We start from the raw sequence: 576716 nt of genomic DNA, 5'->3' as shown, positions 1-576716 counted from the left end.
CTTCAGGCAGTCACTGACTGCAAAGGATTTTCACCCAGGTATTAAAGGCGATCCTTAAGTTTGAAATGATGTTGGTTTGTTCCATTACTTATGAGCCACCAACGTCGGGTGTGTGTGTATGCCACTGGCTGTCCTTCCTGAATGGTGAGTGCCCCACTTTTGTCAAACTCCTTGAATTACAGCTGAAAGTTCTGACTTTGCTCCCATCTGGGTGTGTTTCCTTTCAACTTCGATGTGGTGGTGTACAGAGGCCAACTGCCAAAACAGTTATCCTTGTTCCAATATTTCTGGCCCTGAGTGTATCTTGCCCTTGGTCGGCCCCTCTTCCTTTTGCCTTCCACTTTCCCTAGCCTCAGCATCTTCTCCAGGGTATCCTGTCTTCTCATGATGTGGCCAAAGTACTTCAGTTTTGCCTTTAATATCATTCCCTCAAGTGAGCAGTCTGACTTTATTTCCTGGAGTATGGACTGGTCTGATCTTCTTGCAGTCCAAGGCACTCTCAGAATTTTCCTCCAGCACCACAGTTCAAAAGCATCTGTCTTCCTTCGCTCAGCCTTCCTTATGGTCCAGCTCTCGCAGCCCTAGGTTACTATGGGGAATACCATTGCTTTAACTATGCAGACCTTTGTTGTCAGTGTGATGTCTCCGCTCTTAACTATTTCATCAAGACTTGTCATTGCTCTCCTCCCAAGAAGTAAACGTCTTCTGATTTCCTGGCTGCAGTCAGAGTCTGCAGTAATCTTTGAGCCTAGAAATACAAAGTCTGCCACTGCCTCCACGTTTTCTCCCTCTATTTTTGTGAACCGCCCAGAATTTTTGTGAACCGCCCAGAGAGCTTCGGCTATTGGGCGGTATAGAAATAAATAAATAAATAAATAAATAAATAAATAAAAATAAGAAATAAATATTTGCCAGTTACCAATCAAGCTGGTTGCCATAATCTTGGTTTTTTTGAGGTTTAACTGCAACCCAGCTTTTGTACTTTCTTCTTTCACTTTTGTCATAAGGTTCCTTAGCTCCTCCTCACTTTCAGCCATCAAAGTGGTATCATCTGCATATCTGAGATTGTTAATGTTTCTTCCAACGATTTTAACTCCAGAATTGGATTCATCAAGCCCAGCACATTGCATGATGTATTCTGTGTACAGGTTGAATAGGTAGGGTGAGAGTTGTATTTATCTTTTCAGGACTATTTGTAATTCAGGATCTTTTAAGTCTATAAAGGGTTAATACCTCTTGAGTTTTATTAGGCTAGCCTTAAGTACTATATTTGCATACAATTTCTTCCTTTAGGGTTTTTTTGGCCTGATTGTGATCATCTGATTGTATAGGTAATTAGTTTGCAGTTGATACAAAAATACTTCAATATGGAGGTCTTTTACAACAGGAGCCTCAGCATTTGTGGATATTATTGTAAAATGTATGTTTCATTATTTGTATAGATGAAAGCTGTTTATTTCTACTTACATATACTTTATATATGAATAATTTGGTAGTGGTAGTTTTCCCTCCCTCCCACACAGTTTTTTCAAACCTCTATAGATTTCTTTATTGTTTATTTATTTATTTATTGCATTTATACCCCGCCTTTCTCCCTCTCGCAAGGAACTCAAGGCGGCTTACATTATCCTCCTCCTCACCGTTGTATCCTCACAACAACAACCCTGTGAGGTAGGTTGGGCTGAGAGTCTGTGACTGGCCCAAAGTCACCCAGTGAGCTTCCATGGCCAAGTGGGGACTAGAACCCGGATCTCCCGGCTCCCAGTCCGTCACTCTCACCACTACACTACACTGGCTCTCATATTGTTGAGAGGTGGATTCAAAGATGCGGATATTTAAAGTCTTTTTTCTTTGAGTTGTTTGAACAAAGGTGATTTGTTCTGTAAATGTTTGCTGTGTATATTAGTTACAAATTGTAAGAGCATGTTTGTTATTATAAAAGTAGTGTTTCAACACTTATTTAAGTTTTTAAGTTGTACTAGATACGTTTTTATATCAGGTTTTAACATTTTGTTTTTAACATTGTTGGAATAGAATATTGTCATTTTTATTAGTTTCCTTTCGGTATATTATGTATAATGCCCGTGAAGAAGGATTTGCAATCCGAAATGTGTTTGGCCAAGAATTAAAAACAAATTTCTTGTAGCATCTGGAGTTTTCTCCCTCTTTTTTGTCACTTTAGTTTTTGTATTCAAACTATATTTTATGTTGTATTGGCATGCTTTTTAGTTCTATACTGGCCATTGTTTTATTGGTGTTTTATTTGTATATTTGTATTACGTTTGAAATTGTACAACACCTAAAGAAATGTATTATGAGGGGTTGGATCCAGATTTAGGCATGTGCAACTGGGCTGGTGAAAATGGACCTCTCTACCCCTCCTCCCTACAGCAGCCCCTCCAGTCACCTGAAAATGCTAGGTAGAGGGTCAGGGGGCCGTGCTGAATGGGGCAAGCTGTGGTGTGGAAGGGCATCCCCAAAATTTGGATAGAGGCACCTTCCATGAGTAGAGCCCTTCTGTCAACAGAAAGTAGATTCTGGATCCAATCTAATGTGTCTAATAAAATAAATACCTAGATAGCATCCCAGAGATAATACACAGCCAAACATTGCATGCTCTTATGTCAAGATACATCCCATTTGGGGCGCATCATGATCCACCAGTTGAAGGCCAACATTCTAGAACAAATGGCATGAAAATGTCTATTCTGGACATACCATGGGTTTTATTTAAAAGTGTATTTCTCTCTCTCTCTCTCTCTCTCCCCCCCCCCCCGCCCTTCCCTCTGGTTAGCACAAGTTGGGAGTTGCAGATCTGGGGCTGACAGAACAGATGTCATTAGATGAGCCAGGCCAGCTGGATTTACAGGCCTCTGCTGTGTGTGTGAGCAGAGATCCTGCTGAAGCAGAAAGGATCATGGAGCGGAGTTTGCTGAGAGAGACACTAAGAACAAACTCTATGTGCTGTGCAGCCAACCTGAGAATGAGTGAGTGATGGCGTGACAGAACAAGACACATTTTTTTTAAAAAACAAAACATTGTGCTACCGAAATACCAGAAATAAGTGAGGAGAGGTTTCTCAAGAACAGAAATTGCAACAGAATCATAGAATAGTAGGGTTGGAAGGGGGCTATAAGACCGTCGAGTCCAACTTGGGTTCTCAATGCACCCAAGTCAAAGCATCCCTGACAGATGGCTGTCCAGCCTCGACTTGAATGCCTCCAGTGTGGGAGAGCCCACCGCCTCCCTAGGTAATTGGTTCACTTTTAAATAGGCTCACTGATGACCATATTTCAAAATGACTTATACACAACAGAGTCATGGCATTGTACAGCTGCCTGTTCCTAGACAAGAGATTCCAGACAAATGTATCTTGGGAAGGCTTCACGCTGAAGTAGAGCTGATGAAGGCTGGAACACCACATAAGCTTTTAACACCCAAATTTGCCCCTGGTGCACATGAAACAAAGAAGACAAGAGGCTCTCTGGTGACTCTGCTAATTCTACAAATATTTAAGCTTTAATTGTCACAGAGTGCACTTTTTGCATTTCATTGCCATTTAATCCCACCATTTACAATCTCACACCCATAACTGTGTGCATATAGACCTGCCAACTGAGCATAACACTTCATGCATATAATGAATTGGAAACGTATTTTCCATGAAAACTTGTTTATTAATAATACCTGTGTACCGCTTGATATATCTGTTGGGGCACATTAAGTATTCTGTATGCCACTTTTCCAGCGTTATTTCTAGCTTCTTATTCTGTAGTATTCACACTACTGCAACAGATGTCATTGTGTGTCCTACGAGCTATAAATGTGCAAGAGGGGTACAGGGTCATCATAATGGAATCATATCAATATGACACAAGGTGTAGATCTGGCCCATGTGTTTTACTTTATATGGGACAGTCTACTATTAGGCAGAGTGAGGCAGATGCTAGGTGGTGAGGAGTAGCAGGGAGATGTTGGAGGACAGAGCTGTATGTGCCATGTGGCCTGCCCTTTGCACCCCCTAAGCTAGCCCACTGCCCTCGGTGCAGTTGAAGACTTTGGACCATTCAGTGTCAAAGTAAGATTCAAAGTCTGGCCAGCTTCTGTACATGTAATGGGAGAGGGCCCCATGGTGTCCTTCAGCTTAGGCAGTTAAATGTCTTCGATCGCTCCTGAGGACAGTACTCTATTTGAAGTCCTCTACTGGACATCCTTTATGTCCAGGGCTGTCCAGTCTACTCTGGCAACATTACAGGACCTAATAATGCTATCCACAACTTCAGGGTTCATACACCTGCTCATCTTCCAATGTGATATATGCCATCTTTTGCCAGCAATGCCCTACTGCATTCTGTGCAGGTCAAACAGGCGGGCATCTATGCAAAATAAGTGGGCACAAATTTGAAATAAGGAATGGTAATGTTCAGAAACCAGTTGGGGAACATTTCAGCCTTCAAGGACACTCTGTCAATGAGTGACCTTGGCAATTAATTCTACAGCAATTAATGAACACAGGCATTTCAAAGATAGATATCAATGTGAAATTTCCAAAGTACAAGTGATCAAGAGGTCCAGCTTTATTTCCTGTAGTGTGAACAGCCACCTTAAAGTCATTGACAGAATGTTCTAGGAGGTTGAAATGTTTCCCAACTGTTCTTTGAACATTGCCAAATTCACACTTCCCAAACCTCTCCTCTCCTGCTGCCTCTGGGATGCAGAAGGTCAAAGTTATAATTCTGTCCTCACTGTGTCAAATGGAGGACCATGGCATTCTTGGAGAGGTATCCAATTTTGTCCTGAAGGACATGCTCATGGCTTCACACTGAAGGTAAGTGACTCCCTCCTTTTGGGACACCCTTATACTTTCTCCTTTCCTTTTTTTGCTCCCAATAAATTAGTTCTAGAACTCAAAACAAACGGTAGGGATATGCCCTTACTTCTATCAGTCCTTTATGAAAAGTAAGGAAAACAGAAAGGGAACAATGGGGCAGATACTGTTATTCGTTTTGGTTGTCCAGTGAAAGATGTCAGCAAAAAATCAAGAGAGATGACTAGATGGTGCTGTGCTGGTAATGATGGCTGGTCAGTTTCTATACATTTGTATCACTAGTTGTTAAGATTTAAAACCATATTCAGTGGGCAGAATCCAGTGGTGCATTTCTGCCCGTGCCAATTCTCTTCTGCCTCGACAATTGCATTGCACAAGTGGCCACCACTGTTTGCGCAATGACACTTCAGTGCTTCTGGGCCAACCGGAAATAAGTGGGAACATTTCTGGAAGGAGACAGTCAGCAGAGCTTGCATACGGGAGCTCTGCCAACCTGCCTTCTTCCAGAAATGAGTGTTTCCACTTGTTTCGAGGCTTCCCCTAGAAAGTGCTAGATCTTCCTTGTGTAAGCAGTAGGTCCTGCTTGCGCAAATTGGTGGGACCTACCACTTGTGCAACGGAATCAGCGAGGCAGAAAAGAATGGGTGAGGCCATAAATGCCCCATTGGATACTGCCCAGTGTGTTTTCGCATTCATCCATAAGCCTTCTTTAATCGAGCACAAAAATGTCTTTTATATACACCCGTTACCTAGCGCCATTGTTTTGCAACGATGCCATGTTTATTTTGTTTGCATTGTACATTTGTCTTGTTGACCTACTGGCACGATTGCTAGGTGGAGCTGGTCCCAGCTTGAGATCCATGGCAAACCCATGCAACTGTGAAAAGTACCTTCAACAAGATTTGACTGTGGGGGTGGACAGGGGAGAAGGGGCCAGACAGAGCTCAGTTATGGAGCATACTTTGCATGGCAAAGGACCCATGTTCAATATACAATATTCCCTTCCCAGGAAAGACTCTGCTTTGAGATCCTGCTGAGCCATGAGTAGGCAGAACTGGGCAAGCTGGGCAAATATTTTGACTCTGTGAAAGCCAACTTCACACGTTTCATTAAATTTATTTATTTATTTATATTTATTAAATTTATTAATCACCCATCTGGCCGGTCACCCAGCTACTCTGGGTGATGTACAACAATAAAAACAGTTTACACAATAAAATTCAACATTAGAAACATCACATTTCTAAAATTACCCTAGCCCACCCCAAATGCCTGCCTGAACAACCATGTTTTTAATGCATGGCAGAAGCTCATTAAAGAGGGGGCATGGCAGAGTTCCCTAGGGAGGGAGTTCCACAGAGTGGGGGCCACCAAAGAGAAGGCCCTCTCCCTCGTCCTCACCAGCCTAGCTGTCCTGCCTGATGGGACAGAGAGAAGGCCATCCGAGGCTGATCTTGTTGAGCAGCCTATCTGGTGTTGCTGGAGGCGCTCCTTGAGACAGGCTGGGCCGGAGGCATATAGGGTTTTAAAGGTCAAAACCAACATCTTGAATTTGGCCCGGAAAACAACTAGTAGACAGTGCAGCTCCTTCAGCACTGGAGTGATGTGATCTCGCCGGCGGCTGCCTTGAATCAGGCTAGCTGCCGCATTTGTACCAGCTGCAGCTTCCGAACCGTCTTCAAGGGTAACCCCACGTAGAGCGCATTACAGTAGTCTAAATGAGAGGAGACCAGGGCATGTACTGATGGGAGGAGATGGTCGGGAAGGTAGGGGCACAGCCGCCGTATCAGATGGAGTTGGTACAGTGCTGTCCGGCTCACAGCTGACACCTGAGCCTCCATGGACAGCTGGGAGTCTTAAGATGACCCCCAGGCTGCGGACCTGGTCTTTCAAGGGTAGCCATACCTCATTCAACACCAGGTCAACATCCCCCAGCCTCCTCTTGTCTCCCACCAAAAGTACCTCGGTCTTGTCAGGGTTCAGCTTCAGCTTATTCCAGTGGTGCATTTCTGCCCATGCTCATTACATTCAGCCCACTACATGTGCTGTTCTCCTTCCCTCTTCTATTAGGAGTAGATTACTCAGGGGCAGCTTTGTTAGATCAGTTTCTTTCCTCCCCAGAGAAAATCTTTGGAATCCTATGGTACCCTTTCTGGTATTTAGACAGAATAGCAAGTTGAGGATCTAATGTAAATTCTAACATAAAATTAGATTGCAGAGCCTACAAGCTCAGAGCATGCTAGACTAATGTGCAAGGGCTGCAACATCTCAAACTACCAGCTCAAGACTCACAATCATATTGGGCACTAGGTCATGTCTGGTGCTTCACTGCAGGATTAGCCTCTGAAAGCAAAGAACTCCCTTCAGAATACAGTTATACAACAACAATCCAGTGAGGTCATCTAGTGAGTTTTCCAGTAAATTTGATCATCTCAATCCCAATGACCTGGTTGGATGCATATTTGATATGGATGGGCATGCACATCCATAGTCAGTAGTTGTATGTAAGTCATCATTGCACAAGAAAAGAGCTAACATTCATTGTTGATCTAGCCTGCCCATTCCAATGCTATCCAGTTGAAGCTGCAACCCTGAATGCATAGGTAATTACCAGTAATCATCCTTGGTTGGATCCAGGTCAGCATATTTGCCCTTAAATTACTCATGACTACATTTTTAACATTGTTTTCAATGGTAGTAAGTCTTATGGTCCCAGGTGTCATGCGACCACTGGAGTAATTTCCTGAGAAGACAGAACCTTGAGAGCGAGTTGACCCCTCAGAAGACCCTGGCGTTAGCCAAAATGGTCTGGGCCCTCAGGGGTGATGCATTCAAATCTGCCTCCTGGAGAGGTGGATTGCTCAGCTCCTGAGGCAGAGGGGGATGCTGGGCTGCCACCCAGCCCCAGAGAACACCGGCAACTTAAGATTCATGATAGGACGATGGCCAGGTGAAGGAGTTCTTGCTCACTGAAAAGGACTATTCATGACATAGGCTGTCCTCATGAGGAGCACATCTGACAAGCCACTAATGTGTTGCAGTTGAACACTGGGTGGGCTCTGGTAGCTCTCTCTGTATATCAGCTCTCACTTGTAACTGGGGATGTTCTGGAAACAATGCTGTTCGTGCAGCTCTTGTATCTTATACGAGTCGCGTTTGGACCGCCTTTGGACTTCTGCCTGATGCTACCTTTTAAATTCTGATTATACTTGACTGATATTCCAGGCGCTTGACCTGGGCTACATCTCTTGACTTTTCTCTTGAAAATTGTGTTTGCTTGGTAAACTGTGCTTGACTTTCAGCTTGCTTTGGCTTCTCTGTTGCAATTGACTTTGCATTTGCATAACAAGGAACTGAACTTAGTTGAAGTAGGACTCTAAGTGTGACTAACTTGGTCTTGATCCAACCCAGAGTGTCTGCTACCCGTGTAGACGTGTGAGCAGTTTTGCAATCCTAGATTCATCCACAGCTTTAGCACAGTCTTCTTCTCCCACCAGGTAGAGCCAGTCCCAAGTAGTGGATCCAAATGGGATGATAAAGCCCTGAATGGAATCCGCCTGCACTGCACTGCTGGTGCAGTAATTGAGTCTATGGTTGGCCCGTGAGTAGCTTGTTTTTTTTTGCATTCTCTCCTTCTTTGGCTTTATTGTTTACAAAATGATGGTGGGAGGAGCTTAGTTGAAAAACATTATGCTAGGCTAGATCAGCACCAACCAAAGGTAATGTCAGAGTTCATCTGGCTTGTTCTGAGTTCTTAAATGGTACCAGCCCTAGGCTTTTTCTGGGTTTTGACACAACATCGCAGGACCCATACCCTCATGGCAGGACTAGCATCATTGGGCACTAGCCAAGGCCCACACCACGGCAGAGGGCCAATGGAGCTACCTGGCCTAGCTGCTGCTGCTCCCTGCTGTTGTTGCTTGTTCACCCAGGATCTCAGAGTGCCCAGTATCTCAGAGCGCCTGAGCAGTAATAGAAGCAAGGAGAAGGAGCAGCAACCCCTGAGCTTGGCTATAGTCTCAGAGAAAAGGGCAAGTGAAGAGGCAGGGTGAATTTAGGGAGAGCCCCTGTCAAAAGCATCTTGCCCAAGGAACCCCCAAAAGCTGGAGCTGGCATTGCTTTATGGAAATAGACTCCAAATATGTTCAGGAGAACTAGGATTTAACTTTCCCCATACCAGCCTGCCTGTCTCATTTGGGTCTTCTGTAGAAGCCCTTCTCATACCTTTAGCAGGCATGTGTTATGTATTCACAAAGGAAGTGAACATAAAGCAGGGTGCCACCTTTTCTGTGGTGGCACTCCAACTCTGGAATGCTCCCCCCAAAGGATGGCCATATTCCATTTCATCAAACCTGGGCAATCACATTTGTATATTAGGCACTATTTGATTATTATGAATATCAAGGGGTTGGTTAGGAAAGAGTTAACCTCTGCCCTGCTAATTTCACACTCCAAAGTACCTCTTGCTTTATAAATAGGAATTAAAAAGTTGAGCTCTCCTAGATTATTTTGCATGCAACACATATTTGAATCCCTGCAAACTAAATAAAAATTGAGACAATCATCTGTGCTAACCTGTTTAAGGCTGCAATCCTATGCGCACTCTCCTGGAATTAGTCCCATTGAACAGATTGGCGCTCTTACTTCTATGTAAACATGTATAGGACTGCACTATTAGTCTAAGTAACCTTCAGCTCACTGGCAAAGGCTGTAGGGGTTAGGATCATGGGAGAGGGAGTGGGATCTGGAGTTGGAAGGAAGGAGCTGGAAAATGTGAGAGGAGCAACATAGAAGCTGCCTTATACAGAGTCAGACCATGGGTCCATCTAGCCCAGTATTGTCAACTCTGACTGGCACCAATGGCTCTCCAGAGTTTCAGGCAAGAGGTTTTCCTAGCCCTACAAGAAGATGCTGGGGATCAAACCTAGGACTTCTGCATGCAAACTTGTGCTCTCCCCACTGAGCTTCAACCCTTCTAGTTTGGCAGCCATAGGCTTAGCTCAGGAATCTGAAAGAATGGATGACTTGGGAGATCACAATAGGGGATAAGGACATAAAAGGAGGCATGGTGGGTCAGCCAAAGGCCTATCTGGTCCAGTATTCTGTTCACAAAGTGGTCAACCAGTGGGCATGAGTGCTATTGCACTCACCTCAAGTAGGACATGAGTGAAATAGCAGCAGTGTTCCCCAGCAATGGAAGATATGGCCTCCAATACTGGAGGTAATATATTGTCACGTTCCTTTGTCCTCTCCCTTCTCAATCAACATACTCCAGGAAACAAAGCTTCAGGCCAACACTACCCTCAAGTCATGCCACTCGCCCTCCTCCTCCTCTCCCTCTGAACCTTGAGTTCTCATGGTGGAGGAATGGAGGACATCTGTGTGTCAAGGTCTTGGGAAGAAAGTGTCGTTGTTTCTGGGCTCACTAGGGAGGACGCCTCCCTCTGTTCTGGCTGTTCCCATTCTGATTCCGAATCTGAGCTGCCAGACATCTCCACATGCTCAGATTCATTCCTGACATATATAGCCATCATGACTAATACACGTTGCTGGCCTTATCCTCTATGGATGCCTCTTTGCCCTCCTTGCAGAATATGAACTCCAGAAAGGAAGACCAGCTTCCCCTAACTCCAGCTGAATGCCCTTGCCAAAACACTCTATATTTCTAGGACCTTTCCTGTTAACTCACCCTGTAGCATGACCTGTTTTTGGATAGTGGGTAGAGGTGAAACAACTATTAACCATTGATAAGAATGATGCAACTTTGGCTCCAAGGAAAGCAGAAAAACAGGTTGGTCATATTAATCAATCAATTAATTTGTTAATTAAATTTCTTAATCGCCCATCTGGCTGGTCACCCAGCCACTCTGGGTGATGTACAACAGTACAAACCGTTTATATGAAACAGAGTATATACAGTAGCACCTGCAATTTAAACTTCTGCATCCCTGACTCCCTGTGACAAAAATAAAGCACATTACCAGAGATAAGAAAAGGACCTACTATGATCAGATGATGCTCTCTGGGGGCAAAAGCATAATGTGTATGTGGCTGCGTGAAGTAGGGATGTATGAAAGGCACTTACCTTTTGCGGATTATGTTGATGGTGGGGGGGGGAGGCGCTCCGTTCCTCCCCCCCCAGAATCCTGGCCAGCCGGCTGTGCTCCGCAGGGATTCTGCGGAGCCGCTGGTCAGCTCCGCCAGCAGCCGGACATCAGCAGCCGGACGTAGCGTCCCTGCAGTCAGCCATGATAGGCTACGTAAATGTTTACATAGCCTATCACGGCTGACTTAAAAAAGCAACAACAACAATGCGCGTACGCAAATGGCGGCGGCTGTGGCCGCCGCCATTTGCGTACGCTTGTTGTTGTTGTGTTTTTTTTAAGTCAGCCGTGATAGGCTACGTAAACATTTACGTAGCCTATCACGTTTTTTTTAAAAACTTGCCCATGATAGGCTACGTAAATCTTTATGTAGCCTATCACTTTTTTTTTTTTAACTGGAAATGGCGGCAGAGCCGCCGCCGGAGCCGCCGCCGCCAGGAAGATCCACCCCAGGTAAGTCTCGTCCTGGGGGGTGGCGGGGGGGTGGCAGACCATTCTGCCACCGATTTCGGGGGGCCGCATGCGCTGGCATTCGGCCTCCCCGAGATCCGTGGCGGAATTCTCTGACATCCCTAGCATGAAGCTCAGCGGCGCATGGGGCTTCTGCAAGCAACTGAGCACCAGATTGGGGATGGGAAGAAGTCACAGAGGGAGCTGTTGAGTTAAACTGACCTGAAGTGTGTTTTGCAGCAGTTGGAGGGTGGGTGTATTTTGGGCTGGAAAATCAATCCTACCATTGGTAAAAAGTTCCCAGATGGGGTGAAGCAGCAGTGGCAATATTGCAACATTGTAAGGCACTTTTTAACAAACCTGGGACTAGGGATGTACAAGTCTTTTGTTCCTGTTCGCAAATCATGTCAAGATATCCTGACTGCAAATGCAAGCAGGAGCACAATTCTCGGGACATTTTTGCCAGTTCCTGAACTTCCGTTTGCCTTCAAAAGTGCACATTTGTGCAGCTGTGCACTTCTGAAAATGTGAACTTGTGCAGGTACTGTTACAAAGTGTGCTTTAATTTACATGAATGTGCATATTACATACATGTAAACCAAACACATACATGAGGGATCTTTCGGCTTTAAGCTCTGGGCGTTTAGGAAAACCTGATACCCCCAAAAGCTGAGAAGTCGGAGACCACAATAAAGCCATTTATTTGAAAGTAATTCTTTGTTTTATTAAAGAAAAATTAAAATGAGTTAAAATCACACATCAGGGGAATTAGAATCATACATCAACACTGAGAAGGCTAAAGATAACAAGCATGTAAAGTCAATAATGAAGCTCGGTGTGCTGGGATGCATACAAAATCGTGCGTGTGTGTTCAAAAAAGAACAGTTTTGATTTCTAGCAAGCAGTATGTGTGTTTAAAACTTCGGGGTGATGGAAATGCAACACCTCAAAGAGCAGTTTTAACTCCTAATGAGGAGTGAATGAGTGACTCTCTCTCTCTCTCTCTGTGCACGCGGCAGATCCTGGAGAAGGGGGAAGAGAGGGTATGGGGGAAGAAAGAAGTGTCAGCCTGGGATAATTTGGATTGGGGAAGAAACAGACTATTAGAGCAAATGCAGGGTTTTGGAAGAAAAAGGGATGGAGAGATGTATAAGAGCCCAGGGAGTTCTAAAGCTAAGGGATTTTGGAGTTTGGAATGGGGTGGAATATTAGGAAAAGGGAGGAAAAGGAATAATTGGAGTGGACCACTTAGAAGGAAAATAGAAGATAATGCAAATATTTACCTCTCCGTATCTGCTGAGTTGTGAAGTAATGGGAAGCTCTGTAGAGATTCTTCTCTGAAAAATGAGAGACAGAGGAGGAAAAAGGGGGTTGCTGTTCCAAGCAGAAAGTATGAAAGGTTCCCCCTTGGATGGAGGGAATCCTTTTCCTTTTCTCCCTCACGGTGTGATCCGTCGTTTTGAGTTGCTCTTTTTATCTCTTCTCAGGATTTAGTAATCAAAATAAAACAAGTTCTTCTTTCAAGATTGCTCCTAGATGTTGGAAAATGGATTTTTAGGTGTCAGACATTAAGGGAAGAAAGACTGTTTTCTTTGTGATGTGAGAAAAGGATGGGAGTTTTTGCATGTCTCTGGCTGTCATAGGCCCAAATGACCAAGATAGCCAGGGGGATTTTGGTGATTGTCTTAAACAAAGATGACAGATAGGGTCATGTAGGCATGCCTGCTTACACAATATTGGTTTTCAGGATCCTTCCATTTGGCTTAAACAACAAGGTTTAAACAACCTTGGCTTAAACAACAAATCAGCACAAATTGGGTGGGGTGGTGGTGGGGTTCTGTGGTTGTTGTCCTAAGGCACAATCTGAACTTTGCAAGTGTTAACACTGAGTAATTAAGGCAATCAGAGCACAATGGCTGCCCAGAAAGTTGAATTAGATGAATAAAGGGAAGACAGGCCTATCAGAAAAGATAGAGTTCAATGGGTAATAGTCATAAGAGTCAAAAGTGAAATCTTTGTGTGAAAAGTGAAACACTTCAAACTATCAGAAGCTGCAGCTGGGGTTGGACTCAATGGTCTTATATAGGTCCCTTCCAACCCTACTATTCTATGAACTCCAGGAGATTTCAGTCTCCATAATGCCCAGCTTTTGAATCTCGCTGAGTCTGCACAATGTTTATAAAAACAGCCAAACTGCTTTCAATGCAGCACAACAGTGCATCTGTTTTTAGCATTGATCTGCTTTCAGTGCAGTCCTATACATGTCTACTCAAGAGTAAGTCCCACTGGACTTACTCCTAGGTAAATGGGCTTGCCTCCCAGATAAGCCTTAGACTTACTCCTAGGTAAATGGACTTGCCTTCCAGATAAGCCTTAGAGATGTAAAGGATGGTTTATTATTTGTGCTTTGTTCTATTTTGAAGACAATGAGGCATATCTCTAGAGCAGCCTTCCCCAACCTGGCATCCTCCAGATGTGTTGGACTGCAACTCCCATAATTCCCAGCCAGCAGAGCCAATGGCCTTGGGAATTATGGGAATTGCAGTCCAACTTATCTGAAGAGCACAAGAAGTCTGCTCTAGAAGGACAAATGTATTGATCAGGTCATTAACATTACAGATGTAGTAAGCATTCAGTCAGGGGAGCTTGCAAACATGAGTGTCTCCCCATGGAATGCTTGCAGTCAGGATTGGAGCAAACAAGCCCATGCTTGTGCCAACCTTGCCTACCCTTGTCTGCTCCTCCAACTTATCTTCTGGCAGGGTCAGGTGGTGGAGACGGCCGATGCTCCACATTCCTGTGGAGCATCCTTTTCCCACTTGCAGGTGGACTGGGACTACAAAGCCCAGCACCTCTCATGGCAAAATTAAACAATATGAATCCCAGTTCACGCTCTGGTACAAAAATGGCACTCTATGCTAGTCCCTGGGCACTCTCTTTAGTGGGAGTAGTGTGCAGCATATTTCCCTATTGGGAGGAGACTGGGACTTGTAGTCCCCAGTGCAAGACCACCATCAGCAGCAGGTATGGTTGGGCACCTGTCGAGGGCCCACACTCAGCAGGGGCCCACTGACAAGAGCCCCCTGGACTCGCTCCTTCTCTTTGCCATTGCAACCTGATTATTCATCCACATTTCAGTCTGGTCCAGACAATGGTGATGGTGAGAAGGAGGTAGGGATGTCAGAGAATTCTGCCACAGACTGAAATGGGATCGAATTCCCTTCAGTCCGTGCCATGGAATCCTCTGCGGAATGGCACTACGAGGTCCTGCGGAGCCAGCAGTCATGTGGCTTTTTTTCCCGTCATCCACAAAGAGTCGTGGAATTTTTGTAAATAAAAACGCAACGTAGTATATTCCGATAATAAATACGTAAGTCTTTTTTAAAAAAAAATGAGTTGTGCTCACCGCCTTGTTTGTGGGTGTTCTTTTTGAACTGAAATCCTCCGTCTCCGTTTACTTTCAGCCAAAACACTTCCTCTTCCTAGGGACTTCCCAAAAGAAGGCTGTCTTAGGTGTGCCTGAGCAACAAACTCTTTGTTTAAAGCAACGCTGTTTTAAAGAAAGAAAAAACCTTTTAAAATGACCATGCCACTCCAGGACCAGCATGGTCATTTAAAAAGGTTTTTTCTTTAAAACAGCGTTGCTTTAAATAAAGGGTTTGTTGCTCAGGCACACCTAAGACAGCCTTCTTTTGGGAAGCCCCTAGGAAGAGGAAGCATTTTGGCTGAAAGTAAACAGAGACGGAGGATTTCAATTTTTTAAAAAACAACACGTAAATATTTACAAAAATAGCAATTCTTACGGAAGTTATGCAGACTCACGGAGACGGCTGGGCACCGGAATTACAGTTGTCAGTATGGATTTATCTTCGTAATTTTCAGGGTGGGAAAAAAAGAGGAGAATTCTGGGGGCTTGTGAACGGCGGAACGGAGCACTGGCCACAAACTGTGGAAGTCAAATGGCGCGGAAGGTACACAATTCGTACATCCTAGGAGGAGGAGCAGGAGATGCCCCTGCCTGCTTGCTCCCTGGGTCTCTGCCTGTCCAGCAAGCACGTGGGGACAGTGATGAGGACAGGGATGAGGGGCAAGAGCAGCACTGGCAATGGCAGTGAGAAGGCTGCCTCGCTGAGGAAGGGGGCCTGATGAGGGTGTCTTGGCCTGGAGCTGGCACTGCCCCAGCCCGTGCCCTGGCAGGGAAAGACAGTCTGCTGGGACCTGGGGAACCTGCCACTGCCATCATCTGGGGGTGGAGGTGCACAGAAGGAAGGAGGGGCAAAGGTGGGCATTTTGTGAACGTGGAAATAGAACACGTGTGAAGCCCTCATCACTGTCAGCACCTGCTTGTGTGCCCACAAGCCTCTTGACCTCTTTGGGGGTGAACAGAGCGACATGCGTTCCTTTCTAATGAGCATGATTGCCTTCCTTGACAGGTGGGGAAGTTGGACAGGGATTCAGTATTGCCCCCGAGACGGTCTGGTCCCGTTCTCCCTGCGAGTGGAGCCCTCGTGAGGGAGAGGCGACGATACAGCAGCCAGTAACATCCAGTGCACCTGTGTGGAGAAGAAACTGCATGGACGGGCCATGGACTTGGCTGGGGTCGCTTCGGCCCATGGAGCCATCGCTGCTAGGCCGGCTCCATGTGTGGAATCCAAACGAAGGCTTGGCAGGCGACGACACAACGCTGAACGACGTGAAGCTCTTCTGCTGTAGCTGAACCACAGGCGTCTCCCCTCCCCACAGCATATCTGGCAGGTTTTCCATAACGCTGGAAAAAATAAAATAGCCATCGTGACTACGAGCCATGGATAGCCTTATCCTCCTTTCAGTTCAGTCCATAATTTCCATCTTTTATTTACTCACATTTCGGGAAGAAACAAGACCACTCCATGGCCAGCCCATTGCACTCCAGCCTTTTCTGTATTGCTTCCCCATTTCTCCCCAAGCCTGATTTGTGGTGACTTTCTTTCATTTACAACTAGTGACAGGACCCAGCTTTGCACAGATTGAAATTTTTGTGAACTGCCCAGAGAGCTTTGGCTATTGGGCAGTATAGGAATGAATGAATGAATGAATGAATGAATAAATATAAATAAAAACAGTTTGATGCAGCAAAGCATCAGAAAACTTATGCAGCTGTCACAGTTGGACACACTGTCTCCATCCCAACTGAGTGAAGCATACCCTCTTGCACCCCTGGGAATGGCCCCTGCTGTGGTGTACCCCTGTGGCTCCCTGAGGGAGGGGTTTGTCCATTCCTCTGAGAGGGCTGCCCCACAGCAGGGGCAGGGGGCAGGTGTATAACTTGTTCCCTCAGTCTGCTCCCTCCAGGACAGCATCTACATGGAGATGCTTTCTGGAGTGATTTTGTTTAAATCCGGATTTTCATGAAATCGGGTTTGCCTCCCCCCTCGGGGGGGGGGAACGGTAGCCAGTAAAGCAGTGTATTGATTTTTTTTAAAAAAAAGAAAACGTTTTCTCAGGGCAAACAGCACCTGCAGCCGTATTGGTTGGGGGCTGGGTGGGCGGAGTCCTGCAATTAGAACTGAATGTCATCCAGTGTGTAGCAGAGGCTTCTTCCCCTCCCCCTCCCCATATCTGCGATCCGTGAAGGGCAGTAGAAGAGAGTTACTTCCAAGTAAAAATGTTTAGCCAGCGCCTCTCCTCCTGGCCACCATTTCTCGGTGGGAATAAGAGTCACTTTGGGGGCAATCCCTTTTAAGAATTGTTGAGCTTATGTGCACGTTCTCAGCAGAGCAGTTTTAAAGCAACAGGGCTGGCTTTTTGCCCCCTCCCCACTCCTCCACTCAATGAATATTTAAAACCACAGGCATTCTTCCAACCCCTCTGCTCCTGTACTTGGCAAAGTGCAATTGAAAGCAATGAGTTACTTCCAGGTAGACAAATTTAAACCTCTGCTCTCCCCATGTCCCCCCGCCTGCAACTTTCCCTTCCTCAGTGCTGCTCCCTCCAGCCCGTGCCGAAGCCAGCTGGACCCCCAAACTTCATTAAAGCTGCTGTGATGGGAAAATGAGTTTGCAAAATGAGTTTGCAAACTCCATCACAAAATGGGTTTGCAAAAACACACCCACCCCAAAACCAGATTTACGGCATGAAAAGCAGCACTAGCTATGGAGGGGTGTGTGCGTCATGTGCCCCGATTGTCTGGGAGACACAGTAGAACCAGAGTAAATGCCCCATTTAGATGGGCCCCAGGTTTCAAATGGCATTAACTGTAAAGCCATGTGCTGGTTAGGGAAGTCTTCCACCTAGTGACTGAAGATGGTACTGCAGGCACAAATGTACAAACACGTTTAAATTACAGTATAGGGTCAACAACTGCATACACTTAATGTTAAATAAGCAAGTCAAAGATCATCATTTGCAATCATTTTTGGTCTAATTTTAAAAACGATATTTAAAAACCTTGCAACTTTCTGGCTAATGTTAATATTGTGCCCCTCCAAACAGATTTGACGTAGTACTACATCTTAATGACTAGAATGGGATGCCAAAATTTCCTGAATCAATTTTGCTCTAGCCCCCCAAAATGTTTATAATAAAACACATCTATCAATGTTTCAGTACCCCCAGAATCACAAGGACAGAGTCTCAAAGGAGTGGGTATTCCTCCATAATGGCTTTCTAACAATCGGGACTGCATCACATTAAACCTCAGTAATATGAGAGCCACACAGTCCTTTGGGGCAGTAAAATTCTGTAAATACGAAATGCTTTGCAATGGACTGGAAAATGTCAGCTGATGAACTAAAGGTGAACAAGTATCGTCAGCTTGTGCCAACTGGTTCTATCAATATCCTGAACTCTCTGTCTCATTCAAGATCATTCAAGTTGCTCCACAGATGTCAATGAAAAACCAAGCACATGTAGTAACTGAGGAATACTTTCTACTATATAGCTTCATAAGAATAGATTGCTTCATAGTACTAAAAGGGCCTTTTAGTGTGGAAGTCATAAACAGTGTGGAAGTAATAAACAGTGCTCAGTTTTGAACTATTTTAGATGATGCAGATGTGGCATAGTACCCAAGCTTGCTCCAAGTTTCTGGGACTCTGCATGTACTGTTTGTTGGAGTTTGTATTTCTTACACTGCCTGTTGCTTCCCAGTACTGCATATCCAATAGGTTCAATGGAAGAGGAACATATGAAGCTGTGTTATACTGAGTCAGAGAGCAAAGTCACAGTGGCTGGAACATCTGGGAGCTGGTGAGAGAGTTTGCTGTTTAATGTATAGCCAGTAGCTCTCTAAGCGTAACAACATAAGACAAGCTGTGCTGGATCAGACCAAGGTCCATCTAGTCCAGCGTTCTGTTCACTCATTGGCCAACCAGCTGTCCATGGGAAACCCACAAGCGGGACATGAGTGCAACAGCAACTGGGGTACATAGGCATACTGATTCTGATACTGCAGGGAGCATACCGCCATCAGGATTAGTAGCCACTGATAGCCTTATCCTCCATGAATTTGTTCAATCCCCTTTTAAAGCCATCCAAATTGGTGGCCATCGTGGTAGCAAATTCTACAGTTAAACTATGCTATGTGAAGAAGGACTTCCTTATATCTGCCCTGAATCTCCCACCAGTCAATTTCATGGGATGGCCCCACTGGGTTCTAGAATTATTAGAGAGGGAGAAAAATGCCTCTCCATCCACTTCCTCCACACCGTGCATAATTTTGTACACTAAAGGGCTGTGGGGGATCTTCTGGTTGGTATGACTGGTGCTCCTGTTGAAACCTGGGCTACTCTATGGGATATGGAATTGACTAGGGTAATTGACCCAAACTCCCCCTTGGCAGAGCCAGATTAGCTCCTTGGTACACCTTGGAGCTGAGGACAGTGAAGCAAGTGGAATGTTGACGGGAACACAAGTGGAGAAAGACTTGTGCTGAATCTGACCAAACACTGGTTAGAGATTATTATGTAGCTGACCATGTGGCAGTGAGGGTAGCAAAGAATAAATTATTTTTCACCTCCATTGCAATTTCACAGTGTTGTCCACCAGAGTTGTTTCAGCTGGTGAAGGGGTTATCACAATCTGACCCTGAGAAGGAAGTGGTCACACCCTGATATTTCCCTGGATTTCCTGGAAGCAAATGAAGTTGTCTCCTTTCCGCATTTATTGCTGCACAAGGTTGAAGGTTCAGACAGCATTATTGCTCTAACCACTGTACCTTACGTCCTTCAGTAGAACTCAAGGAATCCTCTCAGCTCCTATCAATGCAGGAAACTGTTCACTTGCCTCATCCGAAATCTCATAGAGAGATGGGACTACCATTTTTCTCAGTTATATTTCTGCCTCAGTTTTTTTTAACCCACAGCTTGCATCAACTCCACTCATTGCAGCCAATGTTGAAGGATCATGGAAGCTGTAGGCCAAAATACCTAGAGGGCCACAAGTTGCGCACCTGTGGTATAGGTGGACAAAGACTACAAACTGGGATTCAAGGGAAGTCTGACCAAAAGAAACCCAGCCATATTCCTGGGGTATATGTTGATATATGGGGTATAAATTGACATATGTTTCTTTACCTAGATCCAGAACAGATGACCTTCCATGGATCTCTGTGTCAGAACTGTGCTCCCCTTGATGCTCTCCTGCTGTGTTTGGGATACTGAAAGCTGACAATATCATTCTATCCTCATGGTGCCAAGAAAACAATAGGGAGATGGCACAATTTTGTCCCACTGTTATGCTATTTATTTATTTATTTATTTATTTATTATTTAATTTATTAATCGCCCATCTGGCTGGTCACCCAGCCACATACAATAAAACAATAAAATTCTACAATAAAAACATTTTCTAAAATACCCTAACCCACCCCAAATGCCTGCCTGAACAGCCACGTTTTTAATGCACGCCGGAAGCTCATTAAAGAGGGGGCATGACAGAGTTCCCTAGGGAGGGAGTTCCACAGAGTGGGGGCCACTACAGAAAAGGCCCTCTCCCTCGTCCCCACCAGTCTAGCTGTCCTGGCTGATGGGACAGAGAGAAGGCCATTCAAGGCTGATCTTGTTAAGCGGCCTGTCCGGTGCTGCTGGAGGCGCTCCTTAAGATAGGCTGGGCCGGAACCATATAGGGTTTTAAAGGTCAAAACCAACACCTTGAATTTGGCCCGGAAAACAACTGGTAACCAGTGCAGCTCCTTCAGCACTGGAGTGATGTGATCTCGCCGGGGGCTGCCTTTAATCAGGCAAGCCGCCGCGATCTGTACCAGCTGCAGCTTCCGAACCGTCTTCAAGGGTAACCCCACGTAGAGCGTATTACAGTAGTCTAAATGAGAGGAGACCAGGGCATGTACTACCGATGGGAGCAGATGATCGGGAAGGAAGGGGCACAGCTGCCCTATCAGATGGAGTTGATACAGTGCTGTCCGGCTCACAGCTGACACCTGAGCCTCCATGGACAGCTGGGAGTCCAAAATGACCCCCAGGCTGCGGACCTGGTCTTTCAAGGGTAGCCGTACCCCATTCAACACCAGGTCAACATCCCCCAACCTCCTCTTGTCTCCCACCAAAAGTACCTCGGTCTTGTCAGGGTTCAGCTTCAGCTTATTCCTCCCCATCCAGCCACTCACCATCTCCAGACATTTGGACAGGGATTCTATGGCCAACCTTGGTGAAGATTTGAATGAGAGGTAGAGCTGCGTGTCATCCGCATATTGATGACACTGCACCCCAAACCTCCTGATGATAGCCCCCAGCGGCTTCACATAGATGTTAAATAGCATCGGGGAGAGGATGGAACCCTGTGGCACTCCACAAGTTAGTGGCCACGGGTCCAAAACCTCCTCTCCCAGTGCTACCCTCTGGTACCTGCCAGAGAGGAAGGACCGGAACCACCGCAATACAGTGTCTCCAATGCCCAACCCCTCCAGGCGGTCCAGGAGGATACCATGGTCAACGGTATCAAAAGCCGCTGAGAGGTCGAGGAGAACAAGGAAGGGGCATTCACCCCTATCCAGAGCCCTCCTCATATCATCTGCCAAGGCGACCAAGGCTGTTTCTGTCCCATGCCCAAGCCTGAAGCCCGACTGAAATGGGTCTAGATAATCAGTTTCTTCCAAGTGTGCCTTCAACTGCACCGCCACCACCCGCTCAATCACCTTGCCCAAAAATGGCAGATTTGAGACTGGGCGAAAGTTGTTCAGAACTTGAGGATCCAAAGAGGGCTTCTTTAAGAGTGGTCTTATCACTGCCTCCTTGAGGGCTGATGGCATCACTCCCTCCTCAAGGGAGGCGTTCACCACCGCCCTGATCCCCTCACCCAGTCTCTCTCTGCAGCCCATAATGAGCCAAGATGGGCAAGGATCAAGTAAGCAGGTGGTCGGCCGTACAGATGAAAGCACCTTGTCCACTTCATCACCTTATGGTTTCTCATCAGAAGAAGAAACTACATGATGGACCTTAATAATTTTCTCGAAGAAAAATACATCCTTCAGGCTATCTAGATAGCACCCCAATCAATACACCATCGTATATCAATTTTCATGCCAAAGGTGAGGTTTTGGCCAGTGCATGGGGTTGACCATGCCATGGCGTGGGCCGTTCACATGTTTTACCCTGCTCCCTTGGGAGTGGTACTGACATGCCAGCCTCTGAGCTGGGCTGAAGCCCTGTGGCCCACTCCTAGGCCCCCCCCATTCCATTGGGGATTGGGCTGTGTATCCCCTTTCCCTTTGACTTGAATCCAGCCCGATCCCATCCACACTGAAGTTCTGACCATGATGTTGTTCAGTCGTTAAGTCGCGTCCGACTCTTCGTGACCCCATGGACCATAGCACACCAGGCCTTCCTGTCCTCCTCTTTCTCCCGGAGTGTGCTCAAGTTCATATTCATTGCATCGGTGATGCTATCTAGCCATCTCATCCTCTGCCGTCCCCTTCTCCTTTTGCCTTCAGTCCTTCCCAGCATCAGGGTCTTTTCCAGGGAGTTTTCTCTTCGCATTAGGTGGCCAAAATATTGGAGCTTCAGCTTCAGTATCTGTCCTTCCAATGAGCACTCAGGGTTGATTCCCTTTAGGATGGACTGATTTGACCTCCTTGCAGTCCAGGGGACTCGTAAGAGTCTTCTCCAGCACCACAGTTTGAAAGCATCACTTCTTCGGCGCTCAGCCTTCCTTATAGTCCAGCTCTCACAGCCATACATTACTACTGGGAAAACCATAGCTTTGATTAGACGGACCTTTGTCGGCAAGGTGATGTCTCTGCTTCTTACTATGCTGTCTAGGTTTGCCATAGCTTTCCTCCCAAGGAGCAAGTGCCTTTTAATGTCATGGCTACAGTCACCGTCTGCGGTGATCTTGGAGCCCAAGAAAGTAAAATCTGTCACTGCTTCCATTTCTTCCCCTTCTATATGTCAGGAAGTGATGGGGACAGATGCCATGATCTTAGTTTCTTTAATGTTGAGTTTCAAACCAGCTTTTGCACTCTCCTCTTTCACCCTCAACAAGAGGCTCTTTAGATCCTCTTTGCCTTCTGCCATTAGGGTGGTATCATCTGCGTATCTGATGTTGTTGATAATTCTCCCGGCAATCTTAATTCTGACCTGTGATTCATCCAACCCGGCGTTTCTCATGATGTACTCTGCATATAAGTTAAATAAGCAGGGTGACAATATGCAGGCTTGTCATACTCTTTTCCCAATTTTGAACCAATCGGTTGTTCCATGTCTGGTTCTTATTGTTGCTTCTTGACCCTTGTACAGATTTCTCAGGAGACAGGTAAGGCGGTCTGGAACTTCCATCTCTTTCAGAATTTGCCAAAGTTTGTTGTGATCCACACAATCAAAGGCTTGAGCGTAGTCAATGAAGCAGAAATAGAGGTTTTTCTGGAATTCTCTTGCTTTCTCCATGATCCAGCGAATGTTGGCAATTTGATCTATAGTTCCTCTGCCTCTTCGAAACCCAGCTTGTACTTCCGGTAGTTCTTGGTTCACATGCTGCTGAAGCCTAGCTTGTAGGATATGGAGCATAACCTTGCTGGCATGTGAAATGAGCGCAATTGTACGGTAGTTTGAACACTCTTTGGCATTGCGCTTCTTTGGAACTGGAATGTAAACTGACCTTTTCCAGTCTTGTGGCCACTGTTGAGTGTTCCAAATTTGTTGGCATATTGAGTGCAGCACTTTAACAGCATCATCTTTTAGGATCTTAAATAGCTCAGCTGGAATACTGTCATCTCCGCTAGCTTTGTTGTTACTAATGCTTCCTAAGGCCCACTTGACTTTACTCTCGAGGATGTCTGGCTCAAGTTCAGTGACCACACTATTGTGGCTATCAGGGACATTCAGATCTTTCCTGTATAGTTCTTCTGTGAATTCTTCCCACCTCTTCTTAATCTCATCTGCTTCTGTTAGGTCCCTGCCTTCTTTGTCCTTGATCATGCCCGTCTTTGCGCAAAACATTCCCTTGAAATCTCCAATTTTCTTGAAAAGATCTCTAGTCTTTCCCATTCTATTGTTTTCCTCGATTTCTTTGCATTGTTCATTTAAGAAGGCTTTCTTGTCTCTCCTTGCTATTCTCTGGAACTCTGCATTCAGTTGGATATATCTTCCCCTTTCTCCCTTGCTTTTCGCTTACCTTCTTTCCTCAGCTACTTGTAAAGCCTCATCAGACAGCTACTTTGCTTTCTTGCATTTCTTTTTCTTTGGGATGGATTGAGTTACTGCCTCCTGAACAATGTTACGGACCTCCGTCCATAGTTCCTCAGGCACTCTGTCTATCAGGTCTAATCCCTGAAATCTATTCATCACCTCCACTGTATACTCATAAGGGATGTGATTTAGGTCATACCTGAATGGTTTAGTGTTTTCCCCTACATTCTTCAATTTAAGCCGAAATTTTGCAAGAAGCAGCTCATGATCTGAGCCACAGTCAGCTCCAGGTCTTGTTGTTACTGACTGTATAGAGCATCTCCATCTTTGGCTGCAAAGGACATAATCAATCAGATTTCGATACTGACCATCTGGTGATGTCCATGTGTAGAGTCGCCTCTTGTGCTGTTGGAAAAGAGTGTTTGCTATGATCAGCGTGTTCTCTTGGCAAAACTTGATTAGCCTTTGTCCTGCTTCATTTTGTACACCAAGGCCATGCTTGCCTGTTATCCTGGTGCTTTCTTGACTTCCTGCTTTAGCATTCCAATCCCCTATGATGAAGAGGACATCTTTTTTTGGTGTTAGTTCTACAAGGTGTTGTAGGTCTTCATAGAACCGATCAACCTCAGCTTCTTCGGCCTCAGTGGTTGGGGCATAGGCTTGAATTACTGTGATGTTGAATGGTTTGCCTTGGATTCGTACTGAGATCATTCTGTTGTTTTTGAGATTGTACCCCAGTACTGCTTTTCCCACCCTTTTGTTGACTATGAGTGCTACTCCATTTCATCTAAGGGATTCTTGCCCACAGTAGTAGATATAATGGTCATCTGAATTAAATTCGCCCATGCTTGTCCATTTTAGTTCACTGATTCCCAAGATGTCGATGTTCAGTCTTGCCATCTCATGTTTGACCACCTCCAGCTTACCTTGATTCACTGATCTTACATTCCAGGTTCCTAAACAATATTGTTCTTTACAGCATCGGACTTTCTTTTCACCACCAGACACATCCACTGCTGCGTGTCCTTTCGGCTTTGGCCCAGCCGCTTCACTCTTTCTGGTGCTACTTGGAAATTCCCTCTGCTCTTCCCCAGTAGTATATTGGACACCTTCCAACCTGAGGGGCTCATCTTCCAGCATCATGTGATACGTTCCATGGGGTTTTCTTGGCAAGAATACTGGAGTGGGTTGCCATTTCCTTCTCCAGTGGACCACATTTTGTCAGAACTCTCCACCATGACCTGTCCGTCTTGGGTGGCCCTGCACGGCATAGCTTATGGCTTCACTGAGTTACGCAAGCTCCTTTGCCACAACAAGGCAGTGATCCATGAAGGGGTCTGACCATGATGCTTAATCATTAACCCTCCAACCAACTTACATCGCTATGAGGAAGGCAAAACCCCTTCAAGGCAATTGGTCCCCAGGTAAAATTCCTTCCCAGCCCCGTCAACCAGCAGCTGACAGCAGTCCATAGCATAAGCAAGCTTACAGGTGGATGGGTTGGGCAAGGCTAAAGCAGCAGAGTGAGGAGGAGGCCCAGGCCATGGAGAAGCTGAGGAGTGGACTGGAGGGAAAACTCACCCCTCCAGGTTGATCTTGCAGCCCCACCTCTGTGGGCTCAGCCACTACTACTGATTGGGCTGTGGGAGGCATGGTCATGGGCTGCTCATGGCTGCAACTTCAGCCCCCTCCTTCACAGCTGCCAGTGCGAGGACTCCACGCTGCGCTGGACAGCTTACCTTCCTGGCCGGGGCTGACACCATACCGCAAACTGAGACCCCTGGTGAGCAGGGGATCCGGGCTTCTAGATGTACATGATTTAAAAGCTTATTCCTCAAACCCCCAATTCCCTCCCCTTTCTTAGGTTCGCAGGAGTCAAGAGTTGTAGATCTAGGGCTGACAGAGATGTGCCAGGCCAGGTGGACTTACTGGCTTCACCCTCTGCTGTGTATGCAAGCAGAGATTCCACTGAAGCCGGAAAGAGTGGAGAGGTGAATTTGCAAGGGAAAGAAGCTAAGAGCAAACTTAGGGTGCCATGTTGCCAATCTGAGAATGAGTGAGTGAAGGTGAGATAGGACAAGGCGCAATAAGAAAAAAATGCTACTGAAATGCGGGAAAGAAGTGGAGAGAGATTTCCATAACTGGGTATTGGAATAGGCCCACTAACTGGAACAGAACACTCATTTAAAAATGACTTAAAGGACAAGAGTCATGCCATTGTATTGCTGCCTGTTGCTAGACAGGGGGATTCAGATATATTTTGCCTTTGGGAAGGTTCCACACAAAAGCAGAGCTGATGAGGGCTTAGACCCCAAATTTGTTTTCACTGCCAGGACACGGCCCTAGAAAACATGAAACAGAAGATGGGAGGGCTTCTGTCATTCTGTCATCATGATGCTAAATTTGCATACATTTTCTCTTTAATTGAATTGACTATACTTTTTGTATTTCATTACTATTTCACCCCACTATTACAATTCTCCTCCTATAACTGTACCTTATGACAAATATTTGCCCCAAAGCCTTTGCAGCTTGCAAGATTCCTGCACCAACCTGAATTGGCTACCTTGCAAACATTTATCCAAAATAAAGAGTAAATTGGGCTTCCACATTTCTCTCATAAACTTATCTCTCTCATAAGTTTCTAATTTTCATAAAGAAATGAGTGATATATTAAAATGTATTAGCATATGAAGTTTGAACCAGTGTGATTCTAACAGAGGCATTCTAACAAAAGTTTTCATGTGGACATGCTGTGCCTTTTGACTAAACTTTTCACTGACCTAGGAATCTGCTATAAGATAAAATAATTTTTTCCAGCAGAGCTCAGGAAAGGAGCAATGGGTTTTTCTAATAAGGAAGTTAGACAATTGTATATGTTTAGGTTATGACCCGATAAGTGAACATGAAATATTGTGGAAAGTAAACAAAACTAGATTTAAGATGTAAAACAATAACCTTTAAAGAGAAGCGGATGATATCTTGTTTTGAAGGGAAGTGTAGTTCAGCAAAGCTGAGAAATAATAAAGATATATTACTTCCCAAAATCATATCTGAGAACTATGAAAAAAAATCTAAATCATTGTTAAAGAAATTCCTCTTTTGTGGAATATATATGTCAGCAGTTCAAAAGAAATCATTTAAATATGAGAAGGAAAATACAGGTTTTTCAGAACCCAACATTGGTATCCCTACACAAGAAAAAATCTGTCAAAACCTGAATTCTCAGTGTAGCCATTCTAAGGGAGAAACACAGAAATGCATACGATGTGGATATAATGGCCAAGGGAATTGCAGGATGTCACCAGGATAGAGGAAATATCAGTTTTGCTAGTTGTACTTTCCTTTGGATCAGTTCCAGCCCAAATTTGCATATGCTTTGTGCGGTTTTATAAGAATCAACTTTTTGCCAAACTTTTGACAAATCATTGACAACCAATGTTTTTTAAAGGCAAGATTATCTACTAATATTGCTCAGTATTTCCTGGTTCCCATGTGTGACCCAGCTCAAATTCCTAGGCTACAAATTCTTTACTAAATATTCTAAAAGGTGTCGCTCTGCAACTAAGCTTCTGCATCTAGGTTCAGAGCACTTTGCTTCCCATAGACCTCTCCAGTAGCACTGTGCCCTTCCTGATCCTCTCCTGCTGCCTCTGAGATCAAAGATATAATTCTGTCCAATGGAAGATCAGGGGATTCTTGGGGAGGTATCCAGGTTTGTCACCAAGGATATGTTCATGGGTTCTCACTGAAAGTAACTATCCCCTTTTTAAGATCCATTGCTTTGGACAATGGATACATCATCCAGGGGATCTAGATAGCGTCCCCAAACTAATACCCACCCATCAGTAGATGGACCAATTCTGTGTTACTCAGCTGCAAGACTCACCCAGGGTTCACTTGGCTTTCATGCCCATTCCTTGTGATCCTTCCTAGCGATCACAAGGAATCTGTCTCTCCTACTCCTAAATTGTTGTGCACTGCCTTGATGGCTTTTTAGGAAATACAGTGGTATATAAATATTAATACAATAAAATAAACTTCTTTGCAGAGTTGGATGAAATATGCAGGCAAAGTTGAATCTTGTGAGAGCATCAAGCCTGCCAAGTTTCATATGAATAGGTGCAGGGTTGATTTTGTGTGTGTGTGTGTGTGTGCGCGTGCGCGTGCCCATGTGTATGGAAGAGCAGCATTTGCAGGTTTCCAGAAGTGACAGTAAATTTCGTAGATGTGAAGGTTTTAGCAAGTTCTGTTGCTAAGGAATGTTGTTTTGTTTGCCTTTGGAAAGGAAGGGGAAAAAGACACCCAAATTTCCTCCAGGAGTGTCCCAAAACCTCATCAGGGAGAAAGGGCAGAATCTTTGGAGGGAGTAGGACTCTTTGGCTAGCTGAGAGCTGAAGGAAAGAAGATTATGGGCACAGGAAATATAGAAGCATTCATTCCTGTTAGTCAGCATTGGGTGAAATTTGCAGGCATTGAAGCCCTGTAGGAGGACATTACGCCTGCCAAATTGCAGACAAATAGGTGCAGGAGATATGGAGTTACTATGAATGAAATAAATAAATATTTACGTAAGATAAAATGGCGAAAAATAGGGCACGCAAATGGCCGCCGCCGTTAGCCGCTGCCATTTGCGTACGCTGGGTTGTGGTTTTTTTTACCCAGCAGTGATAGGCTACGTAAAGTCTTATGTAGCCTATCACGGCTGCAAGCCAGGATGGCAATGGTGGCGGCAGCAGCCCGGCCGCGGCCAGCCAGGAGACCAGCCACCAGAGCCGCCAGAGCCGCTGCTGCCGCCAGAACCACCAACCGTCGAGGATTCCGGGGGGGAGGACCGGATCGCCTCCCCCCCCGTCGAGGATTCCGGGGGGAGGGACGGAGCGCCTCCCCCCCCACCGCGAAAGATTCCGCAAAAGGTAAGTGAGTTTCGTACATCCCTACTTTTTTGTCCTCTTTTTTGGCAATGCGGAACTGGCCACCCTAGTGGAAAACCATAGGTCTCCTACCTTTACGGGCTGTTTGCCTTGCTCCATCCCTTCTCATGCCAATTGTGCTTTCCAGTCCCTTCCCTTTAGCAGGCTTGAGGGCTGTCTTCATGAGCAATTTGGTGTGAGGTTAGAGGAGTTTGAATTCCCTTATGACAGACGACGTCATTACCAAACTTGTGCCAACCAGCTGCTTCCCTCTTGAAAAACGCATTTTCTGAAACTCCTTTTACTCTGATATTTCCTTCTTCTTTTTTTACTGAAGGTGGCTCCCTGGCAGTTTTACCATGGTGTGCCATGTCCCCCCCACCCCAGCATTACATCCTGGGCCTGCTTCTGTGACCTGGCAGTGATGTGGTCAAGGGGGTGAGATGCCCCATTCCCCCTTGTTTCCCCAATGGAAGTAGTTTTTCCCATTGTGAAAATCCCCAGGAGCACATCAGCGATCCCTCACATTACTGCAGTAGTGGGGACACTCATTCACCTTAGCTAGCCTGCTTTTAATCTTTAACAGATGCCCTCTTCTGTGCGTATTTACTCAGAAGTAAGAAATAAATCACACTCACCTGCAGTGAATGGGTTAAAGGCTAATTTTAGTAACTCACCCTAAAGCACTCTTTCGCTTCTCCAATGCTCTCTTAAATCACTATTGCGATGCTGTGCTTCTTTGATGTTCTATAGTTTCATGATGTTTCTTTGATGTTCTGTAGTTTCATGATGTTTCTCTGTTGTTATGTAAAGTTCCTTCTCTGCTTTATCACAGTAACGATCTTTCTGGTTCACAGGAGCTTCTCATTGCGAGCAGGGAGAAGGAGAACGAGCAGGGAGAAGGAGAAGAGGGGTGGGGGTTGGAAGGAGTAACTCCAGGGCAGAGTGCTAGAATGGGTCAAAATGGAGGGGCTGAGCTGCTGGGGGGCGGGGTCAGATGGAGAATCAGGGATTTTGGCTTCTCAAGGCAAAAGTGCACACATGGGGAAAAATGGGGTGGGAGAAATAACTCCACAGCAGATTGCTGGAATGCCATGAAATTGGGGTGGGGGAAAGCTTTCAGGAGGACCTTTCAGATGCTGCACTCAAGAACTGGGGATTTTGGCTTCTTTAGGGAAATCTGCACACATGAGGAAAATTAGTTGCTTTTCATAATAATGTAGGAGCAAGAAGGGGCCTGGATGGGGAGGACAAGCCTCTCTCATTGGTTGAGCAGCCCCTGTCAGTTTGATGATATTCAGTTCTACTCCCCCCATCCCACCCCAAGTAAGTTCCTTTGAAGCGCTGTGTGACTCCTGAAAACCAGATTTTAAAGGTACAGTACACTCAGCTTATTTTGCTTCATGTGTCCCTGACAGACCAAGGCCTATTCCATGAAAATCTGGGTAATACTCCAACGCACCTCTCATTCCGTTGTGGTGAAGATCCCCCTTGCTTTACAATACTTGCTATGATATGGAGCTCACAAATCCAGCCCATTCCTCCACGCTTTTGCTGGCCTTGGAAGGCTTCCCATGGTACCTTTTCCCCATCAGTCCCATGGTGCCCTCCTTCCCCTGTTCCAGCCTCATATACTTAGGGTGCAATCCTATTTGGACCGTTGGCAGCCTCTGAAATCGGAGGCTGCCTAGTATCTAATGCAGGGAAGTGTTCTGCTTTGACTGTAGCAAAGTCAAACTTCAATGAAGCCACCAACCTTCAAGCCTACCGTTGGTTATTGAGGGGTTCGGGCTACAACAGAGGTGGTCTAAATTCAGGCAGTAGTCAGAACATAGGCAGTTAGACAGGAGGATTAGGCAACAGCAGGAGTGGTCAGGATAACAAGGAAGAGGTCAAACACAATAAGTCAGTCACATATGTTACACACCCAGAAACAGGGTCATTAGGTAGTCCAATAGGTCAAGAAACAGAGCATCAGTTACAGGGCACTGTCCAGGAGGGAAGGTGCACAGCAGAAGCAGGACAGACCCAGTTGTTCCAATCCTGGCTGGGTTTCTACTGAAAGCTTTTAAGCCCAAAGCCTGCTGGACCCCACCCAGAGCTCAGCTGCAATAATCAGAGTTCCCTTTCCAGAGCCCTACTCCTGAGGAGTCACTTTCTCCTGAGGAGACCTTTTCTGGAGCTGAGTGCTCCTTCGCATAGGAGCCCTACTAGCCTGTCGCTTGAGGTGAGGATACTCCTGGGGATCAAGGATTGGCTCAGCCTCTGCCTCAGAGGCAGGGTCCCTTTCTCCTGCAACCACCTCCACTAAGGACTCAGGCTCCTGTTGGTCTGGTAACTGTCCTTCGTCTGGGGTGCCCTGGGCTGCTGGGACCCCTAGCTCTTCCTCTGAGGAGGACTCCTCCAGTCGGGGCATGACAGGCAGATGGAGCACGGAGGGCATTGTCACCTAAGTGCTCTAGCCACTCTGCAGTTTTGGCTAGTTGGCCGATCTCTGCTGTCTAGCCATGGCTTAGGGTAATGGGAGGGAAGGAGGCCGCGTGGTAGATAGGATGCTGTGTAAAGAGGCTTCCGCAGTTTCCTCCCTGCCCCAGGACCACCCCCTTGCTCCTGTCTCTGTGCTCTGTTTCTGCACACAGAGACTTAGCTGCCACAGAAAGAACTGTGCCAGCTACCAGCCAGTGAGGGAGGGGGAAGGGAGTGCGATTTCAGGGAATCACATTCGGAGCCCTGGCTCCGACCTCGGTTCCCAGAAAATGAAAAATCCTATGGCCCTCTTGACAGTGTCCAGTAGCCATAAGATTGCTCCCTCTGTCTGACTTTCTGGAATTGAAGCCCTTTTGCTTCCTGACTTAAACTTTTGTCTTGCCCCTTCATCAGCTGCTCAGGCCTGACTACCTTGCTGGGAAGAGGTAAGTCTGGCAATGTTCCAGTCTCCTCCTCCTCCTCCTCTGAGAGGGCCTTAAGCCATCAAGGAGACATCTGGGCATCCCTCATCACTCTTCCAGATTTATTTATTTTTTAAAAAAATGTTGTCAAAAATGTAAGGTTGATGCATCATAATGCTGAGCAGTGTGTTTCTCCCTTCTTCCTTATACCTTGTGACAAATATTTGCCCCAGAAGCCTTCGCAGCTTGCATGACTCCTACACCAACCTGAGACTATGAGCATCTCTACATCAGCCTAAACTCCCACATTTAAAATGGGGCTTTCTGCTTCCATTTTAAATGCAGGATCACAACGGACTCCCTTTACACACGCTTCCTTCCCCCTCATCCTTTTCCTCTTCTGAGTCTTCCATATGTTTCATTATACAGCCACTAGATGGTGCTGTGGTCTAGCACCTCTTATTGCGGTTTTTCCTCTTTTCACAGAAGACACTCAAGTGGAACTCAAGCACTATAATTTGATAGCTCATTATCTCCAATCTTATAAAAAATGGAATAAAGGTCATTTACTGTGGGGGACACCCTTGAGGTTGATGACACAAGGATCAGCAAACGTCTGTGAGTAACCAATCTCAATACCAGGATAAAAGCTCCATGTGAAAAGGCCCCACCTTGCAAATATTTATCTGAAAGAAAGAGTTATTTGGTCTTCCACATTTCTGTCATGAGATTATCTCTCTTATAAGTTTATAATTTTCATAAAGAAACAAATGGTATATTAAAATGTATTATCACATGAAGCTTGAATCAGTTTATTCTAACAAAAGCATTTGTGTGGACATGAGGTACCTTTTGACTGAACCTTCCTCTGACCTAGGAGCCCGCTATAAGAACAATGAAATTTTCCCAGCTGAACTCAGGAAAGGAGCAATGGGTATTTCAGATAATAAATTTAGACAATTGTACATGTTCAGATTATGAGGCAAATAAGTGAATATGAAATATTGTGGGAAGTAAACAAAACTAAGATTTAAGATTTAAAACAATAAACTTTAAAGAGAAGCAGATGCTATCCTGTTTTGGAGGGAAGAATAGTTCAGCAAAAGGCAAATAATAAATATATTACTTCCCAAAATGATAGCTGAGAACTTTTAAATTCCTCTTTTGTGGAAAATGTATGTCAGCAGTTCAAAAGAAATCATTTAAATATGAGAGGGAAAATACAGGATCTTCAGAACACCACATTGGTTGTAACAGGATGCAAAATCTGTCCTCAGGAGGATAATGGCACTAGTCCTCATTGTCTTCTCTGCTTCATTTTGCTACAAACTCAGTAATGCCATGAAGGTATGATGCTTTTATATTTAACAAGGCAATGTTCCTAGAACTAAATGAAAAATGCTTTCAAAATATGTTTTGTTTGAACTACTATGTATTTTTGTATGTTTAATGCTGTTATACCATGAAATGTAAAAACTGCTTGAAACTTGAAAGTTAAAGATGAAAAGACATGCCTGCTCTCAGAGTCCTCTATTTTAAAATTCTCTATATTAATACCAGTAATGTCCTAAAGCTACATATTCCCTGGAATATGTCATAGGATATGTTAGATGCTGATCCATGAGCAAACCTCAGTACAAAAATCCTGTATCATAATATCCCTCCACAAGGAAAAATCTGTCAAAACCTGAAATTCTCACGGTAGCCATTCTAAGGGAGAAACACAGAAATGCATACGATGTGGATATAATGGCCAAGGGAATTGCAGGATGTCACCAGGATAGAGGAAATATCAGTTTTGCTAGTTGTACTTTCCTTTGGATCAGTTCCAGCCAAAATTTTCCAATGTATTGTGTGGTTTTATAGGAATCAACTTTTTGCCAAACTTTTGGCCCATCATTGACAACCAATGTTTGTTTAAGGAAAGATTATCTGCTAATATTGCCCAGTATTTCCTGGTTCCCATGTGTGACCCAACCCAAATTCCTGGGCTAAACATCGTAAAAGATGTTGCTCTACAACTAAACTTCTGCATCTAGGTTCAGAGCACTTTGCTTCCCATAGACCTCTTCAGCAGGCAGCAGCACTGTGTTCTTCCTGATCCTCTCCTGCTACCTCTGGGATGCAGAAGTCCATAAATATGATTCTGTCCTTACAGTGTCCAGTGGATGATCATGGAGTTCTTGGGGAGGTATCCAGGTTTGTTCACAAGGATATACTTGTGGGTTCTCACTGAAAGCTACTATCTCCTGTTTAGGATCCATTGCTTAGGGCAATGGATACATCCTCCAGGGGATCTAGATAGCACCCCAAAACTAGTACCCAGCCACCCATCAGTAGATGGACCGACTCTGTGTTACTCAGCTGCAAGACTCACCCAGAGTTCACTTGGCTTTCATGCCCATTCTTTGTGATCCTTCCTAGCACTCTGCCTCTCCTACTCCTAAATTGTTGTGCACTGCCTTGATGGCTTTTTAGGAAATACAGTGGTATATAAATGTTAATCATAAATAAAATGAAATACATTTCTTTGTGGAGTTGAATGTAATTTGCAGGCCTAGTTGCCCCTTCTGAGGGCATCAAGCCTGCCAAGTTTTGTATGAATAGGTGCAGGGTTGATTTTTATGTGGGTGTGCAAGAACAGCATTTGCAGTTTTCTAGAAGTGACAGTAAATTTTGTAGGTGTGAATTTTTTTAGCAAGTTGTGTTGGTAAGGAATGTTATTTGCCTTTGGAAAGGGAAAATGTACCCAGATTTCCTCCAGGAGTGTCCCAAAACTTCATCAGGGAGAAAGGGCAGAATCTTTTGAGGGAGCAGGAGTCTTCAGCTGGCTGAGAATTATGGAGCTGAAGGAAAGAAAATTATGGGCACAAGAAATATAGAAGAATTCATTCCTGTTTGTCAGTATTGGGAGAAAATTGCAGGCATAGAAGCTTCATAGGAGGGCATTATGCCTGCCAAATTGCAGACAAATAGGTGCAGGGTGACAAAGAATGAAAAACAGTTTGTGCTCAATTGGCACCAAAGGCACAGAAAGTACAATAGGACATGAGTGGGGACAGATGTGGGGCATACAGTGGCAGAGGCAGGAAGACATTCATCCAGCATTTTCCAAGCAAGCCCCCAATGCTACATCCTCCCAAGTCCCACAGACTGAGCAATGTACTAACTTGTAAGTGCTTGTATGACAGAGCTGTTCCATCACACACTCCAAAGCCAATGAGCATCTTGCGTTGGAGGCAGCTGTTAAAAGACAGCTCATGAGAGGCAGAGGCAGGGAAGGGGTTGTACTGAACAAAAGGTGGCCCATCACCTTCCATCTGCGTAGGCATCGACTAGAGCCCTACTTGTCAGGGTTATCAGCCAAAGGGGGTCTCTCAAGCCACAGGTCTTCTGGCACCTAGGCCAGAGCCTTCTTCACTGAGACACTGCATATTTGTGGAAAATAGGGAGGACGGAGGACAGTTGAAGGTGGCCTCTATTTCGTGGGCTGTCCAGTCCAAGTCTGGTTTTAAGTCAAGGAACCATACGGAGGGAGAGCAGTGCTGAGGCCTTGAAGTTGCCCATTAGCACCTTGACGGCAGACTGAGCAGGCACACAGGTCACTTGGCCTGTCTTCTTGACTATGATGAGACAGCAACTAAAATGATGAAGGGCTGGAGCATCTCCCCTATGAGGGAAGGTTATAAGAGCTGGGATTGTTTAGCTTGGAAAAAAAGGTGAGTAAGGAGGGACATGATAGAGGCCTACAAAATTATGCATGGTGTGGAGAATGTGGATTGGGAGACTTTTTTCACCCTCTCTCATAATACTAGAACCCGGGGTCATCTCATGAAGCTGATTGGTGGGAGATTAAGGGCAGAGAAAAGGAAGGACTTCTTCACATAGCACATAGTTAAGTGATGGGATTTATTACCGCAACATGTAGAGATAGCCACCAATGTGGATGGCTTTAAAAGGGTGTTGGACAAATTCCTGGAGGAGAAGGATATCAGTGGCTACTAGGGCTGATGACTATGTGCTACCTCCAGTACCAGAGGCAGTATGCCTATGTACACCAATTGCTGGGGAACATGGGTGGAAGGGTGGTGTTGCGCTCATGTCCTGCTTGGGATTTCCTGGTCGGCAGCTGGTTGGTCACTGTGTGAACAGAATGCTGGACTAGCTGGACCCAGGTCTGATCCAGTAGGGCTCTTCTTATGTTCTTATGTGTTGTATTTCTACTTAAATTATAGTTAATATTTCTCAATTTGCTCCTATATACATTTGTATATGCAAATTGGTGTCCTCTTTTGTCCTCATTTTGGTGATCTAATTCCTCTTTTTTGGCAATGCACAAGTGGCCACCCTAGTGGAACAATGTAGGCCTCCTAGCTTTATGGGCTGCTTGCCTTGCTCCATCCCTTCTCATGCAAAGTGCCCTTTCCAGTCCCCTAGATAAACTTTCCCTTCCTTTTAGCAGGCTTGGTCTTTGCAATGCTTGCTATGATATGGAGCTCACAAATCCTGCCCTTTGCCTTGCCCATTCCTTCCAAGCTTCTGGCTGGCCTTGGAAGGCTTCCCATGGTACTTTTTCCTATCAGTCCTATGATGCCCTTCTTCCTCTGCTCCAGCCTCATATACTTAGAACATCTCTACACCAGCCTAAAATCCCACATTTAAAATGGGGCTTTCTGCTTTCCTTTTAAATGCAGGATCACAACGGACTCCCTTTACACACGCTTCCTTCCCACCCCCCTTTCCCCCCTTATCTGAGTCTTCCTTATGTTTCATTATACAGCTGCTAGATGGTGCTGTGGTCTAGGTCCTCTTATTGCGGCTTTTCCTCTTTTCATGGGGGGAACTCAAGCGGAACTCAAGTGCTGTAATTTGATAGCTCATTATCTCCAATCTTTTAAAAAATGGAATAAAGCTCATTTAGTGCAGGAGACGCCCTGGAGGTTCATTATGTCATCTAAAGGGCCTGCTAATGTCAGTGAGTAAGCAATCTCAATAGTAGGATAAAAGCTCTGAGTGAAGAAGCCCTTAATTTGCCTTTCTGGAATTGAAACCCTTTTGCTTCCTGACTTATAGTTTTGCCTTGCCTTTTGGTCAGATGCTCAGGTCTGACTATCTTGCTGGAAGAGCTAAGTCTGGCAATGTTCCAGTTTCTTCTTCTTCTTCTTCTTCTTCGTCTTCTTCGTCTTCTTCATCTCCTCCTCCTCCTCCTTTGAGAGGGGCTAAGCCTTCAAGGAGACATCTGGGCATCCCTCATTGCTGCTTCCAGATTTTTAAAAAACACATAGTCAGATCTTAAGGTTCACACATCATCAGCAGCGAGTTTCTCCTTTCCTCCCTATACCTTGTGACAAATATTTGCCACAGAAGCCTTTGCAGCTTGCAAGACTCCTGCATTAAACTGACTGATACACTACCTTGCAAATATTTATCCAAAATAAAGTTATTTGGTCTTCCACATTTTTCTCAGAAGATTATCTCTCTCATAAGTTCATAATTTTCATAAAGAAACAAATGGAAAATTAACATATATTATCATATGAAGTTTGAATCAGTTTGATTCTAACAAAAGCATTTGTGCGGACATGCTGTGCCTTTTGACTGATCCTTTCACTGACCTAGGAGCCTGCTATAAGAAAACTTGCATTTTTCCAGCTGAACTCAGGAAAGGAGCAATGGGCATTTCAGATAATAAATTTAGACAACATGACATGTTCAGGTTATGACATAAATAAGCGAACATGAAAAATTGTGGGAAGCAAACAAAACTAAGATTTAGAACAATTAACTTTAAAGAGAAGCAGATGCTATCCTGTTTTGAAGCGAAGTGTACTTTAGCAAAGCTGACAAATAATAAAGTAAATATATTACTTCTCCAAATGATAACTTCTCCAAACAAACAAACAAACATACTCATTGTTAGAGAAAATCCTCTTTTGTTGAAAATATATGTCAGCAGTTCAAAATAAATCATTTAAATATGAGAAAGAAAATACAGGGCCTTCAGAACCCAGCATCGGTTGTCACAGGATGGAACATCTATCCTCAGGAGGACAATGGCACTAGTCCTCATTGACTTCTCTGGTTCATTTTGCTGCAAGTTCAGTAATATCATGTAAGTAAGATGCTTTAATTTTCAAAAAGGCAATGCCCCTAGAACTAAATGAAAAATGCTTTTAAAATCTGTGGGATTTTTTTGCAGCTACTATGTATACTTGAATGCTTAATGCTCTCATACCATGAAATGTAAAAACTACTTGAAATTTTAAAGTAAAAGATTAAAAGACATGACTGATCTCAGAGTCGTCTATTTTAAAAACTCTTTATGTTAATACAGTAATATCATAAAGCTACGTATTTCCTGGACTATGACATAGGATATGTTACCTGCTGATCCATGATCAAAGCTAAATGCAAAAATCTTGTGTCATAATATCCCCGCACAAGGAAAAATCTGTCACAACCTGAAATTCTCATTGTAGCCATTCTAAGGGAGACACACAGAAATGCATAGGATGTGGATATATGATGTTTTAAAAGTTGGTACCTCAGCATCCTGCCCCAAAATGTCGATGAAACTTCTGGAAAACGGAGGGAAAGGGTTGGGTCATTGAGGTCAGAGCGATACACCCACAAAGGCCGGGCTACATGCCCTATGGCAAGACTATGATATTGAACCCAGTGTGGTTGTGGAAACAGGTCAGTAATGGAGCCGAAGTAAGCTGGAAAAGTTGGACTATAACCAGTCTCAGAAGAAGTGGTTTTTCCGAGTTAAAATGCAGGGCTGGGGCTGAATGGCCATGATGTCATGGAAACACACAGACCTCTCTGTGCAGCCAGGTTGGAGACTAAATCGCTGGTGGAAACACAGCCCAGGGCACAGAAAATGTCAGTTTTGCTAGTTGAACTTTCCTTTGGATTGGTTCCAGCTCAAAATCTCAGAAACGTTGTGTGCTTTTATAGAATCAGCTTTTTGCCACACTGTTGAGCCATCATTGACACCCAATGTTTGTTTTGATTGCAAGATTATCTACTAATATTGCCCAGTATTTCCTGGTTCCCATGTGAGACCCAGCTCAAATTCCTGGGTTATAAATTCTCAAGGGTGTTGCTCTGCAACCAAATTTCTGCATCTAGGTTCAGCGCAGTTTGCTTCCCATGGACCTCTCCAGCAGCACTGTGCTCTTCCTGATCCTCTCCTGCTGCCTCTGGGATGCAGAAGCCCAAAGATACAATTCTGTCCTCACAGTGCTCAACGGAGGACCATGGGGTTCTTGGGGAGGCATCCAAGTTTGTCCCCAAGGACATGCTCATGGGTTCTCTCTGAAGGTAACCATCTCCCTCCTTTTCAGATTCCCTAATAATTTCTCTCTTCCTTTTTTCTGGACACTCCCAAGAAATTACTTCTAGAACTCAAAAAGAAAGGTGGGGAACAATAGGGTAAGGATGTGCTCTTAACTGTATTAAGGATTAGTACTTTAAGAAAAATACGGAACTGCTAAGGGAATATTGGATAGGTGCTTGATAGTTTTGAAGAAGATGTCAGCAATGTATCAGGAAAGATGATTTAGTGGTGGAAGTGATGACAGGGAGGGTACAGGGAGAGATTGCCAGTCAGAGTCGAGAGTTTTTTTTTTAATCACTAAATGTTAAGAATGAAGACTGAACTCAGTGCATTTCAGCATCCATCCATAAAGAATCTAATTTTGACTTTTTTAATCACCAAAACCCCCTGTCCTTCATATAAGCTTGTTACCAAGCTCCATTGTTTTTCTTTGATGTTATATTTGTTTTGTGTACATTGTACTATTGTCTTGTTGCCATGTTTGTCACTTCCAGTAGAGCACATCCCAGATTGAGGAATGCAACTGTGGAAAAGAGAGCGGTATCAATAACAAACTTTGGCAGTGAGGTGGGGTGTGGTGGGCTGGGAAGAATGGGCCGTAGCTTAGTTGTGCATGTATATTTTTAATGCAAAAGATCCCAGGTTCAGTACCCAGGCCAAGAAACACTTTGCTTTGACATCCTGGTGAGCCATGAGGGGACAGATGGACAAATGGTGTGACTCAGTAAAACCCAGCCTCATTTGTTGACAGCCAGTGTGGTGTAGTGGTTAGAGTGTCAGAGTAGGACTAGGAAGACCCAGGTTCAAATCTACACTCAGCCATGAACCTCACTGGGTGACCTTGGGCCAGTCACTGTCTCTCTGGCTAATCTACCTGACAGGGTTGCTGTGAGGATAAAATGAGTGGTAGCGGAGACAACTGTGTATGTTCCCTTAAGCTCATTGGAGGGAAGATGGGATATAACTATAATGAATTAATGAATGAATATGTTCCATTCCATTTAACCTACTATATGGGCTACTTTCCTTTCCTCCTTTTTTAGTTGTAGGTAACTCAGCGGGATAAATTCTTTGTTTCCATATGGAGGGCTTCTAGCACTACCCGTTCAAAGTTACTATGGAGCTGCTCTGTCTTTTCCTCCTTAACAATTTGTGTGCATGTTTGGAAAGAAAAAAGGTGGAAGAAGCAGAGGGAAAACACAGGAGGCTTACAAGTGGAAGACATCATCACCTGGACCCCCTTATAAAATTCTATGAATGAAGCAGAGCGACTGCAGGATAAATGCCCCATCTGGAAGCACCCTTGTGAGATCAGTTTCTTTCCTTTAAAGGAGAGAACAGCGTAGCCTTGGGGGGCATGGGGGGGGGATGTTCAGTTAGAATGTATAGGACGTTAAGCAATAGTCAGCATGAGAAGGAGAAACTGCAAGGCAGAACTACTTCCAGGCCATGGAGCCCAGGCCCTCTCAGGGGATTTTGGTGCTCTAGGCAAGGTACAATTTTGCAGTCCCCCCCCCCCCCAGCTCCTGTTAGTTTCTGAACAGCATAAAATGGGTTCATGAATTTTCTGCTGCTGGGATGCAAACACCTGAAGACCTTTGGAGCAGCTTCCAAGATTCTAGAGCACTGAGCGCTATGAGGGGTAGGCAGTGTGCGTGTGTCTGTGGGACAAAGGCCTGGACCTGAAGCAACAGAAGTGGAAGTCCACACACTCAGTGGCAGGAACAACCCCAGAGAGGAAGGGGAGGGGAACTGATGATGGAGTGCAGTTGCTGCCGCTGATCAAGGATGAAGCCAGCCAGTCACCTGCTTGGTGTCCCTGTAGTAGGTGCCAGAGGCGACTGCCTTGTTCACCTAGTCCTAGAGAGAGCCAAGGAGACGTCATTAGGTCAGTTTCTTTCCTCTACAGGGGAAACCATTGCAGTCTTATGGTACTCCTTGAAGCAAAACATGTTCATTAAGAAAACAGAGCAGGTGAGAAGGAAAAACTCCAAGACAAAATTAGATATGGCTTCCAGAGTCCACACACTCAGCATGCCAGGCTACTATGTTAGGCCTGCAATTATTATTATTTATTATTGTTTATTGAAATTATTAGACTCCTTTCTCAGAAAACAAGTCTCAAGGCATCTCACAACAGGAATAAAAACACATAGAGAATGTAAGATGATTTAAAATAGATAAAAACAACTAACAATAAAATATGAGGACCCGATAAAACAACTGAATTAAGAATCCCATCATATGCCATCAAAGGCCTGGGAATACAGAAAAGCTGGTGCTGAAAGGATGACAATGCTGGAGACAGGCAGACATCACTGGGGAGAGCATTCTACAGTTGAGCAGGGGGGACACCACCAAAAATGCCCTCCCCCATGTTGCCATCTTCTGAAACTGCCTCAGTGGATGGCCTCAAATGTTGATCGTAGTGTATGGGTAGCTTCATACCAGGAGAGGAGCCCCGTCAGGTAACATGCAAAACAGGCAGTTCAAGACCTACTACGTTACTGGGCATTGGGCCAGATCTGGTATTTCACTGTAGGACTCCCCTTCCCTCTCCCTGATCAAAAGACAACCATCTGCAGAATACATGTACAAAATACAGTTACGCAATGGCTCTGGCTTGTTTACTTTTGAGTGGGCGGGTAGGTCATTCAATATGGAAGGGAATTTAAGACCTGATCCATGGCCAGTATGTAAATAACTGCACATGACTAGGGCCAACATTAGTCATAGCTGATCTAGCCCATGGGTCTCCAACCTTTTGGGGCCTGAAGACACATTTTAAATTTGGAAAAAGGTGCCACCACAAAATATCTGCTGGGGTTGGGGTGGCTAGTGGCAAAACATTGGGAGCACCCTCTCCCTCTCTCTGCCTATGTGTTTCCTTTCCCTCTGTGTGTTTCTGTCTGTTTATGGTCTCACTCTCTCTCGCCTGTCTGGCAAGCCTGTTTTGCTCTGGGTTCCCCGTACTCACAGTGCACCAAAGACTGCAGGAGGCAAAGCCACCCTGGGCGTGACCAGGGCTACTACTTTCTCCTCCCACTACTGTCCTGGTTGCTCTGTTTTCCTCTCCCATCCCCCCATGCAACTTTGGAACATAGGAAGCTGAATGGGCTCAAGTGACAGGAAGCCAGATTCCGGCTGGACATCAGGAAAAACTTCCTGACTGTTAGAGCAATACGACAATGGAACCAATGACCTAGGGAGGTGGTGGGCTCTCCCACACTGGAGGCATTCAAGACAAGGTTGGACAGCCATCCATCAGGGATGTTCTGACTTGGATTCCTGCATTGAGCAGGGGGTTGGACTCGATGGTCTTATAGGCCCCTTTGTTGTTGTTCAGTCGTTCAGTCGTGTCTGACTCTTCGTGACCCCATGGACCATAGCACGCCAGGCCTACCTGTCCTCTGCTGTCTCCCGGAGTGTGCTCAAGTTCATATTCATTGCATTGGTGGTGCTATCTAGCCATCTCATACTCTGCCGTCCCCTTCTCCTTTTGCCTTCAGTCTTTCCCAGCATCAGGGTCTTTTCCAGGGAGTTTTCTCTTCGCATTAGGCGGCCAAAATATTTGAGCTTCAGCTTCAGTATCTGTCCTTCCAATGAGCACTCAGGGTTGATTTCCTTTAGGATGGACTGATTTGACCTCCTTGCAGTCCAGGGGACTCGTAAGAGTCTTCTCCAGCACCACAGTTCGAAAGCATCGATTCTTTGGTGCTCAGCCTTCCTTATAGTCCAGCTCTCACAGCCATACGTTACTACTGGGAAAACCATAGCTTTGATTATGCGGACCTTTGTCGACAAGGTGATGTCTCTGCTTCTTACTATGCTGTCTAGGTTTGCCATAGCTTTCCTCCCAAGGAGCAAGCATCTTTTAATTTCATGGCTACAGTCACCGTCTGCGGTGATCTTGGACCCAAGAAAATAAAATCTGTCACTGCTTCCATTTCTTCCCCTTCCATATGCCAGGAAGTGATGGGGCCAGATGCCATGATCTTCGTTTTTTTAATGTTGAGTTTCAAACCAGCTTTTGCACTCTCCTCTTTCACCCTCAACAAGAGGCTCTTTAGATCCTCTTCGCTTTCTGCCATTAGGGTGGTATCATCTGCGTATCTGATGTTGTTGATAATTCTCTCGGCAATCTTAATTCCGACCTGTGATTCATCCAACCCAGCGTTTCTCATGATGTACTCTGCATATAAGTTAAATAAGCAGGGCGACAATATGAAGCCTTGTCATACTCTTTTCCCAATTTTGAACCAATCGGTTGTTCCATGTCTGGTTCTTATTGTTGCTTCTTGACCCTCGTACAGATTTCTCAGGAGACAGGTAAGGTGGTCTGGTACTTCCATCTCTTTCAGAATTTGCCACAGTTTGTTGTGATCCACACAATCAAAGGCTTTAGCGTAGTCAATGAAGCAGAAATAGATGTTTTTCTGGAATTCTCTTGCTTTCTCCATGATCCAGCGAATGTTGGCGATTTGATCTCTAGTTCCTCTGCCTCTTCGAAACCCCGCTTGTACTTCTGGTAATTCTTGGTTCTCATACTGCTGAAGTCTAGCTTGTAGGATTTTGAGCATCACCTTGCTGGCATGTGAAATGAGCGCAATTGTACAGTAGTTTGAACACTCTTTGGCATTGCTCTTCTTTGGAAGTGGAATGTAAACTGTTGAGTGTTCCAAATGTGTTGGCATATTGAGTGCAGCACTTTAACAGCATCATCTTTTAGGATTTTAAATAGCTCAGCTGGAATTCTGTCATCTCCGCTACCTTTGTTGTTAGTAATGCTTCCTAAGGCCCACTTGACTTCACTCTTGAGGATGTCCGGCTCAAGTTCAGTGACCGCACTATCATGGCTATCATGGACATTAAGATCTTTCCTGTATAGTTCTTCTGTGTATTCTTTCCACCTCTTCTTAATCTCATCTGCTTCTGTTAGGTCCCTGCCTTCTTTGTCCTTTATCATGCCCGTCTTTGCACAAAACGTTCCCTTGATATCTCCAATTTTCTTGAAGAGATCTCTAGTCTTTCCCATTCTGTTCTTTTCTTCACTTTCTTTGCATTGTTCATTTAAGAAGGCCTTCTTGTCTCTCCTTGCTATTCTCTGGAACTCTGCATTCAGTTGGATATATCTTCCCCTTTCTCCTTTGCTTTTCACTTCCCTTCTTTCCTCAGCTACTTATAAAGCCTCATCAGACAGCCACTTTGCTTTCTTGCATTTCTTTTTCTTGGGGATGGATTGAGTTGCTGCCTCCTGAACAATGTTACAGACCTCCGTCCATAGTTCCTCCAGCACTCTGTCTATCAGGTCTAATCCTTTAAATCTATTCGTCACCTCTACTGTATATTCATAAGGGATATGATTTAGGTCATACCTGAATGGTTTAGTGGTTTTCCCTACGTTCTTCAATTTAAGTTGAAATTTTGTAAGAAGCAGCTCATGATCTGAGTCACAGTCAGCTCCAGGTCTTGTTTTTACTGACTGTATAGAGCTTCTCTATCTTTGGCTGCAAAGTACATAATCAATCTGATTTCGATATTGACCATCTGGTGATGTCCATGTGTAGAGTTGCCTCTTATGCTGTTGGAAAAGAGTGTTTGCTATGATCAGCGTGTTCTCTTGGCAAAACTCTATTAGCCTTTGTCCTGCTTCATTTTGTACACCAAGGCCATGCTTGCCTGTTATCCCAGTGATTTCTTGACTTCCTACTTTAGCATTCTTTTTTTGCTATTTTAGCATTCTTTGTTTGGTGTTAGTTCTAAACTTGTAGGTCTTCATAGAACTGATCAATCTCAGCTTCTTCGGCCTCAGTGGTTGGGGCATAGACTTGAATTACTGTGATGGTGAATGGTTTGCCTTGGATTCGTACTGAGATCATTCTATCATTTTTAAGATTGTACCTCAGTACGGCTTTTCCCACCCTTTTGTTGACTATGAGTGCTACTCCATTTCTTCTCAGGGATTCTTGCCCACAGTAGTAAATATGATGGTCACCTGAATTAAATTCGCCCATGCTTGTCCATTTTAGTTTGCTGATTTCCAAGATGTCGATGTTCAATCTTGCCATCACATGTTTGACCACCTCCAGCTTACCTTGATTCATTGATCTGACATTCCAGGTTCCTAAACAATATTGTTCTTTACAGCATCGGACTTTCTTTTCACCACCAGACACATCCACAGCTGAGTGTCCTTTTGGCTTTGGCCCAGCCGCTTCACTCTTTCTGGCGCTACTTGGAAATACCCTCTGCTCTTCCCCAGTAGTATATTGGACACCTTCCGACCTGAGGGGCTCATCTTCCGGTGTCATCTCTTTTAGCCTTGTGATACGTTCCATGGGGTTTTCTTGGCAAGAATACTGGAGTGGGTTGCCATTTCCTTCTCCATTGGACCACATTTTGTCAGAACTCTCTGCCATGACCTGTCCGTCTTGGGTGGCCCTGCACGGCATAGCTTATGGCTTCACTGAGTTACGCAAGCCCCTTCGCCACAACAAGGCAGTGATCCATGGAGGGGTATAGGCCCCTTCCAACCCTGCTATTCTATGATTCTATGGTAGCGGTTTCTCTCTACAGTTTGATGTTTTTCCATCCCTAGCGGGAGATGGAGGGATTGAACTTGAGACCTTTTGCATGAAAAGTAGCTGCTCTACCATTGAATTACAGCTCTTCTCCTGATGGGGAGCAATGAGGGCTCCATGTAGCCTGCTCCCTCCCTCCCTCCCTCCCTCCCTCCCTTTCTTTCTTTCTTTCTTTCTTTGATTTCAATGGGATTAAGCATGACTAACTTGGCCTGGATCCAACCATACATTTATTTATGGCTTTGTCACTGTCTATGTCTTCTCCCACCAGGTAGAGCCAGATCGTGGATTTTGGAAAGATGATACATCCCTGAATGGAATCCGCCTGCATTGCACTAATGGTGCAGTAGTTGAGTCTACAGTTGGACCGTGAGTAGCATTTTGGACTTTCTCTCCCCCTTTGGCTTTATTGACTGGAAGGTGATCATGGGAGGAGCTGGGATGATATATGTTTGCTCAATTAGGTCCCCGCCAGGAAACAGGAAGGTGTGAGGTCATCTGGCTTATTCTCAGCCTTGAAAAGGGTAGCATCTCTTGGCATTACTTGGCTTTTGCACAACCTCATTGGATCCCAGCCATGATGGCAGAGTTCTTCCTCCTCCTTGCTGCCCTTGCCTGATCTCTTGGTATAACTGAGCAGCAATAGGAGAAAAAGGGAGGGCAGAAGGCCCCGCTCTCCTTGCCTCCTCCCTCTTGGCAGCCATTTGCATTGGGCTGTGAGGAAGAGGGCAAGAGAAGGGCAGTGGTGACACTTAGGGAGGGGCCAGATGATGATGATGATGATGATGATGATAATGATAATAGACAAATAATATCTAGATAATGGAACCAATGACCTAGGGAGGTGGTGGGCTCTCCCACACTGGAGGCATTCAAGACAAGGCTGGACAGCCATCTGTCAGGGATGCTCTGACTTGGATTCCTGCATTGAGCAGGTGGTTGGACTCGATGGTCTTGTAAGCCCCTTCCAACCCTACTATTCTATGATTCTATGTAATATTAGCTCATTGGTGTGCTCCTGGACACCTTCCTTCATGCCCACCAAGACACCCTACTCCTCCCAAATTTTATTAAAAAAAACCATTTTTATATTTTCTTCTTGGCCGCTGGGTTTGCTGCAAAGCAAAGTGGGAGCCTCTAGCTGCTGCCATCTTAATTTCCCACGAATGCCTCTGGGTAGGTCACTTGTCCTGTGTGACTAGCCATGCCCACCCATGACAGCCATTTTATGGACAGTTTCTCAAGTTTCCAGGTCCTCACCTGGCCTCAAGGGTTTCATACTCCTGTATTAGATGAATAAAGTGAAGACAAACATTAATGGTAGTAGTCATGAGCGTCAAAAATACAGTCTACATTTGTAGAGACAGTACACTTTTGGCTATCGGAAGTTGCAGGCCTCCAGCTAGGGATTAAGACTGGGAGATTTTGATCTCCGTCATCCTTTCTTGTGACTCTCCCTGAGGCTGGGCAATGACTGGAAGAGCTTGAAATTCCATTGCTCTTTATGCACCATATCAAGGTGGCTGTTCTTTATGGTGATCCACCTACAGTGCAATCCTATGCCTATCTACTCAAAAGTAAGTTCCACTGATTTTAATTTGGCCTACCCTCAGGTAACTGTGGATATGATTATAGCGGACCTATACACGTCTACTTGGGAGTGAATCTCATTAAGCTCAGTGGACCTTGCTTCTGCATAGACATGCATGGGACTGCACTGCTAAAGGTGTAAGGGATGGCTATTGTTTGCATGTATGTATTTTATATATTAATCATATCATTAACATTAAGGATTTCATGAACATTCAGTCAGGGGTATTCGCAAACATGTGACCCTTTGGTAAAATGCTTGTGATCAGGATTTGTTCGTTGTCGCTGCCACCCACTCTGCCTGCCCAAAGGCAACCCCCCCCCAAAAAAAAAAACTGGCAGGGGCAGCTGGAGTTCCTGAGAAACATAATTTCCCCACCAATGAGAGGGCTAGGATTACAAGTCCCAGCCAGTGTGGTGTAGTGGTTAGAGTGCTGGACTGGGACTCGGGATAACTGGATTCTAGCCCCTACTCACTGGGGGATGTTTGGCCAGTCACGGCCTCTGAGCCTAATCTACCTCACCGGGTTCTTGTGAAGATAAAATGGGGAAGAGGAGGACCATGCAAGCCACCGTTGCAAGAGGAAAAAAGGCAGGATGTAAATGTAATAATACAAAACATAAAAATCCCTTGTGAGAAAATGATGCATCGTGTGTTCCCATTTACTCTCTGGTGGGAAAGCGACCATCTGTGTGGCATGTCCTGGGGTTGGGAGACTTCCTTTCAGTGGCTGTGATGTGCAGAGCATTTCTTGGAGTCCTACTCCAACCTCTGGCAGGAAAAGATGCTCTACTGGGACCTGGATCTCCTGCTTCTTCCATCACTGGGTAGTGAAGGGGGAGGGGTTGGGCAACGAGGGACGGGCAGGTTGGGCAATGAGGGACGGGCAGGGTGGGCACTTAGTGAATGACTGAACGGCGTACACACAAACTTCTCAAGACTTTGTGAGCATCCACTTGGAATGCTCAAGAAAGGCTTAAGCCCTTTGGGGGCAAGCAAGGGGGGAGTTTTTCAGTGACATTCTAACTGACATCATTGTTTTCTTTGGCAGGTGGGGAAGCTGGACAGGGACTCAATATTGCCGCCAAGGCTACCTGGTCTCTTTCTCTCTGAGAGTGGAAGGATCACAAGGCTTAGGTGATGATACAGCTGCCAACAACATCAGGTTTTCCTGTAATGATGGAACTGTACTCACAGGCCATGGAAACAGCTGGGGTTATTTTGGCACATGGAGCCATTCCTGCTCCTCTGGCTCCATATGTGGGATCCAGACAAAAGTGGAGAGTCAGCAAGGATGGGGTGATGACACAGCACTTAATGATGTGAAGTTCTTCTGTTGTAGCTGAACCATAAGAATTTTCCCTCCTATCATTTATAGAACTGTGCATGTGTGTTAATCTGAATTACTTGACTTGTGCTGTGCCAAAAATTTCTCCCACATTTTTTTCAACCAATCTCATTGAATTTGATAGGAAATAAATTGCTTTCAAAAAGAAATTCAATGGTGAAGAAAATTTTGGATAAATTCTGATGGGTTGGGCTTGGGTTTCTTGTTACTTAGGAGGTGCCCAAGGAGTGTGCACAAGTGTCCTGTTTTTCATTGTACAATCATCTCTCCCATAGCCTGTAGCCTCCTCATCTTCCCACCCTTCAGCTGAAGCCCAGGGGAAGACATCATAAGGTAATTCTGAACTCTGAACTCTGAGGCGTTCAGAGCACCGTCTGGTCCAGTTTTATTGGATGAGTTTCAGTTACTGAGGCCTGAGGATGCGGACAAGGTGCTTGGCCAAGTCCGATCGACCACTTGTGTGCTTGACCCTTGCCCTTCATGGCTTATTAAATCAAACAAGGAGGGGTTGTCCGGCTGGGTCCAGGAGGTTGTAAATTCCTCCTTGAGAGAGGGAGTGGTGCCTGCTGCTTTAAAAGAGGCAGTAATTAGACCACTCCTGAAAAAGCCTAACCTGGACCCAGAGGATGTTAACAATTATAGGCCAGTGGCCAACATCCCCTTCCTGGGCAAGGTGCTTGAGCGGGTGGTTGTAGGACAGCTCCAGGCACTCTTGAATGAAACGGATTATCTAGATCCATTTCAATCGGGCTTCAGGCCTGGTTTTGGAATGGAAACTGCCTTGGTCGCCCTGTGGGATGACCTCTGCCGGGAGAGGGACAGGGGGAGTGCGACCCTGTTGATTCTCCTGGACCTCTCAGCGGCTTTCGATACCATCGACCATGGTATCCTTCTGGATAGGTTGTCTGGGTTGGGAGTTGGAGGCACTGTACTACAGTGGTTCCGCTCCTACTTGGATGGCCGATTCCAGAAGGTGGTGCTGGGGGATTATTTCTCTGTGCCATGGCAATTGTGCCATGGGGTTCCACAGGGCTCTATTTTATCCCCCATGCTGTTTAACATCTACATGAAACCGCTGGGGGAGGTTATCTGGAGGTGTGGGCTGAGGTGCCATCAATATGCGGATGACACCCAGCTCTACCTCTCTTTCTCATCAAAACCAGGTGAGGCAGTGACTGTTCTGAATCAGTGCCTGGGCACGGTAATGGACTGGATGAGGGCTAATAAAGTGAAACTCAATCCAGACAAGACGGAGGTAATGTTAGTAGGTGGTTCGTCTGCCCGGCTAGGTGATATTCAACCTGTTCTGGAGGGGGTTGCACTCCCCCTAAAGGATCAGGTTCGTAGTTTGGGGGTGCTCTTGGATCCAGAACTGTCACTTGAGGCACAGGTGAACTCAGTGGCACGGAGCACTTTTTATCAGCTTAGGCTGGTATACCAACTACGCCCTTATCTGGACAGAGATAGCCTAGCTACAGTTATCCATGCTCTGATAACTTCTCGTCTGGATTACTGCAATGCGTTATACGTGGGGCTGCCTTTGAAAACGGTCCGGAAACTTCAGCTGGTCCAAAATAGGGCAGCAAGATTGTTAGCAGGGACTGGCCTGCGAGCTCATATTACGCCAGTACTTTTCCAGTTGCACTGGCTGCCAGTCCATTTCCGGGCCCGATTCAAAGTGCTGGTGTTAACATTCAAAGCCCTTAACGGCTTGGGGCCAGGTTATCTGAAGGATCGCCTCCTCCCATATGTGCCTGCCCGGACCTTAAGATCATCATCAGCGGCCCTTCTCCGTGAGCCCCTGCCAAAGGAAGTGAGGCGGGTGGCTACTAGGAGGAGGGCTTTTTCTGCTGTGGCACCCCGGCTGTGGAATGAGCTCCCTAGTGAGGTTCGCCTGGCGCCTACATTGTACTCCTTTCGGCGCCAGGTGAAGACCTTTTTATTTTCCCAGGCATTTTAGCTTTCTAAATTTTTATCTTTGCTGTTTTAAATCTGTATTTTAAACTCCTGTACTGCTGCTAGGTTTTATTGTGGTTGTATTGTTATATTGTGGTTTTAATGTTCTATATATTTTAAATTGTTTTATTGTGTGTTGTTTGGTTTTAGTTTTTGTGAACCGCCCAGAGAGCTTCGGCTATTGGGCGGTATAGAAATGAAATAAATAAATAAAATAAAATTCCAGCCATAGAGCTTTAAAAAAAAAAATTAAAATTGAGTTTTAAATCATGTGTTTTCAATATAATCAAGAAAATATATAGATATAGAATGAATATATATACAGGGTTCCATCCTCTCCCCAATGCTATTTAACATCTATGTGAAGCTGCTGGGGGCTATCATCAGGACGTTTGGGGTGCGGTGTCATCAATATGCAGATGACACGCAGCTCTACCTCTCGTTCAAATCTTCACCAAGGTTGGCCGTAGAATCCCTGTCCAAATGTCTGGAGACGGTGAGTGGCTGGATGGGGAGGAATAAGCTGAACCCTGTCAAGACTGAGGTTCGGAGGTGACCGTCAATCCCCCACCTTTGGGTTTCATGTCTGCAGGTATGGGGAGCCAGGACTCCTGTAGAGGTCCCCAAGAATCCAGTGGCCGGTATGGGATAAGGGATTGCACCTGATTCAGCACCCACCCTGAGCACCCACAGTTGTATGCAAGGGTATTGGGGGTGGCTCCAACACTGACTTGCCCCAAATGTCCTTTGCCCTCTCCCGGATTGCTATCCAGAGAAGTCAATGGCATGCTAACATCAGGAGGGCTTCACGCCAGGGTTCCATGTCCCATTCCACAGAGAAATCATAGCCACGGATGCACCGAACCTCAAGTCGGTTACAGACGTACCTGAGGTGAAGGCAGCAAAGATAGAGAGGGAAAGCAAGGCTGGCAACGTGGGTGGCTCAAGACAAAATGGCTCAAGGCACAATATCTACTTAGGCACAGAACTGACTGAAGTACTGGCACTTCATGCTTGCCACCAGTCAAGCTGCCCTCACTTCGGCACAAGATCAAGCCACTGCTGCAGTATCAGAATGCACCTTGTGGAAAGGCAGGGGCGCTTGGGGACAGCTTAATTTCCATGCTCACCTAGCCAGGCCCACAGCCACATTTCAGGATCACAAAAGGATGAAGGAAAAGTTAAGTGCATGGCTAACCTTCTTAACAAACTACAATTGTATGTCATTTTGGCAGGATTCACTTCTGGAAAGATCGTATTTACAGATCCAATCTGATGCATGAAGAAGCCTGGGGTATTCTGCAAAAGATGGCAAGCTCACTGGCAGGTCATAGGTTTCACATGCGACCTCACCGCTCAGAGAGAGTCATGCAGCAAGTCAGGAAATTTGTACTGGTATGTTGCCAGCCAACATTGGAATTTTCCAGCACAACATTTTTGTGAACCGCCCAGAGAGCTTCGGCTATTGGGCGGTATAGAAATAAATAAATAAACAAACAAACAAACAAACATGTTCCAGGTGTAGATAATAATATTATAGAAGCCCTCTCTCACTTCCAGGAGGGAGATGTCCACTCTGGGACACTAGAAGCGGGAATCATCCTGGACCCTTTTCCCAGATGACCTATGGGCTCTGCAAAATCCACACTATGACTGGGCATCTGGCCCCCCATACAAATGGATGGTCTTTCAATATCGGCAGCTCTTCAGAATCAGGGCCTCACTCCCAAAACTTTGTACATCCAAGGGGCACCCATTTCCCCCTTTAGTAAACCCACAGTAGGAGTGACCCCTGGGCCTCATTTTGGGTTAGAAAAACAGTAGAGGGCTTGCACTAGAAGTGACTGGCAATGACCAATGGAGGAGACCCACTATGTTTGTTGGTTCGGTGGGGCCATATCACTGCTAAATTATGCTGGTCATGTTTCAAGGCCACACTATGCAGGGCGGCCTTCACTATGGAGGGTGGCAATTTGGGGGCCCTTAAGGATAAGCAAACTAGTTGCTGCATCCTGGGTGAACACCACAAGGTGAGCCACGGATGTCCAAGATGTGACACCACTGCCAAAGTGTGTATGCCTTCACATTAGGAGTAAAAACTGCTCAACAGGATAAGGGCCGCCTGGTTCACCTGAAGGAGTCCTCTATTAAGAGCCGATGCCCCATTCTAAGGGCGGCATGAAAATGTTAGCAGGAATGTTTGCAAGGGCTGACTGAGTCCTTTTGCCATGTGTTTTTCAAAACCACTGAACGATCAGCTGAACTCTTAAACTTGGGATGGGCCCTTCATCCTGTTTTTTTTTTTGTTTTAAACTAAATGTTGAGCTGATCTCTTAGACCTGAAATGAATCTAGGAGAAGGCTACCAATGGCTACTAGTCCTAATGGCTCTATGCTACCTCCAGTACCAGAGACACCACATCTGTGTACACCAGTTCCTGTGGAACATGGTCGGGTGGGTGCTGTTGCACTTCTGTCCTACTTGTGGGTTTCATGTTGGCAGCTGGTTGGCCATTGTGTGAGCGGAATGCTGGACTAGATGTTCCCTTGGTCTGATCCAGTAAGGCCCTTCTTGTGTTCTTATGATGATCGGTGAGATGATATCAGCTCCTTGGGTCTCTCTCCTCATGAACTGAGCTCATATTAATTCAGGACTGGGAAGTCACAACCAGGGTGGGGTGGGGCATGCCAGGGGACATATAAATAAATAAAAAGAAAAACAAATGAATGAATGAAAAAAAAGCGCCAGGCAATTGGCTGTTGCAAATCATCTACCAACAGGTCATACACCAACCCACGAAGGGCCTCTCATCAATAATTTCATCTGTTTATAGCTGCTGCAGGGCAAGAAATGCCACTTCAGTGTGGATTCATGTGCATACCATCATACACTGTACACAACAACAGGCTTTCAGGACTGGATGGGTCTCAGACTGAGCTCCTGGGAGACAAGTTTGGAGGTGGGGCAAAGACCCGATCAGAGTGGAGATGGCCAGATGGAAGATGAATACAGCCATACAGCACTTTGTGCAGGCCCAGAGTGGGCAATTTAGCCATCAGAAACTGTACAGGCCCGAGACAAGAAGGCCTTCTTAAATGAACAATGCAAAGAAATCGAGGAAAACATTAGAATGGGAAAGACTAGAGATCTCTTCAAGAAAATCAGAGATCTCAAGGGAACGTTTTGTGCAAAGACGGGCATGATAAAGGTCAAAGAAGGCAGGGATCTAACAGAAGCAGATGAGATTAAGAAGAGTGTTCAAACTACTGTACAGTTGCACTCATTTCACATGCTAGCAAGGTGATGCTCAAAATCCTACATGCTAGGCTTCAGCAGTATGTGAACCGAGAACTACCGGAAGTACAAGCTGGGTTTCGAAGAGGGAGAGGAACTAGAGATCAAATCGCCAACATTCGCTGGATCATGGAGAAAGCAAGAGAATTCCAGAAAAACGTCTATTTCTGCTTCATTGACTACGCTAAAGCCTTTGATAGTGTGGATCACAACAAACTGTGGCAAATTCTGAAAGAGATGGGAGTACCAGACCACCTTACCTGTCTCCTGAGAAACCTGTACGAGGGTCAAGAAGCAACAGTAAGAACCAGACATGAAACAACCGATTGGTTCAAAATTGGGAAAGGAGTACGACAAGGCTGCATATTGTTGCCCTGCTTATTTAACTTATATGCAGAGTACATCATGAGAAACGCCGGGTTGGATGAATCACAGGTCGGAATTAAGATTGCTGAGAGAATTATCAACAACCTCAGATATGCAGACAATACCACCCTAATGGCAGAAAGCGAAGAGGATCTAAAGAGCCTCTTGTTGAGGGTGAAAGAGGAGAGTGCAAAAGCTGGTTTGAAACTCAACATTAAAAAAATGAAGATCATGGCATCTGGCCCCATCACTTCCTGGCATATAGAAGGGGAAGAAATGGAAGCAGTGACAGATTTTACTTTCTTGGGCTCCAAGATCACCGCAGACGGTGACTGTAGCCATGAAATTAAAATACACTTGCTCCTTGGGAGGAAAGCTATGGCAAACCTAGACAGCATAGTAAGAAGCAGAGACATCACCTTGTCGACAAAGGTCCGTATAATCAAAGCTATGGTTTTCCCAGTAGTAATGTATGGCTATGAGAGCTGGACTATAAGGAAGGCTGAGCACTGAAGAATTGATGCTTTCGAACTGTGGTGCTGGAGAAGATTCTTACGAGTCCCCTGGACTGCAAGGAGGTCAAATCAGTCCATCCTAAAGGAAATCAACCCTGAGTGCTCATTGGAAGGACAGATACTGAAACTGAAGCTGAAATATTTTGGCCACCTAATGCGAAGAGAAAAGTCACTGGAAAAGACCCTGATGCTGGGAAAGATTGAGGGCAAAAGGAGAAGGGGACAGCAGAGGATGAGATGGCTAGATAGCATCACCGATGCAATGAATATGAACTTGAGCACACTCCGGGAGAGAGTGGAGGACAGGAAGGCCTGGCGTGCTATGGTCCATGGAGTCACGAAGAGTCGGACATGACTTAACGACTGAACAACAACAGGCCCGATGGTGTCCACCTGTCTAACAGAGGCCTCAATATCTGGTTGGAAGACAACTGAGACAGTATCATGAATTGGCTGCAACCTGACTAGGTGTTGCGGGGAGGCAGGCCCGGTAAGGAACACCCCCACCGCCTCCTGTGGTGTGACAGGCATAGGGCTGGATCCATTGGTGATGGGGAGCTGACCTGGGCTTCCTGCTGCTCCCTGGACAATTCCCATTAAGGGATCTTGGGGATGTGGCACAAAGACCAGCCCAGCACAGGGGATGAGAACTGGCCACCTCCATGGTGGGGGAAAGGGGTTCACACTGGTGGTCCATGCTGTGGTGTACCTCTGGCCCACCATCCTGCCAGCGCTCCTGGCATGTGGGCCAGGAAGGGGGAATCAGACAGCAGGTGGGCTGGCTGATGAAAGAAAGCACACCCTGTGTCATCACCACAGCTACTTAAGTGAAAGTCAATAATGTTATGGCCAATTTATTATCCCAACTAAGTCCATGTGTCTAATTTGTTCTCTTCACCAACCAGATCCAATTAAGCTTTGGACACACAAACTGAGTTCTCATCCTGTTCCCCCTGGCATGGAAAACAGTGAATACCTCTTCAGCTTGTTAAACAAATGAAAACATGCCATACTGAAAGTCTTAAGATACGAATGGTTTATCGAGTCAGGCTTCAGGCCTGGGCATGGGGCAGAAACGGCCTTGGTCGCCTTGGTGGATGATATGAGGAGGGCTCTGGATAGGGGCGAATGCTCCTTCTTTGTTCTCCTCGACCTCTCAGTGGCTTTTGATACTGTTGACCACGTTATCCTCCTGGACCGCCTGGAGAGGATGGGCATTGGAGACACTGTATAACAGTGGTTCTGGTCCTTCCTCTCTGGCAGGTACTAGAGGGTAGCACTGGGAGAGGAGGTGTCGGACCGTGGCCGCTCATGTGTGGGGTGCCACAGGGTTCCATCCTCTCCCCAATGCTATTTAACATCTATGTGAAGCCGCTGGGGGCTATCATCAGGACATTTGGGGTGCAGTGTCATCAATATGCGGATGACACGCAGCTCTACCTCTCATTCAAATCTTCACCAAGGTTGGCTGTAGAATCCCTGTCCAAATGTCTGGAGACGGTGAGTGGCTGGATGGGGAGGAATAAGCTGAAGCTGAACCCTGACAAGACCAAAGTGCTTTTGGTGGGAGACAAGAGGAAGTTGGGGGATGTTGACCTGGTGTTGAATGGGGTACGGCTACCCTTGAAAGACCAGGTCCTCAGCCTGGGGGTCATTTTAGACTCCCAGCTGTCCATGGAGGCTCAGGTGTCAGCCGTGAGCTGTACAACGTTGTACCAACTCCATCTGATACGGCGGCTGTGCCCCTCCCTTCCCGACCATCTGCTCCCATTGGTAGTACATGCCCTAGTCTCCTCTCGTTTAGACCACTTTAATGTGCTCTACGTGGGGTTACCCTTGAAGACCATTCGGAAGCTGCAGCTGGTGCAGAACGTAGTGACTTGCCTGATTAAAGGCAGCCGCCGGCGTGATCACATCACTCCGGTGCTGAAGGAGTGGCACCGGTTACCAGTTACCAGGCCAAATTCAAGGTGTTGGTTTTGATCTTTAAAATCTTATACTGTTCCGGCCCAACCTATCTCAAGGAGCGCCTCCATCAACACCAGACAGGCTTCTTAACAAGATCAGCCTTGGATGGCCTTCTCTCTGTCCCATCAGGCAGGACAGCTAGGCTGGTGAGGACGAGGGAGAGGGCCTTCTTTGTGGTAGCCCCCACTCTGTGGAACTCCCTCCTTAGGGAACTCTGGCATGCCCCCTCTTTAACGAGCTGCCGCCACGCACTGAAAACTTGATTATTCAGGCAAGCATTTGGGGTTGGTTAGAGTATTTTTAAATAATGTTTTAATGTATAATTTCACTGTTTTAAATTGTACTGTTGTACATCGCCCAGAGTGGCTGGGTGACTGGCCAGATGGGCAATTAAGAAATTTAATAAAGAAAGAAAGAAAGAAAGAAAGAAAGAAAGAGAGAAAGAAAGAAAGAAAAGCAACTGCAAAAAAAAATCACATACAGAAGCAGAATGTGTTAATGAAACACATGTGTTAGCAAAAGCTAAATGTGAAACAAGTGAAACTTATTTTTGTTCCTATGGGGCCAAGGTTTGCATGTTTGCCTTCTTTTTGTGAGAACAAATAAATTCTCCCTTTGACCAGTCCCTTTTTAAGTTTTGAAGGCTGCAGGCAGCCATTGTTTCTGAACTAGCTTTCTGGAGCTAGTTCATAGCTCCCAAGTAGCTTAATTCCTTTCCCCCCCCCGTCTGTTATTTTGCTCGCTGGCAAGACTTGGGCTTCACCATACTTTTCATTTTAAAAAGTTTTAGTCACTTTCTACCTGGATTAATTTTCCTGTCTGGACTTTGCTGAGTCCTACACTCGGGCTCTGGGAGAGGTCTCTTCAGCCTTCCTCTGGGTCCACAAAAGCCTAATCTTCAGATCTCTCTTTGGGATAGATAGTTATAGCTTCCTTTTAATTCCCCCCTTCCTTTCTTTTCTCTAAAGGTTTGGACATACTGCTATATAGTTGAAAGCTTTCAACTTTGCATTTAACTAGTTTGGACTGGTGGAAGTTTAAGTTTAAGAGCCAAGTAACAATTCCAACTGCTGCTAGTTGGGCCAACTGTAACTTTTGTGTGTCACAGCTATTCCTTTTGATGCTCCAGACTTCAATGAGGTAAAGCCGGGGGGGGGGGGGGGATTCTTATTCTTACTGTAAGTATTACAAACACACACAAAACCTGCTATTCAAAATCATGCTTTTCAGCTCTTGTTAAGGTTGCTCCAAAACATGATGTAAGGATGTGCTTATTCAGAGCGAGGCGAATGCTAATTGGCACATCCCTGATGTTAGACACTGTCATCTCCCTTTTGAAGATTAACTAACAAGAAATCTCTTAAAGGTGCAATCCTATGCACATTATACAAAAAATAGGCCCACAACTCCCTGCTTGCCCAGCATGGGAGTTGTCGGTGTTTTTCTGTCTAAAGATGCATAGGATTGCGTCCTTAGACTGAGACTGGCTTCACACAACACGCCATCCCATGAAGGGCTGTTGTTGTCCAAACCCAGACCGGGTTTATCAGGGTGGGTTCTTCCTCCCCCCGCAAAAACAACCCTGATAACCCATGGTCTGTTGTACGGGTATTTTCCCCATGATCGGTTGGCGAGTTGTCCGAACTCGGACATGCCAGCCCATCGTGGGTAAAGGATGTTGGAGAGCGAGCCATTTGGCAAGAGCAGCAGAGAACCGTGCTGCTCTTCCCCAGTGGAGGTGTGATCGCTTTTTGCTTTTCCAGTGCCCCCTTTCCTTTGCCAGCTGCAGTCCCTCTAAACTGCCCAAATGGCACTTTGGAGAAGCTGTTGCTTGTCCCCTAGCTCCTGCCAAGCCATCCATCCCCACTCCAATTGTGATATTTATTTATCACTAAAAAAACAGGGCTGGGAATTGTGCAAAAAACTGGGCCAGAGAGGGATGAGCTAGAAGGGGGGGGGATCCCAAAGAGTCGGGGCAAGACTTTAAATCCTGGGTGTCGCCTGGGGAAGTGGGTGAACTTGAGCACTGCGATAGGTGGGGAAAGCGCCCAAGATCACCCACTTTCTTGAGAGGTCCCCAGGATTTAAAGTCTTGACCAGATGCTAGGGGATTCCGCCCTTCTAGTTCACCCCACCCCAAGTCACCAGAACCCCTTTTTCATACAAAAGTCATTCCACCCCTCTCAGGTACACCCCTCTTGAACACTTTCCCTACCTGTCAAAGTGCTCAAGATCAGCCTCTTCCCCAGGTGATACCCAGGATTTAAAGTCTTGCCCAGACTCTTGGGGATCCCCCCTTCTAGCCCATCCCACCCTGAGTTGGCAGACCCCATTTCCAACTTTAAGTGTTTGCCACCCCCCTTTTCACTGTGAAATGCCTTAACTGCTTCTAGTTTGACAGTTGTCAAACTAGAAGCAGTTATGCATTTGGGAGAGGAAAAGGGGGTGGTGTTTTGGGCACCCTGAAAACAGGTTGCTGTGGACTTGGGCAAACAGGGGTTCCTATCAGGGCCCCCCAAGGGTCCGAGCAAGCCTTTGAACCCTGGGGATAACCCTGCTAAGGGGGGGGGGACCTGCACCCTGTTTCCCCCTGTCAACTGCCAAGGCTGCCAAACCAGCCTCTTTACAGTCTAGCCTTGCCTGTTGTCTTGTATGTTTGATAGCTCAAACATACAAAGGAGCAGCCAAGGGAAGGCTCTATAGTTTGGACACCAGCAGTTGAGAAAGTGTGTAACTGCAAATAACTGGGTTTTTAAAGGGGGGGCATTTATGCACAGAAAATGGGCATTTAAAAGGGGGGGGATTTGCACATATAAACATTCCTGGCCCTGTCTTTACAAAACAATTTTTTTAAAAAGAAAAAAGTTAATTGCACTCCTCTCGAGGGACAAATTCTAGAAAGCAGGATTCTGGGAGAGATTGACCATAGGAAAGGAGATTCATCCAAAATACCAGCCTATTTAAATTCTCAAGACTAATTCTGCCTCTAAGTTTCTGAAGCTAGATCCAGACCAGACAGCTTTCCAATGGACCTCTCTGTCAGCCCCGTGCTCTTCTGGATTCTCTCCTGATGCCTCTGGGATTCAGGAGCCCGAGAGTATCATACCATCCTCGAGGCGGAAAATGAACTTGCATTCCGTACTTGGGGGGAAGTGAAATTCTGTCCAACAGGATATGCAAATTCATTCTCAGTGAAGGTAAATGTCTCCCTATATCCTTTTTAGGCACCTTGATACTAAATGCTGTCACAATAATCTCCCTCTGAAGTTTCATCCCACCTTTCTTTCTCAGTTTCGACTAGGGATGGCAGAGAATTCCGCCACAGATCTCGGGGAGGCCAAATGCCAGTGCATTCGGCCCCCCGAAATCTGTGGCAGAATGGCCTGCCCCCGCCCCCCCCCCGCAGATCCCCTGGGATGAGATTTACCTGGGGCGGATCTTCCGGGCGGTGGCGGCTCCGGCGGCGGCGGCTGGTCTTCCGACCGGCTGCCGCCGCCGCCATTTGCAGGTGTGTGTGGTTTTTTTTACACCCACGTGATAGGCTACGTAAGTTTTTACGTAACCTAAAATGTCTGGGTAAAAAAAAAAAAAAAAAGGCGTATGCAAATAGCGGTGGCTACGGCCGCCGCCATTTGCGTTCCTTATTTTGGGCCATCTTAGTCTACATAAATAATTATGTAGATTAAGATGGCAAAAATAAGGGGAACGCAAATAGCGTCCACTACGCTATTTGCGTTCCCCTTATTTTCGCCGTCTTAGTCTACGTAAATATTTACGTAGATTAAGACGTCAAAAATAAGGAATGCAAATGGCAGCGGCTGTAGCCGCCATTTGCATACCCGTTTTTTTTGTTTTTTCCCCCCAGAGCCCTCCACGGCTGGAAATCCTGCTGAGCCGGCCAAGGAGGATTCTGGGGGGGAGGAACAGAGCGCCTCCCCCCTGTCCAGGATTCCGGGGGGAAGGGACGGCGCGCCTCCCCCCCGTCCAGGATTCCGGGGGGAGGGACAGAGCACCTCCCCCCCACCATCAGCATAATCCGCGAACAGGTAAGTGATTTTTGTACATCCCTAGTTTTGACCAACAATTAGTTCTAACCCAAAAGGAGAAAGTTGTGTTGGCAGGAAGTCATAGTGCTTTATTTGGTGCAGGAATGGCTCTCTTCAGGACACTGCTACTGAAAGAGTCCTATTTGTTGGGGACGCATGAAAGGACTTTCTCTTGTGTTGCTCCCAAATTGTGGCATGTGCTCCCCCAGGGACAATTGGCCTGTACTCTCTTGGCTTTTCGAAAAGGTGCGAAGGTGCATCTTTTTAATTTAGCCTTTAAAATTCTGTAGTTTAATTTTATTACGTTCTACTGTTTTCATTTTTTTTTTACTGGATTTAGGGGCTACATTAGGGGTGAAGGATAGGCTGTGTGGCTCACATAGTGACTGGAGGGCTCCAGAGCCCCCCAGCATCTGCCACCTGAAGCAGTTGCTTCACTCTGTCTAATGGTTGGGCCGGCCCAGCAGAGGAACAAACTGTGGGGTTGGAGGTGTGCTGTCTGGCCAGTAGGAAGGTCGAATTTCTTCTAATAGGTTTGCTCACTGGGGTGCTGTTGAACTGGCTGGAGTGAAAACCCCTGACTTTTGTTGCTGGTGGGAATGTAAATCCCCATCAATGTCCAGTTGTACTTGTACACAAGTAGTTGCACAAAACTAGGGATGTACGAAAGTCACTTACCTTTTACGAAATTTGATTCGCGGTGGGGGGGAGGCGCTCTGTCCCTCCCCCCAAAATTCTGGCTGGGGGTGGAGGCGCCCCGTCCCTCCCGCCGCGAATCCTGGCCAGCCGGGTCTGCAAATGGCGGCGGCCATAGCTGCCGCCGTTTGCGTCCCTGCAGTCAGCCGTGATAGGATACGTAAATCTTACGTATCACGGCTGAGTTAAAAACAACAACAGCAACTGCGCGTACGTGATAGGATACGTAAATCTTACGTATCACAGCTGAGTTAAAAACAACAACAACAACTGCGCGTACGCAAATTTGCGTTCCTTATTTTGGCACGTCTAGTCTACGTAAACATTTACGTAGACTACGGCAAAAATAAGGGGAACGCAAATAGCGTAGACGCTACACTATTTGCGTTCCCCTTATTTTCGCCGTAGTCTACGTAAATGTTTACATAGACTAGACATGCCAAAATAAGGAACGCAAATGGCGGCGCCCATGGGCGCCGCCATTTGCGTACGTGCGTGTTTTTTTTTTAACTCAGCCGTGATAGGCTACGTAAACATTTACGTAGCCTATCATGGTATTTTTAAAAAATCTAGCCGTGATAGGCTACGTAAATCTTTACGTAGCCTATCACGTTTTTTTTTTTTTTTAACTTGGAAATGGCGGCAGCCAGTCGGAAGACTGGCCGCCGCAGCTGCCGCTGCCAAACCACCACTGAACCGCCGCTGGAGCCGCTGCCGCCAGGGAGATTCGCCCAAGGTAAGTCCCGTCCCGGGGGGTGGGGTGGGCAGACCGTTTTGCCACCGATTTCAGGGGGCCGAATGTGCTGGCATTCGGCCTCCCTGAGATTCGTGGTGAAATTCTCTGACATCCCTACACAAAACCAGAGCCAACAGTTCAGGTGGCAAGCCAGAATTTCCAGCTGAAAATACTTGCTTTGGCCATACATACATGCTGGTAGTATTGCAGCCCTAGTGTGTAGCAATGGATTTATCATGGTCTCTCTCTTCTCCGCCAGATACAGGCACACCAAGGTTTTGCACTATGGCTGGATGATACATCTCTGAAGGGGATCCGTCTCTACCGCACTGATGGCTCGGTAACTGAGTCTGCGCTTGGACTGTGAGTATCTTTTTGATCTCTCTTCCTCTTTGCCTTGGTTGCTTGGAAGGTGTTGGTGTGAGGTGTTGGCTGAAACCATTTATACTACATTAAATGAGTTCAGAAAAAGAATAATATCAAAGTCTAAAGATGCAGTCCTATGCATGGCTGGCTGGGAAATGCTGGGAGTTGTAGGACTTCTTTCTGTCTAAACATGCATAGGATTGTACACTTAATCTGTCTAATTGTGAGCTCTCAGAGCCTAAGCTATCAACACTTCAGAGAGACTCCAATGGGGCACTGACGCCCCCGTCGATTCTCTTGTGCCCTGCAGATTCTGTTGCTCATAAGCGGTGGCACCCGCCGATTCCATTGTGCAAGTGGGACCCAAAACAGAGATTTAGCGCTTCCCAGAGGAAGCCCTGGAATGGGCATAAATGCTCCTTGCTTGATCAGGAAAGGTCAACAGAGTGCCCTTATGCGAGCTCTGCCAACCTGCCCCATTTCAGAAATGAGCATTTTTGGTCATTTTCTATTGCCCCTGAAAGTGCTAAATCTTTGTTCCGCAAGTGATGGATGCTGCCTGTGGATGGGAGTTGGCAGGGTGCAAGAGAATCAGCAGGGGCGTAAGCATCCCATTGGATTTTGCCCAATGGGTTCAAGCCTATGAATATTCAGACAGAAAGGCCACATAAATCTCCCAGCATTCCATAGCTAGCCATGTTAGCTGGGGAAAGCTGGGAGTTGTAGGACTTTTTTCTGCCTAAACATGGTCAAGGGGGTGGGACGCCCCATTCCCCCTTGTTTCTCCAGTCAAAGTACTTTTTCCCATTGAGAAAATCCCCAGGAGCGCAGCAGCAACCCCTCACGTAGGGATGTACGGATTCCCCACTGTCCATTCCGGTGGGGAATCTGCGGGGGGGGGGGAGGTGATCCGTTCCTCCCCTTCGGAATCCACGTGGAGTGGCTCCGCTCCATGAGGATTCCGCAGAGCTGATGGCTGCCCCATTCCGCCGTCCGCATACCTCGGATTCCCCCATTTTTTCCGGCTCCCCGAACTTCTGTAAGTACCGCCGAAAAGTCCTTTTCGTGCGCCCGCCTTCGGTCTCCTCTCCGTAAGCCTCGCATCATAGAGAAAATGCCTGTTTACATATTTTCATAAAAAGCATAAAGCCCTTTGCGGGGATTCCCCACATAACTTCTGGTCACCTGACCTCACCAGACCTGTCCTGACCTCACCTCACCTGACCTCATCTCACCTGACCTCATCTCACCTGACCTCATCGGACCTCACCTCCGCAGACAATAAACACTTCATGACTCACCCCCAGCGAAAGAAGCCTTGGGTCACAGGGAAAATGCCAATATTGTAAAAAGCGTAAAGCCGTTCATGTTCTTCTTCCTCCATTTCCTATTTATGGATTTCTTTCCGTGATTATTTTCGTAAAATCCACCGTTCGGAGGACAAAATAAATGGGTCCATGTGAGCTCTGGTCTGGGTCGACCGGGCTGCTCCATTCCGAGGAGGATTCCGCAGACCGGATTTGTCAGAATTCGATCCCATTTAAAATTTGTGCAGAATTCTCTGACATCCCTACCCTCACGTTGCCGCAGTAGTGGGGACACTCATTCAACTTAGGTGGCCTGCTTTTAATCTTCAACGTATCCACCCTTTCTGTGCTTGTTTACTCAGAAGTAAGAAATAAATCTCGCTCCCCTGCAGTGAAAGGGTTAAAGGCTAACTTTAGTAGGGCTCTTTAGAAAGGCTCTTTCGCTTCTCTGATGCTCTTTTAAATTGTTACTGTGATGCTGTGCTTCTTTGATGTTCCATAGTTTCTCTGATGTAAAGTCATTTCTCTGTTGTTATGTAAAGCCCCTTCTCTGCTTTATTGCAGTAAGGAACTTTCAGGTTCACGGGAGCATCTCATTACAAGCAGGGAGAAGGAGAAAGGGAGAAAGGGGGCTGGAAGTGATAACTGCAGCAGAGTGCTGGAATGGGGCAAACTTGGGGGCTGGGCTGCTCTCAGGGGGAGCGTTCAGATGCTGCCCTTGAGAATTGGGGATTTTGGCTTCTCAAGGCAAAAGTGCTCACATGGGGAAAAAAAGGGGTGGGAGCAATAATTCTGTGGCAGATTGCTGGGATGTGGTAAAATGGGGGGGAGCTCTCGGGGGGAGCCTTCAGATGCTGCACTCGAGAACTGGGGATTTTGGCTTCTTCAGGGAAATCTGCACACATTGGGAAATTAGTTGCTCTCTATTCATAATAATGTAGAGGCAGGGGGGAGCCTCAACAGGGGTGGGAAACAAGCCTTTCTCATTGGTTGAGCAGCCCCTGCCAGTTTGATGATGTTCAGTTCTACTCCCCCCATCCCACCCAGAAATACTTTCTTTTCAAGCGCTGTGTGACCCCTGTAAACCAGATTTTAAAGGTACGGTACACTTGGCTTATACCAAAGCTGATTCCATGAAAATCCGGATAATACTCGAATGCACATTCCGCTGTCATGAAGATCCCCCCCCCCCGGTGGTTCTAGGTTTCCAACAAAAGTTTTTAGGAACCCGAGCTTCATGGAGCAAAGAAAATAAATGCCAAATATTGAATACAACACTGGTGCAAAGACCTTATTCATAGTGTCACACTGGGGTGGGAGATAGAATATCTGGAAAAGAGGAACAAGATCTATATCTCTTCTAATCTTTATTTTCAAAGAATTCAAAAAGTTTTACAGGTATATACAAAGGCTATTAATAAATTATGAAACTTCCAGCATAAGCCTAGGAATATTGAGTCAGAAGTATGCCCTGTTGATTTGAACGGGGTTCTTCCCCTTTAAGTATGTATAGGATTGCAGTAAGCTACAAATACCAACACATAAAATCAAGTAGATACTGTATATAAAATAAAAAGACATGAACTTTGTACTGCAGTTGCCTTGGGACAGCAAAGCAGAAGGGAAGGACATTCCTAGGGCCTGTAGTAGGCCCTACCCTCTGCCTCCCAGTAAAAACATCAAGGCAAGGGGAGACCAACCTGGCCTCATCCATGGGCATATTGAGATGTTATAAATGGCATAATTCTAGAACAGCTAAAACAAATATAAAAATTGAGCTCTTATCTTGAGAAAAGTTTGCATTCCAATAACAAGTAATCACAGATTGCACATTCGCAAATGTTTAACGTGTCTTCAGTCCAGCTTTTTGACACTGAACTATAACCAGCAACAGTCCCAGATCCAGGTTCATTAGGGCCCTTGGGAAAGGCAACCATAGTGGGCAGCCACCCTCCACGACCAGTCAACCTTCTCACCTCCATTGTCACCTTGCCTCTTGTAGGCTGCACCACCACCTGCATTGTAGTAGGAGACCAAACTGGCCCTATCCATCGGCCAGAGAAGTAGCCATTGCATAGAGCTTGCTTCCCCGTTCCCTGCCAGAAAGCATACTCAGCTTCACTAGCAGTTGCCCTGGGACTGAAGAAGCAAAGGAAAAGAGCACAGCAGCCCCATCCTTTGGCCAAAGGAGCAAGAGCAACCAAATGCTGTTCAATGCAAGGGAAGATCAGCCTAGTCTGAACTGGAGATCAGTGCCTCCTTGAGCCACTTTGGGAGACAATACATTTATTAATAAGAAAAATGTAATAGATGAATTATTTTACCATCAACATTGAAATGCATGTAGAGGAGTAATGTTCCACAGTGTAAGAATGATGCCTGAAAACTTTTGACATTCATGTCAATTGAATGACATTTGAAGCTGATCAACTTGTTGATGGGTTTACAGGACTAAGTGCCGGGGGAAAGTCATGACAGTAATAATAGAACATAAAGATTGTATACTTAGGCCAGACTGAGTGAAATCAGTGCGATTTAGGTTATTTATTTATTTTAATTTATATCCCACCCTTCATAAACAATCCCAGGGTTGATACCAACAGCATGACTAACTTAATTCCCATTTATCTGCAGAATTTCAAAAAAAAACATATATTTTTCTTTTCCTCATATTTGGTCACCATAAATTTAAACAGCAATCCTATATGCAGTGCAGTCACCTAGAACTTTTCACCCATTTATGTTGAACTCAGTGTGACATCTGAGATGGCATAAATATGATTGTGCTGTTAGATTATCGAAATGTATGTTATTTTCATTGAAGAAAGAGTAATGGGGGGGATGAGGGGGCAGAAAAAAGCAGGCACTATTTTAAAATCACCCGGGGCCCATTTGGGAATTAACGCAGTGCTGAGGATATCCCTGCCTTTCTCCTTTTCCTAGATTGAAAAGATTAGAAAATAGCTATCTCTCATTATTGCAGCAATTAGCTTATCCCATGCAATTGCTTTTACCCCAGACATTTCAGTACTTTCATGAAAGTCCATTTTGTTTTATCCAATGCCTTTTTCATGTCCACAAAGAAAAGCAATTTTTGCGCTCTCTCTCTCTCTCTCTCCTAGTTAAAGCTAATTAAGAACAACAACATATTTATATTATTATTATTACTACTATTATTTATATTCTGGACACAAATATATTTAAATTCTGGACACAAATTTATATTCAGGACACAAATTCCTCCAATGTGGTTTACAAGTAACATAAGGATTAATATCATTAATAGCAACACAACAAACAATATTACAATAGAACAACCCATAAGGATTTTTCCCACGGGCAGTTCATGGCTGAAAGCCCAGTAGGGGCAAGAGGAGAAAGTCCAGGTGGAGTAGGTTCTGAGGTGGTCATCACCTGCCTCCCTCTCCCTCGGTCCAGAAGCCCTTCCCACAGGGCAATTGGTGGTGATAGCCCTGGGGGAGGGGACAGTGCAGCTGTAAGTGGTCTTCACCTGGCTGCCTCCTTCTCTCTCAGAGTATCCTGCAGATATCTGGCCTTGAGGAATCCAGCTTGATCAGTATGTATATATGCCACCAACCCTCTTTGCAATCTATTAGTCAGGACAGATGTCAAAATGTTATAGTAGATTTTTAGAAGAGACATTGGTTTATAATAGCTTCTCAAATGATAAATCCTTATGTCAGCTTCACATCAGTACAAAACATATTTTACAAGACATCTAAGGAGCCAACCCACCTCAAAACATCCCAATGAAGAGCATGCTCAGTAGCAATGGAATGTTGAGTGCCAGTTGCAAAAGAAAAATAGGAAACTGTCAAGGTCAGTGGTATGGTATGGCTTGCTTAAGGAACCTTGAACAGGAGCAGTCCTCCTGTTAGGAGGAGGCCGCGCGTGTGTGTGTGTATACACACACATACAGACATACATGGGATAACAATGTCTGTAGCTTGGAGTTCATAGCTAACTCCTTAGGTCAATAACTAGTTTTTCTGGAGGCCCTTGATATGTATTTCTCAGGGCATTACCATCATTGTCTTCTTTGATAGGACAGGAGAATGGACAGAAATTCAGCAGTGCCCTCAAGGCAACCTGGTCTCCTTTGTTCTGAGTCTACCATTTTTACTAGTGGTTGGTGGATATACAAGAGCTGACAACATCCAGTTCACCTGTCAAGATGGAACTGAACTGAAGAGCACCTCATCAGAAAGGGATATTTTAAGCTCAGCGTACTGAAGCTGCCATGGTGATGATGCCAGATGTGGGATCCAGACAAAGCTGAACCTTGAACAGCTTAACAGCGAGGTCACGGGAAATCAGAATGGGCTCAATCCTTTTCCCACTGCGCTCCATTGAGCTGTGGTGCATGAGGAGGAATGACTGGCGTTAGGTTCTTTTGCTGTGAGTGAACCATAAGAGTTTTAACTTGCTACAACACATTTGGCTTTGTTCCAGTTGTTTTGGTGACAAGAATCATAACTACAATTAAATCTTAAACAAAGATTTGTGTGTGCCCTTTTTCTGAGGTCATTTCCTTAAGACTGCAGGCACTGCTTCTGTGTAGGAGGCCTTCAAAAGGATGAAACAAAGAGCAATGGGACAAAACCATGCAGACACTGGTGAACGAATAGCCCTTACTTATGGTGCTCTTCTGGATCCCTGAGTTATCCTGCCTCCAAGATCGGACCCAGCCTCGTCTCTGGCATTTTGTAGGTAGAGGAGAAACAAAACTTTGAGAACTTTCAAAATATGTCAGTTTCAAATATAGCAGCTCAAATTTTGATCATGAAATCTGAGTGCGTTACAGAGCAAACCTAAGGAGTGGGGGTGGGGAGTTACATCTCAGATAATCTGCCACTTCCAAAGTTGTGCTGGCTTCCTGCAGCCAGGGAGGGAAGTGGAGAGAGCTGCAAAAACATCTTTCCTAGGGTCCCTATCCTACCAGCCTCAGGCTTTCATAAGCACTATGCCCTACTAGAACCAGAAGCTCATTGGCTTGGGCAGCGTCACTGAAATGCTTTTCCACAGGGAATTTTTTTCCAGCGTGATACTTTTATGTTCCTGGGATTCAGGCTTTAGAGTTACAAGGATGAATGACACCCATAGCTGCAGTAGCTCTGGCTGTTTCTTTGACTTCATATGTGGGATACAGATAAAGGTATAGAGGGTAACAAAGACAGGGGAGATTTTAATTAATTAATTAAATTTCTATATTGCTCAATCGATGAAGCCCTCTGGGGAGTTCACAACAATTAAAACCAGAAAACACAGCATGATAAAACATAGAGTTTTAAAGTTTAAAACTACAGTTTAAAACCAAAATAAAACCAAAAACCAAAATGAAAATAAAAATAAAATTAAGAAAAAATAAAGAAGAAAAATTAAAATTAAGAAAATGCACAAGGAGACAGTAGGTGGAGACCACTCCATCTAATCATATTAATCTTCTCTAACTTAAAGGTACTTATAGGCTGAACTATAGCTTAACCAATGCAATCTTATGCATGTCTACTCAGACATAAACCCTACTGAGTTCAGTTAGAGACATTCAAGTAAGTGTGTAAGAACATAAGAACAGCCATGCTGGATCAGGCCGAGGATCCATCTAGTCCAGCATTCCGTTCACACAGTGGCCAACCAGCTGTTGACCAGGGGCTCACAAGCAAGACACGAGAGCAAGAGCACCCTGCTGCCCATGTTCACCAGCAACTGCCGTAAGCTTGCTGTCTTTGGTACTGGAGGTAGCACATGGCCATCAGGTCTAGTAGCCATTTATAGCATTCTCTTCCAGGTATTTATCTAACCCCATTTTAAAGCCATCCAAACTGGTGGGCATCACTTCATATGTGGTAGCAAATTCCATAGTTTAACTATGTGATGTGTGAAGAAGGACTTCCTTTATCTGTCCTGAATCTCCCACCAATCAGCTTCATGGGATGACCCCGGGTTCTAGTATTTTGAGAGAGGGAGAAAAATGTATCCCTATCCACATTCTCCACTCCATGCACAATTTTGTAGACCTTTATCATGTCTCCCCTTACCCTCCTTTTTTCCAAGCTAAACAATCCCAGCTGTTGTAACCTTCTCTCATAGGGGACATGCTCCAGCCCCTTAATAATTTTAGTTGACCTTTTCTGCACTCTTTCCAGTTCTACAATATCTTTTTTTAGATGTGGTGACCAGTATTCTAAGTGTGGTCAGACCATAGATTTGTATACAGGCAGTATGATATCGGTAGTTTTATTCCCAATTCCTTTTCTAATTATGCCTAACATGGAGTTTGCGTTTTTTTTACAGCGGCCACACACTGGGTTGACATCTTCATTGCGCTGTCCACCACAACCCCAAGATCTCTTTCCTGGTCAGTCACTGCTAGCTCAGATCCCATCAGGCTATACTTGAAGTTGGGATTTTTTGCCCCAACGTGCATCACTTTACACTTGCTTACATTGAACTGCATTTGCCTTCTAGATGCCCATTCTTCTGGTTTGGAGAGATCCTTTTGGAGCTTTTTGCAATCCCTTTTTGTTTTAATCAACCCTAAATAATTTGGTGTCATCAGCAAACTTGGCCACTTCACTCCTCACTCCTAATTCCAGATCATTTATGAAAAAGTTGAAAAGCATTGGTCCCAATACAGGTCCCTATGGGACCCCACTATTTACCTCCCTCCACTGGGAGACTTTACCGTTTATTCCTAGGGATGGACGAAAGTCCCTTACCTGATCCCGAAGCTTGCTTCGCGGTGGGGGGGAGGCACCCCGTCCCTCCCCCCCAAAATTCTGGCCAGGGGGGAGGCGCCCCATCCCTCCCCCCCCAAATTCTGGCCGGGGGGGAGGTGCCCCGTCCCTCCGGCTGCAAAACCTCCTCTCCTGCCGGGACGCAAATGGCGGCGGCCGTAGCCGCCGCCGTTTGCATCCCTGCAGTCAGCTGTGATATGCTATGTAAATGTTTATGTAGCCTATCATGGCTGGCTTTGAAAAAAAAAAGCGCGTACACCATTTGCGTTCCTTATTTTGGCACGTGTAGTCTACGTAAACATTTACATAGACTACGGCGAAAATAAGGGGAACACAAATAGCGTTCCCCTTATTTTTGCCATAGTCTACATAAATGTTTACGTAGACTACACGTGCCAAAATAAGGAACGCAAATGGCGGCGACCATGGGCACCGCCATTTTCTTACGCGCTTTTTTTTTTTCAAAGTCAGCCGTGATAGGCTACGTAAACATTTACGTAGCCTATCACGGTGTTTTTTAAAAATCTTTACGTAGCCTATCACGTTTGTTTGTTTGTTTTACTTGGAAATGGCGGCGGCGGCAGCCGGTCGGAAGACCAGCCACCGCAGCCACCGCCGCTGAACCGCTGCCGGAGCCGCCGCCAGGGACATTCGAACAAGGTAAGTCCCGTCCTGGGGGGTGGCGGGGGGGTGGCAGACCGTTTCTCCACCAATTTCGGGGGGCCGAATGTGCTGGCATTGGGCCTCCCTGAGATTCAAGGAGAAATTCCCTGACATCCCTATCTACTCTCTGCTTTCTGTTCGTTAACCAGTTACTGATCCATAAGAGGACCTCTCCTCTTATTCCTGCTAAGTTTGCTCAGGAGTCTTTGATGAGGGACTTCGTCAAAAGCCTTTTGGAATTCCAAGGAAACAATGTCTACTGGATCACCCCTGTTTATTAATACTCTCAAAGAATTCTAAAAGGTTCATGAGACAGGACTTACCTTTGCAGAAGCTGTGTTGATTTTTTTTCAGCAGGGCTTGTCCTTCTGTATGCTTACTAATCTTATCTGTAATGATGTTTTCAACCATCTTACCTGGAACAGATGTTAATCTAACTGGCCTGTAATTTCTCAGATCTTCCAGTCCTCTGGTACAAAGGCTGATCGTAGGGATATGGATCATGTATATTTTGGTTAGAAGATCAGCATTTTCATATTTGAGTTCTTTGAGAACTCTAGAATGGATACCATACCATCTGGGCCCGGTTATTTATTTGCTTTCAATTTATCAATAAGGTTGAGAACTTCATCTTTTGTCACCACTATTTGCCTCAGTTCCTCAGACTCTTTTCCTGATCACATTAGTTTAGGCATAGGTATCTGTCTTATATGTTCTACAGTGAAGACGGATGAGAAGAATTCATTAGGGATGGACGAAAAGTCCCTTACCTGTTCTCAAAGCTTGCTTCGCGATGGGGGGAGGCGCTTCGGTTCTCCCCCCGATGTTCAGGTGAGGGGGGGGAGGCACCCCGCCTTGCCGAAATTCAGGCCGGGTAGGAGCGCCCTGTCTACCCGGCCGCGAAAAAAAAAGTAAAAAAACAAAAAACAAACACACACACCCGTGATAGGCTACGTAACGATTTACGTAGCCTATCATGGCTAGATTTCCAAAGTCAGCTGTGATAGGCTATGTAAATCATCACGTAGCCTATCACGGGTGACTTTGAAAAAAAAAAAGCGCGTACGCAAATGGTGGCTCCCATGGGGACCACCATTTGCGTTCCTTATTTTGACACGTCTAGTCTACGTAAAGATTATGTAGACTACGGCGAAAATAAGGGCAACGCAAATAGCGTTCCCTTATTTTCGCTGTAGTCTACGTAAATGTTTACATAGACTAGACATGCCAAAATAAGGAACGCAAATGGCGGTGCCCATGGGCCGCCGCCATTTGCGTACGCACTTTTCCCCCCACCCAAAGTCACCCGTGATAGGCTACGTGACGATTTACGTAGCCTATCACGGCTGACTTTGGAAATCTAGCCGTGATAGGCTACGTAAATCGTTACGTAGCCTATCACGGGTGTGTGTGTGTGTGTTTTAATTTACTTTTTTTTTTTGCAATGGCGGCGGCGGCAGCCGGTTAGGAGACCGGCCGCCGCCTCCACCCCCGACGAACTGCCGCTGGGACCCGCCGCCGAGAGGGACATTCGGCCACGGTAAGTCCCATCCCGGGGGGGCGGGGGGCCGGTGGAGAATTTCCCCACCAATTTCGGGGGGCCGAATGCATTGGTATTCGGCCTCCCGAAGATTCGTGGAGAAATTCTCCGCCATCCCTAGAATTAATTCAGCTTCTCTGCAATCTCCTTGTCCTCCTTCAGGCCTTGTCCTCCTATTGCAGTCTAAAAGGTGGGCTGTGTATGGGACTGCAGCCTAAATCTGTTAAAAATGTCATCAGCCCATAAGAGAAAACCTTAAAATAGGATTTCTATTAAAATTCCCATGTCTAATCACTGATATTCCACTGGTATATTTAAGTGAAGACTTCTGTAAGTAGTTCAGCTTACCTGCACATCCAGCTTTCCATGGCTTGTCCTGTCATGTGAACCCAGCTGGCAGAGGTTGTCTGAGGGTTAGACAACCCTCAAATAATCCATGGCTTGTTTAGGTTGAGGGTTGTCTAACCCCCAAACAATCTCTACCACCTTGGTTCGCGCAGCACAACAAGCCATGGCTAGCCAAATGCTCATGGGGATCATGCAAAAATGGCACCCAAGACAACACGACAGCTGCCATGGGTAAATAAATCCTACTGAGTTCAATCAGAGATATTCAAAAGGCGGGCTGTCGTGTTGTACAAACCAGATCATTACGTTCTTAAGATTTTTTTTTTCCTTATGCAAACTAAAACCATAATAGAAGCAGGTACTTAAATATGGCTAAAGAAATATTCACTTCTGTTTTGTCCTTGCAAAACCATAAACATCATATTTGTGGTGTCTCATAATAAGTAAATAGACAGGGAAAGTGGAAGCTTTATCTACAACAGGATTTATTCTGCCACACAACTCCTATCCAAATATTCTCCCAGCTCTTTACCACTCTATAATCTTCTAATATGGCACAGTGAAAAGACCATTAGAGATGGGGGTTGGGGGTGGTGGTGGTGGCCAGATTTCAGCTCCTTGTTGTGGTAAATGTTAAAATGAAGGAAGGGTAACATACACAGCAAATGAAAGACCGTTATTCTGTAAAATGCACTGTTAGGAAGCAGCAAATATATGGTCCCCAAACGGAATCAGGTGATTATCTGGAAACTAGAATCCTAAACCCAAGTTACATCCCCCCAGGGTAGAAAGGTGGCTAAAACCTAAATATGGGAGTGACAGTAACAATACTAGTCATTTCTTCAGGGGGATGGGATTTGATTTTTGTTAAAGTTGTTTTTGTTGTTGTTGTTTAGTTTCTGTTGAGTACAAAAACGTTGACCCTGCTTAGCAGAAGAATTGCATACTAGTTTTCACATGCCACACAATCTATGGCTAGTAAAGAAAAATGCAACGGGATATGTTTTAGTCCTGAAGTTGGCACAGCTCTTTAACAACATTTTGGAAGGGGTGGGGGTGAGGAGATACCAGGGATATGGAAACAGATATTCTTAATAGAAATATTAAAGTGGGGGAAGGACCACATGTCCCTGGGACCATCCCATCCCATTACTAAAGCAAGTTACAATAATATTATCATTTTGTCTTGGTTAATCTAATTAACTCATTTATCATAAACTATATAGGAGAAGACCAAACAGAGTTCATGCCCTGGAGGCAATTAGCTGAAGCAGTAAGAAGAACATTAAAGATTATTCATTTTGGAAGTAAAGAAAAAGTCCCTTTAGTGCTATTGTTAGATATCTTTAAGGCATTTGACAGAATGGATTGGGCTTTTTAAATTAAACTTTTAACTAAAATGAACTTTGGAAATAACTTTATGCACATAATGAATCAATTATATTCTCCATCGAAAGCTTTAGTAAGGGCAAATGGTTTAGATTCAGCACCATTTAGTAAAAGAAGAGGGATGAGACAGGGATGCCCATTGCTGTTTGCAATTGTAACAGTAGTTCTAGTTGACAGATTAAGAAAAAAAAAAAACCTGTCAAGAGAATCAAAATAAACAATAGGGAATATACAATCACCCTTTTGCAGATGATATCCTGCTAGCTTTAAATAAACCCAGGGGGGCAATTGACAAGTGTAAGGAACTACTAACTAGGGCTGTGCACCTCTTCGGTCCGAAGATCAAATAAGCAGGCTGCTTCAGAGGTGCCTCTGCATGATACAAGGCAGAGCAGAACAGCAACAAGGCATCCCAAAGTGAAGCGACTTGTATACGAAGTGCCTCATCTGATTTGGTGATCCGTTCGGAGCAGCCCAGACAGCGTGGTGCCAACAGTATCAACTTGAGAAATTTCAGCGAGTGGTTGGGGAGGGAGAAAGGAGGAAGAGGAGGGAGGGAGCTCTGGCAAATGGAAATTCTAGTTGCCAAATCAGGGCTGAACGTAACTCAGTGATCTCCAATCAACAACAGTGGTGGAGGAGAGGGGGAAGGCTGAATAACTGGAGGAAAATGGCTGTGTTTCAGAGACAGAGCATTCTGGTGATGTTACTTAGGGATGTGAAAACCCACCAGGTTCTCCGGAGACCCACCCACCCAGCCCCTGCTCCACTCGGCCATCCTTCCGTCTCCGCTGCGATCGCCATGGTTTTAAAAAACAGCAATTGGAAGTCTATGTGCACATAGACTTATAAGCAAAAGGTGCTGCGAATCGCCCAGGCAGGAGGAGGAGGAGGCACAGTGTACACCCCAGCCGCTAGCTGTCTCCTCCTCATGAGCAAGAGATGGCTAGTGGCGAGGGCATGTACTGTGCCTCCTCCTCCTACCTGATCAGCTGTGAAGGACAGCCAACCAGCAGCGCGGCACATGCCACAGCCACTAGCTAGCTATCTCCTTCTCATGAGCAGGAGACGGCTAGCAGTCCTTAACGGCCAAGCAGGCAGGAGGAGGGGGCAGCGGTGTGGGGCTGAGAGGTAGAGCTCTTTGCTTTGAGAGTTTTTGAGGAAAAAATCAAATTTCAGCTGTGCCTAGCACAAAAAGTACTGAAGTGGAGGGGGTCTGAATCTCCATGCTTCGCCTGCCCTGCATTGGATTAGGCAGCCACCTATCCCCGTAAGATTGCTGCCTTATTAGCACTGCTATCTATTTGTGATAATGTAATGACCCCTGTAAGCTGTAAAGAGTTAGGGGCTGTCTCTATGGTTGATTTGCTGTGAGCTGGCTCCATTTCAAGGTTGTTTGGGGCACATGATATTGTGGCCATCCCCAGCCACCCTGGAGCTTTTCATGGAAAAACTGGATTTCCTGTTACTAATTCTAATTCTTTTCCTTAAGTCGGGTTCTCCATGGTATAGTTGTTGTGTGCCCCAACTCCCGCATTTACCTTGGGTATGCTAGCCCTGTCCAGGGATGTTCCCTTCACCACAACCCTGGTCAAGGGTGTTTCCTGTCCCTGTGTTTCCGGTCCCATGTTTTCCAGCACAAACCAATTACTATCTACTCAGAAGGAACTCCCATTGTGGTCAAGGGGGCTTGTCCCCTGAATGTGCACTTCAGAATTTACAAAGATCCCCCTCAATTGAAATAGCAGATTTTAAACACTAATTCCCTAAAGGCTATAAAGTGCTACCTTAAAGATGGAATTCTCTGTTGTTTGGTTTATTGCCATTTGGAAGTAACTAATTCGCACCTTTGATCCTGCCCAGCATCAGGTTAGAAAGGGGACTCCTTTCCTGTTTCTGTGTTTTCTGTCCCTGTCTTTCCCACCACAAACATATGTGTGTCTACTCAGAAGTAACTCCCACTGTGTTCAGTGAGGCTTGTCTTTGATGTTTACCTTTTTTCTTTTTGGAAGTAATTAAATCACAGCTTCACTCCATTGGGAGCTTCAGGAGAAATGACAAAGGGGATTAGAAAAAGGGCTCATTGGAGCCAGCATGCTTCAAGTATTCACAGGATTAAGTCTCCTAAAGGCTCTGAAGCACTTCGCGAGCTGTAAGGGAGTAGTTAAAGCGGAGCTTCCCTGGATCGCAGCATCCCAAGCTTTAAGGGAGGGAGAAGGATCTACACCTGTGTTTCTTTATTGTTTGGTGCTGTAAGGAAGTAATTAATACAGTGGGGGGAGAGAGAAGGAGAATGTTTTTTGAATGAGAGAAGGAGAGTGCTTTTGTCGAGCCACAGAAGGAAACGGAAACCTCAAAGGTTTCTATGGAAGGAGAAAGTGCGGGAAGAGCCTGGGGGGGGGAGGCCTCTCTTATTTGTTGAGCAGACCTTGCCAGTCAGATGACATTCACTCCAACCCCCCCACCCCCAACCTGCATGCATGTTCTGTGAAGGAACTTATGCTGGTGCGGTGCACTCGCGGAGTCCTGCGTGGACTAAAGCCCACCAAAGACGATTCCTAGGAACATTTGGATAATCCTCCATTTGCTTCTCCTTCTGTTGTCGTGGAGAAACCCCGTTAGTCTCTCTATTATTAGCAGCAGCAGGAATGGAGGTAGCAAAAGGGTGGAAAATCAAGTCAGGCTATATGGTCCAAAGGTGGCATAGCAGGATTTGGCAAGTGGCCCTAGTGGAGAAGCTCACTCATGACAGTAGGGGGCTGAGTAAACAAAGCAAGATAGTTTCATAAAGGCATGGTTTTCATTTTGTCTTTTGTTAACAAAGACAAAAATGACTTCAGACCTCCAGTCACACAGAGATCATTTTGGAGAGACGTAATGTCATAAGACTTGAATGTATATCTTGCACTTCTCTTTCTATCTAGTGTAACTTTGGCACTACAAAACTGAATGTGGATGTTTGTTCAGTATAACAAGCTCCTGTATTCTATTGTTAAAAGTTTTGTTTATCGGTTTAATGGAAACATAATAATTAAAAAAAACAATTAGAGATGTTTGGAAGAACAGTCACTTTAATAACATTCTAAATTCTCCTTCTTGAAATATTTTGTTCAAATCAATTCCTTCAGTAAATCCTTTAGCCCTTTGCCCTTTTTTATATTAATTTTTTATTTCTTCCTGAGAGAAGGCAAATTCCTTATTGAAAATCTCATTTATCATATCCAAGGCCACATTTGGAGTTTAATTTTGTTTCTCCTTGTCCTTTTGATTCACATTTCTATTGCCATTTCTAGGACACACTTTACATTAAAAAAAAAATCATTGTATTTATTTATTTATTTATTTCATTTCTATACCGCCCAATAGCCGAAGCTCTCTGGGCGGTTCACAAAAACACTTGTATTAACTTGATGTTCATTTTCCTTAATTAATAAAATTAACCCTAATTCAGGTTTAATAGCTAAGCAGATTTATAGCATTTCACTCACATTTAATTAACATTTCCTTACATTTCCTGGTTCATTAAAATGAATTAATTTGAATCGATAGCTTATTCCTTTATTTATTAATTACACTGCTATACCATCCAAGAGCCAAAGCTCCTTGATAAACTATATAGCTAAATCAAAGCAAATGAAAAAAAAATATTATTAATTCTTTAGACAAAATTAAAAATCTTTCATCTTCATTAAGAAAAATTGGGATTCGTTCTTCACACTATCAAAACCTCATCAATAAATCCTGCAATTAATTTCCACAGCCATTTTCAGCAAACATTCCATCAAACAGTTTCAGCCATTAGTTTCCCCGCAGTTAGATTTCAGAATCACCTTTTAACAATTCGTTTCAGAAGATAGTTTCAGCACTTAGTTTTAAGAACGTTTTACCAGTTAGTTTCAACCATTAGTTCTGCACTTGCTTCAGCAGTTAGTTCAAAGTCAGCTTTAGCAGTTATTTTCAGATGTTAATTTCAAAAGTTAATTTCAAGAGTCCATTTCAATAGGAAGAGACCCCAGAATCCATTAATGAGTATCTTAGTTAATTCAGTAACCCATTTTTGAAACAATGCACCAAACTCACCCCCTCCACTGTGAAATAGATGATGAGGAAGGATAACGTCTGTCTAGACTGAGGCTGCATCGAGACAGATGGTTCCAAGAAGAAAGGTCTTGTGCAACTGTTACGTCTTTTTCTCCTTAACACATTATTATGATAGGAAAAAAGATGGAAGAAGCAGTGGAAAACACAGGAGGGCTACAAATTGAAGATGAAGGCATCTGAGACAGGATGATTGCACTATAAATACTGTGTCTCAGTCTGAGGTCCTCACGTTGGTCCTGAGAACCCATCTGACACTGTCACTGGAATTTTCATACTAAAGCTGAAATAAAATTGTGAAACTTTTCAACATTTGTCAATCTAAAATTTAGAAATTAAGATTTTTGTTATCAAATGTTGATCATGAAATGTGATTGTGAAATAGTTCAGAGAGTAGATTTTCCCAGAGACACAAGTCCCAGTCAGATTGCTGTATCACAGAAGAATGTCTGGAATTCTTCACCTAGTGTTGTCCATGGGGAAACAATTTCTATATTTATCTGAAATATAAAAAGAAAAAAAATCACATGACTTACCAAGCTACAGTTCATTTGCAAAGACTATTGTGTGTGTGTTTTTTAAATTGAACATGAATATAAAATCTAGATTAACTGCTAATTTAGATTGAATATTAGCCATCAAATGTGTGCCCATAAATTTGAAACAGACCAATAGGGTAAGAGAAACAATACTTCTGGGATTTTTTAAATAGTAAAAATAGGATGTCAGATGGTAATATGCATTATTTTCCATTGTTTAAATTTGGTTGGAGTTTTATCCTGTCTGAAAAATATTTGTAACATGCTGGTATTTTGTAATTATATTCTGAAGATAGGAAAATATTACTTAAAATATAATTCTATTGGCTTCTGTACAGTCTTATTCATAGAATAGACCCATTGAAATCAGTGAGATGTAATTTGGTGATAATTAATTGAAGTGACACTGATTTCAGTGGTCGACTCTTAAACACGTCTAAATCTAGATCCAAAGCATTAGTATTAATAGAAAAGCAAATCTTCACATATATTCAAAAGTTAGCAACTGATGTTAAATATCTGGCTTTTGTCTTGACTCAGATGTCACCTGGTCCTTTGCCAAACTCAGATGTGCTGCTAACCCATGGGACAAGGGGGACCAGCGGGCATAAGCCTTGGGTTCAGATCATGCTCTCCCCCTTAGCCTTCCCTCCCCCTTTGCACATTGGGAAGTGAAAGTTCAAAGCTTCCATTTCTCTACTGAAATAAACTCGAGTTCTATGATGTTCAAATGTAGGACTTTGCACTTAGGTTAGGACACTCTACTTAGTTCACATTATTCACATGATAATAAAGCACAGTCATATACCATAAGAATACTCCAGCTGGATCAGAGCAAAGCTCTATCTAGTCCAGTATTTTGTTTTCTACAGTGGCCCACCAGCTGATTATGGGAAGACCACAAGCCAGATGTGAGGGCAAACAGCACCCTCCCGCTTGTGCTCCCCAGCAAATGGGATACAGCGGCATGTTGCTTCTTATCCTGGAGGTAACGTATAGGGCATTTCTACACCAGCCTAAAATCCTGCATTTAAAACGGGGCTTCCTGCTTCCATTTTAAATGCATGATCACCACAGACTCCCTTTACATGCGCTCCTTCCCCACTACCCCTTCTCCCCGTATCTGAGTCTTCCATTATCTTTCATTGATTTCGCTCCTCTCCTTGCCGCTTTAGGTTTTTTCACGGAGGAAACTGAAGCAGAACACAAGGGGGCAATTTAATAGCTCATTGTCTGCAATCTATTTAAAAACGGAACAGAGGGCATTTAGTGCAGGAGGGTCACGGCAAGGTCATGGCGTCATATAAAGAGCCCGCAAACTTCCGTGCAGGAACAATCTCGATCGCAGGATAAAAGCTCTGTGTGATGAAGCCCATAGCCATCAGCAGGGGTGTTCCTAGGTTCTTAAAAGATCCAGGTTCTTAAAAGTTCTAGGGCACAGGCCCATGTCCGAGTCTAAGCGCACCTCTAATATATATCTATAAATATATATGTGCATGTGTGTGTGTGCGCACACGTGTGTGTGGTGTGCTTCCATGTGTGTATGTGGGTGTATAGATTACAGACAGACAGAGAGACATAAGAAGTGTGCACTGACCCCCCCCCCACACACACACATTCAGCTCAGACCCCAATTCAGCATTTGGAAAACATCCTGCTTCTGCTTGGATAAATTTCTAGTTGGTCCATTTCAGCTCAGCACCAAACCTGAGTCAACATTTGGAAAAATGTGTGTTTTTCCTTCCTGTTGACCACCTTGGGAAAAAAACCCAAAGAACTGTAACCTTTTTCTCTTGCTCAGAACTGGATAATTTCAGGAATAGGGATGTCAGAGAATTCCACCACGGATCTCAGTGAGGCCGAATGCCAGTGCATTTGGCCCCCCGAAATCCGTGGCGGAATGGAGCTCCCCGCCCCACCACCCTGTGAAAGGCGCACAAAATGGAGCACTTACCTGGTGCCGTTCGCACTGCTTTGCGAATGGCGTCTGCGTCTGCGGCCCGCATTCGCTTCCCCATTTTTGCCGTGATAGGCTACGTATACTTATGTAAATACTTACGTAAATACTTACGTAGCCTATCACGGCTAACACAGGGACGTCATTTGCGTCCCTGCGGAGGCCGTGATAGGCTACGTAAATGTTTACGTAGCCTATCACAGCAGAAAAACAGGAACACAAATGGCAGCCACTGTAGCCACCGCCATTTGCGTCCGCAGGCTCCGCACACCTGTGAATGCACCTGGCTGGTGGCTCCGCAGAGTTGCCGTGGAGTGGAGCTGGCTGGGTTAGGATTTCGGGGGGAGGTGCGGAGTACCTCCCCTGCACCGCGAATCACCCCTTCAAAAAGGTAAGTGACTTTCGCACATCCCTATTCAGGAATAGTAAACCCCCTAGAAGGGGATTACACCTGCCCAATGTCAGAAAAACAGGTGAAGAGTTATATTTTGATTGTCTTTTAAAGGGAATATTGCCAATAACATAACGGAACCGCCAATAACATTTTTTCCTTGGAAGAACTGGATAAAATGTTTAGGATTCATTGTCCCATCAGAGGAGATCGTGTCTGCCAAATTTCAGAATGATAGCCATGGGGGGGGGGGGGCAAGGGTAAGCCTGACATTTTGAGGTCTCCAGAAGAGGACATACTTCTCTCCCTATGTTCCTTGTGGGCCATTGTTCTGAAAATTACAGACAGCCTAGAGGTGTCCCTAAGTAACAAACCAGCAAAGTTTCAGAAGGATAGGTACAGCAGTTCATGTGGAAGGGGAGTTCTCCAATTTGGGGGAGGAAGTGATTTGCTTTCCCTTCCATTCACCCCTTCTCCAATAGTTTTTGGGTAAATTTGTATGAAAATGCACAGGTCATTAGAGGTGTCCCCCAGGCAAGAATCCTGCAAAGTTGCTGAAGGATATACATGCATTCTAATTTAGAATTACTAGAATTTATTTACATTCCACCAATGTTAGCAGCAGGGGAACATGGGTGGGAAGGTGCTATTGTACTCATGTCCTGCTTGTGGGTTTTCTATGGGCATCTGGTTGGTCACTGTGTGAACAGAATGCTGGACTAGCTGGTCTGATGCAGCACAGCTCTTCTTATGTTTTTAGATATAGAGTGCCTCTGAGCATATGCAGAATGCTTTTCTTTCACCACTGAACACTTACATTCCCCCCTACCAATTCTATTCCCCTCCATGCAACCATCCCTCATCCTACCATCCTCCAGCAACTCTTCATAAAAACAGGTGTCTTGTTTTGTGCAACTCTTCTCCTTGTTATGCACAAGCTCTCATTGTATCTTCTTCTCCATAACTTCATTTGTGCCAAGACTTCACCAGGAGCTTGGTAGTCCCATCGAGAGCATCTGGATTAAAATAAATGGAGCAAAGAAGGAACATGGTGGTTGGAATCTACTCCCAGCCACCCAATCAAGGAGAAGACGAGGATGAAGCTTTTGAAAAGTAAATTGCCAATGTTTCAAGGAAGCATGATGTAGTAGCAATGGGGGACTTCAATTTCCCTGATATTTGTTGGGGGAGAAATTCTGCAAAACATGCCCCCCCCGAAATTCCTGACTTGTGTTGCTGATAACTTTCTCCTACAGAAAGTGGACGAAGGAACTAGAGGAGCAGCTATCCTTTACTTGAGCCTAACCAACAGAGATGACTTAGTGGATAAAGTAGCAGTTATGGGAACTCTGGGGGAAAGTGACCACGTTATACTTGAGTTCTTGGTTCTAAAGAATAAAATGGAGGAGGAGGACTATGTATGCCACCTTGGGTTCCTTAAGGAGGAAAAAAAGCGGGATATAAATGTAATGAAGGAAGGAAGGAAGGAAGGAGGAAGGAAGGAAGGAAGCAAAAGCTGCATGTAGCCAAACATATACCCTGGATTTTAGGAAAGCCAATTTTAATAAACTCAGAACAATGATAAGTAAGGTCCCATGGCAAGCGACTCTAATGAGAAAAGAAGTCCAAGATGGATGGGGGTTTAAAAAAAAAGGAAATTCTAAAGGCACAATTACAAACAATTCCAACAAGAAAAAAAGGTGGAAGACAACAGAAGAAGCCAATGTGGCTTCACAAAAAGGTTAGAGATGACCAGAAAACAAAAAAGGACACATATAGGAAGTGGAAGGAAGGCCAAGCTACAAAGGAAGAGTACAGGCAGGTAGCACAGAATTGCAGGGATGGCATCAGGAATGCTAAAGCTGAGAATGAGCTGAGGTTAGCGAGGGATGCTAAAAGCAACAAAAAAGCTTTCTTCAGATACATGCATAGTAAAGACAGAGGAAAGAAATGGTGGTTCAGCTATTCAGTGAGGATGGCAAAATGATAACAGATGACAAAGAAAAGGCAGAAGTGTTCAATTCCAACTTTGGCTCAGTCTTCTTCCAAAAGAGGGACTATGACCCCCCTGGTAAAGGCAAAGTACAGGCTGAAAGGACAGGATTGCAGCTTGAGATGGATAAGCATATGGTCAAGGAACACCTAATTACTTTGAATGAGTTCAAACCTCCAGGGCCAGATGAATTGCATCCTAGAGTAATAAAGGAACTGGCAGAAGAACTCTCAGAACCGCTGTCTATTCCCTTTGAGCAATCATGGCGGACAGGTGAAGTACCAGGTGACTGGAGGAAGGCTAATGTTGTCCCTATCTTCAAAACGGCAAAAAGGAGGAACCTGGGAACTACAGACCAGTCAGTCTAACATCAATCCTTGGGAAAATTCTGGAGCAGATTATAAAGCATTCACTCTGTAAGCACCTTGACAACAATGCAGTGATTATTCGAAGCTAGGGCCACCATATTATAGCCGGTCAGAATATAGTAACCAATCACATCACATCTCATTTTCAAGTGCAAGACTATAAAAGCAAAAGGAAGATACTGGGTGTGGTCAATCCTGGCAGTGGGGGAACCCTTGCCAGCAGAAAACCATGAATGCACTATGGTTTGTCTTGTTTTCTTTTCCTATTTTAAACTTTGTCAACAAGTACCATGGTAGCATTTTCTTTCTATAATTGTCTTGCTTTTTGTTAATAAGGCTTTAAAATATAATCTATGATCATCTACTTATAAAGTAGCTGTGGTGCCTGTGTATGACTCAGTGCTTTGCAGTGTTAAGGCAACCACATCTCTCTGAACTCAAGTCAGATATACGCAGGAAGTAAGGGCCTGTTGCTAGCAGGGGGTCTGATTAATTAAATGTAGCATCCTTAAATAGTGAGGGAACTGAGAATTCTCTCTTTATGATCCCTAGACCCTCTCTCTCAGGAACAAAACAGACATTACTTTAAAGCCATATCTAGCAACTAGGTGTTTGTTTCCATTTTTACTCTAGGGTAGGCACAAGAGGCCTGATCTGAATCAGGACCTTAGCATGGGGTGATAGAGGGGCATTAACCCATTCCTCCTGCTATGGTCCCAATATGGATTGGGCCCATATGCCTATTCTAGAGTAATTTTTTTAAAAAATCAACAACACATAGCTGCTAGGTATGGATTTATGTCTGTTTTAGCCATATTCAGCTGCACATATTCAGTTGCACTACAGTTCCCTGGATTTAATGATGAGAGGGAAGTTCTGTTTAAACTAGTTTATGTTTATGGAGGATAGATGCTGTAAAGCAATTATAGGCAACTAGCAGCTGATGGTCCGCATGCAGCCCTCGGGGGTCTGTTCTGCATCCAACTGAGTGCGCTAGACATCCCTGAAGCTCCATCCACCATTGCTGATTTGCAGCCCCTAGCCCAGCCCAGCCCAGCCCAGCCCAGCCCAGCCCAAAACCTTTGTATTGTCAGAGCGGGTGATGGGAGGTTGGGGAGATGCTGCATGATTGGGATACAGAGATGACTCTCTAGTAGCAGCACTCAGCATTCTCAGCATATCTGCTACAGCATCATATGATGATCTAGCACAGGAGTGGGGAACTGTAAAGAATAGTAGGGTGTAAGGTAGACTGCTCTGCTGCATTCCTGTTCTGGAGTGGGAGTAAGGGGTAACAGAAGATGGCATTTCTTTTTAGTTAGAACTTTATTGTTCTATGATAGCAGATCATAAAGATCTGACTCTGGCCCGCTTGCACACTGGCTACCTATATGTTTCCGAGCTCAATTCAAGGTGCTGGTTTTAACCTGTAAAGTCCTACATGGCTTGGGATCGCAATACCTGACAGTATGCCTCTCCCAAAATGAACCTACTCGTATGCTACATTCAGCATCTAAGGTCCTCCTCTGACTGCCTCCTCCGAGGGAAGCTCAGAAGGTGGCAATGAGGCAGAGGGACTTCTCAGTGGTGGCCCACCACCTGTGGAAAGAGCTTCCCAATGAGGTCCGCCTGGTGCCAACACTGTTATCTTTTCAGCGCCAAGTTAAGACCTTTCCCTTTCCCCAGACATTTGGCAGCACATGATGAGTTTTAACCGGTCCTGGATGTGTCTTTAGTTATGACTGACTTGTTCAAAGCTGTTTTTAGTTCTATGTTATTTGTGTATATTGACTGTGTGCATTTATGTAAATGGCTTTTAAACTCTGTATATTGTATTTCAGTGTTATAACTTCTGTAAACCACCCAGAGAGCTTTGGCTATGGGGTGGTATAGAAATGTAATAAATAGTAGTAGTAGTAGTAGTAGTAGTAGTAGTAGTAATAGTAATAGATGGCAGGATCTGGCAAAGAAAATTTGCAACCGTGGGACACCTGGGAGGGAGGAAAACTGGAGTTATTTTAAGGCCACTGGCACCAGCCAGAACTCTTATCTTGACCCAGGGCCATAAACCATCGTGGCCTGCCAGGGAAAGTAGCTTCAGCTGGTGAACTGTGAAGATGTCATCTCTTCCTCCTTGGGTGATGGAGGGGGGATGGAGTTGGAGCAGTGAGTCTGAAATGGTATAAATGGGGGAAATTTCCAGCCTTTCGTCCATTGAAGTGAAGTTTTGACACCACCAGATGCAAAAACCTGAAACGATACCCTTGACCTCTGAACAGCTAATGAGCTTTTGGTTTTGGAGGCACTTCTTAAAGGCAACCAGTGATGGGAGTATGGTAGGTAGACACAGAACAAGGGAGGCTACACAGCTTTTCACCTGCTCTGCTCAGTTATGGAGCAGCAGAGCACGGCAGGTGCTGTTCCACAGAACACCTCCCACATTGCATTGTCTTGCCTTGGCTCAATATCGTTGCCCACACTTGTATTTCACTGCTCGGCACAGGTTCTCTCTTATTCTGGATGTGGGATATTTGGCTTCTGTGAGACTGTAAGTAGAATTGCATGGTGCTCTTTAGAGCAGCTTGCTGAGGGGAGAAGGCAGGGCGACAGACATAATCCAGCCAGAATGATATACAAGCTCAGCTTGAATGAAGTAAAGCCAGGAAGAAATGATTTAACTGTAGTCTTCTATAAAATATGTATCTGGAGGGAACCAAAAGATAAGGGGCATTTTTCAGAAACATTTTTAGAAGTATCAAAATGCACCCCCTTTTGGCAATTAGAGCAGAGATCAGTACAAAAGGGTCCAAATATGTTTTTCCCAGGGCCAGCCCAAGACATTTTGCTGCCTGAGGTGAAGAACAAGATGGTGCCCCTCCCATTCCATGTACAAAAGGTGACCAGACCGGGAGTGGGATTTCCCTTCAACCTTGGAGATGGGGCAGCCCCCTCCACTGAACCTAAGGGCAGTAGGCTCACTTAGGGGTTCAGGCTGCGTGGTACACACAGCTGTGTCTTCCAGTGCAGTCCTGCTGCTTCCTGCCCTCCAGTATCTGCTGATGAGGTGGATGCCTCCCTCTGTCTAATGGCAGAGCTGGCCCCGGTTTGTGAATTCAGAGTGAAAGCAATGCTGATCTGCAAATGCTCAACATCAGAGGCACTTTGCTCAAAATGCCAGAATTTCTGTAAGCTAAAGATAGCCACCCTGTGGGGGGCTGTGGGGAGGACATCTTCTTTTTCCCCAGTGCTGTCTCCCCCAAACCTTACCCTCCCAATGTCAACCTACAACAACCACCATGGCCAACTTGGATGAGGAGCTTGTTGGCTTGGGCAACATCGCTGAAATGCTTCTCCACAGCAAAGTGTTGTCCCATATGACAACTTCATAACCAAACTAGTGCTTTGGAGTGGAGAGGATTATGGTTTGGATTTTCTTTAATAGCTTCCAAGATGGTGTGGGGAGCTTTGATGCAAACTGAATACCTCATAGGGAGACAATGGAAGAAATCTGTGACACTCAGTGAACAAATTCCACAAATCCCAATTGCCTCCTAGTGGAAATACCAGCTTCAGATGAGGGATTTCCCTCAGGATCACAGGAAAAGAGGGAAGGTTTAAATACCCTCCCTGCCCTTGCCATGATCCTGATAATTATCAGACCCCTCAGCTGTTATTTGCATTTCTTAAAAACCTGGACATAAAATGCAAAGACACATTTAATATAACATGTAGTGGAGCTCCAAGATTGCCACTGTAGTGATGATAAAGTATAAAACAGAAATGCCCTTATTGTCCATGTGAGTAGGTACAGAACAGAATAAAATGCATCGGTTATATCCAACAATATAAAATGAATCGGTTATATGCATTAGCTGGAAAATTGTACAACTCAGCATTGTTTCACGAGCGGTTGCACAACTGGTAGCAAAAGAACTAGCACAGGTAGAACAAGCAAAACCTACTCTAATGAAGTCATAGTGAGTTGTGCGGTGTGTTGTGCAATGCCCTGTGGATCAGCTCATGCAACACTTTGTGGTACAACTTCCAGAACACCTTGTGCAATTGCTTGCAGAATGGCTAACGCAATGGCTTGCACACGTGGAATCAAATTATTGGATTTGACACTTGCACAAGAATGAAAATTGGGTTTTTGCAAATAACAAAGCCTTACTAGCACTAGCTTTGTGCTAGTGTAGGGGTGCACAACCTCAGGCCTGGGGGCCAAATCAGTCCTCCTGGGATCTCAATCTGGCCCTCCGGGGTTCCCCAGGTGACCACGCCCACTTTCCCCAAACACTGATTGTTTGGTGGTTTCCCAGCTTTGTGCAATTCTCTGCCTTCATTCTAAAATGCTGAAATGCCTCTCCTAAGGATTAGTTACTGGCGGTTAGGGATGTATGGATTTTGTAAAATCAGTTTTGTATGCCGTTTGTGGATGGTCAGGTGCCTTTTGTTCCATCATCTGTTCATTGATGGAATTGGACTTTTCCCAATTTCCCAAATTTGCGCAAATTTACACTTGTAAAAATATGCAAATCCCCCCAAATGCGCATTTTTGTGTTTTAGCCTATGGGGAAAATGCACTTTCAGCCAGTTTTTTTTTAATTTTATGTATTTTTTTATGATTAAATTTGTGTAAAATTCCAGAAAGTTAAAAAAACCAACCAACCAACCAACCAAACAAAAAAACAGTTCGCAAGTCTGGGGAATCTGTGTGATTCAGGAAAAGCTGGTCTGCTGTGGAATCGACAGGTCAGATTCACAGAAATCTGAAGTCATTTTATTCTGTTGTGGATTTCTCTGACATCCCTACTGGCAGTAAGAGCTTTAAGTCAAAAGATGCTGGTGTTTTGTGCTCTGCACCTTCTGCCTTTTGCACCACACCCTTTTTCTTTCAGCCCTGCCCACTATTGGAATACGGTCCCTGAAATCTTCTCTGAAATAGGATTTGGCCCTTGGGCTGAAAGAGGCTCTGCACCCCTGCCCCAGCAGAATAGCTCCATTGGATACATCCCAATATGCCCTTAGTATGTCTATGATAGCCAGATTTGTTAGAGCCATGTCACTGATAGTAAAGAGCAGTTGCTGCCTGGTGTGATTGATAATAGACCATGAAGAGACCCAGCCCAAATTCTCAGATGATGCATTCTCATGGCGACTATTCTTCAACCATGTTTCTACAGCTACGGCCAGAGATGAGTATCCAAATGGACCTTTCTACCAGTGCTGTGGTCTTCTTGATCCTCTCCTGCTGCCTCCAGAATGCAGAGATGGGCCAAGACTATGAATCCACCATCACAGTGCAAAATGGAGGGCCATGGGGCCATTGGGGGAGAAAAGCATTTTGTTCCAAGGGTCTTGCTTCTGGTTTTGCACTGAAGGTAAAACCTTCCCTGTATCCTGCTTTTCAGACACCTTTATGCTGAGTAGGTGTCCTAATTAGTTATCTCTGGAGTTTCTGCTCTTGTTGCTTCCCACAAATACCCTCCGAAATCCCAAAGGAACAGTGCACTAGTTAGTACGGTTTGTGAACTACAAAATAATTCTAGAAATTAGCAAAAATACGTCTACACTAAAAACATATATATTGGTTTTACATCACATTATGTAGCATGGATTCTTCCTATGCATCCTGGGAATTGTAGTTTGGGGCTACAGTGGGAAGCTCAGGACAGTACATGGGTCTTTTCATTTTCCTTTGCAGGATAATGATGGAACATAGGATGTTGCCTTATACCAAGTAAGACTATTGGTCCATTGTCTACACTGAGTGGTAGCAGTTCTCCAGGGTTTTGGACAGGAGTCTTTCCAATAATTAAAGCTAGACCTTTTCTATGCAAAGCACTTGCTCTACCACTGCATCACAGCCCTTCTGTGGTGGTGACGGGAAACACTGGAGCCTTACATTGCCGTTTGTGAACATGTCGTCACTTAGAACAAGGGTGCAAACTATATGGCCTGTGGGCCACAGGTGGTCCTCCAAACTGTGTCTGGTGGTTCTTGAGATCCCCAGCATTTGCTGCCACTGAAAAAAGGGAGGATAAACACTCTAGGAATGGGCTCTATGGTTCCTGCCACAGAAGCCTTGTTCCTTGATTGAAGTTCCTGCCTGCTTCCAAGGACACCTTAAGGATGTTCTAGGAATAAGGTTTCAGTTTCATGAACCATACTGCCCATTCCTAGAGCATTTTTTCCTTCTGTTTGGGGAGCTATTTTAATGTCTTCACAGTTTCATTGAGCCTCTGATCACACAGTTCTGACATCACTCACAGAAACAAAGCAGTTGCATATAAAAGAATAAGAGAGGGCGGGGTGAGGGTGGGGGAAGCCACCACCTCTGATTGTCATGATAAGACACCCTTCCTGGAAATGTCTAGAATTTCTCCCATGTTCCCAGAAGAAACTGTTGAAATGTCATCCCATTTTCACAGGCTGAGAATGTGCCACCCCACCCCAGCAAACACCCAATGTAGCCCTTGGGGCCAAAAGAATTGTACACCCCTGACTGAGAAGGAATGGCAGGAAAGGGGTATTAGCCAGCACAGGAAATACAACCTACAAAGCAAAATCAGTGCAGGGTCTGAAAGTCCAACAAGCTCAAAACACGCCAGGCTACCATGTCAAGCCTCCAGCACGTAAACAACCAGTTCCAGGGCAGGGTGGTGGTGGAAGGAGAATTACAGTGATTACTTCCTAAAATTGTCTTCTTATTTTGACTTACTGGAATCAACACTATTCTTCAACACAATTCAGAATCTTCTCAAAATCTCTCCCCACCCCCAGTTCCCAAAATGTTCACTTTCCTCTGTTTGAATTTATCTGTGTTTTAAAATATTTTCCTACATAATTATGTTTATATGGCTTGTTTTATGAGTTTGTAAAATTAAATACCATTAAAGCCAAAGAGGATGTGAGTCCCTCTGCAGTGTTTGATCTAGGCTGGTTACTATAATGCTGTTGAATCTAGGGATGTCGGAGAAATCTGCAATGGAACCAAATGAGTTCGGATTTTGATTAATCCAACTGGCAGATCCTGCAGTGGACCAACTTTTCCTCTGTCAGGCAGATTCCGCCAACGTGCAGACCGCTTTTCTAACTTTCCCAATTTTCTGCAAATTTCGTTATTAAAAAAATATGCCCCCCCCCCAAATTAAAAACCAGCCAAAAATGTGTATTTCCATATAGGCTAAAGCATGCAAACGCATATTTCAGGGAATTTTGCGCATTTGGGGGGATTTGCACATTTTTGCACGTGCATATTTGTGCAAATGTGCATTTGCGCAATTTAGGGAACTAAAAAAATTCTAGTCTGTTGATGGGTGGACTGTGGAATGAAAGACTCCTGACAATCCACGAAACACAGATGGAATGGATTTTACACAATCCGTAATCCCTAGTTGAATCCATTCTACAGTTCTGTGTAAATAGGTAATTCTCAATGAAATGTCTTCTTAGTTCTTACTCATGCATGACTGTGGGAGGTCTTGTAGCCTGAGGAGAATTTACCCCAGTATCCTTCCATTCTGATGCATAGCTTTACCATGGCCTTTCTCTCTGCTTCACCAGGTGGAGCCATATCAAGGTGGTGAAAAGGGGAAAGATGATACATCCCTGAATGGCATTCGCTTATCCTGTAAAGATGGTTCGTTTATTTCATCTGCCGTTGGGAAGTGAGTAGCACTTTGCTTTTGAACTACCATCACTGTTTAGGCCTAGCAAGAGTTGTGTCCCCCATGCCAATCTTCTTACTCTTTGTTAGGGTGGCCACTTATGCACTGACAAAAAAGAACAGCATCGCTCAAAAGGAGGACAAAAGAGGCCACTAATTAGCATAACATTTTCATATGCACATTTATACATATAGGTGCAAATTCAGAAACAGTAACTATACTTGAAATAGAAATACAGTTCATCTTACCATTGTGGGGAAGACTATGACCAGATAACCAGGGTGCCTGTCTGTTGTCCAGGGGCTAATTGTTGATGGACAACTTCAAGGCCCCTGCTGCTCTCCCTCTTTAGAGTTCGTTGGCTTTAAACCAGATTTGGACTGGGCAGCCCATCAAACAGAGGACAGTTTCAAACAGAGGACTGTCCTCTTCCAGGTCTTCCAAAATAGAGGACTGTTCCCTGTAAAGTAGGACACCTGGCTACCCTATATTGTGTTCATTAGCAGCAACTGGAATGGGGAGGGGGGGTTCCAATATTATTATGGTTGGGAGTGGCATGTCTCTTCAGAGCACTTATCATCTACAAACCACACTCCTGGGCAGAGCCTACTTCCTCTGAACTGACATGCCAGCCACCAACCATAGTCCTTACAACCTGTGGGAAAATCCAACATCTGGAAGCAGCCTTAGGCGCCATCAGCTCCAGTGAAATACACTTTGGTCTGTATTCCTATTATCTGTGTAAGAACTGACCTAGTATGACCTAGCAAACTGGAAATACCTCCACTTCACATTTTTTGCTCTTATTAAGAATTAAAATAAATGAGGTGGAATGCTACATATTCCACCTTTGAATGGATCTGTGATCTGTAATGAATCCTCCACCCTGATATAGATATAGATATATATAGATATATATAGGCATAGGACTGACTATACTTCTTAATATGGAGAAGTGGATTTCTTTGTCCATGTAAGAAAAAAACTCAACCTCTGGAGAGATAATAATAATCCAAATCTTATATTATTCTCACCTGTGTTGTTGTTCAGTCGTTCAGTCGTGTCCAACTCTTCGTGACCCCATGGACCATAGCACGCCAGGCCTTCCTGTCCTCCGCTCTCTGCTGGAGTGTGCTCAAATGCATATTCATTGCATCGGTGATGCTATCTAGCCATCTCATCCTCTGCCGTCCCCTTCTCCTTTTGCCTTCAATCTTTCCCAGAATCAGGGTCTTTTCCAGGGAGTTTTCTCTTTGCATTAGGTGGCCAAAATATTGGAGCTTCAGCTTCAGTATCTGTCCTTCCAATGAGCACTCAGGGTTGATTTCCTTTAGGATGGACTGATTTGACCTCCTTGCAGTCCAGGGGACTTTTAAGAGACTTCTCCAGCACCACAGTTCGAAAGCATCAATTCTTTGGCGCTCAGCCTTCCTTATAGTCCAGCTCCACCTTAGTGCTATTTTATTTTCCATTTAGACCTCTCTCTCTCTCTCTTTCACACACACACACACCATTCCAAGGAAGCAAAGCTACGGACAAATGCTATGCTTCTGTTAGAGGCTACTGGACTGGTGATATTTAAAGCCCTAAGTGGCTTGGCACCTCGATATTTCAGGGAGTGCCTCTCCCTATGTATGCCAGCCCGAGGAATGAGATGTTTTGTAGGGGCTCTCCTGTATGTCCCACCAGTGCGAGACATACACTATGGTGGGACATGGGAGAGGTCCTGCTTTACTGTGGCACTGTGCTTGTGGAATGCCCTCCCCTTGGAGGCCCGATTGGCGCAGATGTTGATTTTGTTTCGGCGCCGAGTTAAACATGGCTTTTCACCAAAGCCTTTGAGGGCTAACTGAATTCCCTAAAGTTACACATTGTTTTAATGTTCTATTGTTTTAGATTTTCTAATTGGTATTAGTTTGCTTAATGGTTTAATATGCTTTTAACTGTTTGAATTGTTTTATACTGTTAACATTGATTTTATCTATATGCCACCCTGAGATCTTAATGATATAGGGCAGGATACAAATGTTTTAAGTAAATAAATAAACAATTCAGCACTGTAGTTCATACATTGTTCATGATTCTGTGGTTTCAGGAATTATACGAACAGCTGAGATAAAAATCTGAATATATTTCCTCAAGCTAACCCCATTGTCTTCCTTGGCAGGTGGGGTGCTTGGACTGAGATTCATTATTGTCCTGCATCACAGAAACTGATAGCCTTTGCTCTGAGAGTTGAAACACCCCAGGGGCTTGGGGACGACACAGGAGCCAACAATATCGAGTTCCTGTGTACCGATAAGTCTACGCTCACAGGCAACTCACATGAATGGGGTAATTTTGGCCCATGGAGCCCTCACTGTAATCCCGATACTGCTATATGTGGCCTCCAGACAAAGGTGGAGGTTCCACAAGGAATTGATGATGATACAGGATTGAATGATGTGAAGTTCTTCTGCTGTAAGGACTGGTGATATAACAACCAGTATTTATGTGGGTTTCCTAAACATGAATTTATCCAGCATTAAATCTTACCTTTGAATGTGTATGCCTTTCTTTAAACATCAGAATCACTTAACTGAATTTATCACCTCTGGATGTGAAGAGGGCCCAAGAATTAAAGAAAAGAGCAACAAGGCATAACCGTTGGGGATGAACAACCCCTTTGGCCCCAAGGGCTGCTTTGGGTGTCTGCCAGGGTGGCTGATAAGGAGATCTGTGTCTGCACACACCCCTCCCCCCTCTCTCTCTCACACACACACACACCACTCACGTACATTGAAAGCCACCCCCACCAAAAAGAGAAAGAAACTCTAGGAATGAGCTCTATAGTTTGTGCCATAGACATTTCATTCCTAGGGTATCCCCAGAATGCCCTAGGATGTACCAGGGACATTAGGAATGAGCTTCTATGGCAGGAATCATAGAACCTGTTCCTAAAGTACCCCCCCTCCCATTTCAGCAGCAGCAAAAGATACTGCCTGGCAGCCACCAGACAAGGCTTGTGGGGCCACCTGCAGGGTACACTTTGTGCAGCCCTGATGGAGACCATGATTGACAGATACAGAGACAGCATGCCAGGTCATGTCCTTTAGCTCCTCAAGCATTTAGAGCATAGCTGCAGAATGTTTTTCACCCCAAAGGCCACACTCCACTACAGGTAATCTTTCAGGGGCCACGTGCCAGCAGTGGGTGGGGCCAAAGCTACACACACAGCCCATCCACACACATCTGTCCAAGTAGGCAGGCTGGTACTGCAGCCTAGATGGCACCCTCACAGGACAAAGTCTTCCAGGCTTGTCATAGAAACAGAGCGCTGGTGGCGCAGGGGTTAGAGTGCAAGACCGTGGCCGCTAGGAGCCCAGGGTACAAGCATAGGTGCTATGTATGTAACAGTTGCGGAGTACGAGTGCAGACCCTGTGCAACTTTACACAGTTAGAACTGTTCCTATGTTGCTCTCAGTGGGCAGAGATGACAAGGCACAACCTTGCTCCCTTCCAGGTCTTGACTGAACGTTTGGACCGGAATTTGAGAAAGACAGCTTCTGTGTATTACTATAAACTAAACCTCTCACTGCCAACCAAAACATTCTTATCTTTGGACATTTCCACGAGATATAGCTGAAGTCTCCAGTTAGCCTACATTCTTTCCAGCACTTCAGAGACTTCTTCTTATACACATTATATACATCAAGGGTGGGCAGAAGGTGGATTGGGATCTCCTGTTAGATCTCTGGGTGATTTATACTAAATTGGCAAGGGCTTCTGACTACGAAGTGTTTAACAATGGCAAGAACAAAGTGACTCCCTTTGATGCCCCAAACTAGACAGCTGAAATGAAGAAAGCTTGGGGGTAAACAGGAATGAATTTTTGTGAGGAACCACTGTGAGTTCCATTCGGTTCCGGTACTCAAAACAAATGTCTGGATTCCGATTTCTTTCATCCTGACTATGTGTTGTTTGCAGCAGGCTCTGGCTGGTGGATCTCAGGGTTCTAGTAAAAACAGAAAGTAGGTCCCTGAAGTCTGAAGAGGGTTCATCCCTGTCTTATATAAATTGAGTGGAGTTAGGGCTGGATCACACAATTGCTAGATGGAAAATTCATATGTGCAAGTGCACATTCCCATATGGTTTACACATACTGCATGATGAGGGCATGCATCTGATTCCCAGAATCCTCTCCCATTAAGAAATAAACCAGTTGTAGGGCTGTGGAAATGGATGGGATGTGTACGCCCTGCACCGCATGTAATTTTTTTTTACACATAGTGAAGGAATGAAAGAGTCTGATACCCTTCCAGCCAGTGGTTGTGTGAACCATTCACTAAGAGTGTCTGTATTAGTTAACATTCCTTTTATTTAAATGTGGTACATATAGTGAAGCAAGAGCACCTTATTCCAAATTTCTTTCCAAACTCAGAAGATACATGGACGAGGCAGAGCCAGTTCTCAAAGAACCTGGCAATAATCTACCGAAGAATTCAATAAATGTTATTGTTTTATTGACCAATCATTTATTCATGTATTTTTATTTATTATGAAATTGATCATGCACGGAAAGATATCCGAGTGGTGTACAATAAATTAACCGCAAATTACAAAAAGTTACAGTAAAAGCAAATAGATAAATAAAACAGTGGCGGGGATTTACTCATCAGTCAGGAAATGCTTGCCTGGAAAGAAAAGCCTTCAACAAATTCTGAAAAGAGGACTTCCGGTCGGAGCCAATGTTGCCGCAGGGTCTCCGCAGGACACTATCTCAAACAGCTTTTTAAAAGGTTGGAAAACCTTTTTATCTCTCCCCTGGAATTAAAAGGGGAGGCGGGAGCAGCTCTGGATGAAGTTTTGGAAGAAGAGCTCTCTCGGCGTGGTAGCAGGGGGGCTGTACTCCGGGGCTAGCCTGCCAGAGCTTAATCATCGCTCAAAGCTGATTGAACCTCCTAATTAATTAGGAGAAACTAGGGCTGATGTGCTCCATTGTAGTTTTTGGATTAAGAAACACCAACAACATCTGAGGAATGGATTAAGAAATATCAATCATATTTGAGGACTTGCAAGATTTGTTTGAAGAGAAGGATGACTACACTAAGGCAAAAAAAAAGGATCTCTGCCCCCCCCACCTCCCTTGGCAAAGGCTTCAAGAAGTGGAGATACAGAGGAGTTACTTGCTTTGATAAAAACGTTGTCCTTGCAATTTGCGGAACAGGCTAAGAGGCTGGATACCATCCAAAATTCCATCACTGCCCTGCAAGGGGCTGTGGATTTAATTAACACTTCTTGGCAAAAAATGGAGGCGAAGGTTAACGAGTTGCAAGATTGGCTGGCAGGGAATGAAACTACGTCACAAGTTTTTTTCAACAATTTTTCTGTCAGAATTTCTCAACTGGAGGCATTAGTGCACAGGGCAAATGTACATATTATTGGTAATAAATATTTACCTACTGATGTAAATCTGTCTCCTTTTGCAGATAAGTTCCTGCATGAGATACTCCCTGTGCCATCTGATTATTCATTTGATATTGAGCAGGTATTCTGTGTGTCAAATGACAAAGGGACTGGTTATACGATTATAGTCCAAATTTCCAAGAATCTCCACAAAAAATTATATCCTGCGTTTGGCAAGAGAGGCTGGAAACCTTTTTTGAAACCAAGATAAAGTTATGCTATTTCCGGATTACATCAAAGAAATTGCTGATAAAAGAAGGCAATTTACCAAGGCGAAAAATATGGCAAAACAAATGAACTTACCATATCACTTAAAATATCCTGCTACATTTTGCATTTTTTCTGAAGGTCAGATGAAGAAGTTTCTAAATCATGAAATGGCGGAGGCGTGGCTAAATGGAAAATCGCGTGAGATTTCTGTTCCAGCACCATGGAATCTACAAACATGTTTTGCTAACTATGTTTAGTCTGGAAGATACAGGCTAGGCCAGAGATGTCCCCCCCCCCCTCTTATTTTTCCTCTCTTTTTCTTTTTTCTTTAAATCCTTCATGATATACTGTAAAATGTATACACTCATTTATATATCTAGGACAAAATATATTAGTGATTGCTGTGAGGTTGAAGCTTTATTATTATATAACATTATAAAATTTATTAGTGATTTGTTATTATTATTATTATGTATCCTTTTAATCCTAAAGGAAATCAACCCTGAGTGCTCATTGGAAGGACAGATACTGAAGCTGAAGCTCAAATATTTTGGCCACCTAACGCGAAGAGAAAACTCTCTGGAAAAGACCCTGATGCTGGGAAAGACTGAAGGCAAAAGGAGAAGGGGACGGCAGAGGATGAGATGGCTAGATAGCATCACCGATGCAATAAATATGAACTTGAGCACGCTCCAGGAGAGAGCGCAGGACAGGAAGGCCTGGCGTGCTATGGTCCATGGGGTCACAAAGAGTCGGACACGACTGAACAACAACAACAATCCTTTTAAATCTCCTTTTTTAATTATTATTACCATTATTACTGGTTAGTAAGATCTTTGGCTGGTTAAATTGTTAAGCTTTATTACTACATGTTAGCTGAAGGGCAAGATATGGTTACTGGAAATGAATTGTAGGCCTGCTTCCTTACTATAAGACTGATGATACGATATTGAAATGTTAGGTTGATTATTTATGCTGTACTGAATTGTAATATTGCCAATGTTATAGGTATAATTTTTAAGCAGAATGGGATTTGAAGTTTCTGTGTAATGGAGTTTAAATTTAATTTCTTTAAATAATCCTTTATATTTTTTTCATCCCCCCCCCCCTTCCTTCTCCTTCTTCGGTTTTCTCTTTCTTTTCTGTTATTGCTGTGTCCTCTTAAGAATACTGTATTGTTGGGAAATTGTAATTATTGATTAGGTTGTTGGTATTATTTCATTTATAAAGTTAAAAAATAGAATCCAAAGTATTTAAAAAAAAATTCTGAGAAGAAAGTAATGTAGATGCCTGCAGTGGGAAGGGCATTCCAGAGGGTGGGAGCCACCACATTAAAGGACCTGTTCCTGGTGGTTTCCAAGCAGTTCTCTACCCAGTCACCAGGAATGCCTCTTCAGAGAATCTCAGTGATTGGGCAGGATGGGAAGGCATGTCCTCAAGTAACCTGGTTCCACATTTTCATTGTTTTATAGACTAATACAAGAACCTTAAACCTGGCCCAGAAAGCAGATGCTCAGCCAGTGCAGAGTCTTGAGGTTACCAGCACCTACACCACCATGGCCAGGCTATTCTCAACCAGGAGTGGTTGTAGATGGCATACCAGACAAAGCTTGAAAAAAGCACTTTGAGCCACTGAGGTCATTTGAGTCTCCAGTGACAATGATGGATGTAGAAGTACCCCCAGAGTACAAACCTACTCCTTTAGAGGTAGCGCAACCCCATCTAGAACAGGTAACAGGACTATATCCTGGAAACAGGAATCACTCACCCACAGGGTCTCCATATTACCAGGATTCAAAATCAGTTTATTGGCCTTTATCATTGGCCCATGACTGAGACCAGACACCAGGCAAGGACTTGCACAACCGCACCTGATGCTGTGTATTATAAGCATACTGATGACACTTTGCTCCAAAACCCCTAGTGACCACTCCCTTTGTATACGTGTTATATAACATTGGAGACAACATTACACCCTGTGGGACCCCACAGCTCAAGAGCCAGGGGGTCAAAGAATAGTCATCCAATGTCGCTTTCTGAAACCAACCCCATGGGTAAGAGCAGAACCACTGAAGTACAGTGCCTCCAACACCCAAAGTGTGAAGCTAGTCCAGAAGGACACGATTGTTGATAGTATAAAAAGCTGTAGTATAAAAAGAGAGACTGAGTAGAATCAACAGGGTCATACTCTTTCTGTCTGTTAGGATGACCAGGGCTGATTCAGTCCCATAACCAGGCCAGAAACCCAACTGGAATTTGTCTACATAATTCATCCTCCAAGAGTGTCTTTCACTGGCCTGCCACCACCCTCTTGAGAACCTCAGACAAAAAAGGGGTACTAGCAACCAGACAATAGTTATCCAAAGTCACAGAGCTGAGAGCAGGTTTCCTAAGGAATGGTCATACTACTGCTTTCTTAAGCGCAGCAGACACCACTGTTTCTTGTAAGGACACATTTACCACACCCTGGTCCTACCCAGTCATGATCTCTGCAATATGCTAGTAATAACTGATATTAAATCTTGAAACTATAAACAACTGAGAAGTCTCTGATGTCTATATCCTCCTTTTCTTTTACCCTACTGTAACTAAACCCACTTGCCCAACTAACTCTACTATTTGCCATCACACTGTACGGGTGTAGCTCTGTGGGACAGCACATGTTTTGCATGTAGAACGGGGGTGGAGAACCTTTTTTTCCAGCCGATGTCCTCATTACCTCAGGTGAAAACTGTGGAGTCTGAATTCCAGCACTGGGCATCACCAGATCCAAGAACGGGCAGATATATTGATGTGGCTGTTATGTTTGTTTAGTCTGCAATGGGAAAAAAGGATATTTGCATTGAGAAATTCTCCTTCTCCAGCTTGGGCAAGATTTCCTTCATTAACTTTGTAGCTGAGGGACAGAGTAAGTAATATCAACAACCCTTAGCACAGCCACTGAGGGAGTGTGGTCTGAGGAAATAGGTGTGGTCTGGGGAGACGGGTTGTGACCTCAGAGAATTCAGAGGGCTGCATTTTAATGAGCTGTTCAAAATAAGTCAACTCTTATATAAGAAGTTACTTTAAGAGATGAAGGAGAAAAATAAATTATTTACTTGCAAATGCCAATATAAGGCTTTTGTAATAGTTTGAGACTGAATACAATTCAGCGTATTGTATTTGATCCCAAACATTATGGCTTTAATTAGCGAATGAAGCATGTGTGGAAATGTATTATAACTCATTATAATTTAAATTCATATGAAAGAAAATTTACATTGGCATCTGTATTGTACTAACAAATATCAATGGGCACTTTGCTAGGACTAGATGAAAAAGTATTGAAATTGTGGCAAATTCCCAATATTATTGAAACTGACGTCCAATTATAGGAATATGTTGGAAAGTATTTCATGAAAGATTAATTCATTCATTTATTCATTCATTTTTAAGGAAGATAGGCTTTATTGGTGTTGCACTGTAATGCTAAAGTTAGTGATTGAACCACAAGAAATACCTTATTTTCCTCAATTTCTTGTGTATTATGAAACTTCATTGAAAAAGTGAAACAATACAAGACATTGTTTGTTGTTAACTAGCAAAATGGATAATGTGTTGAGAGAGTACACTTGCATATTGCAGGGCCCCAAGGGGGCTGCAATACATCTCTCTGACCAGCTCTGCACGATTGCTGCAGCTTGTAGTAGTTTATTTAAGCCACAATGAGCCGTGGTGCCCATGGGCACCATCCTGAATATTCAAGACACGGCTTGTCCTATTGTCTGAACCCAGAGACTGGGTTGTTTAACCCTTGCAGAACCCATGGCCTGTTTTAGGGTTATGTGATGATTCTTTAACCCTCACATAACCCACAGTCCCCAGGTTCAGATGACACAACGAGCTGCAGCTGTAGGTTGAATATTCAAAATGGCGGCATGCAAGCGCTGCAACCCACTGTGGCTTAAATAAGCCATGGTGGGCTGTTTGATCATGCGAACTAGCCCAACATGTGTTACATTTGGAAATATTACACAACCTATATGGATTCCTGCCAGTTAGATCCCATCCACCCAGTGTTAGGGTTAAAGAGCAAGCGTTATCCTTAGTGCAACAGTGACCATGAGTGTTTTACTTTTCCACATAGGAGTGATTGACAACCATTCACTTATTTAGCAGACATCACTGGGCAGAGTGTGAAACCTCCTCCATGCCTTATCTATAGAGAAGCATGCCTGCTCCTTTCTGCATTAGTTCCAGCTCTTCAACTTCATAGCCTTATCTTGGATTCTGTTTTGGGGACATGCTGGAGTCTGATAAATTTCAGGTCCAAATTTTAAAGGACCCTTGGGCAAGATGCCCTCAGTGGGCCCTCCCCCTGAATGTACCCACCTTCTTGTCACTGTCACCACTGCCCATTTGCTTGTCTCCGGCCACAATCTACACCATTGCCCTGAAGGAGAAGGCAAGGCAAATGGGGACCGCTGCTCCTTCTCCTTGCTCTTGTGGCAGCTTTCATGCTTGGATCAGGCAGGTGAGTAGATAACAACAGCAAAGGTGAGGAAGGCCTGGGACCTCTATGGGCCAACAGTGGGAAACCCATTGGACTATGGACCTGCCATATTCCACAGTCATCCTGGAAGGGCAACTCTAGCTGGAGGAGACCCCAGAGGAGGATCCTGTGACTGATTCTAGTGGCTGTGAGGTTCGGGGCAGTCGGAGGATGCTGATAGCCCTCCAGAGACCACCACCAGGAGCAATACCCCACTCCAGGTGGCTGTGGCACTGAGAGAAGCAAAGCTGGTCCCATTACCCTGGTCCAAGCCCACCAAGGTCAAACCCAGGAACAAAGACAGGGGTGTGTCCAGACAGAAGCCTAGAGCCAAAGCTGCAGTGCCACAAAGATCCTTGAGCCCTACTCGTAAGGAGGGAGCATGCTCTGGATCGAGGCCCTAATGATAAGCCAAGAAGGGGGTGGCGCTGGCGCATCAGTTGGAGCTTAGCTTTTGCTGAAGCAACAGTTCTCTTACTTTGCTCTCTAGCTCCCCTACTAACCTGATCTTTCTGATCCTTGAACCACAAGGTTTAAGGTAAGGCAAGAATTGACCTTCATGGCACGGATGGCATGGCTTCACCAGGTGCCCAGTAATGCTGACCCTTGGTGGTGGCTCTGAGTCTGATGGCATATTGGAAACTGGGTCTGTATATAGATACAGTTCTCTAGCTATGATAGTGACTATCACCAGACAGTCTTGTTTAAAGCTCCCAGCATATGCTGGCTCTCTGTGAGATGAAATTCTAATCTTTGAAGATTAACAGTCATCTGTGGGAAGACCTATACACTGAGATTTTTACAGAAAAGGGCAACTAAAATTATCAAGGGGCTGGAACATCTCCCCTATGAGGGAAGGTTACAACAGCTGGGATTGTTTAGCTTGGGAAAAAAAGGCGGGTAAGGGGAGACATGATGGAGGTGTACAAAGTTATGCATGGTGTGCAGAATGTGGATAAGGAGACATTTTTCTCCCTCTCTCAAAATACTAGAACCCGGGGTCAAAGCTGACTGGTGGGAGATTCAGGACAGATAAAAGGAAGTCCTTCTTCACACAGCGCATAGTTAAACCATGGAATTCGCTACCACAAGATGTAGTGATCGCAACCAACTTTGATTGCTTTAAAAGGGGGTTAGACAAATTCCTGGATGAGAAATCTATGAATGTCTACTAGGCTTGATGGCTATGTGCTATCTCCAGTACCCAAGGCGGTATACACACCAGTTGCTGGGGAACATGGGCAGGAGGGTGCTGTTGTGCTTGTGTCCTGCTTGTGGTTTCCTGGTCAACAGCTGCTGTACTAGATGGACCCTTGGTCTGATCCAGCATGGCTGTTCTGATGTTCTTCTTACCACCACATGAACCAACTGTTACAGGTCTCCTGAACCTATCCTGTACATAGGCTGTATAGTAAGACTCATAATAATATTGACAGAAAAAGAAGGGGGATTCTTTCTCTATTTCACATACATCCTAAAGGCTTGTATGAATGCTAAAGAACTTGAGCCACGATCCATCTTAGCATGGGCTCTGAACTCAAATAATGTGAGGGTATCTTGGAAGTGCCCATTCCTGCTAATGGCCTGATGCAATGTAATGTATATAGCGGGGGCTCAATGGACCCACACCTGATGCAATGTAATGTGGGAGGAGGGAAGATTCCACTGATCTCTTTGCATGTAGGCACTGTGTGTGTGCTAGGACAGATAGTGCCCTTCGTTCTGATTGGAGATAGGAACGTAGCCCTATTAAAAATAAAAGTTTTGAAAAGTTCAAAGCTGTTTTTCACCTAGAAGTTTTTTCCTTATATAACTACAATTTAATCAGACAATGTTCCTGCATTGCAATTCATTTCTTTCCCCCCAAAATGTTTAATCTCTGCTTTTTCTTAAGTTCCCTGGCCTTTTCTCTTTTTACTTTAAAAGAATTATTTATAAAATATTGTACAATTGTTGGATTGTAAGCTTTCAGGCAGGGCTTTTTCTTTTCTTTCAACTTTTTATACTATTGTAACTTTGTGTTATTAATTAGAATGTCCCCCTCACATAGGCCTTGCAGTAGTTCCACACAACTCCGAGATCAATATACCTAGTAACTTTATCCTGAAAAGGATTTTGGAATTCCAAGTTTACTTTATTAATGATCGACTTACCCTGCACACACAAAAAATTGTTTCCACATTCTGCCCACCCACCCTACTCAGGAGACCAATCTAAGCAGACTTCAGTACAATCACAACATATTATATTTCCACTTCTTGCCTGAGCTGAACAATGAACCAGATCATTTGAAATTAAAAAGGAATTGATCCTGAAATAAGATTTGTGTGGGCAGGAAGAGAATGAACAATTCCCACTTGTAGGATTCCTGCATCTTCAGATATCAGTCAAGTACAAATTGTCCAGCCATTTCCTATTTGCTTTTGGCAATGACAATAAAGCTTGCCTAGAAACATTCAATTTGTGGTGAAGAATTTCATTAAAATTGACCAATAGATAAATAATTTTAAGAAAATTAAGTCCAAGTCGTTGACCCATAGAACACTTCAAACAAAACCTACTGTAAGAAGCACGTAAACTAGAGTTGCTGTATGTATACACTGTTTCATACAAGGAACATTAGGAGGTCTCAGGCTAGCTGTATTTGGAGACTAGCAAAAACATGACTAGAAAAAAGCAGAACACAAGAAGACAGGCCTACAACTCTCTGATAGGTATGGCACACACACATACTACACACAGATCTAAGAAACAGGAAATTGCCTGTTAAAGAAATAACAGAGCATTGAGAAAATGTCATCATCAAATTGTTGAAGTCCAATGTTCAGTACCGGCCAAGAAATGTTGCTAAAGCGGAGCCCAAATGGCATCCCCCACTAGAGCCAACATTGTAAGTTGTGCTGTGCCATTCACACCAATTTCTGCCTTTATCTACCCTGCTTTATCTACTCCCCCATGGTGCTGTCCCAAACAGGTTGCTTCATCCTGCTGCATGGTAGCATCATCCTTGCTAGCATTGTATGAGTCGTCCTCCCATGTTTTTTCACACCTGATAGTGATTCTCTCCCCAACAATAAAACAGAACTACAACTACAACAACACCCTCATTGTAGGTTACACCCTTTTATTGCCTCAGGGCTGGGAGAGTTGTGATGAATTGCCGCAATGTCAATTTCTGGTCCCACGGTAGGGGTGGGACTTTACTGATTTCCTTCTGTAATCTCACTTTCCCCGCCAGCTGTCCCTTTTGTGGCAGGAACTCTGGGATCAGGGTTCAAACTATAGTGGTGTCCCATCTCAAACAAGCAGCTTGTTCTTATTGGGAGCCCTGCCAGCAGAGTAGCTAACTAAGACAGCTGCTTCAAGGCTGCTGCTTCTAATTGATGCTACTAAGACACACAACTGAAAGTGGTTCGTCAGCCTGTCCAAAATTACATGTGGAGCAGAACTCCGAGTACAGCGTCCAACCAAGGATAAAGCAAAGGCAAAGTCAGGATCAGTCTGAAGTCATACACAAAGTCCAATTTCAAACCCAGGAGTTTAGGAACATAACACAGACACAGTTACTGGAAGCAAGAAGGGACATTGTTTCTACCAACTGCTTGGCCTGCCTCATAGCCTTTTATCCAGGCCCCAGCCTGGGGACACGCCCAACTCTCAGCTGCAACTCATTAGAGAGCTTTCCAATGAAACTGGCTATATAAAGAAGGCCTCACAGAGCCAAATCCCTTGACTGCAGTCTGATGCTTCCTTTAAGATGCTAGACTGTTCTCTGAGCTTCATACATTGTCATTCATGGGAGCTAAGTGGTCACACTATCTCTGGCTCAGAATCTGAACTGTCCTGAAAGGTGGCCCCCAATGGCCATTCCAGATGGCCTGCCTCCTCTTCAGCTGCACATCTGACACCCTCCTAAGATGCTGCCTTTGGATCATTCTCAGGGAAAGAAGAGTCCTTGAACTCAGGTAGGCCAAGCTCCTCCTCAGAGGAGGACTTCCCAAGGTGGGGGCATGGCAAGTAGGGAGGAAGAATGCCAGGGCCAGAAAATAGCATGAACCCAAAGTTGGATGTAGAAGGAAAACCAGAATGAAAAAAAGGATAAATTTCACAAGGGAAATGAGATGAAACAAGAGGAATAACTCAGATAAGTATACAATTTAAAGCTTTGTTTTTGTTTTTAAGAAAGAGGGCATGGAGTTCAATAAAATAGTGTCAGGGTGGACACTGAGCCCATAGAATCCCAGAGCAGTTCTGATTCTGAGGAAGAGCAGTCGCTCCTGGGAGAGGCGCGCGCTCCGCTTTCCCAGGGCCCACAGCTGGCGGAGATTCCTCCCACCAGCATTCCTAGACTTAAAAGCAGTCCAGGGAATGACAGAGCAGAGATAGCAGACTTAGTGGATGCGCGGCGCAGATGCAGAGAGCGGCGCCAAATGGAGAGCGCGGAAAGGAGGCGTAGCGCCTAGTTGGCGCTCAAAGAACGGTTGTGCCCAGAGGAGCCAAGGGAAAAGGGGAGGGATTCTCCCTAGTCCTTATATTCAGGGGTCTGCCAGTAATTGCCTTTCAAACGGGGACCAACTATTCTAACTTAGGGCATAGGGATGCTGCTGCTGAGATCTAGTTGCTACCTGTAGAGCTGTTAAGTTGTAAAAGAAGAATAAAGCTTTGAAAAGAATCCCTTTGTCTGTGTCTGGACTTGGCTACTGGATTAGACTGAAGGAGTCCTCCAAGGAGCCCTTGACAAATAGTTATCCACAGGTAAGTCTTTCAGATTTGTCTCTGGTTATACAGTCCTGGGCTGGGATGCTGCTGTAGGCGTCAACCTCTGGATGAAACTACACATTACGTTAAAGTAATGTAAAGTTGTGTCCTTTTTTCAAAACAGGGCCTGCAATCTGGATCAGGACCCTAGCATGAGGGGTAAAGTGACTTAAACCCTCTGCAGTCCCAATCTAGATTGGGAATGTTTGCAATTAGCATTGCTAAGAAAAAAGGGATCAAATATTTAAAGTAAACTAATGTGTAGTTTGACCCTCAGCCTCCTTGGTGGTGGAACTGCTGCTGAATAAATATTCTATGAGAGCAGAAAGGTGCTGTTCTCTCCTCCATAGTTCTTTTTATTCACAATCACTATGGTCTACTGAGTCTCTTTTTCTTCTTTCAGGTCTTCAATTCTGAAACCTCTGAATCTGTTCAACCAACTCTCCTCAGAACTCTCCCACAATCTTCTCAGAAAAGACCCATCAGTTAACTACACAATAGCTAAGGGTGCAGTCCTATGGAGATAGTTGGCGGCCTCCAAAGTCAGAGGCTGTCGAGTATCTGATGCAGGATAGCCGGAGCACAGAGGCAATCCTTGCCTCCATGCTCCAGCTGTCCTGAATTTTAGCTAGATAGGTGATTTTGCCCATTTAGTAGCAGCATTTCTGAGCAGGAGGGAAGGAGGCTGGGGCAAGCATAGCAAACTGCATCTCCTCCCCTGCCCACCCCTGGGACCACCCCCTTTTTTCTGTCTCCACGCTCTGTTTATGAACATGGAGACATAGAACCATGCTGGCTACAAGGGGGAGGGGCCGGGAAGCGTGGTTTCTGGGCTCCGAGGTCAAAGCCCTGTTTCCGACCTTGGATCCCAGAAATTGAACAATCCTATGCCCCACCAGACATTGTCTAAGGGGCACAGGATTGCTCTCTAAGAGTCAAAAAAGGTTCTGATGGTCTACACAGGGTCACACTTCTCTCTAGGGATATCAGAGAAATCAGCAACAGATTCAAATGAGTTTGGATTTCTATGAATCTGACCTCCACATTCCACAGTTGACTGGCTTTTTCTGAGTCACATCAATTTTGTGGATATACAGATTGGTTTTTTGCTGTTGTGGGGGCAGGGGGGGATTTATGCTAAAGCCAATTGGTGCTAACGCGACTTAGTGCAAGTAGAACAAAATTCTAGATAAAAAAATGTGATTCTGTCAGTTAGCAGACGACGGAACGAGATACGCCTGATAATCCATGAAACACAGACTGAACAGATTTAACAAAATCCATACATCACAACCTCTCTCTGGTAAGGCAAGAGTTGTTCATGGTAGGGATGGCAGGAATGGGGCAGGGCCTCAGCCCATGCGAAGTAGAATGCAGTAAAAAGAAAAACAAAAGCCAGCCAAGAAATAAAACAAGAGTTAAAATCACCAATGTGTAACAGATTAAAATAGCAAAGTTTTAAAGGATGGATAATACACCTGATCATCCACCATCAGAGAGTATTCCTTTACATACATCAACCTGAGAGTTACACATATTGGTGCACCTAAGGCTAGATCATGGGGCCGAAGTTCAGCCCCCTTCCCCAAATTACCATCCAGAGAGTGGCAGCTCATGAGGCAGTGGCAAACAGGCCTTGTGTCAGCAACTGAGCCAGCATCGGTATGCTGGGGCCTAACAAGGCTGGCACTGCTTGCAAGAGCATCCTTTTTTTTTTTTTTACATTTTAGAATTAGGGGGCAGCTGACTGGGCATGTACATGGTTACAGATGCTCATTTTACTTTAAAAACACATTAGCTTTTTCTACAAGGAAATTATTCTTATTCTCAAGTAAATGTGTTTAGCATCAGGACAGCTGAAACAAACTCCATTTTATTCCTGTGGTCATGAAAATGCTAGGATTTAAGTGAATTTCAAAATGCAAAACTGCACCTACTCAGGGAACAGCCCTATTCAGGCATTCTTATAGCGTATTTTTAAAACATGTGAGTAGGGAGAGCGAGCTAGGCCAACCCCCCTCTGTTGCTGTTCTTGTGCTGTACGTGTGGAAGGCAATTTTGTGAAAAGGAGGGCCTCCTCTATTCTTGGGGTCTCTCCACGCAGTCCAGAATGCTGGATAATCAGTATTCCAGATCACGTGGAGAGTGCCCACAGCCCTCCTCTTCACAAAATGGCCCTCCACATGTAGAGTGCGATGAGAGCAACAATGGAGGGGCAGGGCTAGCGCACTCCCCCTCCCCATGTGTTTAAACAACATACTTTCAGAACACCATTATTGAGCTTACTACTTAAAAAAAAAAATCAGGGTTTGCAAACAGCGGTTTGTTTTTTGCTCTAACAATATCAAGAATGTGGAAGCAGTTGTGAAGCATGGAATGATGGGGAAGGGAAAAGAGAAAGGTTAGTTCTGAAGCACATAATTAATATTTCACAAAGCACAAAATAATACACAAGGCAATCAAAATCCCCCCCCCCCCAACCTGACTGTTAGTCCAGGGTCTTCAATTATCTTGCTGCACAGATGAATCGCATTCATTTTCCTACTCCTCTCCCCACAACTCCTAGGGAACATTAGCCCACCAAGAAAGGTAGGGGGAAAAAAACAATGGAGAAAGGCAGCCAATGGCTCCCCTCTCTCTCTCTCTCTCTCTCTCTCTGAAATTTCTATCCACTCCGCTTTTCTCTGCTGGTTGGCCCTTCATAATTCTCCACAGACAAAGCTCTCATGAGGTGAGTGTAATCTGTAGCCAGGTGCTACGGCCTTCCTTGGCATTCTGCATTCTGCTTTCTTGATCACTTTACAATCAAATTTGTTCTCAAAATAAGAACAGAAGCTTCCTCATAAAGATGGCAGTGAAGGCCAGAACTCACCAAGAAATGTTCTCAAAACAAGAAGAATATAATGCAGTTTGGAAAGCCTAGCTCAGTGGGAAAAATTTGAAAAAGCACACGGAGCACAATGTGACTTGGCATAACCAGGCCAGCATAGGATGATAGGAGAGGAACAACCTGTGGCATCTTGATATATCTATTTGTTTTCCTATTTTTAGTTATCAACTTTCTGCAAATGCACTCAGGTTGTTTACAAATTATGAACAATATATTATGGCATTACAATCTAAGATGCACAATGCAAAAGGGAAAAGGCGGGGGGGGAGGGGAAGAGAGAAATCAGCAAATTCAGGTATATTCAACTGCTTCCGTAGCTGGTTTCCTTCTTCCGATATATTCAAATAATTCTTTATATTTAGCCTTGATATTGTTAGTGATGTACAAAAAAGCATTTTGAGGAGCATCTCTTATTGTTTGCTTGCATTGTCTCTGTGCAAATTTGTGTTCCTTTTTGTTCTTCTCTTTGGGGCAAGACATCCATTTTCTCAAGGGAGCCTTCTTTTCTCTAATAACTGCTCCTGAGGTGTTTCTAGGTGTCTTGTCCAATCAGAGGCTTCTGTGTTGCACAATGAGAGGCTTTTCTTCTTTCACTAGGCCAGCAGCATGCTACTATTGTGTGGCCCCTTTAAGAGACAGGCTTGCTCACTCACTCCCACCCTCTATGTCATGCTTAAATTCTGTTCAAATACATGACATTTAGGCATGGCCTATATATATATATATATATATATATATGGCCTATAAGACATGGCCCACAGTCTGCATGCTGCCCTTGACTGCTCTCCATGCAGCCTGCTAGCCTGGGGTGAGGGGCTCCCCCACCTCCCCCACCATCCAGCTGACCAGCCATCACTATTGCTATTAGCAGCACAGAAACAATTATCCTGATTAGGATCGCTGGTGGAAGCCTTTAAACTGGTCCCTCCTAGGCTTGTCTGTCATGGGAAATCTAGCTAGGGATGTAAGAAATCCCCCTTACCTGGCTCCACCGGGTTCCGCTGGGGCGGGGAGGCGCTCCGTCCCTCCCCCCGGAATCCTCGCCGTAGCCGCCGCCATTTGCGTCCCTGTAGTCAGCCGTAATAGGCTATGTAAAGACTTACATAGCCTATCACGTCTGGTTTAAAAAAACAAAACAAAAACATGCGTACACAAATGGCGGCAGCTATGGCTGCCGCCATTTGTGTTCCTTATTTTTGGCCGTCTTAGTCTACGTAAATATTTATGTAGACTAAGATGGCCAAAAATAAGGACAGCAAATGGCGTCGGCCGTAGCTGCCGCCATTTGCGTACACGGTTATCTTTTTTTTTTTTTTTTTTAACCCAGCCATGATAGGCTACGTAAATCTTTACGTAGCCTATCATGTCATTTTTTTAAATTTTTTTTAACAAGACTGGAAATGGCGGCGGCGGCCAGTCAGAAGACCAGCCGCCGCTGCTGGAGCCACTGCTGCCCGGAACATCTGCCCCAGGTAAGTCTCGTCCCGGGTGGGATCTGTGGGGGGGCGGGGGCAGGCTGTTCCGCCACAAATTTTGGGGGCCCAAATGCACTGGCATTCGGCCTCACCAAGATCCGTGGCGGAATTCTCTGCCATCCCTAAATCTAGCCCTTTGAGGGCTCAACGGATCCCTGTGATGGACCTGACATGGCTTCCATTTGTGGGCCAAGCCGTGCGATAATTCCTGAAACCCAAGAACTTTACCAACTTTTTTTGCACAAAATGGTGGCAGCGGCCACCCACTGCCACTGGGACAAATCCCATGCGCTCTCCTTGATCACATTGGGGATGCTGTGCACAAATGGCTGCTTCTCCCCCTCCTGGCAGCAGGGCAGGAGGATGAGAGGGGAATGCTATGGCAGTCGGTACAGGCCGAGTCGGGCCAGCTGGCGGATGTCAGGCCGGAGTCTGGTGGGTCGAGCCAGCAAAAGGTCGCTGAGCTCCATCCCCCAAACAGATTCCTCTGACATCCCTACCCCCTCCTAGCAATCTCAGTCAAGATTAAGGATGTACAAAATGGAGGTGATCCATTTTTCCCCCCCGGAATCCTTGCTGGCCGGCTCCGCTCCGTGGTGAGTCCGCGGAGCCGCCGGCTGGCTCCGTTCCACAAGCAATATGGCCGCCATTGCTGTGCCGTATCGCTGCTGATGAGGAACAGAAAGTGATCCGGATGCAAATGGCGTCCGCTATGCCATTTGTGTCCCTGTTTCTTTTTGAGATAGGCTACGCGTCTGTATTTACGTAGCTATTTACGTAGCCTATCGCGTGAAAAAATGTCCCTGTTTTTTCACGTGATAGGCTACATAAATAGCTACGTAAATACAGACACGTAACTGTATCGCTTGTGGAATGGAGCTGCCGGCGAGGAGGGTTCAGCTCCGCGATGATCTGGCAGGAGGTGGAGGTGAGTGGGAACATTCCACCACAGACTCCGGAGGCCGAAATCCCTGGAATTTGGCCTCACTGGAGTCTGTGGCGGAATTCTCCACCATCCCTAGTCAAGATAGTTGTTGCCTCACTGCTATTAGCATCAGTGTTATGCTACGATAACTATTGTGTTACGTCCTCATAGATCCCTATTGCAAGTGTATCTTCAGTAGTGCTGTGCCGAAAATTTCTCCCACATTTTTTCTACCATTCTCACTGAATTTGTTAGAAAAGAAATTGCTTTTGGAAAGAAATTCAGTGGTGAAGAAAATTTTGGAGAAATACTGATGGGTTGGGCTTTGCTTTCTTGTGCTTGCCTTACTTAGGAAGTAGCCAAAGAATGCATGTACGTGTCCTGTCTTTCATTATACTATCATCTCTCCCACAGCCTGTAGCCTTCTCAGTTTCCCAGTCCCACCCTTCAATTAAAGCCCAGGGGAAGACATCATGAGGTAATTCCTCCCATAGTGCTTTTTCAGTTCAGGAAGCGCAGGCAGTCTGGGAGGCTGCAGAGCAATGCAGAGATGTAGAAAGAAAACACACAGCACTATTGGCCACATTGCAGTGATTAGGAACGCTAAAAAACCCTACAAAAATAAATTATACAACACCCTGAGAATGAGGCAGAACAATGGAAGCCTCTTTTGTGGGGTAAGAAAACCTCTAGGAAATTGGAGGACAGATTTTGGCTTACCACTAGTTCCGCCTCTTCCCTGGAGCTGACTGCAACACTGCCCCCCTCACACCTGCATTCTGGTAGATGCAAAATGGGGGTGGGGGCAGCCTGGCAACATAATCACTGCTGTTGCCCCTTACAGCAGCAGCACAACCCTGCCCCCTGCAAAAAACCCTTCTGAAAAAAGAAAGAAGTGGTGCTACAACCGCAACCAATGGTAAGCTCCACCTGTGAGAAACTGTTGGAGTTTGGAGAATTCCCCCCCCCCCGAGAAATTCGGAGAAATTTTTCCCCCAATTCCTCTGCCCACAGATAGGCTGGAGAAGTTCAAGAGGCTCTTTACACATAGTTTTAATCTTCAGACCCTGCCATAGCAAAGGGATTTCGTCAGTATTTTCGTCACCCATCCCTTTTAGCCTAATGGTGCAGCTAGGGCTAGACAGGCCTAAAGTCCAGGGCCTCACAGCCTGCCTCCCCCAAAGTTATTACCCAGGGAGCAGCAGGTATTTGGGACAGAAGCAAGCAGGCCAGCATCAGCACCTAGGGATGTCAGAGAAATCCGGAATGGAATCAAATTAGTTCAGATTTCTATTAATCCAACCCATGGATTCCACAGTAGACTGGGTTTTCCTGAGTCACAAGGACTCTGCAGACTTGTGAATCAGTTTTTTTTTTTACTTTCTGGAATTTTACACAAATTTAGTTGTAGTAAAATTTTAAAAACACGAGGAAAAAAATGAACATTTCCTCCATAGGGTAAGGCACGAAAACGCGCATTTTGGGGGGATTTGCACATTTTCATGAGTGCAAATTTGCAGAAATATAGATCTGCGTAAATTCAGGAAATTAAGAAAAATCTGATTCTGCCAATGAGTGGACAATGGAACAAAAGGCACCTGACAATCCACGAAATGTAGACGGAATGGATTTCATAAAAATTGTACATCCCTATGAGCACCTCCGTTGGCATAGGCATATTAAGGTCCACAGGGATTTATGATGCTTGCCACTGCAACCTTTTTACCTAATTATTAAAAACAAAACACCATTTTATAGTCAGGGTGTGGCTGGCCGGGCATGTTCATGGCTACAGATGCTCAGGGTATTTGATTTTAAATATATATTTTCTACAACAACATTGTGTTTATTCCCAAGTAAACATATTTAGTATCAGGGCGGCAGAGGCAAGATCCATTTTCTTCCTGAGTCACAATGTTGCTCTGTTTCAAGTGAGTCTGTACATGCTCAGAGTATTTTTCTTTTTTAAAAAAAATCAGGATTGGTAAACCATTTCTCTCTAGCACTTTAGGAATGTCGAAGTGGTTTTAAAGCATGGAATAGCAGTGAAAGGGGAGGGAGAAGAGAAATGTTAGTGGCGTGCTTCTCAAGGGAAGTAATGCTCATGGCTGTCTAAAGGAAGGTTACTTGTAAGGCTATGAAATCCAGGGTTTAAAATTACCTAGCTGTACCACCGATTGTGTCATCATAAATTGGGAACATGTTTTCATTGATCGGCATTAATAATTTTATCCTATGCTATTTTTTATTCTTTTGCAGTAGAAATGGTGTCCATGTTTTGTTCAGACAGAAACAGTACATTTTTTCTGCACAAGGGTAAGCTCTCCTACTATAAATATATAGGTAATCTTTGGCATGGGTGAAACTTCTACAAAGAACTTGAGCCCTTTAATCAGGGCAATTGTGATTCCACCCTGTGACCTTTTGTGCTTCGTTGTGCTCCTCTGAATCAAATGGTACCATCTTGTACTTTTTAATGATTTGCCTTATAACATTTCTTAGATTAAGATCGCTGTTTGTCGTCTTACAAATAATAAAGTACATGCTGAAACAGGTGATGTACAAGATGTTGGTCTAAGCGCAAAATAATGGATGTACTCGTAGTTCCTTGCAGATTTATACATTTATGGAGGTATGGAGTATGAATTTACTTGATACTCAAATTACCTGGATTGTACAGACATGAGTGCATCTCTTTTTTTCTGAACACTTCATTCACTTATGGCGTTGGACTTCTGAGGAGTGTATACACTTCTCTATATGTTGTTCTCATATGTTTATGTGCGTGTGTGTGTGTGTGTGTAAGTATATATGTATATATACTAGTGAACAGACCAGGCTTTGCAGGGTTGGAATAGCCCTTAGTTTGATACAGAGAAAATTCAAGCAAACTTCTCTAAAATGGGGCCTGGCTGTTTCCTAAGCAAATGGAGGGCTGTATACAATAGAGTAGTCAATTTAGCAGGCAAATGGTCAAGCACAGTTTTAGCAGGCATGCAGGGGTTTTTCCAAAGCAAAATGTGAGGGACAGCCAAGTACAAAAGCCAGGAGATCAATCAAATAGAAACACAGTCCAAAATCAGAGTCAGGTAGAAGTCCAAGGATCCATAGCATGGAGGTCCAAACACATGGCAAGGTCAGGGAGAAAACATGATACAAAGGCCAGAGTTGAAAATCAGACATTGTTTCTAATAGTTCTCAAGTTACAAGTGAAAGCTGATATAGCTAGAGCTACCAAAGCCCCACCCAGGGCTCAGCTGCATCACATTTCAGGCCTTGCTCCTGAGAAGTCCTCTTAGGTAGCCAAGCACTTCTTCCTAAAGGAGCCCTCCTAGCCTGCCTCTTGAGGCAACAATGTTCTCAGGGGCTAGGTGGCTGTTGGGCATCCCTCTCTGCCTCAGAAGCTGAGCTGTCTGCCTCCTGAGGAGGCAAATCTGAAGGCATTAGCCCTGAATGGCCAGGGTCCTCTGAGGCAACCTGTTTCCTGGGCTCTGAAGGTACAAGGTCTTCCTCTGAGGAGGAATCCCCCAGGGAGAGTCATGACAAACTTAGACAGCTGTCAGAGTTGGGAGATATTGTGACCACCCTGCCTGAGTGAAGCCATGCCCACTGCCACCCCTATTTATTATTTATTTATTATTAAATTTATTAATCGCCCATCTGGCTGATCACCCAGCCACTCTGGGTGATGTACAACATACAATAAAACAGTTTAAAACAATAAAATTCTACAATAAAAACATTTTCTAAAATACCCTAACCCACCCCAAGTGCCTGCCTGAACAACCACGTTTTTAATGCACGACGGAAGCTCATTAAAGAGGGGGCATGACGGAGTTCCCTAGGGAGGGAGTTCCACAGAGTGGGGGCCACCACAGAAAAGGCCCTCTCCCTCTTCCCCACCAGTCTAGCTATCCTGGCTGATGGGACAGAGAGAAGGCCATCCGAGGCTGATCTTGTTAAGCGGCCTGTCTGGTGCTGCTGGAGGTGCTCCTTAAGATAGGCTGGGCTGGAACCATATAGGGTTTCAAAGGTCAAAACCAACACCTTGAATTTGGCCCGGAAAACAACTGGTAACCAGTGCAACTCCTTCAGCACTGGAGTGATGTGATCTCGCTGGCGGCTGCCTTTAATCAGGCGAGCCGCCGCGATCTGTACCAGCTGCGGTTTCCGAACCGTCTTCAAGGGTAACCCCATGTAGAGCGCATTACAGTAGTCTAAACGAGAGGAGACCAGGGCGTGTACTACCGATGGGAGCAGATGGTCGGGAAGGAAGGGACGCAGCTGCCGTATCAGATGGAGTTGATACAGCGCTGTCCGGCTCACAGCTGACACCTGAGCCTCCATGGGCAGCTGGGAGTCCAAAATGACCCCCAGGCTGCGGACCCGGTCTTTCAAGGGTAGCCGTACCCCATTCAACACCAGGTCAACATCCCCTAGCCTCCTCTTGTCTCCCACCAAAAGTACCTCGGTCTTGTCAGGGTTCAGCTTCAGCTTATTCCTCCCCATCCAGCCACTCACCATCTCCAGACATTTGGACAGGGATTCTACGGCCAACCTTGGTGAAGATTTGAATGAGAGGTAGAGCTGCGTGCCATCTGCATATTGATGACACTGCACCCCAAACCTCCTGATGATAGCCCCCAGCGGCTTCACATAGATGTTAAATAGCATCGGGGAGAGGATGGAACCCTGTGGCACCCCACAAGTGAGTGGCCATGGGTCCGAAACTTCCTCTCCCAGTGCTACCCTCTGGTACTTGCTGGAGAGGAAGAACCGGAACCACCGCAATACAGTGTCTTCAATGCCCAACCCCTCCAGGTGGTCCAGGAGGATACTGTGGTCAATGGTATCAAAAGCCGCTGAGAGGTCGAGGAGAACAAGGAAGGAGCATTCACCCCTATCCAGAGCCCTCATCATATCATCTATCAAGGCGACCAAGGCCGTTTCTGTCCCATGCCCAAGCCTGAAGCCCGACTGAAATGGGTCTAGATAATCAGTTTCTTCCAAGTGTGCCTTCAACTGCACCGCCACCACCCGCTCAATCACCTTGCCCAAAAATGGCAGATTTGAGACTGGGCGAAAGTTGTTCAGAACTTGAGGATCCAAGGAGGGCTTCTTTAAGAGCAGTCTTATCACTGCCTCCTTGAGGGCTGATGGCATCACTCCCTCCTCAAGGGAGGCGTTCACCACCGCCTTGATCCCCTCACCCAGTTTCTCTCTGCAGCTCATAATGAGCCAAGATGGGCAAGGATCAAGTAAGCGGGTGGTCGGCCTTACAGATGAAAGCACCTTGTCCACTTCATCAGGAGGAAGAAGCTGGAACCGATCCCACAAAACCGGTTTGCCACAGGCCGCCTCTTGCTCACTAACTGTATCCACAGCGTGCAGAGTAACACACCTAATCTGATCAATTTTATCTGCAAAGTGCCTTGCCAAGGCCTCACAGGAGGCCTTAGAATGCTCCAGTGGTTCCGGAGCCACAGGACCGACCAGGCTCCGGACCACTTGGAACAGCCTCCTGGGACAGCACTCTGCAGACGCGATGGAGGCAGCATAATATTCCTTTTTTGCTGCCTTCATCGCCACGTGATAGGCTGAAGATACAGCTCTAGCCCGTGTCTGATCGTCTTTGGAGCGAGACTTCCGCCACCGGCGCTCTAGCCGTCTCACCTCCTGTTTCAGAGCTCGTAACCACAGATTGAACCATGGTGCAGTCCGAGCCCTGTTCAGGGGGAGAGGGCGTTTCGGAGCCACCTGATCTAATGCCCCAATGATTGTGGCATTCCAGCCACCCACCAGGGTCTCGACCGAGTGGCCGTTGGCGTGCTCCAGAGAATCCCCAAGCGCATTCAGGAATCCATTTGGATCCATAAGACGCCTGGGGCGGACCATTTTAATGGGTCCTCCACCCCTGCAGAGGGGTTGTGGAACCGAGAAGTCCAACGTCACCAGATAGTGATCTGACCATGACAAGGGGGTGGTGGATATACCCCCGACTTCCAGATCACTCCCCACTTCTCCAGATACAAACACAAGGTCTAGTGCATGACCGGCTACATGGGTGGGCCCAGTTAGAATATGGTGCAGCTCCCAGGAGGCCATGGTCTCCATGAAGTCCCGAGGTGCTGCTGTGAGGATGGCCTCCGAATGTACGTTGAAGTCCCCCAACACCAGTAAGTTAGGGGACTGCACACGCACATCAGAGACCACCTCAAGCACCTCGGCCAGGGAGTCAGTCGTGCAGCGGGGTGGACGGTACACGAGCAGAATCCCCAGACTGCCCTTTGGGCCCAACCTCCAGTACATGCACTCAGCAACCTTGGTCTCCCGGAGAGGGATCGTGCCGTAGTGCACCCCTATAGTCCCCTGAAGGAGGTCTGTTCACTCTAATCCCCCGAGGGGGGCTCTCCTATAGCAGTGTGCAAGGTAAAGGTGTAAACTCTTTCCCTTGGCCTACTAATCTCCCCTGGGTTCAAACAGTATGGATTGAAAACATTGCTAACCTGTGCTAGTTAGGGATGTCTCCTACAGTGGCTGAAGATGTTACTGCAGTCTACAACCACATGGACACATTTAAATTAATTAACATAAATTAATGTTTTTAAAAACAAAATAACGCTGATGTGCAGACCCCTAGGATGCCTTTAGTATGCATACTGATTTTCAGGTGTCTAGGTTTCATGGTCTTGGTGCTATGGCTCAGATGGACAGACATATGCACATTCTCTTTTTTTATTATATATATACACACACACAACATGCAGACATGGAGCATATAATGGCTTTTTGAATTATATAAAATGTGTGCTATTTATGCGTTTTTGTATATTTATATGTTTATACACTACTTGATTATGCACTATCAGCTGCTCCCTCTGCCTGAAGGCATTCAGTATGACAAAGCATACCAATTTGCAGCCAATAAAATCATTAATGTTAACAAAACAGACATTTAAAAACAGTTATTTTAAAGGACTGACTAGCAGCATCGTATATACAATCCAGAAACAGCAGCCATACATAAGAACGTAGAAACAGTCCGGCTAGCTCAGGCCAAACATCAACCTAGCCCAAATGATTTTTTCCAGCTGTGGCTGGTCAGTTGCTTCTAGGGAAATGTACAAGCAGGGTATCATGGGGGCAATCTTGCCCTCTTGCTTGTTCCCCACATCTAGTATTCAGAGAGTCAACTACATGTTAGCTAACCACATCATGTGTTGCTGAAGGTTGTTTTTTTATTATATTCTAGTGTAAGTATGTGTGACCCTTATGACCTGGACCCCTTGAGCAACTCCTTAAGTATCTCCTGCCCCCTTAAGAGTCCCACCTTCCTTCTTTTAAACTTCTCCTTCCTAACAACATGGGGTTTAGGCTGTAGATGTGGGATGACTGACACTCCAGACACCTGGGGTTTAACACAACAGTTTACTGGTAAATTTAAAACAAGCAAAGCACAACTACAGGTATTTACACAGTAGAGCTGAGTGATACAAAAGGCATTAAAAGAAAATAAAAGTTGCAGCTTGGAAGTTCCTTTACCCTACTGCACTTAGACTCCTCTAGACTGCTTCTTCCTGTCTGACTCTGCTCTCACAGTCTGGTTTTTCTGACTGTCTTTTTTACCCTCCTCCCCAAAAACTGAAAGTACTATTTCAGACCTGAAGAAATGAAACATAACAGGGGAAATGCAATTCTCAGGGATACCTCCTCCTAACAGAAAACCCACATGCCTCTACGCCTGAAATTTTCTCTTTGCCTCTGTAGGCCTCCAACTTTCACAGGCCCCAATTGGGATTAGGATCACCATGCACTGGTAGGGGAGGATTAAATCTCCCCCCACCCTTTTCTTTCCTGAAATCCCTCAATGGGGGTGTTAAAAAGAAAAAAAAGTCTCCATTGGCTTCAATAGAGACTTTATCTCTCTTTTTAAATCACCCCTGGAGGGAGACTTCAGGGGAAAATGGTGGTGAGGGCAAGGTTTAATCTATTGTGCAATGGTCCAGGTACAAATTATGGCTGTGCATGCTTTACACTAGAGTAAATATAAAGCTAATCTTCAGCTACATGTTATGCCAGGAATGGGGAACTATGGCTGTCCAGAATTTTTAGGCCTACAACCCCAATCAGCCTGAGCACCATAGCCAATAGTGAGTGATCATGTGGGTTGTAGGCCAAAACATCTGGAGGGCCACAAGTTGCCCACTCCTGTGCTACACAATTAGCATAACATGTAGTTTGGCTCAGATATACTGCCTGTGAACATGGAGGTTATATTTGATCCAACATTGGATTTATTAATGGATGTGTGGCAGTGGGTACATTGATATCAGGTTGCTGCAGGAAAGGGAATGAGAGTGGAAGAGTTTATGTAAAAAGGCTTATGCCAACGCTTGGTTTTGGATCTGACAGGAAATTGTAATGAATGATGAATGCCTGGGAGGCTGAAAAGGATTCTAACTGCTGTTAAGCCAACTATCTGGGAAGAACAATGTATCAGGTACAACCCTGACATCGTTATTATTGAGTGGCTACGTGTCCTCTATTTTGAAGATATCTTCCATTTGAAGGGGTGTCCAGTTTGAAGGTGAAGAACTATCAGAAAGACGAACTGGGCCTTGAAGTTGCCCATCAACAGCACCTGGACAGCAGACTGACAAGGCAGGAACACACAGGGTTGATCTCAAGGGCAGGCATGGTAGGGCAACTGCCAAGGGGTCACACTCCAGCAGAGGTCCATGACAAGAGCCCCCTGGAATAGTTTCTCCTCGTCATAATTGCAGCCTGCTTGTTCTCCTGCCTGCCATTCTGGCCTAGATAATGGAGGTGGTGAGAAAGAGGTAGGGATGTACGAAAGTCACTTACCTTTTCGAAGGGTGACATTTGCGGTGGGGGGGAGGTGCTCTGTCCCTCACCCCGAAGTTCCCTCCAGCTGGCTCTGCTCCGCGGAGATTCTGCGGAGCCGCTGGCTGGGGCCGCCCACAGCTGGACATCCGGCCGCTGGGCAGCCTGCAGGGACGCAAATGGCGGTGGCATTTGCGTCCCTGTATTTGCGTCCCTACATTTGCGTCCCTGTATTTTACCGTGATAAAATGGCGGTGTGCATTTGCATTCCTACATTTGCGTCCCTGTATTTTACTGTGAATTTTAAGTATTTAGTACTTAAATACTTAAGTACTTAGCAAAACTAAGGGAATGCAAATGGCGGCGGCTACAGTGGCCGCCATTTGCGTTCCCTCTTTTTTTGCCATTTTAGCCTACGTAAATATTTAAAAGAAAAAGAAAAGGGAAAAAAGGCAAAAGGCAAAAAAGAAAAAAAGAAAAGAAAAAAAAAAGAAAAGGCAAAAAAGAAAAGAAAAGGGGAATGCAAATGGCGTAGTAGCCGCCATTTGCGTTCCCTTTCCCCCCCCTTTTTTGCCGTAATAGCCTACGTAAATAATTATGTAGGCTAAAACGGCAAAAAAAAGGGAACGCAAATGGCAGCCGCTGTAGCCGCCGCCATTTGCGTTCCCTTAGTTTTGCTGTGATAGGTTATGTAAATACTTACGTAGCCTATCACGGCTTCCGCAGGGACGCAAATAGCGTCCCTGCATTAGCCGTGATAGGCTACGTAAGTATTTACGTAGCCTATCACAGCAATATGGAAGAAGAGAATGGCGGCCGCAGATGCGGCCGCCATTCACAAGTCAGCGCAGATGGCAGCAGGTAGGTGCTCCGCTCCGGGCCCATTTCGTGGGGTGGGGGGCGGGGGGACTTCGTTCTGCCATGGATTTTGGGGGGCCGAATGCACTGGCATTCGGCCTCACTGAGATCCATGGCGGAATTCTCTGACATCCCTAGAAAGAGGAGCAGTAGATGCCACGGCTTGCTTGCTCATTGGCTTTGTGCCTGTCAAGCAAGGAAGTAGGAGCAATGAGGAGAGAGAATCAGCAGCAATAGCAGTTGGTGACAATTGTGATAAGAAGGACTCACTGTGGAAGGAGGCCCATTGAGGGTGTCTTACCGAAGGGTCCTCAAAAACACGGACCTGGCACTGGGAACACAGGTCACCTTGTCATAGTCTTCTACACTATGGTGCGATATACTGTTGCTGTTGTTGTTCAGTCGTTAAGTCGTGTCTGACTCTTCGTGACCCCATCGTGAGTCCGACAGGTCACCTGGTCACAGTCACACAGGTCACTTGGTCACAGTCTTCTACACTATGGTGAGATATACCGTTGTTGTTGTTGTTCAGTCGTTCAGTCGCGTCCGACTCTTTGATTTCCTTTAGGATGGACTGATTTGACCTCCTTGCAGTCCAGGGGACTCGAAAGAGTCTTCTCCAGCACCACAGTTCAAAAGCATCAATTCTTCGGCGCTCAGCCTTCCTTATAGTCCAGCTCTCACAGCCATACATTACTACTGGGAAAACCATAGCTTTGATTAGACGGACCTTTGTCAGCAAGGTGATGTCTCTGCTTCTTACTATGCTGTCTAGGTTTGCCATAGCTTTCCTCCCCAGGAGCAAGCGTCTTTTAATTTCATGGCTACAGTCACCGTCTGCGGTGATCTTGGACCCAAGAAAATAAAATCTGTCACTGCTTCCATTTCTTCCCCTTCTATATGCCAGGAAGTGATGGTGCCGGATGCCATGATCTTAGTTGTTTTAATGTTGAGTTTCAAACCAGCTTTTGCACTCTCCTCTTTCACCCTCAACAAGAGGCTCTTCAGATCCTCTTCGCTTTCTGCCATTAGGGTGGTATCGTCTGCGTATCGGATGTTGTTGATAATTCTCCTGGCAATCTTAATTCTGACCTGTGATTCATCCAACCCGGCGTTTCTCATGATGTACTCTGCATATAAGTTAAATAAGCAAGGCGACAATATGCAGCCTTGTTGTACTCCTTTCCCAATTTTGAACCAATCGGTTGTTCCATGTCTGGTTCTTACTGTTGCTTTTTCTAATTAAATTCTAATTATTCTATACATGCATCTATACATATAAATTAGCATATTTATGTATTTATTACATTTATATCCCATCTTTCCTCCATTGTGGAACTCAAGGTGGCTACAGGTGGTCAAGGTTTCCAGGTGGTCTCCCCTCCAGACCCAGACCCGCTCCACGGATCAGACCCAGACCTGTTTAGCTTCAGTATGGTGGCTGCCTCATGTGCCTTCAGACTATGTCCTGGATATGTACTTTATGTAAATTGGTGCCATCTTTTGTCCTTGTTTTGGGTGGTACATTTCTTCATTTTGGCAATTCATAAGTGGCCACCCCTAGCAGAGCGGGTAGGGAACCCCAGTGGAGGCAGATGCTCAGTTTTTGAGGCAAGTAGCTCTGACAGTGGCAGGAATCTCTCTCTCTCTCTCTCTCTCTCTCTCTCTCTCTCTCTCTCCCCCCCCCCCCATTATCTACAGACACTACAGGACATTTTCTTCCTTTTATAAATGAGCAAGTATTTAACTGCTAGAGAAAACTCTGAGAGCTTCTTTTAGGGTATGAGGGCCAAACGAGATGTGACATTAATTATGCAAATGCAATTAATGTGCACTTTTTGATGTGTAAATAGCAGCTGTGGAGAAGCCTTAGAACCATGGATGGTGGGAAAGAAAGTTTAACAAAAATCTCCTTCCTGAAGCTGCTATTTGCATTTGAAGGGAAGCCTCCTCTGGCACTGAAGGAATATAGTTCCTCTTGCCTAACAAATACTTCCTGGACTGCAAGGAGGTCAAATCAGTCAGTCCTAAAGGAAATCAAACCTGAGTGCTCATTGGAAGGACAGATACTGAAGCTGAAGCTGAAATACTTTGGCCACCTAATGCGAAGAGAAAACTCTCTGGAAAAGACCGTGATGCTGGGAAAGACTGAAGGCAAAAGGAGAAGGGGACGGCAGAGGATGAGATGGCTAGATAGCATCACTGATGCAATGAATATGAACTTGAGCGCACTCCGGGAGAGAGCGCAGGACAGGAAGGCCTGGCGTGCTATGGTCCATGGGGTCACGAAGAGTCAGACACGACTGAACAACAACAACAACAACAACAAACAACTCTAACACAGCCACAGGTGTCAAAACAAGTTGAGATTATGAGTGTTGGGCCAAAAACATAATTATATGGGACAGTAGAGCACAGCGATGACTTCTTGGAATTCTTGTCTCTGCTATTCCTCAGAGTGAATTTTCATTATCAAATGCAAGGGTGGGAAGAAGGTAGATCTGGATCGACTGGTATGTCTCTGGGTGATCTACAGATGATTGGCAAGGATTCTGGAGTCCCAACTGTTTAATACTAACAGCAACAAAATAACTCCACACCATACCCTAAATTAGACTGTTGAAATGAAGAAACTTTGGGGCAACCAGGAGTGGGTTTTGTGTGGAAGGACTATTCTGGTACTCAAATTCCTTGGGCTCAGATTTCTTTCATTCTCAGTCTATTTTTTGTACAAGGCTTTGGTTGGTGGATCTCAGGGTTCTAGTACAAAGTAGATCTCCCAACTCCACAATCTGTCCACTCCTGATCAAATAGGAATTTGGTTCTGTGGCATTCCTGCCTATTCCCAGTGAGAATTCCCCTTCTCTAAGGACTTTCTCACCCCCAGCAGAAACAACCTTCTCACTCACACACTGGGTTTTGTTGCCACCAGTACCTTTAAGGATTAGGTCCAACCCAGTCCTTTATCTTTGAGGACACACAGACTTTACTTATAACCTTGTACTATTCCCTTTATACCTTCCCCTTACATAGCCAAGAGCAGAAGGCATAGGATTTATAAACAAAGAAAGCTTTATTGATTACAGTAATAAATTGTTGAATAATAAACAGGTAACTATTAATGGCCTTATCGAGTACATAAAGAACCATCAACACCCCAGAAGAAGAATGGTTCTTAAATGCAATTCTTTGAGTTCTAGTAAAGGACATATACTTTGAGCCAGCGTGTGGCAAGAGTGCTGGACTGGGAGCTGGGAGATCTGGGTTCTAGTCCCCACTTGGCCATGGAAGCTCACTGGGTGACTTTGGGCCAGTCACAGACTCTCACCCCAACCTCCCTCACAGGGTTGTTGCTGCAAGGATAAAATGGAGAGGAGGAGGATAATATAAGCCGCCTTGGGTTCCTTGTAAGAGGAAAAAAGGCAGGATATAAGTGACAACAACAACAAATATACTGCATCTCAAGCTTTCACCTCTAACGTTTATTCAGCACCAACATTTTGCTCATTACTGTACTGGGTAACAAAAGTAAGATAGCCTCTGCCCAGAGTTCCTGAATTTTAAAGCTAATCTAGCCAGGACAAAAGGTTAGCTGATAACTTGAGGCAGAAAATAGCACAAAAAGGTAGTAGTGGTGGTCTATAAAGGTGTTGCAGAAGCAGTGTGATTTAAAAGAAAAGTTCGAGGCCAATTCACAGATACTGGGTTCTCTTCCCAATGTTGCGTACAGCATGATGGAAAGTGTGAAGGCAAGGTGAAAGAATGAACAAAGCAGTTGGTGTCGGACAAAGGGCCATTTCACACAGCTGTTAGGTGGTGGTAGTCATGGGGAAACCACCCGGAATTCTGCATGTGCTGACTCCATAACTTTGGCCAGCCAATTACGTGCATTTCAGTTCAGTGTTTTGTTGGTTTTAATAATTGCAAACAGTATTTTCCAAGCATTTGCCAATGCATACTGAAAGCCAGGGGCTGCTCCAGATTAAAGAGGGCCCCTGGCAAAGTGCTCTCGGGGGCAGGGAAGCATCTCCCATTTTCTCATCTGCCCACCTGCCCATTCCCCCAGTTGTAGGTGTAACTGGCAACAGAGACTAAACTGGGGAAGCCACCACCATTTAAATTTTTCTTCAGTGCTCAAGAGTGATCCTACATCAGGTGCTCTGGGGCAGTGTGGGAAAATCAAAATGGATGGCGGTTTCCCAGCCACTGTCGCAGTCATGAGCCCAAGGCCAAGGGACTGACTAGGTACATGGGCCAAACAGGAACAATTGATGAACACTACTGGGCTGCATGAGCCCTAGCAGCTAAATGGATATGCCCAGTGCTGCTGCCAGCCCTGCTGAAAGCTCATTCCTCTGCATAGTGACATAAAGACATGGCTATCAATGGCTACTAGTCCTGATGGCTGTATGCTACCTCCAGTATCAGAAGCAGTACGCCTAGGTACACCAGTTGCTGGGGAACATGGGCAGAAGGGTGCTGCTGCACTCACGTCCTGCTTGTGGGCAGCTGGTTGGCCACTGTGTGAACAGAATGCTGGACTAGATGGCCCCTTGGTCTGATCCAGCTGGGCTCTTCTTATGTTCTTAACTAATTGGCCATGAAGAGGAAGCAAATAAACACATAATTTTCAATAAGCTATCCAGTGCCAGCTTCCAGTTTTTGAAGGTCCTTGAGTTTTTGAAGTCCCCGCCGCCCCCAACCCACAAAAGGCGCGCGAAACGGAGCACTTACCTGTTCCCGTCCGCGCTGCTTTGCGAATGGCGGCCATCCTGCGGCCGCCATTAGCTTCCTTCTCTTTATAGCCATGATAGGCTACGTTAATACTTACGTAGCCTATCATGGCTAACGCAGGGACACCATTTGTGTCCCTGCGGAGGCCGTGATAGGCTATGTAAGTATTTACGTAGCCTATCATGGCGGCGGGGGGGGGGGGGGGACCCAGCGTACGCAAATGGCGGCGGCTACCACCATTTGCGTACGCTGGGTTTTTTTCCCCCCTGCCGTGATAGGCTACATAAGTATTTACGTAGCCTATCACGGCAGGGGGAAAAAACCCTAGCATATGCAAATGGCAGCGGCTACCACCATTGGCGTACGCTGGGGTTTTTCCCCCTGCCATGATAGGCTACGTAAATATTTACGTAGTCTATCACGGCTCAATACAGGGACGTAAATGGCGGTGGCTACGACAGCAGCCATTTGCGTCCCTGCAGGGCTGCCCAGCAGCCGGATGTCCGGCTGTGGGTGGCAGGAGCCGGCCTGCGGCTCCGCAGCTTGGCTGTGGAGCGGAGCCGTCCGGGCAGGATTCCGGTGGGGGGGAGGACTGGATCGCCTCCCCCCGTCGAGGATTCTGGGGGGAGGGACGGAGTGCCTCCCCCCCACTGCGGATTGCCCAGCGTGGAGCCAGGTAGGTGTTTCGTACATCTCTAAGTGGCAGCATTGGATAGTGCCTCTCCTATGTAACTTTTAATGAAGTTAGTTAGCTACCATGTATGAAAGCATTACCTTGACATGTGAAAGAAGAGGCACCTTGTTTGTCAATTTCAATGTTAATATCATGTTGTGTTATTTTTTCCTATTTTACTATTTTCAGCAGATATGATCCACATCTATTACAATACTCGACATTGCACAATGGTAGAAAAACCATCTTTAAGGTCTTGTTTCATAATGTCTATTGTCTACTATAGTCAACTCTTGTAAGAAAAAAAGTGTCTTCTCTTTTACAAATGTGACAAAAAAGAGAATTTTAGTGTGAAAGCAATGATCAAAATGAACTATATTGGAAAGAGTAGAATTACTCATAAATTAAATTCATTTTTAAAAATTCTTGTTTAAAAACTGAATTGTATATGTATAAAAGCTTAATTTAGACTAGAAGATTTTCAGTTAAACCTGTGGCAAATTGCCAATTAGACTGAAGTATTATGCCTAATTAAGGAATAAGTTGTAACATACTTGAAAAATTGGCTTTATTTGGAATGCATTGTGAGACACTCAGTAATAGGCATACTTTATTTTATCTCTTGACAGAAGTATTAAAATATGTTGACTGTCTCGTACATAATAAGGCTGTATTTTTATTTTCGTAAGATTCATTTTTAAAAGATGAGGTGGCTGCAGAAGGTCTCAGGAAGCTAGAATAGAGGCTTATGGAGGAAACAGATTTTCATAATGAAAGTGGTTTTGTATTTTGTCTTAGGACTGCAGAAAATATTATGGTCACTAAAAATATTACACACATTTGGATTTATTGCTCAAAAATAATTCTGTGTAGAACTAAGCTAGGGATGTATGAGAAATTCATTTCAGTTCATTTTTTAATCAGGATTTACCCAGTTTGGACCTTCCAGATTGAACATAAATTCAGATGCAATCTGTGGTTGAAGTCCATACATTTTTGAGCTTGCTATGTAATTTGTGGACCAAAAGCAATGCATTTGACAGCATGCAGACTTTTGAAAAATGTACATGAAGAAATGCATACTTTTGAAAAATGTGCACAAATATGCTTTAAGAATGTGTACATTTTTAAAAACTTATTTTTTTATAACATTTCAACAAAAAAAAAGAGAAAGAAAAAAGAAAGAAAAATGTGGCTCCATAGATCTGAATATATCCATTTCAGTGCATACATATGAAATGTATAGATGTATGAAAATACAGATTTTTAAGAGTTATACATAACCTTCAACAAAAGCCCACTAAATATCCAAATACGTATCCATTCACAGGTCACCTCTATATACCACCCATTCAAATGTTGAGTTCTTCAGTCCACTGCATTATGTAAGTCCTTCAGTTCATTATAGGAGGTGAGTGTTTATCCTTCCAATGTTATAATACCAGTGTTTTATTTATTTATTTACAACATTTATATCCCCCCCCCCCATATCTAAAACAGATTCTGGAGTGGTGCACATAAAAGGTAAAATGATAAAATATAAAAAGAATTAAAACACCATATTAAATCTGTTCTTTTAAAAACAGAATGTCAGTAGAAACCGTGGCTGGTCAGTTATGGAATGCCTCCTGGAACAGTGCTGTTTTCAGGAGGCACCGTAAACAGCACAATGTTGGCACCTGCCTGACCTCTAGGGACAGGGAATTCCAAGAAAGGGGGCCACCATGCTGAAGGCTCTTCTCCTGGTGGACTCCAGTTGGGCCACAGGTCCATGTGGAACCACCAGGAGCATGCCCTCTGATGACCTCAGTGATCGTGCAGGTTGGTAAGGGAGAAGGTGCTCTCTCAGGTATCCTGGCTGCAAATTGTTTAGGGCTTTGTACACTAGTACTAACCTTAAACCTGGCCCAGTAGCGAATATGCAGCCAGTGTAATTCCCTCAGCAAAGGAGTTATATGCTGAAAAGGAGCAGCTCCTGACAACAGCTGAGCTGCTGCATTCTGCACTAGCTCCAACTTCTGAAGCAGCCTTAAGGGCAGCCCCACAAAGATCACATTACAGTAATCCAGTCTTGAGGTTACCAGTGCCTGGACCACTGTGGCCAAGCCATCCCTGTCCAGGAGAGGCCGTAGTTGGTGAATCAGCCAAAGCTGGTAAAAGGCACTCTGAGCCACCACGGCCACTTGGGCCTCCAGTAACAATGATTGATCTAGGTGTATCCCCAGACTACAGACCTGATCTTTCAGAGGGAGTGCAACTCCATCCAGGACAGGCAATGCACCTATCTCCCAAACTCTGGAACCACTCACCCATAGGGCGATCTTGCCAGGATTCAGTTTCAGTTTATTGGCCCCCATCCAGCCCACTACTGTGTCTAGGCACTGATCCAGGACTCGCACAGCCTCTCCTGATTCAGATGTCACAGGGAGGTAGAGCTGTGTGTCATCAGCATACTGAGGGCACTTGGCTCCAAATCCCCTAATGACCACTCGCAGCAGCTTCATATAGATGTTAAACAACACTGGGGACCCTGCAGAACCCCACATCTCAATTGCCAAGTGGCCTCAGAATGGTCATCCAGGGTTACTCTCAGAAATTGACCCCTCAGGTAGGACTGGAACTACTGTAGCATAGTGCCTCTGATACCTATCCAATGGAATTGATCCAGGAGGATACCATGGTCGCTGATATCAAAAGCTGATGAGAGATAGAGTAGGTTGCACTCCCCCTGTCCCTCTTTTGGTAAAGGTCATCTATCAGGGCAACCAAGACTGATTCAGTCCCATAACCAGGTCAAAACCCATATTGAAATGGGTCTGGATAATCAGTATCCTCCAAGAGTGCTTGCAGTTGTTCCACCATGACACTCTCCAGTACTTTCCCTAAGAAAGGGGTATTTGCAACTGGGCAGTAGTTATCTAATACCATTAGGTCTAGAGTGGGCTTCTTCAGGAATTGTTGCACTTGTTGTTGTTGTTCAGTCATTCAGTCGTGTCCGACTCTTCGTGACCCCATGGACCATAGCACGCCAGGCCTTCCTGTCCTGCACTCTCTCCCGTAGCGTGCTCAAGTTCATATTCATTGCATCGGTGATGCTATCTAGCCATCTCATCCTCTGCCGTCCCCTTCTCCTTTTGCCTTCAGTCTTTCCCAGCATCAGGGTCTTTTCCAGAGAGTTTTCTCTTCGCATTAGGTGGCCAAAATATTGGAGCTTCAGCTTCAGTATCTGTCCTTCCAATGAGCACTCAGGGTTGATTTCCTTTAGGATGGACTGATTTGACCTCCTTGCAGTCCAGGGGACTCGTAAGAGTCTTCTCCAGCACCACAGTTCGAAAGCATCAATTCTTCGGCGCTCAGCCTTCCTTATAGTCCAGCTCTCACAGCCATACATTACTACTGGGAAAACCATAGCTTTGATTAGACGGACCTTTGTCGGTAAGGTGGGACAATCCAGTTCTCTAGTCCATTTGTGCTTAAGACCCTGTATTTATATTGTATTTATTCACCAATAATAAGTATTTATAACCATCGATCGTAGGTTGATTGGCTTCAATAAGTGCTTCCAAAAGCGAGGGAGATGCTGAAGCTGTAAAAGCACCAGGGCCAAATGTAGATACTAACAAGTGCTGCAATTGCAAATATTGCCATTCAGCCATAGCTGGCAAATCATATTTAGCTTGCAAAATAGAGAATGACAAACACTCATCATCAGCACCCACCAGTTGATTCAAGGTAAAAAATCAGCTTACCTGTCCAGGTCTGCCACAAAAACACTTCCTTACCCATTTTTAAGTCTGGCTTTCCCCGTAGCATCAATTTAGCATTAGAAAATGGATCAAAATGTAACTTACATGACATTATATGCCACACATCTCTAACAGCCATAACTGTGAGAGGAACCTTATCTGTTCTAGTATGCCTAGAATCTAATACCATCCATTTAGAGAGAGGGTGCCCACATTTCAAATGTATGTGCACAACTGATCTGTACATTTGGAAAAATACTCAGGAAAATATGCATGGATTTTCTTGAGAAAAGACCCCCCCCCCCCCAAGCTCTCAATCTGATATGGACTCGAGTTGGAATAAGGTTCAAGATAGAATTTGGAGAACTTTGGCAAGCTCGAGTTTTGCTGATTCGCACATCCCTAATCTAAGCATGCAAGCTGCATACAGATAGTCATGTCTGATGAGGGCATGACACATAGGACATGACCGATCCCTCCCTTAACTGTACAGTTGTATTAATGAATGTGTAATATAACTGGACTGCCACTTGATAATTACAGTTATGTCAGCAGTTATGGCATGAACAATAACAGAGAACAAGTTAATCTGAATCTACCCAAGGGATTGCTACAATTATTACAAGCAAGGAAAGTTCTTCCATATTGGAAAAAGAATGGAAGCAGGACACAATCTAGGAGAGGATCCCAAGATATGGCATAAGCTGCAATCTTGTACACATTCACCCGGAACTAAATCCTATTGAATTCAATCGAATAGTGCTTACTTTTGAGTAGACATGTGTAGGGGTGGAACCCTTTTCCCTTCCTCACATTTCTGAACATTTGGGAGAAACCACCATTTGGAAGAATACATGTCTTCATCACTCACCACATGTACAAGGCAATGGATACAATGACGGAGAGGGATGGTCCCGGAGTGCCACGCAGCTGGACTGCTCCTCTCCTCATGCAGTCATTCAACATAATAGAAAAAACACCTGAAGAAGGCTCTACTTTCTGCCTGCCCCTGGCATAGATTTCTTCCTATGTCAAAGGAAATATAGGACAACATTGTAGAGGTCCAAGATAAAGCCAGAAGAGGATAAAATCTTTTCTTAAAGCTTAGATTCCACTATCTGCTGCATTCCCATGAACTTCTGGGATGGGAAAATATATCCACACAGACAGGCACTGTATCACAGCAGCCTTTGGACTCCCTTGATTGCCTGAGGGACTGGAGTTCAACTTTACTGCCATCCATCTCAATTGGGTGAGTAAGGCTGGTAAAGAGCAGGTCAGTCCAAGGGCATCTAGACATATAGTGAATAATTGTGTCCATTTGTATCTGCTATTGGATTAAGGAGGGAACCCTGCCAGCTTCCCATATGGAAAAAAGGCTCCTGATCTCTGGGGCTTTTACCATCTACCAATCTCTTTGCAGAGTGCGAGCTTCACAAAGCAGCCTGTCTTTGGTATCACAATTTCCCTGCTATTCTCTTGTGCCCTGTGGGGTGCAGAGGCAAATTGTAAAGCCAACTCCACCCTTTCAGTATATAATGGAGGACAGTTGGGAAGATGGAGAGAAAAACAATTTTGTACCAAAGGCTTTGCCACCAAGTTTTCACTGAAGGTAATTTTATTCTCTCTCTCTCCCCCACCATTAATCATTGTTGTTGTCGTTGTTCAGTCGTTAAGTTGTGTCTGACCCTTTGTGACCCCATGGACCATAGCACGCCAGGCCTTCCTGTCCTGCGCTCTCACTCGGAGCGTGCTCAAGTTCATATTCATTGCATCGGTGATGCTATCTAGCCATCTCATCCTCTGCCGTCCCCTTCTCCTTTTGCCTTCAATCTTTCCCAGCATCAGGGTCTTTTCCAGGGAGTTTTCACTTTGCATTAGGTGGCCAAAATATTTGCGCTTCAGTTTCAGTATCAGTCCTTCCAATGAGCAGTCAGGGTTGATTTCCTTTAGGATTGACTGATTTGACCTCCTTGCAGTCCAGGGGACTTGTAAGAGTCTTCTCCAGCACCACAGTTCAAAAGCATAAATTCTTCAGCGCTCAGCCTTCCTTATACTCCAACTCTCACAGCCATACATTACTACTGGGAAAACCATAGCTTTGATTAGACGGACCTTTGTCGGCAAGGTGATGTCTCTGCTTCTTGCTATGCTGTCTAGGTTGGCCATAGCTTTCCTCCCAAGGAGCAAGCGTCTTTTAATTTCATGGCTACAGTCACCGTCTGCGGTGATTTTGGAGCCCCAGAAAATAAAATCTGTCACTGCTTCCATTTCTTCCCCTTCTATATGCAAGGAAGTGATGGGGACAGATGCCATGAATTTAGTTGTTTTAATGTTGAGTTTCAAACCAGCTTTTGCACTCTCCTCTTTCACCCTCAACAAGAGGCTCTTCAGATCCTCTTCGCTTTCTGCCATTAGGGTAGTATCGTCTGCATATCGGAGGTTGTTGATAATTTTCCCGGCAATCTTAATTCCGACCTGTGATTCATCCAACCCAGCGTTTCTCATGATGTACTCTGCATATAAGTTAAATAAGCAGGGCGACAATATGCAGCCTTGTCGTACTCCTTTCCCAGTTTTGAACCAATCGGTTGTTCCATGTCTGGTTCTGACTGTTGCTTCTTGACCCTCGTACAGGTTTCTCAGGAGACAGGTAAGGTGGTCTGGTACTCCCATCTCTTTCAGAATTTGCCACAGTTTGTTGTGATCCACACTATCAAAGGCTTTAGCGTAGTCAATGAAGCAGAAATAGAGGTTTTTCTGGAATTCTCTTGCTTTCTCCATGATGCAGCGAATGTTGGTGATTTGATCTCTAGTTCCTCTGCCTCTTCGAAACCCCGCTTGTACTTCCAGTAGTTCTTGGTTCACATACTGCTGAAGCCTAGCTTGTAGGATTTTGAGCATAACCTTGCTCGCATGTGAAATGAGCGCAATTGTGCGGTAGTTTGAACACTCTTTGGCATTGCCCTTCTTTGGAATTGGAATGTCAACTGACCTTTTCCAGTCTTGTGGCCACTGTTGAGCATTCCAAATGTGTTGGCATATTGAGTGCAGCACTTTAACAGCATCATCTTTTAGGACTTTAAATAGCTTAGCTGGAATACTGTCATCTCCGCTAGCTTTGTTGTTAGTAATGCTTCCTAAGGCCCATTTGACTTCACTCTTGAGGAAGTCTGGCTCAAGTTCAGTGACCGCACTATCATGTCTATCAGGGACATTAAGATCTTTCCTGTATAGTTCTTCTGTGCATTCTTTCCACCTCTTCTTAATCTCATCTGCTTCTGTTAGGTCCCTGCCTTCTTTGTCCTTTATCATGCCCGTCTTTGCACAAAACGTTCCCTTGAGATCTCCGATTTTCTTGAAAAGATCTCTAGTCTTTCCCATTCTATTGTTTTCCTCGATTTCTTTGCATTGTTCATCTTGTCTCTCCTTGCTATTCTCTGAAACTCTGCATTCAGTTGGATATATCTTCCCCTTTCTCCATTGCTTTTCACTTCCCTTCTTTCCTCAGCTACTTGTAAAGCCTCATCAGACAGCCATTTTGCTTTCTTGCATTTCTTTTTCTTTGGGATGGATTGAGTTGCTGCCTCCTGAACAATGTTACAGACCTCCATCTATAGTTCCTCAGGCACTCTATCAGGTCTAATCCCTTAAATCTATTCCTCACCTCCACTGCATATTCATAAGGGATATGGTTTAGGTCATAACTCAATGGTTTAGTGGTTTTCCCTACGTTCTTCAATTTAAGCTGAAATTTTGCAACAAGAAGCTCATGATCTGATTCATAGACTTGAATTACTGATTCATAGACTTGAATTACTGTGATGTTGAATGGTTTGCCTTGGATTCGTACTGAGATCATTCTATCATTTTTGAGATTGTACCCCAGTACTGCTTTTCCTACCCTTTTATTGACTATGAGTGCTACTCCATTTCTTCTCAGGGATTCTTGCCCACAGTAGTAGATATAATGGTCACCTGAATTAAATTCGCCCATGCTTGTCCCTTGTTGATGTTCAGTCTTGCCATCTCATGTTCGACCATCTCCAGCTTACCTTGATTCATTGACCTTACATTCCAGGTTCCTAAACAATATTGTTCCTTACAGCATCGGACTTTCTTTTCACCACCAGACACATCCACAGCTGAGTGTCCTTTCGGCTTTGGCCCAGCCGCTTCACTCTTTCTGGCGCTACTTGGAAATTCCCTCTGCTCTTCCCCAGTAGTATATTGGACACCTTCCGACCTGGGGGGCTCATCTTCCGGCATCATATCTTTTAGCCTTGTGATATGTTCCATGGGGTTTTCTTGGCAAGAATACTGGAGTGGGTTGGTATTTCCTTCTCCAGTGGACCACATTTTGTCAGAACTCTCCGCCATGACCTGTCCGTCTTGGGTGGCCCTGCACAGCATAGCTTATGGCTTCACTGAGTTATGCAAGCCCCTTCGCCACAACAAGGCAGTGATCCATGAAGGGGACCATTAATCATGCCCCATTCTTACAGAAGAAGGCTATCTTGGTGGATACTGGTAATGTAATTTCCCCCTCTATCTTTGGTTTCTGCTTCACACATCTATCCAACAATGGCTCTATTAAACAAAAGTGGGCAGACTTCAGGCTTGCAGGATCTATTTTGGTTCTGACTAGAACACTGAGGTCTAGCAACCAGAAAGGAAAGGTTCCTCCTATGCGAGCACAGAGTCACTGCTGACTCCTAGAGGGACGCCGCTTTAACTGGCATTTTCATGGCAGACTGTAGCGGGGTGGTTTGCCACAAAATGATGGCTAGGGGACAGGGTCAACTATCTATTGTACCATACACTGGCATAGATACAAATCCACAGAGATCAGGACTTCTGACACAATACTCTAAAACTGGCCAGCAGAGCTGAACAAAGACCTGGTCAGAGGTTGAGAGATAAGCAATTAGCACCAGGCCAGCTGTACACATTTTTCCCCTTGCAATTTTACTCTACTTGTTAAAGTGTTAGGTGTCAGAGACCCTTGGAAACCTATTGCAAATCACCTGAAGATCTACCAGTAAGTCCTGATCTACCTTCTGCCCACCCCTGTATTAAAGGATATGTTGTAGTGAATGGCTCTGGTACTAAGTTGTTGCTGATGAGACTGGTTGACACACAAGAAGTCTTTGCAACACGGATTCCATGGCTTGGTTTGTGATACACAGGAAAATCCTATTGAAAATTGTGGCCCCAAGATAGTTTATTTAAAAGTTAATCTTGATCTGTTCTATTTTGGCTCAGGTACGTGATGGAGGAAATGTATTCTAGTAAATGTTCTCATTAAAAGGAAAATGATAGGGACTTGAAGGGCAAGGCTACAAAAGAATGGATGATGCGTTATGTAAAGTATGTAGGCATACAATGAATTATTGTGTCCATTTGTACTTGCCATTGGATATTTGTATTTGCCATTAAGAACCAGCGTAGTATAGAGGTTAGAATGTTGGGACTGGGGAGACTGGGGTGCAAATTCCCACTAAGCCGTGAAGCTCGCTGGGTGATTTTGGGCCAGTCACTGACTCTCAGCCTAACCTACTTCAGAAAATTGTTGTGAGGATAAAATGGAGAGGAGGAGGATCAGGTGCACCATCTTGGGATTCTTGGAAGAAAAGGTGGGATATAAATGTAGCAAACAAACAAACAAATAAACAAATAAATAAATGAGGGAACCTAGCCAACTTCCCTGGATCTTTTACCATCTACCAATTTTTCTGCACAGTGGAAGCTTCATGATGTCTGTCTTTGGTACTACAATCTCTCTCTCCTTTAACAGAGCCTCTAATCAATAGTTTTGTGAAGCAGAAAAATTTCTAGAAGAATTTGTTTTAAAAATCCACCCAGATAGCCACCCCATGGGATTCTAGGGCATGACTGGAGAAAAATGTTATCATGGAGGAGAAGGCTATCAATGTCTACTAGTCCTAATGGCTACATGGTACCTCCAGTCTCAGAGGCAGTATGCCTACATAAAACAGTTGCTGGGGAACATGGGTGGGAGGGTGCTGTTGCATTCATGTCCTGCTTGTGGATTTTCCATGGGCAGCTGGTTGGCCACTGTATGAACAGAATGCTGGACTAGATGGACCTTTGGTCTGATCCAGCAGGATTTACGTTCTTATCAAGGCGATGGAGCAACTCCCCAATGAGGAAAGCTTACAATGATGGGGTGCGTGTGTTCGCTTAGAAAAATTTATTTATTTATTTATTTATTTATTTATTTTCTATATTGCCCAATAGCCAAAGGAAAGGAGACATGATAGAGGTGTATAAAATTATTCATGTTGTGGAGAAACAACCGAGGAATTGTCACCATGATGTGCGAACCTGGACAATGATTGTGTATACTCTCCCTCAAACTGTTGTTTTCCTATTTGACAGTAGGGGTCTCTGGTCTGTCGTCAAGCCTTGTCGTGGTGGCAGTCGTCTGAGTAGGGATGTCAGAGAATTCCGCCATGGATCTTGGTGAGGCCGAATGCCAGTGCATTCGGCCCCCCGAAATCCGTGGCGGAACGAAGCCCCCCCCCCCGCAAAAGGCGCACGAAACGGGACACCTACCCGCTGCCGTTTGTGCTGACTTGCGTATGGTGGCCGTGTCCGCGGCCGCCATTCGCTTCATCACTATAGCCGTGATAGGCTACGTAAATATTTATGTAGCCTATCACGGCAAAAAAAAAAGGGAACGCAAATGGCGGCTGCTGTAGCCACCGCCATTTGTGTTCGCTGTTCGCTGTTTGGTTTTTTGTTTTTGTCATGATAGGCTACGTAAATATTTATGTAGCCGATCACGACAAAATACAGGGACGCAAATGGCGGCAGCTACGGCAGCCGCCATTTGCATCCCTGCAGGCTGTCCAGCAGCTGGATGTCCGGCTGCGGGCGGCCCCGGCCAGCGGCTCTGCGGAATTGCCGTGGAGCGCAGCCGGCCAGAGGGAATTTCGGGGGAGGGACAGAGTGCCTCCCCCCCACTGCGAATGTCACCCTTCGAAAAGGTAAGTGACTTTCGTACATCCCTACGTCTGAGCTCATTCTCATTCAGAGTCCCACAATGCCAAACAGGCAGACATAATACTGCAGCCAGCAAAATTCAGTTTAAGTGTACAGATGGAACCCAGCTGAGAGGTAATGAATTCTCACGGGGCCAAGATGACAGAATCATAGAATAGCAGGGTTGGAAGGGGCCTACAGTGCCTTCGAGTCCAACCCCCTGCTCAATGTAGGAATCCAAGTCAGAGCATCCCTGACAGATAGCTGTCCAGCCTCGACATGAATGCCTCCACTACCCCACTACGCCCACTACCTCCCTAGGTCATTGGTTCTATTGTCGTATTGCTCTAACCGTCAGGAAGTTTTTCCTGATGTTCAGCTGGAATCTGGCTTCCCGTAACTTGAGCCCATTATTCCGTGTCCTGCCCTCTGGGATGATCGAGAAGAGATCCTGGCCTTCCTCTCCATGACAACCTTCAAGTACTTGAAGAGCGCGATCATCTCTCCCCTCAGTCTTCTCAAGGCTAAACATGCCCAGTTCTTTCAGTCTCTCTTCACAGGGCTTTGTTTTCAGTCCCCTGATCATCTTTGTTGCCCTCCTCTGAACCCTCTCCAGTTTGTCTGCATCCTTCTTCAAGTGCGGTGCCCAGAACTGGACACAGTACTCCAGATGAGGCCTAAGCAGTGCTGAGTAGAGGGGAACTAGTAGCTATGGAAGCTATGCTTCTATTAATTTGGAAGCTATGCTTCTATTAATGCAGCCCAAAAGAGCATTGGCCTTTTTTGCAGCCACATCACATTGTTGGCTCATGTTCAGCTTGTGATCGACAACAGTTCCAAGATCCTTCTCTCTTGCAGTGTTGTTGAGCCACGTATTGCCCATCTTGTAACTGTGCATTTGGTTTCTTTTTCCTAGGTGCAGAACTTGGCATTTATCCCTATTAAATGTCATTCTGTTGTTTTCTGCCCAGCACTCCAATCTATCCAGATCACTTTGAATTTTGTTTCTGTCTTCCAAAGTATTAGCTATCCCGCCCAATTTTGTGCCATCTGCAACTTAGATCAGCATTCCCTGCACCTCCTCCTCCAAGTCATTCATAAAAATGTTGAAGAGCACTGGGCCCAGGACTGAGTCCTGTGGTACCCCGCTCATTACCTCTCCCCAGTTTGAGAAGATCCCATTGATAAGCACTCTTTGAGTCTGATTCTGTAGCCAACTGTGGATCCACCGGGTCGTTGTTTCATCTAGCCCGCTTTGAGCTAATTTGCTCATCAGGATATCATGGGCAGATGGAGCGGTCCCTGCAGCCCAGGCATTTGTGGTCTGCAAACAAAAGTGAAGACATTTTGGAGCTTGACTAGTACTGCACTCAACAATGTAAATTTTCTTCTGCTGCAACACTTAAATATTTGCATCTCCCCAACACTTGGGTTTGTATGTACCCTTGTAAATCATTTTAAACAGCATACAGATGTCTCAGCCTTTTGATTATCTGAATTCACTGTGTGTCATCCATTAACTCAGTTGCAAGGTCAGGGCTGGCATCAAGGGTAGGCTTTATCGGGCACTGACTGAGGCTTACCACCCAGAGCCAAGGGTTCTTCTGCTATCCCCCTGCTGTCTGCCATCCATCCATCCATCCATCCATCCATCCATCCATGTACAATGATTTCTAAGCCACCTTTAAGGGTGGAGCCCCCATTCCTCCTCCTTAAAAGTGTGGCCCCCTTGTTCCTCCTCCTCTTAGTTGTTGCTGCTTTTTCACCTGCCCTCCAAGCATACAAACAGCGACAAAAGCAAGGAGAAGTAGCCTGCATGTGCCTTGCCCTTTTTTTCTGGGCAGTGGCGTGGATTAGGCCCAGATGGAGAGGGCAAGTAAATGGGCAGTGGTAGGAGTGAGAAGTACGCGGGCCCTACAAGAGCTCTTTCCCAAATTCTCCCCCCCCCCCCGCCATCTGGAGCCAAAATTATGCATGGCTGTTGGATCAACCCCCCCCCCCTTTTTAACCCTGCAATTTATTTATTTAAAGTTATTTTTAGGCTGCCTTGGAGGGGAGATCCCTTTTACTTTTGACTAGGTGGATCTCAATTTTGTTACAATGACAAAAGAAACAATAAGGTACATTTTATAAGACTTCCAATTTAATGTACAAAATATGAAATTGTGCTATAACAATGGTTCTTGTTATAGAACAAGAGTACAGCTATATAGGAATGGTATCTGGAGTCTATAGTGACCCCACTATATTAATTCCCATATGCTCTCACAGTCCATGGTATCTCACTCATGCACCTTTCCCTTCATTCAAAATGTCCTGGCTGGAAGTATGAAGGAATGGTTAGTGTGTTATTCTCTAAATTGATGCGTTAATATAAAGTAGCTATTGTGGTCTAATGGTCATGATGACAGTTTCCACCATCTTGGGGCATAGATCCCCTAGGGATCTAGGGCATTTGTATTTTATTTCCCCATATTCACTTTAATCTGGATCTATTTGACTCCTATTCCAACTTAATGAAACCCACAAATGTAAACAAGGGTGTTTGGACAATCGTGGGGGGGGGGGCATCTTGGTTTCTTCCCCCATGCATGCCACATATACACCCTTTGTTTACATAATTACCCGGGCTGCAGCATGGGTTGGCATGTTGTCTGAACCCAGTGTGAGGCACAGAGGGGGTAGCTTTATACCCACCCCACAGCCCCTACTGTACATCATGGGTTGTAGGGTGGGTACGAAGCCACCCCCACCATGCACCAGGTTCAGATGACATGCCAACCTATGCTGCAACTCGGGTAATTATGTAAATGATGGGCACGCATGTGGGGGAGAAGCCACGATGGCTTCTTTTCTGCCTGTGACCCTCTGAACCTGGACAAAGACATCACACACACACACACACACACACAGACAGCTAGGTTCACACAACATGCTTGGTTGAGCGTGGGCTGTTGTTGAACCATGGGTTGTTGTACTGTGGGTTATCGTTTTGTCTGAACACAGCCAGGGTGGCTTGTTAACCATGCAGTGTGACTTATTTTTCTCAAATAAGCCCCCTTATTGTTGGATTGTTCAGGGTGGTTAACAAACCACACTGCGGAAAATGCACTGCAACCACTACACCACACTTTCTCCCTCTGTTCCCATAATGTCTTCAAGTCAGCTTGCAGTTGAGGCCACCTTTATTCTACTAACCCTCCAGCTTGAATGGAATGTTGATTCTTCTGTCAAGTTGGAAAAAACACACAGCAGTTCTAGAAGGGTTAATCTCAACTTGAATTTTCTTAAATCCATAATAACTCAAATGCACTGCTGTATTACCTAGAATTTCTCTAGTGCAACTGAGTGCTGAATCCCTCTAGCTGTGTGTAATCATTGCATGTAATGGCTCAATATTTGAAGTGGCCATAGGTTATTATTGCTCTTGCTTTTGTTTTGCTTAGCACACTGCAAATAATAAAAAACCCCAGCACCTCTGTTTTTCAGAGGTTGCATTTTCCTGTTTATAGCCTTTGGGCTTTATAAACTAAATGGCTTCTCAAAATATCTGGCATAAAATTACACTTCTGTGTTGCTCCTAGTCGAACTGTGTTTATGCTCTAGTTTCCTGAGGCATTTCCCAGAGTTTTGTCTATTAGATCTCTCTTTTTCTGTTCATAAAATGTCCTCCCAAGTGACATCTTGATACCATATATAACTTGTTGACAACCTTTTCAGACAGTGCAATTCTAACAGAGTAAATGTAAATCTGTGTCTACTCAAAAGTCCAGTTGTGTTCAATGTAGGGGTGTACGAAACCCCACTTACCTCCGTCCGCTGTGGTCCGTGGGAGGGGGGAGGCGATCCGGTCCGGTGCGCTGGGGTCCGTGGGGGGCGGGGAGGCAATCTGTCCCTCCCCCCCGGAATCCTCCCTGGCCGGCTCTGCTCCGCGGCAAGGCTGTGGAGCTGCCGGCTGGGGCTGGCCACAGCCAGACTTCCGGCCACAGCCAGGCTGCGGCTGCAAATGGTGGCCGCTACGCCGGCCACCATTTGCGTCCCCATCTTTTGCCATGATAGGCTACGTAGATACTTACGTTGCCTATCACGGCTTGGCAGGGACGCAAATGGCAGCCACTACAACGGCTGCCATTTGCAGCCGCAGCAGTCTGGCAGTGGCCAGAAGACAACCCAGAGCTGCCAACAGAGACGCCACCACCTCCAGGTAGCTCTGTTCTGGGGGGGATTTTGGGGGTGGGGGGGTAGTCTGTTCCACCACGGACTCTGGGGGGCTGGATTCTAAAGAATCCAGCCTCACTGGAGTCCGTGGTGGAATTCTCCAACATCCCAAGTTCAATAGGGCTCACTCCCAGGTAAGCAGGTACAGGTTGCAACCTAAGTAGTTCTTATTTTATTGTTACATTTATATCCCAGCTTTTTTCCTCTTCCAAGTAGGGATGTCAGAGAATTCCACCACGGATCTCGGGGAGGCCGAATGCCAGTGCATTTGGCCCCCCGAAATCGGTGGCGGAACGGTCTGCCCCCCCCGCCCCCCCTGGGACGAGACTTACCTGGGGCGGATCTTCGTGGCGGCGGCGGCAGCTCCGGCGGCAGTTCGGCGGCGGCTGCGGCAGCCAGTTTTCTGACCGGCTGCCGCCACCGCCATTTCCAGTTAAAACAAAAACAAAAACGTGATAGGCTACGTAACGATTTACATAGCCTATCACGGCTAGATTTTAAAAAAACACCGTGATAGGCAACGTAAATCTTTATGTAGCCTATCACGGCTGACTTAAACAAAAAACAAAAAAAACCGCGCGTATGCAAATGGCGGCGCCCATGGGCGCTGCCATTTGCGTTCCTTATTTTGGCACATCTTAGTCTACATAAACATTTACGTAGACTAAGATGGCAAAAATAGGGGGAACGCAAATAGCATAGCGTCTACGCTATTTGTGTTCCCCTTATTTTCACCGTCTTAGTCTACGTAAATGTTTACATAGACTAAGACGGCGAAAATAAGGGGAACGCAAATAACGTAGCGTCTTTGCTATTTGCGTTCCCTTTATTTTCGCCGTCTTAGTCTACGTAAATATTTACGTACACTAAGACGTGCCAAAATAAGGAACGCAAATGGCGGTGTCCATGGGCGCCGCCATTTGCGTACGCACGTTGTTGTTGTTTTTTTACTCAGCCATGATAGGCTATGTAAACATTTACATAGCCTATCACGGCTGACTGCAGGGACGCAAATGGTGGCGGCTACAGCCGCCGCCATTTGCGTCCCTGCTAGCCAGCGGCCGGATGTCCGGCTGCTGGCGGAGCCAGCTGGCGGCTCCGCAGAATCGCTGCGGAGCACAGCCAGCCGGCCAGGATTCCTGGGTGGGGGAGGAACGGAGCGCCTCCCCCCCCAGCGAGGATTCCGGGGGGAGGGACAGAACGCCTCCCCCCCAACCATAAACATAATTCGCAAAAGGTAAGTACCTTTTGTACATCCCTACTTGCAAGGAACCCAAGGTGGCTTACATGGTCTTCCTCTTCCTCTCTATTTTATCCTCACAACAACTCTGTGAGGTAGGTTGGGCTGAGAGTCAATGACTGGCCAAAGTCACCCAGTGAGCTTCATGGCTGAGTGGGGACTAGAACCCAGATCTCCCAAGTCCCAGTCCAACACTCTCACCACTTCACCACACTGGTTCCCATTTTGTTTGTTCTGCACATACCAGACATGAGTCCAAATAGTCCATGAACCTGGAGGGAATGATTTCCCTGATTTTGCAGGGGGATTTGTTTCTCCACCATTGTGGGAAGCTTCTTTTTAAAATTATTGTATTTTGCCACTGATGCTTTGGATTTCTTTTTACTTTGTTTTGATGCTGCGGCAGGTGCTGGCAGCAAAAACACAAAGCTGGCCACTTATGAATTGCCCCCCAAAAGGAAATGCATCACCAAAAAGGGGGACAAAAGAAGACACTAATTTGCATAACATTTGCATATACTAATTCATATGAATAGATGCAAATTTAGACATTATTATAATTTAAACAGAAATACAGTACATCTCACCATAGTGTAGAAGACTGTGACCAGGTGACCGGTGTGCCTTGCTTAGTCTGCTGTCCGGGCGCTGTGGATGGGCAGTTCCAAGGCCCGTGCTGCTGTTCCTCCTTGCGGTTCTTTATCTTTGGCCCAGGCCTGGACCAGACAGTCCTTCCAATAGATTATGCCTACACAATAGATGACAGACTTCTGGCAGCCCTTGCAATATAGGACTGTCCTCTTCCCACCCTAAAGAACACAACTTCTGTCTTGGAAGCCTGGCCACTATTTTCCTCCCACAAAATCGTCTAGACATAGCATTGTTCCAGGCCACTGGGGTGGGGAAATGGTGCTGGCACTAAAGATGGCAGCTCCCACTGGCAGCTGCCATTTTTTCTGCCAGCTGCCATTTTCCCTCCACACCTGTTGGGGAGGGAAACAACACTGTACCTGGGGCACTGAAAGGGAAATAAAATGGCTGCAAGGCTGTATTGCACATGCATACACACACACACACACACACACACGGGGGGGATATGTCACCCTGAAGAACAACAAACAACAACCACACACTTGTTCAATCCCCACCATGAAAATAACTGAAATAATAATTTCAGCTACTCATGTCTCAGCCCTAGAACCTACTAGTTCATATCAAATATATACTATTGCTTCTGCCATCACCTTTGAACTGGCTTCCATGCTTCTTTATGACATACATATGAGCAGAGATCTGTAAATGTACAATATCATATTCATTTCAAGGAGAAACAACAACAAAGCTGTAATGAACCAAAGCCATAGCGAGAGCAAGAGGTATATGGTAGCAGGTCACTTTAGAACGGCACAGGAAAGACTGTGACGTACTAACAGTGGTGGTTGGAGGACTTTGGTGCTGATAGGGCCAACGTCAAGAATGAGAACAAGAATTGGCCTACGTCAATCTATATGAGTGGCTTGGAACAGGAGCCTATTATTATTTATTATTAATAATAATAATAATAATGTGTTTTTAAATGTTAGTTTGTAATGATTTTTATTGCATGTTTGTTTATGTTTTGTCCCTGCTTTGTATTTTTTATGTGTGAGTAGTTTTCTTTGAAAAAATTGTAAAAGTTTAATAAAAATTATGAATATATATATATATATATATAGAGAGAGAGAGAGAGAGAGAGAGAAGTCAAGTAGCTGGCCAAGTTCACCCAAGCCACTCTAGGAAAGGAATCCAAGGGAGAGGTGAGTTTTAGAAACCTCTGAATTCTTCTCCATCTCTGATTGAAATCAGAACTGGAAAAGAATTGCAGGCTTCTCCTATGCAACCTGTAGGAACTACAACAGGCTTTTGTTGCTCCATTGCATTATAAAGGAAAAGTAAGAGACTGAAGAGGTCCAACCCAAGAGTGGGAGGAGGGGGCTTATCCTCTCCTGAGGACCAGCAATGTAGACCCTCTCCCGCACTTTCAGATCAGACACTGCCCTCCCCCATCTCCCACACCCTGTAAACAAGATCATAGAGTACCTTCAGCTCTATTAGCAGGCATTGGAAGGGGGAGACCCTGCAGGAAGATGGGCAAGTAACTTTTCCAAGCCTCCTCAGATTGGCTCGGAAAAATTGGCTGATATCTTCTGATTGGAGCTGGGGGCTGGGGGAAGAGTTTAGGTAATGTTCTGGTTAACCCAAAGCAATCCTCAGAGAGCTCACCTGTCTCCAGAAGTCATCTTTCATCCCTGCCAAGAAGGAATATCTTGACCTTACTTAGGTAAGACAAGCAACCCCGAGTATTCCAACCAGGAAACATGGCACTCCCTTGTTGGCCTGTCAACCCTTTTAATGTGCACAGATTAACCAATGACAAATGGAGATCTATGGTATTCTTCAATGTAGCTGTTACCTTCCTTATCTTTTTACGTACTTACAGAGCAATGCTATGCTTGTTTACTCAGAGCTAAGTACCACTGCAGTCAATTGGACTTACTCCCAGGTAAGTGTGTATAAAAGCAGCCTTATTTCCTTAATCTGCAATTCTAAGAACACTTACTAGGAGTAATCTCCACTGAATGCAGTGAGACTTACTTCTGAGTAAGCATGCACAGGACAGTCAATTTAATTTTATTCCACCAAAACATGTTTGCAACATCCTTAGCTGGCAGAATTTTGTGCCTCACCTTTTGAAGTTAATGTGCTTGCAGTGATTTAATACCAAATGGGAATAAAGCATATTTATCCCCTCTTCTTTCCAAATATTTCACAGTAATAATTTGCTAAATAACCCCTCTTGCTACTCAGTATGCTAAGTGTGCAGCCAGCGCAATTGTACAGCTAATGTTTATTTCAACGTATCACTACTTGAGGCTACATTTGGAAATTCAAGGATGTTTGTGGCTTCAATGAGTTATAGCTTTTTATAGTTCTATCAAGCCATACATGACACGCTTCAGAACTTCATTGTGAGATATTCATTTCTTTTCAGAAAAGCTCCAAATCCCTCAGCTTGGATATTTAGTGGCAAGAGGCCAATAGAGACTTCACCAGTTTGACATGAAAACATTTTTCTATGGTTACCACAAATTAAGCTTTGATCTTGGCTGTCAGTCCTGTTGATTTCTTAAGGAAAATATACTTACCACCTGGAAATGACAGACATGGCTGCATTTGGACTCAGTACTAACCCATAGCTTAATGTTACATGTGTGAGCTTCAGTTTCATGAGTTCCCCACTCCACTCCCCTCCAGTACAGCCATGAGAAGACTGGAAGCTTTTGCTTTCATTCTCAATTAACCATGGTTTGTCATTATGCTTGAACCTGGATAAGCTGTGGTTAGTGGCCTTAACTAAGATTTACAGAAACAAACCAACTTTAAACCATGATTTCTAATCCTTGTTTGTGTTACATATAGGCGCCAAACCAGAGGGACCATTAGGTCTCAGCTAACTTTATTTGGAGACCAAAAGGATAAAACAAGAACAAAGTAACAAACACTTATTACACAGCAGGCCTACAGTTCCCTGCTAGCAATCATATACTCTGCACCCAACAACTAGGAAGTGATCCTTAAAAATACAGCAACACTATTTTGGAGAATTGTGTCTGTGAAGTGTTTCACCATAGGGGCCTGAAGCGGATACAGCTCTTGTGTTTACATATCCTTATCCTGATAGCTCTGGTGGTCATGCCAACATATATCAGATTGCATGGACATTTGACTCGGGATGTCACGGCCATCCAGCTGGGGCTTGAAGCCCAGTGAGAAATCACTGGCTCAGCCTCCCAGATGCCAGTCCACAAATCCCCCCCCCCGCTTGCCCGGCTTGGCACCTACCGAGCAGGGCAAGTGTGTGGCTGCCCACTTCCTCGCCGAGCTGCCGTTTGGCAGGAAAACGATAACTTGTCCTTTTTTGTAAATGTCCATCTGTGCAAACGGTGGTCATAAAGGGGCTGTTTATGCAAGACCACAGATGTAAACGAAGCATTTACACATGTAATCTTGCATAAATTGTCCCTTTATGGCCGTCATTTGCACAGATGGATGTTTACAGACAAGGATGAGCTGCCATTTTTCTGCAAAATGGCAGCTTGTCGAGGAAGCGGGCTGCTGCATGCTGCTCACCGGGCACTCACAGACCACAAGGCTCAGCGTGTGGTGCAGCAAACTGGGGCAGCTGGCCAGCAGAGGCCCAGTGAGCGGAGCACAACCTGGACCCGGTGAGTTCACCCATCCCCACATTTGGCAGCATAAATAACTTTTTTGATATTACAATTCATAAATTCCTTAATGTAATTATTGGAGGCACAGTTGTGCCTCCAATAGATAAGGTGATCACTCAAAAAAGGGTTCCTCAACGTTAAATGAAAACCAAGGGGGTGGATTATTCTAACCTTATTCAAATTGAAAAGGTTTCACCAATCTTCCTGAAAATCACATCTTCCGGACAGAAATGTCTATTTTACATAATCTGAAAATTCAGGAAGATTGGTTAAAGATTGAGAAAGAAAAGGCAGTTAACAGAAAAAAATAAAATAAATACTCAGTCATAATATCTATTAACAGAAGGGTTTTGGAGGGAGCAATCCTATGGCCACTAGACAGCAGCTAGACAGCCATAGGATATCTGGTTTTCCAGGAATTGACCTTCCCTCACTTCCACGCTGCCTCCAAGGCAGTGCAGAACAGCTTTGTCCTCCACGCTCGCAAGAGGAGCACGGAGCTGCCGAAAAGGGGCGTTCTGGGGGGCGTTCCAGGGCGGGTGGAAATGCCTGTACGACACATCCAATGTGTCATACAGCAGCCTCTACAAGAGGTAGAGCTGCATGTCATCCACATATTGATGACAAACTGCACCCCAAACATCCTGATGATAGCCTCCAGTAGGTTCACATAGATGTTAAATAGCATTGGGGAGAGGATGGAACCCTGTGGCACCCCACAAGTGAGCAGCCACGGGTCCGAAACCTCCTTTCCCAGTGCTACCCTCTGGTACTTGCCAGAAAGGAAGGACCAGAACCACTGTAATATGGTGTATCCAATGCCCAACCCCTCCAGACAGTCCAGGAGAATACTGTGGTCAGTGGTATCAAAAGCTGCCGAGAGGTCGAGGAGAACAAGGAAGGAGCATTTGCCCCTATTCAGAGCCCTCCTCATATTATCCACCAAGGCGACCAAGGCCGTTTCTGTCCCGTGCCCAGGCCTGAAGCCCGACTTATTTAATGTACACTCAATCACTTCCATTGCTTGGGTTTGTGGGATGTTAATATACAAGTGACCAATCAAGCTGATTGCCCTCTAAATCAATCTCATTGATATGCTGTAAAAAGTGCATTGTATCCCTTAAACAAGAACTTATTAGTGGAACAAATGGCTTAAAGAAATAATCCACAAAGATAGAAAGCGGTTCCAATATGAAGCCACATCCTGAGATAATGGGGCAACCTGGCACAGGAAACACATTTTTGTGAATCTTAGGTAAAATTGGGGGATCCTTTCTTCTGTTTCTAGCAAAAAATCACAAGTAGATCTTGAAATCTGCCCTTCTATCAACCCATCATGCAATATTAGGAATGTTGTGGGCATCTGGCTGGGGCTTGATGCCTGGCGAGAAATCACTGGCTCAGCCCCTCTGACGCCAGTCCACAAATCCCCTGCTTGCCCGGCTTGGCATGTACTCAGCCAGGCAAGTGTGCAGCTACCTACTTCCTTGCCTGTAATCTTGGCTCAATGGCCCCTTTACGGCTGCCTTTTGCGCAGATGGATGTTTACGAACAAGGACAAGCTGCCATTTTTCCGCAAATGGCGGCTCAGCGAGGAAGCAGGGCACTCATGGACTGCCCAGCTTGGCACGCAGCACAGCGAACAGGGACAGGAGGCTGGCGGGGGTCTGGTGAGCAGCGCATGACCTGGACCCTGGTGAGTTCACCCATCCATACAATTTGTTGTTTATTCGGTCAGTCGCTTCCAACTCTTCGTGACTTCATGGACCAGCCCACGCCAGAGCTTCCTGTCAGCTGTCGCCACCCCCAGCTCCCCCAAGGTCAAGTCCGTCACCTCCAGAATATTATCCATCCACCTTGCCCTTGGTCGGCCTCTCTTCCTTTTGCCTTCCACTTTTCCTAGCATCAGCATCTTCTCCAGGGTATCCTGTCTTCTCATGATGTGGCCAAAGTACTTCAGTTTTGCCATTAATATCATTCCCTCAAGTGAGCAGTCTGACTTTATTTCCTGGAGTATGGACTGGCTTGATCTTCTTGCAGTCCAAGGCACTCTCAGAATTTTCCTCCAGCACCACAGTTCAATCCCTACAATATCTTCACAATATCCTTCTTAATCTTATCAGTAGGGTTTTCCTTGCATTTCTCATAATGCTTATCATTCTCTAATTGTCTATACGTCTCTTTTACATAGTCTTTCTTACCCATAATTACCAGTGCACGCCCTTTGTCTGCTGGCTTGCAGATGATGTGTTGACATTTATGCAAAATTTCAAGTGCCAAATTCTCTTCCCTAGTCAAATTACACCATGGAGAGATTGTTTTCCCCCTATTTTATGTACTTCCCTTAGCACCAAATCTCCTAGGATTTTTAGAAACTGGATTAAATGTGGATTTAGGTCTGAATGGCAATGTGGACTGCTCCACCCTGGTCTCTTTCCAAAAAAAACATCTGCAGGTCTTATCTTTCTGAAACGTTGATGAAGTGCTACCATTAATGTGAAGGAGTTATGTCTGGGGGTGGGAACAAAGGAAGGTCCTTTCTGGAGTAAAAGCCTGCTAGACAAATTTACCACTATTAGGTTTTTAGGATTTTCCTTCTGTATTGCCAAAAGAGAATTCATTTGTTTCAGTACACTTTTCGGGACACCTTTCATTTAAGCTGAACATGTTTTTCTGTCTTCCTTTATACCCTGGTGTTGAATTGTAATACTAAATAGTTGCATTTTGGAAGAAGTCTGGTGCATGCTGTTGTTCTCACATATACCATAGGAACAGTATAAAACACTTAAGGACATGAAGTGGTTTGGATCCATATGCCAAATGCAGCAGCTCAGCTGTTGTCAGGAGCTGCCCCTTTTCATCATGTAACTCCTTTGCTGAGGCAACTGCACTGGCTGCCTATTTGCTACCAGGCCAGGTTTAAGGTTTTAGTACTAGTGTACAAAGCCCTAAATAACTTGGGACCAGGATACCTGAGAGAAAGCCTTCTCCCTTACCAACCTGCCCAGTCTCTGAGGTTATCAGAGGGCAAGTTCCTGGTGGTTCCACATGGACCTATGACCCGACAGAAGTCCACCAGGAAAAGAGCCTTCAGTGTGGTGCCCCCCTTCCTATGGAATTACTTGCCTCTGGAGGTCAGGCAGGCGCCAATGTTATGTTGCTTTAGGCACCTCCTGAAAACATGGTCATTTCAGGAAGATTTCCTTGAGTGACCATCCGTGGTTTTAAAACTTGGTTTTATCAGAACTCTGTTTCTTTAAAAATAAAAAAATAACATGGCTTTTTTATACTTTATTCTGTCTGCTGTTCACTGCTCCAAGGTCTTTGGATGTGGAGTGGTATAAATATACTGGAAATAAATAAATATTTAATCACGCCTAACTTAAGTCCCCTTGATTTCAATAGGTCTACTGTAAGTATGATTAAGTCTGGATCCAACTCATTGACTTGGATCTCAAGATAAGTTAGCTTAATAAAGGTCATGGAAGGAGAGACTGCCTTGCCCTAGTCTTTACATTCTGATGGGGAGGGCTTACTGATCACACCATGGCCTACTGAAGCTCACCTGGCCATGAAGAGGAGGAAGGCCTTTTCAATTGTGTCACCCACCATGTGGAATGATATCCCCATTGAGATCAAGCAGCCTTCTAGTGTGGAGTGTTTCTGCTGACAACTGAAGACACACTTGTTTGTCCAGCCATTTCCCTGACTACTAGTATTGTCAGCTACCCCTAGTTATTTCAATTGAGATTCTATTGTTTTTATCGGTGTTTTGTTGTTTTAATTATTGGTTATATTGTATTTTGTCATCATTTTATATTGTGAACTGCTTTGGGATTATTATTATTATTATTTATTTTTTAATGAAAGTGGTATAGAATTTTTTTTAAAATAAATAAATCATTGTCTGTGTCATCTCACTTTTATAAGTATCATTTCTTAATGACCAGCTGGTTATGTGATTTAACTGGCAGTCTTATAAAGCCATATTTTTTTCCCTTAGAAGCCACAGAGTTTTCTATTTGTATGGTGACTAAGGTTTTGTGACAATGACCCCACCTTGTTAAGATTAATGAGGGGTCTGGAGTTTCTGAGCTGTAACCTTTCAGTATAGACATAAAGCTGGGGGCAAATTATCTGACAATACTCACATTCCAGCTGCTATTTGGAGTCACCATAAAACATTTTTTGCTACATGTGAAAAAGCAGTGGAAAATTTATCAATGACACATTTTGGAGGTTCTTCACCTCCAAAGAGTTACTGTGTCACAATTTCTCCTGTTAAGCAGACCTTTTATATATATAGTAGTTATGGTTACCATAGAAACTTAGCTAATCTTTCCTCTAATATTATTCTGTAGGTCTCTGCAGAACTGGGAAAAAAGACCATAGATTGTCAAACAATTTTTATTCTGACACGGACAGCACCACCATAGCTGTAACTTAATAGAGCTTGCCACATTGAATGACGTATACAGTGTAACGCAGCTAAAAAGGCACATTCTAAAATTGTATTCGCAACTGTTCTTTGTTCCCTCAGCTTCCCACATTAATTACCAAAACTCTGATTAAATCACAGATCCTCCTCGTTCAAATGGTTTATAAATTAATTTACTGAAAACATGGCCTTGCATATGGAATGCAAAATTAAGGGTGCAATCCTATGGAGATAGTCATCAGCCTCCAAACCCGGAGACTATTTAATGCAGGGCGGCCGGAGTGGCGGGGGGGGGGGGGAAGGCTGCCCAGCACATAGGAAGCTGCGTAATGTGGCTTCTGTGGTTTCCTCCCCTCCCCGCCTCTGGGACCGCCCCCTTTTCCCCTTTTCCCCATCTCCACATTCCATTTCCAAGCATGGAGAAGCAGATGGCATGGAGAGAACCATGCTGGCTACAAGGGGGAGGCGAGCCCCATTTCTGGGAACCAAGGTTGGAGCCCTGGCTCCGACTTTGGTTCCAAAAAAATGAAATATCCTTACGGCCCTCTAGACAGTGTCTAGTGGCCATAGGATTGCTCCCTCCATGGCTTATGGCAATAAGAAATTAATTTAGGTAATGCCCTGTGAGTAAAAGTTCACTCTTTTGTTCTGTAATAGTTCAATGATGTCTAGTTGTTCCCAAAAGAAGGAAGCATTCTTAACTTTGCTTTGGAGTCTCTTCTTCACAGCACAATGCATCCATCAAATTCAATAGGACTTACTCCCAGGTAAGAGCGAACCTACTCATTAGGCTACTTGTGTGGTGTGCAGCTGACGCTTATCTTTTTTCACTTTTGTGTAAGTGAGTGCAGCCCCGATTTGGATCAGGACCAGCATGCTACAGAAGGGGAGAGTTAAACCTCACCCTTGCACCATTTTCCCCCTGATTTTTTTCCAAAAAGAAAAGAAGTCTCCATTCTTATTTTCTTTTTTAATCTCCCCGCAGGAGGGGCGATTGCAAGGGAAAATAGAGGGGGAAGAATTTAACCCTCCTCTCCCAGAGTACTCAGAGCCTCAGTTACATGCTACATGAGCAGTGTAACATGTAATGTGGCTCTAAGTTAGCATAGGATTGTAGTGCACTCAGGAGGCTGGAGTTTAAAGAGCAAGCATTAACAAATTTGGTAACACTGAATTTCCCTGATGAAGGACCTACATGTTGTCTGAAACATGCTGGAAATATTTGTTTTTGTGGAATGAAACACCTCTTTTGCTTACCCCACTGCTTTTTGCTGCTCCTTGTTGTTGTTGTAGTTGGCATCCTTCGTGGGGTTTCCCATTTTGTTGGATTCTTTCCCAAATATCTAACATAGAAATGTTATCTTATTTATTGATTCATGTATTTGTTCATCCTCTATAAACTAAAGAAAGAGGCTCCTAACTTTTAAACAAATGCACTTTGCAAAGTTGCATCATTTGGAGGGTCTCAGGGTTGATCAATAATAATTAGCATTGGCTATTGGGCAGTATAGAAACGAAATAAATAAATAAATATAATGACAGGACAAAACTTGAATGTATAGATTGTCACCCTGCTAATTGATATCCAGGGAGTTTTGTAGGAAAATAAAATCTCATAAAAGTTTCATGCAAACATCATTTTTATAAAAAGCAAAGCCTGCAAGCAAAGAGATACAAATGAATATGTATTTTCTAAAAGCCCTTTAGAAGGAGGGTTTTTTTTTCAAAGAAAGGAAGGGAGAAACAGAGGTTGAGATATTAGAGAAGACAGTGCCACTTAGAGCAGGGTGGGGGTGGGGATTTGGTCACAGAAGAATTCCAACAGCTTGCTGACTTAGACCTTTTTTACATGAGGCATTTATTGTGCACTCATCATTCCCTACTCACGGTTGTTTACAGCTTCTTTAGGCAACATGTCCTTTCACTTTTACTTCTGTTCCTAAACAGAACTTTTGGTGAGTTATTTTAGAGCAGTATTATTTCTGTTGGCAAAAGAAAACGCTTCTTCCACTTGTGTATCTGTGTTATTCCACTATACCACAGTGCCACCTAGAGGTTATATAGCAGAAAAACAGGAAAGGAAATGCTCCTCGTGTAGTGCTCGGATCTCAATTCCGTGATGAAACCGAAAGTAGATGCAGCTGATTAACAGCCTCATGTAGAAAACCAATTAAACAAGCTTGTTGACTTAAACAACTCATACATTAAGAGGAACAAGATCACGGCCATCAGCCTAACTGCCTGCTGCTGATTTGCCTAGGATCCCCTCTCATGTGAAGGAGCTCTACATACACTTACCCCTTCTCACTGTCAACAAATGCATGGCTGGCAGGGGATATGGCCAGAGTGTGTGTTGGCAGTGCCCTCGCCCCCCAGCTCCTCACACATGCTTTGAATGCTTGAGGGATTTGTCTGAGCCCCTCTATGAGCACCAAACAACAGGTGGTGGAAACAGACACATAAACAAGGTTCCCAAAATGGTGGTTGCTGCCAATATGAAAAATAGGTGGGGGTATTTTCAGGTGTCATATGGTGGGCAGTGGATGCTTCACTGTTGGCCTCACAATTTTCCTCCATAATCCCTCCAGCCTTTTTTTAATTATTATTATTTTACCCACCCCACCTGCCTGGAAGAGCTTTGTTATGGATGTGGGAGAGAGAATGGCTTTCACTACTGGTGGACCCCTTCTTTGTAAGGATTCCTCCCAAATAATTACTTTTGGGCTGCCACCACAGGCTAATCCTCATCTGAACACTTTAGCCTGCCCCTTCCCTTTAGCCCAGCTCTAGGAAAAAATAAAAAGGAAGGCACTTTGGATTTACATTTCCAAAGCCCAGAAGACACAAAATGGAACAAAACCTTGTGAAGTATCTTTAAAGCTCAATGGGATAGCTTAGGAACTGTATAGTCTTGCACATGGGAAAACTTTTAGTAAGAAATTCCCTTTTAAAATAACTCAGCCAAATGTCTAAATATAGAAAGTTTATTGGGGGAAGGGGGAGAAAGAAGAAAGGGGGAAAGATAACCATCACACAAAGAGACTTCCCATTTTAAAAAAAAGTCATATAACTTAGCTGGTACATTTTTACATGCTCGAGTAGCATCTTGGATTTCAGAGAATATGCAGAGTTCATTGCGGAGAAGAGGGTTGGAAACAATGACAGAGAGAGCATCTTGGACTCCTGATTAGATGTTGCTAGGAAGACAGGGAGTGAGAATGAAGTTTTGCTTCTATGAGAATCTGAATTCAGTAAAAGCCAAATGTTTTGCCCGATGTGGCAATCAGTTCCAGTTCTGATTTCGGTGGACTGGCTAGCCCATCAGAACATTTTGTAGAGGCTAGACTGACTCTGAACTTGCATGTCAAATGGGCTGGCCAGTTCCACATTGTGCAAAAGGGCATAACTTCTCTGTGTATATTGGGGAACAAAAGGCAAGATTTCATCTGTTCAAGTTTCCTGGCAGGCCTCCAAATGATCAGATGCTCTGGGGGGCATTGTTGAGTTACATCTGAATACAGGGATTTATGTCACTCATATATAGCAACCCCAATTGGACAGAAATGCTTGCAAAGGGAAACCAACCAGCTAGCAAAGGGAAATGAACCATGTTTGCTGCCTGTTCTTAAATTCCCTCTTGTATGCTAAGAGCCATCTAAGTCTGATTTGATGAGGAACTGTGGAATACATGGGGAGTAATGTTGTTCATGGGAATAGATGCCAGCAATGCTGATAATTATATCCCTAAATACTTTATTTCATGTATCTTTTTGGCACTAAAAATGTTGGAAACAAAGTAGCCAAAAGCAACTTTAGGTCCAATTGATTTCAGTGGAATTATTAAGCATGTGATTAAATCTCTCCCACAGAAATCAATGGGACAGATTGCATTTGCTGTGCAATCTCATACATATCTACTCAGAAGGAAGCCTCACTGAGTTCAGTGGTACTTACTCCCAAATAAGCACATATAGGTTTAGGTTCCTAACCTTAATGGATGTTAATGGGTAGCTAAGAAGCTATGATACCTTTACCAGTGGTTTTTCCCACTGATGCATATTGCTTTCCTTCTCCTAGGCTCTAGATTGCTAAAGGGGTGTGCTTGGATGACTTGGTTAGGCAGACAGCATGGAGAAAGACATTTACATATTTTGGAGGTTCCATGCTTGTGGACTCAGGGTGGTGTCCATGCCCATATTCTATGCTAATGGAGGGCAGCCATGATAGACTTGCTACGTTCTTGCCCTGCATGACTAGGGGTACATCCAGATGAACAGCTCCTAGTGCCACAAATCAAAATGCATTGCGCAGTTATTCTGTCTTTCCCTCCTTAACTCTGTGTGTGTAAAATAAGGCTAGGGATGGCCTGATATTAGGGACAAGGAGGGCAATGAGCCATTTTCTGCCTCCCCCCCACACACATCCTCCAGTCTCCTCAGACCATAACAACAACAACCACAACAACAACAACCAGAGCAGCATTGTGATGCAGCAATGCACTGTGATTTCTTCCTCCCCTCCATTACTAGCTAAGAGAATTGGGCATGCACTGATCATGTGCAATGGCAGTATTGTCCCTGACTGCTAGCAATGGTAATTTGATTAGTGTTTGCATGTTTAAAATGTATTTATTTTATTTATGAAACCTTTTATACCCTGTCTTTTGGTCCCCAAAAGGGCCCCCAAAGTGGCTTTCAATCATAAAAATATGCATCACAAGTAGATAAAGTGAGAGAACATTAATACAGAGCTAGTTATTTATAACACTGTCGAACAGCCCAAAAGAAATTCAGGGCAGATCAAATGCCTGGTGGAATTTAAAAAATGTTTTTACAGTCTGCCTAGAAACTGTAATGGGTGGAAGACAACATGTGTCCTCTTTTATGGAGGACAGTCCTCTCTTTGAAGGGCTCCCAGAGGACTGAACTCTATTTTGAAGATGTCCTCTTTTTTGGGGGGGGGGGTTAGGGCCTTGAAGGTGCCCATCCATAGCTCCCGGACAGCAGGCTGAATAGGCACATGTAAGACCTAGTCACAGTCTTCCACACTATGGTGAGATGTACTATATTTCTATTTAAATTATAGTAATTCTATCCCATGGCCTGAGATTGTAGCTCTTTGCTTTGACAGATTTTCTTGAAAAAGAGAAGAAGCAAATTTTACCTGTGGCTAGCACAAAAGCCAGTGGACCTAAATGTCTGAAATTTGGCAGGTTCAGTCAACTCCATAGGGGCTACCAGATCACCAAATGTCATGTATTTATCTTAAAAACTAAAAAAGGTTATGGCTGTTTCTATTTTCCAATGGGAAAATGTAAAATCCAAATAATTCAGATTTCTGAATCTTGCTTCGCATCTGGAGTCCAAAGTGGGTTGGATTCAGTCCAAATTGGTCTGAAGCAGATTGGGATGGAATCCAAAGTTCAGCATCAGCCTTCGAAGTGGGTTGTGGGATCCATGCACAGTTCTAATGGTAACTCACTAGGCCAGACCACTAGAACGAGGCTTCTGCAAAGGGCTGGATGAGCCTGATGTTGTCTGATCTCAGAAGCTAAGCAAGGTCAGCTCTGGTTAGTACTTGGATGGGAGACTGCTTGGGAATCAGGCTTCTTGTATTGAGCAGGGGGTTGGACTCAATGTCTTGTAGGACCCTTGCAACCCTATGATTCTATGAACTATGAACTCTATGAACCCTTGAGCTGGTTCAAGTGTTGGAGACCTTACCACTGGACTAATGTAGCCCATTCACTATCATTAAAATCCTACGTATTTTAAAGAACTTCTTGGAGAAAGGATAGGCAGCCACCAGTGAGGGCCACAATTTCTTCCCCTCCCCCTGGATAACAAACTATGAATTAACTGCTGGATTGTTTAGCCCCTAAACAACCCAGCAGTCTGGGTTTGCATGTAATGCTACACACCTACAAAGGAGGCACTTTTGGGGTGTGCTGTAAAGCGGAAGAGGCAGGCACACTGCAGGCAATGCACCTGCTTGTGCATGACAACCCAGTGTTTTTTAAATTGATGGGTTGTCATGCGCAAACCAGGTCATTGCGATGTAGTGTTGTTCCTGGGGCATTATGAGGGATTGAAGAAGCAGCCAGCAGCAGTGGAGCCAGGAGGAAATTGGACCCCCTCCCCATACCCCAAATGCTCCCCAAATCATTGCCAGCACATGGACAGTGAATGGGGGTGGGTGGATTTTAGTTCAGCCCTAGATCCAGTAGAAATCTGATAGTAAAAAAATAAGAAACAGTTCATGAAATGTGGGGGAGACAAGGAATAATACAGGAAGAAACAAACTGTTAAGATTAGAGGTGGAATGATGCAGTCAAAATCCCTAGCTTATTAGAAGGATACTAAATGCCCCTGGTCAAATACAAGGGTCCCGTTATTTTAGAAACATCAGCCTATCAGTCAGACTACAGTCCCTGGATAGAACACAATGCATAATTTGAAGCAGTGTAAATAATCAGAAAACAATTGATTATTTATCACAAAGGCAGAAGACTTGGCTTGCTGTTTACTTAGTGATGCACAGCGATAGTGATTCGTAGACAAAGAGGGCAATTCTGCCTTCACAAAGCAGCACTGCCAGTTTCATGGTTTAAGCCAGGATGAGTTGGGGAGGGGGTCGTCTTTATCTTGGTGTGACAGTTCCATAAAATATTTGACACCCATTAATACTGACTTACTTCCATTGAGGCTGGCTGTATCTTAGCATATGCTAATGACAGTGCATCATTCATCTCCCATAGGAGTCAGTGCTACTGTCTAATTACTCTCTCTGCCAAAATGTTTTCCAAACATGTTTAACCTCCCTCCCAAGTTTTACATCAAGGTTTTTTCTCCTCCTTTTGAGACCATGAATAATTCTCCTAGCTGCTAAGCTTATGAATAATTCTTTCTTTTCTCAACCTATTGCTGTTACCTGCTAGGTATTCACGAATTGTGATTATGTACTCTCAAGCCTCTGCCACTTAAAATTTCGCCCCCTCAGCCTCTTCTTTGAAACAATGTGCTCTTTATTTCCTGGCTAATTTAAGCAGAAACTAAGGGAGTGCCTGTTCTCCCCTACACCATTATTGAGAAAATGTACATGGAACACTTTGATCACTCAGAAAGCATTATATAAATGCTAAATACTATTAATTTTTAAATTAATTTTCCCATTGGAATAATCAAAGGGTTGGAGCACTTTCCTTATGAAGAAAAGCCAAAGTGTTTGAGATTTCTTTTTAGTTGGGGAGTGGGGTGGGAGATGACTTAGGAGGGGGATGTGATGGAGGTTTATAAAACTATAAAGTTAAATTATGGAATTCGCTACCACAGGACATAGTAATGGCCACCAATTTGGATGGCCTTAAAAGGGGGTTAGACAAATTCCTGGCTATCAATGGCTTCTAGTCCTGATGTCTATACAATATGCCAGCTTGGGTATCAGAGTCAGTATGCCTATGTGCACAAGTTGCTGGGGAACATGGGCGGAGGGTGCTGTTGCACTTGTGTCCTGCTTGTGGGTTTCCTGTGGGCATCTGGTTGGCCACTGTGTGAACAGCATGCTGGACTAGATGGACCCTTGGTCTGATCCAGCATGGCTCTTCTTATGTTCTTATGCATGGTACTGTAGAGAAAGTGGATGATTTTTTCTCCCATTCTCATAACTAGAATTCAGGATCACTCAATGCCAGGAATAGGCAGTAGATATAGGGTAGACAAAATGAAGTACATGTATAAATTATGGGATTTGTTGCTACAAGATGTGGTGATGCTGGCCACTGCTGTAGATTACTTTAAAAGGAGAGTAGATAAACACATGGCACATCTGTCACACAGCTATTAGCCACGATGGCTAAATGCAACCTCCACATTCAGAGGCAATTTATATCAGTTGTTGGGGAACAACAATGGCAGAGGACTATTCTCTTCAAGCCCTGCTTGTGGGCTTCCCATGGCCATAGGCACCTGGTAGCCATTGTGGGAAACTGGATGCAGAACTAGATGGCCCTGTGGTCTAATCCAGCCAGGATCTTGGTGCCACCCCCCAACACACACACACACACACACACACACAGGCTGCCACATCACTTTAATGAAGAACTTTATGGATATTATATCCACCTCAGCCCGAGTCAGGGGACTCTCAGACTTTATGGGATAATCTTGGGGCTTATAGAATAGGCATTCAGCTATTCACAAGCCTCAACCCTGAAACAATAAACAATAGCAAGTAACCAAGGAGAAGACCCTGGATTTAGTACAGAGACTTACTTAGAAGGAAGCACACAAAACTCTGGAGGTAGACGTTAAAAACCATATACGAACCTTTGGAAATAGTATTTCAGACAAGAAAACAATAAAAGATACCAAAATCTGCCCTTTATGTTACCTAAATGCAGGTTTTCAAATAGGACAGGGACCAATCCAGGATCCAGAGAATCACAAACCCAAAAGCAAGTTGAAGAAGCATGAAACCAAAGACAAATGGATGGCTCCAGCCCCCTCTTTTTATGCCCAATCCCCAACATAAAATTCAAGGAAGATCTTTATCAGCCAGTCACAGGCTGGCTGGAACAGTGTTCCCAAACCCTGTAGGGAAGGGTGACAGTTTCCTTGAAGGCCAGAGGCATCTTGAAATAACAGACACACAGGTGGTTGCATCACTGTGTTCCCCTTCAGCCTGGCCAAATGGAGCCATATACACAGTTTGAACTAGGGATGCTGGAGAAGGTTGAGATGAAATAAAATTAGTTTGGATTTCTAAGAATCCAACCGGGAGAATCCACTGCAGACTGGCCTCCTCAGGCTGTAGGGAGTCTGTAAATTTTTGGATTTTTTTCTTTCTTTCCTGAAATGTACGCACATTCATTCATAGGAAAAGATGCAAGTTTCTGCTGAGACATATGGCATCCTGCAACATATACACATGGAACAGTTGCACGGAATGGGGGACAATACGCGAAATGTTATGTGCTAATGTACATTACGTAAATTGTTGCGAACCCTCTTATGGAATTATTTGCATATTTTTCTGCATAACGGGGGTAAGGGTGGGGAATTCAAATCCATCTGTGAATGGATGCCGGAACAAATGACACGACACACTCCATGAAACACACACGGGACAGATTTCACAGAATCTGGACATCCCTAGTTACAGCACAAAAAGAAGATGTAGTTCGTTCGTTAGTTCGTTAGTTCGTTAGTTACAGCACAAAAAGAAGATGTAGTTAGTTAGTTAGTTAGTTAGTTCGTTAGTTCGTTAGTTACAGCACAAAAAGAAGATGTAGTTAGTTAGTTAGTTAGTTAGTTCGTTAGTTAGTTCGTTAGTTACAGCACAAAAAGAAGATGTAGTTAGTTAGTTAGTTCGTTAGTTTGTTAGTTCGTTAGTTCGTTAGTTACAGCACAAAAAGAAGATGTAGTTAGTTAGTTCGTTCGTTAGTTCGTTAGTTACAGCACAAAAAGAAGATGTAGTTAGTTCGTTAGTTCGTTAGTTAGTTAGTTCGTTAGTTACAGCACAAAAAGAAGATGTAGTTAGTTCGTTCGTTCGTTCGTTCGTTAGTTCGTTAGTTCGTTAGTTACAGCACAAAAAGAAGATGTAGTTAGTTAGTTCGTTCGTTAGTTCGTTAGTTCGTTAGTTCGTTAGTTACAGCACAAAAAGAAGATGTAGTTAGTTAGTTAGTTAGTTCGTTCGTTAGTTCGTTAGTTAGTTAGTTAGATCAATCAATCAATCAATCAGTTCTTGACGGTAACCTAACTCTGAAATTAAGCCTTGGATATGGGTAAGAGAGCTGATGATGGGGAATGTAGAAAACTGCCTTACAGCAAGTCAGACGGTTGCTCCATCTCTATCCATATTGTCTACACACTAGCCTTCCCCAGCCGGGTGCCTTCCAAATGTGTTGGACTACAACTCCAACCATCCCCACCCCAGCCAGCATGGCATAGTACCTGGGGATGATGGCTGTTGTAGCCAACATACCTGGAAGGCGCCAGGTTGGGGAGAGACGGCATATGCTCTCAAGCAGCGGCTCTCCAGCATTTTAAACAAATATTTCCCAGCCCTGCCTAGAGATGCCAGGGCCTGAACTTGGGATCTTTTGCTCAAACCATGTGCTCAACCATAAGATAAGAAGGAGATAAGAAGGGAAGCAGGATTATCCTACCAGCCATGCTGAAAGACGACTGTCTTTCCCCCTCCTCTTTCTAACTCTTTTTCCTTGTGTGTCATGTATTGTTAGTTTATTAGCCTGCAGGCAGGGATAGGTTTGTTTTTCTCAGATTGCATGTAAGCCACTCCAGAGGTTTGTTTAGCAGGATAAAGTGACCTTAAATAAGTCAGAGAGGAGAAAGGTGGGGCAGTTTAACCTGCTAAGACACATTTAAAAACTCCCACCACACCCCCATATTTATAAATGCGTACACTAGGACTGATCACATGCTTTCACAGTTCATAGCAGGGGGAGACAAGCTTTCCATATATACTTTTTTTAAAAAAATAAATCCTCGAATCCTCAAATAGTAGGGTTGGAAGGGGCCTACAAGACCATTGAGTCCAACCCCCTGATCAATTCAGGAATCCGAGTCAAAGCATCCCTGACAAGTGGCTGTCCAGCTTCATCTTGAATGCCTCCAGTGTGGGAGAGCCCACTACCTCCCTAGGTCATTGGTTCCATTGTCGTATTGCTGTAACAGTCAGGACGTTTTTCCAGATGTTCAGCCAGAATCTGGCTTCCTGCAACTTGAGCCCATTATTCCGTGTCCTGCACTCTGGGATGATTGAGAAGAGATTCTGGCCTTCCCCTCTGGGGCAACCTTTCAAGTACTTGAAGGGCGCTATCATATCTCCTCTCGGTCTTCTTCTCTTCTCAAGACTAAACATGCCCAGTTCTTTCAGTCTTCTCTTCTCAAGACTAAACATGCTCAGTTCTTTCAGTTTCTCCTCATAGGGCTTTGTCTCCAGTCCCCTGATCATCTTTGTTGCCCTGCTCTGAACCCTCTCCAGTTTGTCTGCATCCTTCTTAAAGTGCAGCGCCAAGAACTGGACACGGTACTCCAGATGGGGCCTAACCAGTGCTGAGTGGAGGGGAACTAGAACTTCCTGGGATTTGGAAGCTATGCTTCTATTAATACAGCCCAAAATAGCATTTGCCTTTTTTGCAGCTACATCACATTGTTGGCTCATATTCAGCTTGTGATCGACAACAATTCCAAGATCCTTCTCGCTTGTAGTGTTGTTGAGCCATGTATCCCCCATCTTGTAACTGTGCGTTTGGTTTCTTTTTCCTAGGTGCAGAACTTGGCATTTCTCCCTATTAAATTTCATTCTGTTGTTTTCTGCCCAGTGCTCCAGCCTATCAAGATCACTTTGAATTCTGTTTCTGTCTTCCAGGGTATTGACTATCCTGCCCAATTTTGTGTCATCTGCAAATTTGATAAGGGTTCTCTGTACTTCCTCTTTCACATCATTAATACAAATGTTGAAGAGCACTGGGCCCAGGACTGAGCCCTGTGGTACCCCGCTCGTTACTTCTCCCCAGTTTGAGCAGATCCCATTGATAAGCACTCTTTGAGTCTGATTCTGTAGCCAACTGTGGATCCACCTGATCGTTGTTTCATCTAGCCCACTTTTAGCTAGGTTGCTCATCAGGATATCATGGGGCACTTTGTCGAAAGCTTTGGTGAAGTCAAGATACATTATGTCCACAGCATTCCCACAGTCCACAAGGGAGGTTACCTGATCAAAATATAAGAGCAGGTTAGTCTGGCAGGATTTCTTCTTGACAAATCCATGTAGGCTTCGAGTAATCACTGTGTTTTTGTCAAGGTGCTTACAGACTGAGTGCTTTATACTCTGCTCCATAATTTTCCCAGGGATTGATGTTAGACTGACTGGTATGTAGTTCCCAGGTTCCTCCTTTTTGCCCTTTTTGAAGAGAAGGACAACATTAGTTGTTGTCCAATCATCTGGCACTTCACCTGTCTGCCATGATTTCTCAAAGATCATAGACAGTGGTTCTGAGAGTTCTTCTGCCAGTTCGTTTATTATGCTAGGATGCAGTTCATCTGGCCCTGGAGATTTGAACTCATTCAAAGTAATTAGGTGTTCTTTGACCATATGCCTATTGATCTCAAGCTGCAATCCTGCCCTTTCAGCCTGTACGTCGCCTTTGCTGGGGTGTGTGTGTCATAGACCCTCTTTCAGGAGAAGACTGAGCCAAAGTAGGAATTGAGCACTTCTGCCTTTTCTTTGTCATCTGTTATCATTTTGCCATCCTCACTGAATAGCTGAACCACCATTTCTTTCCTCTGTCTTTTACTATGCACATATCTGAAGAAAGCCTTTTTGTTGCTTTTAGCATCCCTCACTAACCTCAGCTCATTCTCAGCTTTAGCCTTCCTGACGCCATCCCTGCAATTCTGTGCTACCTGCCTGTACTCTTCCTTTGTTGCTTGGCCTTCCTTCCACGTCCTATATGTGTCCCTTTTTGTTTTCAGCTCATCTCTGAGCTTTTTGTGAAGCCACATTGGCTTCTTCCATTGTCTTCCACCTTTTTTCTTGTTGGAATTCTTTGTAATTGTGCCTTTAGAATTTCTTTTTTTAAAAAATCCCATCCATCTTGGACTCCTTTTTTCATTAGGGTTGCTTGCCATGGGACCTTACTTATCATTGTTCTGAGTTTATTTAAATTGGCTTTCCTAAAATCCAGGGTACATGTTTGTCTACACTCGGCTTTTGCTTCCTTTAGAACCAAGAACTCAAGTATAACATGGTCACTTTCCCCCAGAGTTCCTGTAACTACTACTTTATCCACTAAGTCATCTCTGTTGGTTAGGATCAAGTCAAGGATAGCCAATCCTCTAGTTCCTTCTTCTACTATCTCTAGAAGGACGTTATCAGCAACACAAGTCAGGAATTTCTTGGAGGGGCCATGTTTTGCAGAATTTGCCTCCCAACAAATATTGAGGAAATTGAAATCCCCCATTACTACTACATCATGCTTCCCTGAAACATTGGCAATTTGCTTTTCAAAAGTTTCATCCTCGTCTTCTCCTTGATTGGGTGGCTGGTAGTAGACTCCAACCACCATGTTCCTTTTATTCTTTGCTCCATTTATTTTAACCCAGATGCTCTCGGTGGGGCTACCAAGTTCATCCTCCTGTATTTCTGTGCAGAGATATGTATTTTTAACATATAGTGCAACTCCACCTCCCTTTCTGTTCTTCCTGTTCTTTTTGAACAAGTTATGTCCTTCAATTGCTGTATTCCAGTCATGGGAGTCATTCCACCTATCAGTTATACCTATCAAGTCATAATTTCCCTCCTGTATTAAGCATTCAAGTTCATTCTGTTTGTTTCCCATATTCTGGGCATTAGTATATAGGCATGGAAGACCATGGGTTTTATAGTCTGACTTTCTTCCTACATGTTTCTGAAGACTATTATTGGGTGCTATTAGAGCTGTTCTCTCTGTTGTGATGCATGAGCCTTCATCCATCGTTACCCCCAACTTTACATCTCCCTTCCCCGTAGCATTCAGTTTAAAGCCCTCCTGATGAAGTTCTTCATGCTGTGGCCAAACACATTCTTCCCAGCCTTTGTGAGGTGCAACCTATCCCTTGCCAACAGTCCATCTTCCAGGAAGTATAGCCTGTGGTCCCAGAATCCAAATCTCTCATGTTGGCATCACTTTCATAGCCAGCCATTCACCCGGGGTATTTTTTCCTTCCCTTTCTCTTCTAACTACTGGAAGGATGGATAAGAAAACTATCTGGGCCCCAAAGTTCTTGAGTTTCCTTCCCAAAGCTTCAAAGTCTGACGTGATTCCTTCGTAGCTCCACTTGGCTGTATCATTTGTTCCCACATGGATGAGAAGAAAGGGATCCCTGTTAGTGGGCTTTATGAGTGTAGGCAACCCTTCAGTCATGTTTCTAATCCATCCTCCTGGCGAGTCCATGGGTTTTTGCAACATACTTGGGTTTCGATCCCACACAGCAAGGAGTCTCCCACTACTACTGCTCTTCTCTTCTTGTAGGCCTTGGTTTCATTGCCTCAACTTGACTGATCTTCAGCCTCTTGCTCACTCTCATGCAGGTTCCCCTGTCATTCTTCCTCTGCAGGCTGTCCTCCAGTCTCATCCTCAAGTACCTGGAAACGTAAAAAATTGCAGTGATTTTGAATTATTTTAAAAGAGAATAAGTGCTGTTTTGGGACTATTATCATCTGCATGCCTCTGAAATGCTAAACAGGGCATTTTCTCCTGGGCTTCACCCTTTTACCTTAAGTGCATAGGCTTGACCCCTTGACCCTTTCAGACCAGACCATCTGCTCTTCAAGGTCTGGCTGCATGTTGCTCCATTGATGCCCATAAAAATATTGTTACTCCAAGCAACCAGTGCCTGGCACCGGGATTCTATGGGCCGCTGACTCAGCACTGGAACTCATATCTTGGTCCATATGATGCCAAAGATAATGTAATCAATACCAGTTGGGACCAAATCTCATTTAAAGCTGTGTACTCTCATGGCAGCTATGGGGACTGAAGCTATGCTCTGAAGCACACTTCCTTGGGAATCATTTTCAGCAAACTGATGGTGCCTTCTTCTGATTAAGACCGCAATGGAAATCTGTGAAAAGACAGGAAAGCTTGAGCTGAGGACTGAGTGGTCAAAAAATGAAAGGAACCAATAAAACACGAGTAAATTAAAGAAGCAATTATGTAAATGCCAAAGCAATTGCATCCTGGACCAGATGGAATCGTTGCTGAGGTTTATAAGAAAACATTAGTCGTCATTGCAGGTAAATTAACTTCTCTTTTTAATGAGTCTGGAAGAGCAAGGAGACACAGGGAACAAAAGAGGCAGATATAGTAATACAAGAGAAAGTGATCCCTGATGAAAGAAGGGCTGCAGCTTGCTGGTAGAGTGGGTACTTTTCATGCAGATTGTCCCAGGTTCAATCCCAGGGAAAGACCCAGTGGAGGTGGGGGGCCCCAAAGAACATCTCCAGTATCAGAGGCAGTTAGCCGATGTACATCAGTTGCTGGGGAACATGGGCAGGAGGGTGCTGTTGCACTCATGTCCTGCTTGTGGGTTTCCTGTGCACGGCTGGTTGGTCACTGTTTGAACAGAATGCTGGATGAGATGGACTCTTGGTTTGATCCAACATGGCTCTTCTTATGTTCTTAATTTCAGTGGGGCTGTGATTCCATTCTGGATTTTAGTCAGAACCAGCTGGAACACTAAAGGAACTATCTAAGGTGCTGAGTCCAATCCCCGAAATAGGTTCAAATCCTGGGTAGCTGATGGTAGTGAGTGTAAACACTGAGCTTGATAGACCTATGGTCTGATTCAGTATAAGACAAGCTTCCTGTGATATATAGAGTACACATTTCTTTTAGGTTATTACATCATCTTGTCCCCAAAGGCTGATAGCATATAACTGCATTTGGTACTTGAAAGATAATTACTAAGGAATAAGAATGCTCACACAGAAAATATATTTTAAAGCAGGGGTGTTGAACATCTTTCATCCCAAGGGCCAGGTTCAATTTAGGAGAAAGTCTGGGGGCCACATCTCAGCGGTGTGTGGGGCTGAAGGCAAATGGAGGTGGGGCCAAATATACCTGAAAGACTAATAATACCAGCACAGTTTAGCTTAAAGCTCTTTAAGAGACATTTCCCTAGAACTTCACAGAATGCAGGAAACCACCAAATGGTCAGTCATGGGGCCAGGGGAATGGATATGGCTAGGAATGCTGGAGAAATTCAAGACGGACTAAAATGAGCCCAGATTTCTAAGAATCTGACCTGCGGAATCTGCTGCAGAGCGCCCCCCTCAGGCCATGTTGAGTCCATGGGCTTTCGGATGATCTTTTTTTACTTTCCCAAAATGTACACATATTTATTCACAGGAAAATATGGAAGTTTCTGCTGAGGAAAAGTTGAATGTAATGGGGGACAATATGCTAAATGTTACAAACTGAGGTAAATTATGTAAATTCTTATGAAACCTCTTAGGTAATTATTTGCATATTTTTCTGCATGACGAAAAAAATATTCGCATCCACCTGTGAGCAGGCAATGGAACAAAAGTGCCTGACAATCAGCAAAACACAGACGGAATGGATTTTACACAGTCCTACGTACATCCCTAGGTGTGGGTATCTTGGGAAACTCGCAGCGCCGAATTTGGCCCATAAGCCTGAGACTGAACACTTCTGTTTTAAAGAAACCTGCCAAATAAAGAACCATTCCCCTCACACTCACTAACATTTCACAGCTGAAAATAGAGAGACACTTGTATCTAGGATTCAGTGGAGGCTGGTGGCACTGATCTCAGTGAGGTGGTGAATTTGCTCTGGGTTTCAGTCAGAACCAGTCAGAACTCTAAAGGACCTATCTAAGGTGTTAAGCTTGGATAGTTTTGACTGGTTCTGACTGAAACCTGGAGCAGATTCACTGCCCCATAAACATCGGAGCCACCAGCCTCCACTGCTATGATCTCTGCCTAAACGTGCACACACACCAATTACACACTGCACTTCCCTACTTTATCTGTGGGGTGCCTTTAGTTTGTAGTAGCCTACCTGGCCTCCACTGATTTAAAAAGCAAAGAATATATTTGTCCTCTGGATTTTTTTTAAAGGTCTACTAGGAAAAGCCATAATTGTCCTACAACATGATATCAACAGTTCAAACTAAGTCTCACCAGCTGTACTGTGTGAAATGGCAGGCTCCATGGGGAATTCTTGTTTATGTGTGTGCATTTCTGTGCACTTAGAAACAAGATGCATATTTCCATTCCTGCTCTGGTACTCGTGGAAGGGAGCTGTAATTTACAGAATGATAACTCTAGGAACTCATACTAACCAGGCCTGCTGCCAGCATGCTGCATAGTCAAGCAAATATCAGGGCTCCACCAGGGCCCACCACTGTTTCAGTAGGGTGGCTGCTACCAACACTTATAATGTGGTTTAACTGGGTGGCAGCAGAGAATTATGTACAAATGTAGCTGCCTGACACCATTGTTCCATCTAGGCTAGTATTGTCTTTCTTGACTGGTAGCAGCCCTCTGAAGGTCTGAGACAGAGGTCTTTGACAGTCCTGCTATCTGAGATCCTTTTATCTGGAGATGTCCTATGCATGCACAGCATGTGCTCTAGTACTGATCTATGGCTCCTTCACCTGTCATTGCTCACACTGCTTCACTGGCACCCCTAAAAATATTGTCCCCCCCCCGCCCACAAACCGTCATGGGCATTGTTTGGGCCATGTAGCTAGCCCAACTCACCAAGAACCTTCGAAGTAGCAGAACTCTGAAGGGGCAGCTGTGTTAGTCTGTTGCATGAAGAACAACAAAGTGTCCCATGCAGCTCAAGAGGTTTAATGGTATGTCACGATAAATTTGTTACTCTTTAAGGTACCATAGGACTCTTTGTTCTTTTTGCTTATGAAGTCTAATAAATCAAATAGCTCAGGTGAGACAAATCCAAATGACAAAAACAGGGTCCTCCAAGCTACAAACACTGCCTCGAGTGCCATTTTTTTTGGTAGAAAGGTGGTGTATAAATCAAATAATAATTAAAAAAAACACACACATGTAGGGTGGCCACTAATGAATTGGCAAAAAAGAGGAAATGCATCACCAAAAAAGGCACTTACATAACATTTCCATATGCACTATATGCAAATTTAGAGATAATTGTTGTAACTTATAGAGTACAAGACTGTGACAAGGTCACCTGTGTGACTGCCTGTTCAACCTGCTGCCCAGGTGCTAACTGTTGATGAGCAACCATTCTTTTCATTATTTATCTTTAAACCAGAATTGGGTAGGACAGTCCTTCAAATAGAGGACATGTTCAAACAGAGGACAGCCCTCTGGCACCCCTTCAAATAGAGGACTGACCCCCTGTAAAAGAGGATACATGACTACCCTACAAACATAACAGCACCACTCTTCCTTCTCTACATCCTATTACCCTTCATGATACAATGTTTGCATTGGCATCATCAGTACTGCTACTAATACAGAGGTCAAGTTTCACAGCTGTGTTAGTAGCTTAAAGTGGTTTATTAGCTCCCTGGCAGGGCTCTTAATACAGGTCTGCTGAAGGACTTCTCTAGGTCAAGAAAAGAGAGGGAAAGGAGAGTCTGGAGGTTGGGTTGTGCACAAAGGGCCATTTACTAGACATAGTAATAGTGAAAAATGTGTGATGGGGGTGCAAGAAGGGCCTGCTGGGTGAAGGAGATGACCCATTCATTTCCATGGGTCTACTCTAACTATGACTACATCTGGATCCAACCCAGTGTTGACATGTGTGACTCCATGCACTTGCTTAATTTGGTTATGGCTAAATAGAGGCTAAATGTGCTACCACCAGGTGACAGCTCTACAAAATGAACAGTTTTCTTTATTGCTATTAAACTATGAATCATTGTTCACCTTCCATGCAGATTTGTGCTCAGCTAACCCAAATGAACTGCAAAAAGAAGAAGCAAAGGTTGTTTGTCAACTTGATTAAATACAAGCTCACCATCACAGAAGAACAACTTGCAGGTGTGGTTGTAGAATGTAATGGTCTGATGGCAAAATGCAGTGAAGCTGACAACCATGAGGGATGCTTTACAGCAGAGGGTCCAAAACTAGTCAAACAGACTCATGCTGCTTTTGGAGAGAACTAAACATCTCAGTGCAACAATGGAAGAATCCTGGAGAAGAAGTCCAAATATGCCCAAGTGCCCTTGGTTGCATATATATCTATCTCATATGTGTGACAGTAAGGCACAGATAGAAGTTCCTATATTTTGACAGACAATATTCTACCCACTGGTGCTGGTCTATAATTTAAATTGACTTTAATGCAGGTTGAAAGTTTGCAGGTGACAAGATATTAGGGTCCCAGATGTTTTCTGAAAACAGACAATGCTGAATTCCACAATGTGACAAGTGTCTTCAGTGTCTCATGGATTGTATTGTTATTTTTCATTTTGACTCATTATTTCAGTTCATGAACAGCACCTGCTACAAATGTCCACCTTAGTGACTTGAAATACTCTTTTTCTAAGAAACAAGAGTGTCTGCAAAGGGTCTGTTCCTAGGTGCAGACGGAAATGAAAACTTTTTTTGGGAGGTGAAGGTGGAGGGCTGGGGAGAAGGCTGCACACTTAACTGAAGGTATTAATTAATTAAATTTATTAATCACGCATCTGGCTGGTCACCCAGCCACTCTGGGCGATGTACAACATATAAAAAACAGTTTAAAACAATAAAATTATACAATAAAAACATTTTCTAAAATACCCTAACCCACCCCAAATGCCTGCCTGAACAACCACGTTTTTAATGCACGGCGGAAGCTCATTAAAGAGGGGGCATGACGGAGTTCCTTAGGGAGGGAGTTCCACAGAGTGGGGGCCACCACAGAAAAGGCCCTCTCCCACGTCCCCACCACTCTAGCTGTCCTGGCTGATGGGACAGAGAGAAGGCCATCCGAGGCTGATCTTGTTAAGTGGCCTGTCTGGTGTTGCTGGAGGTGCTCCTTAAGACAGGCTGGGCCAGAACCATATAGGGTTTTAAAGGTCAAAACCAACACCTTGAATTTGGCCTGGAAAACAACTGGTAACCAGTGCAACTCCTTCAGCACTGGAGTGATGTGATCTTGCTGGCGGCTGCCTTTAATCCCGTTTAAAGGTAACTGGAGAAAGAGACATTATAAGAGACACAGAACTCCACATCTTTGATCCCTTCTCTTGTGATATTATTTATTTGAAGTGTTTTTATCTCACTCCTCAGCTGAACAGGGTCCTGGAACAGTTTACATATAATCAGTCCCTGCCCACATGCTTACAATCTAAAAATACATGACACACAAGCAAAAAGAGATGGGGAGGGAAGAGGAAAACATTTAAGTAGCCTTTCAGCAGGGCCAGTGGAATGGTCCTGCTAGCTCTCTCTCGTCTCCCTCAGCTCAGTCTGCTGGAATGGTTGCTGGTGGTGACAGTAGATATAGAATTATAGTAACTATCTCTCTATCTCTCTATCTCTATCTAAAAATTAAGTCTCTCCTTTCCTTACACAATGCTACAGTGGGGAGATAAATGGGTAGGCAAGACAGCAGAACCTTCAAGAAAGTTTTAGCTGTAGTTATAATGGATTAGCATGCAAATTCCCCTTCATGGATCACTGCCTTGTTGAGGCGAAGGGGCTTGCGTAACTCAGCGAAGCCATAAGCTACGCCGTGCAGGGCCACCCAAGACAGACAGGTCATGGCAGAGAGTTCTGACAAAATGTGGTCCACTGGAGAAGGAAATGGCAACCCACTCCAGTATTCTTGCCAAGAAAACCCCATGGAACGTATCACAAGGCTAAAAGAGATGACGCCGGAAGATGAGACCCTCAGGTCGGAAGGTGTCCAATATACTACTGGGGAAGACCAGAGGGAATTTCCAAGTAGCGCCAGAAAGAGTGAAGCAGCTGGGCCAAAGCCGAAAGGACACTCAGTTGTGGATGTGTCTGGTGGTGAAAAGAAAATCCGAGGCTGTAAAGAACAATATTGTTTAGGAACCTGGAATGTAAGGTCAATGAATCAAGGTAAGCTGGAGGTGGTCAAACATGAGATGGCAAGATTGAACACTGACATCTTGGGAATCAGCGAACTAAAATGGATAGGCATGGGCGAATTTAATTCAGGTGACCATTATATCTACTACTGTGGGCAAGAATCCCTGAGAAGAAATGGAGTAGCACTCGTAGTCAACAAAAGGGTGGGAAAAGCAGTACTGGGGTACAATCTCAAAAATGATAGAATGATCTCAGTACGAATCCAAGGCAAACCATTCAACATCTCAGTAATTCAAGCCTATGCCCCAACCACTGAGGCCGAAGAAGCTGAGGTTGATCGGTTCTATGAAGACCTACAACACCTTCTAGAACTAACACCAAAAAAAGATGTCCTCTTCATCACAGGGGATTGGAATGCTAAAGTAGGAAGTCAAGAAATCACCGGGATAACAGGCAAGCATGGCCTTGGTGTACAAAATGAAGCAGGACAAAGGCTAATAGAGTTTTGTCCAGAGAACATGCTGATCATAGCAAATACTCTTTTCCAACAGCACAAGAGGCGACCGTACACATGGGCATCACCAGATGGTCAATATTGAAATCAGATTAATTATTTACCTTGCAGCCAAAGATGGAGAAGCTCTATACAGTCAGTAAAAACAAGAATTGGAGTTGACTGTGGCTCAGATCATGAGCTGCTTCTTGCAAAATTTTGGCTTAAATTGAAGAACGTAGGGAAAACCACTAAACCATTCAGGTATGACCTCAATCATATCCCTTATGAATATACAGTGGAGGTGAGGAATAGATTTAAGGGATTAGACCTGATAGACAGAGTGCCTGAGGAACTATGGACGGAGGTCCGTAACATTGTTCAGGAGGCAGCAACTCAATCCATCCCAAAGAAGAAGAAATGCAAGAAAGCAAAGTGGCTGTCTGATGAGGCTTTACAAGTAGCTGAGGAAAGAATGGAAGTGAAAAGCAAAGGAGAAAGGGGAAGATATATCTAACTGAATGTAGAGTTCCAGAGAATAGCAAGGAGAGTCAAGAAGGCCTTCTTAAATGAACAATGCAAAGAAATCGATCAAAACAATAGAATGGAAAAGACTAGAGACCTTTTCAAGAAAATCGGAGATCTCATGGGAACATTTTGTGCAAAGATGGGCATGTTAAAGGAAAAATAAGGCAGGGACCTAACAGAAGCAGATGAGGTGGCAAGAATACACAGAAGAACTATACAGGAAAGATCTGAATGTCCCTGATAGCCATGATAGTGCGGTCACTGAACTTGAGCCGGACATCCTCGAGAGTGAAGTCAAGTGGGCCTTAGGAAGCATTACTAACAACAAAGCTAGCGCAGATGACAGTATTCTAGCTGAGCTATTTAAGATCCTAAAAGATGATGCTGTTAAAGTGCTGCACTCAATATGCCAACAAATTTGGAACACTCAACAGCGGCCACAAGACTGGAAAAGGTCAGTTTACATTACAATTCCAAAGAAGGGCAACGCCAAAGAGTGTTCAAAGTACCGCACAATTGCGCTTATTTCACATGCAGCAAGGTGATGCTCAAAATCCTACAAGCTAGGCTTCAGCAGTATGTGAACCGAGGACTACCAGAAGTACAAGCTGGGTTTCGAAGAGGCAGAGGAACTAGAGATCAAATCGCCAACATTCGCTGGATCATGGAGAAAGCAAGAGAATTCCAGAAAATTGTCTATTTCTGCTTCATTGACTATGCTAAAGTCTTTGATTGTGTGGATCACAACAAACTGTGGCAAATTCTGAAAGAGATGGGAGTACCAGACCACCTTACTTGTCTCCTGAGAAACCTGTACGAGGGTCAAGAAGCAACAGTCAGAACCAGACATGGAACAACCGATTGGTTCAAAATTGGGAAAGGAGTACGACAAGGCTGCAAATTGTCGCCCTGCTTATTTAACTTATATGCAGAGTACATCATGAGAAACGCCGGGTTGGATGAATCAGAGGTCGGAATTAAGATTGCTGGGAGAATTATCAACAACCTCAGATACGCAGATGATACCACCCTAATGGCAGAAAGCAAAGAGGATCTCAAGAGCCTCTTGTTGAGGGTGAAAGAGGAGAGTGCAAAAGCTGGTTTGAAACTCAACATTAAAAAAACGAAGATCATGGCATCTGGCCCCATCACTTCCTGGCATATAGAAGGGGAAGAAATGGAAGTAGTGACAGATTTAATTTTCTTGGGCTCCAAGATCACCGCAGACGGTGACTGTAGCCATGAAATTAAAAGACGCTTGCTCCTTGGGAGGAAAGCTATGGCAAACCTAGACAGCATAGTAAGAAGCAGAGACATCACCTTGCCGACAAAGGTCTGTCTAATCAAAGCTATGGTTTTCCCAGTAGTAATGTATGGCTGTGAGAATTGATGCTTTCAAACTGTGGTGCTGGAGAAGACTCTTACGAGTCCCCTGGACTGCAAGGAGGTCCAATCAGTCAATCCTAAAGGAAATCAACCCTGACTGCTCATTGGAAGGATAGATCCTGAAGCTGAAGCTCAAATATTTTGGCCACCTAATGCGAAGGGAAAAGTAACTGGAAAAGACCCTGATGCTGGGAAAGATTGAAGGCAAAAGGAGAAGGGGATGGCAGAGGATGAGATGGCTAGATAGCATCACCGATGCAATGAATATGAACTTGAGCACACTCCGGGAGAGAGTGCAGGACAGGAAGGCCTGGCGTGCTATGGTCCATGGGGTCACGAAGAGTCGGACACGACTTAACGACTGAACAACAACAAGCATGCAAATTCCTAGTAAAATGTGATTTGCAGTATTCTGCAAGAATTTGGAAGTGGATCCAGCAGAAACACCATATAATGTACATTTCAGTTAAAGTGGGCCCTGTTCATTGATTACGCTAATTTTACAATTATTGTTTTCATTCTGTTTTCCCACTATTCCCCACTATAAAGTATAATGCACTCTGGATGTTTTATAAAAAAGCAATTCTGTGTCTAAAATGTCTCAGTGAATTCATTGGTGGATTTAAGCTTTTATGTAAATTTTCAAATCTGTGTTAAAAAGAGATGGCTTTTAAAAAGAAGCAAACTCAGGTCAGGGAAATGGTAGATCCGAGCCAATCTGAGTGCCCTTAATTCATTCCAATTTTGCCAGGCCTTTTGTGATATTCCATTAATGGCACAATCACCTTTGCGCTTTGTCCCCTGGATTTCAGTGCCTCGTTTAGTGCATGGGACAGTTAGCACTTAGGGAATAGACCGGCAGCATAACGTTCAAGCTGGTTGTCTATGATAACCACATAAAAGAAGGATTAGTAATTAAATGCTTTACTTTTCAAAGGGGAATTTAGTGCTAAAGAAGCCAAATGAGCAGACACCATGCGTTCACACTGCAAAGGTACAGCCATTGAATTATTGGAACAAAGATGCTGAATGCATTGATGAATGAACATCAGTGCTGCACTGAGTCTGGCCCATTGTCTTACTAGCCTAGTTGCTCTCACCATAGCCAGTGCTACCACTATACGATTCAGAGGGCAGTGTAAAAAGCAAAGCAGTTGCAGAGTGATCCATCTACCCCAGGGTTCGGCACACAGTATTTCTCTGGATTAAAAATGGAGGCATACTACACTACAATCAGAAAGCTGTGTGTGTGGTTTCTTGATCAACACTCAGAACGATATGTAGCCATCCTCCTTCCAATGGTATGGTAGCCTTGTTCATAGAGACTCTCAACAACCCACCCTTCTCTTTTCCCAGTCGTGGCTCAGGCGTGGGACTGTGCTTCCAGTCACCATAATCCCTGCCCACTGATGCTCAGTCCTCATTGAGCTGTTTTAGGGCTATGTTGTCTTGTTGTTGCTTTTGCCCCCTTAGTTCCCCCCTTCCTCTGCAAACCTCAGGGTTCCCTAAACAAGCTGATGCCTCCCTCTTCTATGTGGGTGATGCCATTTTGGCTACATAAAGATTTGCGCTTGGAGAATAGAAATCCCTCTTAGAGCACAATCCTATCTGGATGCCCATCAGCCACCGAACTTAGAGGCTGGCAGGCATCTTATGCAGAGTGGGAGAAGTGTGGAGGTGATCTTCACCTCTGTGGTTCCTTCACTCTGCATTTTTGCTAGATGGGCATTTTGTTCTTCTAGCTAGGGCTCTGTGGAGGGGGAGGGAAGGAGGCTGGGAAAGGCTGGGGATAACTTGTATCCTCGCTTCCCCAATCCCCTCCCTGCCCACAGAACTGCCCCCCCTTCCCTTCCCTCTGAGGTCACCTTAGAGAGGCAGCTGGCATGGTTCTCTCCACACTGGCTGTGACGGGGAGGGGAGCTTGGACTCCTGGGTCTGAGGTTGGAGCACTGTCTCCGACTTAGGATCCAGGAATCCAAAAAATCCTATGGCCCCCCAGACACTATCTAGTGGTCATAGGATTGTTCTCTTAGTTGTTTAATATTAATACTAAACTTTTGTATAGCACTTTCTATTCTGCACACACTTATTAGGGATTAACACTATGCATGTCTACTGAGAAGTAAGTCCCACTGAGTTCAATGGGGCTTGTGCCCAGGTAAGTGGGTGTAGGATTTTAGCCTAAGAAGTACAATCCTGTTCATGTTTAGAGACAGAAAAAAGTGGCTGGGGCGTACTGGGAGTTATATGACTTTTTTTCTGTTTAAATATGCATAGAATTTCACTCTAACTCTCATTTAACTCAGTTATACTAAAATTGTGGGCATACTTAGGATTGTACTATCTGTCTTTTGTACTCCCCATTCTGGAAGATTCATGTTACATGACGAGTCCTCGCTGGATTTCATCCTACATAGCAGCACAAGTCTTTTTTCACAAGTCTGAACCTAAGGCACCAGTACACAGCTGATATTTTACAGCAGATAATGAATCAGCACATTGGGTGTTAGGCAAGCCACACTTGTATTTCCTTTTTAACCTTCCTGTAGTTATCTGTCGTCTCAGCTAGAGAGTGGAACAATTCTAATAATTACTGTGAGAGACTAGATTTTATTTCTTGACAGAGAGATATCGTATTACATATCTGGAACACCAGTTTTCCACTAGCTTTTATTTTGTCTCCACTCCATAGTTATCTCCTCAAGGACAAATAGAGGCAAGTATTATTATTATTATTTTTGAACACTGACCACATGAGGAATGAAAGTAAATCAGTTTTTAAAAGTTGTCACGGTAAGCGGTCGTTGTAAGCTTTCTGTGCTGCTGATCACTTCCAGTCTTGCTCCGCAGAAAGCTGGGCCTATCCTGACCCCGCTAAAGATCCGAGCCACATCTTTATAACAGAATTGCTGTTTATAATGAAACCTGCTTGGAAGGAATATTTATTTTTAATATATTTATATTTAATTAGAGATTAGGGAGTTGTATTTAGAGAATTATATAATTATACAAGAGAAACCTGCAATAAGATGTTGCAACACAAAGTGGTCCTGTTCAGTGTTCCAGACTGCCAGACACTCATGCTCTCATGCAGGATATGCCATTCCATTTCTCCCTCCTTCCTGGTTTTCCATTTCTGTCCCCAAAAGTCAGGATTCCTCACTGAGCTGCATCCCACCTTAGATCCCCCACCCCTTTCAAAATGTATGGAGGATATTATGGAGTTGGCAAAGATGGTCTTAGCTATTAAGCAGGTACAAAAATAAAGCAGCAGTTGAAGCAACTGGCATAGGGAACTAATTTCCGCAAGGGTAAAACTATGCATTATTACTCTAGCCCAATGGCTCTTTTGGAAGAGAAAATCAGCTTCTAGAGGAGGTGACTGGAGGATGAAGCAACAGAAGGCTATGAATGGATGCTTAACCCTTTCCACAGTTGGTATTTCTCCACTCCAAATTCCTCCCCAACAGGCTTTTTTTTTTTTCTCCTAGAAGGTACGTATGCGCGTGCGTGCACACACACACAAACACAGAGGGTGGGGAAGGATGCTGCTTCAGAGGGCAATTGGGAGGGGCAGATTTCCAGGTAGGGTTCAACACCCTCTCTCCACCAGTGCCTTGCTTAGAAAAAAGGCATGGTATGGAGAACGTGGATAGGGAGAAATTTTCCTCTCTCTCTCCTAATAATAGAGCCCAGGATCATCCCATGAAACTGATTGATGGGAGGTTCAGGACAGACAAAAGGAAGTAGTTCTTCATGCAATGCATAGTTCACCTATGGACTTTTCTACTACAAGATGTACAGCTTTTCTACACAAGGCATTTCTTGTACATTTGTGATTCCTTACAGTTGTTTACGGGTTCTTTAGACGACGTTGTGACCCTCTTTGCTTCTGTTTTCTCAGAGCACTTTCCTGGGCTGTTTTAGAAAAGGGAAAATGGGGTATTATTTCTGAAAATGCTGTTTCTACTTGTGTTTTTGTGTGATTCTTCTGTAGCACAGCTCCACCTAGAGGTTATGTAGTGGAAAGGCAGGAAAGAAAAAACTCTTTGTGTTGAACTTGGATTTCAATTCTGCAATGAGACTGAAAGTAGATACAGCTCATAGTGATGGTCACCATCTTGGATGGTTTTAAAAGGGGATTAGACAAATTCATGGAAGACAAATATATCAATGGCTACTATTCTACACACACACACCCCTCCAGTTTCAGAGGCATGCTTCTCAATAGTAATTGCTGGGGAACATGAGCAGGTGGGTTCTGTTCCACTCATGTCTTGCTTGTGGGCTTCCCATAGGCAACTGTGGGAACAAAATGGTGGATGAGATAGGTGAATGGTGCGAGCTGATCTGGCAGCACTTTTCTTATGTTCTTAAATAAACCATACGGGAGAGTTAGGAGTAGTGGGAAAGAAATCAAGTGTCCTGGAAAAAGGCATGGCAGGCTAGCTGGAACCATGCACAGGATTTTACAACATTTTGTTGCAGGTCCCACCATGTTGGAATAGCCTGTACCAGACTATTCCAACATGCAACCCAGTAACAATGCCACTAGTCATAGCTCAGTATAGAAGGGCCAATATAGAAGGGCCACATATAGAAGGGCCAAGCCTCAGCACATATAGAAGGGCCAAGCTTCAGTCCCTGAGATCTCCAGTTTAAAAAAGATCAGGTAGCAGGTGATGGTAAAGACCTCTACCTGAAACTCTGGAAAGCCACAGTCAGTCAGAACAGACAATACTGGACTAGAGGGACAAATAGTCTGACCTTTTATAAGGCAGTTTCCCGTATACCCAATGTTATTGTCCAGGAAAATGGTAACATCCAGGAAAAGCTTTACCATTTGGTTTTTCTCAGGGTATAAACCAACCCTGAGTAAGCCAATGTAAAGCGATGAATTGAATACAAAAAGGGGATTCCATCCAACAGCTTCTGAAGGCACAACTTGCAAACAGCTTATATGTGAACATGTCTGAGAGGTTCTGCCTTGTATAATAATACCTGTTTCCTCAACTTGACATTTCTAATATCTCCCCCCACCCACCCCCGAAGCATGGGGCATGACAGTAATATTGACAATTTACACGGTGCAAGCTTGGCAGGCAGTGTTTCTCTAAGGATCACCAGGTAAATTTTACCTCAGGGTGCACTGTGCATAGCATTTCTCCAGGTTATTGAGTGCAAATAGGCTTTCTATTACCATTATTTTCCACAGGGGCTTTACATGCTTCTATATTTAGTGTGCTTGAGACCATTGTGGTGCCACCCCAAGAGTCAGATTTCCAACACCTTTGCATTTTCTTTTGTCAAATTCCAGGGAAGGTGTGCAGACAGCCTTTGAAATAATGTGCATGCCAAGTGAAGGCAGTGCAGCTTAATTAGATTCAGAGAAACCAAAAGAGACACTAACTGAATGGGTAGTGGGAAACCTCTTGTGCTCTTCAGAAGGTAGCTTGAGGGAGGCAGTCCCTTTTCTTTTAAAAGGGTTCCTTTTTCATATAAAAAAGGTAATACAGGTATAAAAATGACACAATTAGCTTTGGATTCTTACCTGGCTGGACCTCATAACACAATGTGACAAAAAAGACATTTATAAATTAAGGCACTGAATGGAAAGGCTGCTGCATTTCTTATAGCGCTTTTGGTTCCTAAAAATATTTCACCGAACTTTCGTTCTCACATTTAAAAGATACTGGAAAGTAATAGTTAATCCCCAGGCGAGTCTACTATAAGACAGAGAGCTCCAGGCAACAGGTTCTGGATGCAATCAAAAGGTGAGAGTTATTTAATTTATTATTACATTTCTTTTTAACCCTAGGGAGGGCACTGTTTTTATTTTTTGTCTCATATGCCAAAATATATGGGATAGCCCTGTGTATCCCACCCTTGGACTGGTGTGTTAAAATTGGTACTGATCTTGACAGCACTAATTTCATTAATCAGAACAACAGTCAAGTGAATAAGTTGCAACTAGATTTGAGGAGTACCAGCAATCTCATGAAATCATAAATAATGACCCAACCTTTCAGGTTCATGTGGCATAATATTTCATGCATTTTCAGATGTCCCATTACGTAAATGGTATTAAGCCAATACAAGTTTGTTATGCAGATATTCTTAAAATGCATTCAGTCCCAGGTATTAGTGAATGTCACAGCTTCACAGTTTGGAGAGGGGAGAGGACAGTTGGTAGATCAGGTTCACATAAGATTCCGTCACAATAATAACACATAATGCTTTGCAGCTGCATCTCATGTGTGCCTAGTCAATAAGGCCAACCTCTTTCTGCCCCCAAGTTGAGGAGCTCAGCTACCCACTTACAATTGCTAGGGAATACAGTTGGGCTATATCTATGCAATCAACTTGTCTCAGTTCTATACAGTTTAAAGGACATGGTTTTCACCAAAGAAACCTGGGAATTGTAGTTTGGTGGTGGTGCTGAGAATGCTCCATGCCTCATAGAACTACATTTCCTACCTGGCGCCCTTAAGTCTGGTGCCCTTCAGATGTTTTGGATTACAGCTCCCATCAGACCCAGCCAGCATTGCCAATCACCATGTTGGCTGGGTGTTGGGAGTTGTAGTCCAACACATCTAGAGGATGCCAGGTTGGGGAAGGCTACCTTAGAGATTCAGAGTGTAATTGTTGTATCCATGCTTACCAAGAAGGAAGTCCCACTATGTTCAATGTGTTTTGGATTGCAGCCTAAATGAACCAGTGGTTGAGAATAGGAAAAGGCGACTTGTATTCTAATCCTCAACTGCAGTTCTTGCCTAGGAATAATAAATACATGGTGGAGCATTCTTTTAGGGGTGGACAACCTTTCATGCTGTCCAGTTTGCATTCCCTTGTGGGTAATCTCTCAGGGGCAGTGTGTCAGCAGTGGGCGGGGCCAGAACCAAAACTGGGTGGGTAACCCCTTTTCTCTTACTTTTTTGGCCACCCCCTTTATGCTTCCTTTCTGCCACCCCCTTTCCATCCTCCTTTCCATGCAGCTGGTTGACAGAGAAGGGATAGATTGTTCTTGCCAGAGGTCTGAACAGACTACATGCAAAGGGCTTTTGAAATTAGTCTGAGGGCTGCATGAATACATGTTGAGGGATGCAGCTTGTTCACCCCTGCTTTAAATGAAGATTACTACAGACTCTCTTAATTCCTAGAATTGCCACCCTGGGTATTTTTCTTCCAATATTTGGGTTATTTATTATTTGATTTACATGAATTTATATCCTGCCTTTCCACTAAAAATGGTACAAAAGGCCATGAGATTTTAATGAATAGTGCAAGAAAACAGAAGCTGTTATTCACTAACACACAAGAAAAAATGTCAATGTCCATAGCTACGAACGGCCTTCTCCCTGTCCCCTGCTTTCCACTGCTATGGTTTCTCCTGACTCATAGAAACAGAAGTGTTTTGTCCATGGTGCTGATTTTGTTCCACCACTGGGGGCAATGCATTTGTGTGCTAATTTCACTCCAGAAATCTTTACTCTGTCAAAGACATTTTAAAAAGAGATAATTTCCCTCTTCCCTTCTCTGTGCTGGTGGAGACATTAGTTACCATAGTGCCTTTTAATTTTCATTAAATGGAAACACTTCAGAACAACAGAAGACCCCAGAGAGTAGAAAGTGTTCCTCCATTGCTGTTTTGCTGTGTGTTCACTTTACATTCTCATGCAAGAAGGCAGTTCTGCTCAACCAGATTGAGCCCTGCTTTTCCCATTCGACACATATACAAGAGATTGGGTACTCCATCTTATTTCCATTCCCTTAGCATTTTTCTTTCCTGATATGGTAAACCATTGTGGGAGAGCAATGGCGCCATTCTCATATAGATCACTTCTTCAGATATATTCCTTTGATTTCATCTTGTCCTCTACTGCTTTCCTGGACAGTTGTTGGGATTCCCATTGTCAAAAGCGGAAGTCCCCCTCCCATTTTTATACATGGTTATTGCTAGGGATGGATGAAGCTGCCCATTTTGGTTTCTTCCACATTCAGATTTTTTTACATTTCAAGTTCTTTCCATCCCAAATATGGAGAAATGTACAGTTTTTGGTAAGTTCTTATCAAAAACGAACTGAAATGAAATTCTCACCCATCCCTACTGCTTGCTCTGGACACACATTTGCTCACTGGTTATTCACAGTGGAATTTTCCAGGGCCAGTGTGATGCAGTGGCTAGGGTTGAGTTGTGCTTATTTAACATCTAACAGCATCTGAGGTCCTGTTCTGTGTTCTCCTCACTGACTCTGAAGTTTGGCAGGTGGCCATGCAAGACAGTGCCTTTTGAGTGCGGGTCCCTTCCCACTGGAATGTCCAACCAAGGGGAGTCTGCCTGGCCCCATGATTATTGATTTTTCATTGCCTAGGGTTTTTTTTTAAACCCTTGGCTTTTTAAGTTTACCTTTGGTGGTGGCAGATTCTTGGCTTGTTGTGTTACCCTGGCTTTGGGGCCCTTCCTTCCTTCCTTCCTTCCTTCCTTCCTTCCTTCCCTGGCTTTTGGGCCCTTCCTTTTGGGCCCTTCCTTCCCACTGGAATGTCCAACCAAGGGGAGTCTGCCTGGCCCCATGATTATTGATTTTTCATTGCCTAGGGTTTTTTTTTAAACCCTTGGCTTTTTAAGTTTACCTTTGGTGGTGGCAGATTCTTGGCTTGTTGTGTTACCCTGGCTTTTGGGCCCTTCCTTCCTTCCTTCCTTCCTTCCTTCCTTCCTTCCTTCCTTCCCTGGCTTTTGGGCCCTTCCTTTTGGGCCCTTCCTTCCCACTGGAATGTCCAACCAAGGGGAGTCTGCCTGGCCCCATGATTATTGATTTTTCATTGCCTAGGGTTTTTTTTTAAACCCTTGGCTTTTTAGGTTTACCTTTGGTGGTGGCAGATTCTTGGCTTGTTGTGTTCCCCTGGCTTTTGGGCCCTATGAGGGTTTGTGCCCCTTTATTGATGGGACTTTTCCAATTGCTATACTGGTAATACTTTTGTTGCTGGTTTTTTATTGCTTTATTGGTTATTTATTGTGTTGGTTATTTGTTTTTAACACCTTCCTTTTTATTCAACTGAATGCTGGGAATCTTGTTGAAGAAGATGGGATTGCGTAGCACCTGTGGAACTCTCTTCCAGCTAACATTCACTTGGCCTCTAGGAACATAGGGAGCTGCCTTATACAGAGTCAAACCATTGGTCCCTCTAGCCCAGAACTGTGGAAACTGACACAGACTCTTTCCCGGACTTACCTGAAGATGCCAGCAATGAAACCTGGGACTTTCTGCATGGAAGCCATATACTCTGTCACTGAGCTATGGCCCTCTGCTCTCCATTGCTGGCATTCAAGAAAGCCTTTAGACCTTTTCTTTTTACTACTGCATTTCTTTAAGCGAACTGTGTGATCTAAAGCAGTTTTCTCATGTGTCTATTTAGCTGTGGCCACTTTATGCTTACATATTCTGGCATGGTCCACTGTTTCTATGTGTGCATTGCTTTGAAAGTTTTTGGCCTTGAAAACTGACTAATAAATAATTGGAACAAACACACACACAAACAAATAGCAGCCACCCAAGCTGGTGTTGCTGTTCTTACCCCCCTTTCCACCTCAGTGTCGCTGCCTTCCCATTTGGCAGCAACTCGGCTCCATTCTAAGTCCAGTGTTCTCTGGACAACAACCAATCTGCAAAATGTGCAGGATGGCTGTGAGAAAATGCTGGTTCCAATTATATATTTAGTTGCCAGATGGATTTCCAGTACATGCTCAGACACTGCCAGAGTTACAGTAAGGAATGCATTTTTATGCTAGTGCTGTAGAGATGTCAGTCAACCACTCCTTTGCTCCTGAGCCTGAAGGTAATAGGTTGGCTGAGAAATCTGGACACATTCATTGTACCAGGGGACAGGAAGTAATGCACATCAGATGAGATGTCACACTTCTCAAAGAAGTGCAGAGGCGTTAAGACAAGCCAAATCCTCTGTTGCATTCCCTTTCCCCAATCAGGAGACTCAGGATGGGAACAGAATATATAAAATGGCAAGAGGCCTTCCTGCATGACAGGAGCTATTGAGAAAAGAGAAAGGGGTAAGGTTCTTTGAGCTACTGTTTCACCAGTAAAGCTGGTTATACCTGCTCATTGATTAATTTAAATAGATGCATTTCGACAAGTTGAGAGCTAGTGTGATCTCATGGTTAAGAGTGTTGCACTGGAACTCAGGAGTTCCCAGATTCTAGTCCCTGCTAGGCCATGAAGCTCAGTGGGTGACTTTGGGCCAGTCACTGACCCTCAGCCTATCCACAGGACTCTCAGAGGAGGGGGACCATGTAAGCCATGTAAGTTCTTTGCAAGAGGAAAAAAAGTGGGATAGAAATGTAATAATAAATAAATTTGTTGTTCAGTCATTAAGTCGTGTCCGACTCTTCATGACCCCATGGACCATAGCACGCCAGGCCTTCCTGTCCTCCGCTCTCTCCCAGAGTGTGCTCAAGTTCATATTCATTGCATTGGTGATGCTATCTAGCCATCTCATCCTCTGCCATCCCCTTCTCCTTTTGCCTTCAATCTTTCCCAGCATCAGGGTCTTTTCCAGAGAGTTTTCTCTTCGCATTAGGTGGCCAAAATATTTGAGCTTCAGTTTCAGTATCTGTCCTTCCAATGAGCAGTCAGGGTTGATTTCCTTTAGGATGGACTGATTTGACCTCCTTGCAGTCCAGGGGACTCGTAAGAATCTTCTCCAGCACCACAGTTCAAAAGCATCAATTCTTCAGTGCTCAGCCTTCCTTATAGTCCAGCTCTCACAGCCATACATTACTACTGGGAAAAACGTAGCTTTGATTAGATGGACCTTTGTCGGCAAGGTGATGTCTCTGCTTCTTACTATGCTGTCTAGGTTTGCCATAGCTTTCCTCCCAAGGAGCAAGTGTCTTTTAATTTCATGGCTACAGTCACCGTCTGCGGTGATCTTGGAGCCCAAGAAAATAAAATCTGTCACTGCTTCCATTTCTTCCCCTTCCATATGCCAGGAAGTGACGGGGCCAGATGCCATGATCTTCGTTTTTTTAATGTTGAGTTTCAAACCAGCTTTTTGCACTCTCCACTTTCATCCTCAAAAGAGGCTCTTTAGATCCTCTTTGCTTTCTGCCATTAGGGTGGTATCGTCTGCGTATCTGAGGTTGTTGATAATTCTCCTGGCAATCTTAATTCCGACCTGTGATTCATCCAACCTGGCGTTTCTCATGATGTACTCTGCATATAAGTTAAATAAGCAGGGCGACAATATGCAGCCTTGTCATACTCCTTTCCCAATTTTGAACCAATCGGTTGTTCCATGTCCAGTTCTTACTGTTGCTTCCTCGTACAGGTTTCTCAGGAGACAGGTAAGGTGGTCTGGTACTCCCATCTCTTTCAGAATTTGCCACAGTTTGTTGTGATCCACACAATCAAAGGCTTTAGCGTAGTCAATGAAGCAGAAATATATGTTTTTCTGGAATTCTCTTGCTTTCTCCATGATCCAGCGAATGTTAGTGATTTCATCTCTAGTTCCTCTGCCTCTTCTAAACCCAGCTTGTACTTCCGGTAGTTCTTGGTTCGCATACTGCTGAAGCCTAGCTTGTAGGATTTAGAGCATCACCTTGCTGGCATGTGAAATGAGCTCAATTTTGCGGTATTTTGAACACTCTTTGGCATTGCCCTTCTTTGGAATTGGAATGTCAACTGACCTTTTCAAGTCTTGTGGCCCCTGTTGAGTGTTCCAAATGTGTTGGCATATTGAGTGCAGCACTTTAACAGCATCATCTTTTAGGATCTTAAATAGCTCAGCTGGAATACTGTCATCTCCGCTAGCTTTGTTGTTACTAATGCTTCCTAAGGCCCACTTGACTTCACTCTTGAGGATGTCCGGCTCAAGTTCAGTGACCGCACTATCATGGCTATCAGGGACATTCAGATCTTTCCTGTATAGTTCTTCTGTGTATTCTTGCCACCTCTTCTTAATCTCATCTGCTTCTGTTAGGTCCCTGCCTTCTTTGTCCTTTATCATGCCCGTCTTTGCACAAAACGTTCCCTTGATATCTCTGATTTTCTTGAGGAGAACTCTAGTCTTTCCCATTCTATTGTTTTCCTCGATTTCTTTGCATTGTTCATTTAAGAAGGCCTTCTTGTCTCTCCTTGCTATTCTCTGGAACTCTGCATTCAGCTGGATATATCTTCCTCTTTCTCCCTTGCTTTTCACTTCCCTTCTTTCCTCAGCTACTTGTAAAGCCTCATCAGACAGCCACTTTGCTTTCTTGCATTTCTTTTTCTTTGGGATGGATTGAGTTGCTGCCTCCTGAACAATGTTACGGACCTCTGTCCATAGTTCCTCAGGCACTCTGTCTATCAGGTCTAATCCCTGAAATCTATTCCTCACCTCCACTGTATATTCATAAGGGATATGATCTAGGTCATACCTGACTGGTTTAGTGGTTTTCCCTACGTTCTTCAATTTAAGCTGAAATTTTGCAACAAGAAGCTCATGATCTGAGCCACAGTCAGCTCCAGGTCTTGTTTTTACTGACTCTATAGAGCTTCTTCATCTTTGGCTGCAAAGTACATAATCAATCTGATTTCGATATTGACCATCTGGTGATGTCCATGTGTAGAGTCGCCCCTTGTGCTGTTGGAAAAGAGTGTTTGCTATGATCAGCGTGTTCTCTTGGCAAAACTCTATTAGCCTTTGTCCTGCTTCATTTTGTACACCAAGGCCATGCCTGCCTGTTATCCTGGTGATTTCTTGACTTCCTGCTTTAGCATTGCAATCCCCTATGATGAAGAGGACATCTCTTTTTGGTGTCAGTTCTAGAAGGTGTTGTAGGTCTTCATAGAACCGATCAACCTCAGCTTCTTCGGCATCAGTGGTTGGGGCATAGACTTGAATTACTGTGATGTTGAATGGTTTGCCTTGGATTCGTACTGAGATCATTCTGTCGTTTTTGAGATTGTACCCCAGTACTGCTTTTCCCACCCTTTTATTGACTATGAGTGCTACTCCATTTCTTCTCAGGGATTCTTGCCCACAGTAGTAGATATGATGGTCACCTGAATTAAATTCGCCCATGCCTATCCATTTTAGTCGCTGATTCCCAAGATGTCGATGTTCAATCTTGCCATCTCGTGTTTGACCACCTCCAGCTTACCTTGATTCATTGACCTTACATTCCAGGTTCCTAAACAATATTGTTCTTTACAGCTTCGGACTTTCTTTTCACCACCAGACACATCCACAGCTGAGTGTCCTTTTGGCTTTGGCCCAGCCGCTTCACTCTTTCAGGAGCTACTTGGAAATTCCCTCTGCTCTTCCCCAGTAGTATATTGGACACCTTCTGACCTGAGGGGCTCATCTTCCGGCGTCATCTCTTTTAGCCTTGTGATACGTTCCATGGGGTTTTCTTGGCAAGAATACTGGAGTGGGTTGCCATTTCCTTCTCCAGTGGACCACATTTTGTCAGAACTCTCCTCCATGACCTGTCCATCTTGGGTGGCCCTGCACAGCATAGCTTATGGCTTCACTGAGTTACGCAAGCCCCTTTGCCACAAAAAGGCAGTGATCCATGAAGGGGAGTGCATTACTACCCTCCAGCTTATGTCTCCTAGAAACTAGTATTGATAAGCATACTGCCTCTGATACTGGAGGTAATACGTAGCCATCAGAACTAGTAGCTATGTATAGCCTTTTCCTCCATGACTTTGTCTAATTCCCTTTTAAAGTCATCCATGTTGGTGGTCACCACTAAATCTTGTAGGACAGAATTCCAGTTTAACTATGCACTTTTTGAAGAAGTACAGACAGGGCCAGAAATATTGGAACAAGCATACCTGTTTTGGCAGTTGGCTTCCATACACCACTACATTGAAGTTGAAAGGAAACACACCCAGATGGGACCAAAGTCAGGACTTTCAGCTGTAATTCAAGGGGTTTGACAAAAGTGGGGCACTAACCATTCAGAAAGGACAGCCTGTGGCATACACACACACCCATCATTGGTGGCTCATAAGTAATGGAACAAACCAATATCATTTCAAACTTAAGGATCGCCTTTAATACCAGGATGAAAATTCTTTGCAGTCAGTGACTGCCTGAAGTCTGGAACCCATGGACCTGACCAAATGCTGAGTTTCCTCCCTCGAGATGCTTTGCCAGGCCTTTACTGCAGCTGTCTTCAGGCTTGTCTTCAGTAAGTGAAAAGCATGCTCTGTTGGGTTGAGATCAGGTAGGGATGGCGGAGAATTTCTCCACGAATCTCCAGGAGTCCGAATGCCAACGCATTCGGCCCCCTGAAATTGTTGGGGAAATTCTCCGCCCCCCCGCCCCCCCCAGGATGGGACTTACCTCCTTTGAATGTCCCTCTCGGCGGCGGGTCCCGGCAGTGTTTCGGCAGCATTTCGGCGGTGGCAGTGGTGGCGGCCGGTCTTCCGACCAGTTGCCGCCGCCGCCATTACAAAGTAAAGTAAAAAAAAAAACCGTGATAGGCTATGTAACGATTTATGTAGCCTATCATGGCTGACTTTGAAAATCTAGCCGTGATAGGCTACGTAAATCGTTACGTAGCCTATCACGTTTTTTTTTTTTACTTTACTTTTTTTATTTCGTGGCCGGGGAGACAGAGCGCTCCCCCCCGGCCTGAATTTCAGCAGTGAGGGATGGGACGCCTCCCCCCCGGCCTGAATTTCGGCCGGGAGGGGCAGGGCGCCTCCCCCCCACCAAGAATTTTGGGGGGAGAACAGGAGCACCTCCCCCCCCACCGCGAAGCAAGCTGCGGGACCAGGTTAGGGACTTTCGTCCATCCTTAAGATCAGGTGACTGACTTGGCCATTGAAGAACATCCCACTTCTTTGCCTTGAGAAACTCTTGGGTATATTTTGCTGTATGTTTTGGGTCATTATCCATCTGCAATATGAAGCGGCGTCCTATCAGTTTGGCAGCATTTGGCTGAATCTGAGCAGACAGTATAGCCCTATATACTTCAGAATTCATCCTGCTGCTTTTATCAGCAGTCAGGTCGTCAATAATCACCAGTGACCCGGTTCCATTGGCAGCCAGACATGCCCATGCCATAACACTGCCTCCACCATGTTTGACAGATGATGTGGTATGCTTTGGATCATGAGCTGTTCCTTTCCTTCTCCATACTTTTCTCTTCCCATCATTCTGGTACAAGTTAATCTTGGTTTCATCAGTCCAAAGAATTTTATTCCAGAACTGGGCAGGCTGTTTTAGGTGTTTGCTGGCAAAGGTTAATCTGGCCTTTCAGTTCTTGAGCGTTACCAGTGGTTTGCACCTTGTTGTGAAGCCTCTATATTTACATTCATAAAGCTGTCTCTTGGCTGTAGATGTTGACACTGGCTGTACTTCTTGAATGGTTAGTGCCCCACTTTTGTCATACCCCTTGAATTACAGCTGAAAGTCTTGACTTTGCTCCCATCTGGGTGTGTTTCCTTTCAACTTCAATGTTGTGGTGTACAGAGGCCAACTGCCAAAACAGTTATCTTTGTTCCGATATTTCTGGCCCTGACTGTACTTCCTTTTATCTGACCTGGATCTCCTACCAGCTTCACTGCGTGAGGGGACAAAATTCTCCCCATCTACTTTCTCCACACCTCTATCAAAATATACTTTTGTTGTCTATGCTTACAGTTGCAATGGTGTGGTGTTATTTTTTTTTCTCCAGGGGATCTTATTAGAAAAAGCAATAATCAGAAGGTTTTAATTGCTTTGGAAAGATATTTGTATGATAGCAAAGTAATCGTCTGATTCCACTTTGCTGCTAAGAGCCTGAGAGGCCAGGGAGGATATGATTTAGCATATCATCTCAGTTTGCATAGTAGTGCAAAGTGTGTTATAGAGACTGGGCCCCAATGTAACTCTTCTCTTCCCTGCTCAGGTCCTGAGGAAAAGGCCTCTTCTGAAACTGGTATTTGCATTGGGAGCTTCAAAGGAAGGATTTTCCTCAGGACCTCAGCAGGGAAGGGTAGGGATTAAATTCTCCCTCTGCTGCAATCCTGATAATTATTACCCCCCACACCCTGCTGATGAGGCTTGCATTTAACAAAACTTGTATCTCAAATGCAAAGACGTAATTAACTTTGCAAGTAGTTTGGCTGCGAGACAAAATATTCAAATAGCAGTCCTACTGGTAGTAAAATTATAACAATGAACTAAATATTCGGTGCTTCAACATCTGTTGCTTAAAGAAGGTTGATAACTTGTAGATAGCAGGACAAGTTTATCATATGAAAATGGATTAAACTTTCATTTAATTGAATGTACAGTATAGCAAAAATATAGACTTTTGCAGGATAATAGCATGTATGCATGGCCAACAATTCAGGTAACACATCTGTTGAGTGCACAGTGCAAAGAGCGGCCTTTGGTGCAATAATGCAGTTAAGATTATTCCCTCATAGAAAGTGCATGGTCCTCACAATTAAATGTGTCCACCCTACAGGAAATCAGGCAAGAGTGGAGGTGGCATGCAATTCCAACAGTGGGTGGGGCCAGAAGGGTAGGCATGGTCGGGCATCTGCTGAGCGCCCACACCCAACAAGGTCTCACTGACAAGAGCCACTTGGACTTGCACCTCCTCTTCAGCATTGCAACCTGCTCGTTCAACTGCCTCTCGCTCTGGCCCAGACACTGGTAGTGGTGAGAAGGAGCCAAGGAGGAGCAGTAGATGCCACTGCCTACTTGCTCACTGGATCTCTCCCTGCCAAACAACCAAACAAGCAGTAGTGGTTATGATGATGAGGCATAGCAGCTGGTGACAATGGTGGAAGGAGCCCATTGAACATGTCTTGCCTAAGGTCCCTCAAAAAACTGGAGTCAGCACTGGGTGGGGTTAGACTTCATGGCCAAGAGAAGCCTTTTGCATGTTTACTAAAAGTGCAGAAGTGTTGGTGTGAGTCCTCTTCTATAAGGAAGAAGGTGTGTTGCCCCGGCCGTGGGCACTGAACTCTTAGGTTAGAGGTGCCAAGATAGTGATAAATCAGATTCCAAGGTTTACTTACAACGAGACTTTATTGGGTAACTTACAGCACACAGGTGTACCCAATGGTTGGATCAGACAGCTTATCTGAACCAAGAGCCATGGGGTACAATGGGTTTTATACAATACATGTTAGCAATAAGGCAGCATAACAGCAGAAAGCGCCCCCTAGTGTTCATTCCCAACATAGACTAGAAGAGTTTGGTTCTCAGCACAGCCACCTGCAGCTCAGCATAAAAAAACTTTGCTTCTCAGGCACATCTTGATAAGACACTCTCCTCATTAGTATGGAATGTGCTAGGCCGCGCTATTGTCCCTTTGACTCATCTTCACATGCTCAGAGGCTTACTAGCAAGGGAATTGCACCAATAATGACCTTAAGCAAACATTATGGATCTCTAGGCCCCTCTAACACTACAAGTGACTTAATTATGCTCCTGCCAATACAGAAGGCTAAACAATCAGCTGTTTAGCTGGACAATTCCCATAATCCCTCTGGTGGTGGCTTTTTTCCTCAGGAGTTAAGAAATAGGATGGGGAAAGGAGGGAATTCTCTTTGCTGAGGTCTAGTAACATGGTATTTGAATCTGTTTGGGAAATCCTTCACCAAGTAGAATTGGGCACGCACAACCTGTTTTACCACAGTCCTTAATGAGGCTTGTCTATTTGACCTGAACTGTTTGGATACATGTTCACCTAATTACAAATGGAGTGGTAGCGCATATGCTTTGCATGCAGAATGTCTCTGGTTCAATCCCAAGTTTCTCTAGATAGGGCTAGGAAAGAATCCTGCCTGAAACCCTGGAGAGCCATTGCCAGTCAGTGCTGACAATATTGGGCTAGATGGACAATGATCAGTATAAGGCAGACTCCTATGTTGCCAAATGCCTTTCATCTAAAAATTGGCTGCTGTTAGCTATTTGAGCCAGCTCAAACTCTTCCAGTGCCCAGTCTTACCCAATGGTGGTTGTAAACCTTGTGGGGTTTTTTCCTGAATGTCATGCTTGATATATAAATACATTCTGTTCCCTTGGAGGTTGATGACTAGGGTTGGGGGAGAATTCTGCCACGGACCCCAATGAGGTTCTTGGAATCCAGCCCCATTGAGGTCCATGGCGGAATGGAGCACTCACCTCTGCCTCCCCCTGGAATCCGTGCAGGTTGGCTCCCTTGTAGTGTTGATCCTGCAGAACCGGCCGCAGGCTCCGCTTCGCTGGCAATACAGCTGGCCGCCCGCCATTGCCGTGCCGTATCGCTGGGGTAGGGTGAGTGAGTCTCCGGATGCAAATGGCGTAGTGGGCGCTATTTGCAGCCGTAAAGCTGGTAGATTAGCTTAAATGCAGCCATTTGCGGCTGCATTTAGGCTAATCTACCAGCTTTATGGCCGCAAATGGCATCCACTACGCCATTTGCATCCGGGGACTCACTTACCCTACCCCAGCGATTGTTGTTGTTCAGTTGTTCAGTCATGTCTGACTCTTCATGACCCCATGGACCATAGCACGCCAGGCCTTCCTGTCCTGCGCTCTCTCCCGGAGTGTGCCCAAGTTCATATTCATTGCATCGGTGATGCTATCTAGCCATCTCATCCTCTGCCGTCCCCTTCTCCTTTTGCCTTCAGTCTTTCCCAGCATCAGGGTCTTTTCTAGATAGTTTTCTCTTTGCATTAGGTGGCCAAAATATTTGAGCTTCAGTTTCAGTATCTGTCCTTCCAGTGAGCACTCAGGGTTGATTTCCTTTAGGATTGACTGATTTGACCTCCTTGCAGTCCAGGGGACTCGTAAGAGTCTTCTCCAGCACCACAGTTCGAAAGCATCAATTCTTTGGCGCTCAGCCTTCCTTATAGTCCAGCTCTCACAGCCATGAAGTGGAGCTGGCGGCTAGCTCGGCAGGATTGCCGCGGAGAGGAGCTGGCCCGGACGGATTCCGGGGGGGAAGGACGGATCACCTCCCCCCTCTGCAGACCCCCCCCCACCGGACCCGGAGGTAAGGGATTCGTACATCCGTATTCATGACAGCCCTAGCATGGAGAGTCACTCGAATGCTAATGTATGCACATTTTGGCAATGGCTGTATATAAGACCTTTCCATTTGGGTAGGAATTTAATACATAGAGTTGAATGTATATTAGGGGTGTGGGCAGAGGGGAAATACTTAAATTTGATGGCGTAGATCCAGACTAAGTTAGTTGCACTTAGGTCCCATTGAAAAGTTAGTCATGGCAGTCCCACTAATTGGAAAGCTAGGTCCAACATTCAGTGGGAAGTAGGTCCAATGAAGTCTGGACCCATATCAATATATTTTGAGGAGGAGTTACTTGGTTACTGTTAATTAGCATATAGTTATCTACCTTCAGCCTCTAAGATAGGATAAGCCCAATTCCGGGCTGGTCCAAGACAATTTCCTGCCTGAGGCAGAGCAGCAAATTGTGTGCCCCTCCTGAAATCCCCAAGGTTGGACAAGTTATTCTGGCACCCAAGACAGAAAGTACCACAACTACCTATCCCTGGGAATGAAAGTACAACCATCATATATTAAATAATTAACAATTTGCTGCCATTTCATGACACCCAAAATCAGCTGCCTGCAGCAGGCAGCTGCCTCACTCTGCCTAATGGTAGGCAGACCAAAATACATAAATAAGAACAGTACAATATAAAATCTGTGGTTATGGAGTCGATGTTTACTAGTCTGTCTCTGATGCACTTTGTTTATTACATTTTTAAACCACCAATAACCAAAGTTCCCTGGGCAGTGTAAAAATTAAAAGCATAAAATACAAAGGCGCAAGTAAACTCTCTCTGTGTGTGCCTGTGTGTGTATGCCTTTATCACAACTTAAAGTTAAAGGGCTGAATCCAAATTTAATCTTACTTGGAGGAGACCCATTGAAATCAACAGGACTAAAGTTAGTCATGACAAACTTGTCCCATTGATTTCAATGGGTCTGCTCTAAGGATGACTAAAGGCCAAAAGTCTGGTTTCTTGCATGGTTTCCACTGCCCTTCAGCTCAGTTCTAACACCTGTATTTAAAAGTAAACTCCACTGAGCTCAGTGGGCATACTTTTCCTGGTAAGTGTGCTTAGGACTACAGCAAAATCTAGTTCAGTAACTGATCATATTGCTGCTGCTGCTGCCTCCTCTTCCTCCTCCCCCTCTTTCAATTACAAGACGTTAATAAAAAGTGCTCCCTGTTCATCAGGCAACCAGAAGACAGCCCATTATACATTCAATGTGTGTGCAATGGCTCAACTTGGCTGAAGATTAATTTGTAGGGTGCAAACAAGGAATGGTGATGCACAAACTTCAAGCAAATTGAATGATGTCAGGAGAGAACCAGTCTTCTGTGCTACAGAGGTGAGGGGTGGCTGTAGCAGGAGGCTGTCACTCAAACAAAGCCAAAAAGAAGGTCTCTCTTCATGTCATCCTCCGTCTCCCACTGCCTTGCAAATGGTTCATCATCATCCTTGGTTTTGTCCTCTGCGCTGGCTTACAGTTTGTTTCCAGGCACAATTTGCAGTGTTGGGTCTAGGATGACCACTTATGCATCACCAAAAGAGAGGACAAAAGAGGACATGAATTTGTATAAATGCAAATTTAGAAATAATTATTATAGTTTAAATAGGAATACAATGAAATAACGGGGAAGATTGTGACAAGGTGACCTGTGTGCCTGCCTTTTCAATCTGCTGTCCAGGTGTTAATTGTTGATGGTCAACGTCAGAGCCCCTGCTCTCCCCTTTTATGGTTCTTTATCTTTAAACTAGAATGGGACAGGACAGCCCTTCAAACAGGGGACACCTTCTAATAGCAGATGGTCTTCCGGCAGCCCTTTAAATAGAAGACTGTTCTCTGAGGAAGAGGAAACATGCCCACCCTAGTTGCTTCATACCTGTAAAGCCCTAACAGAATGGGACCAGGGCTGTCAGACCACCTCCTCACATATGATCCAGCCCACTCATTGCACTCAACATCAGAGACCTTGCTCTGTGTCCTGCCTAATTTGGCGGTATGGTTGTTTTGGATATGAGACAGAGTATTTTCTGTTGTGGCTCCCAGGCTGTGGAACTCCCTCCTTGGAGAGGTTTAGCTGGCTGCCTTCCTCTTAATCTTTAGACCCCCCCCCCTCCCCACTAGCTTTTATCCTGTAAAAATACTTGTTTCCCTTTGATGATTAAAAGCAGACCCAATGATCAATAAGATTAAAGTTAGTCATGACTAATTTAAGTCTCATTGATTTTAATGGGTCTACTCTAAGTATGACCAAATCAGGATCCAAACCAGCATATGTGTATTCCAAAAATATTGTCCTATCATGCATCTCTCATTACTGGGGAACATGGGTGGGAGGGTGCTGTTGCACTCATGTCCTGCTTGTGGGTTTCTTGTGGGCAGCTGGTTGGCCACTGTGTGAACAGAATGCTGGATTAGATAGACCCTTGGTCTGATCCAGCCTGGCCCTTCTTCTATTCTTCTGTTCCTATGTGCAATAATTTCACACATGACATGGCAGCAAATCCAAGTTCGCCATCAACTCTGCACTCAGCTGGGAGCTGCAACCAACCTGATGAATGTACTATATCATACGTGTGTTTACAAACATGTGTTTGTAACATTCACATTTTGAGCCTTTTGGGAATGCGCTTTAAAAATATAATCTGTGAAGTGGCTCTCAGGATCTTACATTACAGATCTAATGCAAGAAAGCAAGAATTGCTAAGTGAAATTCTATATCATGTTTCACATCAGGGGATAAGAAATGAGATGTTTCATACTTCCAGTTGGAGGGCTCCTTGCATTTATAGTCAAAAGGCATTCTGTAGCTATTCCATCTTTTCTCCTTAATCGATTTTTTCTGGTAAGAAAAAAGGCAGACTGGTGGGAAAACATGGGATGGCTAGAAAAGATGTTGTCTGGACCCCTCATAAAATTCTGAGAATTAGGCAATGTAATTGCTCAATAAAGGCATAATCTGGAAGTAGACCATATAAACCTATGATGGCACAATTTAGCCAAAGTGAAGCACCATTAAGTTCCATTGATTTCAGTAGGAAAGAGTTAAACACATGCTCAGTTATCTCCCAATGGAATTGAAAGGTGTTTTAACTTTGGCTGGCTCATGCCCAATATATGTAGGAGAGAGAGAGAGAGAGAGAGAGAGAGAGAGAGAGAGAGAGAAATGTTGATGTATCAAACACCTAAGAAAAAAGTTTGTCTAATTTTGGATTGTAGATTTTTGGAACTATAATAAAAACTTTTCCACCAGCTTCCTGAGATATCTCGGGGGTATTAAAACTCGGCAGATGTTACTGCTCATTTTAGTCCAAGAGCAATGCTTTTCTGCACAGATTCAATGTATGCATGGCAATGGGCTGTGCATATCAATCTGTCCTGAGCATAAGTCTCTACAGTGTCATTTTTCTTATGCAGTGCATTGTGGGCATACTGGCAAATTCATCTCATGACAAGCTGACACCAGATAACCAGTATAACATGCATACATTCAATCCAGACAGGAAAAAAGTGAGCACTGATTGAATTAAGCTACAAATGATTGTCCCAGCCACATGGGAAGAAGGAGGTTTGATCAGAGAATGGGATGGAGCCTAAGAGAAAAATGGCACAACAGAAGTAGAATCTGAGACCTTGAGATGAAGAGTCCCTGTAGACTGTGGAATGGGAGGGAAGGAGCAACTATCTGCATGGAGAATGGAGAAGTCAGGGATGTCAGATTGCAGGTGGGGGTTCCTTTTTTTGACTGGTCTCCTGAGTAAAAGTTCCCTGCCTGTAGTACTAGGATGTCTGGGAGAGGGCTATGGTAAACCATTCTCCTTAATCTGTTAGTTTACTACATGCAGTGAGGTGTTGCTTTTTTAACATGTTTTTTTTTTTTTTAAGATCCCTCTTCAATCTGCAGTCTAAGCATGTATAATTCAGAATTCTACTGTCTGAGTCCACTGTCTAATGTACAGAATGCTTTGTTTTTGTGAAGGAAGAAGCATGGTGGATTTTCTGGTCTCTGACATGAGAAGTTTTTTTTACCCATTCAGTCTTGGGTTCAAACTAGACATTACAGGGAGATGTATTGAAAGTGCTAATCCACAGCTCCTTTCCCTCTATACACACACTTCTGCCACATCTCCCTGATAATGCTCAACTGAAAAGAAATAGTGCAACATTTATCATGTTAGTATTTCCTTGCCCCTCCTCAAGTGGAAGCCAATCAAGTGGAGGGGGGAAGAGGGAAATGCTAATGCAATGGTGTCACATGTTTTTTCAGCTACACATTACTGGGGGACATGGAGCACAGATGTTGGTCGGCAGCACCCATGTGTCAGCCCAGCGTTAAACTTAGCAAGTTGTGCAAAAAGACCTGTGCAACCCCACTTTCCCTACCAGCAACTCTGTGGGGTGATGGAAACCATGGGACCTGGGTTCATATACTAGTGAATGAGAAAGAAAGATGACACCAAACTAGCATGCAGTATCTCCAAACCACCGGGACCCCTGTTCTCTGAAAAGGGGTGGGGGAAAACCAGTGAGCAACTTATAAAACAAGACTTAAGAGTTATTTCACAGGAAGAGTGGGGAGGAAGAAAAACAGACATCTAAATGAATAAACACTTTAAAAATTCTAAACAATAAAACAAAAATAATGAGGTCCAATAGTTATATGGCCCACTAATGTGCTGCTGTGCCAGCTGTGCTGCTCCACCTGCCCCTCCCTGGAGGGGCTACATAAGCTGGCTGGCTGAGGTGGCCTGGGAGAGCCAGGGCCTGCAGGAGAAGCTACCACTACTACCACCGGGGAAGAGGCGTGCCTGCTGCTGCTGGGCCTGCTGCTGCTGCCGCCACCAGGCCTTCCCTGTGGACTCCTGCCTGGAATTATTTTTAAGGGGATTTTTAATTGTTTTTTGTTGTTGTTTTGTTTTTCTGGGGGATTTTGTTGTGTTTTTAGGGGTGGGTAGCCTGCCTGATAGGCGGGAACGAGGGGGCATGTGTCCACCTGATGGAGGCAGTGGGGGGAGCGTTGGGGGCCAGAACATACCGAGGCTGGGCGGCAGGCGTTGGCGAAGCGCTAGGGGCAGGCCATGCCAGGTAAGGGGAACAAGGGAGAGATGTGTAATATCTGTCCCCTGCTCCGGGCCTGTCCAGAGCCAAAGGATGATTGGGGGAGGCGTGACCCCATCTTCTGGCCTTCGTTTGCTGCTCTGCAATGCCAGGTCTGTTACCCAGAAAACCTCCCTCATCCATGACATGATCCTGGATGAGGGTGCAGACCTGGCATGTATTACGGAGACCTGGCTGGCCGAGGCTGCTGCTCCAACCCTTGCAGCCATGTGTCCAGCTGGATTTTCGTATGCACAGCAGCCGAGGGCTGGGGATCGGGGAGGGGGAGTGGCTGTTATCTACCAAGAGTCCTTGGTCTTCACCAGACCCCCTCTCCGGGAGACCAAGGTTGCTGAGTGCATGTACTGGAGGTTGGGCCCAAAGGGTAGTCTGGGGATTCTGCTCGTGTACCGTCCACCCCGCTGCACGACTGACTCCCTGGCCGAGGTGCTTGAGGTGGTCTCTGATGTGCGTGTACAGTCCCCTAACTTATTGGTGTTGGGGGACTTCAACGTACATTCGGAGGCCATCCTCACAGGAGCACCTCGGGACTTCATGGAGACCATGGCCTCCTGGGAGCTGCACCATATTCTAAGTGGGCCCACCCATGTAGCCGGTCATGCACTAGACCTTGTGTTTGTATCTGGAGAAGTGGGGAGTGATCTGGAAGTCGGGGGTATATCCACCACCCCCTTGTCATGGTCAGATCACTATCTGGTGACGTTGGACTTCTCGGTTCCACAACCCCTCTGCAGGGGTGGAGGACCCATTAAAATGGTCCGCCCCAGGCGTCTTATGGATCCAAATGGATTCCTGAATGCGCTTGGGGATTCTCTGGGGCATGCCAACGGCCACTCGGTCGAGACCCTGGTGGGTGGGTGGAATGCCGCAATCACTAGGGCATTAGATCGGGTGGCTCCGAAACGCCCTCTCCCCCTGAACAGGGCTCAGACTGCACCATGGTTCAATCCGCGGTTACGAGCTCTGAAACAGGAGGTGAGACGGCTAGAGCGCCGGTGGTGGAAGTCTCGCTCCAAAGACTATCAGACACGGGCTAGAGCTGTATCTTCAGCCTATCACGTGGCAGTGAAGGCAGCAAAAAAGGAATATTATGCTGCCTCTATCCCATCTGCAGAGTGCTGTCCCAGGAGGCTGTTCCAAGTGGTCCAGAGCCTGGTCGGTCCTGTGGCTCCGGAACCACTGGAGCATTCTAAGGCCTCCTGTGAGCCTTGGCAAGGCACTTTGCAGATAAAATTGATCAGATTAGGTGTGTTACTCTGCACGCTGTGGATACAGTTAGTGAGCAAGAGGCGGCCTGTGGCAAACCGGTTTTGTGGGATCGGTTCCAGCTTCTTCCTCCTGATGAAGTGGACAAGGTGCTTTCATCTGTACGGCCGACCACCTGCTTACTTGATCCTTGCCCATCTTGGCTCATTATGGGCTGCAGACAGAGACTGGGTGAGGGGATCAGGGCGGTGGTGAACGCCTCCCTTGAGGAGGGAGTGATGCCATCAGCCCTCAAGGAGGCAGTGATAAGACTGCTCTTAAAGAAGCCCTCCTTGGATCCTCAAGTTTTGAACAACTTTCGCCCAGTCTCAAATCTGCCATTTTTGGGCAAGGTGATTGAGCGGGTGGTGGCGGTGCAGTTGAAGGCACACTTGGAAGAAACTGATTATCTAGACCCATTTCAGTCGGGCTTCAGGCTTGGGCATGGGGCAGAAACGGCCTTGGTCGCCTTGGTAGATGATATGAGGAGGGCTCTGGATAGGGGTGAATGTTCCTTGTTCTCCTCGACCTCTCAGCGGCTTTTGATACCATTGACCACGGTATCCTCCTGGACCGCCTAGAGGAGTTGGGCATTGGAGACACCGTATTGCGGTGGTTCCGGTCCTTCCTCTTCGGCAGGTACCAGAGGGTAGCACTAGAGGGTAGAGGAGGTGTCGGACCCGTGGCTGCTCATGTGTGGGGTGCCACAGGTTTCCATCCTCTCCCCGATGCTATTTAACATCTATGTGAAGCTGCTGGGGGCTATCATCAGGAGGTTTGGGGTGCAGTGTATCAATATGCGGATGACACGCAGCTCTACCTCTCTTTCAAATCTTCACCAAGGTTGGCTGTAGAATCCCTGTCCAAATGTCTGGAGATGGTGAATGGCTGGATGGGGAGGAATAAGCTGAAGCTGAACCCTGACAAGACCGAGGTACTTTTGGTGGGAGACAAGAGGAGGCTGGGGGATGTTGACCTGGTGTTGAATGGGGTACGGCTACCCTTGAAAGACCAGGTCCGCAGCCTGGGGGTCATTTTGGACTCCCAGCTGTCCATGGAGGCTCAGGTGTCAGCTGTGAGCCGGACAGCGCTGTATCAACTCCATCTGATACGGCGGCTGCGCCCCTTCCTTCCCGACCATCTGCTCCCATCGGTAGTACATGCCCTGGTCTCCTCTCGTTTAGACTACTGTAATGCGCTCTACGTGGGGTTACCCTTGAAGACGGTTCGGAAACTGCAGCTGGTACAGAACTCGGCGGCTCGCCTGATTAAAGGCAGCCGCCAGCGAGATCACATCACTCCAGTGCTGAAGGAGTTGCACTGGTTACCAGTTGTTTTCCGGGCCAAATTCAAGGTGTTGGTTTTGACCTTTAAAACCCTATATGGTTCCGGCCCAGCCTATCTTAAGGAGCGCCTCCAGCAGCACCAGACAGGCCGCTTAACAAGATCAGCCTCGGATGGCCTTCTCTCTGTCCCATCAGGCAGGACAGCTAGACTGGTGGGGACGAGGGAGAGGGCCTTTTCTGTGGTGGCCCCCACTTTGTGGAACTCCCTCCCTAGGGAACTGCGTTATGCCCCCTCTTTAATGAGCCTCCGTCGTGCATTAAAAGCGTGGTTGTTCAGGCAGGCATTTGGGGTGGGTTAGGGTATTTTAGAAAATGTTTTTATTGTAGAATTTTATTGTTTTAAACTGTTTTATTGTATGTTGTACATCGCCCAGAGTGGCTGGGTGACCAGCCAGATGGGCGATTAATAAATTTAATAATAATAATAATAATAATGATGTAGGCTATTTCTTAAGGCCTGTCTTTAGGTGTGCAGTCCAGGACTCAGAAGTAGCTGCACTAAGCCTCGGCCACTAACAGTTGTATATGGAGTCACTGCTCCATAAACTGGGAACTGAGAAAAAAGGAGAATATTGTTGCTGCTGCTGCTGCTGCTGCTGCTGCTCTCTTTCCTGGTCTTTTGCCAGCCTCTGCAGGCCCTCTCTTTTCTGTCTCTCTTTCCCTCTTCACCAGTGTTTACAGACCCTTTCTTCACAATCGCTGTCTCCTTTTCTCTCATGAGAATCTTTCTTCACAATCTCTCTCTCTCTCTCTCTCTCTCCCTCCCCCCTTTTCTCTCCTCACAATCTCTTCAAACCTTTTCTTCACCATCTCTGTCTCCCTCTCTCCCCTCACAGTCTCCTCAGACCCTCTCTTCACAATCTCTCTCTCCTTTTCTCTCCTCACGTTCCCCTCAGAACCGCTCTCCTCTCTCAAAACCAACCATTCTTCCGTAGTTCCTCAGCGTCAAAAAGGGTTTAACTCTAGGCATTCCACCAAGGGTCTGCACCACACATGGTTACACCTGTTATATGTCTTCCACTGGCTTCCTTTGGGCAAGAAACTACGACACCATCCAATTTCACTTGCAATATATGATCAACAAAGAATGAAAATGAACACCACATCCGTTTAGATATTAGATATTTCTCTAAGCAGCAACAGCAGCTACAACAACACTTCCCTCCATTGTATCTATCACTCTGCGGGCTTTATTCCTTACATTAATCTTGTAGAGTGTGGGACGAAAATGTGCCCTTGAGACTATAAGCATGCACAGAAGTTTAACCACCACCTGCCAGCAGGACTGCAGAGCTTTCTATTCAAGCTTTTCAAACAGCGCCATACTTAGTAAAGCATTTAACAGCTATCTCATGCATACTGCGGACATCCAGTTAATCTTCACACTCTTACAGCATTACTAGAATTTCCAGACAGGCAAAAGAATAGGTGTTAAAAATGGTCATAAACAGCATTGTAAATGTTAGCCATCCCTCACAAATTACTTTTGCCCAAGCAGTGAATGAGCTTCCTTATAAAGGCTGCAATCCTAAGAACACCTATTTAGAAAGACATCTTATTGACAAGAAATCAATGAGACATAAATAGAAATAATGGAGTTTAGGGAGGGTGTGGTTAGCACAGCTCCTTCCCTCATTACTGATATGCCTGAAGAGAGGGAAGGTCAGCCAGAAAGACTAATTGCAGCTGCAGCAGACAAAGGGGGAGATGGATAAGAAGCGGCTTTGGGGGAAATTATTCCCTGCCTGATAAAATGGAACAAAGCATGTATCTCTGACACCCGCCTCTAGGATTTGATATGCCATTCCCCAGCCGTAAGGGTAGCCACTTACACATCACCAAAAAAGAGGACAAAAGCACATAGATTTACAAATTTGTATATACTGATTTATATGTATAGATGCAAATTTAGAAATAATGCAAATTCGAAATTATTAGAAACAGAGATCCAATACATCTCACCACAGTGGGAAGACTGAATGGTTGACCTGTGTATGCCTCTCAGTTTGCTGTTCAGGTGCTAACTGCTGATGGACAACGTCAAGGTCCGTGCTGCTCTCCCTCCTTATGGTTCTTTGACTTTAAAATGGATTTGAAACAGACAGCCCTTCAAATAGAGGACACCTTCAAATAGAGGACTGTCCTCTGTAAAGTATTATTCATGGCACCCTGCCTGCCTCCCAAGAAGGAAACCATGTGAGGTGATAATGCAGCAGGCAGGCCCAAAGGGCATATAAAAGACTGCAATGCTGTCAGGGAAGGGGAGAACAGGTCTGGCAGGCATGAAGTGAGGAAAGGGCTCCATTCTCCCTCAGTCTTGCTTGCTTGCTTAATTATTTTAACATTTATCCTGCTCTTTTATAATAATCATGCTCAAGGTGGCTTATGAATAGAATATAATAAATCACACACACACACACAAACAATCCTAACCAAAGAAATGAAGAGCATCATAACAAAAACACACACATACCAGCAACAACAGAGTAAAAACAGATCAGAGGTTCTGACTAAAAGATGCTTGCAGGAATAAACATCCTTTGCATGTTTAGACATGTTTAGACAGAAAAAAGTCCGACAGCTCCCAGCATTCCCCAGCCAGCCATGCTGGGAGTTGCAGGACTTTTTTTTCTGTCTAAACATGCATAGGATTGCACCCTAACAGTCTTAAGAGCCCATTTAAAAGCAGGCCCTGCCTACACCAAATAGGGAACCTACTGTACCTGCAAATAACCTTGGGTCACCTGTGTCTCCAGAAGAGAGCCAGTACGGTGCAATGGTTAGAGTGTTAGGCTGGGACTCAGGAGATGGGGGTTCTAGCCGCTACTGAGTCATAAAGCTCATTGGGTGACTTTTGACTCTCAGCCCAACCTACCTCACAGGGTTGTTGTGAGTATAAAATGGAGAAGAGGAAGGCCATGTAAGCCACTTTGGGTTCCTTGCAAGAGGAAAAAGATGGGATATAAACTAACTAGCTAAATAAATAAATATGATCAAGTGCCTTCATGGATTAACAGTGACTGGGGAGTTTCTTAAATGGTCCCTTCCCCCAACCTACCCACCCCTGATCTGGATCACTGAACTCTGCCCACACAGGGCCACAGTTTTGAAGCACCAGATAACTTTCCATGAACTTTCTACTCCCCTGCCCCATCTGTTTCCGTATGCTTAAGTGCAGAAGGGAGGGGCTCTCATAAATTGATCTTACGGACTGCTCCAGATCAGGATTAGGACCAGGCCTCCTCCTCAGACTTCCTGCCCAACTCTGTAAAGCCTTTGTAAGTGGTGCAGGCTGGGTAGTCACGCATTCTTATGGTTTCTTAGAATCTTGCAAGACTTCAGTGGCTGGAATCACCCAGAAGTAACCTGCCTCTGGGTGTCTCAGCATGCACTCGGGGTGTATTTCATATCCCAGGCACCCTGTTGACTTCCAGTCCCTGCAAGGTCCCCCTGGCATGACCCCAGTGAAGTTTCTGCCAGAATTCTAGGTTTGCTTCTAAACTTGGGGTAAGATAGAGAGACTTAAACATGTTTTGCCCATGTTTATCCATAAAACTTGCTTTGCCTTTCCAGAACAATACAGCTGGATGTTCATTATTCTGCTGAGTCTGGTTCTTCAACTGAAAAGATTTAGGTCCAGTGGAGGAAAAAGTCTTGTATCCTGGAAATACGTGCCTTTTTAAAACTTATCTATGACATCAGAAAGTTCTGGAGTAAAACCTTCACAATTTACAGACATAATAATTCTCAGGACACATGCTGTGGTTGAGAAATTTATTCAGCTTACATCCTCAGGAAAGGAAGCTCAAACCAAAGAAAAAGTAAGCAGAGGCCAAAGTTATGAGCTTTATTTGTTGTTCTTGTTTGTGTTCTCCTCACCCTGTAGCTGTTAGTAAGAGTGGCTGAATAACTGAGTCCACAAAGTGAAGACCCGGCAAAGCAAACTTTACTTGGTTGCAGAAAGCACACACAAACACTGACATGTGAACTTTATGTTTTCTGTACAAAAAGCCCTGATTAAAGTAGCAAATCCTCCTTTGGTTCCACCTTGCTAAGACAGTGTTCTAAGCTTGTGTCCAGGGGAGGTGATCAGCTCTGCACCCTTGGTATCCCCTATGGGGAAATGTTCTATTAGTGTTATCTCCTGCCATTGCTACTCCAACAATAGCAACACCATAATAAAAAAAAACTGCACAGATACTGATCAGATTGAGTACCTAGTTTTAGCTACAGGGAGCCCAATGCATTTTGCTGCTTGCAGCAAAGGAGAAGATGGTTCCTGCCTCCCATTTCTATTTACAGAAGCAAACTGGACTGGTAGTTGAATCTTCAACACTGCCTAAAAACAAAACAAAAAATCCAGACCAGATCACATGAAGGTCTCATCACTTAAAAACCAATTCAGTGGACTCAGTGGTAGTCATGATTCATGGGCACTTGTGACCAATACCACTGTGGGCTTATCTCCATGTTGTGTGGAAACTCATATAACAGAGCCCTGATGCAGGTGTGTTGTTACAAAAATAGCTGGTGTGCGTGTGGGGGGGCATTTTGAGCTGAGAAGTGGCAGGGGGAGGGGAGGTACTTAACCCTTACTTTGTGAGCCATTTTCTGCCTCAAATTGCCTCTCCTTCCAAACTGGGCTTTCAGATATGGGGACAGTATAAAAGCTGTAAAGGAATGGGCCAGAATAGCCCCTTTATTTAAGAAAGCCATGCCAAAATAGTAGCATGTGTTACAGACACTTGAGAACAATATTTTAGGACTAAAACCATTACAATAATATATTCTTATTAATCCCATAATGCCCAGAACATATTCAGAACTAAATGGAATGGTCCAGAATGGCCACTTCCATGCAAGCCAGCTCAACCAAACTCACCAGTCACACATTACATGAGCCAACAATGTGACATGGCTGCAAAAAAGGCAAATGCTATTTTGGGCTGCATTAATAGAAGTATAGCTTCCAAATCATGTGAAGTACTAGTTCCTCTCTACTCAGCACTGGCTACGCCTCATCTGGAGTACTGTGTCCAGTTCTGGGCACCACTCTTTAAGAACGATGCAGACAAGCTGGAGAGGGTTCAGAGGAGGGCAATGAAGATGATCAGGCAACTGGAAACAAAGCCCTATGAGGAGAGTCTGAAAGAACTTGGTATAGCCCTTGAGAAGAGAGGAGATATGATAGCACTCTTCAAAGACTTGAAAGGTTGTCACAGAGAGGAAGGCCAGGATCTCTTCTTGCTTCTTTGTGAACTGCCCAGAGAGCTTTGGCTATTAGGCAGTATAGAAATGAGATAAATAAAATAAATTCTCAATCATCCCAGAGTGCAGGACACGGAATAATGGGCTCAAGTTACAGGAAGCCAGATTCCGGCTGAACATCAGGAAAAACCTGTCAGAGCAATATGACAATGGAACCAATGACCTAGGTAGGTAGTGGGCTCCCCCACACTGGAGGCATTCAAGATGAAGCTGGACAGCCATCTGTCAGGGATGCTTTGACTTGGATTCCTGCACTGAGCAGGGGGTTGGACTCGATGGTCTTGTAGGCCCCTTCCAACCCTACTATTCTATGATTCTATGAACTATAAGGGGCTTATGCCCTAAGCCACAAAACACAAAATTATTACTGAAAATTACATGTTTCAGTAATCATTTGGGGCAATAGTTCACATTCCACAAGATGGCCCAGAATGTCAACTTCCAAGTGAGCCAAATAAGCCAAAGTCACCAGTCACACATGACTTGATAGGGTTAATTTAATACACTACAAAACATCCACAGAAACCACATTTCAAACCGGCTTCAGGGAGGGATATGGAGTTGAGACTGCCATGGTCATCTTGGTGGATGATCTTCGCCTAGGAATCGATAGGGGGAGTGCATCCCTGTTGATTCTTTTGGATCTCTCAGCAGCATTCGATACCATCGACCATGGTATCCTTCTGGATCGCCTGAGGGAGTTGGGGGTTGGGGGCACTGCTCGGCAGTGGTTCCGCTACTTTCTCTCAGGACAGTTCCAGATGGTGTCACTCGGGGATAGTTGTTCCTCGAAAAATGAACTATTATGTGGAGTCCCTCAGGGCTCCATGTATCCCCAATGCTGTTCAATATCTACATGAAACTGTTGGGAGACATCAGGAGGTTTGGGGCTGAGTGTTATCAGTATGCTTATGATGCCCAAATCTATTTCACCTTAACATCTTTATCCAAGGAAGGTATGACTCCTCTGAATGACTGCCTGAAGTCAGTAATGGGCTGGATGAGAGAGAACAAGCTGAAACTGAATCCAAGCCAGACAGAGGTGCTCATCGTGAAGGATCCTAATTCAGGTACTGAGGTATGTCAACCAGTTCTGGATGAGGTTGCACTCCCCCTGAAGGAGCAAGTTCATAGCTTGGGGATGCTTCTTGACCCGACCCTTCTCTTGACACTCCAGGTGGAGGCAATAGTGAGAAGTGCCTGTTATCAACTTCTGCTGAAATGCTAGCTATGCCCATTTCTGGAACATATGGACCTGGTAATGGTGGTGCATGTGCTGGTAACCTCTAGGCTTGATTTCTGCAATATGCTGTACTTGAGGCTGCCTTTATATTTAGTTTGGAAACTTCAACTGGTACAAAATATGGCAGCCAGGTTGGTCTCTGGGACATCCCGCGGAGACCAGATTATACCGGTTTAAAAATCTTTACACTGGCTGCCAATTTGTTTCTGAACAAAATATAAAGAGCTGGTTCTTACCTTTAAAGCTTCACATGGTCTAGGTCTAAGGTACCTTAGGGAGCGCCTTCTCCCCTACGTCCCAGTCCGCCCCCTAAGGTCCTCTGAGGGCTCTCTGCTGCGGCTGCCTAATGTGAGACTGGCAGCTACATGCAAGAGGACCTTCTCCTTTGCCGCTCCTCAATTGTGGAATGACCTGCTGCTTGAAATGCACCTGCTGACCTCATTGAAGGTTTTTAAGCAGGAATTAAATACGCTGTTATTCCGGCAGACCTTCCCTTTGTAGAACTCTTGTTCCTTTTGCTGACTTTTGAATATTATTTTTAAACAGTGTTATTTTAAGCTGTGTTTTATTGTTGGATTTTTTAAACCAATTGTTTTTAGTTCAAAATAGTTTTTAGTTATATGTTGTTTGTCCATATGTTTTATGTAAATGGTTTTTAAACTTTGTATATTGTATTTTCCCCTTCATGGATCACTACCTTGTTGTGGTGAAGGGGCTTGCGTAACTCAGTGAAGCCATAAGCTATGCCGTGCAGGGCAACCCAAGATGGACAGGTCATGGCGGAGAGTTCTGACAAAATGTGGTCCACTGGAGAAGGAAATGGCAACCCACTCCAGTATTCTTGCCAAGAAAACCCCATGGAATGTCTCACAAGGCTAAAAGATATGACGCTGGAAGAGGAGCCCCTCAGGTCAGAAGGTGTCTGATATACTACTGGGGAAGAGCAGAGGGAATTTCCAAGTAGCGCCAGAAAGAGTGAAGCGGCTGGGCCAAAGCCGAAAGGACACTCAGCTGTGGATGGGTCTGGTGGTGAAAAGAAAATCCGATGCTGTAAAGAACAATATTGTTTAGGAACCTGGAATGTAAGATCAATGAATCAAGGTAAGCTGGAGGTGGTCAAACATGAGATGGCTAGATTGAACATTGACATCTTGGGAATCAGCAAACTAAAATGGACAGGCATGGGCGAATTTAATTCAGGTGACCATTATATCTACTACTGTGGGCAAGAATCCCTTAGAAGAAACGGAGTAGCACTCATAGTTAACAAAAGGGTGGGAAAAGCAGTTGTTGTTCAGTTGTTCAGTCGTGTCCGACTCTTCATGACCCCATGGACCATAGCACGCCAGGCCTTCCTGTCCTGCGCTCTCTCCTGGAGCGTGCTCAAGTCCATATTCATTCCATCAGTGATACTATCTAGCCATTTCATCCTCTGCCATCCCCTGCTCCTTTTGCCTTTAGTCTTTCCCAGCATCAGAGTCTTTTCCAGAGAGTTTTCTCTTCGCATTAGGTGGCCAAAATATTTGAGCTTCAGCTTCAGTATCTGTCCTTCCAATGAGCACTCAGGGTTGATTTCCTTTAGGATGGACTGATTGGACCTCCTTGCAGTCCAGGGGACTCGTAAGAGTCTTCTCCAGCACCACAGTTCAAAAGCATCAATTCTTCGGCGCTCAGCCTTCCTTATAGTCCAGCTTTCACAGCCATACGTTACTACTGGGAAAACCATAGCTTTGATTAGACGGACCTTCGTCGGCAAGGTGATGTCTCTGCTTCTTACTACGCTGTCTAGGTTTGCCATAGCTTTCCTCCCAAGGAGCAAGTGTCTTTCAATTTCATGGCTACAGTCACCGTCTGCTGTGATCTTGGAGCCCAAGAAAATAAAATCTGTCACTGCTTCCATTTCTTCCCCTTCCATATGCCAGGAAGTGATGGGGCCAGATGCCATGATCTTCATTTTTTTAATCTTCGTTTGATCTCCCTTCGTTCTGGGAGAGAGCGGAGGACAGGAAGGCCTGGCGTGCTATGGTCCATGGGGTCACGAAGAGTCGGACATGACCGAACGACTGAACAACAATATTGTATTTTAATGTTTTAACTTTTGTAAACTGCCCATAGAGCTTCAGCTATGGGGTGGTATAGAAATAATAATAATAATAATAATAATAATAATAATAATAATAATAATTTCAGTAGCCGTTCTGGACAATAGTCCATTTTCCCCAAAATGGCTGGAATAGCAACTTCCAAGTGAGCCAAGTCAAACATACTCACCAGTCACACATGAATAGATGGGATTGGTATAACAAGCTACAAAGCTTCAAAAGAAACCATGTTTCAGTAGCCATTTTGGAAATAGTCCATATTCCACAAAATGGCCCAGAGCAGCTACTTCCAAGTGAGCCAAACCAACCAAATTTACAAGTTCCACATAACTACACGGGCGGGATGTAATTACCCAGAAAACATCCAGAGTAACCAACATTTCAGTAGCCCTCAGACTGATAATAGCTATCTCAGGTCTTCCCCCCGACACCCCCAGGCTTGTTACCTGCAATTTCTTTAAATGAAAGGTTCTTCTGTATCAGCCTCATGTGCTCTATTCCATAAGCAATGGTCCCTCCCATAGGTTCCTGTCCTAAAGAATTAATTAGTCTTATTTTGGAAGTAATTATGACAGGTAATCAATTCACACAAAGCAAACTGATGAGGCTAAAAGGCACGTAACTTGCCCCTAAACCTGAATATAAGGCAGCGGTGGGGTTTGACCTCCAAGACACACAAGCACTCCTTTGAACCCAGAGTTTTCTACTCCAACAGCACACCCATTTTTACAGAAGGCAAACTCTTTCTTTCTCTTTCTGCCCACCCCTCTTTATGCCAGCCAGTTCCCTATCACCACCTCTTTCCCTCTTTCACCCCAGATTGCTACCCACACATACACTCTCTTTTTCACCCCGGATCCAATTCTCTCTCTCTCTCTCAGACACAAGCACATACCCCATATACACATAACACACACACACACACAGACATACACAAACTCACACCTCCTTCCCCCTGCACCCTAGTCTCAGAAATCTGCTGCTCTCCCAATCCTCCACTGTTGCTCTGCCACTCACTCCTGCTCTCTGCTGGTCTGGAACTTTCAGTTCCCATTATTTGTTCCACCAGTCTTCCCAGTCCTCTGCTAGTCTCCCCAAGCCCCACCACCTTAGCTTCTCAGGCAGTTCTTAGGAACATAGAGTTGTATCCCACAACTTTGCGATGCTTAGAGTAAACCCACTGAAATCAAAGGGACAAGTTCACTAGACCATCCATTGTAAGGAACTGATATCAGAATATCTTATATGACTCCTCAGTTCGTTTGTGAAACATGCATTAGAACTATGAATTTTGGACTAGGCTAGGTGGTTGCTTTATTCACATGTAGGATTATAATATTATGTGTCTTGTTCATCTGCTTGTAAGAGATATCCCATAAACTCAATAATATTTTTTTTATGATAAACATTCTAATCCCCAGAACAAGCATCAGAATTACATTTGATTTCATTTCAATATTTCTACACAACTTTTTCTTCCAAAAGGTTAACAATAATATCCCTAAACAGGTTAACAATAACAACAAACAAATTGTTGTTCAGTCGTTGAGTCATGTCCGACTCATCGTGACCCCATGGACCATAGCACGCCAGGCCTTCCTGTCCTCCGCTCTCTTTCGGAGTGTGCTCAAGTTCATATCAAACAAATACAATGCACCAAACACAATAAAACAAATAACATTCAATACAGTTTCCATTCAATACCTAAAAAGGAAAACAGTTCAATTTGCCAGCAAAGAGAACAAGGCCAAGAGCTCTTTGCCTCATGCCTCTGGCAACATAATATTTATTTTATTGCAACATTTATATCCCACCTACCTCCAAGAAGCTCATGGTGAAATATAATGGTCTTCCCCCAATGTCCTTGCAACACTCTGGGCGGTAAGTTAGGCTGAGAGATGTGAATGGCCAAAGGTCATTAAAAACTTCATGACCAAGTGAGTGTCCCGCATCCTAGTCTGATATTTTAAGCACTATGTCACACCACACCTATGGGCTTCTGAGTAGAGGGACTGGCAAGCAAGCAGTAAACTCTGTTGAAAACTGTCTTTGTACATCTTCCTTCTGGATTCTGTGACAGTTTCATGATTAACTGCATCAGTTACATCTGGCATAATGACAGTGGTGTATTTGGTTGGAATTCACTCACTTGGAAGTTGCCGTTCTGGGCTATTTCTCCACAACAGTTTGTGGCACCTTTTGCTCACTTGGAAGTTCTCATTCTGGGCCATTTTTCTGGAATACAGACTATTGCCCATAATGGCTACTGAAATGTGGTTACTGTGGATGTTTTGTGGCTCATTGCATCCCCCCATCAAGTTATGTCTGTCTGGTAAATATGGGACATGCAATCCACCTACCCTTGAGAAGGTTACGCCCCATCCAGTTTGGACCTCTCTTGCTCATTTGCCCCTTAGGGCTTCTTCACACGGAGCTTTTATCCTGCTATTGAGATTGGTTACTCATGGAAGTTTGCGGGTCCTTTAGATGACGTCGTCAACCTCCAGGGCATCTTCCGCACTAAATGACCTTTATTGCTTTTTTTTTTTTTTAAGATTGGAGATAATGAGCTATCAAATTACAGCGCTCAAGTTCCCTCCATGAAAAGAGGAAAACCCACAGTAAGAGGAGCTAGACAACAGCGCCATCTAGCGGCTGTATAATGAAACATATGGAAGACTCAGATAAGGGGGGAAAGAAGGGGAAAAAGGGGCGGGAGGAAGCACATGTAAAGGGAGTCTGCTGTGATCCTACATTTAAAATGGAAGCAGAAAGCCCTGTTTTAAATGTGGGATTTAAGGCTGGTGTAGAGATACAGGACCATCCCACAAAGATGAAAAAACAACAACCACCAGTTAGGATAGCCTTAAGCCAATCATATTTCTGTGACCAGGCCTGGGGATATTATCAGGGCATTCTAGCCATTCCAGCTGGTTGAGGTGAGGGAGATGAGAGTGAGAGCAGGACCATTCCACCAGCCCTACTGAAAGACTTCATTTTTTTCTGGGACCATTCAGGCAATAGTCTGTATATTGTCAAATGGCCCAGAACGGAAACTTCCAAGTGAGACAAATCAACCAAACTCACCAGTCACGCATGGCTAGATGGGAGTGAGACAATAAGGCATAAACAAGCACTACTACACAATATTAGAATTAAAAACCATCTTGAATGTATATTACAATATTATAACAGAATCAAACCCACCTCAAAAATTACCAACATGTGTCTTTAGCTTTTAGTGCTACCAAGGCACATTTGACATCATCAAATTAAATGTGTCTGTTGTTATACCAGCATAATTTATATTCAGTTATTTTTAAAAGCTTGCTGGTTTAAGGCCAGAGTTAAAGCTACCTCATGTTTGCTCAAGGTCCACAAATCCAGGAAACTGGAAGCTAAGTCTGGTACCTTAACTGATGTGCCCCATGATCAGTGATGACGTTGTACAATGTCATGAATTATGCTTGCTCACAACTTACAACTTAATGTAAATGGGAGGCATGGGCTTTCTCAAATCCATTCCATCTGTGTTTTGTCATGCATCCTTTGTTTTCTTGTCCGCTCATTGACAGAACTGGATCTTTTCTACAGAATTTCATTCATTTACAAATGCATATTAGTGCACTTGCATGCATGACCACATGTGCAAGTAAGTGCACATTTTCACAAATTCCCCACTAAAGTAAAAAACAACAACAACCTAGACTGTAAGTTTGGTTATTGGAACATTTACTTTTGTGGAGGTTTTGTGGCTCATTGCATCACTCCCATCCAGTTATGTGTGACAGGTATATGTGATTGATTTGGCTTGTCTTGAAGTTACCCTTCTGGGCCATTTTCCAGAATGTGGACTATTGCCTGGAATGGATACTGGAACATGGTTTCTGCGGAGGATGTGTGGCTTACTGCATCCATCCCATGTTGTTATGTGTGACTGGTGAATTCGGTTGATTTGGCTCATTTGGAAATGGCTATTCTAGGCCATTTTGTTCTGTTCTGGATGTATTCTGGGTATTAAGGGATTAATAATAATATAATTTTTCAAGGGTTTCTGTCCTAAAATATTGTTCTCAGGTGTCTCTAACACATGCCATAGTGTTTGATATGTGTGTTGTTGTTTTTTACGGGGCTATACTGGCCCATTCTGTTTGGTTCCATTCTTTACACCACTCCCAGATATATGTTTGAAACCTCATGAGGTACTGAAAGCGTCTGGGGGAACTCCCAATTTGGAATAGAGGTGCCAATGATGGGAAAAGGGTGAAGTCCATAAGCAGGGCAAGAAGGCAACATCCCCTGTTGTTAGGCTCTGGACTACTGATATTCAGAAGCACACACTGCTTCTGAATTGAGCAGTTCCATTTAGCAGTCATAGCAACTGTTGACAGACCAGTCCTGCAGTGGCCATCACCACGTGCTTCTGATTCCTAAAGAGCTGCAGAGCCAGCCTTACCTCCTGCTATTATGCCATTTGCTGGAGGGCAATTTTGGGCTTTTAAAGACTTGAATCTGGTTTAGCTTCTCAAGCCTTGGTGTGAATCCTTCCTAGCAAGCAAGGATATTAAGTGGTTGTCCTGGTCAGAGTACCATAAGCAAAGCACTGTGGCCAAGGACTTGCTGTGGGGAACATAGGAAATGAGTCAGACTTTTGGTTCATCTTGCCCAGTATTGTCAACACTGACTGGCAGCAATGGCTCTCCAGGGTTTCAGGGTGGATTCTTTCCTACCTGCAGATGTTGGGGATTGAACCTAGGACCTTCTGCATGCAAAGGTGGTGCTCTGCCACTGAGTCCCTCTGAAAATAGCTTTTCTATTGGGTGATAAAGTGCTTGTGACAACAAGACATGCAGTGGCTGCTGCTAACAGTGGCCTTCAGATGGTTAAGACCTTGGGGCTGATGTAAGTTTTATTTCCTGCATTATATGTTGAAATCCTTTATTTGAAGTGGTTTATTTTATATCACCTCAAGGCTTTGGGCAGTTATATCTGTCTTATCGTTTTACACCCCCCCCCCCACGCTAATATTAAGAAATGCTACGACTCTTATGTCTGATGACAAGAACTTGACCACTTATTAAACACTAAACTAGAGGAGATGCATCATCAAGTGGACAAAAGAGGATACTAATTTGCATAAAAGTTGCATGCACATATTTTTATATAGAGAGAGGTGAAAATATAGATTTTTTATATAATTTAAATAGAAATTTAAATATATTTTAAATAGAAATACAATTTAAATAGAAATATAAGGGCCCAGTTGAGGGCCCAGCGCTCTTCAACATTTTTATTAATGACTTGGAGGAGGAGGTGCAGGGAATGCTGATCAAATTTGCAGATGTCACAGAATTGGGCAGGATAGCTAATACTTTGGAAGACAGAAACAAAATTCAAAGTGATCTTGACAGACTGGAGAGCTGGGCAGAAAACAACAGAATGCAATTTAATAGGGATAAATGCCAAGTTCTGCACCTAAGAAAAAGAAACCAAATGCACAGTTACAAGATGGGCAATACGTGGCTCAACAACACTGCAAGCGAGAAGGATCTTGGAATTGTTGTCGATCACAAGCTGAATATGAGCCAACAATGTGATGTGGCTGCAAAAAAGGCAAATGCTCTTTTGGGCTGCATTAATAGAAGCATAGCTTCTAAATCCTGGGAAGTACTAGTTCCCCTCTACTCAGCACTGGTTAGGCCTCATCTGGAGTACTGTGTCCAGTTCTGGGCACCACATTTTAAGAAGGATGCAGGCAAACTGGAGAGGGTGCAGAAGAGGGCAACAAAGATGATCAGGGGACTGGAAACAAAGCCCTATGAGGAGAGACTGAAAGAACTGGGCATGTTTAGCCTTGAGAAGAGAAGCCTGAGGGGAGATATGATAGCACTCTTCAAGTACTTGAAAGGTTGCCACAGAGAGGAAGGCCAGGATCTCTTCTTGATCATCCCAGAATGCAGGACACAGAATAATGGGCTCAAGTGACAGGAAGCCAGATTCCGGCTGAACATCAGGAGAAACTTCCTGACTGTTAGAGCAATACGACAATGGAACCAATGACCTAGGGAGGTGGTGGGCTGTCCTAAACTGGAGGCATTCAAGATGAAGCTGGACAGCCATCTGTCAGGGATGCTCTGACTTGGATTCCTGCATTGAGCAGGGGGTTGGACTCGATGGCCTTGTAGGCCCCTTCCAACCTTACTATTCTATGATTCTATAATTTAAATAGAAATACAGTACTTCTCACCATAGTGTGGAAGACTGTGACCAGTGACTCTGTGCCTTGCTCAGTCTGCTGTCCAGGTGCTGCTGAGTGGCAACTTCAACTCCCAGCTCTTCCTTCTGATGGTTCTTCATCCTTAATCCAGAGTTGGACTGGACAGTCTTCAGATACAGAATGCCTTGAGCAGGGCTGGTGCCAAGTGTAGACATGGCCGGACACATGCCGAGTGCCCACTGACAAGAGCCCCCTAGACTTGGTCCTCCCCTTCACCATTGCAAGGGTGAAGTTCACCTGCCTCTCACTCTGGCCCACACATTGGTGGTGGTGAGAAGGAGCAGTAGATGTCTCTGCCTTCTTGCTCCTTGGCTCTCTGCCTATCGAGCAAGCATGTTGTAGCAATGATGAGAAAGAGGATGAGCTACAATAGTAGCTAGTGACAATGGTGGTGAGAAGATAGGCTCCCTGAGCGTGACAGCCCATTGAGGCTGTCTTGGCCAAGGGTCCTCGAAAACTTGGAGCTGGCGCTGTTGTTAACTGTCATTTGGTAGTCCTTAAAATAGAGGACTGTCCTCTGGAAAAGAGTGTCAGGGTGGAGGCTGAGCCCATAGAGCCCCAGAGCAGTTCTGATTCTGAGGAAGAACAGCAATCCGTGGGAGAGGAGATCGCTCATCTCTCACAAGCACAGCAGCTGGCAGAGATTCCTCCTGCCAGCATTCCTGGGATAGATAGTGACCCTGGCAGTGAAAGAGCGCTAGAGGGGGCCTTGCTGGACACTCAGATGCAGGGAGCGACAACAGATGGAGTGCGCCGAAAGGAGGCGCTCCGCTCGTTTGGCGCTAAAACAACGGTCGCGTCCCGAGGACCCAAGGGAAAGAGGGAGGATCTCTCCATAGCCCATAAGTTCAGAGTCTTCCCATGGTTGTCATTCAAATGGGGACCAACTGCCTTACCTGGAGCTTAGGCTACTCTGCTATCTATCCCCAGTGCAGTTCCTTGCTTAATTGCTAGTGATTAGTATCTGAAAAAGTCATAAAGGAATAAAGGAATAAAGCCTTGGAAAGAAACTTCGTCGTCTGTGTCCTGAGTTGGCTATTGGAAGGGACTGTAAGAGGCAGCTAGGGCGCTCCTGACAAAGAGGACACATGGCCACCCTAACATCCATGCTAAAGCTATCTATGCCATCTACAATAAAAGAACAAGAATAAACAAGAATGAAGGGAAGATGCTGTAGCTCATTGGGAGAGAAGCTACTTTGCATGCAAGAGGTTCCAGGTGAGTCCTTGGCATCCCCAGTTAAAGGCTCAGGTAACAGGTGATGAGAAAGATCTCCATTTGAGACCCTGGAGAGTCACTGCCAATCAGAGTAGACCATATTAGGCCAGGTGAGCCAATGTTCTGATTCAGTCTAAGGTTGCTTTATGTGCTCAAGCAATCATGCCATGAAATGCCAAAATATTGGGATGCTAAATTCCATTCTAGAAACCAGTGGAATTGCAAATGCATGGGATATATATTGCCTTGCATTCTTGCACTGAATGTATGATTACCTGCGTCCTTTTGGATTATGTTTGCCTTCTTTGAGTGCCTGCACAGCAACTGTTGTCAACTTTCCTGAAGGATACAGCATGGAAATTGTTCCCTTTTATCCCTTCCCTTCTTCTCCTGCACCTGAAGTCATACCCAAAGGTGAGTTCTGCACCTCCATGTACAATCATAATTGTGGGTATTTGGGTTCTAACAGATGGAAGCTCAAGCTGGTTCTCTGCCCCAGGTATTAAACCTTCTTCATCTCTTCTAGCAATCTCAATAAGCAAATGGTTTTGCCAGATGTTGTTAGGGCCAAACCTGTCAGGAGCCTCTGGCCTATAGATTTTCATGCTTTGTGGGAGGTGGGGGGAGCAGCATTAACCTGGTCTATTTGACTCATAAGCTTACACCAGGGAAATTTACTGGTGGACAGCATTTTGATGCTTTATCCTTGCCCACCCTCTGGTTGATAACATAGCTGCAAATTGCAAAGCAGAGGGTGTTAGAACTTAACTGCTCTGATCTCTCAACTGAAAGGTGGTCAGGCCAGTATTACAGCATGCACTGCCAAGCCAGTTTAAAAAGAAAATGCTATCAGCAAGTGCTCCTACAATAATTCACAGAGACTTTCCACTGGCAAGATTCTGAGAGCATAGGCACAAGTAAGGATGTCGGAGAAATCAGCGACGGAACCAAATGAGTTTGGATTTTCATGAATCTGACCTGTGGATTCTGCAGCAAACCAGCTTTTCCCCTGTTGGGCAGATTCTGTGGACTTGTGGACTGGTTTTCCAACTTTCCCAAATGTTGCACAAATTTTGTTGTAGAAAAAATACGTGAAATTAAAAAAACACACAGCCAAAAATGTGCATTTTCCCCATTGACTAAAGCATGAAAATGAGGATTTGGGGGAAATTTGCACATTTTCACACATGCGAATTTGGAAACAAAAGAAATCCAATTCCATGGATGGGTGGATGATGGAACAAAAGGCGCCTGACAATCCACGAAACACAGAAGGAACGGATTTTACACAGTCCATACATCTGCACAAGTCCATTTTACTAGTGAAATGATGCAAATCACTATGATGGATGGAATTTGTATTGAGAGAGGGACAACCCAGCCCTTTCATAGAATTAAAGTGTTGGAGGTATCATTAGAGGTCATCTAGTCCATCTCCCCTCCCCCACTCATTCTAGGATCTGCAATGGAGGATGCAGATAAAGAATCTCTGACAGATGGCTGTCCCAACAGATGGTTTCCAGACCCCTCCCCACCCTGGTCAAGTTCCAGTTTGGTGATGTTTTTCTTAAAACGTGGCACCTAGAACATGGCACATGTTTAACTGCTAGCTAATTAGTACAGTAAATCCAATGGAATACAGGAAGTCTCTAGCTTCTCATTTTCATGCTGCCCTTTCTTTCAAATAAATGTGCATTGTAAGCACTGGAGCATCAATTATCTCGCTTGGATTTGACTCCTCAGGGTCATCACTGATAATAAGTGCAGTTTCCAAAAGTTAATGAGTCATCAACATTCATATTTCAGTGAGAGATGGGTGCCTCTGTCTCAATGTTCAAGAGAAAAACAATCCTATACTCACATTACACTGATGGTGGGGGAATACACTGCTACCATGCAGGCAGAACATCCTGGAGAGGATGGGGAAAAACACACAAGTAGTAAATACAAAACTGGGGAAATGACAGACAACCCCTGCAGCATCCTGGGAAACGTTGTCAGTTCCCACCAAACGATGACTGTGCCGGCAATGACACCCTCATGCAACAGAGACATGGAAGGAGCCAATGAACTCACAACATCAGGAACATGTCCCCAGCACACACCCCTGTATCACACACAACATGACACCAAAGCACCCTCCATTCCATCGTGCCCAGTGGCACAGTCAACAATATCCCTCCTACTGCAAGTCCCCAAACATCCCTACAGGCAAGGGCTCAAATCTCCATATGCTCCTCACAACCACTGTTTTATGAGCACAACACACACAAAGGGGAAGAAGGAGAAGTCACAACACAGCACTCACATAGTTCCCTGGGCAGGATGCTTGCAGAGCACAGACAGGGAGGGAAAGACACATTTGCCCAGCAGTAGGAAAGGGGCAGTTTGCACACAAAGGAGCCACTTTGCACAAAAACAACCTGGGAACACACATGGGAACTTGAGCACATTGCTAAAAAGTCTTTGCCTAGAATCCTAACAAATACCTTACCTTGGGGCTCCAGACACAAACATCCAACACTAAATTCTAGTCCAAGAACTGGAAGTGCCGAGAAGAGATGACAGCTGCAATAAGCAACAGAGCAAAAACAGTCATTAACACATTGCACCATCAACAAAAGCCAAAGTTAAGGAAAATGTATACCTCCAAGAATGCTTTAAAGCAGTGGTTCCCAAAGAGGGCCAGCCTGAAGCAGAGCAGCAAATGCCCCCCACCACCCTCAACTTAGCCACCCAAGTCCAGGTGCATAGTATTCAAAGCCAGCCAAGTTATTTTGGTATGTGAGACAGAAAATCCCATAAGCACTTCTCCCCATCCCTAAAAATACAATAATGGCAAAGTAAATAACTAAAAAAATTGCTGCTCTTTTATGACACCCAAAATCTGCTCCTTGAGGTGACTGCTTCACTCTGCCTCACGGTAGGGCTGGCCCTGTTCCCAAAGCAGCACCCCCCCCCCCTCTTGCCATTGCTCAGCTGCTTGGGAAACAGCTGAGCTGCAGTGAAGAAGGAGCTGTTCATTGGGGGAATGCTGTTTCAAGGGACTTCAGGTGGCATGAGGTGGCAGCTCCCAACAGAGCCAGCTTCCCTCATGTCTCACCTTTCCTGAGGGGTCTGGCTTCAGGAAGGGGGCAAGGCCTCCCTCAGGGTTCAGTAGGCCAGATGTCCCTGATGTAAAGTATAACTGTTGCAGCTCTCCCCAATGTCTCCTTACAATGCCGGGAATGTTCAAATACTATAGAGCTACCCCAAGGGGAATTAGCTAAGGGTGGCTTAATGTGTGCAGTGACATTATTAAAAGGATTGAGAAGTCCTTGTTCTATGGATAGCTAATGCTGGTCTTTCACAATCCTAAGATCTCCAACAAGTGAATTAATTATCAGTTGATTCATTCTCCAGCAAGAAAATGTATTATGTGATTATATATATATATATATATATATATATATATAATCAGTCAAATTGTCATTCGTGTTCTTTTAAGAGAAAATGACTGGTTCCCAGAGAACATGAAAAAAGGGTTCCTTAGTCATACTGTGCTTCTCAAAAATATCGTAAGTAATTACTAAAAGCAGTTGTTGTACCAATAAGACAGGAGAGAAGTGGCCAGGGGCTCCATTAATTACCCTTTTTTCTTTACAAATTATGTATTCCAATAAAGTAGGACTCTAACAGTGTAACAGATATGAAATAAAGAACAGTTTGTGTTGTGAACTTTGGCTATATTGGTTCCAGAGAATAAAAGCAGGCGAGGCAATTGTTTTTGTTGTACAGACATCCATGGCTGGAATAATTTAAAAGCTTTCTTTTCAATCTTACAAGGCTATTCTTCTGGCAGAAGTGAAAAATAGAAAAGAAACCTCAGTGAATTCCATTCCATTAAATCTGGATTTTGCTACTGACCTTTTGACTTGGGGAATATTTTGGCTTCAAGTAGTACACCCTTTAGCAATGAACATTTTGCATATTTAAGAAGTGCAAAATATTTCCCCAGTTTAATTTCCACGAAGGAAGTGGCAATTTTGGTGGACTAGAAATCTTTTCCATAACACACATAACATTCCAAGCATATTTGCTTACAAGTAACTCAGTGGGGCTTACCCTCTAGCAAGTGCATTTAGTGCCAATTCCCGGCAGCGATTTTCCAGTTCATAGCCTTCAATGAAACAGATCAGAACTTCTTTTCTAATACCCCAGCTCCTTTAGCCATTCTTCAAACAATTTGTCTTGTAAAGTCTTCTTCTTCATCTTTCTTATCTTCTCAGAATCCTTTTCTGGTTGCCACTGTCCATCTTGAACTGTGGTGCCCACAACTGAGGACAGATGCCATCTTGCCAGCATCAAGCAGAAACATAAGAGAATGCATCAGGTTGTATTACACAGCTTTGTAGGTGATAAATTAGAAAATTAAACTGGCAGAAGAATGGAATATATTGTATAAAACTCCCAATCATCATCATCTTCATAAATTGTTATTATTTTTATTATTTGCTGTGGCTCCTGAAAGCAGAAAATGTGTTAGCAGCTTGCATAAGGCAAATATAGGCAGTCACTGAGAGCAATTCACTTTTTAAATTAACTTTTTCCTGTTTTTTTCTGTGTTTATTTTTCTCAGAATACAACCCATCTTTACTTAAGGTCCCAGCTATCCCAAGATATTTGTTCTAGATATTTATGCATGTCAAAGTTAAAAGGGGAATTTCCACTGATTGACATAAATGTCTGTGCAACTGGCTTCTGATCAACATGAAAACATGCTGTTTGACCATCTCCTGGGGATTCTTTTATCCCTTTAACATTATTAATAGTGAACTGGAAAAGGTATTTCACAGGGTTATTTCATATTACAGGAAGAAGTCTCTTTTTTCTCCTTCCTCTTGACTGAAGAGCTTTCGTTTAGTTAACAGATATTATCTTCAGTAATAAGTGCAGGTCGAGGAAGCAGATTTTGAGGTAACATTAAAGTGAAGAAAATGGTAGTTATTTAATTGTTGCATTTTTTTCACCAATATTGGGTTGGGGGTGGTGAGGGACAGAACTCAGAGTTTTCTGCCTCAGACACTAAAAGGTCTTGTGTTGCCATTGGATATGGGCTTTGTCCTATATTGTACTTCCCTTGCTAGGAAATGAGGCAGTAACAAACCTATTCCCCCCCGCCAGCCCCCTGGGTCCCTCTTCTGTGGCAAAGAACATAGGAATCTGTCTTATACGGAGTCAGCCCATTAGCCCAGTATTGTCAACTCTGACTGGCAGTGGCACTCCAGGCTTATAAGCAGGAGTCTCTCCTAGCCCTGCCTGAAGATTTGGGGGACTGAACCTGGGACTTTCTGCCTGCAAATTGTGTGCTCTACTACTGCGCTATGTCCCATCCTCCAAGGAAACGTGCCCAGAAATGACCAGGCATTTATAGGCACAAAAATCGACATTAGTACACTCTACCTCTTCACCCCCTGCCCACGCTGCCAATAACTCATCCCTTTACAAGATATATGCAGGAATCACCTGGAGTGATGCATGATTCGGTTCTCTCAGGGTATTGATTGGTCAGTTTGTACCTCCAACCTCTCTATGGGAGTTCGTGACCTCCATAGAAATACCTTTGTGAAATCTTGCTTTTTCTTTGAGTGGCTGGCAAAAAAATCAAGATTAAACCTGTCCATGCTATGCAGGTCCAGGAAGGCATCAGCCCTCCCACACCAGCAAGCTGCTTTGGTGTTATTCTTAGGATATAGGTTCCTGATCCCAGGGCTGGCCCACCGATGAAGTAGGGTGAGGTGCTGGCATCAGGCGGCATAGCAGGAGGGGCGAACTCCACTCTGGTCTGTGCCGCTCCCTGCCCCCGCGGACTCCAGCAGATGCTCTGTAGAGCCCTGTCAGTCACTCTCCTATTGTGGCATTTGCAGAGGTGAGGGAGCAACCGGAAGGGCTCTCTGGAGCGGCCACCTGCCCTCTCCTACCCTTGCCATGTGCAGCTGGAAGAAATTGCTTCAGAGCTCTCGCAAGAGCTCACCCAAGTCTTGTGAGACCTGGCTGTGAGAACTCCTGCAAGAGCCCCGCAGCTGGTTGTATGGCTATCTATAGAGCCAATGTGGCGGTAAAGGGAAGGGGGGCATGGGAAGGGGGAGTTGCAGGGTTGTGATGCAGTAGTGGCATGTCTTCCCTGTTACTTCAGACAGCGAGAGACCTTGTGCCTGGCCTGCCAGATATTCGAGTCTTACCTCTTTCAAAAGCAACTGACCATTTCTGAACTTCTCTCTGTTTGGGTCTTGAATAAATATACTCAGCTGGAAATTGAGTTGATTTAGTTCTTTGCCTAGCCAGAAGTTGGCTATAATCAGCCCACCTAGGCCACTTGGTGCATTCTACCACAGTTTTAGGGTATTTAAAGGAAGCTCTGTAAAAGAGGCCTATCTTTCCCCATAGGTATACGCCATAAGCCTGGATTCCCACAAGTTCAGCATAAGAGTATTGGGCACTGGCAGTGAATACCCCTGAACAGACAACAAAGAGTGTCTTGCAGCCTGTCCTACCTCACAGGGTTGGAGGTGCAGTCTTGGAGGCCTTGCATTTTATTCTGTTCCTTCTTAAGTAAGAACTAAGAGCAGGGATGGGGAGCCTGTGGGCCTTTTTAGCCCACCAAGCTGGCCCATCTGGCAAAGGAGTAATGGAGCCAGCTCCCTAGCACTTTGGCCAAGAATCCAATGATATCAGGGAGTGGGCCTCTGACCTGGATGTCATGCCCCCTAATAGAGTTCGGCCTGGGGGGGATGTCTGGGGGGCAATCCATCCCCCAGACCTAATATGGTTCCCCAGCCTTGACTTAGAGGGATGAAGCACAGTCTTTCCCCCTTGGGGACTCCGTTTTTATAGAGGACAGTGGCCTTCTACTACACATGTTGTGATGTCAGCTGAAAATGTTCTTTGTTCCCAGGCATTTGCTATTTTTTTAAGTGCTTACATCACTCATTGGTGCAAGTTTTTTTATATCTACTGGTGATGGCATATCACCTTCTCTCTATTATCCAGGCCACCTTAGTCATGGTGGCAATGAAGGGCTGAGTAGGCCCAGTTCCACACCAAGTTCTGCTCCTCTTTAGCCTCCTTCATATATGGCAGTTTGATGTCAGTCCCCGTTTTTAGAAATGATATAAAGGAGGAGCCCTCTTCCACAGCTGTCAAATGGGAGCCAGCTGGGTGAGCCAAGAGCTAGAAAAGACTTTCATTACCCAGGTAAAGTCCAAGCTTGAACAGGAAGGTTTTTTTTAACCCCTTTCTGTTGAAGAGAACCGATGTCTAACCTGGGTGGAATCCCTCCTGTGCCTGCTAACTCATTACTGTCTAAGGCAGAGGTATACAAACCTTTTGGCCCCATATGATCCTAGGTTGTGGGCTGTGCACATGCATATGCATGCACACATCCCAGCAATTCTGATTCAGATAATGCTTTCTTCACTGCTAGCAGCAACAGGAAAAGAATAATCTGTATCAGGATCGCTGGGGACAAAGTTGGAGGCCCTTCCTTAAGATGACCACTTCTGAATTGCTAAAAAAGAAGACAAAAGAGGATAGTGATTTGCATAATATTTGCATTTGAAAATTTATATGTATAGTTGAAAATTTAGGATTATGACAATTCAAAGAGAAATGCAATACATCTCACCATAGTGCAGGAGACTGAGACCAGGTGACCTGTGTGCTTGCCTGTCCAGCCTGCTACCCGGGTGCTAACTGCGGGTAGATAACAGTTCTTACAGTCCATTGTCTTTAAATAATAGAGGACACTTTTAAATAGAGGATTTCCTCTGTAAAAGAGGCCACCTGGCCACCCTAAACCCTCTCCCCTTCTCCCCCAGTGGTCCTGATTCAGATTGCTATTTCCATGCTGCTGATACAAGCAAGGAAAGAGCGATCTGTATCAGAATCACTGATGGAGGGAATTCAGCGGTCACGGAGGGTGTCAGTGCATCCTTGGGAGCTGAAATTAAGGCCTGGGGTCAGGGGAGGTTCAGGTTCTGCAACCCTGATCTAGGGAGATATTCCAACTATAGCTGTGTACAACTGGCTTCTCAAAATTCTCCATCCTATTTGTGGGCAGAGAAATTGGAGGGACAATTTCACTAAATTTCTCCTAGGGGAGGAGAAATTCTCCAATAGTTTCTTACAGATAGGGCTCACTATTGGCAGGGCTTGTAGCACAGGTTCTTTCTTTTTTCCTGCGGGTTTTTGTTTTATTTCACTGTTCCTGCAAGTGGCAACAGCATCAACTATGTTGAGGCTTCCACTTTTCTGAGGCAGAACTTTGAATTTCTTTTGTTTTTTGAGTTTACCTGATCGGTTCTATGAAGACCTACAACACCTTCTAGAACTAACACCAAAAAAAGATGTCCTCTTCATCATAGGGGATTGGAATGCTAAAGTAGGAAGTCAAGAAATCACCGGGATAACAGGCAAGCATGGCCTTGGTGTACAAAATGAAGCAGGACAAAGGCTAATCGAGTTTTGTCAAGAGAACACGCTGATCACAGCAAACACTCTTTTCCAACAGCACAAGAGGCGATTGTACACATGTACACATGGACATCACCAGATGGTCAATATCGAAATCAGATTGATTATGTCCTTTGCAGCCAAAGATGAAGAAGCTCTATAGAGTCAGTAAAAACAAGACCTGGAGCTGACTGTGACTCAGATCATGAGCTGCTTCTTGCAAAATTTCGGCTTAAATTGAAGAACGTAGGAAAAATCATTAAACCATTCAGGTATGACCTAAATCATATCCCTTAGGAATATACAGTGGAGGTGAGGAATAGATTTAAGGGTTTAGACCTGATAGACAGAGTGCCTGAGGAACTATGGACGGAGGTCCATAACATTGTTCAGGAGACAGCAACTCAATCCATCCCAAAGAAAAAGAAATGCAAGAAAGCAAAGTGGCTGTCTGATGCGGCTTTACAAGTAGCTGAGGAAAGAAGGGAAGCGAAAAGCAAGGGTGAAAGGGGAAGATCTATCCAACTGAATGCAGAGTTCCAGAGAATAGCAAGGAGAGACAAGAAGGCCTTCTTAAATGAACAATGCAAAGAAATCGAGGAAAACAACAGAATGGGAAAGACTAGATCTCTTCAAGAAAATCGGAGATATCAAGGGAAAGTTTTGTGCAAAGACGGGCATGATAAAGGACAAAGAAGGCAGGGACCTAACAGAAGCAGATGAGATTAAGAAGAGGTGGAAAGAATACACAGAAGAATTATACAGGAAAGATCTTAATGTCCCCGATAGCCATGATAGTGCGGTCACTGAACTTGAACCGGACATCCTCGAGAGTGAAGTCAAGTGGGCCTTAGGAAGCATTATTAACAACAAAGCTAGCAGAGATGACAGTATTCCAGCTGAGCTATTTAAAATCCTAAAAGATGATGCTGTTAAAGTGCTGCACTCAATCTGCCAGCACATTTGGAACACTCAACAGTGGCCACAAGACTGGAAAAGGTCAGTTTACATTCCAATTCCAAAGAAGGGCAATGCCAAAGAGTGTTCAAACTACCATACAATTGCGTTCATTTCACATGTCAGCAAGGTGATGCTCAAAATCCTACAAGCTAGGCTTCAGCAGTATGCGAACCGAGAAGTACCGGAAGTACAAGCTGGGTTTCGAAGAGGTAGAGGAACTAGAGATCAAATCGCCAACTTTCGCTGGATCATGGAGAAACCAAGAGAATTCCAGAAAAACGTCTATTTCTGCTTCATTGACTATGCTAAAGCCTTTGATTGTGTGGATCACAACAAACTGTGGCAAATTCTGAAAGAGATGGGGGTACCAGACCACCTTACCTGTCTCCTGAGAAACCTGTACGAGGGTCTAGAAGCAACAGTAAGAACCAGACATGGAACAACCGATTGGTTCAAAATTGGGAAAGGGGTACAACAAGGCTGTATATTGTCACCCTGCTTATTTAACTTATATGCAGAGTACATCATGAAAAACGCCGGGTTGGATGAATCACAGGTCGGAATTAAGATTGCTGGGAGAATTATCAACAACCTCAGATATGCAGATGATACCACCCTAATGGCAGAAAGTGAAGAGGATCTAAAGAGCCTCTTTTGAGGATGAAAGTGGAGAGTGCAAAAAGCTGGTTTGAAACTCAACATTAAAAAAACTAAGATCATGGCATCTGGCCCCGTCACTTCCTGGCATATGGAAGGGGAAGAAATGGAAGCAGTGACAGATTTTATTTTCTTGGGCTCCAAGATCACCACAGACGGTGACTGTAGCCATGAAATTAAAGACGCTTGCTCCTTGGGAGGAAAGCTATGGCAAACCTAGACAGCATAGTGAGAAGCAGAGATATCACCTTGCCGACAAAGGTCCATCTAATCAAAGCTATGGTTTTCCCAGTAGTAACATATGGCTGTGAGAGCTGGACTATAAGGAAGGCTGAGCGCCAGAGAATTGATGCTTTCGAACTGTGGTGCTGGAGAAGACTGTTACGAGTCCCCTGGACTGCAAGGAGGTCCAGTCAGTCCATCCTAAAGGAAATCAACCCTGAGTGCTCATTGGAAGGACAGATACTGAAGCTGAAGCTCAAATATTTTGGCCACCTAATGCGAAGAGAAAACTCTCTGGAAAAGACCCTGATGCTGGGAAAGATTGAAGGCAAAAGGAGAAGGGGACGGCAGAGGATGAAATGGCTAGATAGCATCACTGACGCAATGAATATGAACTTGAGCACGCTCCGGGAGAGAGCGCAGGACAGGAAGGCCTGGCGTGCTGTGGTCCATGGGGTCATGAAGAGTCGGACACGACTGAACGACTGAACAACAACGATCATTGGGAGGTGGCTGAGGGTGCTGTGTGTGTTTTGTCTCTGTGTTGCACATCTTTCCATTGCTCTGCAGCCTCCTAGGCCATCTGCCATTTCTGAACTGAAAAAGCCCCATGGGAGGAATTGCCTCAGGATGTCTTCCTCATGATAGATTGAATTGAAGTGTGGGAAGCTGAGGAGGCTACAGGCTGCCACAGAGATTATCGTACAATGAAAGACAGGATGATCATGCACACTCCATGGCCACCTCATAAGTAAAGTAAGGACAACAACCCCAGACCCAACCCATGAGAATTTCTCCAAAAGTTCTTTTTGAAAGCAATTTCTTTTCTATTTAATTGAATGAGAATGGTTGAAAAAATGTGGGTGAAATTTTCGGCACAACCAGCCAATAGCCCTGATGGCTCACCATGTGAGTCAACTCTACACAGAAGAGGAGGCTTTTGATTCTAACCCTGGTAGATCCCAACACCACCCAATATACTCCCTTAAGTATCATCATGATAGGCACTTAGGGTGAGGATGTAGCTCAGTGGTAGAGTATATGCTTTGCATGTGGAAGGTCCCAGGTTCAATTCCCTGGCATCTCCAGTGAAAAGGATCAGGTATCAGGACATGGAAAAGACCCTCTGCCTGAGACCCTGCAGAGCTCCTGCCAGTCAGTGTCGATGGTCCTGGGATAGATGAATCAATGGTCTGACTCAGTATAAGGCAGCTTCCTACGTTAGCTTTTTGTATTGGCCATTTATCACTACCTGTTTACCTCTGTAAATGATTTCTCCATCCATTTACATGAAGATGTCAGAAATCTCATCTTGAAATATTTTCTTAGTAGAAAGTAACACTCATTAGGTCCCCTCCTTCTGTCTATAGTTAAAATACTTATCAATTGGAATTTAACTAATTATAGGCACCTTAGAAGGTTTTTCAAAAAGAGCTATCAAGAATTTAAAAGGAGGTATAAAATGTTGGATTTTCAATGGCTCATTTAGCACTACCGCAAAAAAAAAAAGTTTAAAAAATATTTTGAGCTGATGGTTTAGAATTACAAAGGAAGACCTCAAGCTCTGATTACTAATTAAGTTCATATTTAGCACCAATAAAACATGAAGGTTATGAGGAAGCTTGACAAGGCAACGCATACTGTGTTCAGTACATTTTTCCAGTATAATTATATCTGTATTTTCATATTATAGTTATTAACTTGCCAATATTCAGCAGGGGGGGGGACCACCATGAATGATCACAGTGATGGGGTATGTAATGATATCTTTATGTGTAAAATGTTCAAAGAGTCTGAAAAATATTGAACTACATATTTATTGAATGTCTCACGCTGCACACTTTAAATGTGGGTTGTCTCACTGTAGCTAAGTTATATTCAGGATGCTGGGTATGTGAATTTTCTGTTGCTCCAGAGGACAGAACTAGAATCAATGGGTAGAAATTGCAGGGAAGCAGATTTCATCTGAACATTAGAACCTTCTTACGTGCTTTTCTCCCACCAAACTCACTTCTGGGAGTAAGGCTCCAAAGATGGTTTGGAAACTGCAGCTTGTGCAAAAATGCCGCAGCAAGATTGTAGGGTGGGATCACTGCCTTGTTGTGGTGAAGGGGCTTGCGTAACTCAGTGAAGCCATAAGCTATGCCGTGCAGGGCCACCCAAGACGGACAGGTCATGGCAGAGAGTTCTGACAAAATGTGGTCCACTGGAGAAGGAAATGGCAACCCACTCCAGTATTCTTGCCAAGAAAACCCCATGGAACGTATCACAAGGCTAAAAGAGATGACGCCGGAAGATGAGCCCCTCAGGTCGGAAGGTGTCCAATATGCTACTGGGGAAGAGCAGAGGGTATTTCCAAGTAGCGCCAGAAAGAGTGAAGCGGCTGGGCCAAACCCGAAAGGACACTCAGCTGTGGATGTGTCTGGTGGTGAAAAGAAAATCCGATGCTGTAAAGAACAATATTGTTTAGGAACCTGGAATGTCAGATCAATGAATCAAGGTAAGCTGGAGGTGGTCAAACATGAGATGGCAAGATTGAACATCGACATCTTGGAACTAAAATGCGAACTAAAATGGACAGGCATGGGCGAATTTAATTCAGGTGACCATTATATCTACTACTGTGGGCAAGAATCCCTTAGAAGAAATGGAGTAGCACTCATAGTCAACAAAAGGGTGGGAAAAGCAGTACTGGGGTACAATCTTAAAAATGATAGAATGATCTCAGTACGAATCCAAGGCAAACCATTCAACATCACAGTAATTCAAGTCTATGCCCCAACCACTGAGGCCGAAGAAGCTGAGGTTGATCGGTTCTATGAAGACCTACAACACCTTCTAGAACTAACACCAAAAAAAGATGTCCTCTTCATCATAGGGGATTGGAATGCTAAAGTAGGAAGTCAAGAAATCACTAGGATAACAGGCAAGCATGGCCTTGGTGTACAAAATGAAGCAGGACAAAAGCTAATAGAGTTTTGCCAAGAGAACATGCTGATCATAGCAAACACTCTTTTCCAACAGCACAAGAGGCGACTCTACACATGGACGTCACCAGATGGTCAATATCGAAATCAGATTGATTATGTCATTTGCAGCCAAAGATGGAGAAGCTCCATACAGTCAGTAAAAACAAGACCTGGAGCTGACTGTGGCTCAGATCATGATCTGCTTCTTGCAAAATTTCGGCTTAAATTGAAGAACGTCGGGAAAACCACTAAACCGTTCAGGTATGACCTAAATCATATCCCTGATGAATATACAGTGGAGGTGAGGAATAGATTTCAGGGATTAGACCTGATAGACAGAGTGCCTGAGGAACTATGGACGGAGGTCCGTAACATTGTTCAGGAGGCAGCAACGAAATCCATCCCAAAGAAAAAGAAATGCAAGAAAGCCAAGTGGCTGTCTGATGAGGCTTTACAAGTAGCTCACGAAAGAAGGGAAGCGAAAAGCAAGGGAGAAAGGGGAAGATATACCCAACTGAATGCAGAGTTCCAGAGAATAGCAAGGAGAGACAAGAAGGCCTTCTTAAATGAACAATGCAAAGAAATCGAGGAAAACAACAGAATGGGAAAGACTAGAGATCTCTTCAAGAAAATTGGAGATCTCAAGGGAACGTTTTGTGCAAAGATGGGCATGATCAAGGACAAAGAAGGCAGGGACCTAACAGAAGCAGATGAGATTAAGAAGAGGTGGAAAGAATGCACAGAAGAACTATACAGGAAAGATCTGAATGTCCCTGATAGCCATGATAGTGCGGTCACTGAACTTGAGCCGGACATCCTCGAGAGTGAAGTCAAGAGGGCCTTAGGAAGCATTAGTAACAACAAAGCTAGCGGAGATGACAGTATTCCAGCCGAGCTATTTAAAATCCTAAAAGATGATGCTGTTAAAGTGCTGCATTCAATATGCCAACAAATCTGGAACACTCAACAGTGGCCACAAGACTGGAAAAGGTCAGTTTACATTCCAATTCCAAAGAAGTGCAACGCCAAAGAGTGTTCAAACTACCGCACAATTGCACTCATTTCACATGCCAGCAAGGTGATGCTCAAAATCCTACAAGCTAGGCTTCAGCAGTATGCGAACCGAGAACTACCAGAAGTACAAGCTGGGTTTAGAAGAGGCAGAGGAACTAGAGATCAAATCGCCAACATTCGCTGCATCATGGAGAAAGCAAGAGAATTCCAGAAAAATGTCTATTTCTGCTTCATTGACTACGCTAAAGCCTTTGATTGTGTGGATCACAACAAACTGTGGCAAATTCTTAAAGTGATGGGAGTACCAGACCACCTTACCTGTCTCCTGAGAAACCTGTACGAGGGTCAAGAAGCAACAGTAAGAACCAGACATGGAACAACCGATTGGTTCAAAATTGGGAAAGGAGTACGACAAGGCTGCATATTGTCACCCTGCTTATTTAACTTATATGCAGAGTACATCATGAGAAATGCCGGGTTGGATGAATCAGAGGTCGGAATTAAGATTGCTGGGAGAATTATCAACAACCTCCGATATGCAGACGATACCACCCTAATGGCAGAAAGCGAAGAGGATCTAAAGAGCCTCTTGTTGAGGGTGAAAGAGGAGAGTGCAAAAGCTGGTTTGAAACTCAACATTAAAAAAACTAAGATCATGGCATCTGGCCCCATCACTTCCTGGCATATAGAAGGGGAAGAAATGGAAGCAGTGACAGATTTTACTTTCTTGGGCTCCAAGATCACCGCAGACGGTGACTGTAGCCATGAAATTAAAAGACACTTGCTCCTTGGGAGGAAAGCTATGGCAAACCTAGACAGCATAGTAAGAAGCAGAGACATCACCTTGCCGACAAAGGTCCGTCTAATCAAAGCTATGGTTTTCCCAGTAGTAATGTATGGCTGTGAGAGCTGGACTATAAGGAAGGCTGAGCGCCGAAGAATTGATGCTTTCGAACTGTGGTGCTGGAGAAGACTCTTACGAGTCCCCTGGACTGCAAGGAGGTCCAATCAGTCCATCCTAAAGGAAATCAACCGTGAGTGCTCATTGGAAGGACAGATACTGAAGCTGAAGCTCAAATATTTTGGCCACCTAATGCGAAGAGAAAACTCTCTGGAAAAGACCCTGATGCTGGGAAAGACTGAAGGCAAAAGGAGAAGGGGACGGCAGAGGATGAGATGGCTAGATAGCATCACGGATGCAATGAATATGAACTTGAGCACGCTCCGGGAGAGAGCGCAGGACAGGAAGGCCTGGCGTACTATGGTCCATGGGGTCACGAAGAGTCGGACACGACTGAACGACTGAACAACAACAACAACAACAATGGAGCAGGTCTGAGCAATGCATAGAACACTGGAACTGGCCTGCTTGTACTGGCTGCCTGTACATTTTTTAGTCCAATTCAAGGTTAGGTTTTGACCTATAAAGCCTTGCACAGCTTGGGACTCCAATACTTGAAGGAGTGCCTCTCCCAGTATGAATCTACCTGTACACTTTGATCAACATCTGAGGCCCTCCTCTGAGGGAGGTTTGGAGGATGGCAACAAGGGATAAGGCCCTGTTGGTGGTGGTTCCACAATAGTGGAATGCTCTCCCCAGTAAGGTCTGCCTGGTGCCAACATTGCCATCTTTTCAGCATCAGATTAAGCCTTTCTTCTGCTTCCAGGCATTTGACAGCATATGATGGGGGTTCTTGATCTAGTTATTTACTGCCTCTTAGTCATGTTACATTGTTATTGTGTTCAGTCTTTTTAACGTTTCAACTCCTGCTGTAAAATACCTTGGATCTTCTTTCTTTCTTTCTTTCTTTCTTTCTTTCTTTCTTTTTCTTTCTTTCTTTCTTTCTTTCTTAAAAAGCATCTAATATATTTAAAAAATGAAATGAAAAGATGCTGGGGCTCAGCTGAGGAAAAAAGGGCTTTGGGAGAGATGCCTGCGCACCAGGCACCCCAAACTTCCCTCCCAGGCCAAATCACAGCTTTAGGTGTGGGGAGTGATTTTCCTTGGGGCCATGGCACAGGAGGAAAGTGTTGTCCTCCTTCCTGTGTGTCATGGGCCTGATCCTGACTGGGTGCCTATGGCTTCCATTTCACGTTTTTTTAAAAGAACCATGAGATGCCAAACCACACACTGAAAACGTAATGTGTACTTTTGATTTCGACATTCAAAGTCCTCTTATGCACTCTCTCACAACAGCCCCTCTGAGACTTGGCAAGAACGTGCCATGTGATTGAGCTCCACACATTCACAATTTACTGTATACAGAAAGCATCCCTTAATGCGGCCTTTCTCATCCTGGTGGCCTCCAGATGTCTTGGATTGCACCTCCCATAATTCCCAGCCAGCATGGCCAATGGCTGGGAATTATGGGAGCTGCAGTCCAACACATCTAGAGGGCACCAGGTTGGAGAAGTCTGCCATAATGGGCCACCTGTTTGTCATTATCGCTCATCCTACTTGGAATGCCTTAAGCCAATGCCAGGCGCATTGTTAAATGTGATGGAGCTGCTCTTTACACATGACTGTGTGTGCCACATGGTAGCAGTGAGCTTTGTTTTCATTTGGCCCACTCTTTCCTGGAAAAGAAAATGGACTCATTTTAATGTGCTGTGCTGAGCTATACGATAACAGCTTTCTCCTTAATAGCAAGCATTTATCATGTCTTATCTCATTAACAGCTTTGTTTAACTAAAGAGGAGTATTTTTTAATAATAAAAAAGAGAATATGCATGGCAAGAGCAAATAGAATAGGCAGCTACAAAGGGAAAGGTTGATGCTGTATCTTTCTTTCTCTGCTAGGGAACTTTCATTGTGATTCATGATGCTGCTTCTAGAATCTTCTTGCAAATGGGGGGGGGCGGGTTCACTGCTCCAGGCAAAATCTAGATCAATCTGTTTTAGGTGTTGGTTTCATTGCTCATATTTGGCAGTCAGTCATTCACAATTGCAAGGGCATCAGCTTCTCGTAGAGGAATGGAAACCCGGGCACAATCTATGGCATGCCAGATGCTGGATGTGTGATTCAGTCTCAGTGGATGGTGACATTGCTAATGAGAGAAGATACCAGAAGCAAAATATATTATTTGATTAATTACATTCTGTCAATATACTGCCTGCACAAAATGGTGTGCGTGTGTGTGTGTGTGTGTGTGTGTGTGGAGAGGGAGAAAGAAAAGCATAACTTTGACTTAATTTGTAATCTGGACCTTTTTTTCCGTGTTCAAAAGAGGTTTCATTGTTCAAATCAGGTGGGATCATACTGAGAGATGAGAAAGATATTTAGCCCAGGCCCACTTGTAGAGGCTTGGGAGTTCAGAGGAAACTTCTCACAGTTTTAGCAAACATTTTAAAAATAATTTCAGCACTCTTTGCAAAAGAGTTTGCCTATTGAGTAATATTGCCCTCATTCCCTATTGCCATCACTTGCCATCAATGATGACATCACATAGCCAAATCTGATTGGCTAATTAGCATTGTGCTATTATCCAGTTTACTGTGGGATCCCTAATTGGGCGGGGTCACCATCTGCCTAATCTGGCAGGAATGAGATGCAACAGCTATTGAAAACAATGGCACTGAAAAAAATTGTGGAAATATTCAGCTTTTCCCAATCTTGCACTCTGATCCAGGTAGGGGCATTATGTGGACAGAAGCAGCCTTCTCTCTGAACATCCCCCTAGCAAAGGAGATTCCATACTCTTCCCGAGTTGTTTGTGCCATGGTTATACTACTCACATTTAGGAGGGTTTCCCTCATATTTAAACTATATTTACACCACTAAATGTTAATGTCATAGCTATGGTCTGCTGTGAAAAAGGCAAATTCCATGTTAGGCATAATTCGGAAAGGAATTGCAAATAAAACTGCCAGCATCATACTGCCCTTATTCAAATCTATGGTGCGACTACATTTGGAATATTGTGTACACTTCTGGTCATTGCACCAAAAAAAGACATTCTGGAGTTGGAAAAAGTGCAGAAAATGGCAACTAAAATGATCAAGGGGCTGGAGCAACTCCCCATGAAAAAGGTTACAATTATCTGGGACTGTTTAGCTTAAAAAAAGGTGAGGGGTGCAGGAGACATGATAGACATGTACAGAATTACATGTACAGATAGACATGTGTACAGACAGACATGTACAGAATTATGCATGGTGTTGGGGAAGTGGATAGGAAGACATTTTTCCCTCTCTCATAATACTAGAACTCAGGGTCATACCAAGAAGCTGATTGGTGGGAGATTCACAAAATAAGAGAATCATAGAATAGTAGGGTTGGAAGGGGCCTACAAGACCATCGAGTCCAACCCCCCACTCAATGCAGGAATTCAAGTCAAAGCATCCCTGACAAGTGGCTGTCCAGCCTTGTCTTGAATGACTCCAGTGTGGGAGAGCCCACTACCTCCCTAGGTCATTGGTTCCATTGTCGTATTGCTCTAAGAGTCAGGAAGTTTTTCCTAATGTTCAGCCAGAATCTGGCTTCCTGTAACTTCAGCCCATTATTCCGTGTCCTACATTCTGGGATGATCAAGAAGAGATGCTGGCCTTCCTCTCTGTGACAACTTTTCAAGTACTTGAAGAGCGCTATCATATCTCCCCTCAGTCTACTCTTCTCAAGGCTAAACATCTCCTTTGCTAGGGGGATGTTCAGGGAGAAGGCTGCTTCTGTCCACATAATGCCCCTACCTGGATCAGAGTGCAAGACTGGGAAAAGCTGAATATTTCCACGATTTTTTTCAGTGCCATTGTTTTCCATAGCTGTTGCCCAGTTCTTTCAGTCTCTCCTCATTAGGGATGTTGGAGAAATCTGCCACGGACTCCAGTGAGGCCAGATTCTTTGGAATCCGGCCCCCCCCCCGGAGTCCGTGGTGGAACGGCCTCCCTCCTGCCGAAATCCCCCCGGGATGGTCCTACTGGCGGTGTATGCGGTGGTGTATGCGGCGGCAGCGACGGCGTATGCGGTGGTGGCTCCTGCTCATCTTCCGGCTGTCGCCGGGCTGCTACAGCCACAAATGGTGGCTGTCGTAGCGGCCGCCATTTGTGTGCCTGCATTACGCCGTGATAGGCTACATAAATACTTATGTAGCCTATTGTCAAGGTGGAAACTGAGCCCATAGAGCACCAGAGCAGTTCTGATTCTGAGGAAGAACAGCAATCCGTGGGAGAGGACCTTGCTCATCTCTCATAAGTACAGCAGCTGGCAGAGATTCCTCCTGCCAGCATTCCTGGGATAGATAGTGACCCTGGCAGTGAGAGAGCACTGGAGGGGGGCTTGCTGGATGCTCGGCGCAGACGCAGGGAGCGACAACAGATGGAGGGTGCCGAAAGGAGGCGCTCCGCTTGTTTGGCACTAAAACAACAGTCTCGTCCCGAGGACCCAAGGGAAAGAGGGAGGATCTCTCCATAGCTCATAAGTTCAGAGTCTTCCCGCAGTTCTCCTTCAAACGGGGACCAACTGCCTTACCTGGAGCTTAGGCTACTCTGTTATCTTTCCCCAGTGCTGTTCCTTGCTTAGTCGCTAGTGATTAGTATCTGAAAGAGTCATAAAGGAATAAAGGAATAAAGCCTTGGAAAGAATCCTCATTGTCTGTGTCCTGAGTTGGCTATTGGAGGGGACTGCAAGTGGCAGCTAGGGCACTCCTGACGGCTTGGTCCCCGTTCCTCTTTTTTTTTTCTCTGCTCCTACTGCCTCTGGAGGCTGCCATAGACCTGGCGGTGCAAGCTCTCGCGCAAGAGAACCAGGCTCTTCATGATCAAGTGGCTCAACTGACGACTGCCATACAGGCTCTGCAAGCTGCAGTTCAACCTCCACCACCTCCGATTCCCCCCCGCCGCAAGTGCCCGGTGGCTCTGCCAGAGAAGTTTTCTGGTGAGAAAGGACTTTTTCAGATTTTCCATGCCCGATCGGACCTGTACATGCGCCTATGACCTGAGGATTTCCCGACAGAACAGATTCATGTGGGCTTTATCATTAACCTATTTTCAGGCATGGCAGCTAAATGGGCTTCGGGAGTTCTCACTAATGACCCCCTGCTCAGGGACTATCAAGGTTTCATGACAGCGATGGCCAGATTTTTCCGTGACCCCCTGTGCATGCAGATGGCTTCTTGGAAGATCAGGTCGTTTTTTGTTTTTTTTAAACCTAGTCATGATAGGCTACGTAAATCTTTGCGTAGCCTATCATGTCTTTCTTTCTTTCTTTCTTTCTTGATCCGTGGCGGAATTCTCTGCCATCCCTACGCAGGGAGCGACGACAAATGGAGGACGCCAAAAGCAGGCGCTCCACTCGTTTGGCGCTAAAACAACGGTCGCGTCCCGAGGACCCAAGGGAAAGAGGGAGGATCTCTCCATAGCCCATACGTTCAGAGTCTTCCCGCGGTTCTCCTTCAAACGGGGACCAATTGCCTTACCTGGAGCTTAGGCTACTCTGTTATCTTTCCCCAGTGCAGTTCCTTGCTTAGTCGCTAGTGACTAGTATCTGAAAGAGTCATAAAGGAAGAAAGCCTTGGAAAGAATCCTCACAGTCTGTGTCCTGAGTTGGCTATTGGAGGGAACTGCAAGAGGCAGCTAGGGCGCTCCCATCACCTATCACCACCATTTGCGGCCGCAGCAGCCTGGATGTGGCTGGAAGTCCGGCTGTGGCTGGCGGCTCCATGGCAAAGCCGCGGAGTGGAGCTGGCTGGGAAGGATTCCAGTGGGAGGGACAGATCGCCTCCCCTCCACCGTGTATGCCCTGGACCGGAACTGGGTGAGTAATCCGCCCATCCTTACTCCTCATAGGGCTTTGTTTCCAGTCCCCTGATCATCTTCATTGCCCTCCTCTGAACCCTCTCCACCTTGTCTGCATCCTTCTTCAAGTGTGAACCCAGAACTGGACACAGTGCTCCAGATGAGGCCTAACCAGTGCTGAGTAGAGGGGAACTAGTACTTCCTGGGATTTGGAAGCTATACTGCTATTAATGTACCCCAAAAGAGAACTGGCCTTTTTTGCAGCCACATCACATTGTTGGCTCATATTCAGCTTGTGATCTACGACAATTGCAAGATCCTTCTCGGTTGTCATATTGTTGAGCCAAGTATCCCTCATCTTGTAACTGTGCATTTGGTTTCTTTTTCCTAGGTGCAGAACTTGGCATTTATCCCTATTAAGTTTCATTCTGTTGTTTTCTGCCTAGCGCTGCAGCCTATCAACATCACTTTGAATTTTGTTTCTGTCTTCCGGGGTATTAGCTATCCTGCCCAGTTTTGTGTCATCTGCAAATCTGATAAGCATTCCCTGCATCTCCTCATCCAAGTCATTAATAAAAAAGTTGAAGAGCACTGGGCCCAGGACTGAGCCCTGCTGTACCCTGCTTGTTACCTCTCCCCAGTTTGAGAAGATCCCATCAATAAGCACCCTTTGAGTCTGATTCTGTAGCCAACTGTGGATCCACCTGATAGCTGTTTCATCTATTTCACTTTGAGCTAGTTTGCTCATCAGGATATCATGGAGCACTTTGTCGAAAGCTTTGCTGAAGTCTGTCAGGTGGAAACTGAGCCAATAGAACCCCAGAGCAGTTCTGATTCTGAGGAGGATCAGCAATCCATGGGAGAGGAGCCAGCTCATCCCTCACAGGCACAGCAGCTGGCAGAGATTCCTCCTGCCGGCATTACTGAGATAGATAGTGACCTGGGCAGTGAGAAAGTGAGGGAGGGGGGCTTGCTAGACACTCGACGCAGACAGCGACGAGCGATGGAGGGCATGGAAAGGAGGTGTAGCGCCCGTTTGGCACGCAAGCAACGGCCACGTCCCGTGGACCCAACGGAAAGAGGGAGGATCTCTCCCTAGCCCATAAGTTCAGGGTCTTCAAGTGATTCTCCTTCAAACGGGGATCAACTGCCTACCCGGAGCATAGGCTACTCTGCTGTTCATTGCTTAGTCGCTGGTGATTAGCATCTGAAAGAGTCATTAAGTTGTAAAAGGATTAAAGCTTTGAAAAGAATCCTGTCCTCTGTGTCTTGAGTTGGCTATTGGAGTGTACTGAAAGAGGCCGCTAGGATACTCCTGACAAAGTCGAGGTTTGTTATGTCCACAGCATTCCCACAGTCCACAAGGGAGGTGACCTGATCAAAAAATGAGATTGGATTAGTCTGGCAGGATTTGTTCTTGACAAATCCCTGTTGGCTTCGAGTAATCACTGCATTGTTGTCAAGGTGCTAACAGATGGATTGCTTTATCATCTGCTCCAGAATTTTCCCAGGGATTGATGTTAGACTGACTGGTCTGTAGTTCCCAGGTTACTCCTTTTTGCCCTTTTTGAAGATAGGGACAACATTAGCCCTCCTCCAGTCATCTACCACTTCACCCATCCTCCATGATTTTTCAAAGATAATAGACAGTGGTTCTAAAAATTCTTCTGCCAGTTCCTTCATTACTCTAGGATGCAGTTCATCTGGCCCTGGAGATTTGAACTTATTCAAAGTAATTAGGTGTTCCTTGACCATATGCCTATCAATCTCAAGCTGCAATCCTGCCCCTTCAGCCTGTACTTTGCCTTTGCCAGGGGGCTCATAGACCCTCTTTCGGGAGAAGACTGAGCCAAAGAAGGAATTGAGCACTTCTGTCTTTTCTTTGTCATCTGTTATAATATTGCCATCCTTATTTAGTAGTTGAACCACCATTTCTTTCCTCAGTCTTTTACTAAGCACGTAGCTGAACAAAGCCTTTTTGTTGTTTTTAGCATCCCTTGCTAACCTCAGCTCATTCTCAGCTTTAGCCTTCCTGACACCATCCCTGCAATTCTGTGCTATCTGCCTGTACTCTTCCTTTGTTGCTTGGCCTTCTTTCCACTTCCTATATGTGTGCTTTTTTGTTTTCAGGTCATCTCTAAGCTTTTTGTGAAGTCACATTGGCTTCTTCCGTTATCTTCCACCTTTTTTGTTGTTGGAATTGTTTGTAATTGTGCCTTGAGAATTTCCTTTTTTAAAAACTCCCTTCTATCTTGGACTCCTTTTCTCATTAGAGTCTCTTGCCATGGGACCTTGCTTTTTGTTCTGAGTTTATTAAAATTGGCTTTCCTAAAATCCAGGGTGCACTTGGCTACACTCTGCTTTTGCTTCCCTTAGAACCAAGAACTCAAGCATAACATGGTCACTTTCCCCCAGAGTTCCTGTAACTGCTACTTTATCCACTAAGTCATCTCTGTTGGTTAGGATCAAGGATAGCCGATCCTCTAGTTCCTCCCTCCACCTTCTGTAGGAGGAAATTATCAGCAACACAAGTCAGGAATTTTTTGGAGGGGCCATGTTCTGCAGAATTTGTCTCCCAACAAATATCAGGGAAATTGAAGACCCCCATTACTACTACATCATGCTTCCTTGAAGTCCCCCATTACTACTACATCATGCTTCCTTGAAAAGCAAAGGCAATTTGCTTTTCAAAAGTGTTATCTTCGTCTTCTCCTTAGGGATATACGAAAGGCACTTACCTTTCGCGGATTATGTTGATGGTGGTGGTGGGGAGGCGCTCCATTCTTCCTCCCCTGGAATCCTGGCTGGCCGGCTGTGCTCTGCAGGGATTCTGCGGAGTCACCGGCCGGCTCCGCCAGCAGCCGGACATCCGGCCACTGGCTAGCAGGGATGCAAATGGCGGAGGCCGTAGCTGACACCGTTTGTGTCCCTGCAGTCAGCCGTGATAGGCTACGTAAATGTTTATGTAGTCTATCACGGCTGACTTAAAAAACAACAACACGCGTACGCAAATGGCGGCGCCCACGGCCACTGTCATTTGCGTATGCGCGTTGTTGTTGTTGTTGTTGTTTTTAAAGTCAGCCGTGATAGGCTACGTAAACATTTACGTAGCCTATCACGTGTTTTTTTAAACTTAGCCATGATAGGCTAAGTAAATCTTTACGTAGCCTATCATGTTTTTTTTTAAACTGGAAATGGCAGCGGTGGCAGCCGGTCGGAAGACCGGCCGCCGCAGCCGAACCGCCACTGGAGCCGCCGCTGGAGCCGCCGCCAGGAAGATCCGCTCCAGGTAAGTCTCGTCCTGGGGGGGGGCGGGGGGGCAGACCGTTCCGCCACCGATTTTGGGGGGCCGAATGCACTGGCATTCGGCCTCCCCGAGATCCGTGGCGGAATTCTCTGACATCCCTACTTCTCCTCTTGCTCTCTGGGAGCTTGCTTTCTTGTATAGCCCCTAGACCAGCTGGAGCAGCTTCCTCTGCTCTGCTCTGTTCTGCTCAGCTACAAGGTGGGAAACAGACTGAAACTTCCTGCCCACACAGCTGCTTGGAGTACTCAGGGCACATCCCTGCAATTCAACTGGAGCTCTCAGGAGCACATGGTGAGCACACGGCGACTCAAATGACAGTCCCCTGGGCTTATTCCAGCCCACTCACCACTTTGCCTTTGGCTCCTCCTCCACTGCAAGTCCCCTGTCAAGCTCCTGTTTGCTCTCCCTGTTTGCTCTCCCTGATGGCTCTCTCTGTGGGAGCTTGCTTGCTTGTATAGCCCCTAGACCAGCTGGAGCAGGTTCCTCTGCTCTGCTCAGCTAGGAGGTGGGAAGCAGCAGGTAGGAGGGAGGAAGCAGCAGGACAGTAGAAGGATCCAGGACAGATAAAAGAAAGTACTTCTTCACACAGCGCATAGTTAAACTATGGAATTCACTGACACATGATGTAATGATGGCCACCACTTTGGATGGCTTTAAAAGGAGATTAGACAAATTCATGGAGGAGAAGGCTATCAATGGCTATTAGTCCTGATGGCTATATGCAGCCTCCAGTATCAGAGGCAGTATGGCTATGTACACCAGTTGTTGGGGAACATGGGTGGGAGGATGCTATTGCACTCATGTCCTGCTTGTGGGTTCCTGGTCAACAGTTAGTTGGCCACTGTGTGAACAGAATGCTGGACTAGATGGACCCTTGGTCTGATCCAGCACGACTCTTCTTATGTTCTTATCTTCATAGGGCCACAAATGTGGCCCTGTGTTATATGCTCACTTCTGGGCCTCACTGTTTTATTTATCATAACTATTAATCCAAAATGTAATTCAGTTAATGGGAATACAAAGTAGAAATTCACACCACTACCTTGTCAGCATGTTTTCCCCAACCCTTTCCCCCTTCTGCTGCCCTTTTTAATGCCTATCCAATAAAATGGCTTTTTAAAAAACATTTCAGATACCTTGTCGCTCATCATGTTGACTCATATAAAATGCAGTCAACTGCCATCACTTGAAGAGGAAACATGATGCTATCTGAAAGAAGAAGCCAAGTGAGAAGAATGAAAAGCACTGCAGGGATTTAAGATTATATATCAAGAATAAATTGAGAGAGCCAAGTATCCAATTCATAATTCAAATGCACAGTATGGACTGTTTTACAGCATGGGCATGGTGTATAACATACTGGCTGCTGACAAATATAGTTCATATCATAGATCAGACCATCCCTTTTCACAATGCAACTTGTTCGGCTTGCTACCTGCACTTTCGCATACGTAAGTGCTATATTTTGCGGCTGGTTTATCTAGCATTTATTACAAACAGGATTCTGATCGAATGACAGCGTGTAGTCTGCAAAGCAGCAATTCACTCTGCTATCAGTCATAATTTGCCTCTGCAGAATCCTCATTCCCATTTTGAGGAAGAGATATATTGGAACTTTAATTTCACTTGCTGGCTTTTTAAACCTCATCTCTGGGGTTTCATTACATCCTATACAAATGGATAAAGCCCTGGGAGTCCTTCCACCATTTTAAATAAATGTTGATCATAGGCTTGAATTTGTAACTTCTTACCCTGTGTCCACCTCTTAGCACACACACACATCCTGGCAAACTAACACAAAACACCAGAAACTGTGAGAAAGTTTATTGTTAGTAAATCATGTTTCATAGATGAGCTTCTTAGCTCTCACAGCAAAAAGCTTAATGGTTGCAGTACTCCAGAAATCAAATAGATGATGGCAGTTAGCTATAGGATCCATACATAATTGTAAGAACAGTCAAAAGATAATAGCTATAACTGTGTGAGAGATCCATACAACATGATTTCCCTGTTGTAATCTTTATAGTTCAGGATACAGGGCAAGGGGCTCAAATGATTCTTGGTAAACCATCCCTGGCAATCAAAGATAGGTGTTCTAGAAAAAGACTTAAATAAATCCACACACATAGAGATTTAGATGACCACAGTTTCAACTTTGGTATCTCCATGCTAAATGGGTCCAGGCACAGAAAAGTCCAAGAGTCAGGATCATTCCAAGTCCGCAAGCACTATATCAACAATGAAGATACATAATCCATAGGCAACAGGAATTCAAGGTCTACGAAAAGCACAGCGATACCTTCCATGGCAGGAATGATTCACAGAACAAACAGACAAGTCAAGTTTCAAGGAGAAACACTGAGTGAAACAAACTAAGTTCATATGAGAAGCGTTTCCCACAGCTCAGACAGAAGGAAGGCCCAGACATGAAAAGTTACAGGCAGTATACGATGGACAGTAACATACGGACATTAAAGGTGATGTTCCCAGCAAAGGCTGTCAGCCTGGGCATCATCTTAAAAACAAGGGGGGGCTACAAAACACATCTCCTAATGATCAAATTGACAGGGGGATCATAGCCGATCAACACAACCTATGCCAAACAAGGTATTTCCATTCTGTCCTCTTGAGTTGATGTCTCAACCTGTGTGACACCGCTGAAACCCCCCGGCCCCTTCTGCTATTTCTCATGGAGAGTCTGTTGGCTATCTTAACTATGGGCATGACATTCAAGGACGACCACTAGCAAATGGATGGGAGAAACTCACTCAGGTTCTGCTAGTTTCTCAGAAAACTGACAGAGATAAGCTCACATTTATTCTGATATTCCACTGGCTGATTAAGCCCAAACCTTCCCCACTTCCTCTTACCACTAGCTGAATAATTGATGTGATTATTTAGTAATGATGCCTCCTGTTAGAAAGGCAATTAGCAGAGTAAAACAACAAAAGGCAAAACAGAATGAGCATTCACCAGTCCCACATGCACACAGGCTATAATAGGTGACCACACCCGTCTTCAGTGAAGGGACGAAAAATAGTTTTACTAACAAATATTCTTGCATATACAATGCAGGTACAGCAAAGGGTTTCAAAAGAATTTGTTCAGTCCATCTTGTGCTCCACTACACTGGCAGGAGTGAGACAGCAAACGCACATGCTCCCAGCAACGGCGGAAGTCAGGGCGGAGAAGAAGGGGAGGTGCAAAAAGGAAGAAATCGTAAGAAACCACACCGTAGGCTATAGAGATCTTGGGGCTAGCTGTGGTCAAAATTCCCAGAAACTAACTAACTGCAACACTGCCCCCTTCCAGTAACTTACAGATGACGCTGCGATATTCCCAACAATGAGGCGTAGCCAAACTCGTAGGCCCTGGGCTTCTCAGTATTGAACTGGGCTCTAAACTCCTTTGGACCACTTCTGATCAGATTCTGACTGTAAACTATAGAGCCTGCTGCTGCGCTGGGCCCTGACACTTTTGCAGGCCTGAAACCTGTTGCACCGGGGCTTTCTTCTGAGCAGACATGCAAAGGATTGGGCTGTGCTTGGCATACCTGAAACCTGTTGCACTGGAGCTCAGCTACCTTCCTGGTAGAGATGGGGGCTGCGTCAGCCAGAACTAGGGTCTCTGACTCCCATTAGTTGAGATTCTCAAGCAGAAGAATCTAGGAAAACAGGGTTAGTAAACACAGAGCTCAGGAAAGCAAGTTGGAGATAATTAAGCTGAAAGGTGAAGGCAAGAGGCAGGAGTCTTGAGAGGTAAATGAACATTGGGAGAGGCAAAGGGGAGAAGCACGCATGGCTCTCACATCTGCTGGCTCTCTTTTATGGTTTCTGGAGACCGACATGGTTTCTGAGGTAACTGGTAGTTTGTTAGGCAGATGGCTGGCTGGCTGGCTTGCTTGCACACCGGGCCTGCCCTGTCCTAGCACACAGAGAGAAAAACTAGAGACATCTAGAGGATTGGCATGGAACATTCGCAACAAAGGGCAGACTGAATAGTCTGATCCACATGATGGCTCGTCTAGAGGCGGACTATTTCAAACTAGTAATAAAAGATGAGAGAGACCACTGAAATAGCCAGTCCCTAGTCCAGGGTTGGAATTCAGTCTTGGGCTTCAGTCCCATCACAGAGCCTTCCTGCTTTGTCAAAATGCCCTGTACAAGTGTGTGCGCATGCAATATATATATATGTATGTATGTGTGTGTGTGTATTTCTTCAAATGATATTGTTCCTAGGGATATTGTCTCTTTGTCTCCCTTTTACTGGAGAACATACAAAACTACTTAAGAAGGTAGTGTCTGGCTCCCGCCCACCGCTCCACATACCACTTCCTTTAGATTCTCTCCAACTGACATATAAAGCAAAAGAAGTCACCGAGAAGAGGTGCATAGTAATTGGCAAAGGATTGTGGGATACTAAAGGGATGAAATAATGGAAGGCTAGCCTTGGGCTTTCTTCCTCGAAGGGCTATGTAGGAAAAGATGAGTCCAGGAATGATAATTCACATGAAAAGACATCATAGGAGCTCAGATTCCCTTGTTCTGTTGTGGTGTACAGCACCTCACCTTGAAGAGTCAACCTGCAAAAGGGAAGCCTGATTTCTTCTGCCATTGTATCGTGTGCTCATCTGTATTCTGTCATTCAGCTGTTCAAGTGCAGAAATCTGTTCTCTACCCTTGCAAAAAGGACACATTGCTACTAAAGGAAATCAGAAAGACCTGCAACAAAATGTTGCAGTGTGGAGTGCTCCTGTTCAGGGTTACAGCCAGCAATACCGTCTTCTAAGATAATCCATTCCATTCCCGCTCCATTCCTCCCCCATCCAACCGTCAGCCAGCATTCCATCACCACAAGGCACGTCCGGTCAACATTGGGGTACCTTGGGGTTGCCCCCTCCACCTGACGGTTTTTCCTCTCTTTTGTGTGTGTTGGGGAGGGGTAGTTCTACAAACCTTGAAGTTCCCCTAAGTCTCTCTTGTGTGTGCATGATGCCATTTTGGCTACATAAGGATTCACGCTCAGACCATGAGTTTGCTATTAGTATATAGGACAAAAACAATATTGCTTTTGCTGGACCAGGTCCTTCTCCTCCAACATTCTGTTCCCAATAACTGCCAAACAGTGCTTCTGGAAGCTTATAAAAAGGTCATAACTGTATGCATTTCAGTATGTGTTGTTGTTGTTTATTCGGTCAGTCGCTTCCGACTCTTCATGACTTCATGGACCAGCCCACGCCAGAGCTTCCTGTTGGCTGTCGCCACCCCAGCTCCTCCAAGGTCGAGTCTGTCACCTCCAGAATATCATCCATTCAGTATGCGTACATGTGTATATATATGTGTGCGTGTGCATATGCGTGTATATATATATATATATATATATAGAGAGAGAGAGAGAGAGAGAGAGAGCGCATCCCACCCAGGTTACTATTTTTCCTGCTCAAACTAGTCATCCAAGAGGGGTGAGCAAGGAAAGGGAAATTCAGGGGTAAAGAAAAAATGATGCTGTAGGCTCCAAGGGAAGAAGGAGGAGCTCTCCTTGTGTACCAGACTGGATAAAGGCTTCATTATGTGTGTTTTACTTGCATGGGGGGGGGGTGTCCTAGGAGGGGTATTTTGCTGCAGGAAGACTTTTTATTTATTGATTTATTTATTAAATTTATTAATCGCCCATCTGACTGGTCACCCAGCCACTCTGGGCGATGTACAACCCACCATAAAACAATTAAAAAAATAAAATTTTACCATAAATTTTTATTTTTAAAATACCCTAACCCACCCCAAATGCCTGCCTGAACAACCACGTTTTTAATGCACGACGGAAGCTCATTAAAGAGGGGGCATGACGGAGTTCCCTAGGGAGGGAGTTCCACAGAGTGGGGGCCACCACAGAGAAGGCCCTCTCCCTCGTCCCCACCAGTCTAGCTGTCCTGGCTGATGGGACAGAGAGAAGGCCATCCGAGGCTGATCTTGTTAAGCGGCCTGTCTGGTGTTGCTGGAGGCGCTCCTTAAGATAGGCTGGGCCGGAACCATATAGGGTTTTAAAGGTCAAAACCAACACCTTGAATTTGGCCCGGAAAACAACTGGTAACCAGTGTAACTCCTTCAGCACTGGAGTGATGTGATCTCGCCGGCGGCTGCCTTTAATCAGGCGAGCCGCCGCGTTCTGTACCAGCTGCAGCTTCCGAACCGTCTTCAAGGGTAACCCCACATAGAGCACATTACAGTAGTCTAAACGAGAGGAGACCAGGGCATGTACTACCGATGGGAGCAGATGGTCGGGAAGGAAGGGGCGCAGCTGCCGTATCAGATGGAGTTGATACAGCGCTGTCCGGCTCACAGCTGACACCTGAGCCTCCATGGACAGCTGGGAGTCCAAAATGACCCCCAGGCTGCGGACCTGGTCTTTCAAGGGTAGCCGTACCCCATTCAACACCAGGTCAACATCCCCCAGCCTCCTCTTGTCTCCTACCAAAAGTACCTCGGTCTTGTCAGGGTTGAGCTTCAGCTTATTCCTCCCCATCCAGCCACTCACCGTCTCCAGACATTTGGACAGGGATTCTACGGCCAACCTTGGTGAAGATTTGAATGAGAGGTAGAGCTGCGTGTCATCCGCATATTGATGACACTGCACCCCAAACCTCCTGATGATAGCCCCCAGTGGCTTCACATAGATGTTAAATAGCATCGGGAGAGGATGGAACCCTGTGGCACCCCACAAGTGAGAGGCAACGGGTCCAAAACCTCCTCTCGCAGTGCTACCCTCTGGTACCTGCCGGAGAGGAAGGACCGGAACTACCGCAATACAGTGTCTCCAATGCCCAACCCCTCCAGGCGGTCCAGGAGGATACCATGGTCAACGGTATCAAAAGCCGCTGAGAGGTCGAGGAAAACAAGGAAGGAGCATTCACCCCTATCCAGAGCCCTCCTCATATCATCCACCAAGGCGACCAAGGCTATTTCTGTCCCATGCCCAGGCCTGAAGCCCGACTGAAATGGGTCTAGATAATCAGTTTCTTCCAAGTGTGCCTTCAACTGCACCGCCACCGCCCGCTCAATCACCTTGCCCCAAAATGGCAGATTTGAGACTGGGCGAAAGTTGTTCAGAACTTGAGGATCCAAGGAGGGCTTCTTTAAGAGCGGTCTTATCACTGCCTTGATGATGGCATCACTCCCTCCTCAAGGGAGGCGTTCACCACCGCCTTGATCCCCTCACCCAGTCTCTCTCTGCAGCTCATAATGAGCCAAGATGGGCAAGGATCAAGTAAGCAGGTGGTCGGCCTTACAGATGAAAGCACCTTGTCCACTTCATCAGGAGGAAGAAGCTGGAACCGATCCCACAAAACCGGTTTGCCACAGGCCGCCTCTTGCTCACTAACTGTATCCACAGTGTGCAGAGTAACACACCTAATCTGATCAATTTTATCTGCAAAGTGGCTTGCCAAAGCCTCACAGGAGGCCTTAGAATGCTCCAGTGGTTCCGGAGCCACAGGACCGACCAGGCTCCGGACCACTTGGAACAGCCTCCTGGGGCAGCACTCTGCAGACGCGATGGAGGCAGCATAATATTCCTTTTTTGCTGCCTTCACCGCCACGTGATAGGCTGAAGATACAGCTCTAGCCCGTGTCTGATCGTCTTTGGAGCGAGACTTCCGCCACCGGCGCTCTAGCCATCTCACCTCCTGTTTCAGAGCTCGTAACCGCGGATTGAACCATGGTGCAGTCCGAGCCCTGTTCAGGGGGAGAGGGCGTTTCGGAGCCACCCGATCTAATGCCCCAGTGATTGCGGCATTCCAGCCACCCACCAGGGTCTCGACCGAGTGGCCATTGGCATGCCCCAGAGAATCCCCAAGCGCGTTCAGGAATCCATTTGGATCCATAAGACGCCTGGGGCGGACCATTTTAATGGGTCCTCCACCCCTGCGGAGGGGTTGTGGAACCGAGAAGTCCAACATCACCAGATAGTGATCTGACCATGACAAGGGGGTGGTGGATAAACCCCCGACTTCCAGATCCCCGCTTCTCCAGAAACAAACACAAGGTCTAGTGCATGACCGGCTACATGGGTGGGTCCAGTTAGAATATGGTGCAGCTCCCAGGAGGCCATGGTCTCCATGAAGTCCCGAGGTGCTCCTGTGAGGATGGCCTCCGAATGACTTTTCTCTCTCTAAGAACTTCCTTGACACTGCCACATTGGTGACCTCTTGGACTTGTTGGTACCTTTCCTGACCTGTGCTGGGCTTCTGTTATTGTGGTTTTGAGTAAACCCGAAGCATTTTGGTGAGATTTGACCCTCGCCACCTTCCCTTTCAACAGGGTCAAAAGCAAAGGGGCAGAGCAAAGGGGGCAAAGCCAAAAATACCAGAATATTTTAGCTTAGTATTTATATTTTAGTATTTATATTTTAAATATATTTATATTTTAGTATTTTTGTATTTATATTTTAGTAACCATGCCTTAGGAGAGGCAGTACAACCTTTTAGAATGGGGAAAAAACTGCACGAAAGCTGGGAAACCACCAAATCATCAGTAGTCAGGGGAAAGGCAGTGGAGCTATCTAGGGCACCCCACAGGGTCGGACTGGAATCCCAGGAGGCCAGATTTCACTAATGGGCCTGAGCTCCTGCACCCCTGAGCGAAAACATAATCTCTTCCCTGCCTATTTACATTCAACTGATTTGTCTTGGCCATGCTCCATCAGTTGTGGTCTTCCATTTAAGATTTAAGATTGACTGCCTTTTCACAATTAAGATTGACTGATTGATTGATTTTTAACAATTAAGATTGACTGCCTTTCAACATTTAAGGTTGACTGCCTTTTAACAATGGAGGCTGGTGGCTCCAATGTCAGTGGGGCAGTGAATCCACTTTGGGTTTCAGCCAGAACTCTAAAGGAGCTCTCCAAGGTGCGAAGCTTGCCTTGTTTCAGTCAGACTGGTTCTAAGTGAACCCCAGTGCGGATTCACTGCCCCATCGACACTGGAGCCTCCAACCTCCACTGCCTTTTAATAAACACCACTCTGATCAGCTAGGTTGGTGCAGGACTTCCTTCAGTTGTCCTGCATGATATATGGAGGAAGGTGTGGGAAGCTGCATCAGAATGAATTCTCTAACCATGTTGAGCCTCATGATCTGCACTGCTGGAAGTCAAGGGTATTGTGTGTCAGGAGCGCTCTGGCGGCTTCTCCCAGTAGATTCCAATAGCCAACTCAAGACACAGAGGAAAGGATTTCTTTTCAAAGCTTTAATCCTTTTACAACTTAATGACTCTTTCAGATGCTAATCACCAGCGACTAAAGCAAGGAACAGCAGAGTGGCCTAAGCTTCAAGTAGTCAGTTGATCCCCGTTTGAAAGAGAGTCACTTGAAGACCCAGAACTTATGGGCTAGGGAGAGATCCTCCCTCTTTCCCTTGGGTCCATGGGAGGCGGCCGCTGCTTGCATGCCAAACAGCGCTACGCCTCCTTTCCGCGCCCTCCATCGCTCGTCGCTCTTTGCGTCTGCGTCGAGCGTCTAAGAAGACCTCTCCCGCATTCCCTCACTACCCGGGTCGCTCTCTATCTCTGGAATGCTGGCAGGAGGAATCTTTGCCAGGTGCTGAGCCTGTGAGGGATGAGCTGGCCCCTCTCCCACGGATAGCTGTTCCTCCTCAGAATCCGAACTGAGCTGAGGCTCTCTGGGCTCAGTTTCCACCCAGACATTGTGTTGCATTTAGGTACAGCATTAGCAGTGTACTGTCCCCTTAGGTATGACCCAGAGCCTCCTTCCATTTCATTATTAGGCTAGGCATAATTGTATGGACACCTATGTCAGGGAACAGTCTACACCAGCCTGCTGGTCATGCTGGCTGGGAATGATGGGAGTTGCAGTCCAACCTATCTGCAGGGCACCAGGCTGGGGAAGACTCATCTATACAACCTTGTAAATAAATCAGTTAAATTACCAACTCCGGTATGGAGCTTGAACAATCAAGGTTCAACAAACAACACCATTAAGATATTGTAATGACTGGGTCAAGTGACCCCATCTTTTCTTTATTCAATTGCTTAATAATGGCCAGTGATGGTCAGATGATTTTTCCTCACCATCCCTTTTAGGTCAGAGGCATCTACTATCCAAGACACATCTAGCAGAGAGGGTGAGATTGGTGTTCCGCCAGTGTACAGAGCAGAGGAAAAAATAGTTTAGGGAACTGCAACATAAGGGAAAACATCAGCCTGAGTTTTGCAGCTGGCTGGAAGAAGAAGCCTCGAAGGGACTCCACAGTGGATACTACGTTACAGAATGGATGTCTGTCTGGATGCTTATCTGCGTGTCCTTACGCAATATGTACATGTGAAAATAACTATAAAGATTGGCACCAAAATGCCTCAGGTGATTTCCAGCAATGTTTTGATTATTGCAGTAATAGATTATTGCTGTTATGATTATGGTTTATTAAATGCTTTTCTGTAAAATATATATTTTATACAGAAAAGCATTTGATCAGTAAACCATAATAACAACAATAATCCATCATGCACCAGGAAACTAAACCCTCCAAGTGCTGCCTCTGAACTTCCCACTACTTAGAGAAGTGGGGAGCACATAACAATTATACAGTAAATAATTATAGAATGCCTTTGCCAGCAAATGTTTGCTGGATCAGCCTTGACATCACGATTAAAAAACACACAATGCCGTTCTGCAGTGTACACTGGAATTTTGGCTGGCAACTTATCCAGACTCTCAAGGAATGCATTTATGGTTTGCAATCTCTAAACAGTCCATTTTATACATTAACTTGGTTTGCTCATGGGAGGGGCAACCTCAAAGACAAAGTAGAAAGGCCGGGTCATTCTGTACTCCAGTAGACAAAGAGTGAGGCCAAAAGTATGTTAACTTTGGAAAGGGTTTTCAAATGAGCAGTTACACCTTTGGTGAGGAAGGCATTGGGAGATGGTGTTTTCATTGCAACAACAGGCTAGAGTCCAAAACTGTTGTTAATACCTTCAGAGACATTTGAAATATTTAAATAAACCATGTAGTTTAGGACATCTACAAGTAGATACACATGCCACATAAAAATAGATCACACCCATTTACTCTTCTCTTATATGATCAACACTACTAAACATCCTGCTCCTGGATTTTCACTCCTCATTGCACATTGGGATCCCCATCTTCACCTCCAAGCATGCACTAAAAGTGTGTGTGTGAAAGAGAGAGAGAGAGAGAGAGAGAATGTGTGTGTGGAACCCTTTTCAGACATCCACAAAATGCGGGGCTGGCTCCAACATTAGATAAAGTGATATGGTTGCTTCACCCGTCAGATACTGGCAACACATTGGAGAAGATTGCTGTGTGTGCCTTGCAGCCTGCCCTGCACCCCCTATGTTAGCTTGCTGCCTGCAGATGCAGTGGAGGATGTAGTCCCATTGCTAGTGTTGAAGAAAGATTAAACTGCCATCCCAGTTGGCTTTTGTACATGGAATTGGAGGGGGCGCCATTTTGTACATTGCCCCAGGCAGCAACATGTCTTGGGCCAACCCTGACAAAATGTAACCATGGAGGGTGTTTCAAGGTGGGTGGATTGCACTCCACTAAACCAAACAGAATCTGCTTTATAAACAAACATCCAAGTTTTATTTAAACAAAGGCCCCTTTAAAGAGCTGTCTTAGATTGTGGCCTCTCCTCAGGTCAGAAGCAGCGGGTGTTGCCCTCTACTAGTTCCTGGCTTCTTCCAGGAAGCACACCTCATCCAGGCTACGTCCATCAGTTCTTCCATATTTTACAGAAGGCAGATGGGGATCCGTGTGACCCTGCTCCCTCTACCCCAGACCATCACCCCTAACATCTCTTTGTTCAGGTGAATGCAGTTACAGTGTTCTTTGAGATCTGGAACCCTGACTGTACAGGGCTCCATGACCAATGGAGGACTGTAGCCATGTTCAGTTGAATGCAGTTACATTTCCTCTTAGATCTTTCCTGTCAGCACAGGGAAGTCGGGGGCGGAGACATGTGCATCCCCATCTGTCTTCCACTGTTCCACAGTTACATTTTGTGAACACCTGAATAGGAAAGGGGGAGAAATTAGTTTGGTTTGCATTTTAACATGAATCTCCCTATTCACTGTTCCCAAACTAATATACAAATCAGAATACAATTGTCCTTCAGTTTTTGCATTTCTTTGAAATTTGCGATGCAGTTATCTGATTAAAATGCAAACAAGACTGCATACATTAGGGGAAATTGTGCACAAAAATGTGTACGTTGGAAGAAATGTGTTAAAAAATTGTATTTTGGGAGAAATGAATACAAAAATTCATGAGCTTTCATGTGGATGCTTTTACAAAAAAGTGTGCAAACTAATGTGCAAATGAGATGGAATTAACTTTTGCTTCAAAAAGGTTGAAATTTGTAGAAACTGAAACAGATTCATCCATCCCGAGCCTGAAGAGGGCTAAAGAAAGAGTTTTTGAGGGATGGGGATAATGAAATTCCTTTGCTTCTCTCTTATTACCTGGATTTTCAATACCACATGACTTAACAGTTGTGTGACCATAGTTTAAGGTCTCTTACAATCCCATCCCATGCTTGATTATATGGAAATAAGGTCAGTAACTTCACTGGGACTTTCCTTCCTGATAAATTTGCTTAGGATTGCATTGCTAGAAAGGAAGGAAGAATCTAGGCAAAGAGATGAGGAAGGGTGCATGAAAGATTTTTTTTTAAAAAAAACTGGTCTTAGATAAGTGCTTACATATAACATCTCCATTTCTTAGCTCTCCCCAATTCCAATTGAAGATGCTCCTTTGAATGTTCAAAGTTCTGCTTCTCGGTTCCTAGTTTATTGATGTAGCCTTTCAACCTAACTAGAAGCTGTTTCATCAGCCACCTTGAGTGCCATTAGCTGCCTTGAGTGCCATTTTTCTTCATACAAATCAAAATAAATAAATGAATATTCCTATGCTGTTTGTATTCTATTGTATTCTTTTAAATATTTGCATTGTATTTTACCTTTTTAACTCTTCGTATGGCATTTAGTCATTTAACTGTTTGTAATCTGCCCAGAAAACATTGATTATTGGATGGATTAATATAATGAATGAATTAATAAAATCATACTAAAATAAATAAGAAGAGAGAGCGGAAATGTGCATTCTTCAGGAGTGTTTTGTTACGAACCTTCAACTTTTAGGAATGTTGACGCATCCAGGAAAACTCCAAGGTAGAAGAGGATGTAGAAGTGGTAAACTGGTCTGCTTTTGCCAACTCCTACCAAGCCTTTTCTCACAGAAGCAACTCTTTTCTGTCCCTCTTCTGTCTCAACTGAAGGAATATAAGGAAGATTATGGAGACAAAGGAGGCCAGATCCTTAGCAACTTGTTTACTCAAGCAAAAGCAAATGGATGTACAATTCCTTCTTGACAGCTTTTGTTTATCCTCAAGCTTTGGGCAGGGAAACCTTCAAACAGTGAAAGGAGAGGCCTATGAAAAAAAAAGACACCTTTGCCTCATCGAGCATCAGTGCATTTCTCAGTGTGCTGCTCTCTTCAGTTCTTTGAAACAGAACAGCAGGCAACAGTCAGGCAGCAGAATAGAAATGTCCTGAAGGGACACACTTCTTTCCTCATCTGTAAGAATTTTAATTCTGATTAACATTTTTATTTAGCTTGTCTTGTTCATATTTTCTATTATTTCACCTTCCATGAAATAGGATAGCTAGAGATATGGTAACTTTTCCATATCATGCCGATGGACTGTGGTTGTCTCTAGAGATGCCAAGTTTAGCATTGCAGATACTAACCCTCAACATTTGGGGATGTTTAATTTTTTTCCAATGTGGTAATTAGGATCAGGTCCACTATCCATCAGGAGGGGAGGATTAAACCTTCCCCTGCCATTTTTTCCTGAAACCCCCCCCCCCTACACACACACACACACAAGGGTTAAAAACAGAGAGTCTCCATTAGCATCAATGGAGGTGTTTTCCCTCTTCTTAATTCCAGTGTGTGTGGGACTTCCAGGAAAAAATGATGATGGGGGAAGGTTTAATCCTCCTCTCCCCATGTGTGAGCATCCTGATTTGAATCAGGCCATGCATACTTACTCTAGAGTAAAAAAGAGAGAGAGAGAGAGAGAGAGATTGTACTCGTCTACACACTATGCATTTAACGTAACTGATACTTTGACCCTAGGACTCCCACTTTGAAAATGAAAGCAGTTAGTCTTCATGGATCACTGCCTTGTTGTGGCGAAGGGGCTTGCGTAACTCAGTGAAGCCATAAGCTATGCCGTGCAGGGCCACTCAAGATGGACAGATCATGGTGGAGAGTTCTGACAAAATGTGGTCCACTGGAGAAGGAAATGGCAACCCACTCCAGTATTCTTGCCAAGAAAACCCCATGGAACATATCACAAGGCTAAAAGAGATGATGCCAGAAGTTGAGCCCCTCAGGTCAGAAGGTGTCCAATATACTATTGGGGAAGAGCAGAGGGTATTTCCAAGTAGCGCCAGAAAGAGTGAAGCGGCTGGGCCAAACCCGAAAGGACACTCAGCTGTGGATGTGTCTGGTGGTGAAAAGAAAGTCCGATGCTGTAAAGAACAATATTGTTTAGGAACCTGGAATGTCAGATCAATGAATCAAGGTAAGCTGGAGGTGGTCAAACATGAGATGGCAAGATTGAACATCGACATCTTGGGAATCAGCGAGCTAAAATGGACAGGCATGGGCGAATTTAATTCAGGTGACCATTATGTCATCTACTGTGGGCAAGAATCCCTTAGAAGAAATGGAGTAGCACTCATAGTCAACAAAAGGGTGCGAAAAGCAGTACTGGGGTACAATCTCAAAAACGACAGAATGATCTCAGTACGAATCCAAGGCAAACCATTCAACATCACATCTCAGTCAAGTCTATGCCCCAACCACTGATGCTGAAGAAGCTGAGGTTGATCGGTTCTATGAAGACCTACAACACCTTCTAGAACTAACACCAAAAAAAGATGTCCTCTTCATCATAGGGGATTGGAATGCTAAAGTAGGAAGTCAAGAAATCACCAGGATAACAGACAAGCATGGCCTTGGTGTACAAAATGAAGCAGGACAAAGGCTAATAGAGTTTTGCCAAGAGAACATGCTGATCATAGCAAACACTCTTTTCCAACAGCACAAGAGGTGACTCTACATGTGGACATCACCAGATGGTCAATACCGAAAACAGATTGATTACGTGCTTTGCAGCCAAAGATGGAGAAGCTCTATACAGTCAGTAAAAACAAGACCTGGAGCTGACTGTGGCTCAGATCATGAGCTTCTTGTTGCAAAATTTTGGCTTAAATTGAAAAATGTAGGGAAAACCACTAAACCATTCAGGTATGACCTCAATCATATCCCTTATGAATATACAGTGGAGGTGAGGAATAGATTTAAGGGATTAGACCTGATAGACAGAGTGCCTAAAGAACTATGGATGGTAGGGATGTACGAAAATCATTTACCTTTCGGGGATTATGCTGATGGTGCGGGGGGAGGCGTTCCATCCCTCCCCCCGGAATCCTCGCCGGGGGGGAGGTGCTCTGTTCTCCCCCCCCGGAATCCTGGCCGGCCAGCTGTGCTCCGCAGCGATTCTGTTTGCGTCCCTGCAGTCAGCCGTGATAGGCTATGTAAATGTTTACATAGCCTATCACGGCTGATGGCGGCGCCCATGGGCGCCGCCATTTGCGTTCCTTATTTTGGCATGTCTTAGTCTATGTAAATATTTACGTAGACTAAGACGGCAAAAATGAGGGGAACGCAAATAGCGTAGCGTCTACGCTATTTGCGTTCCCCTTATTTTCGCCGTCTTAGTCTACGTAAATGTTTATGTAGACTAAGACGTGCCAAAATAAGGAATGCAAATGGCGGCGCCCATGGGCGCCGCCATTTGCGTACGCACGTTTGTTTGTTTTTTTAATCAGCTGTGATAGGCTACGTAAAGAATTACGTAGCCTATCACGGTGGTTTTTTTAAAATTTAGCCGTGATAGGCTACGTAAAACTTTATGTAGCCTATCACTTTTTTTGTTTTTTGTTTTTTTTAAACCTGGAAATGGCGGCGGCGGCAGCTGGTCGGAAGACCGGCCGCCGCAGCTGCTGCCGCCGGACCGCCGCCGGAGCCACCTCCGGAGCCGCTGCCACCGCCAGGGAGATCTGCCCCAGGTAAGTCCCGTCCCGGGGGGGTGGCGGGCCGTTCCGCCACCAATTTCGGGGGGCTGAATGCCAGATCCGTGGCAGAACTTTCATACATCCCTAATGGACAGAGGTCCGTAACATTGTTCAGGAGGCAGCAACGAAATCCATCCCAAAGAAAAAGAAATGCAAGAAAGTAAAGTGGCTGTCTGATGAGGCTTTAGAAGTCGCTGAGGAAAGAAGGGAAGCGAAAAGCAAGGGAGAAAGGGGAAGACATACCCAACTGAATGCAGATTTCCAGAGAATAGCAAGGTGAGACAAGAAGGCCTTCTTAAATGAACAATGCAAAGAAATCAAGGAAAACAATAGAATGGGAAAGACTAGAGATCTTGTCAAGAAGATCGGAGATCTCAAGGAAACGTTTTGTGCAAAGATGGGCATGATAAAGGACAAAGAAGGCAGGGACCTAACAGAAGCAGATGAGATTAAGAAGAGGTGGAAAGAATACACAGAAGAACTATACAGGAAAGATCTTAATGTCCTTGATAGCCATGATAGTGCGGTCACTGAACTTGAGCCGGACATCCTCGAGAGTGAAGTCAAGTGGGCCTTAGGAAGCATTAGTAACAACAAAGCTAGTGGAGATGACAGTATTCCAGCTGAGCTATTTAAGATCCTAAAAGATGATGCTGTTAAAGTGCTGCACTCAATATGCCAACACATTTGGAACACTCAACAATGGCCACAAGATGGGAAAAGGTCAGTTTACATTCCAATTCCAAAGAAGGGCAATGCCAAAGAGTGTTCAAACTACCGTACAATTGCGCTCATTTCACATGCCAGCAAGTATTTTTATGCTCAAAATCCTACAAGCTAGGCTTCAGCAGTATGTGAACCAAGAACTACCGGAAGTACAAGCTGGGTTTCAAAGAGGCAGAGGAACTAGAGATCAAATCGCCAACATTTGCTGGATCATGGAGAAAGCAAGAGAATTCCAGAAAAACGTCTATTTCTGCTTCATTGACTACGCTCAAGCCTTTGATTGTGTGGATCACAACAAACTGTGGCAAATTCTGAAAGAGATGGGAGTACCAGACCATTTTACCTGTCTCCTGAGAAACCTGTACGAGGGTCAAGAAGCAACAGTAAGAACTGGACATGGAACAACCGATTGGTTCAAAATTGGGAAAGGAGTACGACAAGGCTGTATATTGTCACCCTGCTTATTTAATTTATATGCAGAGTACATCATGAGAAACGGCGGGTTGGATGAATCAGAGGTCGGAATTAAGATTGTTGGGAGAATTATTAGCAACCTCACATATGCAGACGATACCACCCTAATGGCAGAAAGCGAAGAGGATCTAAAGAGCCTCTTGTTGAGGGTGAAAGTGGAGAGTGCAAAAGCTTGTTTGAAACTCAACATTAAAAAAACGAAGATCATGGCAACTGGCCCCATCACTTCCTGGCATATAGAAGGGGAAGAAATGGAAGCAGTGACAGATTTTATTTTCTTGGGCTCCAAGATCACCGCAGATGGTGACTTTAGCCATGAAATTAAAAGACGCTTGCTCCTTGGGAGGAAAGCCATGGCAAACCTAGACAGCATAGTAAGAAGCAGAAACATCACCTTGCCAGCAAAGGTTCATATAATCAAAGCTATGGTTTTCCCATTAGCAACGTATGGCTGTGAGAGCTGGACTATAAGGAAGGCTGAGCACCAAAGAATTGATGCTTTCGAACTGTGGTGCTGGAGAAGACTCTTATGGGTCCCCTGGACTGCAAGGAGGTCAAATCAGTCGATCCTAAAGGAAATCAACCCTGAGTGCTCATTGGAAGGACAGATACTGAAGCTGAAGCTCAAATATTTTGGCCACCTAATGCGAAAAGAAAACTCCCTGGAAAAGACCCTGATGCTGGGAAGGATCGAGGGCAAAAGGAGAAGGGGACGGCAGAGGATGAGATGGCTAGATAGCATCACCGATGCAATGAATATGAACTTGAGCACACTCCGGGAGAGAGCGGAGGACAGGAAGGCCTGGCGTGCTATGGTCCATGGGGTCACGAAGAGTCGGACACGACTGAACGACTGAACAACAAGAAGTCTTTGTGGCCCATACGAGAAGTCTCATGTGATATGATCTTATACTTTATTTTAGGCTGCAATCCTGCAGCTCATCAGCTGGCTGCTGATGGAGTGCAGGATTTTGTGAAAATACTGCTTGGTAAGTGGGTTGGCATTTATTTCCCTGGAGGAACCCCCGGTATTTTGCCATCAATGTGTGTTGGAGTGGCAGGGGAGGGCATTCCAGGGGTGGATCAGCAGAGGTCTTAGATCCACAGGATTCAAAGCTCCTACATTCCCCTGATTGGCACCCAGACAAGGGTGGGGGGAACTACAGCCATCCTGGAGTTGGTGTAGTGAGTCCCCCTCCCATTGGTGTCAATGGAGGTGGTGATGGTGGGGAGAAAATGGAAGGCAGGGAAAGGGGGGAAAAAACCCATCCTCCCATCTTAAGAATGTAAGAGGAGCCATGCAGGAGTAGACCAAGGGTTTATCTAGTCCAGCATTCTGTTTGCAGAGTAGCCAACCAGCTGTCAACAAGCAGGACATGAGTGCAACAGAACCCTCCCACTCATGTTCCCCAGCAACAACTGTACATAGCCATACTGCCTCTGATACTGGAGGTAGCATATAGCTAATTTTTGCTTGCCATTTTTTTAAAAAAATTCAAATAATAAAATGTCTCTTTTCTCCACCAGTCTGTCCCTCCCTCCTGCTTTCCCCTTTCTTCCTCTGGCAACACTAATTAACATGTTACATTAGCCAAAGGCATTTTAGGCTGTGGGGGCTTTGATGGAATATGTGATGTTGTTAGCACAACTTCCATGAACTGTTTTAACAGTTTGAAAAGGAAGGCGTGGGCTGAGTTAAAAACGAAAAGGTTTGAGGGTTTAGACTGCTTGCCTTTCATTGTTTTTTAAGGTGTCATCCTCCTTCAAAGCACTGCTCAGCTTTCTTTCTATTCTTGAAGGCAGCATTTCTGCCATGCTGTCTGATTCACATTTTCTTACGACCCTTTTTTTATTATTTCCTTGTAGCAAGTCATGCTTGAGGAAGCTGCAGGAAGTCCTACTTGCTGGGTACTGGAGTTATCTTGGCATATACACCAATTATTTAATTGTAAATTACAGGTATTGTTGCTTTTACATATATTTCAGGTTTTCAGGTGACATTAACAAAAATCTTGGGTAGCAAAATCTTGCAAGGTCACTCTATAGCCAGAGAACCCCATGTCTATTGAAGCAGAGAAAGTGCCTTGCTAAGAGACCTAAAAAAAATTGTTACAAGACCAGCCAACATTTGGCCAGATCGATGTTGTGGCCACGAGGCCAAATCTTTGGATTTTTCTATTTCTTTCTCCACTCCCTGCTCTTTGTACCACCTAGCCTGATGAAGAGTTCTGGAGAACTCAAGAGCTTGGCATTTTCGTTGGTACTAATAAAGGTATTGCCCAACTATGGATTTTAGTTTGCTTTTCTTCTTCTCGTGGATTAACAGGGCTTTTTGTTTTTCTTTAAAAATCTGTCTGCTACAAAAAAGAAAAGAAAAAGTGAGCAGTAAGTTAGAAAACGTATTTGAGACAGAGAATAAATTAGACTTGCTCAATGATGCTACTGTTAAGGGGAATAAGGAGAATAAAGAGACAACAAGAAATAGTGACCCATCCATACAGCACTTTGTTGTTTATTTAACTTATTTCACCCAATTGGCTTCTTCCCTCCATTTCTTTTTGAATCATGTCTATTATATTGTAAGCCTGCAGGCAGGGACTCTCTTGCTTTTAAATCTCTGAACTGCACAGACAATTCTTTTTTCTGTTTTTATTCTGTTATTGCTGTGTTTTTAATTGCGTTTTAATACATTTGTTTTATTGTTGTTTTAACCAAATTTTATTTATGACTGTAAGCTGCCTTGAGTGCCATTTTTCTTGGTAGAAAGGTGGGGCACAAATCAAATAAAGAAATATAAAATTGCAGGCACTTTATAAATTATGATGATGATAATGATATTAACTCCCTCTAATAGCGAACTCAGGTGTGAGTGCCAACAGCATTAGAGCTAAATTGGGGCCACTTAGAAACAAGAGAGAAGTATCAGCATGTTTGGGGGAACCTCTGAGGTTTGCAGAAGTACAAAAAATGTCAAAGAACAAAACCTAAGGGGATCCCCTCCCTGCAAAGACCCAGCCCAGTGAGCACTGAGTATGCTCAGTAGCCACAGAAAACTGAGTGTTAGTTGGTAAACTAAGGGAGCGGGGAATGGAATGGGATGGAATGGAGTATCATGTAAGGAAGCATGACTGGCTGGAACCCTAAACAGAACCCTGAACATTTTGTTGCAGGTTGTTTTAAACCTGGGGCCTGATCCAGCCAGGACCCACATTAAACAGATTTGAAGGTACCAATATGACTCATGTCCACTTGAATGAAAGAATGATATAGTTTATTGATGGAAAAGAGATGCAGATAATAAAAGCAAAGAAAAGTTTACACATGCCCCTCAACTGGTGTTGCTCTGGATTCCTTGGAGTTGGAGCTATGGGCACCATCCCAAGGACCCGGTTATCTGAGCAGGTGGTCCACTTTCCCCCTCTCAGACAAGAACTGTAACAGCCCAATCTGCCTGGGATTTTATAGAGCTTGTCTCACTGAGTTTCAGACTATCAGAAGGCACACACACACCTCCCTCCCTTTACCAAAGAGAAGAATGGGGTCCCTTCTTATTTGGCAGGAAAGGCAGTTTCTCAGAGCAGGGAAATGAATAGTCTTATCAAAGAAGGCAAGTCAACTATTGTGCATTATCTGACTTTGTTACTAGCAAAAAAAAACCTGGCTTCCAGTTTGTATCCAAGCACAATTCAAGGTGCTGGTTCTTACCTTGAAAGCCTTAAACACTTTGGGCCTAGGATCTCTGAAGAACAGCCTCCTCCCATATGAACCTGCCTGCAATTTTCGATCACCATGGGAGGCTCTGTTATACGTCCCGCCACCTAGAGTGGTTCGACTGGAGGATACTGGAGACAGGGCCTTTTCTGTAGTAGCAGCACTCTGATTATGGAACTCCCTCCCAAGGGTGGTGTGAATGGCCCAATCGTTATGACTGAGATGGGCAGTAAAAACTGTTCTTTTCCACCAACCTTGTAATGGCGGCACTGGTGATTCAGATGTCTGTGGGGCTGTGAATCCACTCAGGGTTTCAGTCAGAACTCTAAAGCAGCTATCCAAGGTGCTGAACCCTTTGCCCCAAATGGGTTCAGGGCCTTGGGTAGCGCCTTTAGAGTTCTGACCGGAACCCAGAGTGGATCCACAGCCCCACTGACAGCGCAACCACCAGCCTCCACCTGAACGGCGGCATTTAATGTCACACCCCAGTTTTAATCCCACGCCACGTCTTTGGCTCCTGCCTGTATTGCGATATACTGTGATGCAGGAGTTGTATTTTTTTCGTTTCTTTTTCAATCAGTTCCATAAAGCTGTTACTGTTTCAGCCAAGGGTTACAGCAAGCGTCCCCAAAACGTTATTCCCTTTTATCGTGGTCGTCTCTCCCGACGCGCCCAGCCTCCGCACGCGCGCGTCCCGGCTGGGCAAGTCGCGGCCGCCGCCGAGGCACGTGCGCCCCGCCCGCTCGCCCGCGGCTCCCGACTGGCGCGTCCGGCGGCGGCGGCGGCGGCGGGGCGCCTCGTCGCGCGCGCGAACACGCGCGGCGGGCGCCGAGGCGGCCCTGGAAGAAGCGCGGCCGCCCCGGAGCAGCGAGGGCCGGGCCGGGCCGGGCCGGCGGGCGGCTGCTCCCTTCCCCTCGGCGCCGGGCGGCTGCGGCTCCTGGTTTGAATTTGGCGACCGGCGCGCCCCACCTGCCCCGCGGCGCACACGTGATGCCGGCGGCGGCGAGAGGAGGAGCGAGCGAGCGGGCGAGCGGGCGGGCGAGGCGGCGGCGGAGGAGCGCGGGGGAGCGCGAGCGCGCGCGCGCGGGGGCGGCGGCAGAGCCGGGCGGGAGGGAGGGCGGGAGGGGAGGGGGCAGCGGACGGAGGCGTCGCCTTTAAATCCCCCGGCCGGGCGGCTGCGAGCAGGCGGCGCGTGTGGACGCGAGCGAGCGAGCGAGCGGGCGGGCGCGCGGGCTGCCCGGCGATGAGCAGCCGCCGCCCGGTCCGCCCCGCGGGGCTCCTCGGCCGCCCCGCCGCCGCCGCCGCCGCCGCCCCGCCGCCGCGCCCCGTCTGACGCTCCCCGCCAGCAGCATGTCCCGGCGGAAGATCTCCTCGGAGTCCTTCAGCTCGCTCGGCTCGGACTGCCTGGAGACCAGCCCGGAGGAGGAAGCCGAATGCCCCGTGGCCCGGCTGTGCTGGAACGGCAGCCGGAGCCCCCCCGGCCCGTCGGCGGCCGCCACCCCCGTCGCCCGCGCGGCGCCCCCGGCAGAGCGGCCGGCGGCGGCGGCGGCGCCAGCCCCCGCGGGCTCCAGGAGGGCGCCGCGCAGGAGACGGGTCAACCTGGACTCCCTGGGCGAGAGCATCAGCCGCCTCACCGCCCCCACGGTAAATGCGCCGCGCCGCGTCGGGCCGTGCCCAGGTGCGCGGGCGGGCGGGCGGGCGGGCAAGGGAGGACCGATGGAGGGACGCCGCGGGAGGGCAGAACGGGAAAATGCATAAACAAAACCCGCCCTCTTCACACGTGTGCCCTCATCACACGTGACGCTCGACACGCGGGTTGCGCGTTATTTCACTTCCCGTAGCGGAATGTTTGTCACGCGTGCAGCGGCCCTCCCGCCTCCTCCGGCCCATCCAGCCTCTGCATTTAACTACTTGATGCGGGAAACCGGGGGGGGGGGGGTCGACTCGTAGTAGAAATTCCCCTCGGCGCCGTATTCCCTCCCCTCGCCCCCAGCCAGACCCTTGGGAAGGGGCGGGGTTCAAAAGCGTGGCCGCCCGCGGGGTGTCCGGTAGCTCAGGTGTCGCCCCCCCTCCCGGCCGCCGCGTTGCTTCTCGCTCCTTACTTTCCGCTCCAGATCCCGCTGGGCAGTTGCAACCCTTCCTGTCCGAGGCTGCGTTAACGCGGTGCCTCCTTCACCCCGCGCCTTGTGCACGCCGCCGCGGTTACTTGGGAGTAGTTCTCTGGTTCTGCCTCCCCGCTTCCAGACTCGCCATGTCATGACCCCGAATCGCCGTGTCCGCATCTTCCCACAGGCGTGCCCTGAAAGGGTGGAAAATTCCCGAGCGTTGAGCATTTTTAAATCGCCCTCCTTGAGCGCAAGGGTGATGCCAGATCAGATTTTGATCCGGACTCCTTGGTGGAATGTTAAAGGGGGGTCCAGACCTCCCCCTAGGCTTCCACCTGTTAAGCCTCCCCTGTCTTCCCACCACTTCTTGTGCCTTCTTGTTCCTTTTCGCAAAATAAATAAATACACCCGTTAAGGAGGAAAAGCTGGAGCAGATGCTGCACGATGCCTTTTGATTTGCAGCTCTAGAGGTCCTCCATCCTGAAGCACTGGGGTAGGTAAAGGGATTTCAGTTCTGCACAGGGCCAGCTCAAGGCACTTGGGTGCTTAGGGCAGAACATCTCTATAGCATCTCTGTGCCCTCTCTCGCTCTCTCCCCCCCTCTCCTTTATCATAGGGTCCAATCCACAGATGCTGCCCTCTACAAATCCCATTGAAAGGGACAGGAGAGCTGCATGAGTAGATATGGTACCTGTACTATGCCAATGAAGACCTGCTGTTGGGGAGCAAAATCAGCTATTGCCTTTCATGCCCCACTTTTGGGCTTCTCAGGGGCATCTGGCTGGCCATGGTAGGAAGCAAGATGTTGGACTGATTAGACCTGTGGTCTGGTCCAGCTCGCCTCTTCTTAGCTTCTCCTTGGCAAGCTGTACAGACTTTCCAGTGGATGGTGACGTATGGCTGAAATGTATCTGCCTTTCATTCTGCCATGGCACCTAAAATGTGCCCCCGTCATTGGTTGTCTCGCCTTCCTTCACGGTTCAACTGGCCTGAAACTGTATGAGGTGTTCTCTATGAGAACGTGCTTCATATTTTTTTTATCTCCTGGGAGTCTTCCCACATCACTTACCACCACCTTCTTTTTGTTGTTCTTCCTCTTCTCTTTGCAGATTTCAGCTGGGCCCTTGTCCACCTAGATCCCCCACCCCATAATATGGTGCATTTCCTTTCTGTATTTTGTTTTGACATTTCCCAGGATCTAGGGAGATTCCATCTTCCTCTGATCCTGCTGCCGTTGCTTGGAATACTTGTCTTCATCCTCTGTCTGCCAAGATCCCCTGTGAATCTTCTTCACACACCACTTCAGCCCCTGTCCCAGCTTTCCCCAGCCAGAGATGGAGTACAACTCCCATTATCCTAGCCAGCATGCTGTGCTGGCTGGGATAATGGGAGTTGTAATACTACACATTTGGAGGGCATCAGGTCAGGGAAGGTTGCTGTATCCCATCATGTATTTATTTGACTTGTACCCCACCTTTCTACCAAGAAAACGGCACTCAAATCATTGGTTCCTTCCCCTATACCTCTTCTGTCACTACTCCTCTTGTCCTTACTTACCCCCCCTTCCTTCCAACCTTAGCCAATGTCCCCTTCGTTTGTGTCCAGACTCCCATGTGGTCAGGAGTTCTTCTGGACACAACTATTTTCTCCTCTTCCTGTGACCTTGGCAGTTCATTTGACCCTTCCCAGTTTTGGGGTCCCTCTTGTACTTCCCACAATTCTGCTTATGACTTTTGGACAACCTGTTAGGTTTAGATATTACATGCAAATATATGTAGCTGGACCTAGCTAGGAAAAGCCATTTTGAGAGCAGGTGGCAATTTGGAGCAGAGAAGTGACAGAGAAAGAGTGTTTCCCCATCCATCTCTTCTCCACTCTAAATCCCGCCCCCCCCAGCCCCTCAAGCTGCTTTTACCCCATTGGATTCCAAACATGATGGGTTTTCCTAGGGGGGGAAATGGCCAGCTGTAGTTTGGAGACGCGCATTTTTGTGTAATGTGTGGTCAGGCATTAATGCACCAGATTAGTCCCTTTGCTCTCTAGCCGTGTGCGCTGGCTACTTGCGAAGGCTCTCATCCCTTCTGGGAAGCTGCTTTTAGGCCTTCTAATTGCTGTAAAATTGTTGAACTGTTTTGCAGCTCTTGCAGGTTTGGTCTAAGCCCTTTTAAGCCATAGATGTTTCCCACTGACCTAGCTACTGCTTTTCGTTTCTGCTGTGCATGCAGGGACAGGTCAGGGAGAACCATGTACTGAGTTTCAGGGGATGCCTCTAGGAACCCAATCAGGATACCAGAGAACCGTGAACTGCTCTTAACCTCAGCACACTGTGTGTTCCAGACCACATCCAAGCAACCACCATTGTCCTGAGCGGTAAAATGAATAATCCGATAAATTCTCCCATTTGCAGCCTTTCAAGGAATGAGGAAGGCGTGTGTTTCAGCAGCCATAAAAATTTCCTAGGGAGAGTTAAGTGCTCCTTTTGCTCACAGTTCCCTTCAACCAGCCATGCCCTCTTCCGGTCCATTACATCTCCATCCCACCCCACCCCCTCCGGGTTTCCATTCCCTTCTTCCAAGAGTCTGCAAGCTCAGTCCACATTGGGCTGTTTTGGGGTTCCTCCGCTATTTGGATGTTTTCCTCTCCCTTACGTTTTTCCCCACAGTTTTTTTGAACTAGTGCAAACTTTAGAGTTACCCTGAGCTTTCTGATACTTCTCTTACATATGGATGGTGCTGTTTTGGCTACATATGGATCCACACTTAGAAAATGAGTTCACTATTAGTATATAGGACTAGAAAGTGGAAGAACCTTGGGAAACATTTGTATATACCCTGCAGGGTGAAATCAGCTTGAGGGGGCAATTGAGAGTAGAGGAGTGGTGAGTGGGGAAAGGGTTAAGCACTGCTTTTGTCTCCCCTGCTTTCCTCTGCATCTCCATTCCAAATATGTACTGCAATAATACTTAAATATAAAAGGATTCTAGCACATTTATATATGGCACCTGTATGTGAATACCTGCTGTGTGAGTCTCACCAACATTCAACTCCAAAATCTGTTTTTGTGTGTGGTAGGTTTGGGACATTTACATCCATGCACTCTATAAAATCTAGTTCCCAGTATTCCGACATTCTCTATCCCAGCCTAGAAAGAGGGAGCTATGGAGAGAGCCTTGCTGCTTTGGTCTTTGGTCAAGAGGGGCAGGGATCAATTTAGCCCCCATTCTAGTTGTGTTGATCAGTATCCCACTTTTACTTTCCCTCCTATAAAGAAATAGTCGCTGTTTCCTCCTATTGGAAATAATGTGGCACAGCAGTTGGGGGTCAATGTAACAGTTAAAAGCCAAACCTGCCCTTAGTTGGGAAATGCTCAACATTCTTCCTGTGGCATCAGTTCACTTGGCTTACCAAGAACAGCTTTTCCCAGTATGGTGCTCTCCAGATGTTTTGGATTACAACTCCCATCAGCCCCAGCCAGCAGGGAGCAATGGTTGGGGATGGTGGGAATTGTAGTCTTGAACATCTGGAGGACACCACTGTGGGGAAGGCTGCATTGGAGCAACAGCAGCATCTATGCATTGCGCAGTATGTTTTGAATCTCAGATGGTAAGGAACTCTTCAAAAACAGCTGCTTAGAAAGACTGATAGTTTAGCTATCTTAGGTAGGAATCTGTGGAAAATCCATCATCTCCCACCACTCCAATCCAACTGAACCTCTTTTATGACATCGTACAATGTGTACAAAATATTAAAGGTGGATTTTTCACTTTCTTGAAATCTGTGAACTGGTGTTGTCTTTTTAAACTTCATCAATCCATACAACTTTTGCTACGTTTCGCATGCTCATCCATTGTGTCCAAAAGTGCAGATGCTATTTTTTTCCACACTGCGTAGAGCTTTCACAGTACTGAGTAACGTCTGTTGTGCTTTTATGCGCAACAGATTTTGCTGTGAATGTTTAGTGCTCATTGAACTGTTTTTGCAGTCTCTTAAAAGCACCGCTTACATTTTATGGCTTATCTACTCTGGAATAGTTTATTTTGGAGCTAATGAAATGCTGAAAGTCCACAAATTTTAGTTTTAACCTTGGATGGAAGCCATCATGTCTGCTTGTGCTGTGTCAGAAGCCAGGGTGAACAATTTAGTAGCGTAACCATAATTTCTGATGTTAGGCAGGAGTGCAGTAAATTAGATTATCTGTATTCTCCCCCCCCCCCGCCACCAAATCTGTTGGTTTTGATGGCATTGGCATCCAAATGTATGTGTTTAGGATTGCAGCATGCAATTCTAATATTTGAAAAATATGTTTAGGCAGGAGTAAAATAAAATTAAAAATCCAGGCATCCGGTCATGTAGAACATGAAACTGAAATACCCCCATATAGAGTATGGTTCTGCACAAGATGATTGCTGATTCCTAGATATTAGACATATTTGTCCTGATTCTGGGGCTTTTCAGAGTATGAAGAATGTTTATATTTTACTGCTAATCTGACAAAACAAACACAGATTAGGGGAACATTCCGTTTGACAATTGTGGTCTCTCAGCCACTTGCACGATTATAAATTTGTAAATTATTTTTTCAGATCATGGCTGAAGCAGCAGACTGCTATTGCCTCTGTTCACAATTTGTTTCAATAAGTATTACTGCAGATCTCTGCTGCTGGAAAGGTGCTTTATATATACTCCCATCTCTACATTTTTACATTATATTTAATAATAATACTTAGCATTTCTATAGCACTTTCAAATTCTCAAGGTGCTTTGTATGCATTATCTAATTGTAATCCTTAGAACAACGTGTTAGGTAAATCAGGATTATTATCTTCCAAATTGCAGATGGGGGGACTGAGCCTGAGAGAGAGAGAGAGAGAGAGAGACAGATCTAATTAGCTTATGGCAGAGGCAAGATTCAAACCCATGACTTCTTGATTTGTAGCTCAGCCTTTTAGCCACTACAGTACAACAGCTCTCATGCCAGCATGATGGCACTGCTGATATATGCTAGAATTCCCCACTTATATAGTAATAAGAATGTTAGAATTTATGTAGAGCTTTCTATTCAGAGTGCTATGATCTCAATCCTTATCATAACCCTGTAAGATCAGTCAGTAGTTTTGCTCCCATATTGAAGGCTTAGGCTGATAGTCATTTCCTGAAGGCCACCAAGCGCGTCATTTCAGATGTAATATGCCTGAACCCCCAAACCAGGGTTTGGAGGATCAGGAATATGCTATAGGGTCACAAGTTCCCTCCTACCTTTGTGAACTCAGATCCGGTTAGTTTCTCTTGTTTAGCTCAGACCATAGTTTGCCATTACATCTGAACTGGCAAGCTACGGTTCATGCTTCCCCTCCAAAATGGAAATATAAACCAGGATCAAACTGTGGTTTGTGATCCTGGTTTGGTGGGTGAGCATTAATTTGAGTTTGCATGTGATGGCAAATTATGGTTTGTGGTAAACAGGCAGTAACTAACTAGAGCATACAAAGGGGAGTAATAGAGGGGAAAACCAAGTCCGAGGCTCCCTCATCCTTTGGCATTAGATGGGAACAAAGCCATCAGGTTCATAGCAGAGGTGAGATTTGAACTAGTCAACGGTTTGGTCGCTTAGCCAGTATGTTTATTTTAAAAAAATATTTTTCTATCTCCTTTTGAGGCAAAGCCTCTTCAAGGCAGTTTACAAGGTAAAATTTTAAAACAATAAACTATAAAATATGGTTAACTAAAAGAACAATCCTGTGGTCCTGGGGAGACTGACCCAGGGTCCGTACAATATGGCAGATTTCCCCTTCCTGAGGCTGCAGACACAGCTACAACCACTGGAGGGGAAATCTGATTGAGGAATCCCCCCCGCCACAGCTGCCATGGAAAGCACTGCAATGCTTTCAAGAGGGCATTGCAGCACTCTTGGAAGAGGTTGGGGAGGGGGAAGAGGGGGTGTTCCAGTGAGTGGGGAGGGGAGTGGGACAGAACTACCTGGATCCCCAGATGAGTGAGTGAGCTGGATGGGCTTAGAGGCCTGTCTAGCTCTAAATAGCAAAAGGAATGGGAAGCTGTAAAAGCCATTGCTATGTCTCCCGCTCTGCCTGGCAGAGTATAACATGGATGGAGGGCTCTTGAGATCAGAGCCCTCTCTCTATAGAGCATCAGTCCCTTAGGATCACCCCTAAAACAGCAGGATGAAATGTTTAAAACAGCCGCAAAGGTAGAAAAATCCATTTTATGAAATGAATATGGGTATTCATTGAAAAACAGTCTGGAACATTCAGATCCTTAAGGCCTGTTTACACTAACTTTGTATTGTTTGGGAGTAAGTTCCATTGATCGCAGGCAAATGTGTGAGCTTCGCTGATTTATGCTGTGAGCTGAAACTGACCGAACTGGGAAGTAAGCTTAAATTGGTGGAAATGGCTTGCAAATGTGTTGAGGATTGTATCTTGGGGTGTTTGAAAGTGGTAAGAGGAGAGGGCGTAGATGTGAGCTGAACTTCTTTTTCTCATGCATGTTTTGACCGTGTCATCATGAGCTCACACATCTTCCCACACTGTAGGGGGTGGACGCATAGCATAGGATAGAAGATGCATGACTTGAGCTTTGGTGTACAGAGCAAATGGTTGGAAGTGGAAGTACAACTCATTTGCTTTGAACATCTGAAGCTGCTCTGACTTTAATCTTTCCTATATAGTGGTATTAACCAATAACATTGGTGAAAATGGTGTCCCCCCACCCCTTCTCTCAGTGGGAACCTCAACTGGTTCAAAGTCCTTCTGCAAATGAAGGAGCCCTTCCATGAGGAAACATAGGATCCAAGCCACAATTGTTCAATAGAGTCATGACCAATTGATACGTTATGCAGAAGCAAACTTGCAATGGCCACCAAATGTGGTAACTGGATTTTATTCCATGGAAGTTACATATGATTGTAATAAAATATATTTTTATTGTGCATAAACATTAGACTCTAGTGCTTTAACTCTATCAGTTATGTGTGCAGTGTTTAGCACTTCTTGGTTATATTTACTTGCAACGGTGTCTTCCTTTTGGTTTTCCTTGATGAGACTACCTATTTGATCCAGGTGTTTGTCATATTCACATGTTGTATTTTAAGGTATACATCTAAGCTGTTTTAAGTTGTTGTTGTTGTTGTTCAGTCGTTCAGTCGTGTCCGACTCTTCGTGACCCCATGGACCATAGCACGCCAGGCCTTCCTGTCCTGCGCTCTCTCCCGGAGCGTGCTCAAGTTCATATTCATTGCATCCGTGATGCTATCTAGCCATCTCATCCTCTGCCATCCCCTGCTCCTTTGGCCTTCAGTCTTTCCCAGCATCAGGGTCTTTTCCAGGGAGTTTTCTCTTCGCATTAGGTGGCCAAAATATTGGAGCTTCAGCTTCATTATCTGTCCTTCCAATGAGCACTCAGGGTTGATTTCCTTTAGGATGGACTGATTTGACCTCCTTGCAGTCCAGGGGACTCCTAAGAGTCTTCTCCAGCACCACAGTTCGAAAGCATCAATGTTTTAAGTACGTGCATCTAAAAGATGTATTGCGTGAAGTGGCCCATACTGCCGCTGTCAGAAATCAAGTGACATAGATACATTGTAGTGCTATGCTGAAAATTTCTTCCACATTTTTTCGTCTATTCTCATTCAATTTGATAGAAAAGAAATTGCTTTTGAAAAGAAATTCAAAGGAGGAGAAATTTTGGAGAAATTCTCATGAGTTGGGTTTGGGCTTCTTGTGCTTTACCTTACTTATGAGGTGGCTGAGGAGCGTGCATGAGTGTTCTGTCTGTCATTGTACAATAATCTCTGTGGCAACCCGTCGCCTCCTCTGCTTCCCAAACTTCAGTTAGAGCCATAATTTTATTTGTTATTACATTACATTTATATCCCGTCATTTTCCCTCTTTAAGAAACCTGAGGCAGAGTACATAATCATCCTCCTCTCCATTTTATCCTCACAACAACAACGCTGTGAGGTAGTTTGGGCTGAGAGTCTGTGACTGGCCCAAAGCCACCCAGTGAGCTTCCATGGCCGAGTGGGGACTAGAACCCAGATCTCCTGGCTCCCAGTCCAACACTCTAGCCACTACACCACACGAGGTAATTCCTCCCATGGGGCTTTTTCAGTTCAGGAAGTGCAGGTGACCTGGGAGGCTGCAGAGCAATGGAAAGGTGTGTAAAAAGAGAGAAGACACACACAGCACCCTCGGCAACCACGCAGTGATTAGGTAAGCTCAAAAATACCACCAAAAGAAATTCAAAATTCTGCATCAAAAAAGTGAAAGCCTCCACATAGTTGATGCTGTTGCCACCTCCAGAAGCAGTGCAATAAACCAAAACCCCTTAGGAAAAAAGAAAGAAGCTGTGCTACAATCCCTGCCAGTAGCGAGTCCTAATTGTGAGAAACTGTTGGAGAATTTCTCCTCCCCTAGGAGAAATTTGGTGAAATTGTCCCCCCAATTTCTCTGCCCACAAATAGGCTGGAGAATTTTGAGAGGCCATTTGTGCGCAGCTGTAGATACATGTACCAGTCCCATGGAATGCAGCAGGCAATGAACAAACAGCAGCGATGACCATATCGTTTTAAGTTTAGGGGATCAGAGAATCAGTGTTAGCTCGTTGGCTTCCTGTAGTACACATGGGCACGATGCTTTTGCTCATGTCACCCCTCCCCTCCTCAAGGCCACAAGGCTCAGAGATGAATGTGGGATGTGCAATCTGCATAGCACCATGGGAGGAAAAGGTACCTCCCCCCATCTTCCAGGCAGGCTCTCCTACTACATCACAAACAGAAGTGGAAACAGAAGCAGCTGCCATCAGCATGATCCATCAGTATTTCTGTGGCATAACCCCTTTTTTCCCCTGGAAATAGTCTGCTTCATAATATGCCATAATAAACCATAATAAAGTTCTTAAAGTGCCAGGGTATTGTCAATGAGCTAGTGGTGAGATGCGTATGTGTCTTCCAGACCTGATGCATTCATTCTGTTCAAGCAGTGGGAATTCCACGTGCTCGTCTCCTCCTTGCAGCCCCTATTAATTAATTAATTATTACATTTCTATACCACCAATAAGCCGAAACTCTCTGGGCAGTTTACAAGACAAAGTTTAAAACCATGAAATACAATAACATAGTAAAACATAATCTAAAACCTTAAGTTTAAGACTGAATAAAACCAAAGTAGGAACCAAGATAAAAGCCAGCAGCAGTGCAAAGATCTAAAAATGCACTAACAGTTTTTAAATCTGAAGGGCTAAAAAGCCTGCAGAAATAAAAAGGTGCCCCAAAGACCCCAATGTAGGTGCCAGGCGAACCTCTCTGGGAAGCGCTTTCCACAACTGGGGTGCCACCACAAAAAGGCTCCCTCCTTAGTAGCCATCAGCCTCACCTCATGCGGTGGGGGCAGCCAGAGAAGATCATGTGAGGATGATCTTAGAGTCCGGGCAGGTATATATGTGCTCTTCCCCAAATCTACTCTGGGGGCCCCCCAACTCTCCAAAGCAAATTTTGGGAGTGCAGGGGGAGGGTAAATTGGTTCCATCTGTGGCTTCCATTCTGCTGGTAGATGGCCAGCATTGGATCCAATCCAACTAATATATTAGCATGCTAACTGAGAAATGTCCCATTGAACTCTGAGCCAGAACAGCCATCACTTTAAAGTAGGGATGTCATGAGCGCAGTTTGGGGTTCGGGAATTCGTTGAGCAACCCCTGCCCACGACCCCCGAACTGCGCCCGCTGAGACGCTGTCCTTGTTCGCCCCCCACTCGTGCCCGCTCACGCTTCCCAGTACTCACCGCAAACCCGTTGGGTGAGCGCCGCCATTTTCGCGCCTTTGATTTCTGCGTAAAACAGGAAGTTAAAAAAAATGTGCATATTCAAATATGCGCAGTTTGGAGGTGGGAAAGCTAAATGCGTGCAATATTAGAGGTATAATCCCGCTAATATTGTGCTTATTTAGCTTTCCCAGCTCCAAACTGCGCATATTTGAATATGCACATTTTTTAAACCTCCTGTTTTACTCAGAAATCAAAGGCGCGAAAATGGCGGCACTCACCAAATGGGTTCGTGGTGAGCATTGGGGAATTGACCGAACTTGTGGGTGGCTCGAGTGCAGGTTCGGGGGGATGTGAGCAGGAGCGCTGCTTTGGTGAGTGCCTGGAGAACCCGAACTAGGGTAAGTTCTTACATCCTTACTTTAAAGTAAAAATGCAAAACATTATTTCTTTCATTTTTATTCTAGAGTAGATGCAGGGGCCCAATCTGGACTTTAGCATAGGGGGGTGGGTAGAGAGGCTTTAAGCTTTCCACCCTTCTGTGGGCCTGATCTGGATTGGGATCCCTGCACCTGCAACTTCTATTGAAAAATAGTGATAAATTTGCTTTAGGGATCACTGTTTTGCAATAGAATTTGCAGGTGTGAGCTCCCTGATCTGGATTGGGTGTATAGCAGCCGCGGGGGTGGGGGGAGGTTAAAGCTCCTCTACTCCCCATGATAGGGTTCTGATCTACAGGGGGCCACTCTAGAATAAAAATGAAAAAAAGAAGTAGCTGCTAGCTATGTCTTTAAAGTAGTGTCTGTTTTGGTACTCAGTTGGACTGAGTGAACATACTTGGGGTTTCAGATTGCCTGGATGTCAGTGCATTAAGAAACTGATTTTCCTGTTTAAAGGTGTTCAGGTGATAGGGTATCTCTCCTGATTAAATTACAGAACATGATACTTTACTGGCATTACGATATATACAAGCATTTTCATTTATGAAAGGAAGATTACATAAACTATGACCTGGTTCACATGAACCCTCAAATAACCCATGGCTTGTTTTAGAGTTATTTGAGAGTTGTCTATCCCCCAAACAACCCCGTCAAGGCACCATGCAAAAATGGTGCCTGCAGGCGCCTGGCACAAAGCAACAGCCCGCATGGGTAAATCAAGCCACGGTGAGCTATCATGATGGGCAAACAGGCTCTATGTGCTAGGAGGGGAAATAGAGTCACCTGCCCTATTACACGTAGATTGTTTAAATCTGCAACTGTGGCGTGAATTATTTCCTTCTGACCGAGAAACTAGTTCTTGATCTTGGCCTCTTTCTTGTCAAATTTTGATTGCCTAAAGGTTTGTGGTAAATCAATTTAAACCTGTGAGCCACAAAATCCTGACAGACAGCAATACCAGGGGGTTTATTGCGTCCCTGGTGGGTTGTCATACATGACTGGAGGGCTAGATTTCGCTTGGTGGGTTACAAATTCTGTACGTTTTGCACTTTCTATCACATATGACCAAAAGTTTTTTTTTTAAATCCCCATATACATTTATTAATATCTGGATAAGGTTGGTTTTATTTTGGATTGAAATTTACAGATGTCTAGAATTTATATGGGATAAATTCAGGCTTGTTGGATTTGGGAAGGAACTTTCCAATCAAACCTCTTTTTATGTGCAGCAGGACCTGTTGCACGTAATTCTTTGTGGTCTGATTCACACGTACATGTCCATCATCTTATGACTACAGCGTTAGGTGGTAACTTGCAATAGGAAATCAAATACCCCAGATAGAACTTTCACCTCACCTCAAACGCAGAACTTTCAAAGGAGTTGACTCATGCATTTAGCTGTGATGAGAGATCAAGTGATGTGTATGTGAACTTGCGTCAAGGTGATGATCGGTGTTTTCTGCTGATAATGAGACAATTCTTGGTGATGTAGGTGAGAGCCTAAGGATGCTCTCCTCCATGCTGTGGTTCCATTTGAGAACTGGAAGGTACAAAATGGTTGCTGAATGAAGAACTTAAGAGATGTTGGAAATAGGAAGCTAGAAGAAGGAAAACGTTATGCGGAACACAGGATAGTGCTAGAAACGATACCCCTAAGCAATGCAGTTTGATTCTGTTGTCAGCACTTACGAAAACATATGAATTACATGGTTAAGCAGAAAAATATGCAAAGGCAGGAATATAACAGGCAGTGAAAAATGGGCACTGATTGCAAATGTACATTCATCACCACAAAGCACAAATGGGTGAAAAACCAGTCTGAGTGCAAAAACCAACAGATTTATTAAGCTTTTTTTTTAATCCAATGTACACATGTTTTGAGCTACCTTTAGGTGCTTCCAGATGGAGGGGTCCTAATGGTAACTATCAGAAGTCATTGTGCACCTATTACATCTTTTTTTTCCAGAACTGATTTTCTGCAGTAAGAAAAAATATGGACAGAATGATGGGAAAGTCTGGTAGTGGATATGATGATGTTATCTGGAACCCTTGCAAAATTCTGTGAATGAGGCAGGACACTCGCCATTAAAAGGTTTGCTCGGAAGCGCCCCTTGTCTTCAGGGATACAGGGATAACAAACACAGTTATAGCATATTTATTTGTTTGAGGCTGCAATGCTATATACAAAGGTACTTGGGAAAGAAGTTTCATTAAACTCGGTGGGGCTTACTTCTGAGTAGACATGTATAGGATTGCACTGTACATTTAGATTTTTGACCCGCTCTTCAGCCCAAAGCTGACTTTTAAATGAAAAGCACAGAATCAATAACAAAGCTACAACATAAAACTCATTAAAACTACAATCCAAATAATAAAATTTGAGAAGCTGCAGAATTAATAGACGTGGTGGTAGCACAACTAAAATAATTCGGTTACATATTATATTGCATAACAAATTCATGTTATGCAATTCATTATAATGCATCCTCTCTTTAAGGTATTGAAAGTGCAAAACAGTATTTTGTTCTTTTTACAAACAAAAACATCATGAGCTGCAGCTGCTTTGGGCTAAGAATACATTGACCAGCTTACTTAAGCAAAACCTAATTAAATGTCTGGTTCTTGCATAATTTGTGATAACTGGTCACCTTAGCACCTATTTTCTTAGTTTGCACCACTTAGTTTGTTGTATTAGCTGTGGTTATGGGGAGGGAAATGCCCAGTGAGCTATTTACATACATATTTAATTATCTTGTAAACAGCATACGATATGATCTGTGCGTAACACAATCTTCCTACAATTTCTGGTAACTATCAGGAAATTGCTTTCTCCTAACTTCTCATTTCACCAATTTTACCTCTCTCCATTTGCGTACATTCGCAAAATCTAATCAAATAGCTGACCCTTGCTTAATTCGTGTAGACAGATGAATATTTTAAGTCCACACATCAACACACACATGCACACGAGCCTGCCACTTCTTGAAATAGAAGAAATCTGATACTTGGGGCAGGTTTTGGGATGGAGTCTAGAAAAAGTCTAGGGGTAGAGCCCGGAGGTGGAGCCCAGTGGGTTTTTACTGTTCCAGAGACAGACAACTGGCCTGAATTTTTTTAAAAAAAGTAACTGAAGGATTCAGGACTTCGCCCTGAAGGACAAACGAACCCACCAGATCCAACGGATTAGTCCAGCCTAACTCATTCACCAGTTCGTATTTTGTCTTTATTTTGTCAACAGCATCCTTTGATGCAGTGTTTCTCAAACCTTCACAAGTTCCTTTGGAGTGATTTCATTATTTGACTTGATTATTATATCAGAGTCCTCTAATACAAAAATAGCATATTTAACTCTAGTGCCATGACACTGTATTTGAAATTACTCTCATCACTCTAATTTAAAAAATGATAACAAAGGTCCGCATAGTTAAAGCAATGGTATTCCCCGTAGTAACCTATGGCTGCGAGAGCTGGACCATAAGGAAGGCTGAGCGAAGGAAGATAGATGCTTTTGAACTGTAGTGTTGGAGGAAAATTCTTAGAGTGCCTTGGACTGCAAGAAGATCAAACCAGTCCATACTCCAGGAAATAAAGCCAGACTGCTCACTTGAGGGAATGATATTAAAGGCAAAACTGAAGTACTTTGGCCACATAATGAGAAGACAGGATACCCTGGAGAAGATGCTGATGCTAGAGAAAGTAGAAGGAAAAAGGAAGAGGAGCCAACCAAGGGCAAGATGGATGGACGATATTCAGGAGGTGACGGACTCAACCTTGGGGGAGCTGGGGGTGGCGACAGCCGACAGGAAGCTGTGGCGTGGGCTGGTCCATGAAGTCACAAAGAGCCGGAAGCGACTGAGTGAATAAACAACAACAATTACATTTATACCCTGCCTTTCCACAAAGGGCTTCAAGGTGGTGCATATAGTTCTCTCCTTCATTTTATCTTCACAACAGCCCTATAAGGCAGGCCAGGCTGAAACTGAATGACTGGCCCAAGGTCACCCAATGACCTTCATGGCTGAGTGCAGATTTGAAGCTGTTTTTCCCCAGTCTAGGTCCAACACTAACTATTACACTGTCTTCGCTGTTACAGATTGGGAAGCCAGGTCCAGTTTTACTGGCCTGCTCTTGCCCATTTACAGCAGTCACCATATGCAGTTGTGACATAGGGATAAGTGCCATAATGCATTTGCAAGTTGGGCTGTGGAAGTCTTCTTAACCATTTAATTCATGTTTTATACTGTAAGTGCTGACAACAGAATCAAACTGCATTGCTTAGAGGTATCATTTCTATCACTTTTCTGTGTTCTGGATAATCAGTGCCCTCTACTCAGCACTGGTTAGGCCTCATCTTGAGTACTGTGTCCAATTCTGGGCACCACATTTTAAGAAGGATGCAGACAAACTGGAGAGAGTTCAGAGGAGGGCAACAAAGATGATCAGGGGACTGGAAATAATGCCCTGTGAGGAGAGACTGAAAGAACTGGGCAAGTTTAGCCTTGAGAAGAGAAGACTGAGCAGAGATAGGATTGTTGTTCAGTCGTTAAGTCGTGTCCGACTCTTCGTGACCCCATGGACCATAGCATGCCAGGCCTTCCTGTCCTCTGCCCTCTCCCCGAGTGTGCTCAAATTCATATTCATTGCATCGGTGATGCTATCTAGCCATCTCATCCTCTGCCGTCCCCTTCTCCTTTTGCCTTCAATCTTTCCCATCATCAGGGTCTTTTCCAGGGAGTTTTCTCTTCACATTAGGTGGCCAAAGTATTTGAGCCTCAGCTTCAGTATCTGTCCTTCCAATGAGCACTCAGGGTTGATTTCCTTTAGGATGGACTGATTAGACCTTGCAGTCCAGGGGACTCGTAAGAGTCTTCTCCAGCACCACAGTTCGAAAGCATCAGTTCTTCGGCGCTCAGCCTTCCTTATAGTCCAGCTCTAACAGCCATACATTACTACTGGGAAAACCATAGCTTTGATTATATGAATCTTTGTCGGCAAGGTGATGTCTCTGCTTCTTACTATGCTGTCTAGGTTTGCCATAGCTTTCCTCCCAAGGAGCAAGCGTCTTTTAAATTCATGGCTACAGTCACCGTCTGTGGTGATCTTGGAGCCCAAGAAAGTAAAATCTGTCACTGCTTCCATTTCTTCCCCTTCTATATGCCAGGAAGTGATGGGGCCAGATGCCATGATCTTCGTTTTTTTAATGTTGAGTTTCAAACGAGCTTTTGCACTCTCCTCTTTCACCCTCAACAAGAGGCTTTTTAGATCCTCTTTGCTTTCAGCCATTAGGGTGGTATCGTCTGCGTATCTGAGGTTGTTGATAATTCTCCCAGCAATATTAATTCCAACCTGTGATTCATCCAACCCGGTGTTTCTAATGATATACTCTGGATATAAATTAAATAAGCAGGGTGACAATATACAGCCTTGTCGTACCCCTTTCCCAATTTTGAACCAATCAGTTGTTCCATGTGTGGTTCTTACTGTTGCTTCTTGACCCTCATACAGGTTTCTCAGGAGACAGGTAAGGTGGTCTGGTACTTCCATCTCTTTCAGAATTTGCCAGAGTTTGTTGTGATCCACACAATCAAAGGCTTTAGCGTAGTCAATGAAGCAGAAATAGATGTTTTTCTGGAATTCTCTTGTTTTCTCCATGATCCAGCGAATGTTGGCAATTTGATCTCTAGTTCCTCTGCCTCTTTGAAACCCAGCTTGTACTTCCGGTAGTTCTTGGTTCACATACTGCTGAAGCCTAGCTTGTAGGATTTTGAGCATCACCTTGCTGGCATGTGAAATGAGCGCAATTGTGCGGTAGTTTGAACACTCTTTGGCATTGCCCTTCTTTGGAATTGGAATGTACACGGACCTTTTCCAGTCTTGTGGCCACTGTTGAGTGTTCCAAATGTGTTGGCATATTGAGTGCAGCACTTTAACAGCATCATCTTTTAGGATCTTAAATAGCTCAGCTGGAATACTGTCATCTCCTCTAGCTTTATTGTTAGTAATGCTTCCTAAGGCCCACTTGACTTCACTCTCGAGGATGTCCGGCTCAAGTTCAGGAACATTAAGATCTTTCCTGTATAGTTCGTCTGTGTATTCTTTCCACCTCTTCTTAATCTCATCTGCTTCTGTTAGGTCCCTGCCTTCTTTGTCCTTTATCATGCCCGTCTTTGCACAAAACGTTCCCTTGAGATCTCCGATTTTCTTGAAAAGATCTCTAGTCTTTCCCATTCTGTTGTTTTCCTCAATTTCTTTGCTTTGTTCATTTAAGAAGGCCTTCTTGTCTCTCCTTGCAATTCTCTGGAACTCTGCATTCAGTTGGATATATGTTCCCCTTTCTCCCTTGCTTTTCGCTTCCCTTCTTTCCTCAGCTACTTGTAAAGCCTCATCAGACAGACACTTGGCTTTCTTGCATTTCTTTTTCTTGGGGATGGATTGAGTTGCTGCTTCCTGAACAATGTTATGGACCTCCATCCAGAGTTCGTCAGGCACTGTGTCTATCAGGTCTAATCCCTGAAATCTATTCCTCACCTCCACTGTATATTCATAAGGGATATGATTTAGGTCATACCTGAATGGTTTAGTGGTTTTCCCTACGTTCTTCAATTTAAGCTGAAATTTTGCAAGAAGCAGCTCATGATCTGAGCCACAGTCAGCTCCAGGTCTTGTTTTTACTGACTCTATAGAGCTTCTCCATCTTTGGCTGCAAAGTACATAATCAATCTGATTTCGGTATTGACCATCTGGTGATGTCCATGTGTATAGTCACCTCTTGTGCTGTTGGAAAAGAGTGTTTGTTATGATCAGCGTGTTCTCTTGACAAAACTCGATTAGCCTTTGTCCTGCTTCATTTTGTACACCAAGGCCATGCTTGCCTGTTATCCCAGTGATTTCTTGACTTCCTACTTTAGCATTCCAATCCCCTATGATGACGAGGATATCTTTTTTTGGTGTTAGTTCTAGAAGGTGTTGTAGGTTTTCGTAGAACCGATCAACCTCAGCTTCTTCGGCATCAGTGGTTGGGGCATAGACTTGAATTACTGTGATGTTGAATGGTTTGCCTTGGATTCGTACTGAGATCATTCTATCATTTTTGAGATTGTACCCCAGTACTGCTTTTCCCACCCTTTTGTTGACTATGAGTGCTACTCCATTTCTTCTAAGGGATTCTTGCCCACAGTAGTAGATATGATGGTCACCTGAATTAAATTCGCCCATGCCTGTCCATTTTAGTTTGCTGATTCCCAAGATGTCAATGTTCAGTCTTGCCATGTTCAAGTTCAAGTACTTGAAAGTACTTGAGCGCTGTTCAAGTACTTGAAAGGTTGTCACAGAGAGGAAGGCCAGGATCTCTTCTCAATCATCCCAGAGTGCAGGACATGAATAATGGGCTCAAGTGACAGGGAGCCAGATTCCGGCTGAACATCAGGGAAAACTTCCTGACGGTTAGAGCCATATGACAATGGAACCAGTGACCTAGGGCGGTGGTGGGCTCTCCCACACTGGAGGCATTCAAGATGAAGCTGGACAGCCATTTGTCAGGGATGCTTTGACTTGGATTCCTGCACTGAGCAGGGGGTTGGACTTGATGGTCTTATAGGCCCCTTCCCACCCTACTGTTTTAGGATTCTATGAAGCACTACCAGAACTGCTGTTTGTAGGTGTCTTTAATCTGTGGTACATGTAGTGGCTTACTAGTTTCTGCTAGACCAGGTCCGTTGATCTTGTGATCTACCAAACAGAATTCAGCTCATCAGTCGTGTATTATGGTGCCTCCCCCCCCCCCCGGGCTGGTTGCAGACAGCCAATACTCAACAATTACTGATTTTCTAGTGAGTTGCCATAAATGACTAGTGGGCCGGGTTGTAGGGTGGCCATGTGTCCTCTTTTACAGAGGGCAGTCCTCGGTTTGAAGGGCTGTTCTGTTCAAGTCCAGTTTAAATATGAAAAACCATCAGAAAGGACAGCAGGAGGCTTGAATTTGCCCATCAACAATTACCATGTGGACAGCGGACTGACAGGCAGGCAGGCACACGGGTCACCTGGTCACAGTCTTCCCCACTATGAAATTGTGTTTCTATTTTAGCTATAATAATAATAATAAAAATAATAACAATAATAATTTCTAAATTTGCTTTTATACATGTAAATGAGCATATGCACATTTTATGCAAACCTGTGCCTTGTTTGGTTCCCTTTGGTGACGCATTTCCTCATTTTTGGCGATGCATAAATGGCTGCTGTTGGCTTGGTGGGTCCCAAGTTGTGTAGTCCTGTTCTAAGCCTGGGCCTGTCTCATTTCCTTCAGGGTGCATTTTCAAGTTGCCCTTGTCACAGCCAAGGAAAGACATGTTGGCAGAATAGCTTGAAAGGTTTGCTTCAGGTAGGACAGCTTAATTTTCCGTGACCAACCATGAGCGGCCTTATGGCTAACAGCAAAGTTTCTCCTGCTGGCCTTCTGCTTTTCTGCAACTGCAAATAACTCTGAGCAGGCACCTGTCTGATGATGGAGATGATGTAAAATGAAGAGAGTGATGCAGGTAGATGGAAAGCAATTGACGCTGGTGAAAATGATGTGAAGCAAAACAAATGCTCCAGGGAAAGAGGCTTGCTGTTTTGCGTAGTTTAAATGCATATTGTTTTTACAGAGTTGCTGGATTTTTTTCTTTGTTTCAGTTTTAATTGTGCCAAATCTGGCAGCAGGTCAAACTGACCGTAGGTATCAAGATAAGAGGCAATGCAGAGATGGTACAATAATTCCTGGGAATGAACACCGTGTTCTTCTTTCATCCCTTTCTTCGCAGTAAGGATTGGTGCTGTAGAGCTACAAAATTCCCCGGTGTGTATGTGTGTTTTTTTTTTTTAGCAGCGACTGAAGAGACTTTCTGCTCCATCAGGTCCTTAGGATTTAAACACCTGCCTCTCCAAATGTGAGGAAGCTGCTTCCTTGTGTGTGGCCTGATTTAGCTGAGTGAATGTGTGTGTGTGAGTGAGAGAGGGCACATTTGATTCTTTCAAAATGTTTTCCCGAGACAGTAAATTTAACTCCTGCTGAGAGCAGAAGTAATTGCCTGATGTAGATTTTAAAAAACAAAATAAAACACACAGAACCCTTTAAAAGGCTTAACCCTGTTTTCCTCCTTTATTTTTTTGAATGCTTGCCTAGCTGCACAACTAAATGCAAAAGCACAAGTAAACTGCTAGCGTTTGCTATTAGAAGAAGGCTCCCACAAACTGTGTCTTCTTCTTCGGGCTGATATTGAACATCATATGGATCGTATGCTTTTGCTGTAGTTGCGGTGAGGATAATTAAGTTGTGATTTATCAATATTTTTAGTACATTGGCTTGGCATGATTACCTTCCTCTCCATACTTATTGGCAGGACTGAGGAAAGATGACCGAATTAGTGTTTGGGTCCTAAAATACTGTGGAAGTTCAAGGTTGCCTTTAAAGTACACCTAATTAAAAGCAATTTATATTCGCCTCTGCTTTCCAGAGTACACACAGGGATCATTGCTGCCGACTTGATTTTTTCAATATATAATTTATTTTTTTTTAGCCACATTGCCCAGAATTGAAGCAATATGAGTGTAATCCTTCCAGTGCTGCTTTTACAATAGGTAGCAACCATCTTACTCCACATATTTCCAGACAGAGCAGTTCAAACGTAAAGACTGACTATTACCATGTAAACTCAAAACTTGTGGGGTAAACTGGGGTGTGTGTGTTGGGGGTGGGTGGAAATCAAGAACGTGGTATTACCATGACTGGTCAGCTTGGTTGACCAAGGATGGGTTTTTTTGTCCCCCTCCCCCGCTCCCCCCCGCTCCCCCATATAGGACTGGCAGTTCAAAATGTAATGTTGGTGTTTTAAATGTTGACTGTTTTTCACACCCTGAAAAATGCTCCTCTTAACCTAGCTGGAGGCCCTGTTTCCACAACAACGGAAGGAGAAGGGAGGAGTGGCTCACCTGCACTTTTGTAGGAGCCACTTATGGTCCAGGCAGGGCTTTATGGGGGTGCACACTGCACCTCTCTAAGTAGCTTCATGTAACTTACGTCCAGGTGTGGGGGGAGGGTTGGAGTGAACATCATCTGAGTGGCAGGGGCTGCTCAACCAATAAGAGAGGCTCCTGCCCCCTCCAGGCTCCTTAAGGACGGTGTGAAGTAGTTACTTCCCCTTGTGTGCATTTGTAAGACAAGCCTCCCAACGAGCCCCAAGCCTCATTGAACACAATGGGTGTTACTTCTGAGTAGACACACATATGCTTGTACTGCACAGGGATGGGAAACCAGCCCCCTTTCTAACCAAACCGATACTGCACAGGATCTCTAACAGAGCTGTGAATTAATTAATTACCTCCTAAAGCAATAAAGCAAACAACCGAGAATCAGAGCCTCGAGATCTGCTTAACTGCACTTAGGGAATTTGGCTTTAAACTGTGCCATTTCAATTGAGGGGGATCTTTGTAAGTACTGATGTGGGTATTCAGAGGGCAAGCCTCATTCAGCACAATGAGAGTTACTTCTGAGGAGATGCTAAAAGGTTTATTGTGGGAAAGAGAGTAGTAAACACAAAGATGGAAACCAGCCCCTATTTTAACCCGTAGGATCTCTATAATGAAGGCTCGAAGGAGTTACTTCCTAAGGCAATAAAGCAAACAACAGAGAATTGGAGCCTCGAGATCGTGCTTTACAGCACTTAGGGAATTTGGCTTTAAACTGTGCCATTTCAATTGAGGGGGATCTCTGTAAGTTCTGATGTGGGCATTCGGCTGGCAAGCCTCATTCAGCACAATGGGAGTTACTTCTGAGGAGACAGTAATGGGTTTGTGCAGGGATGGGAAACACAGGAAACACCCCTTGACCCAGGTCACGGTGAAAGGCACACCCCTGGGCAGGGCTAGCATACCTGAGGTAAATGCAGGGGTTGGGGCACACAGCAACTATACCGGGGAGAAGCCGACTTGAGGAAACGAATCAGACTTTAAACAGTCTAGGAAATCTGGTTTTCCCTGATAAGCCCCGGGGGTGGCGGCTGCTGGATGGCCACGACGTCATGTATCCCTAATGACCTCCACATGCAGCCAGTTCGGAGTAAATCGCTTGTGGAAACAGGCCCCCAGCTGGGAAGAGTGAGCTCTAGAAAGCGAGTGAAATGGAGACTTGAGGCGGGAAACTGAGTGGCTGTGCGCTGGATCTCTCTAGCCTCTTGCGTCCTCTTCTGTCACACTAGATACATGTAGAAGAACCGACTATTATTTTCACACAAGTATATATAAACTGCTGGATTAGTTACACAGCCAACATTTCATTGAAGAATAATAACATTTGGCTAGATGCCCTGTGACCACAATGGTGGGAATGTGGCCATAAAGGTGGGCTCCTGTTGAATGGGTGGGGCAGTGTCAACTAGCATGGATAGGTGCCCTAATTTATAGAAGACAGTCCTCTGTTTTGGATAACTGGCAGAGGACAGTCCTCAGATTGAAGATGACCTTTATTTGATGGGTCATCCAGTCCAACTCTGGTTTAAAGTCTGGTGAGGGGCAGGGGGAGTGCGACCCTGTCGATTCTCCTGGACCTCTCAGCGGCTTTCGATACCATCGACCATGGTGTCCTTCTGGATAGGTTGTCTGGGTTGGGAGTAGGAGGCACTGCACTGCAGTGGTTCCGCTCCTACTTGGAGGGCCGATTCCAGAAGGTGGTGCTGGGGGATTATTGCTCTGTGCCATGGCAATTGTGCCATGGAGTTCCACAGGGCTCCATTTTACCCCCCATGCTGTTTAATATCTACATGAAACTGCTGGGGGAGGTTATCCGGAGGTGTGGGCTGAGGTGCCATCGTTATGCGGATGACACCCAGTTCTACCTCTCTTTCTCATCAAACCCAGGTGAGGCAGTGGCTGTTCTGAATCAGTGCCTGGGCACGGTAATGGACTGGATGAAGGCAAATAAATAAGACGGAGGTACTGTTGGTTTGTCTGCCTGGCTAGGTGATATACAACTTGTTCTGGAGGGGGTTGCACTCCCCCTAAAGGATCATGTTCATAGTTTGGGGGTGCTCTTAGACCCAGAACTGTCACTTGAGGCACAGGTGAACTCAGTGGCATGGAGCACTTTTTATCAGCTTAGGCTGGTATACCAACTTCGCCCTTATCTGGACAGAGATAGCCTAGCTACAGTTATCCATGCTCTGATAACTTCTCGTCTGGGTTACTGCAATGCGTTATACTAGCTCTCCAAAGGCATTTTTTTGCTTTCCCCTCCCTCCCAGCTTTCAGATAGTGCCCTTTTTGCCTACGCTGACAAAGAGGTTCAGAAGGAGAACACAGGTGGAGAAACGCAGACAGACGCAGAGAGGTGTAGGACATTGTGCAATATCAGCAAAAGGCCTGTCGAGTTTAACAAGGAAAAGGTGGTCACGGACAGATGGAAAGGCAATTGCCATGGGTAGGATAAAAGCTGGGTCAAGATCTGCTTTTCTTATGCTGCCAAACCAAATATTATCTCCAGGCCCAACGAAGAAGGAGAGGAATATTTTCTCTCCCCTGCCCCCATGCTGGAGCTCCCTTCCCTCCCCTCCCCTCCCCTTCCTGTTTTTTGGGAGGAAAAGAGTGCTGGAGGCATGTTGTCCAATCCCCTGCAATCATAGAATTGCTTTTCGAAGGGAAACGTCCCCTCCCACTCTCCACACTGGACCTGGCATAGTGTCCCTGTTAGAGGGGGCCAGGTCACCCTCTGTTGAGGTGGTTTGGTAGTTTTTGCCCTTATTGAAGCAGTGTCCCAAGGTACAGCACTGTATGTTTCTCTAGAGCAGCCTTCCCCAACATGGCACCCTCCAGATGTTCTGACCGCAACTCCCATCTTCTCCAGACAGCAGGTGCCTAGCTGGGTATAATGGGAGTTGTAGTCCAGCACATCTGGAGAGTGACATGTCGGTGAAGGCTCCTCTGTAGGAATGAATGGCAGCTATTCAGTTATATGGAAGAAAGCAGGGGGATGGGGACAGCCACTTGGTTTGGGGGGTGGAAGAGAACTCTCCAGAGCTCCCTCTCAACTCTGGTTGTCCAGCCGCTGCCATTTTCTTTTTCTTAGAATATTCCTTAGAATGGGGAATTCTGAAAAAAGAAAATGGTTGCCATCAACTGATCACAGCTTTAAGGGTGCTCTGTTAAGTTTTGTCCCCGCCAAATTGCCCAGTGATACAGCTGTTATTATTTTAAGTGCCAAACTGTAGACCACGCATGCATGTTAACATTTTCCCCGAGTGTAATGAAAAGCAGCATTGCAAGGCTGCAGCCGGGAGCAGAAGAGCGTGGATGTAATGTCTAGTTCCGCCCTAACTGGCTGTCTTCTTATTCTTCACACATAGTGTTTTCTTTTCACTGCTTCTTGTATTTAGTTACGTTGGCGCTAAAGAAACTACTGCTGATTTAATAGAGGACTAAAATATCGGGGAAGAGCCTTGAAATATTGATGTGTTTGTGGAACAAAAACAGCTTGCTACTTCTGGGCAGCTTTCTTCCCGTTACTCTGGGGGAAGCACAGCAGATGTGCAAGGAGAGAAAAAAAAGGATGTAATTGGAAAAACATACATTAGATTAAGCGATAATATCGGTAGTCACCTCCATTCAGACATCGTGCTGAGAGCTAGACTGACTGACAAATGGCTGATAACATTTTTATTATTATTTCTTTGTTTATTCTATAGCCACAGACCATAAGGCAGACTCTCCAGAGGACCCTGCAGCATTACGAGCATCAAGTTATTGGGTAAGTAGAACTGATTTCTTCAAAACTGGAAAGAGTGGATGGATGGATAGATGAGCGAGTGGGTGGCAATAAAAAGTAATTTATGACCGCTAAGATAACGCTTTATGGCATCCTAGGACACAACCCAACTGGGAAGGTCTTTTGTACAAGCCCCATTGAAATGTGCAGGGCATGCTCAAGAGCATGCTTTTGTGTGGGTCCCATTCATTTCAGTGAGGCTCCTGAAAGAGAACATCCCAGTGGATTATGGGCACAGACTTTGGCTGCCATGACCCTCTTTGGAAGATAGTTTTGGGGATATTTTTCTTTTACACCAATCATTTCAATTTTACATGTGATTCTTTCTTCCTCTCAATGTGTTTTGGGCTTTTATAATGTTGTCAGGAATGTACAGACCTGAGTCTAGTATATGAATTAAATATGAAAACATAAATAAATCTGAGCCCTCATGGTGAATCAACAACCAGAGCTTTAGTACGTTACATGGGTTTCTATATACAGTTCTGTATTTATTATTTCTAAATGGCCTTCAGTAACTAGGCGCTATGCATACTTCATTCTTTAATTTAGAAAATGTATGTCTTCCTTATGGTCTCTGTTCACGTTATATGACTTGGGAGAACTTGAGCTGCTAGATCAAAGCAGAGCCCTTTACAGTACCTCAGCTACTTCGTAAGTTCTTTGAGATAAACCTGGCGCTTATCCAGTGTCAGCATCCAGAGTCTCTTGTTTAAAGCATGAGGTTTCTAGTCCTTATGTTTTGAAGAAAAGTTTCAAAATGTATGGACGATGGTGAAATTACTGAAGCCAAAAGGTTGCTGAGCAGAACTACTATTGGACAGGAGGTAGGGTGGCAGTTCTCGGTGTAACTCTTGGTCTTTCCCTTGGATACCTGAAACAAAATTAGTGCAGGTTTAGATGCAATAAATACAAAATTCGGAGATGAACCAGTCACCCTGCCACATCTGTTCCTCCCTCTCATGCACTATTCTGACATCCCCTATCAGCAACCCTTTTGCATGCAGAGACGTGTGTAGGGATGTCACCGAACTTGTACTTCTGGGTTCAGAAGTATGAGTTTCAGGGAGCTCATAAACTATGATGCAAGTATTTCAATCTTGAAATTCTTCTCTGGCTTAGATTTTAACCCACGCTACCCCCCTTCCAACCCCTCCCCCTTCCTGTCTCTCTTTCTCCTCTCTGGCACTAGCAGACAAACAGCCTCTGGGAAATGTAGTTTCTCCGAGGGCTACACAGATTGCAGCAGCCCTTGAGAAAACTACATTTCCAAGGGGATACTTACAGTCGGGCCTGCAGGGGAGGGACCACCCACTCATTCTTCTGTCTCTTATTGTGGCTTGCTATCACTGCAAGAACTGGGAGGGGAAAGTTTTTTGTTCAGTCTCTTGTTTTTTAATAATTTAAATTTGTATTTACATACCCAAATAATATATAAACAAAGCAAAACAAAGAAAAAGACACAAAGTTTTGACAAAATAATAATAGCAAAGTTATTTTTTAACATACGTGATTTTATCTAATGTAATTCTTTTCAAATATCAAGTAATATAAATCAGTTCTGATAAAATTTAGATAGCAAACAATATACCTAGTTTAAACTATGTTCCGTCAGAAATCAAAAGACATAAAATTTAAAAACAGATCAAATAATCACTACATTCAAAATGGAAAAACCATATTGTGTTTTTGGAAGCAACACATTCTTCTTTAAATATTCAGTAAATGGGAGCCAGGTTATTATAAAATTATCCAGTCCTTTGGGTGATCAGTGGGGAGCTGTGTGGGTGAGAAGGCAGGGATTTAAGACTCAATAGGGAGTGAATTCAGATTGCCTTGGAAATAAGTTGAGCTACTTCCCAAGAAGCCTGGGAAGCTCACCTGTCACCACCAGTTCAAAGAAGTGTTGCATATGCTCTGTGGCATATACCGAGAAAAGACTGGATTGAGCCCTTTGTTTTTAGCTTTTAGTTTATATTATTTGGAAGTCTGTTTTATGGAGAGATTGTATTGGGTGGTGAATCTTACTGTATTGTAATGTTGTTTAAAATTTAATTTGCTTATGTCAGTTAATGATGCACACTCCTTTGGGTACTCAGAAAAGTGTCCAATTAATAAAGAAGTAAAAAATTTTTTTGCCTAACACGTCTAGTTAATTCCAGGGGCAGAATTAACTTTTTAGCACAGTATTTTGGTTACCCGAATTCAAGATTTTGATATTTTTAGTACATAGTAGATACAGTCCCTTGTCCTTCATCTAGAATGAATCATGTAATGGTTTATTTATTAATGGGTCAGTTATTTTTGCACTGTAGTAATGATTTGAGACCTTAGCAAGACTGCCTTCCTACTGTGCTAAAATTAGTAAGTACCTCACCTAGTTTTTACTGAAGAGTGTGCAATCTCAGATGTGTGTGTTTTTTTCTTCTTTTTTCTTTTTCTTTTTTTTTTTTGCTCCAGTGAATACTTATATACACAGGTAACATTTGATTGTGTTGCAAGCAAAAAACAAAAAAACAGAAACTAGTTGAGGTGGGTGGCTGAAACAAATGAAAGAGCTGAGAAGAATAGTCCATAGCCATATCCATATTATTTGTACAGCACATTTCCCACAGATATTGATATATGTCTATCAATCTCAAGCTGCAATCCTGCCCCTTCAGCCTGTACTTCACCTTTGCCAGGGGGCTCATGAACCCTCTTTCAGGAGAAGACTGAGCCAAAGTAGGAATTGAGCACTTCTGCTGTTTCCTTGTTATCTGTTATCATTTTGCCATCCTTATTTAATAGTTGAACCACATTTGTTTCCTCTGTCTTTTACTATGCACGTTGAAGAAAGCCTTTTTGTTGCTTTTAGCATCCCTCGCTAACCTCAGCTCGTTCTCAGCTTTAGCCTTCCTGTCGTCATCCCTGCAATTCTGTGCTACCTGCCTGTACTCTTCCTTCGTAGCTTGGCCTTCCTGCCACTTCCTATATGTGTGCTTTTTGGTTTTCAGGTCACCTCTAAGTTTTTTGTGAATCCACATTAGCTTCTTCTGTTGTCTTCCACCTTTATATTTTGTTGGAATTGTTTGTAATTGTGCCTTTAGAATTTCCTTTTTTAAAAACTCCCACCCATCTGGGGCTCCTTTTCTTATTAGAGTCACTTGCCATGGGACCTTACTTATCATTGTGCTGAGTTTATTAAAATTGGCTTTCCTTAAGTCCAGGGTACGCATTTGTCTACACTCAGTTTTTGCTTCCTTTAGAAGTTGAACCAAGAACTCAAGCATAACATGGTCACTTTCCCCCAGAGTTCCTGTAACTGCTAGGGATGTACGAAAGCGACTTACCTTGTCCCGCAGCTTTTTTCGCGGTGGGGGGGAGGCGCTTCGCTTCTCCCCCCGAAGTTCATGCGAGGGGGGGGAGGCTTCCCGCCTCGCCCGGCCGAAATTCAGGCTGGGCGGGAGGCTCCCCATCCCTCGCCGGCAAAAGTCAGGCCGGGTAGAAGCGCCCCGTCTACCCGGCCGTGAAAAAAAAAAGAAAAAACCACCCCCGTGATAGGCTACGTAACGATTATCGTGGCCTATCACAGCTAGATTTGCAAAGTCAGCCGTGATAGGCTACGTTAATCGTCACGTAGCCTATCACGGGTGACTTTGCAAATCTAGCCGTGATAGGCCACGTTAATCGTTACGTAGCCTATCACGGGGGTGTTTTTTTTTTTTTAACTTTCCTTGTAATGGCGGTGGCGGCAGCCGGTCGAAAGACCGGCTGCCGCCCCCGCCCCTGACGAAGACCCGACGAACCGCTGCTGGGACCCGCTGCCGGGAGGGACATTCGTGAAAGGTAAGTCCCATCCTGGGGTGGGGGTGGCAGGGTGATGGTGGAGAATTTCACCGCCGATTTTGGGGGGCCGAATGCGTTGGCACTCGGCCCCCCGAAGTTTCGGGGAGAAATTCTCCCCCATCCCCAGTAACTGCTACTTTATCCACTAAGTCATCTCTGTTGGTTAGGATCAAGTCAAGGATAGCTGATCCTCTAGTTTCTTCCTCTACTTTCTGTAGGAGGGAATTATCAGCAACACAAGTCAGGAATCTCTTGGAGGGGCCATGTTTTGCAGAATTTGTCTCCCAACAAATATCGGGGAAATTGAAGTCCCCCATTACTACTACATCATGCTTCCTTGAAATATTGGCTATTTGCCTTTCAAAAGTCTCATCCTCATCTTCTCCTTGATTGGGTAGCTGGTAGTAGACTCCAACCACCATGTTCCTTTTATTCCTTGCTCCATTTATTTTAACCCAGATGCTCTCGTTGGGTCTACCAAGCTCATCCTCCTGTATTTCTGTGCAGAGATATGTATTTTTAACATATAGTGCAACTCCACCTCCCTTTCTGTTCTTCCTGTTCTTTTTGAACAAGTTATATCCTTCAGTTGCTGTATTCCAGTCATGGGAATCATCCCACCAAGTTTCAGTTACACCTATCAAGTCATAATTTCCCTCCTGTATTAAGAGTTCAAGTTCGTTCTGTTTGTTTCCCATACTGTGGGCATTAGTATATAGACATCGAAGACCATGTGCTTCATAGTCTGGCTTTCTTCCTACATGTTTCTGAAGACTATTATTGGGCGCCATTAGAGCTGTTCTCTCCGTTATGAAGCATGAGCCTTCATCCACTGTTACCCCCAACTTTACGTCTCCCTCCCCCGTAGGATTCAGTTTAAAGCCCTTCTGATGAAATTCATGCTGTGACCAAACACCTTCTTCCTGCTTTTGTGAGGTGCAACCCATCCCTTGCCAACAGTCCATCTTCCAGGAAGTATAGCCCGTGGTCCCAGAATCCAAATCTCTCGTGCCAGCACCACCTTCGTTGCCAGTCATTCACCCAGAGTATTTTTCTTTCTCTTTTTATCCCTCTTCTAACTACTGGAAGGAAGGATGAGAAAGCTATCTGGGCCCCAAAGTTCTTGAGTTTCCTTCCCAAAGTTTCCACGTCTGACATGATTTCTTTGTAGCTCTGCTTGGCAGTATCATTTGTTCCCACATTAATTAGAAGATAGGGATACCTGTCAGTGGGCTTATGAGTGTAAGCAACCCTTCAGTCACGTCTCTAATCTGTCTTCCTGGGAGACCGCATACCTGATGAGTCCATGGGTCTTCGTGACATACTTGGGTTTCGATCCCACGCAGCAAGGAGTCTCCCTCTACTACTACTCTTCTCTTCTTGTTGTTGTCCATTGCTGGGAAATACATTCCATTTAAGCCTAACAGATTTCCGCAGCATTTCTGATCCTGCAAGTGGGGGTGGACTGTGCTAGATTTCCGCCCCCCCCCCCCGGATTCTGGGAAATTTTTGCACAAAAGGTGGCTTTGAGCAAATGGTCAATTTTATCCTCTCCACCAAGGGAGATGATAGCAGAAACCTACCTGGTCATGGGCCTGGGATCTTTTTTGAGCTGTGCCCTGGATCTTTTGAGCTATTCTAATTGCTTTTTTTTTTTTTTTTACATTTTCCCATGGACTTGCATTGGAAAACAGAAAAGGCCATATCTTTTTTTAGTTTGTATGATAAATATATGACATTTGGAGACCTGGCAGCCCCCATGGAGCTGACTTAACCTGCCAAATTTCAGGCAGTTAGGTCCAGTTGTTTTTGTGCTAGTCGCAGGTAAAAATTGCTTTTTTCAAGAAAATGTGTCAAAGCAAAGAGCAATCATTTTGTTGTGCTTCCACCTAAATTATGAAATTTGGGGACCTGGCAGCCCCTATGGAGCTGACTTAACCTGGCAAATTACAGACAGTTAGGTCCAGTGGCTTTTGTGCTAGCCTTGCGTAAAACTTTCCTTTTCTCAACGACTAAAACAAAAAGTAAAAACTGTCAAGCCACACAGGGGATTAGAGATCCTAATCAGAAGGTGTTTAAGATGGCCATTAGGAGGTCACTATCCATAATGTCTGCAAAAAACCTCTCCCCCCTACTTTTCTGCTCTTACATGCTCACTGTTGGGAGCTTGCTTGCAATGAAATTTTGAAGAGGGAGAAGGAGGGGAAGAAAGAGCTCCATGTGAAATACTGGTATTTCACACAGCATCTGATTTTATTGCCCCAGACTGGAACATTTGGCTTCTGCAGAAGTTTAGTAGCTTCAGTACAGCAAAGGATCCAATCAGCCTCCACAAATGACTTTCTGCCTCTCCACTTTCATTTCTCATAAATAGCTGTAGGACTCAAATAATTCCAAAGGGAGGGTTAGGACTATGTGGCATCATGATCGGGAATTGCTGAGGCTTTTAAATAGGTTCTATAGTTTTAAAAAAGCTAGAAAAAGCCCTCAGCCACCTCACCTCATAAAGTTAATTTAAGTACATGCAATCTTTACAAACCCTCTATAGCCTCCTAAATTCCTCTGAAGTGCTACCTCTCTGAAGGGAGCCACTTGGCTCAGGGAATTCTCTCTACCCCCCCCCCCCGGTGCATTTCCAAAAAACAATCACCATTCTTTTCTTCTCCCCTCCCCTCCCCTCCCCTCTCTTGTTCTTTCTTTCTTTCTATTCCACCCAGAGCATATCTTGGGGAATTCTAAAAGAGAATTCTCTTCGGTGGGCAAGAGAAGTTCTGAACTGTATTTGACTTTACACAAACAGACAAGAGGGTTGGCTTTTCTCCTTCTCCTCACTCACGTCTTTGAGAAAAGTGGGTTCACATGGTTGTAGAGAAACAAATCTGGGGCTGTTTTGTTTGTCAGTTGCCATTATCCAGCAACAGGAAGGGCTGTAGCTCAGTGGCAGAGCACACGCTCGGTATGCAGAAGGTCCCAGGTTCAATCCCCGGCATCTCCAGGTAGGGCTAGGAAAGAATCTGGCCTGAAACTCTGGAGAGCTGCTGCTGCTGCCAGTCAGTGTCAACAATACTGTGCTAGATGGATCCAGGGTCTGACTATAAGTCATAAGGCAGCTTCCTATGTTCCTATTTATTTATTTATTTATTTATTTCATTTCATTTCATTTCTATACCGCCCAATAGCCGAAGCTCTCTGGGCGGTTCACAAAAACTAAAACCAAACAACACACAATAAAACAATTTAAAATATATAGAACATTAAAACCACAATATAACAATACAACCACAATAAAACCTAGCAGCAGTACAGGAGTTTAAAATACAGATTTAAAACAGCAAAGATAAAAATTTAGAAAGCTAAAATGCCTGGGAAAATAAAAATGTCTTCACCTGGCGCCGAAAGGAGTACAATGTAGGCGCCAGGCGAACCTCACTAGGGAGCTCATTCCAGAGCCGGGGTGCCACAACAGAAAAAGCCCTCCTCCTAGTAGCCACCCGCCTCACTTCCTTTGGCAGGGGCTCACGGAGAAGGGCCGCTGATGATGATCTTAAGGTCCGGGCAGGCACATATGGGAGGAGACGATCCTTCAGATAACCTGGCCCCAAGCCGTTAAGGGCTTTGAATGTTAACACCAGCACTTTGAATCGGGCCCGGAAATGGACTGGCAGCCAGTGCAGCTGGAAAAGTACTGGCATAATATGAGCTCACAGGCCAGTCCCTGTTAACAATCTTGCTGCCCTATTTTGGACCAGCTGAAGTTTCCGGACCGTTTTCAAAGGCAGCCCCACGTATAACGCATTGCAGTAATCAATGAACAGAAAGCTTTAATAAAAATAGGAGTTTTTGGTTCGTTTTTTAAGTGGAGGGGAGATAAATACTGCTCATTTATTCAATCCTATGTATGCCTACTGAGAAGTCCTGTTATATTTAATGAGGCTTACCCTCAGGGACCCCTTCATGGATCACTGCCTTGTTGTGGCGAAGGGGCTTGCGTAACTCAGTGAAGCCATAAGCTATGCCATGCAGGGCCACCCAAGATGGACAGGTCATGGTGGAGAGTTCTGACGAAATGTGGTCCACTGGAGAAGGATATGGCAACCCACTCCAGTATTCTTGCCAAGAAAACCCCATGGAACGTATCACAAGGCTAAAAGATATGACGCCGGAAGATGAGCCCCTCAGGTCGGAAGGTGTCCAATATACTACTGGGGAAGAGCAGAGGGAATTTCCAAGTAGCGCCAGAAAGAGTGAAATGGCTGGGCCAAAGCCGAAAGGACACTCAGCTGTGGATGTGTCTGGTGGTGAAAAGAAAGTCTGATGCTGTAAAGAACAATATTGTTTAGGAACCTGGAATGCAAGATCAATGAATCAAGGTAAGCTGGAGGTGGTCAAACATGAGATGGCAAGATTGAACATCGACATCTTGGGAATCAGCGAACTAAAATGGACAAGCATGGGTGAATTTAATTCAGGGGACCATTATATCTACTACTGTGGGCAAGAATCCCTGAGAAGAAATGGAGTAGCACTCATAGTCAACAAAAGGGTGGGAAAAGCAGTACTGGGGTACAATCTCAAAAACGATAGAATGATCTCAGTACGAATCCAAGGCAAACCATTCAACAACACAGTAATTCAAGTCTATGCCCCAACCACTGAGGCCGAAGAAGCTGAGGTTGATCGGTTCTATGAAGACCTACAACACCTTCTAGAACTGACACCAAAAAAAGATGTCCTTTTCATCATAGGGGATTGGAATGCCAAAGTAGGAAGTCAAGAAATCACCGGGATAACAGGCAAGCATGGCCTTGGTGTACAAAATGAAGCAGGACAAAAGCTAATAGAGTTTTGCCAAGAGAACACGCTGATCATAGCAAACACTCTTTTCCAATAGCACAAGAGGCGACTGTACACATGGACATCACCAGATGGTCAATATCGAAATCAGATTGATTATGTCCTTTGCAGCCACAGATGGAGAAGCTCTATCCAGTCAGTAAAAACAAGACCTGGAGCTGACTGTGGCTCAGATCATGAGCTCCTTCTTGCAAAAGTTCGGCTTAAATTGAAGAACATAGGGAAAACCACTAAACCAGTCAGGTATGACCTCAATCATATCCCTTATGAATATACAGTGGAGGTGAGGAATAGATTTCAGGGATTAGACCTGATAGACAGAGTGCCTGACGAACTGTGGACGGAGGTCCGTAACATTGTTCAGGAGGCAGCAACTCAATCCATCCTGAAGAAAAAGAAATGCAAGAAAGCCAAGTGTCTGTCTGATGAGGCTTTACAAGTCGCTGAGGAAAGAAGGGAAGCGAAAAGCAAGGGAGAAAGGGGTAGATATATCCAACTGGATGCAGAGTTCCAGAGAATAGCAAGGAGAGACAAGAAGGCCTTCTTAAATGAACAATGCAAAGAAATTGAGGAAAACAATAGAATGGAAAAGACTAGAGATCTTTTCAAGAAAATTGGAGATCTCAAGAGAACGTTTTGTGCAAAGACAGGCATGATAAAGGACAAAGAAGGCAGGGACCTAACAGAAGCAGATGAGATTAAGAAGAGGTGGCAAGAATACACAGAAGAACTATACAGGAAAGATCTGAATGTCCCTGATAGCCATGATAGTGTGGTCACTGAACTTGAGCCGGACATCCTCGAGAGTAAAGTCAAGTGGGCCTTAGGAAGCATTAGTAACAACAAAGCTAGCGGAGATGACAGTATTCCAGCTGAGCTATTTTAAATCCTAAAAGATGATGCTGTTAAAGTGCTGCACTCAATATGCCAGCACATTTGGAACACTCAGCAGTGGCCAAAAGACTGGAAAAGGTCAGTTTACATTCCAATTCCAAAGAAGGGCAATACCAAAGAGTGTTCAAACTACCATACAATTGCGCTCATTTCACATGCCAGCAAGGTGATGCTCAAAATCATACAAGCTAGGCTTCAGCAGTATGTGAACCGAGAACTACCGGAAGTACAAGCTGGGTTTCGAAGAGGCAGAGGTAGAGATCAGATTACCAACTTTAGCTGGATCATGGAGAAAGCAAGAGAATTCCAGAAAAACGTCTATTTCTGCTTCATTGACTAGGCTAAATCCTTTGATTGTGTGGATCACAACAAACTGTGGCAAATTCTGAAAGAGATGGGAGTACCAGACCACCTTACCTGTCTCTTGAGAAACCTGTACAAGGGATAAGAAGCAACAGTAAGAACCGGACATGGAACAACCGATTGGTTCAAAATTGGGAAAGGAGTACGACAAGGCTGCATATTGTCGCCCAGCGTATTTAATTTATATGCAGAGTACATCATGAGAAACGCCGGGTTGGATGAATCAGAGGTCGGAATTAAGATTGCTGGGAGAATTATCAACAACCTCAGATACGCAGACGATACCACCCTAATGGCAGAAAGGAAAGAGGATCTCAAGAGCCTCTTGTTGAGGGTGAAAGTGGAGCGTGCAAAAGCTGGTTTGAAAGTCAACATTAAAAAAACGAAGCTCATGGCATCTGGCCCCATCACTTCCTGGCATATAGAAGGGGAAGAAATGGAAGCAGTGACAGATTTTACTTTCTTGGGCTCCAAGATCACCACAGACGGTGACTGTAGCCATGAAATTAAAAGATGCTTGCTCCTTGGGAGGAAAGCTATGGCAAACCTAGACAGCATAGTAAGAAGCAGAGACATCACCTTGCTGACAAAGATTCGTATAATCAAAGCTATGGTTTTCCCAGTAGCAACGTATGGCTGTGAGAGCTGGACTATAAGGAAGGCTGAGCGCTGAAGAATTGATGCCTTCGAACTGTGGTGCTGGAGGAGACTCTTACAAGTCCCCTGGACTGCAAGGAGGTCAAATCAGTCCATCCTAAAGGAAATCAACCCTGAGTGCTCATTGGAAGGACAGATATTGAAGCTGAAGCTGAAATATTGTGGCCACCTAATGCGAAGAGAAAACTCCCTGGAAAAGATCCTGATGCTGTGAAAGATTGAAGGCAAAAGGAGAAGGGGACGGCAGAGGATGAGATGGCTAGATAGCATCACCAATGCAATGAATATGAATTTGAGCACACTTATGAATTTGAGCACACTCCGGGAGAGAGCAGAGGACAGGAAGGTCTGGCGTGCTGTAGTCCATGGGGTCACGAAGAGTCGGACACAAGTTAATGACTGAACAACAAGAACAACAACCCTCAGGGAAGGAGCCTGTGGGAAGGAGGACCAGCCAGCTTCACCAGGTGGATCCTGAGCCTGCTTCTGCCCCCACCAAACGAGTACTTAAGGCGGGGCTGCCAGAGGCAGTGCCTCGGCGTGCGCCTCAGCGTCGCACCAAGTGCAACGCTAAGTGCTCACTTAGTGTCGCACTTGGAGTCGCATGGAACAGCACCTGAAGACTCACCCACTTGCCTCTCCAGAGCCACAGATACCAGCAGCAAATAGCAGCAGCAGAGGGCAGCAGCTTTAAAGACCAGGGAGAAAGGGGCAAACGTGGATTTTATCTGCTCCTTCTTAGCTGCTGTTCTCTTTTATCTCTTTTATCTTTTATATTCTTTTACACTGTTGTATATTTTATATCCTAACATTTTATTATGTGCCTTTGAGGACTATTGAGCAACTCAGGGGGTCGGGGAGGTGCCACTATAACTGTGGTCACGGGCAGGGGGAGGTATGGTGTTGGGGGGTTAACAGGCCAGCTGATGAGAAGAGGGCCTAGACACCTTACAGCTATCCCCTCTTCTGGTTCTTCCCCCAACCTGATGGTTCCTGGCAGCCTTACCAGTCTGCCCTTGGGCCTGTTGGTGCTGCTGCTGAATGCCAGGTCGGCCCAAAATATAATCTCCCTCATCCATGATTTGATTGTGGATGAGGGGGCTGACCTGGTATGTATTACTGAGACCTGGGTGGGGGAACTGGGAGGGGTCACCCTCTCCCAGTTGTGCCCTCCTGGGTACTCAGTGCAGCACCAACACTGACTCGAGGGTCGGGGAGTGGGGGTTGCCATGGTCTATAGGAATTCAGTCTCCCTCTCTAGGCTTCCTGCTCATTCGAGTGCAGATCTTGAGAGTTTGTACCTTGTGTTGGGTACCCGGGACAGATTAGGGATTCTGTTGGTGTACCGCCCACCCCGCTGCCCATCAGACTCCCTTCCTGAGCTGACGGAGGTGGTCTCAGACTTTGAGGACCCCTAGGATGATGAGGACTTTTGAGGTGTTGAGGACCCCTAGGATGATAGTCCTGGGGGATCTCAACTTCTATGCTGAGGCCGCTGTATCTGGGGCAGCTCAGGACTTCATGGTCGCCATGACAACCATGGGGATGTCCCAACATGTCATCGGCCCAACGCATATAAAAGGACACACGCTTGATCTGGTTTTCTCGACTGGGCAGGAGGATGGTGATCTGAAAGTGGAGGAATTAACATCTGTCCCTTTGTCATGGTCAGATCACTTCCTGCTGAGGTTTAGACTCCTGGCGGCCTTCCCCCTCTGCAAGGGTGGGGGACCTATTAAAATGGTCCTCCGCTGGAGGCTAATGGATTCCGATGGATTCCAGAGGGCTCTGGGGGATTTTCCTGCTGGTGTGGCTGGTGCTCCTGTCGAAGCCCAGGTCGCTCTGTGGAATGCAGAGATGACTCAGGCGGTTGACACGATTGCGCCCAAGTGCCCTCTCCCTCTGAGCAGAGCCCGGCCAGCTCCTTGGTATACACCTGAGCTGAGGGCAATGAAGCAAGAGAGGAGACGGCTAGAACGCAGGTGGGGGACAACTCGTGCTGAGTCTGACCGAACACAGGTAAGAGCCCACTATCAAGCCTACTCTGTGGAGGTGAGGGTGGCAAAGAGACAGTTCTTTTCCACCAGCACTGCATCTTCTCAGTGTCGTCCAGCGGAGATTTTCCAAGTGGTTCATGGCCTGTTACATTCTGGGCCAGGGAGAGAGACGGTGGAACCCTCGGTGGCACGCTGTGATAAGTTTGCAAGGCACTTTGAAGATAAAGTTGCTCAGATTCGTCATGAATTGGACACCACGATTAATGCAGTTCCATTGGTAGAGGTGTTCAGAGCACCGTCTGGTCCAGTTTTATTGGATGAGTTTCAGTTACTGAGGCCTGAGGATGGGGACAAGGTGCTTGGCCAAGTCCGATGGACCACTTGTGTGCTTGACCCTTGCCCTTCATGACTTATTAAATCAAACAAGGAGGGGATGTCCAACTGGGTCCAGGAGGTTGTAAATTCCTCCTTGAGAGAGGGAGTGGTGCCTGCCACTTTAAAAGAGGCGGTATTTAGACCACTCCTGAAAAAGCCTAACCTGGACCCAGAGGATGTTAACAATTATAGGCCAGTGGCCAACATCCCCTTCCTGGGCAAGGTGCTTGAGCGGGTGATTGTAGGATAGCTCCAGGCACTGTTGAATGAAACGGATTATCTAGATCCATTTTAATTAGGCTTCAGGCCTGGTTTTGGAATGGAAACTGCCTTGGTCGCCCTGCGGGATGACCTCTGCCGGGAGAGGGACAGGGGGAGTGCAACCCTGTTGATTCTCCTGGACCTCTTAGCGGCTTTCGATACCATCGACCATGGTATCCTTCTGGATAGGTTGTCTGGGTTGGGAGTTGGAGGCACTGCACTGCAGTGGTTCCGCTCCTACTTGGAGGGCCGATTCCAGAAGGTGGTGCTGGGGGATTATTGCTCTGTGCCATTGCAATTGTGCCATGGGATTCCACAGGGCTCCATTTTATCCCCTATGCTGTTTAACATCTACATGAAACCGCTGGGGGAGGTTATCCGGAGGTGTGGGCTGAGGTGCCATCAATATGCGGATGACACCCAGCTCTACCTCTCTTTCTCATCAAACCCAGGTGAGGCAGTGGCTGTTCTGAATCAGTGCCTGGGCACGGTAATGGACTGGATGAGGGCCAATAAACTGAAACTCAATCCAGACAAGACGGAGGTACTGTTAGTGGGTGGTTCGTCTGCCCGGTGAGGTGATATTCAACCTGTTCTGGAGGGGGTTGCACTCCCCCAAAAGGATCAGGTTCGTAGTTTGGGGGTGCTCTTGGATCCAGAACTGTCACTTGAGGCACAGGTGAACTCAATGGCACGGAGCACCTTTTATCAGCTTAGGCTGGTATACCAACTACGCCCTCATCTGGACAGAGATAGCCTAGCTACAGTTATCCATGCTCTGATAAATTCTCCCAGGATTACTGCAATGCGTCATACGTGGGGCTGCCTTTGAAAACGGTCCGGAAACTTCAGCTGGTCCAAAATAGGGCGGCAAGATTGTTAACAGGGACTGGCCTGTGAGCTCATATTATGCCAGTACTTTTCCAGCTGCACTGGCTGCCAGTCCATTTCCGGGCCTGATTCAAAGTGCTGCTATTAACATTTAAAGCCCTTAACGGCTTGGGGCCAGGTTATCTGAAGGATCGCCTCCTCCCATATGTGCCTGCCCGGACCTTAAGATCATCATCAGCGGCCCTTCTCCATGAGCCCCTGCCAAAGGAAGTGAGGCGGGTGGCTACTAGGAGGAGGGCTTTTTCTGTTGTGGCACCCGGCTGTGGAATGAGTTCCCTAGTGAGGTTTGCTTTGCACCTACATTGTATTCCTTTCAGCGCCAGGTGAAGACCTTTTTATTTTCCCAGACATTTTAGCATTTTAGCTTTCTAAACTTTTATCTTTGCTGTTTTAAATCTGTATTTTAAACTCCTGCACTGCTGCTAGGTTTTATTGTGGTTGTATTGTTATATTGTGGTTTGAATGTTCTATATATTTTGAATTGTTTTATTGTGTGACGTTTGGTTTTAATTTTTGTGAACCGCCCAGAGAGCTTCGGCTATGGGGCGGTATAGAAATAAAAATAAATAAATAAATAAATAAATAAATGCATAGGATTCCAGCACAAGTTACTTTTGCAGGGAGGTTTGCACCTTTATGTTCTGCATGTTTACTCAGAAATAAGTCCTGAGTTGTGAGCATGGGACTGCAGGGTTAATACAGTGCCTACCCAATTCCGTCTAATGAATTGACTACCCTTTTAGCTCAGTCCTATGCATGTTTTGTCGTGTGTGTGGGGTGGGGTGGGTGGGTTGCATGAACTCTAGCTTCAGTGGTGAGGGAAAGGCACTTAGTACATGCTCAGAGTTTCTCCATAACTTAGTCCAAGTTTTGAAAACAGACTCATTGGCTGAATCCTGGTAAAGTCTTGGCACAAATGAAGTTAAGGGGAGGAAGCTACAATGAGAGCCTGTGCATAACAAGGAGGAGGTAGAGGAGAGTAGCACAAAAGAAGACATCTGTTTTTATGAAGAGTTGCTGGAGGATTGTAGGATGAGGAGGGATGGTTACATGGAGGGGAATAGAATTGGTAGGGGGAGAATGTAAATGCTCAGTGGTGAAAGAAAAGCATTCTGCATATGCTTAGAGGCACTTTATGTTTAAGAACATAAGAAAAGCTGCGCTGCATCAGACCAAGGTCCATCTAGTCCAGCATTCTGTTCACACATTGGCCAACCAGATGCCCACGGGAAACGCACAAGCAGGACATGAGTGCAGTAGCACCTTCTCACCCATGTTCCCCTGCTGCTAAAATTGGTGAAATGTAAATAAATTCTAGTAATTCTATATTTGCATGCATGTATATCCTTCAGGAACATTGCAGGTTTCTTGCCTGGGGGACACCTGTAATGACTGTGCATTTTCATACAAATTTACCAAAAAATTATTGGGGAAGGGGTGAAGGGAAGGGAAAGCAAATCACTCCCTCCCCAAATTGTAGAACTCTCCTTCCATATGAACTGCTGCACCTATCCTTCTAAAACTTTGCTGGTTTGTTACTTAGGGACACCTCTAGGCTGTCTGTAATTTTCAGAACAATGGTGCACAAGTAAAATAGGGATATAAATATGTCCTCTTTTGGAGACCTCAAAATGTCAAGGACACCCTTGCACAAAAACCCTTGTGGCTATCATTCTGAAATTTTGCAGACATGATTTCCTCTGATGGGGCAATGAATGCTGAAATTTTTATCCAATTCGTCCAAGTAATACAAATGTTATTGGAAGTTCCCTTTAAAAGGAAATAAAAAATATAAACCCTGCACCTATTTTTCTGAGATTGGGCAGGTGTAACCCTCTTCTAGGGGGCTACTATGCCTGAAATGATCATCCATTTCTGACCAAGAGAAAAAGGTTACACTTTTTTTTTCTAATTTCCCAGGGTAGTCAACAGGAAACATGAAGACTCATTTTTCTAAACCTTGATTCAGTTTTGGTGCTGAGCTGAAGTGGTCCGACTACAAATTGGCCCGAGCAGAAGCGGGATGTTTTCCAAAACACTGAATCAGGGTCTGAATTGAAGTGGGGCGGGTAGGTCAGTGCACACTTATGTATGTATGTAATCTATACACACACACAACCACACATACACACATATATATATTAGAGGTGCGCTTAGACTCGTGTGTGTGTGTGTGTGTGTGTATATATATATATATATATATACACGCAAATTTGTGTTATGGGCCTGTGCCCCGGATCTTTTAAGAATCTAGCAATACTCCTGCTCTCTGCACATTTAGCTCAGCAGAGTCATATTCTGTATGCGGGGCAAGTGAAAGTGACAAGGATATTTACAAGACGGGTATATGTCCCCTTCATGGATCACTGCCTTGTTGTGGCGAAGGGGCTTGCGTAACTAAGTGAAGCCATAAGCTATGCCGTACAGGGCCACCCAAGACGGACAGGTCATGGCTGAGAGTTCTGACAAAATGTGGTCCACTGGAGAAGGAAATGGCAACCCACTCCAGTATTCTTGCCAAGAAAACCCCATGGAACGTATCACAAGGCTAAAAGAGATGATGCCGGAAGATGAGCCCCTCAGGTCAGAAGGTGTCCAATATACTACTGGGGAAGAGCAGAGGGTATTTCCAAGTAACGCCAGAAAGAGTGAAGCGGCTGGGCCAAAGCCGAAAGGACACTCAGTTGTGGATGTGTCAGGTGGTGAAAAGAAAATCCGATGCTATAAAGAACAATATTGTTTAGGAACCTGGAATGTAAGATCAATGAATCAAGGTAAGCTGGAGGTGGTCAAACATGAGATGGCAAGATTGAACATCGACATCTTGGGAATCAGCGAACTAAAATGGACAGGCATGGGCGAATTTCATTCAGGTGGCCGTCATATCTTCTACTGTGGATAAGAATCCCTGAGAAGAAATGGAGTAGCACTCATAGTCAACAAAAGGGTGGGAAAAGCAGTACTGGGGTACAATCTTAAAAACGATAGAATGATCTCAGTACGAATCCAAGGCAAACCATTCAGCATCACAGTAATTCAAGTCTATGCCCCAACCACTGAGGCCGAAGAAGCTGAGGTTGATCGGTTCTATGAAGACCTACAACACCTTCTAGAACTAACACCAAAAAAAGATGTCCTCTTCATCATAGGGGATTGGAATGCTAAAGTAGGAAATCAAGAAAGCACCAGGATAACAGGCAAGCATGGCCTTGGTGTACAAAATGAAGCAGGACAAAGGCTAATCAAGTTTTGCCAAGAGAACACGCTGATCATAGCAAACACTCTTTTCCAACAGCACAAGAGGCGACTGTACACATGGACATCACCAGATGGTCAGTATCGAAATCTGATTGATTATGTCCTTTGCAGCCAAAGATGGAGAAGCTCTATAGAGTCAGTAAAAACAAGACCTGGAGCTGACTGTGGCTCAGATCATGAGCTTCTTGTTGCAAAATTTCGGCTTAAATTGAAGAATGTAGGGAAAACCACTAAACCATTCAGGTATGACCTCAATCATAGCCCTTATGAATATGCAGTGGAGGTGAGGAATAGATTTCAGGGATTAGACCTGATAGACAGAGTGCCTGACGAACTATGGACGGAGGTCCGTAACATTCTTCAGGAGGCAGCAACTCAATCCATCCCCAAGAAAAAGAAATGCAAGAAAGCCAAGTGGCTGTCTGAGGAGGCTTTACAAGTAGCTGAAGAAAGAAGGGAAGCGAAAAGCAAGGGAGAAAGGGGAAGATATATCCAACTGAATGCAGAGTTCCAGAGAATAGCAAGGAGAGACAAGAAGGCCTTCTTAAATGAACAATGTAAAGAAATTGAGGAAAACAATAGAATGGAAAAGACTAGAGATCTTTTCAAGAAAATTGGAGATCTCAAGAGAACGTTTTGTGCAAAGACAGGCATGATAAAGGACAAAGAAGGCAGGGACCTAACAGAAGCAGATGAGATTAAGAAGAGGTGGCAAGAATACACAGAAGAACTATACAGGAAAGATCTTAATGTCCCTGATAGCCATGATAGTGCGGCCACTGAACTTGAGCCGGACATCCTCGAGAGTGAAGTCAAGTGGGCCTTAGGAAGCATTACTAACAACAAAGCTAGCGGAGAGGACAGCATTCCAGCTGAGCTATTTAAAATCCTAAAAGATGATGCTGTTAAAGTGCTGCACTCAATATGCCAACAAATCTGGAACACTCAACAGTGGCCACAAGACTGGAAAAGGTCAGTTTACATTCCAATTCCAAAGAAGGGCAACGCCAAAGAGTGTTCAAACTACCACACAATTGCGCTCATTTCACATGCCAGCAAGGTGATGCTCAAAATCATACAAGCTAGGCTTCAGCAGTATGCGAACCAAGAACTACCGGAAGTACAAGCTGGGTTTCGAAGAGGCAGAGGAACTAGAGATCAAATCGCCAATGTTCGCTGGATCATGGAGAAACCAAGAGAATTCCAGAAAAATTTCTATTCTGCTTCATTGACTACGCTAAAGCCTTTGATTGTGTGGATCACAACAAACTGTGGCAAATTCTTAAAGTGATGGGAGTACCAGACCACCTTACCTGTCTCCTGAGAAACCTGTACAAGGGTCAAGAAGCAACAGTAAGAACCAGACATGGAACAACCGATTGGTTCAAAATTGGGAAAGGAGTACGACAAGGATGCATATTGTCACCCTGCTTATTTAACTTATATGCAGAGTACATCATGAGAAACGCCGGGTTGGATGAATCACAGGTCGGAATTAAGATTGCTGGGAGAATTATCAACAACCTCCGATATGCAGACGATACCACCCTAATGGCAGAAAGCGAAGAGGATCTCAAGAGCCTCTTGTTGAGGGTGAAAGAGGAGAGTGCAAAAGCTGGTTTGAAACTCAACATTAAAAAAACGAAGATCATGGCATCTGGCCCCATCACTTCCTGGCATATGGAAGGGGAAGAAATGGAAGCAGTGACAGATTTTACTTTCTTGGGCTCCAAGATCACCGCAGACGGTGACTGTAGCCATGAAATTAAAAGACGCTTGCTCCTTGGGAGGAAAGCTATGGCAAACCTAGACAGCATAGTAAGAAGCAGAGACATCACCTTGCCGACAAAGGTCCGTCTAATCAAAGCTATGGTTTTCCCAGTAGTAACGTATGGCTGTGAGAGCTGGACTATAAGGAAGGCTGAGCGCCGAAGAATTGATGCTTTCAAACTGTGGTGCTGGAGAAGACTCTTATGAGTCCCCTGGACTGCAAGGAGGTCAAATCAGTCGATCCTAAAGGAAATCAACCCTGAGTGCTCATTGGAAGGACAGATACTGAAGCTGAAGCTGAAATATTTTGGCCACCTAATGCGAAGAGAAAACTCTCTGGAAAAGACCCTGATGCTGGGAAAGATGGAAGGCAAAAGGAGAAGGGGACGGCAGAGGATGAGATGGCTAGATAGCATTACCGATGCAATGAATATGAACTTGAGCACACTCCGGGAGAGAGCGGAGGACAGGAAGGCCTGGCGTGCTATGGTCCATGGGGTCACAAAGAGTCGGACATGACTGAATGACTGAACAACAAATATGCCTCTGCGGGGCTACATAGCAGACAGGTGGCCCTGTGATGACGCACAGTTGCAATGACTGGCAATATATTTTTTAAAAAAATTACAATGTTTTGCCAAATTTCAAGGCTCCCCCCCCCCAATTGGACAAATAACAGTTCGTGTGAGGCTGCCTTTTTTCAAATAACAACATGCTTGAAGCTGCCTTTTGTGCAAATTGCCGCCATTTTTAAACAACCGAAATTTGTGAATTGGCTCAATCCGCCACAGAATGAGCCAGGGCCAGCAGAGGGAAATGGAATGAAATCTGGGAGGATGAGGTGGGAGAAATCTGTCAAGCTCCACCCCACAAATGATGTCCTCTGCCATCCCTATGTGGCCCTCCAGATGTTTTGGTCTACCACTCCCATGATCCTTTACCATTGACTGTGCTTGCTAGGGGTGATGGGAGTGATATGCAAAATATTGGAAGGGCCACAAGTTGCCCACTCTTGTGCTAAAAACAGCACAAACACCTTCATGGACATGAAAATTAAGCTGAGGCTGATGGCTTTAGTCTCTAATGTCTAATTAGACTCACAAGTTTTATAGCTACACACAGAAGACCACATATTCTATTGTGGTAATACATGAAATCCAGATCATCATCTTTATTTTCATATTTATATCTTAAGGCACAATCCTATGCATGTTTAGATAGAGAAAAGATCTACAACTTGCTGTCTGGAGGGCAGTTGTAGGCCTTTTCTGTGTCTAAACCTGCATAGGATTGTGCCTTTAATCACGCTTCCTGCCTGATGGCACTTGCTTTTTCCTGAAACAGCCCACTGGTCCTCATAGCCCACTAGCCCAGGATTGTCTATTCTGATTGGTGGTAACTCTCTGGCTTCACAGGTATAGGTCTTTCCCCATCACCTGCTACTTCATCCTTTATCATTTGGACATTCCTGGGGTTTAACGTGGGACTTCAGGCAGGCAAAGCAGGGGTGCCACCACTGAGCAGCTGTGTCCGCTCCTAATTTACAGTAAGACAGGCAAAGCTACAAAAGTTGATCATCACAGCAGTATTTGAAACAACTGTTTTAAAAACTGAACAAGGGGCAGCATCAAATGATAACATGTGGTCAGGAGACAAATACCATCTGTTGGCATAATCTCAGTAATTGCTAATCTCAGTAATCGCTAATTTAAGCCTACTCAGAAGTAAGCAGGACAAGGCTTCTGCAGGTCAACTCAGAAGTAAGCAGGACTGAATCACTCAGTAGCAGGTTCAGATAGAATCCTAAATACCAAGCCTCTGCATGCCTACGTACAAGCAAGCAGCTGTCCTGCCTGCAAAACGAACACCTCAGTCCTGTGCAGCAGCTCTCCTGCTTGTAAAATGCACAGTTCAAAAGTCTTTGCAACTGCTTGCCTCTTTGCAGGGTATTTAAAGGTTAATTGCCTTTAAATACCTTCTTATCTCCAACCAGTGATTGGAGGTAACAGCAAAAGAAGCTTGTGGGCTGGATGGGAAACTCCTGGGGGCCACATCTGGCCTGCAGGCTGCCCATCCTTGCTGCGTAGTAAGGGTAAGGCATCTGCCAGGGCTGCTGTATTGGTTAAGCAGCAGTGACAAACAGCCCATGTCAAACGGTGCCCTTGATTTGTGCATAATTACCCAGGTGCTCTGGCAACTTTGGTGTACTGTTCAAAACAGGCCAGAAGTGTGTATTAAAATTCATCCCAGGCTCTTGAAACTCTCTGAGCTTTAGGAATTTGTCCTTGTGTGTCCTATAACCTTTTGTCAAGCTGAGTTCTCACACTCTCCTTGTGTTAATAATGTTGGCATGTCTGGAGAACACGTCAGGGCAGAATGGGAGAGGGTGCCATTGCTTGGGGAATCGTCTGCCCATCCTTACTCATAGTTTGATGCAGAATATGGAACAGATGGGGGAGCAAGGGAGCAGAAACCTTCTGTCAGAGGGGATTCTCCTCTTTTCAAGCTTGTATTCCAAGTACTCGAGGGTTGAGATGCTGCGAGTGAGTGCAGGTGCTTTCAGATGAAGCATTTATCATGTAGTCGCCCTGCCGCAAACCCTGGATTTTACTAGGGGTCCAGACAACATCATGTTCCATTTGTCACCCTCCTATGTTTCCCCACCATTTCTTCCATTTTTTTCTTACTACAAAACATCTGTTAAGGAAGGAAAGATAGACTAGTTGCACAATGCCTTTTGATTGGTAGCACTAGTACCTGTCCATCTGGAAGCAGTGTGTGTGTGTGTGTGTGTGTGTGTGTACGGTCTTTAGTACCTTGTTTATTCCCTTTATCTCCTCCCCTTCCTCTGTTCAGCTTCCCCTCTTTGCCTCCTGCCTGGAATTCTTGCCTGGTGCAAACTCCCTTATTAAATAAGCTGCAAGCATTTGCCACCATTTGGAATCTTCAACAGTTAATGATTTTTAGAAAAAGGCTGCTTGCCTAGGAGGCACTGTACACTTTTGTTTGCAAAGATGGGTCTGCGGAATGGTGGGGGTGCTGTAAGTAGGGGTGAAATGGTGATGGGGGGGTGCTTAATCCTTCCTGAACCTGCTGCTTTTTAATGTTTTCCTCCAAGAACATGCTTACCCTGCAGCTGGGTTTTCCAGATCACCAAGTCAAAATGAGAGAAGGGTTAAAGCACCCTTGCCTGACGTTACCTCCTCTGCAAATTGTATCACCTGCATACACCTTCCTCCTGCTGCTTTGCATTGAAGATGTGGAAGCTGGGGTTCCCAGGTCTGTTTTGCCACTGTTTGCCACTGGAATTAGCATTAGCACTGAATCTCCCCGGGGTAATTCTCCTATCTGTGATATTCTTTCTTGCTGTTCCATAGGTCGTGCGTGGAAAATCTCTTTCTGCCTGAGAGCTGAATTCAATTTTGGAGAAGTTCTCAGGGGTCGCATTCCAGTGATGGGCGAGGCCAAAACACCCAAAATACCAGCATATTTTAACTTGCTGGAAACCTCCCCTTAGGAGTGACATTTCAGGCTGTTAGAATGGGAAAATAAATTACGGAAAACCACTGAATGATGAATGGTCAAGGAAATGGGGTGTGGCCAGGGAAAGAGGGCATGGCTATCTGGGATTTGGCCTTTGGACTTGAGGTTCGCCCCCCTTGGTTTACAGAATGCTATGAAGAGAGAGAGGGAGAAGAGGTCTAAAGAAAGCAGAATGCCAGCTGAGTGTGTGAGTCTATCAGTTAAGTCTATGGTTGAGAGCAGTGGAGACATACAATGATTCTGTGTCAGTCAGGGGAAAATAGTGGGAGGAGGAAGAGAAGGAATTGACCTGTTCAAGCCCCTGGCACCTTATAGTTCCAGCTGGGGTTGGGGGATTATGTGTAATGTGGTAAAAATACCCCTTCCCCCTGCATTATTATGATACTTTCCAGAATGTTATAGCAAAAAAAAAAAAGGGTCTGGGGAAAGGAAAGGACTGAATACACTGCAACATTATATTACAGGCCCCAGTTGTCATCTATGAATGTTAAATAGCACCAATCCCAATGTCGATCCTTTAGGGACCCCACCGTGGCAACTGATAATTCATTACTACCTTCTGAGTCCTGTTCTTTAAGCCGTTACCAATTAATAAGAGGACCTGTTTCTCTGTCCCGTGTCTGATACGTTACACATAGCCTTTGGTGGGAACTTTCTCAAAAGCTCTTTAGAGTGCAATTTTATGCATGTTTAGACAGAAAAAAGTCTTACACCTCCCAGCATGGCTGGGCAATGTGGGAGTTGTAGAGCTTATTTCTGTCAAAACATGCATAGGATTACACCTTTAGAAGTCCAAGATTACTGGATCACTCCCAACTGTTTTTGGCACTCTTGAAAGAATTCTAAATGTTGGATGTGGCTGGACTTAACTTTTGCAGAAACCATGCTGATTCTTTCTCAGGAAGGCCTGTTCTTCTAAATATCTGCTAAGTCTAGATGGCTTATTCTTCATTTTGCTGTCATACACTAGTTTTATGTTTCTTTCTAGTTACAGGGATGTTGAAAAGAACTTCCACAATATCTCTAACCGATGCTCCTACGCAGACCACTCTGGCAATGACGAAACTGAAGATGTCTCAGGAATTCTCCAGTGTACAGCAAATATACTCGGTACTGTGTACTTTTGTGTCATGTCCTCTTACTAGCTGGAGATGTTTTCTGAGTTTTCTTTCTTGTTTTATCTGTGAAGGCCCATTCTGCAGACATTGGCTTGTAGCTGGCATCATCAGTGTGTGGTAGTGTCAAGGTTGCTTCTGTGCATATAAGAATTGCTTTGTTGGATCAGCTCAGTTCCATCTAGCCCAGCATTCTGTTTCCTGCAGGGGTCAGCTAGATACCTTAGGAAGTAGGGCATGAAGGTGACAGATATATTGTACCACTGTACATTGAATATTTGACTCCACTTTGACTCCGCTTTGACCAAAATATTTGACTCCACTGATAAAATCCAGTTTGTTAGTACACTGACCATGGGGCCCCGGAGCACACATACACAGCTTCACTCAAGAAGGGACAGTTGGAAGATGCTATCTGTGCATTCCTTATTATGCACATGGTTTATTCCATCACCTTGCAGAGATGCAACAGACCCTCTTTATCCTTTGGAGCCCCTATGGGTCAGGACATAGATGCACTCTCTGCTTCTTGTTATTGGTGAGTTGCCAAGCCATGGGTTAATCTTTTAGTTACTTTAAAGCAATCCACCTCTTGTAAATGGGGTGTTGCAGTGTGGTGTTGATTGGCCAGATGTTGTGGGGCAGTGTGTGTGTGAAAGAGAGTTCCAAAATGTAACTTCAACCCCAGTCTGGAACAGTCATACTCTTAACAGTGCAGTCATAACCAGGCCTAACGGGAAGTAAGTCCCATGGAGGTCAGTGGGGCTTACTCCTGTGAGGCTAGGATTGCAGGCTAGGATGCCCTAGGTGAATTACATTGTTTCTCCAAGGTTAAATATTCCCAGATAGGAAAGATGGGATTCTGCTGGGTATGGACTGTAATAAGCTCACCCCACCCCCATCCTGACTGTGTTTTGTACCTCCTTGTGAAATCCCTACTGCTTGATTAAGTAAAGTCCCTTTTTAAGTAAAGTCCCTCTTGATTGGTGCCTAGAGCAGGCCTTTCTCTCCCATACTTCCCTCTTCTTCCTCCTCTTTGAGTGTGGCTGTTTCTTCCCTTTGCCAAGCACACCTTCGTGGCCTTTGGCTTCATTCTTTCTCATTGACTCTGCCCCAGCGACCATGCCCTTACCCATAAGCCTTTCTTCTCCTGATTTGGACAATTCCTGCTCTTTAAATTTCCCATCTAGCAACAAGGCTCCTTTTTTTACATAATCACACCCACTTAACATGCACCTGTATTAGTGTGAGAGTCACTTTCTCTAGGGTTGCCCTTACGCCAGCTGGAGCATGGAAGGCTCCTGAAACGTGGTTCTTCCTGCTGGTGTATTTAGATCACAGCCAGGCAATGAAGCAGGAACTTCAGCCACGCAAGTGCCATTGAAAGGCACTTGTAGGAGAAGATCAAAATGGATTTTATACTAAGTTCCCCATTAATTTTTCTAGGGCAGCCTTCCCCAACTTAGTGCCCTCCAGAAATTTTGGACCACAACTCCCAAAATTCCTCACCATTAGTTATGCTGGCTGGGGCTGATGGGAGTTAAATTTCTAAACGTATGGAGGGTCCCAGGATACGGAAAGCTGCTCTAGGGCACATCGGAGAGACATTCCTGGTGGATTGCTTATTTAGTGCCTTTCCAGCAATTTGCAAGCTGCTTGAACACTTCTTCCATTTTACTTCATGATTCTCGCACTTTAACTTCATAGTGTGTTGAAAGCTGTGCAAGGAAATTCTCACTGTTTGCAAATATTATAGGAGCCCCTTTGCCTCCTACCTCTTGCATATGCGTTTTTAAGTGAGTGAATTCATGGCCAAATAAGCAGGGCTTCCCCACTGCACTGCGGTCATGTCTTGCAATGGTAATTGAAGCTTTCAGTAATTGACCTATTTTGTGCCTTGGCAGAAAATTTGGCAATTTTGCCCATGGGTAGAATGTAGATGGCTATGATGCTTGCTGGAAAAAAAAATAATGGGACTCTCTGGTGGGTCCAACTGAATATGTCCTTTGCATATGTGCATCCTCTCTCTCTCTCTCTCTCTCTCTCACACACACACACACACACACACACGGTGTCCAACCTCCAACTACATAGTGCTTCATAGCTTGCAATGGGAGCCCAGCCCATAGACAAGCCCCAGATCATGTTAAAGGAAAGTTGAGACATAAATATTTTAAATAAATAAGTAACAGTGGTGTAGAAGTAAACAATGGTTCATAAATCAGGAGACGGGCTCATGAATGAATGCTTCCTCCCCTCCCCGCAGTGACTTTCCCTTTCTGGTGTTAACCCCAGTTTCACATCACATGTTCACTGACACAAACCTGGGGTTCCCTTGTAAATTGGAGACTGTAGTCATGGTTTGAAGTGGGGTTTCAAACTGTGGTAATAAGGGAATCTGGATTACCTTAACCATAGTTTACGTCAGAGCACATGTAATGTGAAGTCATGCTTAATGCTATAAAGCAGGGCTGTTGAACTTCTTTCAGCCCAAGGTCCAAATTACATTTCAGAGGAGCTCTCGGGGGCCACATTCCAGTGGTGGGTGGGGCCAAAGATATAAGGGGTGTGGCCAAAATACCAGCATTTGGGGGGAATAACGTTCTTACTGCCAGTAACTAAACCTTAAAAAAAGGTAAAGGTAAAGGTGTCCCCAACCAGTCGTGTCCGACTCTAGGGTGTGGTGCTCATCTCCATTTCTAAGCCGAAGAGCAAGCGCTGTCCGAAGACGCTTCCGTGGTCATGTGGCCGGCATGACTGAACACCGAGGTGCACGGAACGCTGTTACCTTTCCCGCCGAGGCGGTACCTATTTATCTACTTGCAATTTCTTGCTTTCGAACTGCTAGGTTGGCAGAAGCTGGGACTGAAGACGGGAGCTCACTCCGTCACGTGGCACTCGGGTCTCGAACTGCTGTCCTGCTGACCTTCCGGTCTACAGTTCAGCATCTTAACCACTAAGCCACTGCGGCCCTTAACTAAACCTTAGGGCATTTCAACCTTTCAGAATGGGTGGGTGGAGGACTTCACAAAAGCCAGAAAACCACCAAATGACTGGTGGTTAGGGGAAAGGGGATGGGGTCAGGGGAAGGGGTGTGGCCATCCGCAGAACCCTGGAAGGCCAGATTGAGACCCCAGGTGGGCCAGATTTGGCCCACAGGCCTGAGGTTGTGCACCCTGCTATAAAGGCTCAAATCCTGTGCACACTTACTTGAGGCTCAGCCCCATTGAACTCAGAGGAATTTGTATCTGAGGCAAAGTGCATAGGGACAGTCTGCCTGTCTGCAATCCTAAACAGATAAACTTGGAATTAAATCCTGTTGAAATTAAGAGGATATACTTCTGAGTAATCACGGTGCAGGCTCTAAAGACTTAGCTGTTGCTGTTACTTTGTACTTATCCTTGCTGCTGGTTTTCTTTGGCATCTCCTGTCCTGCACGTTCTGTTGATGTGTGAGTAATTAGGCTTGGACAGCAAGATTCCTGTATGTACTATTTATGAAATGTATAACCCTTCTTTCCACCAATATAGTCTCCAAGCCTTTCAAGTACTATTAAAAGTGTTAAACCATTCTTAAAAATACCCATAAAACAGATCAAGTCACACAACCTAAAAAACAGAAGCTACCTTTAAAAAAAAAATTGAAGCAGATAAACCATATTAATTATTCGCTCAGGTGAATAGGATGAACTTTAGCTGGAGATCTAAAGCTAATAATGATGATTGCAGCAGAACATGTCTGGAGAGAAGAAGGAGTTCTATCACTGGGAGGCCACCACAGAAAAGACCTTAACCCCGGTAGCCACCCAGCAAAGGGCCTGTGATGACATCCTCAACTGATGGGAAAGTTTGTATAGGTGAAGGTAGTGTAAACCACAGCCTGTTGCCCAAACATGTGGCCACAGGGGATTCTTAAACTAGAGCCAATGCCTTTCCAGAGATAGCTTTCCTTCTTACTCATGTCAAGTTCCACCCACACCATGCAGTGATGTCAGAGCTATCAATCTTGCATATTCGTGGAAGCAAACCTTCTCGCTTTTCCTGGCCTGCAGATGTCCGAACTAAAGCAGGTGTGGACAGTGTTCAACGTGAAAAGTAGTAGGACTGGCGTGGCCCACGCTTTTCCATTTTTCAAACCATCAGCAGCTCCTGCATCTTTGATTATCGCAAAATCCCCACATCCCACAACGAATGCTTTTAAAATACAGTAGGTTGCAGAGCTGACCCAAGATATTTTGCTGCCTGAGGCAATAAACAGGATGGTGCCCCTTCCCATTCCACGCACAAAAGCTGACTGGAATGGTCATTAAATCTTTCTCCAACACCGGTGATGGGATGATGTTTTCCACTGCACCCGAAGGCATCAGGGGAGCTTAGGGGTTACAGGGCAGGCCTTGTGGCACGCAGTTCTCTCTTCCAGCACCTCCCAGCATTGTCACCTGAGGGAACTGCCTCACTCTGCCTAATGGTAGGGCCGGCCCTGCCAGGTTATATCCAGACTAAGTTATTTACTCTTAGTTCTCCTTGGCTTAGCTCGGTTCACATCTGTGCATGAAAGATGCAGCGTCCTTGAGGGAAGCTGAGCTCTTGATAAAGGAAGGTGCCTCAGACGGTTTCCCATCTAGTATTGCCTACTGTGAATGCTGGGATTTCACGAGGATCTTAAACAGAGGTTTTTCCTGTCACCTGCTACCTAATGCTTTTAACTGGAAATGTCAGGAATTGAATCAGGGACCTTCTGCACAAACAAGCCTGCATTCTACCATTATGCTATGGTCGTTCTTCAGGGGTGCCATTCAGTGGAGAAAGGGAAGCTGCTGCCTCCATTTTTCAGACCATCAGGATTTCTTGCTTCTTTGATTATCACAAAGTCTAAGAATCCCACAATGAATGCTTTGAAAATATGCTCAGCTGGATCCAGACTAAATTAGTGAGAAGATAACAATTTGGATCCAGCTCACTGTTGGTTTTTTTGGTTTTTTTTTTTTTGCAATTTAGGGCACAGTCCTATCATATTTGGACAGAAAAAAAGTCCTACAACTCCCAGCATGGCTGGGGAATGCTGGGAGTTGTAGGACTTTTTTTTCTGTCCAAACATGCATAGAATTGCATGCTTAGTCTTGAGTATATTCATTGCTGTGGATTTTCTGGAAAATTTTTGAATTGGAAACTTTTGCAATGCTCTAAACTGATTGGGTCCTGATTTAGCAGGTTTTACATATTTAGTAAACAAGCTAAAAAATAAAAGGTAAAGAAAAGTATATCATATTAATTTTGCAGATTGTATAAACATCTCTAATTCCCCCCTCCTCCAGTAAATCAAAAATATTAATTTACATAATATTTATTTAAAATATGTATTAGGAAAAAATAAATTAAATGCACTTAGGGTGCAGTCCTAGGTACCAGGGGTTGGCAACTTGTGGCCCTCCAGATTTTGTTGGATTACAGATCCCATCATCCTTCACCATTGGATATGTTGGCTAAGGCTGATGGGAAATGCAGTCCAACAACATCTGGAAGGCCACAAGTTGTCCACTCTTGCGGTACATATTTCCTTGGGAGTAAGCCCCACTGAACTCAGCAGGACTTACTTCTGAGTAGACATATACTGGATTGCTCTGTCAAGGTGGTTTAAATGTTGTTTTCAAACAAATCCGAAGCTTTAGTTGGAGATGATTTTTATTGGAATGCTGGTAAATATTTTAAGACAGCACAACTGAGTAGCACAAACTTTCATACATCGTGTAGACGTTAAGAAAGAAAATAGCGACACTGAAAGTGTTAATATGCCAACTTTGGCATGTCCAAAGAACTGTGCATTTTCATTGCATGCTAGGGACAGTCACTGGTAAGAGGTTAATTACAACTTTGAAACTGCCGAGTTTGATTAGCACGGTATCCATCCATAATGTTACTAATTTTTTGTGTGGAAACATTTCCTTTTTAGAAATGGAAAAATTTCTGCCCCACATCACTGAACATATTAAAGTTCAGGCCTTTGAACTTTGCCATGACTGACTTCTGCTCGGTCTTCTTTGCTCCCTCCTCCTCCACGAATGGTGTCTCTGACGTCAATGCTCATATGCCCCATTTCACACCCCCTTGACAGCTTTCCTTAAAAGCTAGTGATATTTGGAAGCCGTTTCTTTCTTCCTGCCCCTGGATATCCTTGTTAGTGAAAGAAGACTGGCAACGGGTGGGAGTGGGAAGGATGGTCTCCATGGAGATTGGGCCTTTGGAAAAATCTTCCCAGCATTCCTTGCCCCAGTAGGCAAGAGGCCGCCTTGAACACTTGCAAATGTCAAAGGTATTGCTGCAAATAGATCTGGTGGTTCTTAGAAAAGTCATTTTTCCTTGTTACTCTTTCCCCTCTTGATGCTGTTGAGCATAGAAGAAACTGTTTACCTGAAGAGATAATTGTGATTGAAGGGTGAAAGGCTTAAAAGTGCCACTCCTCTGAAAGGGTAGGAAAGTGCAGATGATTAGCAGTCATCTTAAAATAGATGGTCTGTAAGCAGCCACCTTTAAGGTAATAGTTTACCCGAGCAAGACAACATTTGGTGCAAGTTGTCATTTGGCCGATCGTTCAGCAATCTCAGCTCTCAGTAGTGACCTTTTTACTGATGAAATCATGAGATTTTGTGATGAGAGCTTGAAAAGGATGACGACGTGTGTCTCTGTGTGCGTGTTTTAAAAAGAAATTGTACAGCTTGCAGGCACTGTCGTCTTTCTAATAACAATTATACCGGCATGTCTTTCAGGTAGATTGTGGGCAGTGTGAAAGGCGTTCTCGCTTTTCTGAACATTACAGTGGTGGGTGGGGGGAGGCAGGGGCATTTGGTTTCCCTTGTTAGTTCTCTAGCGATTGGCACAAAACTGTAGGGCAACGGTAGGTCTGCTCACCGTCAACCAGGGCGCAGCACTTTTTCAGCCCTGAGGGTCACATCTGGTGTTGGCAGGGGTCCTGGGGGCCGCACACATGCATGCGCGTGTGCGCACACACTTACTGAGATGGCAAGACTTTAACCTTTCCCCTCATTGCAGTGATAGCTGCAGGATTGCTGGGCTGGGCTGGGAGGTTAAATCCTCCTCTTCTCTCCAAAGACCCGACTGGCAGTGCTGCTTCCGCGTTGCCATTCACATTGAGGAAAGACCGGTGCTGGCTGCTTTGGGTCACTGGGGGAGAGGAAGGGGACTTAGCCTCCTCGCACTTCCCCAGCAACCCTGGCCAGCAGAGCTGCTGCTGCTGCATCACAATTAGCATTGCAGAAACAGCGATGCTCTTGCCTCGTTCTCCCCTCCCAGCAACCCTGACTGCTTTAACCTCCCCCTCACACACACACACACACACACATACCCCGTGACTGGACCAGCAGTACTCCCATGTGCCATCAGAGCATGGAAACAGCGATGCTGGCTGCTTATGTGTAGGTGGGAACCTGGCGGTGGTGACAGGGGGCATCGGGGCCACGCTCCAGGCCTCTGAGGTGTGCATTACTGGTGTAGACTGTAGACTTAGATTGGCAGCTGGACGCCCCAAGGCCCAATCTGGCCATTTAGGGGAAGTGTCTGACTCCCCAATTGCTAGCTTAGATCCTAAAGCGTATGTTACTTTAAAGACATAGCTAACACCTATATCTTTTTTCTTTCTTTTTTTTACTCTAATGTAAGAGTAAAGTCCCCAACCCAGATTGAGAGCCTAGCTTTGGGGAGGGGGAGGGGATCTCCCCCGCCCAGTGCTCCAGTTCCAATCTGGTTTGGGGGCCCCATGCCTGCAATTTGTATTGCCAAATAGTGATCCATTAAAGCAAATAGAGATAGAGGTTAAAGCGCCCTTATGCCTCATGCAAGGGTATTGGTCTGGATTTATGGGTTCGGAGTAGGGAGTTGCAGCCTTTGCCCTCTACCCTTAATTCCATTGGCAGTGTTTCCAAGAAATGTAAGTGCTGTATTCCGTCAGAAGTGGCAATAAGCTAGATCAGTCTTGCCAAATTTGTCTTACCAACTCACCAAATTGATGCCCATTCGCCTCCTGCCTCTCTTCCCCCCAACATCACTGCCATGCGATGGTCCCAGGCATGGTCTGAAGGCACATGAGACAGCTACCTTGCTGAAACTAAGCAGGTCTTGGTCTGGTCAGGGCTTGCAGGGGAGACCACTGGGGACCACATGTAGCCACCTTGAGTTCCACGATGGAAGAAAGGTGGGATATAAATGAAATAAAAATAAATAAATAAAGTGACAGCGATGTCATACTGACATGTCTCTTCATTTGATGTGCAGGCTTGAAGTTTGAAGAGCTGCAAGAGAAATTTGGGGCGGAATTCTTCAACATCTGCTTCGACGAGAATGAGCGAGTTCTCCGAGCGGTGGGGGGCACCTTGCAAGATTTCTTCAATGGCTTCGATGCTTTGCTAGAGCACATCAGGACTTCGTTTGGAAGGCAGGCCACTTCAGAGTCCCCTTCTTTCCTATGCAAAGAGCTCCCTGAAGGCAACCTGGTGCTCCACTACTTCCACCCTCATCAGATAGTTGGTTTTGCCATGATGGGTATGGTGAAGGCAGCGGCGAGGAAGATCTACCAGCTGGAAGTCGAAGTGGAACAGATTGCAAATGAGAAACTGTGTCCCGAGGACTCGAACCCAGGCAACTGCAGTTGTCTCACTTTTCTTATCAAAGAGCACGAAAATGCAAATATCACAAAAGCACTTCCTCTCGGGACCTCCCAGTCCCCCTCAGACCTGAGGATCAGCATCAGCACCTTCTGCCGAGCCTTCCCCTTCCATCTGATGTTTGATCCCAGCATGCTGGTGCTGCAGCTTGGGGAAGGACTCAGGAAGCAACTCCGTTGCGAAGCTCACAAGATGCTGAAATTCCAAGACTGCTTCGAGATCGTTTCTCCAAAGATCGGGGCCACGTTCGAACGAGTCCTCCTGAGACTGTCTACGCCCTTTGTGATCCGAACCCGACTTGAAGCCTCTGGATCTGAAAATAAAGATAAGGTAAGAATGTTCATTTAGTCTTGTAAAAGAGGGATGGTAGTGCATGGGTGTATGAATAACCTAGCGATGAAATTGGAGAGAAAACAGCTTGTTAAGGGCCAGACTAGATAAAATACTTTCCATGATCAGATCTTCCACTTTAAATAAACAAACCAGTGCAACTGGGGCAGGGCTAAATTAGATCAGGGTCACAGTGCTGGAGGAGAAGGGGTTAACACATTTCCTTGCCCTGGCTTCCTGGTCTAATGCCCTCCTCCCCCTTCCACTGCCACACTTGCCATTTTCTCTATGGGAAAAATGCACAGGTCCAAAGTGGCAAATAGCAGCTTAAGGGAGGCAGATGGGGACCCTCACCACCCCCAGCACTGCTCCCCCAGTCTGATTCACCCTCTTGCATAGCTGGCTTTAGTTAAAAACAAAGCAAAGCATGAGAGCGTCTGATCACTGATTTCTCAGCATCCTGTCTAGTTTGGTCACAAGTATAGATTTATTTAATGCTCATTTAAGTATCTAAGCTACAAGTGGTACTGGTGCAGCAGCATTAGCTGATGAAAGGTGCTTTATGCCCCTGAGGCCACTTGAGCCACGAAGGAGAGAGCTGGATCTAACAGCACCCCCAGATTATGAACCCAATCCTTCAGGGAGAGAGCAAACCTAGCCAGAACAGGCCAAGCATCATCACTCAGCACAAGTGAAAACCTGCTGACAGCATTTCTGTCTTATCAGGGGCCAAGCAATAGACCTCCACACCAGATGTTGGAAAGCAGGTAGAAATAGATCTATTTATTTATGTACAGTATTTGTATACCACTCCACATCCAAAGACTTCAGAAGCAGTGAACAGCAAACAGGGTAAAGAGTAAAAACACCATGTTCAAATAATTTTTTTTTTTAAATAGAGTTCTTATAAAACCAAGATGAATAAACTGTGGCTGGTCACTCAAGGAAGGCTTCCTGAAATAGCAATGTTTTCAGGAGGTGCTGAAAGCAACACAACGTTGGTGCCTGCCTGACCTCCAAAGGCAGCGGATTCCATAGGAAGGGGGCCACCACACTGAAGGCTCTTTTCCTTGTGAACTCCAGTCGGGCCATAGGTCCACGTGGAACCACCAGGAACATGCCTTCTGATGACCTCGGTGACTGGGGAAGGTTGGTAAGGGAAATAGAAGCACAGGGCTCTCCAAGATATACCATGATCAGTTGTATCAATAGTTGCTGAGAGGCTCAAGAGAATGAGCCTTTTGGTCTAAGCAGGACTAAATTTGAATTCTATCCGTTTTCTCCGGAATATCTTTTTCAATTAGTACCTGCTTGATCTTGTTAAACTAGGCAATGTGGCACCCATGGGCAGCACTGCACCCTCAGACACTGGTGGTCTTGGCACTCACTGTGGTGCCCTACCCTTCCCACTTTTTATTTTTATTTTTCTAAAACAACACAGTTTCTTATTAGCAGCTGGGATTGCTTCACCGCAAAGTGAGGGCCTCTAGCTGCTCTCATCTTCTTTTCCCATGAATGCCCCTGAGGCTCAGACATCCTTCAGAAATGAAGATGGCAGGTGGCTGCAGGCCAATGCTTTCATCTTCAGTGTGCCCATTTTGTGATGGTGCCCAGGACAGTTTCTCAGATGGCCCCAAAGTGTGGCCTATCCCAGAACTAAGACAGGCCACACAACCAGAACTTCAAGTTTTTTGTATCAGCCTGGGCACTGTGTTCCACCATTAGCAAGCCCAGGTCGTGGTGCTCAGGAGGACAGAACTGGCCCTGTCATGTCTGTATTAATCTGCGTTCCTGATCTTGTCAGGATCCGTACCAGAATAGATTCAGGATAAGCCAAAGTGAGACAAAGTCACTTTAGTTTAACAATGTACTGATTACACATGTGATAGTAAATGGATGCAGAAATAAAGCAAGGCAAAGAACCTCACACATCCCTTGTGCTGACTGGAGCTGTTGACTCCCCCCGCACAGCCACGCATGTATGTGGGCCCCAGTCAAGACACATAGGACGCCTCTCCATAGGCCGATAATCAATTCCCCAAGTTGGTATGCTCGCAGATTCCCCTTGAGGCGAGACCAACTTGGCATGATTTAAGCAGTGCTGATATACTTTCTCTTCCATGCCCTAGGGGATGCATAACACATCACAGTCAAGGCAATAGGCCCCAAGATTCCAGTCTGGGCTTGGAAGCTTCCCAGGTCTTCATGGAGACACAGCACTGTGCTCTTATCTGAGGGACCAGGGCAACCTGGAAAGAATCAAACAGCTTCACATTTGTTGACATACAAAACTGGCCTTGTCTGGCACCTGCACTCCCGTGTAAGGCAGCCTACTTAATTACCTAGAAGCCGCCATCTATACTGTGTTAACACAGGCCTCTATGCACTTAACAAACTGTGTAGAACGTGACTGTGGAAACTCGCTATACTCTTCACCATCTTCTGGTGTAACCCACGAACAGTGTCTCGTTGCTGATTCCTGGTTTATACTGTCAGGGTCATTTTGAGGAGTGCCATTTCTTTCTCTTCCTTTCTTTCTGGTGTGGAGTGTTGTTGTTTTTTTGGTTCTCCTCCCCTAAATAAGTTAAATATGAACTAATGCCTTTTCACTGACTGAAGGACATTGTTTAAAAAGGCGTTTCGCTCAAAAGGACTCTTTTATCAATATTTATTCTGCCTGTGTTGCAAACCCTATAGGTGAGATCCTAGCTGAGTAATTTGAAATCCATCACTCATCGCCTTGAATTGTGCTTTTTGTCCATATTTAATTTCCTTTAAAATTCAAATGGAGTGGCCTGAAAGTCATTGTACCATGAGGGGCATCCTTCAGATATTATCTCATAGCTTTAATTCTTCCTTCATTCACGGTAACTGTGAATGGGGGCGGGGGTGGGGAGTTGACACTGTTTCTGTCGGCATCTGCAGCTCCACAGAAAAATCCCAGAATCAAATTCTGCATGTGTCCGTTCCTTCTGCTCATATCCCCCAACGTTTGCTTGTCAAAATGTATTTAGGCTCTGATGATTTCCAAAATGAGTTACCCTGGCTAATTTGGCAGCTGCCAGCGGCTGTTGAATGCGTCATGTGAAACAATAGATGACAACATAGCTTTTAAAAAAAGAAGATCCCCAACCACACTAATGGCTGTGCTGCTTTGAACTTTAAAACACCTTGGATAGGCAGATGACATTTTTAATTAGGAATGTGCGAAGCTCCAAGGATATTTCTGCCAAAGAGTGACATTGTGTGTTCGTGGCATTTATGTGGAAAAGCAGATACGTATTTTTTGCAAGGGAAGAATTTTCTAAACGCTTCATTTGCATGTTAGTTTACATCCCCCTAGCACATGCCCGTTGTTCCCCATTCAAAGTACAGACCAACGTGCTTTTGCTAATGTTGTTCTGTCATAATGTGAACAGGCATTCTGTTGCTTATTGTTGTCCCCTGTCAAACTGCTGGGTGTCTTGCTATTTCACTCCATGCTGGCTGTTGCTCAAAAGACTGGGCTATTGCACATCCATGTCCGTTTCATATAATGGCAAACTGTTGTGGAATATTTAGTGGAAAGTTACCATTTCTTCACAGTTTTATAAACAACAACCCAAAACAGATCTACAGTTACAATTCAGAAACGTTTCTTTATTTCGGTCTGCAAATATGTAATTTTGGCTTCTGAATATACACAATTTGTTGCATCCTTCTATTTAACTTGGCTTTCCTCAGGTATGTTAGTAAAAAAAAAAGATTACTATTTGCAACCATTGTGATGAAAATGTGCATCATTACAAGGCCTGATAAGCAAAGTTGATCAGAACGTTTTCCATCACCGCTGGGAACAAAGTCTTCCATGAAAAATTAAATGCCACACACAAAGGACCTTCTTTGGAGCATGTCATGTCTTCACCTTCTTGCCTTTAGAGTTTATAAAAAGTTATAAATTCCCTCAAATTACGTGGGCTTGGTTTATGAAATCTGTAGGGGATGTAAATTGAGGCCAGCAGGACCAAACCTTTTATATCTGTTTTTTCTACTTAGTTTGTTTTTTTTTCCTTTTGATGGTTGCCTTCTGAAATTAAGAGGTGTGGTGTAAATATTGGAAATGACAGTCTTTAAATGAGTGCAAGCTAGTGCTGTTTTTTAAACTATCGCCATCTTTTGCTCAGAAATTTTAAGAAATTTTGATTTGCCAGTGGACCACAAATTTTCGCTAGCCTTAGCCAATGTAGATTTATGCTGGCCTTAGTAACCAGCCAAAATTTGTTGAAGAGGTGGGTGTTGTCTCTGATGTTATACTCTGCTTCGGTGGCATTTGGAAGCAGTAAATGCTTCTGAAGCTCAAGATGGCAGCAGGGAGGAGAGTCCTCATCCTTCAGTCTGTAAGTGGGAAAACATGATGGGAAAGTTGAAGGGTGAGGAGGAAGAAATGTTAAGCTGAAGTCGAGCAGGGGCGTGTGTGTGTGTGGGGAAAAGAACTGTTGTGGAACACAACCAGCATTGAGCAGACTTACAATTTTGTTTAATGTTTACACAAATACGTGTCCTTGTCTCTTAGCTGGAATGCTAAACATCACATTAAAAAGAGCTTCATATTTTCCCTTCAGTCTCAGCAGAGTGCTTCTAAATTCTTGCACTCCCTGATCATGAATCATGACGGATTCAGTTCTCCAGTCTGCGGCCAACATTCTGTTCTATCTGTTGAACACGGAGTTTCTGGCAATGAACCCTGGGAATATGGGGATAAAACGGCACCTAATGCTTTAGCCATCCAAAAATGCTGTAAAATCTCAGATCTTTATGCTTGGGTCCAACAGTAGCAACTGCAGAGGATCCTGCTTCTGTCCCTTCTGAGCCATTTTGGGTGTGGGAGGAAATTACAAAGGGCCTTGGGTACATGGGAATATAACACTTTCAAACCCATAAACAGCCTTTTAAAAATAAGCATCTGCTGCGCTCTGATCCCAGTTTTTTCCACTGTGTCAAACAATCATGTATGGATAATTAAGTGCAATATTTCCAGCAGCAGGAGGCTTGGGGGGCAGTGCTGGTAGGTGTCACACGATGCAGAGCAGGTGGCTACTAATTAAAGAAAGTCTTGGCCAGTGTGGTGTAGAGCCAGTGTGGCGTAGTGGTGAGAGTGTTGGACTGGGAGCCAGGAGATATGAATTCTAGTCCACACTCGGCCATGGAAGCTTGCTGGGTAACTTTAGGCTTTAGTCACAGACTCTCAGCCCAACTTACCTCACAGGGTTGTTGTTGTTGTGAGGCTAAAAATGGAGAGGAGGAGGATAATGTAATCCGCCCTCGGTTCCTTGCAAGAGGAAAAAAGGCAGGATATAGATGCAATAAATAAATAAATAAAATGGGCAGGTTTTCAGAATTTCAGATCTTTGCGTAAAATATCCCATTAAAATAATAAAACAATACTGAACTGCATGTGTTTCTGCTCACCACAAACATCAGGGGGAGAGGTTTGGGTTCTGCAGGAAGGGAAGGGAAGGCCAGGCAAGGCAAATGGACCCTAGTGGGGCTGGATTTGACTGGACAAAAGAAATTGGTGAAATAATAGTCAAGCATTTAGAACATAGATTTAGGGACCAATCCTAAGCTCTTGGAGAGGATGACTATGGGGCTGTTGGATGTTGTGGACCTCACTCTCTGCTGTCAGACCTTCCTGTCCACAGGCAGAGAAGGTTTTCCTTCACTGGAGGCCTCATTATGGTAGAGAAAACCACCACCACCTCTCCTCCAGTAGCACTCTCTGTGTGTATTGGGGATGGATTATGGGATCAAAGCCCCCTTGTATGATCTAACACAGTCCCAGAAAGGATGGAAAAAGTACACCATCCCTGGAGCTGGCATACTTTTGGAGCTTTATGACAGACTTGGAACTGGGATACTTTTGGAGCTTTATGCCAGCCCTGGAGCTGGCATAAATTTTGAAAAGGAACTACTGGCAGGGGAAAAAAGGCATGTGCCTGGCAGGGCTTAGGAAGTGGCACTTCCTCTGCTATTGAGTCCCCCCTCCCTTCCCCATAGGATTGCTCTGTTCTTAGAATGGTAATAAGTAGGAACCAGGAGAATACCAATTACAGAACTGACTCTTTTCTCAAAGAGGGCTAGGTACATCTCCTGCTTGCAAGGTCTACTTAATTTTTTTTCAAACAGAGGCTGTGGTGGGTAGCTTCTGGGAGAAACCCACAAAGAGTTACCATGTCACATGGGGGCCGTTTTTCCCGCACACGATGGGCCCGTTACCCACCGTCTGCAATGTGGGTAAAGGGACCCGGGGTGGCTTATCGTGTTGTGTGGTGAGCTCCCATGGATCCCCACAAGCAGCCATAGAGATGACTGCCTACAGTGAGTGGCCAGGATCACCACTGCCGCTCTGGCCTGTTTGGCAGATCTCTATGGCCGAAATCACCTAGCAATAGCAGGCGTGGCTGGCACAAGCCCGTTTCCACAGAGGTATCCGCTGGGATGTGTGGCTGCTGTGGCGGGAGGTCAGCAGAGGGGGCATGGGTACTAGGGGGCAAGTCAGCTGTGCTGCTCAGCATGGTTTGGTGGTTGTGTAGGGAGAGGGCTTGTTGTGGTTCCCCTCCTTTTCCCTGCAGCATGGCTCCACATCCCTCCTTCCCCCCATGATCATCCAAACATACCCAGAATCTTGGTTCTGTTAGCTTCAGCACTTCACAAAATTGTACCTTGGGCTGAGGGTAGTGGGGAGTGGTGGGTGGGATAGAGCCAGTTTCTGAAATAGTGCCCACAAAGCAGTGAACTTTATTCTTTGAAGTTCATGTGCATAGCATTGCAGCAGGCATTCAAACAACACTGCATTTTGTAATCCAATCCTATGTATCCTTACTAAGAAATAAAAACTACCATTCAAAAAGTCATAGGATAATTATTCACAGACGGTTGTTAGACTTGATCTCCTTGGAAATTCTAGACTTTAATTCATTTTAGACACATGCAGCCTCTCATAGAGCTTTTCATACTGCCCAAACTTGGACGTTGTTAATGAAGTAGAAAGAGAAAATGGATCACCAAAAAAGAGGACGCTGGTTTGCATAACATTTGCATATTCTGATTCATATGTATAGATGCAAATTTAGAATTAATAACTATAAATGGAAATACAATATATCTCACCATCATGGAGAAGACTGACTAATTGACCTGTGTGCCTGCTCATTCTGCTGTCCAGGAGCTAACTGTGGATGGGCACCTTCAAGTCCCTGCTCTCCTTCCTTATGGTTCTTTGTCTTCCAAATGGACTTGGACTGGACAACCCTTCAAATAGAGGACACTTTAAAATAGAGGCATGTCCTCTGAAAAGGAGGACACCTGGCCACCCCATGAAGACATGTGGAGCTTACCTCCTCCTTTCTGTTGCTGACTCTGTTGCTCTCCTTTGCTTCCACCTCCTTTGCTTCCACCTACATGAGAAGTACCAAAAACAGATCTGGGTGGTTGAAGATGTGCCCACACTACAGCTAAGGCTGAATATAGAACTGGAAAAGACAACTTGAACAAAAATATCCAATCCTACATGCCTTTTCTTGGACATAAGTCCCATTTATCTCAAGTTGTGCTTCCAAATAGGCTGTAAGGGAGAGGAAGGATCAATCCACAAATCTCAGTATTTCAGGCTGCTGTCGATGACGATGTTTTGTGACGGTGGGGAGAAAGATTTCAGGGCAGAGAAGAGAGTAAGAGATAGTGTGTGTGAAAGAGGCTGAAGCAGCCACTAATGAGAAGAGGAAAAATGACAGTGGCAGGAAGGAAGAGGGTCCCGGTTTGAAATCAGATCAGCTGTGATCTCTGTTTTGCCAGCTGCTCTTTGACAGGGCCCCTGAGCCTTGGATGCATCCACTCTTGGATGCTTTGAGAGCAACATCCTGGATCGCACAGAAGCCTCCACCTCCTGACAGCGTGGATTTATGACCTGTTCCACTCTGGTGACGCACTTCATATGCATATTTGATTCATGCTTCCTCCTAAACTACCTGCTCCTGTTTCTGATCAGTGATGTCTGTAGTTACGACATATGACCAGAAGGAGAAGCTAGGCCATAAGGTTTAATTGCAGGGCAACGTAGGGATGTACGAAAGTCACTTACCTGGTCTCGCAGCTTGCTTCGCGGTGGGGGGGAGGCGCTTCGCTTCTCCCCCCGAAGTTCAGGCTGGGGGTGGGGAGGCTTCCCGCCTCGCCCGGCTGAAATTCAGGCCGGGGAAAAGCGCCCCGTCTCCCCGGCTGCGAACTTCAAAAGAAAAGTAAAAAAAAAAAAAAAAGCCCCGTGATAGGCTACGTAACGATTAACGTAGCCTATCACGGCTAGATCTGCAAAGTCACCCGTGATAGGCTACGTTAATCGTCACCTAGCCTATCACGGGTGACTTTAAAAAAAAAAAGCGCGTACGCAAATGGCGGCCCCCATAGGGAGCCGCCATTCGCGTTCCTTATTTGGTCCCTGTAGTCTACGTAAAGATTTACGTAGACTACAGCGAAAATAAGGGCAACGCTATTTAAAATAAATATAAAATAACGGCAGCGCTGCCGCCCCCGCCCCTGACGAAGACCTGCCGAACCGCCGCCGGGACCCGCCGCCGGGAGCGACATTCGTGAAAGGTAAGTCCCATCCCGGGGGGGGGGGTGGCGGGGGGGTGGCGGAGAATTTCTCCCCGAACAACCTTCGGAGGACCGAATGTGTTGGCACTCGGCCCCCCGAAGTTTCGGGGAGAAATTCTCCCCCATCCCTAGGCAAAGGAGAGGAACAGGGCAGAGGGGTCTGGAAGAATCTCTGCTTCCCAATGTGGGTTAGGGTAGGCCTGGCTTCACCACATGGCACCTTTGGGCAGTTGGCGAGGTCCCAGCACCCTGGCAGGACCCACCAGTTGATGTCTTAACTCCGGGTGGCTGCCTCTGGGAAGCTGCATTTTTCATTTCCTCCAAAGCTGATGTCATGTGGTTGCAAGCCATCTGCCACTGCCAGGTAAGCAAAAGGGACTCCTCTTGCCTGGGCTCTCTTCAAACCTGGAGCTAGCTCTGATGTGGGCAGTAGACACGGGTAACCCTGATTCCTGCAGGGCTGGAGAGCACGCCCCTAACATCTGCAGTTTCTCTCAGATGATCTCATGATGCCATAAAATGTGGTATCCTTCTTGACTTCCTGGAATAGGTGACAATATGGGATTCATTCATTCATTCCTTTATTATATCTCTGTACCACCCCATAGCTGAAGCTCTCTGGGCAGTTCACAAAAATAAAAAGCTATTAAAATAAGTTATGTAATAAAGTATAAAAACCATTTATATAAGGACATAAACAGATAGCGTACACAACAACAACACATATCTAAAACAATTTAAAACAATCATCCAGAGACAATCCAGGACCTGATCAAAAAGACTTGTCATATGCTGCGTATATGCTGCCAAGTGCCTGAGAGAAGAGGGCAGTTTTAACTTGGCGCTGAAAAGATGACAATGTTGGTGCCAGGTAGGCCTCGTCAGTGAGATCATTTCATAAATGGGGGACACCACCAAGAAGGCCCTCTCCCTTGTCATTGAATAATAAGCAGTGAATTATACTGGAATAGTCAGCTGACCAGTGTCTCAGTCCTAGAGGTAGCAGAGCAGCTTGGGGGTATTCCTGCTTCTGTAAATGAGTTCTGAGTGTCAAGGATTCTGTGACTGGGTTCACACAACATGAGAGTGGATAATAAACCATGGTGGCTTGTTAACACCCCCCCCCCCAGTGTGTGCTGGCTGTTTTAGGGTTGCTAGGTGGTTTGTTAGCCACCCCAGCCACCCACACTTAGGGAAATCAGCTGTCATGCGACTGGCATATGTAGGGGTGGTTAGAATGCCTAACCACCCTCATCTTGCAAACCAGCTAAGAGCCTTTAAAAGTCATGTAATAGTCATGTGAAAAGTGAAGTTCTTCCCATCTACTGTGTCTCTGTATCAGAAAAATGTCTTTACCTGGGACTGGAGAATGCCAGGAGAAGGAGCTTCCCAACTCCTACAGCACTTTGGCACAAGCTACATGGAACAGGAACACTGTGGGGTTTCTTTCTTTAGAGAGTTTCAGAAAAGAAATGTGTTGATTTCAGATGTCTTCCCCACTACCCTTTCTCTCTGTGTAATCCATATCTCCTTCCCTCACCACAGTTGGATAGTTCAATACATAACCTGCCTCCCCCTACTATATCACACCCAACATTCATGAGCCCTGACTCACATGCGTTAATACCTGTGGTGTAGAGGACATGAGTGTTGGACATAGACGGGGTGGATCTCGGTTCTAATCTCTGCATAGCCAATGAAGCTCGATGGGTTACTTTGGGCAAGTTATCTCTCTCAGTCTAGCCTACCACACAGAGTTGTTGTTAGGATAAAATAGATTAACTTCCAAGTCTTGCTGCCCTTAGCTCAATGGAAGAAGAGTGGGATGCAAGTGTAATAAATGCAGACATAATAATTTGGGAGTTGCTGTCCAAAACATCTGGATAGAGAGCATCGGCTATTGGACAGTATAGAAATGTAATAAATAAAAATGACTCTATCAGTCTGGAGAGCACAGATTTGGGGAAGGCTGCCATAGAGTGTGGCCATGGAAATGTGTGCATATATGCTTGTGCATATGAGTTGTTAAACATTATTTATTTATTAGTTGCTCACTTACTTATTTGCTGCATTTATATATGACCTTTCTACCAAGGCCTTCATGGCAGTGTACACTTTAAGATATTAAACAAGTGAAAAATAAATGTTATGGCACTCAAAACAAAACAACAAGGTTCTAGGCTGTTGGTGGTGATGGCATTACTTTCCTGCTCAGAGCTTCTTGTCTTCTGTCTCCCCCTTTGGGCATGCAGGTCTTTAAGTATCGCCAGGAGAGTCAGCTGTCCCAGTTCAACTCTCTCAGGCCGTTTGTGCAGAATGATTTAATTGATGTAGGCCTTGCTTCTTTTGCCTTCCCCTGAGGGCAGGAAAGCCTTTTAGTGGTCCCTGAGAAGGTTGGGGAGGAGCTGTCCCAAATGGATTCTCTTAGGCAGTTGGTGGTCTCTTCAAAAGCTGATGATGGCATGAGCTGCCTGGCTTTGGCTTCTTCTCTTCTGGAGAAAATCAAGTGTCATGGTGGGTGGATGAAGGGAGGCTTGTGAAGAAAGGAAAGAGGCAGAAAATAACCAGGGCATGAGGGCTGTGGAGTACATCAAGTGAAAAGAAGTCTTGAGTTGAGGGAAGACATGGAAATGCTCCTGTACAAAATAATTTTGCTGGTGAAGCTAATATGGGATTGTGTGACATCCCAGTTCAGTTGATAGCCTTTTCCTCCCTTGTCTCAAAGTACAACTTAGCTACCTCATCTCTCTTCCCTGATGTGTGTGGGATGCTTTATGAATGATCTGACTCCCTGTTGGTTCTCTGGCTCCCAAGGGATAGATGGCTTGGGACTAGGATATTTGAAGGATCACCTTCTCCCATCTGAGTTTGCCTGCCCACTGTGCTCATGATCTGTGGCCTTGCCCCGTGTCCCACTGCCATTGGAAGTACAATTGGATGGGACATGGGACAGGACCTGTCTGGTTGTGGAACCCTGGTTGTGTATCTCCCTTCCTAGGGAATCTCACTTGGTTCCCTCATTTATGGTGCATAGATGAGCTGCAAAGCATAGATGAGCTGCTGTTTATTTCACCAAGGGTTTGGTTTGGGTTGAATTCTACCATATGGTTAGAGTTTATCTGGCTCTATTCTTAGTTTTTCTGTTTGTATTGTTGATTATAAGTAGCTTTAAAAAAATTATTTGTTAGGGTTGAAAGGTTGAATATAAATGTGTTTTTTAATAAAATAAAATAAAATAAAATAAAATAAACAGACTCCGTTCATTAAAATGGTGACTACCTAATCAGGGTAGGAACTTAATTCTGAGTAAATCAGTGTCTTGAGCACCAGTTATTCTACTGAAGTCTGACTTTGACCAGGTAAGGTTAATAAAACCAAGGAGGAATTAATTTTGTGTCTGTTTCTGATTTTTACTAACATTTAATAAAAGAATTCTTAGCTCCTGCTTGGGTATTTCACGAGTACATTCATTTGCCTTTCAACAGAAGCTATGACTTGGAAAATCCTATAAGCATTATCTTTCTCCTGTGTGTATAATTTTAAGCTTCTTTTCTGTGCTAGGGAAATACCCATAAAATTGTGATCCAATTAACAATAAGCAGTGACTCCAACTTGGAGTTTTCTGTTCATTAGTCACTTATAAGCAGTACAGGCAGGTAGTCCTTAATAAGTAGGACAGCATTTAGTTCACCTTGCTTAATACACTGAAAATATTGACATGCCTGTTCTTTTTTTATAATAAGCAGAATTTCTCCCTGATTGATTATGTGAGGACCTAGTTAAGGAAGAACCAAGGCTGTGGTACTAAGCCACTTACATGGAAATTACGCTCTGCAGAAATCACTGGGACTTTTAGGGGGTGGGGGCGAAGTTAAAGCAAATGTGTTCAGGTTCAGAGTGCAAGTCCAGCAAAGGAAACAGATTCTAGGGATGGAACCTGTCAGAAATATCTGACCCAGAGTGAAAACAGCTGGAGAATGAATCTGGTGCTTTCTGCATGCAAAGCATGTGTTACATAGGGATGTACGAGAATTTGATTTCTGTTCGCAAACCATGTGAACGTGTCCTGTTTGCAATCCTGAACACAAACTTGAAGAGGAGTGGAGTTTTTTTATAGAAATATTAGCAAATTTCCAAATTTGTGACTGAGTTTGAAAAACTGCACGCATATAATGTGCACTTTGAAATGCTCATCCCCCCCCCCCCCGAAGGATGCATTTTCATGCTTTGGTCAATAGAGGAACACTTTTGAAAAATATGCACAGAAATGCATACTTTTCCCATTCGGAATGCACATTTCCCCCCATTCAAATGAGCTGAAAATCAGCTCGGAAATGAAAACGGGAGCAAGCTGAAATGAACTTCGAAGTAATTTTTGGAGAATTTAGGTAGCTTGAAAATTGCTGGTCCTCCCATCCCTAGTGTTATACCACTGAGCTGTTGCCCCTCCCCTGAACTGAGATCACAGGGTTGGGTATTACAGAGCAGAAATGGCCAGTGGGAGGGAAACTCCTTGACACTGATATCTACCAAGGCTGACCTGCAGATTCCTCCCTCCCTCTGCTGGAAACTGTGGTGAGTGGGGCATAGGTACGCTTTCGAGCCCCGCAATAGGTTGAAAGAGCAGCAGAGAGGGTTAGAAATGGTCTGAGGATTTGCAGGGCATAGTTGGCAGGCGCAAAGGGGATACGCACCACCTCCCACCCACCAATTCTCCCTCTGCCCCCACATTAGTGTACTGAGGCAAATGTTAGGTTGGGAACCCTTTGTCTCGTAATATTTAGTTCTGCTATAAGGCTCATTGGGAGGGATCAGCACTGGTGCCTAGCTCCAATGACTTAATTTATCAGAGGTTGTTTTGTAATGAGGTGAGTTATTACTCATCAATGCTCAGTGCTCATAATGAGTACTTTTAATGAGGAGATTTAAAAACATTGCCTAATGTCTGGTATTCCTGAGGTTACAAAGCACTGAGGTGAGATGCAATTTAATAGAGACGAGAGTTGCTTTGCCAGGGAGAGTGTGCAGAAGAGGTGAATAACATTACGTGTAAATCAGTGAGACGCAACTTACACTACAACACAATTAATGGTAGTTCTCTGACCTAGTTCTGCAGTTTGAAGCCATGATTGTACCCACCTTGTGTTCACACAGGAAAATTATCCTTTTATAATATCCTAAGGGTATCAAAAGCTCTGCAATATATTTTTTTTAGTGCTACAACAAAGGAGAAAGAAAGCCAAGTTTCAAAAGTTGTTAAAGGCAGTAAGAGACACTTGAAACTTTTAAATAATGCTTGGGTGGGTGGTTGGGAACAGCTCAGCAACACTGGGAAACAAAAATAAAGGCATGGGGCCCTTGATATCTCACAGCTCATGCTAAGGTTGAAGCACTTAAGGTGTGTGTGTATGTGTATGGATATATTTCTGTTCATTTGTCCAAAAACTGCTATACATTTAAACCTTGTGATTGATCATTACCTTATTAGTGGACTATTTCGAACATATGATATATAATGTTGTTGTTGGAAATCAAGCTATTATTGATTTGGCTGATATACCTAGAATCTGTGACAAAAACAACATCGTCTGTATTTTGATATGGAGCTGTTAGGTAAATAGAACATGACATGATCAAAATGCATTGTAGGTCAGGACAAGCCCCAATCTTCGATGCAGATATCATGTTTTCAGTCCAAGCCATAAATGGTTGTTTCTCAGTCATTGTGATCAGCAGAGGCTTTGTACCAAATTCAAGTTCAAAGAATGCCTTTCTAATGAAATTGTGTTAGAGTATCTTTGAGGAAGAAGGAAAGAAGACCAAAGACTAAAGAAATAAATCAAGATGTATTTTAAAAATTCCACAAAACTGAAAACTGAATGTGGACCATGTATTTCGGATAACTGTCATGAATAAGGTCATGGGCTTGGGTCCTTGAATGGACAGTAGGAGAAATGGCATAATTGGTGGTTATTTGCATGACATCCAGGAAAAAGAGTGGGGAAGGGTGACTGGGCCAGGGGAGGGATAAGTCAAAGATTTCGAATTTGGATTAACTGGCTGAAAACTACTGTTTCCAAATGTTTGATATCTGGGGCACTGTTCCCCCCACCCCCGGATTAAAGCTGGAGGTACACTGCAGTTTTACCCTCAACAAGATACATTTCTATGTTCTCATTCAGATCCTAGAATGAGCATCTTCCTTCCATTTGCGGAAGGTCTAGAACAGGGGTAGGCAGAAAATAGATTTTCAGCTGTTTTAGATTTCAGTGTCCAGCATTCCTGACCATTGGTCATGCTGGAATGGGCTTCTGAGGGTTATCCAAATCATCTGGAGATCTACCTTTTGTCCACTCTTGGCCTGGAAAATATTACTTCCTGCCATCCTACCCTTCTTTTTTGCCCATTCAGGGCTCAGTGATGGGACCATGCATTCTGGGGAATGAGAATGTTTCTGAGATCCCCCAGCAGGCTGCATCAGAGAAACCTAGCACATCCTCCCTCCTTCAGAATGATGTCACTGCTTTCTTATTGGCAGAAGCCAGTGTGATGGGAGTGGGGAGACATCAATGTTGCACTGGGCCATGCAGTTTTGACATGCATAGAGAAGCAGATGCATCCAACACGGTGGACTTAACTTGTGAAGACACTTTTCACCCCCTCTTGTGACATACTAATCCAGCCTTGTAAATAAGTCCACAAAAGTTACTAGCCTGCAAATCTTTTTAGTAGCAACTTGCATTTCTATGCTGGCCATGGAGGAGGGGAAGTTCCTTCCTCTGCAGCCAGCATGAAAACACAAGCTTCGCTCCCCTTAGCAGGCTAGGGTTCTTTTTTATTTTTAAAAATAGGCCATATACCAAGTAGACTGGTGACTGAGCAGTCAGTCCCTCCTCTGCCAGCCCTCTCGCTCACCTTTATAGAATTTCTGGTCACCTATGGCTACCAAGCGAGTTGCTAAATACAAGGCTCACTAGAATGCCCTGGCACACAGATGGGAACTCACTGCTCAGAATTATTCCCATGTTAGCCCTCATAGTTGCAAGGATTTTATTTTTTAAAAAACAAGTAAATAAATTATTGCTTTGGGTACTTTGCATGCAATGGAATGCACTTGGATTCAAGGCATTTGAAGAAAACATTTTTTAAACCCAATAAAATTGCCTGCAAACATTTTAAAAGGGGTGAGGAAAGGGGAAGATGGAGAAACTATTATTGAATTGCCTAAAATATGTGAATTAAAAAGAAAAAAATTGAATGTGCTTTTTAGAGGACAGGGGGATGGAGGAAGACAACTATCTGGAGGGTGCTAGTTTGGCACTGAAAAGGTCCAGAACAACCAAGAGATAGGTCTCTGTGGATTGAAGGCATGGGACTGAATTCTCACACAGTGGCCAGAGATGCCACATTGAAATTTAAGGAACATATCTCATAGAATCCTTTTTCCTTGTGTGTAATGTCTTTAGATTGTAAGCTTGCAGGCAGGGCCTGTCTTATTTAGTTGATTATATGTAAGCTGCTCTGGGAGCCTTGGCTGAACAGCAGCATAAAAATACTTCAGATAAATAAATAATAAATAAATAGCTACATAGGAAGCGGTCTTATCCCAAGGTAGAACATGGGATCATCTAACTCTGTATTGTTTATACAGACTGGCAGCAGCTCTCTAGGATTTCAGGCAGGGGTCTTTCCCAGCCCTACCTGGAGAAATTGGGGATTGAACCGGGGATGCTTTGCATGCAGAGCGTGTGCTCTGCAAGAGAGCTGCAGACCTTCCCCATACAGTGATATTGGAAACAGGGAAGACATAATTTCACCATGTTTTTGAGCTGTCCTGATCTCAAAGTCTGTTCATATTTTCCAATAGCTGATTCATATCTTTCATATTGGAAAGGTGTCATCCCTAAGCCAGAATACTGCGAGGAACATACAGATTATGTGTATGATCAGGATCCAAAACACATTTTAAGTGTGCCCATGGCCTTGCTTTCCCAGTGGGATTCTTTAGTTTTACAGCTGACACTCATGACATTTAGTAACGTATGGCTGTGAGAGCTGGACTATAAGGAAGGCTGAGCGCCGAAGAATTGATGCTTTCGAACTGTGGTGCTGGAGAAGACTCTTACGAGTCCCCTGGACTGCAAGGAGGTCAAATCAGTCCATCCTAAAGGAAATCAACCCTGAGTGCTCATTGGAAGGACAGATACTGAAGCTGAAGCTCCAATATTTTGGCCACCTAATGCGAAGAGAAAACTCTCTGGAAAAGACCCTGATGCTGGGAAAGACTGAAGGCAAAAGGAGAAGGGGACGGCAGAGGATGAGATGGCTAGATAGCATCACCGATGCAATGAATATGAACTTGAGCACGCTCCGGGAGAGAGCGGAGGACAGGAAGGCCTGGCGTGCTATGGTCCATGGGGTCACGAAGAGTCGGACACGACTGAATGACTGAACAACAACAACAACTCATGACATTTCACAAACCCCTTTTTGAAAGTCCCCCCTGTTTCAAAAGTGGTTGTGACGGGGGGACAGCTGTTTGACAAACACAAGCCCAAAGCCATGTGGGTGCATGAAACTAGGTGCACAGTTCCTTCCCCATATATATAATGCACATAATGTGTCTGGATTTGCTGGCTGCCCCGCATGTTAAACAAGTTCCTTGTATAAAATGTTTGGTTCTTTCCAGCTTTGTAACTACACACATCTGTTGTAAAAACAGTATTAAAAAACGACAGGATTACTTTAAACACATTTTTAAATCCTGTGATTCCAGAAGGAGAGATCCTAGCTTTAACATCGGAAAGCATTGTGCAGCTGTTTCATCTTTTATTCCTTAATTTATTTTTTCTGGTTAAAAAAAAAGACAGAAAAAGTGGTAGGAAAGTACTGGAGGGCTAAAAATGGAAGGTGGCATCATCTGGACTCGCTGTAAAATTCCAAGAATGGGGCAGGGCGATTGCACAATAAAAGCCTTGTCTGAAAGCACCTCATATCTTTATTTTCAAAAGGCAGCCCTGGGAGGTGCCAATCTGGATTGGGACTGGGGAAAGGTTTTTTTTTTTTTTTAACTCCTTCCATTTTCCTGCCAAAATACCCCCCCCCCCCCCACACACACACACACCAGCTGCTCTTTGCCGGAATTTCTTTTTTTAAATATTCAACTTTGTAAAACGGGGCAAATAGCAGTCTGAGACAGGAGGGGAAGGTTGGCGGGTTGTTTTTTTTTAAACAGAAACTGATGTGGCCAGTTCTGAGCATGAGACTGAAAGACATGCTTAAAGCTAATGTTGCGTCGAAAAATTTTCCCACATTTTCTCTACCATTCTCATTCAATTTTATAGAAGAGAAATAGCTTTTAAATAGAAATTCAGTAGTGAGATTTCTCAATTTCTGAGAAATTCTCATGGGTTGGGTTTGGGTTTCTTGGGCTTACCTTACTAAGTAAGGTGGCCAAGGAGTGAGCACGAGTGTCCTGTTTTTCATTGTACAATCATCTCTCTGGCCGCCTGTAGCCTCCTCATCTTCCTACACTTCAACTAAAGCCCAGTTTAAGGCACCATGAGGTAATTTCTCCCATGGGGCTTTTTCAGATCAGGACCTGCAGGCAGCCCGGGAGGCTAGCTGTGATTCGGTAAGCTCAAAAACACCACAAAAATAAATTATAAAACATCTTGAATGAGGCAGAACAATGGAAGCCTCTTCCATGGGGGGAGAAATTGGAGGACAAATTCAGGAAATTCAGGAAATTGGAGGACAGATTTTGGCAGAGCACTAGCTACACCTTATCCCTGGACACAACACTGCCCCCCCTTGCATTGTGGTGAATGCGAATTGGGGAACAGCCTGCCAAGACAGTTGATGCTGTTGCAGCATGAAACCCCGCAAACCCCTTAGGAAAAAAAGAAAGAGGCTGTGCTGCAAGCCAGGCCAATGGGGAGCCCTATCTGGGGGAAACTGTTGAGGATTTCTCCCCCCCCCCCGGAGAAATTCAGTGAAATTGTCTCCCAAATTTCTCTGCCCACAAGTAGGGTGGAGAATTTCAAGAGGCCATTTATGCACAGCTCTACTTAAAGCTATATCTAGTTAGACCATTTCTCAGCCTGTTGAGCTGCAAACAGTGCTCTTAGGAGCTGGAAAGGAGCACTTATTAAACCTTATGTATGGATATATTCCAGACGTGTTTATATATTATCACAGTTTGTGTCGCAGAGCTTGACATAGACTCTTGCTTTTTCCCATGATGTATTTCTCTCTGGACTGACTTGTGGCAGCTGTATTCTTAATGCTTCTTCTACATGTCCCAACCAGGCTGTTCTGCGCTTATCTTGATTCATTTGTTTGCCACATACAAATTCAGCTGCATTCCAGGAGTAACTCATTTTGACCTTTGTTCCCTTCCAAATGTTTCTGACTCCTGCAACTTTTTTTTCGTTGCAAAGACTTGCAAAATGGTTCCTATGGTGATAATCCCCACCCCCATCTTTCTCTATGCTTTCTGTGCTTTCTGTCATCTCCATGGCAGATGTGATAAATTTTGCACCAGCCTCATGGCTGTGGGCATAAGCATCTCTTGTTTTCTGGCTGAAACACTTCCTTTGAAATATATAAGGAGTTGAGTCCAGCTAGCTCAGGGGTGTTGAACCTCAGGCCTGAGGGCCAAATTTGGCCTGCCTGGAATTCCCCAGATGGCCACTCCCTCTTTTCCCCAACCACCAATTGTAGGTGGTTTCCCAGCTTTGGCACAGTTTTTTCCCCATTCTGAAAGGTCGAAATGCCTCTCCTAAGGCAGTAAGAGCCTTAAGCTAACATATGCAGGTAATTTTGGCCTGCCCCTTTGCCCACGTCCCCACCCACCACTGGAATGCTCCCCTCCCAAGAGCTTCTCCAAAATTGAATCCAGCCCTTCAGCTGAAAGAGGTTCAACACTCCTGATCTAACTATAAAGAGTTCATTCCTTGAACTGTTGGTCCATCTAGCCCAGAATGGACTACTGCAGTCCTGCATCATACGTGATCCACTAAGGCAAGCACAGCCATGTATCATGGTCTGGCAAGTTTTGTTTTTTGTTTTTTTAAATATTCTCCCCTTCCCTGGGTTTTGCAGTCCTGGGCAGAAAGGCAAACCAGAAAGCTTATGGAGACCCTGGTAGCCCACTGTTCATGACTGGTGGGCTGCATTTGATTTGGTGGATCACAAGTTGTGGTCTACTCTAGTGATAGCAGCATTTCAGGGTCTTGGAGAATTGGCTACCACAAGATATCGTGATGGCCCCCAACCTGGATGGCTTTAAAGGGGGATTAGACAGATTCATGGAGGGTAACGCTAGCAACGGCTACTAGTCATGATAGCTGTATATTAACTCCAGTATTGGAGGCAGTATGCCTCAGTATCCCAGTTTCTGGGGAACACAAGTAGGAGGGTGCTATTGCTCCGCTGTCCTACCTGTGGGCTTCCCACAGGCAGCAGGTTGGCCACTGTGTGAACAAAATGTTGGACTAAATAGGCGTTTGGTCTCATTCAGCATGGCTCTTCTTGCGTTCTGATTTGTGTGAGCAAGTAGGCATGCAATGACTGCTTGCTTTACTATCATTATCGGATGATTATGGGTCTTTTGCAGTTGATAACCTTCTAACCTTGAAATATGCCTCTAGCCTTATGAAACTGGAACATGTTTCTGAAATAATAGCTAGTTTTTGAACACTTCAAAATGTTTATGGTACAAATAGCATTTTCTAGAATGAGTTCCTGAATATAGTTGTGTGTGTTTTTAAGTAAAATATTCAAAGCTTTATTACCAAGAAAGAGGATCTCTTCTTGATTGTGAGGCCGGAACAGATGTTTCTTCATGGCATCCATTAAGAAAACAAATTCCCAGCTGGATGGACTTTGCATGGCTTTCTAAGGGTAAAACAGTGAGCAGCAGTTAGCCTCTTGCCAGGGGCAAGTAAGCTGTCCTTCTGGGTGGGTTGTTTGCCTGATCGCTGTGCTCAAGCTATGGACAGAGAGTATGAGCAAGCCGGGTACCATTAAGTATCAGAATAAATTATCAGAGAAAAAGCAAAACATCAACTTTCTCAATGGCTTGTATGCACCCACATTCTTGGGTGTATGTACATTCTGAGATATCTGTGTTTATACTGTGTATACGGAGATTTGGGCTGTGTGTATAATATCCCTAGCCTGCAGTTCTGCTCATGGCAGCTTGTCCTTAAGTCCTACTCGATGCAGTGCATATGAACATCCTTGGAAACAAATTTTAAGTTTAATATTTGATTAACATTTTAAGTAATACTGTACTACACGTATATGTCTGGAATCCTGCACCAAAAAGCTCCCCAAATTAAGCAGCCAGAACCAAAATATACATTTTGAGTCATTATTTATGAACTTGCAAAAGCTGGATTTTTTTTTAGTTGCACAATTGTGCACCTAAAATGTAAATCAGTTTGTTGAATTTGTACGCCTAGTCTCAGTTGCATAGCTTTGGGGGAAGAAGATTTTGGCTGGGACACCCAAAATATTTAGGGTAGTGATGTCATTAATTTTAGGAAGATTACTTAGCCCATAAGACTATAACACTGATTGACAGTTATAAAAAAAAGAAATGCATGCATGGACAGATAAGAGTGAATTAAGCTCAGAGGAGGTAGGAGTATAAAGACTGAAGAGCAAGGAGTGAGGAGAAGGACTTGATTGATGAAGACATCATCATCTGACAACTGTGAGCTTTAACCCAGATTCCCTCTGCTTTAAAAAAAATGTTTAGTAGAAACTGCAAAAGGATTTTCATATTTTCCATTGTTACCACGAGGGACAGAAGTTTGTTTGTTTAAAAGATCAGCTGAGATTCACAGCCTGGGAGTCTTCAGTAGATGACATATTCTGCATTTTCTGGTATATTGTGGCCATACACATAGTGATTGTAAGTGAATTAGGTTAGGAACCCAGGCTTTCACTAGCGTTGCATTGAATCTTTGTAAATTGCCTTGGGTGGTTCCAGAAAGATGGTGTATCGGTCAGTCAGTCAGTCAGTCAGGTAGCACTCTGAGATGATGCTCAAAAAGGAAAAGGAGCCCAGAGGAGCAGTAGGAAAGACTTCAGAATAATTTCTTATGGGGGAACAAAGATGTGGCAAAAATTACTGTTGGGCAACAGAGAGAAGGGCTTTGTTTTGTTTTGTTGGTTAATGTTCCTGCTCAGGCAGCTATGGGCTGGAGGGCTCTGGCCTCTGGGCTGGAAAGTTGTGTCCCACTGGAATTGCAAAAAACAGAAAGGAAAGGTGCCTTTCTTTTTTTCCGATTCTGAACTCTAGTAGACCTCATTTCAGGAGTTTGCAGCGGTAAATATCACAATACAGGTGCAAATGTCCTCTGCATGGCCCAGTTTCGATCATGTGTGTTTTGACAAGTGTAGCAATTATGCCCCGTGTCAAGTCTGTTGCACAGTATGGTACGTTTTCAGCAGCACCCCACCCCCGCCTCCGCCACACCCTTAGGATAGTTTTGCCCTTAATCTACGGGGACAGGGAGAAGGCAGGTATCTACTATGTCAGAGGGAGACAAGAGAGCAGGCCTGATTCTGTGCCACGGGCATGCCCACAAGTCCTCATGCTTCAGGAGGGCCACAGCCTCCCACTGTCGGTGCCACCTGTGGTTACCCATGCTTCAGGGTGGCCACCCATGTAGTTAACTCCAACCCAGAGTACGTACATGCTGGCAAATCATGTCCTAGCAACAGGGCAAGTGGGAGTCTTTTCAGAGTTGCTTTGTATAGCATCCGTGATATACTATGATAAATCGTTGTTGCTCTTTGTGACTTTTTTTTTTTTTTAGCTCGCTCTTCTTTGTTTCAGATGAGGCTAAAAGAGCTGTGGCCTATGATCCCTAGGCACTTTAATGCAGTGGTTGAAGTTCTAATGTATACACAGAGCAAGGCACAAGGAGGAGTGCATAACTCACCAATAGAGCACATGCTTGAAATGCAGGAGGTCCCTGGTTCAATCCTTGGCAATTTGTGGTTCTCCAGATCTATTGGCTGGCAAGGGATGATGGGAGTTGTGGGCCAGAACATCTGGAGGGCCATAAATTGCCCACCCTGGATCACTGCCTTGTTGTGGCGAAGGGGCTTGCATAACTCAGTGAAGCCATAAGCTATGCCGTGCAGGGCCACCCAAGATGGACAGGTCATGGTGGAGAGTTCTGACAAAATGTGGTCCACTGGAGAAGGAAATGGCAACCCACTCCAGTATTCTTGCCAAGAAAACCCCATGGAACGTATCACAAGGCTAAAAGATATGACGCCGGAAGATGAGCCCCTCAGGTCGGAAGGTGTCCAATATACTATTGGGGAAGAGCAGAGGGTATTTCCAAGTAGCGCCAGAAAGAGTGAAGCGGCTGGGCCAAAGCTGACTCAGCTGTGGATGTGTCTGGTGGTGAAAAGAAAGTCCGATGCTGTAAAGAACAATATTGTTTAGGAACCTGGAATGTCAGATCAATGAATCAAGGTAAGCTGGAGGTGGTCAAACATGAGATGGCAAGATTGAACATTGACATCTTGGGAATCAGCAAACTAAAATGGACAAGCATGGGCAAATTTAATTCAGGTGACCATCTTATCTACTACTATGGGCAAGAATCCCTTAGAAGAAATGGAGTAGCACTCATAGTCAACAAAAGGGTGGGAAAAGCAGTACTGGGGTACAATCTCAAAAATGATAGAATGATCTCAGTATGAATCCAAGGCAAACCATTCAACATCTCAGTAATTCAGTCTATGCCCCAACCACTGAGGCCGAAGAAGCTGAGGTTGATCGGTTCTATGAAGACCTACAACACCTTATAGACCTACAACACCTATTCTGCTTCGTTGACTACGCTAAAGCCTTTGATTGTGTGGATCACAACAAACTGTGGCAAATTCTGAAAGAGATGCGAGTACCAGACCCCCTTACCTGTCTCCTGAGAAACCTGTACGAGGGTCAAGAAGCAACAGTAAGAACTGGACATGGAACAACCGATTGGTTCCAAATTGGGAAAGGAGTACGACAAGGCTGCATATTGTCGCCCTGCTTATTTAACTTATATGCAGAGTACATCATGAGAAACGCTGGGTTGGATGAATCACAGGTCGGAATTAATATTGCTGGGAGAATTATCAACAACCTCAGATATGCAGATGATACCACTCTAATGGCAGAAAGCGAAGAGGATCTAAAGAGCCTCTTGTTGAGGGTGAAAGAGGAGAGTGCAAAAGCTGGTTTGAAACTCAGCATTAAAAAAATGAAGATCATGGCATCTGGCCCCATCACTTCCTGGCATATGGAAGGGGAAGAAATGGAAGCAGTGACAGATTTTACTTTCTTGGGCTCCAAGATCACCGCAGACAGTGACTGTAGCCATGAAATTAAAAGACGCTTGCTCCTTGGGAGGAAAGCTATGGCAAACCTAGACAGTATAGTAAGAAGCAGAGACATCACCTTGCTGACAAAAGTCCGTCTAATCAAAGCTATGGTTTTCCCAATAGCAACGTATGGCTGTGAGAGCTGGACTATAAGGAAGGCTGAGCACTGAAGAACTGATGCTTTCGAACTGTGGTGCTGGAGAAGACTCTTAGGAGTCCCCTGGACTGGAAGGAGGTCCAATCAGTCAATCCCAAAGGAAATCAACCCTGAGTGCTCATTGGAAGGACAGATACTGAAGCTGAAGCTCCAATATTTTGGCCACCTAATGCGAAGAGAAAACTCTCTGGAAAAGACCCTGATGCTGGGAAAGACTGAAGGCAAAAGGAGCAGGGGACGGCAGAGGATGAGATGGCTAGATAGCATCACTGATGCAATAAATACGGACTTGAGCACACTCCGCGAGAGAGCAGAGGACAGGAAGGCCTGATGTGCTATGGTGCATGGGGTCACGAAGAGTCGGACATGACTGAACAACTGAACAACAACAACCCAGTATAAACAACCTACCTACTTGTTCAGCCTGCCTTGAACAACTTTGCTACCAGATATTTCATACACACACAAAGGGACATCATGCTGTTCTGTCTTGCATTGGATGTATTATCTAAAACACAGGATGTGTTGCAGCCAGAAATGTATATAGTTTATTTATTCTATGTATTCGTTTTATATTTTTATGTTTTTATGATTTGTATGTACCGCTTCGAAATCTGTAGATGTAAGCAGTTTATAAATACTTCTAAACAAACAAAAGTCCAGCCAGAAAGACCAGGCAGCAGCTGATGCAAAAGGCCTTTTGCTGCCTGAGATCCTGTAGAGCCAGGGTCAGATAGAGGAGACATTAATGGGCTAGGTGGATAACAGTCTGACCTGGAATAATGCAGTTTCCTACATATCCTAGGAGTGATCTCTTTTTCTTCAAGAGAAAGCCCCATGCCTAGAAATGTGTTGCTCCACAGGGCTCTGAGTTGCAGCCAGACGTGTGTGGATTGTTGGTTTTCATAGGGACAATCTGATATTTTATGCTTTTTTAAAAAAACCTGTCTAGGTAGCAGTTCATTTATCACTGAATGTGATGTCTTACGGAGAGGCAGTGTGGTGTAGTGGTTAGTGTTTGACTGGAACTGGGGAGACCTGAGTTCTAGCCCCCACTGAGCCATGAAGCTCATTGGGGGGAGGGTGACTTTGGGCCAGTCACTGATTCTCATCTTAACCAACCTCACAGGGTTGCTGTGAGTATAAAATGGAGAGGAGGAGGATCATGCATGCCACCTTGGGCTCCTTGGAGGAAAGGCCAGATGTAACTGTAATAAATAAATAAACTGCCCATTATGATTGTGAGAAATAAAGAGAAAGACCTGGAGTAGTGTAGTGGCTGAAAGTGTGAATGATGGATCTGAGCTACAAATTCTCCTGCTTTCCATCTATAGCATGCTGATAATAATATTAATCTGCTTCACAGGGCTGTTGTAAGGATTACTGAGATACTTAATGGCCCGGTTCGCGCATAACAGCATCAAAGGTGTATGTTTTTTAAGCTCCTGGGTTGTCATGAATGACTTAGCATGCTAGTTCACGCTGCTGCCTGCTGAAGTGCTTCCACTGCCAGCAGGAATGGCTTAACAAACACCATCCCTGGATTGTTTAGCATAATGTCCGAACCTGGAACTCTGGCTTGTCTCTTCCCCAACAAGCCAGAGTTGGAACCTGGGGTTGTTGAGCCATTATATGCTGCAAACTGGGCCAATATGAAAACTTGAAATGCACAATATGAATGCTAGGTAGTAATATTACACACTTGTAAGAAGTCCCACTGATTTTCCAGGTTTTGCATTTGCCACCTATAAAATGATCACGGGAACGCTTTAGCGTCTCAGCATGCCATTGTGAAGCTTAATTAAGAGACTACAAATTGTCATAGACAATTGGATCAAAGGTTCGCCTAGCTCAACAACATAGTGTTTTTAATTAACATCTTTGGAGCCCCGTATAGTGTGTGTGTGTGTGTGTGTGATTTGATGCTTTCAAAATGCCAAATTATCTCTTCCAGCTTTCCTTTTAACCACTGAATGCCTTTCAAAGAACACTGCGAATTGAAGAAGCACAGCTTCTCCCAAGCCCTGCTGGTCTGTTCCTCATTTTTCCGCCTGCAGGTGTTCCTTTTTTTACTCCCCCACCCCCACCCCCTCACGTTTATATAACATGTAGGTCAGTCAATCAATCCCTATTTACATTTCGCACCAAACAGTAGCATGCAAGTACAGCTCCTTGGTTTGTTCCCGAATCATTCTCAAAACATGACGGTTGTTCCTGTTCTGCGACATAATTTGCAGACTGCTTTAATTACCAGTATCCAGCCTTACAACATGTGAAGTTGCAAGAATGCCTTTGAGTATGGATTGTGGCATTTCTGTATTGCATCTTGTTCTTCACATCAGGGGTTTCCTTGCCCAACTTCAATGTCTAAATAACATTAAATGTCCAACATTTGCGAATGCTGGAAAATCCTTTTTTATTTTATTCATTTTAAGGGTGGTTATACCACATTTCAGAACTAAAACGTTTTCCCAAAGATGCTTACGAACCACAGAGGTTACAACTAATACGATACTCTAAAACATCCCACATTAAAATTCCATAAAACCTATTAAGTAGAAGAATGGCGTGATACAACAAAACAAGAAAACATGAGCCTTAAAGAAAACCTTTTGGAAAGCCAATGGATTCCACCTGTGTCTACAAAGTAAAGGGGGGGATGTTAAATGTACTACCCCCTGTCAACAACTATATTTAAATTTGATGTATTTTTTGTTTGTTTGTCTTTGAAAACTTAATTTTAAATTTTAAAAAGAAAAAGGAAAACGTGAGCCTCAACCAGTAACAGAATATATCAAAATATAGCCAAGAGAACTAAATTCATCCAAACCAAAAGCAGACTGAAACAAATATGTTTTCAGCGCCCATTGAAAAGAAAACAAAGAAAGGGCCAAATATATTTCTTGGGGGTGGGGTGGGGGGTTGAGAGAGAATTTTGTGAGTGTTCAAAATTGGGGATTTTTTTGGCTTAGCTGTAAATTTCCTATTTTTCATGTTGGAATCTGGGATCAGGGGACAGAACCTGTGCCTTTGATTTATAGCAACTGCTGAATAGTTTTTCTCATGAAACATTTTCTTAGTCAAGAGCAGAATCTTTGCGAGACTAGATAGTTGTCCTAACGGGTTTGTCCCGGCAAACTCTAGGCCAGGCTGCCCCAACCTGGTGCTCCCAGATGTGTTGGAGTGCACTCCCATCTTTCTCACCCGGCATGGCCAATGCTACCTAAGGATGATGAGAGTTGTAATCCAACCCATCTGTCTGGCACCAGGTTGGGGAAGGCTGCCATTGGTAAAGTTCATCCCCCTCCATGCCTGGTGGGGAATGTCTGATGGATTTTGTCAACATTTGTACTGGGGAAGAATTCCATGCTAACTAATTCCATGTCTGAAACAATACTGCTACATATGTATTAAATGTATATATGTATTTATTTCATTTATAACCTGTATTTTTTCCTCTTGCGAGGAACTCAAGGTGGCTCACACGGTCTTCCTCCTCTCCTATTTTATCCTCATAACAACCCTGTGAGGTAGGTTAGGCTGAGAGTCAGTGACTGGCCCAAAGTCACCCTGCGAACTTTATAGCTAAATGGGGACTAGAACCCTGATCTCCTGAGCCCCAGCCCAACACTCTAACCACTACCCCACACTGGCTGTCTTCATACATATCTCTATAAATGAAAGAAGTAAGATTACAGTTATATATTGCGGTTAATATGTTATTCATGATCATATTTCTCTCAAACGCTTCCTTACAGTGCAATCCTATACAGGTCTACTCAGACGTAAATCCCTTTGAATCCACTGTACCCAAAGTAAAAAGAAAAGCAAAAAAAGGCAGACCTGTACTCTCACCACTGGAGTTGAGATGGGCATAAATAGGCTATTCATTTTTCCTCTTTCAACTGTTTGCAGGAGTCGTAGAATGCGAAAATCTTTCACTTCTCCCACATACACAGTCAGGGGCAACAGTTTTGTAAATTATTTTTTAAGGTTACATCAGCACAGAGTCATTTGTGCTTAATAGAATGGGTCCAGGTCACAATGAATTCACTCTGCTATTAGTCAGGATGTCATATTTCTTTTCTGCTGAAGCGAGATTGGTGTACAACATTTGTTAAATGTACCATACAAAAAAGCAAGCTATTACTCAGGTGATTATTTTTTTTCTTGCAGTACCTCAGTTTGATGAATGACCTGATTAGCTTTTGAGAGTTTGTGTTAAATTTAGCTGGAAATTACAGGGGAAAGAAAAGAATTTGAGAGGTGCCTTTTAGGTTATAGTTATCAGTTCATGTGCAAAATTACTAGATTTGGGGCATGCTGGCTGGGGCATGCTGGGAGTTGTAGGCCTTTTTTGTGTCTAAACATGCATAGGATTGCATCCTTAGAGACTATTAAAGTGAAGCAAATATTTTTTTTTTAATTTATATCATTTGTCTGCAGTGCACCCATTATATCCAGACCCATCAGTTAGATTAACATTAGTGTTTTCTGCCAGAGTGTTGGATCCGTGCTAGGCACTTCTAGTGGAGCAGATTTTTCCTCCTGCAGCCCCCTGCACATCCCCCAAATCTTTTCCAGGAGGTTGAGGGACCCTTTGGAGCAGATTTGGGGTGTATGTGGAATTTCTAGAAATGGAATTTCTGTTGCACCAGCAGAGAGAAATCATGTTGCACAAGTGGACTTCTGCTCACGTGACTGTTGGATCCAACCCACTGTATTTTTATGTAATGTGCTATATGTGAGGCTGCTTTTGAAGATGGTCCAGAACCTTCAATTGGTGCAAAACGAGGCTGGCCAAGTGTTGGTGGGGGCAAAGTGATTAAATCATGTAAAGCCCTGTGCTGGCTGCACTGGTTACCGGTGTGTTTCTGAGCCCAAGTTAAAGTGCTGGTTTGACTTTTGAAGCCTTAAATGGTGTGGAACCAAATTGCAGGACTGCCTTCACCCATATCAGCCTGCCTGCGCTTTAAGATCAGCAAGAGGTGCCCTTCTCATCTCCCACCTATGAGGGCAGTTAGGTGGGTGACTACATAAGAGAGGGCATTTTCTGCAGTAGCCCCACACCTTTGGAATAAGTTGCCATCAGGGGTCTACCAGGCCCCATCATTGCAGGCTTTTAAGAAGGCTCTGAAAGCTTACCATTTTACTCTGGCCTTCCCCGATTGTTCTTTCGGACCAGTTTGTATCTCCAGTTATCTGTTGTAAGGTTTATTTTATGCTGGTGTTTGCTGTATTTTAGAATGTTTGCAGCTGTTGCTGTATTTCCTGTGTTTTGCTACTGTTATCGGTTTTTATTATGTGTTTCATTGCTGTACGCTACCTTGGGAGGGCTCCTGCCCTGAAAGGTGGCCAAGAAATATTTTAAATAATAAAATAAAAAATAATAGTTTCTGTGGCTTATATTAACTAAGGGACAGCTGATGTTGACAGTACAGGCAGTGATTTCATTTAAAGTTGTCAACTTATGATTTCAGAGTAAGTGGTTGAGCTGGAGCCAGAGGTAGGCCAGGTAGGTAAAGCCAAGGTGGATTTTGACTGACAAGGGGGGCATTTTTCTTTTGCAGGTCAGGAGTAGGAGCCTGATACATTAAGCCGTGAGGCTGATATTTTTATTAAATGTTTTAATGAACCACCTGGCTCAAAATACCTTATTTATTCAATAAAATGCCCAATTATGACCCTAAGTGAAACATACCACAGGTCAGCACATAGTTAAACGATGGCAGTCACTACCAGAACATGAAGTGATGACCACCAACTTGAACAGCTTTGAAAGGGGATTAGACAAATTCATGGAGGATAAAGGCCTCAATGGCTACTTGTCAAGATGGTTATATATTACCTCCAGGATTGGAGGTAATATGTCTCTCAGCAACAGTAGATGGAGAACACAAGCGGGAGGGTGCTGTTGCACTCACGTCCTACTTGTGGACTAGATAGGCCTTTGGTCTGATACAGCACAGGCCTATTCCTACCTGATGGTTGGTTGGTTGGTTGGTTGGTTATTTATTTATTTATTTATTTATTTAATCAATCGCCCATCTGGCTGGTCACCCAGCCACTCTGGGCGATGTACAACATTAAAACAGTTCAAAACAATAAAATTCAACATTAAAAACATCACATTTCTAAAATTACCCTAACCAACCCCAAATGCCTGCCTGAACAACCACGGTTTTAGTGTGTGGCAGAAGCTCATTCAAGAGGGGGCATGCCGGAGTTCCCTAGGGAGGGAGTTACACAGAGTGGGGACCACCACAGAGAAGGCCCTCTCCCTCGTCCCCACCAGTCTAGCTGTCCTGGCTGATGGGACAGAGAGAAGGCCATCCGAGGCTGATCTTGTTGAGTGGCCTATCTGGTGTTGCTGGAGGCGCTCCTTGAGATAGGCTGGGCCGGAACCATATAGGGTTTTAAAGGTCAAAACCAACACCTTGAATTTGGCCCAGAAAACAACTGGTAACCAGTGCAACTCCTTCAGCACTGGAGTGATGTGATCTCGCCGGCGGCTGCCTGTAATCAGGTGAGCTGCCGCATTCTGTACCAGCTGCAGCTTCCGAACTGTCTTCAAAGGTAACCCCGCGTAGAGCACGGTACAGTAGTCCAAACGAGAGGAGACCAGGGCATGTACTACCAATGTGAGCAGATGGTCGGGAAGGTAGGGGCGCAGCCACTGTATCAGATGGAGTTGATACAGCGCTGTCCGGCTCACAGCTGACACCTGAGCCTCCATGGACAGCTGGGAGTCTAAGATGACCCCCAAGCTGCGGACCTGGTCTTTCAAGCGAAATCCTAATTTCATTCCAGACACTTTTCAAGAGGTATTTGGCAAACACTGGACATGAATGAGCCAAAGATAAATCACAGGATTACAGGTGTGTTTTTGTTTCATTCATTCATTTATTGTATCTCTATACTGCCCCATAGCTGAAGCTGTCTGGTAGTTCACAAAAATTAAAAACTATTACAATGCATTATACAAAGTACAAAAACCATTTATATAAAAACATATAAGAAGATAGCACACACACAGACAACATATATCTAAAAACAATTTTTAAACAATCAGCCAAAGACAATCCAGGACCTGATGAAAAACTCAATATATGCTGCCAAATGTCTGAGAGAAGACGGCAGTTTTAACTTGGCACTGAAAAGATAAAATGTTTGCGGGCCTCATTGGGGAGACTGCCTCCCCTGGAAGAGGCATTTAGAGGAATCATAGAATAGTAGGGATGGAAGGGGCCTACAAGACCTTCGAATCCAACCCCCTGCTCAATGCAGGAATCCAAGTCACAGCATCCCTGACAGATGGCTGTCCAGCCTCGTCTTGAATGCCTCCAGTGTGGGAGAGCCCACCACCGCCCTAAGTAATTGGCTCCATTGTCGTATTGCTCTGACAGTCAGGAATTTTTCCCTGATGTTCAGCCGGAATCTGGCTTGTAACTTGAGCCCATTTTGCCGTGTCCTGCATTCTGGGATGATGGAGTTGTCTGCATCCTTCTTAAAGTGTGGTGCCCAGAACCGGACACAGTACTCCAGATGAGGCCTAACCAGTGCTGAGTAGAGGGGAACTAGTACTTCCCAGGATTTAGAAGCTATACTTCTATTAATGCAGCCCAAAAGAGCATTGGCCTTTTTTGCAGCCACATCACATTGTTGGCTCATATTCAGCTTGTGATCGACAACAGTTCCAAGATCCTTCTCGCTTGTAGTGTTGTTGAGCCACGTATCCCCCATCTTGTAAATGTGCATTTGGTTTCTTTTTCCTAGGTGCAGAACTTGGCATTTACCCCTATTAAATGTCATTCTGTTGTTTTCTGCCCAGTGTTCCAGTCTATCCCGATCATTTTGAATTTTGTTTCTGTCTTCCAAAGTATTAGCTAGGGATGTCAGAGAATTCCGCGACGGATCTTGGTGAGGCCGAAGGCCAGTGCATTCGGCCCCCCGAAATCCGTTGCGGAAGAAGCCCCCGCCCCCTCAACCCACAAAAGGCATGTGGGACGAAGTTCCCGCCATCCCCAACCCACAAAAGGTGTGTGAAACGGAGCACTTACGTGCTCCTGTCCGCACTGCTTTGCCAGTGGTGGCCGTCCTGTGGCCCCCATTCGCTTCCTCTCCATAGCCGTGATAGACTACGTAAATACTTACGTAGCCTATCACAGCTAACGCAGGGACACCATTTGCGTCCCTGTGGAGGCCGTGATAGGCTACGTAAGTATTTACGTAGCCTATCACGGCAGGGGGAAAAAACCCCAGTGTACACAAATGGCCGCGGCTACCGCCATTTGCGTACGCTGGGTTTCCCCCCCCCGCCGTGATAGGCTACGTAAATATTTACGTAGCCTATCACGGCTAAATACAGGGATGCAAATGGCAGCGGCTACGACAGCCGCCATTTGCGTCCCTGCAGGGCTGCCCAGCAGCCGGATGTCCGGCTGCAGGTGGCTGGAGCCAGCTGGCGGCTCCGCGGCTTGGCCGCAGAGCGGATCCAGCCAGGCAGGATTCTGGGGGGGAGGACCGGATCGCCTACCCCCTCCATCGAGGATTCCGGGGGGAGGGACGGAGCACCTCCCCCCCCACCGCGAAAACAGAACAGAACGGAAGGTAAGTGTTCCTTCCATCCCTAGTATTAGCTATCCCGCCCAATTTTGTGTCATCTGCAAATCTGATCAGCATTCCCTGCACCTCCTCTTCCAAGTCATTAATAAAAATGTTGAAGAGCACTGGGCCCAGGACTGAGCCCTGTGGTACCCCACTCATTACCTCTCCCCAGTTTGAGAAGATTCCACTGATAAGCACTCTTTGAGTCCGATTCTGTAGCCAACTGTGGATCCACTTGATAGCTGTTTCATCTAGCCTTCTTTTAGCTAGTTTGCTTATCAGGATATCATGGGGCAATTTGTTGAAAGCTTTGTTGAAGTCGAGGTTTGTTATGTCCACAGCATTCCCACAGTCCACAGTGGAGGTGACCTGATCAAAAAATGGGATCAGATTTGTCTGGTAGGATTTCTTCTTGAAAAAATCCATGTTGGCTTTGAGTAATCACTGCATTGTTTCAAGGTGCTTACAGATGGATTGCTTTATAATCTGCTCCAGAATTTTCCCAGGGATTGATGTCAGACTGACTGGTCTGTAGTTCCCAGGTTCCTCCTTTTTACCCTTTTTGAAGATAGGGACAACATTAGCCCTCCTCCAATCATCAGGCACTTCACCTGTCCTCTATGATTTCTCAAAGAGAATAGACAGCGGTTCTGAAAATTCTTCTGCCAGTTCCTTCATTACTCTAGGATGCAGTTCATTTGGCCCTGGAGATTTGAACTAGGGATGTACGAAAGTCACTTACCTGGTCTCGCAGCTTGCTTCGCGGTGGGGGGGAGGTGCTTCGCTTCTCCCCCTGAAGTTCAGGCCGGGGGGGAGAGGCTTCCCGCCTCGCCCGGCTGAAATTCAGGCTGGGGGGGAGGCTTCCTGCCTCGCCCAGCCGAAATTCAGGCCGGGGAGAAGCGCCCCGTCTCCTCGGCCGTGAACTTCAAAAGAAAAAAAAAAAAGAAGCCCCTTGATAGGCTATGTAAAACGATTTACGTAGCCTATCACGGCTGACTTTGCAGATCTAGCCGTGATAGGCTACGTTAATCGTTACGTAGCCTATCACAGGGGCATGTTTTTGGGTTTTTTTTACTTTTCTTGTAATGGCGGCGGTGGCAGCCGGTCAAAAGACCAGCTCCTGCCCCTGCCCCTGATGAAGACCTGCCGAACTGCCGCCGGGACCTGCCGCCGGGAGCGACATTCGTAAAAGGTAAGTCCCATCCCGGGGGGGGTGGCGGAGAATTTCTCCCCGAACCTTCGGAGGACCGAATGCGTTGGCACTCGGCCCCCCGAAGTTTCGGGGAGAAATTCTCCCCCATCCCTAATTTGAACACATTCAAAGTAATTAGGTGTTCCTTGACCATATGCCTATCAATCTCAAGCTGCAATCCTGCCCCTTCAGCCTGTACTTCGCCTTTGCCAGGGGGGTCATAGACCCTCTTTTGGGAGAAGACTGAGCCAAAGTAGGAATTTAGCACTTCTGCCTTTTCTTTGTCATCTGTTATAATTTTGCTGTCCTTATTTAATAGTTGAACCATCATTTCTTTCCTCTGCCTTTTTCTATGCATGTATATGAAGAAAGCCTTTTTGTTGCTTTTAGCATCCCTCGCTAACCTCAGCTCATCCCTCAGCTTTAGCCTTCCCGACACCATCCCTGCAATTGTGTACTATGTGCCTGTACTCTTCCTTTGTAGCTTGGCCTTCCTTGCACTTCTTATATTTGTGCTTTTTTGTTTTCAGGTCATCTCTAAGCTTTTTGTGAAGCCACATTGTCTTCATCTGTTGTCTTCCACCTTTTTTTCCTTGTTGAAATTGTTTGTAATTGTGCCTTTAGAATTTCCTTTTTTAAAAACTTCCACCCATCTTGGACTTCTTTTCTCATTAGAGTTGCTTGCTATGGGACCTTACTTATCATTGTTCTGAGTTTATTAAAATCGGCTTTCCTAAGGCCATTGGATGCTGAGTGTATTATACGAGTTGGTTCATGCTGGGAAAGGCGCTCCATCAGGTATTGTGGTCCCAAGCTATGTAAGGCTTCATAGGTCCAGCACCTTGAATCAGGTTCAGAAACATAAAGGCAGCCAGTGCAAGCAGGCCAGAATTGATGTCATAATGTTTAGACCTTCTTGTCCCTGTTATCAGCCTGGCCACCACATTTTGCACAAGCTGCAGCTTCTGAACCATCTTTAGGGATGGCGGAGAATTTCTCCACGAATCTTTGGGAGGCCGAGTGTGGACGCATTCGGCCCCCGAAAGTGTTGGGGAAATTCTCCGCCGGCCCCCCGCCCCCCCCGGGATGGGACTTACCTTCGGCGAATGTCCCTCTCGGTGGCGGGTCCCGGCGGCGTTTCGGCGGGGGCAGGGGCGGCGGCTGGTCTCCCGACCGGTTGCTGCCGCCGCCATTACAAAATAAAAAAGTAAAAAAAACCACACACACACACCCCCGTGATAGGCTACGTGACGATTTACGTAGCCTATCACGGCTAGATTTCCAAAGTCAGCCGTGATAGGCTACGCAAATCGTTACGTAGCCTATCACGGGTGTGTGTGTGTTTGTTTTTTACTTTTTTTTTCGTGGCCGGGGAGACGGGGCGCTCCTCCCCGGCCTGAATTTCGCCGGCGAGGGATGGGGCGCCTCCCCTCCTGGCCTGAATTTCGGCCGGGCGAGGCGGGGTGCCTCCCCCCCTCACCTGAACTTCGGGGGGAGAACCGAAGCGCCTCCCCCCCACCGCGAAGCAAGCTGCGGGACAAGGTAAGTCCCTTTCGTCCATCCCTAATCTTCAGAGGAAGCCCCACGTAGAGTGCATCACAGTAATCTAACCTGGAGGTTACCAGAACATAGAAAACAGAAGCCAGGTTGTCGCTGTCCAGACAAGGGCATAGTTTGGCCACTTCTACCAATTTGGACATTGGTAGAAGGCACTCTGTGCCACTGAGACTACTTGAGCCTCAAGTAACAAAGTTGGCTCCAGGAGGACCTCCAAACTATGAATCTGCTCCTTCAGGGGGAGTGCAACCCCACCTAGAACAGGTTGAGCACCCTCCATCTGGTCTGGAGAACCACCCACTAACAGCATCTCAGTCTTGTCTGGATTGAATTTCAGTTTATTAGCCCTAATCAAGTACATTGTCGCAGCCAGGCACTGATTTAGCACATCTACAGCCTCGCATGAAGGAGATTAAAAGGAGAAATACTGATGACAGCGCACTTCAGAATTCCAGACGACCACACTCAACCATTTCATGTAGATGTTGAATAGCATGTGGAACAAAACCAACCCCTGCGGAACCCCATATTGGAGAATCCAGAGGGCTGAGCGACATTCCCCAGGTACCACCTTCTGGAGCTGACCCTCCATGTAAGAGCAAAACCACTGCAATGCAGTGCCTCACGCTCCCAGCTCAGACAATCTTCCCAGAAGGATACCATGGTCGATGGTATCGAAAGCTGCTGAGAGATCAATGAGAATCAACAAGGTCACACTCCCCCTGTCTTTCTCCTAACTAGGTCATCATATAGGGAAACCAAGGCTGTTTCCGTGGCAAAACCTGGCCTGCACCCCAACTGAAATGGATCTAGGTAATCAGTCTCATGCAAGAGCATCTGGAGCTGGTTGGTAACCATCTGCTCAAGAAACTTGGCCATGAAAGGAACATTTGCCACTGGCCTAAAATAATTAAGATTTTCTGGGTCCAGAGAGGGTTTATTTTGGAGTGATCTCACCACCACTTCTTTCAAGCAGCCTGGGACCATTTGTTAATGTTGTTAGTTTTATTTTCTTAATATTTCTATCCCACCATTTGAATCAAAGGACCATCAAGGCAGTTTACAAAATTATACAAAGCACAACTTTCATAAGACAACACAAATAAAAATAGGAAAATTAAACCATAAGCCATAATCCCAAAACCATATAAGAAGTAAGCACAGGCCCACATAAATCAGTGGACCTTAAAAAATGCTTTGCGGTGAAATCCTATACATGAGTATTCAAAACAGAAGTAGGCTGCCATTCTACGCATACTTACCTGAGAGTAGGCTCCATTGAACTTAATGGGATTTACTTCTGAGTAGACACATATAGGATTGTGCTGTGAATTTATATAAGTCATGATTGCTATGTTTAGGTTGGGATTTGATTGCGGATAGTCATGGACGATTGGAGCTGGGACGTTTATGTCCCTAGCTGGATTGGAAGTCTCCAACTCAACAGCCAACGCGGAGCATTCATGTTGTTGTTGTTCAGTCGTTAAGTTGTGTCCGACTCTTCGTGACCCCATGGACCATAGCACGCCAGGCCTTCCTGTCCTCCGCTCTCTTCCGGAGCGTGCTCAAGTTCATATTCATTGCATCGGTGATGCTATCTAGCCATCTCATCCTCTGCCGTCCCCTTCTCCTTTTGCCTTCAGTCTTTCCCAGCATCAGGGTCTTTTCCAGAGAGTTTTCTCTTCGCATTAGGTGGCCAAAATACTGGAGCTTCAGCTTCATTATCTGTCCTTCCAATGAGCACTCAGGGTTGATTTCCTTTAGGATGGACTGATTTGACCTCCTTGCAGTCCAGGGGACTCGTAAGAGTCTTCTCCAGCACCACAGTTCGAAAGTATCAATTCTTCGGCGCTCAGCCTTCCTTATAGTCCAGCTCTCACAGCCATACATTACTACTGGGAAAACCATAGCTTTGATTAGACGGACCTTTGTCGGCAAGGTGATGTCTCTGCTTCTTACTATGCTGTCTACGTATGCCATAGCTTTCCTCCCAAGGAGCAAGCGTCTTTTAATTTCATGGCTACAGTCACCATCTGCAGTGATCTTGGAGCCCAAGAAGGTAAAATCTGTCACTGCTTCCATTTCTTCCCCTTCTATATGCCAGGAAGTGATGGGGCCAGATGCCATGATCTTAGTTTCTTTAATGTTGCGTTTCAAACCAGCTTTTGCACTCTCCACTTTCACCCTCAACAAGAGGCTCTTTAGATCCTCTTCACTTTCTGCCATTAGGGTGGTATTGTCTGTATGTCTGAGGTTGTGGATAATTCTCCCAGCAATCTTAATTCCGACCTATGATTCATCCAACCTGGCGTTTCTCATGATGTACTCTGCATATAAATTAAATAAGCAGGGCAACAATATACAGCCTTGTCGTACTCCTTTCCCAATTTTGAACCAATCGGTTGTTCCATGTCTGGTTCTTACTGTTGCTTCTTGTCCCTCGTACAGGTTTCTCAGGAGACAGGTAAGGTGGTCTGGTACTCCCATCTCTTTCAGAATTTGCCACAGTTTGATCCACACAATCAAAGGCTTTAGCATAGTTAAAGAAGCAGAAATAGACGTTTTTCTGGAATTCTCTTGCTTTCTCCATGATCCAGCGAATGTTGGCGATTTGATCTCTAGTTCCTCTGCCTCTTCGAAACCCCGCTTGTACTTCCAGTCTTTCTCAGTTCACATATTGTTGAAGCCTAGCTTGTGGGATTTTGAGCATAACCTTGCTGGCATGTGAAATGAGCACAATTGTGCGGTAGTTTGAGCACTCTTTGGCATTGCCCTTCTTTGGAATTGGAATGTAAACTAACTTTTTCCAGTCTTGTGGCCACTGTTGAGTGTTCCAAATGTGTTGGCATATTGAGTGCAGCACTTTAACAGCATCATCTTTTAGGATTTTAAATAACTCAGCTGGAATACTGTCATCTCCACTAGCTTTGGTGTTAGTCATGCTTCCTAAGGCCCACTTGACTTCACTCTCGAGGATGTCCGGCTCAAGTTCAGTGACCGCACTATCATGGCTATCAGGGACATTCAGATCTTTCCTGTATAGTTCTTCTGTGTATTCTTTCCACCTCTTCTTAATCTCATCTGCTTCTGTGAGGTCCCTGCCTTCTTTGTCCTTTATCATGCCCGTCTTTGCACAACACGTTCCCTTGAGATCTCCGATTTTCTTGAGAAGATCTCTAGTCTTTCCCATTCTATTGTTTCCCACGATTTCTTTGCATTGTTCATTTAAGAAGGCCTTCTTGTCTCTCCTTGCTATTCTCTGGAACTCTGCATTCAGTTGGATATATCTTCCCCTTTCTCCCTTGCTTTTCGCTTCCCTTCTTTCCTCAGCGACTTGTAAAGCCTCATCAGACAGCCACTTTGCTTTCTTGCATTTCTTTTTCTTGGGGCTGGATTGAGTTGCTGCCTCCTGAGCAATGTTATGGACCTCCGTCCATAGTTCCTCAGGCACTCTGTCTATCAGTTCTAATCCCTTAAAACTATTCCTCACCTCCACTGCATATTCATAAGGGATATGGTTCAGGTCATACCTGAATGGTTTGTTGGTTTTCCCTACATTCTTCAATTTTAGCTGAAATTTGCAACAAGAAGCTCAGGATCTGAGCCACAGTCAGCTCCAGGTCTTGATTTTACTGACTGTATAGAGCTTCTCCATCTTTGGCTGCAAAGGACATAATCAATCTGATTTCGATATTGACCATCTGGTGATGTCCATGTGGAGAGTCGCCTCTTGTGCTGTTGGAAAAGAGTGTTTGCTATGATCAGCGTGTTCTCTTGGCAAAACTCAATTAGCCTTTGTCCTGCTTCATTTTGTACACCAAGGCCATGCTTGCCTGTTATCCCGGTGATTTCTTGACTTCCTACTTTGGCATTCCAATCCCCTATGATGAAAAGGATATCTATTTTTGGTGTTAGGTCTATAAGGTATTGTAGGTCTTCATAGAACCGATCAACCTCAGCTTCTTCAGCCTCAGTGGTTGGGGCATAGACTTGAATTACTGAGATGTTGAATGGTTTGCCTTGGATTCGTACTGAGATCATTCTATTGTTTTTGAGATTGTACCCCAATACTGCTTTTCCCCCCTTTTTGTTGACTATGAGTGCTACTCCATTTCTTCTAAGGGATTCTTGCCCATAGTAGTAGATATGATGGTCACCTGAATTAAATTTGCCCATGCCTGTCCATTTTAGTTCACTGATTCCCAAGATGTCGATGTTCAATCTTGCCATCGCATGTTTGACCACCTCCAGCTTACCTTGATTCATTGATCTGACATTCCAGGTTCCTAAACAATATTGTTCTTTACAGCATTGGATTTTCTTTTCACCACCAGACACATCCACAGCTGAGTGTCCTTTCGGGTTTGGCCCAGCCGCTTCACTCTTTCTGGCGCTACTTGGAAATTCCCTCTGCTCTTCCCCAGTAGTATATTGGACACCTTCCGTCCTGAGGGGCTCATCTTCTGGCGTCATGTCTTTTAGCCTTGTGATACGTTCCATGCTCTTTTAAACCAATCAGCTGCTTAAAAGAAGAAGCCAAGGTGGGGCTGGATAAAGCACCCCCCCCATCTCATGAAAGAACAGAGTAGCGAAAAGGATGATGCGTGCATTCTGTTGGACCAGGGCTGTTGGGCAGTACCCAGTGGGGCTGCTCCACTTACACGGTTCCACTGCATTTGTGGGAGTGTCCTCTTGCACAACGGGGCTTTGGCACTTCTAAAAATAACCTTGGAAAAGAGTCCCCTCCTGCGAGCTCCGCTGACCTGCCCCATTCCAGAAACAACTGTTTCCACTCATTTTGGGTTATTTTTAGAAATGCAAAGCCCCATTGCACAATCCAACCCTCCTGGGGTCCCAATCCAGGGTTCACCAGATGGCCACATGCTTTTCCCCAACCACCGATGGTGTGGTTTTCCCCTATTCTAAAAGGTTGAAATGCCTCTCCTTAGGCTTAGTTAGCCGCAGTAAGACTTTAAATATGGTGAGGGTTTTTTTCCCTATTATTGGCCCCACCCCTTTTGCCTTTGGCCCTGCCCACCACTGGAATATGGTCCCTGAGAGTTTCTCCGAAATTGAATTTGTCCGCCAAACTGACAGAGCTTCCCCACCCCTCCTCTAACACAATGCTAATAGCGCAAACTGGTGCACTGGGTTTACTGGCGAAACCCATTAACATCAGCTTACTCTATTGGTGTTGCACCAGAGGTCGCTTACGTTGGCACTACATCAACTGCGTAAGTGCTGCTGCCCTGTTGGATACTGGCCTAAATAACATAAATGTTAAAAGTACATTTCATTTAATTCTTGTAAATCAGAAACATACTCTTTTGCAATCCATATAATTACAATGGGGCTAATGGAGGATAAATTCCTGGTGGAGTCCTCTCACTGTCATCTTTACAGAGCTTAACAGATTTTCTATTGCAAGTTTTGCATTTGGAAAACTTGCAGAAAAATGTTTATTTTAAAAACCAAACACCACATTATTTATAAAAAATGGTAACGAGACAAATCAATGAATGCCGGAGGCCTGGTATAACTATATGGATTAATGATCTGGATTTTACATGGATACCCCAGACATCTTTGTAAGAGGCCATGCATTTTAATTCCCTTCTTCCTCACAGGCTTATTCCAAATAGTTTCTTAATTCCTTCATTTCAGATGATATGAGAAAAACTTCAGCTTTATCAGTGTGTGCAAGGCAAGTGATGTAGAATGTGCTCAACTTAATATGTTTCTTTAATTTGTTATAGGGCAGTGACTTGCTACAGTAATGAAACTTGTATGACATTGGAAATGCTTGGTTAATAACAACAACAACAGTGTAATTTGTCATTTCTAGTTTATTCTGTATGTTGAAAATAGAGATGGGGTGAATTTTTGAAAGCATAAATAGCTTTGTCAGAAAGAAAATATATTCCTTTAGCAATGCATTTCTTCATTAGAGGTATGCTGAAGGACTTTGCTGTTTGCAAAAGAGAATTAATTAAGTAAAGAAAATTCATTAACAGTTGACTTTGTTTATTGCTAAAGAGTATTCTGGTAATTTTCTTTTGAAGGCTTATAATCATTCAGTAGCTGTTTGTTCAGGACAATAATCCCATAATTACCCTTTTTAAAAAGTTTAATCAAAGAAGAATATTTGTTAGGTGCTGTGAATTCAGTAGGTTGTAACTGTTAACTACAGCGCTATTAGAACTGGAGTCTGAACAAGCAGCCTTTGCTTTTCCTCCCATATTTCATAGATGAAAAGGGAACTTGGTTTGACTATACTGGAAGGATGCCCCCTGTTGTGTTCTGGACTGTGCAGGAGCCCACGGAGCTCCCTGCAAGGCAGGCAGCATCCAGGAAACCTCCTAGCGAACAACTTGCTCCAACTAGTCCTGAATCTGGACCGAAGCCTTTTATGCTCTAGCATAGAGGCCCCATTCCAGGCTCCACCCCTTCTCACAAAACGAAGCCTTAAAGACATAGGCCTCTCTGGCCTTGAATCTAGCACCCCACCATCCGTCTAAGAGCTCATGCCAGACGTGGTACCGGTGTTGTCGTGTCTGCCTCATGGAACATGGAGTTCTTGGAGGGTGTGCTGGCTCAGTGCTGGAGCTAGGCTTGGCAGTCCCAGCAGTCTCTCGCATCTCGGGGTCACAAGTCTCTGGTTCTACAGTGGTGCTTATTGGCACTGCTGGTTCTTCAGCCTCTTAGTCAATGTCCAGGTCACTGCTGGACCGCAGCGCCATGGCACCTCCAAAGTTCTTCTCCTCTAAATTGCTCCTTGGAGTTTATAAGTCTGACTCATCTGGACTTGTCTTAAAGTGAAACCTGGTGTGTGTGTGTGTGTGTGTGTGTGTGTGTGAGAGAGAGAGAGAGAGAGAGAGAGAGAGAGAGAGAGAGACATCAGTGCCTGTCATCCGTGGCAGCTGCTGGGCTCAGTGCCCAAATGGGCCCATCGCTGCTACCTGCCCTGGGCCCCCATTTAAAACATTCCAGCCCAGTGCTCTAATGACCAATGGAAGGCTGGGTCTACTGCCTTATTAATTTCCCACAATGCCCCTGACTTGGCATCTCTCTAAGAGCAGGAGGAAAGCCCTGATGGATCTGACTGAAGGCCCATCAAATCCAGCATTCTGTTCCCAAAGTAACCATCCAGATGCCTATGGGAAGCCCACAAGCAGGACATGAAGACAATAGCTCTCTCCCACTGCTGTTTCCCAGCAATTGGTATGATTTTAAAATATGTGGTCAGGGGCAGAGCCAGGGGTAATGGAGTTATCCATTAACTGCCTAGTTTGGCAAAGGATTGTAGATAGATGCTTTAGGATATTGAAACTCCTGCATTTCATTTTTTCCCCAGTATTCAGATTTGTGTATCTTCCCATTTTCTCTCCATATTCTATACCTTGCATTTAGTTTTAAGAGCGCTTTTGTCACCGCTTGCGCCTCCTTATCATTACTGTCACCTGCTTGCAGGCCAGGCCAGGCCAGACCAGGCCAGGAGCAAACTGGCAATGGCAGCTAATGCTTCTCTTTCTTGCACTTCCCCTCTGGCTCAGAGGAGGAGGCAAATGGCAGTGGTGAAGAGGAGGAGGAGATGGTGGTAGTAATCTAGGGGGCACTGGCCCTCGGCAGGTACCAGTCGACCTCACAGGGTTACTGTGAGGATAACAATGAAGGGGACCATGTATTCCACCTTCAGCTCCTGGGAGGTAAGATATAAAATACATACATACATACATAAAGTTTAAAAACATGCCAGTCCTTGACACTGGGCTCTGTTGTGATCTCCTGTTGATTTCCATTGATATCAGGCCTTTCTTCCATTGAAATCAAGCAGCTTACATCGGGTTCCCAGGCTATTCGGTGGGAGACAGACCCTAGGTTTTGTTTTTTGTGTTTTTACAGAGTTGGAAGCATTTTGAAGGAGTGGTTATTGCTTGTGGTGTCCACAGTCATCCCACTGTCGCTCTGGTGAACAGGTGCTGCAGGCTTTAGTATTGTTTCTTCTGTTGCTTGATCATGCTGGCAAGTAGAGAGAGGAGGCCAATTTGAGCCCAGATTTTTTTTTAAAAAAAAGTTCTTTTGTTTACTACAATATTTATTGTTTCTATTTCCAGCTTTATTCCCCTCCTCCCCATTTTCCCAGCTGGCAAAAGTTAAGGTATACTCTGGTATTTTTGTGTGCTAGAGCTTGCTGCTCCAGTTCTAATACCTGGTATGCTTGTAATTATTGTTTGGATAAAACTAATGGTGCCGTCCTATGCATGTATACGAATCAGTCCCATTGCAAGTAAATCCTTTTCAATTCAGTGGGAATTACTCCCTGGTAAGTGTGTGTAGGACTGTAGCCTAAGGCAGTTAAACATTTAAGTTCCATAAATATACCAAGCTGTACAAATGTATGTGCTAACCCCTGGGTCCCTGCTTACCCGGGGGCCCACTTTTCTGGGTGCTTTGTGGTGGTGAGGGCTGCGAGGAAGCAACATGGTCCTGCTAACTTGTACAGGCAGTGACTTACTGGCTGGTTCACCACTTCACTGTGCTAGAGCAGGGGACTTTGGACTGAATGACTATTGGTGGTTAATGGGTTTTGTGGCAAGCTCAGTTTGATCTTGGCTTGTCTAGACAAACCATAGTTTGAACTAGCCACAGTTTGTTCCACTTTGGACAAAGAGCAAACTATGGTTAGCTGAAAATAGAAGTGGCTAATTCACCAGGGAGCTTGGGCCAGTCCCTCTCCCCCATTTTAACCTACTGCAGAAGGTTGTTGTGAGGACAAAATGTGTGTCTGTGTGTGTGGGGACCATGTGCGCTGCCCTGAATTCTTTAGAGGAAAGGCAGGATTTAAATATATTAAATAAACTAAATAAATATAAGTGGTATTACGATACGGGTTTCTGATGAAGGAGAATGCAACCTAGAATTAAAAGACGACCCTATGGGTCTGGTAACAATATTGAGCAATGCTGAGAAAATTATTAATACTAGTAAATTGACTTAGCATTTATTGATCGATTGCTGAAGTTATGCTAGGTGCTGTACAGAACAGAAAAGCGATATACTATTTGCTCCAGGGATTTTGCTCTCGGAGGCCCAGCAGGTACTAGCTCATACACCTCTTGTTTATCCTGGGTTTGTTTCACGCAGGCAAGGTCAACTAGTTGGGTGCTGGGTAGTAGACTTGTAGGCCTCACTAGACTTGAGTCATCTGCCCAGTTTGGCTGGTTGGTAGACTTTTTGTTCACCGAGGATTGGCTTTTGGAAGCCCGGAAGCAAACCACTGGTAAGCCTGTTGACTGGTCCAGAGTTGGTATCCAGCAGATCTATCAATGAGGAACTGCCAGTTTGACACTTAGTTTCTAGTGCCTGCCTAATTTTACAATAAGCTCTCAAAGGCCAAGTCTGTCCTGTTCCTGCCACCAACTGAAGGCTTAGTCCAGGGCTCCCCAAATATTTTGAATCAGTGGGAACACTGGGAATTTTGTGAGAGTGTTGTGGATGTTCTCACAAAATGGCTGCCATGGGAGGTTTGCCCATTTATAAAATGGCTGCCATGGTGGGCATGGCCAGGCACAAAACATTTGCTTCTCAGAAGGTAAATTGGTGGGACTAAAAGAAAAGCAACTCACTGGAGAACCGAAGTACAAGGCATAGGTGGGGTCTGAGCTCAAAAACACAAAGCCACTCTTTTGAACCAAACTATAGATGGTGCTGGAGGGCAGCCCTTCACTTTGCAGCATGCCTGCCTCCCAGTTAAAAATATATAATTTTAAAAAATCTTCAGAAATAAAATAAAAATAATGAGAGGCAGGGAGCCTGGTGGGTGCTGAAAGAGGTGGATGTGAGCACGATGTGAAAGATTTCAGACTTAGCCTTTGACAGCTGCCAGGTTTATGAAACAATAAAAGAAAAGGCAAAAGGGATTAGGGACAAGCTAGAGAGTTGACATATAAATAGTGCAGATAGGTATGGGAGAACTGAGTTGTCTGAAGAGAAGGTAAGAAAGTTCTTGTCATTCAGGAAAGATTTTGCTAAAAAGTGGGCCTTACCGGAGTGATTTGGTGGAGCTGAAGGAGGCAGTCTCATAAACAGAAAGTCCTATGGTAGATGGCAGAGAGACTGGATGAAGGGCCATTTGGTATGCTGCACTTTTGACAAGTGCATGCTAAAAAAACATAATCGGTGCCAACTCCAGGTTTTTGAGGGCCCTTGGGCAAGCCACCCTAAATAGGCTCCCTCCCTTAGTGAGTCTATGTTCTCACCACCATTGTCAGCAGCCGCTATTGCTCCTCATTCTCTTTCTCATCACTGCTACCACTTGGTTCCTTGACAGACTCCTTGACAGCCAGTGAGCAAGTAGGCAGTGACATCTCCCCCATCACCACCACTATGGGTGAACAAGCAGGTGAAGAGGAGGAGTAAGTCAAGCAGGCCCCTGCTGGGGTGTGGGCCCTTGGCAGGTGCCCAACGTTGACAACCCTTGATGCCAGCTCTAAACATAACGTGTGGTGGAGGAAATGCATGTTTTGATGTGTTGCATTTTAATTTGCCCTTCCTCCTTGGGCAATTTATCCCCATACTTAACCAACCTTTTCTCCAGGGAGCACAGAATGGTTCTCACAGGCATTGTCCCATTCCAGCTTTGATCAGACCAAGAATCTTTGTTGCTTGAGCACAGCTGCTGTTCCATGATGTGCTTTTAAACATGCCCTGTGATCTTCCCTGCTTGCCATGAGCTTCTAGCCTTAGAAGGGCTTCTAGCTGGGATTTCGGAGTGGAACATTTTACTAACTTTGGATTTTTAATTCAATTTTAATTATATTTCTGGGATCAGCCAAGAACCTGAGGCCTGAGCCTGCCAGTTGGTCCCAGATGTGGAAAGTCATAATTCATTTTTTTGTTTGCTTTTTTTATGCTGACCTGCTTTGAATGTTTAATCTTGAGAATAATGCTCACTAGTTGACCAGGGTTATCCATAAGAATCTTGCAATCCCCAAAGTTACTTGGTGCTGGAACAAAGCACATCTGTGTTTTCTTTTGGTAGGCTAAGAGCCAAGTCCCCCTGCCTGCCTGCTGGCCACCAGAAGAGGCTCCAGGAGTCTGGCAAGCCTTATCTAGGTGGTTATGGAAGCTTTCTTTTTGATAAGGCCAAATATATTAAAATCAATGTTAAAATATATTATATATAAATAAAACCCAACATGCAGACTTACTCAGCCAAATACCAACTCTTTCAACCATTGTAGTCCAACCTAAACATAAAGGCTTTGCACCATTTCCAGAAGATGTCAGCCATGGAGAATGCCCCTCTCTGTGCTTTGTGGGTTGGCACCAAACCAGTATGGCCAAAGAAGAGATTCTCAATTGAGCTTTGTGAGCTCCCCAGATATGATTTCTTGTGACATCTCTACAGACCAGGAGTTGCCAACATTTTTGGGTTGGTGGCCTCTCAAAAAATGGCTGCCATGGGGTCTGAGTTCACCATTCACAAAATGACTGCTATAGCAGGTGTGTTGCCAGTAACAAAACATCAGTTTCCTAGAAGGTAAACTGGTGAGGCTAAAAGAAAAGTAACCCACCCAAGTACAAGGCAGAGGTGGGGTCTGAGCTCCCAAACATTAAACCATTCTTTTGAACCCACTGTTTTCTGCACGAATTGATGAGCCCCAGAGTCCAGTAACTTGTCATAGAATGCCACCAGTGGCTCAGATTCATTCTTTGTAAGAAATATGGCACTGGTGGCTAGCGCTACACTTTGTAGCATGTCAGCCTCCCAGTTTATTTTTTTATATATCTAAATAAAATAAAAATCAGGAAGAGCAGGGGGCTCCAAGAGAGCATGTTTTTCATTTGTTTGTTTCATTTGAACTTGGTTCAAGGTACCCAGAAGTGCTGAAACCAGCAAGGCACATACAAGAAAGGAGGGTCAACACAGATCTCATTTGGGCACAGCTGGGCACATCCAATCAGGTCAGGTCAAGTGGGGTCAAGTCCCATTGTGTCAGGTCAGGTCGGGTCAAATCAAGTTTGGGGTTCTGAACAGCAAAGCAAGATTAAACTGGGCAGGGTCTTTCAGGACCTTGGCCAGCTGCAAATCAGCTGAGACTCAGTCAAGGCAAGCAGTTGACCCAGCAACAGTCAAAGGCTTTCTGAAGTGTTATAAAGGCTAGCAGCTCGAGACCTACAGTTACAGTCAGGGCCAGAAATATTGGAACAAGGATAACTGTTTTGGCAGTTGGCCTCTGTACACCACCACATTGAAGTTGAAAGGAAACACACCCAGATGGGAGCAAAGTCAGGACTTTCAGCTGTAATTCAAGGAGTTTGACAAAAGTGGGGCACTAACCATGAGGAAGTACAGCCAGTGGCATACTCCCCCCCCCCATCGTTGATGGCTCATAAGTAATGGAACAAACCAATATCATTTCAAACCTAAGGATCACCTTTAATACCTGGATGAAAATCCTTTACAGTCAATGACTGCCTGAAGTCTGGAACCTCTGGACATGACCAAATGCTGAGTGTCCTCCCTCGAGATGCTTTGCCAGGCCTTTACTGCAGCTGCCTTCAGCTGCTGCTTGTTTGTGGGTCTTTCTGCCTTCAGTCTTGTCTTCAGTAAGTGAAAAGCATGCTGTATTGGGTTGAGATCAGGTGTCTGACTTGGCCATTGAAGAACATCCCACTTCTTTGCCTTCAGAAACTCTTTGGTAGCTTTTGCTGCATGTTTTGGGTCATTATCCATCTGCAATATGAAGCGGCGTTCTATCAGTTTGGTGTCATTCGGCTGAATCTGAGCAGAAAGTATAGCCCTATACACTTCAGAATTCATCCTGCTGCTTTTATCAGCAGTCAGGTCATCAATAAACACCAGTGACCCGGTTCCGTTGGCAGCCATACATGCCCATGCCATAACACTGCCTCCACCATGTTTGACGGATGATGTGGTATGCTTTGGATCATGAGCTGTTCCTTTCCTTCTCCATATTTTTCCCATCATTCTGGTACAAGTTAATCTTGGTTTCATCAGTCCAAAGAATCTTATTACAGAACTGGGCAGGCTTTTTAGGTGTTTGCTGGCAAAGGCTAATCTGGCCTTTCTGTTCTTGAGCGTTCCCAGTGGTTTGCACCTTGTTGTGAAGCCTCTGTATTTACATTCATAAAGCCATCTCTTGACTGTAGATGTTGACAATGACATGCCTACTGCCACAAGGGCGTTCTTGACCTGGCTAGATGTGGTGAAAGGTTTCCTCTTCACCATGAGCAGAATTCTGTGGTCATCCACTTTAGTTGTCTTCCGTGGTCTTCCAGGCCTTTTGCTGTTGCTGAGCTTGCCAGTTAATTCCTTCTTTTCAGGATGTTCCAAACTATTGTGTTGGCGACTCCCACTGTTTTTGCTATCTCTCTGATGGGTTTATTTTGTTTCCTCAGCCTAATGATGGCCTCCTTCACTTGCATGGACACCTCTTTGGACCTCATGTTGGGAGTTCCAGTGAACAGCTACCAAATGCAAATGTAACACTCAGAACCACCTCCAGGCCTTTTCTCTGCTTGATTGGTCATGGGGTACCCAGGAAACAGGCCATACCTGGCCATGCAGCTGCTTGGCAGCCATTCTTTCCATTACTTATGAGCCCCCAATGATGGGGGTGTGTGTATGCCACTGGCTGTACTTCCTGAATGGTTAGTGCCCCACTTTTGTCAAACCCCTTGAATTACAGCTGAAAGTCCTGACTTTGCTCCCATCTGGGTGTGTTTCCTTTCAACTTCAATGTGGTGGTGTACACAGGCCAACTGCCAAAACAGTTATCCTTGTTCCAATATTTCTGGCCCTGACTGTAGTTCCACCCCCTCAGAGAACCAGTTTGTTTCTTAGAGGACTACTGCCCAATTTGTGTGTTCATGGGGGGAGTCTCCTTTGCCCCCGCGTCCTCTTCAGAGCCAGAGGACGGGTCAAGGCTGGGGAACATGACACCTGCTACAGACAATAAAACGATTCTGCCTTTGGGCAAGGGGGATTGACTGAATGGCCTTCTCTTCCCTTCTAGCTCTGTGAGCTATTTCACACTCGTTGACGACTTAAGTGTGGGAATGGCACATCACAGATACAGTTTTTAAAATCCCGTCACGTCGCTTCAGATGCTGTGCTTTTCAATGGAATCAGTTCACACATTCAGCTGCCAGTCGTCAGGTGATGTGCACGATACATTATTTATTACATTTATGTGTATAAATGGGGAAGGAGCCATAGCTCTGTGGCAGGGCACATGCTATGCACACAAAGGTTCCCAGGTTCAATCCATGGCATCTCCAGGGTGGGCTGGGAAGTACTCCTGCCTGAAGACAGTACTGAGCTAGATGGACTCATGGTCTGAAGCAAGGCGGTTTCTTATGACTTGGGAAAAGGCAATTTCCTGAAATGAACACAGGACAGCAGTCATGGTTCCCTCACTCCATGTTTTCTTGATGACAGCCTTGTGAGGTAGACTAGGCAGAGAGAGAGAGAGAGACTGAGAGAAGGAGTTGCTGGCCCAGGATCACCCAGTGAGCTTCATGGCTGAATGGGAATTTGATCATGAGTCCCCCTGAGTCCTACTTTGGGCCTCCAACCACTAAACTCAACACTCTGGTGCATACACATGAAATACTCACACCTTTATATCCCTGTAGACAAATCTAAAAATTGATGAGAATGACATTTGGGGAATGGCACACGGTTACCTCTTGAAAGAAAATTTGCTTAGCAGGAGCAAATTTCCATAATAGCTTTGTTCTCATTTTTAAGGACTGTGTACATTCTTAGTGCCCATCTACTTCCCACACAATGGTTGGCTTCTGATTGACGGGGCTGAACCCTTTTAAGGATTTAGACCCTGTGATAAAAGAGCCATCCACCTTTTACATTTGCCCATTTGTGCCTTGGAGGCAATTTGTTTACCCTGTTATTTAAATAATACGACATTTCCTGAGCTGAAGAAGCTTGATTGAGATGGAATGAGTGCTGAGGTTTCTGTATTTGCAGCACTAATAAGAACACTCCTCTGAGCAGCACTGGGAACGTTACATCTCTTTGTGGTATTTAATTCACAAACGGCGAGGCTGCGTGGCTTCAAGAAAGATCCTGCAGCACATTTGGTTGTAAAATTGGAAATGCACAAATCTCTGTGCATGAATAAAGAGGCTTAAATGTGTGTGTGTGGAGGAATACATTTTTTTTATAAATCTACTTATCTTTTGCCACATGTAGTTATGCCTCAGAGTTATATCTAGCAAGAGGCAGTGGTGAATGACGACAAAACATCTCCCTCATGCCACTAACTCTACATTTCACAGTCCCTCAGCAAGTTCCAGAGTATCAGGGGTGCAGAACCTGTTTCAGCCAAGGGCCGAATCCAGTTTTGCAGAAGCTCTCGGGGGCCACATTTGCTGAAGGCAAAAGAAGCAGGGACACCAAAACTACCAGCATATTTTAGCTTAAAGCTGTTAACTACCAGGAACTAAGCCTTAGGAGAGGCATTTTAAACTTTTAGAATGGGTGAAAACTATGCAAACGCCAAATGGTCAGTGGTTGAGGAAGAGATGATGGGGTCAGGGGAAGGAGGCATGGCTATCTGGGGAAATCCAGAGGGTCTGATTGGAACCCCAGGTGGGCCTGATTTGGCCTGGAGGCCTGAGGTTCAACACCCCTGCAGGAGATGCTAGTTTTCAGAGCTTTCAACCTGCACTCCTGAAAGCCATCTCACATACTTTTTATAACCCACAACAATCTTCATTCCTCACCTCTACTACCCGAAGACCTCACTTCTTCCAAAGATCTACCATATGCTCACCTCCTGGACACAATTCAAATGAGATTCAGTCTGCTCTGCTCATATATTATGTCCATGGTAATTTGTGCTAAAAGGTTTAGGGCTCGAACGGACAATTTGCAGCCAGACCTATGGTGTTTTCTGTTATAAATCTAACTGCTGACTCTCATAACCTGGAATACAGTGGAAACGAGTGACTTCACACATATGTTAATAACTCTCAGTTACTACAGTGTCAAATGATGAAATTGTATGGCTGGGTTCAGGCGTCACACAAGACCATGGTTTATGTTAACCATAGTCAGGATCATAGGAAGCAGCCTTATACTGAATCAGACTATTGGTCCATATTGGTCCATCTAGCCCAGTATTGTCAACACTAATTGGAAGCGGCTGTCCAGGGTTTCAGGCAGGGTTTTTTCCAGCCCTACCGGGAGATGTCGAGTATTGAACTGGGATCTTCTGCATGCAAAGCATGTGCTCTCCCTCTGAGCTGTGGCCCTTCCTCCGTAGTTTGACCTTCCAGAAGCACAAGAGCAAACCGTGGGTTTGAGCTCCTTGTCTGCTTTGGTCTCCCATCTGCTCAGCTGGTAGCTTCATAAGTTTCCTCCCATTTCCACGGTGCAGCAGCCTCTTCAGGCAGACCTGCAGTCCTAACTGGGTTTTGTCAGTGGTCTGTGAATTCAGACATAACAGCAAACCACAGTTAGCACAAAGCATGCTTTACAACCAGTTTCAAACCTTGGCTTCAGATCCTAGAATGGGCACCCAAACAAACCACAGTGTGTGGGCACCCTCAGTTTCTGACATTAAAACAAACCATGTTTTATATGAACAAGCCATGTTTCTGCCTCACGTGTGAAACCTTCCCAGGGCAAACACAAGCTTTTGTAGCACTTCCAATGCCATGCCACATGTTCAGTTGTGAGCCACTGAATAATTAGCATCCAGTTCACATGTCACAGCTTGTTTATTCGTTCAGTCACTTCCGACTCTTCGTGACTTCATCGACCAGCCCCCGCCAGAGCTTCCTGTCTGCCGTCGCCACTCCCAGCTCCCCCACAGTCGAGTCTGTCACCTCCAGAATATCATCCATCCATCTTGCCCTTGATTTAAACAAGTCCTGGATAGTCAAGAACGAGTGGGAGCAAGTGAGCATGTTGACTTCCACCCACCTTGAATGAGCTAAACAATTCAGGGATGCTCCTCACAACAGCCCTGTGAGCATGTTGAGCTGAGAGCCAGTGACTGACCCAAAGTCACCCAGTGAACTTTATGACTGAGTGGAGACTAGAAGCAAGGTCTTCCCAGTCCCAGGCAAACACTCTAACCACTATGCCATACTGGCTCTCTTTAAGGCAGAACTAAGTTATGATAAATGCAGGATCTCCACCAAAAACTGGAGCAACGTTTTTGACATGTACCCTGATATTGTTTGACAAAAAGAGAGGATTTCTTCACCAAGGCTTGTGTGAAGACCAGTAGCTGGTATGTGTCATAAGGGGAGGCTGTTGTAATCCTCAAGCTTGGAATTTTTTTGAAGATTTCTTGTTAAATAATTCATAAGAAACTGGAAGGGCTTTGATGCCAGCTGGGTCTGATTTAATCACAAGTAAAAGTAGAATGGTTTGCCTGAACAAAATCACAAATCCTAGCTTTTGAAACTTGGGCATGAATTATTCTTACTAGTGTATTTCTGACATTTATTATTAAAGAATCTGTTATAGGAAGTATGCCGATCTTTGTGAAATGCAGTCTAGAGGAATGAGCATGCTTTATTTATGCTTCCCTCATGTGAATACTGATTATTTGTCATAGGGGAGATGGCAAGATACAGTAAATAATAGAGATGAGAGAGAGAGAGAGAGAGAGAGAGAGAGAGAATGAGAATGCAGGACAATATACACATATCAGTACTAAAGTCTTGTAGAGCTGGAAAAGGTGCAGAAAGAGCAACTAAAAGGGGCAACATGGTAGAGGTTTATGAAATTATGCATAGTGTTGAGAAAGTGGATAGGCCTCTCATAATACTAGAACCCAGGGTCATCTCATAAAGCTGATTGGTGGGACAGATCAGAGGAAGTACAGTCAGGGCCAGAAATATTGGAACAAGGATAACTGTTTTGGCAGTTGGCCTCTGTACACCACCACATTGAAGTTGAAAGGAAAGACACCCAGATGGGAGCGAAGTCAGGACTTTCAGCTGTAATTCAAGGGGTTTGACAAAAGTGGGGCACTAACCATTCAGGAAGTACAGCCAGTGGCATTCACACACAACCATCCTTGGGGGCTCATAAGTAATGGAATGAATGGCTGACAAGCAGCTGCATGGCCAGGTGTGGCCTGTTTCCTGGGTACCCCATGACCAATCAAGCAGAGAAAAGGCCTGGAGGTGGTTCTGAGTGTTACATTTGCATTTGGTAGCTGTTCACTGGAACTCCCAACATGAGGTCCAAAGAGGTGTCCATGCAAGTGAAGGAGGCCATCATTTGGCTGAGGAAACAAAATAAACCCATCAGAGAGATAACAAAAACAGTGGGAGTGGCCAATACAACAGTTTGGAACATCCTGCAAAAGAAGGAATTAACTGGCAAGCTCAGCAACAGCAAAAGGCCTGGAAGACCACGGAAGACAACTAAAGTGGATGACCACAGAATTCTGCTCATGGTGAAGAGGAAACCTTTCACCACATCTAGCCAGGTCAAGAACGCCCTTGTGGCAGTAGGCATGTCATTGTCAACATCTACAGTCAAGAGACGGCTTTATGAATGTAAATACAGAGGCTTCACAACAAGGTGCAAACCACTGGGAACGCTCAAGAACAGAAAGGCCAGATTAGCCTTTGCCAGCAAACACCTAAAAAGCCTGCCCAGTTCTGTAATAAGATTCTTTGGACTGATGAAACCAAGATTAACTTGTACCAGAATGATGGGAAGAGAAAAGTATGAAGAAGGAAAGGAACAGCTCATGATCCAAAGCATACCCCATCATCTGTCAAACATGGTGTAGGCAGTGTTATGGCATGGGCATGTATGGCTGCCAATGGAACCAGGTCACTGGTGTTTATTGATGACCTGACTGCTGATAAAAGCAGCAGGATGAATTCTGAAGTGTATAGGGCTATACTTTCTGCTCAGATTCAGCCGAATGCTGCCAAACTGATAGGACGCCGCTTCATATTGCAGATGGATAACTACCCAAGAGTTTCTCTAGGCAAAGAAGTGGGATGTTCTTCAATGGCCAAGTCAGTCACCTGATCTCAACCCAATAGAGCATGCTTTTCACTTACTGAAGACAAGACTGAAGGCAGAAAGACCCACAACAAGCAGCAGCTGAAGGCAGCTGCAGTAAAGGCCTGGCAAAGCATCTCGAGGGAGGACACTCAGCATTTGGTCATGTCCATGGGTTCCAGACTTCAGGCAGTCATTGGCTGCAAAGGATTTTCATCCAGGTATTAAAGGTGATCCTTAAGTTTGAAATGATGTTGATTTGTTCCATTACTTATGAACCACCAACGACGGGTATGTGTGTATGCCACTGGCTGTCCTTCCTGAATGGTTAGTGCCCCACTTTTGTCAAACCCCTTGACTTACAGCTGAAAGTCCTGACTTCGCTCTCATCTGGGTGTGTTTCCTTCCAACTTCGATGTGGTGGTGTACAGAGGCCAACTGCCAAAACAGTTATCCTTGTTCCAATATTTCTGGCCCTGACTGTACTTCTTCACACAATGCATAAACTCTGGAATTCACTGCAAGAAGCTGTAGTGAATGCAATCAATTTGAATGGCTTTAAAAGTAGAGCAGACGATGTCATGGAGGAGAAAGCTATCAACAACTACTAGTCCTGATGGCTAGATGCTATCTCTAGAATCAGAAGTAGCATGCCTATGTATACCAGTTGTTGTGGAACACGAATGGGAGACTACCATTGCATGCATGCCCTATTTTTGGGTTCTCACAGGCAGCTGGTTGGCTGCTGTGTGAACAGAATGCTGGGCTAGATGGACCTTGGTCTGATCTAGCAGGGCTCTTCTTAGGTTCTTATGGAAGCTGCTTTATAGCAGGTCAGACTATTTGTCCATCTAGCCTGTGAACCTGTGAAGTAATCATAAAGAAGTGAGTGCTTCTTAGATGTGGATTGGACTAGGTCAGGGGTAGGCAACCTGGTGCCCTCCACCAGATATTTTGGACTACAGCTCCCTTTAAGCCCCCAGTCAGCATGGTCATTGGTCAATGATTCCGGGAGCTCTGGTCCAAAAAAACTGGAGGGGACCAGGTTGGACTAGATGATCTCTGGTCCCTCCCAACTTTGATTGTTTATGCCATGTGCCTTTTCTTCACCAGTGAATTCCCACAGCAAGCTCCACCCATCTGAGTAGATGAAACTGCCTTGTACACTGTCAGCCCATCAGTCCATCAAGTCTAGGACTACTATCTACTTTGACTGGTAGCAGTGGCTCTTGAGGTCTTGGGCAAGGTCTTTTCCATCAGCTGTTACCTCATTATTTTAACTGGCGATGCCAGGGATTGAACTGGGGTCCTTTTGCGTGCAAATTGTGTGCTCTGCCACTGAGCTCTGTTACCTCTCCATTGATATATTAATCAGTGCAGTTCATTGATCTGTTCATTACTCTTGGTTTTAAAATGAGTGTTTGGGGGCAAGGTTTTAACTGTGCCATCGTTCATGAGCATGTGGTTTAGGGCAGATGACACTGTAAGAAAAAGTCTGTGTCACTGATTCAGTGCACCAGCTCTGTGTGTGGCACATGGTGTAGTATGGATTACTTGATCAATGCGCTTCTAATTCATGATAATGAAAATATACGTTGCATTTATGCAGTCAGTCAGTGGGTTCTAAGTGCTTTGCCTTCATATACCAGGCTCACCGTGGGTTATTTAACTCCTGATGAGCCATGGTGCATGCCAGGTGCATGTGACCACCATCATGAGTATGCAACCCTCAATGGGGTTGTGCCTTGTCATCTGAATCCAGCCACCATGGATTATTTGAGGGTTAAACAACCCTTGCATAACCTTTGGTTTGTAGTGGGGTTATGCAAGGGTTGTTTAAACGGGAAGGGGGTGGCAATATATGGAACCTTGGAGGACCAGACTTGGCCCATGGGCCTGAGATTCACACCCGTGCTCTAAACCATCGTCTGAAATGGCAAACTGGTTTCCATGAGCCCTCCAAACTAAGATTGCCAACCATGGTTTGATCGTGGTTTGCTCTCATTAAGTAGAGTTTAAAATGAATATGAACTTGAGCACACTCCGGAAAAGAGCGGAGGACAGGAAGGCCTGGCGTGCTATGGTCCGTGGGGTCACGAAGAGTCGGACATGACTTAACGACTGAACAACAACAACAACAAGGCAACTTTTGGCTCACACGATATTTTGGTTTACAAGCCCCATCAGCTCTGGCCAGCATAGCCAATGGTGAGGGGTAATGGAAGTTGTGGGCCAAAACATCTGGAGAGCCACAGGTTGCTCACCCCTGGTTTAAACCACCTCCTGGTTCCCCAGTTTCAGACAGCTTAGAGAACTGTAGTTAGTTCAAAATCGAAAGCATTCCATCTCCTCCTATAGGTTTGCTGATGCTTATGCAAATACCACAGTTTCCCATTACGTTCAAACTGAGCCACATCTGTCCATATTTGACAGATGAAAATTTCACAGCTGAAAAGTACACATAGTTGTGTACTTGTACCCTATTCTCCCTTCAAGGATCATTGCCCTCTCACTATCTGTATTGCTAAAGGCTCTTCTCTGCCTGCTGCCTACCATATTCATTTGCGCTGTACAATTGCTCATTCTGAACACTTTTCTGAATCAGGAGTGATTGTAAACTGATATTAACAGTTGCATTTTTTTTTTAAACACACTCATAAGAAGTGTTTAATCTCACAAGGGATACTTATGGAATTGTGTCAACTGAGAGAACCTTCAGCAACACTGACTCTCTGGAGAGATGGCTGTGGACATGTAAGGAGGGTACATCCCTTGTACCGGCTTTTTGTGTTCATGTGTATGTATTTACTTGCCTGTGCTCTAGAGTCAGGCTGTCTCCTTCAGCCAATTCAAGTTTAACTTCTGCAGTCCTGGGGGAGGCTGAAACCCAAAGAACTGAAATCTGGGCATGCTAGTCACAAGATGCTGTATTGGTGCAAGACCCAGTATTGGCCCAATGGAGTGGGACAGCAGGAGCTTCCAGGAACACAGGTGGTGTGTGGGTTAAAGCACATGGAGCATAAGCCACTGTGGATTCTCATTCTTTTTTTTTTTTAACCTGCATAAATCTAAGAAGCAAAGTTTCCTTGATTATATTGATGGTTACAGAAAACTTAATTGTACTTAAGACAGCGGTAATATGACTGAAGCTATTATCTAAGAGCCACTTCACACGTGACTGTTCCCTAAACAGAATGTGTGTGGGGAAACCCAGTGGCCAACTAGTAGATCAGATATAATGAGTGCATCCATTTCTGTACACGAGGTGTTTCCAGACAAAAGTAGCACAGTGTTATTTTAAACAACTAGCACCAGTCCTATTCCTTGCTATGCAATACTTACTCCCCACACGATAGACAACCTGCTTTCGCTGCTTCTCAGGGAACTTCCCCTGCCCACTGCCATTGCTGCTGCTCTGGAGTGGTGAAAGTTTCATTTCCACCACTATGTCCCAAAAGGCACGTGTGTGTACAGCAGTGTTGGTGCTCACAATACATATTTTAATTAGTATGTTTGGGGAAGGAAAAGTCCCTCTCCTTGTAACAAGAGCTCCTGCCAGCTGCAGCCATCCGACTGGTTGTACAGAGGGATATGATAGGGGAAATGGGGCCATTCCACCAGCCCTGCTGAAGACTTCCCCGATGAAGGCTCCTTGTCCCTCTGCTGTCACCACCAGCAGCCAGGCTGTACAGAGGGAGATGAGAGGGGAAGCATTCTACTAGCCATGCTGAAAGACTACTTAATTTTTTCCTCTTCCCCTTTTCCTTGTGCATTGTGTCTTTTTAGATTGTAAACCCGTGGGCACGAATTGTCTTATTTTACTAATTGCATGTAAGACAGCCACAGTCGTGCATGGTTAGAGATGTAAAATTCCTGGACATTTTGAGGCCATGGGGGAAAAACACAAATTTTTCTCTCTTTTTTTGGAAAAATTGGAGATTTTGGAAAAATTGAAAAATACGCAATACTTATTTTTTAATGTTCTTTAGAGATCTAAAGTCTCTTTGGTGCTTTAAGACAGCCTTCCCCAACCTGGTGCTCTCCAGATATTTTGGACTTCAGCTCCCATCAGGAATGGTCAGGAATGCTGGGTACTATAGTCCAAAACATCCAGAAGGCACCAGATTGGGGAGGGCTGCTTGAGGAAAAGAAAGCAACTTTCTGTTCGTAAAGTTATTTTATGTATGACTTAGTTTGCCCATAAAATTATCAAAACTTTTCAAGGTAAACTCAGTAAATTTGTAATTATTGTCTGAATTGATTAGAATTACATTAAATGACTGCTACAGCATCAGAAACACAGGTATCTATAGAACAAAACCCAAGCTGTCAAGAATGCATATTTACTGTCAAGAATGCACAGTGGTGAGTCTACATAAATACTTGCGTAGGCTACATAAATACTTGCGTAGTTTACTCCCCCCCACAGCGGATTGCCAGGTGCGGAGCCAGGTAAGACTTTCGTACATCCATAACTCCAGATGAGGCCTAACCAGTGCTGAGTAGAGGGGAACTAGTACTTCCCGGGATTTGGAAACTATGCTTCTATTAATGCAGCCCAAAATAGAATTTGCCTTTTTTGTAGCCACATCACATTGTTGGCTCATATTCAGCTTGTGATCAACAACAATTCCAAGATCCTTCTCGCTTGTAGTGCTGTTGAGCCACATATCCCCCATTTTGTAACTGTGCATTTGGTTTCTTTTTCCTAGGTGCAGAACTTGGCATTTATCCCTATTAAATGTCATTCTGTTGTTTTCTACCCAGTGCTCCAGTCTATCCAGATCACTTTGAATTTTGTTTCTGTCTTCCAAAGTATTAGGTATCCTGCCCAATTTTGTGTCATCTGCAAATTTTATCAGCATTCCTTGCACCTCCTCATCCAAGTCATTAATCAAAATGTTGAAGAGCACTGGGCCCAGGACTGAGCCCTTTGGAGCCCACTCATTACCTCCCCCCAGTTTGAGAAAATCCCATTGATAAGCACTCTTTGAGTCTTTTCCTGTAGCCAACTGTGGATCCACCGGATCGTTGTTTCATCTAGCCCACTTTGAGCTAGTTTGGTCATCAGGATATCATGGGGCACTTTGTCGAAAGCTTTGCTGAAGTTGAGGTATATTATGTCTACAGCATTCCCACAGTCCGCAAGGGAGGTTACTTGATCAAAAAATGGGATCAGATTCGTCTGGCAGGATTTGTTCTTGACAAATCCATGTTGGCTTCGAGTAATGACTGTATTGTTTTCAAGGTGCTTCCAGATGGATTGCTTTATCATCTGCTCCAGAATTTTCTCAGGGATTGATGTCAGACTGACTGGTCTGTAGTTCCCAGGTTCCTCCTTTTTACCGTTTTTGAAGATAGGGACAACACTAGCCCCCCAGTCATTTGGCACTTCACCCATCCTCCATGATTGCTCAAAGAGAATAGACAGTGGTTCTGAGAGTTCTTCTGCCAGTACATTCATTACTCTAGGATGCAGTTCACCTGCCCCTGGAGATTTGAACTCATTCAAAGTAATGAGGTGTTCCTTGACCATATGCCTATCGATCTCAAGCTGCAATCCTGCCCCTTCAGCCTGTACTTTGCCTTTGCCAGGGGAGTCATAGACCCTCTTTTGGGAGAAGACTGAGCCAAAGTAGGAATTGAGCACCTCTGCCTTTTCTTTGTCATTTGTTATCATTTTGCCATCTTTATTTAATAGCTGAACAGCCATTTCTTTCCTCTGTCTTTTACTATGCACGTAACTGAAGAAAGCCTTTTTGTTGCTTTTAGTATCCCTCGCTAACCTCAGCTCGTTCTCAGCTTTAGCCTTCCTGATGCCATCCCTGCAATTCTGTGCTACCTGCCTGTACTCTTCCTTTGTTGCTTGGCCTTCTTTCCACTTCCTATAGGTGTGCTTTTTTGTTTTCAGGTCATCTCTAAGCTTTTTGTGAAGCCACATTGGCTGTTGTCTTCCACCTTTTCTTCTTGTTGGAATGGTTTGTAATTGTGCCTTGAGAATTTCCTTTTTAAAAGCTCCCACCCATCTTGGACCCTTTTCTCGTTAGAGTCACTTGCCATGGGACCTTACTTATCATTGTTCTGAATTTATTAAAATTGACATTCCTAAAATCCAGGGTACACGTTTGACTACACTCGGCCTTTGCTTCCGTTAGAACCAAGAACTCAAGTACAACATAGTTGCTTTCCCCCAGAGTTCCTGTAACTGCTACTTTATCCACTAAGTCATCTCTGTAGGTTAGGATCAAGTCAAGGATAGCCAATCCTCTAGTTCCTTCCTCTACTTTCTGTAGGAGGAAGTTATCCGCCACACAAGTCAGGAATTTCCTGGAGGGGCCATGTTTTGCAGAATTTGTCTCCCAACAAATATCGGGGAAATTGAAGTCCCCCATTACTACTACATCATGCTTCCTTGAAACATTGGCTATTTGCTTTTCAAAAGTTTCATCCTCATCTTCTCCTTGACTGGGTGGCCGGTAGTAGACTCTGACCATCAGGTTCCTTTTATTCTTTGCTCCAGTTATTTTGATCCAGATGCTCTCGATGGGGCTACAAAGCTCATCCTCCTGTAGAAAGACATTATAGAAAGGCATCTCAAGTCTTTCTATAAAAGTGTTCTTATTACATAGTTTTTAGAAATCATTTTGTGGGGAGTAAGGGCTGGGTAACAATATAGAAATACTTTGTCTTAAATTCTAAAAGAAAATATTTCATAATCATAATATTTCATAATATTTCTGGTTTTTTGAAAAAAAAACAAAAACAGTCCTTGGAAAAAAAGTGTTTTTTTCCTGATTTTTTTCCTGTTTTTTTCCTGAGCCTTCACATCTCTATGCACAGTACATATTTTTTGACAAAGAAATAGAACAGAAGAGGCACACTGGGTGGCACTGGGCAGAACAGATACATACTTAGTCTTAAGTGGTTAATGATACAACAGGTAATGGTGGAAGGGGGAGCAGTGAATGGAAAGAGTTGGTGTTACACACCATCAACCGCATTATAAATCACACCTCCAGAACAAGTGAGGCAATAGTGCTACATAAATTCACACTTCAAAAACTTGTTCTGTGGGAAGCGCCAAGGTTTGCTACAAGTAATCAGTTTAAAAGACTGGGTTGACCCCTGAGTAAACAAGAGGAATTCAACAGGTTGGGAGCACTGTCAGCTGGTTTCTCCGGGATCAATGAGTGAGAGCATGGTGTCACATTTTAGAAAAATGTATACTGTGTGGAAGCAACCACAGTGAATGACGTGATAAGGTCCTGAGGTGGTGGAATGGACGGTACCACAGGGTGGGATCACATTTTCAAATACTACCCTATGTAAGTCTCTCCCCAAGCCCCCAACCCCTTGCAAGCAGAAAACTAGCACAGCAAGGAGGGGGATGGGTGAAAATGTTCCCTTTCTATGCTATTTTTCCACTGCAGAGAGGGTTTTTTGTTTGTTTGTTTGCTTGGTTTTTTTTTATTTGAGGGGATATTTTTAAAAAATGGTACAGCCTCCCCCTCCCCAGGCTGCACCTTCATTCTGATGCGTGGGTAGAGTCATTCTCAGACCGAGACCAAGACATGCAGTACATTTCTCCTGAATATGAAAACGTGGGAGCAACTCCTGCATTTCCAAAAAACTAATGTCTTATTCAGCCCCGAGGTTCTCATGAAGGTGCTGCAGCTCATTCATTCTGTATTAGAAGCTATATTCCGTGCTCTGAAACATGATTAGGACCTTATAGAATTCCAGAGCCCGTGTAAAACCCTGTTTTCAGAAAGTAAAGCCAGTGTCATCTTTTGCAGGTATTGCATCCTTCAAAGGAAACCTTCATGGGCTAATTGGCCCTGCAGGCTTTTAACGTGTTGGTTTTATTTTTGGACATTTATTTTCTTCTTACAGCAAATTGGCTGGCATTTATCAATCCACTATATTTCCCCCTCCCCTCCCTTAATACAGGCCCTTGCATTCCTGATATTGCTCTCCTGCATCTTTTAAGCATCACAGATCAATCAAAAAGGCTAAATTTGCTGTCCGGGGCTGGAAGCTGTTGCATATTATGCAACACTCTGGAGACATCTATAAATAACTTGAAATTTGTAACAGTAGCCTTGCTACTGTGAAGAATAATGTCTCTTGACAATTCACTCAGCTGGAAATCCAAGGGCGGATGCTCAGGCAAAAGGTGCCGATGCAGTGTGTGTGTGTGCGTGCGCGCAGAACCAAACCCATCTTTCTGCCCCATTAAGCTCATTGCACAAGGTCCTAATCACTTGATCAGAAACGCTTCTTAGCTCAGTTGTTGTATTCATTACAACATCCAAGTACTTATGTGTTTTAGTACAGAAGTAATCCTCTAGTGTTTGGTGGGAATTTAACCACTCTGCTATTCAGGCTTACAGTGCTGGGTGTAGTGTGAGGGTCTTAAGGCATAATCATATTTGTAAGATTGGTCTGTTATACCCCTGGAGGTGGAAGAGAGAGGCTGTCACCATGAAATGACTCCACCATCCCTCCCCCTGCCCAGCAGACTACATTCAGGTCTCCTGGAAATGAGTTTGCCTCTGAAATGAGTTTTCCCCTTTTCTCAAAACTGTCTCCTGTGAACCTCTCTTTCCTATGGAATCTGATTCCATGCTGGAATCAATTCTGCAGTTTTATGAACCAAAGATTGGGACCTAATAAAAATAATGAGCAATACTCATGCCAGTATATTTCATGTGAATAGCCAATGTGTCGTAACCCAGGAATGCTGCTTTTGGGGTGTTTACTGAGATAACGTATGTAACGTGCTCTGAACATTTTAAAATGCTATCTAAATGCCATGCACTTGCGGGAATTACTGCTAGTAGAATGGGAACCTAGCAGTTCCCTAACCAATTGGAAACAAGTGGAAATGCTTGTTTCCAGAATGTCTCAGGTCAGCGGAGCTCCCAGAAGGGAGCTCTGCTGACTTGCCCCATTCCAGAAATGAGTGTTTCCGCTCATTTCCAGGGTTCCTTTAGGAAGTGCTAGTTCCTGTTGCGATCATGGTGGGTTCCATGAGCACAGTGGAACTAACGGAGGTGGAGTGACAGTATTGCCTACTGCCCAGTAAGTCTAGATTGTACTTTGGTATAGACCAAGAATGGCTCCTACTCAAGTTATTATGTGATGTTATTATGTGGTTACAGGGTTAGTGATTGTAAATGTTTGAAAACCAGGACCTGACTTTGAGGCGTTCAGCAAATGAAACACTTTAGCAGGAGGTGCAGGAACTGTCATTATTACCTTACCGGGCCCATACTCAAGATCAGTTTAGGTGGTTGCCCTTTCATACCTTTTAAATAGCTTGTTGGTAGATAGAACTACTTGGATTTACTGACTTCCCACTTGTCTTTAGTCTGGCCTCAGAAATGGTTGACCAGGTCCAGATCCACCCATCAGTCTTTCAACCTCTTTTGGATGTTCATGTGAATGCTGTAGTGTGGAGGTCAAAAATGTTCCGAAAGGCCTCTAGACCAGGGGTGGGCAAAAGGTAGATCTCCAAATATTTGGGTCTTCTACTCCTAGAAACTCCTGCTAGCATAGCCAATGGTCAGGAATGCTGGGAGTTGAAGTCCCAATGGACCAAAAGATTTCAGAATTTGTTTTTACTTGATTTGATTTATTAACTAGTTTTTCTGTTTGTGGACACACAAAGGGACTTACAAGATTACAAAGAAATATTAGAACATAAATGACAGACAACAACAGTAATAAAAACAAACAGCACCAGATGAAAACCAAGCCCAAAGAAGCAGATTAAAAACAGCAGTTAAAATACAAGACAAAGGCAGTGGTAAAAACTCAAACAACAAACATTTGTGGAAAAATTATAAGATTGTTCAATGAGTGTCTAAATGTTAAAAGAGGATGGGCCTGATGGGTCTCCAAGGGGAGCTGTCCACCATCTTGGTACCACCACTATAAAGGTCACAGGACTTGACATGCCTCATAGATGGAACTTGCCATTCTGCCCCCCCCCCCACACACACACACAGATGACTCCTTGTCGCTGTCTAGATGGCCCAGTCTGTGCTGGGAGAGGCACGGCCAGCTCAGAGGCTTGTAGGCCCCGTTGTGCTTCTGGTGACTCAGGAGTTCACTAGGCCTAGAGGCCTCCCCATTTGGAACTGGTTCTCCAAAAAGTTTTGGCAATCTGTCAGACATCCACTAAGTCAGCCTTCCCCAACCTTCTACCCTCCAGATGTGTTGGACTGCAACTCTCAGCATCCTCAGTGAGCCAGGCTGACTGGGAGATGTTGGGAGTGGTAGTCCTTCTACCCTACATCCGGAGGGTAGAAGGTTGCAGAAGGCGGTGCTAAATTGATCTTTTCTTTTCAGACAGTGGAGGCTGGTGGGTCCGATTTCAGTGGGGCTGTGAATCCACTCTGGATTTCACTCAGAACCAGTCAGGACTCTAAAGGTGCTTTCCAAGGTGCTGAGCCCATTTTGGTGTTAGGGTTCAGCATCTTGGATAGCTGCTTTAGAGAGTTCTGACTGGTTCTGGCTGAAACCCAGAGCACATTCACTGCCCCACTGAAATAGGAGCCACTAGCTTCCATTGTTTTCAGACGAATCCCAAATTGGATGCAGAGGTGTCTGGCCATCACTAGTTTTTTGTGCCAGTTCTACCCAACAGAGCTTCAGCCCAGCACTTTTCCCAATAGTTGTCCTCAGTGGTCAAATTATCCTTACAGGTGACTGCCATACTCGTGCTAATCCCCCTGCCACAGTCCTCCATTTTCTCACTCCCAAAGGCGTTGTTCAGTTGTAATGCTAAATCGTGGTTTAGTGATACAAGGATGAGCCACAGTGAGCCTTGGGCTCATGTGCTGTCCTCTCCCTCCTCCTCCTCCTCCTCCGGCATGGTATCGAGGAGGAGTTCGAAAGCATTTGCTTCTGCTTTATTTATTTATTATTTATTATTAAATTTATTAATCGCCCATCTGGCTGGTCACCCAGCCACTCTGGGCGATGTACAGGGTACAATAAAACAGTTTAAAACAATAAAATTCTACAGTAAAAACATTTTCTAAAATACCCTAACCCACCCCAAATGCCAGCCTGAACAACCATGTTTTTAATGCACGACGGAAGCTCATTAAAGAGGGGGCATGACGGAGTTCCCTAGGGAGGGAGTTCCACAGAGTGGGGGCCACCACAGAGAAGGCCCTCTCCCTCGTCCCCACCAGTCTAGCTGTCCTGGCTGATGGGACAGAGAGAAGGCCATCCGAGGCTGATCTTGTTAAGTGGCCAGTCTGGTGCTGCTGGAGGCGCTCCTTAAGATAGGCTGGGCCGGAACCATATAGGGCTTTAAAGGTCAAAACCAACACCTTCAATTTGGCCCAGAAAACAACTGGTAACCAGTGCAACTCCTTCAGCACTGGAGTGATGTGATCTCGCCAGCGGCTGCCTTTAATCAGGCGAGCCGCTGCGTTCTGTACCAGCTGCAGCTTCCGAACCATCTTCAAGGGTAACCCCACGTAGACCGCATTACAGTAGTCTAAACGAGAGGAGACCAGGGCATGTACTACCGATGGGAGCAGATGGTCAGGAAGGAAGGGGCGCAGCCGCCGTATCAGATGGAGTTGATACAGCGCTGTCCGGCTCACAGCTGACACCTGAGCCTCCATGGACAGCTGGGAGTCCAAAATGACCCCCAGGCTGCAGACCTAGTCTTTCAAGGGTAGCCGTACCCCATTCAGCACCAGGTCAACATCCCCCAGCCTCCTCTTGTCTCCCACCAAAAGTACCTCGGTCTTGTCAGGGTTCAGCTTCAGCTTATTCTTCCCCATCCAGCCACTCACCATCTCCAGACATTTGGACAGGGATTCTACGGCCAACCTTGGTGAAGATTTAAACGAGAGGTAGAGCTGCGTGTCATCCGCATACTGATGACACCGCACCCCAAACCTCCTGATGATAGCCCCCAGCGGCTTCATATAGATGATAAATAGCATCGGGGAGAGGATGGAACCCTGTGGCACCCCACAAGTGAGTGGCCACGGGTCCGAAACCTCCTCTCCCAGTGCTTACCCTCTGGTACATGCTGGAGAGGAAGGACCGGAACCACCGCAATACGGTGTCCTAGATTATCCACTCCTCGTTCTGTCTTCAGGACCATAGTTGATGAAGTTGGCTTGTTTCAATTAACCACAGTTAAGACTAGCCACAGCTTAGGGTTTGGACAATATGCTAAACTGTGGTTAAAATAAATCAGAAGCTTCTGCTCTCCTTGTGGCTGCACTGAAAGAGGAGAGGGAAGGGGGAGTGAATGCACTCATTCTTGTAATGCCACTGAATTTATTCTAGAGAGCGCTGCTCCATCTTCATAGGGTGGCCAGGTACCCTACTTTACAGAGGACAGTCCTCTATTTTGGAGAACAGGCAAAGGGCAGCCCTCTATTTGAAGGACATTTGACTGGCCAGTCCATCTGTTTGATGGGCTGTCCAGTCCAAGCCTGATTGAAAGATAAAGAACCATAAGGAGGGAGAGCAGCAGGGACCCTGAAGTTGCCCATCAACACTCAGCATCTGGACAGCAGATTAAGCAGGCACACAGGTCACCTGGTCAGTCTCCTCAACTATGTTGAGATGTATTTCTATTTAAATTACAGTTTTGATTTCTAAATTTGCACCTATGCATATATATTGCATATGGAAATGTTATGCAGATTGGTGTCCTCTTTTGTCCTCTTTTTCTGCAGAGGTCATGCAGTTCCTCCTTTTTGGAAATGCATAAGTGGCCACCCTACTTGATAGACTCCCAGATAGGTTTATCTCTTGGATTCTTCTTCCTCCCTAATTAGTAAATAGTTATATGTGATCATTGCTAATCATTGCTAATTTCTGTAAGTACCAAGCTAGGTATTGTAGTCATTTTTGATATTAAATTGCACACAGACCAAGCATTCTATGATGTGCACATTGTGTTAGGCTAAATTTATTGAAGATTTAAACTACACTAATTCCTGAATATTCTGACAGCACAAACCTATGCATGTGAATACTCTGATAGCACAATCCTATGCATGTTTACTTGGATTTAAGCCCCACTGTGTTTATTAGGCTTTACTCATAAGTATGTGCACGGGATTGCATCCTAAATCTTTATAGTACATTGCCTAATCAGGCATTTTCTAACATAATGGCATTTTGGAGTCTCCCTTCAACATATTTGAATAAGTTATCTTTGAGAACTTCTCAGGAATGTCTTTACATTCTTGTATCCTGCCTGGAAATGAGTTTGTTTGTATTTTATTCCATTTTCCTTAAACTGTCTCCTGTGAGCCTCTCCTTCCTATGGGATCTGATTCCAGGCTGGGAGCAATTTTGCAGTTTTATAGTCCAAGAGCCAGAAAGAACCCTGTGAAAATGAACCCTTGTAGAGCAGTTGTTCAGAGTTATCATGGCTAATGGTATCTCCAGTTGCAAATTGACAGATGTTGCAAGTGCATCTTTTATGATACAATAAATTAAAAAAAATATTTGTGGATAGGAAATGCTGTTTTTTTCTTTTTTTTTTCATGTTTCTTTTCCATTAGGACATCTTAAAGTATAACCTTCTACGTGGCAAGCAAGGGTCTATTCTCATGACCCCTTTGCTGCATGTTGTACACTAGGGATAGATTAATCTGTCAAATGCCATTTCCCTCATTTTCTCATTTTCTACACTATAAGATAACCCACATAATTTTAAACAAGGACCAAACACAGGAAAAAACTATGATAATTCTGCTTTTTTCAGGTGCTTTTTAACAGTAACGATGGAGAAGCAAAGAAATTAAAGGCGCAATCCTATGCATGTTTAGACAGGAAAAAGTCCTACAGGTGGCTGGTCCTTGGGGTGGGTTAGTTTAAATAGTCCATTGCACCTACATTAGGCTCGACAGTGAGATCCTGCTCTTACATAATTACTAATATGTAAGAGTAGATGGGTATTGCCTCCAATACCCATATCCATGGGATGGGTATTGGAGGCACTGTGTTACAGTGGTTCCGGTCCTACCTATGGGGCTGACTTCAAAGAGTAACATTGGGTGACTATCCCTCGGCCCTTGGCAATTGAGCCAATTCCTTGGCAATTGAGCAATGGGGTGCCGCAGGGTACCATCTTGTCCCCAGTGTTGTTTAAGATCTATATGAAGCCGCTGGGAGTGGTCATTAGGGGGTTTGGAGCTAAATGCCATCAGTATGCTGATGACATGCAGCTCTAGCTCCCTGTGACATCTGAATCAGGAGAGGTTGTGCATGTCCTGAATGAGTATCTAGACTCAGTAATGGGCTAGATGAGGGCCAATAAATTGAAGCTGAATCCTGGCAAGACGGAAACCCTGCGGGTGAGTAGTTCCCGGGTCTGGGAGACAGGCTCATTGCCTATTCTGGATGGGGTTGCACTCCCTCTGAAAGATCAGGTCTGTAGTCTGGGGGGAACTTCTAGATCCATCATTGTCGCTGGAGGCCCAAGTGGTCGCAGCAGCTCGGAGTGCCTTTTACCAGCTTCGGCTGGTTTGCCAGCTACGGCCTCTCCTGGACAGGGATAGCTTAACCACGCTGGTAAAGGCATTAGTAACCTCAAGACTGGATTACTGCAATGCGCTCTATGTGGATCTGCCCTTAAAGCTGGTCCAGAAGCTGGAGCTAGCGCAGAATGCAGCAGCTCGGCTGTTGCTGGAAGCTGCCCTTCTTCAGCATGTAACTCCTCTGCTGAGAGAACTGCACTGGCTGCCTATTCGCTACCGGGCCAGGTTTAAGGTATTAGTACTGTGTACAAAGCCCTAAACAACTTGGGACCAGGATACCTGAGAGAGCACCTCCTTCTTTACCAACCTGCCCAGTCACTGAGGTCATCAGAGGGCATGTTCCTGGTGGTTCCACATGGACCCATGGCCCGGTTGGAGTCCATCAGGAAAAGAGCCTTCAGTGTGGTGGCCCCCTTCCTGTGGAATTTCCTGCCTTTAGAGGTCAGGCAGGTGCCAACATTGTGTTCCTTCCAGTGCATCCTGAAGATGTTATTTCAAGAGGCCTTGAAATAACCATGACCAGCCGTGGTTTGTTAAATTCCACTTTGTTGGGGTTTGTCTTTTTAAATTTTTAAAAACTCTTTTAACCTGCTGTTTTATTCTTTTACCGTGTTGTTCACTGCTCTGAAATCTTCTGATGTGGAGTGGTATATAAATATAAATAAATAAATAAATAAATCTTTATTATTAAATTTCTGACCTTGGCAGGTGATGGAAATCAAAGGACAAATGATCCACGTCCCGGAATCAAACTCCATTTTGTTTTTGGGTTCCCCTTGTGTGGACAAGCTGGATGAACTGATGGGCCGAGGCCTCCACCTTTCAGACATCCCAATCCACGATGCTACCCGTGATGTCATCCTTGTTGGGGAGCAGGCCAAGGCCCAGGACGGCTTGAAGAAGCGGATGGACAAGCTGAAGGCAACGTTAGAACGAACGCATCAAGCACTGGAAGAGGAGAAGAAGAAAACAGTGGATCTCCTCATTTCTATCTTCCCAGAAGAGGTGGCTCAGCAGCTTTGGCAAGGGCAGCAAGTTCAAGCCAGGAAGTTTGATGATGTCACCATGCTCTTCTCAGACATCGTCGGCTTCACTGCTGTCTGCGCCCAGTGCACTCCCATGCAGGTGATCAGTATGCTTAACGAGCTCTACACCCGATTTGACCATCAGTGTGGATTCCTGGATATTTATAAGGTAAGACACTTCAGCTCCCACTGCTACTGTCCAAGTCCTGTAGATTGACATTTTCCACCTTGATGCCTGCCAGATTCGTTGGAGTACGACTCTCCTCCTTAGGCAGCATGGCCAGAGGTGGGCAACTCGTGGCCCTCCAGCTGTTTTGGCCTGCAACTCCCTTTATCTCTCACTGTCAGCTTTGCTGGCTTGGACTGATGGGAGTCGTAGGGCCACAAGTTGCCCACCCCTGCTGTAGTTGTTAGCACAGTAAATATATTATTTTCTTAGCAAAGGGAAGAAAGCTGGTCTAGGCGACTGTTAGTTAGTGGCTATCAGAGACTCTGGAGGAAAATGGGTGCAAAATTGGGCATGATGTGAAGTGGTGTGATAAGCGTTAGGGTTCCTGCTTGCTGAATATTGGTTTACACATGCAGCAGAAGGAGATGGTCAAGTGGAATGTTCCAGTCTAGACTTGGGTGGGGTGGGGTGGGGGGGAAATCACAGTTTTGAATTTCTGTTGTAAAAACAAAAAGCAGAAGCAGAAAAAGTCCCTTCTAATAGAAAACCACCACACAGGGATTGGGCTGGGCTAGAACCATTCCCTTTGGTGCTCTCGTTGTTTTACTTACAGGAACCTTTACACAGGGAGCCTTCAACAATGGCACCTTCCACCTGCTGGCTGAAGTGTATTTTCCTATCTCAGATGTCTACCACCTCTTTCTCCTGCCTTTGCAGCCAAGGCCTCTGTCTTAGAGAAAAGTTGAAGGAGGTTGAGTTGAGCATTTATTTTGCTTATTGACACAAGTCAGCTGCATATCAGACCAAGGTTCCAGTGATTAATGATTACTAAAAAAATTTGGAGGCCTAACTTTTCCCCTGACCTACTGCCACTCATAAGGGCTGAGACATCTTTCAAGCTCACCATGAGGCTGGCCTTGGGCTGATCTATAACAGCCCTGAAACATGACTTTAGGATCCTATTTGAGTCTATGTTTGGCTTTTTTGTGTGGCGCATGGTGAGTATAGGATTGAAGCCAATGTATTCGATGAAAAATCTCCTTCCATGTCTGTATGTTTCTGTTGCCCTCAACAGTGTTTCTCAAACTGCCTGACCAGACCCCAAAGAAAATTCGGCAAGCTATGTGTCAACCTGGGAGGCATGGAAGAAATAAATGGTGGGAATTAGGACTGAGAGAGAGGTTGTGTTTGAGGAACTGGTTATGTACATGTGAGGAGAAGGTGCTGACTTCATTGTCCTTTAGTGACAGGAGGCCCAAGGCAGCCAATGGGAGAAATGAATATTGTTTTATGCTCCTCCTTTCCTGAGAAATAGAAAGCCCAGGACAGTTTTTGCAGAGTCAGAACTTGTGGAACCATTGGCTATGCTGACTAGGGCGTGTAGGAGTTGTAGGCCAAAACATCTGGAGGGCCACAAGTTGCCCTCCATTGCTTTAGAAGCAAGAGCACTGGAGACTTAATATCTTTGGTAACAATCTGTTTCTTCAACGTATTTGTTGACAAGGTATTAGTGGGTGCAGGAGCAATCGCACATGCCATGCTAGTTCCACAACTACATCAGCTCAGCCGTCTTGAAATCCAACTGGTTCTCTGGACAGAAAAATCCAGTCTCTTTCTCCCCCACCCCCCACTCAAAAGAACGTTCTTAAAAATGCCCAGTCAGATCAGGCAGATGTTTTTCAGCCCCCACTCTTTGCAAGTGATTGTTATTTTCAAGTGCATTATTCCTGACTGCTTGATGCAAAGAATTTCTTGCTGCAGATAATTGTTTGTCAGTCAGCTTCCATTGTCCCCATCAAGCTCTAGAATGCTGAAGTCCCAGCATGCTTAAAGAGGCAAGGCAATTCCTCCAAGTTTGCAAGACAGCAAAACATGACCATGAATCAACTGAGGATGAGCGTAACTGTCTCTTAGGATATCATAATGTAAAACATTTGAACAATACCTTCAAGGATTTGGCCCGGCATTGGCAGGAGATAAGTGGATGGCTGTGGTGTTGAGGAGTTGTCTCCATGCTCTTAAAATGAGATGAACCCTCTTCTGGCCATAAAGGGCCACATTTTGGACACCACACCAAAAATAAATCACAAGCCATCCCTTCATCCCTAGTCTGCACTGAAGCTTAATTGCATTCTGTTACATCCTTGCCGTATGGTGTTTTTGATTTCCCTCAGCTGTAGTTGAGCCTCACTAATCCATATTCATGCAAGGAATTTCTTGCACAGAGAAACAAGGTTTATAGCTGAGTGACTGCAAACAGGGAAAGCCACCAGCATTTCTGTCTCCGGTATGGATCACTGCATTTATCAGTAGTGACCCAGATGGGCATAATCATGGTGAAGAACTCACTGTTATCCATCACTCTCTGCAGCGTCACTTTCAAAATTATGCTGTCCTTGTTCAGGTTTCATTGCTTCCTGCTTTATGATGGTGCTTTGTTTTTAAGCCTTTGAGCAGGGCAATTCTTAAATCTATCAGGCCAGCATGAAGGTTGCATTAGGATCATTGAAGGCTCTGATTCAGCGAAGGATTGATCTCATGAACTCGCCTAGTGATTCTTGGTCCCAGCAGTACAAATGAAAGGACTGTGAAATAGAAATGCTGGCTCATACTGCCAAATGGGGAGTACCACAAATACAGACATTTGTCTGACACATCACCTGTCAAAATCCATTCCCTGCTGAGGCTCCTTAGTTGAATCAGTGCTTTGGTCACTGTTGAAGAAATGGTGGGACAGGACAGAAGGACTGAAGTGCTGAATTTTTTAAAAAAATTAAGGCGTCCAGAGCACTATGGAGCATCAACAGGATCCATTTTAGCTTGCAAACAAGCTAAATTTGATCCTTTTTATGCTTTGTACTGCTATGGTGCACCATTATTTTCATTAATGTTTTCCCCTGAATTCAGAGGGGTGGCATGGTGGGAGCCGCTTGGGGCCCACAGGCCATGTGTTGCCCATCCCCTAGGAAAAAGAAACCAAATGCACATTTACAAGATGGGGGATACATGGCTCAACAACACTACAAGCGAGAAGGATCTTGGAATTGTTGTCGATCACAAGCTGAACATGAGCCAACAGTGTGATGTGGCTGCAAAAAAGGCCAATGCTCTTTTGGGCTGCATTAATAGAAGCATAGCTTCCAAATCCCGGGAAGTACTAGTTCCCCTCTACTCAGCACTGCTTAGGCCTCATCTGGAGTACTGTGTCCAGTCCTGGGCACCACATTTTAAGAAGGATGCAGACAAACTGGAGAGAGTTCAGAGGAGGGCAATGAAGATGATCAGGGGACTGGAAATAATGCCCTGTGAGGAGAGACTGAAATAACTGGGCGAGTTTAGTCTTGATAAGAGAAGACTGAGCGGAGATAGGTTTGTTGTTCAGTCGTTCAGTCGTGTCCGACTCTTCGTGACCCCATGGACCATAGCACGCCAGGCCTTCTTGTCCTCCGCTGTCTCCTGGAGTGTGCTCAAGTTCATATTCATTGCATTGGTGATGCTATCTAGCCATCTCATCCTCTGCCGTCCCCTTCTCCTTTTGCCTTCAATCTTTCCCAGCATCAGGATCTTTTCCAGTGAGTTTCTCTTCGCCAAAATATTTGAGCTTCAGCTTCAGTATCTGTCCTTCCAGTGAGCAGTCAGGGTCGATTTCCTTTAGGATAGACTGATTTGACCTCTTTGCAGTCCAGGGGACTCGTAAGAGTCTTCTCCAGCACCACAGTTCGAAAGCATCAATTCTTCAGCGCTCAGCCTTCCTTATAGTCCAGCTCCACCTTAGTGCTCTTTTGGGCTGCATTAATAGAAGCATAGCTTCCAAATCCCGGGAAGTACTAGTTCTCCTCTATTCAGCACTGCTTAGGCCTCATCTGGAGTACTGTGTCCAGTTCTGGGCACCACATTTTAAGAAGGATGCAGACAAACTGGAGAGGGTTCAGAGGAGGGCAACAAAGATGGTCAGGGGACTGGAAACAAAGCCCTATGAAGAGAGACTGAAAGAACTGGGCATGTTTAGCCTTGAGAAGAGAAGACTGAGGGGAGATAGGATAGTGCTCTTCAAGTACTTGAAAGGTTGTCACAGAGAGGAAGGCCAGGATCTCTTCTTGATCATCCCAGAGTGCAGGACACAGAAAAATGGGCTCAAGTTACAGGAAGCCAGGTTCCGGCTGAACATCAGGAAAAACCTGTCAGAGCAATATGACAATGGAACCATTGACCTAGGGAGGTAGTGGGCTCTCCCACACTGGAGGCATTCAAGACGAGGCTGGACAGCCATTTGTCAGGGATGCTCTGACTTGGATTCCTCCATTAAGCAGGGGGTTGGACTCGATGGTCTTGCAGGCCCCTTCCAACCCTACTATTCTATGATTCTATGATCCCTGCTCTGATTGGTATACAACATTGCCTCTGGTACCATCCACTGGGTGCAAAACAGAATGTATGGAGTGGACTATAAAAGCGACATATATTTTAGAATTAAAAACTATCTCTAGGCCCATGGTGTGTTAAACTCTGGGACTTTAATGTACTTAATAAATGGTAGGTCTCATATGTCTGTGCCATCAGTGGATAACTTGTCGAGAGGCACATCTGAAAAGTTGTTCAAGATATTTTCAAACTGAAATCTGCAGCTGTGGGCCAGTTCACACAGCAGCCGAGCAGGTACATACTAAATCTGGATCCTTAACTGCCCTAAATAATAAATTGTCCTCACCATCCACTCCAATGGACGCAGTGAGGGGGGCAGGCATACTTCTTGCAGGAGACTGTTCCACATCCTGGGCATCACGCTCACCTAATTTCAGTCAGTGGTGGGATCTGAAAGAGGTCTTCTGCAGTGGAACGAAGGTCGCAGGCAGCTTCATGGCGGTGGAGGGTAGGTTCCTGAGATGACCTGATCCCAAATGGGTTTAACAGTCACAGTCAAGTCAGCACCTTGAAGCAAACTGGGAACCAGTGAAACCAACAGAGAATTGGTGTAATACAGTGTGAATGGGCAACTCCATCTCCTGTTAGAACCCTTACAGCCACATTCTGGACCAGTTGAATCTTCTAGCCGATCTTCAAGGGCAGCCCTAAATAAAGCACATTACAATCATCTTGTTTAGAAGTGATAAGTGCATGAATGGCTGAGGCCAGTGATGTTTCCAGAGGGAGGGCTCCCAGCGCTACCAGTTTCATTGTGCAGGTGTTCCATATTTCCTTCCTTAACGGATTTTCTGTGGTAAGAAAAAAAGATGAAAGAAGTGGCAGGAGGGTTACCAGTGGAAGATATCCACTGGCTCCCCATCTGGCTCCCCATAAAATTCTAAGGATGAGGCAGGGCATCTGGAAGCACCCCCAGATATGATAGCTCCAGGAAAGGGCCCAGTTGGTGTACAGCAGGAACTTGGAAAAGTACTCCTGTTCACTGCTGTGCTGTTACCTGGGTATCCAGGTGCAAGTCTGGACTGAGGATAGCTCCCAAACCATGAACCTGTTGCTTCAGGGGGAGTGAAACCCTATCCACAACAGTCTGAATATCTAACGGAAGTATGTGGGTAGGCATGGTGTCATACAACATTCCCAGGGTCTGTGAGAACTAGAAATACGTTTAATTAAAATTGAAAAGTGAAACATGGGACATTTAGAATGACATAAGTATAGGTATAAGCCTAGTATTAAGTCCCAATTCTAATTACATGAATTATGAATCCTCATTATCTATGGCAATAAAGTCACATTTTTGAAATCATAAAAAGAGACCATAATGTGAAATACAAAACATAAATCTGTGAAACAACCCTATAAAACCAACAGATCTATATAGAAACATCCATTTGCACTTTATGTACAGCCTTCCAGTTGTGCCAGAACAGAACAAGGATTTTATATACTTTGTCAATAAAATGTGCGTCACATTAAAAAAACAAATACGAGAATCTGGGTGGGGGGGGTGAGAGAGAGAGAGAAAGAGAGAGAGAGAGAATGAAAGTCTGAAACAAAGGTTAAATGAGCAGACATGCTCAGATTCTAGTTTGTACGTCTTAAAGCACTAGCTGGAATGGAGGTGGCTCGCCTTTTAGTTTCCTGCTGCTAAATTACACATTAAAAGGCATCTAAAAATATACTTCCCTGATGTTACTCTCCTATGCAAGTAATTGGTGTAGTTGCTATAGAGATATTAGATGCTCACAAAGGAGATGGCTTGCGTGATAGCACAGGGGAGGGGAGATCATTTATGAGCTACAATCTACATGATTAAAAAAAATTAAGAAATCTCATATTAGTTCCCCATATAGGCAAGCAGAGCATTATGTACTTAAATCACTGTTGCCAGAGGACCTTGAAAATTACAGTCCCAGTTTCACAGAACTCTTCTGGATCACTGTGTAAACTTGCACCGGGGCTGAACTGAAACTGCTTCCAATTTTAAAACAAAACAAAACAAATATTTTCTGATGTGCTCAAAAAATAGCCTCCCCTTTTCAGTGACTTTTCAGTACTCCTTGCAAAAAGGTTCACGTATTCATCTACATTGCCTGAAGTTGCGTCCTCGGCAATGCCACCATGGAGCCAAATCTTATTTGGAGGTGGGAATATCTCAGCTGGCAGGAGCAAGTGAAGTCGGTTTCTCTGTGCGGGGAGAGACGCAGAACTCTGTGCCTCTCCCTGCATGGAGGAAAAAAGTGGCAGCATGTGATGGGAGGAGGCAGGGCTTTGAGATGTGCCCCCCTGCAGCACCATCACTCCTGCCAGCTTGGTCCAAGAGGGGCAATCTGCCCCCCTGGATGAAAATAGGTTGCCCACCCCGATCTATATGATTAATCCAAGAAGGCAGAAGAAACAACCATGAGGTTAGGGTAGAGGAGATAGTGCAGAAGCAGATCAATCCAAGGAAACAAGAATACCAAACAGGATGGTAAGAGGTGAATATTTGCACAATTTCAGTGGACTTTGGGAAGAAATTCTACTTGCCAAAATTATAATTCTGTACCTGAAAATTAAAAGGCTTTAATTTAGACCTGAGTTCAAATCCCTGCTTGGCCATGAAATCCACTGAGCTCCTTTGACCAAATTATTCTCCTTCTCTGTTACCCTACAGGATTGTCCTGAGGATACTGTCACATAATCGCACATAGACCACCACAAACTGCTTAGCGAATGGGCACCATACTAATCCAGTTAACAAATCTGATTAGATAAGTAGGTTCAGTATCTTGGGTTATTTTACTTTATTTTCAGCAAGACATCTTTGCTTTCAGGAGCCAATTAGATACCAGAAATTCAGCTGACACAGCAGGCATGGAACTGCAGTGATTTAAAAAAGTCTTCATTTCTTGACTTGTCTGCCTGTCAAAGCCACACCAAGGAGCCTTATCAAGAAAAAAAAGGGCAGTTTTACCCCTTCCTGTGTGATGTTTTAGGAGCATTTTCTGCATGATACTCAAATGCAGATCCATGTTCCATCTATGACTGATAAAAGTGTGGCTCACACACTCTCATCCCATTCATGTTTACAGTATAGCAGCTTTCTCCAACCTGTTGGCTTCCAGATGTTTTGTACTACAGCTCCCAGCATTCCCGATCATTGGTCACGCTGGCTGGGACTGCTGGGGGTTGAAGTCCAAAACATCTGGATGGCAGCAGGCTGGGGGATGCTGGTGTATAAGAACACAGCAAAGGCTTCTATGGCTGTAGCATACACTTACTCAGACATGTTTTGCTGAGCTCAGTAGGACTTATTTCTGCATAAAAACGCTTAGGATAGCACAGCATGGTTCCTGTGCACTTTTGAAAATTACTCCCAGGTGTTTTCTTCTTTATTTAGTCTAAGGTTTTAGCCTGCCACCGCTAGTGGCTTGTTGTTTTTTACTTGAGCAAAAAAAAATAAAAAATGACAAAATGTCATTTAATATCAGGTAGAGAGAGTACATGGAGAGAATTGATTGCGTCTTTCCATTCCCCTGAAAATAGCTGTCTATGGCTCAACGCATTGTTCTTCTCAGAATTTCCCTTTATTCTAGGTTCTCAGCGGCTTCCTGCCCTGACTGCTAAGCAGGGGCTGCAGAAAGAAGTTAGAATAAGAGCTTTCTTGGGTTTGCCAGCATGGAGCATCATTAAATCCTTGTGTTTTTTTCTTTAATGCCTGTAGGCCTGGTAGGACAATAGCTTGGTAATTAGACTCTTGGGGAAGGAGCTGGGATTTGTAGAAGAGGCAGGCCTTAGAAGAACATAGTTTAAGCAGATAGACAGATTGCCACTTGGAATCTTTTTCCATTCACTTGGGAGTGATTTTCTAGCAGCCAGTAGACTGTGTGCTACTCACCTCGACCCGTTTTCAAAAGCTGGCTCTGCTGCTGATGCAGCAGTGTTTTGCTACCTGAAGAAAGAGCTTGAGGCTTGCACAGAGAAGGAAAGAATGAGAAAGCAAAGGGCTAAGGAAGGTTTAAGTTGGAAATAGAAAAGGGAATCCAGGGTCAGCTTAAATATATGTTCTCCTTTCTTTGCCTGTAGTAAGTTAGACATTAGCCATTATTTTGCACTCTTGTGGTTTTCTCAATAGTTCATTTCAACAGTCCAGCTTAAATGCCAACACATTCCCCCTCCTCCCTTTAATACTCAGCCAAGACTGACATCCAATTACGGAGATGTTACAGCGGGAGTAGGCAAACCTTTGTGGGCTGTGGGCACATTTGGCAATTTGAGAAACTGTCCTTGGCATCACCACAAAAGGCCTGCCATAGGTGGCATGGCAAAGGACAAGTGACCTGCCCCAAAGACTTGAGTACAAGGCAGAGCCCCAACACACTAAACAACTCCTTGGAACCCAGTTTTCAGCACCAGGAGAAACCAATTTCACAGCAATCCCAGTGCCAGTAAGAAAATGTGCTAATTTAAAAAAGAAGTGGGAAGGGTAGAGCACCATGGCAGGTGCCAAGAAAGGTGCCCAGGGGTGCATTGGTGCCTGCGGCACATTGCCTACCCCATCTTATCGCCAAGCTACTTGTTACATTGGGAAGGATGGGCAACACTGGATTCTTCCCATTAATTGTGTCAATGTAATTAACAAAGATAGTGAAATAGCAGGGGCAGGTGGGAGCGGCTGATCTGGACCACTGTGCATAGGGAGTGGGGTGGTGGTGTTAACACTTTCCCCCTGCACCACAATCCCAGTGAAAATCGCATCCCCTGATGCTGCTACTATCTCAGGAAGGTAACTTCCATTGGCACCAGGGGAAGCTTCCCTTTGGGGATTAATTTTTGTGGGGGTGATGTCAATTTGGGCCATGGCGAGGGAGAAGGGTTAAGAAATCCTTTCCCTTGCACCATGGTCTCAATCCTTGGAAGCTTTGCTGGTCATTCCACAATCAGTAGAATGTTGCCACATAATATCTTGACAGCAGGTGGCGTTGGTGTTAAACCCTCTCCTGTACAGTTCGGGAGACAGAAAATGTTTCAAACACCTCCTGAAAATGCAGTTGTTCACCCAGGCTCTTGCTGGTTTGCAATTAATTGCAATTAATCATATGCTGCTCCCTCTTACTGCTCCTTATATTGTTATTGTTATTGTTATTGCAATTGGAATTGTTTTTAATAGTGAATTTTAAATGTGATTTTTAATATTTATATGTGAACCACTTAGGGATTTTATTATATAAGTAGTATATAAATATTACTAATAAAATAATTTAAAAAATTCCCCCTCCCCATAGCTACGACTTAAATATTTAAATTTTTAAAACTAAGCACATTAACTGTATTAACACAATTAATGTGAAGTGCCATTTGGCCCTTAGCTCTGGTTCATATATTTTCACTTTTCCTAGATGAAGTTACTGCATCGTCACACTTGCATGGGGAAAGAAATGTATGAGTTGTGGCATCCATACTAATCCCTGGGAAAGAATCACATGAATTTTAATTGATTTAAATCTGCATAAATTTGCACATGACTAGAAACAAGTTCTCCTTTAGAGCTTGCTTTTAGCCATGTGCACCTTTATCAGATGAACCACAGGTGACATGGCAAGCACCATCTTAGAAGACGCGTTCCCTCTTGTGTAAGCGAGAAGGAGGGATTCTTCTTCCAAGATTCCCCCTACCACCTATGGTTTTTGTAAATACTTGCATTAAAATGCTCAATTTTTAAACTGTCCACTTGGTCAATTAATCGGTCAGTTAATCAAAATATTTTTAGGGTGCAATCCTATGCATGTTTAGACAGGAAAAAGTCCTGCACCTCCCAGCATTCCCAGCCAGGTGGGCAATCTTACTGCACACAGGTTAGAAGGCAGAATCCAACAGGTACAGAGGTACGTATATTATTTTGTACGATTGATTACATGTGTTCTCATAGCGTTGTTGTTTTAGTGGATTCATCACTTATTATAATCTTGTGACATTTGCGATTTCCCCAGAGGAAGAACTGCTAAGTTTGAAACACGTTGGGAATTTTGCTGGTGATTAAACATTCATTGCATCTGTTTCCTACATCTGTTTGCAGTTTGGTGCAGTTCTCCTTTCTTTTGCACTCCTGCTACACACATATGGGGAAAATTAATGTAATGTGTGAACCTGTTACACATAGTCCAGATTTAGTTGCTCACAGCCATGAAATTAAATTAGACCCTTATGTTACTAATACTGAAATCCTATACATGTCTACTCAGAAGTAAGTCCCATTGAGTTACTCCCAGGAAAATGTGTATAGGAATGAAGTCTAACTGACCATAACCAGTGCTAAACCTATGAATGCTTGCAATCCATAAGTACAACTGGATGTACTTATGTCAGAGAGCTGCAACTAATCCCACCTGCTTGATGAGTGTTTGAGAATATGTATTCGTTGCAATCATTCAATACATTTTTAGGTGTACATTTAAAATATGTGAGGCAGATATCTGAAAACTATATGTGATGTAACTCTCAAGAAGCCAGTGAAAATCTGTCTATGGCCTGGTTTGCATGTAACAACAACCCAGAGTATGGTTGAGTATGGGTTGTTGTTGAATCATGGATTGTCATTACATGAAAACCCTGCCCTGTGGTTTAACCACAGGTTGTTAACTATGAACAACCCAGGAAGAGAACCCAAGGTTGTTGGATTGTGAACAATGGATTGTTCATAGTTAACAACCCATAGTTCACAACCATAGTTCACAATGCACTATTCAACAACAATTCATGATTCAACAACAACCCATACTCAAACGATACTCTGGGTTGTCGTTACAAGTAAACGAGGTCTGTCTGTCTGTCTAGTTGTAGATATATAAATCTGCAGCCAAATCCTGATCTTTATTTCACTTATACCTGCAGAAGTAAAATGTATGTAGACTTTTATCAGTATGATTGCATATGAGTATTAATATCTTTTCCTGGGCCTGAGTATTATTATTGGGTATAACTATGTGTGGCAGAGAATATAATTATAACTGGCTGAGCCTGAGAATATGAAATGTAATTGAATGTGAATAGTTCTAAAGAAGAATATGGGTAAATGAATATAATATTTCTGTGAATTTAGCAACTTATGCCCCTCCAAATGTTTTGACCAGAAACTCAGCATAGCCAAGGGATGATGGGAGTTGTAGGCCAAAACATCTGGAGGGCCTCAAGTTGCCCATCCCTGGTTAAACTGAACGTGACTGATTTGCATGGCATGAAGACTCCCACAAGTACTTCTCATCGCTGGATTACCATGGCATGTAGGGAAACATGTGGAAATGGCTTACATATGTGTTTATTTATCTGTTTGCTTAGTTTATTTATTTACTGATTTGTACCTTGTCTTTCAAAAAGTGCCTCAAGGCAGCCTGCACAATGAAACCATATAAAAATACAATCAAAAGCATATCAAACTAAAAACACCAATAAAACCAACAACAGATAAAATAGCCAATGGACAGCAAGATAAGAACAGCAAGCAAAGCAAACCAGTAAAAAAAAATATCCTAAACTCCTAAAAAGATCACTGAGTATACAGACAGAGCTATTAAGCTTTGACTTTATACCACAAGATGTACAAACTAGTGGTCTTTTAGATGTTGGTATTCCCAGTTTGCAGGCTTGCCTTAAATGGGGATGCACCAGGGATTCTCAAGAGTTCTCCCTGGAGTGGGATGACTAGTATCTCATTGTGCTCAGGGTCCTCTTTTGGGTGACACCAAGTTTCCAGAGCCAGGATACCACCCTCTTCATTCCCACAAAGTGGCTGCTGAGGGAGGGACTGATTACTCTTGTCTTGCCAGAGGTTGAAACGTATTGCAGGGGGCCACTTGAATTTAGGCCATGGACTGCCTGAGACCCTAGGCTGCAGGGTGCCCACTCCTTCATTAAATTGACAAGGGATCACACACTTGTTCCTTTTAGAAATCAAGACATTGTCAAGCTGTAATAAAATCCTAAGGCAGTCTTGAACTGGATATTTTCCAACTCTTTTGAATGTGACTCTTTATTTTAAATTTAACTCCAAGAGTGGATGGAGCGTTTGTTTAGCCATCTTCATATCTAACCAGTTTTGGGTAATCCCAGATAGACACTCAGTCAGAAATGTCTCCTTCTCCGCTCCCTGGAATAGCTTCCTTGTATGTAATCAACTCTCAATCTATTTTGAGATAGTCTTGAAAAATCTTTCTCCCCCCACCCCTTGCTTCTGCATCCAGTCTTTTCTATCTCCCCTTTTAAACTTCGTTCCTATATTTAATTCATAAAGCATTTTTTGAGAGAGAAGATAAAAGTGGTACATGTTAAAATGCATGTTATGGTTATCATTCATTTTAAATGAAAGCCATCTTTCAGAGGAGTACTTAAGCTCAGGCCTTAAACACATATGCTTGGAGGCAAGTCCCATTTATTTAAGTGGGACTTTCTACCAATTAAGTGTGTGCGAAATTACATCCTTTTTGTGCCAAACTAGAAGATAGGGAAAGACATGGGAACAGTCCCCTGATAGCTTTTGTTGTTGTTGTTGTTTGTTTGTTTAATGAAGAGCATTATTTTAGGCTGCTTGGAAGGAATGGAAAAACACCAGGGGCAGAGGTTGCTTAACTTTTTCCCTCCCTAACGTTTTCTGCCCCAAATCATCCCATATGGGGAGAAAAACAGCTGGGAGAGAGCAACGTTGAGCAGACAAATGACAAGAGTGGAAAAGGTTATGGCTCCAACCCAATACCCCTTTACCTAGGGGTAAGTCCCATTGAACTCAGTGGGACTTACTTCTCAGTGGTCATGAAGGGGGTTGTGCTGCTAATAGCTCTTCCTCATCCCGCCACTCTTCCACTGATACTGGCAGCTTTGTAATGCAGCTTGGCAAGGGGGAGTTGGGAGACTGTTCATGCCTCTCCAGTATATTGTCTAGTTTGGCCCTGAGCAACCAGGGATACACATTTTTTGTGGTAAATTTATATTTTGGGTTTAGTACTAGTTGATTAAAATACTGTAATTGAGCAGCATCTTGCAAAAGAGGATGACTTGCAAATGTGAATAAATTACTACAGTCAATGATGAGGCAAACATCTGCCTACAATGCCAAGGCATTTTGTTTTACACTCCCATTGAGGATAAAATGAGAGGAGATGGATTTAAAGTTGGATAACTGAGAAAAAGAAGTTTGCATTTCTCAAGGAAGATGGCAGGCATAGCTAGGCACTTGGATGTGGAACCTCATTCAGCCCGACGGCTGAATTCAGTATCAGAGAAGTGGGGGTGGGGTGTCAAGTGGTAGGCGGGCCAAAGCCCAAAGGGGGTGTGTGAAGGCAAAGGGGGCAGAGCCAAAAACACAAAGAAATACCAGCATATTGTAGCTTAAAGCTCTCACTGCCAGTCACTGAGAGCATAAGAAGGGCCCTGCTAGATCTGACCAAGGGTCCATCTAATCTAGCACTCTGTTCACACAGTGGCCAACCAGCTGTCGACCAGGAACCCACAAACAGGACATGAGTGCGACAGCACTCCCCCCCATGTTCCCCATCAACTGATGTACATAGGCTCACTGCGCCTGGGACTGGAGGTAGCACATAGCCCTCAAGCCTAATAGCCATTGATTGCTTTTTCCTCCAGGAATTTGTCCAACTCCCTTTTAAAGCCATCCAAGTTGGTGGCCATCACCACATCCTGTGGTAGCGAATTCCATAGTTTAACTATGCACTATGTGAAGAAGTACTAAGCCACAAGAGAGGCATTTCAACCTTTTAGGATGGCGGGGAGACTGCATAAAAGCAGAGAAACCACCAAAAGATCTCTTCTGAGGAACCTGGAGGGCCAGATTGGGACTCCAGGCTTGAGGTTCCTCCATTCCTCCTGGCTTAGTCAATCTTATGAGCCAGTCATGCATTGACTGACCTAGGGGATCCTCTCTGTATGTTGTGACGTGTTTGGGGCTGCATGCTCATCTTCTACCCCATATATGATGTAAGTGGGGAATGCAGGGCATAGGCATATGATGAGGCTCAGCTTGGGTCAGCCCTTAAGTGGTTAGTGGATCTGGGGTCCACTGGGATTGCTGGCTAATAGTCCAAGGGGCTAGATGGGAGTAACACTGTCCTGAGCCAGCACAGATCAAGTTTTGTAGGCTGTTGTCAAAGCAGCCAAAGGCTTTCTTCACATGGAGCTTTTATCCTGCAGTTGAGATTGCTCCCTCACAGAAGTTTGCGGGCTCTTTACATGACCCTGTGAACCTCCAAGGCGTCTCCTGCACTAAATGCCCTTTGTTCCATTTTTAAATAGATCGTAGATAATGAGCTATCAAATTACCTGGTTGTGTTCTGCTTGAGTTCCCTCTGTGAAAAGAGGAAAAGCTGCAAGAAGAGGAGCGAGATGAATGAAAGACATGGAAGACTCAGATACGGGGAGGGGGAAAGGAAGTGGATGAAAAAGGGAGTCATTGTGGTCCTGCATTTAAAATGGAAGCAGAAAGCCCCATTTTAAATGCAGAATTTTAGGCTGGTGTAGAGATGCCCAGAGGCAGGTAGCATAGTCCAATTTAGGCAAACAGGGGTCAGGTTCCAAAAGGGAGTGGGCACTTAGCCAGACTCTGTCTCTTTAATGAGCCAGGTTGCTCTCACCGAGAAGCAAGTTCTGGGTCTAAGGCTTTATAGGGCCTGATGAACAGGGATTGAGTCTTTGGGTCAGCTGCTTCAGTACTCAGCCAGGTGGCTGAGCTGGTATTGCAACCTAGGTGATGATGTTGAGCCACCCCAGATAGGTCATACATATGGTAGAAGGTGACCATGCAACCCCTCCACCATGTATAGAGGACACTCGGGTCAGTAAATGGCTCAGAGGCAAAGCTCAGCTTACTGAGCTTGGAGCACTGGCACAGCACATTGGAGGTGTAGGAGGTAAAGTGCTGGGAACCTGGGTCTTCGTATGAATCATCAGCATACACCCCCCCCAGCATGTACATCTGTGTGTGTTTGCCAAGCTGGCACAATCTCTCCTTTTTCTAAAGGACAGGGTTGCACAACTTGTGTGTGTGTATGTGTGCCAGCTTCTGACATTTCACCTATGCACAGTGGGAGGAATTTGTCTAGCTCCCTGCCAGATAGAGAGTCAAATGTGTGAAGCAACCCAATCCTATATCCTTTACTTTCTGCATCCTTGCTGAATCAAGCACCAGCTGCTGCTTTTGTGTCTAGACCACCTCTAGAAAAGGCTGCATCTTTGATGAGAAGCCTATGGCTTAACTCCCAAGTTCTCTTCCCTAACTGAAACTACGTGTTAGTACATGCAGTGGGATTGATTCCCCTCTGTTCATTTTTACCTTTGCATCTTATTTGCCTGGATTAAACTGGAGACACGCTTCACTCACACTTAGAAGCATGCCAATATATTTATTAATCAGCTCCCCAAACAATGATCCAACATCTTCCTTGGAACTATGGAATAGTCCAGTTAATGTTGCTGCCCAGGCCAGCCTCCCACTTTTCCTTTGCCCAGTCAGTCAGGGATGAGTCCATGCTTTCTGGCAAATGGGGATGTTTCTGGAGTTCTTCTGTGCCTGTGAGCTGTATGTCAGGGTTATTACTGTTCTGGCCTTGTCCATTCCTTTGGTGTGATTTCATTGCCCATACATTGGCAGAGAGAATCTCTTCCATGGTGCAATAGGCATCAGCTGGTTATTGCATCCATCTTTAACAACTTCACTTTCCAGGGTACATTTCCGCTCCTCTTCTGATGCACAGTTTCAGAATCTCTGGGGCAAATTCATCTCTGCTTAGTGAGATTCTAAGTGTAGCCTTATTTCTACTTCTTGTGGGTGGACCAAGGTAGGTGGTAAGTACCCTAGGCTAAAAAATTAATTTCCCAAGGGGAGACTGATTGCTGAACAAACAGAAAGTGAACATAAGCCCTGTGGGTTCCCAGTCACTTTGCCATTCTACGAGCCCCTTTTGCTTGCTGTTAGATGGAAAAAATAAATGAAAGGTATACAACAGAGGGAATGGTGGGGGCAATTTTATTGGCAGTCTCCCACGAAGGCTAGAGAAAATTCTGACATTGTGGCAGAGAGCATCCTACAGTTTGATTGGCAGGGAAGCAGTGCTGTAGCGGCATCAAACAATGGTCACGTCTGTAAAGCCATCAGGCAGCAAGGTTATCTTAAGAGCCAAGATCACAACATGTAGAACTTTTTCTGCAGAGGTTCATTCTCTCTTCTTTTCTAGCCCCAAAATGTTCCTGTACTGCCACCTACTAATGTTGCTACCATTTTACTATCATTCCAGGGCTGTCTCCTCAGCAGATCAGAGAAATAGGGTTGTTCCTCCCTCATTTTCCCACTCGTTATTAATTCCTGCAAGGTGAACGTTTGAGGATGTTTGTCTTGCTGGAATTGAAAGATAAGAGATGAATATAGTAGCACTGTTACTGGAATGCCAGAGAAGCAAAGAATAGGTTAAGAAAAGGAAGCTGCCAGATAATTGAGAGAAATGAGGCCTATTCAGGCATTAACCATGGAGGGAGAGCGGGATGGATGGGGGAAGTGGGACTTCTTGGACCCTTGCCAACATTGCATGGCCTGCTAGCCTGTCATGACCCTCAGGACTTCCAGTGTGCAGCAGAGGATTCTGATGAGAACACGGTACAGGCTACTTCCTTGGGGGTAGGACAGTCAGTGCCTTATTCAGGGCTCTCCCAGCCAGAGGACACAGCCCTGCCATTGTCCTCTGGCCCAGAGGATGAGTCCCCAGCAGAACCTTCCTCTCCCCAGCTACAAATCAGGTGAGGGTCTTTTAACAATCCAGGCTGGTCCTCCAGAAGGAGTGGAGGTAGCCACACTACAGGTCTTGTCTACCATGAAGCTCACTGGGTGACTTTGGGCCAGTCACTGACGCCTGGCCTAAGCTATCTGACAGGGTTGTTGTGAGGATGAAATGGCGTGAAGAAGGACCATGTACATGACCTTGGGTGGATGGGGAGGGGACTGGATAGGCCATAGGATTCTGTGTATGCCAGCTTCTCCTCTCCCCTCCCTGCCCACCAACACGTCACCCATTTTTGCCTCCCCGTCGTTTCTTACGAGGTTGCAATTCTGACTTCATAAGAAAAGCTTTCCATGGCAGCTGGGAGGGGCTAGGGAGTGGTGGAGGGAAGATCCACAAGATCTTCCTCTGTGCTCATAGCTCTGATTACGGACATGGAGGAAGAAATCCGCATGATGTCTAGGAGTTATCACATTGCCGCCTTATGTTAACAGAAGCTCATGAAAATATAAGACACAGTGAATCGGTTCAGAGTTAGCTAGGATGAATGCTTTCCTCCCCACTACTCTATTTTAATCAATGTTTAGTGAAGTGAAATCAAAACACTGTGCACTTGGTGGAACTTGTCAAGATCTCTGAAACATTGTATAGCCCCATCTAATTCATGGAGATGATTCTCGTCATATCCCTGTAAAGACACTCACCAAAGGCTCTTCTAAGGGCGATTATGTGGCAATGGGGCAAAGTAGCTTAGCCGTATATGATGCATGTTGCAGAGGGGGGCCACATTATGCTAAGGCTGACCTTTGAGCGACTGTGTGTGGGAGAGATGGTTTCATGGATTGTAAGTCAGTGCACATTAAAGAGCTGTGCTCAGCCACAGCAAGCAACTTAGAAACAAACAGGGTGGGGTGGAAAATCAATATTTGTGCTTGTAACTATTATATATAGTTATATTTCTGTCTGAAATAACTGTTAATGGTGCAGGGGTGCAGCTGTGATGTTTATTCCTTTCTTTAGTATTTTCACAAATATTGCATACCACTGTTTTAATTTGCCCCCAAAAACAATTCTGATGTGAGCCACAGTAGAGGCGCAATGGGACCTATGGGAGGCATATGAGGAGGGAAGCAGAGGAGAGTGAAAAATGGACAGAGGATCTGGGGGGGGGCAATTTAAGACAGCCATCTCTAATCTGGTGCCCTCCAGATGTATTCCCCAAACTGGTGTCCACCTTTGGCCATGGTGGCTGGGAATGATGGGAGTTGCAGTCCAACACAGCTGGAGAGCACTAGCCTGCAGAAGGCTCCTTTAAAGTGATTTGGAAGGGGTAAATATGGGCAAGGTGGGAAAATGGCCCCATAGAAGTTGCCACCTTCCCCCTCCCTCATTAGCTACTTACAGGGAGAGAGGGGCAACAGCTAGAATGCAAGTAGAGGAAGGATTGTGCCCAGACCAACGTAACACAGGTTAAAGCTCACGATCAAGTCTACTCTGTGGCGGTAATGGTGGCAAAGAGGGAGTCCTCCACCACCACCATGGCATCTTCTCAATGTTGGAGAGGTTTTTTCTGAGTGATTTGTGACCTGCTGCAATCTGGGACAGGGGAAGAGATGGTGAAACTTTTAGTAGCACGCTTTGACAAGTTTGCATGACACTTCAAAGATAAAGGCCTTTGCATCCATCATGCTATGCAGGCCCATCAGTAGAAGTGTCCAGAGCACTGACTGGTCTAGCTTCCTTGGATGACTTTTAAGTTGTTGAGGCCCGAGAATACAGACAAGGCGCTTGACCCTTGACCTCCATGGCTTATTACATCTATAAGGGAGGGGATATCCTGATGGGTCCCAGGAGGTAAATTCCTCCTTGAGAGAGTGGTTGGTACCGGTCTCTTTAAAAGAGGTGGTAATTAGATGACTCTTACAGAAGCCTAAACTGATCTGAACAATAGACCAATTACCAGCATCCCCGTCCTGGACAAGGTGCTCATGCAGGTGGCTGCTGGCATGAACCTACCCATATACAACACTTGTCATCTAAGGCCATCCTCCAGATGCCTCCTCCGAAGAAGGTTCGGAAGGTGGCAACAAGGGAAAGGGCCCCAATTCAGTAATTGGGGGGACACACTCCATGGTGTCTCCCCAATTATGGAATATTCTCTCCAGAGAGGCCTGCCTGTTGTCAACATTATTATTTTTTCAGCACCAGGTTAAAAGTCTCCTCTACACTCAGGCATTTGGCAGCATATGATAAGGTTTTAATTCGGGTCCTGGATTTCTTATTGTTGATTGTTAAAATTGTTAGATGTGTGTATGTGTGTGTGTGCACGCGCATGTGCTGTCTGTTTATATGTTTGTTTGTAAATGGTTTTTATATTATGTACAATATTGTATTTTTAAGGTTCTTGATCTTTGCAAACCACCCAGAGAGCTATTGGGCATTGGCTATTGGGCAGTATAGAAATGTAATGAATGAAATGAACTCCAGACACTCTTGAATGAAACTGATTATCCCAACCCACTCAGGGCAGAGGGCCACAGGTTCCCCACCCCTCCATTTCTTCTGTATCCCACCTAGTCCATTTACCTCCTGTCCCTTGTCTGGAACTATGACTATTTGTCCTGCTCGGATTCCTCCATCTTCCCTGGGCACCAGCTCAGGTGGGGAGGCACGACATGGGACAGGCAACTGGAATAGGAGCAGCTTTACTAACATGGCCAGAACCACAGGTACAAGCAGCCCAGGACTGAGATCAGGACCACAGAGACCAGTCCTGCAGTTAGAGTACTGACAGTGTATCCCAGCACATTGGGAATAACTGGGAGGTAGTAGAAGCTGGTGGCTCTGATGTCATTGGGGTGGTGAATCCACTCCGAGCTTCAGTCAGAACCAGTCAGAACTCTAAAGGAGCTATTCAAGGTGCAAAGGTGTTAAAGGGCAAGCAGCCTTTTCCTGTAGCTTCTCCTGGGGAGTAAAGGTTGGAGGAAGGAGGAGCTGGTTGGGGACTGCTCTTCAGGATCTCCCTGTTCACTGGAGAAGTCCATGGTCTGCTCCTTAGAATCAGGCTGCAGTGGCACATACTGAGAGTCGTACAGATAGGATATGAGATAAGAGGCAGTTAGTCCCAATTCAGAAAGACTAGGTTCAGGTGCTTCGTCAGAGTCACTGTCCTGGACTCAGTCTCCAAAGACTCCTGGTTCTGGGCCATGACACTATTACGTGGTGAGAGCTAAAAAGAACCTCCAAATTCAGTTAGTATGACCCTGAGATGGGCGTCCTCCATCATGCCCCAACATTGTATTCCTTTGGCACCTGACAAAGGCCTTCAGCTTAATGTAGTCTGATACGTGTTTAATGCTGTTCCCATATGGTTCTCCTATATTGGCTGTTAGCATTGTTTTTCAGTGTTTATTTTATACAGTTTTGTTACATTTTTGACACTTTCCTGATCTTATTTTTAAGATGTGAGCTGCTTTGAGTCCACATGGTGGGGGGAAAGCAAGATATGAGCTTCTTAGATAGATAGATAGATAGATAGATAGATAGATTTCCAAGTAAACATGCATAGGATTGCTGTGTTAGTCTGCAGATATGAAATCCAGTTCCCCACTTACTGGAAAGCTGCCATTGTGAGCGGGCACAGGTCCTGTGGCAGGAAAGGAAGGGAGCTGGCGAGAGCCTGGGCAGCAGTGGCGGCGGCACGTCCCCACAGCACAAGCGCCGAGCCAATCAAAAGGCTGGTTGTCTCCACTGGCGGGAACAGCGGCAGGCAGTTTCCTCTGTCGTCCACCTGGGGCTCATAAAAGAGTGAGGACTCATGTGTTGGCTGCTGCCTTTGTTGTTGCAGGCTTCCTCACCCACCCATACCTAGTAATAGTAGATCTTGCAATGGACAGAAGTCAGTCTCCAGTAATGGGTCTGGGAAGGAATTTTACCTGCCTTCTAATTGGCAAGAAAGGGGGGGGGGCAGGGTTTTCACTTTCCTCATTGCAAGAGTAGTTCGTGTTTAAATAAGTTGAACTATTTGAGTTGAACTCTTGAAAGGGTTCATGTTAGTGGTCTGCGCCGTGATGGGCTTCTGACCCTTCCACCCATCACCAACGCTCTTGGCAGGTGGGCCAGGAAGGAAAATTGGGAGACAGGCAGGCTGCCTGATGGGGGATCCACGCTCTATGCCTCCGCCAATCCTATTCAAATCCATAAAGTTGTGTCCAATAACCCATGTAAGTTGGTGAGGTTGCTGTCAACTATAATCAACACAAAAAGTGTGTTGGGTGTTAAAAGTTTGGGAAACTCAGGCTTGATAAATAAGATGATTTACAGATCAATCCTATGCATAGATTGACTATACAGCGCAGTCAAATTATGTAATTTGATGCCCACCACCTTGGATGACTTAAAACAGGGATTAAACAAAATCATGGAGGAAAAGGCTATCGATGGCTTCTAGTATGATGTAAAAATTGTAAAAATAAAAATACTGACGAGTGCTCAGCTGCAACAGTTTTAATCCAAATTGTCTATTAAGTTTTTACAGAGAGCCTGCTGTGAGAAGCCAGGCTGCAATAGCAGCATATTCCCTCTGCAGCTGCTCTTTTCAGTGTACCGGGCTTGTCTGATTTTTGCCACAAAAGGTGTGCATCAGACAAGCTGTAAGTATGACCCCCTGTGATTACATTTTGATCTTATTTCAAGCCAATATTTTGAAGCCAAAAAAGAGAAATAGGAGTCCAGACAGCACCAATTTGAAATACTGCTACTTCACTCAAGCACTCAAATACTGCTACTTCCACCTCTAACAATAAGGATACTGGTAAATCACGATAGAGGTTTGTTTTAAGCATCCGCATAAACCCATGAGTGGTATATCCTTCATTCAATCTAAGGTGTCTAGAATAGACTCCCGTATCAGTCTTTCTGGTAATCATGTCTCTAGGGTAACGAAGGATGATGCTTTAGAAGTAAGTGGTGGTTTGTAATTAGCCACTCACCTGGTTGCCTGTGTTAAGTTAAGTTGCTACGGCAATGGGGCAGTCTTTGGAAAAACACAGGCAAGTATTTGAGTGTCTAATAACAAACCTCAATTAGTTCTAAAGCATTGTCTTCTGTTCCTGTTTATAAACTTGGACCCCTCACCGTATTCTTCTAAGACAGTGGTCCTATGCACACTTAAATAGGAGTAAGCTCTACTGAACTCATGGGACCTGCTTTGGAGTAAGCATGCAGTGGAACAGGCAGTAATTAGGGATGCCAGAGAGATCTGCAATGGAATCAAATGAGTTCAGATTTCTGTGAATTCAACCCATGGATTAGTGGACCAGCTTTTCCTGAGTCATATGGATTCCATGGATTTGCGGACCAGTTTTTTTAAAAAAACTTTCCGGAATTTTATGCAAATTTAGTTGTAGAAAAATACGTTAAAAAAACACAGGTGAAAATGCACTTTCCCCCCAGTGGCTAAAGCATGAAAATACACATTTTGAGGGGGATTTGTGCATTGTGGGGGCATTTGCGCATTTCTGCAAATGCAAATTTGTGCAAATTCATGGAATTGGGAAAAAAAATCTGATTCTGTCAATGAGCGGACAGTGGAACCAAAGGCACCTGACAATTCATGAAACGCAGGGGGAACAGTTTTTACAAAAGCCGCGCATCCCTAGCAGTAACAGGCATTGAGCATTTGTTTAACAAAGGCTCTTCTGCCAGCTATAATTCAGTCTTTGCATTTCTAAGAATGAGCAAACTGATCTTACAAAAACTTGTTACAATTTGAAAATGTTTGCTTGCTTCTCTACAGTTTTAAACTGCTGTTCTGACCTAGGAGCCCCATTTTTAAAAAGAGAGAGAGAGAAATATCCAGTCTGGATCTTCTTGATTCTTTTTCTCCATGCCAGTCTGAAGTGTAAGGGACTGAATACCAAATGATAGTAAGAAAAGCTCAAATCAAGTTCAGGCTGGCACACACACACCCTTTTATTTTTAGTCTGGAATTCCTGATTAGGAAAGATGACACAATTGGTCCCTCTACCCCCAAAATATCTCTGCAGAATGACTTGCCCAGCTTCCCGGATCTCTACATCTTTAGAATTTTGCTAATGATACAAACAACACTAAATCTTGAAGCCTACCTGAGTGTCACTGCTATCAGCTTATTCACTCCTGTCAGAGAGGAGGGAAGGGACCCTCGCCAGAGTTGGGAGAGGCAGCCGCTATGGTGAGTGCATCGGGGGCTTGGAGACCCTGAGTTCTAGACTGAGTTCTAGACAACTCCATCTGATACGGCGGCTGCGCCCCTTCCTTCCCAACTATCTGCTCCCATCGGTAGTACTGCCCTGGTCTCTTCTCATTTAGACTACTGTAATGCGCTCTACGTGGGGTTACCCTTGAAGACGGTTCGGAAGCTGCAGCTGGTACAGAACGCGGCGGCTCGCCTGATTAAAGGCAGCCGCCGGCAAGATCACATGACTCCAGTGCTGAAGGAGATGCACTGGTTACCAGTTGTTTTCCGGGCCAAATTCAAGGTGTTGGTTTTGACTTTTAAAACCCTATATGGTTCCAGCCCAGCCTATCCTAAGGAGCGCCTCCAGCAGCACCAGACAGGCCGCTTAACAAGATCAGCCACAGATGGCCTTCTCTGTGTCCCATCAGCCAGGACAGCTAGACTGGTGGGGACGAGGGAGAGGGCCTTTTCTGTGGTGGCCCCCACTCTGTGGAACTCCCTCCCTAGGGAACTCCGCCATGCCTCCTCTTTAATGAGCTTCCGTCGTGCATTAAAAACGTGGTTGTTCAGGCAGGCATTTGGGGTGGGTTAGGGTATTTTAGAAAACGTTTTTATTGTAGAATTTTATTGTTTTGAACTGTTTTATTATACGCTGTACATCGTCCAGAGTGGCTGGGTGACCAGCCAGATGGGTGACTAATAAATTTAATAATAATAATGATGATGATGATGATGATGAGAGAGGGAGAAGAACATTCCATCCAAGTGTATTGATTGCATTAAGTCTCTGTAAAACATGGCTAGGCAACCTAGTGCACTCTAGATGTTTTGAATTACAACTCCCAGAACCCCCAGACATGGTCAGGAATTATGGAGGTTATAGTATAAATCATTTTGAGGGTACCAGGTTGCCTGCCACCGTTGTAAAACATGGATAGATATTATCTACAGTGCTTATTACAGGGCCGCGGTGGCTTAGTGGTTAAGACGCTGAACTGCAGACTGGAAGGTCGGCAGGTCAGCAGTTCGAGACCCAAGTGCTGCATGACGGAGTGAGCTCCCATCTTCAGTCCCAGCTCCTGCCAACCTAGCAGTTCGAAAGCAAGAAATTGCAAGTAGATAAATAGGTACCACCTCGGCGGGAAAGGTAACAGCGTTCCGTGCACCTCGGTGTTCAGTCATGCCGGCCACATGACCACGGAAGCGTCTTCGGACAGTGCTGGCTCTTCGGCTTAGAAACGGGGATGAGCATCGCATCCTAGAGTCGGACACGACTGGTTGGGGACACCTTTTTACCTTTTTTACAGTTCTTATCCCACAACAGGACAAACTACAGTGGCACTAGTTCTTTCCACCTGTTCTGTGTTTCCAGTAGACCCTCACCCAGAAAATGCACTTCCTTTTGATATCATGCTATTACAACCCCTTGATAGCACAAGTTGTCCTCGACTTCAATGATTTTGTACTTGGTAATGATGAACAACTGTGCAGGGAGATGTCAGGATTTGACAGTGTCTGTTTGCAAACTTGGGGGATAATTATACTCCCTTGTCTAATAGCTTATCTTATTGATGTTGTGCTGACATGTTTTTAAGCAACATTTGGTGATTGCAAATATTTAATGGTACCGATTCCTGGCTCATTATCATACTTGTGCATTTGATCTGTCTGATTGCTGCAGGTGGAGACAATAGGCGATGCATACTGTGTTGCGGCAGGGCTCCACAGGCAGAACCTGAACCATGCAAAGCCCATAGCCCTGATGGCCCTGAAGATGATGGAGCTGTCAGAGGAGGTGCTAACACCAGATGGAAGACCCATTAAGGTAACCTTCTTTGGTCTGTATTCCCAGCAAGCAAATGAAATGTGCATGCAGCATATGTTTGATCACAATACAAATCCTATGGTTGTAACTTAGAGTTGTAATCCTTTCACAGCAGAGGTGAGTAACATGCTATTAGGCATAGTAGCTAAATAGAGCTTGCATGGTCAGGGACAGTATGCTGCCTAATATCACTTGCTGGGGGGCAACACTAGAGGGTTATTGCTTTTACGGTTTGCCTGGGGGCTTCTGGGAAGCATCTGATCAGCTACTGTGGGGAAACAGGATTAGATGGCCTTTTGCTCCAATCTACCAGGGTTCTTTTTATATTCCTATCAGATTGCTTCATTGTTCTATAAGCGAAAGACCAACTTTTCATTTGGCCACTGCGTAACACCTCCAAAAAAGGACCCTGAAAGCCACTTAAGGTGCAATCCTGGTTGGCCACTGTGTGAAGAGAATGCTGGACTAGATGGTTGATCGGATCCTGGATAGCTCTTCTTATACAGGGCATGCTGGGAGTTGTAGGACTTTTTTCTCTCTAAACATGCATAGGATTTCGTTCTTAATAAGGTGCTTGTTATGGTGGGGGAACAACAGTCCTGCGGCACTGTGATAGGAGATGCAACCCTGCCAGAAGGTCGCAGGCTCAGCCTCTGGTATCTCTGGTAAAAGGATCCCATCTTGCTCCCATCCACCTCACATTATGATTTGAAGGCATAGATGCTCTCTTCCCAATATAACACACATTTTTTGTAGCTGTCCCTGTTAATAGCAAACTCCATGCTGCACTGTGCTCCCATGCTGATAGAAATGGAGTGTGGTTTTGTTTACTTGTTTTCCTCGATGGGTTCATCATATAACATCTTGATGCAATATTCCCACATTTAAAAGGAGCTGATGTTGGATCTTAGCATGGCTAGTTGCCTCCAACATCTATCTCTCTTTTTAACTTCCTCTGACTATGTATAGTCCTGAGAGTACCTAAACAAAAATAAACATCTTCGCTATGTATTAGTGGAAGGAGTTTTGTGTGTGAGAGAGAGGAGAGGCAATTACTAGCCTAGCTTAAGATCAGGAACTGGAATCAGATTCTAGTCCTATTTTCCAAATGCACTTCAGTGTTCCCAATTGCTAATCATTGCAATGTTTTGTGCATCTCTCAATAAGCTGAGTATTAATGCCTCATTTAACAGCAGGCGCTGGCCATCAAGATGTTCCATAAGATATAATAAACTTCACATCATTAAAGTTTAAATTCATTAATGAACTTGCAACACACACCGTAAAATTATTTTATAGCTCTCCCTTTTTAATTTCGTCAGTTATAAAACTGACATAATTGCATGATTTTGGCATTCATGGAGCAATTTTCTCCAGAGTTGTAACTCTTCGCTAATTCCTATGGGGTCGTGACACAAGATAAAGAATTAAGAATAAACTACTGGATGTGCAGTGTTGTACCTAATGTGTTGGACTTCAGAATGGGAGATGACCATATAGGTGAAGCGGAACCTACTTTACCCAGGGAATAAGTTGTTGTATGTATGCAAGGAATTGCAAAACCAGGGCTTCTCATACCATCTGTTGCATTTTCTCTGTTGAAAGTGACAGATGTGTGAAAATGCTTTACAGGATTTGTCCCTGTATATAGGATATTTGGGAGGGGGTTGGTGTACCTCTTTGAGAAATTTTCATTAGATAGACCTTATACAAAGTACTTTAGTTTCCTTCAAGTATTGTTTTTCAGCTTCCTTGTGTATTTAAAATACCCTTGCTCAAACAGCAAATTGGGACACCATCATAGCTAAGCAAAGCACTTTTTAAAACCCCATTAACTTCAGTAGGAGAGTGAAGTCCAGTTGAAATCGGTGGTATGTAAAAGCACTGAAATGTGACTGGATCATGCTTTCTTATTTCTTAACTTTTCTGTGTTTTTCCTCTGTACTGTAACAGAATGTGAAATTTTAATAGGTACATGTAGGCTGCACTTTCCTTGAAATAACACTTGTTGAATACAGTGGGACTTACTTCTGAGTAGACATGCATAGGGTTGCACTGCCTATGCTTCAATAGGAATTCTCAGTGTATTGACCATCGGAGATATAGAGAAGTCACCGCATGTGCCATTTACCATATTAAAGTCATCAGAATTGAAGGTATTTTCACAAACATTTTTATCATTCTTAAAATACTGCCTAATTATTTAATGTTTTGCTGAAACAGAAAATGAGGAGCTGTCTCCTTAATTCTGCTTAGCTCAAATCTTGCAATTTAGCCAAATGGATGGCTTGAGTAACTAGATCAGCCTCTCCCCACCCACCCCCAGAGCCCTCCAAATGTCTTGGACTACAATTCCCATCATCCCAAGTCAGCATGCCCATCTTCCTGCTGTTTATATTTTTTTATTATTTCTATTTGGTCATGGTATGAATTCCTGTTGGATTGTTTAATCTTAGTGATGTATTTTGATTAGTCTCTGTATGACTATTTAAATTTTGCTATCATTTGTAAATGTTAGAGAACTATCTGGAAATGTTGTTGTTTCATGATGTAATTTTTTTTTTTTATGTTGCTGTAAGCCACTTTGAGCATTGTTTTACCATGGAAAAGCAACATACAAATAAACTGATGATACTGCTGCAGTCCCAACACATCTGGAATAGGGATGGGAGAATCAGCAATTTTGACGTTTGTAACCTACCATCCAAGGTTGCTGGGGAGCAAAGAGCACGATGTGTTTAGTTTATTATTGAGATTTCTGGTCTTGCCAGATACGTTGCTGAGATTCTTGACTAAAGAGAGTTTCCCCTTTAAGTTATTATCAGTAATCATTTTCATATTTTTAGTGTGCAAAGGTGGCACTAATGGGTTTGAGGAGTGAGGCAAATAACTAAGGAGGCGCAGAGGAAAAGCAAACATCTATTTGCATGAAGCTACTAAAATTAACTTCACAATTATGTAGATTTGTTGTGTGCAGCCCTTTCCGTTGAAAGCAGAAAAAAGAAACGAACTCAGAACAATACCAAACCTGCTTTAAAATATTCTCCTTAATGGGGGGAAAGCTCATGCTGTTTATAACATTTGCAGTGTTGAATAGTACTAGGACTGGAAACCAAAATGAATGGGGGAATACACATGAAGATGCCGTATGAGTCAGACCATGTATTTTTGCCTTTAAAAAATTGCACCCTGCCTTTTTGTTTTGTGCCCTAGGAATCTGTAAAATAAAAGAAAACTGAGTAATTAAAATACCAGTCAAAAATTAGGAATTAATTACAGCATTGATGTTAAAAAGGATAGCCCTTGCTATGTGCTCTTATACCAGGGATGGGCAACCTGGGGGGGTTGCCCCTGAGCAGGAAAGTTTTCAGACCTTCCCAAGGAACACAGCAGCCTGGGGGACCTCTGACACTATAAGCCTTTATTAAGCAGATTCTGAGCAGAGCATACTAGTATGGGTGGGTCACACACACACACAGGAGGACCACACCCCTAAAGCAGATCAACAAAACGTTATGTACTCATGAATTTCTTACTGCGCTACAGCTGTCAGCCAGTCAGATACTGACATGCTAGAGGGGGCCACTGCAGTTGAAGCACGTACATACAGGGAAAAAAACCTTCCAGCACAGTTTTCTTATCTACATTCCAGCTTTTACAACATCCCAGTACATACTCCTTATCTGCTTACAGTGCATTTCCACATTCCCACCAGTGGCAACATTCTAGAACACTCAGAGGGAGGCCTATCTTTACGGCTGCAGCCTAAACAAAACTACAGTTTTTCTCTCTCACCCTCTGCTGCAACATCATATCTTCAGCTAACGTTTGGCAGCAGCTCAGCAGCAAAAGGGGCAATTTCCCTTTAAACAAGGCATGCAGGGAGCACACACCTTGCTGGGAAGCAAAATCATGTGCACAGGAGGCTTCTGGGAATGCGATTCTGCTTCCCAACAAGGCAAGTTCATGCCCCGTGCACCTTGTTTTAAAGCAAAATTGCTTCCAAATCACTCTGGTAAGTTCTCCAGCTAACTATGGAGGGGGAGTGGGTTAGCGGAACCATGCAGCACAGTATGGTTCCTGGTCGTGGGCCCATGTGTAGTGGTTTTGCTACCCCCCCCCCGTAGTTTCTCTAACCACCCCTCCCCCTGTGAACGTTGTGTTTATTTTCTTATGAAGTAACAGTAACAACATTTTGTATTCTTCCAAAGCCAAATAAAATAACAAACCAGAACACACAAAGACATCTTACTCCTTTCCCCCTCAGTCTCCAGCATGCAACTGTCATAAGTGCTCTCCCCACCTTCAGCTGTTAACTCCCTCAGAACGCTACTGACCAATCCCAGTGCTGGTAAGAGGCTCGATCATCATGAAGTTCTACCACCAGTACAACTAATCCCAGCAGTGAATATAATTTGCTGAATATAATAAAAATAACAGTTCCCCATTTCACCCCAGACACCACTGTTGCCCCATGTGAATGGACCGTGTGCCCTAGGACACATCCTCCATTTATCTGTGGCTGCACATCAGAGGGGAAGATGTATGTGGCTGGCCCAAGCTGTCTTTCAGGGTAGTTTATCCACTGTAATTATCTTATTGAGGATCCCTTGATAAGCTCCCACAGAACTTGAGGGTTCCTCAGAAAGCTGGGTTTGAAACCCGCTGCTCTAGGCCGTCCCTCCTCAAACTGAGGAACTCTGCACTAATACTGAAAATCTGTTTGTTTGTTTCTTTATTGTATTTATATCTTGCCTTTCCTTACAATGAGCTTGGCTTCCCTCAAACGTTTTAGCTATGCCTTGGCCTCCGCAAGCCCATTAAAATTCACTTTGAATTTTGCATTGGACAAACTATGCTGTCAGCTGTCTTTCTGTTCCTGCAACCCTTAATCCCTCAGATAACTGATGGAACTTCCAGCTTAGTTATTTGGAAGTATATTTTAAAGGAGGTTTTTTAGTGTGTGTTTTTAAAGACCCTTTTTTAAAAAAATGTCAGAGCAACAGTCTTCATTATCTTGCATTTCAACCTTTGAATGTTTATACCCAGCTGACAGTGGTACAGGTGGTAGACTTGACAAGAGGAGGCTTAAACCACTGGAGTTAAGTCAAACAAACTCTCCTCTAGAAATACTTCTGCTGATAATTCCATCACTGGTATGTGGAAATCTTTCTTGATAGCACTGTGGTATCCAAGCAACTTATGTTCCCTTCTCCCCCCCCTTCTAATGTCTAAATCATTCCCGAAAAATACAAAATAGCCTATTTCAGGATGGTTAGCTTGAAATGAGAGATTATTTGTTATTTCATGCAGTAACACTACTGCAAAAGAGTACATTTGCATACAAAACAACTAATCATGTTTTAAATGCCCGAACGTTGTGGTTATATAACTGGACTTTTTCTGTTCTGTGGCTTTCTTTCTGGACGCTAATGGATTGAGTGTGGGTAGCAGTGTTTGCCCCACAGAAACAAGGGGACAGAATTAGCGAGAGGACCTTTGTTCAGACCAACTGAGGTTTAAAGATGCAAGTTTCCCAATTGCACCAAACTCTTCTTTAGATGAAACAATAGAGTTGGTATTCCCCACCCCAGTTGCCCTCCTTTAAAAGGATGGAATACATGCTTACATAATGCAGTTTGGTTTCCATTTGAGTGGTTTTCAAAGGGTCTACCTTCTCAAACATTTACCATGTGACCTGTTCGCCATGCACGTTGCAAAGGATTCTGAGGCATGTTCTACTACAGCTTCACTTTCACCCCTCATGAACTGAGAATGTGACCATTTCCTACTGACTGTAGATTGCAGGGAAAAATTAGTAGTCATGGACAAACTTTCAAGGAAGCTTGAATTCTAGTACTTTATTCCCATATTGATGCTAACGAAGGGGTGGGCTTGAAGTGCAAACATCCCCCCTATTTTAAAAGGTGTGCTCCTATTTGAGTCAGCCCCAGACTCCTTCAAGTCTGGGGCCAGTTCAAAATGGGGATCATCAACCATCTCTGCAGCTTCTAACGGTCCTCTGCCAGTCCCCCTCCTTTGCCTGGTGGGGTGGGACTGGTGGTGTTGAAGGCTCACAGCTGCCTGTCTCTACACTTATAATTGTTCTCCTGAGTGTCCCAGGATCAGTCCCTGGCTAGAGATGTGAAGGTCTGGAAAAAACCCCGGAACAATTAGGGGAAAAGAACTGGGGTTTTCTTCCCCCCAAGGACAGGTTTGTGGTTTTTTTCTGAAAAAAAATGGAAAAAGTGAACAAATTTGAATTATGAAATATTTCCTTTTGGAATTTAAGACAAGGTGTTCATATATTGTTACCAAGCCTTTAACCCCCCCCCCCCGCAATTGCGTTCCAAAACCTATATAATAAAACTTATAGAAAGACTAGAGATGTAAAATGACTGGAAATTATGAAGCCATGGAGGAAAATGTTTTTTTAATCCTCTAAGATTTTCAGCATAGTTATTTTTTCCATTCCTTATTAATTGATTGATCCAATATATCTTTTACTGATGGACATTTTAGGATGCTCCAAGTCATGTTCAGTTTCCCAACATGTGAGTAGATTGACCATATCATAATATGGAAGAAAATGTGTATTCTTGACAGTTTGGATTTTGTTCTACAGAGTCCTGTGTTTCTGGACTTGTTCTGGTTAAATGCTGTACTAGTCAATTAGTGTAGGTCTAAACTAAAATTCACATGCGAAAGAAACACCGTAGGTTATCCTGCCACTGTCACCAGATGAGATGGAACAGCATGTGGGTTACCTCATCTGGGTTGCTTTTTTTTAAAAAAGTACTGTGAGGCTTGAACCTCTAGAAGTTACTGACACAGTTTTTAATAAAGTTCTCAGTTAGTCCTCACCACTAGGGAATGCTGCCTCAGCTATAAAAACATTTAACTACTGCCACTAGAATAAACCCTCTCTACCTAAAAGAAACTCAGTAGCCTGGTCCCCATGCCATAGGCATGGGGTTGACACTACTATAGAGACAACCTTTCAAAATTAACTAAAAATAAGAGGTCTATTTATGAAAATGATTTACGAAAGTGATTAAAATGTCACTCTTCAGATAATAGTTTGGGATTGCTTAAAGGTTCTTAAATTAAATATGGTTGCTTACTATTCCTAAGCTGAGTCTTTCCCAGCTAAATAAAATTTCAATAGCTTTTCCTTCAGGTCAGATTTCCCTAAGCTCTACCCAACAAACAGGAACAGGATTAGGAATTCCCTAAACTTACAAACAGAAACAGATGCTGTACACCATTCTTCTCTGCCTCCAGCTCTTCCTGCTTCTTTTGTCTTTTAGGATGATTCAGATATTTCAGGGGCTACTTGCTGGTCAGATTATATCTGGTCAGATATAAACTAGGAAACTAAAATATGTATACCTTGGTTTGCTCATAAAATTATCATATTTGGTACATTAAATTTAAAAAGTTTCATTTACTCAGGCAATAATTACAGATTTACTAACTGAGTTCACTTTTTAAAGTTTTGAAATATTATGATAATTTTATGAGTAAACCATGTTACACATAATATAACTTTAGGAACATAAAGCCTTCTTTAAGTAACACTGTTGTTGCATTGTTATGAACTGCCCAGAGAGCTTATGCTATTGGGCAGTATAGAAATGAAATAGCAGCCTTCCTCAAGCTGGTGCCCTTCAGGTATTTTGGACTACAATGCCCAGAATTCCTGACCATTGGGCATGCTGCCTGAGGCTGATGGGAGCTGAAGTCTAAAATATCTGGAGGGCATCAGCTTTGGAAAGGCTGTCCTAAAGCAACAAAGTGACTTTAGATCTGTAAGGAGTGCTAAAAAAATAAGTATTGCTTATTTTTTCCATTTTCCCCAAAATGTCTTATTTTTTCCCAAAAGAACATGGCTTCAAAATTTCCAGAAATTTTATATCTCTGCGCCCAGCATCTCCATGTAAGGCTGGAAGAATTCCTGCCTGAAACCTTGGAGAGTGCTGCCAGTCTGTCAGTAAGTCTGGGCTAGACACACATGTTCCTATGAGCATCATTTCCTGTTTGGATCATGGGGTTTGAAAAAAGCCCAAATGATTTTCCAGGCAAGATAGGGCAGGGATGGTAGCGGTTCCTCTTGAGGAACCCCTTATAAGCTCCCAAGGAACTCAAGGGTTTCCTGGAGCAGTTTGAAAATCTGTGGATCACACAAAGGGCATTATGGCTGCTGAAAGATATCATTTCTTGGGCAATGCTGAACAACTGTTTGTGGTTACCAGGCCCATCGCAGGGCTGGAATACTTAGCAGTAGCAGTTGTGCCTATCATTATGACAGCTGACATAGTTTCAGAGAGCAGCTGCCTTATGTTTGTGCCACTGCAGCATCAGTTTCTGCCTGGACATTTTAGCTGCTTTGAAGATGTGCTATTTACATCTGTCTCTTTATTTGCATTCTATTTAAAAAGCGCCTTCCAGAGTCCTCTCTTGAGTAGTGTCAGCATTGGAACGAGGAACTCCCTGATCATCTTTGGCATTTTATGAGAGAAAGAGGGCACAGGGAAAAATAAATAACAGTCCTGCCTACATGTGGAAGCAAAGGCATTTATTTACTCAGGGCCAGAGATGCTATTAAATCACAGCACTGTGTAGGAGAAGGTCCTGAGATGTACAGTCCCTGGGGAAGTGCAAGATGATGTATTGACTTTAGGGCCAAGTAGAAATGTGCCTGGTTCATCCTTCTTTACTGCTAATGGCATGCACTTACCTACCTCTGCCTGCAGCTGACGCACTCAGAGGTAGGTGCCCTTTCCATGTTATTGTAGCATTGTGGGGGCAGAATTTCCACAGGTTCATTCTGCAGTGCTGTAGTGATGTTTAAAGGCTTTCTCTGACTTTGCTCAGAGTTTGACCCTCAGGTCTACACAGTCATTAGAAGTCTACTTTTTGCAGCTTATAGCACATTCCTACCAAGCATTTTTGATCAGGAGGTGGCTAATTAGAAAGGATGGGATTTAAAAAATATATTTATAATAAAAAAGCAGCTACTTCATCTTTGTAGAGTATTTAGAGCCACCTGCTTATTTTCATCACTTGTTCCTAATTAGGAACACACGGGAAACTGCCATATACTGAGTCTAGCCATGGGTCCATCTACTTCAATTTACCTACACTGTGGGGTGGTGAATCTGCTCCGGGTTTCAGTCAGAGCCAGCCAGAACTCTAAAGGAGCTATCCAAGGTGCTCCACACCTTGGATAGCTCTTATAGAGTTCTGACTGAAACCCGGAGCAGATTCACTGCCCCACTGACATCAGACCTACCAGCCTCCACTGGCTAAGAGTAACCCTGCAGGATTTCAGAGAGAGTCCTGTGCAGCTCTGTCTGGAAATGATAGGGATTGAACATGGTACTTTTGAATGAAAGAATAAATAACTGAATGACTGAATGAATGGTTTATTCCATTAACAGACTGTGAAGGTTTGAGGCCTACAGAGGCAAGGAGAAAGATCAGGCCTAGAGGCCTGGAGTTTTTTGTTGGGAGGGGGTATCCCTGAGAGGAGTAGTTTCATTTCCCTGGCTAAGTTTCAGTTTCATTTCCTCAGTTAAGTTTCATTTCTCCAGGTTTGAAACCATACTTTAGGTTTTGAGGGAGGAGGGTATATGAAGAGAGCGAGAGAGCCAGTAAGAGTGGAGTTGGGGAGACCAGAGCCTGAAGAGGGAGCAGGAAGAAGCAGCCTGGAGAAGTCTAAGTACATCCAGGGTAAAGGAACTTGCAATTTTTATTTTCCCTTAATGCCTTTTGTATCACTCAGCTCTATTGTTTAAATACCTTTAGTTGTGATTTGCTTGCTTTAGTTTATCAGTAAATTGTTGTGATTAAACCCTGTGTCTCAAGTGTCAATTAAGGATGGATGACCCCAACCCAACTGGTATCAGCGGGCACCTGCTGAAGTGCTGCCCCCCCTTGAGCCTGAGCATCCACACTCACCCTGGGTCCCGTCCATGAGTGCCCACCATTTATGCCTCTAATATTGCATAGATCAGCCTTTCCCAGCCTGAAATTGCTCATATTTAAATATGCACATTTTAATTACCCCCTTTTTTCTGTAAAAATAACAGAAAAAATGGCAGGCGCTCGTGGACGGGTCCGGGTGAGTGTGGGGAATGTCTGGGAAGGTGTGGGCAGGGGTGAGCAAGGCCAGAGTCTCGGCAGGTACAGTCTGGGTCACGGGCAGGGAGGAACCTGATGGACTCCTGGACCTAGTCAGGTGTCTGCACCATCCCTAGTGTCAATCACCCCATACTTAGAGCCTAAACCCCATGTTATTGGCATGGGGAAGGTAAAAGAAGGAAGGTGGGACTCTTAAGGAGGTAAGAGACCCTTAAGAAGTTGTTCAGGGGCTCCAGGTCAATGGTGGAACCCTGACAGAATAAACTTATTGAGCCAAAGAGCAAATAAAACTAGTTAAGAACAATTCAGTACAACAAAAATATTCTAAAAGAGACTGACATATTTTTCTCCTAATTTTCACTGAAGTAAAAAAAAAAAATGCAGCTCACTCAGTAATATAGTGGGAGTCATTCCTTAGGCAGAACAATAGCAGATCTCCAGAAATCGTCCTGGGAGAGTTCTTAGTAGAAAAAGAATCAGCCTCTCTCAACAGTCCCTATCAAATTGCAATACAAGAGTACATGATCAACAGATTATATGGTTATCTATTACTCCAGTTCCACACAGATGCTTGTTAACCAGGATCTTATTAAATTGCCTGCTTATCCATGCAGAGGTCAAAACGTGGTATCTTTTGCATGCAAACCATGTGTTCAACCATTGAGTACAATCCCTCCCCCCAAATTAATCTTCACAGTAAGGTAATATCCTGTAGTCGAGGCTGGGATGGGGTGGTGATGAGTTCAGATGAGGCTTGCAGCAGCCAGTCTCCAGGACTTTACTTTTTCTATCATGAAATTTTATTTTATTTTGAAAGAAATTTAAAGAAATGAAGGCAACAAAAAGAAGTGTCTAATCTTGCTTAGTCTCCTTTTCTTATTCCAAGCAATTGCACATCGTCTGTCTATTCCAACCCTGGCCAAATGGAACAAGCCACTGTCAGATTTTATCTGGTCAGGATGGACTGCACAGTTGAAATGAGCAACTCCTAGTAGAGCCCAGGCCAGAGGAGGTCTTGCAGTGCCAAATTTTGAATTATTTTATGCTGCTGCTGAACTCAGATTTCTTGTAGGATGGATGCATCTTCCTCAGAGCACCAGTGGATGCTCAGAGAACAACAAGCAGTGGGCGACTACCCTGAAGATGTCTTGAAATGGTTCAGTTGCCATGACAGACCTGTATGCCCCAGCTGTGGGCTGCTAAGGTTTGGAGGCGCTGAGATAATGATAAGCCAGATCCAGGTTTGCTTACAAGGAGACTTTATTGAGTACTTACAGCACACAGGCGTACCCAATGGTTGGATCAGACAGCTTCTCTGAACCCAGAGCCAAGGGGTGAAATGGGTTTTATACCATACATATTAGCAGTGAGGCAGCATGACAGCAGCAAGCATTAATTAGCGTTCATCTGCAATTTTCCTAGCATAGGCTAACAGTGCTTGTTCAGAAGGAAAGCAATCGGAACTTTCTCAGGACAGGCACCTGTAGCTTAGCATAAACATAGCCTCACTTCTTAGGCACATCCTAGGCCCTGATAAGATACTAGCCTTTGTTAGCATGGAATGTGTTGAGGCCACGCTATCGACCTTTGACTCATCTCACATGCTCAGAGGCCCACTAGCAAGGAAATTACACTTATAATGAACCTAAAGAGAACACTATGGATCTCTAGGCCCCTCTAAAACTACAGGTGACTTGGTTACCCTCTTGGGGCCATTACAAGACCTAAATGCACCTCTGAGCACCAGGGTTTTACTAAATGACTGAAAGCAAGATGTGGCTACTCTCACCCTTTTTGATGTACAGTTTATTTTCCTGGAAGGATGCTTAAGTCTCTGTCAAAACAGTATAGATGCAAGAGGAGACCAGCCTTTAAAGGTGGCCTAAAATAGTTGAATTAATAATAAAAGAAATGCCTTCAAATACAGCACAAGAAATGAATGTGCCTCTTTAAAAATGCAGGTCACAAGTACTTATAATTAGCTGGGAGTTCAGCAAGGGGCTTTGGACTGGCAGAGGATGGCTCTTGGCCTTGTGTTTGAAGCCGACAAGATGAAAAACATTCATCTGTTTCAGAATGATTTAGTAACCTGAGGTTGAATGCACTTCCCACAATAAATAAATACACAGGCAGAATAGTTAAATATTTCAGCTTCCTTTCCTGTGAGATTTGCTATATTGGACAAAATAAAGAAATAAGAACTCTTGCAAGTAGCAAGAATGGAACTAGAGAGATTGCAGCATTCTGTGCAGTCCTTTCCTCTTAATAAAAAATGGGGTAAAGGTAATATGGGGTGCAGTAATATGCACACTTACTTCGGGGTAAGTCCCATTGAACTCAGAGAGACTTACTTCTGAGTCGATATGCATAGGTTGTATTGCTAAGCTATGAGGTTCAAGAAGTAATTCAAGACATAATTTAATAATTTTAAATCATGGCGGGAGCAATCCTATGGCCGCTAGTCAGTGGCTAGACAGCCATAGGATACGTCAGTTTCCAGGAACCAGTTCCTGGAGAACCAACCTTCCCCCACCCCCCCGGTGCTGGCTTGCAGGCAGCTCGGGACGGCCCCACGCTCCGTGCTCGCAAGAGGACCACAGAGTGGTGAACATGGGGCGTTCCGGGAGGTTTTCTGGGGCGGGGAAGGCAGAAATGCTGGTACAACATGTCCTATGTGTCGTCCAGCAGCCACTTCACCCGCTCCACCTTCCTGCAGCTAGACAGCCGAAATTGGCTGTCTAGCCACAAATGCAGGGCGGCTGAAGCGTGAGGGGACAATCCGTTTCTCCTGCCCTGCATTGGATAGGTGGTCACCTCCAAGTTTGGAGGTGGCTGCCTATCCCCATAGGATTCCGCCCTAAGAAAATGCTGGGTCAGCCCAATGCATTTTGCTGTCTGAGGTAAAGTACAAGGTGGCACCCCCTCCAGTGCCATGCACAATAGTTGACTGGGCTGGCAGTTGAATCTTTCTTCAACACTGGCGATGGGACTGGGTCCTCCACTGTACCCGAAGGCAGCAGGCTAGCCTGGGTGGAAGGCAGGCTGCATGGCAGTCACAGCTCTCTCCTCTAACATGTTGCTGCCAGCTCCTACTGTCTGACACCTGAGGCAGCCACCTCACTTTGCCTGGTGGTAGGGCTGACCCTGAGGAAATTAGAGAACTTCCAACGTTGGCACATATATATATTTTTTTTATCATCCCACTGTTTAATCATATGAATATGTTCCTTTTGTAAAAAATAAAAATAGCTGCCTCTTATGCAATCATCTTTCACAACAATATGGAACTCACCATTTCTTTACTGAATTAAAACTGTGCAGTTAAGACTAACCCTGTTGGGTGCTGTTTTAGGGCCTAACTAAATGACTGCTTTTTTAAAACAAAGAAAACTTGTCAGGAAAGAGCAGTTTGAAGTGGATAGAGGTTGGGGGGGGGGTGCCTCACCCTTCCCATGCCTGCCACTTCCGTGGCACAGCTGTGCAGACCATGGGGGTTCTCAGGGTGCAGTGCTGTGCCTGCGATTGATTGAGTGAGTGAGTGATTGATTGATTGATTGATTGATTGTATTTTTATCCCACTCCTCAGCCAAAAAAAAGGCTCCTGGAGTGGCTTACTATCAATGAACAAGAAGACAGTCCCTGCCCGCAGGCTTACAATCTAAAAAAGACATGACACACAAGGAAAAGGCAGTGGGGAGGGGAGAAAAAAGAATTGGGTAGACTGTCAGCAGGGCCGGTGGGATGGCCCTGTTCCTCCCTCTCATCTCCAAAAGGAGGGGCAGTCCAATTGGAGCAGGCCCGGATGTTCCCTTTGCCTGCTCACTTGCTCCTTCTTCTTCCCCACAGGGCCATGGATGGCAGTTACAATGGATGGGGTATCTGCAGTCTGAATCATGCAGTCCAACACAACTGCTCCTTGTGGTCCTGTTTTTTTTATTATTATTTCTAGCTTTACACCAGTTCTCAAATTGTTGTGCTGCTGTTCGTATATTTTGGATGCCCACAACTGCCCTACTCACGCTAGCTTCTTTTTCCCCTTCAGTGCATAACAATCAGTTGATTTATTGCCTACAAGCAGCAGATACAGTTTGCACACAACTGGAGACCCTCTCTCAGTGTGGGATGTGTAGTAGCCTGTGCTAAGCATTCTCTATCCTCACAGCGCTCTGATGTGCTAGCAGAAGTTGTCACACAACCTAAAGACAGGGAGACTCCATATCACAGAGCTATTATTGTAATGGCAATAATAGTCGTGTGACTCAAACTCAGCTGGGCTCTGAGTGTTGCAGCAACAAGAAGAGATGGATGAAAACCTGTAGGAGATCTTCAGAGCCAATGCATGTCTCCCTTGACAGTAGTCAAAAATACTGATGTTGCTGATTTGAAGAAACAAATTTGTCTTGCTCATAATAATTGGAAATAATATGAACGGAAGAGTATTTTCTTCAAAATTCTTCTACAGTTTGGAATGAAAAATTAGAGTCATGATGTTTATTTTTGCTATGTTAACTTGGTTTAATACTTTGTTCAAATCCTAGATGCAAATTGCTGCTCACACAGAGCTCAGAAAAAGAGCAAATCCCCCACCCTGCAGAATTTTTAATGGCTCCAAAGACCAATGGGCAAACTTAAGTCTTAGGAAAAAAGAAGTTGCAGCCCTCAGAGCTTGTTTAACTCTGAAGTGCTTCTAAAGCCCTCAAACCAGTAGGGTTTTTATTGCTGGCTTAGCGACCTCTCCCCTTAGCCTATGTTTTTCATGATCTCGTTAGCTGATAGTGAGACAGTAGAACAAACATGCATTGGTGACCTACTTCTTAATTCTTTATTATATATTTGTATGGTAGCAGTCAGTGGAGGCTGGTGGCCCTGAATTTGGCAGGCCTGTGAATCCATTCTGGGTTTCAGTCAGAACCAGTCAGGGCCGACAAATTTCGACAAACAGACAAATTTCTACAGAAGCAGAAACAGGCTCATCTGAGAGATCAGTAGCTCCTGAGGAAGAGACATAGCCTCGAAACACGTCGAGCATTTTAGCGATCTGCTTAAAAAATAATTTTTATACAGTCCATGAATATTTTAGAGCTCCTCACAACCACTAAATAACTGTTACAGTCCATACTCAGCAACGCTTTTGGATTCCTCCCCCCCTTTTTTGGAGGTTTCAGTCAGAACCATCCACAACTCTAAAGGAGCTAGCTATTCAAGGTGCTGAACCTATTTGGGGCATGGGGTTCAGCACCTTGGATAGCTAGCTTCTTTAGAGTTGTGGATGGTTCTGACTGAAACCCAGAATGGAATTACAGCCCCACCGAAATCGGAGCCACCAGTCTCCACTGGTAGTGCTGCTGCTGCCATCCAGCTTAATTCAAGCTGTGACCCATGGGTCCTAACCCACCAGTTGGATCCATGGGATCCTTTGGAGGTCTTTTCATTCTACAAAGGGACAGCTTCTGTATATCACAGAGCCAGTGTGATGTAGTGGCTAGAGTGTTGGACTGGGAGTTGGGTGATCCGGGTTCTAGTTCCCGCTCAGCCATGGAAGCTCACTGGGTGACTTTGGGCCAGTTGCAGACTCACAGCCCAACCTACCTCACAGGGTTGTTGTTAGGATAAAATGGAGAGGAGGAGGATTGCGTATGCCACCTTGGGTTCCTTAGGAGCAAAAAAGTGTGATATAAATGTAATAAATAAATAAATATCAGACAGCAACAGGAGTGCTTATGCATCTCATGTGTCACATTTTCCACACTGAAATGTACTCCTTAGCATGTAAGCCAGGACAAACCTTCCTTTTTAATGCCTTCTATCTTAATATGCAGTGTGTCTCAGTTCCAGGCATCCCAGCCCCCCTTTTTATTATTCAGTTTACATTCCAGCCAAGACACAGCATTGGCAGCGTGGGTTCCCTCGCTTTATGTATTCTGATCATATTGTCAATTTGCAATAACAAGGCTCTCAAATGAGGAAGAGTCTAATAGGGTTTGTCATGAGTTTGGGCTAACACAATGATTTTGTTGTTGCTACAATTCCATGTCCCCTTATCCTGTATCAGCCCCCCGACTTTGGGGCTCTGATGGAGAGATATTTACTGCATGCATATCCTGAACTACTGAACTACTTCCATGTACATTCTTTTAGAATATGAAGCAGGGCGTCGGGGGGAGGAGAGAGAATGCCGAATGTGGTATTAAATAATAATGATTTTTGTATAAAAAAAAAACACCCTGCACTTCTTTAATTGTTTTGCTTTGTGATTTTTTAAAAAACAAACTTGAAAAGTTGCTTAATACCCATTCAGACTATTGGTCCATCTAGTTCAGTATTGCCTACTCCAATGATAATTAGGAGTCACAGCTCTCCACAGGGGGCAATCTACAAACATGGGGGGGGGAGGGGCATTCGGCTCATTTGGGGGCAAATGCATTTCAGGGATCTTAGGACTTTAAGCAGCCCTAACATTAAGGAGCTGGTCTCACTGAATGTACGCTTGAGATCTGTGAATCGTATGCATATATTATGCATGTACGTATATATTAAAATGAAGCTGCCTTGTCTGAAACACTGTTTTTATGCCCTGATTTTTTTTACTTTTGACTTGATGTGTGTGTGTCATGGATTCTACATTCTGTACTCACGGGCTGCAGTTCTAGGCACACTTATGACTGTGCCCTAGAACAGCTGGTCATGGAACCAACCAGAGGGGAGGTGACCCTGGATTTAATCCTAAGTGCTGTTGCCCAGGACCTAGTATGAGATGGGAGGGTTGTTGAACCAATAGTGCTATCAGACTGATATACCTTTAAGTGGAAAATTGCCCAGGACGTCCAACACAGTCACATTTGATTTTTAAAGTGGAAACTTCTCTAAAATGAGGGAACTGGTAAAAAGGAAGTTGAACGGGGGAGTCAAGAGAATTAAATCCCTTCAGAATGCTTGGAGGTTATTCAAAATCACAATAAGAGAAGCTCAGCTAGCATGCATACCACAGGTTAGGAAAGGTAGCTCCAAGTCCAAGAGGTAACCGGCATGATTAATGAACAGTCTCAAGGAAGCTGTTAGAGAAAAGAAAGCTTCCTTCAGAAAAAGGAGGTCTTGCCCAAATGAGGAAAACAAAAGGGAACACAAGCTTGCACAAAGAAGATGCAAGAAGACAATGGGAGATGCAAAAAAGCATTTTGAGGACCCATATCGCTAACAACAGCAAGGCCAAAAATAAATATTTTTTTAACTATATCAGAAGCAGAAAACCAGCTAGGGAGGGAGTTGGACTGTTGGATGACAGTGGAGTTAAAGGAGTATTAAAGCAGGATAAGGAGATTGTGGAGAAGCTGAATGCATTATTTTCATCTCTCTTCACTGCAGAAGATACAGGTCAGATACCTGTGCCTGAACTGATGTGTTCAGGAAGAGAGTCTAAGGAATTGAGTCAAATAATGGTGACAAAAGATGAAGATCTCAACCTTATTGACAAACTGAAAATGAATAAATTACTGGACCCAAATGGTATCCATCCTAGAGTTCTTAACTCAAATATGAAATGGCTAATCTTCTAACAAAAATATGTAACAGTACCTGAGATCAGCCTCTGTACCATAGGACCAGAGAATGGTCAATGTAATACCAATTTTTTAAAAGGGATCCAGAAAGTTACAGGCTGGTTAGCTTAATGTGTGGAAAGCACTTTAAAATATAAAATTAGTAAGTATATAGAGGGACAAGCCTTGCTGAGAAAGAATCAACATGGCTTCTGCAAAGGTAAGTCCTGTCTCACTAACGGTTTAGAGTTATTTGAGAGTGTCAAGAAGCGTGTCGACAGAAGTGATCCAGTAGACATTGTTTACCTGGACTTCCAAAAGGCTTTTGACGAGCAGACTTAGCAGTCATGGAATAAGGAGTGGTCCTCGTATGGATCAGTAACTGTTTAAAGAACAGAAAGTAGGAATAAATGGTAAATTCTCCCAATGCAGTGATGTAAACAGTGGGGTCCCACAGGGATCTATATTGGCGCCAGTGCTTGTCAACTTATTAATAAGTGATCTGGAATTAGGAGTAAGCAGTTAAGTGCCCATCTTTGCCGATGACACCAAATTATTTAGGGTGGTTAAAACAAAATGGGATTGTGAGGAGCTCCAAAAGGATCTCTCCAAATTGGGAGAATGGACAGCAAAATGGCAAATGTGGTTCAATGTAAGCACGTGTAAGGTGACACATTGGGGCAAAAAATCCCAACTTCAGGTATAACCTAGGGATGTGCGAACCCACCCCAGCTTGAGTTCTCTGGGTGCCCGCTGAAGCGCTTCCGCTGCTCGCCCCCGCAGACCTGCACTCGGGCCTCCCACAAGCTCAGCAAGTTGCCTGGACTCACTGCGATCCCATTCGGCCAGCGCCCACCATTTTCCCACCTTTGTTTTCTGTGTTATAAAAGGAACTTTAAAAAAATGTGCATATTTAAACATGCACAGTTTGGGGGCGGGAAAGCTTAATATGAGCAATATTAGAGGCATTATACCTCTGCACTCACTGGATGGGATCGTGGTGAGTCTGGGAGGGTGTGAACGTGGGGCGAGCGAGGACAGCATCTTGGCGAGTACAGTCCGCAGGTCGCAGGCAGAGGGGGCCCGACAGACTCCCTGACCCAGTTGGGCTCCCGCAACATCCCTAGTATAACCTGACGGGACCTGAGCTAGCAGTGATTGACCAAGAAAGAGATCTTGGGGTTGTGGTAGACAGCTCAATGAAAATGTTGGTCCAGTGGGCAGCGGCTGTGAAAAAGGCAAACTCCATGTCAGGCATAATTAGGAAAGGAATTGAAAATAAAACTGCCAAGATCATACTGCCCTTTTACAAATCTATGGTACGACCACATTAAGAATACTAAGTACAATTCTGGTCACCATACCTAAAAAAGGATATTGTAGAGTTGGAAAATTTTCAAAAAAGGGCAACTAAAATGATCAAGGGGCTGGAGTAACTCCCTTATAAGGAAAGGATAAAACTGGGATTGTTTAGCTTAGAAAAAAAGGCAAGTAAGGGGACACATGATAGAGATATGCAAAATTATACATAGTGCGGAGAAATGGAAAGGGAGACATTTTTCTCCCACGCTCATAATGACCCAGGGTCATCCCATGAAGCTGATTGGTGGGAAATTCAGTACAGATAAAAGGAAGTACTTCTTAGTTAAACTATGGAATTCACTTGTACAAGATGTAGTGATGGCCACCACTTTGGATGGCTTTGAAAGGCGATTGGACAGATTCATGGAGGATAATGCTATTGATGGCTACCTCCAGTATGAGAGGCAGTATGCCTATGTACATCAGTTACTGGGGGACATGTGGGGGGCGGGTGGGGGAGGTTGCTGTAGTACTTATGTTCTGCTTGTAGGTTTCCCATAGGAAGCTAGTTGGCCATTGTGTGAACAGAATGCTGGACTGGATGGACCTTGGTCTGATCTAGCATGGCTGTTCTTATGTTTTTACATTCTTACCTGGGAATAAGCTACACTAAACTTAATGGAACTTGCTTCCAAGTGAACATGCATAGAATTGCACTGACAGTGACTAATTTAATTTAGAATTCCCACTGTGTGCATAGGCATACATTGCAAAAGCAGGGGGAAAATGTTCCTTGCACCATGCTAATTGTGAGTGTAATAGGTCACAGGATGGAAAGGGGTGATTCATTTGTTCTAAGTGAATTTGAATGTGTCGAAGCATTTGGGTGACATAATTTAAGGACAAAGAAGAAGATCACTAAGGATGGGGGTGGAGAACACAAAGAGTAGCCATGGGAAAGTATGATATAAACCAGCCTTTCCCAATCTGACGCTGTGTTGAACTGCAACTCCCATAATGCCCATGCTAGCTGGGAATCCTGGGAGGCAGTCCAACACATCTGGAGAGTGCCAGGTTGAGGAAAGCCATGAGAATGAGATAAATGATGTGAGGTTTAACTGGTGGCTTTTGTGTATGGCCTTGGTACAAAATGTGCTTGTTTTATATTTATTGTTCATACTTAATAAGATTCCAAGAGCAACTTACATGGGGCTTCTGGCTGTCTCCTTGCATACGTGGGGTGTTCCGGTGTCCATGTATGGAAAGTAATTGAGCCCTGTCTGATCTCAAAGCTCCATCTGCAGAGCTGACAGCAGGAACGCCATGCATGTGCCGAGTTCTGGATCATGACCTGATAGCTGGGAGGAGCTTGCTGATAGTCAGCTTATTGGAGCCTGAACAAAAAACTTGCATGCTCATTCCTCTGCAATGTAGTCAAGATTCCCTTACGTTTAAATTGTTTTATTTGAGGGAGACTCAATTTTATTGACCTCATTGCTGCAGTTAAACCAAAAAGTTGTCACCGTCACTTCCTCCTTAGGCTCAGTTCGCAGAAGTGCCTGCCATAACTTTAGAAAAACTACTCAAGGCAAAAATAGGCAGCTTCAATTTTCAGCTAACAGGAGCACTGTGTGTTTAAGCTAGAGAAGCAAGGTGCATTGTATAAGGGAGCTCTGTATGGGATTTCTGCATGATAAGGGCTGCTTCGTCCATTCCTTGAGGTTGCTGCTTCAGAGGATTCTTTGATATTACATGAATCTTGAAGCCTTTACTCATAAGAAGCTCCTGCATTTTGAGTAGAATAACTGGACTGGACTGGGCCTCTTCAAGATGCTGGTGTGGACCAGGGCTTTAGCTGTGAGGCCCTATCACAACTTGCATACTTGAGCTTGTTAGTGTAAATCTCACTTGCGCAATGCAAAGGACCAGGAGAGGTCTGCATCCTCACCCATTTTTCTGTTATGTCCAAAAGTATTCTTTAGAGTACGTATGTTGAAAAAGTTCTACCCTGTTTTGGTGGAGTGAAACTACCTAAATCCAATTCTGTGCATATTTACCCAGAAGCAGGTCCAGTGCCAACACCCAGCATCGTTCGGCAGCAGTCAAAAGCCCATGGGTGCTGTGCTTGCGTGAGCCACCCACCATTTAAAATTCCCTACAATGCCTCAGTACAGTGTCATGTTGGGGCTTTGTGGGAAATCTGGGGGGGGGGCACCTTGCAGCCACCCATTGCAGATCATGCTGCTGCTGCCTTCACTTGGGATTCTGCAGGGCTTAGGGGTTCCAACAGACAGCATGTGAACCTGTAGCTGGCCCTGGGGTTCCTGGTTAAGTGTTCCAGCAGGCAGCATGTGAACCTGTAGCTGGTCCTTGAACCTGTAGCTGCCTCTTCCGGGAATCAATTCCCATGGAGCTTGATGGGATTTACTCCTAAGTAAGTCTGCATACCAGAGCCGGCCCTAGCATTAGGCAGAGTGAGATGGCTGCCTCAGGCAGCAGATGCTGAGAGGTGGCAGCAAGGCGCTAGAGGAGAGAGCTGTGTGCCACATGTCCTGCCCTGTACCCTGCTGCATTCAGGTGTGGTGGAGGATGCTGTCCCATTACCAGTGTCGAAGAAACAGTCCAGCCTGCTGTTGTATGTGGAATAGCAGAAGGTGCCATCTAGTTCTTTACCTCAGCCAGCGAGATGTCTTGGGTTGGCCCTGCTGCACAGGATTGCTGCGACATCAAACACCCTCAGAACAGTGCAGAATTGTTCAAATGGATACACACAGGGGTAGGTGCAGTGACAAAGTCAGCTGTGCTCCAACAGTCTCTCTGTTCAAATCCCACATGGGCCATGAACTGGCTAGCTGGCCTTTGGTCCTGAGACCAAAGTGTTCTGAGTTATATTTAGAAAGGGGGGCTCATTTATTGACTCAAGAAACATTAATTTGTTCCTCCCTTGAAAACAAAAACAAAAATGCATATCTTGTCGACACCGACCACAAGTGAGACAAGGGAAGAAAATGACTTCAAGGAGAAGTCGCCAGGCAGCGTTCCAAATGAAGAAAAAAGCCAGACAAGAGCCTAGGCAGGCAAAAACGTTAATAATGATCATGGCAGTGCTGCAGAGTGGAGGGTGAGGCATCTGGGTCCTTTAAGCTACCAATTTTGCCCAATTAGTGGCATTAAAGGGTGGCTGCAGAGCAATAACAAACAGGCAAGTTAGAGACAAGCCATGGCATCATCTGTCAGTGTATCCGCAGCCAAGTCAGTGTTTTGTTCATCTTGCAATTTTTTCCTCCCAGAGAACATGCTGTGTTAACTCCCGGTCTAATCTCTATATTTATTTTGTGCTTCTGGAGTACAGATGAACAAGATAGCTGATCAAAGCCTGGGAAATCAGGTCAAGACAGTTTTCGGTGTAATTCAAGAATATTAACTTTGTGCATCTTCCTTTCGTGCTTCTTGCAGGAGAGGGAGGTTATGTGAAGGGAAAACGATGCAGTTGCATATGATATAGCCCCAAACAGGTTTTTTAAAGAAAAGAAAGAAAAGCAGCATTTGGAGACTGCAAAATAGATTAGAAGGGCAGTCTTTAAGGTAGAAGTGGAGGAGGAAGGTGGTGCATAATCCCTTTACAGCTGGTTTTTCTCTGATCAAAGTTGCTCTTCTTCCAATCTCTCCCCCATGCAGATTTCCAAAAAAGTAAATACTGTTAATTTTGTAAACAGGCATCTAGAACACCATACTCCATGGAATCCAGGGGTGGGGGAGTGAAAGAGCAACATTTCATTTTTTGAGCAAATTTAAGCAGGGGTAGAATGGCTTAAGCACACATACGATCTCCCACCTTGACCAAAGAGCCCTTCTATTCAGTCTGTTTCCTGAGGTTGTTTTCATCTTTAAATATGGTCAACACTGCTGATTATTTAATAATAATAATAATAATGGGGTCATTTTAATGGTTTTATTGTTTTGTTTTAGATTGGTTGTACACCACCTTGGTTGCCTTTTGACAAAAAGGGAAGTAAAAGAAAAATAAATTAATAAATATCTTTCTATCCTGCTCTTTTGTTCACCGAGCACTGCAAGTGGCTTATATATTGATATAAGCCACTTGGAGCGCTCGGTGAGCAAAATAGCAGAACATAAAGATATTTACTAATTTATTTTTCTTTTACTTCCCTTTTTGAGCAAAAGTATAATACAGTTCCCCTTCATGGATCACTGCCTTGTTGTGGGGAAGGGGCTTGCGTAACTCAGTGAAGCCATAAGCTATGCCGTGCAGGGCCACCCAAGACGGACAGGTCATGGCGGAGAGTTCTGACAAAATGTGGTCCACTGGAGAAGGAAATGGCAACCCACTCCAGTATTCTTGCCAAGAAAACCCCATGGAACATATCACAAGGCTAAAAGATAGGACGCCGGAAGATGAGCCCCTCAGGTCGGAAGGTGTCCAGTATGCTACTGGGGAAGAGCAGAGGGTATTTCCAAGTAGCGCCAGAAAGAGTGAAGCGGCTGGGCCAAAGACAAAAGGATGCTCAGCTGTGGATGTGTCTGGTGGTGAAAAGAAAATCCGATGCTGTAAAGAACAATATTGTTTAGGAACCTGGAATGTCAGATCAATGAATCAAGGTAAGCTGGAGGTGGTCAAACATGAGATGGCAAGATTGAACATCAACATCTTGGGAATCAGCAAACTAAAATGGACAAGCATGGGCGAATTTAATTCAGGTGACCATTATATCTACTACTGTGGGCAAGAATCCCTTAGAAGAAATGAAGTAGCACTCATAGTCAACAAAAGGGTGGGAAAAGCAGTACTGGGGTACAATCTCAAAAACGATAGAAAGGTCTCAGTACGAATCCAAGGCAAACCATTCAGCATCACAGTAATTCAAGTCTATGCCCCAACCACTGAGGCCAAAGAAGCTGAGGTTGATCGGTTCTGTGAAGACCTACAACACCTTCTAGAACTAACACCAAAAAAGATGTCCTTTTCATCATAGGGGATTGGAATGCTCAAGTAGGAAGTCAAGAAATCACCGGGATAACAGGCAAGCATGGCCTTGGTGTACAAAATGAAGCAGAACAAAGGCTAATAGAGTTTTGCCAAGAGAACACACTGATCATAGCAAACACTCTTTTCCAACAGCACAAGAGGCGACTGTACACATGGACATCACCAGATGGTCAATATCGAAATCAGATTGATTATGTCCTTTGCAGCCAAAGATGGAGAAGCTCTATACAGTCAGTAAAATCAAGACCTGGAGCTGACTGTGGCTCAGATCATGAGCTGCTTCTTGCAAAATTTTGGCTTAAATTGAAGAACATAGGGAAAACCACTAAACCATTCAGGTATGACCTCAATCATATCCCTTATGAATATACAGTGGAGGTGAGGAATAGATTTCAGGGATTAAACCTGATAGACAGAGTGCCTGAGGAACTATGGACGGAGGTCCGTAACATTGTTCAGGAGGCAGCAACTCAATCCATCCCAAAGAAGAAGAAATGCAAGAAAGCAAAGTGGCTGCCTGAGGAGGCTTTACAAGTTGCTGAGGAAAGAAGGGAAGCGAAAAGCAAGGGAGAAAGGGGAAGATATATCCAACTGAATGCAGAGTTCCAGAGAATAGCAAGGAGAGACAAGAAGGCCTTCTTAAATGAACAATGCAAAGAAATCGAGGAAAACAATAGAATGGGAAAGACTAAAGATCTTTTCAAGAACATTGGAGATCTCAAGGGAACGTTTTGTGCCAAGGCGGGCATGATAAAGGACAAAGAAGGCAGGAACCTAACAGAAGCAGATGAGATTAAGAAGAGGTGGAAAGAATACACAGACGAACTATACAGGAAAGATCTTAATGACCCTGATAGCCATGATACTGTGGTCACTGAACCTGAGCCGGACATCCTCGAGAGTGAAGTCAAGTGGGCCTTAGGAAGCATTAGTAACAACAAAGCTAGCGGAAATATTCCAGCTGAGCTATTTAAGATCCTAAAAGATGATGCTGTTAAAGTGCTGCACACAATATGCCAACACATTTGGAACACTCAACAGTGGCCACAAGACTGGAAAAGGTCAGTTTACATTCTAATTCCAAATAAGGGCAACGCCAAAGAGTGTTCAAACTACCGTACAATTGCACTCATTTCACATGCCAGCAAGGTGATGCTCAAAATCCTACAAGCTAGGCTTCAGCAGTATGTGAACCGAGAACTACCGGAAGTACACGCTGGGTTTAGAAGAGGCAGAGGAACTAGAGATCAAATCGCCAACATTCACTGGATCATGGAGAAAGCAAGAGAATTCCAGAAAAGTGTCTATTTCTGCTTCATTGACTACGCTAAAGCTTTTGATTGTGTGGATCTCAACAAACTGTGGCAAATTCTGAAAGAGATGGGAATACCAGACCACCTTACCTGTCTCCTGAGAAACCTGTACAAGGGTCAAGAAGCAACAGTATGAACCAGACGTGGAACAACCGATTGGTTCAAAATTGTGAAAGGAGTATGACAAGGCTGTATATTGTTGCCCTGCTTAGTTAACTTATATGCAGAGTACATCATGAGAAACGCTGGGCTGGATGAATCACAGGTCGGAATTAAGATTGCCGGGAGAATTATCAACAACCTCAGATACGCAGACGATACCACCCTAATGGCAGAAAGCAAAGAGGATCTCAAGAGCCTCTTGTTGAGGGTGAAAGTGGAGAGTGCAAAAGCTGGTCTGAAACTCAACATTAAAAAAAGGAAGATCATGGCATCTGGCCCCATCACTTCCTGGCATATAGAAGGGGAAAAAATGGAAGCAGTGACAGATTTTATTTTCTTGGGCTCCAAGATCATCGCAGATGGTGACTGTAGCCATGAAATTAAAAGACACTTGCTCCTTGGGAGGAAAGCTATGGCACACCTAGACAGCATAGTAAGAAGCAGAGACATCACCTTGCCGACAAAGGTCCATATAATCAAAGCTGTGGTTTTCCCAGTAGTAATGTATGGATGTGAGAGCTGGACTATAAGGAAGGCTGAGTGCCGAAGAATTGATGCTTTCGAACTGTGGTGCTGGAGAAGACTCTTACGAGTCCCCTGGACTGCAAGGAGGTCAAATCAGTCCATCCTAAAGGAAATCAACCCTGATTGATTCCTCATTGGAAGGACAGATACTGAAGCTGAAGCTCAAATATTTTGGCCACCTAATGCGAAGAGAAAACTCACTGGAAAAGACCCTGATGCTGGGAAAGATTGAAGGCAAAAGGAGAAGGGGACGGCAGAGGATGAGATGGCTAGATAGCATCACCGATGCATTGAATATGAACTTGAGCACACTCCAGGAGAGAGCGCAGGACAGGAAGGCCTGGCGTGCTATGGTCCATGGGGTCACGAAGAGTTGGACACGACTTAACAACTGAACAACAAATAATACAGTTAAAACAAAATAACAATTACATATTTTATAGATATACACACACACACACACACACTAAATGCTGTTCCTTCTTCCGCACTCCATCTTCCCAACTTTGCCCTTGCTTTTCCAGGCTTCTCCCCTATCTTCAAAGGAAGCAATTTCATTCGCCTGCCCTCCCCCACCCCGCAATTTGTTACATTCCTTCCTGTGTGAACTGTACTGTTGCCACATGTTCTTGTTCTCCGGATGCTCCCAGGGAGCGGCCCTTTACCTTGAGATGGCACCACTGGAGCTTGTCATTTGTTGTTGTTGTTCAGTCGTTCAGTCGTGTCTGACTCTTCGTGACCCCATGGACCATAGCACGCCAGGCCTTCCTGTCCTGCGCTCTCTCCCGGAGTGTGCTCAAGTTCATATTCATTGCATCCATGATGCTATCTAGCCATCTCATCCTCTGCCGTCCCCTTCTCCTTTTGCCTTCAGTCTTTCCCAGCATCAGGGTCTTTTCCAGGGAGTTTTCTCTTCGCATTAGGTGGCCAAAATATTGGAGCTTCAGCTTCATTATCTGTCCTTCCAATGAGCACTCAGGCTTGATTTCCTTTAGGATGGACTGATTTGACCTCCTTGCAGTCCAGGGGACTCGTAAGAGTCTTCTCCAGCACCACAGTTCGAAAGTATCAATTCTTCGGCGCTCAGCCTTCCTTATAGTCCAGCTCTCACAGCCATACATTACTACTGGGAAAACCATAGCTTTGATTAGACGGACCTTTGTCGGCAAGGTGATGTCTCTGCTTCTTACTATGCTGTCTAGGTTGGCCATAGCTTTCCTCCCAAGGAGCAAGCGTCTTTTAATTTCATGGCTACAGTCACCGTCTGCGGTGATCTTGGAGCCCAAGAAAGTAAAATCTGTCACTGCTTCCATTTCTTCCCCTTCTATATGCCAGGAAGTAATGGGGCCAGATGCCATGATCTTAGTTTTTTTAATGTTGAGTTTCAAACCAGCTTTTGCACTCTCCTCTTTCACCCTCAACAAGAGGCTCTTGAGATCCTCTTCGCTTTCTGCCATTAGGGTGGTATCGTCTGCATATCGGAGGTTGTTGATAATTCTCCCAGCAATCTTAATTCCGACCTCTGATTCATCCAACCCGGCATTTCTCATGATGTACTCTGCATATAAGTTAAATAAGCAGGGTGACAATATGCAGCCTTGTCGTACTCCTTTCCCAATTTGGAACCAATCGGTTGTTCCATGTCTGGTTCTGACTGTTGCTTCTTGACCCTCGTACAGGTTTCTCAGGAGACAGGTAAGGTGGTCTGGTACTCCCATCACTTTAAGAATTTGCCACAGCTTGTTGTGATCCACACAATCAAAGGCTTTAGCGTAGTCAATGAAGCAGAAATAGACGTTTTTCTGGAATTCTCTTGCTTTCTCCATGATGCAGCGAATGTTGGCGATTTGATCTCTAGTTCCTCTGCCTCTTCTAAACCCAGCTTGTACTTCTGGTAGTTCTCGGTTCGCATACTGCTGAAGCCTAGCTTGTAGGATTTTGAGCATCACCTTGCTGGCATGTGAAATAAGCGCAATTGTGCGGTAGTTTGAACACTCTTTGGCATTGCCCTTCTTTGGAATTGGAATGTAAACTGACCTTTTCCAGTCTTGTGGCCACTGTTGAGTGTTCCAGATTTGTTGGCATATTGAATGCAGCACTTTAACAGCATCATCTTTTAGGATCTTAAATAGCTCGGCTGGAATACTGTCATCTCCGCTAGCTTTGTTGTTACTAATGCTTCCTAAGGCCGACTTGACTTCACTCTCGAGGATGTCCGGCTCAAGTTCAGTGACCGCACTATCATGGCTATCAGGGACATGAAATCTTTCCTGTATAGTTCTTCTGTGTATTCTTGCCACCTCTTCTTAATCTCATCTGCTTCTGTTAGGTCCCTGCCTTCTTTGTCCTTTATCATGCCCGTCTTTGCACAAAACGTTCCCTTGAGATCTCCAATTTTCTTGAAGAGATCTCTAGTCTTTCCCATTCTGTTGTTTTCCTCGATTTCCTTGCATTGTTCATTTAAGAAGGCCTTCTTGTCTCTCCTTGCTATTCTCTGGAACTCTGCATTCAGTTGGGTATATCTTCCCCTTTCTCCCTTGCTTTTCGCTTCCCTTCTTTCGTGAGCTACTTGTAAAGCCTCATCAGACAGCCACTTTGCTTTCTTGCATTTCTTTTTCTTGGGGATGGATTTCGTTGCTGCCTCCTGAACAATGTTACGGACCTCCATCCATAGTTCCTCAGGCACTCTGTCTATCAGGTCTAATCCCTGAAATCTATTCCTCACCTCCACTGTATATTCATCAGGGATCTGATTTAGGTCATACCTGAATGGTTTAGTGGTTTTCCCTACGTTCTTCAATTTAAGCCGAAATTTTGCAAGAAGCAGCTCATGATCTGAGCCACAGTCAGCTCCAGGTCTTGTTTTTACTGACTGTATGGAGCTTCTCCATCTTTGGCTGCAAAGGACATCATCAATCTGATTTCGATATTGACCATCTGGTGACGTCCATGTGTAGAGTCGCCTCTTGTGCTGTTGGAAAAGAGTGTTTGCTATGATCAGCATGTTCTCTTGGCAAAACTCTATTAGCTTTTGTCCTGCTTCATTTTGTACACCAAGGCCATGCCTGCCTGTTATCCCGGTGATTTCTTGACTTCCTACTTTAGCATTCCAATCCCCTATGATGAAGAGGACATCTTTGTTTGGTGTTAGTTCTAGAAGGTGTTGTAGGTCTTCATAGAACCGATCAACCTCAGCTTCTTCGGCATCAGTGGTTGGGGCATAGACTTGAATTACTGTGATGTTGAATGGTTTGCCTTGGATTCGTACTGAGATCATTCTATCATTTTTAAGATTGTACCCCAATACAGCTTTTCCCACCCTTTTGTTGACTATGAGTGCTACTCCATTTCTTCTAAGGGATTCTTGCCCACAATAGTAGATATGATGGTCACCTGAATTAAATTCGCCCATGCCTGTCCATTTGAGTTCGCTGATTCCCAAGATGTCGATGTTCAATTTTGCCATCTCATGTTTGACCACCTCCAGCTTACCTTGATTCATTGATCTGACATTCCAGGTTCCTAAACAATATTGTTCTTTACAGCATCGGATTTTCTTTTCACCACCAGACACATCCACAGCTGAGCGTCCTTTCGGGTTTGGCCCAGCCGCTTCACTCTTTCTGGCGCTACTTGGAAATACCCTCTGCTCTTCCCCAGTAGCATATTGGACACCTTCCGACCTGAGGGGCTCATCTTCCGGCGTCATATCTTTTAGCCTTGTGATACGTTCCATGGGGTTTTCTTGGCAAGAATACTGGAGTGGGTTGCCATTTCCTTCTCCAGTGGACCACATTTTGTCAGAACTCTCTGCCATGACCTGTCCGTCTTGGGTGGCCCTGCACGGCATAGCTTATGGCTTCACTGAGTTACGCAAGCCCCTTCGCCACAACAAGGCAGTGATCCATGAAGGGGGGAGCTTGTCATAGGCAAGGCCAAATCATTGCTCTTCTGTGGGAGGGGCTGCTCAGACAATCTTTGCCTACAAGCCATGAGCTGAGTTACTGCTGCCTAGAGCACAGCTGAGTTCTTTTGATCTCCTTTTTCTCTAGGTAGGGGCGGTGGGAATCCACCGGGACTCAGGGTTAAAAAGGGGGGATGCAGTGGGAGCCTTCTGCTCTTCCACAGCCAGAGCAGCGCCCCCTCCCACAATCCACAGCAGTTGCATCTCTGACTGTCCCTCCTGCCGGCCCCAACATACCAGCTGGGGGAAAGGCCGGGAAGGAATGGCCAAGGTAGCACTGCCCTCTGTCCCTCCTCCCTCCCCCCTCCACAAGGCAGGTAGGGGGCACACCTTCCGTGCCTGCAGTGTCATGGTAGGAAAGCATCCCAAAGAACACTGAGCCCAGAAGGCCTCCAAGAAGGAGTTGGAAGAATTTCTCCCTGCCCTGCTGACAAAGGCATGCCACATGCTGTAACTCACTGATGAACAGCCTAACCCTGAGGAGCAAAGTTCTGTTTCTACTCCTAAATCAGTTCCCCCGCCCCCCATGTCAGGATCCTTCAAAAGAGTCTGGAAATAGAAATGTGCCAACCTACCCAAGACAAAATTCGTCCGCAACTTCATTAACAAGCTTTATTGCTTCATTAATTGCCCTAGGAACTGATGTATTAGCTATTGTTAAGACTGAGCATCAAGTTGTAGACAGGACTGGTTGTTAAAAGACCATGAGCTACAATAAGTCTTCTAAAGATTTTTTTTTAATGTAACATTTAAATCAGCCCTTGGAAGCAAGGGCCATACCAGGAGTGATCCAACAGCCTCCTTCCCTTCCAGCTTTTAGATGGGCTGTACATATGTTTTTATTCAGGCAGCCATTTGATTAATAACGTTTCTCTGCTGGTTTTAATTGCTTTTATTATTTATGTTTTCTTGTGGTTTTTAGTATTTGTATTAGTGCTTGTATTCCAACCCTGCTTTGGGTGTATTTTTATATAGAAAAGCAGGATAAAAAAAAATACAATAGGTAAATGAAGGAGCAGTTATACTAATGTGATCTTTGACTTCCATGCATTATTCTGCATGCAGGATTCAAGTTAAAGCATAAAATTGGGTGTTTTAACATTATTTACTTGTATTTTACTGTGAAGAATTTGACAGGTTTGTTCATGGGGAAGCATCATGAGTACCATCATGAAGGCAATATGAGTTTCCTGGTAGGGACTCAGTTTCTTCTAACAATGATCTGGACCGAAACATGTTTAGGTGTGAATTGCAACCGGCCCTGTAGTGAGCTTTCTATTTTCACTCTCACTAAAGCCAGTGGGAATCTTTCCATTCATTAAAGTGGTTCAGTTGGGCCTGGAGTGAGGATAGATCTTGGCATTGTTTTGCAGAACCAGATTTTCTTCACTTCTTAAGAAATCAGCTGGAAAATAATGGATTGTTTGCACACAATAGCTTGGATCCTAGGGTGCTCTTCTGTTCCCAGTACTGTTATTTTATGCCAACACTAGAGCACAGATTTTCCCAGCTTGGTGCCCTCCTGATGTTTTGGACTACAACTCCCAGCCTTACTGACCATTGCCCATGATAGCTGAGGCTGGTTTGATTGGGGGCACATGTAAACAAATCCAAGTTAGCAGTAAGTATTGACAGGCTGGCTCTCTCACCTTGGGAAGAAAAGAAACTCGTACCAAGTTAACATTTGCTTTTTTGACAGAATAACTGATTAGCAGACATTGGTGTTTTATTTAGTTTTGCTTTGCCTGTAGAAATAGATTCCATAGTGGGAATGATAGGATTGTTAGATCCAGCAGTGATTAGTGATTAATGATACACCAGTCATTAGCTGTAGGATGTTGCAGATGCTCTTTTGTCTGGCCTTTATTATACTAATCACATTCAAAAACATAGAAAATACTTTTTTAAAAAAATCACAGAATGGCCATAAAAAGTGAGTTGTTCGCTAAAAAGGTTTAACACGGTTACTTATAATCATAAAATAAGTGATTAAATAAGTTTATTAATGTAATCCGGGCACTGTGTCTAAATGAACACATGCTAGTTGCAGTAGGAGAGGCCAGTGATATTCAGATAACTGCAGATGGGAGTGAAATATTATTGTTCAGGCATGGAGAAAAGGTGTCAAGTGTTTATCTCTCCAATGTCATTGCAAATGAAGAGAAACATAACCTGGGGCACCCTGGTTGTGGAATAAACTTCCCAGAGGATTGCCTGCCACCTATATTGCGTTTGTTTTGGCATCAGGTGAAGACCTTTTTATTCTCCCAGGCATTTTAGTTTTTCAGTGTGTTTTATATCTGGTATTGTATTTTGAATTTTTGCACTGCTGCTAGCTCCTGTTTGGTTATTGGTGTTATTTTATATAGTAGTTTTAAACTTTTGTATTGTATGTTATCATCTGTATTTTATTGTCTTGTATTTTATGGTTTTAATTGTTGTGAACTGCCCAGAAACCTTTGACTATTGGGCAGTATAAAAAATATAATAAATAAATAAATAAATAAAATGTCTATACATTCCCATTCTTTCCTAAATGCCCACCAGACGTTTTCTCCTCCTCCTAAGGGTAGCTCAGCAGTTTCTTATATGGCATAGCAGTTCTGGAAGAGAGGTAGTGCTAGAAGGGGAAGTATTGGTGCAATGTCTCTCAGGGCTAGGGCAGTGATCTAGCATGGTGGTTTTATGTATTTGAGACCAGGGCCCTGTTCACACATAACACTAAACTATGATGGTTAGGGATTTTTTGTTAACCACAGTGGCTTAGTGCGTCATGTGGGTTGAGAAAACCACATTCCTCACGGTTAGTAAGCGACCCTCGCTAACCACCCCCCTGCAGCAGGGTTAAGAGGCCTTGGGGTGGCTTAGCATGTCATCTGGTGGGCTTCCCAGTAGTTAAAATGGGCTCCGGAGGACTTCTAGGCTGCGACCATAGAGTCTGCCAGCTAGAATGTCTGCCATTGCCAATGACACTGTAGCTGCCGCAGACTTTCTTTATGGTTGCACCACCATTTCAGGCACTGGAGCGACTACTGGGAGCCCAGTCACACCGTGGAGGATGACAGGATGCACGGTAACCATGCCAGGATGATCGCCAGGTAACCACGGAGGGGGCGGTTAGTGCGTGGTTCTGCAATCATCAGGTGGGCCCATGCATCAACCCCCCCTGTGTAGTTCCCTACCCACCCTCTCCCCCTGTGCCATGAACAGGCCCCATGAGTCTAGTTTGCTTGTTCTTTGCAAATCACCAAATGTTCTTACCCTGTGCCTACCGAGCAGGAGACCCCCTGAAAGCCTTCTGAATTAAATTGCAACCGCTTCATTTTCCTCAGTGGCCATGATCCAACAAAGCCGTACGCATGACTGGAGGAGACCCGTGCACACCACTAGCACTTTCTATGAAGTGTGAATTGATAATGCTGAACGTTGCATTGCTGGAGAGGGAAGCTGCTTTTTCAGCTTTAACGTTAACTGAAAGCTAAGCAGCTTCTTCAGCTTCTGGTGGAAAATTATAAGAAACAGTTCTTCAGCATTTTCCTTCCCAGTTTTCATTGTGGTCTTGGGAACCATCAGAAAGTGCCCAAAGACGTGGCCCCCAGACTGCAGTTTAACAACCACTGTCCTGACACATAGATCAGGAGTTCAGACCACAGAAATTAGTTGTTTAAGAAATCAGATTTGTGGGAAGAACGACTGAACAACAACAAATTGTCCCTTCCCTTCCCATACTTGTATAGGAAGCACCTTTTCCCCCTTCCTTGTGTCTTGTCAAAGAGTGAAATTCTCTTTGCATCGGAAGAGGAGAGCAAGAGACTTATTTTTCCCAGCAGGGGTCCGAAACACAAGCCCTCATGAGCTTTGGATTTCTAGCAATTAATTGGATCGTATCCAGTGTGAAAACAAATTGATTAGCAAGGCTAGCTTCTTAGGGAATCCGTTAGTAATGATGGAATTCATCTTATGTGCAGCAACTGCTTCTTTTATTTGGTTCGCGGATGCTTTAATGAAATATTCATGACTTTGCTTTTATAATGATGCAGAGGAAGGGAATTTTCATTGGATGATTTTTTTTCCCTTCAAAGTGGGTGCCACATGCTTCACTTGAACACAGAGGTATAACTAATGTTGGCAGCTACAGCAGCCGCCATTTGCGTTCCTTCCTATTGCCGTGATAGGCTATGTATATATTTATGTAGCCTATCACAGCAAAAACAGGGGCGCAAATGGCAGCCGCTACGCCATTTGCACCCATGTCTTTTGCTGTGATAGGCTATGTAAATATATACGCAGCCTATTAGATGGACGCAAATGGTGGCGGCTACACCATTTGCGTCCCTGCCCTGAGCCATGATAGGCTACGTAGATACTTACATAGTCTATCACGGCTTGCCAGGGACACAAATGGCAGCCACTGTAGCGGCCGCCATTTGTGGCCACAGCCCAGCAGCGGCTGGAGCCATCGCCACCGCTGGAGCCGCCACCAGGTAGGCTCCGTTTCGCGGGGCTTTCGCGGGGTGGTGGGGCGGGTTGCTCCATTCCGCCATGGATTCTGGGGGGCAGAATTCACTGGAATTCGGCCTCCCTGGGATCCGTGGCAGAATTCTCTAACATCCCTATCCAGATTTGTCATGACACCACTGATGCTAACCATTGCAAATGCTTGCCAGGATCCCTCTTAGGTCATGCCAGAAAGAAGAGAAAAGCTGGGCACATGATATAGCAACCCTGATGAAGCTAAACAAGTCTTAGTCTGGTCAGTTCCTGCAATGTTTAGCCTTATCTTGGACATTGTAGTGCAGAGACAGAGCTCCCAGGAATTAGTCAGAGCCCAGATCAAAGGCAAGGTCAGTAGGAAGTCCAAACGCAGTAAGTTCCAGAGAAGAGCTACCCTATCAGAGAACTGCAAGGCAGGAGCTGATGCACATATGTTGTTCTAGTTAGTACTCTGTGCCTAGAACCAAAGGCTTTTAAGCCTGAGCCTTCAGAGCCCAACCCAGAACACAGCTACAGACCATCTGTGCCGCCTGAGGAATGGTCTGCTCATAAGTATACCTTTTTTTCGTGAGGAGTCCTTATTCCTCAGGCAGGCATGTCTATGTCTGACAACTGATGAGCCTGAGCCTTTAGCTGCTCCCTGGGGCTAGGTGGCCGCTTGGTATCTGCCTCCAAGTCCAAGAGGGGCTAACTCTGTCATGAGAGAGGGTCAGTGGCCATCTCCCCTATGGGCCCAGGATTCCCCTGATCTGCCTCAAGATCCCTCTGGACTGGCATCTCTTCTCTGATGTTTGGCTCAGTGAGTTCCAAGTCTTCACCTAAAAAGGAGTCCTCCAGAGCGGGGATGGCAGATATATTCCTTGTCATTGTATATGCCTTTCTGTCATGTGATGCAGTTATTCTGGTCCAGTGATTTCGTGTTACCAGGGGTGGCAGGGTTCCAGTATGCACATGCATTCTCTTCCTGTGGGGGCTTCTCCACTTGCTTCAATTGAATGGGCACCTCCATGCATTCCAGGGAACATGGGAGTGAAAGTCTGCTGGGACTCTCCCTTTTGCAATGCTAAAATGAATTATCACTTTTAAAAATCAAATGAGCCCATGTACAGATGCATAATCTTTCATAACCCAAGCTTGACCAATTACTGCTTGCAACTCTTCATTTCAAATTTGAATATTTTTAATCATGTCTTTGCTTATGCAATTTCCTTGCATATTTAAATGTGGAAGAATGTTGAATTACTCATTCATTCTTACAAATGGCAAAAAAAAAAAAATACATGAAGGATTTCATCTCCCTGTCTAATGGAATTGTTTTATTAATCAGGACTCTGCATTATGTCCCTTGCATTCTATTAACATTTCCATTCACCTGTGAATTCCCCACCCCCCGACATCTTGGTGTAGCTTTTGTCAAAATAAACAGTATGTCTGCTCTATTGGAAGGAAAGCACATTAATAGATTAAAACATCTCTTTTACACTTCCATTACTACCTAAGCGCTTTGCTCAAATGGAGGGAAATGGTAATCAGTACTTAAAAGAAAGCAGATAATCTAGAAGAGGAATTTATTTGCCATAGGATTTCCAAACCTCAGGGGTGGCCCTACCATTAGGCAAAGTGAAACTGCCTCAGGTAGCAGATCCCCAGGCAAGGGCACCAGTTGCAGGCCCCCAAGCCATTCCCTTGTGATCCAGCATTCCCCCTCTTGGAGGATAGAGCTGTGTGTGCCACAGGCTGTCCTGCACAAAATAAAATATTCTGTTGCCCTAAGGTGTGGTAGAGGATGCAATCCTATTACAGTGTTAAAGTAAGATTCAGCTGCCAGTGCAGTTGACGTCTATCTGTGGGATGGATGGATGGATGGATGGATGAATGGATGGATGGGGTGCCATCTTGTCCTGTCCTTCAAGGAGCAAAATGTCTTTGCTTTGGGCAACCCTGCCAAACCTTTACTAGAATCTAAAGCAACACAAAATTCGACTAAGGGAGTGATCCTATGCTGCCCAGACAGCATCAAGGTGCGGAGGAGGCATACTATAGCTCGATTTCCTGGCTCTGAGGTCGGCGCCAGGACTCCAACCTCTAGTCAGCACTGGTTAGGCCTCATCTGGAGTACTGTGTCCGCTTCTGGGCACCACACTTTAAGAAGGATGCAGACAAACTGGAGAAGGTTCAGAGGAGGGCAACGAAGATGATCAGGGGACTGGAAACAAAGCCCTTTGAGGAGAGATCGAAAGAACTGGGCATGTTTAGCCTTGAGAAGAGAAGACTGAGGGGAGATATAATAGCGCTCTTCAAGTACTTGAAAGGTTGTCACAGAGAAGAAGGCCAGGATCTCTTCTTGATCATCCCAGAGTGCAGAACACGGAATAATGGGCTCAAGTGACAGGAAGCCAGATTCCGGCTGAACATCAGGAAAACCTTCTTGACTGTTAGAGCAATACGACAATGGAACCAATGACCTAGGGAGGTGGTGGGCTCTCCCACACTGGAGGCATTCAAGTTGAGGCTGGACAGCCATCTGCCAGGGATGCTTTGACTTAGATTCCTGCATTGAGCAGGGGGTTGGACTCAATGGTCTTATGGGCCTCTTCCAACCCTACTATTCTATGATTCTATGAAACTGTGCTCCACTCCCAGCAATCCACATAGGATTGCTCTGTACGTTTATTTATTATTGCAATTTATATCTTGCCTTTCTGACAGTGATATTTGACGTTGCTAACAGTATAGTTATAATATATGTATATTCTGCATTAGAGCAATATACAGATATAGCTCTGTATTACTCTTTCATTCAAGTGGCATTTCTTTTTTTCCTTTTAATGGGTTTTTTAACAGTCAGAAAGTGCTTTAGCTGTACTTAGAATATTGATTAAAATAAAATAAACAGGTGATAAAATTGGCTCCCACTGGAAAGGTTATCCTGGATGTGTACTGAGCTATGATAGGTTCACCTGCCTGATGGGTCATTGCCTATGTCAAAATTACACCTCTTAAAAAGAGGGAATTCTAGCACTAAGGGCATCTACGTACATCTGTGAAGGTTGCTTATTCTTCATCTTTCTCTAAAAAGCTGGACTTTCTCCAGTAAGAAAAAAGAGAAACAGCACTGGGAAAACACAGGAGGATTACAAATGGATGGCAACATCATGTGGACCTTGTTGGAAGATGTGGGTGAGTGCATTATGGCAATTCCACAATAATCCTTATCTGGAAGCAGCCCAGAAATTAATCAACCATACTCTTTAAAACAGGGGTGCAGAACCGGTTTCAACCCAAGGGCCAAATTCCATTTTAGGGAAGTCCTTGGGAGCTGCATTCCAGTGGGGAGCAGAGCTGAAGGCAAAAAGGGACATGTCAAGGGCAAAGGGACTGGGTCAAAATACCAAAAATATCTGCATACTGTAGCTTAAAGTTCTTCCTGCCATTAACTAAGCCTTAGGCGAGGCTTTTCAACCTTTTACGGAGAAATATGCACAAAAGCCAGGAAGCCAGCAAACGATTGGAGGTTAGGGAAAAGGGCAGAGGAAGGGGTGTAGCCCTCCAGGGAACCCTAAAGGGCCAGATTTGTCCCCCAGGCCTGAGGTTCTTCCCCTCTGCTTTAAAAGCATAGTCAGAAATAAACACAACAGTTTTCATTCTGTTTACAGTTGCAACCTAATAATAAAGACTTATTGCTGAATGCTGCCATCAGTTTGGAAACTGAACAGACCTTTTGTACAGAGCTGATTTGATTTAGTTGCCAAATTTAACCTAATTTGTTTAGATGCTTATTTGGTTTAAGGCATGTGGCCCCTAGACGGAGTGTGGATGCTGTTAATATTAATTAGCTAAGAAATGTCTTGCTAAAGAAAATCTGATTCAAGATACACTGAAGCGTTCTGTATGCCCTAACTAAGGCAATGTCCAAATAGTATCTGTGAAGGTTTGAGGCCTACAGAGGCAAAGGGAAAAATGGTCTTAGAGGCCTGGAGTTTTGTTGGAAGGGGGAGTAGTTTCATTTCCCCAGTAGCTTCAGTTTCATTTCCCCAGTTAGGTTGAATTTCTTCAGATTTGAAACAGTACTTTTGGTTTTGAGGGAAGAGGGTATAAAAAGAGAGCGAGAGAGCTAGTAAGATTTAGAGTCTGGGAGACCAGGTCTTGAAGGGAGAGCAGGAAGAAGCAGCTTGGGGAAGACTGAGTACAGGGCTCAGTCCTGGGCCCAGTGCTCTTCAACATTTTTATTAATGACTTGGAGGAGGAGGTACAGGGAATGCTGAACAAATTTGCAGATGACACAAAATTGGGCAGGATAGCTAATACTTTGGAAGATAGAAACAAAATTCAAAGTGATCTGGATAGATTAGAGTGCTTGGGAGAAAACAACAGAATGAAACGTAATAGGGAAAAATGCCAAGTTCTGCACCTAGGAAAAAGAAACCAAATGCACAGTTACAAGATGGGGGATACCTGGCTCAACCACACTACAAGCGAGAAGGATCTTGGAATTGTTGTAGATCACAAGCTGAATATGAGCCAACACTGTGATGTGGCTGCAAAAAAAGGCCAATGCTCTTTTGGGCTGCATTAATAGAAGCATAGCTTCCAAATCCCGGGAAGAACTAGTTCTCCTCTACTCAGCACTGGTTAGGCCTCATCTGGGGTACTGTGCCTAGTTCTGGGCGCCACATTTTAAGAAGGATGCAGACAAACTGGAGAGGGTTCAGAGGAGGGCAATGAAGATGATCAGGGGACTGGAAACAAAGCCCTATGAGGAGAGACTGAAAGAACTGGGCATGTTTAGACTGGAGAAGAGAAGACTGAGAGGAGATAGGATAGCGCTCTTCAAGTACTTGAAAGGTTGTCACAGAGGGGAAGGCCAGGATCTCTTCTCGATCATGCCAGAGTGCAGGACACAGAATAATGGGCTCAAGAGACCTCTCAGCGGCTTTTGATACCATTGACCACGGTATCCTCCTGGACCGCCTGGAGGGGTTGGGCATTGGAGACACTGTATTGCGGTGGTTCCGGTCCTTCCTCTCCGGCACGTACCAGAGGGTAGCACTGGGAGAGGAGGTTTCGGACCCGTGGCCACTCACTTGTGGGGTGCCACAGAGTTCCATCCTCTCCCCGATGGTATTTAATATCTATGTGAAGCCGCTGGGGGCTATCATCAGGAGGTTTGGGGTGCAGTGTCATCAATATGTGGATGACACGCAGCTCTACCTCTCATTCAAATCTTCACCAAGGTTGGCCGTAGAATCCCTGTCCAAATGTCTGGAGACGGTGAGTGGCTGGATGGGGAGGAATAAGCTGAAGCTGAACACTGACAAGACTGAGGTACTTTTGGTGGGAGACAAGAGGAGGCTGGGGGATGTTGACCTGGTGTTGAATGGGGTACGGCTACCCTTGAAAGACCAGGTCCGCAGCCTGGGGGTCATTTTGGACTCCCAGCTGTCCATGGAGGCTCAGGTGTCAGCTGTGAGCCGGACAGCGCTGTATCAACTCCATCTGATACGGCGGCTGCGCCCCTTCCTTCCCGACCATCTGCTCCCATCAGTAGTACATGCCCTGGTCTCTTCTCGTTTAGACTACTGTAATGCGGTCTACGTGGGGTTACCCTTGAAGATGGTTCGGAAGCTGCAGCTGGTACAGAACGCAGCGGCTCGCCTGATTAAAGGCAGCCGCCGGCGAGATCACATCACTCCAGTGCTGAAGGAGTTGCACTGGTTACCAGTTGTTTTCCGGGCCAAATTCAAGGTGTTGGTTTTGACCTTTAAAACCCTATATGGTTCCGGCCCAGCCTATTTTAAGGAGTGCCTTCAGCAGCACCAGATAGGCTGCTTAACAAGATCAGCCTCGGATGGCCTTCTCTCTGTCCCATCAGCCAGGACAGCTAGACTGGTGGGGACGAGGGAGAGGGCTTTTTCTGTGGTGGCCCCCACTCTGTGGAACTCCCTCCCTAGGGAACTCCGCCATGCCCCCTCTTTAATGAGCTTCCGTCGTGCATTAAAAACGTGGTTGTTCAGGCAGGCATTTGGGGTGGGTTAGGGTATTTTAGAAAATGTTTTTACTGTAGAATTTTATTGTTTTAAACTGTTTTATTGTATGCTGTACATCGCCCAGAGTGGCTGGGTGACAAGCCAGATGGGCGATAAATAAATTTAATAATAAATAAATAAAGTAAGTTACGGGAAGCCAGATTCCGGCTGAATATCAGGAGAAACTTCCTGACTGTTAGAGCAATACAACAATGGAACCAATGACCTAGGGAGGTAGTGGGCTCTCCCGCACTGGAGACATTCAAGATGAGGCTGGGCAGCCATCTGTCAGGGATACTTTGACTTGGATTCCTTCATTGAGCAGGGGGTTGGACTCGATGGTCTTGTAGGCCCCTTCCAACCCTACTATTCTATGATTCTGTGATTCTACAACTAGGGTAAAGGAACTTGTGTTTTATTTTTTACTGTTTATTACATTTCTATACCACCCCACAGCCAAAGCTCTCTGGCCGGTTTACAAAGATTAAAAGTTTTGCAAGTTTTATTTTCTTTTAAGGGCTTTTGTATCACTCAGCTCTGTTGTGTAAATACCTTTAGTTGTGATTTGCTTGCCCTGTGTCTAGAGTGTCAATCACTCCACGCCTGCAGCCTAAACCCCACGTTATTGGAACGGGGAAAGAAAAAGAAGGAAGGCGGAGTCTTAAGGAGGCAAGAAATCCTTAAGGAGTTGTTCAGTGGGTCCAGGTCATAAGGGGAACCCTGACAGTATCCTATGGAGTGATCTTGGTGACCTGAAGGAGGGCAAATGGGCACTCAGCCATTGTGCCACCACACTTCTGTCCAAAGGAGGGAATTGTATGACCACAAAAGCCAAGGGTGCCTCCTTGCACAAAATAAGCCAGACTGGGCCATATCATACCCCTTAACCACTATCATATAATAGTAGAATAGTAGGATTGGAAGAGGCCTATAAGACCATCGAGTCCAACCCCTATAAAAGCTTCTAATTAAGGCCTGCTTGCTGGCCTAACCTACTGGGAGATTTGCTCTTGTTCAATAGAGACCAGGGCTGGCCTAATACATTTTCTGCCTGAAGTGAAGAACAAGATGGTGCCACCCATTCCATGTATGAAAGCCAACTGGCCTGCCAGATGAATCTGTCTTCAGCACTGACAGTGGTACTGCATACTCCATCCTGAAGGCAGCAGGCTAACTTAGAGGGCATGGCACAGAGGTTTTTCCTCCAACACTTTGCCACCACCTCCCAACATCTCCTGCCTGAGGCAATTGCCTCAATCTGCCTAATGGTAGGGCGAGCCCTGATACAGACTCTATCCCACCCCATTGTCAGCTACCATGCAGGAGCTGTGGCAGACAGACATCAGCTTTCTACACACTGCATCTGAGCTGTATAGTACAGGTGGGCAAGATTATTATTTTTTTAAATGATTTGTTTTCATTATTCCACACCTAATTTGCTTCGTTATTAATTTGGTAAATTCTCACTCATATACATTTGTTTTTGGCTGACCCTTTCCCAATCCCTTTTTTTACTCCTTTATTTGCTGCTGCCTTAGCAGAAGCAGAGGTGATTTCAGCCACTGCCTCCTGGCAGCCCCATTTCATTTTCCCAGAATGCCCCTAATGATGCAATCTTTTGCTTTGACTCACTCCATCCCTCCATTTTCCTGACAGTTCTCAATTTGGGAATGTTCAGCCCAGTGCTAATAAGAATACTGGGCTGTTGTATGAATGACTGAGACTGGATGGTTTGAACACTTGAAATGTATTGCATAAATGCAAAGTATTGTAATTTATTGTTAGAAGTCCAGAAAGGCCTCATTCCTTGACCCAGAGGGGGATCGCTCACTCGACTGTCCAAATGACTGAGTTGCCCCAGATACAACTCAGGGGAACTGGCAAAGCAGATCCTTCCAGATGACACAAGCTGGAGAGCCAGTTAAGAGACTGCAGGAGAAGGCAAAAACTGAGTGTTGCTCTTTGAGTCAAAAGCAGTCCAAGTGAGGAAGATATTTCCCATTCCTGAAGACGGTTTCCTAGACAAACAAACCATGGCTGTTGAAGCCTATCCAAAATATAATTCCCCTCTATGCTGAAAAGGCTTCTGATGGTGTTCCACTTTTTCCAGTCCAGTGTAATATGCTTTCATGCCTGACAGTTACAAGAACATGCATAGGCTACAGGCTTGCCAGACTCTTGTTTCAACTGAGGCTAGAAGAATCCTAGTGAGACGAATGGTTCCTCTTTAAATGGGAATGAAAAGGAAAGCAACAAGCTGGTTCCTTAGTTTTGACGCTGTTCCTGAGCCTCATTACAGTGCAAATGATGTGAAAGGTCATCCCACTGGAGATCCAGGAGGCAACATAGGTACTGAAGAGTTTCCAAAATGGCCTCAGTCTTCAGGAAAAGCTTCTAGAACAGGCATAGCCATCATCCAGGCCCACCACCTTTCAGGTTTAATTGATCAATGCCAATTGTGTCATGATGTAGTTGGACCTGGGGAAAGATTTGTTATATAATTTCCCTGCCCTCTCAGTGTTACTCTGATTGCACTACCACACAGTGGAGGCCGTGGCTCCGATGTCGGTGGGGCTGTGGCTCCGCTCTGGGCTTCCGCCCTCCAGTCAGAACTCTAAAGGAGCTATCTAAGGTGCTCCTGGTTCTGACTGAAACCCAGAGCAGATTCACCACCGCACTGACATCAGAGCCACCAGCCTTCACTGCTGTCACATTTATAAAGCCTTGGGAAGATGCAGCCATTAAAATCAGCAAGCCAATGTGCTGCTTATAAAAGCCTCATCAGACCAGACTGATATGTGGCTGTTTCAACCCTGGCTGCCTGGAGCTTTTTTTTATCTATAGTTTTCTTTTGCTGGGCAGGTGATTTCAAAAGCTCTCTTAGGATGCAATTCTATGCATGTTCAGACAGGAAAAAAATCCTACAATTCCCAGCATGCCACAGCTAGCATGCTTAGCTGGGGCATGCTGGGGGTGGAAGGCTTTTTTTCTGTCTAAGCATGCATAGGGTTGTGTCCTTACGGCATTTATATATGTTATCTCTTCAGGGGCTGAGATGCATGCATCCTGTGCCCAAAGCCCACACACTCCAGGGGACTTCGGCTAGCATTGGTGAGTCCCCTACCCCCATTCACACAGGCGGATTGAGGAGGCTGAAGGCACAATCCTCACTGATTAGTAATTATATACCTAGGGATTTCATACCACTGACATTGAACATGTGTGTTGTTGTTTTTTAATTGTTCATGAGAAAATCTCTGCATGAGGCAGAAAAGGTAGCCTGAAGTTATAAAAACTACCTGGTAAATCATTTTTTCTTATATTCTGTTTGTGCACACTGTTCCACACAGTTGCATCTATTGGTTTATGTTATATTTATTGTGAAAGGTAGCAAGATGGGAGATTCTGGGGTTAACCCAAACCAAATGAGATGTCTTTCACTACCATGGAACATTTGTATGCAGACTGGCATGTGTGCAGCAGTCTACGTACAAATGTAAATCTGGGAGGAGAGATTCCAGAATATCTGAATTTGTAGCGACTGACGTTTTAGTTGACGTTGTACTGGATTCTTGTGAATGTCCTGGGTGTTGTGCTGGCTATGGGCCAAAAGAGACAGTACTTTAAATTCATATCTAGCAGCTTTGTCTTTTTAAATTTTTACTCTACAGTAGGCACAGGGTGGCTCGAGCCAGATCTTAAAAGCCCCCTACACCCCATGCTAGGGTCCTGATCCAGATTGGATCCCCTGTGTCAGTAAAAACGAAGGAAAAAATGTGTTAGTTGCTAGCTATGGATTTAAAGTAATGTCCGTTTTGGCCCTAAGAGAAGTAACAGAAGATATGATTAACAGGTTTTATTTTTCCTCTGCCCCTTAACAGATGAGGATAGGGATTCACTCAGGATCTGTTCTGGCTGGAGTTGTTGGTGTAAGAATGCCAAGATATTGTCTCTTTGGCAATAATGTCACCCTAGCAAGTAAATTTGAGTCGGGAAGCCATCCACGCCGCATCAACGTCAGCCCAACAACATACCAGTAAGTTCTCACCAGCCTTTCTTTGCATATTGCTTTGAATACACATCTTACTCTTCTTAATAAAAATATCGGTTTATTTATAAATATATAGTGGGAAAAATAGGTGAAAATCATAACATAAAGTGATATATTACAAAATGTTGCCATATTCCCAGTAGAAGGTTGCCTGAAGGATGAGCAAGAAAGTTTGCAATCAACTAAATCAACCGTTCACTAGACCAAAAATATGCACATTTTATAACAAATAATTTAATGTAAAACATTTAGTTTTGGACAAGCCTTTAAAGCAGCCATCCCCAAAAGGGTGCCCTCTGGATGTGTTGGACTGCAACTCCCATCATCCCTAACCATTGGATAATGTGAGTGGTGGTCCAACAACATATGGAGGGCACTGGGTTGGGGAAGGCTGCTTTAGTGAGCTTAATTTAATGGTTGAGTTTTTTTCCATAGTAATCCAGTACCATATGTTTGGTAACCAGGCGGATATTGTAGGATGTTTGTTTTTCAGTGGTGAACAAGCACTGAACATACTGCATTGACCAAATAAATTATTAAGTCCTTTTGGAGAAGGTGCTATAATGAGTCCAGAAAGGTGTTTCAAAGCTCTGCCTTCCCAGTCTATAAGTTGATTAGTGAGTTTCTTTATTTGTTGGAGAGCGGAGAGTGAGATTCCACAAAACAGACTGTGTATGTTGAATGAAATTCTTGTGGTTGTGGGCTGACTGCCATGAATGCCCCTAAACTCATAATGCATATTGAAGCAATCCAAGGTGATTCCTTGTGTCTGTGTACCTTGCCTCAATTTTTTTCATAGGCTGCATCAGAAGATGAAACCATTTGATAGATATGCCATGAAAAAATGGCGATGATTGATAAATAGTGACTTAAATGTAACGCACGAAGACCCTGTTTCAAATCTCATCATAGCCATGAACTCATCACGTGACCTTAGGCAAGTCAATATCTCTTGGATGGAGTTCCCTCACCCCCGTCTGCAATCTAGAGATGCCCTACCTTACCAGTCAACTAAATCGACCATTAGCGAAACCAAAAATATGCACATTTTATAAGTAACCAATAATTTGCAGGAATATAAGGAATACAAGATAATGGATGTGAAGCGCCCTGACCATGTAAAATGGGCTATATAATTACCGAGAAATATTGGTCAAAATGGTACATGGACTATGCAGTTGTCAGGGCTTGGTTTCAGTGTACTGGGAACGTCTAGGCACCAAGAATGGTAGGAACTTGTGCCAACGCAACAGCGCCCACATTTTTTAATTTGTTGCTTTACCACTTAACTTGAAGTGCAAGAAACAGCCTTCCAAAATTGCAAACCGCATTGGAGCTCCCTGACCTGGTAGAGTTGTAAGGGTTTCTGGGTCAGTCCTGGGCTTTAACGCCTGGTTAACAAGTACTCCTGAACACATCCATCACCTGGGCATTCAGAAGCCCAGGAGCACTCCCAAAAGACGGACTTCGTCCTTCAAGGGAGTGCAAGACTGTCTGGCATAGGCCATGTCTCCAAGTCCAGATCAACCCTCCAATGGACCAAAAGCATTTCGATCTTGTTTGGAGTAAGCCTCAGCTTATTAGCCCATATCCAATCCTTCACTGCATCGAAACAATGGTTCAGAACACAAACACACCCAAGCTTCCTTGGTACTAGAAGAAAATAAAAGAAAAGGATAGTTATCATTTGCATACTGATGATACCCAACACTAAATCCCCGGAAACCTCCCCCAGGAGGTTCATGTAAATAGCAAACAGCATGGGAGGCAAGATAAAACCCTGCAGAACCCCATAAGCCAAGGTTAACAGGGTTGAGCAGCAACCCCTCTAGAACCACCTTCTGGGACCTACCCACCAGCTAAGACCAGAGCCACATATTTGATGCTATTAGGATTCTTTTTTAAAGCTGATTTTAAAAGGGAAGCCCTGCTCAGAACCTGATTAATTTTACTATACAAAACTCTACTTTGGGGTTAGCGTTTATGCATTCAACATCTTGGTGAGAAAACTGGCATTGCCTTCTCCATTTCTCTTCCCCCTCCCCGCTTTCTTGGGCTTTAGCATTTTCCCCCTGCTTGCATGCTCTCTTTTTAACATCACCAAGCATCCCTGTGTTTATACTTCCCTGTAAGTCTCTTGTGTAAATGAAAGCTTCTGCAATTTTCTTCATGTAGGACATGAAGCACCTGATGTGCTAGAAAATAAAGCAGACTGAAGTTTTAAAAAGTAATTAAAAATGGCCAAAGAAATGGAGCCTGCTCACTTCAGATAAAATCAGGCAACTGGAGAGGAAACAAGAGGCAGGCATGTTGAGCAGGATTTTGATAGCAAAATAGCCAGGGGTGGATCATGATGGATGAAGAGCAACAAAGCAGAGACTTGGGAATATAAAGTAGCTTGGCGTGCAGCCGGTAGGAAATAGATCCACCCTCTACACATGCCATTGTCACAATCCACTGTAGTATCAACTGAAACGATTTCTGAGATTTGCAGTAATTTCTCCACTGCAGTTCTGATACATACTATTTTTGTGAGTGTTTGTTTTGTTATTGTTGCTTTGATTCTCAATCTGCCCATGTAAATTGGTATTCTACAGCAGATCCCTAGAAATTAGAACCTGATTCATGCTATTGGAATGTGAATTACTATATGCAAATAATTATTTGAACTATAGCTGTCACACAGTTAAAGAAATCTGACAGAGCAAGCCTCTGCATGTCTACTCAGGAAAAAGCCCAATTGAATTCAATGGTACTTACTCCCAGGTAAGTGTGTATAGGATTGCAGCCTTAGTCAATTCACCAGAAGCTACCCTGAGATCCTTTGACTCAAGATTGTAGGGATTGAATCTGGAGCCTTGTGCATACAAACTGTGTGCTATACTACCGAGCTATGGTTTCCACCTCCATGTTTTTAGTAGTATAGCCCCCTGCTTTCCCCCCACAATAGAGCAAGAACATTCTGACCAGCAAGCAAGATCACCAACCCACCAAGATGAACAGCCAGCCAAAATGTGTTCAGTATTGCTGTATAAAAAACCATTAGTCATGTGGCATACTCCATCTGGCAGTTCTGCTCTTTCGCATTCTGAATAACTGAAGGTTTGGGCTAACAATCAAAGGGCAATGTATAAAATACATTTAAAAAAAAAAATTGAGAAGTTATGTAGCAGTTTTACTTAAATCCCCCAAACAATGAAAATCTGAACCTGACCTCAGCAGTAACTAAGCAGAAGGGGTATTTTACATTATCCAGAGAATAAAGTGCATGTGCGTGCACAGAACCTTCGCATACCCTAATAATCTCTAGTTGCCCTTTAGATCTATGAAGATAATGGCAGTTGGCATACAATAATATTAACTGGAAAGGGGAAAACATTAGGTGGATCAGGGGCTATAGCTCAGTGGTAGAGCTCATGCTTTGCATGCAGAAGGTCTCTGATTCAATCCCCAGCATCTCCAAGTAGGAAAAAGCCCTGCCTGAAACCCTGGAGAGCAGCTGCCAGTCAGTGTTGGCAGTACTGGTCTAGACAGACCAATGCTCTGACTCAATAAGGCAACTTCCTATGTTCCTGTCAGCTAACCCAAGACTGACCCATGTGGTCATGGTCACATGATCAACAGAAGAACACAATATTTTCTAGTACTTTTTACTGCCTTCATTGCACTGTCATCTGCAAGAAGGAAATTTGTTCTTAAAGCAGCAAATGAATGTAACATGCGTACTAAATCCGGCATTCCCTCCCAGAACAACACCTATGTGGTATCACCACTCTCTCATCAGATCCCTTCTCAAAACCCATATTTTCTGGGTAACCCTTGCTTGATCCCGCATTTCCCAACTACAACAGTTCTTTTAACCTGGTTGCCACCATGTATTTAATCTATGCATTCAAGGGGGAAGGGGATCACACCTACTAGGCCCACTCCGGATATCACATTCCCCACCCCTGGCATCAACCTAGAACCATTTCTGCAGAGCAAACGTTGTAATCTCAGGACTGCAAAGTAGTATTTTGGTGTTAACTGTTTGTGTTAGCATATCTGTTTGCAGCACTCGGATAATGTGCGGCAATCAAATAGCCTACAATGCCAGTGTTAGGAGGGCATTCCTTTCTCAGCACCTATTGATAGGACTGGCAACTCTTAGGATTAGACTCTAGTAGCGGTTCAGACTTCTTTGTGGGAGTAGAAAGCTCCTTTCAGACAATAACAGCATTCTAATACTTTAGTTAATGTGCACAAGGTAACTCTTCCTAACACAATAACCATGATTTAAGGTCCTGTGTGGGCATTAAAAAGAAATCCATTGCCAGCAGTTACCATTAACAAAGCCCTTGCTCTTCAAGTACCTCTTTCCCTGGATCATACGTGATACGCCCTGCTTGTGCAGACAGATCTGCTCTGCTGGATTATGATCCCTGGCCCCAGTCAAAGTATGTCACAGATGGCTGTAGCAGCAGGCTATACGTGCCTCAGGTTGCACATGAAAGGCTTCCCCAACAACCACTAAACAGGCCATCAGTGCTGTAGCTCTTGCAGTGCTGCCCACATGTTAGCCAGCCCCCCCCCATTCTTTTTGGGGTCAGTGGCCACATCTGAAATTTTGAGAGAGCGTCACAGTCACTCTTACAGAAAGTCTGCCTTGGTGGGGGGACTTGCCCGTTTATAAAATGGCTGCCATGGTGGAGAGGGCCGGTCACAACACAAGAATTTCCCAGAAGGCAAACTGGTGAGACCAAAATAACAGTAACTTTCCCAAGAACCTAAGTAGAAGGCAGAGTTGGGGTCTGAGCTCCAAAACATGCTACAGAGCCCTTTGCATTGCAGCATACCGGCCTCCCAGTAATTTTTTTTTTTTTTAAATAATCTTAAAATAAAAATCAGGAGGGGCAGGAAGCCTGGCAGATGCCAAGAGAGATGTTTGCAAGCACCATATTGGAGACGCAAATGTGAAGGAGAAAGGGGCCATCTGGACCACCTCCACACCACCTGACAGGTGAACAGCATGATAGTGCTGAAAACACTGATAATTATTTAAGGGTATTCTGGGGCAGGAGTATGCTACCCCTGATTCTTATGTGCAGAAAGGAAAAACAAAAACCATAGCCAGCCCCCTGAGTCTCTCAGTGCTGCTCCTGCCCCAGAATACCCTTAAATAGTTATCAGTGTTTTCAGCACTATCATGCTGTTCATTGGTCAGGTGGTGTGGAGGTGGTCCAGATGGCCCCTTTCTCCTTCACATTTGCATCTCCAATATGGTGCTTGCAGACATCTGTCTTGGCATCTGCCAGGCTTCCTGCCCCTCCTGATTTTTATTTTAAGATTATTTTTGTATGCAGAAGGCCCCGGGTTCAATCCCCAGCATTTCCAGTTACAAAAAGGGTCAAGAGGCAGGAGGCCTGTTGAACAAAGCAACTGTTTTAAGTGCTTGTATCACAGAAAACAATGCCTTTCATTGCAGCCCATTGCAAAGCGAAGCTCGTTGGGTACACTGGAGGACCTAATACTGAAATGCCTCCTCTTTGCTAATATATGTACAATATGTGTGTAATACTTATGGCTACCTTTGTAAGCAACCTATTTCTGTTCACATTTCTTTAAAGAACAACACAATGCGAGCCACTGCTTTTCTAAACACCCAGCCAGTGAGCTGTGAAACTGAAGTAATTGCTTATTTTAGTGATAATTTCTCTGGTTTCTGAAGACTGTATGAATAATGAATTTGCCTGATGGACATAAAGGTGTTTCTCCCTACAGTACCCGTAGTGTGTGTGCGGGGGGAGGGGGAGGACAGGGGGCAGACACAATCCTTAATTGCCATGACACTTGAAAAAGCTCAGTAGCCAACATTTTTCTGTTTGGGGATGAACAAATGGTTAGTTTGATTATTTGGATTTTGTTCACTTGTTTTAAGTGTTTGTATCCGGCCTTCCTTCAAGGAGCTCAGAGTGGCATTTGAGCTTCACAACAAGCTTGTGAAGCTGGTTAGGCTGGGAGAGTAAGCTGGTTCACACATCCATTTAATGCCCCATTGCTTCAAAGCTTTCAGACAAATGTGTTGACAGTCTCCATGGAAAAGTGTTGAATTAGCACAAGGGGACATCAGAGTTTTGTTGGAACTCCTCTGTGATGACTCATGTACACATGCTTCATACAGATTTTATTGTATAAGCCAAAGGCTATGACAAAAGGAGTATGACATCAAAAATTACAACTAATTGGGAAATAAATTTTGTTTAAAAGAAACCTATACAGTACAGCGTGGACTCCAGTTCCACCAACATACCTACAAAGTTTGCTCTGATTTTCTTGGCTGATAATGCAAGCATCGATACTCTATAGGTCAGCCCTCACCAACCTGATGACCTCCAGATGTTTTGGACTACAGCTCCCAGCATACCTGGCCATTGGTCATGCTGACTGGGGCTGATGGGAGTTGAAGTCCAAAACATCTGGGGGACACCAAGATGAAGAAGACTGCTATAAGATCTTGCTGCATCTAAGTCTGACAGTAAATAATAGACTGTTTCTACATCTGAAGCAAACTTATGAGATCCTAGGATACAAGCTATAAACGTAACTCTAATACCACTGAACAAGGAACATTTCAAGAGATAATGCACCAAATCCTCAGTCTAATTTGGGCATTTTGGACACACCTGCTGCTCCCAGGGCCCCTTGCTTATAGCATCCTTCCACCACAGCTGAAGTCATCACATAAAAACACAATTCAGACATTTCATTCTAAATTCAACAGCAGGTGATGGGACATGCATGTATGAATTAGCCCAGAGTGACTTACCTAAGATCAACCAGTGAACAAAATTGTTGAGCAAGGATTTGAACCTACATTTTTCACATGCAAACCCAGCACTATTCGCTGCACCATATTGGCAATAATATGACCCAGGATGTATTTAATTTATTACTATTATTGCCCACTTTTCTTCCATGGAGCTCAAGGAAACTTACATTGCTGTCCCCCTCCATTTTATTCTCATGACAATCCTGTGAGGTAAGTTGGGATGAGAGATGGTCTCTCTGTGAGCTTCATGGCTGAGTAGGGAATTGAAGCTGATGGCTGAGCTGGGATTCAAATCCGGTCTCCCCACAGCATAAAGTGATGACAACTGTCATACTTCATTCAAAGGGCGATTTCTAATTATAGTTTGGTTATATTGTGATTCATACATGCAGTTACATGGATTTTCTACACCACCCTGAGATTTGATAATGAAGAGCAGCATATAAATATTTTCATCATCATCATCATACCTAAATTAACTTCAACTAATTTCTCATCCTTGGATTACTCAGTGCTTGATGACTCAGAGCTACAGGTCTAAATTGCCTCTGTTAAAAAGCATTGCATCTGAGGTGATGAAAGGCAGTGTTAAAATTCTCTCTGTGGCACGTGATCTGTGAAGGTTCGTTCACACATGATGCTTCAGTCTTCAAGCAATGGACGCGCATGTGTGCTAAACAGCCCTTAGATTTGCGTGTATGAAAGGGCAGTGTCAGAAACGGTCCCGGGTAGATCTTAGGGATGTCGATGATACTAGGAAGAAAGCCACTGTTTCATCTTATAGTGATGTCACATAAGGCTGGAGCTGGAGCAGTTCTGGGGGAAAATTCTGCAGACCGTATTTATATTACAGTGACTGGTTGTTTATGTTGTCAGCAGACCAGCACTGACCATCGCCACTGCAGCAGCTCAGTCTTGACCTGAATGGTGGCACCATTGCCCGATACTATGTGTCGCATACAAGTCATTGTGGCCCAACCTGCATCCTTTTTTTTTTTTTTTTACCAAGATAGGCCTGTGCATCTGCAAGAGTACAACAATTGGGGCTTTTTAGCTCAGAAAAAAAGACATCCAAGGGGAGACATCATAGAAGCTTATAAAGTTATTCATAGAGTGGAGAAAGTGGATAGAAGTTTTTCTCCGTCTTTCATAGCAGTAGAACTCTGGGTCATGGAATTAGTGTGGCAGGAGATCCAGGAGACTGTAATTAAGGGCACAATCCTCTGCATGTTTAGACAGAAAAAAGTTCTACAACTCCCAGCATTCACTATCTAGCACTGCCAGCTGGGGAATGCTGGGAAATGTAGGGCTTTTTTCTGTTTAACCATGAAGAAGATTGCAACTTAATTTATGTAACCCACTGCCCCAAGATGTGGTGATGTCCATTAGCTTAAATCAGGGGTAGGCAGAAAGTAGACCCCCAGATGTTTTGGACTTCAACTCCCAGCATTCCTGACAATTAGCCAGAGGCTTCTGTCTACCCCTGGTGTAGGTGGCTTTAAAGAGGGCACAGAAAAATTCATGCAACTTCCAGCTTCAGAGGCATTATGCCAGTGAATACCATCCAATGGCAAGCAACAATGAAGAGGCTGTTGTCTTTATGTCCTGCTTGTGAGCTTCTCAGAGACATCTGGTTGGGCACTGTGAGAAGCAGGATGCTGGATGGACCTTTGGTCTGATCCAGTAGGGCCCTTCTTATGTTCTTACATTTTATGTCTATATTCAGGGCTGGAAAAATCATATCATTTGGTATTTTTCCAGTCCCACCTATTAATCACTCAGGCTGATGCTATACAGTTTATAGCAGGGGTGTTGAACCTCTTTCAGCTTGAGGGCCAAATTCTGTTTCGGAGAAGCTCTTGGGGACCACATTCCAGTGGTGGGCAGGGCTGAACGCAAAAGGGGTGGGCCCAAAGGAAAAATGGGCACGCCCAAAATACCAGCATATTTTAGTTTAAAGCTGTTACTGCCAGTAACTAAACCTTAGGAGGGGCATTCCAACCTTTTTTATAATTGGAGTGTGCGCGTGTGCGCGCACAAAAGCAAGGGAACCATCAAATGATCAGGAGAAGAGGCGGGGCCTGGGGAAGGAGAGTGGGCCACCTGAGGACGGACAGATTGGGCTCCCAGGCAGGCCTGGGGTTCAACACCTCTGCTTTAAATGCACGGATGTTTATTTCCAAACATATCCGCTACACAGATCATAAATGTTACATTACGTATAGCCAGGGATGCTTTCTTAGATGTGAAATTGTCTTACAATATGTACCATAAGCAGCCATCAGTTTTCACATGATAATCACATTTTAACGTGACCTTTGTAAGCTTGCCATGTCCATCGTTTGCTTGTGATGGAAGTAAGATTTTTTTAAAAAATAACATTTGATGTTGCCTAGCAACAGTGCTGAACTTTGGGCAGGCCTGCTCCAATTTACACCTGTCTGGAAAGAAAGTCAGGATGTAAGACAGGAGGATCTGAATTTGTCGTCTTTGAATCCCTTCAGAATAAAAAGGCCCATTTCCACTGTTTTCTGTCAGTCATGGTTTGCTTATCACAATCAGTGGATCCAGCTCACAAGTCAAACCTCAACACATTTGTTCTAAAATCTAGCAAAGATTTAAAAATTGTTTAGAAATATTAACAATATTTTATGGTGTTGACCATAAGACAAAATTCCAAAATCCATATTAGTGTAAATACATTTATTTGGCCAACTGTTCTTAATTTGGATTCATAAATGGAAAAGTTCCTTCCCTTTTGGGTGGTGGAACTACATGTTCTAAGAAAGATGGAGCTGACACAGAAAATGGCAGTCATGTGTCAAGTCTTCACCTCCCCCTGTCCCCCTGGTGATTGAATGTCCTCCTCACGCGTTTACATTGAGGATCCTATGCCTCCGCTCAAAGGACTCAGGATAAGTTGTGCTGCACCAAGCAGGAGAGGGGAATTTGATATGTGTTGGCTGTGTTGATTGCTGTTTTTTGGAGGATGCTGTGTGTTTCTTATAACATATAGCTCTTATTTACACTCTTTTCCATGTTGAGGTTGACCCCTCCCTTTTTTAATAACATGAAACAACTTTTTAACAGATAATTTTGCTTCCAGGTTCTTTTGTTTATTGTGCATTTTGCAAAGTAGAAAAATCAGGTTGAGTGAGCAGTATGAAGTGGGTAGGAAAATATTATTGACCTTTAGTCAATAGTATCTTTATCTCTAGTGGGGTTAAATTGGAAGGAAAAGAAATACCACAGACCACTATTGCTTTAGCAAAATATTAACTTTCTCTCTACCTGTTAGGTTAAAAAAAAAAAAAAATCAGTTTACGTTCTATTTTCTTCAGTAAAAGGCCAATGTCAGCTAATTCTTTTTGCCTCCCTTTGAACTCTTTAACACTCTGTTGTTAATTGTATCAAGTACAAATGTATTGTGTTTACTTATCTAGGAGCACTCCCGACATGTGTTTGTCTTTTTATCTTTGGGAATTATAGCGCTCTGTATCATAAGAAAAACGTTTGCATGTGAGCTGCTGAAGGACTAGCAGAACAGAGAGAAAGCATAATTATTGCAGGCTGCCAAGGTCAAAAACAGCCTCTTTTCCTAAGGGCTAATTCACACTGCCACAATTTGGGGGGCTTATAATTACTGCTTTTGTGGGGATTAAATGTTTATGGGGTTGTGTACATTGGCTGCCAGCACAGATTTTGCCAGCATGCCTAGGAGAAGCCGTGTGGATTGTCCAACACCATTTATTGTTGTTGTTTACATCACCATCAGGGAACATGGCATTTTATAGCATCAGAGCAGGGTTGGGGAAGACAGATCCCTGCCCCTAGAAGCCCGCAGTCTAAAGGTTTACACTGGGGTTAGCATAGAGTAGGGATTGTGAACGTGTGGCCTTCCAGAGGTTGGATTGCACCTCCCATTCTCCCTCACCATTGGCTATGCTGGCTAAGGCTGATTGTTTTTATATTATTTTTTAGCAATATTGATATACCGTTTCTCATTTGTAAACCTCTTCAGGATTTCTTCAAAAGAATAAAAAACCAACAAAGAAACAAACAAGTGAGCAAAAACACACACATATCGTGAAGTTGCTTCAAAGATAGTTCATAGCTGAGGGAAAGCCAAAGTAAACAGATACGATTCAATAAATGCCAAGGGTGCACCAGCCTTGAGGCCTGGCGTACCTCAGAGGGGTGATCATTCCACAGGGACTGTCTCTGTGTGACTGCCAAACAGATATCTGTAGGACAGCAGGGCCTCCCCTGAAGATTGTAGTGGCCTGGGCGGTTGGTATAGGGAAAGACATTCCTTGAGTTAACCTGGTCCTGAGTTGTATTGGCTTTTTATAACAATACCAACCCCTTAAACTTGGTAGCATACTGGCAGCCAGTATAGATCCTTGAGGACAGGCGTGATATGTGTGCAGTGAAGCACCCCAGTCAGTAACTTAGCCACTGCATTCTGCACTAGCTGCAGATGGGACTTGCAGTCTAACATCTGGAGGTCCACACTTCTCCATCCCTGGCATATTTATTTTTATTTATTTAAAACATTTGTATCCCATCCTATATTATTAAGATCTCAGGGCGGCGTACATTTGAAATCAATTTAAACAGTATAAAACAATAAATAATTTAAACAGCTAAACATATTAAAGCATTAAACAAGCTAATACCAATTAAAATCTAAAACAATAAAACAGTTAAAACAGTGTGCTACTTTACGGAATGTATTTCGCCCTCAAAGGCTTTGGTAAAAAGCCATTTTTTTTGCACTGAAATGAGACCAATGTCAGCGCCAATTGGGCCTCCATGGGGAGGGCATTCCACAACCGGGGTGCCATAGAAGACAGCGTAGAAGAAAGGGAGAAATGGGAGAGGGGAGATGTGAACAAAAGCAGGCACACATTCTTGGACTTCAGTAAGACTGTTCACACAGTCACCTCCAGACGTTTAGTTCATACATGGAGTACGAAACAGGACCACACCTGGTAGCCCTGTCCCCAAAGTTGTACACCTCCAATATTCATGCGTTTGAGAACCTTGGTACATACAGTTCTACACGCATATGCTCCCCTTTTCAGACATTGCACCAAACATGCAGGTGACTGAAGTAGAGCTGGTGGGGCATATAGCATCGGAGGTAGGCAGTGCCAACTCCAGGTTTTTAAGGGTCCTTGGGCAAGATACCTTCAATGCCCCCCATTTTAACGAGTCTACCTTCTCACCGCCATTGTCACCAGCTGCCTGCTCCTCCTCCTCTTATCATTGCTACCACTTGCTTGCTTGCCAGGCAGACAGTCAGTGAGCAAGTAGGCAGTGGCATCTATTGCTTCTCACTTCTCCTTCTCACTACCACCATTGTCTGGAACAGAGTTAGAGGCAGGTGAAGAAGCAATGGTGAAGACGAGGAGCAAGTCCAGGAGTCCCCTGCTGGCGTGTGGGCCATGACCATGCTGACCCTTGACACTGGCCTTGGAGGTGGGCTAGCAGATGTGATCTCCTTCTTCCCTCCATGTGTACAGTAAAAGCATGGAGACAACCATGTGAAAAGCGCTGTTGTGACTGAGAAACTTTGGGGTTAAGCAAGGGCTACACAGAAAAGCTGGGGGTTTAGAAGGGATTCAAAGTTGTGATTCGATGTCATTCTGAGAGGGAGTTCTAGACTTATGGGACAGCAAGGGAGGGAGAATGGATGGTCATTTAAGAGAACGGGATGGCTGAGTGGGGTAAAGGTGGAAGGGCAATGGTTACTGTGAGAATGAGGCTGATTTGCAATCACAGCAGATGGACTTAAGCAGGTTTCCACGTGGGCATTCAGTCTTTGGCAAGGGGGAAGGGCACTGACCGAAAAGTTTAAATAAGGCCCATTTCACCTATGCGTGGTGTTGGCCACATTTGGACGATCACCACTGCCATGGTGGCTTCTTTTCACCGCCCCCCGCATGCTATGCGCACGACCGCTATTTGCGTAATTAACCATGATGCCACATGGGTTGCTGTGTTGGCAGGGGTGGCTTCTTACCCACCGTACAATCCCTTCTACAAGCCATGGGTTGTAGTGTGAGTAAGAAGCCAACCGCGCCACACACCACACTGGGTTCAGATGACACAGCAACCTGCATGGCGTCGTGGGTAATTATGCAAATGGCAGCAGCTGCAGACACAGGGTGGGGAAAAGAAGCCACAATGGCTTCTTTTCCCCGCATGATCATCTGAACCCCATCATTGTCATCACTTGATAACTGCAGCATCAACTAACAATTTCCATATGTCCCTGGGCTGCCCCACCTCTAATACCACTCTCATATCATCTCAAACATAATGCTTTTCAATGGTGGCAGTTCTCACATTCAGTTGCCAGACATCGCACATAACGTAATGAAGTGTGGGGCAATCGACTGATGCACGAATGTGTAAAACACAGCCCAAGTCCAAAAGCACAGCACATTCCTCTGCTTTTATTTTACAGCAGAGATTTTTTTTAACAATAGAAAATGCCCACGTTTGGGGATCGATGGCAAATTCCAAACAAGTCTGCTTGTCGTCGTTGAAATGTCACTCATTTGAAAAGTCCTGAAACATTATGAACAGGGAATGCTATTGCTTAAATCTAAATAACTTGATTTTTAGTTTTAACACTGTAAACGTGAAAATACTTCTCAGTACTGCAGAATTCAACCTCTAGGAAGACTGCATCACAGTACAACTCAAGCGATGACACGGTCATCTGTCACTGAGGAGTCACATGGCAACACAAGAACTGCTGTAAAATATACCTTACCACACATTTCGGTTAAACAATACCCTAGCCTTCCCCAATGTGGTGTTTTGGACTACGACTCCCAGCATTCCTGACCATTGGCCATGCTGGCTGGAGTTGTTGGGAGTTGAAGTCCAAAATATCTGGAGGGCACCAGGTTGGGGAATGTTGCAATATCTTGTCCCAGACAATTCAAAATGCCAGATGGTCCAGGGAAATGGATGAAAAAAGCTCCATCAGTAGGTGAGGCCTTGCAGAGAAATCAAGGTAGCTTTTCTTTTCTAGTACTGGCAATTAGTGACTAGCAATGATATCTCTGTGTTCTATAACCAACCAGCCAGTAATTGCTCGATCATATTGCATTTTATATGCAACATTTATGTATTATTCATGGGCAGTAGTGCATGAATTGTTCAGTTACAGGAGAAATCTAATGAGAGATAAAACATTTAAAAAATACATGAGCAATCATAATGGGTAGTTTATTATCATACAAATAACTTTTTCTGGCTTAGCTTGCTTTTATTCGCAATTTGGGGTCTAACTTTTTATCTGAAAGTATCACCATAACAATAATGAGTGGAACAACCCTTGCTTGTAATAAAATGTAATGTTTTGGTCAATTAATATTACACACAGATACAATGAGTGCATGCTCTTCATGGTAGGTTATAAACGTCTTCCTATTCTAAACTCTGTGCAACAGTGTCCATAGAAATAGTTAAAGAACAGTAAAAGGCTAGATATTTTTCTTACTTTTTCAGTGCATCTTAGACCTGAAGTGGGGATTCTGAGAATTGGTTTGTGGCCTTTAGGTATTGGCACAACTGCGGGATTCTAAAGACCTCTGGGCATGTGGCAGTGCAAACAGCAAGAACTGTCCCTGTTCCACATGTCTTTGCAGAGGTGATGGGAAGGCCTTCCTCCTTGCTGTACAGGTCACACGACCTGTGTGGCCTCTAGGTGTGAGCAAACACCAATATTACTGACAGACACACTAATGGCATGATGCTGTCATATAGAAACCTCTACAAAGGAGTAACAAGGTCTCTAGTGTAGAAGAACATAGTGGATACAGGTATTTTATTATACTGGGTTCATAGTTTATTATTTGTAGTATTACTTCTCAAATTTGATAGTCCACCTTTGAGCCCTTGCCTAAGGAAGTGAGGCGGGTGGCTACCAGGAAGAGGGCCAGAAAAGGCCCTCTTTTCTGCTGTGGCACCCCGGCTGTGGAATGAGTTCCCTCGAGCGGTTCACCTGGCACCTGTGTTGTATTCTTTTCAGCACCAGGTGAAGACTATTTTTTATTTCCCCAGCATTTTAGCATCCTAGTCTTTTAGCTCTGCTGTTTTAAATCTGTATTTTAAATCTCTGCATTGCTGCTGGGTTTTATTATGGTTGTACTTTTATATTGTAGTTTTAAGCATTCGTATTTTATATTGTTTTATGTTGTACTTTGTGGTTTTAATTTTTGTGAATGGCTATTGGGCAGTATAGAAATGAAATGAAATGAAATGAATGAATGAATGAATAAAATACTTGTGGGTCGAGTAGGTTTTGGCAGTAAAATCTGTAAAAATACCACCACCACCCCTGCTGCCAAAATCAACATAAAATAATTCCTTGTACAACTACTAAAAACCGTACCTATATAGATTCAACCAGCAGTCAGTAAAACCATGAACTTAGCAGCCAAAAGCCCTCCTAAACAAAAGAAATTGAAATGCATTCTCTGAGGGATAGAAGACCAGATAGTCCTCCTTGGTAGGGAGTTCCACAGCAAGTGCCACCACGAAGAAGGCCCTATACTGGCCCATGGTTGCAGCTCCTGTGTTATCTTTTTTCATCAGAAAAACATTTTTAGAAAGTCATGGATTGCTGCTAAAATTCAGTGACAATTCACATGGAGGCATAGAATTGACAAACCTAGGTTTAAAAAAAGTTAAATTTGTCCATTCATAGCAACATACTATGACTTTTTTTTAACTCCCCCCCTTTTTTTCCAGCAAGGGGGGTAGTAGGAGTGTGGACCACTGGAGGTCAGGGGAGGGAATTGATTCCCAGGCAGCCTGAAGTTGCCCACTCCTGCTGTAGACCCAGTAGTATTTTTCCATACTTCAAACAATGATGAATCCTAATTGGTCTTTGGGGCCAATCTTAAGACGTGTGGTACTTCTGAGCCAGACCATTTTGAGCTTTAAAAGTCAAAACCATCACTTTTAATTGAGCTGGAAACTACCTGATAACCAGTGCAGAACTTTAAGAATTGAAGTTACGTGGTGCCTACAACAGGCCCCAGTTAAGAGCCTAGCTGCTGCATTCACAACCAGTTGTGTACAGAATTAATTCAGGTTTCTCGCGGGAAGCAACAGCAAGAAAGCGAGAGAAGTAGAGAAGCCAAGGAACATGCTGGTGAAGCCAATAAGCTTTCAGGATGTGGGAAAGCATTATTAAGACTTTACTGGAGAGGCACAAAATTGATCATTAGAGGATATCAGGGGAGGTGATGACTGATCTTCAGCCAAGGTCCAAACAGTTGGCAAGATGGCTCTGAGCTTCCGTTTCTCAAACAATACATGAGACATTGCTTTCAAAAGTGAGACCTTCAAACGGAGGTAGTGATATGGCATATTCGCAGGCTGTTCAGTTAAAAAAAAAGCACACCTCAAAATTTGCACTGAGCATGTTTAATCCTTTGAACATGTCTAAATTAGCTCTTAGGATATCACTGTTTTTCTCTAAGAAAGGAAATGTTTGTTATGTGGGAAATCCCCATTCAACTACTGATGTTGCTGAAAGGCCAATAGGATAGGGTAATAATGTTGACTCTGGAAGAAGCCCCAAAATGAAGCAGGAGTGGGCATCTTGTGGCCTTTGGATATTTTGCACTACAGCTCCCATCAGCCCTAGCCAGCATATCCAGTGGGGATGTCAGGGCCGGTGTCCAGGGTAAGCATGGTTGGGCACCTGCCAACAGCCCACACGCCAACAGGGCCCCACTTGCAAGTGCCCCCTGGACTTGCTTCTCCTCTTCACCATTTAAGCCTTCTTGTTCACCTGCCTCTCGCACTGGTGAGAAAATGTGCTGGTGAGAGGGAGGAGCAATAGATGCCTCTGCCTACTTGCTCATTGGCTCTCTGCCTGTGTCCCAGTATGTGAACAATCTAAATCATATGAATATATGAAGCTGTCTTTCACTGCAGCCCTGCGCAGGCATTCATCTGCTCATGTGTAGGGCTATGGAGAGTGATGTGGGTGCACCCATAAGCCCTGACCATGCATGCCCAGTGCCCCATTAGACTTTCATGCACTGAGTGTGAAGATCTGAAGAGGACTTTGTAAGCGTGTTCAGGTAAAACTGCATACAGAATTCCCATGATTGAAAACCCTGATAAGGCAGGGTTTGCAATCATGGCAACTCTGGAAGTGCATTCAGCTGAACCGGCTTACAAAGCTCTCTTCGGACAGGTCTAACTGAGAATCAGGTGCCCAGGGATGCTGGGGGCTGACATGCACAGCCATGTCCCCCTTCACACTTTAGCCCCACATGCAAGCAGGTGAATGCCTGCTGGCTTGAGTCAAACCATGGTTCCATCTAGTCCCATTGCCTACTCTTGATTTGCAGTAGCTCTCTAAGGCCTTAAGACAGCCTTCCCAACCTGGAGCCCTCCAGATGTTTTTGAATTCAGCTCTGATCAGCCCCAGTCAGCAAAGTCAATGGGCAGGAGTTCTGGGAGTTGTAGTCTAAAACATCTGGAAGATACCAACCAGGTTGGGGAAGAAATTAGCTGCCCGGCTCAAAAAAACACAAAAATAATAGATACTATGTTTCCTCAAGAGATGTGTTTAATATTACGGGACATACATTTACTAGGTAGTTTTCAGGAACATGTTTAGTCATTAGCTGCTAACCCTCAAACTAAAGATGTTGCTATCATTCTTAGTGATAAACTGAACTGGAAATTCAAGGGGATTGTACTAATCAAAGGCTCCGTCTGTATTAGTATGATTTTTTTCTAGCTTTATAAACAGTGAATATGCACACACCCCTCCCCCCCCATTCTAAATTAGTGGTGGAAGGTAATGTGAGGTTGAATGTGCCAGTTACTCTTCAGGAATGAATAAATCCCCCTTCATGGATCACTGCCTTGTTGTGGCGAAGGGGGTTGCGTAACTTAGTGAAGCCATAAGCTATGCCATGCAGGGCCACCCAAGATGGACAGGTCATGGCAGAGAGTTCTGACAAAATGTGGTCCACTGGAGAAGGAAATGGCAACCCACTCCAGTATTCTTGCCAAGAAAACCCCATGGAACGTATCACAAGGCTAAAAGATATGACGCCGGAAGATGAGACCCTCAGGTCAGAAGGTCTCCAATATACTACTGAGGAAGAGCAGAGGGTATTTCCAAGTAGCGCCAGAAAGAGTGAAGCGGCTGGGCCAAAGCCGAAAGGACACTCAGCTGTGGATGTGTCTGGTGGTGAAAAGAAAATCCGATGCTGTAAAGAACAATATTGTTTAGGAACCTGGAATGCCAGATCAATGAATCAAGGTAAGCTGGAGGTGGTCAAACATGAGATGGCAAGATTGAACATTGACATCTTGGGAATCAGTGAACTAAAATGGACAAGCATGGGCAAATTTAATTCAGGTGACTATTATATCTACTACTGTGGGCAAGAATCCCTGGGAAGAAATGGAGTAGCACTCATAGTCAATAAAAGGGTGAGAAAAGCAGTTGTTGTTGTTGTTGTTCAGTCGTGCCTGAGTCTTCGTGACCATAGCACGCCAGGCCTTCCTGTCCTGCGCTCTCTCCCGGAGTGTGCTCAAGTTCATATTCATTGCATCGGTGATACTATCTAGCCATCTCATCCTCTGCCGTCCCCTTCTCCTTTTGCCTTCAGTCTTTCCCAGCATCAGGGTCTTTTCCAGAGAGTTTTCTCTTCGCATTAGGTGGCCAAAATATTTCAGCTTCAGTATCTGTCCTTCCAATGAGCACTCAGGGTTGATTTCCTTGAGGATGGACTGATTTGACCTCCTTGCAGTCCAGGGGACTCGTAAGAGTCTTCTCCAGCACCACAGTTCGAAAGCATCAATTCTTCGGCGCTCAGCCTTCCTTTTAGTCCAGCTCTCACAGCCATACATTACTACTGGGAAAACCATAGCTTTGATTAGACGGACCTTTGTCGGCAAGGTGATGTCTCTGCTTCCTACTATGCTGTCTAGGTTTGCCATAGCTTTCCTCCCAAGGAGCAAGCGTCTTTTAATTTCATGGCTACAGTCACCGTCTGCGGTGATCTTGGAGCCCAAGAAAGTAAAATCTGTCACTGCTTCCATTTCTTCCCCTTCTATATGCCAGGAAGTGATAGGGCCAGATGCCATGATCTTCGTTTTCTTAATGTTGAGTTTCAAACCAGCTTTTGCACTCTCCTCTTTCACCCTCAACAAGAGGCTCTTTAGATCCTCTTCGCTTTCTTCCATTAGGGTGGTATCGTCTGCGTATCGGAGGTTGTTGATAATTCTCCCAGCTATCTTAATTCCGACCTCTGATTCATCCAACCCGGCATTTCTCATGATGTACTCTGCATATAAGTTAAATAAGCAGGATGACAGTATGCAGCCTTGTCGTACTCCTTTCCCAATTTTGAACCACTCAGTTGTTCCATGTCTGGTTCTTACTGTTGCTTCTTGACCCTCGTACAGGTTTCTCAGGAGACAGGTAAGGTGGTCTGGTACTCCCATCACTCTAAGAATTTGCCACAGTTTGTTGTGATCCACACAATCAAAGCGTAGTCAATGAAGCAGAAATAGACACTTTTCTGGAATTCTCTTGCTTTCTCCATGATGCAGCGAATGTTGGCAATTTGATCTCTAGTTCCTCTGCCTCTTCAAAACCCAGCTTGTACTTCGGGTAGTTTTTGGTTCGCATACTGCTGAAGCCTAGCTTGTAGGATTTTGAGCATCACCTTGCTGGCATGTGAAATGAGCGCAATTGTACAGTAGTTTGAACACTCTTTGGCATTGCCCTTCTTTGGAATTGGAATGTAAACTGACCTTTTCCAGTCTTGCGGCCATTGTTGAGTGTTCCAAATTTGTTGGCATATTGAATGCAGCACTTTAACAGCATCATCCTTTAGGATCTTAAATAGCTCAGTTGGAATACTGTCATCTCCGCTAGCTTTGTTGTTACTAATGCTTCCTAAGGCCCACTTGACTTCACTCTCGAGGATGTCTGGCTCAAGTTCAGTGACCGCACTATCATGGCTATCAGGGACATGAAGATCTTTCCTGTATAGTTCTTCTGTGTATTCTTTCCACATCTTCTTAATCTCATCTGCTTCTGTTAGGTCCCTTCCTTCTTTGTCCTTTATCATGCCCGTCTTTGCACAAAACGTTCCCTTGAGATCTCCAATTTTCTTGAAGAGATCTCTAGTCTTTCCCATTCTGTTGTTTTCCTCGATTTCTTTGAATTGTTCATTTAAGAAGGCCCTCTTGTCTCTCCTTGCTATTCTCTGGAACTCTGCATTCAGTTGGATATATCTTCCCCTTTCTCCCTTGCTTTTCGCTTCCCTTCCTCAGCTACTTATAAAGCCTCATCAGACAGCCACTTGGCTTTCTTGCATTTCTTTTTATTGGGGATGGATTGAGTTGCTGCCTCCTGAACAATGTTACAGACCTCTGTCCATAGTTCCTCAGGCACTCTGTCTATCAGGTCTAATCCCCGAAATCTATTCCTCACCTGCACTGTGTATTCATAAGGGATATGATTTAGGTCATACCTGAATGGTTTAGTGGTTTTCCCTATGTTCTTCAATTTAAGCCGAAATTTTGCAACAAGAAGTTCATGATCTGAGCCACAGTCAGCTCCAGGTCTTGTTTTGACTGACTGTATAGAGCTTCTCCATCTTTGGCTGCAAAGGACATAATCAATCTGATTTCGATATTGACCATCTGGTGATGTCCATGTGTAGAGTCGTCTCTTGTGCTGTTGGAAAACAGTGTTTGCTATGATCAGCATGTTCTCTTGGCAAAACTCTATTAGCTTTTGTCCTGCTTCATTTTGTACACCAAGGCCATGCCTGCCTGTTATCCCGGTGATTTCTTGACTTCCTACTTTAGCATTCCAATCCCCTATGATGAAGAGGACATCTTTTTTTGGTGTTAGTTCTAGAAGGTGTTGTAGGTCTTCATAGAACCGATGAACCTCAGCTTCTTCGGCCTCAGTGGTTGGGGCATAGACTTGAATTTCTGTGATGTTGAATGGTTTGCCTTGGATTCGTACTGAGATCATTCTATCGTTTTTCAGATTGTACCCCAGTACTGCTTTTCCCACCCTTTTGTTGACTATGAGTGCTACTCCATTTCTTCTAAGGGATTCTTGCCCACAATAGTAGATATGATGGTCACCTGAATTAAATTCGCCTATGCCTGTCCGTTTTAGTTCGCTGATTCCCAAGATGTCGATGTTCAATCTTGCCATCTCACGTTTGACCACCTCCAGCTTACCTGGATTCATTGATCTGTCATTCCAGGTTCCTAAACAATATTGTTCTTTACAGCATCGGATTTTCTTTTCATCACCAGACACATCCACAGCTGAGTGTCCTTTCGGCTTTGGCCCAGCCACTTCATTCTTTCTGGCGCTACTTGGAAATACCCTCTGCTCTTCCCCAGTAGTATATTGGACACCTTCCGACCTGAGGGTCTCATCTTCAGGCGTCATCTCTTTTAGCGTTGTGATACGTTCCATGGGGTTTTCTTGGCAAGAATACTGGAGTGGGTTGCCATTTCCTTCTCCAGTGGACCACATTTTGTCAGAACTCTCTGCCATGACTTGTCCATCTCGGGTGGCCCTGCACGGCATAGCTTATGGCTTCACTGAGTTACGCAAGCCCCTTCGCCACAACAAGGCAGTGATCCATGAAGGGGGAGAAAAGCAGTACTGGGGTACAATCTCAAAAATGATAGAATGATCTCCGTACGAATCCAAGGCAAAGCATTCAACATCACAGTAATTCAAGTCTATGCCCCAACCACTGAGGCCAAAGAAGCTGAGGTTGATCGGTTCTATGAAGACCTATAACACCTTCTAGAACTAACACAAAAAAAAGATGTCCTTTTCATCATAGGGGATTGGAATGCCAAAGTAGGAAGTCAAGAAATCACCGGGATAACAGGCAAGCATGGCCTTGGTGTACAAAATGAAGCAGGACAAAAGCTAATAGAGTTTTGCCAAGAGAACACGCTGATCATAGCAAACACTCTTTTCCAACAGCACAAGAGGCGACTGTACACATGGACATCACCAGATGGTCAATATCGAAATCAGATTGATTATGTCCTTTGCAGCCAAAGATGGAGAAGCTCTATAGAGTCAGTAAAAACAAGACCTGGAGCTGACTGTGGCTCAGATCATGAGCTTCTTGTTGCAAAATTTCAGCTTAAATTGAAGAACATAGGGAAAACCAGTAAACCATTCAGGTATGACCTCAGTCATATCCCTTCTGAATATACAGTAGAGGTGAGGAATAGATTTCGGGGATTAGACCTGATAGACAGAGTGCCTGAGGAACTATGGACGGAGGTCCGTAACATTGTTCACGAGGCAGCAACTCAATCCATCCCAAAGAAGAAGAAATGCAAGAAAGCAAAGTGGCTGTCTGATGAGGCTTTACAAGTAGCTGAGGAAGGGAAGCGAAAAGCAAGGGAGAAAGGGGAAGATACATCCAACTGAATGCAGAGTTCCAGAGAATAGCAAGGAGACAAGAAGGCCTTCTTAAATGAACAATGCAAAAGAAATCGAGGAAAACAATAGAATGGGAAAGACTAGAGATCTTGTCAAGAAGATCGGAGATCTCAAGGGAACGTTTTGTGCAAAGATGGGCATGATAAAGGACAAAGAAGGCAGGGACCTAACAGAAGCAGATGAGATTAAGAAGATGTGGAAAGAATACACAGAAGAACTATACAGGAAAGATCTTAATGTCCCTGATAACCATGATAGTGCGCTCACTGTACTTGAGCCGGACATCTTCGAGAGTGAAGTCAAGTGAGCCTTAGGAAGCATTACTAACAACAAAGCTAGCGGAGATGACAGTATTCCAGCTGAGCTATTTATGATCCTAAAAGATGATGCTGTTAAAGTGCTGCAGTCAATCTGCCAACACATTTGGAACACTCAACAGTGGCCACAAGACTGGAAAAGGTCAGTTTATATTCCAGTTCCAAAGAAGTGCAATGCCAAAGAGTGTTCAAACTACCGTACAATTGCGCTCATTTCACATGCCAGCAAGGTGATGCTCAAAATCCTACAAGCTAGGCTTCAGCAGTATGTGAACCGAGAACTACTGGAAGTACAAGCTGGGTTTTGAAGAGGCAGAGGAACTAGAGATCAAATTGCCAACATTCGCTGGCTCATGGAGAAAGCAAGAGAATTCCAGAAAAGTGTCTATTTCTGCTTCATTGACTACGCTAAAGCCTTTGATTGTGTGGATCGCAACAAACTCTGGCAAATTCTTAAAGAGACGGGACTACCAGACCACCTTACCTGTCTCCTGAGAAACCTGTATGAGGGTCAAGAAGCAACAGTAAGAACCAGACATGGAACAACCGAGTGGTTCAAAATTGGGAAAGGAGTATGACAAGGCTGTATATTGTTGTCCTGGTTATTTAACTTATATGCAGAGTAAATTAAGAGAAACACCGGGTTGGATGAATCACAGGTCGGAATTAAGATTGCTGGGAGAATTATCAACAACCTCAGATATGCAGACGATACCACCCTAATGGCAGAAAGCGAAGAGGATCTAAAGAGCCTCTTGTTGAGGGTGAAAGTGGAGAGTGCAAAAGCTGGTTTGAAACTCATTAAAACAACTAAGATCATGTCATCTGGCCCCATCACTTCCTGGCATATAGAAGGGGAAGAAATGGAAGCAGTGACAGATTTTATTTTCTTGGGCTCCAAGATCACTGCAGACGGTGAGTGTAGCCATGAAATTAAAAGACGCTTGCTCCTTGGGAGGAAAGCTATGGCAAACCTAGACAGCATAGTAAGAAGCAGAAACATCACCTTGCCGACAAAGGTCCGTCTAATCAAAGCTATGGTTTTCCCAGTAGTTTTGTATGGCTGTGAGAGCTGGACTATAAGGAAGGCTGAGCGCCGAAGAATTGATGCCTTTGAACTGTGGTGCTGGTGAAGACTCTTATGAGTCCCCTGGACTGCAAGGAGGTCAAATCAGTCCATCCTAAAGGAAACCAACCCTGAATGCTCATTCGAAGGACAGATACTGAAACTGAAGCTGAAATATTTTGGCCATCTAATGCGAAAAGAAAACTCTCTGGAAAAGACCCTGATGCTGGGAAAGACTGAAGGCAAAAGGAGAAGGGGACAGCAGAGGATGAGATGGCTAGATAGCATCACCGATGCAATGAATATGAACTTGAGCACACTCCGGGAGAGAGCGCAGGACAGGAAGACCTGGCATGCTATGGTCTATGGGGTCACGAAGAGTCAGACATGACTTAACGACTGAACAACAAGAAATTAATAAATCAACTCACATGTTTTCCCAAACTCAGTTCTACGAATGTCTTACAGACATTCTGGTGTGGGTGCATTTGTTCAACTATTGTATCACTCAAGGAATTGAGTAATAGTGGTATTACTCCACTAATTAGTCCAGGGCATTTTTAAAGCTCTACTTTCAAGCTTTTCCTTTATTTTCTGAAGGTCACCCATAATTCGTCTTTTAGAATTATGGTAGATATTGCATAAGCCTGAATGGTTTCCCCAGCCTGCTAGGACTGAACTGCATACTAATCTGAGTTTTCTCCCTCATAGAAACTTTCTATAATTTCTTCCAATTCAGAAAAAAGTATGTAATATTTTAACAGAGAAATGCACATAGAGGAATGTTAAATATCTACAGGTCCATTTTTCCCAAAATAGGAGGAAAACAGGAAGAAATTGGATTTGATTAGAGCTAGAATATTTGATAAACACAGTTCTCGTTTGCTGAGGTTGTGTATCATCTTCTGAAGCTATATGATGTACAAAACACACTGAGGGATTAGAATGGTTTTATGCAGAAACGTACACTTCCATATAATTTTTACAGCTGAAGGAATGGATATTGCTATCATGCTCAAGAAACCTTCCATCTTGCTTGGACTCAGCATAATGCCTAAGATTTTCCAGGTGGCTGTCAGGGACAGCTGATTCCAAAACACCTAATCCCCAGGCAGATACTTGCTTATTTATCCCACACTGCTCTTGTTGATACAGTGTGCATTTCTACACTTGGCACAATGTTTGCATTTGCTGTTTGTACTCTTAAGATGGTCTGTCTGGCCTTTATATGGATAATGTATTGACTGCACTTTACTGTGGTGAGAAATCCTCTACTGTACCAAACCAGCAGTGGAAACTGTGCTTTAAGCTCCTTTACAGTCTAATAAAATATTCTTTTTTATTTCTAGCTTTAGAAATAAAACCCACTTGAAAGACCTTCTTTTAGACCAAAAGGATGTTCTCAGCATCGTGTTGGCAAAATAGGATACTTGTAGAATTTTGAGTTAGAAGTATTGGGTGGGTTTTTTTTTTTCTCTTCCAGCCAAAGGTTGTTTCTGCAGTTTAATTACTGATAAGCTTATTTTATCCTCTCTCCAAAACAGAGTTCGGCCCTTAGCTCAGACATGGCTCCTGAACTTCTGCTTCTAAGGCAAAGATTGGGAAATGAACTATTTAGATCTTGAAGTACAATAGCACCATCTCTTAATGCATCACCTTTTAGGCATAACTTCCCTTTCCTTGCTTACTTAAACACTTTGGCAGAAAAAAAGGGAGGTGTCATATGCTGAGATCTTCAGACTTGGCTAGGTTCCCTTATAACCAGTGTAGAAGAGCCTTGCCTTATTTTTTTAAGGAATCCATTTATTCTTAGTGCTTTTCTCATACTAGCCATTATCTAGCATAGCTTCCCCTAGCCTGATGCCCCCCAGATGTCATCATCATCGTGACCGAGTAAGATTGTCTTCCAAAGACAGAGTCTGTATAGATAACTCTTTAAAAGGATTAGACAGATTCATAGAAGATAGGTCAATCAACACATTAATGTCTAGCAGTGGGTCTGCAGGTGGCTGTAATGGCCAATTCTGGATCTACACAGCCTCCCAAAGTGAGGACATAGGTTTCCAGGTGGAAGGCGGTCACGGTGAGTGTTTGCTTGACATGCCTTCTGCTGAGCTCGTTTCTCCCTTTCGCTCTGTGCTCATGCTCCTTCAAAGTCCATAGCGCCTTTAATATAGGCTGACCTCCGGTTGGAATGCTCATGAGTTAGAGCTTCCCAGTTCTCAATGCTTATGTTACATTTTTTTAGATTAGCTTTAAGAACATCTTTAAATCTCTTTTGCCAATATTCCGTTTTCCATTCATAAGTTGGGAATATCGCTTTGGAAGACGATAATCAGGCATTCAAACAACATGGCCGATCCAGTGAAGTTGATGTTGGAGAATCATTGTTTCAATGCTGGTGGTCTTTGCTTCTTCCAGTACGCTCACATTAGTCCATCTGTCTTCCCAAGTAATTTGCAGAATTTTTCAGAGGCAGCATTGGTGGAATTTTTTGAGAAGTTGGGAGTGGCGTTTATAGATGGTCCATGTTTCACAGGCGTACAGTAAGGCTGGTAGTACAATGGCTTTGTAAACAAGCATTTTGGTCTCCCTGTGAATGTCCTGATCCTCGAACACTCTATGCTTCATTCAGGAGAATGCTACAGTCGCAAAGCTCAGGCTGAATTTCATCGTCGATGTCGGTTTTTGTGGAGAGATGGCTGCCAAGATAAGAAAAGTGATCGACATTTCCCAGCATCACACTGTTAAGCTGGATTGATGGCGCTACAGAGGGATTGGTTTGTGCTTGCTGGTAAAGCACTTTGGTTTTTTTGATGTTAAGCTAGAGGCTGAGCTTTTCATATGCTTCTGTGAAGATGTTTAGGATAGTTTGGAGATTTTCCTCTGAATATGCACAGATTATGTTATCATCAGCATATTGAAGTTCTATGACAGAGGATGTAATTACCTTACTTTTTGCTTTCAGCCTACTGAGATTAAAAAGTTTTCCATCTGTTTGATATATGATTTCTACACCAGTGGGAAGTTCCCTTCAACAAGGTGTAGAATCATAGTGATGAAGATAGCGAATAAGGTTGGAGTAATGACGCATCCCTGTTTAACGCCTGATCCCACTTTGAATGGATCACTTTGAGAGCCATTGTTATCCAAGATGGTTGCCATCATGTCATCATGGAGGAGCCGCAAGATGTTCACAAATTTATTGGGGCATCTGGTTTTCAGAAGGATGGTCCAGAGAGCAGTACGATTTACAGTGTCGAAGGCCTTAGTCAGATCAATAAACGCCATGTACAGGGGCTGGATTTGCTCCCTGCATTTTTCTTGGAGCTGTCGTGCAGTGAAGATCATATCCACTGTCCCCCTGGAAGGGCAGAAGCCATTTTGGGATTCAGGGAGGATGTCTTCTGAGATAGGTAGAAGGCGGTTTGCGAGGATCCTTGCCAGGATTTTGCCTGCCATAGCTAGAAGGGAGATGCCTCAATAGTTTCCAAAATCTGTTCTATCACCCTTTTTAAAGACAGTGATAATTATGACATCCCTGAAGTCTGCTGGTCTCCTCCCTCATTCAGATTTTTTCGATGAGCTTGTGAAGCTGTTGTGTAACTTCAGGCCCACCTTCTTTAAAGACTTCAACAGGGATCCCATTGGGTCCACTAACTTTATTATTTTTCATTTGGTTAATGGCTTTACTGACTTCCTCCAAACTAGGGGATACTGCGAGCTCATCTCTGGTTTGTTTCTGTGGGATTTGCAAGAAAACCTCATCAGCCACAATAGAGTTACGGTTAAGGAGGTTGTGGTAATGCTCTTTCCAACGCAGTGCAATAGACTCTTTGTCCTTTAGAAGTTCGGCACCATCTATTGAGCGTAAGGGGTTTGTACCATGGTTTGTTGGTCCGTAGATGGCCTTTGTGGCATTAAAAAAGCCCCCTGCGTCATGAGCATGTGCAAAATGCTGGATTTCTTGAGCTTTCTTTATCCACCAGGTGTTCTTAAGTTCTCTAGTTATTCTCTGGACCTCAGCCTTTGCAATGGCGTAGATTTTTTTCTTAGCAGCACAGTTGATGTCTTTTTGCCATATTTGGAAGGCTTTTCTTATCAATAATATGTTCGGTCTCCTTATCATTCTCATCAAACCAGTCCTGATGTTTCTTAGTTTGGTATCTGATAGTTTGTTCACAGGCTGCAATAATGGAAGTCTTCAGTTTATTCTAGTGTTCCTCGACATTTTCAGGGGTTTCCATAGGTAGATGTTCCTTGAGGGTTGTTTGAAAGCAGGCTCGGTTAATAGGGTCTTGAAGGGCTTGGGTGTTCATTTTACACCTTGGTTTTCTTCCTTGGACCCTACATTGAGGGACAGTCTTAATGGCCATCGTGGAACGAATTAATCGGTGGTCTGTCCAGCAGTCATCAGCACTCATCATGGCTCTAGTGAGGAGTACATTGCAGCGATCACTGGCACGGACAATTACATAATCTAGAAGATGCCAGTGCTTTGACCGAGGGTGCTTCCATGATATTTTAAATTTATTTTTCTGATGAAAAAGTGTGTTGGTAATGACAAGATTATGCTCTGCACATTTAGTCAGAAGGAGAATTCCATTCTGGTTGCTATTGCTGACTCCTTCTTTCCCAATGGTCCCTGGCCACAAATCAAAATCACACCCAACTCTTGCATTGAAATCGCCCGGGAGGATGATTTTATCCTCCTTAGGTATCTCTGATAAGATGGTGTCCAATTGGGAGTAAAAAAATTATTTGATGTCTTCATCAGCATCTAATGTTGGTGCATAGGCACTTAGAATAGTTGCCTGCTGGCTTTTGGCGAGTTTTATTTGGAGGGTTGAGAGTTGTTTGTTAATGCCAGTAGGGACTTCTGACAAGAGCTTCATGAGATCATTTTTAATAGCAAAGCCTACTCCATGTATTCGTCGTTCTTGTTCAGGCAGTCCTTTCCAGAAGAAGGTGTAACCTCCTTTTTCTTCCTTCAGTTGTCCCTCTCCTGCCCTTCGAGTTCTTGGAGTGCTGCTATGTCAATGTTAAAACATCTCAGGTCCCTTGCAATGCTGGCAGTCCTGCGTTCAGGGTGTTCACTATCTGTATTGTCCAGCAGTGTCTGTATATTCCATGTTCCAAAGTTCATTTGTCTTTTGCGACCGCTAAATGGTGACTCTACTGGACGCAGTAATCCAGTCAGGGAGAAGATGAGGCAGACTATGTTTAGGGCACCTTTTCTAGCCCCCTCCCCATACGAGGTGAGCGAGTGGATCCTGAATAGGACTGCTCAGTCGTGGATACAGCTGCCAAACTACTCAACTGCCTCAGTCCTTGAGTCAGGACAACTAAATCTGTATCCATCGCTCATGTGCTAGGGGCTTCCCTAGGGGCTTCCGGATTTCACAGTCCTGCCTCCATTGCCATTCGCCAATCGCCATGGGACTTTTGGTTGTTTGGGTTTAGATTGGAAGACGCCTGTGTGTGAATTTGTTTTATGTGTGGAGAGCAGCGCACAATGATCAATGCAGTCTTCACAGAAAAGGCTCCAATCCAATGGCATGAATATCATTACAATTGGTGGTCCTTTATCTGCTGCAGCCTTCATCCACCTTCTCAGCCGTTGTAACTAGGGATGGACGAAAGTCCCTTACCTGGTCCCGCAGGTTTTTTTGGGGGGGGGAGGCGCTCCGGTTCCCCCCCCGAAATTCTTGGCGGGTGGGGAGGCGCCCCATCCCTCCCCGCCGAAATTCTGGCCGGGGGGGAGCGCCCCGTCTCTCCGGCCGCGAAACAAAAAAGTAAAGTGTAAAAAAAAAACGTGATAGGCTACGTAAAGATTTACGTAGCCTATCACGGCTAGATTTTCAAAGTCAGCCGTGATAGGCTACGTAAATCTTTACGTAGCCTATCACGGCTGACTTTGGGGAAAAAAAAAAGTGTGTACACAAATGGTGGCGCCCATGGGCGCCGCCATTTGCATTCTTTATTTGGGCACGGGTAGTCTACGTAAAGATTTACGTAGACTACGGCGAAAATAAGGGCAATTTGCGTTTAGGGATGTACAAAAGTCACTTACCTGGTCTTGCAGCTTGCTTCGTGGTGGGGGGGAGGCGCTTTGCTTCTCCCCCCGAAGTTCAAGCCGGGGGGGGAGGCTTCCCGCCTCGCCCGGCCGAAATTCAGGCCAGGGAGAAGCGCCCCGTCTCCCCGGCCGCGAACCTCAAAAGAAAAGTAAAAAAAAAAAAAAAAAGCCCCATGATAGGCTACGTAATGATTTACGTAGCCTATCACGGCTAGATCTGCAAAGTCAGCCGTGATAGGCTTCGTTAATCGTCATGTAGCCTATCACGGGTGACTTAAAAAAAAAAAGTGCATACGCAAATGGCGGCTCCCATAGGGAGCCGCCATTTGCGTTCCTTATTTGGTCCCTGTAGTCTACGTAAAGATTTACGTAGACTATGGCAAAAATAAGGGCAACGCTATTTGCGTTGCCCTTATTTTCGCCGTAGTCTACGTAAATCTTTACGTAGACTACAGGGACCAAATAAGGAATGCGAATGGCGGCTCCCTATGGGGGCCGCCATTAGCGTACATGCTTTTTTTTTTTTTTTAAGTCACCTGTGATAGGCTACATGATGATTAACGTAGCCTATCACGGCTGACTTTGCAAATCTAGCCGTGATAGGCTACGTTAATCGTTACGTAGCCTATCACAGGGGTGTTGTTGTTTTTTTACTTTTCTTGTAATGGCAGCGGCGGCAGCTGGTCAAAAGACCGGCTGCCGTCCCCGCCCCTGACTAAGACCTGCTGAACCGCCGCTGGGACCCGCCGCCGGGACTCGCTGCCGGGAGCGACATTCGTGAAAGGTAAGTCCCACCCCGGGGGGGGGGGAGCGGGGAGAATTTCTCCCTATTTGCATCCCTGCAGTCAGCCGTGATAGGCTACGTAAATGTTTACGTAGCCTATCACGGCTGATTTAAAAGAAAAAAGCAACAACGCATGTATGCAAATGGCGGCGCCCATGGGTGCCGCCATTTGTGTACGCACATGTTTTTTTTTTCTTTTAAATCAGCCGTGATAGGCTACATAAACATTTACGTAGCCTATCACGGTGTTTTTTAAAAAATCTAGCCGTGATAGGCTACGTAAATCTTTACGTAGCCTATCACGTGTTTTTTTGTTTTAACTGGAAATGGCGGCGGCGGCTGGTCAGAAGACCAGCCACCGCCGCCGAACCACCGCCGGAGCCGCCGCCGCCAGGAAGATCCGCCCACGGTAAGTCCCGTCCCGGGGGGGGCAGGGGGGCAGACCGTTCCACCACCGATTTCGAGGGGCCGAATGCGCTGGCATTCGGCCTCCCCAAGATTCGTGGCGAAATTCTCTGACATCCCTATTCAAAACAGCAAAATGAATTGAGTTTACTCAGCTATAGCAAAGAGAAAATAATTTTCAGATGTCAGTGAACAAGCTGTGCTGATTGAACTGCAACCTCCATGATTAGAAATTTGCTTCGCTGCTACCTACGTTTTGCTATCCACCCTCTTTGCTTCATTTCAATCACTTTCTGTTGATTGCTGTAACCTCCATAGGTGATTCACAAAAGGTGGGTTGGGGACAATCATAGTTCAAAAGAGGCTTGGCGCATGGTCATACAGCTGATAGCAATGGTTTTTGGAGAGAAGGAGGCTAAGGGCGCAATCCTATGCATGTTTAGACAGAAGAAAGTCCTACAACTCCCAACATTCCCCAGCCAGCAGCTGGCCAAGGAATGCTGGGAATTGTAGGACTTTCTTCTGTCTAAACTTAGAATCATAGAATAGTAGGGTTGGAAGGGGCCTACAAGACCATCGAGTCCAACCCCCTGCTCAGTGCATATGATTGCACCCTAAAGGGAGGACAGAGGCACAGCAGGAAGGAAGACAATTTGTTCTGGATAGAGGGCCATGGATGGGGTTGCACTCCCTCTGAAAGACCAAGTTTGCAGCTTTTGGATACTCCTGGGCTCGGTGCTATCTGTGGAAGCAACAAGTGGCAGAGGTGACTAGGAGTACGTTATATCACCGGGGGGCCCTAATCTTTTTTGAGCATATTTGGAATTTTGAGAGTGTTATGGGCATTCTCACAAAATGGCTGCTATGGGGTGGGCCCTTGCCCATTCATAAAATGGCAGCCATGGTGGGCACAGCTGGTCACCAAACACTAATTTCCCAGAAGGCAAATGGGCGAGACTAAAAGAAAAGGAACTTGCCCAAAAATGTAGGTCCAAGACAGAGGTGGGGTCTGAGCTCTAAAACACAAAAACATAGTTTTGAATCCAAATAAAGATGGTGCTGGAAGGCTGCTCATCACTTTGCAGAATGCCAGCCTCCCAGTTAAAAATACTAATTAAGAAATCTTAAGAAACAGAATAAAAACCAAGAGGGGCAGGGCACTTGGCAGGTACCAAGAGTGGTGTCTGTGGGCACATTAGCACCGTGGACACCACATTGGAGACCCCAGACTTAGGTGATTCATCAGCTGTGGCCCTATCTGGATGGAGCAGATCTTTCCTTCAATTACTTAGACTCACTGTTGCTCTTTAAGTGGGGCTAAGAATGTTTTTATTTTTAATTGAGAGGGTATTTTATTTTTGTATTTGTCCTTAATGGCCCTGTTTTTAGATCTTGTCTGGCTGAAATAGAATGAAAGGCAATGGTCTGCTTTTTCTTGTTTTTCAGCACATCATTGCTGCGTTGTTATTCTTTCTAAAATTATTATATGTTTTAAATTGATTTTATTATATGTTGTATGCTGCCTTCAGAAAATATTGCACTTTGAAAGGCACCTAATATATTTAATAAATAAATTAAAAAAATGAAATTAAGAGATTTCACTTCTGGGTCAGAGAATGAGGTTTAGATAGAAGGAGAAGGTGAACTAAAAGCTCTCTAAATTTGGGACTCAATGTCTTTTGAAAGCACTGATTGAGATAATTAAATGCTTTTGTTAAGGAGGCCATCTTCATCATTTACTGAAGCAATAATGCAAAACAATAACATCAAGATACATTAAAGATAATAATCCAAGAAGAAAAACCAATGGGTTGGATCCAGATATCCATCTGCAGAATAGGTTGGGTGGAAGCTGGTTTTCTTACCTGTCTTTTTCCTGCCAACCTCCAGAGCTCCCCCAAAATGTTTCCTTGAGGATCAAGGGGCCCTGCTCAGTGGAGTAGGCTGTGCCATGAGAGGAAGAGGGAGATCATGGATAATTGGGCAGAGGAACTTTTGGTTCCACTCACAATCTCACCCTTGAGCTTCCCCCTCAGCCCCTTGTACCACAGCCTACTCTACTCCGCAAGAACTAAGGTGGCCACTTGTGAATCGCCCCCCAAAAGAGGACATGCATCACAAATGAAGAGGTCACTGGTTTACACAAACTGTTCATATGCTAATTTGCTAATACAAATTTAGAAATGGTTATTATAATTTAAATAGAAAAACAGTACATCTCACCATAGTGTGCAAGACTGTGACCAGGTGATCTTTGTGCCTTGCTCAGTGCTGCTTGAAGGGCAACTTCGAGGCCCAGATCTTCCTTCTGATGGTTCTTTATCCTTAAACTGGATTTGGACTGGACAGCCCTTCAAATAGGGGATGCCTTCAAATCAGAGGACAGTCCTCTGGCAGCACTTCAAATAGAGGACTATCTTCTGTTAAAGAGTACACATGGACACCCTAGCAGGGACTCTGACCTTCAAGGGAGGGTTTGGGGATGGGGGCTCTGGTGGCTAGTGGGGACAGGAGGGGCAAGAAATTCAGCTTCTCTCCATCCCCTTCCATTGGCAGATATGTGGATCCAGTGCATAGATTTTAATTTTTTTAATTGTCATCATTGCACTTAAAAATAAATAAAAATAAATAATTTTTGTTTTATATTCTTGCTTTTTTAAAAATATGTTTTGAGCTGCCTTGAGCATTTTTTTTAATAGAAAGGCAGGATATAGATGTTTTGAATAAATAAATATCAAATCAAGCCAGAATACCTATTTCTACATCAGTCATAGCAATTAAGTTTCTAGTTTAATTAAAAGACCGCTGTTTACCATCGAAAACAAAACATTTCTAACAAAAATCCTAAAGCACCATTATTCATTGTCCACAAGGTGACAGCTATCTAATAGCAGTTTATATGTAAATGAAGAGATAAATAATTAAAATTCAAGACCCAGAGGGATCACCATCTGTCTTATCTATTGTTTCAACTTTTATCAACTCATCCAAAACACTTACCTCTGTCAGGGAACAAACTCCATAGTTAAGAGAAAATATGGCACATTGGTCCTGTAGCACATCATAATAGTATTCTATGAAACATATGGCTTGTTTTCTCACGTATTCTTAAAAATGGTTCTAGACAAGCAGTTTATTAATACAATGAAACAAAAGTTCAATGCAAAAAACAATTCCGGGTCTTTTGTTGTTTTGCTAATCAGATGACTCAAGATCCCTAACAATGCAGAGCGGGCAGAAGGTACATCCCCAGATATCTGGGGCTTCAACTTCCAGAAGCCCCTGCCAGGATGGGTAGTAGTCAGGAATGCCGGGAGGTGCAGTGCATCCTGGAAAGCTTGGCCTTGCATTCTGCTTTTACCTCATCTATCCTGTCTCTTTTACCTCAATCCATCTGGTTCAGCCTTCCATTTGTTCTTCTTCTACAGCTAAGTATTTGATCCTTTGAGTTTACTAGCTGTTGGCTGTTAAAGAGTCCTATGCAGGCATTCACATGCTCGTGTGTAGGGCAAAAGTAGGGAGGGGAATGTGGGTATGCAGAGGTAAACCTCACCCCAATGTCCCCGCACACCTGTGTATCAGTTAGACCTTTGCGTGTTGAGTGTGAAGGTTTGAAAAGGGTCTGTAAACACATTCAGCTAAACGCGCTTCTATAACTTCCACGATTGTGCCTTATCAGGGTTTCCGATCACAGGAGCTCTTTATGCCTTTTCAGCTGAACACATTTACAGTGCCCTTTTCAGACCTTTATGCTGAACACAGAGGGTAGTATCCATCCAGTGGTAGTCCTACACAGATTAGACCCATTGAAGTGAATGGGCCTAATCTAAGTACCATTGGATACTGCCCAGAGCTCCCACGATTGGAAACCCTGCTAAGGCACTACGCACAAGCCGTCGTACAACTGCACAGCCAGCAACTAGTAAGCTCAGAGGATCAAATACTTAGCTGCAGAAGAAGAACAAATGGAAGGTTGAATCAGATTGTCTGAGGGAAAAGATGGGATAGATGAAGTAAAAGGGCAATGCAAGACCAAGCCTTCCAGGATGCAGCTCAGAATGGTGGCCCACAAGGCCAGAGGAAGGAAGGCTTTCATTCTTCTGAGGAAAATTGGCCTGAGTAGGAATATAAATTCTACCTAGGAACAACCTACCAAAGCATGGTAAATGATCAATTGCAGACAGATCTAAAGAAGAAAAATTAAAGCAGTTCTAAATGCAAAGGCTAGGGGACAATATAACAAGTAACATAACGCCCAGTTGAGTGCAGAACACACACACAAAACACATTATTTTGCAATTCCAGACAGGCAGAAAAAATTAGGGATGTATTGCCACCACAGCTGGTGAACTATGTTTGGCATGGTGGGTCGTATTCTGCAAACTTCTTATAGAGGAACATTGTTTGGCCATAGATGTGAAGATCTCAACATTTCAGAAAACTGGAAGCTCATAAAATAGAAGTGATACTTATTTCTTATTTCCTTATAGCTTTTCCATGGGGTATTTCTCCAGGGCTTTCAGTTGATAGAAGACCTCATTGGGTTCTGCCATGTTGTGTATTTAGGTTTGAGATAACAGTAATACACATGAATGGACATGTGAATGGACACCAGGCCCTTCCTAAGGTTCACCACCACCCTCCTCTTCATCCATAAGGATGCGTGGGGACCGCTTTTCTATATAAGCCAGCTCATCTCAAATGACATAAAACGGGTATGGAGAATTTAACCATGTCACCTTTGGTCAGTAGATTTGCATTTCCTATCATCACATCCTCCTCCATTTACAGCAGCCCATATTTATATTTCAGCAACATTGAACTGGATGTTCTCCAGCATAAATAAGGGAATATTCTGACATATTTCTCCAAGTGGTAAAATGTTTTATCTGTCTTTTCTTTCTACAGAGCCAGCTGGAAGCCTGACAGTAACCAGAGTATTAAAATGCATGTCCTGACCACAAATATGCCTAGGCTAATGCCCTTCAGAGAGCCATGGTTTTCTTGTCACTAGGCCAGACTCGCACACTTATGTATGCTGAGTAGTATTTTCTTCTGCAACTAGGGCTTCTGGCATCAGCAAGAGTCACATTTGAAACAGATATATTTGCCACTTTGCGGCATTCTGACACCCCCTAGCACAGCCTTCCCCAAACTGGTTCTCTCCAGATGTCTTTGACTACAACTCCTAGCATCCCCCCCAGCTAGCCGTGCTGCTGTAGTCCAACACATATAGAAGGTACCAGCTTGGGGAAGGCTGCTTTGGCATGACAAAAAACAACAACCACCTAGGGCAGGGCTATCTGACAGGACAAGGCTTGATTCTCAGTGGCTGTGGTTGGGAATTAGTTTTAGGTCCCACCCCAATGATATCCCCAAAGGCACTTTTTTATTTTCTGCTACTTAGGTCAATGATTGACATTTGCTTCTGTATGTTGGAGGCGGGGCGGGGGGCGGGAGAGATAAAGGAATGATAAAGGCCATTTGTATGTGAGGCATTTATTGTGCGCTCATGATTGGCCACTCACAGAACTTTGCGGGTCCATTACATGACGTTGTCAGCATCCAGGGCCCCTCCCATGCAATCCCCGGCATAAAATGTCACAATTTAAACCTCTTTTAATGGGGTTTGAATAAACCACACAATGTACTGCTATTTTTCAGCCATTCGATGGCACTGTTTTTCATTCAGTGATATGGGGGCTGCTGAGGAAGGACGTTTGGTTGCGTTCACCATATAAAGGGCCAAATGTCAATGCGCCACTGAAAAAGAAGTAAAATGCTCCATGGGGCTCCCAGTTTTTTCTTTAATGTAGAGGAGCTGAAAGGTCAACTTGTGGTGGAGACAAAACTCATTTTCTGTGCCTGACATTAGTATCACTAGGATCATGTAGGCCAGGGGTAGATGACCTTTTTGGACTCGTGGGCACATTTGACAAGTTGAAAAACTGTCCTGGGCACCGCCACAAAATGGCTGTCATGGGCGGTATGGCTAGTCACAAAGGACAAGTAACCTGCCCAAATGATCGAGTACAAGGCACAGGTGGGGCCTAAGCCCCAATACACTAAACAAGTGTTGCTCCCGGCTGGCTCTCCCAGCCTCTGTTGGCTTCCCCAACCCTGCAGCTGGCTTAGCACTGCCCTTCTTAGCCCCTCACCCCTGCCCCTGGTTACTTGACAAAAGTGACAGGAGTCCCTTTTTCTTTTTCTCCTTCTTTTTCTTGGTGGCTGGACATGCTGCACAGGAAAGCATAAGCCTGCAGCCACACTCCCACCTTCATTTCCCCCATTTTCTGTAGCTACCCTCTACTGTTCTATGAAGGGGTTGGACTCGATAGTCTTATAGGCCCCTTCCAAACCTACTGTTCTATGATTCTGTGATAAGCATGTCTCTGAGCCCCATGTGTGGACCAGAGCCACTAATAGGAAATGAAAATGGCACAAGCTGGAGGCCCTCACTTTGCTTTGAAGCAATCCCAAGTGCCATTAAGAAAATTTGTTAATTCAAACAAAAGTGGGAGTGGTCAGGCACCTTGGCTAGTGTCAAGAAAGGTGTCTGAAGGCACAGTGGTGCTCACAGGCACCATGTTGTCTACCTATGTCCAAGAAACAGACTACAAGGTGGGTCTGTACAGATGAAGGGGCAGGGCTATGCAGATAGTAGCAAAACCATTTCTCAGGAACGGGGGTCACAGAGGTCACCGGGCACACAAGGAGCACGTTTACCCCACTGTTGTCCCTGAATGTGTCCTTTAACTTTCTCCCATGCTGTTGTTCCTGTGAGGAAGGCAAAACACTGTGTTTGGGGACCCTGAGGCAAAACCTGCCATCCAGCCCTGACTCTGGCTGGCCTGGCCTATATTAAAAAGGGACTTGGAGGGACATCCAGTGAATCTCAAGCTCTTCCTCCAAATGCACCTCACTCATCATAACAATGGGCATTTTGATGGCAATACTACAATATCGGAGGCACAGTTACAGACTTTGAGAACAATCCTAAGTGACATGGAATCACATGAGTTCTGATTTCTGTGAATCCGACCCACAGATTTTGCGGTGGACCGGCTTTTTCCAAGTCGTTTTTACTTTCCAAATTTAGTCCTAGAAAAATACGTAAAATGTTTTACGTAAAAACACCAGCCAAAAATGCACATTTCCCCCACAGGCTCAAGCATTAAAATGTGCATGGGGGGAGGGATGTGCGCAGTTTTGCAAATGCGAATTTGTGCAAATTCGGGAAATTGGAAAAAATCTAATTCTGCCAATAAGCTGGGAGAGCCAGCCGGGAGCAACGCTTGTTTAGTGTATTGGGGCTTAGGCCCCACCTGTGCCTTGTACTTGATCGTTTGGGCAGGTTACTTGTCCTTTGTGACTAGCCATACCGCCCATGACAGCCATTTTGTGGTGGTGCCCAAGACAGCTTTTCAATTTGTCAAATGTGCCCACGAGTCCAAAAAGGTCATCTACCCCTGGCCTACATGATCCCAGTGATACTTAATGTCAGGCACAGAAAGATGATGGAACAAAAGGCACCTGGCAATCCACAAAATGCTGATGGAACAGATTTTATAAAATCCATACATCCCTAGGGGTGGACAAAGTAGCCAATCATCTGCCACTTCCAAAGCCCTGCCAGAAGAGGGGCGCTTTATTGAGCCTTTTAGCCCAGCAGATCTCAGGGGGGGTGTACATCCCCCCCATTGAAGGCTGGCTTAGCTGAGTAGCCAGATCTTGGGGCGTCGTGGTGATGCAGAGGCGCTTTGGATCCAGAATTGCACCTGCTTTGGCACCTACTGTGAGTGGGAACTGTTCACAGGTGTAACTGGGTCTTCTGGGCAGATGTCCCTGACACCCTCCCAGCAGAGCTCCTCTCTGACAGTGGATGGGCTTGTCTGCCCTATCCTAACCCCCACCAGTGAGCAGATCTGGGAGTTAGGATTGGTCTGTCTCAGTAAATAGATTTATCTACAGCAGCCTTCCCCAACCTGGTGCCCTGCAACTGCATTGGACTACAACTCCCATAATGCTCCAGCCAGCTGAGCTCAGCATGTCAAGCACAAGGTTTGCATGCTGAAGGTGCAGGTTTGAGTCCTTGGCATCTCCTCCTCAAAAGGGTTCTTGGCTTGGAGGGCAACAAAAAATATCTCAAAGTGAGATGATGGAGAGCTACAACCAGACTGAGCAAATGGTAGCAGACTAGATCAGCCCTCCTTATCCTGGTACCCTCTAGATGATTTGGAGTACAACTCTCATAACCCCAACCATTGGCCATGCTGGCTGAGGCTGATGGGATTTGTACTCCAAAGGCATCTGCAAGTCACCAAGTTGGGAAAGACTGGTCTAGGCATTGCAGTGAAGGCTGCTTAATACGTTGTTTTTTTCTCTTTCTTTGCATCTAAAAAACAGTTTTTATTTTCTGCATCTAAAACAAATGGGGGGGAGTATATGACAAATGGTGTAATGACTTGCCCAACTTATCATTGCCAATTATTGTTAAGACCTAGCTAATCTACTTGAACTTCAGAAGGCTGGTCGGCATTGCAGTTTGGAAACCATAGGTCTGTGTTGACCCCGCCCCCTCTCTCACTCTCTCACTCTCTCTCTGTCTCCCCACCCCCACCCCCAGGCTTCTCAAAAAGGAAGAGAATTTTATCTTCATTCCTCGATCCCGTGAAGAGCTTCCAGACAACTTTCCAAAGGAAATCCCGGGGATTTGTTATTTCCTGGAGGTCAGAACTGGTCAGAAGCAGCCAAAGTCCTCCGTCACCTCTGCCAGAGTGAGAAAGATTTCCTACAACATTGGCACCATGTTCCTGCGGGAAACAAGCCTATGAGGCCCACTGCAGATCAAAAACTCATCAAAAAAGCACAAGCCCAGAACTGGGTCATGACAGGAGAGAGGAGTTTCTTTCTGTTTCACTGCATTGTTCCAAGCAAGCAGTAAAAGCTCCGTGAAATGTCAGGCAATAATTCTTTTTAAAGGTGGGTGACTGCTGTCAGTAAACAAACTGGAAAGTGGCAAGGGAGGGAGCAGGGATTTTTTTTTAAACAATCTAATTAAACAAAATACTTCTCTGGTGCCAGAGCTTCTGTTGGTCATCAGTGTCAAAGTGGTGGTAAAAAACATGGAATCCAAATTGAGTTGCTGTTGATGGGGGGCATGTTCGACTATGCTAGGCATGTGCAACGTGTGGTTTTCCAAATGATACTGGTCTCCAACCCCAACCAGAATGAACTAGGGCTGATTGGAGTTGTAGTCCAAAAACATCTGGAGGGGCACATGTTGCACAGCAGTGCACTACGCACTGGGTCTCCTGTACAAGGTCCACTGAAATGAATAGAGTGTTTGATGGATTGCTTTGTTCTGTTCAGAAATGGGTGGGTGGTTCTTCTTTTGAAGGCATAGTATCTCTGCTACTGCTTTAAACATCCTCCATTCATGTCAACAGAATTGGGGTCGGTCCCATTCACATGCACCTTTGTGAACCGCCTAGAGAGTAGTTTGTGAATCGCCCAGACAACTTTGGCTATTGGGCAGTATAGAAATGAAATAAATTTTTAAAAAATAAAATAAATGCACCTGTAAAATGCATGTAAAAGTCTCAGCAGCCGTACTTGGTGGATCACGCTCTAGATTTGCACCAGCTAAGCAGACAATTCATATTATGATGCATTCCTGCATTTAAAAGTGTTAAGGGTAAGGATGCCTCTGGGTTGTTGTTTAAAAAACAACAATACTTCATACAAATACTGTAGAAATCATTTATAATCTTCCTGGCAGGAGGAATTGTAAGTCAGTATATAATATCAAACGGATTTTACCTATTTTGTATACATTTCATTTTCTGGACAATATTCCATGTGCTGTAACAAATGTGAGGTTAGCCCACTACTGTATATTTGATGTCATCTGACTCTCAAAGATGATGATGATGACTGAAATGATATGAGATGCCATTTTGTTGGGGGTTTGCAAGAACTACATTTTGGGTTTTTTGGGTTTTTTTCTGATGTTTATGTCTTGCATATCTTAAACCGATGTTCGATATTTGTCGCACTAGCAGTATACGTCCTGGGATCAGAACAATGCAAGCAGAGCAGTAATGGTATGTTGCAGGATGTGGAATGTCCCAAGGCGCTGGAGTTTATGTTTGACCTGAATTCTCAGTTAATCTTGGTAGAGCTCTAGCCATCTTACCTGTTCATGAGCTGTATCAAGAGCCTTTTTAGATATGCTTGCAAAGTAACAGCCCTTTGTAGATAAGGAAACACACCTAAAAGTAGGTGGTTCAACTTCATGGCCTCATTGTGGTCTGAACTTCTCCCATGCTGTCCTGTGTGTAAGATTACCCATTTGTACTGTCCATCAGTCTATCCAGTATTTCAGTATTCACGGTTACTAACATGAATTAGAATCTCCAGTTATGAGTGTTGTTAGATTTAGAGAGGGCTTAGAAGAAAGGGTGAAAAGTAATAAATGTATTGGGCAGTATCCTACTGTGCTTGTGCACCAGCGGGTGCAACCGCTTGTGCAACAAGGAATCATTGGTTCTAAAAGCAACCCAGAATGAGCAGAAACATTTGTTTCCAGAATGGAGCAGGTCAGCGGAGCTTGCAGAAGGGAGTTCTGCTGACCTGTCCCAATCCATAAATGAGTGTTTCTGCTAGTTTCCACGGTTACTTTTAGAACTGATAATTCCCTGTTACACTAGCAGTAGCTCCCACCTGCACAATCAGCGGGACTGCAGCAGCCCTGTTGGATACTGCCCATCCATACATACTCATCATTACTTCACAGCTTATCCAGATTAAGTATTGCATTTTAGAAGTATCCCATAAAAATAAATTTCACACTCTGGAACTTCAAAATTCTGGTGTCAAATGTCAGAAATATGGATGATTTTTAAACTTTGCAGAGTTTTGCTTCACCTCTGCCTTTTATCACAACCTAGCTATCCCACTAGTCACTACAGCTCAGTGGTACAAGGTTTTAAAGACTAATTAGTCCACATATTGAGTGATCTTGAGTATGTGCAGCTGAAAAGGGATAAGCTATGCTTGACTAGTACCGTCAGTATGATGTCTCTAGAATAAACAGTTTGAGGACTGTCATCTAGGTATTGCTTTGATCAGCAGGAAACTTCATTTGGATATGTAGATAATTTCATGTCCATTTCTCATGCAGAATAATTCAGTGAGAGGTTTTTATTTTAAATATTGCAGTATTCGTCTTGACACATACTGTAGAATCATAGAATAGTAGGGGTGGAAGGGGTCTATAAGACCATCGAGTCCAAGGCCATCAAGCACCGAAGTGCTACATCATGTAGCACTTTGAAGCATTTTACTATGTTCTGTATTAGCAACATGTCATACTTTTCTGTCCTGCCAAAGCAAACCACAATATGTTCTGAAGAACATAATGCCATATGTGTGAGATAGTTGTTGAGTTGTATGGCTGTTCAGAACTCAAAATCTGAACTTGAGGTCAGAGCCTTACGTAGTGACAAATTCCAGAGGAGTTGCCCTGTTAGTCTGTTGCAGCAAAAACAACAGCGTCTTGTGGCACCTTAAAGACTATCAGATTTATTGTGGCATATGCTTTTGTAATAAATAAAAAGCCATGCAAAGGATAGCACTAGGATTGTGACATTTCCAGGCAGAAGCCAAATGTAAAAAAGATGAGAACAGAGTTAAATTTGGGCTCTGCATAGATTCTGCATCCTTTGCATTTCATGACCTTTTTGATGCACTGTTTACATTTTTTCCTCCAAACCTACATACGTGTGTGTGTGTGTTTATGTATAGGTGTATGAATATATGTACACACACACGCACATACCAACAAAACAGAACACTTCATTCATCCAACAAAGTGGTCTCTAGTTAGTTCATGAAAGCCAATACCAGAATAAATCTTGTTAGTCTCTAAGGTGCTGCAAGAGTTTTGGCTAGCTTGCATAGTATAATTCAACACAATTCCAATGGAAACTTGATGATTTATGCCTGGAGTGATTCTTGATACCTGAAGGTGAAACATAGAAGCATATTGTATTTCTCTGTATTGTGTCCCTAGAGCTTTCTTGACAGCTAAGAGATGGCTGGCAAATCGCTTCTGCAATAGTACCTACAGTTGAATGCTAATTTGAAGCTGAACACTGCCCGTTGTCTTACAGATGAGGACTCAGGCTCATATTTGTATAGCAGTTCTGATGTTAAAAAACTGAACAGGAATTTAAGCTGAAGTCAAAGGTGGGAGGTAGGAGGATGCCCTTCACTGCAAAGAGTGTGGAAGTTCTGCGAATAAGGTTTCATCTCCGCAGTCATGCATATGGAAAAGTTCTCAAAGAGTGAGATGCAGACGGGAGAAACACAGCCTTCACTCAGGTCCCTCCTTCCCATTTTGATTAGTCCGGGTCACACTATGCTTTGGTCCAGCAGGAAAGGTGCCAATTCATCCTCACCCTTTCTCCACAATATAGGACAACCTGTCATAATGATTAGCAGTGCAGGAAAGGGTAACATATATATTGCAAACTTGAGATCCCTTAACAAATATTGTGACTCTTAGTTCAAAGTGAAAATGTTTGAAAAAGTTGTAGTCTTGATTTTGGGAGCTTCAGTTTGCCCAAATTTCCACAATCCTTAATAATAGGATTAATAAGGTCATTTTAGAAGGTCTCTTTTAGAAAACTATGGCCACCAGACAAAGGGCTCTTTCATGCCAAAATCATGTTGGTGGACTCAGTTGTCAGTCAGTGTTATTCCTAACACCACACGTACTGGTGAATGAATACTAGAGTTCTTCAGAAGTATGTTTGGAAATAAAAGGGGAAGCAGTACAGATTATGCCCTGCAAATCTGAAGCATATTATAGGTGGAAGCAGTTTCCCCATGTGTGCTACAGTGTCATTTTTTTTTTTCAGAAAAAGATAACTTGGATCTGAGCTGAGGACGTATTTGAAATTATAGGTTCTTAATTGCTCTCCACTATGTAAAAGGACAAAACTAGCCATGCTGCCTTGAATATTCATAGGTGTAAGCTGTGTTTTCATATCGTGCTATGCAAGGCAGAGCATGCTATATATTCAAGCCTATGCCTTTTCCATACATTGTAGCTTCATAAGGGATTCTCAAGTGAACATCCATTTTTTAATTTCATCCTTAGCATAGCAGCCCTGATAAGTCTGTGTATTGCTAACTTCTCCAGCCATATGCAGGTTAGTAGCATGTAGATATTGTTTTGTGGGCATCTTGCACTACATTAGTGTCTGTAAACCAGAGTTGTCATGGAGACAACTTTGCAGTGAAATTGCTTCATTTAGATTTTAAATTATTAAATTTGTTTCTCCTTATCTAGCTTCTGGCCTCCTAACACACACACGGAGTCCCAACAATGAAACTAATTATGATCATGGAAATCACTGGGATGGTGGGAGCAAAATCCACCAAGCATTACTGCTCTACAACCTCCATTTATTGCAGTAGGATTTGCATGGGCCTTCTGTACAGCCCTGGTTATAATTAAGGGATGTTGCATGGCAACATGGCTTGGTGAATTGTCCCCATTGTTTATGGACAGGTAGAGAGACTAGGAATACTAATTCATTTGAACAATAGTGTCCAGAAGGTAGGAGTGATGGTCCTGAGTGAAAATGCAGAACCGCCATTTAGGTGTCATCTCAAGCAGCTAATTTATAGTAAGAAATGGATTTATAATCACAGAGATCAATGCAAAATCTAAACCATTGGTGTCAGCATCTCCATGGAGATAATGACTGTGTTTGCAAATAAATCAACTCTCTCTCAAAAGAAAGAATAGCTTCCCACAAAGAGCCTACAGACCATGCTTTAAAAAAAAAAAAAAACACGTTCAGAGGTGATACCTCCTAAATATCCGTTTTCTGTGTTATGTGCTTCCATATTATGACAGCTAAAGTTCCTTTGGGGCATATTTCTCTAACTCATTGTGTGAGAAAAGCTTGGGTGTATTGTTAGGGTTATGGGGGGTGGGGTGTTATACTGTCCCAATTACCAAATTGTTTCATACCTTGAGGAGAACGGCATGGACATTTCCCATCAAGTCAAGAATTAATGTTGCTTTGTATCTTTAGCTAAACAGATGCTGGGAACCATATGGAGCACATTTTGTCAGGAGGAGCACTTGAGATTCAACATAGTCATGTGATTTCCTAAATGTTGGAAGATCGAGTAGGTTTGGAGATGTTCAGCAGGCAGTGCTTTGCAAAACATATCAAACAAAAGCAAGGCAACGTATTAAAATATAAATGAATGGAAGATGACTATCCAAATGAGAAACATGCTGAGGAGTTAGCTTTTGGGGACAATTTGGTTTTTAGTAGCTTTTGGTGGCACACCATCCTGGGTTTGAATTTCAGGTTCATTAATCCTGCCTCTGGTGCATGTGGTTGGACTAGATGGCTGTTGGATCTCTTCCATCTGCTTGATTCTATGAGCTTACTTGGGAGTTGGCTGGGTACTCAAAATTAAGATTTGTGCTTTGTAAAACAAAAGCTTTGAATGTCTTGCAGCATAATAGTGTGACCTGCGTCACCTTTCGGTCATATGTGACAATAATACCATAAGATTTCCATGTTCCCAGTATAATTGCAAGGGGTGTGTTTCTATAGCATGTGCTATACAATCCATTATCTTAATTCAGGCCACAGGTGATAGAATTTAACTTCTTGATGAATTGATAAGTTTCTTGATGAAACTGTTGAATTACAACTTATCAAGTTCAATTCTATCACCTGTAGCCTGAATCAAGATACCAGGTTTGTGTCCCATGTATGAATTTGCTTATCTCTGCCAGAATATTTGTGTTATTATCAACACTGATTTGTGAATGGTCACTGTGGTTATTTTACAGTCATTTAAGGTTTAACATAATTGTCACAGTCTGACTTTTGTATTTCATTTCCCTCTGACCTCACTGCTTACAATCTCTCTCTTTCTCACTCATGCACACACCTTTGCGTGTACACCCAGAAACCTAGGAATAACTTAATGCATTTGATGAAGTGGACTCTTAGTCCATAAAAGTTTATGTCATTAATAAATCTGTTAGCCTTTAAGATGCCACAAGTCTGTCTTGTTTTTGCTGCAACAGATGAACATGGCTATCCCTCTGGAAATTGTTAAAATGGAAGGCACAAGATTTATTACATACACCACCATCCCTTTTTATCCAACCTATGCTGTTACGGAACACAGTCCAGCAAAAGTTGGTTGTGACTAAGGCTGCAGTCATGCACACTTACTTGGAAGAAAGTCCCATTGAGCTCAGTGGGAGTGACTTTTAAGTAAATGTTCATAGCATTAGACGGGATGTAAGTCCCATGGGCACCTGTGACATTTATATTAGTCCCATTCCATTGCTTTCAACGTGACTCACATGCCTACATTTTGCTGGCTTGTATCTTCTAACTTGACTGTATCTTCCATCTTCTGAACTATCTGTACCTGCCACATTCATATGTTACACTGGGGATGATCTACATTTAATTTTCAGTTCTATGTAAAATCTTAATTTACTTAAAATATTACTATGTTGCTCTTATCTGATGGTCTAAAAGGCTGCCACTGGAACCATAGTGACTGATACGCAAATAATACCCTACAAATCCCACACCAATGTGTGTCAAGATGTTCCAAACTGAGATGATGAGGGATGGGACATTTTTACAGTCCCTGGACACTCCAGTCTACATTGCCATGAATTGCAGGGTATTTGTGAAACGGTCCTTCTGTTATCCTGAAGAAAAGTTTCAATGTTCTTCACAACTGGTAGAAAACCAAAGGGTTTAATATCTCAAAGGTGAAGCACACACCCACCATCAGTCATATGTAACTGATAACTCTGCAGTAAACTGCTGATAGATTGCAGCAGAATCTCCTTTCTTGGAGATTTTCAAGAAATCACTGAAATCATTATCATCTTGGAATGCTTCATAAATAAGGCATTTTGTCTTGAAGCATGGATCCAAACTAAATCCACTGAGTACTTTTCAACTCTAATCTCCCCTACTGATTCACACCTCAACTGATATCCTCTCTTATTTCACAAAGGTCAATAGGGTTCAGGGACTGCCCTGGTTTCTATTTGTGCCAGTAATTAAACCATTTCAAGAATGGTCCATGGGCAGCATCTTCTCCAGATGGTGCCAGGATTGCCACCTGACATTTGTTGCAGGTAAAAGGTATAACACACTGCCAGAATCAAGGGAAGAAAATTAACACAGTGTTCCCATCTGCCACTGTCCATCTTAGGCTAGTGCCATTATTCCTGTCACTTCCAGATATGTCATACTCATTCACACATTTACAGATCATTCTTTAACCTCTCTAGGAATTTGTCATAATATATTGAGCTTACAGCAATGCAGCAAATCTGTCTTTAGAAGGCCAGTTCAATTAGTAAATAAGCTCCATTGTATTTAGCCATCATATTCTAGGTAAAGCAAATACCACTGAGACGGAAATAAAAGTGGAGAAATGAGTAAATGTAGCTCATTTAAAAATGGATAGTACTTCTAAGTAGGCATTTACAAATCAGTCTGTTTCTACCCCTTGTCACTTCTGTATGTGTTCACCCATTCATCCATTCCATTCTATCCCTTTTCTGCATTAATCTGCCATTTTAAAAAAATCCACAAAAATTGCATTTAAGTTTGTATGTTACTTTATATTTTCTCTCAAAATATGCATTTCTAAACACATATACTTTGAAAATACTCTTTTTAAAATGTATTTTGATGTGTTTTTGAACTGAGAACAGTGTCAGAACATTTCAGAAGTGCAAAAGCCAGTGGATAACTAAATCCTCTAGGATGTATGGATCAGTTCAGTTCATACTGGAATTCACAAAAACTGAATTCCTCAAGGACCCGTACTTCTAAGGATGCAAGTCATCATTGGTATCAGAAATGTGTTCTTCAACCATCATATAATCATTTAAATGCTCTGAGCCCACTGCCCTGAAGTCAAATATATTTCAGGGCTATATTATGCATGCTTTTATGTTACTTGAGGACACAGCTTTGAACAGCATCCACTGAAAACTATTGTGCCTGAAATGAGGTGAAGTGAGAGTTCTGTCCGCAGGATTGAAACTATGAGTAGTGATTTCCATCTGCAAGTCATCCCTTGGTATTGCAATTTGTGAATAACAATCATTCACTTTTAGGTGAAAACCTAGTAAGGATTTGTAGCCCATGGATGGAATTGAGTATGAACTATCACTCTGCATCCACCATTCACTTCAGTGGAGTTTGCATAATTCCCTTTCACTGCACTGGCAGCTTTCTAGAAGAGTACCATAAGCCACTGAAACCTGCCGTTTGGTATTTGTTCACTTTGCCTGTTCTAGCTACATCCTCCTCTAAGCCACATGTAGTCTGGTATTGTCTTGGCTTTCCTATGCCCTCCTTCTTTTCTGCATGTGGAACCCATGTGTTTCTTTCCCTTAAGTTTGTGCACTTAAGGCTAACATAACCAACCACAAGTAAAGCCACCAAAGTTGGTAAATATAGTAGTGCTGTATGGCTGACCTCTTCTGAAATCAGAAGATGGAGAAGGGGGAATATTTGGTGGAACGAACAGCTGCTGTGGCAGCCAGGAAAGGTTGTGCAAATGCTGCGGCAGCCAGGAAGTGAACACAGAAGAAGTAATGGGAAGAGAATGAAGAGCTTCTGGCTAGGCATATGTAGTAGACAATGGGTGGCCACCCTGTGACACATGCTGACACCTGGTGTAGTCCCTGCCCAGAGGTCTTACTCTTTTATATTGGGCTGTCACCCTAAGACAAAGATTTATATGGAGCCAGTTCATAAGAATGGGATCGATGTGCACCTTTCTTCCTCAACGTCACACGTCGGGTTGTTGTTGTTGTCGTTGTTCAGTCGTGAAGTCGTGTCTGACTCTTCGTGACCCCATGGACCATAGCACGCCAGGTCTTCCTGTCCTGCGCTCTCTCCCAGAGTGTGCTCAAGTCCATATTCATTGCATCCGTGATGCTATCTAGCCATCTCATCCTCTGCCATCCCCTTCTCCTTTTGCCTTCCATCTTTCCCAGCATCAGGGTCTTTTCCAGGGAGTTTTCTCTTCGCATTAGGTGGCCAAAATATTTGAGCTTCAGCTTCGGTATCTGTCCTTCCAATGAGCAGTCAGGGTTGGTTTCCTTTAGGATCGACTGATTTGACCTCCTTGCAGTCCAGGGGACTCGTAAGAGTCTTCTCCAGCACCACAGTTCGAAAGCATCGATTCTTCGGCGCTCAGCCTTCCTTATAGTCCAGCTCTCACAGCCATACGTTGCTACTGGGAAAACCATAGCTTTGATTAGACGGACCTTTGTCAGCAAGGTGATGTCTCTGCTTCTTACTATGCTGTCTAGGTTTGCCATAGCTTTCCTCCCAAGGAGCAAGCGTCTTTTAATTTCATGGCTACACTCACCGTCTGCGGTGATCTTGGAGCCCAAGAAAATAAAATCTGTCACTGCTTCCATTTCTTCCCCTTCTTGCCAGGAAGTGATGGGGCCAGATGCCATGATTTTAGTTTTTTTAATGTTGAGTTTCAAACCAGCTTTTGCACTCTCCACTTTCACCCTCAACAAGAGGCTCTTTAGATCCTCTTCGCTTTCTGCCATTAGGGTGGTATCGTCTGTGTATCGGAGGTTGTTGATAATTCTCCCGGCAATCTTAATTCCGACCTGTGATTCATCCAGCCCAGCGTTTCTCATGATGTACTCTGCATATAAATTAAATAAGCAGGACGACAATATACAGCCTTGTCATACTCCTTTCCCAATTTTGAACCAATCGGTTCCATCTTACTGTTGCCTCTTGACCCTCGTACAGGTTTCTCAGGAGACAGGTAAGGTGGTCTGGTACTCCCATCTCTTTAAGAATTTGCCACAGTTTGTTGTGATCCACACAATCAAAGGCTTTAGCATAGTCAATGAAGCAGAAATAGATGCTTTTCTGGAATTCTCTTGCTTTCTCCATGATCCAGCGAATGTTGGCGATTTGATCTCTAGTTCCTCTACCTCTTCGAAACCCCGCTTGTACTTCCGGTAGTTCTCGGTTCACATACTGCTGAAGCCTAGCTTGTAGGATTTTGAGCATCACCTTGCTGGCATGTGAAATGAGCGCAATTGTATGGTAGTTTGAACACTCTTTGGTATTGCCCTTCTTTGGAATTGGAATGTAAACTGACCTTTTCCAGTCTTGTGGCCACTGTTGAGTGGTCCAAATGTGTTGGCATATTGAGTGCAGCACTTTAACAGCATCATCTTTTAGGATCTTAAATAGCTCAGCTGGAATACTGTCATCTCCGGTAGCTTTGTTGTTAGTAATGCTTCCTAAGGCCCACTAGCACTTTGTAATTGTCAGCATCGGTGGAAGGGCATGTGGCGTGTCCATGCATAAGAAACAGTTCCATGGATGTGGTGATGCTCTGCCTTTAGCTTAGGTGGCTTTAAAAGGGAATGGTTAAACAAACAGATATGGCTGAAGTCTATCCAATGGCTATTAGCAATGATAGCCAAATGGAACATCCATATTCACAAGCAGCATGCTGCAGAATACTAGTTGCTGGGGGAAACAGCAAGAGTAGGCTGTTGCCTCCATGCTTTGCTTATGGGCTTTTGGAAAACAACTAGTTGGCAAATGTGGGAAACAGGATTCTGGCATAGATAGGTGTTTGGTTTGATCCAGCAGGGCTCTTGTTATGTTCTTATGGAACCGTGTGGCCCAAAGAACCTAAAACGGTTGCCACAAATAACCCCCAAATGGTTGATCTCCATGTTATCAACTTTGGCCCAATTCCGCTTTGAGGCAGCCTACTCAAACCTTTGCCAGCGATCATCTTTACCCCCTTGTTACTTAATCATATAACAGAAGAGGCTAACAAAGTGTGTAAACTCAAAAGAAGAAGAAGACAAAGAAGAACTGGAGAGAGCATTTTCCAGGAGCAAGCTGCAAATTGTATTTTCTGGCACTTACCCACTGGAACCTGATATTGTATGTGCATAGCATCTCACTGTGAATTCTGTGTGTGTGCTTAGAAGAATGATTTCCTGGCAATAATTTACCATTATGAAGCAATAAAAAAAAAGCCATGACCACATCGGTATGTGTAGATACATGTGATACATGTACCAAATTCTTTGTGCTTGTGGCAGTTTGCCAGTTCTAATTGGAAAACAGATATTAAACTGTATATAAGCAATAAAGCAGCAAGTCGTGGGACTAAAATTAGCCTCTCTAGCACATAAAGCAATAAGTGGCCCCCGAGATGGAGTAGTGGCTACAGAAAACACAGTAACGTTTATTCTATCTCAGCATCCATTTTGTGCGGATCTGGGCAAGTCATTATGCCTTCCTGTCCCCAGCATTCCACTTCAAAGTCTAATTTCCTAGGACACATTGCCTACAAGGGTATGAGTGAGAAGACATAACTATAAGAGATGACTGTGTCACATGAGCTATTGCTTAAAAACTTGGGACAACAACAGAGAGCTAGCTGTTGCTTTTGCTGAGGCTTGTGATTGGCATTTCTGTCCTGCAGTTTGAAATTATTTGTATTGAAATACTAGGAAGTCCTAGCTGTTAGTTTGTTGTCCAGGTGTATTGCAAAGCATCACTCAAAATTTAAATATATAACTAGGTAGGCATAAAACTGACCCAAATTATTAATTCAACAAAAGCATGGGAACAGTTTTATGCCCCCTGAAAGCTTTTGCTGTTTGGTAAACATGGCCCTAAGCAATTGCTGTATGTTTGTCCAGGCAGATTTTATTTAGCTATTTGTTTATTTCTGCCAGGAGATGTGCTCCCAGTTTTCAGCAGGAAACAGCTCTCTTAAATCTAAGTTTCTTGTCTGAAATTAAGTGACATTCAAGAAGTGTGATTGTTTGAAGTAATAAGTTTCTGTTTATGGCAGGATTGTGTGTTTTCCTATCGCAGACTACTAGATTGTTAATGCAATATTATAGCACTTTTTTACTTTTTACAAAGACCTTTCCAGCTCTTATCCCATTTTATCCTCACAGCAAAAGTGTGAGGTAGGCTAGTCTGAGAGAAAAGGGCTTGCCCATGGCCATCAAATGAGTTCTGTAGCTGAGCGTAGATTTGACATTGGAATGTCTACAGCCATTTGCCACAGTCTGTCCCTGCTAAGTTCTACTTATATTTTAGCCATTGATTTTTTTAGGGTCACCTAGACTGTTACCTTCAGAATATTTACTTCATAGCTGAAGCTTCTCTACAGCATGCACACAACTTTACAGAGAAAGCAACACTGTTCATGCCTGGCATCGAATCCTACAGTGCAATCTAATTAAAATAAGCTTCAAAAATAGCAGAATTGACTTCTGCTATTCATAGCAATGGCTATGGTCTGAAGGCACAGGATGCTGCAAACTTGTTGAAGCTGATTAGGCAGTGGCTAAATGGGAGACTACCAGGAAACTATATGTATGCTATCTGAAGTTCTATTGAAGAAAGCTGAAATATAATGAAATAAAACTAAAGCCAGAGAATGATCTGAAGGTAGAACAGCCCAGAGAATCACAGCCCAGAGAATGATCTGAAGGTAGGTGATGTAATCCCATCACTGTAACTTAGCAGGTCTGGGTCCACCTGGGAACTCATTCTCAATTCTTTGGAGGAAACATAGTATACAGTACAATAGATAATGCAATATTGCTTCATGTGATTTAATTAGCTTTGCTGCTTGTATGGAAGTTTTCATTTATTAAGCCCCTCAATTTAAGATCACAGAGGAAATAAGACAGTTCATTAACGGAAGTGTAGTACAGCACCAGTTTAGCATCCTCTACACCACATATAAAACACTTTTCTAAATCTAGCTGGAGCTTATTTTTCCAGATTTACATATCAAAGTTAAGAATTTGTACAATCATTATTTATAAACCTGCTGCCCTCCTGCCACACTCTTCAACTAATTCTGCACATCTTATCAATATTCACATTCTTTCATTCTTTGTTAATTAATCCAAGATAACCTACCTTATTCTGCCTTCACTGTCAATGAAGAGCATTAGAAATTCATCTTTTCCCATACTTTGGAAGGAGATAGAGAGATACCAGACTTCTTAAACTGTTCTTTAGCTGCCTCTGATTATGAGAACAAACATGTCATTAAAGACTATTAGGGGATAGCTAACCTATGTTATGTCAACTTGAGACTGCATCAATATTTGACTTATTAAAAAAGCTGCGGTCTTCAATCCACACCTATTCCAGTGCCAATTAGTCCCACAAGACTCAATGAGTGTTCAATCATGTTTGGTTTGGTTAATTATGAGTGTGGGACAACCCAACTCAACTGCCCCCTGGTTCTGTATTGACAATGATATGGATTAGAATTCCCACTCAGTCTATAAGCATTAAATAATCCCACTCTTTAATCCCCTCATTATGAATGTAAACGCTTGGCTAAACAGTATTTAAGTGGTAATTGATTTATGTTATGTGGTTGAGAACGTGCCCCAAAAGTAGAGTGAGGGATGTATGGAAGTAAACAGTTCTTGAGCACCACTAGGGACATCTTTCTTAAGCAGCTTACAGCTATTGGTGATTTGAGTTTGCCAGGACTCTTCTAGGACAGGGGTTGGCAAAAGGTAGATCTGGATCTACTGGTAAATTTCTGGGTGATCAGAAATTGGCAAGGATTTGATTCCCAATTGCTTAATAGTCACAGTGAAATGACCCCACCCTAAATTATACTGGTGAACTGAAGAAAACTTGGGGTAACCAGGACTAGATTTTTGTGTGGAAGGACTGTAAACCCCATTCAGTTCTGGTACTCAAAAATTCCTGGGCTCATAATTATTTAATTCTAAACAATTACACCAGCTCCCAGCTGATTCTAGTAAATAACAAAATAGAACCTGCAAGCATGACGTCTGCCCACCACTGTTCTAGGATATTGGTCTTCAACCAGTGGGCATCATGACCCATGACCTCAGGTGGGTGACACAAGCAGCACCATTGTTTTATTTTTTTTAATTGTTTAAGAGAAGAACAGATAGGAAGAAGCTGAGAAAGACAAAGGAGGAATGATAATATAAAGAGAATTGAGAATTACCAAAGTGATATACTAGGACCTTAGGATTATGGTTGCTGAGAGATAGGTGAATCTATCACACTGGATTATATCCAGACCCCCTTCAAATAAAACTGTCTAAGCTTCCACAAAGTTCCCTTCCATAGAAGGATCAATTTTTGCTTTCAGTTTTAAAGAACTGGGGCTATAATATTCTTCTAAAGCTTCCACTACCAAGAAAATATGATGAAAATTCTATAAGATACTGCAAGTGTCACAGAACTTGTTACATCCATGATTCTGCAAACATTCTTAAATCTCTTTATTTATTCTCATCTCCCGTCTTGGCCTCAGCCTCTCGTCCTTTCATATGTGAGTTCTAGTCCATATTCCATTTCATCCAAGTTCAGGGCCGTGTCCAAGAGTATACCCAAACAGCAAGCCTGAGTCTTCAGGCAGAGGGTAATCCCATCCAGCACAGGTTGAATCCGTATTCCCTGATCTGCCTTTTGACTGACCAAAAGCACCTCTATCTTGCCTGGATTAAGCATCAATTTGTTTGCCCTTGTCTAGTCCATTACTGACATCAAGCATCAATTTAGAACCAGAACAGTTTTCTTGATGGAAAAGAGAGATAGAGTTGGATGTCATCAGCACCAAACCCCAAAACTCCGGACAGTCTCTCCCAGTAGTTTCATGTATATGTTTAATAGCATGGGGGATAAGATGAGACCCTGAGGGACACCACAAGCCAACAGCCATGGCACTGGACAGCACCACCTTCTGAGATCGCTCTTCCAAGAAGGACTGGAGACACTGTATAATACTGCCTCCTAATCCCATCTCAGACAGACATCCCAGAAGGATACCATGGTTAATGGTATTGAAAGCCTCTGAAAGGTCCAGCAGAACTAACAGGGACACATTCCCTTGAACTCTGTCCAAGTTCCAGAAGTAGATCGTCCACCAAGGGAACCAAAGCACTCTCTTTCCCATAACCAGGCCTGAAGTCAGATTGAAATGGATCTAGATAATCCGTCTAATCCAGAATTCCTTGGAGCTGAGAAACCATCACACGCTCCAGCACCTTCCCCAAGAATGGAATATTGGATACCATCTGGGAATTATTCAGCATAGTGGTGTTTAGTGTGGTTTTTTAAAACAAAGGTCTTACCACCACTTCCTTTAGGCAAAACGGAATCACACCTTGCTGTAAAGAGGAGTTCACCACTGCCCTTACCCACCCAGGCAGAGAAGTACAATTTCTTCACTGCCCTCATTGCCACAGAGGAGGCTTTCAAATGAGCTCTAGCATGTGTTTGATCAGATTCATTCTGAGTTTTCTGCCAATGTCGCTGTAGTCAGCATCCGCTTATTTCATCACCTGCAGCACCCAGGAAAACCAGGGGGCTCATTGGGCTCCACTCCATGGCAAATTGCATCCACTGCCCAGGCCATTTCTCTGTTCCAGAGATTAACCAGGTCTTTGACAGAATCACCTACCAAGGTGACAGAATCTCCAAGAGCCATCAGAAAGCCATCTGGATCCATCAGCGGACCATCTTAATCAGCCCCCCTCATCCCTGTAGAGGATCCAAGTCCCAGAGAGTCTAAACTCTAAACCGCACCAAGTAGTGATCTGTCCATGTCAACGGAACCACAGAAAGTTCCTCCACCCCCAGATCAGCATCTCCCACCCTACACAGAAAACCAGATCCAAAGTGTGCCCTGCTGAATGAGTGAGGCCAGGTACTAATTGGGGCAGACCCAGGATTGCTATGGAAACCATGAAATCTTGAGCCATTCCAGACAAGGTGGCTTCAGCATGTATGTTGAAGTTCCCCAGTACAGCATGCTTCAGAGACCCCAGCACCAACCCCGATACCACCTCGGTTAGCTTAGGAAAGGAGACTGTTGAGCAGCAGGGTGGGTGGTACACCAACAGAATCCCTATTCTGTCTGGATCACCCACCTTCAGATCTACACACTGAAAACTGGAAGACTGGGATGGGATACCTGGACAGGGGAACTGAATTACAATAGACCACTGCAACTCTGCCTTCATGCGGAGCCCTGCCTACCCACCCTCTTCTGGAGTCCCTGCAGATTGGGAGCTATATTTTGGCAAAGTTTTAGGTACTACAAACCCAGGATCTGATCTGACAGGATTGGCTTCTCATTCTTTCTAAGGAATTGGGCAGCTAGTTGTGCTGAGACCTGGAGGAGAGTATCCTGGGACTTGCAGTGGTGTGTGAAATCAGCTGGTAAATTGTTGATTTCATTAAGCCTAAGGGCTCAGTGTGCCATCCTGATGCTTCCTTATCTTGCCCCAGTGTACCTTCTGATCATAAAGACCCCACCCCTCCATCCATTCTCCTTAGTTGCTTTCTCCTGAACCAAGCAAGGGGATATTTAACATGGGGCAAATGTTGTGGACCTTTTCTAAGTTAAATATGTGCTCCTTGTAGTTGCTGACCAGGGTTCTAGACCATTTAAGACATGCCATCTCTTTAGCTTGCCATCTGTGCTGGACAGTGCTGTATGAACTGACAAAGTCTCAAGCTAATAGAGCTTTCCTTCTTGGTGTTTATGTGTGTGTGTGGGAGGGGGGAGGAATTGCTAGGCAGAGAAAACATGTGTTTTAAAATTTGGATTAGTTGGATGTAACTGAGGGAGATTACAGTGGAATTACAAAAAGAAAATACAATTTTCTACACAGGCAGGCTCACAGCAGGGGTCTCCAACCTTTGGGGGCATATTTGGAGTTTTTAGAGTGTCGTTGGCACTCTCACAAAATAGCTACCATGGGAGGCTTGCCCATTCATAAAATGGCTGGTCACGAAACAGTAATTTCCAAGAAGGCAAGCTGGTATGGCAGAAAGAAAATAAACTTGCCCAAGGAGGTAAATACAAGGCAGAGGTGGGGTGTGAGCTCCAAAGCACTCTTTCGAATCCAGATAAAGAATGGATGTGCCAATGGCACCAAGCAAGGTGTCTGTGGGCATATTAGTGCCCACAGGCACCATGTCGGAGACTACTCATTTGTCCTTCCAATTTAATAAAATATAAGGTTGTGAACATCTGTGAGGCCCAAACACCACATGGGGAGATGCACCACTCACCTGTATCTCCACCAATGTGCAGCTGGAAAAAATGGGTGATGTGTCTTTATGTTAGGATTTCCCTGGCACTCACACATGGCAGCTAGCAAAGTGGGTTGCCCCTTCATCTCCCACTATGTGTCATTTGTACCTGAGCAGTATCCTGCCTGACCAAATTGATGTCTTCCCTTCCTTTCTGAGGGAAGGGGCAGTGGAAAAGGTGGGGTAAATTCATCACACTCTCAGTTCTGCAGATTTAGAGCCTTAAAGGTCCCATTACAGTACCCTTCGACAATGCTAGAAGGTGTAGTTTGGAAATAAGAGTGCTTTGTACAGGCAGTTAAGGACTGGAAATGATCTCTTTTGTTGGCGTAAAACCAAATAGCTTTTAATAATTTCAAATCAAGTGCAACTTAAACTTTCCAAAAATTTATTTTGTGCTTCAGCCACAGCAGTTCTATATCAAATAAGATCAGGCTAAAATGGCAGCTAATGATATTTCTGATGTTACTGGCCAAGGGAGAGGGTTTTTTTGAGTGATACTATTCAACATTTTGTAATTAAAACATGGACGCAGCAGTATTCTATCATTTCAAGCAAGCAGTGTGCCCTCTGGTGGTATAAGGATGTGGTCAAAAATGTTAGGCATCTTAGAAAGAGTTCTTATGCTGGCAGTAAAGCAAAATTAAGACTACAGTGCTAAGATCTATTTACAAGGAAGTAATTCCTGTGGAATACAGTTGGATTAGGTGCAGGCTGAAGGTACTTTAAGAAGTGGTTTAGGAATCTGGAGCTCCCAAGTATTGTTTTTCTCCCAAAGTAGGATGAAAGGTAGAGAGAGAGTTCAGATTTTCCACCAAAATGAAGAACCGCAAAAGAACTGCAATGAGTTGTGTGTTTCACCTAAGAGTTCCAAATAGGTCATGTGAGCTATAATTTCCTAGCAATAAAGTATTCTATGATATCATGTACAGACAGAAACTACAAAGGGGAATGTACAGTTAGAAATTATTTCTGTTACCCAAATTTTAATAAATTACTGTTGGGGAGGGAGACAGTGGGGACAAAAACAATCCCCAAATCACCAGGTTTCCCCAATGCAATATTTAGTTCCTAATAAAGAAAAATAAGATATAAGGCAGAAAGATATTCAGATTGTGAAAAGGTTGTTGGAATATGAAGAATAATTTAGTCATATACTTCTGGTTCAAAAACCAGCCAAATGAAATGCAACTTCCTTCTTTGGAAGGCTTTAGCAGAATTAACCCTGTTCATGAATTATTTTTATTGGGAATTTTAAAATTGAAACTCACTTATTAGCCCAGTTCTAATTCTTGTTGTTGAGTTTTTTGGATTTAAATTAATGTAATCCTTTGAATTCGGTGGAAGGATGCATCCTGCTCCCACTGAAGCGAATAGCAAACCTCCCTTTGATTTCCATGGAAGAGGATCGGCAGCTTTAGTCCATTCATACTGAGTTATTAGACCATGATCCAAAGAACTGCAAGGTTGCTTCTGCATGCAGACTGACAACTACTGGAGCTACCCATCTTAAAAGCAATCCCTTATGTATCTGGAAAAGTAAGGGTTGGATTATATTTTGGTGCAGGATGTGAGGAGCTGCAGCAGGAGGCAAAAATCAGCAAACTGTGGGCATGTATTGAAATGTTGCCTTTTATTACTATATTTTAGGAGCATGCATTTGTCTCTTGGGATCCTAGCACGAGTGTTTAATTGGATTGTGGATGGCCATCAAATAATTGTAATTTCTGGAAGCATTGTCTGTTTCACAATGATTGCTTGAGTTAGGATTAGGGATGAATTAGGATTACCTTCCCCAAAGCAATCGAACCAAAGATTTCAATTATCTACTTGAATAGAATATTGACCAAATTTGGGGCATGATCCAGCCAAAGCTAGACGTGTTGAAGTTCCCATTTATTTGTTGGATAATGATGCACATGTTTAAATATTTCCCATTGAAGTGAATGGGACTTAAAAGTTCATAATTGTGGCTGGATCATGGTCTCCGTTCTTTAATTATGGTACTATATGAGTTACATAGTAAACACACCAGCAAAACAGTGGAGAAGTGTACATTGATCAGGAATTACTTGGAAGCAACCGCCTTAGAGGAGCATGGAATAAAACCTTAATTACTCCCTGCATTGGAGTACATGAGTCTATGTAATAAATTATTGCCATACATATAGGCCATGAGATAAATTGTCTGTGGGCAGTGAAAACTCCACAGATGGTCTGAAATCTTTAAAATTTCAAGCTCTGTCCATGATAGCTGAATGTATTTTTCATTGCAGTGCCCCCTGCCCCCTTGAGCTTCTGCAAACGCAGTTCTGCTGAGGTTTCTCCCATTTCATTTCTGCCCTGAGAGTCTTTGCATGACATGACACTTTTGTCGCCTGCATTGTTATGCTTTATGTTGTGGGAAAGGCGTAAGAGCACCCCATGATGCCACAGGTAAGGATAGGAAGATAATCACATGACGCTGCCTTTGGTGCATCTAGCTTAGGGGTGGGCAATTTGTGGTCCTCCAGATGTTGTTGGAATGCAACTCCCATCCTCTTTTACCTTATGCTGGCTAGGACTGACTAGAGTTACAGTCCAACAACATCTGGAGGGCCACAGGTTGCCCACCCCTGAATTTTACTGCTCTGTCTATTCAGCAGCTTCCAAGGGCTTAGGATGAGGTCTTTCCTGGCCCTGCCTACGTGAGTTTATAGGGACTAAATCTGGGACCATCAGTATATATAGCATGGTGTTCTCTGCCACTGAGCAATATCCCTTCCCTACAAGATGACATTGCTTCCCCATTTCTTTCTTTTAAACAGTGCTGATAACTACTCTGCTGTAGAAACAGGTCTCCTTTACAGTACTTTTGAGACATCATATCTGCTGCAGCTGATTTTGTCTCTTTGTCCTCCTTTTGGGGTGTTCCTCCTATTTTGTGTTTCCAAAAAAAACCCCTTATTGCCTCAGAGACAAGAACTAAAATGGAAGGCAGAGGGGAGATAACCTCAAGAGATGCTACGAAATAGTTGACTTTGTGGATATGCTGTAACCCAACACATTTCAGGTCCCAGCATTCTTCAAGGGCTGCTCAGTCTAGGAGACAGTAAAAAGCAGCAATATCTTGTGACTGAAATGAATAAATTAAGTTGTCTTTTCAATGGTGTTTAATTCCAAGTATGTTGGGCTACAGCATTTCTTTCCTAGCACCACTTGTGTTCAACTCCTTTCTTGTTTCTAGAGGCAAGGAGAGCAAACCTCTCTACCAAATCTGTGAAAGCCGAGTTGCTCAGAGAGACCAGGATCTGGATGCTGAGAGCATCATGTGAGGGAGAAGTATACGGGAGAAAGTCTGGCCATTTCCAGGGTAAGACTGGGAATGTGGAGTTTAAGAGGCTAGCACATGTCTAGCACTCGGCCCTTTTCAATATTTTGCACCTATGCAAATTTAGGGATTGGATGCCCATTAAATGCAGCATGCTGCCCATCCAAGAAAGACAATCTACACTATGCTCTATGCTGGCTTTGCTCCATAAACAAGGCTGGCTCTACCATTAGGCAGAGTGAGGCAGATGCTGGGTGGTGTGGAGGGGGCAACAGGAGCTGCCCCTCACTGTTTCTTGTGTTGGAGGGTAGAGCTGTGTGTTCCATGCACCCTGTCCTGCACCCCTTAAACTAACTGCTGTCCTTGGGTGCAGTGGAGGTCGCTATCCCATCACCAGTGTCGAAGTAGGATTCACCTGCCAGTCCAGTTAGCTTCTTGCAGGTGGAATGGAGGGGGCACCATCTTGTCCTCTCCTCAGGCAGCAATATGACTTGGACCAGCGCTGTATTCCAGTACATTGTTCACAAATTCCACAATCACGGGCACATGTCAGCACTGGGATCCATCAGGCTGCCATTGACACTGTGTAGGGAATTTCTGCTGTTCACCTCAGGAAGTAACTTGAAGAGCCACCCAGGCAGGCATGTCCCTACAAAACCTAAGGCAGAATCACAGAACTGCTATGCTGATGGAAGCCATTTTTTATTTTCATACACATGCACATAAGATAGAATCATAGAATCCTAGAATAGTAGGGTTGGAAGGGGCCTACAAGACCATCGAGTCCAACCCTCTGCTGAATGCAGGAATCCAAGTCAGAGCATCCCTGACAGATGGCTGTCCAGCCTCATCTTGAATGCCTCCAGTGTGGGAGAGCCCACCACCTCCCTAGGTCACTGGTTCCATTGCCGTATTGCTCTAACAGTCAGGAAGGTTTTCCTGATGTTCAGCTGGAATCCAGCTTCCTGTCACTTGAGCCCATTATTCATGTCCTGCACTCTGGGATGATTGAGAAGAGATCCTGGCCTTCCTCTCTGTGACAACCTTTCAAGTACTTGAAGAGCGCTATCCTATCTCCCCTCAGACTTCTCTTCTCCAGGCTAAACATGCCCAGTTCTTTCAGTCTCTCCTCACAGGGCTTTGTTTCCAGTCCCCTGATCATCTTTGTTGCCCTCCTCTGAACCCTCTCCAGTTTGCCTGCATCCTTCTTCAAGTGTGGTGCCCAGAACTGGACACAGTACTCCAGATGAGCAGCGCTCCCTAGACCAGGCGAGAGCGCTGGGGGTTGCTGCACTGAGATGACAGTTTCTTGCTTTGGAAAAGTGAGTCAGCTGACATATTAGGTCTACGCCAGTGCCAAGTGTAAGCTTAATACCACTGAGCTGGTTTACAGTGGCAAGAGTTTCTGTATGTGGCAAAACATGTGACCCACTTACTATAAGCAAAGTGGTGCCACAGGAAAAGATGGGAACCAGCCACCATGAGCTGGGTGGTCATAGGAATTGGCCATCATTGCACTGGTGAAGTGAGGCAAAGTTGAGCTTGCAGCTGGCCAAGAAAGACCCTGCTCATTTCTAGTTTGCCCCTGCAAATTGAGAATTGCCATTTTAGTTCTAAATGGAATACATTTTTGAACTTGAGGTAACGTATCCAGTATGTGTTGTGACTCCTCATCTACCTTTTGTTGTGAAACTTCTGCTTCTATGCTGTGTGTGTGTGTGTGTGTGTGTGTGTGTATTACAATAGCGTTTTTCCTTTGTCCTGAAAAACCCTACTTGTTTGTTGCCATATTAGAAGCCTAAAGTACACTCTTATTCATATAAAAAGCAATATATACTCTACTCTACATCTTCTCAAAGACTCCATAGCTGTAACCTGCTTATTCTTACAAATGTTTATAATCAGGATGCAGGTTTTTAATATTACTCACTGGACAAAGCAGAGCTGACTTGCTTTCTCCAAATATTAATATAACCAGAACAACTTCAGCTTTTACTTCTTCTACACCCATTTTTTCTAACCCTCGACCAAACACATTTTATAAACGCGCTGACGGAAGGGTTTTTAAAGAGAAAAAGGAAATTAATGAGCTATCTTTGTGTGACCTTGACACAGTACCTGATTCATAGAATTTTTTTTTAAGAAAATACTCCAGTATCTCCAGTTCAGTACTTTATTAGTAATATTCATATTGCTAAAGTCTCCTTACCTTCATTTATATAAGGACTTGGGGACATGAGCATTTATTCAAGTTGTTCTCAGATTCCCGAGTCATTATTTTCTGGGTTTTCTCTTGGTCCCTCTCACTTCTGCTGCACATGCATGTGTAGTCCTTAAAACAATTGCAATCCAGCCAATTGGGTGTTCAGGAATGGAAGGGGCTTGGATTGAGCCCACCATGTACCACTTTCCTGTTAACTAGCCACTTGCTGAGATGAATGTTGTATGCATACAGCCCTGGTTACTTCACCAGCCCTTGGCTGGATCAAGAGTCTTTGTCATTTTATTATTAACTTAAGGATGGGATGTCAATGTCACTATGGAAAACAGAAGAGTATTTTCCCCTGGAAAACCTATGGTACACACAAACCTTCCAATCCTCAGTCTTTTCCACAGCTCAGTCTCAATGCTATTTAGTAAAAAAAAAAAGAATTAATGGGTCATAGGATAATTGTAAAATTTATCAACATGCACAGGAATTAACAAAAACCAGTGAGAAATGGGATGCAACAAGCAGCAATCGTGTTCCTTCATGTGCAGCTTTAGGGAGGGCGGGATGTGAATATAGGAACACAGGAAGCTGCCGTTTTATGAGTGGCAACAGCTCTTCCATGTCTCAGGATGGAGGATTTCTGCATCACCTGCTGCCTGATCCTTTTAATTAGTAATGTCAGAGACTAAGGGCACAATCCTATGCATGTTTACATAGAGAAAAGGCCTACAACTCCTAGCATTCCCCAGCCAGCCTAGTTGGCTGGGGAATGCTGGGAGTTGTAGGCCTTTTCTCTGTCTAAACATGCATAGGATTGCACCGTGCACGAAACTACTGAGCTATGGTCCTTCTCCGCTAAATTTCTATTGCATCCCCCTCCCAAAGGGAGGCCTCTTCTTCAAACCCAGCATTTTGCTTTCAGAAATAAATGCTGCACTATGTTCGTTAAAAGCATTTACAAGTGTGTCTTAACTTTAGTCATGTGAGCAACCCTACCAAAACTGAGATTTTCATCCAAAGACCTTTGTACTTTATTGCAAGTCTATCAGTGGGATTCATTCACCAATGACACTCTTGTAATCAGATTGACTTCCTTCGATCTTCAGTGGCATAATGGTCTTTGGTGTGTCTTCGCTGAAGGTCGATCAAGGACACAGGGATGAGATGTTTTCCAAATCAGTGGTACTTGAATTACTTGACCAAAAATGTCAAAATGATGTGGATTTCTCCCTATACACCTCCTTTTTGTTGTAAAGTGCCACTTCTCAAGGAAGGGTTCTGAATATGATTTGACTTACGATTGTCATTGCATTTCATTCTCCTTACCTGAACGTAATTCACAGAACCTTTTAACCAAGATATTGTATTCATCCATTCTGTGTTCAGAACGTGAATGGTAAAGCCTACATGGTCAAGAGCTCCAAAACTGTACACAGAGCTTTGGATTGGAGCACATGTTTGTAACAATTGCATCCTTTCACTTTGTATGGTAGTGATAAGTTATCTTCACAGTGATGTATAATTAGAAAAATCACAATGATTTTACATGTATGTCTGTACATAGTTGTTGTTTTTTAATCAGTTCAAGCTCCACAGTCCCGTAATGTGCACATGGGACAACAACCACCCTACATTAAGTGCTTTTGCAGCTCTGTCCTGATAATGTTTACTCAGGAGTCAGTCCTAGTTAATTCAGTGGGATTAACTACTGAATACATCTGTTTAGGATTTCAGCCTTTATTCCCCTTGATTTCAGTGGGTGAGATTTAACCCTGTCACATGCTTAACTTTTTCATTAAAATCAATGGAGGCTAAGCTTTAGGTGGATTGAAGCCACAGAGCTCAGCATGAAGAAGGGCTGCTCCATCTACTTTAGCAGTAGAGAAAGTGCCATACGTAAATTGCCATTGAAGTGAATGGGACAGCTGCTGTTCATGCAGAGCTCCACGTACGTAGCAGATCCTCCAAAGCTGCACTGGAGCTTCTGGATCATGGGGCTTTTCATTCTGTTTTGCATATCAATTATGAAATGTCAGAAGTTTTGGAAGAATGGGGAACCCTTAAAAAAAATCTCTAGGAATTATTTATCAAAAGAAATAATCCATATGTTTCTCTTCCATTAAATTTTATACATGTTCATATATTATACATATATAAATATATATATTATATACATATACATATGCATATGCATATATTTTATGAATCAGGTCTGTGATTTTTACTATTCTGAGAAATTTGATGCATTTTCATAGGACCATTCTCTCTTATTTAGTTGGCAATGTAAATAATATTGTACATCTGCTATTTTATTATACCAATATGCCATGTGCGTTGTTTCTTTTAAACTGTTCTAATATATCACATAATTGCAATGCCTTCATTTTGCATAGTTTCCATGTACAAATGTATCTGTATGGCATGTGTTTCAATAGCTTATATAATAATTTGTAGCATCAGAAATGCTTAGGTTTTGTTTTTTCAATTCAATTTGCCTCCAGTATGTACAGTTCCAAACAATATTTTCTCTTTGATGATTTCCACTTGAGTTTTATTTTATTTTTTTGAGTGGGGATGATTTCCCCTTCTCTTTGCATTTAGATCACTGGTGTTTCCTGTCAAAAGTGAGTATACTCTGAGATGTAATAATACCAATTTCAGACTGGGATTGTCCATATGAATCCGCAAGCATTTATAGCATTGGGGAACAACACAGCAAGCACTGCTGTGCACAATTTGCATTCACTTGCTGGCGCTTGTGACGGCTAATCGCAATAGATACTTGCTCTGATCCAACAAGAGTGATCCATGTGCAAAAGCCCCCATGCAAAAGGCTGCTTCATGAGTTTAAAAAAATCCAACATTTGGGTTTGTGTACCGGGCATCCCTTACCAAATTCATACCCACCAGATACATGGCCAGCGCTAAGTGCGGAACTCCATGTCATAGTTGCCATTGAAAATGGCATCTCCATATAAAAAAAATCATTTGCCTCCTGTCATGATGCCATGTATATCTCTCGCCCAGCATCACAACACTAAAGGCTGCTTGTAGGACTGGGGAAATGCACAATGAAATTACGTCACAAGATGGGGTCCTATCTAGGGGTGGACAATCCTGTCAGTTTTACTTTCTCCTGCATTCAAATTTTCTAAATCTTAAGTTCTTTCCATTTTGAATATGAAGAACTATGTGCATTTTGGTAAATGGTTAACAAAAAACAACCAAAATTAAATTCTCGCCCATCTGCACTGCACTGGCCAAATTCATATACACAGAAAGAACCATGTTGTTCATCCTTGCCTGCCATGTAGCTGTTAAAGATACGGAGCCTGTCAGAAACAAGACGTGGCAACCCTAATTCAGTACTACAAGCATGCTTGGCTGAATACATAGGGATTCAATCCAGACTTTTAAGAGCTTAAGCACTCAAATCCCTGGACCTAATTGGGAAAATCTGTCAGTTTGGGTTGCTCCCACACGTGATGTTTTAAAATCTCAAGTTCTTTCCATCGTGAATATGAAGAAATTTGTGACTGTTGATAAATTCTTATAAAAAATGAACTGAAACAAAATTCTCCCCATCCCTAGTCCTACCCACTATAGGGGAAGGTGCGATGTCGACATGGGGAGGCCCTTTTCACATCAGCCACAAGTTGGACGTAACATATAGTTGAACCCTAAGAGCAAAACTAGACAAGATGTTTTTTGCTTATTTCTTTAACCCATTTCTACCCTGCCTTTCTGCCTGACCACAGACCTCCATGGTGGCTTACAATAAGTCAAATTAATTTGTAATAATGCATAACATTCTTGGTGACCTGGTGACTTATGAAGGCTCTGGGGAGGTGTTGATGGAAAATGTCCACTCCCTGGCTTTAGATGTTGCTGCTGCCGTGGCTGTTTCAGTTGCTGCTCTTCATGGTGACCTTCGGGGAAAATAGTGCACACACACCTCTGAGCAACCAGAGCCAGGTAGCCCGAGATGGTTTGGGACTGGGCATCTCCTCATCTGGGCAGGTAGACAGTATGCATTTCCTGATGGCAAGGGAGCTTGATGATGGCTTGCGTCAGTGGGTCAATGATGGAAAATATCCCTTCCCGAGCTTTAGGTGTTTCTGCTGCTGATCCATGGTTTGTTCTCTAACTTTTTTTAAGCAGCAGGAGGGGGAATTGGAGTGGCTCTAGGGGAGGGAGATTTATCCTTTCTCACTGCCATTTTCCTGAGGTGAGTTCCGCTCCCCACAAAGTTCCTGTTTGCCTTGTTAGGAAAATCTTACAAGTACTCAGACATTTTCCCTAAAAGGGCAAGTAGCAGCTGGGACAGGGAGAAATTTATACTGAGAAAACAGCATGGGAAAATAGACTAACATCCCTCCCCAAGCACCATTGTTCCAATCCAATTTGCCCCCTCCCACTGTGGCTGCTTAAAAAAAAATTTTTTTAACAGAGGACAGGAGATCCCAACATCACCTCCAGTTTGGCTTTAAAAGTGACATTTCAGAATCTGGGATTTGGGAGGGCAAATTCCCCACCACGAAGTAATTGATACGATCAAAGCTTTCAGTGCTGACTATGGGTTTGTTAGGGAGATACTCGTGGAAGGAGCTCTGGATTGGATGGAGGATGTGCAACAGCAGTGCTTGATGGATTGTGCCCTTAATCAAAATATCTAATATATCTTCCATGATTCACACAGCAAAAGCCTTTTAATCACTTTTGTACATTTTTGTGTGTGTCATAACGCAATGTAAATAGCATGTTTCATTATGCAAAAAATTTCTAAATCACTGACTTCAGAACAAAATGAATTTGTATACGAAGAAAATCAAAACATTGACAGTTAATCTGAATGATTTTAAAAAGTATATATAAAGTGGTTATGACTGTTGTGTGTCATATTTATACCGTCCATATCCCAGTTTTATGATTAAACGGGGGGAAATACATTTTCTTTGCCCTTGAATGTCTGATCAATTATTTAAACTATATTTACATCAATAAACCTTATGACAAACCTATTCATTGTTGTTGGGATGTTTGTTTTGTGGGCATGTTGACAACAGACCTGGTAAAAGAATGTGTAGGGTTTTTTCTTATTATTTTTATACCTATATTCCCATTCCAGAAATGTTAAAAGTAATTAAAAAAAAAAAAAACCTTGGGCACCATCACAAAATTCAAGGCAGCCTGAAAGATTGTAAAGACAAGACACAGCCTCATGTGTGTAGGGATTCCCTCTTCCCATACAGGAGAGGAAATATATTGATTGTGTATAAGTCTTAGTATGAATAGCAGCAACACCCTGTTGTGTGAAATGCAGAAACAGTCTATTTCTGGTCTGTGTCAACTTTGCATGTGTTCATTTGTAAGTCCATTCCATCTAGAGATGTTGCAGGTGTCCGGCTGCGGCTTGAAGCTCAGCAAGAAATTTCCGGTTCGGCCCCTTGGACTCCAATCCATGGATCTCTGCACTTGCCCAATTTGGCACGCCAAGCCAACACGGGGGTTCCCTCACCAAGCTGCAAAATGGTGGCTTGGCTTTTTTCATAAAGGATGATTTTATGCAAATGGCAGTTGTAAAGCGACCATTTATGCAAGATTGCAGGTATAAATGGCCATTTATGCCTGTAATCATGCCTCAATGGCTGCTATAGGGCCACCATTTGCATAAAATCGATCTTTACAAATAAGGCCAAGCTGCCATTTTTATGGAAAATGGGGGCACGGTGAGCGGAGGTGGTCATCTGGACCATAGTAAGTTCATCCATCCTTAATTCCATCATGTTTCTACATGAATGTGTGAATTTTTTTTAAATCCATATATAAATACATATTTAAATATGTATCTTTGAACATATTTTCTCACCAAATATGCAGTTATAAATATATTTTATCTAAATGTGCAGATTTCTGATGTATTTTTATACTAAAATATGCATTTGTATTTGCATTTTGGTATGTTTCTTGATCCACCAACCGCATTGTAAAATTCAGAGAACTGCAAGATCTGAAGGATAATTACATTTCTGAACTGCACATTATTTTAGGAGGTATGGATCAGATCAGTTTGCATCAGAATTCAAAAAGACTGAATTCCTCAAGCATCCCTACTCAGGAATTACCTCTTAATCTTTCTGTTCATGAAATCTTAAGAAATAAATTCTTTCCACTACCTTAGGTAAACTGGTTTGGGATATTGAGAGACAATGTTTGGTATAGGCTGGCCTAATATTGGTAGGCCACTACCAGAATAGACAGTTGTCTGGTCTTTTTCCCTCTTCCACTGCATTCTTCTGTGCTGGACAAGGGTCAAACAAGATGTGACATTAATTACATGAATTCAGAGATGCAGGTTGTTTATGCAGCTGATGGGAAGCCTAAACTGCCTCATGAACCTGCCGTTTTATTTCAAGGGGACCCCCCATTGGCACCAGGGCATAGTCTGAAGGCACATGAGGCAGCCACCTTGCTGAAGCTAAGCAGGTCTGGGTTTGGTCAGTGCTTGGAGGGGAGACCACCCGGGAACCACATGCAGATACCTTGAGTCCCATGACAGAAGAAAGGTGGGATATAAATGTAATGAATGAATGAATGACGGATCCCTATGCAGTGCTTTACAAACACAGGCCAGTATGCACGTAGGACCACTTCACACAGTGGCAGAATGCATGACCTGTGTGGGGAGCAAGGCTGGTGCATGTCGGGGGGAGGGGAGCATGGCCACCAGGCACAACCCCATTCTCTTAGGAGGGTTTGTTCGTGTGAACATCCATATTGTCTTTGAAGAGTGTGTGCTCTCCCCTATATGTGTCACAGCACATATCATTTTACACAGTAAAGCATTCCTCTCCCTTCCCTTATTTTTGCAGGGTTGAATCTAGCACCACTATAGCGGTAACCACTGTTTGCCTAGAAAAAGAAATGTAGGGATGTCAGGGAATTCCGTGACAGATCTCGGTGAGGCCAAATGCCAGCGCATTCGGCCCCCCGAAATCTGTCGCAGAACGAAGCCCCCCCCAATCCACGAAAGGCACACGGGACAAAGTCCCCGCTGCCCCCAACCCACAAAAGGCATGTGAAACGGAGCACTTACCTGCTCCCGTCCACGCTGCTTTGCGAATGGTGGCCGTCCTGCGGCCGCCATTCGCTTCCTCTTCATAGCTGTGATAGGCATCAGGGCTAATGGAGGGACACCATTTGCATCCCTGCAGAGGCCGTGATAGGCTATGTAAGTATTTACGTAGCCTATCATGGCAGGGGGAAAACCCCAGCGTACGCAAATGGTGATGGCTACCGCCATTTGCGTATGCTGGGTTTTTTCCCCCTGCCGTGATAGGCTACGTAAGTATTTACGTAGCCTATCACTGGTAAATACAGGGACGCAAACTACGTAAGTATTTACGTAGCCTATCACGGCAGGGAGAAAAAACCCCAGCGTACGCAAATGGTGATGGCTACCGCCATTTGCGTATGCTGGGGTTTTTTCCCCCTGCCGTGATAGGCTACATAAATATTTATGTAGCCTATCACGGCTAAATACAGGGACGCAAATGGCGGCAGCTACGACAGCCGCCATCTGCGTCCCTGCAGGGCTGCCCAGCGGCCAGATGTCTGGCTGCAGGTGGCTGGAGCTGGCCAGTGGCTCTGCAGCTTGGCCGCGGAGTGGATCCAGTTGGGCAGGATTCTGGGGGGGAGGACCGGATCACCTCCCCCCCCGTTGAGGATTCTGGGGGGAGGGACAGAGTGCCTCCCCCCCACCGGAAACAGAACGGAACGGAAGGTAAGTGTTCCGTCCATCCCTAAAGAAATGAGTGCACCATAGAGATGTCAGAGAATTCCACCACGGATCTCAGTGAGGCCAAATGCCAGTGCATTCAGCACCCCAAAATCCATGGCGGAACAAAGGCCCCGCCCCCCAACCCATGAAAGGCACACGAAATGGAGCACTTACCTGCTGCTGTCTGCGCTGACTTGCCATTAGCTTCTTCATCATAGCCATGATAGGCTACGTAAATACTTAGGTAGCCTATCACGGCTAATGCAGGGACGCCTTTTGCATCCCTGCGGAGACCGTGATAGGCTACGTAAGTATTTACGTAGCCTATCACGGCAAGCTAAAAAAAACCACAACAGTGTACGCAAATGGCGGCGGCTACAGTGGCTGCCATTTACGTGCCCTTTTTTTCACCATTTTAGCCTACGTAAATATTTACGTAAGCTATTACGGCGAAAAAAGGGAACACAAATAGCGTAGTGGGTGCTATTTGCGTTGCTCTTTTTTTCCTGCCGTAATAGCTTACGTAAATATTTATGTAGGTTAAAATGGCAGGGAAAAAAGGAACGCAAATGGCGGCCACCTTAGCCGCTGCCATTTGCGTACGCTGTTTTTTTTGTTTTCCTGCAGGCTGCCCAGCGGCCGGATGTCCGGCTGCAGGCGGCCCTGGCCGGCGGCTCTGCGGAATCTCTGCGGAGTGGAGCTGGCCAGGTTAGGATTTCGGGGGGAGGTGCGGAGCGCCTCCCCCCCACCGTGAATCACCCCGTCAAAAAGGTAAGTGACTTTCATTCCAATTCCAAAGAAGGGCAGTGCCAAAGAGTGCTCAAACTACCATACAATTGCGCTCATTTCACATGCCAGCAAGGTTATGCTCAAAGTCCTACAAGCTAGGCTTCAGCAGTATGTGAACCGAGAACTACCGGAAGTATAAGCTGGGTTTCGAAGAGGCAGAGGAACTAGAGAGCAAATCGCCAACATTCGCTGGATCATGGAGAAAACAAGAGAATTCCAGAAAAATGTCTATTTCTGCTTCATTGACTACGCTCAAGCCTTTGATTGTGTGGATCACAACAAACTGTGGCAAATTCTGAAAGAGATGGGAGTACCAGACCACCTTACCTGTCTCCTGAGAAACCTGTATGAGGGTCAAGATGCAACAGTAAGAACCGGACATGGAACAACCGATTGGTTCAAAATTGGGAAAGGGGTACGACAAGGCTGTATATTGTCATCCTGCTTATTTAATTTATATGCAGAGTACATCATGTACTCTGGGTTGGACGAATCACAGGTCGGAATTAAGATTGCCAGGAGAATTATCAACAACCTCAGATACGCAGACGATACCACCCTAATGGCAGAAAGCGAAGAGGATCTCAAGAGCCTCTTGTTGAGGGTGAAAGTGGAGAGTGCAAAAGCTGGTTTGAAACTCAACATTAAAAAAACGAAGATCATGGCATCTGGCCCCATCACTTCCTGGCATATTGAAGGGGAAGAAATGGAAGCAGTGACAGATTTTGTTTTCTTGGGCTCCAAGATCACCACAGACGGTGACTGTAGCCATGAATTAAAAGATGCTTGCTCCTTTGGAGGAAAGCTATGGCAAACCTAGACAGCATAGTAAGAAGCAGAGACATCACCTTGCCGACAAAGGTTCGTATAATCAAAGCTATGGTTTTCCCAGTAGCAATGTATGGCTGTGAGAGCTGGACTATAAGAAAGGCTGAGCACTGAAGAATTGATGCTTTCGAACTGTGGTGCTGGAGAAGACTGTTACGAGTCCCCTGGACTGCAAGGAGGTCCAATCAGTCCATCCTCAAGGAAATCAACCCTGAGTGCTCATTGGAAGGACAGATACTGAAGCTGAAGCTCCAATATTTTGGCCACCTAATGTGAAGAGAAAACTCCCTGGAAAAGACCCTGATGCTGGGAAATATTGAAGGCAAAAGGAGAAGGGGACGGCAGAGGATGAGATGGCTAGATAGCATCACCGATGCAATGAATATGGACTTGAGCACACTCTGGGAGAGAGCGCAGGACAGGAAGGCCTGGCATACTATGGTCCATGGGGTCATGAAGAGTCAGACACAACTGAACGACTGAACAACAACGAACACTAAGGGCCCAAACATCTGGGAAAACTACAAGGGATCTTTGTGCTAAGAACTTCCTGTTGCTATCAGGCTTAATGCGGGTATAAGGTACATCTCTCACCAACCTTAGTTACTGTTCCTGGAAGGTACGTTTTGGGAAGGGAATAGCAAAGGGGTACCCTGTAAGGGTTTTAAACAGGTTTAGCCAATATTCTAAGAGATTTTGAACCCCGCCCTCCAGACACTCACATTCAGAGAGTTGAAGATATTATTAAATGTAATTTTTTTTCTTACTATAAGTGAGTGGGAATTGTACAACAGAAAGTTGATTTTACATCCAGCCCTTCTTAATAATGATCATGGCTTCCGGCCCTAAGTGGTTAATGAGCAATCAGTCTGTGATATACCTCTTGCAACTGATAGGAGTAATGACTAATACTGAGGAAGAACCAGGAGAAGAGCAAATAACATTGATGGCTGTGACAGCGTTGTTAGACCATTCAGACATACCTGTCTAGGATTAAGGGATTTAGTATAATATTGAGAAAGATTTCTGTGACTTTAGCGACATCCAAACTAGATTAATTTCCCTTTCTGATACTTTTTAAATATAAGTGATCTGTTGGGTGCAAAAGCAGAAAAGATATTTTCTGCGGAACACTGATTTAAAGAAAATCCATGTAACTAACCGAAATACATGTCAGTCAATTTAAGCAAGGGTAATCAAGGGTGACCAATTGATCCTACAGTAAGAAGACAACTGATTTTCAACTGATATGAAAGTTTGTGCACAATACTTCATTCATTACACATTTTTATGCAGGGTCACCAAAACATTACAATAAGGCAATCCAATAATTTTAAATATAATTATGCCTAGCTAGGATCTTAAATCATATCATGAAGACACAGGCCAGGCTTATAACATGATGCAATATAATTACCAACTGAACTGGGAGGCTGGTCTACTGACCAATTTCAAACTACATTCTTCCTTATTAATATTCTTTATTAATATAAAGACTGCCTAGTTGAACTCTGCTTCTGTTTCCCACCAGCCAAGGAACCTGTCTGGTTCACCCAGGATGAAGACAGTTTTGAGTTAATAGCTGGATTTTATATTTTCAAATGGAGGATCAATGATCATCTGCTACTTTCTTCCCAGTGGTCCTAGGGAGAAATGAACCTTGAAACCATATCATCACCTGGCAGAGCCCAGTTTGAATATCTGCAATTCCTATATCATTCTCACCCATATTATTCCTGTATCATCCTAAGGCTCTAACTATGCAGACTTCCTGACTTCAACATCCAGTCACTCCTATCACACCCCACCCCTGGCCAACTTGTTATTTTGTAACATCTTGCCTGATGAAGAGATCTGGAGATCTCAAAAGCTTGCGAACATAGATTTTGGCATTTTTCTGATTACCAACATGGCTGCCTTTGTTTTTCTTATACAGGATAATACACATTCAAATGTCTAGGCTCCATAAGAGCTCTGGAAGAAAGAAAACTTTACAGAAATAAAACTCTTTGTAAGGTGTAGCAAACATTACAATCTTCTGAATTCACACCCATAGCCATAAAACAGTGCTGCATGTGAGATCCAAAAGGATATTCTAGACAACATTTTAAAACTACGTATAAAAGGCAGAGGTGAGAACCGCTCAAAATACAGTAATTATTTCCCAAGCAGGACAAAAAAAATCACGGCCAAGCTGAAAATATCCAAGTTGTAGAAAAACTAATAAACAATATCGGATAATAGAAGTTCACAGAGATATTTTGAAGCTGTCAGGATTTTGACTGGGGCTTGAAGATCGGATCATATAAGTCCAGTCTTATTTAAACTCCAGTAGTTACCTATTTCTTTCTGGTCTGAACTCAAAGCAATGGTGTTAATCTTCAAAGCAGTGAAGTCTGGTGGCTTTGATGTCAGTGGGGCTGTGAATACTCTCTGGGTTTCAGTCGGAAGCAGACTGAAGGTGTGAAGCACCTTGGGTAGCTCCTTTAGAGTTCTGACTGGTTCTGACTGAAACCCGGAACGGATTCACCGCCCCACTGACATCAGAGCTGATCCAAAGCACTTCATGGCCAAGAACAGCCTTCCTCAACCTGATGCTCTCCAGAGTTTTGGATGACATCTCCTTGGCTGGGGCTGATGGAAGTTATAGTCCAAATCTGGAGGGCACCAGATTGGGGAAGGCTGGCCTAGGCCTAAGATACTTTATGAACTGCCTTCTCCCATATGGAGCTGCCTGAGTGTTAAGATCAGCATCAGAGGCCTTTTTCTGTATCCCATCATCATCAGAGGTAGGGAAGGTGGGCATGAGAGACAGGGCCTTCTTTGTAGTGGCACCTAGATTGCAGAGGGCCATCCTTACGGAGAGCTGCCAGGCGCCTTCTCTGCTTGTATTTTGGCAGGCACACCATAGCTTCTTTTTTTTTTCTTCATCCCAGAAGGTTTTAAATCTTTGATGGTTGCAGCTCTGGATTGATGTTGTTCTTTGATCTTGCATGGGTCTTATTATGATATGGGCATGTGCAGCCATAACATTTTAAAAAGTCACATTACAAACAGCTGCCACTTACTGTGTGTAAGTCTCTCTCTCTCTCTCTCTTCATGTAAAATGACTGATATTGATGTAAAATCATCACTGTTTGTTGGGAATGGAAAGCTCTGTTGCTCTGGAATCTTTAAGTAGGGATGTCGGAGAATTTCTCCACGAATCTCCGGGAGGCCGAATGCCAACGCATTCTGCCCCCGAAATTGGTGGAGAAACGGTCCGCCACCCCCCCCGCCACCCCCCGGAATGGGACTTACCTTTGTCGAATGTCCCTGGTGCTGGCGGCTCCCGGCGGCGGTGCGGCGCGGTGCGGCGGCGGCCAGTCTTCCGACCAGCCGCCGCCGCCACCATTTCCAAGTAAAACAACAACAACAACAAACGTGATAGCCTACGTAAAGATTTACGTAGCCTATCACGGCTAGATTTTCAAAAAACACCGTGATAGGCTACGTAAATCCTTACGTAGCCTATCATGGCTGACTTGGGGGGGGGGGGAAATGCGCGTACGCAAATGGCGGCGCACATGGGCGCCGCCATTTGCATTCCTTATTTGGGCATGTCTAGTCCATGTAAACATTTACGTAGACTACGGCGAAAATAAGGACAACGCAAATAGCGTTGCCCTTATTTTGGCCGTAGTCTACGTAAATGTTTACGTAGACTACACGTGCCCAAATAAGGAATGCAAATGGCGGCGCCCATGGGCACCACCATTTGTGTATGCGCTTTTTTTTCCCCCAAAAGTCAGCCGTGATAGGCTACGTAAGGATTTATGTAGCCTATCACGGCTGACTGCAGGGACGCAAACAGTGGCGGCTACGGCCACGCCATTTGCGTCCTGGCAGGAGACGAGATTCGTGGCCGGAGGGACGGGGCGCCTCCCCCCCGGCCAGAATTTCGGCCGGAGGGATGGGGCACCTCCCCCCTGGCCAGAATTTCGGCGGGGAGGGATGGGGCGCCTCCCACCCCACCCAGAATTTCAGGGGGAGGGACTGAGCACCTCCCCCCCACCGCAAAGCAAGCTGCGGGACCAGGTAAGGGACTTTCGTCCATCCCTATCTTTAAGTCATCATGCACTGTATTTGGAAAGTTCAGAGATACGTGCTAATCCTTATGTAGCCAAAATGGCACCATCCATGCACGAATCAGCAGACTTGGGAGAATGCCAAGGTTTGCAGAAGTACAATTAAATTGGGGCAGGGGATGTAAGGAGGAGGAACACACACAACAGCCCAAGACTATGAATGCTCAGTAGCCACGCAGCATTGAGTCACTTGGAAAACAAAATGGAAATGGCTGGCTGGCTGGAAGTGGCTGGTGAAGAGAACACGGCCACAGCAGCTCAAGAGGCTTCAAAACTCTGCTGATAAGCCACAGAAGAGGCAAGTTGTGCGAGAAGACGAGGAATATAAATGGAGGAAGGAGTAGAGTGGTAGGTGGGGAGTTCTATCCATGTTCCTTTTCCTCTGCTGTCCTTTGCTCCATTTATCTCCTCCTCCTCTGTTCTCCAAAATAAATGAGCAAAAGAAGATGGAGGAAGAGACACAAATATATAAAGGTCGGAGAGAACCAGCTCATTGTCCGGATATATCATTTCCTGGTTCACATTGAGAAACTAATTTTAAATGTCCCCAGGAATGGAAGTGAGAGTCGCCGATAGAAAGTAATGGAGAAGTCCAGGATTTTAATATAGATGCTTTATATACAGGAAGGAGGAGGGACACACACACACACACACACACACTATTCAAGGTATTCCAGTTCTGGCCAGCAGGAGAGGCTGTCTGTCTGCAGCAGACTCTGTAAGAGCTTTTCTTTTAACATTGGATTATATTATTTTCCTCAGTCACTATTTCAAAATGAGACTACCCATACAATATGTTTTGCATCCAGATAGGTAAGGGGTAGCAAAGCTGTGACAAAGCAGGCACTGGTCATTGGCTAAAATGAGCCAAAGTGTGGCAGAGGGTGACATTTAGAGGCCTTTGAAGAAGTGACATGGGCACTAGTCTACATTTACCTCTTAATAAATCCTGTGGAACTGAGTGGGACTTCTGAGTAGATATGCACAGAGTTCCACTGCTATTTTATGGATGGTCCCAATGCAAAGCTTCCATTTTCTGAGTTAGCTATCTACTCAGAGCCAAGAAAGGATACCTCTACTCCTAAGTGACAGTCATAGATTTCCTATAAAGTATTGCAGTTACACTGTGAGAAGCCTAAAATGTTTCTTAAACGGCAGCCAGGCCTCATTAGTGTCACTGTCATATCTGGGATAAAGTTGCCAAAGGTCACGGTGTCTCCTGCCAGGATCAACATTTCAGCTTATTATCCTAATTCCCGAGGAATCCTCCCCAGAAAGACCTTTGACGTCAGGGCTTGGGATGTGCACATCTAATGAAACATGACAATGTGCTAGACTCCCATGAAATCAAGTCCAAAAGGCTAATGAAGTCAAGTTGTCTTGCTTGTGGCTCCCTAATCTGTATACATTACAGCTCTCCTTGCCATGGTTTGAAATAGTCCTCTGCGGCAGGCGTCCCCAACCTGGTGCCTCCGGATGTGTTGTAGTCCAACACCGGTGCTGGCTCCAGGTTTTTAAGGGCCCTTGGTCAAGACAACCTCAGTGGGCTCCCTCCCTTCACTGGGCTCCCTCCTTCACTGGGCTCCCCCATGGGCTCCCTCAGTCCTTCACTGGGCTCCCTTCCTTCAATGAGCTCCCTCCCTTCAACCCTCAATGGGCTCCCTCCCTTCTCACCATCATTCATTAATTTATTTTATTCATTCATTATATTTCTATACCACCCCATAGCCGAAGCTTTCTGGGCGGTTCACAAAAATTAAAAACCATTAAAATACATTATATAAACTATGAAACCATTCACATAATGACATAGAACAAATAGCACACACAACAACTGTGTGTGTGTGTGTGTGTGTGTGTAAAAAATCAGCCAGAGACAATCAAAGTGACTCCTTATATGCTGCCAAATGCCTGAGAGAAGAGGGCAGTTTTAACTTGGTGCCGAAAAGATGACAATGTTGCTGCCAGGCGGGCCTCATCAGAGAGATTATTCCATAAATGGGGGGGGGGCACCACCAAGAAGGCCCTTCTTTCACCAGCTGCTATTGCTCCTCCTCTTTCTCATCATTGCTGCCACTTGCCTGCTAGACAGGCAGAAGGCCAGTGAGCAAGTGGGCAGTGGCATCTACTGCTCCTCCTTCCCACCACCACCTATGTCTGGGCCAGAGCAAGAGGCAGGAGAACAAGCAGGTTGCAATGATGAAGAGGAGCAGCAACTCCAGGAGGCTTTTGCCAATGGGCCCCTGCTGGAGTGTGGGCCCTCAGCAGATGCCCAACCATGCCTATCCTTGACACCAGCCTTGCCCAACATATCTGGAGGGTGCCAGGTTTGGGGAAGGCTGCTTAACATTTAAATTAACATTTAAGCATTAACATGCTTAACATTTAAATTATTAACCAGGGGTATAAACTTGAATCACATTAATGTGTAGTCTATTGAACCTTCAGCTGATTATATACAGATGATAAATTTTTATTTCATAATTTTATTTTTGAGTTAAGAGCACATTTGTTTGTACTCAGAGGCTATTTTAGTTCTGGTATGTTGCAAAATATTAAAGATGGCCTTACAACTATATTTATTACATTTCAAATCAACTCATGCTGCCTTCAATTTCTCACCTATGTAGATATTGGTTTTACTCTGATTTTAGATAATTCCCCTTCCTAGTACTGCTGTTTTAAATTATCTGTTTGCTGCTTTGATTGGTTTTATCATGCTTTTTTGCGGTAAACTACTTTAGATATTTTTAACAGAGAAATGGTATTAACATGTTTTAAATGGAACAGAATGATTTATTTGGAAGATTTATATCACTTTCGACTGAGTGATCGTCAAGGTGGCTTACAGATGATTGTAATAACACACACACACAAACCACAGATGCACACAAACCACAAACCACCATCCCTTTAGTCCCCTGGCCGATGGAAGTATTTTCTCTTCAGCAATGCAGTCCCAGGGCAACTGGCACTTGGAACCGAATATCCTTTGTGGCAGGGCGAGGGGAAGAAAGCCCCTTCTGTTTGCTCCTTCTTTTTGGCAATTGATCAGGCCAGACTGGTTCCCCTTTGCCATGATCAAATAAATAAAATGCAAATGTGTGCCCGGAAAATTTGGAAATACTGACAATTTACCTAAACTTAATCAGTCAAGACAGATGATTAGCCAAATATCATCAGTAGACAATGCTACTGTAAACATAGAAACCTTGATCCTACAAGCACAAAGGAAGATTTGCGCAACTGATGCAGAGAGGCAATAAAGGGGCAGGACCTTTCTCATGAATGCTGAATGGTCCTTGCAGGCAGCTGCCAGGGGTCTTGGGCCAGCAGGCCTGTTGGTGTTTGGGATCATGGCCAGCCGACATGGTTCCACTCTCTTCCCACTACACACACACACATACGTGTGGAATATTGAGAACGTTGGCACACACCTACGGTGTTTTCATATCATTTTATAGTATGGATTCCTGATGTTGCTTTCCTAACAATACCTGACACATTCTGGTGGTCTGCTTTTAAGGACTGCTGCTGCTGTGTATGTGTGTGTGTTTGTGTGTCAGTTTCTGTGTTTACATCCTCTCTTCCAGTTGGTGAACCCAGTAGGATATTGTTTCTTTAAGTGCGGTCCTCCCTTCCCCCTCTGTGGCATGTTTTGGGGGGCTTCTAAGATGTAATCATCTATTTCCAGTCAGTGAATTGGAAATACCAAGCACCAGACTAGCCACTGTGGAGGCATTACTATGGATTCCTGTCATTTCTGTTTACTGAGGCTGACTGGAGGCGACAACACGCAGCCTTCCACAGAGAACCCCTGGCATCTGCAAATAATATCTCATCTTTCCCAGGTTTCTGGCAAAGTGTGCCTACTTTTGCCTAGGCTTGCAGCAATGTAAATTATTGTTATTGACAAACTACACCTGCAACGTGTGAGGTTATTTACTTGTCCTCATAACACCTCTGTGGGAAATGTTATTATAAATTGCATTTTTTTTTCAGAGAGAGAACTGAGGAAGAAAGGGAGAATGAAAGAGAATTATGTGCTTAGTAAGTCCACAGCTAAGGGTTCGATTCAAACACAGTCCTCCCATAGATGGGTAGTGGCAGACCAACTTGCTATTGGATCCAAATGGCAGACTTAGGGATGGGGGAGAAATTCGTTCGGTTTGCATGTTAATGTGAACATACCTGATTTCCCTCTTTTGAACCAGTATGCAAGCTGAAATTCAGTCATCCATAAAAATTTGCAGCTTTCACAATTTTGCAATGGAGTTGTCCAATCAAAAAATACATACAAGATTGTGTATATTTGGGAAACGTGCACATAAGAATGCATATATTCATGAAAATAATATTTAAAATGCATTATATTAGAAAATTGCTCGCAAAAATGTGTATAGGCCAAATTGCCTACAAAATTGGACATATTTGGAGAAATGCATATAAAAAACCCATACAATTTTTAATGCCACCTTTAAAACAAACAAACAAACTTCAAACTTCGGGACAAACCAAATTTAAGATGGGAAAAATTCTCAAAGTTAGGGACAAACCAATCTTAAATTTGGAAAAATTAGTAACTGAGAATAAGTGAAATTGACAGATTCTTCCATCCCTATACAAAAGCCTATACATGTCTACTTGGAAGTAAGTCCCACTGTGTTAAATAAGGCTTACACCCAGATAAATATGGGATTGCAGCCTTAAACTGCAGCTGGAATGCGTGAGGAATTCTTATATGGAATAACCTGATACACAACTCTTGAACTAAATGTCTGGATCATAATGTAGTTATGCCCAAGATTTCACACTTCTCCAAACATTGCAGTACAGTTCATGGCCATTTAGTTGTATCAAAATTCACCTTTAAATACATATTCTGAGAGAAAACACAGAATTAAATACTATTTTGAGAGAAAAAATGCATTTAAATACATAGGTATTGAAATATATATTAAAATAGGTATTTTATTTTGAGAGGATTTTTAAAAAATTGGAGATATGGAATGGATGGAATTATGGGTAAAAAAATGTGAAAATGACCAGAACCAGAAATAGACCGATTTGGCCATCTCTAAATGCAGGTCATAAAGTTCACAAACCCAAGCTGTAAGGCTGCACAGCAAGAGCCAATCTAGATGGGACATTGAACATACAGCTGCTGTCCAAACCAGCATTTAGTTCTCTTCCTCCCATCTGCAAGAACTAGTAGAACGTACCGCAACTCTTGAGATGACACAATATTTATTTGTATTTATTTATAGCATTTATGTCCTGCCTTTTAGACAAAAAGGCGGGGGACGGGGACGGGAGAGGAGCTTCACAAATCCCCTTTCACCTTTGTCACTGCTGCTGTCTATTTTGTGGTCCTGGCATCAATAGCCCTATCACACATCCTGGAGAAACCTCCTTGGAGGAAGATGCTTGGGACTTTGTGGAGAACCCAACTCCAACTGAAGACCTGGAGGAACCTGCAGTAGTCCAAAGGCAGCCTGAAAACCCACATGTCAGGGATGCTTCACCTCCCCCCACCCAATAATCCCTCTGATCCCATCCAGACCCTTTCCTTGATCCCTGATTCTCCCCTTTGCCCACTGGCTCTCAAAAGCAAAGGTAGCAGTGGGCCCGATGGGAAGCCAAGAGTCATCACCACAGAGTGCCTGTGGCTGACAGAAGACTGGCTGGCTGCCACCAAGCCTGCCACACAGGACAAAGGGTCTCCTTAGGGAAGAGAGAAGATCTAGCTGCAGCAAATGAGACAGCTTAGGACCAGGAAGAGGGGGAGCTGGCACTGAGTATAGTGCTCACTCCAGGTTTTGGAGGGCCCTCAGGCAAGACACCTTTAATGGGCCCCTCCCTCAGTGAGTCTACCTCCTCACCGCCATTGTCACCAGTTGCTGTTGCTCCTAATTTATTTTATTATTTATTTATTGCATTTATATCCCACCTTTTTTCCTCTTGCAAGGAACACAAGGCGGCATACATAATCCTCCTCCTCTCCATTTTATCCTCACGACAACAACCCTGTGAGGTAGGTTGGGCTGAGAGTCTGTGACTGGCCCAAAGTCACCCAGTGAGCTTCCATGGCCTGGTGGGGACTAGAACCTGGATCTCCCAGCTCCCAGTCCAACACTCTCACCACTACACCACACTGGGTCTCCTAATCCATTTTCTCATCATTGCTATCACTTGTCTGATTGACTAGAAGAGACCCAGTGTTCAAGTAGGCCATGGCATTTACTGTTCCTCCTTTTCACCACCACCATTATCCAGGGCAGAGTGACAGACAGGTGAATGTTGCAATGATGAAGACGAGGATCAAGTCCAGGGGGCTCTTGTCAGTGGGCACCCGCTAGGGGCGCAGTCCCTCGGCAAGTACCCAGCCATACCTACCCTTGATGCTGGCCCTGAGTGAGTATATGAGGCTCTCAATCTTCCCTGGGTTTTTGCTGGGTTAACAGCTTCCTCATTAAAGTCTAGCTCCAGCCCTGGACTTCCCTGGCTCAACCCCTGCTCCAGCTATAGCTCTGTCCCCAGGTCTGCCACCCAGTGCAGGTCATGGACATCTTATCATGAAGCAATGGTTGAGGTCCTCACTCTGGAGCCTAGTGAGTTAAAAAGGTGCCCAGTAGTATCCAGGACTCATATCAAAATGCAGACCAAACACATTTCTCCCCCATTCCTGTGGAATGCTGGAGTGGTGAGAGTGGCCAGGAGCGTAGCCAGTAAAGGAGATTTTGTTCCAGCAAGTGTTTTCCTTGTTTGGCCTATGACATTTTAACTGTTGCTTTTATTATTATTGGTTCGTATTTTGTGCATTGTTTTATCACGAGTTGCCTTGAATACCTCTCTGATGTAGAAAGGTGGGATAGGATTTATTTTACAAAATTTTTATGCCACTGACAAAAGAAAAATCTTGAAGTGGTTCACAATAAATGACTAAAATGAATGAAACAGAAATAAAATATAATGGATGCAGGGATGCATGAACACTCCAAAGTTTGATCCAAAAATGGTTATGCTTGTCTCCCTTCCCTCTCCAAGGTAAGAAACTGGGCCCCTGAGGTAAGGAAAGGCAGCAGCCAACTGCCTTTGGATTTCATGCAAGCACAGGGGCACTTATTTTCCAAGCACCCTAATTCAAATGCTCGTAACATTCCTAAATTGATGGGAGAGTTATGCAACACTGGACTACAGGGCAGGACAAAAAGTTCCTGGCAGCATCTAATGATACCTACACACAAATGGCTGCTTTTGGGTTACAGTTCACAGAATTTGGCGTGGCAGAGAGCAAGGACACAGTTGTCAGGCAGCCCAAATGCTGGCTGGTACCATCGTCCCAGCCCATGTGCTGGGATAACATTGATGGGGAGTGGCAGGGAACTCAGGCCCACCACAGCACAACCCAGTAACATGGCTCCATCCTGCAACCTGTGTGTGTGTGGTAAGTATGCTAGTAGGGTGGTCACTTGTGAAGAACCAAAAAAGAGGACATGCATCATGTCAAAAGAAGACACCACTTCCAATCAAATTGTCAGGAGCGCCCTTGCTGCCTTCTGAAATCCTCAAGTAGCCAGAATCAACACCAAGACAATAGGTCACTTTTCCAAGGCTTTATTTTCATTCAACCTAATGATGCTTGCAGATGCTAATTGCCTGAGCCTAAGAGGGAAACTTAAGAGAGCTGCCTACCAGAGGGTTGGTTCTAGCCTTAGGAATCAGTTGGTCTCCATTTGGAGGGAAAGCCTCTGAACTTAAGGGCTAGGAGGAGAGAGTCCACCCCTTTCCCATGGGGCATCAGGAGGCAGCTGTTGTCATCATGCCAAGCGGGCTGAGTGCCTCCTCTCGGCGCCTGCCATCTCCCGCTTGTCCCTGCACCGGCACCTCGTGTCCAGAAGCTCCAGTTGTCCCTCCCTCTCCCTGCCAGGGTCACTGTCACTCTCAGGAATGTGAGCAGGGAGGGGCTGTCCCTCTGGCTGAGCCTCTGAACAGCGTGTGGGTTCCTTCCCCATGGTCTCTATCTCTTTCTCAAAATCAGAACTGCTTTGGGGCTCTATGGGCTCCGATCCAACCCTGACATTTGCATATGTTAATTTATATGTATGGATGCAAATTTAGAAATAATTACTATAATTTAAATAGAAATATAGTACATCTCATCATGTGGAAGGCTGTGACCAGGTGACCTGTGTGCCTTGCTCAGTCTGCTGTCCAGGTGCTGTAGATGGGCAAAATCAGGGCCCTGCTCCTTATTCTGATGGTTCTTTATCTTTAAAGCAGATTTGGACTGGACAGTCCTTCAAACAGAGGTAGGGATGTATGAAAATTCCGCCATGGATCTCGGGCAGGCCGAATGCCAGCGCATTCGGCCCCCTGAAATCGGTGGCGGAACGGCCTGCCCCCCTCCCGGGATGAGACTTACCTTGGGCAGATCTTCCAGGTGGCAGCGGCTCTGGTGGCAGTGCAGCGGCAGTGCAGCGGCGGCGGCAGCGGCCGGTCTTCCGACCGGCTGCCACCACCGCCATTTCCAGTTAAAAAAAACAAACAAACCATGATAGGCTGCGTAAAGATTTACGTAGCCTATCACAGCTAGGTTTTTTTTTAAAAGTGATAGGCTACGTAAATGTTTACGTAGCCTATCACGGCTGACTTAAAAAAAAAAAAACGCACGTACGCAAATGGCGGCAGCCATGGCCGCCGCCATTTGTGTACACGCATTTTTGTTTTTGTTTTTAAGTCAGCCATGATAGGCTACGTAAACATTTACGTAGCTTATCATGGCTGACTGCAGGGACGCAAACAGCAGTGGCTACGGCCGCCGCCACTTGCGTCCTTGCTAGTCAGCGGCCGGATGTCCAGCTGCTGGCGGAGCCAGCCGGCGGCTCCGCAGAATCCCTGCGGAGCACAGCCGGCCGGCCAGGATTCTGGGGGGGTGGAGGAACGGAGCACCTTCCCCCTGGCGAGGATTCCGGGGGGAGGGATGGAACGCCTCCCCTCCAACCATAAACATAATCCGTGAAAGGTAAGTGCCTTTCGTACATCCCTAAACAGAGGATGCCATCAAAATAGAGGACAGTCTTCAAGCAGCCCTTCAAAAGAGGACTGTTTCTTGTAAAAGAGGACATGTGGCCACTCTGCCAGCCCCCAAGCTACTATGGATCTGTTGCCTCCAGCACCACAAGATGGGAAGCTGAGCTCGCCCGGAAAAACTTTGGTTGAGGTTTTGAGGGGTTACCACCAGTGGAGGCTGGTGGCTCTGTGGAGCACCTTGAATAGCTTCTTTAGAGTTCTGACTGGTTCTGACTGAAACCCAGAGTGGATTTACCACCCCACTGCCATCAGAGCCACCAGCCTCCACTGTGTACCGCATTCGGGGTTTAGAGTTAACAATCCTGAACCCAAGTACAAAAAGGACCCTAAGAAGCAGCTCTCAGAAATTCTGTTGTATAGCCCAAGAGTGTTTTTAAGCTGTAGAGAGTTTGATAAAAAAAAAAAAAACACCTCTTGTCTTTTAACCAACTTCCATGTGGTAAAACCACACACATTGCTGTCCTGATCTAATTAGAGGCTGCAAGAGTGAGATGCTGGGAGAGCAGGTCAGTGAAGAGGAGAAAAGAGTAACCCAATTTTCAGAGGTGTAGAACAAGAAGTGGGTGTGTGATCAAAGTGCTGTCATTCCACTGCATAGCTTTTTTTTTTTTTAAGGCAGTGTAAACAGGCCGAGCAAAAAGCTGTAAACAACAAAGGTTTGCATGGAAAAATATACGCCAGCTTCATAAGAACTGGGTTTTTTTTATAACAGAATCACAAGAGAATGGAGAGACAATGTAGTTGGTGTAGAATTTCTAGGCACAGCACAGCATTAATAGAAGGCTTTCTTTGAAATCTTAAATGAAAAAGCAGGTTAAAGAAATGGCCATAGGAGGTTGAACACATTAGAAGCATATGCTGAGAGTGATGGAAAATTTACATGAGATGAATATACCCAATAAAATGTTCTGGTTGTTTTGCAGTCTCCCTCTGTCCAACCGGTAAATCAGAAATAGTATAATTATTCTTAGTCAATGGGTCACTGGTGGTCACAACAGATAGGCACGTTTTGTTTTGCAAGACTAATTGTACCTAGCACTACCTATGAGGAAAACATTAGCCTATGTGATGAGCCAGCTATCTCTTGTTTAAGGCCAAGCTGGAAACATATTTAGCTTTCTCAAAGAACTGAGAGAGACTAAACTATTTCTGAGAGGCAGTATCTTTAATAGCGTATCATACCCTTCTTACTGCTTGTTTCAGAAATCCCAGAAAGGTGGGAGCAGGCTATTTTTGTTTACAAAACAAATGGGCAGAATAGTGGCTGTGCATTTTGCTTCATATCTCAGGTTCTACAAGGGCTAGTTGTTGTTGTTTATTCGGTCAGTCGCTTCCGACTCTTCGTGACTTCATGGACCAGCCCACGCCAGAGCTTCCTGTCGGCCGTCACCACCCCCAGATCCCCCAAGGTCGAGTACAAGGGCTAGAGACTTGGGTTAAAAAAAAAAAAATCAAAGCTGGGAATCTAGGGATTATGGCTCATCCAGAGGGGTGCAACTGCCCCCCTTGCCCCTTCTTGTGGACACCCATGTTCCCAGCATCCCTAGGGGCAGCTCCAGGTCCAACTATAACAATCACATGACTTGCTAGAGCCTAATTCGAATGTCTGCAGAGCCCTCCTCCCCCATTTCCATCTCGGGACTCTGAACATGCAGACATTGTGACTTTACCATCAAGTCAGGCTTTTTTTTTTCTCCCCCCTCCCCCTTTTCTCTCTCTCCCAACTTGCTTTTTGTAACATTTGGACTAATGAAGAGATCTGGAGATCTCGAAAGCTTGCACATTTTTGGTGATATTTTGGTTGGCCTAGTAAAGGCATTACACTAATATGGATTCCAGAATGTTTCTTATCACCAACCTTTTGCTTATTATTTACGTGGGATTTTCCCAGGGGTTTTTCAAGCTTTTCAAGACACTTCAGCCTCTGCTGAATGCATAATCAAATCAGAGGCTGACGTGAGTTCAGGTATTGTTGTCTCAACTTAACTCAGTGGTAAGGAGACCTTCTGTCAACGAACTCTGGAATTTCCTGAGATATCTCTGAAGAGGTAAATAATCTCTGCAGCTATTGCCATCTTCCAGTCCAACTTTTCTTGTTAGGCAGAGGACAACACATAATTTCGACCTTCTTCTATTTCATGTGCAGAACAGTTCTCAATCTCTTGACATTACACTCAAGTGATGAATATACATGTGTAAACCTACCCAAAATGAATGGGCTTCTTTCCTTAAATGCTTGCTCACTTCTTTTTTTGTTATCTCAAACTATTTGCTCTTGTGATCTATTCATTCCTTGTTGCACTTCTATAATGCTATGATAAGGGACTGAGAAATGCATGTACAAAGCACCACTGCACTCAACACGGTCACAGGCCATTCCTGGATGTCTTGTTAAATTTCAGATCTATGAAATGGAACAGTAGCTGAGATATCAGTGACAGGCTTGTTACTGTGCTGCTCCCAGTTGCATTAAATTGGGATCAGAGATAATAAACACAGCTGCTTCTGCTGTTATCAGGCTTCACTCCTGGCCACCTGCAATGTGGTGACCTCATCAGAATCTGAAAGTGTTGCTGCTCTCTTGTATGCTTTGCCCATATTTCAAATGACTGACTAGATGGGATTGCCATATCTGCACAAAGGGAACAGTTTCACGGAAGGGAAGAATGGGGAGGAAACAGAAAGAGCCCCTTCTCCAAATTAGAAGGGACCATGGCTCCCTCCCAACTAGGTTGGTGACTGCCTACATAGACAGACACAGAGATTTAGTTTAAGATTAGTTGTTGTGATCTGCAGTTTTCTGTAAGTGACAAGGCATACTTTTACTTCTACAGTTAACACCCATTCTGCCTGTTTATACTTCCTTTGTGTGTTATACACTGCGGGCTTATTGATACAACATTGCTACAAAAACTGCTACTTTCTGCCAAAATTGCCTGGTAATAGAACGCTGTGTCCACCCCAGCAATTAAGGAGCGGGCAGTGAAAACATGGGATTCTGCAGAAATAGCTATATCAAAGATTGACTCTCTGGATCACATTAGGGATCTTGGAGAAATCCGCAGTGGAATCAAATGAGTTCAGATTTCTGTGAATCCACCCCATGGATTCTGCAGTAGACCAGCTTTTTCCTGGGTCGCATGGATTCCGCAGACTTGTGGACCAGGTTTTTTGTTTGTTTGTTTGTTTACTTTCTGGAATTTTATGCAAATTAAGTCATAGAAAAATACGTAAAATGAAAGAACACTGTCCAAAAATGTGCATTTCCCCCATAGGCTAAAGCATGAAAATGAGCTGGGGGGGGGGGGATTTGCACATTTGGCGGATTTATGTATTTTCACAAGGGCAAATTTGGGAAATTGGGGAAAATCCAATGCCATCAATGAGCAGACAGCAGAACGAAAGGTACCTGACAATCCACAAAACGCAGAAGGATCGATTTTTCCAAATCTGTACATCCCTAGATCATGTACTTGTGTTCATAGTAACAACGCGTGAGGTTGGAAAAACCTATTTTCCTATAAGCACTAAGCTGAGAAAAAGTGTGTTATTATATGCTGTACTGCTGCCTCTTGAATCTCTTTAATTCAAATGAAAATAGAAGAATTCAGGCTCCAAATGGAAACTATATAATAGCCCTTCTGCAACCTTTACAGGTAACCCAGGACCCCAAGGCAACATCAGCATGTCGCAGGTATGCCTGTGTAATGAAAGTGCTCTCCTCCATTGCACTGCCGGGCCTGGATCAAGGGACCATGCAGCTCTTCATTTCTGTTTTCACCTTCCCTCTGGATTTCTGTTTTGTCATTTGTCATTTCTGCTGTCATTTTCTTGAGCTGCAATGGCAGCCAGCAGCAAGGACCATGACAAAAAAAACTCAGCAGCCTGAAATAACCTGTTTCAGTATGTAAAGCCACACACACATCTTACTAGATTTTTACAGGCCTTTTTGTTTTGATTGTAAACCAATAATTTGGATATGTTTTAGTTCATGCATGAGTTATCAACACAGAAAGAGAGAGAGAGTGTGCCCCAAGTGTGGAAAATAACTAAGGCAAGGTCATGTTGTCTCGGCTTTTTTTTGTGCCAGTTTTTTGGGCAGATTCCTCAAAAGCCCATAACTATTGTCTTTGTTTCTTCTGTACTGAAGGAGAAACTGCTAGGATGGTAGAGATACAGTCAGGGCCAGAAATATTGAAACAAGGATAACTGTTTTGGCAGTTGGTCTCTGCATACCACCACATTGAAGTTGAAAGGAAACACACCCAGATGAGAGCGAAGTCAGGACTTTCAGCTGTAAGTCAAGGGGTTTGACAAAAGTGAGGCACTAACCATTCAGGAAGGACAGCCAGTGGCATACACACACACCCATCATTGGTGGCTCATAAGTAATGGAACAAACCAACATCATTTCAAACTTAAGGATTGCCTTTAATACCTGGATGAAAATCCTTTGCAGTCAATGGCTGCCTGAAGTCTGGAACCCATGGACATGACCAAATGCTGAGTGTCCTCCCTCGAGATGCTTTGCCAGGCCTTTACTGCAGTTGCCTTCAGCTGCTGCTTGTTTGTGGGTCTTTCCGCCTTCAGTCTTGTCTTCAGTAAGTGAAAAGCATGCTCTATTGGATTGAGATCAGGTGTCTGACTTGGCCATTGAAGAACATCCCACTTCTTTGCCTGGAGAAACTCTTGGGTAGCTTTTGCTGTATGTTTTGGGTCATTATACATCTGCAATATGAAGTGGCATCCTATCAGTTCAGCAGCATTTGGCTGAATCTGAGCAGAAAGTATAGCCCTATACACTTCAGAATTCATCCCGCTGCTTTTATCAGCAGTCAGGTCATCAATAAACACCAGTGACCCGGTTCCGTTGACAGCCATACATGCCCATGCCACAACACTGCCTCCACCATGTTTGACAGATGATGTGGTATGCTTTGGATCATGAGCTGTTCCTTTCCTTCTCCATACTTTTCTCTTCCCATCATTCTGGTACAAGTTAATCTTGGTTTCATCAGTCCAAAGAATCTTATTCCAGAACTGGGCAGGCTTTTTTAGGTGTTTGCTGGAAAAAGCTAATCTGGCCTTTCTGTTCTTGAGCGTTACCAGTGGTTTGCATCTTGTTGTGAAGCCTCTGTATTTACATTCATAAAGCCTTCTCTTGACTGTAGATGTTGACAATGACATGCCTACCTCTGCAAGAGTGTTCTTGACCTGGCTAGATGTTGTGAAAGGGTTCCTCTTCACCATGAGCAGAATTCTGTGGTCATCCACTTTAGTTGTCTTCTGTGGTCTGCCAGACCTTTTGCTGAGCTTGCCAGTTAATTCCTTCTTTTTCAGAATGTTCCAAACTGTTGTACTGGCTACTCCCACTGTTTTTGCGATCTCTCTGATAGGTTTATTTTGTTTCATCAGCCTAACGATGGCCTCCTTCACTCGCATGGACACCTCTTTGGACCTCATGTTGGGAGTTCCAGTGAACAGCTAGCAAATGCAAATGTAACACTCAGAACCACCTCCAGGCCTTTTATCTGCTTGATTGGTCATGGGGCACCCAGGAAACAGGCCACATCTGACCATGCAGCTGCTTGTCAGCCGTTCGTTCCATTACTTATGAGCCACCAACGATGGGTGTGTGTGTATGCCACTGGCTGTCCTTCCTGAATGGTTAGCGCCCCACTTTTGTCAAACCCCTTGAATTACAGCTGAAAGTCCTGACTTCGCTCCCATCTAGGTGTGTTTCCTTTCAACTTCAATGCGGTGGTGTACAGAGGCCAACTGCCAAAACAGTTATCCTTGTTCCAATATTTCTGGCCCTGACTGTAAGTTATCTTGTCTCCACAGCAACTCACCCCAGACCTAAGAATTGTTGTCCTTGCAAAAAGTTACAGGGTGCTGAGAGAAGAAACTGGGGGTGATGGTCCAGTAAAAGTTTAATTGATAATGACCAGACATGCTCACTAGGTTTGGCTGATGTCACTTATTTAGCCACATTATGATTATAAATGTAACTGGTGAGTGTTGATCTGCGCTGCCTCTGGGTTGACAGAGCTGCCTTCGTTGTACATGAATAAACTCAAGTTGAATCTTACCCGCGTGTCCAGAGCTTAATTGGAGGGCAGCTGGGCACGGACCTCCAAGTCCAGTTTGGACTTTTTCCACACAAGTCAAATAAAGGCAAAAGGAGAGTAAGAACAATTAATTCAGGTAGAAAAATAAATGACATTGAATTAAAGAAGAATGCTTTCAAGTTTCTTTTACTGGAAGATGTCAAGTTGTTTTAGGTCGCAATCCTATACCCACTTTCCTGGGACTACGCTCAATTGAACTCAATGGGGCTTACTTCTGAGAAGATATGTATAGGACTGTGCTGTCAAGTTATAAGTGTAAAAATAAATAAATATGGATTGATGACTGAAAACTGTATTGAAAAAGCTTAGGAAACAATATATTAGAGAGGCTCTGTAATATTTCCAGGCCATAGGTGTAAGCAAGCTCTGTGATATATCTCACATGTTTTGGCCTTGAAGAACTGATGAAAGCCTTTTTTTATTGTAGAAGGTATTTGGGGGTAGTGAGCTGGTATAGCAGAGTGCGCCTCCTATTGCTGCCGCCATACTCTGCTGTAATTTCAGTGCTTTGGTTTTATTGTTTTATATTGCCTGTTTAAAATAGATTTTAATTTGCTTTATGAAATAAGACTATAGACCGTCTTGAGGGCCCAGCTGGGCCAAAAGGCAAGATATAAATTGATTCAATCAATCAGTACATGACTCTTTCTGAACACATGAATTATGAGGCTGGTTTTAATTTCAGATTTGAAGAAAAGGTACATGCTTTGCCTTCTAAGTAGTAGGGACCTTTTCAGCATGATGTTCACAATTACCATTGTGGGATCTGCCTCCCTGAGATACAACAGCAGACAGGAAGCAATGAAAATTTATGTCAAAATTTCTGAACTGGGCAAACAGTGTGCAGACTTACGATAATACAACTGGTGCATTTACACTGGGCTTCACACCACCTCTGGCATCAGACAATTTTATTAGCTTCAGCTACATCAACTACAGATGGAGAATTTCATTTGGTATGCATTTTTAAGTGAACCAACCTAATTTGCACTTCTTGGAGTCATATGCAGAACCCAGTTATCCCTTGGACTGCACATTTTCCAAATTTTGTGGTGTTTTTCCTGGCTCAAACATGGCATACAAACATTGTATTCCTTTTGCCACCCAGTGAAGGCCTTTTTATTTTCCCACTGTTCCGGCATTCTAGTCTTTTAGCTCTGCTGTTTTAAATCAGTATTTTAAATTTCTGCATTACTTCTAGGTTGCACTTTTATATTGTAGTTTTAAGCTTTTATATTTTATATTCTTTTACACTGTACCTTGAGGTTTTAATTTTTGTGAACCACCCAGAGAGCTTTGGCTACGGGGTGGTACAGAAATCATAGAATCATAGAATTGTAGGGTTAGGAAGGGCCTACAAGACCATCGAGTCCAACCTGCTGCTCAGTGCAGGAATCCAAGTTAGAGTATTCCTGAGAGATGGCTGTCCAGCCTCATCTTGAATGGCTCCAGTGTGGGAGATCCCGCTTCCTCCCTAGGTCATTGGCTCCATTGTCGTATTGCTCTAACAGTCAGGAAGTTTTTCCTGATGTTCAGCCGGAATCTGGCTTCCTGTAACTTGAGCCCATTCTTCTGTGTCCTGCACTCTGGATTGATCGAGAAGAGATCCTGGCCTTCTTCTCTATGACAACCTTTCAAGTACTTGAAGAATGCTATCATATCTCCCCTCACTCTTCTCTTCTCAAGGCTGAAAATGCCCAGTTCTTTCAGTCTCTCCTCATAGGGCTTTGTTTCCAGTCCATTGATCATCTTTGTTGCCCTCCTCAGATAGCTGGATCTGAGGCAGTGGAGGCTGGCAACTCTGATGTCAGTGGGATGGTGCATCCACTCCAGCTTTCAGTCAGAACTAGAGATGTGAAGGCCCAGACAGAAACCAGAAAAATTCAGGGGGGGAAACTGCCCCCCCTTTCCCCCCCAAGGACCATTTTTGTTTTTTCAAAAAATGGGAAAATTTGAACAGCTTTGGATTATGAAATATTTTCTTTTAGAGTTTAAGATAAAGTATTTATGTGTTGTTACCCAGCCTTTACTCCCCCCAAAATGATTTCTAAAAACTATGTAATAAGAACACTTTTATAGAAAGACTAGAGATGTTAAATGTCTGGAAATAATGAAGCCACAGGGAAAAATATTTTTAATCCTCTCTGTAAGATTCCCAGCATTCTTTATTAAAATTATTGATTTAAAGTATATTTTACTGATAAACATTTATGCTCTGTTTCCCATCATATGAGTAGAGTCATCACTGTGCATTCTTGACAGTAAAAGTGCAATCTTGACAGCTTGGGTTTTGTTCTATAGAGTCCTGTGTTTCTGATGCAGCCTTAAGTGAGTCCTGCACTTAAAGCAGTCATTTAATATAGTTCTAATCTATTCAGACAATAACTGCAAATTTACTGAGTTTACTTTTAAAAGTTTTAACGTATAATGATAATTTTATGAGAAAACGAAGTCATACATAACATAAGTTTAGGAACAGAAAGGCTGCCTTATGTTCCTAAAGCAGCCCTCCCCAATCTGGTGCCCTCTGGAGGTTTTGGACTATAGTGCTCAGCATTCCTGACCATCGACCATGCTGCCTGAAGCTGATGGGAGCTGAAGTCCAAAATATTTGGAGGGCACCAGGTTGGGGAAGGCTGTCTTAAAGCAACAAAGTGATTTTAGATCTGTAAAGAGTGCTTTAAAAAAGTATTGCTTATTTTTCAATTTTTCCAAAATTTCCAAATTTTCTGGAAAAAGTGGGAGGAAGTTCTTTCCATGGCCTCAAAATTTCTGGAAATTTTACATCTCTAGTCACAACCAATCAGAACTCTAAAGAAGCTATCCATGGTGCTTCACACATTGGATAGCTCATTTAGCATTCTGACTGAAACCCCAAGTGGATTCACAGCCCCACTGACATCAGACACACCAGCCCCCACTGGTCTGAGGTCTGAGGTGCTGCTTGAAGTTCAGGAGGTCACTGGTGCTAATCCCATTGCATAAAGACGCAACAGGGGCGGTACCTTTTAAGCAAATCCTGCCTCACCAACATTTTGGAATTCTGGGAGAGTCTCAACAAACATGCAATTAGGGGTAATCTGATAAGCATTATATACTTGGACATAGGGATGTACAAAATGTACTTACCTTTCCACGGATTATGTTTATGGGGGGTAGGGATGGACGAAAGTCCCTTACCTGATCCCGCAGCTTGCTTTGTGGTGGGGGGGAGGCGCTCCGTTCTTCCCCCCGAAATTCTGGGCTGGGGGGGGGAGGCGCCCGATCCCTCCGGCCGAAATTCTGGCTGGGGGGGAGGAGCCCCATCCCTCTGGCCAAAATTCTGGCTGGGGGGGAGGCAGAATGAGGGATGGGGGAGGAGCCCCATCCCTCCGGCCGCGAACCTTGTCTCCTGCCGGGACACAAATGGCGGCAGCTGTAGCCGCCACTGTTTGCGTCCCTGCAGTCAGCCGTGATAGACTATCACGGATGACTTTGGGGGGGGAAGCGCATACACAAATGGCGGCGCCCATGGGCGCCGCCATTTGCATTCCTTATTTGGGCACGTGTAGTCTCCGTAAACATTTACGTGGACTACGGCGAAAATAAGGGCAACGCAAATAGTTTTTTTTTTTTAACCCAGCCATGATAGGCTACATAAATCTTTATGTAGCCTATCACGACTCTGTAAAAAAAAACACAACAACACTCCTCTAGACTGCAAATGGTGGCGGCGGCGGCGGCAGCCGGTCGGAAGACCAGCCACCGCCGCCGCCAAAGCCGCCGCCCAGAACATCCATCCCAGGTAAGTCTTGGCCCCGGGGGGATCCACATGAGGGTGTGGGGGTGGCAGGCTGTTCCGCCACAGATTTCGGGGGGCTGAATGCACTGGCATTCGGCCTCCCCGAGATCCGTGGCAGAATTCTCTGACATCCCTACTTGGACATCTAAACAACCTTGGACTAAGTCCTTCACCAAAAGCTCCTGAATAAAGTTGGTAGTCATGGAATATGTAGATGTCAGGTTGGGTCGGAGCCCAGAGAGCCCCAAAGCAGTTCTGATTCTGAGGAACAGATAGAAACTGCGGGAGAGAAACCCACGCGCTTTTCAGAGGAGCAGCCAGGGGGAGATCCCCTCCCGGTACACATTCCTGAGAGTGACCCTGGCAGGGAGAGGGAGGTGCAACAGCAATTTCTGGATGCTAGGTGCTGGTGCACCGTCAAGCGCGAGATGGCGGGCGCTGAGAGGAGGCTCTCAGCCCGCTTGGTGCGACGGCAACAGCGGCGCCCCGATGTCCCATGGGAAAGGGGTGGACTCTCTCCTCCTAGCTCATAAGTACAGAGGTTTCCCGCCTTCCCCTCCAAATGGAGATCAAGTGATTTCTAAGGTTAGAACCCCCGAGTAGGCAGCTCTCTTAAGTCTCACTCATAGGATCAAGCAATTAGCATCTGTAAGCGTCATTAGGTTGAATGGGAATAAAGCCTTGGAAAAGAGCCCTATTGTTTGCATGTTGATTCTGGCTACCTGAGGATTTCAGAAGGCAGCAGGGGCGACCTCCTGACAATATAGAGGTCTGCTTAGATCAGTAACTAGTTAATGGATAAGAAGCAGTAAGTAGGAATAAATGAACAGTTTCTGCAATGGGGAAAAGTAAACACCCAAGGATCTAAACTGGGACTGGTGCTATTTAATTTATTCTTAAGTGATCTGGACAATGAGGTAGCCATCTTTATAAGAACTTTGTAACTCAGAACTAGTGCCCATGTTTGCTTTTGTCCTCCTCCCTCCCAATTCCTTTTCCTTGTGTGTTGTCTCTTTTCAGATGGAAAGCCTGAGGACAGGGACTGCTTCCTTACTGATTTTTGCAAGCTGCTCAGGGAGCCATTTGGGGCTGAAAAGTGAGATTTAAAAGCTTCAGGGCATAATCCTATGCAGGTTTAGACAGGAAAAGGTACTACAGTTCCCAGTATCCCCCAGCCAGTGATGCTGGGAAGCTGTAAGAACTTTTTTCTGTTTAAACCTAAATAAGATTGCTCCCTCAAAGAAACAATAAGTAAATTAGCATGTGTGGATGACATTAAATTATTTAGGATTATGAAAATCCAAGCAGACCGTGAGGAGTTCCACTAAGACCTTTCCAGCATATCTGGAGGACACCAGGCTGGGGAAGGCTGGATTATGTGATTCTTGGTCTGGACTCTGCTTATGCTCTTATCAGAATAGGTTCTAAGTAGGTGGTACAATACTCCTGGAAGGCTTCGCCTAATGCATCCAAATTATAGTCAATACTGTTGGAAGGGTGTGGCCACATTGGTTTGTATTTTCATCTTTGGTGGGAATGTTCTACAGTGCGGGAGTTTCGGAACACGGGTGCTGGAATTTCTTCCTGTTAGACCATTGGTAACTCCTAAAGCAATGCTGCTTCATCTTTTTGAACCTAATGATTTTGGATTCCTGCATAAAGACCTTCTTAAGCAATTGTACACTGCTGCAAAGTCATGTATGCATGTAATTGGAAGTCTACAAAGCAATGAAAAGCAGTGGATTGATAACATTTGGGAGACTAGGAGTATGCATACACTTACTCAGCAAGTTAGGAATCCTAACTCAAAGAATGATATTATGCGCCATGGTTTCCATTTATTTCCTCTGTCAAACCTCTTCAAACTTAATTTAATGTCATCCACACATGCTAATTTATTTATTGTTTCTTTGAGGGAGCAACCTTATTCAGGGATGCTCTGACCTTGGATTCCTGCACTGAGCAGGGGGTTGGACTCGATGGCCTTGTAGGCCCCTTCCAACCCTACTATTCTATGATTCTATGAACTTTTGATAAAATTCCAACCAAGTACAGTTGTCTATTTTTTTCCTGATTAATACATACATACACACAAAATGACATACACTCTCACACACTCCTTTTTATATGTTTATATGTATATGTATATTATATGTATATGTAAACTTGTATTTTTACTTTCATTAGGTATTGAGCTCCTACTTGGGCTGTTTTACTGTAGATGTTCCATAGGAATATCAGTTATAGACTAAGATTTGTAACTAGTGAATTTCTTTGTTTCTTTAGTGATTTTGATATATTATTATTTACGTTCTTCTTTTCGTTGCCTTTATTTTGTTTATTTCAAAATAAAATAAAATTTCATGCTGAAAGGGCACAAGTGTGATATGAATGGTTCACAATCTCCTGAGCATTCATGCCACCCTTGGACATTCTATTGCCATGAATACATGGTAGCCAAATCTTAGATTATATCTCTCTGGGGATGACTGAGAACAGGAAGAGTATGTTCATCCGGAAGCAAACAAACTGTGTGGCACAGTGTTCATACATAATGGATCAAGCAAGTTGATATTAAAATATGACAGTGGACAGTGGACACTGTGTCTCAGAAGCAGTCATCTCCATTTTTTAGATGATTGCTTTATCGTTAACAATACACTTTGATGTATTGTATTAATATAATTCAATATCCAGCAGAGGCTGCCAGGCTGGGAAAGGCAGATATGTGAAATTTAAAAATGCTGAAATAATGAATGACTCGATATCTGAACTCAGGAGAAGTGAGAGAATGAGAAAAACAGCATATTATCCATGAAGAAATAGAAATATAATACTTCCACTGCATGTTGCATCCATTTGCATAGTAAGAATCATTGTGAAACCATAGAGTTGTAGTAGTAATAATATTCACTTTAATTATTTTACTATATTATACTATTGTTGTTATCATTCCCTGTAATAGCAAATCTGGGTGGTTGAGTGCCTACCAATTTGGAAAAGAAATAGGGCCACCTCAAAATAAGGTAGTGGCTTTTACATACTCAGGGAAGCTGCAAGGATGCAAAAGTGCATAATTTTGTGAAATAAAAGAAAATGCCATTTCAAAGAGAAAAAGACAAAAATTCTTGATTGGATTTTGATGGCAGTTGAGCCTACTGAAGGGAAGGGGACGTGCCTCCCTAGGTGTGCAGAAATATATATTTGTAAATGAAAGGCAAAATAAAAATTTAAAAACCAAAAGGGCCCATTAGCTTCCAGGATATATGGAATATTAAATGACAAGTCAGTTGAGAGTGGAGAGGAAATAGAAGGTCCCACTTGTTAAATCATTCCTATCTATCTATCTATCTATCTATCTATCTATCTATCTATCTATCTATCTCCTAGTTACCAACAGGCTATGCAGATAAAGAGACAGGACTTCGTAGGCAAAAGCAAGTTGCTACATGCTTGAGGTCAGCAAAGGCAGGTTTAGTCTCTATCTGTTCTGGCAAACAGCAGATAAGGTGGTTAAAAAAAAAATCCCCTTGTCTATTATTTGTCCCTGAAGGTGCTACTTGGTACTGCAAACAATAACTTCAGGTACAAATAGCAGCTGTGGGGGAGGTGATTTTTGGCAGGAAACTGGTGAGGGGTCCTGATTTGGACAAGAAGTGTGTTCTAGATCAGGGCCCCATGGCAGGTTTGTCTTCAAAATAAAAGGGGCCAACATGAACACAGGGTTTATGTAAATGGTGTTTATCAAACTCTCTACCTTTAGCCCTGAGTCTGCCCTGTTACATTTTCTTCCCTTAAGTGAATAGCTCTCATTCATTCTTATAATAGCCATCACAGTAATGATGGCTACTGTTAAGGCCCAATGGTTAAAGAAAAAAAGATCCTACCATGTTAAATGGCACTGGTGTGGGTGGGTTGTTCTAACCTTCAGAAAATCGATACACCTTGACTGATCATGTGAAATATGAAAGGCAAGCACATTTCCCCACACGTTTCCATTTTTTCCCTGTAATATGCAATGCAGCTGCAGGGGAATGTTGGCTATGTAGCGCAGTTCATGTTGAGGGACATTGAAGCACCCTTCTATGTACCTTAAATGAGGCACACAATTCTCTTCAAGGTGCAGTGATTCCATATTATAAGCTCAGGGTTTCTCAGCGGACAGGTTGGTATGCAAAGCGTTACTTGAAGGCAGGGAGCCTGAGAATCACTGGACAGTGGAGGCTGGTGGCTCTGATGTCAGTGGGGCAGTGAATCCATTCCAGGTTTCAGTCAGAACTCTAAAGGAGCTCATTTAGAGTTCTGACTGAAACCTGGAGCAGATTCACCACCCCACTGCTATCGGAGTAACCAGCCTCAACTGCTTCTGGCTTCACAGCATACTTTTATGTTTTCTGTCAGAGCACTTTGAAAGATGCAAAACAGCCTCATGGAATCAATTTTCCACTTAAAAGACCTGACATCAGATTAGACCAGCTGTAAAGGTGGAGAAATTGTAAAGCAGCCGAGATGTGTGTGACAACAGAAAAGACAGAGTGAGGTTTAGAGCTGACAGTATCTGGAACCAAAGAAGCACAGAGATTGAAAACAAAACCCAGAAAGCATGGAGAGACTAGGATCACTGCAGAAGGGGCCGTTAGGTACCAAAAGAAGGATATTACAAGAGAAAAATGAGGAATATAATACCCAGGACTGATTGCAGTGAACAGGAAAATCACTTTCTGTGACGTAAGTTGCTGGAGGTGGAAAAAATTGAAACCAAGGACAAGGCGAAGGAGGAAAAGTTTCTGAATTGGAAAGAAATATCCTCCATGCAAACATCATGCCAGATTTAGGTGGAATACGTGGTTGGAAGACAATGGGAGTGGGATGGCTTTCCTGTTTCCTTCACTTGTACAAAAATACAGCCATGAAAATAAATGGGGCATTTGAGCTCTGTGGATTACACCCTAGGCTCTCTGCATTTGTGACATGGAATTTATTGTTGGACATCCTGAAGAACAGTCCACATTTTTTTTAAGGAAGTTTGCAGTCTTTAAGACAGCAAATATGATGATGTAATGAAGAAATATATTACAGTATCTGAAATGAATGGTTTTCTCCATTCAGTGTTTATAAATCATTTGCCAGATCATTACGGATTAAACTCAGGAAGAGATATTAGGGCAGAACAGGTTTCTGATTACATGCAATTTATTAATGCTTGAACCACATCCTTGGAGCAAGAAAAAAAAAAAAGGACATCAGTGCTGAGAAAGTATCTCAGCACTGAAAAGTACATTGGTGGATAAAAGTGTTGAAAGTAAATATACAGTAATTTGGTCATTGTCTTAGAGCAATCCTGTTGTCAGGGTGGACACTGAGCCCATAGAATCCCAGAGTAGTTCTGATTCTGAGGAAGAGCAGTCGCTCCTGGGAGAGGAGTGCGCTCCTCTTTCCCAGGGCCAACAGCTGACAGAGATTCCTCCCACCAGCATTCCTAGCTTAGATAGCAGTCCTGGGAGTGACAGAGCGCGGGAAGCAGACGTGATGGACGTGCGACGCTGACGCAGAGAGTGGCGCCAAATGGAGGGCGCAGAAAGGAGGCGTAGTGCCCATTTGGCGCGCAAACAACGGCTGCGCCCAGAGGATCCTAGGGAAAAGGGGAGGGACTCTCCCTAGTCCTTAAGTTCAGGGGTCTGCCAGTAATTCCCTTTCAAACGGGGACCAACTGTTCCAACGTAGGGCATAGGTACTCTGCTGCTCATATCTAGTTGCTAACAGTAGAGTTGTTAAGTTGTAAAAGAGGAATAAAACTTTGAAAAGAATCCATTTGTCTGTGTATGGACTTGGCTACTGGATTAGACTGAGAGAGGCCTCCAAGGAGCCCTTGACACCTGTGGTCCCTACACGGCATCCTGGGGCCATGGAAATGATCGGGGGGGGGGGATCCTCTCAGGCCTTAGTCACAGCTCTAACCTTGGAGGGGTTTTCCTGACATTGGAGCCCCCTCCTGGCTCTGACCAGCCACCACTGATGTTTCCATGGTGGCTCCCACTACGAGGTCAGAACTTCAGTCGGGGGGGGGGCATGGGTGTGTCGGGGGATGCCAGTGGCTGGGAAGGGAGAGGCCAAAGATCCAAGGGATTCTAAGCCTTCCATGCCCCAATTATGCTCCCAATACAGAGGGGAATTTAGATCAGCTCAAGAGCTAGATGGATCCCCTCCCATCCACCCACCAAAACATGTTTTAAGAAAAGGAAAAAAAAAGAGACTGCCTGGTAATTTGGAGGAGTGGGGAGGGCACAAAGGAATTACATGGGGGAGCTGGAAGCAAACTGGGGGGCTGTGGGGAGCAACAGGAGGAGCTGGAGAGGCCCACGGGGGTGACCGAACAAGAGGGGAGAAAGCAGGAGGGGGTCTGTAGGTGTTTTGGATGCTGGTTCTGTGTGTGAGAGAGACAGGGAGAGGGGGTGTGTGGGTTGAAGTGGGGATTGTGAACAGAGAATAATGTCTGACTGGGATGTGTGGATATTGTAGGCTGAGACTGTCGGTAGGCAAAAAAGAGGATGCAGATTTACATAAAGTGAGCATATGTTAATTTATACGTAGAGATGCAAATACAGATATAATTAGAATTTAAACAGAAATATAATACATCTCACTGTAATGGAGAAGTCTGGGACCAGGTGACCAGTGCGCCTTCTCAGTCTGCTACCCAGGTGCTAATTGTTGATGAGAAACTTCAGGGCCCTGTTTTCCCTTCTTATTTTTTTTATCTTTAAACTGGACTAGGACTGGCTATCCCTGTAAACAGAGGACTGTCCTCTGGCAGCCCCTCAAATAGAGGACACACTATGGGTGTGTGGCTTGAGCGCTGGGAATATAGGCTGAGAGGTTTGGGGGGGTGAACGAGAGAGAGCGGGGAAAGCTGTGGCTTTAAAGGAGCAGATTTGTGTTGGGGGCATAGAGCAACCTCTGCCATGCATTCAGGTACTCGTCTTTGAGCCTCATCAGTTTGCCACTCCATGAATGAATGCTTTGTGGCTACTGGCTAGCTGTGCCTGCCATGGCAGCCATTTTGTAGATGAGCACCCCGCCATGGCTTCCATTTTGGCACTTTCTCAAAACTCCAAATGTGCCCACCAGCTCAAAAGGTTGGAGAGCCCTGACACAGCTATAAAATCCTCATGTTTGTGAGAGGCAGCCCTCTAGTGCTGTATAACTCAGCAGGCGAAGGCCTGGGGGCAGAGATGGAAGAAAAGATGTCCTAAATGCCTCCCACAGTCCTGAAACCAGTGGTGTAGTGGAGGCAGGGCTCGCAGGGACACAGCCTTTTTCATTAGCAGGGACTCTGATGTCATCTGCCCCCCCCTGCAGAATTCCCTGTTCCCTCTGAGTTTAGCTGCGCTCCTCACTGTAGCTGTAGGGGGAATAAATTTTCCAAGGAACAATGTATTGTTCCATGTTAGAATGCAAAGTATTTGGGATGACTTGGTCTGAAAAGGGCAATTACGACCTATTCGCTTTACCAAAGACATGCTTCTGGTGGAGATGAAAACTCCTAGAACTGGTTTATTGATAAGGATGGACACAGCTGCCTGAAATTTTTAGGGTGCCCTTGGAGACTGTCACAATGAGCTCCTGCATTTCCAAATTTACCACTGCACCACTGTGTGTGTGTGTTTCAGTCCAGCTGGGTGTGTGGACATTTCTGTTGCGGGATGGGAGAGATATAATGAAGGAGCTTAGGGAAGGCAAATGGGTAATGTTGGAGCGCTAAGGGAGTGTGCAAGGGGGCTGTTTAAATGAGAAGGGATCTGTCCATGAGGGCTGAGTTGAGAGGGTGAAGCTTCCATACAGTATCACATTTTGAAAACCTAAAATGTTTGTGTGTTAGTGAATCAGTGAGTGGGTGAAAAAGATTTTAACACCCCCACATTTTTTCTCAGACGTCCAATTGAAATACCACTGCCTTACTGTCAGCTGTACTGTTTTTGGATCCCAGTTGAAGGCTGTATATCTTACAAGGTTGTACAATCTCAGACAGGGGTGTGGCTGTGACGGTCATGAACAGACCCTGCACTTCTGAATTTGCCACTACACTACTGCCCAAAACTCACCTCCCCCTGAGCCCTGGCCCGTACTACAAGATCCAGGCTGTCTGGCGCCATGAACAGGAACATTTCTTTGGGATGTGGGGAATACATTGTGACATTCAGTTGCAGGTCCCACTTTTCTTTATGATTCCTACCCTTTGCTTCTGGCTTCTTTGCTTTTTCCCTTCCACAGAGCTGCTGCTTCGACCACAGTCACTGACAGTTTCGCTCACTTTCCTCCTCCCTAAACAGAACGCTTATTGATTCTAGCAGCAGCAATTTGCTATTTTCCACAGAAGGGCCTTGCAGCATTCAAGGGAGGGATCATCCAGTTCTTCTAGTGATGCAACCTCTGCAGACAGGTCGTCAATGCAATCCTTTCTTTTCCTGTTGAGAACCAGATATTTCAATTGTTTGCTGCTGCTTCTTTTTAAAGTACAGATTCTGAAGGAATAAAAGCAATATAGCTCTAAGTACGCAATCTGGAGAAAAGCAATATAGCATTGTTTCTAAACTGTCATACCGTGTTTCCTGCTGCCTATCGTACAAGCGTCAGTTTTTTTTAATTATTGGATTGCGACTAAGCTGCTATTCACTGGCATGGTGCCACTTCAAAATATAATCATGCCACTGACATTTCTCTTTTGTTATTTAATATACTATCACCACCAGTACAATGCACCATGTCTAGCACAGTTAAGATTTCTTTAATACATGGCAATTAAACGGTACCGGAAGGAAAAAAATATGGTCTAACCTTACTGCTGGGACAGAGGTGGTGGTGATGGTGGGGGGAACCCTAAAATTTGAAGCCCCCGTGCAAAGATGTTCCAGGCAAAAGGACTGTAGTTTCAGATCTGAAGAGCGTTCTGCAGTGAAGATCAGATGCACATAACATAGCTGTGTCAAACCTATTTCAGCCCAAACAATGAATTCAGTTTGGAGAAGCTCTGGGGCATCACATTCCAGCAATGGGGCAGGGCCTAAGGCAAAGCAAGCAGGGCCAAAAAACCAAAAATACCTGCATATTTTAGTTTAAAGTTCTTAGTGCTAGTAACTAAGCCTTAGGAGAAGCATTTCAACATTTTAGAATGAGGGAAGATGAAGACATATCTATCATAATGGAAACAATGGCACCCCGGCTCTGGAATGAGCTCCCTAGTGAGGTTCGCCTGGCGCCTACATTGTACTCCTTTCGGCGCCAGGTGAAGACCTTTTTATTTTCCCAGGCATTTTAGCTTTCTAAATTTTTATCTTTGCTGTTTTAAATCTGTATTTTAAACTTCTGTACTGCTGCTAGGTTTCATTGTGGTTGTATTGTTATATTGTGGTTTTAATGTTCTATATATTTTAAATTGTTTTATTGTGTGTTGTTTGGTTTTAGTTTTTGTGAACCGCCCAGAGAGCTTCGGCTATTGGGCGGTATAGAAATAAATAAATAAATAAACAAACAAACAACAGTAGTTAAAACACAAGAATTGGCATTACTGAACAAATTTGATAGTCAAAATCAAACTTTATTATATAAAAAGCAAATTGATTATTATTTTTTTAAATAGCAGCACGTATGCTGATAGTAAAATGCTGGAAGGATGCAAAAGGCTCCAATATAAGGAGATGGTACAACACAGCATGGGAAATAGCATTCTCAGAGAAACTTACCGAATGTCTGAGAATGTTAAGAGGGCAAAAGAAAAAAGACACTTTTGTAACAGAATGGCGGTGTTTTATCAAACATACAAACAAAACAACAGCATCAACACAGGTCCGGACTGCTTTGATAGCCTATGGCTGCAATAACATTTAACCTAAAGAATACTTTCTTTGGAGATAAAATAACAAACAAATAATGTCAGGCCTGTTGTTATAGTTTAAAGAGAGTATAAATGCAGCTGAATTGTAAGTAATGAAGTTAAGAAGACAAAAGCATTCTTACACATGAATTTGTATGGAGGATATCGGCTGATTGAATTATGCTGTATGCTGAAATGGAAAATCAATAAAAATTGTTTTTAAAAGGAGTGGGGGGAGATGAGCAAAAGCCAGGAAATAACCAATCGACAGTCAGGGCTGAAAGGTGGGATCTGCCTGGTGATGGTGAGAAAGGGTGTGGCCATCTCCAGAAGGCCAGACTGAGACCCCAGGTGAATTTGGAACACAGGCCTGAGGCAGAGGAGGCTGGTGCCCCCAGTTGTGGTGGGGCTGAGATTCCATGAGGGGTTTAGTTACTACCAGCCAGAAGTCTAAAGGAGCTATCCAAGGTGCTGAACCCTGTCTCCAAAATGGGTCCAGCACTGTGGATAGCTCCTTCAGACTTCTGGCTGGTTGTAACTAAAACTCAGAATGGAATCTCCACCCCACCGAAATCGGAGCTACCAGCCTCTCCCTGGCCTGAGGTTCAACACCCCTGAGATGACAGTTGAATGGAATAGTTGTCATATTACATGGACATATTACATGGACATGGTGGATTTTTTAAAAAAAAGATGCTATTATTTATTACATTTACATCCTGCCTTTATTCTATGGAACTCAAGGCAACATACGTTGGCTTCATAGATGGCTGCCCATCCAGACATCAACAAAATCAAGACCTTCTAAGTTTCAACAAGGCTGCTGCATCATGACCTCTCAGACCATGTTCTGCCAATTACTACAGGACTCCCTTGTACATGTGTGCCATGTGAGGGGTTGCTGTGCATGGAACATCTTTACTAAGCATGGAAAAGAATAGCTCCTGTTGTTGGATGGAGAAGAATCAGTGTCACTCAGCAGCAGATGACTCCCAAATCCACATACCCCCTTTGTTGAATAATGCTAATCCAGTTAGCATTATTTGCTGGCTGGGGAATGCTGGGAGTTGTATGACTTTGTTCTGTCTAAACATGCATAGGATTGAGCCTTTAGGAATGTTAGAAAGGAACTGTCTTTTTCCTTAGTCCAGGATACCTGATTGTTGATTAAAGACTGAGCAACCTTTTGAGGGCTGCATTCCCTCCTGGGTAATCTTTCAGGGGTCACATGTTAGAGGAAAGTGGGCCAAAGCCACTGGTAGGCAGGGCCAGAGCAAAGGAGGGGTGTATCACCACTTTTCCCTTTGTCTTTCTGCCAACCCCTTCTCTCTGTCTTTCTACCACCTCCTTTTCTCTCTCTTCCTCTTTTGCCTGCCGGGTGGGTGCCCAGTGAAGGGAGACCACCTATGAACCTCATATAAGCCATCTCGAGTCCCATGATGGAAGAAAGGTGTGGTAATCAGCAGCAGCAGCAGAAGAAGAAGAAGACAAGGAAGAAGAAGAGATCCAGTGTGGTGTAGTGGTTAGAGTGTTGGACTGGGACTTCAGGAATGCAGGTTCCAATTCTCACTCAGCCATGAAGCTCACTGGGCGACTTTGGACCAACTATTGACTCTCAGCTTAACCTACCTCACAGGGTTGTTGTGAGTATAAAATGGAGAGGACAAGGGCCATGTATACCACTTTGGGTTCCTTGCAAGAAGAAAAAGGTGGGATATAAATGTAATAATGAAATAAAATAATAATAATGCATTTTCTACAGCATCTGTGGATCTGCTCCCATTGTCCCCCACTATAAATTAGTGCAACTTTCTTCTTTATGGCTTGGATTTTTTGCACTATCTTGCATATTCACACTAATCTGAGATATCGAGACCCAAGCAGTCAGCTCTGAAGATTACACGGATCATTGCAGTTAGGTTATGGAGAATAGATTAAATGAGAAATGGCAGCTCTACCACCAAGAGCTCAAGAACGCCCAACCAGAAAGGTTGCTTTACATTTGTACGTAGGTAGCCCATGTCTAGAAACCTTTGCGGTTTTGTTTTCCTGGTGCATTTTAGCCAGGAATTCTGTGCACCCAGCTTACTGAATGCTGTGCGAGACAATGATAACAGAAAACAATCTACATATAAAAGTGGTATCTTTTGAAATGCTCTGCACCAGAAATCATCCACCTTTGTTCAGGGAGAGGCAGATACAGAGGCAGATAAAACTCACCTTTTTGTTCTGGCCTCTTTGCTTTTTCGTCTTTACTTTTGTGCAGCGTCCAAATCAGCACACTGAATAGAGGAACAAAAATAGATACCACATGTAACAAGGTAGGATTATTTTTTCTTTTGTAAGTAGATAGTACTAGTAGGTAAGGGGAAAGGAGGTAATCAACAATAGCACCAAATTTATTTATTTATTTATTCATTTCATTTCATTTCTATACCGCCCAATAGCTGAAGCAAATGGGTTTTAATCCCTGGTTGTCCTAGAATATGCAAACTCCTGGGAGGAACAAAGACTGCGGCCAGCGTAACTGAACCTGTAGAAACTGGAACTGTGAGCCATGCACGCTCAGCTCCATAAGAACATAGGAAGTTCTGTATTGACTCCTACGTCTGACAGTAGCTCCCCAGGTTTTTGGACAGGAATCTGTTTCATCCCTAAGTGCAAATTCCAGGCATGGAACCAAGGATATTAAGCATGCAGAGCATGTGTAGGGATGGACGAATCTGTCAATTCCAGTTTTCCCCTGTTTCTCATTTTTTGAATCAAGTCCAGGTTGACTTGAAGAATTTCTTCAGTTTGGTTCATCTGATAATTCCCCCCCCCCCGCCAAAGCTTGCATAAAATTTCATAAGCATATTTGTGCAGATTTCTCCTAATACATGCATTTTGGTATTCATTTTGCCTAATATACAATTTTTTTGCAAGCATTTATTTATTTATTTTTTCATTTATATCCCGCCTTTTTCTTCTTGCAAGGAAGCCAAGGTAGCTTACGTGGTCCTCCTCCTCTCCATTTTATCCTCACAACAACCCTGTGAGGTAGGTTTACCCTACATGCACCCACACTTTTCCTTGGTCTTTCAGGCCGAAATCCAGATGGGGCATATGGAGTGCCTTGGACCAACAAAGGTGCCCCACATTGTCCTGAACCTGGATTTCATCTGAACCTTACTGAATTGCTAGAGGAATGATCCTCATGTGAGTTGAACATGTTTGTTGCTTTTTTAAGCAAGCATTGCGCAATGTCATTACTGATCATGCGGCACATCTGTTAAGGCATCACCCTTTAGGGTTGTACGAAACTCTTACCTGGCTCTGTGCTGGGCAATCCACGGGGGGGGGGGAAGTGCTCCATCCCTCCCCCTGGAATCCTCCCCGGCCGGCTCTGCTCCACGGCAACTCCGCAGAGCCACCGGCCGGGCCTGCCTGCAGCCGGACATCTGGCTGCTGGGCTGCACAGGGATGCAAATGGCAGCCGCCGTAGCTGCCGCCATTTGCGTCCGTGTCTTTAGCCATGATAGGCTATGTAAATATACACGTAGCCTATCACGGCTAAAGACACGGACGCAAATGGCGGCGGGTACAGCGGCCACCATTTGCGTTCCTTCCTATTGCCGTGATAGGCTACGTATATATTTACATAGTCTATCACGGCAGAAGACAGAGTGAAGCTGAGCATGCCCAATATAACTTTACCTGCAGTCATTGCCATAGGCTCTCACAGGGCTGAAAAATCTTGATAACTTTTAAACCACTGCTCAGAATTTCACCAAACCAATGAAAGGCACATCTCCCTGGCAAGCCTGAATAAAATCAATTAGTTCCCCACAGAATTTGAAAGAAATATATGATATGCCAAGCCACAGCTTGGTGTAAAAAGTACAAATGTGTCAATTTTCAGCACTTCTTAACTTGTTGTATTTCTGGCAATTTGTATTGGGCATTTTCAAATTTTGCATAATTGTGGACCTCATCAGGTAAATTATGGATGCCAGGTTTGAAGTTATTAGCTCAAGCGGTGTCATTTTTATAAGCAGTAGAATTTTGAGGCGTATAATGGCAGAACCTTTTGTGTGTGTGTGACCCACCTTAACCGAAGGGGCATGCCGGTGCTGCTTTAATAATTCATCTAGGTAGAGAGATTGAAAGAGAGAAGGGGGGAACTACAGTGGGTTAATGGAATAAGCTTGCATTTGTCTTTTCTAAAGAAAGATAGGGTTCACTGGCGTATAGTATACCTTGGAGCCAATACCTGTCCATTATACGAGCTGCTGAATTAATTCTTCAACTTGTGCTCTCTGTATTAAATTCGTGACTGAAGGATGAGCTAGAATTAAATTAGTAATGTTGGATGGCACTATAGTCCATGAGCAGGACAATCCTATCCTTGAAGCCAGAGCATTCCAAGTACCCATTCCTCTGTTTTTTTTAACTATTTCCCTCCCATGGTTTGCAAAATTCTTTACGTCAGCCCCAGAGCCGACATAAAGTCTCTCCAAGGATGGGGGAGTGGATCCAAAGCATGCGCTGGTCCTCCCATGCCACAACCCTTTCCCTCTTCCCCGTCACTGGAGCTCCCAAGCTCCTCTTGGGAGAGTGAGAAATGTGTCTCCAACCTCAGAGGGGCAGATCTGCTCTTTCCTATGGCCCCTTGAATACTGTCCCAAGGCCCAGAGCATAGCACTGTTGCCCATTTATCATTTTCCTCCAGTTTTTCTAAAAGTCTCTCATTCTATTAACATGATTATTATTAATATGCTCCAGTGTATTTTCTATTGCTAGAGAATAACCTTGGTGATTTATTTCATACTCAGCATGAATATCACTGCATTAATTTGGGTTTTACTCTTTTATTATACCAATTACAAACCTTTTTCCCTACAGGCATATCTGTCAGATATGTCATCCTGTGCATGTTTGTCATATGAAAAATAATAATAAAAATAGAGGCAATTAAGTGAAAGAAAATTAATCCAAAGACTAATCTCTAAGTTTTTCAACAAGTAACACAGAAAATGATAAATCTAAGACTGATACTGAAAATGGAAATGTACTCCATGAAAGCTTGGGACTGACTGGCTCATTGCAATTATCATGTGGAAAGCAGCCCAGTTCTGCTATAACAACAACAACAACAACATCCTACAGTTATGTTCTCCGGACAGTTTATTTAACCAATACAATAAAAGATTAAAATATAAATGCAAAAAGCATAATAGGCTAAAGAGATAAGAACAGCAGAAAGCCAATTAAAAGGGGTTAGATATCATTCAAAGTCACTAAAGGCATGAAAGAACAAGAAGGCCTTCACCTGGTACCTAAAGGACAACAGAGAAGGCCACAGGTGACCATGTCTAGGGATGGAGTTCCATAATTAGGATGTCACCACAGAAAAGGCCCTCTCTCCAATAGCTATCCACCTCACCTTCAAAGGTGGGAGAACCCAGAGAAATACCTCTAAAGAGGATCTTAGCTGGTGAGCAAGTTCATGTGGGAGGATATCAGGATCTCAGGACTTCCAGGGCTTTAAATATCAGATATCAGGATCTCTGGACTTCCAGGGCTTTAAAGGCCAAGACCAGGGAAGGTCCAAAACATTTTGCAGCCTGAGGTGAAAGTCAAGATGGCTCCCACCTGCCCTCAATTCAATGTACAGAAGCTGACAGGGCTGGCAGTTGAATCTTACTTCAGTAATGATTATGGCTCCCAGCACCTGAATGCAGCAAGTTAGCTTAGGGGACACTGCACACTCTAGAGGGCACACACAGGTCTGTCCTCCAGCACCTGCTGCCTGAGGCAGCTACCTCACTCTGCCTAATGGTAGGGCTGGCCCTGGCCAAGACAAGCATTCTGAATGGAGCTTAGAAACAAATTGCAAGCCAGTACTGCTCTTTTGATATTAACATAATATGTTCATGGCAGTCAACAGCAGTTTATTATTTATTTAGTTCATGTCTAATCCACCCAATAACTAATGTTCTCTGGGCGGATTACAAACAGTTAAAAACTAAAATGCCATCTTAAAACAAAGTAAAAAATATAAAATGCAATACAAATATTTAAAAGAATAAAATTCAATATAATGCAAAACAATAAACAGCACAGGAGTTGATAAAACAGCTATAATAATCTAGAACTAGGTCTCTAAAATGCCTTGGAGAAAAGAAAGATCTTTGGCTTGCACCTGACAACGTACAGTCAGGGCCAGAAATATCGGAACAAGGATAACTGTTTTGGCAGTTGGCCTCTGTACACCACCACATTGAAGTTGAAAGGAAACACACCCAGATGGGAGCCAAGTCAGGACTTTCAGCTGTAATTCAAGGGGTTTGACAAAAGTGGGGCACTAACCATTCAGGAAGGACAGCCAGTGGCAAACACACATACCCGTCATTGGTGGCTCATAAGTAATGGAACAAACCAACATCATTTCAAACTTAAGGATCGCCTTTAATACCGGGATGAAAATCCTTTGCAGTCAATGACTGCCTGAAGTCTGGAACCCATGGACATGACCAAATGCTGAGTGTCCTCCCTCGAGATGCTTTGCCAGGCCTTTACTGCAGCTGCCTTCAGCTGCTGCTTGTTTGTGGGTCTTTCTGCCTTCAGTCTTGTCTTCAGTAAGTGAAAAGCATGCTCTATTGGGTTGAGATCAGGTGACTGACTTGGCCATTGAAGAACATCCCACTTCTTTGCCTAGAGAAACTCTTGGGTAGTTATCCATCTGCAATATGAAGCGGCGTCCTATCAGTTTGGCAGCATTCGGCTGAATCTGAGCAGAAAGTATAGCCCTATACACTTCAGAATTCATCCTGCTGCTTTTATCAGCAGTCAGGTCATCAATAAACACCAGTGACCTGGTTCCATTGGCAGCCATACATGCCCATGCCACAACACTGCCTACACCATGTTTGACAGATGATGGGGCTGTTGGATCATGAGCTGTTCCTTTCCTTCTTCATACTTTTCTCTTCCCATCATTCTGGTACAAGTTAATCTTGGTTTCATCAGTCCAAAGAATCTTATTCCAGAACTGGGCAGGCTTTTTTTAAGTGTTTGCTGGCAAAGGATAATCTGGCCTTTAGTTCTTGAGTGTTAGCAGTGGTTTGCGCCTTGTTGTGAAGCCTCTGTATTTATATTCATAAAGCCATCTCTTGACTGTAGATGTTGACAATGACATGCCTACCTCTGCAAGAGCGTTCTTGACCTGGCTAGATGTTGTGAAAGGGTTCCTCTTCACCATGAGCAGAATTCTTCGGTCATCCACTTTAGCTGTCTTCCATGGTCTTCCAGGCCTTTTGCTGTTGCTGAGCTTGCCAGTTAATTCCTTCTTTTTCAGGATGTTCCAAAGTGTTGTTTTGGCCACTCCCACTGTTTTTGCTATCTATCTGATGGGTTTATTTTGTTTCCTTGGCCTAATGATGGCCTCCTTCACTTGCATGGACACCTCTTTGGACCTCATGTTGGGAGTTCCAATGAACAGCTACCAAATGCAAATGTAACACTCAGAACCACCTCCAGGCCTTTTATCTGCTTGATTGGTCATGGGGCACCCAGGAAACAGGCCACACCTGGCCAGGCAGCTGCTTGTCAGCCATTCATTCCATTACGTATGAGCACCCAACGATGGGTGTGTGTGTATGCCACTAGCTGTCCTTCCTGAATGGTTAGTGCCCATTTTTGTCAAACCCCTTGAATTACAGCTGAAAGTCCTGACTTCACTCCTACCTGGGTGTGTTTCCTTTCAACTTCAATGTGGTGGTGTACAGAGGCCAACTGCCAAAACAGTTATCCTTGTTCCGATATTTCTGGCCCTGTCTGTAGGTCTCAGGCGAACCTCTTTGGGGAGCTTATTCTGTAAGTGGTGGGCCACCACTGAGAAGGCCCTCTCTAAAGGTCAAAAGACCTAGCTTCTTTTGGCAGGGGAACCTGAAGATGACCGAGTGGGTACATGCAGGAGGATATGACCCTCTAGACACTCTGGTCGCAAGCCATTTAGGGCTTTAATGTCAACACCAACCCTTTGAATTGGGCTCAGAAATGGGCTGGAAGCCCGTGCAGCTGAAGAAGCACTGGCGTCACATGGTTGAATTGGACAGTCCCAGTTAGTAACCTAGGAGCAATATGTTGCACTAACTGAAGTTTGTGAACCTTCTTCAAAGGTAGCCCCACGTACAGCACATTGCAGTAATACAACCGGGAGGTTACCAAGGCATGGATAACTGTCACCAGACTATCTCTATCCAGATAGGGGTGCAGCTGAGATATCAACCTAAGCTGATAAAAGGCGCTCCTGGCCACGAAGGTCACCTGGGCATCAAGTGGCAGTAATGAATCCAGGAGCACCGCAAGCTGCATGCCTGATCCAGGGGTTGCAGTCCCCCTGAAATCTGCATTTCAGGCCATTCCCTTCTGCATCCTTTGCAGCATCTGAATGCTTTCAATGACAGTACCACATACAATGCATTAAAGTAGTCTAGCCTCAATGTTACTGGAGTCTAGAGAACTGCGGTCAGGCCATCTTCCCGTATGATACAAATATAGCAATTGTTCTTTCTTTCTCTCTCTCTCTCTCTCTCTGTCTCACACACACCACACACACACACACACACACTTTTTTTAGGAGGCTGTGATCCTGTTTCAAGTGTAGTGACTTTTAACTTTCTGTTGTAGAGAACGATGAGATCCAAACAGTGTGTTTCCAAACGAGCTATCGGAAAGGTGAAATATGTGAGCAAGAAAAGATTTTCTGGGCTGACTGCTCACAGTTATTATTTCTAGGCAAGCCAGAGTTAAAAGCCTGGGTCAAAGAAAAGAACTCTTGCTCCCAGGATAGAGACCCAAAACAATTATAATTTCAGCTTCCCCTAGAAACAGCTAAATAAAGTGCACTGGTGTTATTTTCTCTTGTACAAGAGAATACTGCATTCTCTTGTACAAATTCCTCTGCACCAGACTGACAGTTAAATATTGAGGGATCACAGACAGCCAAGACTTTACAATTGAAAATGTGTTTTAACAGGAATCCTATTGCATTCTGCCAAATGAAGAGATAATAACGTGCTTGAGGCTTTTGAATAGCTAATATCTATACATGTTTTATTTTATAGGTGGTTCTTTTTTTTAATTTCAGCTTCCTTTCAAGGAGCTCAAGGCAGTGTATATGATCCATCCCCACATATTTTATTCTGTTCAGCACCATTGTTTCCCTTGCATCAGTGGAGTTGAGCGGCCTCTCCAAATCTTCAGATGGCCACACCCCATTCCCCCTGCCCCCCATACACCTTTCTTCTGACAGCTGATTTGGTGTTTTCCTGGCTTTTGTGTGGATTTCCCTCCATTCTTAAAATGTTGAAATACCTCTCCTAAGGCTTAGTTACTGGGAGTAACTGGTTTAAGATAAATTATGCTGATATTTTGGCATTTTGGCCCAGTCCCTTTTTGCCTCCAGGCAGCCCTGCCGACCACTGGAATGGG

General features: G+C 44.5%; 3 protein-coding genes, 1 long non-coding RNA gene and 1 pseudogene across 4 annotated transcripts; 4 read left to right on the top strand and 1 right to left on the bottom strand.

Moving 5' to 3' along the window:
* Positions 1-4639: 4639 nt before the first annotated feature.
* LOC146349471 (vitelline membrane outer layer protein 1-like) lies at positions 4640-16099 on the top strand (annotated as a pseudogene).
* A 22835-nt stretch (positions 16100-38934) lies between these two features.
* Positions 38935-48802, top strand: LOC146349470 (vitelline membrane outer layer protein 1-like). The gene is made up of 3 exons (XM_084842710.1): positions 38935-39126; positions 45995-46092; positions 48366-48802. The coding sequence occupies exons 1-3, from the start codon at positions 38956-38958 to the stop codon at positions 48658-48660; spliced, it is 564 nt and encodes a 187-aa protein (XP_084698836.1). The 5' UTR covers positions 38935-38955; the 3' UTR covers positions 48661-48802.
* Positions 48803-89163: 40361 nt separating this feature from the next.
* On the top strand, positions 89164-94165 carry LOC146349469 (vitelline membrane outer layer protein 1-like). Its single transcript, XM_084841632.1, has 3 exons — positions 89164-89337; positions 91523-91626; positions 93794-94165. Exons 1-3 carry the CDS (start codon positions 89164-89166, stop codon positions 94098-94100), a joined length of 585 nt encoding a protein of 194 aa, XP_084697758.1. The 3' UTR covers positions 94101-94165.
* Positions 94166-253635: 159470 nt separating this feature from the next.
* On the bottom strand, positions 253636-265416 carry LOC146349468 (uncharacterized). The gene is made up of 3 exons (XR_014788805.1): positions 265239-265416; positions 255204-255347; positions 253636-254086 (listed from the first exon to the last, which is right to left on the bottom strand). It is a non-coding gene; the product is annotated as an uncharacterized LOC146349468 (long non-coding RNA).
* Positions 264487-502674, top strand: GUCY1A2 (guanylate cyclase 1 soluble subunit alpha 2). The gene is made up of 8 exons (XM_084841630.1): positions 264487-264780; positions 289169-289230; positions 312928-313049; positions 321340-322058; positions 391880-392365; positions 417444-417587; positions 461944-462098; positions 501710-502674. Exons 1-8 carry the CDS (start codon positions 264487-264489, stop codon positions 501915-501917), a joined length of 2190 nt encoding a protein of 729 aa, XP_084697756.1. The 3' UTR covers positions 501918-502674.
* The last annotated feature ends 74042 nt before the right edge of the window (positions 502675-576716 follow it).

The sequence above is a fragment of the Heloderma suspectum genome, chromosome 3, assembly GCF_057233095.1.
Source record: "Heloderma suspectum isolate Gila_16-S chromosome 3, 16-S_ref, whole genome shotgun sequence".
Lineage (NCBI taxonomy): Eukaryota > Metazoa > Chordata > Lepidosauria > Squamata > Helodermatidae > Heloderma > Heloderma suspectum.
Note: the sequence above shows the minus strand (reverse complement) of the source record. Positions and strands in the feature narration are given on the sequence as shown.

What these genes read in the sequence shown, in the direction of transcription:
- GUCY1A2 (XM_084841630.1), top strand. Translation starts at nt 264,487, where the DNA reads ATGTCCCGGCGGAAGATCTCCTCGGAGTCCTTCAGCTCGCTCGGCTCG. An exon ending in TACGAGCATCAAGTTATTGG is followed by an intron (nt 289,231 to 312,927) that starts GTAAGTAGAACT and finishes GTTTCTTTCTAG; the next exon opens with TTACAGGGATGTTGAAAAGA. An exon ending in CAGATGGAAGACCCATTAAG is followed by an intron (nt 417,588 to 461,943) that starts GTAACCTTCTTT and finishes GCCCCTTAACAG; the next exon opens with ATGAGGATAGGGATTCACTC.
- LOC146349469 (XM_084841632.1), top strand. Translation starts at nt 89,164, where the DNA reads ATGGACCTTTCTACCAGTGCTGTGGTCTTCTTGATCCTCTCCTGCTGC. An exon ending in CTTCTGGTTTTGCACTGAAG is followed by an intron (nt 89,338 to 91,522) that starts GTAAAACCTTCC and finishes CTGCTTCACCAG; the next exon opens with GTGGAGCCATATCAAGGTGG. An exon ending in ATTTCATCTGCCGTTGGGAA is followed by an intron (nt 91,627 to 93,793) that starts GTGAGTAGCACT and finishes CTTCCTTGGCAG; the next exon opens with GTGGGGTGCTTGGACTGAGA.
- LOC146349470 (XM_084842710.1), top strand. Translation starts at nt 38,956, where the DNA reads ATGGACCTCTCCAGCAGCACTGTGCTCTTCCTGATCCTCTCCTGCTGC. An exon ending in CTCATGGGTTCTCTCTGAAG is followed by an intron (nt 39,127 to 45,994) that starts GTAACCATCTCC and finishes TTCTCCCACCAG; the next exon opens with GTAGAGCCAGATCGTGGATT. An exon ending in GTTGAGTCTACAGTTGGACC is followed by an intron (nt 46,093 to 48,365) that starts GTGAGTAGCATT and finishes TTTCTTTGGCAG; the next exon opens with GTGGGGAAGCTGGACAGGGA.